At 40.9% G+C, this 487,587-nt stretch overlaps 2 protein-coding genes, 2 long non-coding RNA genes and 2 pseudogenes across 11 annotated transcripts; 3 read left to right on the top strand and 3 right to left on the bottom strand.

The window, feature by feature from the left end:
• Positions 1-596: 596 nt before the first annotated feature.
• Positions 597-20,394, bottom strand: LOC133096843 (uncharacterized). 7 transcript variants are annotated; one of them, XR_009701854.1, is made up of 9 exons: positions 20,287-20,394; positions 17,013-17,114; positions 16,369-16,467; positions 14,932-15,827; positions 14,672-14,778; positions 14,462-14,571; positions 2,181-2,295; positions 1,379-1,547; positions 597-718 (listed from the first exon to the last, which is right to left on the bottom strand). It is a non-coding gene; the product is annotated as an uncharacterized LOC133096843 (long non-coding RNA). The 7 variants fall into 7 exon arrangements; XR_009701857.1 differs by having other exon boundaries at positions 14,944-15,827; XR_009701860.1 differs by having other exon boundaries at positions 14,944-15,013.
• A 575-nt stretch (positions 20,395-20,969) lies between these two features.
• LOC133096838 (uncharacterized) lies at positions 20,970-39,767 on the bottom strand. The gene is made up of 3 exons (XR_009701848.1): positions 39,403-39,767; positions 23,938-24,070; positions 20,970-21,158 (listed from the first exon to the last, which is right to left on the bottom strand). It is a non-coding gene; the product is annotated as an uncharacterized LOC133096838 (long non-coding RNA).
• On the top strand, positions 36,873-122,486 carry TRIL (TLR4 interactor with leucine rich repeats). The gene is made up of 3 exons (XM_061198627.1): positions 36,873-39,867; positions 53,068-53,173; positions 122,411-122,486. Exon 1 carries the CDS (start codon positions 37,429-37,431, stop codon positions 39,865-39,867), a length of 2,439 nt encoding a protein of 812 aa, XP_061054610.1. The 5' UTR covers positions 36,873-37,428; the 3' UTR covers positions 53,068-53,173; positions 122,411-122,486.
• A 23,537-nt stretch (positions 122,487-146,023) lies between these two features.
• Positions 146,024-467,714, bottom strand: CREB5 (cAMP responsive element binding protein 5). Of its 2 annotated transcripts, XM_061198625.1 has the most exons (9): positions 467,621-467,714; positions 455,408-455,529; positions 389,206-389,378; positions 248,526-248,652; positions 242,790-242,900; positions 160,341-160,664; positions 155,740-155,967; positions 147,080-147,188; positions 146,024-146,187 (listed from the first exon to the last, which is right to left on the bottom strand). In XM_061198625.1, the coding sequence occupies exons 1-9, from the start codon at positions 467,688-467,690 to the stop codon at positions 146,024-146,026; spliced, it is 1,428 nt and encodes a 475-aa protein (XP_061054608.1). In that variant the 5' UTR covers positions 467,691-467,714. The 2 variants fall into 2 exon arrangements, with proteins under 2 accessions (XP_061054608.1, XP_061054607.1); XM_061198624.1 differs by lacking the exons at positions 389,206-389,378; positions 455,408-455,529; positions 467,621-467,714 and adding an exon at positions 276,889-276,933.
• On the top strand, positions 180,130-180,792 carry LOC133096836 (large ribosomal subunit protein uL16-like; annotated as a pseudogene).
• Positions 287,833-372,905, top strand: LOC133097027 (small ribosomal subunit protein uS5-like; annotated as a pseudogene).
• Positions 467,715-487,587: the final 19,873 nt, after the last annotated feature.

Genomic DNA, 487,587 nt, shown 5'->3' with positions numbered 1-487,587 from the left:
AAGGCCAGAGGGAGAGTGTTTGGGTTCCCTGGGCAGCCTGACAGTGGAGAGGAGATGCTGCTAAAAATTCAAGAAAAGGCGGGGTTTGAGGAGGTAAGAGAGGGAGACTGTGGCCACATGTCTGCTGAGATCAGAGAAATGTAGAGTTCTGCAGAGTCTGGAATGAGGAGCAGCGTTAGCCCTGCCCTCCCCACCCCCACTATGCACAAAGTAGGGCAGGGGGAGCTTGCTGAATGCTGTCGTTGCATTGTGCTGGGGGGCGTGGTGGTGAGTGACTTGATTTGACCTTTCGGTTGCAATTGTAAAGAGGCAGAAAAGCATTTCCGTTGCAGTGGAAGTCTATTGGGAGGCCCATGAGTAGGTCTGGAAGGCCCAGCCTCCACCTCTAAGAGGTTGTTACCACGAGGCGAAATAGGCCTTCCCTGGGGATTCATTTCGGCTGTAGACACCTAATTCTGTGAATCAGAAGTAATAATAACAGCTATTCTTTTTAAGCCCCTAAAATGCGCCAGATGTTCACCAAGACATCACCAGGTAGACGGTTTTCCCATTTCACAGAGGAGGTCATGGAACTTCATTGATACGGAGAGACTTGCCTGAGGTTCCTACAGCCAATGGCAGAGCCAGTCCAGATTCAAACTCATGTGTCTCTCCTTAAACTCCATCCTCTTTCCACGGAGAAGGCACCCTGCCTCCTGATCCTGAAGCTCTTTCTCACCTGATGACATCAATGGGTAAGTGTCAGGTGACCCCATTTGGGGTTAGAGTGTATACCAGCATTAAAAATGGGCTTTATTTTTAAATATTACATACACCAGATTATTGGAAACTAGATGTTGTATCTGCTCCACCCAAGAGGAACTAGTTTAAATTGGAATCCCGATTCTCTGGAAAGTACTAAGAGCTTTCATTTAATTACTTATGTATGTGAAGTTCTTTAGCCATCTTTTCTCATACTACCAGAAACGTAGATAAGGCCAGAAACCAAAGACAGATCCTGGAATAAACTGCTTGACTTGAGCCCTGATTTGTCTGGGAAAGTCTGGCATTCCCTTTTTTTCTTCCTGTGAATGACAAGACCCCTCCTCTTACTGCTGATGATATGTGGGCATGGCCGTATCGATATTTATGCCATGTAAGCCCCTGGTTCTAAGCTCAGAAACCATTTCATTCTTCATGCTGAGCCCCTTCGGGATTGCTCTCTGGTCCATGGGACTAACTGCAAAGATGACTGAGTGGGGCCCATTCAACTCCACCATCACGAAGTTTGTACCCTGGGATGAAATACAACTACCTGCTCAGATTACCTTTTCTTGCATACTGTAATGGTTATTGCTATTATAATTTGGAAGATTTAAAAAACATTCAGAAAACAAACCTGAGAGTGATTGATTTTGCTGCCCCTAAGACACCGAGTTAGGAATTGAAAGCAGACCGTTGTGATTTATATCCGCTCGACCCCAAGGAAGGACATCTGTTGGATCATTTTAAAGGGATTTTTGGCAACTTCAGGAGTGTGACGTGGGCTGTCTGCATTCCCCCGGGCTCTGCAATTGAGTAGAAGAGGCCAGGCCTGTGGTTGCTGTTCAAACGGATTTAACAGGAAAATTCGTTGCATCTAGCCAGATCTTTTGGGTCAATATTACTCTTTTTCTTAAATCTTTAATGTGCAAATTGTTCATTGCAAAAGTTAAGTAAAAACATCCCCTCCCCAACCCCACACCATACCAGTGATGACCACTGATAACTCATCCCAGGCTAAGGGAGGGTGGGCTACCTTGAACTCAGTACCACTAAGACTGCACCCAATGGGGGAAGACAATTACCGCCCCACCAAAAAAAAAAATCAAAACAAGGTGTTGTTACTAGAAGAAAGGAAGCCCAGATGCCAGGCAGCCCAGAGCCAAAAAATGTCCACCATATGCAGAAGTCAAAGCTCAGTAGAAAGAGTAAAGCCAACCTCTACATTTTGACATACAGTGGGAATACACATTGGTAATCTTCCTAATTTCCCAATGAATATTTATAATCAAAACTCACATGTACATCTAGTAATCTTTGCTGATACTTAAAATTTTCTTACATGAATCCAAGGGGAGAAAAGAAGTGAGTGCCTGACAGAATTGAGGAGGGGGAAGGGGGAGTATTGTTGGAAGAGAACAGGAAACCCAGATACTCACATCAACATTATGAATAGAAATTCTCCTGGATCCCTGGCCCCATCATGGCTGCCATCATGGTTGCACTAGGATGTGCCATATTAAACCTCATAGGTGACAGGACCTGTTCTGGGTGCTAAAGATACAGAGACAATTTTTGCTAACACTCCCCTGTCTCCGAGACCCTCTAACTGGGGAGAGGGGAGCATGGGAGAGGGAAGGTGGGTAACCACTGCACAAATATAAACCATAGTCCCAGAGTGCTAAGTGCTTTCGTAGAGGAAGGTACAAAGCACTCTGAGAGCAGAGAATAGGGAGTGATGAATTATTCCTGGGGAGGAGAAGTTTTCCAAACTGAGGGGTGGAGAAAGGCTGGAGGTCCAGAGGTCAAAAGTAGCACTGACCTTGCCTAAAGCATGAGCGTAAGTGTGCTGGGGAAATGGTGAGGCTCTGAGCACCCCTGCCTTCTCTCCTCCTGTTTTTATCCTCCCACCCCTGATAGTTCAATTATTTTGTTACAAAATCTGGATTTTCAAAGAACTACTCTAAACTTCTGTGATGGAAAAACTAGAAGGACTGATTCCCATATTCAACTGATTTGAGTAAACCCCTAACGACCATGCTTTCGTTTTTCCATCTTGTCTCTATAGAGTTGGGGAAAGATTTAGAAGGCTATCTGCCTGTAAGTCCATCCATCAAGTGGCTTTGGTGGCATGCGAAATGGCATTTATTTATGAAAATCCCCACACACTATACAGTAACATATTGGGACAGGCTGTCTTATACCAATTTCCCATCTCCCTGGGGAAGAGAAACATCCTGTAAGGAGGACATTTTGAGATGGTCCCAGAGTGTGACTCACTGGAGGGAAATGCCAAAAGCTTTGGGGCAAAAATAAACAAAAGTGAAAAAAATACATCAATTCTATCCAAAAAAAAAAAAGACTGGGAGTGGTATTGCACTGGAAAATTGAAGCTGATCTTGAGGAGGACGGAGGGAATAGTGGAGAGGGATTTTGTTTAGTAAATTCGGTAGTTTGTTCAGGGTGAAATTTCACCAGCATATACTTTCCTGGGTAGGGCTGTGAGGGACAGAGGGAAAGGGATCTCTAATAAGACACAGCTCCCTCAAATGAGCTCCTTCTACCCCTGAAAAATCTTAACGTTTGTTAGCCTAGAACCTAAGAGGTTCTAAGAATATTTAAGAGTTCTAGTTTCTTATGCACTGAGAGATGTAATTCTCTTTTGGCCTCTTAAGTAAACCAAACTCCATGTAGCTTTGCTTCTAGATCATATTCTTCCCTTGCTGGGTGGTCAGAGAGTAAAAAAGATGCACCAGCCCAGGGAGCATGTGATTTTGAACCCCAATTCCAAATTTTCTGGGATTTTCAACTCTTTAGTGGAATTTTTTCTCCCTGGGCTTAAGTAGAGTAAAAGGAGTTGTTAGTCACATATTCAGTTTGGAAACATTACAAAGACAAGAAAAAGAATTCAATAAAACTTGAGTTATTAGAATACACCCAGTTATGAGGAATCGGGTGGTTTAAAAACACTACTGCCAATCATTAGAGAAATGTAAGTTAAAACCACAATGAGGTACCACCTCACACCGGTCAGAATGGCCATCATCAAAAAATCTAGAAACAATAAATGCTGGAGAGGGTGTGGAGAAAAGGGAACCCTCCTGCACTGTTGGTGGGAATGTAAATTGATACAGCCACTATGGAGAACAGTATGGAGTTTCCGTAAAAAACTAAAAATAGGACTACCATATGACCCAGCAATCCCACTACTGGGCATATACCCTGAGAAAACCATAATTCAAAAAGAGACATGTACCACAGTGTTCATTGCAGCACTACTTACAATAGCCAGGACATGGAAGCAACCTAAATGTCCATCAACAGATGAATGGATAAAGAAGATGTGGCACATACACACAATGGAATATTACTCAGCCATAAAAAGGAATGAAATTATTTGTAATGAGGTGGATGGACCTAGAGTCTGTCATACAGAGTGAAGTAAGTCAGAAAGAGAAAAACAAATACCATATGCTAATGCATATATATGGAATCTAAAAAAATGGTACTGGCAGGGCAGGAATAAAGACGCAGATGTAGAGAACGGACTTGAGGACACAGCGGGGGAAGGGGAAGCTGGGACGAACAAAGTGAGAGAGTAGCATTGACATATATACACTACCAAATGTAAAATGGATGGCTAGTGGGAAGCTGCTGCATAGCACAGGGAGATCAGCTCTATGCTTTGTGAGGACCTAGAGGATGGGATAGGGAGGGTGGGAGGGAGGTTCAAGAGGGAGGGGATATGGGGATATATGTATACATATAGCTGATTCACTTTGTTGTACAGCAGAAACTAACACAACATTGTAAAGCATTTATACTCCAATAAAGATATTAAAGAAATAAAAAAAAATAAAAACACTAGTGCCAACAATTCCTAAGGAATTATCTTTTGGTGAATACTGGTAAGGCTAAGAATGCAGAGAGATTCCTCTTATTATTTCCTGCTTCTCACTCCACACAAATCCCTGAATTCCCAACAGAGTTACCATCAAATAAAGACAAGAGATCAGATCTAAAGAGATAGGGGAGGCATGCTTGGAAAAGACCAAAAGGAGGTAAATAGGGATGGGTCATGAACCACCAGGGCAGCATATGGTGCCCTCCCCAGAGAGTGAGATGGATTTTAGAATCCCCCTTTCTCCCCTGCTCCCCTTGTAGATGCAACAGCGGCCTGGAAGGCCCAAGTACCACTGGTCTTCACGATGAGCTCTTTCTCCCCTCTGCCCAAAGCCACCGAGTAAAGAAAACACCTTGGCATTAGGAGTGGAGGGCAGGTGATGATGGGCTTCCCTGGGGACAGATGTTCAACACTGGGAAAGATAGCAGAGGAGCTGGGAATGTTGGCAATGAATAGTTGCTACTTTTCCATGTTTATGATGTTGAAGGATTCTGGCATCTTAATAAATTCCCAAAAAACAAATTCCTAATGAAAGGCATAGCAATATGTAAAGAAGAGAGAACTGTCTAACAGAAAGCAGAGACAGTGATAAAACTAATATATGCCTCAAAATGGATATACAATGTCAAGGCTATTCCTTCTCACATCTTCCTGAATAGTTTTCATAAAACCACTATAAAAGGATTCTATATTTATTGGAGACAAAACTGCATGGGTCTGCCCTGCTGTTCCTCAGGAGTTGACTGTATGTTCACCAGAGCAGTTGTTTCAAACTGTGCCTGGGCTCAAGTTCCAAATGACACACTGACTGCTCTCCTTACTCTCAGCAAGTGGCCTTGCCTCCTACTCTACTGAGACGATCAAAAGGATCCGACACTGGATCCCTGTTTTCCTCCTTCACCCCAACATGCTGCTGCAACATCATTGCCCGTATTCCCTTTCTACCATGGCAAAGTCATGACCTCTCTTCAGAGCCTCTCACCCACAGCTCCAACTTTCCGGATGGAAACTCAGATTTAACATGTCCAGACTGGTCCTCTTTCCCCCCAAACCAGACGCTCCTCTTAGTTTTTCTTTGTCTGCTGAGAACACGCCCATTCTTGCAATCACCATCCGTCTCTTGCCTTTCTCTCTGATTCAACCAGTGGTCAAATCCTGTTTACTCTACTTCAGCAATGTCTTTTGCATCTCTGTTCTCCTTTTCCTTCCTGTTTCTAGACTATTGCACAGCCTACTGAAAGTTCTCTCTGCTTCTAGCCTTACCATCACCAGCCCCAACCATTAATCCATCCTAGACAGTGTTGCTATTTCATTTCCAAACGTACAACTCTAATCTATCTACTCGCTCTCTGACCCAATGGCTGCCAAGTACTTTCAAGTTAATATCAAAACACCCTGACTTGGGGACTTCCCTGGTGGCACAGTGGTTAAGAATCCGCCTGCCAATGCAGGGGACACGGGGTCGAGCCCTGGTCCGGGGGAAGATCCCACATGCCGCGGAGCAATGAAGCCCGTGCGCCACAACTACTGAGCCTGCGCTCTAGAGCCCATGAGCCACAACTACTGAGCCCGCGTGCCACAACTACTGAAGCCTGCGCGCCTAGAGCCCGTGCTCCACAACGAGAAGCCACTGCAATAAGAAGCCCACACACAGCAACGAAGCCCCAACCCAGCCAAAAATAAAATTTTAAAAAATGAAAAAATTAAAAAACCCTGACTTTGAAGGCCTGTCACAAACTGACCCCACCTACTTTGGGAGGGTGGCTTCTTTTCCCACTGCTCAAATACAACCATTCAGATGAGGTTATTTGCCCTCAACCTATATGCCTATTTTCTCTTTGCTCATGCCTCTCTTTCTATCCATCACATTCTCTGAAATGAAATACTCCCATCCCTTCAAGACTCACTCAAAAGTGCAAGATGCCTTAAGCATTCCTCCCGCCTTGGTTTCTCTCTTCCCACCCATCCCCAAAGAATCACTTTCTTCTCTGCATTATCTGTTGCACTCCTGGAACACATTTCTGTCTTGTGTCAGAGTTGTCTGAAGTTTTTCTTTCTCGTTCCCCATTTGAGCAGGTAGCAGACTCCACGACCCTTGCTTCAGGGAGGTAAGGGGCAGGATGAGAAGCAGACGATTCTGGCTTTTGCTTTCTAAAAGCCAGAGGCCCAAGGGGAGGATAGAGTTTGAGGAAAGGTTAGTGGCTTGGAAAAATGGGAGAAACACCAGACTAAAAGGACCTTCTCCCGATTGGGGGTAGAAGCAAGCGCTGCAGGTTCTGCTTCCTGGCAGGGGCCACGTTGGGGCAAGACCCCGAGAGGAAGAGCTTCTGGGTGAAGCATCTGGGGAGTGGGGCCGTGGGCCATGACGTTCTCAGTCTTGCTCAGAAGCAGCAGACGGCCACCAGGTGTGAAGGGACCATGGGGACAGACACAGTGTGATGGGCTGATTAGCAGAGGACCTTCTCCAAAGCCCTTGTCACTGCATAAGACTCTTGACACCTTAACACAACTCCACCCACAAACTCTGGGTGGGGGATGGGAGCAGAGCAATAACTAAGATGAAACTTCCCACCGGCCCAGCAGGGTAGGGGTGCAGAATTTGAAAATTATTGTAAAAAACAGAGATGCCATCTTTCTTATCACCTGAATTTGTGAATTGATATTCATTCCTGATATGTTTAAATACACCTATCGCAACTTTTCCCTTGAGGAAGAGAACTTCAATTCAACAATATTTACTGAGTGCCCACTATGTGACAGGCATTGTTCTAGATGGACAGAGATATAGCAATGAACAAGCCTGAAGACCCCCTCCTCCAAGGCATTACATTCTGGTGGCAGGTCAGTGTTCAAGTGCACACATACCTACAGAGACACATATTGACAAACGCCATAAAGAAAATCAAAGCACGACGGGGAAACCGGCGTGGTGGGAGGTGAGAGCATGATTACATCGGGTGGTCCGGAAAGACCTCCTGATGTGCTGACATCCGAGCTGGGTCTGAGGGAAGGGACGGAGGGAGCCTCGCCCATACCTGAGAGAGTATACTACCAACACTGCAGGACCAGCCGGGAGTCCTGGGCCTGTGAAGGAAATAAAAGCTCAGGATCTCATCCTGGAGGAGGGGCTGGTGCTGTCAGAGTCATGGAGGCAGTAGTTCAAGGTAAAGCCCTGGAACGTGCTCAGCTTTGCTCCCTGCGCCGGGTGCCACGCACAGTGTATGCTCAGGAAGTACTGAACTGAAGGGGGGGGGTGGTGTCCAAGCATCAAGCACTGCTATTTATGCCACGTTGAGAAGTAATAGATAACACATAAAAATACGAATAAATATAGGACGTAAAAACGATCCATAAGCTCGTAGCCCAGATATAACGAACTTTAAACTTTTAATACTAGTCCTTCTGGTCATTTATTATTTGTAGATCCCATTTCTGTTTGCATTTGAGACAACAGTATGTCCTGTTGTCTTCACTTAATCCTACTGCGATTTTTAATATCATCTACTAACTCACTGAAGATACTTAAGTGATACTTAAGTGTATCTCTAACTGGTTTCAGCAGCTTGGACAAAGTGGTTACAAAGCGACTGATTCTTTCTTAAGGGCCACAGGAGGTGCTCAGAAGCCAGTGAATTTTATGAGGAGGGGGATCTACGGGCCACCAAACCTGTAGACTGAGACAGAGAGACAGCATGGATCTCCTGGCTGCAGGATGCCCCTGCTCTCTAATACAGGGAATGCCCCGGCTTCCCTGCGCACGGGGTGTGGTCATCATTAGCAAGATGGTGCCTGTGAATTCTCCCCCTGTCCCCCTGGTCTTGAGGCATTGGAACATTTCCTAGAGAGTCATTTTGTTCTTCTTGGGTCTCTGTTTTAACTCTAGTAACTGCTCCCACCTGTTCCTAATGCTCTCTCAGGATAAATGATTCAGCTCAATTCAGTGTCTACAACTTGTGGCTTCCTAAAAGAGCCAGACCATTTTGTAACACAAGGAAACATAGCTCAAACCAAGTCAAAACATCTAAGAGAAAATGTATTTATCTTCAATGTCCAGGATTATAAACTCTTCAGCTATTTAAATAAACATGTGTGTGGGTTTAAAAAAAAATCAGAAAGGACTTAACAGAAATCAAGCCTAAGCTCTTCTCTGATGCAGCCTCCTATCCTTCCATCTGCTTTCGGGACAGCTCTTTCTGGAAGAACTGTAGGACCTGTGCTGAGGTGTCCTCTTAGCCCCCGGAGAAATAGAATGGGTGTGTTCATGGCCCAAAAGGAAGACACCATTAAGTGTGTGTAGAGTAAATGCAGATTTTTACAGGTGAATCAACATTATTATAGCTTGAGGATGTTTTGGGCTGGTTGCTGAAGCCACTTATTTGCCCATGAGCAACAAATTAATTTATTCAAGACTTGCATTACTAAAAGGAAAACAAAACTAAGGCAGGACAAAATTAATGGTAAATTTAAGAAAAGAAAATCACAACCACCAACAAACAACCCTTAGTTTGGCTGAGATGATTAGAGCCAGATGGAGCGGGGAGCCCAGGTGACCAGATGGTTGGGACGTGTCTAAGGACAGAAGCGGCTATGCATCAGCCAGCACAGTCCCAAACCTTCAAATCACTTGCAGTAGCAGAGAAGTATTTCCTTTCTTCCTCTTTCTCTTCCTCTTTCCTTTTTCAGCAATGGGGACGTTCAAGGTTGGAGCTCTTTCAAATGAGAAGGCACAGTGGGATGGAGCTGGGTACCAAAACTGAGGAGCAGGGTGGGTGGAATAGAGCAAAGCATCTAGGACTTTAGTCATGATCGCTCTCCCAAAATTCTGGATTTCAAAATAAGACTCCCTTCTCAGAGATAATAAAAGGTACATTTGGCTGCTCTAAGGCTGTCCTACAATCAATTCCTGGTGGGTTGTTAGACATTTTGAGCTTAACCAGACCTGCACAGATCCTCCGTCTAATTCTATCATGTGGCTTCTAATGCCTTCGTATGTAGCCTCTGGCAACAAAGCCATTTTCCAATTGCTAATATCCTCTCCCTTCAGCACTCATCCTGCCAGAATCATTTACAGCTCCATGTCTGAATCTCCCCAGAAAAGAGACTTTTTCTCTTTGGCGAGATGGTTTCCGGAAAACAACCCTTTGCACAGGACAAATGAATATAAGAGTTCTGTTCATTGCAATTAGCACAACAGTGAAGAAATTCAGGGACCTCGGTGCTACATAAAGGAGAAGAATGTCGCAGAAGTTCTTTATGTAGTATTTTAAAATTTATGATTCTTATTACATTTGCGACTTCACCCATTTAGTGAAGAACACTAGTTTGTTCATCGTATCAACGCTTTGTTAATGTTTCAATTCACTCCAGAAGCCCTTACGAGAAGCTTGCATGAGCTCTATAAAGACAGGGACTTTGGTCTCTTGTGTTCAACCCCGTACTCATACAGCTTCTAATAGAGTAGCTGGCACTTCACAAGTGTTCATTAATATTTACTGTTGAATGAACCGAGGTATTTTCTAATGGGAAACTGAAAGTCTGGCCATCGTTTGATTTGTGGTGTTTTGTGTGAAACAGAAGGGTTTATCTATCTTGGGGTTAAGAAGGGAAATTCTAGTTTCACTCTTAGGAAGCAACAAGGCTCTTAAAATTGATTTTTATCTAGCTTACTTTAAAATTGCGATCTACCACTAGGTGTTTAGAAAGTCAACCCTTTCTTCCATTACAAATAAAAATTCCATCTTCTGTCATAGCAGTACTCCTTTGTCAGCTACAAGCTAAGCCCTGTCTGTAATAACAACATGTTGCTCACCCTATGTTATGCCTAACAAGAGGATTCTAGGCTCAGGTAGAAGGGACAGACTTCAAATTACATATGCTAAGATGACATTTTCTCAATTCTCTTCATCTTCGGGGAAACAAAATAAAAGTAGAATGTACAGTCCCAAAATACTCCATGTTGTTTTATTTTTAATCTTTCTTAGCTATTTGATGCAGCGGTTGGGGACTTGAGAAAATACAAACTTTCCACCTATTCTTTTCACTGTTAGAAGAAAGCTGATTTAATAGAATTCTAACAACTGTTGGCCAAATCCCAGATGAAGCTGTGCAGTGATTCTGAAGTGACTCTTTAAAAGTCTCTCTTATTTATAACAAAATTATAAACTAAAATCTAGACTGCTGTAGAATCTTTTCCCAGAAAGAAAAATCTGTTCCAAATGTGCTGACAGCTAAAGAGAAAACCAGTGGTGCTCCTGACAGGAAAACTGGGCTGGGATGAAAGAGGCAGAACTGAATCCTTTGACTGAAATTCAGATGGAGATCTAAGAGTTTTCTGGGTATTCTTTGAACCTGAGCATAGGGAACACATACCAGCAAGAGGTAAAACCAATTCGTGTTGATGTCAGACCTGGTACTTCTAATAGCAACTTCCTCTGCTTCACAATCTTGCATGTGGAATTCCCATGGAAAGAAAAGCACGTGCATTAAGAGATCTCCAATGGGCCGTTGAGGATTTGCGGATGGAATTTCCATGTTCCTCCTGTTTTGATAGTTTTAATACCAATTACCATGAAATGTGGATGTGATCCAGTTGTGGACTTAGCCTGTGGATGTGGCTATCGAGAAAATGAGCATATCAATGGACCATTTATCTTGGATAACTGCTGTTTAATCTATTAAATGTTCAGTATAAACTATTTTGTTAACTGTAGTAGAAGTGATCATAAATCATTGTTATGTGTGATTATTACCGAAATATAAAAAATTAAAAATTTTCCTTTTCATGCATGCCTTCTCATTTTTTTGGACTATTTGGAAATATAATTAATGCATATCTTCTCAGATTCAGCCTCCTAAACAGGAAATGTGATTTAACAGCATTTAAGCTTCTGAGAGTTAAATGGACTTGGCTATTTATTTCTCACTGCATTAGCTGGGTTATTAGAAATATATTTTGTTAATTTGACTGACAATGAGGTTGACAGTATAACAGCATTACCACCAAAAGCAGCTTTGATTTTTGCCTTTAATTAGAATTTTCATACCATAGCAGCTTGGATTTGCCAGGGATTCTTGCTTTAAAGGGATTATGTTGAAGATTATAAAAGTAGAACCCTCGTGGAAAAAGCCTGGATATTCATCTTAGGAACTGCAGCCCCACATCCCTATTGGCCAAGTTGCTTGCGAATGTTTGAAGATTCCTGTCACACTATAAGTTGCTGTGAAAGTGTAGAGCAGCTAAAGAAAAATCCTCCCAAGGAAAAGGCTGATTGGGAGTTGGCATGGCAACTGTAAACAGGACCCAACCTTTCCCATTTTAGAAAACTCAAATAAATCTAAGAGCTGGAAGTAGAATGCCAGAATGAGCTGAATACCTAAAAGATGAGAAGATAGCAAAAGTGCTGTTTAATTAAAGAAGATACAATCAGAAGACAGAGTAGAAGGATGGTGTTAGCAAAGAGCTAAAGAGGCCTTCATTCTTTAGTCTAGCGGAAGCAGAATATCAGATGGCTGAGATGGGGACTGAGGCAGCCTCGCGGGGACGAGGGCATTGTGCTGGGCTGGGCAGCCTTCCAGCCCCGAGGTGGACCAAGGGGACAGGCCACACAGGCGGAATTAGAGCACTGCCCACAAATCAATTAAAATATTTTATAATTAAGGGAAAATCGTTTCTAAGGAGCACTGCCTCCATGAAAGGGATTTGGAGTAAGACCAATAATAAAATTAACTGGACCTCGATTTGAGCCACTACGCTATGTGGCAGTGTTAGCTGCATCATCAGCTTCTTTCTCAAGAGAAAACCTGAGCCCCATTCACATGAAGGCATGTAGGGCTCTTCCCAGACTGCCAATCAGATGACACATTCAGATGACATTAATCATAAGGGAAGAGGCACTACTAAAACTTCTCCCCACACCCCATTAACATATTCAAAAGGTGATATAAGATCCAGCCTCAAGGTGCTTGAAATTCATTTGGAAGAGATAAGACTAGGATATATGTGGACAATACTTTAGAATATTTATTAAGCAATAAATAACTAGCTGCAGATGGACACGCTCTAGATTCTAGAGTCCAGTTGAATCTCATTACAGCCATTTAGATCCCTGCATAAGAACTTTAGCAGGTATTGTTCCAGATTGAGGAAGAGACAAACATTGCCAAATACATGCCTTGACGATACTTTCCTAAAATGGAAATGTCTTTATTGCCCTTACTGATTAAGAAAGAAGATTGAGAGCAACTTAAATATCCATTATCTGGGTCTTCTTATGTAAATATGACGCATTTCTTTTTTCTTTTTTTAAACTAGAGAATGAGGAAGCTGACTTTGTTCTGATACAGAAAGATCTCTGCAGCACTCGGTGTCCAAACAGGAGAGTAGAAACCACTGTATATATTTCAAGCAGAGAAGGTTGAAGTGTAGGGAACTGGTTAAAAACTGCTGGAAGGGCTAGGAGCAGAGAAAGAAGGCAGCTGTAACCTAAAGAATGGGAAGCTGCCACTGTCCCTCGGCTGGATCCGAGGAGTGGATACTTACTGCCAATGTTGCTGAAACCACCCCCAGGCTTGTGGAGCTTGTAGCACAAGCAGTCAAGCCCAGCTGCACATCCTTGCTGCTGCCAGTAGCCGGGGAAATGATTAATCTCTTTCTCGCACACTGGGACCTACTACCTATGCCTCCCATTGGAAGAACCTAACATGAAATTGGCCAGATGAGTGAGTCTGGAAAAGGGGATGGAGAGTATCTAGAAGGATGAATTCGGACCTAACAGCCAAGAGACACAATCTGGTATATCCATTCTTTTGCTACTCAGATCCACACATTCCATTGTATCCATCCAACGTCATACTTCCACGTCATATAAATGAATGTAGGCTCACTCTGTCCCCAAAAGGGGGGTAACACAGAGTGGCGCCACTATAAGGAGGCAGCCTCAGCCACTGTGTTGAGCTCTGGGTGATGTCAGTTCTTCTCTTTTAGTCACCATAGCACCTTGGATATTCCTTAACCTAAAGACTAAATTGTAAATTTAACCACCAACGACACTCAGTGTTATGCTTAACAAGCAAAGAAGAAAATGCAGAGTTGCAATAGTTCTTGTTTTGGTAACTGGTAACAAAACTAGTTGATTGATAATGATAATAGTTGAATAATAATTGTTAATGAGCTTCTCCCAGTGTCTATCCCATGTTCCATTTGCCTTTAACCAACACTTCAGTTGTTTGGGATTCCTTCCTGGCAAGATGATTTAAACCTTCCTTTCTAAGGAGTGTGACTATTCCAATAACGTTTTCTTCCATAATGGAAAGAGTTCAATGTAATAAACTTGCTACTAGGTGGCTGGCTGGTCCCCCTGGGGAATGATGCCGCATCAGGGCTCAGCATTAGTCTCTGCTGTCAGCAGCTTAGGCATCCAGCAGTGACAATAGCCAGAGCAGCCTTGCTGAGGGGAAGTCCATATTGTTGAGCCCACATGTGACTTGGATTCCTGCCACAATGGCCACATCCTACGTGAGCCTACTGAGCAAGCCTCAGGGTGGCTGGGAAAGGGGCTTCCTGACATCCACAAAATGGGCATCCCGTCCAACTGGTTACTGAAAGCCTCATCCCAGATGCCCTACGGTGAGCATTCACATATGAGGGTGCCCATATTTAGAGGTTCATCTGCAAACGTCTTCCTCAGACTCCTGTGCCACCAGTATACCAAACCACTAGTCACCCACGAATTGGCATATACCCCTACTCTGGCCATCTCTCCATCCAGACAAAGTGGACAACTGCTCAGGGTTCAGCCTTGAGAGAACTTCTCTTACCCCATTCCTGCTTTGGGCTGTAATGCTTCTACAGTCCACATCTATCTGATGCCTTCAAATTGTAAGGAACCATCTGTGAACCTGGTCCAAACAGTTTCTTCCTCCACCATCTGTCAATCCCAAAAGGACAAAGGTGTGGGTTGAGGGAGACTTACAGTGCAGCAAGAGGAGGGGCTATGGGAGTAGGAGCTGCCTGCTCACGGAGCTCACCTGCACATTCAGGACCTGCTCAACTCCAGTCTGGTGTACGCTACCTACACTGGACGACAATTGCTGCTGTGTATGCCAACCGTATGGCTTGGTGGATCAGTGTATTGCTGCAAAACAAATTATCCCCCAACTTAGCAACAAGCATTCATTATCTCTCATGGTTTCTGAGAGTCAGGAATCGAGGAATAGCTTAGTTAGAAAGATCTGGCTCGGGGTCTCTCACGAGGTTGCAGTTAAGTGTCAGCCAGTGCTTTACTCACCTCGAGGCTTACCTAGACATGCTGTAGGCCAGGGATTCTCAAGTGAGGGCAGTTTTGCTCCCCCAAGGATATCTGGCGATGTCTGTAGAGATTTCTGGATGTCACAACCAGGGGTAGAGGCCAGGGATGCTGCTAAACAACATCCTACAATTCGCAAATAGCCTCCCACATCGAAGAATTATTTGTCCCCCAAATGTCAACACTGCTGATGTTGAGAAACGCTGCTAGGGAGGCTTTTTTTGCTCTGGTCCCCACACAAAACTTGGCAGCTTTGTGGATTACTCAAATGTTGCTTTGAACAATACACCCAGAAAGAGCCTATGTTATCTCAAAAATCAAGAGATAGAGAACACTGTAGCTCTTTCTCAGTGGTAGGTGGTACAAAGTATAGCAATTTGCCCTTCAATTTGGAGAGGAAATGCCAACATTTCTCAGACCACTGGACCCCTTAGAAACTTCACTGAGGTAGTAGGCCTTTGACTTTTCTTGGAGTTTCTCTCCCACCCTCTGGCATACATATGTCTTATTAAGGCATCTAGAGTATGTGCTGCTTCCTGCTCACCATGTCAATAATGTAATATATTAGCATGGTGTTCTGGGGAATATCAAGATGATCAAGGCCCCTGCAGACTAGATCTTGTCAGACAGCGGAAGAGTCACAGAGGTCTGAAGTAAGACAGGGAGGGTGTTTCGCTGATCCTGCTAATTGGGAGCAAACTCCATCTGGTGATCTTTGCTAATTTGGTATTGAGAGAAAAAAAGCATCTGCCAGATCAATAGTTGCCTTCAAAGTACCAGAAGCACTGTTGTGTTATCCAGTAAAGAGACTACATCTGGTCTGGTACCTGAATGATTCTATAACAATCCATAGTCATTCTCCAATAACCATCTTCCTTCTGTCATGCCAAACAGATAAGTTAAATGAGGATGTGGTGGAACAACCCCTGTATTTTTCAAATATTAGATGGAAATACTAATCTCTGCAATTCTCCCAGGGATGTGGTATTGCTTTCAGTTTACCCTTAGGTAAGAAGAGGAAATTCCAGGTAGCTTCCGCATGGTCCTGCCTACCATAATAAGGCTCATCACCCAGGTCAGGGAATCAATACAGGGGTTCTTTTAGTTGCTGAGGACACCTATTACAGCTCTATTCAGGGATGGGAAAATAACCATAGTGGGGGTGAGTAGACCCACGGTGAGGCAGCCACACCCCAAAGTTTCATTTATCATTTGATCACCACACGAGACCCCTACCCCCAACCCCTCTCCGTGGTCCAGAGGCATGTTGGAGCTTTACAGATTAGCATCGACTCAGAACTAACGTCTAGAAATGTCCCAAAGGCCTGGATATTCCCCCTTCCTCACTGCAGTTACCCTAGTTAATGGCTGCAGATCTTCTGGAGAAGACTTAAAGGAAGACTTACACTAGGTACTTACAGCCATGTTACAGGGTCCCTTCTCAAGGCTTCCCAGCCTCTCCTTCTCTTAAGGTCAGAGTTCTCAGACCTTAGCATGCACAGGACACAGCTGAAGTTCCTGCTAAAACAAAGACTGCTGGACCCTCCTCCAGAGTGTTTGCGTCCATAGGGCTGGGGGAGGGTCTGGAAATTTGCATTTCGAACAAATTCCCCGGTGCTGTTGCTGCTGCTACTCCTTGGATCCAGCTGCAAAATCAGTGATCCGGGCATTTCTATGTCTTTGAACTGATTCAGATCTGAGACTTGGGTGATGAGCTATGACTCTACATTGAACAACTCAGGTTTCTAGTCACTGGATCTAGAGATTTCCCAGTTACGTAAATCAAGTGATTCCTAGTAGAATTCCAATCTGTTTTGGTCCTAGGGCCACCATGAACAATGAACAAACATCAAAGATTCTTGTGTGCTGAAATACTCTGCTTGCTGCTGCAGACACTCTGCCCATTATAGTAACTGCACCCACCTTGCTGCTGGCTGTTAAGGGCTGCCACTTGGCTCTGCCCCTCCAGAAGCCTGTCACTGATGGAAATCCAGAAGTCATTTTAATGAAGGTGTCTTCTTTCATCGGTGGGTTTCTGAAGAATCCCCACATAAGAGAGTTACCTTAAAATATCTGCCGAGTCTGGAGAAGACTGACCACAATAATATCAATCAGGAAAGATCTTTTCCATTCTTCTTACCACTCTGTCTCCCCAGATCTCCATCCTGGAGAAGCCAGAAACTGTGGTTAGCATAATAGGGTAACAAGAGTAGAAGCCCTGCTTGGGCAAAAAGAGTAAAAGCTGATCACAACCCCACCCCTACTGCAGGCTTAGAGGATGAGAAGATTTATCTGCAAAGCAAGGTTTTAATTATTACATGGAATTTAATTACTAAAATGAGTGGGTTTTTGCGATTTAAAGTGACTGGAGATCCATTTGTATTATTGAAGAGTCACCAGAGAACTCAGGGGTCTGCCTGAATTTTCATCTAGGTGATGGTAAAGAAATATCTCATGGAGTGGATTATAGAAGATACTTGGAAATACAAATAATGTTGCTTTGCAATTGAACCTTCTAAGACCTGCTTGTTCAATGTACCAGTTATGATGGTAAATGATGTGGAAACACATAGAGATAGTTATATCTCCATAGAGAAGGTAAGAGATAAGACGGCGTGCTCCCAGACACAGCCACAGCTTCCCAGGTCCCCAAAGGAGATAGGCAGCTATGGATGGTACTGTCTTGAGCACTGAGGGTTCCACTGTAGCCTAGAAGTACACTCATGGGCTTTTATTCCCTCCTGGCCCTGCCTCACATCTGTTCGTTCCCGAGACTCTGCTAACGTGCCTACATACTCATGGGGTGCAAAACAATCCCTGTGTTTCTGAGTGTTAACTAGGAGATTGGGTGAAATGAAATGCAATTTCACAGAGTATCACCCAGGAGGCTCAGACTTTAGATCTGCCTGCATTTCATTCCTGAATGTCCCAAAACCATTTCTTGGAAAGTATATCATTTCCCCCCTTTTCAGTAAATGCTAAAACAAGCATTTTAAATAAAGCATTTAAATATACAGATAAGTCCATTTCTGGATTCTGTTCTTTTCTTCCCTTAGATCCCTTAGCTTATGCCTGCATTGGCACCAGAAGAATAGCAAAAAGGCCAATGGGACTAGAGCAGAGAGAGAGGAGCAAATAGGAGATGAGATCAGAGAGGAATGTACTCAGGGGGTGGGGGGAGAATCACATTCTGCCTTGAAACTCTGTGAGCCATGGAACTGTTTCGAGCAGGGGGCGATGTGATTTGATAGGTAATAACAAGATCACTCTGGCTGCTGTGTTGTTCTATGGAGAACAGATGGTGGGGGGCGAGAATGGAAGCGGGAAGTTATTGAAATAATCCAGGTGAGAGATGACAGCTGCCTGAACCGGGGTGTTGCAGGTGGAAGTGCCAAGACGTGGACAGAATCTGGATATATTCTGAAGGTAGAGCCAACAAGGTTTCCTAGTGGGTTGGATGTGAAGTGTGAACAAAAGCGTGAGGTCAAGAATGATTCTGAACACACCACTGTAAAGCAATTATACTCCAATAAAGATGTTAAAAAAATTTTAATTAATAAAATCAAATAAAATAAATTAAAAAAAAAAAAAGAATGCTTCTGAGTTTTTTTGTCTGAGTTACTGGAAGGATGGAATGACTATAACCTGAAATGGGATAGAGTGTGGAAGAAAGAAGTTTTAGGGAAATACCACACTTTAGACATGTCTAATTTGAGATCCCTCTGATATGCAAGTAGAGATATCAAGTAGGTAGTTCAACACACAAGTTTGTATTTAGGAGAGAGATCCAGGCCAGGGATCGACCAGACAATTTGGGGTCTTTGAGACAGACAAGGTATTTAATGCCATGTGGGTAGACTGGATTGCCAAAGGAGAGGCACAGGCAGGGATGAGGTCCAAAGACTGGGACCTGGGGCACTCCAACATCACGACGTCATGGAGGGACTTCCCTGGTGGCCCAGTGGTTAAGAATCCGCCTGCCAGTGCAGGGGACACGGGTTCAATCCCTGGTCCGGGAAGATCCCACATGCCGCGGAGCAACTAAGCCCATGCACCACAACTACTGAGCCCATGCGCCTAGAGCCCGTGCTCTGCAACAAGAGAAGCCACCACAATGAGAAGTCTGCACACTGCAACGAAGAGTAGCCCCCGCTCGCCACAACTAGAGCAAGCCCGCGTGCAGCAACGAAGACCCAATGCAGCCATAAATAAATAAATAAACTTATAAAAAAAAAAGAAAAGACGTCATGGAGATGGGAAGAAACCAACAAAGGAAAGTGAGAAGGGGCAGCTTGTATGGTTGGAGGAGAGTGTGGCATCACTGAAGCCAAGAGAAATGGTCCAAGAAAAATGGATGGATCAACCCTCTCAAAGGCTGCTCACAAGCAGAGCAAGATGAAGACTAAGAATTCACCACTACTGAAGCACTGGTCATTGGCAACTTGCCGGAAGCAGTTTTGGTAAAGTGGTGAGGCTGAAAGTCCTAACTGGAGAAGATTCAAGAAGACAGGGAAGAGAAGGATTAGAGACAGTAAGTGTAGACATCATTTTTCTAGTAGTTTTGCCACAAAAGGGAAGCAGAGGGCTTTCCTGGTGGCGCAGTGGTTGAGAATCTGCCTGCCAATGCAGGAGACACAGGTTCGCGCCCTGGTCTGGGAAGATCCCACATGCCGCGGAGCGACTGGGCCCGTGAGCCACAATTACTGAGCCTGCGCGTCTGGAGCCTGTGCTCCGCAACAAGAGAGGCCGCGATAGTGAGAGGCCCGCGCACCGCGATGAAGAGTGGCCCCCACTTGCCGCAACTGGAGAAAGCCCTCGCACAGAAACGAAGACCCAACACAGCCATAAATAAATAAATAAATAAATAAATAAAATATTAAAAAAAAAAAGGGAAGCAGACAAATGGGGCAGTAATGGACTGGGCAAGCGGGGTCAATAAATTTTTTTTTCTTTTAAGATGCAAGAAACAACAGCATGTTCGTATTCCGACTGGAATGATCCAGTAGAGCGGGAGACACTGATGATATAAGAGAGTGAGGAATGAATTGCTAAAATGATGTATGGGCACCCATACAGGCAAACAGGCACCCTCAAACCCTTCTGGAGATACTGCATACTGGGTCAAGCGTTTTGAAGGGAAATATGGCATTATGTATCAAAATCATAGATGCACATATTCTTGGACACAGCAGTTTTATTTTCAAGATTCTATTCTGCAGATATTAGCATCTAGGTGCAAGGACACATTTTCACATTATTTATTAAACACTGTATATAATATCAAAAGCCTAGAAAAAAACTTAAATGTATATGGATAGTGGATGGTTAAATCCATACCTGGAATACCATGCAGCATTGAAAATGAGCTTGATCTACACGTACTGTTCTGGAAAAACCTCCAAAATTACTTAAGTGAAAAATATCAAGGTACAGAAGAGTACATGGTACCTGTGAAAAAAAGTAGAGAATAAGATGATACGCAAAGATAGAGTTATAAATTGATATAAAACATATGTTTGTATATGCATGGAACACTTCTGAGAGATGTGGACCTACTTCCCACTGGATATCCTTTTCTAATGTTTCAATTGTTTTTAAGAAGTGTATTTATTATTTTTCATTAAAATTTAATAAAAATAGAAAAAATCTTTGCTAAAAGGAGAAAAGTAAATTTAAAAATTCTGTCTGTATATTACTTTATTAATGTAAAGGAGATTTTCTTATATAATGTTTAAGGGAGAAATGCCATTATCTTCTAGGTTGTTTTGGAAGGAATGGGGAAAAAATCCTTTTAAATTGATTTTTACTGAACCAGCAAGGTCTTTACTCAATATTTGCAATACTGGGATATAAATTCTCATTATGTTTACCCAATATAAAAGATTTTTAGTTTCAAATATAATATTTTAAGTCAACTATAATTCAATTAAGAAAAAAGGATTTTTAGTTTCAAAGTGTATTTCTGTTGGGCACACAATAGGCATCCCATAAAAACGTTTTGGGTTGAATCAGATCACTAATTAGATGAATGTCAACCGTAAGCACTGGGAAATGGAATTTAAATACAAAACATTATTGAGGCTCCCTTCTTTGAAAGGTGAGTTTGTGGGACTTCCCTGGCAGTCCAGTGGTTAAGACTCCGCACTTCCACTGCAGGGGGCACAGGTTCAATCCCTAGCCAGGGAGCTAAGGTTCTGCAAGCCGTGGCACTGCCAAAAAAAATAATAAAAAATATGTAAGGTTTTAAATAAATAAATAAATAAAGGTGAATTTGTAGGTGTGTATACATGTATGTGTACTTAACATAGATTAGCATTTTTTCTTTTTCTTTTTAGTTTATTGGATAGAACATAAGGGTGCTATGAACTAAACCAGAAAGTTATTTTGATATAATTTAGCAAACCATTTAATTATATCATTAATAATGAGGAAGTTATCAATTAGGAACAGAAAGGAAAATGAGAAGGAGACCAATCGGCAATAGCAGAAATTATCCTTGAGGTTGGAGTTTAAAAACACACTTGTACTGAATTCAGAGGATATTCTAAACACAAAGGTTCTCATATTAATAGTTCTTAAAAATAAAGAACTATCCATTAGATACTTCTGAAAAGGGAAAGTGGAAATTCATCATTTTTAGTGTGTCAGCCTGGAATCTCTTATTCAGGACTTTCATGAGCCACATTCATATTGAAGACCACATTGATGATCTTGATGGATGACAAGACCTTGAAGTGCCTTCTGAAACATCAGGTAAGACTGCATTCCTTTCTATATTTTTAGTATTAAGCATAATTATTGTAATCAAATCTTTTGAAACCTAGCACTCTATGCCACATAATAGCATCATATATAATAATCTTCTCATTTCCCAACCTTAAGGATATTTTAAGCATTAGGAATTCTCTGCTGTTTGTTTAAGCTTGCATGTTTTTTCTTTCCCTAGTTTACTGAATTATTTAATAGTTACACAGTATTCAGACTCTGTGCTAAATGCCACTTCTCTTTCAGTTAGAGTACAAGTACCTTATTCTGTTTCATTGTCAATTTTAAAGCTCACCTGAAGCTAAGGAAGTAATCATTCATTGTGATCGAATTGCTGAGATGGTAGTATAAATATTTTCAAAAACATTGGGATTTTGTTTTTAACATTAGGTCTATTTGCTGCTTTTTTGTTAATAGACAGTGATATACAGGCAATATATAAACGCTTCACACTAAGGTGCAATTATTTGTAGGCAAGATCTGCACCCTGTCAGGCTTCCAAGAAGAAAAAAAGCTGAAATTTGGTTTGCTGACAAAATGTTCATCTATTTGGATTTAAACAGGAAATGACTGATGAAGCATTCTTATACTTAAATGAGAGTCTATGCAAGATGCCGTAAACCAGCATTTTTCAAATTTTATGGTGTGAAGGAATCAGCCGGGGATTTTGTTACCATACAAATTTGGGTTCACCAGCCTGGGATGGGACCAGAGATTCTGCATTTCTAACAAGCTGATGTTGTTGGTCCACAGACCTCACCTTGAACAGGAAGGTACAGAGTAGTCCTCAACCCTAGCTGCATGTTATGGGGGAATCTAAAAGAAATATAGATGTCCAAGTCCCACTTCAGATCAAGAGAATCAGGATCTCTGGGCATGAGATTCAAGCACTGCTAATTTTTTTTTAAATGTTCCCAAGTGCTATGCACTGAATGTGGCCCCCTCAAATTCATATGTTGAAGCTGTAACCCCCAATGTGATAGTATTTGGAGATTGGGCCTTTGGGAGGTAATTGGGTTTGGATGAAGTGATGAGGTGGGGCCTTCATGGTGGCATTAGTGTCCTTATAAGAGGAGACACCAGAGAGCTTGCTCTCCCTCTCTGCCATGTGAGACACAGTGAGAAGGCAGTCATCTGAAAGCCAGGAAGAGAGGCCACACCAGAACCTGACTATGCTGGCATTCTGATCTTGAACTTCCAGCCTCCAGAACTGTGAGAAAATAAATCTCTGTTGTTTATGCCACACAGCCCCTGGTATTTTGTTATGGCAGGCTGAGCTAAGACACCAGGTGATTCTAATAATATGCAGCCTAGGTTAACAACCATTGTTGTAAAGGGTATTGAGGTGGCATGATCCTAACTCTGTTTTAGGATACTTACAACCTACCCGGGGAGTTAAGACTTGGGCCTATAAAAGTAAAAGCTAGTCAAATGTAAGACTGGGTCAGAGAGGTAAAGAGTATTAGGAGATCCAGAACAAGAGAGGAGACAGGGTTGGGGTGATGAGGGAAGAAGGCTATGTCACTTCTTAAAGAGTCTTGCTGAGGACCAAATTTTTAAAAATTGAAGGCATAATTTACATGATACAATGAAACGACTACAAAGATATTAAGCATTCAGTTATGACTGTTGATCATTGCATACACTCACATAATCAAGCTTAATCAAAATATAGAACACTGCCATCACCCCAGAAAGTTCCCTAGTATCTTGATCCTATCTAGCCAATTCCCAGCACTCACAGAGGCCACCACCATTCTGATTTCAATCACCATAAATTAGCATTATCTGTTTTAGAACTTCATATAAATGGAACCCACGGTACTTTTTTGGTCTGGCTTCTTTTACTCAGTGTAATTATTTTGGGATTTATCCACATTACTAATGTATCAATACATGTCATTCCTTTTTATGGTTGAGTGACATTCTACAGATATACCACAATTTGTTTATCCATTTACTGTTGATGGACATTTGAGTTGTTTCCAGTTTAGGGTTATTAGAAATAAGGCTACTCAGAATATTCTTCTTAAATTCTTTTTCAGAAACATGTTTTCATTTCTCTTGGGTAAATACCTAGAGGTGATATTTCTTGGCTATGGGATAGATGCATGTTTAACTTAATAAAGAATTTGCCAAACAGTCCCCTAGAATGATTGTATCATTTTATGCTCCCCCCAGCATTGTACAAGAGTTCTATAGATAGTTGCTACATGGTCTCACCTTAGTGTTGCTAATATTTTTTTATTTTAAGGCTCCATTTTTTTTTTAATGCACTCGTCTGTGTGATGACACCAAGACCTTCAAGAAGCAATTTAGCATAGTAGTTAAAAGTATTGAGTCCTTGCAGGATAATCTAGAAACACAAAGAGAATTACTGATATAATAACCCTTTGACCCAGCAATGCAAAGTCTAGGAATCTATTTACCTTTATATCTGCTCAAGTACAAGATAATAAATGTACACGTTTATTCACTGAAGCATTTTTTTGCAATAATATAAGGTTAGAAAGAATGCAAGCGTTCAATAACAGGCAACTGGTTGAATAAACTGCAGGACATCACACAATGGAGTTCTAAGAAGTTCTAAAGAGAATGAGAAAGGCTTCTGTGTACTGATATAGAGAGATTTCCAAAATATACCATTAAGTGGAAGAAAAAAAGCAAGGGGTATATATACGAATTGGAGAGGGGTTAAAGTAAGGCTATATATATCTACACCACACACACACACACACACACACACTTATATATGCAAAAAAACCCCACTACACTGGACATATAAATAAGAAACTAATAAAATATTGTTATGTAGGAGGGAAGGGAGCAGGGGTAGAAATAAGAATTCTTTGTGAATATTTTTCCATATAATTTTGATATTGAATTATATAAATGCATTGCCTGTTAAAAAATTACAACTAAAAAAAATCCTAGAATTGAAAAACCTAAGCGTATATCAAATTGGTAACATGATCACACAGAATTATAGAAATAAATACCCTGATTTTGTGAAAATCTGTGAGTTCATAATGATACTCGAAAAGAGATAGGCAGAAAAAAATTAGTTGTCATCATCGAGGTTGTTGTTAAATTCCTCCCTTTGAGAACTGATGACTAAAGGAAGAAGCAGTCCAAAATGCTTCCCCAGTCCAAAATGTTTGTCAGGGTAACCAAACAGATCTAGTTGATTAGGGAAAGAGTCTCTTCACTAAGAAATGGCAGCTAATTAATATAGAAAAAAATGATAGCATTAGAAAAATCACCATTTTGTGATTTCTAATGAACAGGAATTCAGGCAAGGGCTGTCAGATGGAGCTGGCCAGTAGGTGCATAGCTGAGGGGAAACTGCACATCTGTATGGTATTAAAGTAAATCCACACAGAATACTTTCTGGTTACAGGGGAATAATATCCCTCTAGAGCAGCAAGCTCAGGCTGCCATCCCATAACCAGAGGACAGTCTGAGTTTCAGGATCTAATGGTGGAAACCAGATGGCATGTACCTCCTGATGGAGTGCCATATGAAACACACAACAGCACCCAAAATGTATTCTAGACAAAATTTTATTAACGTGAATTGACCAAGCTCTTTGATGTAACTTCCAATTTATAGGAAATACAGGGGACAGAGGAGCAAGCTAAGTGACCACATGAGGAAGCAATCAGACAAACATTGAGAAGGAAAATTAGTAGATGAAAAAACTGACTGTTTTAGATTAAAAATACCTAAGGGACATAAAACCATTAAAAATGCATAGCCCAGACCGAAATCCTGATTTGGACAAACCAGCTTTGGGGGAATAGCTGGGGAACAATTAGGGTAATTTCAATATGATTGCAGTATTAGATGCTATGAAAATTTATTGACAGGGAAAGAGAAAGATTATTATTAAAGGAAAACAAACTCATCATGATCTTGTTTTAGTTAAAAAAATACATATGTGTGTATAAAAAGATCTAGAAATATATATAATAAAATATTAACACTTAACAGTTTCTGGTTGGTGGGTGTATTAGTTTTCTATTGTTGCACACAAATTACCAAAAATTTGGTGGATTACACTTCTTCTGTAAGTTAGAAGTCCAACATGGTCTCACTGAGCTAAATCAAGGTGTTGGCAGGGCTGCATTCCTTTCTGGAGGCTCTAGGGGAGAATCCATTTCCTTGCTTTTTCCAGATTCTAGAGGCTGCCCACATTCCCTGGCTCATGGTCCTTCCTTCATCTTCAAAGCCAGCAACAGCAGGTCAAGTCCTTCTCGTATTGAATCGCCCTGAACTTCTCTTCTGCATCCCTCTTCCACTTTTTAGGACCTTTGTGATAATCGGGTTCCATGAAGATAATCCAGGATACTCTCCCATCTCAAGGTCAGCTGATTAGCAACCTTAATTCCACCTGCAACCTTACTTCCCCTTTGCCATGTAACTTAACATGTTCACAAGTTCTGGGGATCAGGACATAGAGATCTTTGAAGGGCCATTATCCAGCCTACCACAGTAGGAACATGATATTTATCTTCTTATTGTTGCTCTCTGTATTTTCTGGTTTTCTACAATGCATATATACTGCTTCTGTAATAACAAAAGGCTATTCTTCATTGAAAAATCAGTATAGTGATGGGGGAGGAAACAATATCATTAAGTGGTAGTATTTTGGAGAGCATGGCTATATACCTATAGTAGGAATAAAGAAAACATGTGACCTAATTGTATGTGAATAAGTATTGGTGGCTTGGAAAATTTCCACTGACAGAATCATATTAAAAAATCCTATAGTTCAAACAACGTGTATGAAATGGCAGATGACATTCTGGAAAATGCTATGTATCTGAAAAATGACTCTAGTGATGACAAGGACACTGTGATCAAAGATTCATGTGAAAAGTGTGAATGACAATTTTCATAAAATGTGAGTTCAAGTCTCAGCTCTGTCACTTACTAGCTGTGCGACCTTGCGCCAGTTATTTAACCTCTTCTTGCTTCCATTACATTATCTATAAAATGAAGCTAATAACTGTACTTTCCTCATGGTGTTACTGAAGGATTAAATGATTTAAAACCTGTGGAGGGCTTAGAACCGTGCCTGGCACATGACAAGCACTCTGTAAATGCTAGTCATTTTTGTTTATTTTTCTGGCAGGTGTTTGTAGCCACCTGTCTCAGATGGAAAATCACTCTGGATTAGTTAAGCTGGTACTTATAATCTATCACCTCTAAAAATCATGAGAGTCATGCACTGACTATCAATAGGGTTCTTACACCCACAGGAGACTAGAGTAATTACCCTGAGGGTTTCACTATTGGGAGTTTTCCCCAAATGGCTGGGTTCCCAGGAAACACCCCACCAGTGCCAGTACAGTGGCTAAATAATAATTTTGAAGCATCAACAATTACTTAGCCCAGAATCATCAATACGATGGATGGCACTTACCACTATGGGATTCTAACACCTGTAACCTGTTAGAAAGAGAAGTCTAATAATTTGCTAGTTTGACAACTTGGGGGCAAAGAAAACAAGTTTTCCGGGAGGATGAGAGACTGGAGACAACTTCAGTATATATCATCCTGCTCATTGTGAACTGATATTAAACCAATCGGATACTGTGAGTTGTTGAGATCAGTCAAGCACAAATAAAACACCACATTAGAAGAACTTTATCATTAACAAACTCTAGTGATATTGAATAATGTTCCACAGAAGAAATGCAATAGATTCTTTAATGTTTGAAGCTGGAAGGGATCTTAGTGATCATTTTAATTCAGTGTGTCTCAGACTAGATTCATGGTCCTACCTGCCACCTCCCATTTCTTTTTTCTTTTGTTTTCTGCAGGATTTTTTTTCCAAGCCTTGAACATGCTCTTGTACACTGTGACTCTCCAAGACAAAGACCTGGTATATGACCCATCCTGACCACAGAAGCTCCTCCTTTTTGCCCTTATAATTTTTTAACTTCACAAGGGCCGTTACTGGTGATAAGAACCCTCCGGGCAAACAACGATGTATTATAGCCATTTCATAGAGCACAATGCCCAGAGCGGCCAAATGATTCACTTGGTGAACTAAATGATCACAGAGCTGGCTCAGAATCTAGGCCTGTTTGTAGAGCTCTCTGGAGAGAACCTGTGTGCTGAAGACTTTGTGCCCTGGGCCTGAGCAGCCTGGAGTAGAGCAAAGGAACAATGAAAAGATGGAAACAGAACCTACAAGGAAAGGGAGAAGAACCAGTCACTTGAGAATGTGCCTTCCTCCTCTTTGCCTTTCTGCTCAGCCTAACATTTATTAAAGACCTACAATTTAAGAAAGATATTGTTACGTGTTACAGAGGATGACAAAAAGCTGTGCATAAGACTTGGTCTTGCCCTGGAGGACCTCAGATTCTCAGTGAGAAGGCACACAGGAAGTTGAAAGGTTAGCAACAATCCTATTTTCCTAACACTTATAGTTTGTAAGAGCTTTCACGTATATTTCCCAAAACTCATATATTGGGCAAGTATTATTTGTCCCTTTTTATACATGAGAAAATGAACCACTGATCAGAGAGACTGTGACACGGTTCAAGGTCAGTGACCCAGCAAGTGGACTCCATCTTCTGATCACCCCATACATATCACATGGGCAGTTTATGACAAATGTTTGGCTTTTTGATGACAACTGCAAATGCTTTTGGGGTTTTTACACTGCATACAGTAAATTGTATCCAAGATGATTTACATTATTAAGACTGATTTTTTTAAAAGGCTTATAAGAACAACAATTTGTAACAAGGGAAGGAAGACATGGCAGGGCAATGGAGAAAGCAAGAGTGAATATGGTATCATGTATGTTTTTACCAAAGATTTTTAACTGCAAAAATAAATGTTCAGGGACTTCCCTGGTGGCACAGTGGTTAAGAATCCACCTGCCAATGCAGGGAACATGGGTTCGAGCCCTGGTCCAGGAAGATCCCATGTACCACGCAGCAGCTAAGCCCGTGCACCACAACTACTGAGCCTTTGCTGTAGAGTCCGAGAGCCACAACTACTGAAGACCGTGCACCTACAGCCCGTGCTCCGCAACAAGAGAAGCCACCACAATGAGAAGCCCGTGCACCGCAACGAAGAGTAGCCCCCACTCGCTGCAACTAGAGAAAGCCCATGCGCAGCAATGAAGAACCAACGCAGCCAAAAAATAAATGAATAAATTTATTTTTAAAAAATGTTCATCGCAGAAAATTTTGATTGCGGAGAAAAGTAGAATGAAAAAAAAATCTGTTCTCTCATCAACCAAAGCAAAGCAGTGTTCAGCCATCCCTCACTCCCCCCAATCTTTAAGGTCATACACACTATAAAACTTGACAATTTACATTAAGCTTTTGAAAATTCTTTAGTTCTAAATATCTTTAAATGGTAACAACCACTTTTTTTTCAACCTACAATGTATCATAGCAGACAATAAAAAAGCATTCAAGTTTGAGGTATACCAATTACATTTTGGAAATTAAATAGGGATGCATAGAAGCTGGAGGAGTGTCCTTACAGATACATTAGCGTTCTACCAACAGAAATGTTTGATCCTGCCTACAGCAAGGCTCCAGTGCTGTGGCTGGAACCTTTGATCTTGAGTCCCACTCCAGCATATGGTGCTACTAAGCATAATCAAAGTGCAAATCTTTATAGAAATTACAGAGACTGAAAAAGGGACGGATGCTTCCTTCCTCTAATTTCCTTTCCTGCCATGTTCCTGGTCTTAAGTAAAAAACATTTGGTCTTTTGATGAAATCTGCAAATAGTTTGAGGGTATTTTACACTGTATATAGTCAATTATTTCACTGTCCAAGATTATTTCCATTACTAAGATTGACAGTGTTTCTTGCCAGAACAGAGTCATGGTTTTCGTGCCCAATTACCACATGGGTATGAAACTGCCTCCACTATTTTGGCCCCATACAGTGATATTAGAATAAGGAGACATCTACAGTTCTGGGGGAGGTTTTTTGGGTGGGGAGTACTTGCCACTTGTACATTCCAGATTTTGATAAGAAATCACTGAATATTTACAGGATGAGTTGCTAATCCTTGAAATTGATACTCTTCAAAAGAGGTGTCTTCCCTACGAATATTTTTAAGCCATTAATTATAACAATTCAGATCAAGTTGTGAGAAAAATAGTATTTTTTAATGAAATTCCCTTCAAATATATCTGTCAGTCCACCAAAGACAGTGGGAGACAATTTCTGAATTAAAATATTGAAAACAAAACTCCTATTTTGTCAAAGTGGATCATCTGTGCCCTCTCACCAGCATCCTGCAGTTAAGTTTGAGTGACTGCAACGCACCAGGCCTCAGGCAAGTTTGCAGTTTGGAAGAAACGTGGACCCAGGAAAACTCTGTGTGTTGTTTCTCATGGTTACTGATTATTGTGCCCAAACCTTACATAAATTGTTTTTAATAATGCAGTTATTAAGAGAAAAAAGAGATGCCTAAAGCACCATTCAAAAAGTTTAGTCAAGTGCAGGCGAGTGCACTCTCAGCTAGTGGGCACTGGCCCGGCCTCTGTCTCTCCTGACCAGGCAGCGCCAAACCTGGTTGGCAAACCTGGTTGGCTGGTGCCTTTATTGGACCAGTTGCTAAATATTTTGACTATCACCCCGAACTGGCCTCATTAGTTGTACACATAGGCTTGTATCAACAGGGAGCCCAGCAAGGTCTAACTATAAAATCCTGGGGTCAGAAGTCAACAGTTTAGATTGTGGTCTGAACTCTATCATTACAGTGGTGGATCATTCCAGAAGTTAGCTAATTCTTAGCATCCTTGCCTCCAAATTGGGGATATGAATATTCCTCACCTAATTGCCTTATGAGACATGTTGAGGTAAAATCAGATATTAAATATGAAAGCACTTGTTTTAAAATTTTTTATTAATTTCAAAGAAATCCATAGTAATTTTTAGCATTTAGAAAATGCCAAAGCATAGGGTGTAAACAATTATTCATCTTCTCACCATGTAAAGATAACAACTGTTAACGTTTCAAAAATTTTCTTCTAGCTTTTTATGAAAACCCTTTGACAGTTCAACAATAGTTGCTGAGTACTACAAAAATGAAATAAAACAAGGCTGATGTCCTTCCAGCTGGGTAGGGATATAAAATGGTTAAATAAATGTTATTACTGTAGTATGAAGAAATCCAAATGAAAAAGTACTGAAAAGCTGTACCATCATACTCAACTACAGGTCTGGTCCCTGGAGATGACAGATATTTCAGTATTTAGGAATAAGGGACACTTTTATACCTAAAGCATTTCCTTAGGCGACTGACTCCATTCTATTCTAAGGGAGAACATCATTATATTACTGCTATAAAATTTCAGGTGCACAAAAACACTGTACACTGTAACCGTAAACAGTATGTGGATTTGCCTTATTTCCTATGTTACGCTCAGCCACCAACCGTCTCTCCCTTTTTAGCTTTTGCCAGGCTGCCCACAGTTCACTGTAGTTCCTGTAGATACACAATCTATTCGTACACATCGGTTTCAAATAATCAGGCATCTCTGAACTGATGGATAAGGATGTTCCTTGGACATAAAATCCTTGGACTCTTTTTTCCCCGGACGTAATTTCCTTGAACTGTTGGAAGCAGTCACCTTGTAAATGGCCTTAGACACATACAGTATTATGTGGACTGATGCTTTCTACAAAGGTTTTAGTTCTTTATTATTTTCTTCCCAAAAGATAATTGCTATGAGCATAGCAAATGGTGCTCATCCTGTTTCTGATGGCACCATGCTCCTGGATTCTTATATGCATTTAACTCCCCGGCCATGCTTAGCTCCCAGAAGGCACGGACCTTGTCTACTCTGTCAATCCCTAGGCTCCTAGAAAAGGAGACATTGAAATGTTTGAATAAGCCCGTAAGAATTCTCGTTCAGTCACAATACCTAAGACGATACCACGATACCTGGGAATGTGCTAAATAAAGATCGCTAGGCCCTGTTCTGGAGGTTCTGAATCAGATTCTCTGCGGCTAGGCCTAGGATCCTGTATTTTTAATAAGCCCTTCGGTTTCTTCTTCTGTAAAATGGGGATAACAGTAGTTCCTACCTCCCTAGGTAGGTGTGGAAATGAATGAGTTACTTTACGTAGAGTGTTTAGACTACTGCCTGGCACTCAGCAGTACATCAGTGCCAGCATTACTACTGTTGTTACTAGAATATGATCAGCCAATCATGAACAGGTGTTCTGGAAATACTGTCTATTAATTTTCTCAAACTTAAGTGTACATAAAAATCATCTGGTGGCTTATAAATGCAGGTGCTGGGGCCTTGCCCCCTGAGATTCTGATTTAATAAGGCTAATACCTATCCAGGAATCTGCATTCCTATATTTCCTTAAGGGCAAAAATGGAGAATCAGCAGATATACTGTAAACCAGTGATTCCCTCATTCACATTGCTAATCCCCAAGGCAAAGAAACTTGCCTCTCAGACTGGGGCTAAGATGAGGCTCAATTCAGATAAAGAGAGTTTTGGGGGTCATTTGATAGCATGCCAAGGAACCACTGGGACTCTTGGTTTCCTACTTCATCTGTGTCAGGGGCCACACTGCCTCTCTGGGGTTGGCTCACTAGGGATGAGGAAACAGCTGCCATCTCTGCAGGCTGCCCTGAGTAAGCTAAGGCTGCCGCTCCAGCAGGGAGTGGCAGGCCTACCTCTCCCTGCAGCGGGGAGCTAGGCCTGAGCTCTTCTCGCCTAACCTGTCCTGCACCAGGGCAGCCTGGGCCAACTCATTCCAGCTCCAGGGGCTGCTGAAGACATGGCCTGGAATCCTTCCTGCCTCTGTAGCTGAAGATCAAGGGAACCACAGGCTGCTTGGGAAGAAAGTGTGTACATCCCTGCCAAGCCCAAGATTCCATGCCTGGGCAAGAATAGCTGAAAACCCTCATGCCACATATATGTGTCATGGAACCAGCCCAAAGTTGCTTGTGTTTCTGACCTCTGAAACTACCCCCAGAGTGCTTGAGATTTAAAGGGCAAACTTTCCAAAAGTGAAATGACAAAGCTCTTGTTTCTCTTACGAACAGCTTTCCTTCCTGGATTTCTCTACTTGTGATTATGCAAATTATACATTTAAGCATAATCAATACTTGACTCTCCTGGAACCTGATCAAGCTGGGATCCATCCATAAACAAAGACATTACATAGTTAAGAGATAGGCATTTAAATGGAGACAACTCTGTCCTTACTCTTACTAAAAATTATTGCTTTTTATAGAAAATTAGGTATAGGCTATGTGATAATAAAGTAGAATTTATGTTTTAAAAAATGCTTTCCTTCAAACTCCTGTAATTTTTCTCCTTGTTCTTTAATCCAAGTACATGTACTTTCTTCTCCTAAAATGCTACATATGGACAGACGTCTCCAATGTTTGAGAAGCCTGGGTTTAGAGCACTGGTCCATGGTTCCTCCTCTTAGCTCTGGGTCCTGCGTTACCAGGAGTCTCCTGGAGGTCTCCCAGGCATTAGAGTTGAAATCCCAACCCACACCTCCAGATTCTTTTGACAGCTACCCTTTAGCCTTCTCTTGGCCCTAGGGGTATACACTTGTGACATGATTGGTCTCCAGGAGGACAGATGGGAAAAAGGCCTGCACAGACTTAGGCAATTAAGTAAGGAATTCCAGGGTCCCAGGAATCCTGAGCAGGAGTGGGGATGTGGGCAGCGGATGGTTACATATCTTTGGAAGCCTGAAATCAAAATCCTGCTCTTATGGTGAGGGCCAACCAAAGGAGGACTGGAACACGGCCCTCTAAAGTGCAGGGTCCAGGGTAGGGACCTAGGTTGCCCTGGTCCAAGAGTGTACTGTATATATAGTATCTATATAATGCTTGCATGTAGGTTACATAAGTGAATACCTTGGTCTGGATGTTCTGTCAACACATGTCCCACACAAATCTCTGTCAGAGATTTCAAGGTTCGAGACGGCAAGAACTAGAGAGATAACATTTTCTTTGTGTGGCACCTACTTTATTTAGGCAGAGATACCTCTTGATGTTGCAGTGCAGATGTGATTATGTCAACTCCCTGCTGAAAGACTTAAAGGGGAATAAGGGACTATTTATTTGGAAGTCATTGTATGAACAGGTTGTGTGATACTATTAAAAAACACAGATGTCAAAAGAAACTCACCAACAAAGATTCAGACAGAAGATTTGGAGGTTTCTAAGTCACTCTCTTGCACCTGTCCCCAGGCTTCCCCTCTTCCTGCCCTGCTCGCCATCACATAGGTAGTACTCAGCACTTCCCTCCTCTGGAAGCCTTCCTCAAGCTCTCAGTCCAGCCAGGTGCACCTCCTCAGGGCTCCCACGGCACTGCAATTGCTCCCCGCCCATCAGTCTCCCCGCTAAGTTGTTGCACCCTGAGGTCGGGCCCTGTGTCTTATCAGCACTGCCTTCCCACAGCTCAACCTGGGATGCGGCACATGCTAAATTCTCACTAAATGCTTCTTGCCTGATCACCAGCAGCAATACGGAGTTACTTTTATAACTCTTCACTACCAGGGGCTCTAAGACTACCAAATTCAAGCAAAATTTTAACTCCTGAAGAGAGACATGGTCTGAGAATAAATCAAACACCTGAACACATAGCACCACAGACATGGAGACCATTGGGGGCACATATGGATATCACATATGTGTACTCTGAAGTTTTTTAATGTCATTCATTTGTAAAGTTGACCTCAGGTTATATGCCTTTAAAAAGGGAAGCATTTCTTTAAAAGATGGCAATCACGCTTTTTCAGAAAGAACGTATACGCACACATACACACACGTACTTTACCTGCAGATCTCAAAATTTTACCCTTACTGAAACTAGATTGAGGGTGCTAGCGACACCTATCAGAAACTGTTTCTACTTATTTGAAATTTGGCATACTATTATCTATTTTAAGCAAGGTTAACTACATGGGGCAGATGTGTTACTTCAAGAAAACGGAACATTATGGAAAACCAATTGTCTTTTGACATGAAACCACGGAAGATGTTATTTTTACCTGCAATCCAGGACTACTGGTAGAAATATTAGGCACTGGACAATAATACCCAAGACATTAAAAAAATACTGAACAACCGCAGGGGTCTGATTACTTTGTTAATCTTACTTAGAGGCATCTACAAAGGAACACCACCCTCAGTGGAGTAAGTGATTAGTCCAAACTGTAGTGACCTCTGAGGGAATGCCCCTCCTGGCCTCCTTTACTGGACGAGTTTTCTTGGAAGAGTCAGGAAAAGAGGAAGCTTATGCAAAGGAGGAGGGTCTGATTCCTGCTTCTTCCTCTTCCACATCACACCTCTCAGTTTCCGACCTCCTTCCCGCTCAGAAGGCCGTTGTGTGTCCCAAGGCTAGGGCCTCAAAAGCAGATGCTGCTACAGCTGCATCCCAGGTAGATCTAGTGGCTCAATTTGAAAGCCAGCAGCTTCTTAGTATTCTTTCCTCTGAACAATCGAATGACCTCTGTTGCCACCAAGGACTGAGGTCCTCCTCGCAGCTTCTGGGGCCCAGATCAGAAATTGTGCTACACGGTACAAGCTTGGGCCTCACCCTCTAGGGCAGCCAGACCTTCATAAGGAGGACTGGAGTCAAGAACTAAAGGATTTCAGAGGTTTCTCACAAGGAGAACTAAAACCCAAACTACCAAACTGCCTGGGCAACTTCATCTTTCATCTTGTTCAGAAAGATACTTGGTTCCCCAAGTTCATCCTTTATTAGAAATCTCAAAACAAATCACAAGCAAACTTGCTCTGCTCACTGTGCCCTGAATGGACATTTCACTGCCTACCTACCTTCCATTCCCCAGCCCCATCTCCCTGGACCCAAGGTCCCTGCTCATCCATAAGTGTTCACTGACTATGCTGCCAATGGTCTCACTTTTCTTGAAATTCACTTGCCTATATGAATCGCTAAAGGAGCCAATTAATCACCATTGAACATTGGAATTATTCAAAATCATTTGCATCTCAGCAGCTTTCTCATACTACAGCCTTACCTTGTTATTTGACCTTTCCTGTCTTGCCCTCCCCACTAGACTGTCAGCCTCTTGAGGTGAGGATATGTCTCTCTCCTTTAATTTTCCACACAGTAGGTCCTTAAAATTACGTTTTCTGAACCTCCTGGGATGAGGGTAGGGAATGGCTTGCAGGAACAAACAGTAATGAACAGCTCTTTCTTGCCCATTCTCCTTCTCAGCTGGGGCTGCCCTGAATGGCGCCGTTAATAAATGCTCCACTCCCTATTGATAGTAAGTGTTAAGACTTCCCCAACTAAACCAGGTCTGAAAAATTGTGGGCCAAATTTCTGAAGATCACCGCAAGCCCAGGCATAAAGGGGGAGGGCCCAGCAGGTAGCAGTTACCAGAGGGTCTGTGAAGGTTATTATATATATATATGCACACGTGCAGAGCCTGCCCCAAGGGCTCTAAGACTGGAGGAGGATTAATGGGACTAAATCACCTAAATCTGACACTTTCACGGTGGCAGAACCAGTTCTGAGCTTTCTCCATGCTCTTGCCTACAGCAGGGCCAAGCAACTACTCAGTTTAGATCCCTAAGAAGGGGCGGTGCCTCTCCTCGGCTACTGGCCACCAGTACAGCGATGTCAAAAACCCAAGCACGCAACAGCCAGAATGGCTTGACCTAGCCTCTTCTGACAGTAGCCCACCGACAGCTCTTGGCAGCCAGCCTTGTGCTGCCCGAAACTTCCCGTAGAACGACGGCAGGTTCCGTGCTGCCCCAACTTCTTGCAGGGGGCCACCTGGAAGAGCAACTGTCTTAAAAACGAATAAAACGAGTCGCGCTCCCACTGCTTCGAAGCGACTGGTGTGCTCGTCTAAAATAAAAAGGTTTCTGTCTGCAAATCCCGTCTGCTCGCCCGGTAATCCACCCCCGCCCCCAGCCCGGCGTGTCCGACTCGTACAGCTGTTTTTAATCCCTACTTTTCTCACTTGGCGTCCCGGGCTCCGGTTGACCAGACGCGGAGCCACTTAGCGTTTCCTCCTCCCCCTACCGGGGTCTGTCCTCCCTCCGCCATCTCCTTCCCCCCGCCCCCCTGCCTGTATCCCCGGGGGGCAGAGTGTGGGAAGAACGAATTTCCGCCCGGTTTGCTCGCCACTCGCAGACTTGGGTCCCTTCCGGACGCAGCCTTGCACACCCCCGGCTCCTCCCGGGGCTGTTCCACCCAGGCCGCGCTACCGGTCCCGGACTGGGAGCGAGGAGGCGCGGGCTGCGGGGGCCGAGCCGCCCCGGCGCAGCAGCCAAGCCGCGCCCGGAGGAGCTCGTGGAAGGGCTCCCGCCTGCAGCTGGGGAATCCGCTGGCGGGGAGAATCCGTGCCAGGGAATCCAGCTCTCCGGACTCAAGCTGCAAACAAAAAGCTCAGGTCTTGCTCCCTCCCTCCACGCCCCCCCCCCCGCCCCCGACGCGCACCCGGAGAAAGTTCTGCAAAAATGCAACAAGTAGCACCCGGAGCTCGCGGAGCGCCCTGCGCCTCCTGACTTGGCCAGGCAAAGCCCGCCTGCAGAGACCCGGGCCAGCCACCGGACAAAGGGCGGAGGAGGGGCTGGACGGCGCTGCGAAGTCCGAAAGAGGCCATTTAGCGACTCTGGCCAGGCCAAGGGGAATGCAGAGGAGACACAGAGCCGGCGGGCCAAGAGGACGATCCGGCCGCAGAACGCAGGGCGGGCGGCGATGGAGGCTGCCCGCGCCTTGCGCTTCCTGCTCGTGGTGTGCGGCTGCCTTGCGCTCCCGCCGCGGGCCCAGCCGGTGTGTCCGGAGCGCTGCGACTGCCAGCACCCCCAGCACCTCCTGTGCACCAACAGGGGGCTCCGCGCCGTGCCCAAGACCAGCTCGCTGCCGAGCCCGCAGGACGTGCTCACCTACAGCCTCGGCGGCAACTTCATAACCAACATCACGGCCTTCGACTTCCACCGCCTGGGGCAGCTCAGACGGCTGGACCTGCAGTACAACCAGATCCGTTCTCTGCACCCCAAGACCTTCGAGAAGCTCTCGCGGCTGGAGGAGCTCTACCTGGGCAACAACCTCCTGCAGGCGCTCGCCCCGGGCACGCTGGCGCCGCTGCGCAAGCTGCGCATCCTCTACGCCAACGGGAACGAGATCAGCCGCCTCAGCCGCGGCTCCTTCGAGGGACTGGAAAGTCTGGTCAAGCTGCGGCTGGACGGGAACGCCCTGGGGGTGCTGCCGGACGCCGTCTTTGCCCCCTTGGGTAACTTGCTCTACCTACATCTGGAGTCCAACCGGATCCGTTTTCTGGGCAAGAACGCCTTCGCCCATCTGGGGAAGCTGCGCTTCCTCAACCTCTCTGCCAACGAGCTGCAGCCCTCCCTACGCCACGCGGCCACCTTCGCACCGCTGCGCTCCCTCTCCACCCTCATCCTCTCGGCCAACAGCCTGCAGCACCTCGGGCCGCGCGTCTTCCAGCACCTGCCGCGCCTTGGCCTACTCTCGCTCAGGGGCAACCAGCTCACGCACCTCGCGCCCGAGGCTTTTTGGGGGTTGGAGGCCTTGCGCGAGCTGCGCCTGGAGGGCAATCGGCTGAGCCAGCTGCCCGTGGCGCTGCTGGAGCCTCTGCACAGCCTGGAGGCGCTGGACCTGAGCGGCAATGAGCTGTCCGCTCTGCACCCCACTATCTTTGGCCACCTGGGCCGGCTGCGCGAGCTCAGCTTGCGCGACAATGCGCTCAGTGCCCTCTCCGGGGACATCTTCGCCTCCAGCCCAGCCCTCTATCGGTTGGATCTAGACGGCAACGGCTGGACCTGCGACTGCCGGCTGAGGGACCTGAAGCGCTGGATGGGTGACTGGCACTCGCAGGGCCGGCTCCTCACCGTCTTCGTGCAGTGTCGCCACCCTCCGGCCCTGCGGGGCAAATACCTGGATTACCTGGATGACCAGCAACTGCAGAACGGGTCTTGCACAGATCCCTCACCCTCGGTTTCCCCGACTGGCGAGAGTAAGCGGCATGCCCTACCCACAGCCCCGGGGAAGGAGGTGGCGCCCCCTGCAGGTGCCCTCGCGGAGAAGCCGCCGCCGCAGCCACAGCCACAGCCACAGCAACGGGGTCGATTTCTGCCAGGGGTGGCCTGGGATGGGGCCGCCAGGGAGCTTTTGAGTAACCGCAGCGCCCTAAGGCTGAGCCGGCGGGGCCCGGGCCTCCAGCAGCCGAGCTCCAACGCCGCTGCTGCCGCGGGCCCGGCGCCACACCCCCTGGACCTCCTCGAGAAGCCTGAGCGGGAACGTCCGACTCCGTCGGATCCTACCCACACGGAGCCCACCCCGACGGCCACGCTGGGCTCTGCGCCAGCAGGCGACCCCTGGCAGCGCGCGGCGAAGCAGCACCTGGCTGCGCAGCAGCAGGAGAGCACCGCCCAGTCCGACGGCGGGGTCGGCCTGCCGCCGCTGGTATCCGACCCGTGTGACTTCAACAAGTTCATCCTGTGCAACCTGACCGTGGAAGCAGTGGGCGCCAACAGCGCCGCGGTGCGCTGGGCGGTGCGCGAGCACCGCAGTCCCCGGCCGCTGGGCGGCGCGCGCTTCCGCCTACTCTTCGACCGCTTTGGCCAGCAGCCTAAATTCCACCGTTTCGTCTACCTGCCTGAGCGCAGCGACTCGGCCACGCTTCGCGAGCTGCGGGGAGACACCCCCTACCTGGTGTGCGTGGAGGGCGTGCTAGGCGGCCGGGTTTGCCCGGTGGCTCCCCGGGACCACTGCGCGGGGCTGGTCACCCTGCCGGAGCCTGGGAGCCGGAGCAGCGTCGACTACCAACTGCTGACCTTGGCCCTGCTGGCCGTCAACGCACTGCTGGTACTCCTGGCCTTGGCGGCCTGGGCGTCGCGCTGGCTGCGTAGGAAGCTGCGGGCCAGGCGGAAGGGCGGGGCCCCCGTCCACGTTCGCCACATGTACTCTACCCGACGGCCCCTGCGCTCCATGGGCACCGGCGTGTCTGCCGACTTCTCTGGCTTCCAGTCGCACCGGCCGCGCACCACCGTGTGCGCGCTCAGCGAGGCTGACCTCATCGAGTTCCCGTGCGACCGCTTCATGGACAGCGGGGGCGGCGGCGCGGGCGGCAGCCTGAGGCGGGAGGACCATCTCCTGCAGCGATTTGCCGACTAGGTAGATCCGGGCCTCCAGGGGTGTGGAGACATCTCACTGGCCTTGAGGAGCCACCTCTCCGCGGGCTCCCGCAGCCCACCTCAGGGGAAGATCTCATTTTATCCGACCTTCTCTTTTCCCCCTTTTGTGCGCTTGCCAGAGAGGCCAAAGGGGACAGATGGCTAATTCTGCACCACCTCCCAATCCCAATGCTCGCTCGTGAAGTAAATGGATGGTATTGGTGGTCAAGACCAAGAGTAGGGGACAAATGGATGGTGAGGTCCAGAGGTGGGAGGCCTTCTTAACGTGCAGACATTGGTGCAGCTATGAGAATGGAGTTTTGTGGGGTTTTTTTGGCATTGTAATGCAGTAGGCTGGTCCCCTTTGGGATAGAAAAGGGTGCACCTTGCTCCCTACGTCACCAGAAAGAGATTTGGATGCATGCTTTTTTTGTTTGTTCAGTGTCAAACAGAGGAGTTCTGTTTCTGTTTAAGGAAAAAAGAACTTATTACCATTACAAAGGAGGCTTGGCAACTGACTCCACTGGCCTGGTGGTCTCTGCCAAGAAGGGTGTTGTTGTAAACAGGTGGTAAAGTTTAACACACTCGCGGAGGAACTCTTTGTTGGTTGATAGAACATTCAGGAAAACTTAGTGTTTAAATAATTAGAGACACTATTTTTTTTTCAACAATGTGAAGAGCTCTAACATTTAACAAACTGACCAATAAACTCAAGGACTATTTTAGTTGAGCCGGGCAGTTCAACTATTTTCCTTTTAACATTAACACCACAAAAACTTTTGCTGACCTTGGGGTTAACTAAGATTACATAATTTCTCAAGAGAAGGCTGCATGCAAGACTTCTCTGTCAGGGTTGCTCCTGTGGCTTTTTAATTTTATTTTTTTAAACCTGTATGTGGAAAAGGAAATGTCAGTGCCAGACTCGATAGAAGAATGTAACGTGTACATAACCGATGACCCCATAGGGAATGCCGGTGTTCTAGTTCACTAACCACATCTCTGACAACCTGTCCAGATTGGAATAAATGTGATGTGGTACTTCTCACGTTTTTATCAGTGACACGCAGTCGACTGTGCCCTACTTCTCTTGAGTTGCACAGTTAAGTGATCAAGGTAAATTCCTAATAGGAAGTGAGCAAACGGTGACTTGCAATTGATAGTATCATGTTTGATCATGTTATTGTCTTTATATGAAAGAGTAGAGGGGGAAAATGTGAAAAAATGTACATCGGTGGTTGTGTGTTTCTACTAAAACCAGAAGCTTATGAGTACTTAAACCTCACTGTGAAATAATTATATATTTTGCAAATGAATCCCTCCATTACCCAGTGTTTTTTTCCATGTTATTAAATCTTTTCTTTTAGTTAATACTTGCAGTATTTCTTTTAAAGGTTTTTGTTTTAAACTTAGGGTTAGGCTCCTTTATTTGTTCAGTTGTTTTCAGCTATTTGGGATACTTTCATTCCCTGATATTTATGAAGTAGATGTTTATCACTAAATGTAGTGCTTTGGTTTACATTAATAATTTTGTGTGTGGTCTAAAAACGCAGTCACTTGGAAGATGTACAGGATGGTTGTATTCACCGTGGTTATAGATTCATTGGCAGTGGGGTGCTGGGGAGGCCACTGCAAAGGTGCTAAGGCTAACAGTGAATCTTCTGTTTAGGGCCTTAAGCCCCCGAGGGTCCTGAAGACTCAGGGAATCTATCATAGTCCAGGGATCCTTCAACCCCATTCCACTCCTTTTATGTTTGGCCTCCATTGAGCCAGGCCTGCCGTTGTCCCAACAGCTGAGTAGGGACACAGGGATTTAAATGAGCTAACCTTTGTTTATGTTCAGATGAGTAAATGTCCAGACCACTTAAAGTACAGCTGTTTTTCTGGCAGTCTTATCTGTGGGGTCCAAACTTAATAAACCACAGGAAATAGACTGTTATTCTTAGTTTGCTGCCAGGGCTTGCTTCAGATTCCAAGCGTATTGGTACTTGGGAGAAGTGTAGTTGTTTGCTCTTATTTGCAACCTTTTGGTTATCTTGCACCTTTTGTGCTCCTAGCTTTTTCATTCGGAGAGCAATTGCATTTCTTAGCTCTTGCTTTTACACAGTAGTGTAATAAAGTGAGTCCCATTGAAAGTCTGAAAAAGACCTCTGGTTCTTCCCACCACCTACCCTTTCAACTGCAAAAATCACTGAAAATGCTTAATGCCTAAATCCATGTAAAAACACTTTCACTGGAAAGTCTTTCAGTGGGAAATGAATAAATGTTATACATTGTTATGTTCAGTTATGTCAATAAACCCACTTACTAATGGAGATGTTTTCTTGTTGGAGTTTCCAAATATTTTATACCCTTTCATAATGGTACACTGCATTTTTCTACAGCAGTTTTCATCAATGGAAATGAAACATAAGCTGCAAGTCTTTCCTCTTTCATTGTCTTTTAATTTCCATTTCCACAGTAGAGTGTGGACTTAATTTTTAAGAAATGCTGTGTGACTTTCTAGCCAAAGAAACAATGAGATGACTCTAAAAGCAGGTGGTCAGCCGTGGTGTGAAAATGCTGTTAAAACACCAGTGACAGCAAAATGATGGGTCTCAGCAGGATTCAGCTGTTTAAAGGACACTGAATTAGAAGTCAAGCCCTTTGACTCTCATGGTCAATGAGAAGGAATTGCCTTGAACTGGAGGCCATCTTTGCCATTACGAAGTGCATGAAAAACAAAATTCCTAAAGAAAAAAAGAATAAACTTTGTAAGAGGTAGGAGTGTTCAATTAAAGAGCCATTGACACAGTCTGGAATGTGTTGGGGTCCTCGGCTCAGCCAGTAAGATTATTGCTTTCATGAGGGCAGATCATTTTGTGATGCTGCCAGGTAATAATTAGCATGTGATCAGACCACCTTCACTGATTTGCCAAACACCTGGTTTTCACCAGAAGTACAGTAACATGGGCAGCTACTGTATATTAAGAAACTATTACAATAGACACTGGATTACCTGGTATTTGTACTTAAGCACTCCCCCCTTTGCCTCTGAGAGTTGGGGATAAGTGATAATGAAGCATTCTCATGCCAGAAATGTATTCAAAATTCCAGACCATGACCCGGGATGAAGACAGATTCCTACCCAGCCTCATATCTTCATCAGCTCAGAGAATTATAACATCACTAAAGTTCAGAATGATTTTAAAGAAGTGGTGAAAGAATTTTAAGTCGTCTGAGATTGCATTCTTTCCATTTACTTAATCTCTTTGTGCCTTAGTTTCTGCAGCAGTTAAAATGGGAATCCTGGGTCCTGACTCCATAGTGCAATTTTAAGGAATAAATGGGTAAAAAGCGTTAGCACCGGTTACAGGGCAAGTGTTCAATAAATATTAGATGTATTATTGGTAGCAGTATTCTGTGTGCAGGATGACAGTTGTATGATACATTTTAGAAGTTTCACAGACAAGGCATTCTGCCCTAACCAATTAGAAGATTCATATAATGAGATTACAGTGACTCTCCCTTCCCCTTGTTTTGTTTAATTGAGGCTCTTCTATAATTTAGTGTGGAAGGATAGCTCTTGAAATACTTTCTCATTACTTAAAAAAAAGAAGTGAATATGCTAGTACTTGAACAAACTTTCCTATGTTTAGTAAACTGTTGGCATAAGTTAATTCATCCTTTAGATCGGAACTAAAGCTGCGTAAATGGTCTTGCTTACATAGGGCCCCTCTTCCCGTTAACTTAGTGATAGCATTTCCAAGTGTCCTTTTACCCTTAGTTTACTCAGAAGGATACTTGGCACACACAAGTGCTTTTTTCCTAGGGATTTCAGGTCACTTCATCCTTCTCAATCATGTGGCAAATAGTGTTCTTTTCATTTTGCACGGGAGACTGAAGTTTTTGGAGATTATGCTTACTTTTATTGACTACTGAAATAATTAGGAAAAAATGTAGCTTCCTGAAACCTGGTTGCTTTATCTTGAGGCAGACTACCAAAATATCCCATTACATATGTTTGAGAGATTTTAAGCTCCAGGCAATGTGATTCCGTAGGGACACAGAAACGTGGCTTTGTAATTTGGCTGTGAACTGGCATCGGATACTAGACAAATAAATTGTCATGTGCCAACATTGCAAGCAACAGCATCTCCTGGCTGTGTAACTTCATAACATTTCTTTCAAACTCACCAAAGTTTTAGAAATGCTAGCTCTGTGCCATAGTTAATGCTGAGACAGGCAGCACTGTTGTATGTTAAGACCAGCTGTAGCCAAGTAGCAATTATTCACCTTTCCAAGTTACAGTTTTTGATGAAGTAATGCTTACCCTGCAGCTGACTGTATACTTAACTCTTAGTATATGTACACTGTAGCATGTGCAGACATACTTTTAATGGTGACCACCCTCTTATTCCTTTCTTTCTCAATTGTGGTGTCTTTCTAAGGATTTTTATTTTAGGAAATTAAACTGAGTGCAAATAATAACAAACACCCATATTAGCACCACTCAATGACAGTTAACATTTTGCAATTTTTTTTTCAGCCTTAATAAATGTCTTTATTGACAAAACCCCTGATTTCCTTCCCCACACTCTGTCTTCTAAAGTAACTACCACTGTGAGTTGGATATGTGTCCTTCTAACAGTCAGTTCTCCTTATTCACAGAAGTTATGTTGTATAAGGTCACAGCAAACATTGAATTAGCAAATACTGAACCATTGCTCCCAGGAGAAATTCAGGGTTAGGTTCCTATGAGCCTCTGGTCACAACATTTTCATCAACCTATCAATATATACCCTTATTTTATGTGTGTTTCTGTTTAAAGACACCTTATTTAATATATATATCATTAACTTATTAACATTGAACTCATGCCCAACAGCACCATAACTCATGCCTGAAGGAAGTGTATCTAACTTGCGTGTTTTCCCCCTAAGACACGTCACAGCCTTTCTGCACTTAGGGACACTAGCCAAGACTTTTGCACTGTGCTTGGGAGCCCTTTTAAACAGCAAAATCTCCAACAAAAAGCAGGAAAATGCAAAAAATGTGGCACTAAGAAGATTCCCTTCTTTTTATGTCTAAGTAATATTCCATTGTATATATATATATATATATATATATATATATATATATATACCACATCTTCTTTATCCATTAATCTGTCGATGGAGACTTAGGTTGTTTCCATATCTTGGCTACTGTAAATAATGCTGCCATGAATATTGGGGGTGCAGGTATCTTTTCAAGTTACTGTTTTTGTTTTCTTTGAATAAATACTCAGAAGTGGGTAGCTGGATCATATAGTAGTTTTATTTTTAGCAATCTTTTGTCTTTTAAATGGTAACCACATCATGTGGTTGTATTGTTGATGATGGTGGCTTTGGGTGTGTGTGTTGAGGCTGGAAGTGGGAAGGGTTTCTTTTAAAACAATTTTAGTTTGATATTTTCTAGTTATTCTCTCTGAAGTGTTTTGCTCCCTTGCTACATGTGCAGAATCTCTATATTTCTTCTTTGGGACTGCTTATCATACATTTAAACTGTACCTACTTGTGTGTCTTTTCTTACCTTTGCACACTTACTACTTCCCCAATTCTCAGGAAGGGCTCCACAAAGAAAGAAGGACTAAGTACATCCCTGGGCTAAGTATATCCCTGACCCCACCTGCTCTGGAACCACTTTTCAGAAGGTGTTGACCTCTGCTTCCCGTCTCTTTTGAAAGACTTTCTGACACTCTTTGTGCCAAGGAAAAGGGTGACTCGCTCTGAGAAGAATATAGTTTGCTTCTTGGAAGATCTCATTTATGTGCTCTTAGTGCCTTCACACACCTTGTTTGGTTGTATGCTTTTTCTATTTCTATTGTGATTGCTGGACACACACACACACACACACACACACCAATTTCTGTTTGTTTTTGCCTTGTGCTTAATTCTGCTTAGGCTGTTCTTTCTTATACCTTGTTGGTGTCACTCATTATAACCATAGTACAATTATCAAGATCAGAAAATTTAACGCTAATAAAATGCTATTGTCAAATCTACATTCCATATTCAAAATTTGTCAATTGTCATAATAATGCCCTTCTTAGCTATTATCCCCTTGGATCAATGTAGAATCATGCATTGCATTTAGTTGTCATGTTATTCTCTCTTTTTTTCTTTCTTTCCCTCTCTTTCCATTTTTCAATTTTGTTTTCTTTTTTTTAAAGTAAGGTTTATTGAGGTATAATTTACGTAGAGTTCAATTTACCCTTTTTGAGTGTACAGTTCCATTAGTTTTCACAAATGCATACAGTCATGTAGCTACCACCCCAATCAAGATATAAAGCATTTCCATCACCACAAAAAGTTCCTTTGTAGTCAATCCCCTTCCCCCTGACTCCAGCCATGGGCAATTACAGATTTGATTTCTGTCCCTATAGTTTTGCCTGTTCTAGAATTGCATATATATGCAATCATACAGTATGTTGCATTTTGTGTCTGCCTTTTCCCCTCATCAAAATGCTTTAAGATTCATCCATTTTATTGTGTGAATCAGAAGTTCATTCCTTTCCGCTGCTGAGTAGTATTCCATTGTGTGGATGTACAACACTTTGTTTATCTATTCGCCAGTTAATGGATATTTGAGTTGTTTTCATTTGGTGCTGTTATGAACAAAGCAGCTAAAACGTTTGCATACAAGTCTTTGTATGGAAATGTGTTTCATTTCTCTTTAGTAGATTCCTAGGAGTGGGATTGCTAGGATGTTTGGTTAGGATGTTTGGTAAGTGTGTCTTTAACTTTATAAGAAACTGCCAAACTGTTTTCCAAAGTTGCCCTACCGTTTTGCATTCCCACCAGCAATATATGAAATTTCACATTGTTTTACACACTTGCCAGCACTTGGTTTTTCCCTGTTTCAATAAAGACATTCTATTAGGTGTGTAGTATTATTTTATTTGGTTTAATTTGTATTTCCCTAATGACTGATGATATTGAGAATCTTTTCATGTAAGTATTTGCCACTTGTGTATCTTTGGTGAAGTGTTTGTTCAAATATTTTGGTTTTTATTGGGTTCTTTGTATTCTTATGAGGTTATAAGAATATTTTATGTGTTTTGGATACAAGTCCCTTGTCAAATATATGTTATGCAAATATTTTCTCCCAGTCTGTGGTTTACCTTTTCATTTTCCTAGCGGTATTTTTCTTTACATTTAGGACTATAATCCATTTCATATTGATTTTTTATATGGCGTGAGGTATGAATCCAGCAAAGTTAACTTTTTTTTTTTGCATAGGTATATCTACTGGTCCAGCAACTTTTGTTGAAGAAACAATACTTTCTCCATTGAAAAATCTCTGCAACTTTGTTGAAAACAATCTATTGACCCTATGTGTGGGTCTGTTTCTTGAAACTCTATTCTGATCCATTGATCTATATGTCTGTCTTTGTGCCAATACCAAATTTTCTCGAAATCAAGTTGTGTGAATCATCCAAATTTTCTCCTTTATCAAAGTTGATTTTGGCTGTTTAGCTTTTTAAATTTTCCATAAAAATTTTAGAATCAGCTTGTTATTGCAACCAAAAAAAGTTTAAAAGCCTGGTGGGATTTTGATTTGGATTGCCTTAAATTTATAGATCAGCTGGTGATAATTGACATCTTAATACTGACTCTTGGTCTGTGAATACAGTATATCTCTCAATTCATTTAGTTCTTTTAAATTTCTCTAACAAATGTTTTATAATTTCAGCCTGCAAACCTTGCACCTATATTGTCAGCTCCATCTCTAAGTATTTCACATTTTTGATACTTTTGTAAATGGTACTTTTTAAAAACTTCAGTTCCCAAGTGTCCATTTCTAGCATATAGAAATAAAATTGGTTTTTAAACATTGACCACGTGTCTTGTGAACTTGCTAAACTTACTTAGTTCTAATAGCTTTTTAGTAGGTTCTTTTGGATATTTTATGTATGTCGTCATATTATCTGTGATAAAGGATAGTTTTACTTTTGCCTTTTATAACTTTCTCTTGCCTTATGGTGCGGGTTAGAAGCAGCAACCAAATGTTGAATAGAGGTGGTGAGATAAGGTTTTCTTGACTCATTGCTAATCTTAGGGAGAAAACAGTCAATCATTGACATTAAGTATGATGTCAGCTCAAGATTTTGTATATTAACAGATTCCCTTTATCAGAATGAGGAAGTTAGTTTGCTGAGAGTTTTTATCATGAAAGTATGTTGAGTTTTGTCAGTTGCTTTTTCTGCATTATTGAAATGATCATATTATTTTCCTTTTTAGTTTGTGGATATGGTGAATTAACATTGATTGATATTTTGAGTGTTGAACCAATCACAAATTTCTAGGATGAATCCCACTTAGTCATGATATGTTATCATTTTTATGTATTGCTAGTTTCAACTTCTCCATATTTTGTGAAGAAGAATTTTTTCATTTATGTTCATAATGCATATTTGTCTCTAGTTTTCTTTTCTTGTAATGTCTATGTCTGGTTTTGGTGCCAGAGCAATGCTAGCTCCATAAAGTGAGCACTGTTTCTTCCATTTCTATTTTCCGGAAGAGCTTGTATAGAATATGCATTATTTCTTCCTTAAATGTTGGTGGTTCACTTCTTTGCCTGAAGTTTTCTTTGTGGGAAGGTTTTTAACTATGAATTAAATTTCTTAAATAGATATAGGACTCTTCAGATTATCTAATATTATTGAATAAGCTTTGGTAATTTATGTCTTTCAAGGAATTTGCCCATCTCATCAAAATTATCAAATTTATTGGCATAAAGCTGTTTAGACTATTCTCTTATTATTCGTTTAATATCAGTAGAATCTATAGTGATGTCCCCTATTTCATTTTGGATATTGGAAATTTGTGTCTTCTCTCTTCTTTTCGGTTTGGCTAAAGGTTTGTCAATTTTATTGATCTTTACAAGAGTCAGCTTTGGATGTCATTAACTTTATTGATGTCATTGACTGTTGTTTTTCAGTTTTATTGATTTATGCTCTTATCTTCATCATCATTCTCAACTTTCTCCTTGCTTTGAATCTCTTCTTTTTCTAGTTTCTTAATGTAAAAACTTTAGATCATTGTGACCTTTTTTTTTTTCTACTAATACAGTCATTTAGTACTATAAAGGCTATCAATTTCCCCACAAATTTTGTTATGTTGTATTTCAATTTTGATTCAACTGAAAATATTTTCTGATTTTCATTATGGTTTCCCCTGAGAAGTGTGTTGTTTAATTTCCAAATATTTGGAGATTTTCCAGATATCATTCTGTTGTTGATTTCTAGTTTGATTCCTTTGTGGTCAGAGATTTCAATTCTTTTACACTTGTCAAAATTTGTTTTATGGCCCAGAATATTTTCTATATTGATAAACGTTCCATGTGCACATGAAAAGAATATATATTCTGCTATTTTATGTAAAGTGTCTAATAAATGTAAATACGGCTGGTTGATAGTATTGTTCAGCTCTTCTATTTCATTGTTGATTCTTTTGTCTATCTGCTCTATTACTGAGAAAGAAATGTTGAAGTCTCCAATATAATGTGGATTTGTCTGTTTCACCTTTCAGTTATCTCAGTTGTTTTTGTGTATTTTGAAGCTCTATTTTGGATTGTTTTATCTTATTATCTAACAAACCCTTTGTATTATGTAATGTCTCTCTTTATCCTTGCTAAAAATATAACCAGTTCAGTTTTCTTTGGGGGAAATTATATATATGTTTATATAAAATAATATATGTACTTATATATAACATATATGTTATAATACATACATATATTCTCATTTAAAAAAATCATTTCTGGTGCTCTATAATTATGAGAGTAAGTCCCAGTTTCTTCTGCCTGAAGAACTTCCTTTAACATTTCTTGTAGTTCTGTTGGCAGTGAATTATTTTGTCTTTTGTTTTCAGAAAATGTCTTTATTTTCTGAGATATTTCTTTGGGGGTGTAGAGATTTCTTCATTGACTTTTTTTTCTTTCAGTACTTTAGAAATGTTTCTCTATTGTCTTCTAGCTTGCTTAGCTTTTGGCAAGGGGTCTGCTCTAATTACATTGGTTTCTCTATATAATGTCTGTCTTTGTTCTAGCTGCATTCAAGATTTTTCTCTTTAAGTTGTCTTTCAGCAGTTTGCTTGTGATGTGTCCATGTGTTTTAAACATTGTTCAAACTGCTTAGGTCTCTTTGAGCTTCTTGCATCTGTGGTTGTCTTTCAGTAGTTTTAGGAAATTCTTAGCCATTTGAAACAGTTTTTCAAATATTTCTTCTGCTCTGGTTTCCTTCTCTCTTTTACCTGGACATCTAATTACGTGTATGTTAGACCACTTGTTATTGTCCTATGTACCTCTTGGATATTCTGTACTCCTTTTTCTTTTACACATTTAAAATCTTTGTAATTCAGTTTAGATAATCTCTATTGGCCTATCCTTAAGTTTACTAATCTTTTTCCAACTCGTTCTAGTCTGCTAATTAGCCCTTCAAGGCATTACTCATCCCTGATACCTTTTTTTTCCCTAGCTTTTTTTTGGTTTCTTTTTTTGTTTTTTTAATAAATGCTTTTTTAAATTAATTAATTAATTAATGTATGTATGTATGTATGTATTTTTGTCTGCACTGGGTCTTCATTGCTGCACACGGGCTTTCTCTAGTTGCGGCGAGCGGGGCTACTCTTCATTGTGGTGTGCAGGCTTCTCATTGAGGTGGCTTCTCTTGTTGCAGGGCACGGGCTCTAGGGCATACGGGCTTCAGTAGTTGTGGCACATGGGCTTAGTTGCTCCATGGCACGTGGGATCTTCCCGGACCAGGGCTCGAACCCGTGTCTCCTACATTCTTAACCACTGCTCCACCAGGGAAGCCCTGGTTTCTTTTTAAAAATGTTCCTCTCTGTTGAAATTCCATATCTGTTCATGCATGTTGTGTAACTTTCCACTAGATCTTTTAATATGTTAATTCTTAGTTGTAGTAAAGTCTCTGTCTAATTGTTTCAACATCTAGGCACTGAGTCTAGTTTTATTGATTGCTTTATATTTAAACAATAGGCTGTTTTATCACGCTTTTTTCTTCTGAGCTTTATAAGTCTTATAAATGAATGCTAGACATCATGTCAGAAGAATATGCAAGACCGAGACAAATAGTATTTATGCCCAGAAGTGGATACAACTCTTCTTCTGTTAGGCTATACCAGTGAGGAACTGAATCAACTAAGTCAGTACTTGAGCTGAGTTTGGATTTTCTTGTTGCTATTAGTGTACCACAGACTTCAAATTTATTCAGTCATATGCAGATTTATTTGTCAAACGGCATGTTTAACCTTGATTTTTTAAAGTGTTTATTTTCAGAAGCATTTATTATGTGTAGTAAATAAGAAATTTCCTTGATTTGACAGACTGTGTTTTTGGAGATTTTATACACCTGGATGTTCTTAAGTTTGTGTAATAATTTATGTTAATATAATACAAATTAGCACCCAGGAATATGTTTTATTTTTACTTAACTCTTAACCCCCCAACATTATATAAAACATGGAGACTCCTTTCCAAATAAAATTAATGTGAAATTCCTTTTGTAATGAACAGCTCTATGAATTGGATTACATGCAGGTAGTATCTGAAAGAGTTCAAGTGAAGGAGAGTGAAGAGTTGTGTACTTTTTAAAGCCCTATGTTTGGGGCTTTCAGTGTCAACTTGAGAACGTCATCAATCATGGTATCATGAATTCTCAATTAGACATTTTACTATATACTTCATTTGCTTAGGAAGAAGCCCTGTCTTGTAAAAGCCAATGCCTTTCTATTGTTCACATTGAACTCTAAACAAATACTTAACCTGAAACCAAACTGGTGGAGGAGGAACACAAAGAATTAGATACAGTAGGATTCTTGTTTAGTGGAATAATCCACAGATGCCCCACTCCTGGCAAGAACTGTGCAAACCTGATACTGTGTAATAATCACCAGATCTCAAAATTTTAGATAGACAAAAAATAGCTCATTGTCACAGAGAAAATAAAAATACTTAGTTTTATTATTGCCTATTATTAACTGGCAACATGGAATATCTTACAGAAGGGAGATGCTCTATTTGAGATTTTTATCTTTGTTTTTTTTTACATTGCCAAAGCTTTATTTATTTAGTAAATTTACACAATATTTTTCTTCCAAAGTGCTACACAGTAACAGCAACTAGGCAAGATCCAAAAGGCACTTAGTATTCCCTCTTCGGTTATTTTCACTGAGCTCTTTTCTAAGAGCTAACTCCAGTATCCAGCAGCTGTCTGGTTTAAGATGCAATGCACTCTCCTTTTTTTGCCTTCCAGGCTCTCCTGTCTAAATCTTTTTTTTTTTTAACATCTTTATTGAAGTATAATCGCCTTACAATGGTGTGTTAGTTTCTGCTTTATAACAAAGTGAATCAGCTATACATATACATATATCCCCATATCCCCTCCCTCTTGCATCTCCCTCCCACCCTCCCTATCCCACCCCTCTAGGTGGTCACAAAGCACCAAGCTGATCTCCCTGTGCTATATGGTTTTATATCTGTATTATTTACTGTATGTAAAGATTTAAAGTAAGTGTTGCATAAAGTGAGTATGTAAGACTCAAGTATTGACTATTTGGGGACAGAGGGCATTTAGTTTTGTTTCAGGCACTGTTTTAAGAGCTTTCCCTACACTGATTCATTCAGTCCTCACAGTAACTCTCTGAGGTAGGTACCATTACTACCCTCTCATTAGAGATAAAGAGATGGAGGCACAGAGAAGTTATATATTCAGACCAAGATCCCTGAGTGGGGAGGTGTTTGAGTCTTGATTGGAAGCCAGGCTGGCTCAAGTCCTAGCTGTCAATCCTGACACTCTGGGGCCTTGCATGCACACAGGACAACTGATAAGACATCAGGGGATTGTTCTTAAGGTTCACTGTAAACATGTCTTTTTTTCCCTAATACAACACTTTAAAAATCATCTGTAAGTAGTTTGGCCTTTATTTGTGCCCATTTTTCTTAATCTGTACTATACTTCAAGGACAATACCCAGAGTTACATTATTCATCTGTAAATATTTAATGAGAGACATGTAGTCCATCTCACAGCCACAAACGCTTCCTTCTGTCTTGACATGGATGGGTCACTGTCTTATGCTGTGAGGTTAGTTCTCTCCACTGGTTTGTGAGCTCCCTTAGGACAAAAATCCCATCTTGCATTTCTCTTTGTGTCTCCACAGAGCCTGGCGAGCTTAACGTAGAGTTCCTGGCTACCTGCTTATTAATGAGTGCTGCCAGGCAGCTATTCAACCTTTCCCACTGAGACACACATGCCAGACTGTTCACGTAAGTCATGTACACTCGTGTATCAGGGCAAGTCATTTAATAGCTGTAATTCCATCCAAATGTCCATTTATATAGCAATGGTTGAAAACTGATGGGTGCTGTAAGATGGTATATTTGACTCGGGGTACCATATGATTCTACTTTTTCTACCTTTAATATAGGAACATAGTTCTTAAAAAATGAACATTTGGGAAATTTAACATACATTTCTTTCCTTTGTGTACTATGTACAGATTTCATGTTGCTTAGAATAAATCTGGAATTGTGTCTTATTTATGTTGGTATTCCTATCATCTAACATGGTGCATTTCACATAGTAGCTTCTCAATAAAAGCCAGTGGATTTTTTTTTTTTTTTTTTTTAAATTTTAAGCATTAGTCCTATTAGAAGAGAGTTAGGCTAGGAGGAATTTTCCATAGAAGATCTTTCGGATCTACTGAAGCCTGAGTTTTTGCTTTCTAGGATGTGGAACAGAATATTTTTGTCAACACACTGATGTTATTTTCCACCTAGGCCCGTTTTTTAGTAACTTCTTCCCCCACAAAATCATGACTAAGACTTTAAAAAAAATCCAAGGCAAAACAATCATGTATGAATTTCTTTGTGCACCAGAAAGACACAATAAGACAAGTGTTTTTGTGAGATAAGGGACATTTCAGCGATATGGTGAAGCATGAATTGACGTATAGGCAACCAGTCTCACCAGGTAAATGATTATCTGCAGTTGCCAGAGTGAGCAGCTTCCATGGCTGATGAAGCTGCTGACCTTGGCATATTTATCATCATTACCCCAGGGGACAGAAACTAGTATCTGTATTCTTGTGAATACACATCCATAAAAGGAGACACAAGCTAGTGGAAAAGAATTTGTGTGTATAGGTGGTGTGTGTGTGTGTGTGTGTGTGTGTGTTGATAAGAGAGAGGGGGGTGGGGAGCTAGAGATGGTTTCTTACATTTTCTTTCCTCTTTTAACTCTTTTCTATTTTTACTGAAAAGAGAGGATGACATCAGTCTCTCATCTGCAAGCTCGGATTTATAATAGCTACTCCAGTTTGCAAGAGTTCTAGGGGCATAGTTTTTCCTTATAAGGGAGCTGAATACGGCTGCAAAACATGGATAATCTGTGTTATCATCTCTCAGGCTATGATTGCCATCCGATGAGGGGAGGCCAGGGGTGAGGGATATGACCTTGGATGATGCTGGTGCTGTCTCCCCCCAACCCCCTACCCCAGCATGGTACTAACTGCTTCCTGGCCTGGAGTTTAGAGGCAAGCTTTGGAACCTGAGTTCACAGACACCACCAAGCCTGTTCCCTGAAGCTGTTGTGGAGAAGGGGGTGTGGGTAGCAGGGCGCTAGGTGCTCAGGTCACAGTGGTCCTGGAACAAGGTTAAGGAGATAAAAGAGGCTTTATTTCCGGAACAAAGTGGTTGCCATGTGTTTTGGTTTGCTAGGGCTGCTGTAACAAAGTACCATGGACTGCCTGGCTTAAACAACAGAGATGTATTTTCTCAGAGTTCTGGAGACTATAAGTCCAAGATCAGGGTGTCAGCAGGGTTGATTCCTTCTGAGGGCTGTGGGGAAAATCAGCTCCACACCTATCTCCTAGCTGCTCGTGGTTTTCGGGCAATCTTGGGTTTTCCTTAGCTTGTAGATGCATCAGCCTGATCTCTGCCTTAATCTTCGTGTGACATTCTGCCTGTGTCTAAATTTCCCCCTTTTATGAGGACACCAGTCATATTGAAGTAAAAGCCTACCCTACTTCCATATGACCTCATCTTAATAGTAATTACAACTGCGATGACCCAATTTCTAGATAACGTCTTGTTCTAAGGTACTGGGGGTTAGGAGTGCAACGTCTGAATTTTGGGGTCAAGGGGGAGACACAACTCAACCCCTAACAGAATTCAACGTGTTGATGGTTGATTTAGTTGGGAGTATTTTCTTGATTATTACTTAAAGGATATAGGGAAGGGACATGGAAACAGGGGAGGAAATGGTGGAGCAGTTGCTTTTTTTCTTCTGACAAAGAATCAGGACCTGGGAGACTGAAGCCTGTGGGGAGAAGTAGTAGGATTCCCTCATTGTGCATCAGGATAGTCATGTTTTTGAGGACACAGACAGTATCTGAGTTGAAATATGATCTGTGGGTCAGAGCACCTAAGTCCGCATAGCTTTTGCAAACTCCCAGTGGTGTGTATTTCAGCCACCCAGACAAAATTACCCAAAGTCTTTGCCTGATGCCTTCATAAATTTGGTGGTGCTCACCTGAGGGGCCTTTCTCCTTTCCTGGGCTCTCAAATATAGTGGGAACTATTTGAGAAGGAGAAGGTCCATCAGAACAGTCCTATCCTTTCAGCCACTTATTTTCCTAGTAGTACAGTGTTTTCAAGATAAGTGATCTATTTCCTTAACAAATGCCAAGGTAGAATGATGTTTCGCTAAGACTGGGCGCCGGATGCTTTGTGAGATATCTTGTATGCATTATGTCAGTCCTCAGAGAAGCCAATAATATGATTATTCCCATTTTCCAGATGAAGCAATCAAGCCTTAGAGTTCAGCGACTTGCCCAGGGGCTTATAGGCATCAAGTGGCAGTTGATTACTGTCTGTATTCGTTGCACTCCGCCTCCCTGCTGCCCTAAGTTTTTGAAGATAAGTCTTTGAAAGACGTGGATTTTTTTAAAACAAATCTTAAATATCACATTGAGATAAGAATTCTTTATTTTTATTTTTTTTTATTTTGAGCATCCTGTGTAAAATGAGGAGACTGGATTTATTTAGATGATCACCATGTGTCCATGTAGCCCTAAAATGCATCTGAAGTTTTGATTTTTATTTTCCTGTTTTGGATGTAAAAAGGAGAGGATGTAGGCTGTCGATCTGCTTTTTTTTTTTTTTAAGATGGAATTTCACCATCTCCTTGTGGAATTTCCTGGTTCTCAACCAAGTATGTAGATCCCGCCTGTCAGAAGCTCATCTATTTTAGACTGCAGTGGGATAATAATCTGGTTATTTGGGGGGTCTGGTCTTTGGAGCCTCCTGTTTTTCTTTTCTTCTGCTCTTACTGCTCCCGCAGATGTTCAGAGCTGACCACATGCAGCCTCCCTGGCACCCAGCAGTAACCAGTCTCCCTGGCCAGGGAAACATGCCCGCCTTTCTATGCTGAGATCAGCTCCCACTCTGGGCACATCTCCTGTGGGCCAGCCAACAGGCTTTGACTGATTTAGTTCAGGAAGACTCGCTTGTTTGTGGACATGGTAATGACGCCAGTAAAATTCAATTACTGGATCCCAGAGGACTGCAGCAAGCGATAATAAATTAGGAAACATGAGCTTTGGAGTATCTGAACTGAAATTATAATGGGGCTATTGAAAAACAAACAAACAAAAATCCTAAGCATTCATTTAATAATAGATGCTGCTGCTTTCCCCACCAAAAATTAGTTCATCAACTAACCCTTTGTTCTTGTCACAAGGAATATGCCTGAGACACAGCCAAGAACATTTTGTCTTAATTACTTGGTATTGTTGTTGCCCCCAGAGCACACCTGGCTTGGGGGGTAATTGGTACACAGGGAGGAAGCAGCCGCCTGGAGGGGCCTCCCAAGGCCACGGCACTAATCCGTGCCGGGCTCACAGATGCTCGCTGCCCATGGCCTTGGGTTTCAGGTTGCCATCCTAGGCTGAGGTTTGAATGGAGGTTGTAACCTCAGAAGGTCCGGCTAGCACTTAACCACTGACATCCATCAAGAATGTCAAGGCTCGCATTGTCTCATTAATTTGAACCAGCTTTCCTGCCCTCAGATCCTTTTTCATTCCTATCCTTTCCACTCTGTCTTTCTTGCTTTGTGAGCAGTTTATAGCCTCCCCTGTTTGTGCCTTCCGCCTGTGAGTTGTGGCCTGGAGGGCCACTCTTGGGGAAAAGGCACCTTTCCCCTCCTCCGTGCCATAAGTGGAACTTGCAGAATTGACTGATGTTTCTGCTGCAATATGGATTTCAAGCACGTGAAGTGAGAAAAAACATTGCAGGCAGTCTGGATATCTCTGTTTTGCAGATAATCTTAAAGTTAAAATGGTTTGTCATTGCTATCTTCCTTCACTTTATTTCCTTTCTCATCCAGATCCCAACATCCTAGCGTGTAACACAGAACTGATGAGCAGAGGAGATATGAAAAAGATGGCAAAGGTGCTAGAAAAAATTTCTGACTTAGCAGCACAACATTTTCACCTGCAGTAAATGTCTTTTGAGGTATCTACTGAGACCAAGCCCCTTTCTTGGAGAATTGGTCCTGACCTCCCATACCACATGAAGAATAGTGAGTGTGGATCATGCTTAATTTACGAGACCCCACAAGGCTGGTCAACTGATGACCCAAGCTGGGCACAGTAGACTCTTGCTCCAGGAACTGGAAAGTGGGCTGGTTGTTTGGTTGGGCTGGAGCTTGGAGAAGGCAGAGCTCTGGAGTTTGGGGCCACCATTTTCAGCCATGTGTCCAGAGAGGTGGAAAGCGAGGGGGTGGGGGAATTTTGCCGTGAATCAGAGACGGTGAGGGAAGCAGATACCAGAGACTGCCCATCCCTGGAGAGCCAGGCGAGTCACTTCCTTGATTCGGAGTGACTCTCCACTTCCTATTTTCAGACGCTTGTGAAGCCTGATTGCCCTTCATTGGGAACCCTTAGGGTCTCCCAGTAAAGTCTCCCTTTTTGCTTTGGCTGCTCTCAATAGGTTAGTCTGTGTGTGTGTGTGTGTGTGTGTGTGTGTGTGTGTGTGTGTGTAAACTACATTACCATCTAACATTTCCTTGGGCTTGGATGGCATCTGAGAACAATGTCATGAATGGCTATCTATCATGAGACTTGGAATATGGTAGGTAGGCCCCATTACATATGTGTCGAAAGGATGGTTAGAATAGCCCCGGCATCGCGGGCGGTCTTACTGTAGAAGGGGAAACCTTCTATAAAGGATGACCCTCCATTTCCCTTTTGGTCTCCCCCCAGATCTTGCATGTGTCCTCTCTATAAGACCTTGTGCCAGGTGCTGCCTCTTTTTTAAAAAACATTTTTTATTTAAAAAACTTTTTTATTGAAGTCTAGTTGATTTACAATGTTGTGTTAATTTCTGCTATACAGCAAAGTGATTGAGATATATATATATATATTTAATATTCTTTTACATTGTGGTTTATCTCAGGATGTTGAATATAGTCCCTGTGCTATATAGTAGGACCTTGTTGTTTATGGATGTTACCTCTTTTTTTTTTTAATTTATTTATTTATTTATTTATTTATTTATTTTTCGGCTGTGTTGGGTCTTCGTTTCTGTGCGAGGGCTTCCTCTAGTTGTGGCAAGTGGGGGCCACTCTTCATCGCGGTGCGCGGGCCTCTCACTATCACGGCCTCTCTTGTTGCAGAGCACAGGCTCCAGATGCGCAGGCTCAGTAGTTGTGGCTCACGGGCCTAGTTGCTCCACGGCATGTGGGATCTTCCTAGACCAGGGCTCGAACCCGTGTCCCCTGCATTAGCAGGCAGATTCTCAACCACTGCGCCACCAGGGAAGCCCCCTGGATGTTACCTCTTAAGCTTCAAATCTTCATTACCTCTTCATCTCATTTGCTTCTTGGCCAATGCCTGCGACACGTCCCTCTTCTCAGCACCATGAAAGATTTTTTTCTAAGATGTGCAGACATGATAAAAATTTAATGTATTATTTTATCAGGGGTGAGAGAATTTGTGGCACATTATCTTAGGGCTTGTCTCAATTAGGGGGCGATTCTTTCCATCACAAAGAGACCAGAAGTTTCAGGACATCCGGGGACAAAAAGCAGCCAAAGGATTTTACTGTCTTTTTATTTCCCATGAAATATAGCGCTAAGCAGTGTTCATATTTTACCCACACTGCTTCTTGGCCTCTGTCAAAGGAGGGATTTCCTGCAGTGCCCCAGCTGTTCTGGGGCCTGCACTAGGGTGGCCGGTGGGGAAGGAGGACACACAGAGGGTTCTGCTCCTGCCACAGCTGTGCTTGCGCAAGCGACCTTCCCTCAGGGCAAAAGCCTGTGGAAATGTCCAGTCTGACTCTCTTGTCATCTGGCACGATGAAGGGCAACTGTCTCTCTATTGTCTACCAGAAAATGAACGAGCAAGCACAATCTCTAAATAAAGGGACACTTGAAGAGATTATACCCCCTATTTTCTTGGTGTTAGTTATCTTCTGGAAAAAAAGCATGGGTCTTTGTGTAACTTATTTAAAGAACTATGGTCACAGTTCATTAACCTCACGTTCTCCTTAGAAGGAGAAATCAGAATACAAGGTGTTTGTGCCAATTATAACTCATGGCGTGTCAAGCCCTGTGCTAGGTATTTTTGTAGGTACGTCATTTAAATGTTACTACAGTAAGGCCCTATTACTACTGATTTTCTAAGAAGTTAAGTCAGTGCTTAAAAGGTCACGTAGCTGGTAAGTAAAAAAATCTGGTAAGAAAAGGCCACACAGCTGGAGTGTGGCCCCAAGTTTGCCTGACTCTTAAAACTACGCTAGTTCCACTGCACTCTCATGCGATATTTCCCGAATTTGTCTGCTAAGACTTCTCAGCGTGAGTGCTTGTTGAAAATCCCATCCTGATATACGTCTATGTATAACTGATTCACCTTGCTGTACAGCAGAAAGTAACAACATTGTAAATCAACTATACTCCAATAAAAATTAAAAAAAAAAATCCAATCCTGGGACCCACTACAGATCGAATAAATCAGAATTGTCTAGAAATGGGTATAGGAATTCATCCCAGGTGAAGCTTATCAGGCAAGTTAGATAAATGCTGCTGTCATGCCTTAAATGCTTTCTTTTTTTCCTTTTTAACCCAGTAATTCTTGACAAGGTGTGTGCTACAAAAGTCTTTTCTCTTTTTAATAAGCTTTTTATCTTGGAATAATTTTAGATTTACATATAAGTTGCAAAGGTAATACAGAGAGGTCCCATATACGTTCTCCAACCTATTTCCCTCTGATGTTATGATCTTACACAACCATGATACATCTGTCAAAACTAAGAAACTAACACTGATCAGTTATTATGAATTGTATGAGGCCACCACTTACCCTGGACACAATAACAGAGAAGGAAAGGGAAAGACAGGACAGCCTGTAGTTCCTTTTTCTTTCCTTAATTCTCAGTAAGCAAAAGGCAGAGAGCGTTGGTAGAAGGCCTGTGATCAAGAAGCGATTTGAGTTCATTTTGTGCAACATTTCCACCATTCTGGTAAGAATGAAATACATATGCATGCATGAGCTATGAAACGGAAGCTGTGTAATTTTGATGGTTTCATGTATTAGTTAAATGCACTTCTATTTGCCTTTAAAACTAGCATTGCATTGTGTAAAGATGAACAGTGAAATTCACATGAACACTTTAAAGTTGTTTTTTTTAAAAAATTATTAGCACCTTTAATTATTTATTTATTTATTTATTGGCTGTGTTGGATCTTTGTTTCTGTGCGAGGGCTTCCTCTAGTTGCGGCAAGCGGGGGCCACTCTTCATCGTGGTGCGCGGGCCTCTCACTATTGCGGCCACTCTTGTTGTGGAGCATGGGCTCCAGACGCGCAGTCTCAGCAGTTGTGGCTCACGGGCCTAGTTGCTCCGCGGCATGTGGGATCCTCCCAGACCAGGGCTCGAACCCGTGTCCCCTGCATTAGCAGGCAGATTCTCAACCACTGCGCCACCAGGGAAGGCCCACATGAACACTTTAAATTTTAAAGTTTTCTTTACTTAGCATGACATTAAATAGCAAGTTAAAAATACCATAACAAGTTGAGGTAGAGGCTAGAGAAGAAGGAAAAAAAGTTATATTTTTGTTCAACTGCACTTTTTCCCTACTTTTTGGACAAAGGGCCCCATATTTTCACTTTGCCCTGGGTCCAACAAAATATGTAGCCAGTCCTGTTGACCCCTAGTCAAGAGCCATTGCCTTAACTTAATGAAGTCACCAGTGGTGGTGATGGTGGTAACCAGGCAGATGTCTGGAAAGATGTCGGGGACAGAGAACTTTCTGCCATCCTAGGCGATTACAGCCATGGAGGGGCCTTATATTAACCAGCCCTGCCTGCCCAGATGGCTGCAGGCCTCTCAGGGTGATTCCTATGCTTTGAACACTCCTGCATATGGCCCAGGGGCAGGAGGATTCCTGCTGCATCTTCTCAGTGGCCAAGTGCTTTTTGATGCAGAAAGTGTAACAGCAAATGCCACATCAGGAAGCAGTTAGACCTTTGACCTGCCCCAGGCATGTGGCTTTTGCGTGGACCACTCGCTATTATACTGCATAATTATTTCTGTGCTCCAGTGGGCAGTTTTTCTTGTTTAGCTTGAATATTAAATCAAAGAAATATCTTCTGCATCTACCAAACCTACTAACTCATTCACCACGGAAGGGGGTGTTTGTGTGAAGAGGCAGCACAGTGGGTTCGGGACATCAGCTTTAATTTATATCTGAAAACAAGTTAGGCTAATGGAGCAGAACGGATACAAATGGCTGTACAGCAACCTGCCCCAGCAAACAAAACGTGGCTCTGGTAATTCACAGACACAGTGGCATTCTCCTCTACTTGGAAATTTTCATTGCCATGTGCCTTTTAGGATAGGGTGTTCCTTTCAAAATAAGCAAGATGTCCAGCTGGTGGTGTGGGTGCATCCTTCCCCAGGGAGTGAGGCCATGCTGTGTGACGTGGAGAGATGCTGACCACGAGTAGGAAGAGTAACCCTCCGTGTGCTAGGGTGGCTGCTGGCAACCCTGGGTGTGGACTGGCCCTTCTTGTCCTGGTGAGAGTTGTGTCCCTGGTGGTAAGACATGTGACCAAGGATCGGGCAAGGTTAGTAGGTGGCCAACTCAAACCTGCCCCATAGCCCTCCCCTCTGTGAGAATCAGAACAGGGGTCATCGGAACCTCCATCCCCCCTCCCTCCTCCTCCCCAGCCAGTGTCACGGGGATCCTACCAACTTGGAGATCTTCTCTGTATGTTCTTGCACTGCACCCCCGTTCCCCAACTCCTTCTAATTTATACCCTTAGAGTGTCTTTTCTGGAATTTTCTGGAATTGTTTCCCAATTGGTCTCCCAGCCTCCTCTACCTACCTGCTGTATAGAACTATGAAAATGGTCCTTTACAGACTGAAATTTGATGGTTTGGATCCTTGGATTAAAATCCATTGTTTCCATAGCTGTGAGGACAAAGTTTTCCCTCTTAGTATGCGAGGTCCTAAAAGCTCTTTCCAGAATGTTTTTCCCCCAGCTACCAGCAAAGCTCATTCCTCTCTTCCTTCAGAACATGTTTCAAATATTCAAACTGAAACCAAACACCCTTGACACTCCTTATCTTTCTCCCCACCCCTCATTGCCCCCCCCTCCCCCCACTGGTGTGTTTCGATACCACAATGCACTTGTCAGCTTGTTGGTTGATAGACTCTTATCTTCATTTTCCTCCTTTATGGTCTTTTTCTTCACCTGCACCAAGGTAATTTCTGCCAAGTTGGGTATTTTTCTCTAACTTACTCGCTGCTGTATCCCATCCCTGGCACACTGCCTGGTCCATAGTAAGAACTCAATAGTTATGTGTTGAGTGAATTGTCATATGGATCTGAGCCTCACCTACTTCTCTAGCTGTGTCCCCTGGCACCTCCCTAAAACACCCTGCGCTCCAGCCGTGTTAGATCCGTGAAGATCTGTATCACGCTTCCATAAATTTGTTCATGCAGTTCCTTCCCCCTGCAATACCCTGTCTCCCCTTTTTACACATGCCACTCTCTTCTTCATCCTTCTGCATTCCCCTGGGGCCTCAGCAACCCCATCGTGCCTTCCATAGTGCACACTCAGCACTGGACCACGCTAAATGGGGCTTGGTTAGTCAGCATCCTCTCCCAGAGATGCTGAGCAGCCCAGGACTAGATGGTGCCATTTGGGTCTTTCTCCCCACCTTGGTGTTTCAGATGTTTGATGAATAAATACACAAATGAGATGCCCAAAGACAGACAACAAGTTAGTGGCAAGGACCAGAGTAGTGCCCAGATATGCTGGTCTTCCATCCATGGTACTTTATTTCCATCAGAGAACTCCTCTGAGAAGACATTCTGCCAACTTCCTGAAACCCACAATGTAGTTTCTGCACTTTACATCCGCCTTTACCAGCTTCCTGGTACCCAGCCTCTATTTTTTCTTTCAAAGACACATTTTTCTTCATTTGTCATTCTCCTAATTCCCTACATTAATAACAGTATCACCTGATTAATCAATTTTCACAAAGTGACTGTTAAAGCACAGAGATTTTAGGCATGAAGGTTTTGTTGAAATTTGTTTCAGATGTTTTGACGTTACTCAAACCAAAGGAATATATCCTGGGCACACTGGCAAGTTTTTTTGGTGTCTGTTCCATGAATACGTTTTATTTTTCATGATGAATTTCAAACACACATAAAAGTAGTAGGGATAGTACAATAGTAGGAATAGTACAAGCCTCAAAGATTCATTACTCAGATAAACAATTATCAATGATTTGCAACATTTCCTTTTTCTTTTTTATTCTTTGTTGAATTATTTTAAAGCTTATCCCAGACATCACATCATCTTATCCTACTTCAAAATGCCTCTTTTTAAAAAGAAAAACATAAACACAGTATGTTTATCACCCTTTACAAAATTAAAAATAATTCCTTGGAAATATAATACAATTTTCATGGAGGTATTTGAGGTGCAGCTTCTCTGTATCTCTCTAATTGTATAACAGAACAGAAATAACCCACACTAAGGAGGGATAGGGGTATCCATTTTACCTCCTCACACATTTAAGTTGGAAGTTTGAAACGGCCCATACTTTTTCCCTGGATGGATGGGCCTTCCTTGGGGCTTTCTTACTAATCTGGAATTTTCTCCTGTCAAGGGTCTCAGTAGACTTTGGCTTTGGAGAGTTGCGTTCTCTCTCTGGCCCATCCTCAGGCCATGCTTCCACAGTCTAGTCCCTTTGAGGGCTGGCACCTCTGCTTACCATCTACAGGCCACCTATATGCCGAGGTTAAGTTGAACTTAGATGACCAGGGATTTCCATTTTCTGCCTTCCTTGTTGGCCCTGGCACCTCATAAGCAGAAAGTGTTCAGATTAGTTAAGTGAATAGCATTCAAGTTAAAATGTTCAAAATCCCGATATCACCTATACCATCCATAAGGCCAGGGAGAGAGCACCAAAGAGACATAGGGTCTGGATGTCAAAACAGATGGCTCTGCTAGCCTTATCATCCTCCAAGGCTAGCAGAGCCTTTCTTGCTTTACAGGAAAGCCCTTGGCCGTGGGCGTGTCCTCCCCACAAGATCCTCTCCTGGCTTGCAAGCACCGAAGCCCACAGTGCCCATCCCGCTCACAACCTCCCGGATTCGGCAGGATCCAACCCCTCCCCCGCCTGCCCTCTTTCCTCCACCCACCCCTGAGGCTCATTTCCCTCCCTTCTGGAGCGCCCCTTGTTTTCCCCGTTGCTAAGTAACGTGGTGCGCTCTGGCAGTGCCGGCCGTCGCCTGCCTGTCCAACCCTGCCCGATTCAGATTATTCAGATTAACCCTGTGAAGCCAGACTTGGTTTAAAAATCTGGGGCTGTGTGACAGTCCAAAGAACCACATCGAGGAGTCAATAACAACCCACACCTTGCCTTCCCTAGCAGCCTGTCCTTTCCGGGAGGAAGGAAGCATGGTGGCTGCGGGCTCCGTGCCCACATGCACTTGACTTTGAGTTCTGCACCCCCCGCCCCCCCACTTAGTGACCGAGTGACTTAGTAACTTCTAAGAAGTTACTCACCCTCTCCAGCGAAGTCTTGGTTTTCTCATCAGTGTTAAGGGGATAATAACATAACGGTTTCTGCATTTGTCTGCTCTGAGGATTAAATGAGTTCACGTGTGCAGGGTGTGCAGGATAGTGTCTGCTATGTCCTCAGATGTTTCCACCCGCATCTCACAGGTAAACATCAGTCACATGGTCCCTCCTGACTGCAGAGGGAAGGGGAGCAGAGTTTTGTGGGATATTTGCCAAGCACAACTGCTTCTGCCACAAGGATGGAAAATGGAAAACTGATGTTGTCACTTGCTGTGAATAAGAGACGGTCATAAACAGATGCAATGAGGACAGTGTATTAAATTCTTGGTAGATATTTTTGCCTGCTAAACATTCTGATTCTTAGGTTTATTTAGTTTGTCTGAGATGTTGGGGTGGGGGGAGAGAAAGAAGAGTTGAAGACATCCTAAAACATATTAGCACAAATGGAAAATTTCTCCCTGAAGGAATCAGAAAGATAGAAGGATGATTGAAAGAGGAATAACTTTCTCATTATATAATTCAGTGTTGTTTAATACCTTGTCCATGTCCTATCTAAAATCATCTCTCTTTCTACTTAAAGTCTGAGGGAGAGCAGTGGTCCACATGCCACACTCTGGGAAATGCTGTCCTCGTGGGCCTGGGTCCACATCATCCTCCAAGGCAGCAGCAAATATTTGTAAGATTTGCTGTGTGCCTGACACTGTGCTCTGGCTGCTATGGACACAGAGTTCATGGTGACAGTCCCTGCCCTTAGATTTCATAGACTGGAGAGAGAAATAAGCCAGCAGTATACGGAACACATTTGGGAAGTACAGGTTGTTATTGGAGTGACCCTTGAAGGACAGCAGATTTTTAAAGAACAATTCCATAATGTCCTTCTTGTGGTGTGTTTACTGATTTTATTTCCTTTTAATTTCTCTTTCAGTGGTATTAATGGTATTCTATTTGAGGTGAAACCCACTGGTAGAAGAAAAAAAGATCAGCTATTATTTTCTAGATACTTTGAATTTTGTGCCCCTGAGACATCAAACGTCCTCAGAGGGCCACATGGTAAGAAACATAACGCCGCTTCAGGCTCTGGGGAAGCTGGGTTGCAAGTCACGGAGAAGGTTCATAACAGTGTCAGATCAATACTGCAGTTATGGAACTCACTAAATGGAGGGAGAAGGGCAGCCAGCTGCGGGTCCAGCCCAGGTCCTGGTCTTCCTCCCTCTGAACAAGGCAGCACTGACTACGTCGTGCTCAATTTGCCTTCTTGGTAAAATTAGACGATTGGACCAAATGTGCATTTTCTGCACACAAATGTTCGTAGATGGAAAGGAAGCTTTCCCCTCAAGCCCCCGCCCCCCCACAGAGAATGGATGACCTTGGAGTTCTTGCCCTCTAAGTTTAGCCTCAGCCATTCCATCATTTGTTATTCTGGCACATTTGGGTTCTATTTTTAGGCACTGGAGAAATAGTATTAACCTCATCACTGTTGTTTTCACTTACATATATCTTATTTAGTACTTACTGTGTGCCAGGCACTGCCCCAGGTACTTTAACAATATTAATTTAATCTTATAACAATGGGTACTGTTATCACACCCATTTTAGAGATGGGAAAACTGAGGCATAGGGAGGTTAAGTAACTTGTTCAAGATCAGAAATCTAGAGACAGGCAGAGAGAGATTCAGTCTCAGACAATCTGGGGCTAGAGTTTGCAATCACTGCTCTGCACTGTCTCTGGGCAAAATAGGTGAAAGCGCTAATAATAAGGTGAAACATATAGTAATGACATATAAAATAAGTATTTTTTAAACAATTAAATGATGAGACAATGACAGAAGTTGCACATGCACTTGGGCGAAGCCCTGTGAGAGAAAAAACAAAAAGTGGAACGTGCACTATGGGGGAGAGAAGGGAAATGCCTGTCATGTTTACAGACCTACCGGGATTTCCATATATTAGCTCATCTGCTCCTCACAGCACCCTTATGGGGCTGGTGCTGTTATCATCCCCATTTTACAGGTGAGGCTAAGTGACTTGTTTAAGATCACACAGCTGACAAATGGTGGAAACCCAGACCAGAGTGCCTTGGGGTAGAATTGATCTCCTGCCCACTGGCTTGGCCACCTCCGGGGTCAGGGCCAGGGGATCCACTGGCAGTGGATCCAGCTGTCAGTCCAGGACCCCGGAGTCCGGGTGTGGTGAGGGGGCAGCTGGTGACAGCTTTTCTGGGGACACGGAGGGTTCCCCAAGCGCTTCATCACTCCTGAGATGAAGGAGTGAAGTGCAGTGGAGGGGTCTCGAGGGTCTGGGAGGGATCTGAAAAACCAGCTTATCTGCTCAATACATGTCAGTCAGATTGACAGGTCTACTTAGGGAAAAGATGCACAGTGCATAGGAGATGCATATAGACAACAAGAAGAGGGTGCCTGGTTTAAAATGCTGCAGGACTAGATTACATCCCTGGGTAGAAATGCATCTAAAAGCTGTGCTGTCGCCTTGGACCAGGATTCCTCAACCTCTGCACTATCGACATTTTGAGGAGCAAAACCCCCCTGGTTGAGTTCCACTTCTTTGATCGTGTAATTTGGGTTTATGAGCAGAGAACGCTTCCAGAAATTAGACTGTTTTGAGGTTGAGGAGTTGAGATTTTCTCTAAAATTCCTTCTAATTCTCAGAGCCTAAGAGAAAAAATGATGGATTAGCATCCACAGTACTTTATCACTCACTTAATTTTTGATATTTTGGGGAGTGTATGGAGAAGAAGGATTGGAAAGCATACTCAGCACACTTCTTTGCAATGCCTGTCTGTTTTATTTTGTTTATCTATATGGCTATTATTTCACCTCGCGGCGAGACCAAGCTCCTGTCTTGCACTATATTGCCCTCTAGCGGCCACTTCGTTTTGTAGCGCACAAAAGAAAGGCGCTCCTGAAATTGCTTTTAAGAATGAAGCCAAGGAGGGGACTGGGGAAGTGGGCGGGTGCAAAGAACACTGTAACTTCTGCCTCAGCCTCGTTGTGATACGTGGACGCCTTCGTCCAGCCGCGCCCGTTCCTCCCCGAGCCCCACCCGGCCTTCCTGCGACCCCACTCCTGCGCATCCCAGCAGCCCATGACCCCTTGCTCCTTCCCGCCGGCGTTCTGGGCCTCTTCTTTGCGGAGAGAATTCAAAGCTGCTTCCATTTTAAATAAAAAGAGCATCCTGTAGCTAGAAATATCCGACGAGAAGCGTTTTATGAATGCCCTGAAGAGAGTTGCTACGTGAAAAGAAATGATTCAGCTGAAAAAATATAGATAATTTGTTGTTTGTTTTTTTTAAGCTGGACCTCAGAAACTTCCCCAGGATGTCTTTCCTCCCCGGGGGAGAGCGCTGCTTTGCGAGGGCCCCTGTATCCTCCTCACCCACCTCCAGATCATTTAGTTAACCCCGTGGGTCAGGAGCAGCCCAACAAATGCATGTATTTGTCATCTTAAGAGCTTTGGCAAGCCGACTTGAATTTCAGGTAACTAGAGACCATTCTAATGGCTTTCTTCTGTCAGTAGGTGACATTGGGTAATTAGTAATCCTATAAAGCTTTTGAGGGTAGCTTTATTTTATTTAAAAAAAAAAAGATGAAAACCAAGAGAATGGAGACAAAGAAAGCTACTCTACAGAGTTAAACCTCATCTTCAAGGAGGATATTTTTAAAAGTAACTTTACATCTACATGTGGGCTTCAATTATATATTTACCTGTCTCAAAATATAATGTTCAAACATCAACCCACCACCCAAGCTTGGATGGTGAATTCATGATAGATATTTACTTTTTTTGCAAAGGGTGTTTTCTATTTCCATAAAATAAAATTTTATTCAAGACTATGGGAGCTAGACTTTCTCTTAACAATTAGGTAAAACAAATGACCCAGAAGTTTAATTGTAGACTAGAGCTATTAATGTAGTTCTGAGTTTAGGCCATACAAACAAAGAACAACAAATAACAAAGAGCCTGGTAGGTCAGACATTATGAACAGGAAATTTGCAGAAGCCTTGGAGATGGGCAGCAGCTGGGTTTCCTTAAGATTTATAGGCTTAATAGAATAAACATGCACTTGTTTATTTCTACTTTATATGAACATACACCAGATGAAGACACTCCACTACTTCCTTTAAATGCCCCACATTTGAAAAAAATCTCCCCTTCTCTTTTCTTGTCTCTTAGTGTGAATGACTTGATTAAGCAGCAGCTTGTGTTTTAAGACCATGAAACAAGCATAGATGTTTTACTTAAAAAATGGAAAGAATAAGCATTTCCTATGTGTTTGTTTATATTTCTGAAGCTTGTTTAACCTTTTCTCCCTTGTCATTTTACTTAGTATGACTCTGACACCCCAAGTTGACATGAGCCTGAGCCCCAATACTCTGGAGATAGATACTACCTAAAAGAAAAGATGACATCTATGGAGGTATAAAAGAAGGGTTATCATCAATGAACTTGTCAGTATGATCCTCATAGATGGTGAACCCAGGTAGCTTGGGCCAATGAAGTTGGTATAGCAGTTACATTACCCATCCTCAGATCCAAGGATCTAAATGACAGTTAAAGCTCTGTAAACACAGCACCCAAGATGACTGGGGGCAGCTACTGTGTGACAAAGGAGACAAGGCTGCTGCAAACTTCTAGAACAAGTGGCTGAGTTGTTTAAGGAATTTCAAGACCCTCCAACTGGATGAGGGCCAAGTAATACATGATTGATCATCAGTGGTTAATATAATCGTGTAATTCTTGTTAACAAAATGTCAAAAAAAATCACAGGAATAAAGTCTAGATCTTGTCTCTAGCCATACGGAGGCCCTGATAAAGTGAGCCTTTTGGCTTATTATTGGATAGTCTATTGAAGCTGTCCTAAGTGTGCTAGAATTATCAGAAGAGCAGAGATCCAGTTTATTTAGAAGGTTGCTTTTTTTTAAAAAAAAAATGCTCTTAACAGTGCTGACTCTCCCTCCATGGATCAAACCGATTTCCAACTACATATAATCCTGTCCATTTCCTTCTTCTCTTCATTCCTTTTTTCTTTCCTTCCCTCTCCTTTTCCAGGACAGCTGTGTTTCAGGCACTCTGTTGAGCCATGACAGCCTGAAGATTTGTGAGAAATTGTTTCAGCCTCTTAGGAGATGAGAGGCAAAATATTTAACAAAGGCACAGGCAGGGGCAGATCCTGACTTTGTGAAGCCTGAAGCTTATACAATTTGGGGAACTCTCTCTCTTTTTTTTTTTTTTAATTAATTAATTTATTTATTTATTTATGGCTGTGTTGGGTCTTCGTTTCTGTGCGAGGGCTTTCTCTAGTTGTGGCAAGTGGGGGCCACTCTTCATCGTGGTGCGTGGGCCTCTCACTATCGCAGCCTCTCTTGTTGCAGAGCACAGGCTCCAGACGCGCAGGCTCAGTCGTTGTGGCTCACGGGCCTAGTTGCTCCGCGGCATGTGGGATCTTCCCAGACCAGGGCTCGAACCCGTGTCCCCTGCATTGGCAGGCAGATTCTCAACCACTGCGCGCCACCAGGGAAGCCCGGGAACTCTCTCTTTAAAAAAAACAAAAAAAAAGCTATACAATGACAAGTACAAAATTAGGCATGATAGAGAATATTTACTGAGAATGAAAAAATAAATCACAACAAATTACTAGAAACTTGGAGGCTTCGGTCCTTTCTCTTGAAGACCTCTTTAGGCAGTGTACCAAAGATGCTTAATTAGAAATGCTTTCTGATTGCAGCCTGGCTTCCTCTGCTGCCCTAGAGTCCTCAGTGACTCCTAGAACTCACAGTGGCCTGAGCTAAAGAAGGCAGGAGGCTTCAGCTTCTTTCACTTCTTCAAATTTCACATCTAGTCTCAGGAGCCAATCACTCAGAGTGGTCAGCAGCTGAAAGCAGCCTGTGGCCACGCAGGAAGGTCCTGAACAGCATCAGAGGGTGCGTCCCGGAAACATGCTGAGAGGCAGCGTAGTTCATGGTCAAGAATATTGGTCTGGGTGTGCTCGGCAAGATGGGTTCCAAGTCCCGTTTGTGCACTTCACTTCTTGGAACCTCTTTTTTCGTGTCTATAAAACAAGGGTGATTAAAAGAGATGAAGTATATAAAGCACACAACCAAGTGCCTGGCATGGAGCAAATAGCCTTTGCCTGATGGAGGGATTTATTTGAAAGTTTGATATGGAAAGTTATTTGTGTGTCTCTCTGCATTTGTCTCACTCCCCTCTTTGCATTTGTCTCCCTTCCCTGTTGACTACAGGAGACATTGAATATCAGTGAAAAATCCATTCCCTAGTTAACCTTCTCCGGCGTGCCTTTTATACTGTCTGTCGGATCCAATCCATCATGTATGTAATCAGATTATACATTGCCTTCTCTATGAATAAGAAATGCGGGGATGGTATTTTGTTTTCTGCAGTCGCCTATCGTGAGACTAGAGACAGGATGCAGATTTCTGTTCCATGGCTAAAGGGAGGGTGCAGATGATAAATCATTTCACATTTCTGGGATGGAAGACAGGCTCCTTGGGGATTCTGTGATTGTGGAAGCTGTGGTCTTCTTCATGATAGGCACTGTGGATGTAGCCTGTGCTGGCCGATGGGGAATGGATGGAAACTTTAGGATACAACCAGTTCCGCCTGGGTGGGGTGTGGGGAGCACTTGAGAGCCAGAGTGCCCAAGTGGCTTAGGTGAAGCACCAGTGGAATTTCTACTCCCTCCCAGACATCAGTAAGGTGTTAGGACCCCAAATGCTCCTCAGCGCTGCAGAAGGTTTTGCAATTTTTGAATGCCAGGAGCTATCACTTAACTTCTTAATGTTTCAGTTTCCTTAGCTGTAAAATGGGGACAAAAGCTCCCTGGCCTGCTTCACTGGAAGAACAAAATATAACAATGCAAGTGGAAATTCCTTGTACATCTAGAGAGAGCTATAAAATATTGCTATTAAAAGCAATAGTATAAGTTAGCATCGTGGAGCCGTTATGCGTAATTTCTTAACTCACTTTACAACAATGAGATTTCCTCATACTCCTTACATTTGCACTTTGGTGCTGCTTTATTGTTTAGATAGGTTATAGAAATTAATTGAAAACATTAAACTCTACTGGATTCTTTCCTCCTAATTGGGGTAATACTATGAAGGCAATTCATTCGCATATAGTCATGGTCTTCCTGTTTTCACCAAGGTTGTTGCTAGCATTTCTCAAGTCAGTGAAATAGCGCCACCGTGTGGTCTCATGGCTTACTGTCTTCACTACTCATTTAAACCTTTGAATTTTTAATTATAAATATTGGCAGATAAGTATCAAAAGTCTATTTTCTGTTTAAATTAAAACACATTTGCCTATATTTACATGTAAAATATATGGACGTAATGGAAATTTTTCAAAATTCAGTGGAACCCCCCTTCAGCTGCATTTGTGAACCACTTGTTAGTAAAAGGAAGTTTCCATTTGTCCTTGGCATGACAGTGATTGAATAATGTTTGTGAGTGATAACAAGCTTAATCTCGGCCACAATTCTGCCTTTGTGATGATGGTAACTAAGAAAATGCACTTTTAAAAGGATATCTCCCCCAATATGCTGAAGAAAAAGTACATATGATGTGTATATTCCACAAAATATATTTTATTGGGGGGGCGTACATAAGGTAATACATCTTTAACAAGAAATAAGAATCAAAACAAAGTTTTAAAGTTTACTTAGCTAGACTCACTCATCTATACGTGAATTAATCAAACAGTTCAAGGCAGAAGCACTTTTGGAAATGACGCAATAACCTTGCATTTGACCGATATTAAATGGAAGAGCATGACAAGGATATATTTGTTAGGGAGACTATCACAGCAAGGGATGATTCTCTGTTTTTTACCATGGGATAAGAGAGAAAATAATAACTAAATGTTTATTTAGCAATGCACTTTGTAAAGCACTTTACCTGCATTGTTGCATTCAGTAATTGGGGAGGGGGAGGTCAATCATGTCCCTTTAAAATATTATAAGGGAATTAAAAAAAAACAAAACAAAAAACTAGCCAATGTGAGCAGAAGCACACATTCAAGCTCGGGGCTAAGCATCGGCCTGGCAGTGCTAGGGGCTCAATAGCTTTGAATGCTCTGGGTGGTTGTTGCCCTCTGGTGGCCATTTTGAGAATTTACTAATTTAACACAAATTTAAGGCAGCAATGAACTCTAGCACCCAGGAAGCCTGTTGGTGAGTGCCAAGTCCTGTCCAGGGAACCTGAAGCCACTGACATGTGACCAGTGAAGTACGACCATGTTTGTTGTCATTAAATTCCTGCTGTAGATGAAAGAGATCATCAGCAAGTGAATTCAGCTCCACCGACGTGTTAGGATTCAATGGGGAATGCCTACAATGACCATGGGCTGACATGGCCACTGTCTGTTTTCCCATTTTAGCTGTTAAATCAAATGAGAGCAAACATTGAAAACGTTAAATAGATCGCCCAAAGGATAAACAAACTGTGTTATATTAATTTGATCCAGTTACAATGGAAAGCTTCTTTTTGTAATGTATCAATAACATCACAAATCTGTGCGTTTGTGTGTGTGGACACATAGGAAATTCAAGAATGACAGACATGAAATGGTCAATAATCCTAACCTCTGGAGATGAAAATGAGGGCAAGAGAATGAAGACTTTTACTTGATCATTCATTCATGTATTAACACAAATTTGTGTATCTTTCATAATAAAACAATCCTAAATAAAATATACAGATAAAAAAATGAAGAACCAAACATACGCCCATCTGAAACATAACACGCCCTGAAAATATGATAAACAGGTTAGGGAAATATTGTATTTTATTTTATTATTTAAAACTTTAAAATATATATTAGTTTTGGTAGAATTTGTATTAATTCCCTGGTATTTTCCTTGCTTCTTAAGGTGAAATGGAGGAGCTTATTTGACCACAGATCTAAAATAGTTTCATTACCTGCTGAAGAGTGTGACCCAGCAAGGCAAGAAATGTGGATTCCTTCTCCCAAGTTCCAGTTTCGCCATTTCCGTATTTGTTGATCTTGTTTAAAAATGTCCTTTTTAAGGCAAATAATATTTTATAGAGCACAATTACGAAAAGTCACCCTGGTGCCATTTATTTTTACCAGAACTTCGTGTCAAAATATTTAAGATGGTTTTTGAAATCTAGATAGAATACAAAATAACATAAAATAAAAATAGGCACAAGGCATAAGGAAAAAGGAGAAAAGGAAAGGGACATAAAACAGAGCCAGACTGGACAGCCCACAAAGCTCACTAAGGAAAATGAAGTTCTGTGAAACTTTTGGCGAATCATAGGTTTAGTTTGGAGTTTGCTAGCAATTGAAACAAAGAAGAAACATGGTAAGTTCCAGGAGTCCCAGGTCCTTAAGACACGAACTAATCAGTAGTGAAGGAGAAACAACAGCTTCTGGGCTATTAAGACAAGAAAAAATTGTCCCTGCTTGACTGTCTTCTAGATCAACTTAAGATGTTATTCATCCCTTGCAGAGGAAGACAGGGTACAAGTGCTGAAACACTCCTTTATCCTGGGCTTGAGGCACGGCAGCTACTGTTAGTTAATCCTCCAGAAGTTTTCATCATCTGTTTTTAGTTGTCTTCATTTTCTGTCTGCCCAGATCTGGACCCCAACCTCCCCCTCTGCTTCCAGGGCTCTGACATCCACTCCATTTCTTTTGGGTCAGACTGTGCTCAATGGAATGGCTCTATAAGACTCTTGCATGTTCCTACTCTAGTGATCAGTAATACAATGGTGCCCCCTCCCCACTTAGGGCATGTGCATTTATATTTTGTTCTGTTAAAGTGGCAGCTGGGCAGATGGGTGTCAATATTCATTTTTTATAACAATTGTTTCGTTTCACTCGGTTAGCATCTCCTCTGACTTTTCACAGTATTTACAAATTCTCCTTTGGCCACGCAGATCACAAGTGAACCCCGGGTGATTAAATGTGTCAACTTTATTTAATGCATGCTAGTGCTATCTTCCACATATTTTATTCTAGACTTGTTTATTTTCTTACAGCCGTCGCCCACTGATATTCAGGGTAGGGTCTACTACGACCCCATCATCTTTTAAATCAATCTTGAAACAAGTCCATTCATTCCCACCAGCTGTCATCCCCCTACTGCCTCCCCCACTTTAAGGGTTCATATAGCATCCAAGTTCACACATAAAAACACATGGTGCAATGACAGACTCTGATGTCCTAACCCAGGGCAATAAATGGACTATTCATCTCACCAACGTCTTGGCCTCCGAAGGAGTCTTGAAAGGAAAATAAACAAAGTTGTGAGTTGATGTAGGTGGAACCCTCCACATTTCCTTTCCCAGACAGCACTAGAAAATTAGGCCAAACGCCCAAAGTGTAAGCACTGACATTTTTTTTTGCTTCTAGAGTTTTCCTGTACATAAGACAGGAAAGTGGTACTGGGTCCATCAAGTTTCACACACCAGGTAATGGATGGGCCAGTTCAAAGACCAGAGATTCTCTTGAAGATCAGCATTCCCTCTAGTTATTTTTGGTCATGAGTGCACAATCAAGGTCTAAAAGCAACAAACTTTACAAAGTGTGCACACATGGACCAAGATCAGTGATGGCCTTGGGGAGGAATCAATGCTACCAGTTTCCCTAAAACTTTCTTGTCCCACTCTGGCCCACCTGACACAGCCTCATCTCTGCTGTGTCACCTCCTGTCCCAGATGTACAGTGCATAGTGAGAACAAATTGCCACCCCTCCTCTAGAGAAGGTCCATATACATTGGACCTGACATCAAGTAGCTGGTTGGTCCTCACGAGGAACGGAAAGTATTAGGTTACAGGTTTTCTGACAAGGGGGTGACAATCGTGCAATTAGCCTTAGTGAGAGGAAGTTCAAGTTGTAGACCCTGCCTCTGCCATCATTAATTATTATGTACATGTTTATAAATGGAAATCTATGTGGTATACCTAACAATATTGTTTTGGTATATTTCTTTTTCAAAGATTTTACTTAATATGATTTGATTCTAGTTCATCTGATGCATAGAGGTTTGCAACTGATTACCTTGATGGTGGATTGATCTGGTAGATAGAAAATGACATTCTTTGATTCATGTAATACTGCATGCCTTGAAATGGCCTTTTCTGATATTATGATTGCGACTTCTGCTTACTTTTAGTTTGTATTTGCTTGAAAAACCTGCCTATAATTTGTGTTTAACACTTAAAAAATTTATGTTGAAGTATAACGTATATACAGAAATGAGGATGTGTAACTTGATGAATTTGCCACGGTGAACTGCCTGGTGTAACCAGTTCCCAGATCAAGAAATGGAATATCACCAGCGTCCCAAAAGTTTCCGTCAAGCTCCCTCCCTGTCACAACCCCACGCCAAAGATAAACATTAATCTGACTCCTAACAGCAAAAATTAGGTCCACCTGTTTTTGTACCTTTTATAAATGAAATCATACAGTTGTACTGTTTTGTGTTTGACTTCTCTCATTCATCATTATGCTTCTGATATCCATTCACTTGTTGGCATGGAGAAAGAGCACAATCATTGTCATTGCTGAGTAGAATCCATTCTATGACTATACCACCATTTACCTACTTAACAGTAATGTACATCTGGGTTGTTTCCAGTTTTGGGCAATTGCATCGTTCTGCTCTGAACATTCTTGTACCCGTCTTTGGTGTGCACGCACATGCGTTTCACTTTGCTATAAAACAGGATGGGCCTGCTGGGTGATTGGATATGCTGGTGTTCTGACTGAGTGGACAGTGCCAAATCATTTTCTAAAGTAGCTGTGCCAACTTCACTCCCAGTAGTAGTGGATCAGGGCTTTGGTTGCTCTGCATCACTTGGTATTGTCAGGCTTTTTACTTTCAGTCATTCTAGTGGGTATGCCGTGGTATCTCATTATGGTTTCCACTTGAATCTCCCTGATGTCTGATGATATTAAACACCTCTTTCTATGCTTATTTGCCAGTTGAATATTCTCTATGTGAAGTGCCTGTTTGAGACTTTTGCTCATTTTTCTATTGGGTCGTCTTTTTAATTTGTATAAATTCTTTATATATTCTCCATATGTCTTTTGTAAATATACAGATTGCAAATATCTTCTCCCACTCTGTGATTTGCCTTTTCACTCTAATAATCGTGTCTTCTAATGAGCAGACATTCTTAATTTTAATGATATACACTTATTTGTCCCTTTGTGGTTAGTACTTTTTTGTAACATGTTTAAGAAACCTTTACCTACCCCCAGGTCATGAAGATATTTTCCAAAGTTTTTTTTTTTTTTTCATAGTACTTAATTTTTTTTTATCTTTCACACATTTATCAGTTATCTGAAATTATTTTGGTATATGGTGCGAGGTAATGAATGAGGTTTTTCCCCCATATGGTTATCCAGTTAACCCAGCACCATTGATTTAAAAGTCTGTGCTTCCCCCACTGCACTGTAGTGTCATATTGTCATGAATGAAGCAACTATATAAGTGTGTTTCTGGATTCTCTCTTCTGTTCCCTGGTCTATTTGTTTATCCTTCTGCTAGTAGCACACTCTCTTAATTGCCTATAATTTAACTTTTTAGTGTCTTTTTGGTTTAGGCATATCCCCTATTAGCAGCATATAACTGGATTTAGGTTTTCTAAACCCATCTTTTAAAAAGAGGTTTTACTAAGCCATTTATAGTTATTGTTATAGTTGATATGTTTGGCCTAGTTTCATGTCTCTGTTTTTATTTATTTCATGTTTACCTTCTTTTCATTGTTTTATCCTATTTCTAAAACACCCCAAAGCTAAATAATTATAACTATTAAAATCAGTAAGTTCATAAGTATTAACTTCTTTTCAGTCATATCTTTGGTATCAAGTCTGTTGCAGCTTTCCTTGAGCTTTTCTGCACTTTGTAGGTTGGAATCCCTGTGCTTTATAGGTTGAGTCTTGCTTGTGCCTCCATAACTATCACTTCCCTTCATCAGTTTGTTCTTTCTCCTGATCCTTCAAGGGATTTTTTCATCTCAGTGATTTGTTGTCCTAAAGCAACATTTCTACTCTTGACCATTTTACTGTTAACTTTATTTTTGCTATCATAATTATAGTTTTTGACTGTTTTGGTTAGTCTCTCAGTCTGAGCCAGGAGTCAGACCACGAGGGAGGAAATAAAGCTTATTCCTACCTTTTTTTCATCTGGCAGGTTGGTTCCGTGTTGCTAGCAAACTCTCTGGGCTTAAAGGGCTGGTGTTTTCAGTCCAGCTTCATGCTCTTCATAAGTTAATGGAAAACCTTCCCTGGTTATGGCTGTGAGATTTCATATTATCTGTTAAGTAGGATAGATGCTAATAAAGCATTGAGAGAGATTTCCTCACCAGAACCTCTCCCTCCAATACTGTACATACTACATCTTTCTAAGGTGCTTCCTCACAAATATATTTTTAAATAGTAACAAAAACTGTAAATTTAGAGGTTTCATGTTTTGGCCATCTTTCAACTTTGGATTCTCATTAATTCCTTATAAATTATTCAGTGTCATTCACTCACTCTTGTAATAGCCTCCTTTATGAGCCAGAGTCTTGAATCTTCCACTAGATGTATGTTCTTGTTTAAGTCACTCACTCACCTACTGATGGGTCTTGGATTCCTCAATTCAGACAATGAGGTGATTGAATTAAACTGATCTCTAAGATGCCTTACAACTAGAAATCTCATGCTTATGTGAAATGTCATACAGTCATTATTTTTTAAACTACACTGAAATGTCACAAAACAAAACCAGCTTGCAGAAATCACAGTTCTTGGAATTAATGACCTTTCCTTCCTAACAACTTCTTTTAGCTGACTTTTGCCCAGAGACACCTGGCATTGTGGCAGTGAGGTGCTTGTTCATACCCAAAATATACCTGCTCTGCATCTTTTCATTGGTTAGGATGATAGAGTTAATGCATCGGCTCTAGATACACTTATTTATAAGATTTTTGAAATTGCCACCTCACAAGGCCTCTGTGGAAACTGTGTGGTTAACATATTAAGCCATACTTTGGGGACAAGTAAGATCCTGCAGTGGGGGTTAAGAGGAATCGTTTAAATTCTCTGAAAATATAAAGGATATTAAGGAGACATCAGTGATTCTAGAAAACATGAAGTTATAACCTATAACCTTTTTCATATACACAAATTTCATATTGTTTTTCCTACTATTCTACCCGAGAAAGGAGACATTTCTATGTAGTGTTTTTGTTTACTTATTTAAACCAAAAGCATTCCCTTTTGTAGAATACCATCATAAGCATAATCAATGAGTCATCACACGAAGCCAGAATATCCATATACAAATAAAATAAGCCCCAAGCCTGAGTATTTTATCTCCATACTGCTGAGCCCAGGCACTTTGCGGCAGAGGCATAATTGGTTTTCCTCTTTCTATTTGGCTGTCTGGAGCTGCATGTGTGGAACTTGTGTATGGGTACACGTGCAAGATGGCACTGGGATGGTAGCATTTTTCTTTCACTGTTTAAATAACTCCCTAAAAAATAAGTAATTTTTTTAAATGTTCAAATAAGTTTTGGTAAAGATTTTAAAGTGTCGCCTCCAGAAAGATTTTTGGAGTTCACCATGGGAATGATTTTAACATCAAAGACATTGTTTCCAGCCTGTAAAACACCATTTTTACCCACAATGAAGCAAAGTTTAATCCTCAGGAAAGCAGGGTTAGCACAGACCTGTGGCATTTTAGTACCAGAGATTCTTGGAAATGACCTGGAAAATTTATAAAAAGGTTCTACCATGAATTCAGAGAAAGGTGAAATGAAATGTGTCCAACACTCTGGCCAGGCTGCAGTCGCCTTGCATCCTAAATGAGAGGCAGGTGTTGCTCTGGAGCCAGGTGAGACAGTGATCATAAAACACACCTGTATCTGCTCAAAAGTTGCAGGGTGCATGACCATTTACATCAAAGGTTTGCAGTGATCCTCAACTATGCAGATGTGCACAGGTCAGAATATTTTTAAAACAAAAAAAGTTGGTGAGGCAACCTTTCAAACAAGAAGCCTCTGTTTTGAGGTTCTTTTTAAAAGCAAATCAAAATTTAAGGCAATATAAAAATACCGAAAAATGTAGCATCAAAGGAAAAGTAGTACAACACATATTTTAAAATCTGTCAGCAAGAGCTGTCCCTTTCTAAACAATATGTTGTCAAGTGTTTGCATTAGGGGGAGTTTTAGAGATTAACTAGTCCACCTCTGTGTCGCATTCATTTAGGCTACAAATATTTATATATTCGGCCTTACTCTGCACCAAGCAGAAGAGAAAACTGAGGCCTGGAGGTGTTAAGTGGTTTTTACCAACATCACACAGAATCTAATCGTTATCAGTGTAGGTTACAAATTACCCCCCAATTTAGCAGCCTAAAACAGCTTATTATCTTGCAGTTTCTGTGCATCCAGAATCTGGCACTGTTTAGCTGGGCCCTTTGCTTCAGGGACTCCTCACAAGGCTGCAATCAAGGTATCAGCCAGAGCTGGGGTCTCATGTGAAAACTTGCATGGGGAAGAGCCCCGTTACCAAGCTCATTTATGTAGTTTTGGCAGAATCCAGATCCTTGAGGCTGTTGGGCTGAGGACTTCAGTTTCTGTTTGTTGGCTGGAAGCTTCCCCTAATCTTTTGCCGCAGGAGCCTCTTAAAGGTGCAGTTTTCTTCATCAAAACGAGCAAAACAGTATGTGTGCTAAAAAAAGACAAGTCTTATCTTTTGACCCTCCCTCCACCACAACCTTTCTCATATTCGATTGATTAGAAGTAAATCACTTGGTCCAGCCAAGGAGAGGGGATTTTATGAGAACGCTCAAGCGATGGGGATTATATAGGGCATAATTCCAGGACGTGGGGATCATTACGGACTATCTTAGATGTTTACCTACTCCACAGAGTAAATGGTAAGACAAAGTATACTACGATGTGTTTCCACCCTACAGACAACATACTTTAGGCAAATAACAGAGAAGAATCGTTTTCTCTTTTCTGAGCCCTGTAGAGTGGTATCTGCAGAGAAATTCAGTTGATTTCCAAGAATTTTTTTTTTTAATATCCTATCAATTACTTAGCTTTTGAGGAGGTGGTCAAAAAATGTTTTCAGCATAGCAGTCATAATCCAAGGGGCCCTGTTCCTCATTCCCCACTTTAATCCATTTATATTAGGGTGACTATATAATTTATCATCTGAACTAGGACAGTTTTGATAGTGAAAGGGGAGGGTATGACATTAGAAACTACAGGAATGAACCAGGACCATCCCTGGTAAACCTGGCCATAGAGCCACCCTACTTATATCCACAATGGAAGAATAACCTTCCTCCAATTTGGAAGCTCAGAGGAAGGAAAGAAAAACATGGAATCAACCTTGACCATCCGTGGGGTTGAGAATCTGCAGCCAGACAACACTTCCATCCTGTATCTGAGTTGGCTTCTTTGGGAATATTTTCATGAAATCAGGGCCCTCTAGAAGAGATTCTTGATGCTCTTCTGTTACCTCCCCTCATTGTCACTTCTCATTCCTTTCTCTGTTCAATGAACAAACATGAGATGCACCTTGCCTTTTTCATGGTTTTGTGATAGCTCTGTTGTTCTTCAGCCCTTTTATTTCATTTTTAGTATTCCCAAATGAAGTTGATGTAGGATAGATGGCAAAGTTCGCTGATGACTGGTGTTTGGATGAACAGGTCATTTCTTCATATAACACTGACAATAGATTTTCAATGGAAAATGATAGTCCAGTGTTTCATCAAATGCTTTCTTAAAAATGAAAATCTGTAACACCACTGTCTATTAGTTGTCAATTCCTCTTCCTTTTTTAACACTTACACCATATACTTCCACATTAAATTCATGGAACTTAAGTTGATTAATTAAAGACAACAAGCATTTGCAAATATTTGTTGACACTCATGGAAATTCTGCCTGAAAAGCAAACATTTCTTTGGTAAAAATCTCTGTCAAAAGGAGTACTTTCATTGAGAAACAAAAGCTGGTAAAACATTTACTTTGTTTGAATTGATGTACTTACCACTTTAAACAGAGTTCTAAACATGGAAATCATTTCTTTATGCTCAGGGCATCAATTAAAAGTGAGGTCAGACAGAGAAAGACAAATATATGATCTCACTTATATATGGAATCTAAAAAAAAAAAAAACCCGTGCTCATAGATACAGAGAACAGATTGGTTTTGCCAGAGGCAGGGGTAGGGGGTTGGTAAAGGTGGTCAAATGGGCAAACTTCCAGTTATAAGATAAATAAGTCCTGGGGATGTAATGTACAGCATGGTTGGTGACTGTAGTTTTTAAAAAGAAAGGAGGTCTAGGACAATTTCTCCTAAGAAAGAATCCAGGAGTATAATATATGCATGATTGAACTTGTCCTCTGGTGGCTTCATAGAGGACAACACTCTCTCCATGTCTAAGTTGTCCATCAGGGGTACCGTATTGTTTTCCAGCCACTTAAACAAGAGAACCAGGGCAATGTGCAAGAGGACCAGAGCAATTCCACCTCATCCCAATTTGAGCATCTCTGCACTTTTTCTTGATTATATATATATATATGTATGTATATATATATATATAATGATATGATAAAATGTTTCCAACTCTACAAAAACATACAATCAAACACACATTACAATCCCATTCCCTGGGGCAACCATTATTAGTGATTTCTTATGTATCCTTCCAGATTTTTTCTATGTATATGCAAGTATATAAACATTTGCATATATGTTTCTTTTTTCTTTCTTTTTTTTTACACAAACGGGAGAGTATTATCACAATTACAGAAAAAACACACAAAGTTCACACTATACTTTGAAGTTCTTTCCAAGTCAGTATTTATTTGTTGATCTGCCTCATTACATCTAGCAATGCCCCAAGTATTTCACGAATGGATGCACCGTATTTAATGTAGCCAGTCCTAAACATTTAGATTGTTTTCTATTACTAAAAACTTGCTGTATATCTATTTGTAAACGCTTAGAAGTAGAGTTGCTGGAGCAAAAGATATATACATTTTTTGTTCTGCTAAATATTGCCAAACTGATTAAGTCTATTTCCGTTCAAACTATCTCCAAATATACAGCCAACTCATAGAGAATAAACATGCCATTTCCCTACATCTTTAACTTGTGTGTCACCAAACCAGTTCATCATTGCTTATCTCATGGTGAAAAACATACTTTTTTTTCTAATTTGATTTCCTTTCATTATAATTATGGTCAAGTATCATTTCAAATATTTGTATTCTACTTATTTTCTGTGAACAGCATGCTTTCAGATTACTTGCCCATTTTTTTTTATCAGATTGTTGGTTTTCCCCACTCTGAAATTTGAAAAGTCCCACTAGCTTTGGGTGGAGTTTTCATATAGATATATTCCAAATTTATATAATATATACCAAATCCTGGATCAAGGGTTCTTGGGAACAATCTAACCACCATAATGTTCTTATATGCGATTTTTATTACCCTTTAGTTGCTATGGCTTTGGGCTTTAAAAAATACACAAGGCCTGTCTTTTACAGAATGGATGTCAATTTTTAATGTCAGCTCTTAAGAAGGCCTCACTCCTATCTTTCCCTTAATGATGTGCTGGCACTCAGCATCAGCAAAGGGCATTTTTTTTCCATGAAAGCATTTAACTCTCTCTGGTCCTGGTTTTCATTGGCCTTCTCTGGATTGCTGTCAAATACTGTGGTAACAATAAAAGTAATTCAGTGCGTCACTTTGAAGTGTTAAAGTTGAGGGTCACTAGGAGAGGCTGATTTTATTTGGTCAACGTGGAAAGGGTTTTTGAAATCGGGGCACGAAGGTTTGTCTTGATCTAGCTAATGCAACTCTTCAGAGCGGCTATGCAAATAGAATATATTTATCAATTCTTTTGATTTATGTATTTTCTTAAAGCTTATGATTTACTTTCTGGTTCCCTAGCTCTCCTAATGTTGCTTTCAGAGAAATGCAAAACCTGTGGGGGAAAGAACTATATTCCAGGATCTGGCTTTTGAGAGATTTTCAAATGTAACTCCCATTAGTTATCACTGGAGGCGGGGCTTTCCCCCGCTCCCTTACCCCAGCCAAATGCCTGGAGGGCAATGGATTATCTTCCTTTCTGCAGACTCTATGGAAGATATTCTCAATGGTTTATGCATTCTGGCCGGAAAATACTCCCTGCAGACATGCGGGGAGATTTCTTCCTGTGTTCTCCAGCAGAGGTCCGCTGGGATTGAATCTGGCTCACAAAGTGTAAACCCCATGTACTGTAAAAAGAAGATCAAGGGCAGTGTTGGCACTAAGTAGTTGTTCAAAATTTCCAACTGTTCTAACTTTTCAAAAACAGAGAGTGAGTTCTTGTTGCTTTAGCCTTAGGGAATACTTGAAGAAGGTGTCTTTAAACACCCACTCAAATATGCCCAGATTTTAGGAGGAGAAAAGAAAACTATAATGGGAACAAAGCTATTGGTTTCACATTTGGATAAGAAAACAGAAAGGCAGGAAAAAAATGCAAAATCTTCCAGAGCAGACTTTTATGTTTGTCTGTTGCAAAAGGCATTTTCAAATTGAAAGCCAAACAATGGGTCACCAAAAAATTATGTGGTATCTCCAAAATATTTCCTTGACGTGTAATTGTATTGAGTTAGAGTTTAAGTATCTATAACATCTTTTGTGATGAAGCAAGGGGTAAGCTTACTAAATGAATAATGCGCTTTTGGAAATCAGCAAGAAAATCTTTGAGTGTAATCCAAAGAAACAAAAGAGCTTTCTAAAAAAAATCTTCGGGGTGGAGTTGTTTCTGTATTTCAAATCCTGGATCGGGAATATTCGAAGATTGATGCCATTACCCAGTGCACATTCAACCAGCGCGACTTCATCACGCAATGTTTTTCTGGTTGTTCCACGGAGCTTAAAGGACAAAAGGTTAGCAAACACTTAAATTACCAGTCACATTAAGCTTTTGTTTTGTGATTCTTAGGCTCCAGGGAGGCCTACAATTTTGGACTTGAGTTGGTAAAAAGCAGATTCAGGGAATTATTTATTTTGCTCTTTTTTCCATCTGAGCTTCCACATTAATTGAATGGATTCATTTGGTGCCATTTTCATTCCCTTTAGAATTTTGGTCATGAAAATTAAGAATCATAACTCTAGTATCTCACACAGTCTGTGAGTAATGGCAGGATGCTTTATTGCTCTGACCTTTCCAGTTTTCTAAGTTTTGACTTGCTGAGTTCTTTCCTCCTCTTTTTTTGCAGTTTACTTATTATGATTATTAATGAGGAAGCAGAAAAATGACCATTCAGTCAAACTTTAGGGAATGGGCGTAATAAATAGTCTCTGTCTAAGATCTAACATTTGCCCCTAAATATGGTAATTATTAGGTTGCCTGATGATGTGCTGAATTTTACAAGGCTCTTATTAGGGAAAGAAAAAGAACATAATAAATCCACTAATGTGGGTAATGACTGGTATGGAAATTGAAAATGGTTCAAAATTAACCCACTCCTTTTTTTCCATCTTTTAAATGCCCCCTGGGTCCTAATATTATTCATCATATAAGTACACTTGCTTTTCTCTCATTTCAGTTAGCTCTGCATTGCCAAGAAGCTCCAGAATTATTTGCAATTAAGTGCTATCTGGCCTTACCCAAGTATTGCCAACAAATTAAACAGAATCTAAGGAAAAATATAACAAACCTGCATTAGCAGTTTGATTCCAAAACTGGACTGTAAGCCCTTTGTGTCTTACTCATTGTTAGTTCCCTGGCACTCTGAAAAACACTGGAACTGAGAGGCACCCAATGAGTGGGAACTCTTAGCATTATCACTGGGTACTCAGTAACAACTGCTAAAGGGTTGAACAGCATAGTTTTCTCTTTGGGCTTTCCTACTTCAATGTGTAAAGATAATCTTATATTAGCTGTAAGACTTTCTATTTGTCTTTTAGAGAAGCCAAAAGACAAAGGTGAATGGAGGGCATGGTGAAGATTTAGGCAGGGAGAGTATAAAGGAATGTTTTCTATTTCATGGTTTAAAGAATATTTGAGGTCTGATCTTCACTCTTTGCAGTGCTATTGTCTAGCTTTCAGGTTGTATGAAACACTGCATTTATAAAATACATTTTTGGAATAAATCCCATGTCATTCACAAACATAATTATTTGTTGAGGATAAAACTGAAAAAAATAGTGAGATTGAAAACAGATCTTAATGTCATTCCAAATCTCTTCCATGTACCTCTTACTGGTGGTTGAAATATTTTAAATGTTTAATTGAAATCAGGGTGGGGTAGGGGGGAAAAGTCAAACTCAGCTACAATCAAATAGCAGCTCTACAAAAATAAATAAATAAATAAATAAATAAGAAACAACAAAAGAAACAACAACCAACCAGCCAAACAAAACCCTACCAAACCTTTAGTAAGCTATAAGAGAAGGAAGTTACTCAACCTAATAAAGATTATCTACTAGAGAACAAGAGCAAACATCACACTGAACATTGAAACCTGGGACGTATTCCTATTAAAATTAGAAAAAAGAAAAAGATGTCCATTATTACCATAGAATTCAACACTATATTAGAGAGTTAGATAATGTAGTAAGACAAGAAAAAGGAATTAGAAGTATGACTAGAACAAGAGGAAGAAATGAAATTGTCACTATTTGCAGATATAATTGTTATTATGGACTGAATTTTTGTCATTCCCCTCCACCCCACTAAATTTGTATGTTGAAGTCCTAATCCTCAGAATGTAATTATATTTGGAGATAAGGTCTTTAGAGAGCTGAGTAAATTAAAATGAGTTTTTTAGGGTGAGCCCTAATCTAATATGACTGGTGTCCTTATAAGAACAGGAAATTTGGACACATAGAGACACCAAAACATGTGCAGATGAAGGTGTGACCATATGAGAACACAGTGAGAAGGCAGCCATCTGCAAGTCAAGGAGAAAGACCTCAAAAAAACCAAACCGTTCAAGCATCTTGATCTCAGACTTCTAGCCTCCAGAACTGTGAGAAAATTAATCTCTGTTAAGCTACCCATTCTGTGGTAGTTGTTATTATGGCAGTCTTAACAAACTAATACAAATATCTACTTTAAAATGCAAGTGAGGACTTCCCTCGTGGCGCAGTGGTTAAGAATCTGCCTGCCAATGCAGGGGACACGGGTTCAAGCCCTGGTCCGGGAAGATCCCACATGACGCGGAGCAACTAAGCCTGTGCGCCACAACTACTGAGCCCACGTTCCACAATTACTGAAGCCCGCGTGCCTAGAGCCTGTGCTCCGCAACAAGAGAAGCCACCGCAATGAGAAGCCCGCGCACTGCAACTAAGAGTAGCCCCCTGCTGCCACAACTAGAGAAAGCCCGCCGCAGCAACAAAGACCCAATGCTGCCAAAAATAAATAAATTTATAAAAAATAAATTAATAAACTCTCTGGTCGTGGAGAGGAAGCATTATTTAAAAAAAAAATGCAAGTGAATCAAATAAGGTCAATAAGTGGCCAGATAGTGATCAACATATAAAAATCAACTGTGCTTTTATACACTATTTTATTGGGGAAAAATATATCCAATTCAAAATACCAACTTGAAACATAAAATAAATACCTAAGTACAAATGAAACCAAAAATATGCAAGACTTTAAAAAAGAAAATGATAAAATTTGACTGAAAGACATTAAAAAGACTTAAATAAACAAAAATGTACCATGTTCCTGAATAGGAAAAAATCAGTTGTAAAAATGACAATCTTATCCCCAAATTAATCTAAAAATTCAGTTTAATTCCAATGAAATTTCCATCAAGATGTTTTTATAAGGCTTAGCAGGATGAACTTTATGTGTTGCTCTGTATATATTTTTCTATTTACTTGAATAATTTATAATGGGAATGAATTTTAAAATTACTTAACTTAATAAATTACTAAATTACTTAATAACTTAATAGAATGACACATGCACATACACAAAAGGAAATTTTGAGTTCTGGGTTGAACAAAACAGAATTTATAACTATTTAACACTGTAGGATGTTTTCAAAATTCCACCCTCTAACAGAGTCCAAAGCAGCCATAACAATTTCTTTCCTCTCTGCTGTTTGCTTTCACAGGGAATGTGAATTGATGCTCTGATCAACTGGCAGAGTGATGTAAAATTAAGAGGAGGAGCTAGAGAAACACCTCCCAGCTTTTTCTAAAGAGACCATCGTTAGTGGGGGTTAGGGTTAGGGTTAGCTGGGGAGTAGGGCTGCTGATACTTTAGTCTTTTGTGTGACTTAGGCTGATTTTCTAATATTTCTGCCCCTTTTTCTCCATCTGAAAGTATCACATATAATACTGGCCACCCACCTTAAAAGCATTGTGAGAATTAATGAATTCAATCTGTAATGCATTGTGAAATATCAATACCTTTATTTACACATTTTAAGTATTTTTTATATTTTGGGGAAACACTTTCTCCCAGTTTGTCAGTTGTCTTTTGGCTTTTTAAAAATTGTATTTTGTTGTTTTTGTCATGCAAAACCTTTTAATTATTATTAGTCAAGTTTATTTTCTGTCTCTTCTTGTAATACCTCTAGATTTTGAGTCATAGTTAGGAAGCCTTTCCTACATTAATGCTAAAGAAGAATTGACCCATATAAACTTCTAGTACTTTATAGTTTCATTTCTTTTTCTTTATATCCCCAGACCATTTGGAGTTTATTCTTATGTATAATGTGAGATATGGATTTAATTTTATCTTTTTTCCAAATGGCCACTCAGTTGTCCATCATCATTTATTTAAAAGTCCATCTTTACTCCAGTGGTTTCAAATGCCACCCTTATCATATATGAAATTTTTGTATGTTTTTGAGTTTATTTCTTGATTTTCTATTCTATTCTACTGGTCTTGTGCCAGTACCACACTGTTTTAATTATAGAGACTTTATAGTATGTTTTAGTGTCTGCTAGTTCTCCCTCATAAATATTTATTTTCAATGTTTCCTGGCTATTCCTGCATGTTTGTTTTTCCATATAAACTTTGGTATCAACTTAACTCCATAAAATAGCTTGTTGGTATTTTTATTGGGATTGCACTGCATATGTAAATTAACTTAGGGAAAACTCACATCTTTATAATGTTGAGCTATCCTATCTGAGAAAAGAAGATGTCTTTCCATTTGTTCAGATCTACTTTTTAGTCTTTCAGGAGTTTACTAAATGTTCCTTGTATATATAAGTTTTACACATTTATTATTAAATTTATTCTTAAGTATTTTAGATTTTTGATGCTAAATGAAGTTTCCTCTACCATTATAGCTCTTAACTTTAGATTGCTTGTATATATGAAAGCTATTGATTTTTAATGTCGGTTTTATATCCTGCTACATTACTGAATTGTTTTATTGTTTAAGTTAGTTTCATCATTGATTCCTTGTGGCTTTACTAGTATACTTTTATATCATCTCCAGATAGAGATCATTTTACTTCATTTTACTCCTTATACCTTTGAGTTCTGTTGTCTGATTGCACTGGCTAATAATTCTAGTACAATGTTGAATAGAAGAGACAGTGGTCATCCTTGCCTTGTTCCTTATCTTAGTGAAAATGCCTGTTATATCTTTTATGAAAGATCATGGACACTGAATATGAAAAATTGTAGAGAATCTGGATTGTGTTATCTTCCTGAACCCGGACATTAATTTTCTTCTGGCAAGCATATAGCATATTAAAAAATCACCTTGATCCAGTTGAGGACTGTAGAGTTCTCATTTGCTCTTACTTTTAAGGTGTATCGCTTTCAGGGCTCTCAACTAAAAATCATTGGAGACTCCTTGTTATAGGCTCAGAGCTCTAATTTTGTCTTCCTTGTGCTGTGAAACTGTCAAAATCTCTACCTAATAAGTACTTTGGGTTTAGTTTCACAAATTTCACCTCGCATATATACATCTCAGGAGTCAGCAAATACCTTGAGGGGCAACCAGTACAGAGTATTGGGCTCTCCTCAATGCACTTTTCCTCTCCCTAGGATCTGAGCATCTCAAGTCCTCTTTTCTTTGGATACTCTCTGATAGCTTCAAACAGTTGAATTTTTTCTTTGTATCTTTTCCAACTTGACAGTTGTTCCCAGCAGGAGGGGTAGTCTGATACCAGGTATGTCATTAAACTGGAAGCAGAAGTCATCTTCATATCATGTTTCTTAAAGTGAATGTTATTCTCTGGTGACATTTGAAGACCCTGTCAGGCTAAATTTTGAATACAATTGGGTACTCACATTGGGGATTTATGCATTTTTTTCCTACTCAAACTTATTACAGCACCATCATGCAAGAAATATCATTGCCTCAGGTCATTTATATTGGAAATCTTAATAGCTATGTTCAAGTAGATTTTAGTTTCAGCAGATCTATTTGAAGTTATCGTACATTCCCTGAGTTATAATACTCAGAAATCTTACGTGTTTTAAACTCTCTTCTCTCCTTTACATCTCTTATTTGGTCAGTCTTAAAGACCTATTGATTCTACCTCTTCAGTGACTCTTTTCTATCCTTTACTTTCCATTATCAATGATAATGCCCAGATTCAGACCCTATCGTTCTTTTCCTGGACTACTGCAGTGGTCACCCATCTGAACTCCCAGCCTCTCATTTCATCCATTTTTCTCCCCTCTAATCTACCTGTTTTCTGATATCAGAGGTGGGCAACCTCATACATAGCTCAGAGTATGAAAATCTCTTCCTCAGAAACCTCTCCACTGCTTCATGAGTGAAGTCTAAATTCATAAGTGTGGCATTCACTATCTGATCTCACACTGTATTATCTTCCACAACTTCTCCCATTCTTATTTCATGCATCTGTGATCTAGACATTCTGTCCTTGAACACGCCACACTGTAGCTCACCTACATGCTTTGCTCATGTAGTTTTTTCTGATGAAATCATCCCTTTAAAATCTCAAATTTTTGAAATCTTACTCATCCTTAATAACCCAGCTAAAGTGCTATCACCTCTTTGAAACCTTCCCTGTTCTCCAAGTCAGAATTGTTTCTTCCTTTGTATTCCCATAGCACTGCCTGTAACAATATTTAGCATTTACCTTATATAATATTAAGAGTTAACATATAGTCAGCGCTTACTATATGCCAGAGAGGGAGTTATGCTCTTGAAAAACATATCTTGTTTATCCCTCTAAATTCAATGAGAAAAGGACTATTGCTATATCCATGTCATTTGAGGTGCAGAACTAGCTCATAAATTAATAGCTACGATCCCAGTGCCCTCTATAAAGTAGACTCTTGTTAAATCAATTTTGCTGAAACAAGAAAGCTCTTTATTGGATGACCTCTCATTGGCCTGGAAGTCTTATTATTAACAAGAGGTCAATTCCTCCCTTCAGGGAACTAAGTCAAGGAAACATTTATTGACCACTTATCATGTGAGCACTTGTGTATTTCATATAATCTTTTTTTAAAATTAATTAATTTATTTATGGCTGCATTGGGTCTTCATTGCTTCACGGGCTTTCTCTAGTTGCAGCAAGCGGGGGCAACTCTTTGTTGTGGTGTGCAGTCTTCTCACTGCAGTGGCTTCTCCTGTTGCGGAGCACGGGCTCTAGGCGAGTGGGCTTCAGTAGTTGCGGTGCGTGGGCTCAGTAGTTGTGGCGTGCAGGCTCAGTAATTGTGGCACACAGGCTTAGCTGCTCCACAGCATGTGGGATCTTCCTGGACCAGGTCTCGAACCCGTGTCCCCTGCATTGACAGCCGGATTCTTAACCACTGCGCCACAAGGGAAGTCCCTCATATAATCTTTAACACTGGTTCTATTATGTTTCCCATTTTACAGTTGAGGAAACTGAGGTTTTAAGGAAGTTAAGTAACCTGCTTATGGCCACACAACTAGTAAATGGTAGAGCCCAAACTAGAACTCATGGCTTTCTGCCTCCAGAGCTAGAGCATTTGGCCATCATTCTATAGTGCCTTGAAGAACTGATGATAATTGGAATTGGTTCCAAAATTGATACCTCAGAGTACCTATTACAGACTACTATTTAACTCTTTAAATTCCTCCTCCTTTTTTCCTGGGAATATGGCTTCCCAGCTGGAAACTAGATTTCCCAGACTCCTTTGTAGTTAGGAATAGCTCTGTGGCTGTTTTTCACCAATGAAATCTAAGCTTCAATGATGTGAGCATTTTCCACCTCATTTATCTGAAAGGAAATTGTTTGCCTTCTATTTCCTTTCTTTCCCTTTCCCAAGGGTTTAAAATCAAACAAAACAATAACCCAGTTTCAATCATTTAGACAAAGATAACATTTTAAGGATAGCGGGCACAACAGCAAGATGAAATGAAAATGAGCCCCTCAATGAATCTGAGCAGAACTGCCCCACTGCCTATTTATGTGAGAAAAAATAAAATCCAATCTTATTTAAGCCATTGTATTTGAGCGGCGTCTCTTTGCTACAGAAGCCTAACCCTAACTAATAACCCTAACTAATACACCATCTATTTCAAATTGATGCTATCCATGCTTTTCTGAAGACAATTTGAAGTTTCTCATCATGAGATTCTCAGTGTAGGGGATGGCTATGGTTCAAGCAGGTACTTATGAATGCATAAGTAACAAACCAAGAATCAATGAATAAATTACAATACTAACGACACCATTAAAACGTTTTTCATCATGCTTTCTGACCCCCAATTAGAATCTCTTCCCATTGTAAACTTCATTTCTGCAACCAATATACCATAATTTATACTAGCTTTCAATTTAGCCATGAAAAATATTTTCCTTCAGGTAATATGGAGCAAGCCCTGCGAACTTAATGAAATAACCAGCTGGGTGACACTGAGTATATTCTTCTCAGTTCTCTGAATGCACAAAGGGGAGAAGAAAACCACCCCAGCAGGAATAAAAGTGGGAAGACACCTGGCCAGAAGATAATGAGAACCACATCAGCCTGGAGAAGGGAGAATAGACTCCAGAGGACTGTTAAAATACTGAAGTTTCAGAATATGAAAACTGTCCAAGGGAAAAATCATGTTTATCCTATAGGTGCCATGAGCCAAGGTGGGGACTGGTTTGAAAAGCTAAAGAGATTTAAGTCAGGGAAAAAAAAAAAAAAACAGGTTGAGAATGAAAGGATGAGAACAAGAAAAAAGATAGGAAGGAAGAAAAGAAGGAAGGAAGGGAGGGAAAAAGGAAGGAAAGGGAATATATGGAGAAAAGTAAAAAATAAGCTTCATAAACTGTATAGATAGGTTAGTTCATGTTCCTCCCTTAGAGGTTGTAAAACTTTCCTGTGGGGCCTCCCTCTGCAGATGTGTGACACGCCCAAAGGAAGTCCAGTGTGGGAGTTCAATGACGCAAGAATCACACCTCATCTCAAAGCCCTTCCAGCTTCTGGCAAGGCTTTTTGTGAACTTTACACTTAGGCAGAGCTTCGTTTCTTAGGCAGGCACCTCCCTTGTACAAGTAGGAAAAAGAGCCAGAGGCAACAGAGAAGCATCTTTGCTCCAAGGTCTAACTTCTTTGGGAATTTTATATTTTCCAGTGGTACACCAGCCATGTCACCATTTATACTCGTGGTGGTTAAACCTTGGGAGAGCTAAGGAAGGTTGCTTCTTAGTCCATCAAGGAAAGCAGGAGGTGGACCAGGATATGCACAGACCTTTCTAATGGAAGAACAGGCCTGGGGTCCACAGTGGAGTGGAACATGAGAGGAGAACTGAAAGAGACAAAGCGCTCAATGAGCATGTGTAAGAAAGATAATGCTGCTACTTGCGTGTGGGCGAAGGGAAGACAAGGGTATCAGGGCTTGGAAGGGAGTAAGAGAGATGATGGGAAATGAAAGGGAACCCTGAAGGCTGGCTTTCTTCTTTCTAAGCTATTGATTCCTGCTCTTCAACCATGAGTATGTTCTCTAGTAGATGATACTTAAATATATATTGCTAATTCTTTGCAACTTTAATATTTCTTTGTAAGCCAATTTTCAAAGTTCTTTAAAATATACATTTATATAGATACACATTTACCAACCCCAGGGCTACTTTTTATGTGCTCTACCATGTATTGGACTGAATAGTGAGTACTGTGTATACTATATATTGTCTCTCTTTCTGCACCTTCATATATAACCCCATTTATAAACATGACTTACAGTGCATCCTGGGCATCACATTTAAAAGATTCAATTTGTATGACTATATCTTCAATGAGGAAGTCCAAATAAACAGCCTAAAAAGTCAATGTCACCACTAAAAGGAATTTATTCAACATTCACTGGATGGAAAATGCTCAAAAGATTTGGGCTGTTTATACAGAATGAGTTATAAAATGTGTGATCCATAGAGAGCAGAGAGTCTATAGCAGAGTCTCTAAGACTCCCCCGCCCCGAGGAAACTTCAAGTTCATCCAGTTATCTTAGCTCTATAAACATGAAGCCCTGTATAAATAACCTTGAAGAAATGCAAAGACATGTCACAGCATTAGAGATACTTGAGAATAAGCACAAAAGTAACATTTTAATGTGGCCTTATTTTCTAAGGGTCATAAAGGGCTGATCATTTTTGCAACATATCTCAGCTGATGACTTGAAGCAAAAAGAGAAGAGTAAAGTCAAATTTCACCACCTTCATCTGAATCACCGGGGAGTCTGAATTTTGTATATCAGCTAGAATCACTAACATGCATTTCTAATGACAGCAATCTTAGTCTAGCCTTAAGGAACAGGAGAGAATAACAGATATTATTTTTAAGCAAACAGTGGGCTAAACTCTTTAACATCTTTTCTCCTATCCTCTTCATTAGAATGTTTGAGCCTCATTCTTTGCCTCAAAGTCAAACTGTAACCTAGTTACCAGGAGGTCCTACCAGATATCAAGATTTATTGTAAAGCCAGAGTAATTGAGATGGTATGGTTTGGGTACAGGAGAAGACATACTGATCAATGCAACATCCCCTGTACATGAGGCAGCCTTGCTACCTGGAAGAGGTGTCCTTGCAGATGACTAAGGAGGTGGATGGGTGGGAGAGTCACTATCATTAAATATTTTGAGATAATGGGTTATCCACATGGAAAAAAATTCATTCAGATCCCTACCTCACACCATAGCTTCACCCCACCCCCCAAAATCCCAAATAGATTAAAAGCTTAAATGTTCGAAACAAAACTTTAAGACTTTTAGGAGACAAATGAAGAGTATATCTTTATGAACTTGGGGCAGGGATATATCTCTAAGAAAACACAATGAAAAGTTTGAGGTACTTTGACTACCTCAAAGCTGAAAATTTCTGTTTGTCAAAAGACACCATAGGGGCTTCCCTGGTGGTGCAGTGGTTGAGAGTCTGCCTGCCAGTGCAGGGGACACGGGTTCGACCCCTGGTCTGGGAGGATCCCACATGCCGCGGAGCGACTGGGCCCGTGAGCCACAACTACTGAGCCTGCGCGTCTGGAGCCTGTGCTCCGCAACAAGAGAGGCCGCGATAGTGGGAGTTCCGCGCACCGTGATGAGGAGCGACCCCGGCTTGCCGCAACTGGAGAAAGCCCTCGCACAGAAACGAAGACCCAACACAGCCAAAAATAAATAAATCAATTAAAAAAAAAAAAAGACACCATAAAACAAATGAAAAGACAAGCCACACAATGGGAAAAGATGTTTGCACTATATGTAATTGGCAAGAGATTAGTATCTAGTATTTATAATGAACTACAATAAATCAATAAGAAAAAACCTAGTAGAAATAGGAAAATAAGCAAAAGAAAGAAATGAGAATTTCACTGAAGAAGAAACATACATGGTGAATTAACTCATGAAAAGATGCTCAACTTCATCAGTAATCAAAAAATACAAATTTGAACTACACGGAATTTGTTTTCTACCTGCTTGATTGGCAAAAATTTAGAAGTCTGACAATACACAGTGTTGCTGAGAATGTGATTCTACAAGAACTCTCATACCCTGCTAGTGACTTACAAACCGAAAGAATCACTTTGGAATAAAATTGCAAACAACAGTGTAAAAGCTTTTAAAGCAGAAATTCCACTCTGAATTACATATCCCAGAGAAACTCTTGGGTACGTGTATCTGGAGACACATCCAAATTATGAAATTGTTCATAATAGCAAAAATGAAACAGCTTAAAATGTTTACGAACAGGAGAATGAATAAACTGGTATATTTCTAATAAAGTATATTGTGGAGCAGTGAAAATGAATAAAACATAGTGACTCCAAACCATGAAGAATTTCAGGGACATAATAATGACAAGGTGCAGGAGATTACATGTAATGTGATGTCATATTTATAAAACTCAAATACCAGGAAAACTAAGCATTGTCTCCTGCATGTTCAAGAATGTGCATACAGGATATGACAATTTTTTTTAAAGAAAGAGAATTATCAACACAACATTCTAAGAGTGGTTTCCCTCAGGAAAGAGGTGGAGCGTACAGGTGGATGCTGTAAGATACTGGTTTCTAAGGTGAGAAGTGAGGTGACAGGTATCATTTTATATTCTAAGTTAGTATATATTACATATCTTCTCTTTCATGTATCAGATATTTCATCATCACTGTCATCAAAGAATCTTACAGCTTTCAGAGATACAGTCTCCAACTTCGCTCCTTCTTGAGAACTAGGCCACAAGACTCTCACAGAAACCTCACCCTCCTTCCATACTTTTTCTCAGCAGCTCCACCTTCAGATCTCCTTCCTTTTAGCAAGTTTTCTGCTGTTCACCCTTCTCTCTGACCACCCCCTTGGACTCCTGGCCCAGGCAATCCTCGCAGGCTCAGGGACACTCAAAAACACTCAAGCTGTCCCTACTCAGTTCCCCTAAAACCTCAGCCTCAGTTTGAGCCTCTAGTCTCACCGGCTGGGGAGAGGCGGTTGGATAGCAGGCCCCAAGCGTGGCAGGACCCAGAGAAGCATCAGCAGACAGGCCACGTGAACAGTTCTAATACCCTGGGCAAAGGAACACAAAGGGACTTGTAGACCATTTGTTAATATATTTAGTAAACCCTTAGAGCTGTTTCAAGAGTGTATACTTTATTTAGCCCAGGCTTGGGCAGGTTCTAAATAAGCAGGGATAAGAGTAAAAAAAAATTATTGTTACATACTGCATTGACTGAACTTGAATTCATGGTGCCAGGGTTCTGTGAATTATTTAAATAGACAGATTAAAATTTTTATTGTATGGTCCCAAGCTGAATTTTACACATGGGTCATGGGAGATTGAATAATTGGTTCCATTTCTTCATTCTTCCTGGTATCTACCCCTTTTGCCATTTGACTTTGCAGTTCTCCCTAGAGATGGAGGGGAAATCCCTGCCCCTTGACTAGGGTGCGGGCATGTGACTTTGTGATGCGAAAGGAGGCTTTCTGCCTCCACCGTGAGGTGACTGTGCCAGTGGCAGCCTGCTCATCTGAGACAGATGAGAGCTCCATATGGCAGACCTGATCTGAACCCACAGGCTGGAGCCAAACCCAGATGAGATCAGCAAAACTGCCCAGCCAACCTGCAGATGCATGCAATAGAATAAATGCTTACTATTGTATGTCACTGAGTTTCGAGTGGTTAATATCACATTCCTTTGTCACCAGGTGACTGATACACTGGTCTAAGGATTACTACAGCTTTCCAAGGGATAGCAAGTACCACAGGAACCACTTGGCAGTAATCACACTTCTCACCACCACCACCATCTTCATCCCTTTATCATCATTATTAGGAAAGAGTAATTGCTGTGAGCACTGAAGCAGTTTCTGAGTTTGATTCCTAGTTCTGCTTCTTAATAGCTCTGTAATCCTGGGCAAGTTACTGCTTTAAACCCCAGTTTTCTTATCTACTTACTTTGTCTACCTCTTGGGGATTCCAGTGCTTCTTAACACAATAAAGGCTCTAAGAAGTTCTTTAGTAAAGAAAGCTTTAACTTTCTTTCATCTGGTTTTATCCAAAGTTGTTTAACCATGAAATCCTTTTATTTGCAGAAAACCATTTAATATCTCCTGGGACCCACATCAGTTGGGACATGAGAACTGGTTTTCAAGTGTTGCTTAGTGGCCAGTAACGTGGTCAGATGCCCTCCATGCAGGGGAGCATTTGCCTGGTTCTAAAATATTTCCTTTCTAGCAACAATAGAACTTTACTGTCTTTTTCTCATTTTCTGCTTTATATAATAATGATCAGAAAGCCTTGCTTTAACTATCCAATTTAAGCACTAAGTCTTTTGGGTAACTTTTCAAATATGAGACAGAACTCAATCCATTTAAAAGTGGAAGATTAAAGTCAAAATTATACTGCCTACAGAATCACCAATTTTCCTTCATTTTTTTTTCATGTCAATGCACACTGTTCCAAAAGCCAAAACCTCACCTCTGAACCCTTGCCAGAGTACCAGGTTCACGTCTTCATCCTTCTGCTGAACATTCTTACCAGCGCTTGAAACTCAGGATGTCCAGAATGAAACCAACAATTAAGTGAAACTGTTCTTCCGATTTCTTCAGTGTAGTTAATGACAATGCTATCTTGCTGGGACCTGGGCTAGAAACCTCAAGGTTATTGGTCCTTTCTCTTGCTCTCTCTATTTCCCTAAGCCCGAGCATTTGCTGGTCTTATAGATTTGACCTCTGTTCTGTCTTTTACATCAGTCACCTCCTTTTTCTTTCTGATGCTCAGGGTCAGGGGTAGCAAACTTTTAATGTAAAGGGCCAGATAGTAGATGTTTTAGGTTTTGCAGGGTCATATAGCAACCCTTCATCTCTGCCACTGTAGCCTGAAAGCAGCCACAGAAAATATCTAAATGCATGGGCATGGCTGTGTTCCAGACAGGCTGACTGAATATGGTGGGTTGTTTGCTAGCTCCTGCTCTAGGCTAGCTTTCTTCATCTTCACAGCTAAAACCTGCATTTGTTTAGGGATTTATAGATTGGTTTGTGCATGTGTGTGTGTGCGCGTGTGTGTGTGTAATGTTTTGCAAGCTCACAGCTATTCCACACTGCAAGTTATTCCACACTGCAAGTATTGTCTTAGTTGGCAGAAGAAGAAATTGAGTTTGGAGGGATAAAGGGACTTCCAAAAGTCCCACAGATAGTAAGTGGCAGAGCCAGGATTCAAACCTAAGTCTTCTGCCAAATTATCTAATATTCTGCCGATGGGAGTTATCTGGGCCACCAGCTCCTCTGTGAACTCCCAATCTTCTGTCTCCATCTTCAACATTTGTCCTCATAAATGACCACACCATTTTCTAAGTTATAGCCTGCTTCACGTCACATCTCTGCTCAAAGGCTTCGAAGGTGCTCTATTTCTTAGCTGGGTACAAATTCCTTATCTAGTTTTCAAGACCTTGTATAGCACAGTCACAATTGCCTTTCCAACAATAACTACATGGTTGTCCTGTTGGAATCATACTTGTCATCCAAGACCTATTTCATGTGCTGTTTCCTGTGAAGAATTTTCAAATCTATCCAACTGTCGTGTGTTGGTTTCTTTGGGAAGTAATCTCTGAGTTAGAGCTTAGCATGTATGATGTTTATTAAGGAGTGTCCTTGGGGTCAACCCCTATGGAAGGGAGGGGATGAAAGCAGGAGCTCTCGTGAAGGATCAACAACAGATGCAGCCAACACATGGGGAGCTCTGGAGCTAGAATGATCCTTAAGAGGTATACTGAGTCGAGCCAAGATGTCCAAGCTTTGGCTTCCACATCAAACAATCAATAGATGTGGCTTCTTGGGAAAAGGTATGACTTTAGACAAGGTAGCTCTACGTAGATGGGACAGTCCCTGAAGGGGCTGACAGCTGAATGGTTGTATGTCACCAGCACTCCCAGCAGCTGAGACAATGAGTCTGTCATTGAAAGGTAATCACGGAAATGTCCACCACATCAACCTTATGTTGAGTTTCTTTGTAACTCTTTTTCTTTTTTTTTTAGAAATGTATTTATTTTTGGCTGCATTGGGTCTTCGCTGCTGCGCGGGGGCTTTCTCTAGTTGCGGCGAGTGGGGGCTACTCTTCCTTACGGTGCTCATGCTTCTCATTGCGGTGGCTTCTCTTGTTGCGGAGCAGAGGCTCTAGGCACGTGGGCTTCAGTAGTTGTGGCTCGCGGGCTCTAGAGCGCAGGCTCAGTAGTTGTGGCGCACGAGCTTAGTTGCTCCACGGCATGTGGGATCCTCCCGGACCAGGGATCGAACCCGTGTCCCCTGCATTGGCTGGCAGATTCTTAACCACTACACCACCAGGGAGGTCCCTCTTTGTAACTCTTTGATTTGACATTTCTTACACAATTTACTGTAATCTGCTTTGTTTTACAGTTTTGTGTATACTTGCATTTCCAAACCTGTATTATCCCCTTCTTTGCAAGTTAAAGGACACAGTATGGAAAGAGCATGGATTTCCAATACACCTGGCTTGAATCTCAGCTCTGCCTCTTACTAGCTGTGACCTTAGGGCAGTCCTTTAACCTGTCTGGGCTCCTGCTTCCCAATGTGGAAAATCATAGCGCCAAAGTATCACAGAGTCTTCATGAGAGTAGCATGAAATGACAAATACAAAGGGCTTGGCTCATATGAGTTCTTGATAAATATTAGCTTCTTCCATTTTGAAGGATGAAACTCATTTTGGTGTCCACCAAAGCAACTGTCATAGTGCCATAAACATATAAGGCACTTGATAACGTCTTTGTTGAACCTTTGAAAGCTTCTTAAATTCATTCCTACTGCTGATATGAATTCCTTATATGTATATGGCCTATCCATGTTGGATCTAACTTACTTAGAGACTTTGGAAAAAGAACTGAGTGAAAGAGAGTGAGAGGAGGGGGGTTGGGAGAAGGAAGATAAAAGATCTTATAATGTTTCTTTGTATGGGTTTGAGTGTCTGTATATGCATGAGGCCATTGGGACCACTAGGTAAACACTTCCTGAGTGTCTCTTGTTGAAAATCCATCATTTAAAAACCATCTGTCTTAAGAACCATAGGACAGCAACAGAATCACAAAAAATTAACCAAGGCCTTTGTTCTCATAGTTGGCAGTGCTTAATGACAGTTCTGGCCCTCTCCTTGCAGCTACAATCTCTTTTGCAGCAAGCAGCAGTAAATGTCAACTCTGAAAGCCACCCAGTTTGACAACAAATGATTTAAGCACCAAGGGTGACAAGAAGACCATATTTTATTGAGCCATTGAGCTGGCTTTGAGGACTTACTTGCTGGCATTTTATATCAGATGGGCAAAAATGCCTACATTAGCAGATGCAAAGTGTTGGCCTGGGAGTTCATATTTAAAAAAAAAAAAACTCAATTTGCAACAAAACAGAGAAACTGGAGCTGACTTTCCACATTGGTTTAAAAAAGAATTTTGGAAAATTCTCATGATCCATGTTCATCTAAGTATAAATTCCAGAGAGTTATACTATCCTCATCCTAACTAGTAGGTAATTGTGCACCTTGGATACTACCACTTATAACATTACAAGAAACCCCTGAGATTGGCCGCAATTTCTTGATTTATCTGAAAATTCCTCATTTCAGTGGAATATTATCAATGGCATTTTGCAAAAAATGAAGCTTACTAACACATAATGCCTCATTTATTATCACTGTTGTCGCCTTGAATGCAAAGCACACATGCACTTGTGCAGGCTAGACCCTTTACAAAGCTGCCCATCCGGGTAGGTGAGTGGGGGCTGAAACCAGGTGTAGAAATCAAGCTCTGGCCACATCCATCACAAGGGGACACCTTTCTTAAAAAGCTCAAATGCTTTCATTGAAGGCAACTAATTTTCATAATTTGATTTCTCTTTATTATGCATAAAAGCTCAAAAAAGCTCAAAGAAAAATAGATACCATATAGGGAAGGGAGAGGAAGGAAGGTGGGTGTGATTATTACAGAGTAACACAAGGGATCCTGGTAGTGTAGAAACTACTCAGTAACTTGACTGTGGTGGTAGATACACAAATATATGCACATGTGATAAAATTGCATGGAACTTACATGCACACACAAATGAGTACAAGTGAAACAGGGGAAATCTGAATCATATCAATGTCAATAATTTTGTTGAGATATTGTTCTGTAGTTTTTGCAAGATGTTATTTTTAGGGGCAACTGGGTATAGGGCGTATGGGAGCTCTATTATTTCTTACAACTGCATGTGAATCTACAGTTATCTCAACATAAAAAAGTTTAATTAAAAAAATAGATACTCCAGACTTCACAATAGGCTATGCCTTTTGTAGGGTGGTCCTCTTCCTCTTTATGGCAAAGCTTCAACTTTCTCAGCTAGTGGGAAAAGATGAATGACTTACGCTGTTTTATTAATAATAACATGACTTGGCCAGGACTGGAGGGAAATGATTCTTGATCACTGTCTGTGTGCATTACAATGACCTTATCACAAACATTTTTTTCCACTGACATTTAAGAGAGAATATAAATATGGGTGTGAATGTTTTAAGCAAGCCCCAAGAGACAGGAGCTTGAGATTACAAATCTTCAGAAGTGTTTTAATAGTCTGTCAAACTCAGTTGACAATGTTTTATCAATTATGGAAGCTATTTCCATAATGATAAAATTAATGGTCGAGAAGGAGTTGGAGAATTTCTTTGACATCTAAGCACAAAATTCATCCCAGGGGTTTTACAGATAAGTCAAACCCAGTGCTCCCTTTGTTAATGAAGAGAACCCATATCAAGAGGATACTTCAGTTCCAGAAACATCATTAGTAGGGAAGGAAATAATAGAGAAGGTACAAGGAAATGTTCCAGGATGTCAGATAAAAGGCAGCCTAGATTAAGAAAATATTAAATAGTAACTAAAATGAAATCAAACATCACACAAAACACACATCACTGTGGGGATGGTTGGACTACGGTTTCCATGCTCTTTATATCTTTAGTTTGCACAAGAGACTTCAGGTGACGGAGAGAGACTCCCCGTTGAAAGAAGAGTGTATATTATCTTGTCTCCCTACCCATGCTTCTACAACTCCACACTCAGCCCATTTCTTTTTTTTTTTTCTGGAGACATAATATCATAAGCACATAAACCATAAGCACATCTGAGAGCATATTAAGAAACCAGTTTTTAAATGTTGTAAGTGTACCACGCACGGTATGTCCCTCTTTTCACACCTTAATTCTGCCTCCTTTTATTCCACACCTATTATGTCTTTCAGATTTATTTGGTAATGTTCCACCAATGCTGGAGGAAACTTAAAGATGAGCCCCTTTATCCCTTAAATAGCTTTAAAGTCAAGTAAATAAATATACATTAAATAAGTCTGACACAAAATAACATTTTTTATTTTCCCAAACTACTTCAGAGAGGGATAATATCCCTCACATAGAAGGCACTAAGTGCCCTTGTGCTTCTATAGTAAAATCGATAGTTTCCTTTATTATAGTTAATGCTAGCAATGAACTTGGCCAGGGGGTTTGTCCAGATCAAACAAACCCAGAGCCTTTCATTACAAAATCTCATCAGGCACAGCTGATCCTATAAAAGGCCAATGGCAGGTAAGTTTCTTCCCCATCTGCCATCTCAGAATCATAGAAAACTTACATTTTAATCTTTGAAGGAAATGTTCTCTTATTATTTGAGAATAGTAGAGTTCAGTGGATTGGTTTGGGACTATCCAGGGATCATCGGAAATATAGTTCAACAAGGCTACTTTGTGATAAACTATTTTTCGGAGCCTTTGGCCAGGAATCATTTGTTTGTACCATGTAAGTTTTCCTTTACTTAGCCAATGGGGCTTTCTGGCTTTAAAGGCTTTTAAGGACAGGGATCATTTATCTTTGTATTTTTTATAAGAATGAACCCCAGTGTCTAGAGTGGACCCAACTGAATTTCCACCCAGTGTGATCGTGTTTCTCTCCCACACAGTGTTCACTGGCCCCACATATTTACTCAAACCTGTCAGTGCATTGATTCCTGTGGTTCTTCAGACCTCAGGATAATGGCCAAAGTCCTCTGGGTCACTTTCCCGGCCCTGCATGATCTGCTCCTACCAACTTCTGTAGCCACAATGGCCTCTCGCCTTTCTTGCCCAAGTTCCTCAGCCCCATGGTAGAGCCTCACCGTGTCCTCACTGGAATCTTCCCTGAGCTCCTTGACCAGCTCATTCCCCACAAACGGCACTTAGCACACGCACCGATCCTGGACACCCCCATCAAGGGGTGATTTTCCATTTATTTGTGAGCTTTTAAAAATTAATTCCTGGCTTCTCCAGTAGACCATAACTTTCCTGGTGGCAGAGTTTCTTTCTTCCTCCTTTGCCATGAAATCCCCAGCACCTAGCACTGTGCCTAGCACATGGTGAGCATCCAATAATGCTGGTTGAATGGATTCATGAATGCAGGATGCAAAAATATTTTACGGGTGGCCAGGTTTAGAAGTGGGTGGGTAGGAGAGAGAAGAAATAGAAGGGAGCATGGGAAAAGCAGAGAGAAAGAGAGACAGGGACTACAAGGTATAACCTAAGTATTTTACAAAAGCAAGGAAGGATCATATAATTACATCCCCAATACAAGAGGATTAATTATATGATGTAAACCAAACCCATGTAAAGATGCAAGAATAATTCCTCAGTTCGTTCATTCAAAAAAATATTTCTTAAGCACCTACCAAGAACAGTGCTCAGTGTTAGGGGCACAGCAATGGACCAAACACTCTAAGTTCCTGCTCTCGGGGAGCTTGAGTTCTATTTTTGAAAATATTTAATGTAGAAGCGGGTGCTAGAATATGTAGAAAAATAAAGGAGGATGAGAGGGAGAGAGTACAGAAGGTGCTATTTTAGATAGGGTGGTCAGGAAAGGCCTCTTTGATGGGGCAGTGATCTGAATGAGGCCAGGGAGGAGACTTGTGAATCCTGGAGCAACAGCCTTCCAGGCTGAAGGAAGAGCAAGTTCAAAGGCCCAGAGGCAGCAGCGTGCTTGGTAGAGGAACAGTTAGAGAGGAATGCAAATACCTTCCCCAGATGTGGGGTTTTCATCTTAGTGCTCACCCATTGGTGCTCTCCTGCCTTCTCTGGGTAAGTTCTCCTGGGCCTGGTCGGGGAAGGTTCTGCTCCTTTAAGCCATGAGGGATCTCAGTTTCCTATATAAAGGGATCCAGCAACCAGGAGCTTTGGGGAGCCTCTTCTGCCTTAACTCTGCTTTTGTCTTAACTCTGACTTATTGGCCATCCACCTTTCTCTCTGGGCTGTTCTCATCTTGCCCTTTATGCCTGACTGCCTGCAGTGCCCTTGCCATCTCTTGACTGTGACACTCAACCGACAGCTGCCAGGTTGACCTGACCTGGAATCTGGTTCTCCACGGCACAGACCCCCTCTCAGGGGTGCTCCCTCAGACTTTATTAGGTTCCTGGAGCAGAACCAGCATGGGTTAGCCATCAGCAATCCTTGCCAAGGTGTTACCTGATAGACTGTTAGTGTTTGTCCTCCAGAGAAAACATCACTGTCAAAAATATCTGAGTAATTTCCAAACACAAAGGCATGCTTCTTAAAAGGGTGCAGAAGATATTGCAATGCGAGGGAGGGGGTTGTCTCTGCTTAGCATGCTTAAGTCACATCCCTGATACAGTCTCTACATTATTAGAACAGTGAACTTGTCTAGCAATGTCATTGACAGTCCTCTCTCTCTCAGGGGACGGAATTCAAGGCCACCAATGGCTCCCTAGGTCTGTTCTGGATGATCCGTCTATAGAAGAGGGTGTGGAAACAAACAGTGCCACCCCTCCCTTAGAAATATACGTTAATGCTCAGTGACAATCTGGAATCTCACTGGCTGCTTTCTGCCTTTCCTCTGGAATTCAACAGTTGTTTGCATTTCTCTTAAGAAGATGCTGTTAATCTCAAGACATAAAAAAACATGCAGTTCCATGGTAGTTTGGCTTTTAACGAATACAACTAATCATTTCTAAGGGCTGGTGGAAAGGATTGTAACAAGGGTGTAGATGGAGAAAGTAATGAAGCCACTGTTCTTTATTATTGCCCTAACATGCTGTGAAAATAAACTCAAATATTGTAACAAAGAGGTATAATATTGCCTTCTTCTAGGCTTGGATAGGACAGAAAGAATTCTTTTAAACTCTTAAAGGTTATTACAGAACCCAGTTTATAAGCATCAGCTATTACATTACAGGTGAGAACTTGGATTCTAGATGCACGTAAGGTACAAGAGTGCATTTGAAAAGATAGCAGAATCCTCTTGTCATCTTTCTCCTAGCCGTAGTGTATATTCCATGGTTAGTGATCATTAATTATCAAGTTATTGATAGAAAGTGTTTCTTTTAATACTTATTTGTTCAACCTAATAGTTGGTTATTTAAACAACAGTTTCTATTATAGGACTTACTAACTCATCAAACCAATATTTATTAAGCCTTGGCAAATGATACGTTATACTGATATCTATTCCTTTGTTCATATATCTAATTTGTCTTATTGAAAATATAGTGTTTAGAGATTAAGGGCCCTTAATAGGATCTTTCTTTGCTGTTTAACTCAAGACAATGATGAGTATCAATGACTACATATACTTTCTCTGATGAACACAGAGAGAGAGAGAGAGAGGGTTGGTGGGGGGGAGTATAACAGTAACTTAAGTAATAAAAGTTCCACATTTATGCATTCAGGTTATGATTAATTTATAAAACAAATGAATATGCATAAAAACCCAAAATAAAAATGGGTTGAACTCTGTGGTGGGCATTCTCTCATTCTGGCTGCCCTTTCCTATTGTCACTCCAGTTTCCTTTGGGGGAATGATGAAATCTCAGGGCAAGTCTCCCAGGAGATCTGTGGTGTAAGAATCCCTTTGGCTTAAATTTGCCAGAAGTTTTAGCCAAGAATCCCAACCGATGTATACTTAATGAAGAACAAGGAAAGGAAGGAAATAAATAGTGCTCAGAATTTCAGACCACATCTTATTGTCAATGATTAAGATACCGTATCTTAATGTCAACGAACATGGTGGAAATAAATGAGTTAATATTCATGCTTCATCTTAAATGTCTTTGGATGGAAAGTGCTTCATTAGGACAGCAGATTACTATTACTGACTGCTCACTGGGGTATGAAGAGGAGAAAAAAATCAATAGTCACTACCTTCCTTGGTCAATAGTGTTTTCTAAATCCCTATGTAGTCTAAGCTGAGTTATTTCACTTTTTAAAACTGTGAGTCATGAACAAAAAAATTAGCATAAAGTAAGATGCTTGTAACATTAAGAAAAGTACTTCCTATTTATTCTCCTCTATTGTCTATTCATCAAAACCCTATGTGTACCGCCTCTCTCTGTCAAGGGGGGTGTGTTTCAAGATCCTTCCTGCACCATCAACAGGGCTGAATGACCTGGCACTGGGGCAGATCAGGGGTGGGATGGGGGAACTGCTGCTCCCCTTCCACCCCTGCGGACTTAAATTTTGCCACAGAAGCATCTTCTCCATGGGTTACTGAGATAATGAGCGATTTCCTCATAGTATTCTTTGTTCACGATCCATGGCATGTTAGATGGAAAGGGTACTTCAGACATCATTTGGTTTAACCCTGTCACATTTTGGAGGAGAAAACAGAAGCTAGTCTAAAATAACACAGTTAATTTGGGTGTGAGAGGGCAGACTGGATTTTCGTTCCTAGACATGACTTTAATCCTTTCATTGACGCCATTGACTTTCTCCCACAGAAATCATGGTGAGGCACGGTGCTGTGGTCAAGTGCCCTACTTAGTAAAACTGTACATTCGTTTACGACTGTAGGCAACACTGTCCAATAGAACTTTCTGCCATGATGGAAATTGTCCATGTCGATGTGACCAATGGACACTCAAAATGTGGTTGGTGTGGCTGAGAAACTGAGTTTTCTTTAACTTTTTATTGTGTGAGCACAGAGAGTTCCCTATATCTTTCTCCCAGCTTCTCCTGACATCAACAACTTACATAACCCATTACACTTGTCAACATGAAGAAATCAACCTTGATACAATACTACTAACTCACCTACAGGCTTTATTCAGATATCACCAGTTTCTTCTACTAGTGTCTGTTTTTCTGTCCTAGGATCCAATCCAGGATCCCACATTGCAGTTACTCATCGTGTCTTCTTAGTCGTGAAGGACTGAGTATTTAAGTTGATTTGATTTAAAGTTAAATAGCCACACGTGGCTAGAGGCTACTGTAAGAGACAGGGCAGCTGAGAACGTACAAAATACGTTCACTTCCGTTACTTTCGTTAATTCTGGCGACAACCCAAACCTATGACTTATCTCATCACATCACTAGTAAGCGGCAAAGTGGCTGAAAGCTTCCAGGGTTTTCTGACCCTCGGCTGCATGCACTTCCCACTATACCACAGCTGCTTCCCCACAGTGACACGTGTGACTTAAAACTCACAGGAGACTCTGATGTAACATTTATTACTAAGATATGTGGAAAAATCTATATGTCTTAGAACATCTTTTAAAAAGCAAACCGCCCTTTGGAGTGGAAAAGGTCTCAGTATTCTGGAAGAACGACTCCTCCTCTCTCTGACCTCGAGATAGATGTTGGATCCTAGACCCCAGTCTTGGGACCTCTTGTGTATTTACACACTCTCTCTAAGTGATCTCATTCAGTTCCTTGGCTTTAAATAACATTTATAAATTGATTGGCCCCAAATTTATATCTCCAGGCCAAACCTTGCCCTGAAACTCCACCTGCTTCCCTCCCATAGTCATGGGAATGTCTCACGGCATCTCAAAGTGAGAATTTTGCATGCTCTCCGATGCCCAGTCCAGGCTTTGCCAAGTCTTCACAGCTCTGTATATGGCACCACTACTATTCATTATTCAAGCTGAAAACCTACAAGTCATCCTTGATTCCTTTCTCTCTTGTTCTCATTTGCAACATCCAAACCATCTGCAAGGGCTGTTTTTCTCCAACATGTATCCACGATCATCCACCTCCTTTGAAGCCTCATCTTCTCTTACCTGGGTTGCTGCCACTGCTGCTAATCAGTCTCCAATCAGACCTTGTAACTTCCCTCTTTTGAATCATCTAACAGCTTCCCACTGTCCTTAAAATAAAACCCAACCACCTCAAGATGTCTTTAAAGGTCCTAGATGATCCCCTATCTACTTCTCTGATTTCATTCTCTGTATTCTTGATTCACACCTTTCCAGCCAAATCAGACTTCTGTCAAACCGAAAACTCAAACCCACCAAATAAGAACTCATCCACTTCAGGGCTTTGGCAGCTACTGTTCCCTCTGTCTGGAAGTTGCACCTCCAGATCTTTGCATGGCTGGTTCCTGGTATTAGGGTCTCAGCTTAGCTGTCACCATCTCACCGAGACCTTCCCTGACCGCCCACTCACCTTCTACCACATGGCCCCTATTATTCTCTCCGTAGCAGTTATCCACTCTCTGAAATGATCTTGTTTGTTCTTTTTGTTCCCTTGGTTATCTCCAACAGGGAAGTCAGCTACCTGAGACCAGAGACCTTCCCTCTTTTGGGCACCGTATCTCCAGTGCCTATAAATGTTTGGTACCTGGTAGAACCTCAATAAACACCATTGAGTGAATGAATCAAAGAGGGCTCACACACCAACATTTATGTGTTGGGCTTTCAGTAAATCCATTCCTATTGCCTGATTAATGATTTTCTGAGTAGCATTCAGGGTCAGCCCATTATTGTGTCTCTCTCTCTGGGCCTCACAGTCATGTGGGTAACAGAATGACTCACCAGAAGTCATAGCCATTGTGTTAGACAAGCTAGGTGAGGTGAGGCTGCAGTAACAAATACCCTGAAAACCTCAGTGGCTGAATACAACAAAAGATTTTTACTCACACAAACTCCATTGCAGGCTGGGCCACTCTCTAGGGCACCTCTTCTCCATGAGGCATTTCCACTATCTAGACTTTTTTGATATTATCATGCTGCCATCATAATACATGGCTCCCTGGTCTCCTAGCAGGCAAAGAGAGAGCTGGCAGTTCACACACCGGCTTCTAAATGCTTTGGCCCAGAAGCAAGAAACTCTTTTTCTTTCTTTCTTTTTTTTTTTTTTTAAAGAAAGGACAATAAATGGATATTTACTGAACATTTAAAATATATGATACATTATGTTGCATGTTTTTGGAACATCATGGTCATTTAACACACAGCACCCACCAACTTATACTTGACTATGACAGAAGGGATGTTACCTGGTTAGATCTTAACATCACTTTTAGGTTATTTACAGATAAGCTAAAATGCATATTAAAAACCGGTAATTTTTCTGGATATAAAATTATAAACCTAATTCTAATTTATTAGCTATTTACCATTCTATTCTTATAACTGGACATGGGAGAAGGGTGAACATCTTTGCCAGGTTAAAAGGGATTATAAAATGAACAAACACTCTTTCTCATCACAGCCCATTAGCCAGAGCCGCCCACAAGACTCTGCCTAATTGCAAAGGGGCTTGCAGTATGGAGGAGTGAATGACTATTTGGTGAGGAAAATGTCTCTACAACAGTCTATCCTTGAACACACATAAACCAACTCACACCTGTCCAAGGGAGATTATCTGAAGTCCCACCTAGTCACTGCATCCAGCTCTAAGTCCTGGATCTGCAGGGGATGTGCTATATGTAGCATCTCTACTGGGTCAGGATAAAGCTCATGATGGTCCAGACCTGTGAACTAAAATGACAAATTATCTGCCCCCTCCCCCCACGCCCAATATACAATGGTGGTACAGGGATGGGGCAACCACAAAGCATGCTCCCTTTTGGAAAAAAGAAGATTGTAAGACATAACGCAGTATCTGGTCAATAACAGGGTTCAACCTCCTGCACTGTCGGTGGGAATGTAAATTGATACAGCCACTATGGAGAACAGTATGGAGGTTCCTTAAAAAACTAAAAATAGAACTACCATATGACCCAGCAATCCCACTACTGGGCATATACCCTGAGAAAACCGTAATTCAAAAAGAGACACGTACAACAATGTTCACTGCAGCACTATTTACAATAGCCAGGACATGGAACCAACCTAAATGTCCATTGACAGATGAATGGATAAAGAAGATGTGGCACATATATACAATGGAATATTACTCAGCCATAAAAAGAAACAAAATTGAGTTATTTGTAGTGAGGTGGATGGACCTAGAGTCTGTCATACAGAGTGAAGCAAGTCAGAAAGAGAAAAACAAATACCGTATGCTAACGCATATATATGGAACCTAAAAAAAATAAAAAAGGTACTGATGAACCTAGTTGCAGGGAAGGAATAAAGAGGTAAGCATAGAGAATGGACTTGAGGACATGGTGTGGGAGGGCGAAGCTGGGGCGAAGTGAGAGTAGCATCGACATATACACACTACTGAATGTAAAATAGTTGGCTGGTGGGAAGCAGCAGCATAGCACAGGGAGATCGGCTGGGTGCTTTGCGATGACCTAGAGGGTGGGATAGGGAGGATGGGAGGGAGGCTCAAGAGGGAGGGGATATGGGGACATGTGTATGCATATGGCTGATTTACTTTGTTGTGCAACAGAAACTAACACAGTATTGTGAAACAATTATACTCCAATAAAGACCTATTAAAAAAAAATAACAGGGTTCAAGATTCTTCATAGCGTTTGGCTCCACCTGTTGAAGTCTCTTCCTTTTTCATTATTTTCCTTGGTCAAATATGAAGTGGATGTTAAGGAACACGTCCTGTTAGAGAGATGAATGGCTTTCTCAGCCCATTTCCTGCTTGCAAAATATTAAATCTCAAATAGATTCTTTCAAACCAATAGCAGTTTTCTCATCTATCTGCTTCCAGTCAATTCTATGAGCCAGCAACCATGCCCATCGTTCTTTTAGAGGAATGATCCAATCTTTATTTCCTTGCTTTCTTACCTCCGTGGCCCTCCATGTTGCAAATTCATGGTGCTTTTCTGCTTTGGTGGGAAAGCTACTCCTTTCACAGGCTTTTACCCCGAGTCTTTCTATCCAACGGAAAGGTTTCATTGAGCACCATGCCATTAGTCTGATTTTTTTCCCTCAGTTGCTTTGAATCTTTGTTGCTTGAATGTTTCCTCAGTACTATTAGGAATCAGGAAGTGGTCCCTTGACCAACTTTATCAGGCCTCAAATTTTGGGAATGTATTTCCTTTCTTTTCTGCTTGTAAAACAGTCAGTTCTTTCTTGAGCTCATCTCTTTCTTCTTACACTTTGCCACACAGAGTCAACAGCAGCCTCTTCCCCGGGAGTGGTAGGCTTACTACCCTGTGATCGCCTATATTTTGGTCTCCTACGTTCTTGCAGCCAATAGACTGCATAACAAGGAGGAGCATTTCCCCCAAATCTGACATTTGTTTCCTCACTGTCCACCGCTTAACCATTGAGGCAGTGCCACAGATTTCCATTTTGAGTTCTTTTGTTATGGCCGCACTCAGACTAGGTGATCTCCCAGATCCCTTCACACCGTAACATTCCAAGATTCCAAGACGATGCACCTTGGTCTCTCCTACAGTAAAATCCTGTTGCTGGAACATTATTGAAAAACACTACTGAACACTATTGAAAGCACATGCATTACGCCTATAAAGAAATCAGTATACAGAGTAAATACTGATGTGTATTTTCCTCCTACGCTTGCCTTAAAAAGACAGAGCAGGAGAATAAAGAGGCAGTAGTGTGATCTCGAGTTGTAAGTCTTGTGTATTTTTGGTGTAATGGTATCGTGTCAATACAGTAAAGGAAGAACAAGAGACAGAGAGCAATGGAAAAAGCAGTCCAGCATGACAAGGGAGGGAGGAACAGAGCGTTAAAGAGTGTAATTGAGAGGAATCTTCCTGTAGTCAAAGAGGGTGTGGTGGGCAGAGGCTGAAGGGACTCCACCTTTTTGAGTCTCTGGCAGCTGCTCAGGCAAGGAGTTTATGGCCAGCTTCAGGAAATGACTCAAGAAAGAAGCAGGGTTAGCAATGAAAGCTCAGGGTTTTAGAGAGCACTGGTGATGCCAGGCTTCAACGACTTTCTTTAGGGGTATTTGAGATTCTGTTAATCCTGGGCTTTGTAAGAGCCATAGACAAGTTAAGGGATGGGACTCCGGTCATGGTGGAAGCTGGTGATCCAGTGAGGACAGCAGGGCCCAGGGGCTGTTTGACTCTGGGCAAGTTACTTAACCCTTCTGAGTGTTGCTTTCTTTCTTCCTTCGTAAAATGAGGATAATAAAAATACTTAGGTTGTGGTGAGAAATAAACAAGATAATGTACATAAATAGCATAAAGTTAGTACTCACCAATTGCCAGTGCTGGTGCTAATGATGACGCTAATGATAATGATGCCTCGTAGGAGGTAATGGAGGTTCTCAGCCTTGTCTGTATATCATAAGCACTCGGGAGCTTTTAACAACCCACTGCCTAGGATGCATCTCATCCATTAAATAGGAATTGCTGGGGGCAGAATCCAGATATTAGCCCTCTAATACCTCCCCAGTGGATTCCAACGTGCAGTCAACATAGAGAGCTACTAGTTAAGGGTAACACCTCTGGAAAGCAGCGATAACTTATTAGGATCAAATGCCTCTAAAAGTATTGTACATTAATTAGGCAAAATTTTAAGAGATAGCATTTCAATGTGATGAGGATTGATCCACAGGAGTCATGGGTGTGGACCTACCCATTCATACAATCGTTTAACGAATGTTTACTCATCCCCTTTATTTATTTCCATCTGGCAAGTCCCGGGGATTCATAGATGAACAAGAGAGGGAAACCATTATTGGGAGTTAATAATCAAGTGTAAGAGCTAAGCAAACAAATCAACCCCAAACTTGAACAGTGGTGACTTCAGTGATAGACGAGTCACAAAGGGATCTCAACTATTTTTATCATGGCTAATTTCTTTTAAAAAGAAGTACTGAAATCAGTACATCAAAGTTTTGTTCAATTTGGGTGGTGAGTATGTTGGTAGTTGTTATGTTATTTTTTTTGCACTTTTCTCTGTTTGAAATATTTAAGGAAGAAAATGCTACATTGTGCTAAGTGCTATGATAGGGGTGAGATTGGGATGCAGTGGGAACAAAGAGGAGGGCCACCCATCAGCTAGCTCAGAGTGGGCACGGGGAGGGAAGGCAGAAGGTCATGGAAGGCTTTCAGGAAACCACTGACACTTCTGACATCGGAAGGTGTCACAAGAGGATTTGCATTTTAGAAAGATGAATGGGGGAGAGAGCAGAGACATGCAAGCAGGGATATCATTAGAAGACCATTTGCTCCTGATGTGAACTTCGTAAGGCCTAGACTAAGGCACTTCCAGTGGGTCTGGGAAGGAGGATCAGAGACCAGAGACATTCTGCAACGGTAGCTGATAAAACTCAGCTACCAATTGAACGCACAAGGTAAGGAAGAGGAAAGCAGGAATGCCTCATGAGTTCCTGGAGTGGGCTTTTGGGTAGACACAGTTCTCAACACCATTAACTCAGCTATGGCTTTTAGAATGAGCAACAGATTAGAAAAGAAGGAGAGAAGATGCTGAGTTCTTTTGGGGGAACTGGTGCTCGTGCTGCACCCAAGTGTCCACAGCAATAGAATACATGGCTCAGGAGAGAGGTCCATCCAGAGTATAGATATGGGGCCTTCAGTGTACAGTTCATCTCTTGAGGTGAGGGAGTAGATTCAGACAACAGAGTGACCAATACAGAGCCCTTGAACACACCTGCTTTATAATCATGAGGACTGGGGTGAGAAGAAAATCCTTCCAGACGGGGCTGAGAGGAAGCAAAACAGACTAACAGAAGGTAAAATCAGGAAAGAGTTCTGACCCAGCCCAAGTGAAGGTGTCAATATCGAGGAGAAAATAAAAGGTTAAAGAACAACAACATGGAGAGGTCAATAGGATACCCATGAAATTATCACAATATAGCAATGCATTTGCAGGCCAATGGTGATTACAAAAGCTATTTCAGAACATGAGATTGTAGAAGGTAAACTTGTAGCATGGAAGGTACTCATTAAACATTTGTTGGACTGAAATGCACTGGGTTCCTGCCATCATGGGACAGGCCCTGAGCCTTGAGGCAGGGGTAGGAGATGCTGGAGAAGGAATGAGGTCTTTTATTGGGCTTCTCAGTTTGGCTTAGGACCAGGGGTTCTGCTGATGAATCTAGAGAGGAGCCGCCCTTTTGCCAGCCTGAGTTGAGTTTGCTTTTGCCAACATTCTACAGCTCTGATCCATTATCAGTAAGTGTCACCCCTTTGCCATATATAGAAACAGTAAGGGCAAAGAAAACGTACCTTGGGGGCCAATGACTCAGGATGTTTGGCAATGGGATAAATGAGCATTTCACCTTTCCTGCTGATAGATGGAGAGCCCTCAAGGCAAAGACTGCTCTCTGGTTCTCCTCATTGGCATCCTCCTCCTACTAGACTTTTGTATAGCTCCAAGCATGCCACTGGTACCCACAACAAACCATTAATTAAAGCTAGCTTCTGGGCCAGGTTTGAAAAGACCAAAGTTGCCATATGGAGCTGGGTGTGTGTGTATGAGAGAGCTTCCCAAGGGAAGAAACACTGTCAGCTCTCGGTTGCATCTCCAGAGTACAGTGCCTTGTTCCTGCCACCAATAGACATTCAGAAACTATCTATTAGCTGACAGTTGGGAGGAACTGGGGTGGAATCTTCTGGCACTGTGAATTTCCTTAGTACTTTCTTCTGATTTGGGCCATATGAATTGTATCATCTAGGTTCAACCAGACACAGAATCAATACATTTATATATTGAGATTTATTACAAGGAACCGGCTTATACTATTGTGGGAGCTGGCGGAGCACGTCGAAAATTTGTAGGGCAGGCAATCAGGAAGAGAAGATCACAGCAGAGTGGGGCTGTGTAGGCATGGCTGAAGCTGTTGTCCACAGGCGGAATTCTTCTCCAGCTCTCTGTCTCTGTCTCTGTCTCTGTCTCTCTCTCTCTCTCTCTCTGGGGAGTCTTGGCCCTGCTTTTAAGGGCTTCCAACTGATTAAGTCAGGCCCACCCAGATTGTCCCTTACTTAAAGCCAACCGATTAGTGACTTTAATGACATCTGCAAACCCCCTTCACAGTACATCTAGATTAGCGTCTGATGGAATAACTGGATACTTTAGCCGACATCAAAAAAGCCATCACATGGGTTTAAGAATGTGTTGGAGATGCTGTAGGTGGTTGGGGTGTGTGTGTGTGTGTGTGTATGTGTGTGTGTGTGTGTGTAGATGGAGCTGGGGGGCGGGCGGGGGGCGGGGAGGTGGGTACCAGAAATGGTGGGACTTCCTTGCTCTCCTTTCTAAATCTGGGGTCTTAGGAAAGTCTGTTTGGGGTGCATTGGTGACTAACATATAGCCCAGGGAAGCCATGACCTCAGCTTCCATCACCTTGACACACTGGGGAAGAGCCCAGTCCAGTGTATTAGATAGGCGGCGGGCCACCAGATCCACGCCCACCTTGCTTTCTTCCTGGCCAAAGGCACGCGGCTGCTCTGTGTTTTCCCCCCACGGCTCCCCGCGCCGAGTGAGTCTCTCCATAGCGCAGCCAGAGGGCGCGCGAGCAGAGGAAAACGCCGCGGGGCTCCAGGAGGAGCCAAGTAGCCGGTGCTGCGACGCCGGCGAATCTGGGGCGGTGACCCGGAGCCCCTGGCACTCATACCTCTCCTTCCCCAGGACCCCTATCAAGGCTGCCACCCTTTCTGTGCATGTTTCAGGGAGGGGCAGACGGGACTCCTGGGAGCGAAGAGCTAATAGATTCGCTTTCCTTTGTAAGGGATGGGAAGGGGCGCTTGCTGGGGAGGGAGGCGGCGGCCCCAGGACAACTGAGGAGAGACCGGAGGTGTCTCCTGCCTCATTTGTCAAACTGTCGGCCCCTACCTCCTACTCCTGAAACCCGAGGGCAGAGTGTCTCAGTGTTCGGGGCGTCGGAAGGCCCCCTGTCCCGAGAGGAAGGCACCTGGCTTCCGCTCCCCTCCCATGGGTGCGCAAGGACGCCTGGGCGCAGGCCAGGTGGCCACGCGCAGCGCGCAGCCCGGCTGCTGCAAAGTTGCAGCCTGGTCTGCATCTCTCTCCTACGTAACTGCCCCTCTCACCAGCAGTGCCACCCCCTTAAAAGTCAGGGGCCCAAGGCGAGGAGGCAGTTCTTTTCTGTAGTTTTGGGGGTTTTGTCTTTAGTCTTAGGATTAAAAAGGATGTGTGCCGCAGCTGACTAATGTCACCCATCTCTCCTTTCTCTTTCCTCCTTAAAAACGCAGTCTTAATGAAATGCTTTTAAAAACAATATAGATTTTGAGGGAAAGAAAAATCACTAGAGGACTTCAACCAAGGTTTTAATGCAACGGCATTATTAAAAATAATAACGGGCCTGGGATTTTGCAATTCTCAAGGGTGGATGGTGAGCAAGGACAAATAGAGTAGATCAGACAGTTGGAAATTATAAAGAGTGGCTGCTCTGCTCATAATTTGCACTCAAAGCACTCATAATTCGCACAATAGGGACATTTAAACACCCAGCGAGCCTGAGCAATGAACACATTTCTCACTCAATCATAACCGAGGTCAGGGAGGGAAGCCGCGGTCTTCTTTTCTTGTCTGATGTAGGAACCTCGTGGCCTCAGCTTATGTGTGGTTTTGGAAAACTCTGACAGGAATGAGTGTCTGGGAGACTTCTCAGTTGTCAAGAAGCTTCTTATGTTTCCTAAAGAAACTCAACCTAGATTCATTAAGCCATGTCACAGAGCAAAGAGAATTAAATATTTTTTTAAGACTGCAGCTAATCCTGAAACTTAAATATAGGGGTAAGAATCCTACATATGAAAGGTCTGTGAAATTTTTACAGGAAATGTGCAAAGATGTTGTGTTTAAATATCCTCAGATGAGAAAAAAAAAATTGGGATTCCACCCCCCCCAAAACCCAAATGATTTTCAGCCATCTATTCCCAGACCTCTCCTCACAGACTTCACTTAAATAAAATAACATCTTTTTGAGTCATTTAGGAAAATATTTATATATCAGTGAAATCAAGGAGATTCTTTGAAAGATGTTGCTAATATATATTCGAGTAAGGCCAAACCTTGTATTTATGCTTTTTTTTTTCATTGAAATTGTAGGCTCACATTAAGGATTTTCCCTCCCTTTAAAAACATCAGCACAGTGCCATAACTTCCTTTATTTGCAATCAGTATATCCCATGGTTAACAAAGAACTTTTTAAAGAAAAAAAAATGTGCCCTAATGAAATTCAGTACTTCTTTATAAAAAGAAAAAAGGATCTTTTATATGCACTTTTATATGCACTAAATATATAAGCATAGTGTGTACCTGGTAAAGTTGATTTCTGCTGACAGGGTAACTCAGGTAAATCAACATAGAGTCCACAGCACATCATAGGGTACACTTTATTGGGTTTTACCTTCAGGTAAAGACTTCTATTAAGAATGTACAAGTGCCTGCATACCTAGCCTGCCTTGTTTTCCACAGTGCTGTATACATAATCTCTTAAAAAAATTTTTTTTAATCAAAGCTTGCTCTATTGAATACATTTAATTGGAATCCAGTGGTTAAAAAATATAAAAATTTACTGCTGTAGAAAAGTTTTGATTAGTACTTTCCATTAGCAAATGTTGTTGAGTAAACCCTCTAACAGTCTATTTGCATTCAGACACGAATTGACTTAGCAAAACAGGTGATGCTTTCAACTGTACAAATATATTATTTCCCATAAATATTCCTAATGAAAGAGGTGGTCTGTTTCAGAGGAAGTAACTGCAAGGAAGACTTTTAAATAATAATAAAAAAAATCGTTCCCAACCCTGATAAGTACGGGCATGAAGTCTTGAAGGGTGAGTTATTAGGTGTGGAAAGGCAGAGTCTAGAAACCTCTCCCACGTACATTTTAAAGTAAGCTGCTCTAAAGCGTGGCAGAAAGCATCTGGGAAGCACTGCCATTCTCTTATGTCAGAATCTCGCCCTTTCTTCCCCCATCCCCCCCCCCAAAAAAAAAAAAATATGAACTCAAATACAAAGAAAGGGTGTTTTATAATGAAACGTTTGGGGAAGATGAGAGTTTATGCTGGAATTCCTTGCCTTGATGATGCTAAAATTTTTTAAATAAATAAAAGAAAATATTCATACTTTTAAACAAAATTAAAATGTAAAATAGGTTCAATTATCAGAATTTTTGGATTAATCTTCCTTTGATATTTAAATAGCAATTTGGACTTCATTTGTTAACAACAAAAATAGAAATAAGACTCAGGTTTGAAGGGGCATTTTTGGTGCCCCTGTCCCATTTATGATTCTCCAATTCAAGAAGGACTGCATTTCTCTTCAGTTCTTTGTCTAAATCTGGAATCAAGATGGGAGTAGTTATGCCACTGGCTATTTTCTAAGTAGCAAGTCAGTGTTAGTGTTTCATAGATGACAGACCTCTGACTTCACACAATGAAACCTGCAAAAACCCCACGTGCCATGGCCAGAGGTCTGAATCTAGACTTTTCTGGTACATCATTTCAGACTATTCTTAGAGTTGAGTGCATAAATATTTTCAATTTTTTTTTTTTTTTTTTTTAGTATTGCTATGTTTTGGTAAATTCCTAGCTACTTAATGCTGTGTGTGTGTGTGTGTGTGTGTGTGCATGTGAGATGGGAAGGGGGGCAAAGAAGACAGGCCAACAGGGGGGAAAGGAAGAAAAAGAACTGGGGAGGCAGAAAGCCTCTGCTTTGGGATAAGAATATTACATGTTCTTTTCTACTATCTTATTCACAGTGAATTTAAAGGAGGATATTATTTAACGAAGTGAATCCCTCCTTTCTTTTTCAAAATTGGTCACAGTTATAGAAGACTATTCTGTTTCATTATTGTTTAGATGTAATGTTTCTGTTCTATGGCTTATACTGTGTGCATGATACACACACACACAACTTTTCTTTCTCTTTGAATATCATCACTGTTGGCTGACAATGAAATTGTGAATAACATCTTATTCTTTGTTGCATCCCAATGTTCTTTATTTGCAAATTTGATACCTCTATATAATTAATGTAATTCAATGAGCAGCAAACAATACCAATTACAATGCTGTGCATGAAAAGAATGTTACACCATAAGAATACCTCGCAGGAAAGTGACATTTCTTATTAGAATTATTTGATTTGATTAGGATGAAAAGAAAATGTTAGTATAATCTAATCAAATAGTAAGCAGTCAAGAGAAGCAAAATATGTAAAAGAATCTCAATTTTCAGATGAAATGTATTTGATTACTATTCGTTTGACGTTCTACTACCAGTTTAAATTTTGTTAATTAAATCTGAAGTTATATAACCTGTTAATCTTGTAGGTTAATCAGCAGAAGAAATTTAGTTTAAAGCCTGACTAGAATGCAGTTGTATTATCAATACTTTTCAGTATAAAAGGAACCTTTTTCACAGTGTTACTTCCAAGTGAATTCGACAGAATGACTATTGATAACTTCCATTTGTAAGAAATAGCCTTATTTGCATGTAAGGAATGAACTGTAAGTGCATTATAGTAAAGTAATATGAAATGTAATAATAATAACAACAACCCTTTTGTCGAGCACCTATGATGTCTTGCACTGCACAGAGCGGGCTTACATAAGAATTAAGAAGGATGCGGTTTGTCCCCTAGAAGACGCAATCCAAGTGGCTCTTTTACGAAAGTGAAAGAATTACTTGTTGTTTAATAGGTCTTTCTTAATAAATAACTTTCCAAAGATAACTTCCATTCAGCTCCTAAAGACTTTTTACAAATTCTGAATTTATGGGATTTGAATTAATAAAGTGTTTCTATAACATTTCCAAAAACTGTTTAGGTTGACAATTTAAAAACACCCTGGATATGTGGTCTATTCATTCTTTATTGCCAGCCTTATATCTCGAATATCTCTTTATCACCTCTAGATTTTTTTGCACTGTCTTCCCCTGTAAAAGTGTCTTTGAGGGCAGACACTTTCCTAGCCATCCCAGAATCTTCAGTGTTGAATGACAGAATGAGATAACACAGTTTAGAAATGTGCTAAGAATCCACATTTTAAGGAAAAATATTTTAATTGAAAATCTCATTATTTTTAGTACAAAGTAATAGATATTCTGAATTAAAATAAAGTCACACCATAAATAAAAGTATAAAGAAGAAAATAAATATCCCTCATAATTGCACCCAAAACTCAGGCATAAGCACTGTTCCATTTTGACACATACACTATTTTGACATATGTTTGTCCAGATATTTTTCTGTGGATCTACATGCACCTTTAAAAGAACCAAAATATGCATTATACTATACAGTCTAATCTACTTTTTCACTTAATGTATCATGAGCGTCTTTTGCTATGGATAAATACAGAAGTCAAGGCCATTTTAAAAAGCTTTCGAGCATTACACCATATAAATATATCAAAATTAATTCAACTGACTTTCCAAAGTTAGCCATTTATGTTGCTTTCAGGGTTTTTTTTTTTTGGTATGAAATGCAATTTTAAAACAGTGACTTTGTGCCTCATCTCTCCCCAGAAAGGACCAGTTTAAAAAACTCCATGCAAACAATCAAGAGGCCATTTGTGGCCACATCATTATTCTGTTTTCCTAGATTGTTCCAAGGATATTCTTCCGAAGGTGTATAGTTCTAAAGTAAATTCAATTTCTTTAATGTTTGGAGTGTCGAGAAAAGAAATCATGGAACACATGGGTTCTGCTTGCATTCCTCATGAGTCTTGGATTAAGACAATCTGCCTGTACAGAAAACATAGCACTAAGCAAACTTACACCAAATGATCAGAAAATGCTGACAGGGGCTTCCCTGGTGGCGCAGTGGTTGAGAATCTGCCTGCTAATGCAGGGGACACGGGTTCGAGCCCTGGTCTGGGAAGATCCCACATGCCGCGGCGCGACTGGGCCCATGAGCCACAACTACTGAGCCTGCGCATCTGGAGCCTGTGCTCCGCAACAAGAGAGGCTGCGATAGTGAGAGGCCCGCGCACCGCGATGAAGAGTGGCCCCCACTTGCCGCAACTAGAGAAAGCCCTCGCACAGAAACGAAGACCCAACACAGCCATAAATAAATAAATAAATAAAATTTAAAAAAAAAAGAAAGAAAGAAAATGCTGACAATTTGAGATTTCAGCGAAACCTCAGATTACTATATGAAAAAATCTATTTCTAAAATCAATTACCTTTTATGCAGGCAGCACTGACGAAGTTTAAGAGAAGTGAAGAAAAACCTATTCTTTACTTAGAAATGATACATGATGGATATAAGGGACTTTTCAAAAGAATTAATGTTTTGAGGATGTCCAAATCACACAATGATTGCTTAAAAAATCAAGAGAGCAAAAAGAAAAATGAATGGCTAGAACATTTCACTAACTGCCTTTATTCTTTATCTCATCCTACAGGGCCTTGGAAGAATAACAGAACTGCTCTACCCTTTCTGCTCATTTCCTGTCACAGGAGATGTGATTTTTCAGTGGTGGTCTCCCTTGTCATTCACCTATGGCTGCTAGATCAGAAGATTGACATTATCTAGAAATCTATGAAGTAAAAGGCATCCAAGACCCAGTCCCTGGGGATGGTGTGCCAATAAGGGTACAAAAAATAAGGGAAGTGAGAATCTCTCATCAGAACTCTGTTCATTGTGTACAGAAGGTTCTAAAAAGAATAGGAGTGTTTCTGAGTGTCCCTGAGTGAACATAAATTCTAATGCTTCTGTGGAATTTTCTTATTTCTTTGACATCCAGCAATAGGCTGGATTAAAACCCTTGGCCCTAAATGAGAATCCAGCCTTCTATGGGGTGGGGAAGGAGGCTGAGTTCTCTCTGCCTCGCTGCTTTCTCTCTCCATCATCTCCACTGACATACTGCGTGGTATGTCAGGCCACATTTGGCTTGCCATCATGAGCATGATGACTGTAGCCCAGGGTTGTCTGAATAACATCTTTCTCTGTCATATTTTGATAGTTCCCTACTGTTTTTCTAACACAGATGAGGAAGGGTGAGCCTCTGAGGGGAAATTACTCTTTCTTTCCTGAGATGCTCAAGGAGGACGAATATGGGCCAGGGTAGGGTGAGGACCTGGCTGAAATCTTGGCGAGAGCCTGCGAGGGGATCCCACCTAGAAGCTGACAGAACACAAGGTCCTGGTCTAAGCTGTTCTGCAGGTGTAAGCCGTTGTCTCCCAGTTCCAGCTGATCTGGCTTTAGTGGATGAAATGGCGTCTTTCCCTTAGGAACCTCCATTCCTGAAATTTCACTCAAGAGATATGCTGCTTGTGATAACAGGGTGTCAGAGAAGACAGCTTTTTACACGAGTCCTTGGGTGACCTCCGACACGGGAGACATACCAAGAGCAGGCTCCTGGGAGGACAGGATCCCCTCCTTGTTTGTGGCGACCACTCGTGCCCCGCGGAGAGCATGGAGACTAGTGTGGGGAGCCCGGGCCCCTGGCCTGGGAGCGTATGGGGAAGAGCTGATGTGGGCGGCAGGGCTGCCGACGCGGTTATTTATTATTTCACTGAATTACTGCTGAGTGACAAGGGCTCCTCGCGTCCTAGCGGGCTGGCATCCGTGGAACATATTTTTAACATGAATCGCAAAAGAAATAACAGAAATATGAAATGGCTAATTAGAGAGCCATTTCACAAAGGTCCTGCCTGATGACAAGTTTTTTGGTCAGTGTTGCCATTTGCTAATTTCCAAGTGGAGTGAAATCAGAGTCCGTGAATCCAGGACTGAAAGCTGCGGCTGGGGCTGGATGAGGGCAGGAAAAGAAGACAGAAAGCTGAGCTATTCAGTCTGTTTTCCCGCCTTCCTAATGTATTGGGTGAGTTCATTTCATTTTGGAAAGCTCTATGGGGCACCTCAGTGTTTGGTGGGAGATGTGGACTTATAGTCACGTAGCAAGTGATTCTAACCTACTCTGCTATTTCTAAGACTAAACTAGTCCCCGCTTAATGTAAAACTCAATGCCCTTAGCTGATTTTTCTCCCTCTTTCATATTAACCATGCGTAAAAACTTGAGTGACTCTTTCCCTACAGTGCAGTGAAGTATTACAGTATTCGCTGGGAGATTTTAAAAGCCTTCAAAGCAGGTAATCATGCCTCTGGGGTCACATGAATGATGAATACCCAAGTCTTTATTAATCTGTGTGCGCATATACCTTTAGAATTTATAGCAAAGATGAAAAATGGTTGGAAAGTGTTTTCTCCATTATTTGACAGGCTAACACTTAAACAGCTCCTTTACTTGGAGGCTGGGCACAGGGAAGACAACACCCAGGTAGCTTCCACAAAAGATCTTTTACGCATTAGGAATATTATGAATTGCTGTACTGTTTGCCTTTGACCTACATAAAGGGAGAAGATCAGTCCCAGAAGTGGAATGGAAGTACACACGAAACAGCAGAGAACACAAAGGGACTTGGGTTTCTCTTTCATCTCGATATTTATGGGATAACAAGATGACAACCTACGTCATGTTAGGATTCTGCTTCCCTAAGCATCACGTACCTACCTTAGAAGCTCTGTATTTCAGTAAGTGCTTCACTGCACACGCAAAAAAACTATCCCCAAACCTAGTGGCTTAAACCAACCATTTTATTTTGCTCACAGTTTTGTGGGTCGGGCATTCCGGAAAGCATTGGTTGGGCAGTTCATCTCTGATCTGCATGAAGTCAGGGACTGCTGGGGCTGGACGATCTTTTCCAAGACGGCATCTTCATTCACGTGTCTGGAACCCTGGGCTTCTCTCCTCCTCCTCCTCCTCCTTCTTCTTCTCTCTCTCTCTCTCTCTCTCTCTCTCAATCTCTCTCTTCTCTTCCTATGGCATCTCATCCTCCAGGGCCTCTCTATGTGGATGTGCCTTGGCCTTTTCACAGCACGGTGGGCTCCTGGGGAGGCACACTTCTTACATGGGGGCTGGCTTTCAAGAGGTAAGAAGTGAAAGAAGCCAAGCCAGCGAAGGCCTATGCCTGGGGCAACCTCAGTGTTACTTCAATGCAATTCTACTGGTGAAAGCAGTCCCAGGGCTTATTCACGTTCAAGGAGTGTGGACACAGATTCCCCCTTTTAACGGGAGATGGCCAAGATCATGTTGCAGAGGGGTATGTGGGATGGGAGATACTGTTGTCACTTTTAGAAACTATAATCTGTCACAGTGAACAATAAAAGTCTAAAAGGCTATGCTTGAGAAAGTTTTGTTGTTGTTAAGACATAACCTATAAAGTCTTCATTTTCCATTCCGATATCCAGGGTTGAATTTCTGTCGTAAGTCCTACTGCTTTGGAATCTGTGCCCATTGGGAATCTCCATGCAGGTCACCCCTTCTCAAGCATCCCCTCCTCTGTGAAGCACACCAGGCAGATCGTCATGCCTCTTCCAGGGCTCCAGCGCTGGGCTCACCTCTGTTACATCACCTGTCAGCCTGTTCTCCTGCTACCTGCCCATCCTCATTGATGGTCTGTGAATTGAGGCAAGAGCTGTATTTTATTTATTTCTATGATTTTTAACTGAGTGTTTATTTTTTTAATTTTAGCTCGGTTGAATTATATTGATTGACTTAATAAATGAATAAATGTCACCCTGATTCCAGGAACTTGGCCTTGTAGGTTCACTAAAGAACCAGTAAAAGAAAAACCTGAGGACAAGGCCAGGAAGACTTCTTCCTCCTTGGAATCTGGGGTTAACCAAGTCCACACCTTCCTCAACTGTTAACACCACTGATGAGAGAAGTTGAAGAGCTGCAAATAGCACTAAGTAGCCTATTTATTTCTAGAATATAGGATTTAATTAGACACATTCTCTTCAACAGCTCTTACCAATCAAAGGATTAGAGCTGCTCTGGGTGCCAAGCACAAGCTCTACAGAGGAAATGATCTGGAAGAAAAATAATTTTCTCCACCTCGAAAATAGTAGGAAAAATATGAAAACAAATATTTTTGGTCTTAGATTTAATAATTTTTAAATTCCATACTCAGGTCTCCAGTGTCTATTTCTTTCTTTAGATTGAATGTCATGTTTACTCAGAGGATTTTAATGTAATTTTGGGGATGTTTTAATCCATTTCTGCAGTTTATCACCTTTGAGGTTTGCCCAGTGTCTAGAATGAAGAGTGTATTTGCTAAATTGAGGAAAATGTAGACAAATGTTTGTGCTTGCTAGTTGGTAAACAGATTGGGATGCCCAGATCACAAGGGCAAGTTGTCAGTCTGCTCTAAGCAGTACCCTGCAGCCACGTCTGTGGGATCACAAGAGGGTCTAACCCAAGTGGAGACTTAGGAAGTTCCTCCCAACTTCAACAACAATTCACGTGCTTATCTGGCAAAGATTGTTAGACTGAGGCAACTATTGGGTCAGAATCAGAAAATGGCTGATTTGGGAGAAAGTGACTCACTGAATCAAAGGGATGAAAGCACTATTAGTGTAGAATGCAAACCAGGGAGCCCAATTTGACGGTCTGAAGGAGCACATCTGTGTGGAGTGGGAGTAGAGAGCTCTGCTGGACTCCTGGAATGGCTCTCCCAACGCAGAGTTAATGCCCATCACCAGAGAAATGGCCGGGAGCTGTGCTGTGTGTTTCCATCTACATGTGCTTTTAAGGGGGCTTGCAAGTTACATGTTCTTCATATGACTGATGATCTCACTAATTGCCTGAGGAGGTCACATGAGAAAAATGAAGGCCTTAGGCTGGACATCACTGGACAAAATATCCAAAATATGTGGATATCAGAGTCCTTAGGTAAAATTTTTATTTTGGGTTGGGGCTAATTGTGTGTGTGTGTGTGTGTGTGTGTGTGTGTGTGTGAAAGAGAGAGAGAGAGAGGGAGCAGGAGACAGAGAATGTGTATATCTCTGACACTATTATAGAAGTCGTGGCATATATTCAAGCTCTTCTGAGCTCTTTCTCAGTGCTAAGTAAACTGAGTGCCAAGCCATATGGGATTATAGAAATGAGTAAAATACAACACTGATCCAGTAGATACCATCATCTAGTGGGAGAGACAACACATATAAATATTGATATGAAGCACAGTGTGCTATGATAAAAATAAGATTAAAGCACTGTGAGAGGAGGGTAGAGGGATAGATGCATTTTAGTTGGCAATATCTTGGAAAAGCTTTGTGGAAGAACGGGTAGCGGCAGGGGCTCAGAGGATGAGTGAGCTGGGCAGGCTCACTCGGGGTGGAGGGGTCAGTGGAAGGATTCCTGAGGAACAGTCATCCAGGAGAAGGTTCAGGCCTTGTGTGGGGAAAGGCATCACTGGGGTGGTGGGGGCAGAGTGTGGGGTGGGGAGGAGGATATAGAGGATGTGGGAAGATAGAAGGAGAGGGTAGTCTGAAGTGATACTGTGGAATCCTATCGATGCATCAAGTTACTAAATCTGGACTTGGCTTGTTTCACAGTGAAGAGCCACTGAAGATGTATGAGTTGGGGCAGGAGTGTGTGTGTGAGTGAGTGTGTGTGTGTGTGTGTGTGTGTGCATGCGTGTATCTGCATGCAGGAGGGAGGGGGAGCGGGAGAGAAGGAGGAGGGAGGGAGAGGCAATCTGTGCCTTAAAAAGGAAGTGGGTTGGCAGTTGGGGCAATGCAAGGACATGAATGGAAGCAGAGAGGCTGGTTAGCAGGGGATTGCAGTGACCCAGCTCAGAAACAATGCGGTCTACAGGAAAGACGTGGGCATGGTGAAGAGGAGGTAGATTCGAGTTTTATTATGAAGGCAAAGTAGCCAGGGTTTGCCAAATAATTAGAACTGAGGGTTACAGATGACGGTGAAGGTGTACAAAATAGGTACAGGGGTTCTATGGCACCAGGCTGGCTTGGGATGGGGAAGGAGAAAAAGGAACCACTTTGCATATCCATGTATCCATTTATTAATGCACAAGGCAAATTGTTATTGAGCGCCTGCAGGCACTGAGTGGGGACTGGGACACAATGGACTAAGACAGCTATGGAGCCCCAATGGCACTGGGAACTGGGGTCGAGAAATCATGACAGTAATTAGGTTTCTATGTTATAGACTTGGGAGTTGTCCTTCTAAAAGCGATCTGTGAATCCAGGGTGCTGAATCAAGGAGAAAGTTCACCAGTGGGAAAAAGGTCTCATAAAATTATCTGGTCCTCCAATCCTCAAATTTCATTTGGTGTGACTTGTAGTTTTTTTTGCTGAGAAAAAACCACATATATATATATATATATATCTCATCTTTGCCCATCATTCAAGATCACCCGTTCTTTGTTTTTTCCTATGATTTCAATGCTATAGGCACAAATATTTAATCTTTCTTAAGTAAAGTTACTGAGGTTCGGCACTGCTTGAACCTAACTAACTAAAGTAACAAGAGACAATTAAAGTAGAGAATCGCTTTTCAAGAAGGGGCTGGGGTGTTTGGTCTCTGAGCTTGTAGGCATCTACACCTTGGAATCTCTCTGTGCAGGTCAGCTCTGCAGCCATCGCTGGATTGTTTTCTCAGTCCTTGGAGACTGGCCTGATCAGGTTCACTAATGGTTGGACTTTTCTTGGTATTTGCTTACATAACACTATCAGGACACATGTCTTAAATATTTTATCAGGTTTAAAGGGCAGTTTTCATAACATGGCATTGTGTGGCCTGCAGAACAGACAAGGAGGGAGGAAGAAGGCTCTTAGCCTTACTAAGTGACCTAATTTTAATACACATTCTGATATTAAAATTTGATTAACTTGATAAAAAGACTGCAGGTATTAAGATGTTGGTTTTCCCTGTACCGTAAAGACAGCTACTAAAGCATAGTGCACTTTACTTAAGTGCCTCTCCCTTAGCTAGTGTAATCAACTCCTGAACATAAAAATCATGTAGTCCTGACCTGTGTCTTAGCTGCCCCTGATTTGGGAGAACTGAGCATGGACTAATTGCAGGATCGGGCTGTTTGCATACCAAAATGGAGTTGAAATGCTTCTTATGATAAGTGAACACTCGAAAGGGGGGGTGGAAATTTATCCATTAGCCGAAAGGCCTGAATGCACTATAGGATACAGAAGATCCATTCCGATTATTAAGTGTTTTGTAATCTGAAAGCGTAAGTTAACAAGAGTAAAATGATGTGACCCAGGAGCAGACTTTTTATAAACCTTAAAAGCAGAGAAGCAACACCACCAGCGAAATTGCCAGGATCCCTTTCGATCTTTTCTAGGCTGCTGGCTGATTATGAAACAGTGTCTTCTTTGAAAAACACCCTCAATATAAATGAATATTTGAATGTTTGCCACCAATTAAAATCACCCTAGGAAACAGGTATTTCTACTTGACTCTTTAAACAATGGAATCCCTCATGTTTTGCCTTTGACTAAGCTGGCTCTGAGGATGAGAGTCATGATCCTAGTTGGAAATACTTGCTGTGAGTATGTTTTAGTTTTTTTCTATGAAAGCTCCTTGGTTCCTTTGGCCTGATCTGTCTTTCTGACGGATTTATCTGTTCTTAAATTATACCGGTAATTTAAAAATTTGAGTGGACGTCAGAATCACCTGGAGGGCGTTTGAAGACACAGATTACTGGACCTCACTCCCAGAGTTTCTGGTTTAAAAAGTCTAAGGTGGGGTCTGAGACTTTGTGTTTCTTACAGGTTCCCAGGTGATGTTTCTGGGCTGGTGCCAGGACCACACTTTGAGAACAACTGGATTTGGTGTTTTCTAAGATCTCTTAGTAGCTCTGAACGATGCGATGAACTCAATGGAGGCTTTTCTGTCATGATAACTGATTAATTCAAAATAATGAAATCTGTCCCGATTTCCTATTAATCAGAAAACTATCTGATCTCTACTAGAAAGTAGATTTTTTTACAAGTGCATTTGTGTAGAGTAAGTGGTAGAGTAGTTGTGGCAACATGGATAGACCTTGAGGGCATCATGCTCAGTGAGATAAATCAAGCAGAGAAAGGCAAATTCCATATGATGTCACTTATAGGTGAAATCTAAATAAATCAGACTCGTAAAGACAGAGAGTAAAATGATGATTACCATGGACTGGGGGGGTGGAGAAAAGGAGAGACGTGGTTTAAGGGTACAAACTTACAATTAGTAGATAAAAAAAATCCCGCAGATCTAATGCACAGTGTAGTGATTAGAGACAACAATACTAGCATATTCATCAATAGCATAATCATCAAACTTGCTAAGAGACTAGATCTTAATTATTCCCACCACAAAAAAGAAATGTGATGTGACAGCAGAGCTAACAACCACTACAATGGCAATCATATTATCATATATAATCGTTCCAAATCAACATGGTGTATACCTTAAATTTATACAGTGTTATAAGTCAAACATATTTCAATTATGTTTATTATTTATTTGTTTATTTTATTTATTTATTTCGTCTGCATTGGGTCTTAGTTGCCGCACGCAGGATCTTCGTTGAGGCATGCAGGATCTTTTGTTGTGGCACGCGGGCTTCTCTCTAGTTGTGGCGCGTGGATTTTCTCTCTCTAGTTGTGGCGCACAGTCTCCAGGGCGCATGGGCTCAGTAGCTGCGGCGCGCACGCTCTCCAGTGGAGGCACGCCAGCTCAGTAGTTGTGGCGCGCGGGCTTAGTTGCCCCACAGCATGTGGGATCTTAGTTCCCTGGCCAGGGATCGAACCTGTGTCCCCTGCATTGTAAGGCAGATTCTTTACCACTGGGCCACCAGGGAAGTCCCTTCAATGATAAATAAATAAATAAATATTTTAGAAGTAAAAAGGAAAGTGGTAGAGTGCTATAACCTTAAATGTTGGATTCTATTCCCAAGAACAGGGCTAATCAACTGTTGAACTTCTTGTGAGCTTTGTTTATCAGCAGAATGAGTTTCTGCTTTACAAAAAATTTAAAGTCAGCAATCAATATTGATAATATTTCCCCTTGATGTAGATTGGAGGCCTAAGTTAGAACTAAATGGTGTTATTGTATGAAAGGAAAGTCTGAGGCAAGTGTTGGAGTGCAGAGCAGAAAAGGAACAGAAGAAAGCTGAATTGGAAATAAGCAGTGGAGGCTGTGTGTTTACCAGTGAACGAAACCTGTATCAGCGCCAGTGAGTATATGTGGTCTTCTGAGACCCTTTGGTTCCTTTCCTGTTACTTTCTTTCATGACCAAGGTCTCCAAATCAAGGCCACCAGATGGAATAGGTCTACCTAAAGGAATGCTTTTCAAACTCTAACTGCTCGTCAAAGACCTGAGGTTCTTATCAAAATGAAGATTCTGGTTCATTAGGTCTGGGGTGAGGGCTGACATTCTGCATTTCTAACCAGCTCCCAGGTGATTCCAGTGTGGCTGGTCCCTGATCACGGGATGCATCAGTGCAGTCATGCAGTGCATCCCTTCATTTCAGGTGAAGCCTTAAAGCTTCACATTACTTTCTTCTGATTTATCCTCTTATCTTACAGCCCTGCCATCAAATGTTTAGTTGGCTTGCATAACTGCTGCCACATACTAAGCCAGCAGAGTTATCTTTCTCTCCCTTTGTTTAAGTGACCCTGATACTGCCTACTTTGTATCTTGAGATGGCTTAGCAAATGCTCCCCTTCGCTATTTTTCAACTCTCTCTCTCTAAGACCTGCACCATTTTATTGTGCTAAATTGTTAGTCGGACTTCATTTTTCAAATGAATCTTATTATTCTGGGTTTTGAAGTCAACTCTAGTTTTCTGAAACTTCCCCTTGAATCTGGACCACAGAGGTGAAACAGGACAAAGCAGGTGGTGAGCCCCATGGCTGTCTTGGAATCACCAGTAGCCCCCAGCCTAAAAAATGGATGATATCTGATAATTCTTTTCACATGACACGCCAGCTTTCTTCATTTGCACAGTTTCAATCCTTTTCAATGCCTGGTGTGTATCCAGACATCAGGACGGTTTAGTACATTTTTATTGAGCACCTTATTTGTTTGAAGTACTGATGGGATACCAGTCTACGTTCTCAGTTTGGTTATAACCCAGGAGAAAAACTTGAATGGAAGGGGAATTACGTTAGGTGAAGACTGAAAGAGTGTGTTCTACTGAGCAGCGAACCAGCAAGTAAGGACCCATTGCTGGTATAATGACAATGGCCTTGTAAGAATCAGGATTCTTCCTCTTGATCTTTTCAGAATCCTCCCAACTCTCCGGTTTTCAGTATCCATATTAGGCAAAATAGATCTGGCTACTTCCATGGGATTTGCAACTTTCATAAACTTTTTCTACAGTCAACATATTCAGTGATTGTTTTGTAGCTAGCCCAGGGGGAGTTCAAGTTTCTTAGTCTGAAGGCTTCCATTTCCTAATTGCTATGCTGGTCTTCATGCAATGTCTCATGGACACCTCATGAGATATATATTGTTGTCCTGATTTTACAGATGCAGTAACTGAGGCCTTGAGAGGTTAATTTGCCAGGTAAAACAGCCAATGACAGAGCCAGCATTCAGGCCTGGAAATGCTGACTTCAAGTCCATTGTACTGACTCATGGGTTTTGTGTACTGAATAAGATTCATTTGAAAAGTAGAAAAAGGTAGAAAAGTGAGGGTAGGGGAGAGCCGTGGATACAAGATTTAAGGTGATCAAGGCAGACTCAGCACCCCCCCATGAGATGCAGACAAAATGGCTTTGCACAAGACATTGTTCTCTTGAAACTCTTTGTTCTCAGAGGCTGGAAGATGGCAAAGGAATAAGAAACAGTGTAGCCATCCCAGTTCAGTCAGAAAGCTTGGCTTATGGCTGGAAAAATAGTCTATTCAAAATGGAGTTATTTTGTAATGTTGCTATTAAGGTAATTGGACCATACTCCAAGACATACCTGGAGGAAAGAGCTATGCACAGATGGGCTTCATTTAATTGCTTTGTACAAGGGGCCAAGTCTTAGCTTACCTTTAAATGAGAGCTAAGGAAATAAGCATACACAGCTACTCAATGCTCTGAGTTCAATACAATGGAAACTTATAACCCATCGTGGCAGATGCTGTCAGGCTGCCCAGCTGCCATTCTTTCACCCAGTCTTCTTTGCAAAAAGGACCTCAGTGTGTTTGGGATGGTGGCGTGCCCACCTCTGGGGGTGGATGGTAGATGATCTCACCCAGTGCTTCCAAACATTTTTTCATGACTCGCCACATAGAAAATGATTAAATTTTCACAATATGCTGTGCTAACCTGGAGGGAATTTGTAGGCATCAATATGGGGCTTGGAGAAAAACAAATCTATTATATTCTTTTCATATTATATAATTATGGTAAGAAAAATGAAATACAAATATTTAGAAAGAGACAAATTGTTAAATTTGGATGATATTTCCAAATAAGATATTTCCTAAATTTTTAAAATAAGAAACTCAATCGTGTTTCCACAAACCCAAAATTTAAAAATCAGATTTTAGGCTTGAAATGGTTAATTAAACATTCTGTCATTTCTCTTCCAGAATTTTCTCTTCAAGTCCTTGATCATCATCACAATTTTTGCTCACACAAAATTGGTGACTAAAAAAAAAATCAGAACCCTGTTTACAACCATTCAAAATTGTAATAGTTGAAAAGGTTTTTTTTCAAGTCTAATGTTTCTTTGACAAGTATTAAAATTTTATGTGATAATGTGAATGTATTTCAAATCCAGTAAAACTTTTCATATCAAGTATCTAAAGATCATGATGAAGTTCTAATCTTCAGAATGTGTAGTCGGCCTGCTGGTAGGTTGGATGTTACTAAAATGGTACATCAATTGCCCAGGGACAGAAGTTCCTGATAGAGGTAAAGGCTGAGACTGGGGATGGCCAACCAGAGTGGGGCCTACCAGAAGCCCCTATTTGACCTCCCTGATCAATCCCCAGCCCCTAATGACCACACCTTGGGCTATGCAAACTCCTCCTTAGATGCCTGATACAGGTGTCTCTTAGAAACCCCTTGTCCCTTAGAAACTCCTCCAGCAGCCCACAGGCCTCTCGTCCCTGTGCACCATTGCAGACTCTGCAGCTGGCTTCTCCAGTCCATGCCCGGGGGGGCAGCACCTTTGCAGCCGTGCTCACCTGTTGTCAGCAAGTACCAGATACTGCTCCCTGCACTCACCACCTGAAGGTACAACAGAGCGTGTCGTTGGACACCACCCTTCTCAGCCCACCCTGCAAGGAGTTCTGGAAGACCATGCTAATAGCCAAAGACAACCAGCCAGCAGGCTTCTGCTATACCAAGAAATGAGGGTATCAGTTTCATGTGGCTTAACTGTAACCCATAGGCCTTATTCGACACAGTGCACTAGTTGGGAAGCTTGGGTCCAAGCAAGCATGATGACCTGGTTCCCCACTGTTGCAGCCTCTTTGAAAGCTAAGAGAGGCTAAATGACCTAGTTCTGGTCAATGATACACAACTGGGTTGACCAGGGATAGGAGTAGTTCAGGGACAGGTTTTGTTTTCCAAGTAAAAGAGAACAAAAACGAATGTGTCTGGTACTGATCCTCCCCCAATCCTTTCTCCCTGGAGTGGGGATGTGCTCTAGAGCTTCAGCAGCCATCTTGTGACTAAGAAGTGAGAGAGGTATCAGAGAGAGGCCAGGAGTACTGCAGAGCTGCTGGTGCTGACCTCATTCAGTTTCCAGATTAATGCCAAGAGCCCTATCTTCAGATTTCCTATTATGTCAGAAAAATAAATCCCTATTTGTTTAAGCCACTGGAAGTTGAGTTGTCTGTTACTTGTAGTGAAAAGTATTACTTACATGTTTATTTTACTGTGCATATAAGGACCCATAGAGAATGAAGGACATTAGCGTTCTTTATCCATTCAACAAAATATTGAAAACAATTCCATCCTCGGCAAGTATAATGCTAGTTTTGCAAACATTCCTTAAGAAGAAGAACTTAAACTTGACATGTCATCTGTGAAATAGATGGTGTGGGTATCCGTCGGTACCTGCGGCTTGTAGGTGTAGGGAGCCACTTAAAACACATGTTCAAGTGTGGCAACGCCCTGGTGTGTGGAGTGAGAATAAGCTGCGTCTGCTTGCAACGGCTGGGAACGTTGCATTTCCTTTCCTGTGTTGGTGCGGCAGAGTCTTAAAGGGCTGGAGAAGCCCTTCAAGTGGTTTCCCATGGCAGCGCTGGGGAGAGAGCATTTACTAGACCTCTCTTGCCTCCAAGAAACTCACCTAGCTTAAGTGAAAGGAGAGCTTTATCCAAAGGACCTTGGGCTATTTTATGGTAAAACCATGCGATGGGGAGGGACAGGGTTACAGTGAGCCCTTAAGGACTACGTCAACAGGAAGTGACCGTCACCAGAGTTCTCTTTCTGCCTCTTGCTTCTGCTGTTTTGGCTTTATAGCTCTCTGTTGCTACAGACTAGTTCCCTTACCGGGCAGGAACTTAGCTCCTGGTAGCTCCCAAGTTTACATCTTTTAGATTCAGCTGCCAGAGAGAGAGAGGCTGACTCTCTAGGTCCCCTGTCCCTATATCCAGTTACTGGGGCTCATTGTTCATTGGGAGCCAGGGGCAGAGTATTAGACTGAGAAGCTATGGCCAGAGGGCTGGGCCATCCATCTCCTGCCAGAGGCAGGTGGACGGAGTAAGGGGAAGAGAAATTTCCAGAGAAGGGTATGGTAGCAGTATTGAGCAGAGTTCCTTATGTAGCCACCACGGAAATAATTCCCACTTCACTCTGTGTATTTATACTGACAAAGGATAGAAGTAAGGAGAAGACAGCTGTGTTGGTTTAAGGTCACGTAGGAAATCAATAGACAATTTAGAATGAAAATGAAGAACTATTCATTCTTACTCTATCTAGGCTGTTATGTTCACTTATTCTAGCCTTCTTTTTTTTTTTTTAACAACATCTTTATTGGAGTATAATTGCTTTACAATGGTGCGTTAGTCTCTGCTTTATAACAAAGTGACTCAGTTATACATATACATATGTATAGCCTTCTAGCCTTCTTGGTAGCAGTTCTCATTGCTTTCTTGGAGGCTTGTTGCTAAGAGCTGCCCTATTTCCTTGTCACAAAGCCTTCTTTAGAAAGTTACTATAGTACCTGGAGGGAGTTTTGGGACAAGAGTGTTTCCTAACCTCATCCTGGAGACATTATGCCAACATCTTTACAAACACAAACACACTGGAATCACTTATGGAGAATATGAGAAGAATATAGCAATGATCTTTCTTGGAAACTGTAAGTGTAATCAGTCAGTTTAAAGCAAGAGAGTAGGAAGTTATTAAACATGACAAGCAAAATCTTTCTCACTCTTGTTGATGGTTAATTTTTATATTTTGGATATTATGGCCTTACAAGCTGAGCCATAATATCCAGAAAATTTCTTTGCTTTGTAAAATTAGTTTTTAATGTTTAATGAATATTCAATTTGTTTCAGTTCCAAGCTTCCAGTAACATAAGAATTTATTAGCCATTCATTCATTCACAAACGTTTGTTAACATCTGCTCTATGCCCAGCTTTATGCTGTTTCCTCACTGCACTTTTTTCTCTTGGTATGTTTTAAGTGTTTCTATGAAGTGGTTTTAGAAATAACAACGATTTCTCTTAGCAGTCATTTTCTCCTCACTCCCTTTTTGGAAATCCTGCTCTGCCCCCAGAAGTAGGAGCTATAATTCCATGTAACCCTGCTTCCCTAGACACAGTTGATTGTACCAGGGATAAAAACCTGACCCCAGATGGTCAATCGGATTCTTTCTCCGGAGAAATTGTAACAGAAAGACAGAAACTGAGTTGGTGTTGGGTGTTAGAACTAAAAGACCATAGATATGCTGGAGGCTGAGGCTGTTATTTTGGAGCAGAAATGATGGGCCCACAGAGAAGCAATTGAGTATACAAACCAGTCTGCAGAGAGAGAAAGAGAGAGAGAGAAGCAGACATGGAGCAGGATGAGAAAACATCTGGCATCAGAGGCCAAGACAAACCAGAGAGATTAGCTATTTAATGACTTTCCAGAGTCATTGTCATAGTTGCCACCATACCTAGTTGGGCTCCATGACCTACCTCATACATCCTAAGAAATTCACCTTCACTCAAGCATGCTTGACAGGGTTTTTCTTTCTTTAAGCAAATCCCCTCTGACTAAGGGATGAGTTGATGAAGGCCAAAGTCAGTGAGCTAATTTAAATAGCGCTCCATTTAAGGTAACTTGAATATAATATTAGTAGATCAAGGACTTATCCTGTGTAAATGCAATACAAGCAATCATGTTTACTCAGAACAATTTTCTTGCTGTAAGAGTATTGAGGAATTAGAATGTATTGTGAATGTAGGATCTTCCTTTTTTTATTCATTTAAGGGAACATGTAGGCAGATCTCTTTCTGAGAAAGTGCAAGTGACTTATGGGAGAACTTTTTATAGCCCATTGCATCTATGTTGTAGTAATACTGGTTTCAAGAAATTTATGGAAGATTACTGATAATTGCTGCAGTTCAGCCTCCAGTTGGTATTAGGAAATATGATGTGAGCAGAGACACAGTATCTGACAACATATAAGATGAAACTTAGTGGTTACTAAAAGTTTTATGACTTAATTTTCAGGTTTAAATATAACCATTTTCTTTTCTAAAAATTTTTATTGGGGTATAGTTGATTTACAATATTGTGTTAGTCTCAGGTGTAAATATAACCATTTTCAATAACAACAATAACAATGATAACAGTAATAGTTTTGCTAGGTTTACCAGCTAAAAGACTATTTTTCAGATATTATCATTTATCCATCCTTTCAGCCATTTTGAAAAATCATCTACAGTTGCTAAAAGGAAGTAGCTTCTGAAGTGGGCAAATCTAAACCCAGATCTAACTGTCTTTATATTTTTAAAATCAGTATTTTTTCTCTTTTGCAGCTGAAATTTTCATGCTTGTTCTGCTAAAGTTGATGTTACTGCCATGGGAACAGGTCTCACAAAATGTCTTGCTTTCAATTACTTTAAAAAAGGGGCCCATTGTGCTCCAGAATTTTATGATCTCATAATGAAGATACTTAGGTCTCAAACCACAAGGCAGGTTGTCTTGCTAAAAAACTGTTTTTCTTGGATAAGAAAATATGGAATGCAAAATTAAAATGTGATCCAGTAACCAACCAATAATCAACCACAATAGCAAGTGTGAGATAAAAGGACATTATGAAGCCCCAGGGACACACAGGGATGAAAGGAAGGGTAGAGATTAGAGTCGTCTATCCTCAAAGTATAAATGTGGGATCATAACAATTTTTTTAACCAATAGTAATGGCTTTAAAATTGCAAATGAGTGTGGAATGGGTATTACAAAGCCTCTCTTGGGAACCATGAGTGTACTGAGTGGTCCTAATGCAAATGTAACAGATGGGATTGCCATTAGAACAGCAATCATCGCCCCATACCCCAAACTGTTGTTTCTGTCCCAATTTCAAATATCCTGTCCCAAGGTCAGGCTAGGTGTCAGATGACATGCCCTGGTACTTGGTTTTAAAATCGGACTGCTGTGGCCACAGAACCAGGTGGATGGGTTGGAGCATTCTGATAATAAAGGAGAAGGCAGAAAGGAAATAACAGATCCCCATCTTGCAGATGTTTACTGTGTGCCCATTGTGTATCCACTGTTCTAGATCTTGGGTTGCAAGGGTGAAGAAAATTGAAAATGCCCTTTCTCTTGTGGAGCTTACATTCTACTTGGGGGAGACTGACAATAAAAAAAAATAACTAAATATAAATGTTAGATGGAGGTAAATTCTATAGAAAGTATAGTCTGGGCAAGGCAGATGAGAAGGAAGAGTGAGAGTGATATAATTTTTTGTAGGATAGAAAGGCTTTACTGAGAGGGAGACAGATGAGAAAGGGAGCTAGGCTGACATCTGGGGGAAGAATATTTTGGATAGAGGGAATGAACAGTGTGTGAAAAGGCTCTCTGGTGGATAGTGAGAGGATGTTTGAGGAACCTCGAAGATATTAATGGAGCTGGAGAGGTGTGAGCAGGGAAGGAAAATGGTAAGAGATGAACTCAGAATGAACAGGGTGAGGTCAGGTGGGATCTTTATAGAACTTGACAGTAAGGTATTTGGCTTTTGCTCTGAATGAGTGGAGAAGTCCTTGCAGGGTTTTAAGTAGTAGAGGAGTACAGTCTGACTTCCATTTTCAAACGCTCCCTGTGGCTGCCAGTTAGAAGAGCACTGCACTAATCCAGATAAGAGATGCTGGTAGCTTGGACAGAACTGCAACAGTAAAATTGGTGATAAAGGATGGTTGGATTCTGGCCATGCTGATGGATCAGATTGAGTGTAAGAAAAAGAGGAGCATGACTAGAAAAATAATAAAAGAATAAGGAAGAGGAAGGAAGGCAGGAAGAAGAGGAAGGCGGGGGTTAATGTTTATAAGAGTGCATGCACACTGGGCTAAGCCTGTCCTTAGGACTTCTCTGGAGGTCAAACAAAGAACACCAGGATTTGACTGTCAGACTAGCCAGCATGTGATTCTTGGTTCACAGACACAACTTAAACATGAATTTACACTGGCTGTATTTCTTGACTGTTAAAATCTGCTGATCCCAAAGTCATGTGGCCAACCCATTGTGAATGCGTTAGACTCGTGGCCTCAGTTGGGAAGTTGGATGGAAGAGGCAGTGGGAGAGTAGTGATGGTCTGGGAAGGAGAAAATCTCACCTGCTTTTGTCCCTAGATGATGGTGACCCTGAAAGCCTAAGCCTTGGTTTATGAGGCATGAATAAGATCTTGTGCAGAATAGATGTCATTACCCCCAACCCAAATTTCATCATACAGAGGGTACGTATATTATTTGCATTTGAGTGCTTTATTATATTGGAATTGCAGTGATATTATTAACATTTGTACAAATGCACAAAATCTTGTCTCTTCTTGCTAGAAAGAGATGTAAAAATCTGACCTAGTTGAACAGTCTTAATGAACTCATTGTCCGTTGGTAACAATAAATGTGTTCACGATGCAACAAAAAGCTTAACATAAAATTAAACATATTAAATGCTGTTGCAAGTATTTACATGTATGTACCCCCAGTTTTTTTCTCCTTCCAATAAGGAAGGTGGTTGCTTTACAAACAGACAAACAAACACAAATGCTTTGCTGTTTACAATTACAAACAACCCCCCCGCCCCACGGAGTCCAGGACTTAAAGTGACAGCACCTTTTATGAGGACTTCCTTAGTTAACACTTACTTTGCACAATGTTAACCTTTTTTCTCTTAGTTCTATTTTTTGGACAATATTTATATTCCAATTGTCCTAGAACACTGTATTTGAACTGAACCATTTTTTCTGGGCCTTTTAGGAAGATCCCAAATCCCATGTCCTCTCCAGGGAGAATATTTCAAGCTTATCTTTTCTCCAAGACAAACCTCAAAGGCAGAACTCCTCTCTCTATGAGGCAGGTGTGATTTAGCAGAACATAGAAGGAAAGAGGGCGAGCAGTTCTTCTGTTCTACTGGCTGGCTGGTGGGGAAGGGTCCTTTCTCTGAAACCCCCTCCACTTCAGCGTGGCTGATACCTTTCATCATGTCCTGTAGCGTCTATAGCCTTGGTATTCTAAAGGAGCAAACTAGACTCTAATGAGCTTATTGTGCATAAGATTTTAATGATGTATTTAAAGCTAATTTATTCAGGTTCCACATTCTCAGTCCTGAGGCTAAAATGATTCTGTTAAAAAAAAAAATCCTATAAAGTTCTATAAAATGAAACACAATGCAAGAAAATCTTCAATGGCTTAAGAAGAGCTTTCTAAATCCTGGCTTCTAATGAGCTAGATATTGTAAGTTGGTCTAAATATAACAGCTGACAATTATTGATCTCCCTCTGATGATAAGCTTGGAAAGGTATCAGAGTGCCACTTAAGAATATTAATCTTTTAAGAAATGCTGGCAATTTGGCCTTACCCCCCCTCTTCAACTTGTGGTTAAATAGCTTTTTTTAAAAATAGACAATTTATAAGGAAAAAAATATATAAACACTCTTCAAGCAATTTGGCTATAAGCATTACATCACTGAAAAACTCCACAACAAATAGTAAAATATTTTGAACGGACATACACTTTTTCATTTTCACAACATGATGAGCTGGGTTGTTTTTTTTTTTTTCTTTGTTTTGGTATTGGATTTTACTTGTAAGTTTATTGCTTCAGTGTCTTCTTGTCCTTTTTAGATTATAATTGTAAAATAGAGGTGCTGTCCCTAATTATGGTACAAGGCAACATTGTATTTTTGAGACCTAGGAATGAAATAGGTAGGGTCACCGTTTTTTTTCAGCAGCCCAGAGAGACGATGGCGAGGACGACAGTCTGATGTGCATGGTGATGCACAAAAGAATAAGTCTCCTGGCTCATTCAGCACACTTTGGTTGGAGGATAAGATAGAAAATTGTTAAGTGTAGCATAGCTGCTCCCTCACATCTGTTGCATAACATTTGTTAAAAACATGCTATGAATAAAGGGAGAAAGAGTATAAACTGGCTCTTCTCCTTGGCATTCTCATAGCAGGCTTCATCTAGGTTGATGTGAGCAACGCGGCTTGGCTATGCTACTGGTGAACGCACGCAAATGTACCTGGTGCAAATATTCCGTAAAGTATTTTAAATGATGCAGCTCAGAGCCTTAGAGGAAGCGTAGGGGAGCTGGGAAGGGGAGGGTGAAGGCAAGTTTAAGGACAGGGAGGAGGTCTGAAAGAGAACGAGAGAAACTGACGGGGATTACAAATGCTAAAGTGCAATTTTAAAATATAAATTATTTTAAAAGCAGAAGAGAGATTCTAAATTGCTACTGTTCGCATAGGCACGATTTTATTCCAACTTAAAAACGGGTTGTTTCCTTTCCCTTCTCAGATATACTGCATAATGGAACTTGAATGGCTTAAAGCTACTGCGCACGGTTTGGGAAGGGGCGAGAAGAGCACTAAGGAAGCTGAATAGTGCAAGGCATTCTGGGAAGCTGGGGTGCGGTGGGGAGCAGCGGAGATGAAGCTGTTTTTACACTTTTACAAGAGAGCTGTTCCAGTTATAGTTACCGATTCCCTTTAGCTGAACTCTGCTCCCGAAAGGAAAGAGCTTACTTTCAAAATGAAAAAAGAAATAGATGATTTAAAACTGTTCCGAACATAGGTTAACAAATAACTCACAGAGCAATACAAATCCTTGGAATTTCTATGCACAGAGGTCTAAACAAACATTTCCACCAAGTGATGGAGAATAGCCATTTGAAACCCTGTAAAATGAAGATACACACAACTAGAGTAGTTTATTATGAACTAATCCTTTAAAAACAAGTAGATCCTACAGAAGAATATTGTTCAAATGGAATGTTTAAAAATAACATTTATTAATAAATATCTTATAAAATTCTAAATTAATAGATTCCTGTTCAAATTTTGCTTTGGTCCTTGAATTCCACTGTATACACACATACATACATATATATTTTCTTAGATGGTTTTTTGTTAACCAGAAAGAAGCACATTCTATCCTAACTGGATGGCTAGGTTTATAGCAGTTACAGATGCTTAAAACGCCCCAGCCAAAGGCTGGTCTTTTATGGCAGCTGGTTGATTTTAATGACAAGCTCAACTAACACACGACAATTTTCTGAACTAACAGACCACAGCCACCTGCACATTCACCACGGATGCCCCTCTATTCGGAACATGCACTGCATTTGATTTCGTGGGCCTGACAGGCTCCAAAGAGCAACTGCTCCAAGTAAGTCACCCTAATGATAAGAAAGCATGCAGTGACAGTACACAAATTGCTCGTCCCCATGGGCCGTGTTAAGACTGTGACCGGCAAACACTGATGTGGAGATAGGAGAGGGCTGAGGGGAAGGGTAAAGCGAAAACATCCGACCTCACGCCAGGCGTTAAAACGAGTCCATTCATGTACAGGGAGGATTTTCACTCTACCTGTCCTGGCATATGTTGAGAAATGTCTTAAGGAGAAACAATTAAGATGGGAATGCCTCAGTGTAGGTAAAAGGACTGACCTGGTAGAAACGCTATCAGGTGTCCCTATCTTGGCTGCTAATTCCTGTCACAGGAGGCAGGGGAGGCGCTGTGGAAGTTTCCAGGCAGGTTGGCAGTGACTTCAGAAGCAGATCCTGCTGATAAAAACCCACCTGTGAATGAGGAGAGGCAGTGCTGCGCTGCGGGCCCTCCCTCCTCAGGATGGGTGCTCTGAAGGTCATTGCAACTGATCTGTGACCGTATGGATGGATGACCCAGTAGCTGGGTGGGAGAGGAGAATGGGGCAGAATGTTTCCCCAGATTGGCAACAAGTGTGGGACAAGAAGGAGAGATTTTTCAGGCAGACCGATTCTTCTACGGTCTGGTGAAATCTAGGCCTTCAAGTGAAATACTTAATATTGATAAGTCGAGTGTTGGATTTGACCAATGAGCCTTTCTGTTCAGGATTTCAAGAAGTTCTGACAACTTGCTGGCATCCTCCATTTACTGTATTTCCACACTGCTAATGAACATACCTAAAGGCCCTGAGTATAATAAGAAGTTTATTCTGATTATACGTTGAGGCCTGTTTGCTCACCTGTGTGTGGTGGTTTGCCTTCTTAGCATAAAAAAACAGACATAATTGAGCTATACATAATGCACATCAGTCAAACCGTCAAGCTGCTGAATTAAGAAAACTCAGGCAAGTTCTTAACTGCAGAGGCTTTCGGTTTAACAACTAAATATTTCAATTAAGAGGTGGAACAGAAGTAAAGTAAACCATAATGTTAGTGACAGCCCACTCCTTGGACATTCTGATATCACCAGTGGATTTTTTAAAAATCCATTTCATTAAGTGCTATGCATGCAGTAAAGAAAGAAAATATTTTTCACTTAAAGCAAAACAAAAATTTTAAAAAAAATTTAAAAATTAAAAAACCCAAACAAATATTTCAATGAGCTCTTTCTCCTTTTTAGGGGGACACATAAATGGTCCTAGGAAGGAGTATAGAAAAAATTATTTTTGATTTCAAAATAGAGACAAGAATGTTAACTGCTTTTTTAGCTAAATCTTAAACTTCTTAGGAAGCCAGTTAGGTTAAACCATTCAGCTATTACAGCTGGGATTCAAAACAAAACAAAACAACTGAATTCAGTATTTAAAATACTTAAAAATGATATGTTTGTTTGTCTAAAATATAATAGAAAATCCTTTTCTTGTTTGCATTTTTTTCTTTTTTCTCTTTTTGTTTTTTTTTTTTTTGCTTTTGCTTTTGTTTTGGTTTTTTAGATCATATATCCAAGTTATGAGTTTCCCTGGAAACTCAAAACTTTCTTTTTGAAAGCACTGCATACATGAAAAGATTGTTGATAAATATTGATTTTAAAAGTAAGTTATTAGATAAAACTGAAACTAGTTATAAAAACCATGCTTCATGACCCTTATATTTTCTTTTTTTCTCCAAAATAGATTCTTACACTATACTGAGAGAAAAAAACCCACATCCTTCCCTTTTCCGAACTCTTATAAAAGCTACACCTTTTGTAAAATACTATTTTTTTATATCCCATTATCTCTCTCTCTCTCTCACACACACACACACACACTCATGTTTGGAGGTCAAGCTTTCAAATGGAGATGAAACACCAGCACCTGCCTAGACCACTAGAGAAGAACATTAGCCCCAGTTATTTGTGAGATGTGATATTAAAACGTTAGCACAGTAGAATGGCTTGTTTCAAGGAGGCACAACTGTGGTTCGGATTATCTGCTTTCTGTAATGGGCAAGTCCAGGAAAGTTGCTGAAAGTATAAATCAGAATTATTCAGAAGAGTGGAGTAGCCATATCCAGGGGATACTTTGAGCAGCCAGAGTGCTTTAAATGCTGTGGGAGGGCTGAAAGCACCTCCGTGGAAACATTAGGTTTTCTTTCTCTCTCTATTGCTCCAGTAGTTCGTCTACTTTCACCCACCAGAACAGCAAAGACGGTTCCATAGGCTTAAGAAAAAAATAATAATATATCTTAGGCTATTAGCAGCTAATGATTGAACAATGTAATCTGTGTAGTGAATAGAGCCCTTATGAATTATTATATAGTACATGGATTTTCAACATTATAGACAGGCCATATTAAAACCAGTTGTAATTCGAGGGTATGATATTCTAGCCCTGCATCATAATTTGGACTTTCACAATTGAGGCTTATAAAGCTCCCTTCCCTAGTGTCTCCACAGCTGGCATTCAACAGTGCTTCACCTACAGCTAAGCCATCTTTTATTTACTCTGATTATTAAAAACATTAAACCAGGCACATTAAACATCTCCCAGTTACTATTTTGTAAAAAGCAAGAGTTGAATGGGTCAGGGGCAAGGGAAGCCATGGCTAGGTCCACATTAGTTTTTTTTTTTTTCCTTTAAACATTATTTTATTCTTTACATGCTACGCTAAAGGGGAAAAAATAAAACAGAAGAAAGTAAAAATAAAGAGTCAATAGGGAGCCCAGGTAAAAGTGGAAATGGAAAGGAAAATTGGGCATTCAAGGAAGTGGACCAAGAGTAGAAGGAGAGGTGGTGAGATGCTTGCTGATTTTATTTGGACATCAATGGAGCTTATACTTTTTTTATAGTAAGAGAAACAGGGTTGTGGAAAAGGCTCTCCATTTATGTGGGATTCTGGTGACATCATAGCGCCAACTCAACATAAGCTACGACATCATCAGACTTCTCCCCCAGTTGCCTTGCAGTCTGTATACTGGACATCTAGGTATGCCTCATTTTGGCTAAAAGCTGTGGTTTAACAAGATTCAACGTTTCAGGCAAAGGGTTGGACTGATAAGAATGAAACCATGACTATATACAGAAAGAGTTCAGTTTATAAACAAGTAACTGGTACCAGAAAATTGGAGAAAAGCACCAAAGCATTTCCCAAGCTGATAGATTATTAATTGCATAACTCCCTTTTTTGCTTATATAACTAAGTATAAAAGACAACATTTCCATAATAACTATAAAAATGAAAGCCAGTCTTTGAAGGGCTGAGGAGTCTTCCAGGTCTGAGTTAATTCTAAAAATGCCCTTAAAAGAAAGGACGCAGGATATGCGACAGCTCTCCTTGGAGGCAAGGTCTGACCCTCGGATTTTAGAGAATCGGATTCAGGTCTGTTCTGTGAGTGGTGAGCTGACTGAGGGTGGAGCTTCCTACCACCTCGCTGACCGCCGAGGAAGTGGTGATGGTGTTATGCTGGATGACCTGCTGCTGAGAGCACGTGGGGACGGGGCTTGCAGGAGGGCTACTCTCTGGACCTAGGAAAAAGCACACACACACACACACACCAATATAGCTCTTTCCTGGGTGGACTTGGAGACTACTCAAAAAATATTGCTAGATGCTTGCTAGAAATAGGAGCGTTTCACACATTTTCTCCTGGAGGTTAATTTCAAAACTTTATTTTAAAGTCACAAAGCTATGCCTTCCCAGTTTATAGCTACAAGCAAAGCCATGCTTTCTAGATCAGCAACATGAGTTGATGTGTTTGAGTCGTGGCATGTGAAGTCCCCATCTTGTCTTTTCAAAGAGCCATCCATATATCAAATGTGGAAAAATACTCACATGTGGTGGGAGAATCTGTGTTGCTCAATCTAAAAAATTATTTGAAAAGAAATTGACCTTCAGCCATGAATCCCCGCTTCTTCCGCCATCCCCTACTCAATTAGCATTGAACCTATTGACATTCCAGGTGCAGATATTGGGATCTAGAAAAACAGATCCACTTTACATATTGGTAAACTGAGACAAGGTCACTAGCTTTTCAGCCCGGTGAATAACATGTAGCATATCCTGAGGCATTGGATATAATTCACCCAAAGCCTGTTTCCCAGCCCATAAAAGACTGCTAGCCCACCAGTAATTGGGCTCCTACTGGCTGCAGAATTGTAATTTGGTGGGATTTTACAACGTGAAATGCCAGGGAACGTCTAGCCAGAAATTATTAGGAGGTGGCGGGCATGGTGATAAATGGGGTCAGAAAAGAAGGGTTCCCTCTGGTGCAGTAGTCTGGCAGCCACTCAAGAATTCTAGCATGATATCCACCTGGGTGTGCAGTCTATGCTTTACTTTTGTTCTTTCAATAAATCCAATGAGAAATTGGTGGCAAAAAACTGGACACTAAAAAAAGCAAAAAAGTCAATGACTTACTTAGATATCCTTGTGATTCTTTCTGCATGGCTGTTATGGGGCAGTCTTTATGCGTTAACAACAGCTGTTTCAGCTGTGCCACCTCGTTTTTCAACATGGACACTTCATTCTGGAAAGAGATGGATCCAAGTCATGTTAAGAAGACCAGAGAATACAAACGCAAGGCCCCGTGCACTTTCAACAGTGTAACTGGCACACTTCTGTTATGTCTGAATGACATTAATAATATCATTTAACAGGATTCACCTGAAAATTTGTAGCTTGCCTTTGATTTGGCCCTCAGGTTTACCAGCGGCTTTCTGAAGAGACTAGGTTTTAACTCAAGAGCTTAATCCTATTAAAAGTTACTTAGGTGGGACCCTCCATTCTACACTGACTGGGTGACTCTAGGCAGGTAACGTAACCCAGCTAAGCTCCAGCAACCTTGGATGGGAATGAAAATAGTACAAAGTTCTTTGAGTTGTTGTGAGGATTAAATGAGGTAATAGACGCAAAGCATGCAGAACAATGCCTAGCACAAACTAAGCACTCAATAAATTTAGCTCTCATAATAATTCTCTTCACGCTGTCTTTTTTTTTTTTTTAAAGATTTCTTTTTTTTTTGACATGGACCATGTTTTTTTAAAGTCTTTATTGAAATTTGTTACAATACTGCTTCTGTTTTATATTTTGGTTTTTTGGCTGCAAGGCATGTGGGATCTTAGCTCCCCGACCAGGGATCGAACCCACACCCCCTGCACTGGAAGGCAAAGTCTTAACCACTGGACCGCCAGGGAAGTCCCCATGCTATCTTACAGGCTCAGGTTTGACATTAATCACGAATAGAAGGTGAACGTGAGGCACTGGGAGGAACTGTGTGGCAGGATGAGTGGCTTCAAACTGAAATGCCCTCAGGATAAGCCGATTTCCCAAAAGAAGTTCTTCATGGGCTACAGTTCAACAGAGCACGTCCTTCTGCCTGATGCCACTTAGGAGGAAGCATGGAAGCATACGGAGCAAATGTTGGTCCTCTACTGGTGGGATCAGGTCAGCCCAGGGAGGCCAAGGGCAATAGAGTTTAGGGCCATGATTGAGTTAATTTGATTGGTTCATTAACTAATTTGGCTAATTTCAGTCTATAAACTTTTTCCCTCCTCAATATCAGGGTGTTGTGGATTTACTTAGATAAGTGTCACAAATCTCCACTTTATGTAGTAATTCACAAAGATAGGTTCATAGTTTGTGGAATAATGTACTTGGCACCATCGTCTACAGATACAGTTGACCCTTGAACAACACGGGTCTGAACTGTGCGGGTCCACTTCTATGCAGATTTTTTCAATAGATAACAATACTACATGATTAGCAGTTGACTGAATCTGAGGATGCGGAACCACGGATACAGAGGGCTGACGATGGGATTTGAGCACAAGCGGATTACGGGATCTGAGGCCAGTCTTGGAACCAATCCCCACTGATATTGAGGGACAACTGTATAAATGTAGAACAGATGGTTCCAAGGTGCTGCCCCTTGATAAAAGTAAACTGTAAACGTAGCACTACCTCAAATAAGCCATTTTACAGTTGTGATAAATAATACCCTCTCTCTGGCCAATGTTCATTTGTGGCTGCCACGCAATTATACTCCACATGGAGGAGACTTTTCAAAAGCATGCACACAGAAAAAGGTGTTTTAACATTTCTGTCATTAAGTTGTATCTACACTTTCAGTATGAACTTGGCTTTTCAGGCGTGTATTTATCACCTAGAAAAGTAAGTTTGGGATTCTGAAGTTAATTAAAAAATTTATTTTGGAAAATTGTTTCAAAGAATACCTCCTAATTCCAAATTCATTGGCAAAATACATTATAAGCAATCAAATGTTGAGTAGCATGAATAAAAAAATAATAAAAATCTCATCTACAAGGCTTTTATGCCTATCTGACGAAAGGGGGGAAGGATAAGTTAGGAGATTGGGATTAACATATACGCACTACTATATATGAAATAGATAACTAATAAGGACCTACTGTATAGCACAGGGAACTCTACTCAATACTCTGAAATAGCCTATATGGGAAAAGAATCTAATAAAGAATGGGTATGTGTATATGTATTACTGATTCACTTTGATGTACACCTGAAACTAACACAACATTGTAAATCAACTCTACTCCAATAAAAAAATTTTTTAAATGCCTGAGAAATTAGCACTAATGATGAATAAATCACTTAATTTCACAGGAAAATTGCTTTTAAATTTGAGAACATTCAGGAAGGTGAATTGCACCTCCCACCTCCAAATGAGTGTGGTTGATAAGGGGCCCTATCAAAGCTGAAAGTGACCCTTGTCAATTTGGGGGTCAGTGGGACAAGTTTATTTATAGGACAATTTACTTTAGCCTTAAACACTATTTTTTTCCTCTAATTTTATGCCCATTTAAATTCAGATAGCCATCCTTCCTTCTCCCAGCTCCCCCTCTGCTTAAAATAGCCTGTGTAAAAGAAAGTTACTTTTAGACCATTAAATAGAAGGCAGCCCCTGGTTAAAAACAAAACAAACAGACAAAAACAGAACAGAAAAAGGAGAAAAAGAAAACTAAGATGTTTGAATGTATACATATTTGGCCTCAAAATGAAATGTGATATGATTTGTATTTGGACTATAGAGATAACACGTTTCTGAAATCACAACTGCTAGACACCTGGACCCTAAGGGGAAACTGTCAGTTGCAGATAATGCAGACAAAGGTTCTAAGAAAGTGGAGTCAAGCTCCAGTCCTTAGTGAATCCAGCTATACTTTTCTTCCATGATCTAGGAAACAAATGAGGGAAGTATTTAAAATAAAACAGAACAGGATTCTGTTGCTTTCTTGTACTTCTGGAAGAAAAGAAAACTCTCACTTGGCGGCTGCCTTGGAGGGGATGATTTTAGTCTCCATTTCTTCCTCCTCTGTGTCCTCGGCAGTCACACCTTTTCTAGGCAGTCTTCCATCCCCCAGACTCGAAGTGTACATTGCCCCGTCCTTAAAAAAAAACACTTTGAATTCCGTTCTTCGGGTTCCTACAACTGCAGGGAGCTAACTGCCCACAATATTTGGCATATCCCAAACCATTTCAGGATAAACCTTTTGCTTTCATGAGAGGCCACAATAAAACAGCACCAATCACCACAACAAACAGTGTATGTGGTGTCCTGGCCTATAACCAAAGCCCCATAGAAAATAGATGATTTTAGTGGCATTTTTGGTCTATGGACAGCAAAGCAATTTATTAATAACCCAATACATTGTAAGTATAGAAACTGAGGACCTGGGAGTTGTGAGGGTCTGTAAAAATGTAGGAACCTGGAGAGCACTGTAACAAATGACCATCATTTAAAGATATATGTGAATATGGACATATTTCTTAAGGTAATATATTAGTAATTATGTTATTTAGCTATGTTAGGGTTGGAAAATGAATGCCAATTAATATTCTCCATAGACAAGAACAATTCGCCTCCCTCTTGCTTAGATCATGCACACATAAGTACGATACTGATAAGGACTAAATAAAAGTCTAATGGCCACAGAAGCAACAGAAATTCATGGGGCAGCTTCCAGCAGAAAAAGGAACTCTCAAATGAGAGTTGAGAATAATCGGGTTTGGCTCCCCAAATTGCCACACCAACCTAGTGTAAAACAAGGTGGTTGGACTAGTTTTCTAGTTACTTCCTGCAAGATCGTTTTTTATTCTATGAATTGCCTTCTATTGAGAATGCTAATTACCTAATAATCTAATGAAGGTCTCCATCTTGATTTTTTAGTCACTAGTTAATTGCTTTTGGTATTCTCAAATGGGCTTATATATCAAGTCTTATATTTCCTAAGGGAGCCAGTCCTAGCACCTCCTGTACTTCCAAATCTTATCAGGGCAGATTCCAAAGCAACATTTACAGTTTCACTTTTGTGCAAAATTTCAAGTCCATGTACATGTCCATATTGTGAGAGTTTACAGAGCCTTCATCAGATTCCATAAGGGAGCATTTGGGTTAAAAACAGTCGAGAATCTCTGCCCTAGAGGAAGCGGAGTGAATCATGTGTGCTGTGCACATGCATAAACATTCCATATTGATAGATACTGATAGATATCATTCCATATTGATAGATACTGATAGATATCATTCCATATTGATAGACCGACTGATGTAGGAAATGCACAAATACTAGACTATATTTTAAATAAAAATCCTTTTCAAGATAACATTAATAGAAATCACCTTGAATACATTCTGGAAGAGAAGAACCAGACAGCAAATGTTTCAAAATGCATGAAAGAAATCAAAAGTGGCCTGCAGTTCTAGTAGGGAAATAAAAACCAGGACTTCTGGAGACATTTTCTTATTCTGAATTACCTTGCATTATGAATTGATGCAAATCACCGGTTTTTTTTTACTCCCTTGTGTAGGTTGTAATAATAACTATAGGTCTTCATATAGAAGCACTTTGCAAAAGCAAACTATTAATAATAAGTATTGATTCTCTTGCTGAAATCAGCTCTTCATTCTTTTCTTTTTTCTAAACTAGTTTGGGTTTGCTACTCCTAAAAGTTTAGCCATTTAAATAGGGACTGTAAGAGTATAGATGTAGTTATTAGATTAATCTGTTCTTAAACCCATAAAGTTGACTTGGGATGAAGTAGCACCCCTATATAGACACTCAACACTGCAATAACATACTTCAAACAAGCACTCCAAGAAGTCCCTAATAGCTACATTTTCAGTTTTTAGCTTTGGGGGATGTCATTTTGTTAATATGACAAACTCCAAATGCTTTTTGATGCAAGCAGTAGTCCATGCCAAAAAAATAATTATCAAAATGAGCCCTGCCACATAGCCCCTCCCTTATTATTATTTTTTTTTCTTGTAGATTAACTGAGGCCAGGTTTGGTTCATTCTAAAACAAAGGACTTTCAATTTGTACAGCAACAGTTCCCATCTGGCCTATTCTCTTGCCAAGTCCTAAACCTGAGCTCGTGTGTCTAAAATTTCAGCAGCAACTTAGGCCATGTGTCTTTGCACTGAAAAAGAAAAGCAATTATTTCCGTGGGCGACCAGACGATTTCCATATCATCTATTGAACACAATCCACTGAGCACCACATTAGCAGTTGATGAATTTAGAGCTGATCTCAGCCACTCTGTCAGTGAAAAGAATGTGCATTCCTTCATAGTTGAAGAACTTTCTAGAATGAAAGATCACAGAGCAGTGGGTTAGGTCAAGAGAAGACTCGCTTGGGTCTTCATCCTACTACTTGCTGGTTGTGTGACTTTCAGGAAGACTCCTCATGTCCCCCGAGACTCAGTTTCTCCCAAATAAAATGTCAGATTGGGTGGTCTCTAATATTTCCCCCAATTCCTATACCTGTGTTGACCTCTTGGGTAGAGGTTTGTTGTGAGATGAGGAAATGAAGTCTGGGAGTTTGATTTTGTTTTCTCAGGTCTGATTTTTCCAATCTGAAGCTCTGCAGCCTAACTAGAAGATTTATGCTGGAAAACAACTCAAAAGTGGCAGCTGGCCATCCAGACCTTGGATATTCCTTTTGGCGGGAGTTTGTTTGTGTAGCACCTTCCATTTCTGTTTACTTAAAATTTGGCTCACTGGACCAGCCTCAAGAGAGACAACTTTTTCTTTTGACAAAGGTCCAGTGAGAGGGAAAGGGTCATTCAAAGGTAGCAGAATCTGCATATCCTCTCCAGCATCACGTGGCATGATGCAGAGCACTCGGCATCACAGAAAACATGGAGCCCTTGTGGTTTCCGTCCCTGTGAAGCAAAGCAGTGGTTGGAAAACACCAACAACGTAGTCTTTTCAGAGACCGTCCCTTCCTCAGGCACTGCTTTAACAACCAAAAATACTGGTGCCTGTTGAACGGCCCCAATAGGACTTTTGTTCTGGTTTTCAGGGGCTAGAATTCTAGTATCTCTTATCCTTAGCCATTTGGGTTCTAAAAATGTGAAAATTAATAGATTAGGTTTGGGACTTCCCTGGTAGTCCAGTGGTTAAGAATCCGCCTTCCAATGCAGTGGATGCGGGTTTGAGCCCTGTTGGGGATCTAAGATCCCACATGCTGCAGGACAACTAAGCCCAGGCCGCAACTACTGAGCCTGAGCGCCACAACTAGAGAGAAGCCCGTGAGCTGCAACAAAAGATCCCATGTGCCACAACTAAGACCCGATGCAGCCAAAAATAAATAAATAAATTAATTAATTAAATAAAATAAGTCTCTCTTCTGGCAATCAGCATGTTTTAAAATATACTCTTTTAAAAAAGTAGATTAGGTTCTCATAAAGGATATACCTTATATGTTAAGTACCTTATATGTTAAGTGAAAGCTATAACATATATGCATATGTCAAGTCATGAACACATCTGACGTCAAAGTAAGCCAGTATCCTCACTTTTCCTGGCTCTCTGCTATGACCCCCTCCATGTCTTCAGGCTCTAGAAAGATGGTCAATACCCTGGGGTCATTCTGCAAGGACTCATTTTAGTTAAAACTGATTTAAAAACTTGTCCGCATCTGATTACATGTCAGCTGACTACTCAAGGCTCCTTCATCTAGGTCAGTGGGTCTCACTCAGGGGTAATTTTGCCCCCCACGGGGGACATTTGGTATTGTCTGAACATTTTTCAGTTGTCACAACTTGGGGGTGGGGGAGAGGGTGCTACTGATACCTAGAGGGTAGAGGTCAAGGATACTGCTAAGTATCTACACTGCACAGGAGACAACAAAGAATTACTGAGCCCCAAGGTAATAGTGCTGAGATTGAGAAAACCTGCACCTGTTCATGGCCCTCTTGCAGATCTCAGAACTGGTAGCAAATTCCAGGGGTTCTCACATTTCAGTCATTACAAAACCACTGCTGTGATATTTGCTAGGTCACATACACCAGAACTTTTATTTACTTAACACGTTTGTACAAATTAACTCATTTTTTAATGATTTAGCCTGCTCCTTACCAAAAATATCTGTGAAACTGAAGGTTTGATGTTCTGATTACATTTTTCAGTACACATAAAAATTAAAATATGATTATTATTAATATTAAAAATGCGTACCCATGTCCACCTAAAAGCTTCTCACATACTACTATGCCTGCCAGATTCTAGAATTATAGGCTTTCAAGTTAGAGTGGTTTCGGCGGTGTTTGAGTCCAGCCAAACTCTGCGGCTTGATTCCCTTAAATCACATCTTTGCCAAGTGGTCAGGCAGCTAGTTCTTGGACACTCCAGAGACGGGGAGCTCATTCGTTTATTCAACAGATATTGAGTACAGACACTCAGGAACTCTCCATGCTAGACCCGACATTAGAAAAGGGGGTAAGTGGTCGGGGGAGAGGGTAACCAAACAGAGTCTCCAACTTCACACAAGCTTCGTACAAGCTAGTGGGAGGATTTATTATCTTACTTCCCCCATATCTGCTATATACGTTTCCCAGTTTCTTTCTCATGTCTATCATTAAAAGAATGATACACTTAGGTGGGGGAGAGTGAACATCCATAAATGATGACAGTCAGTCCCTGTATAACCTAAACAGTGGGTCCATGTATAACCCAAACTTTCTTTGTATAATTTCAATTTGTACACTGGATGCCCCAAGACCATTTCCACTTAATGGAATTAAATATGCAAAGGGGGGTTTGGCACCCTAATTGCTCCTTTCTGAGGATGCACAGAGGATGGGGGGTGAAGGTGACCTATAAACTACTGAGGAGCAGATTCTCCCTATTTTAGGCATTCTTTCCCCTCTTCCCTCCACTCTTTAGCCATTATCTCTGCTCCTGGAAGCACTGTATAATCCAGCGCTATAATTCACCATTTTTACTGCTACCCCTGGACTGCTTGTCACTTATATAATACTTGCTTTTGCTTCTGCTGGTGAACAGTGCACTCCTTTCTGTGTTAGAACAAATGCCCTGAACTGCGTCATGTGTATGGCATGAAGTCCGCTGGAGAAGCTCCAGGTGCTGGAGGTTCTCAAAAACTCCTAGAAGTGGCCTTGTTATAAAATGTCCCCCCACTGAGCCAACCATGGAAAGCAAAAATCATGCAAGATTCAAATCTTGTCAAGTTTAAAAATGAGACGGAAACACGCCTTTTCTTATGGAGTAAAATAATAAACACAAACCTCCCTTTTTTCCATTAAACAAAAATATAGATAATCTAGTGTAAACTGAAGCAACCCCCTCACCCAGAGGACAGAAAGAGCGGCCTTTCGGTAGAAGATGTATCATGTACAAACGGCTCTGTAGACATTGGTTCATTTATTCCTCCCAACAACTTTATGAGGTTATTATTCCCATTTTATAGATGAGGAAACTGAGAGCCAGAGAGGTTAAACCCAGCAAGTAGGTACGGAACAAGAGTTTGAACTTCTGTCTGACTGAGCTTCTGCTCCCAGCCCTATAACTTAATTGGGCAGGGCTTCCCTCCTCAGAGCAGACTGATGTAAAAATGAATGGTTGTTTTGTTTTGTAGAGTGTCTCGGAACTAATAAACCTTGAGGAATAAGCCTGCAGTTGCTCTGTGGGGTAAGGGGTGGTGTTACTGCTTAGGTCAACAAGTGCCTGCGGGGGCAGGAAATGCCAATGTTACACAGGGCCTTTGAGTCCTGGGGAGAGAGACAGTGGCCTGCACCTGAAGTTGCATGTTTGTCTGGGTGAGTTCTTCTGCTTTCTTTTCCAGTGACATCACCCAGACCTTCCTCTTCTGTCTGCAGCGGGTGGCGGCTGCCCGGTTCCGTTCCAGAAATTTCCGCCGCCTCTCGTCCGGATCCTCATCCACCACCCTTCGCCGGCGCCCCCCTGTGGGCTGAGGCGGCTGTATTGTCTGGGTGGGCTGCATCTGTTGTGTCGCTGGTGAAACCTGCTGGGAAAGAGAGGGAGGGGGTGATGGGGAGAGGGAAGGAACGGCTGCGTAAGGTGTTGAAATGCAAAACACAGGGAGCCGCTTGTTTTAGTTAGCACATTACACTTGTTTTCTAAGAATGAAGTCAACAATGAAATCGCGCTCGTGAAGAGGAAAAGCATCACCCCACTATCTTCTATGATATTTTGGCAAGATACAGGGATGATCTGCAAAAAGAGAGTCAAGTAGATTTTTTTTCCCCTGACTGGCATTTGGCTGAATCATGATAGAAGAAACATTTTTTTTCTCCTCAGATGTTAAAAATGTTTTATTTAAGGTGCCTTGTAAAATCTGAAAGCGCCAATGTATGGCAACGGGTGAAAACAGAGGTCAGGGTGACTGTCACCCTACTGATGAGTCTTCTGTCATCTGCAGGAAACTCCTTCTGGGCAGGTTGTGAATGCCTTTCATACTAATGGTGTCAAAACCATGTTCCTAGAACACACCTCTGGGACAGCACTGCCACTGTGACTCCTATCAAAAGAACCCCGTGAAGCCTGGAAAGCAGCTGAAATCCTTTTGTCATAATTTCACAGTTCTTACTGCAAATGCCTAGCTGGACCTGCAAACTCCAAATGGGCCTGTCTCCTCCTCAGAGCTTGACCAAGGCTGAGGGAGTTACAGGAGATGGTGAGTGGGTGAATTTCTAGGTGATTGGGAAGCGGGGCCTTTGAAAGTCCATCCTGACGCAGCACTGAGCCCTGTTAATACACCGTGTCTGTTGACAGGGAGGGGTGGTTATATATACTGACATTATAAGGAAATCCTAGGAGTGGCAAAGCACTTTATTAAAAAGTTTTACTATGCTTATAGATTCCTTGTAAGGTCTGCATGGGGCTCAACAACATCTAAGGTTTTAGGGACTCCCACACATATAGCTTTATTTCCCTTCATACAGCAGACACTCAGCACCTAGTGAAATTTCTATGACTGACTGTTTATGAGTCTGGACACCTAATGCTTCCCTAATGCACTTCACTCCTTCCCTTTTCTTTATTCTCAATAAAGGGTGTTGTTGTTTTTTTTTCCTCCCTCTCATTGCTCAGTCACTCAGGCTATGGCTGTAATACCTATAAAGTTGTTTTACAAGAGGCATTTAACCTGCAGAAATAACAGGCAAAAAGTTTTAAAAATGAAACCCAGCCACCTTTTCTACCACATTCCAACCCTATGATTGAAATCAGTCAGAACGACTGTAATTGCACTAATAATGGCTCCTGGTTGACATCAGCTGACTGATGATGATATATTTTAATCCTAAACTCTATCAAACCCTACATGACTAACTGTAAAAGAACCAGGCTCAGGACTGAGGTTAGATTGCATCTCAGTAATTTTGTTTAAAGCAAAGACATTTTCTAAAACTGTTTATTGGCGATTCCTTTCCTCTGAATCACAGAGGAATAACAAAATAAATTGTCTAAGATCTTACTCACCAGAGCGGCTGATGAAGATGTATTCCTTGTTACTGGCAAACGTTTAGCACTAGTCATTTCAGATGCAGTAACTTCTGAGCTAACCACCGCAAAGCAAAGCACTAGGGAAGAAGGTGCTAACCTGGCTATTTTTGCATTCTGTCGGGGTGGGGTGGGAGGGATACATTGGGAGTATGGGATTAACAGGCAAAAAATGAATGAAATAAATTCATTCATTTCTTTGTATGAATTAGTGATCTCTCATTGCCAGCCCTAGACAAGACTCTCAAGTAGGCAAAACTGGGTTTTAATCTTCACTGCAGGGACCTCTCTTTCAATACTGTATTCTCCCACGCTAACTTTAACAAAGCTTTATCCCCTGACGCTTCTCCTCTGCCTTTACCCAAAGGGGTAAGTTACATGGTGGTTTCAGGCGCAGCCCAGGTTCAGGGTCAAGGTGTGGTTTGGTTAAGAGAAATTCCTGGTGGCCAAGGAGTGATACCAGGACTCTGAAGTCACATCCTTATATGCAAAAGAATCGCAAGAAGCCAGGAGAAATTGAAAATGCAACCCTAAGACCAGAATTTGTGTCTCTGATAATTATTGTTACCCATCATTATCTTTTTAAAATAGCATTCTGTCGGGGTGGGGTGGGAGGGATAAACTGGGAGTATGGGATTAACAGAGGCACACTACCATACATAAAACAGATAAACAAGAAGGATTTACTGTATAGCGCAGGGAACTATATTCATAGTTCTTGTAATAAACTATAATGGAAAAGAATAAAAAAGAATATAGATATATACATATATATGCATAACCAAATCACTTTGCTGTATACCTGAAACTAACACAATATTATAAACCAACTATACTTCAGTAAAATAAATAGAATGGCATTATGTTGACACAGATGCTCTGAAAATTTTGATCAAAAATAATTAATTGTAATTTCAAAATGACAGAATTTATTCCAAGTCATCTTAGAATCTCAGAGTTGGATGACCTTAATAAACTTCTATTGTTCTGACAATCATACAATTAGGCCACATGACAAGAATCTCAATATCAACCAAGTTAATACAGTTAACAGTGGCATTTTGAATATGGTCTAAGTGATCTTGTTCAAATTTCAACAAGACCAACCTGGACTTTTTCTTTTTAGTCGCATAGGATAAAAAAGCAACTTTGTGCAGCCAATTATAAAGGCAATTAACCGATTGCATATACAATTGGCCACTTACTGACTCGAGATGGAGGGCAATTGGCTAATTTGTAATTAGCTAATGAGTGGCTTTTATATTTAATGAACTGTTAAGCTTGTCTGTGAAGTAACTCTCTCACAAATGCAACCAAAACCTGATGCTATCCGTTTTTAAAAAAGATAAGTATACATGTGAATCTATCTGCCTATCTTTGACCTTGTATTATAGTTTTCTTTTTCCCTTCTAAATATATGTCCTACTATGGCACATGACTAAAAAGGTGCTTTGGATAGCATTTTATTGCTAAACTACTTGCTAAGCTTCTATCACATTATTCGGTTTGGAATTAATCATGGCTATCATGTATTGAAAATGTTGTGCCAAGGGCAAAACATTCTCTTATTTAATACTCCTAAGGGTCTATGAGCTTGGTCTATTATTACCCCATTTTACAGATGGGAAAACTGAGGCTTAGAGAAGTTCATCTACTGACCACAGTCATACAACAAGTAAGGTGGGAAAAGAATGAAAGTTTTCTCACTCCAAAGCCTGCACTCTTATTTGCTATATAGAATACCTCTAACAACTTTGCAAAAGGAAGCTTAGCTAATAAATAAGCTTATCTACTGAATGGAGAGTTGCTTATGGATAACACATTTTGTGGATGGCTGTCCAGGTTTGGTGTGTGTTGGAGGGGGTGGTGCAAGATCTCTAAAAGCTGCCTGCTGAGAGGTACAGAGGCAGACAATGGAGGAGACAGTGAATAAGTGTGATCCCAAGCTTCTGACACCATTCTGACCCAGCTGGTTGGAACCTGGCAGTTTGAATGGGTGGAGGGAACTGACAAAGGTCATCCCACTTGAAGGTCCAAAATGTCTAGGGCTAGCCATGCTCCTAGACATGCCCTTCATCCACTTACTAAAACTCACTCGGGTACATGGACCCGCCTCTCTTCTTGGGCTGGGTGACGTAACGTCTGCCAGATCCCCCGACCCTCTTCCAGTTGTGTCTAAATGCTGGCTTTCTTTCTAGCCACTCCTGGTTACTTTCCACCACTGGGATTTGGCCTTCCTCTTGAACTGATCATCTACAGAGCTTGGCTCTCTGCCTGCTCCCTCCAACACATTTCTCATTGGGTGGGATGAGTCACCTTTCTTTACCATTTACACAGCACCTTACACCCTAACATCCATTACCGGGCCTCTTTGTCTGCCTGAAATTGTTACTCTTTATATTTTTAACATTTACTGTTATTCAGAAGATTGCCCATTGTATTTACCTTCCATTTTACAGGTGAAAAATTGAGTCTCTATGATGTTATAAAGTACTGCAGCTAGAACCATGGTTAGAATTAACTTATTTTTCTCATCCTTTATACACATCTTTCTTTAAAGCTTAAATTCTTAATCCTCCATTGGTGTTACTTTTTTAGGGTTAACTTTATAACACACTACAAAAATAGATCTTGGAGAACTTGAAGCTTACGTTTGCCCCTAGAAACTAAACCTGATATTTACCTTATTAGTTATAGAAACTATGATCTGGTAGGGTCTTATGGGTAACCATTACCTCTTAGGAAATGAACAGAGCGCCCCAGAGTGTCAGATAGAACACCTGGGCTTGTCAAACAAGGTTGCTGCCAATGAGCCCCACATTTGAGCTTGTACTGTTAACGAGAAGGGAGAAAGAGATGATGAAAAAGGTCTACCTGTGCTTGGTTGCCGGAGTGCAGGGGTGGGTGTGGCGAGGTCTGGTGATGTGCCGGGTGTGCATGAAGGTGGGAGTGGGAGTGATGATGTGGGTGGTTCTGCTGGTGATGGGGCTGAGGATGAGGATGGTGTGCTGGGTGCTGGTGCTGGTGCGGGTAGGGGTGATGGGCTGGCAGTGTCTGGTGCTGATGTGGGTGTGAGTGCATGTGATGGTGTGGCGTCTGGTCCTGACGGGACCCCATCATTTCCATCATGTGTCCCATGGTGTTCATATTCCCATTTGACATGGCAGCAGGGTGGTGAGTCAACGCAGCCTTCAACCTCTGAAACAGAACAAAACAAGAGGGGACAACTGAGGTCAGTCGTGTACACAATAGGGATTTTGAATCAAAATGACTCATATTTTCAATTTTATAATATTTTATGGTACTATTGTTAACATTTTTTTACTGGTAGCAGTATGACTTTTATATTAATTTCAAATTTTCATATAGATTATGGTAGGTAGAAGTATCAATGTCAGCCATGAATGTTAATTAATTCAACTGTCATGGGAAATGAGCAGGATACTCTAGATATTCTGCTAAAAGGTATTTCCTACTATCCAGTTGTTAATCATATCCTACTGACAGCCAAATGCAAGTATAAACCCAATGGAACCATTCAATATGATAATGCCACTGAACAAAGGGCCCATCTGATATGGCACTGTGTTTTATGATGAGTCATAAGAATAAAAGATTTTTGCCTCTCAAAAGATTTCTCAGACCCAAAGAGGAAATAACTTCAAATTTTGGAATATAGGAACAGAACTAATGTTAAGTCTTCAAATTAGATTAGAAATCCATAACTTTTTGAATCAATATGTAGATCTTTCCATTTGTTACTATGATACTTCTCACAGTCCCTTTAATAATCTAATTTTCTCACATAATAACATTCTTCTGACTTTGGGAAGGAAATGAGGAAAGTAGAAGAATATGGACCACTGCACTCCTACAGCTTCTTTGATGACCACACCACAGGCCAGGTACGTCCAACACAAAAGCATCATCCATCAATAAGCAAACAGACATGCACACAAATAACTTCTCCCTGAATCTGATCTCTAAGCAGGGCTCAGCAAGCTTTTCTATAAAACGTCAGATAGTAAATATTTTCCTCATTGCATGCCTTAAGGTCTCTCACAACTACTCAACTCAGCCCTTTTAGCACAAAAACAGCTGTATACAGTATGTAAACAAATGACATGACTATCCTGTGTTCCAATACAACTTTACTTAGGGACAGGATATCTGAATTTCATATAACTTTCACATGACATGAAATGCTATTCTACTTTTGATATTTTTCCATCATTTTAAAATGTAAAAACCATTTTTAGCTCCTGTGCTGTGCAAAATTAGGCAGTGGGCCAGATTTAAAGAGTCTGGGCCAGATTTAAAGAATCAGTTGGCGGGGAGGATCTTCAAGATGGCGGAGGAGTAAGACGTGGAGATCACCGTCCTCCCCACAAATACATCAAAAATACATCTACATGTGGAACAGCTCCTACCGAACACCTACTGAATGCTGGCGGAAGACCTCAGACTTCCCAAAAGAACAGACGCCAGAGGGCGACTTACATGCAGAGGCGGGGCCAAATCCAAAGCAGAACCCCAGGAGCTGTGTGAACAAAGAAGAGAAAGGGAAATCTCTCCCAGCAGCCTCGGGAGAGCGGATTAAATCTCCACAGTCAACTTGATGTACTCTGCATCTGTGGAATACCTGAATAGACAACTAATCATCCCAAAACGGAGGCGGTGGACTTTGGGAGCAGCTGTAGACTTGGGGTTTGCTTTCTGCGTCTAATTTGTTTCTAGCTTTATGTTTATCTTAGTTTAGTATTTAGAACTTATTATCATTGGTAGATTTGTTTATTGATTTGGTTGCTCTCTTCCTTTTTATATATATATATATTTTTTTTTTTTTCCTTTTTCTCTTTTTGTGAGTGTGTATCTGTATGCTTCTTTGTGTGATTTTGTCTGTATAGCTTTGCTTTTACCATTTGTCCTAGGGTTCTGTCTGTCCATTTTTTTTTTTTAGTATAGTTTTTAGCACTTGTTATCATTGGTGGATTTGTTTATTGCTTTGGTTGCTCTCTTCTTTTTTTTAAAATACTTTTTAATTTTTTAATTTTAATAATTTATTTTTTATTTTTTATTTTAATAACTTTATTTACTTTATTTTGTTTTTCTTTCTTTCTTTTTTGTTTTCTTTCCTCCCTTTTCTTCTGAGCCGTGTGGCTGACAGGGTCTTGGTGCTCTGGCCAGATGTCAGGCCTGAGCCTCTGAGGTGGGAGAGCCGAGTACAGGACATTGGTCCACCAGAGACCTCCCAGCCCCTCGTAATATCAATCGACGAGAGCTCTCCCAGAGATCTCTGTCTCAACGCTAAGCCCAGCTCCACTCAATGACCAACAAGCTCCAGTGCTGGACACCACATGCCAAACAACTAGCAAGACAGGAACACAACCCCATCCATTAGCAGAGAGGCTGCCTAAAATCATAATAAGTTCACAGACATCCCAAAACACACCACTGGACATGGTCCAGCCCACCAGAAAGACAAGATCCCGCCTCATCCACCAGAACACCGGCACCAGTCCCCTCCACCAGGAGGCCTAAACAACACACTGAACCAACCTTACTCACTGGGGGCAGACACCAAAAACAATGGGAACTACGAACCTGTAGCCTGTGAAAAGGAGACCCCAAACACAGTAAGTTAAGCAAAATGAGAAGATAGAGAAATACACAGAAGATGAAGGAGCAAGGTAAAAACCCACCAGACCAAACAAGTGAAGAGGAAATAGGCAGTCTACCTGAAAAAGATTCAGAGTAATGATAGTAAAGATGATCCAAAATCTTGGAATTAGAATGGAGAAAATACAAGAAATGTTTAACAAGGACCTAGAAGAACTAAAGAGCAAACAAACAATGATGAACAACACAATAAATGAAATTTTAAAATTTCTAGAAGGAATCAATAGCAGAATAACGGACGCAGAAGAATGGATAAGTGACCTGGAAGATAAAATAGTGGCAATAACTGCCACAGAGCAGAATAAAAAAAAAAGAATGAAAAGAATTGAGGAGAGCCTCAGAGACCTCTGGGACAACATTAAATGCACCAACATTCGAATTATAGGGGTCCCAGAAGAGGAGAAAAAGAAAGGGACTGAGAAAATATTTGAAGAGATTATAGTTGAAAACTTCTCTAAAATGGGAAAGGAAATAGTCAATCAAGTCCAGGAAGCACAGAGAGTCCCATACAGGATAAATCCAAGGAGAAACATGCCAAGACACATATTAATCAAACTATCAAAAATTAAATACAAAGAAAAAATATTAAAAGCAGCAAGGGAAAAGAAACAAATAACATACAAGGGAATCCCCATAAGGTTAACAGCTTATTAACTGTTATTTTCCAGCAGAAACTCTGCAAGCCAGAAGGGAGTGGCAGGACATATTTACAGGGATGAAAGGGAAAAACCTACAACCAAGATTACTCTACCCAGCAAGGATCTCATTCAGATTCGATGGAGAAATTAAAACCTTTACAGACAAGCAAAAGCTAAGAGAATTCAGCACCACCAAACCAGCTCTACAACAAATGTTAAAGGAACTTCTCTAGGCAGAAAACAAAAGAGAAGGAAAAGACCTACAATAACAAACCCAAAACAATTAAGAAAATGGTAATAGCAACATACATATCAATAATTACCTTAAATGTAAATGGATTAAATGCTCCAACCAAAAGACATAGACTGGCTGAATGGATACAAAAACAAGACCCATATATATACTGTCTACCAGAGACCCACTTCAGACCTAGGGATACATACAGACTGAAAGTGAGAGGATGGAAGAAGATATTCCATGCAAATGGAAATCAAAAGAAAGCTGGAGTAGCAATTCTCATATCAGACAAACTAGACTTTAAAATAAAGACTATTACAAGAGACAAAGAAGGACACTATGTAATGATCAAGGGATCAATCCAAGAAGAAGATATAACAATTGTAAATATTTATGCACCCAACATAGGAGCACCTCAATACAGAAGGCAAATGCTAACAGCCATAAAAGGGGAAATCGACAGTAACACAATAATTGTGGGGGAATTTAACACCCCACTTTCACCAATGGACAGATCATCCAAAATGAAAATAAATAAGGAAACACAAGCTTTAAATGATACATTAAATAAGATGGACTTAATTGATATTTATAGGACATTCCATCCAAAAACAACAGAATACACTTTCTTCTCAAGTGCTCATGGAACATTCTCCAGGATAGATCATATCTTGGGTAACAAATCAAGTCTTGGTAAATTTAAGAAAATTGAAATAGTATCAAGTATCTTTTCCAACCACAACGCTATAAGACTAGATATCAATTACAGGAAAAAAACTGTAAAAAATTCAAACACATGGAGGCTAAACACTACACTACTAAATAACCAAGAGATCACTGAAGAAATCAAAGAGGAAATAAAAAAATACCTAGAAACAAATGATAATGAAAATACAACAACCCAAAACCTATGGGATGCAGCAAAAGCAGTTCTAAGAGGGAAGTTTATACCAGTACAATCCTACCTCAAGAAACAAGAAACATCTCAAACAAACAACCTAAACTTACAGCTAAAGCAATTAGAGAAAGAAGAACAAAAAAACCCCAAAGTTAGCAGAAGGAAAGAAATCATAAAGATCAGATCAGAAATAAATGAAAAAGAAATGAGGGAAACGATAGCAAAGATCCATGAAACTAAAAGCTGGTTCTTTGAAAAGATAAACAAAATTGATAAACCATTAGCCAGACTCATCAAGAAAAAAAGGGGAAAGACTCAAATCTATAGAATTAGAAATGAAAAAGGAGAAGAAACAACTGACCCTACAGAAATACAAAGCATCATGAGAGATTACTACAAGCAACTATATGCCAATAAAATGGACAACCTGGAAGAAATGGACAAATTCTTAGAAAAGCACAACCTTCCGAGACTGAACCAGGAAGAAATAGAAAATATAAACAGACCAATCACAAGCACTGAAATTGAAACTGTGATTAAAAATCTTCCAACAAACAAAAGCCCAGGATCAGATGGCTTCAAAGGTGAATTCTATCAGACATTTAGAGAAGAACTAACACCTATCCTTCTCAAACTCTTCCAAAATATAGCAGAGGGAGGAACACTCCAATACTCATTCTACAAGGCCACCATCACTCTGATACCAAAACCAGACAAAGATGTCACAAAGAAAGAAAACTACAGGCCAATATCACTGATGAACATAGATGCAAAAATCCTCAACAAAATACTAGCAAACAGAATGCAACAGCACATTAAAAGGATCATACACCATGATCAAGTGGGGTTTATCCCAGGAATGCAAGGATTCTTCAATATACACAAATCAATCAATGTGATATACCATATTAACAAATTGAAGGAGAAAAAGCATATGATCATCTCAATAGATGCAGAAAAAACTTTTGACAAAATTCAACACCCATTTATGATAGAAACTCTCCAGAAAGTAGGCATAGAGGGAACTTACCTCAACATAATAAAGGTCATATATGACAAACCCACAGCCAACATCGTTCTCAGTGGTGAAAAACTGAAATCATTTCCACTAAGATCAGGAACAGGACAAGATTGCTCACTCTCACCACTATTATTCAACATAGTTTTGGAAGTTTTAGCCACAGCAATCAGAGAACAAAAAGAAATAAAAGGAATCCAAATAGGAAAAGAAGTAAAACTGTCACTGTTTGCAGATGACATGATACTATACCTAGAGAATCCTAAAGATGCCACCAGAAAACTACTAGAGCTAATCAATGAATTTGGTAAAGTAGCAGGATACAAAATTAATGCACAGAAATCTCTTGCATTCTTATACACTAATGATGAAAAGTCTGAAAGAGAAATTAAGGAAACACTCCCATTTACCACTGCAACAAAAAGAATAAAATACCTAGGAATAAGCCTACCTAAGGAGACAAAAGACCTGTATGCAGAAAACTATAAGACATTGATAAAAGAAATTAAAGAGATGCAAACAGATGGAGAGATATACCATGTTCTTGGATTGGAAGAATCAACATTGTGAAAATGACTGTACTACCCAAAGCAATCAACAGATTCAATGCAATCCCTATCAAACTACCAAAGGCATTTTTCACAGAACTAGAACAAAAAATTTCACAATTTGTATGGAAACACAAAAGACCCCAAATAGCCAAAACAATCTTGAGAAAGAAAAACGGAATTGGAGGAATCAGGCTCCCTGACTTCAGACTATACTACAAAGCTACAGTAATCAAGACAGTATGGTACTGGCACAAAAACAGAAATATAGCTCAGTGGAACAGGATAGAAAGCCCAGAGATAAACCCATGCACATATGGTCACCTTATCTTTGATAAAGGAGGCAAGAATATACAATGACAAAAGATAGCTTCTTCAATAAGTGGTGTTGGGAAAACCGGACAGCTACATGTAAAACGATGAAAGTAGAACACTCCCTAACACCATACACAAAAATAAACTCAAAATGGATTAAAGACCTAAGTGTAAGGCCAGACACTATAAAATTCTTAGAGGAAAAGATAGGCAGAACACTCTATGACATAAATCACAGAAAGATCCTTCTTGATCCACCTCCTAGAGAAATGGGATTAAAAACAAAAATAAACAAATGGGACCTAATGAAACTTAAAAGCTTTTGCACAGCAAAGGAAACCATAAACCATAAAATGAAAAGACAACCCTCAGAATGGGAGAAAATATTTGCAAATGAAGCAACTGACAAAGGATTAATCTCCAAAATATACAAGCAGCTCATGCAGCTCAATATAAAAAAAACAAACAACCCAATCCAAAAATGGGCAGAAGACCTAAATAGGCATTTCTCCAAAGAAGATATACAGATTGCCAACAAACACATGAAAGGATGCTCAACATCACTAATCATTAGAGAAATGCAAATCAAAACTACAATGAGGTATCACCTCACACCAGTCAGAATGGCCATCATCAAAAAGTCTACAAACAATAAATGCTGGAGAGGGTGTGGAGAAAAGGGAACCCTCTTGCACTGCTGGTGGGAATGTAAATTGATACAGCCACTATGGAGAACAGTATGGAGGTTCCTTAAAAAAGTAAAAACAGAACTACCATACGACCCAGCAATCCCACTACTGGGCATACACCCTGAGAAAACCATCATTCAAAAAGAGTCATGTACCACAATGTTCATTGCAGCTCTATTTACAATAGGCAGGACATGGAAGCGACCTAAGTGTCCATCGACAGATGAATGGATAAAGAAGATGTGGCACATATATACAACGGAATATTACTCAGCCATAATAAGAAATGAAATTGAGTTATTTGTAGTGAGGTGGATGGACTTAGAGTCTGTCATACAGAGTGAAGTTAAGTCAGAAAGAGAAAAATACCGTACGCTAACACATATATAGGGAATCTAAAAAAAAAAAAAAAAAGGTTGTGAAAAACCTAGGGGCAACACAGGAATAAATATGCAGATGTAGAGAATGGACTTGAGGACATGGGGAGGGGGAAGGGTAAGCCGGGACGAAGTGAGAGAGTGGCATGGACATATATACACTACCAAATGTAAAATAGATAGCTAGTGGGAAGCAGCCGCATAGCACAGGGAGATCAGCTCGGTGCTTTGTGACCACCTAGAGGGGTGCGATAGGGAGGGTGGGAGGGAAGGAGATGCAAGAGGGAAGAGATATGGGGATATATGTATAAGTATAGCTGATTCACTTTGTTATAGAGCAGAAACTAATACACCATTGTAAAGCAATTATACTCCAATAAAGATGTTAAAAAAAAAATCAGTTGGCAATCAACTTGGTCGCAGTTTCTTCAAAATTGTTTTTTATTGTACACAGACAATTATCATCATATCCTGAGGGGCACAATGTACTAAGTACTGTATAATGCAGTTACCTCTTGGAAATGTATCTTCTGCAGAGATGATACTCTAGTTGGCAAGCTTACATTGGCTACATAAAATATTTACTAGGGGACTCAAAGTTCTCTCCTGATTTGCATTCTTATCTGATTGATGATGGTGGTGTGTAATCACTGCGAAATGGAAGAGTTGTATTTAAATGATGATCGAAGCAACCATGTGCCAGCCCTGTACGATATTAATGATTCTCAGCTGGTCAGAGTAAACTATTGATAAGTACCAATTCAATTCGTCAAAATCTTTAGTCAAATATAAACAGCCTTCACTTGTTAAAAAAAGGGGGGGCAGTTTGACAGGCTATATGTTAATATCTGATAATCATTGAATACATTTCCTGTGTCCTGATGCAGTAACCACTGAGCCCACTTGCCACCTCTTTCATGAGCAACATGTACCACACAGAAGCTACTGATCTGCATCTGGATCATCCTGAAAAAGTTAAGCTTCCTGAATCCCTGGGAATGATTAGATGCTGTATATTGTGTTTATTACTAAACAGAAAAGTGAACAGATACTCCTCATCTACAATTTTTAGAAATGATTTCACTGTTTTTATAAAAATGCTCATTATAAAAAATTTAAGCAACCCTTAAAAGTACAATGAAGTCAGCAACCAATGAACCAAATGCATTGTTTGTTTGGTGGGTGAACAGTATTCCAGACAGCTCTCTCTGTGCATATGTAGAGATGGAAGAACAAGTAGAATAATTTTATAACAATGGGATCATAATAGCACGTGGTTTAAAAAAACTCTTATTTGAATAGAACATAAACAAAAGAAGTGCACATTGGATGAATTGCTGGACTTCAGATACACGTTTCTTTACTCCAAGAAAAGTTTCTAAGTGACATCTCCAAACTTAAAAGTGAAGAAAATTATGAAAAAATATATTGAGATCATTATTTTTTAATTGACATAGCAAATACTGTTGATGGATTTTTGAGACTATTCTTTATAATTTCATTATTATAAAAATAAACAGCTGCATAGTAAAAAAACAAAAAACAAGAAACTACTACAAGAATATGTGGTGAGAAAGTAAAAACCACCTGCTTACCTTCTTCCTTCTAAGCCCCATTCCTCAGATATAACCACCAAGTATCCACAGACATATCCTTAACGTTTATCAGAATACGTTTGTGCAAGCCCTTTTTATGATATATCGTTTTGTATCTTGCTTTTTTTCACTTCAACAATACATATCTTTGACACCTTGCCATATCAGTAAAAATAGCTAATAATAACTGCTGGCATCAACTGAGCACTCACTACGTGCCACTCCTCATTCTGTGTTTGACAAGTATTAACTCACCTAATCTTCAGAACAACCCTGCAAGGCACAAAGAGAGACTAAGCCACGTGCCCAAGCTCTCGCCGCTGGAGAGGGGTGGAGGTGAGTTACCTCCACAGCCTGTTCTCTACGCCAGCAGAGAAGGAGCTGAAAGGCTTGTCATGCACACTTTGCCAAAACAGGAATAAACTGTGTTATACCACCTCCCCATCATCAAAAGGAAAGGCAGAAAGAAGAGCAGGGCCCAGAAAAAAATGACAAGATGCTATTGCTGCACAGTCCAGCACACAAGTGGAGACCCAGATACACTCGTTCCAAAGCTTGGCAGAGGGAAGGGTGGGTGGTGAGAATTTCCAGGCAGCTCAACTGCAGCAAAGGACCATCCAGAGCTTAGCATAATCACCTCTCGTTACATTTATGAAGAATGGGTACTTATATATCCCCCCCAAACACAGATCTGATAAGGTCCAGGTATCTGTTCTCCCTAGCCCTACTTCCTACCTTTCAGATATATTACCGTTCTAGGTCTTTCCAATGTTCAGAGGATGAAGGTCAAGCCCTTAATATAGTATATGCATAGGCACTGAGGAGTGTGGCCCGGCCTTCCCATCAACTCTTTGCATTTGATCATCTTCTTGCCTGGCATGATCTTTCCTTTTCCTCAGACATTCTAGAGCTCTCAGCCGCAGGATCCTCCTTAGTAAAATTCTCCCTGGTCTCCTGGTCTAAATCAATTCCTGTTGTTACATGGACCCAGTAGAACCACATTCCTCTTTTTAAAATTCAGTTTGTAGTTACGATTTTTAGTATGATCATTCAATTAATACCCACCAACCATCCCAGATTATAAGCTTCATGACAGCAGGAACCATGTTGGATTTTGCTCAGTATTAAATTCAAAGCTTTAGCACAGAGCCTGGTACATATTGGGCACTGAATTCGTATTTCTGGAATGAATGAATGAATGAAACTTTCTGAGGTTTAGGATGCGAATGTAGCATTTTCATCTTGGATCACTGCAGGTGGTATTCATATGAAAGGACAATTTTATCAGACAACCAACATTAGCAGAATGACTTCAGAAGTCATACAGGCAGGTGGACTACAAAAATACTGTCAAAAGAGATCCCCGCTCCACACCCTGCCTGCCCTCTAAAAATGATAACAGAAGGGACTTCCCTGGTGGTCCAGTGGTAAAGAATCTGCCTTACAATGCAGGGGATGCAGGTTTGATCCCTAGTCGGGGAACTAGGATCCCACGTGTGGCGGGGCAACTAAGCCCGTATGCCACAACTACGGTGCTTGCACGCCTCAACGAAGATCCCGCGTGCTGCAACTAAGACGCCACACAGCCAAAAATAAATAAATAAATAAATAAATAAATAAATAAATAAATAAATCTAAAAAAATGATAACAGAAAAAAAGGAAACACAAATAAACAAAAGGAATGCACATTAACTTCATCTTGATACATTTTCCCTGAAAGAGTAGCATGGAAAATTGAAAAGCTGTTTAGCAGTGGGTCACTATGTTATCCCTTCAATGCTACAAACAACTTCTCCATCTTTAATTAGGAGCAAATTGAGCCTGTCAAATAAATACTATGCACCAGATCTTCATCTCTCAAATAATTAGCTTGTACTGTTAAGGGAAATTACTTGATTGCCTCAAGTCTATTCTTGCAGGTTTCATGCCAAGAAAATAATACTAATAAGCCTTATAACATTCCATTTAACTGTTCGTTCAACAAATATTTATTGGGCACTAATGTTAGGCACATTATTATTTGCCCACTACCCAAAGGAAATGGGAGATACATAAAACCAAAGCGTTTTTGAAGTACTGGAAAGAAAACACACACACCCGAGTGTGGAAATGAAGACTTTTAAGCACCCCTTAGAGAATCTCAGGCCTGTGGGTTGAGTCCACCCCCAAAGCACCAGCCTACCTCATCTTTGAAAGGAAGGCGGTGAAGATAAATGATTATCGAGCTGCTTTGCATATGCCACGTTTAATATTCTCCATGTCATTTCTAAACAGTTTGGGGCACTTCTAAAAGTCCTAAAGAGACTGCTGCTTCCCTGTATCCTGGTGCCAACAAGAGTCATCGCCCTATAAATCATTAAAGCATACCAAATAAAGATATTTGTACCCCACTCTCTTAGGGATGATAAATGACCAGCAAATGAGTCCAAGCTGTATTTTGCAGAATGATTTTTCTTTTTGAAGCCAAACTGTGTCTTATTTTAAATAACATTCTACACAATGCCAAGAAAAGGCAAGTGAGAGAGAGGGAAATTAATGAGCAAATAAACATATATTTTTCAGCTATAAAAACCAGGGCTGTTACTGAGGTGCGACTGCAAGAAAGAAAAAATGATTCTGTTTACTTTCTCTCATCCTCTACCACATCCATTTATTTGAGAGAGCAAATCAGGAGAGACAGCGAGAAGCCTGACACAGCTGGTTTCAGTCAATAGGGGTCATTTTCATTCGGTCTGTGTATTTTATCAGCTCCTTGTTCACTGTTCCCAATGGGAGGATGGGCCTGCTGCCCAGGATCTGAGTTCTGGTAAGAAACCAGCTATCTACCTCATCCCATACCATGCACGACCGCTGCCATGGTGGCCCCGTCCCAGCCCCTCTTTACTCTCCAGCTTAGCACAGTTTTGCATCACAGCATGTCCTGTGAGGCCCAGGTACACGCAAACGTCATTACCTCCACGTGGGTGCATGCATGTGGCCTGCGTGAGCACACACGCATGACACACACACCCACACCCACCCCAGGCAATTTATCTCCCATTAACAACTCACTCTTGCCAGTTAGAAACATTTGTGGAACTGTAAAAACATTTCTTCTCCATTTTCAGCTCGGCCGATTGCTTATGCTTTACAGACTCTGAAAGCCAAACCGAATTAAACAAATATTTGAAATTCAGTTGGATGGGGGGTGGGGATGGTTGAAGTATTCTTTCTAGAAAGGTTTTAATTAAAAACAGCTCTTGGGTTTTGTTCCAGAAAAGAATGTGATAACATCAAAATGTAGTGTTGCTGAGTTGACCACAAGTAATAGACTATATGAAAATAAGATAAAATCCATCTTCATATTTCCTTTCGAATACAAAACAATCGCCGTCAGTGGCCACCCCAAGGTATTTCTGTATTTCTGTAAATGTAATTTCTTCTTTCTTTCTCCTTCCCAACACAGTTGATCAGCTGAGGTGGTAACACAGGCTCCTGAATGGTCCAAATGGTCAATGGTGTGACACCTCCAGAAGCCTTCACTGGAGGAGTGCTTGCAATATCGATGATTACTGACTTGCTCTAGGTATCAAGGATTTCTGAAATTAAGTCTCTGAATTCACGAAAAATAATTGTTATTTATCCACTGAATTTTATGACACTATGTCACCAGTTGGATCGCAAAATGCTTCCCAAAGTTGGAGAGAGGTAGGGATGAGACGGTGCCATGGAATAGTTGCACAAACTTTGAACTTCACTTAGCCAAGGCAGGAATAGTTTTAATGCCCAGAGTCACATCCTGGCTTCACGATGTCTGTTGAGAATGATTGTATAACTCTGATAGCAGAGTGGATCTTAAAATCCACATTTATTTCAGAATCATTGTTAAGAAAATTAATTAAAATCACACCCGGCTTAATCACTTGGAATAAAATATGCTCCTTTCAAAACTTGTATAATGTAAGTCAGCTCTGATGGTTTCACAGTTTAAGTATTCTTCTGCTTTAGATTTTGGTTTGGTAGTAAGATTTCAAATAAGGCTACCAGGTTGGCAGAAGAGATTACCAGGGAAAGGGGAGGATCCTATAGGGTCTGGAAGGAAAACTATTCATACTCTTTGTCATGTTGTCATTAAAAAGTATTAACTCTGAAGATATTAGAAATGATGTAATTATTAAAAAACACAAAGGAATTGTATTATACATCAATACTCTAGTCCACTGGAAAATGATGCAAGGAAATCTCACAAATAAGGATGGTACCTCAGAAAAGTGGAACTTCGGCAATTCTAAAGTAATCAAGGAGAAGAATTCAGTGTTTGATTTCACTCTCTCATTGTCCACTTGCTGGTATAACTTCTAAAGTGAGGTAAAGCAGACCTAAGCGCTAGGTGACATGTTAAACTTCGGTGGTTAAAAAGCCAAACAAACCCCAGAGACAAATCTTAAGCAATTTCCCTGCCACCCTTTTTATATTAATGTCTAAATCATATAGTAATTACAGTTCTGCAAGAGTGAGCCTTCAATTTATTCTTAAGTGAAGAAATTAATGAACGCACATTTATAGAATTGTTCTATTTCAGATACTGCTTCCCTGCATCTCTTTGACTCAGGGGCTGTCATTTATAACTCAGCAGGCTGGTGAGCATTTTAAGAGGCTGTGCATTTTAGTGAATTTCAGAACCAACTGCTGTTCTGAGGGCAGGAGTTAGTCTTTATTCCACTGTAAGACAGCTTTAAATAAGTCCTTAGATAAGTAAACCACTTGGCTCTACATGTCCTAATCTACCTAACTAACGAGGGCAGGATCCTGAGCTCCCTATTCCATTAGAGAGAGGGTCTGAGATGATGGCTGCTAAGGGGTAGGAATCTGTTGGAGAAGTGAGTTGTATGAATGTTTAAAATAAAGAAAGAAATGTCATTGTTTCAGAGAACTTCAGAAGGAGAACAGAAGACTTGGAGTGAGAAACCTAGGTTTAAAAGCCTGGCTCCGCCACCTTGGCTGGTCACCTTGAGCTTCAAATTCCTCCTCTATGACATGGGGATACATAAAGGAATAAGAAACTGTATAAGCCATAAGGATACACAGAATAATTAGTCGGACAGAGTGGAATTGTTTTGTGGGCAGAGTTTTAATACCAGCTTTTGATGAAAAATAAGAAAAGGAGATAATAACCTCTTTTTCTTAGTATTAAAATATATTTGTTTTACTTTAGATTTTTAAAATTCAAAATAAAGCACAATGGAATATTACTCATCCATAAAAGGGAATGAAGTTCTGATACCTGCTGAAACATAGATGAATCTCAAAAACATTATCAAATGGAAAAAGCCAGACAGAAAGGGTCACATAGTGTATGAATCCATTTACACAAAATATCTAGAACAGGTAAATGCACAGAGACAGAAAACAGACTAGTGGTTGCCAGGGGCTGGGGGAGGGGAGAATGGGGAGGAACTGCTTAATGGGTACAGGGTTTCCTTTGGGGGTGATGCAAATATTTTGGAACTAGATAAAGGTGATGGTTGCACAACGTTTTGAATGTACTAAATGCCACTGAAAGGTACAATTTATAATGGCTAATTTTATGTTATATGAATTTTGTCAATTAAAAAATATTTTTAAAATAAAGCACATAAAGCAAAATAAGAATCTCTTATCTTTTAACAGGGTGCTAATAGAAACTCTTGACTTCATCTGAGAATGACTAATATTCATTATGATGTCACCTGAAGTGAAACACTGTATCGTGAACAATAAAAGCCAAAAAGATACTTTGCCCTAGAACGGATAAGGTCTAAGCCAGGTTTTCGGTATGTCTCAGGGAATTTGACTCCTCTGCAAGACATTGGCACCCTCTTTTTTCTACAATTCTATCATCTCCTAGCTGGCTTAGAACTAAAGAGAAAATGCAGAAGCCACATCCATCAACTGTGTATGATACAAAGCTAGTAGAGAGTGTTAAATACACTGGATGATGAACCAGTATCCAAAAAGATCTTGGCAGACTAGCATCAAGGAATCCAATATGAGAAATTTAATAGGGATCGGTGTAACATCTTATGCTTGGTTAACAAAAACAAAAACAAAACCCAAAAAACACCAGTACTGTCCAATGGAAGCTCAGGGGAGACGTAGCTTGGCGGTTACATATGTAACAGAGGATGCAGGGATTTCGTATGACTTTGTAAAGCACCACTATGTGATGCACATGTCAAAACAACTAATGTGACTTTTCAGCTGCATCAAAAAAACTAGATTAGAGAACTTAATGCAAGAGGGTGAGAGTCCTGTTCACCTCTGCACAGGCCAGGATGTGTGCCATACAAGCCCGTGTCCCCATATCCCTGGCCCCCACAAAATCTCACGTCATGCCTAATAGATGTTGGATTTTCTCTAGGGGAGTATCCCAATTCTCAGTTGATGTTCCATACATGCTGTTACCATTTTTCCCTCTCTAATGACACTGTGATGAATATCCTTGTATTTGCACATCTTAGCATATTTGCCCTGTTATTTTTAAAATGTGTTCATTATTAAAAAAAAAAAACAACTGATGACTTGATCCATCCAGTTGGGTTCAGTTTCTGGGCAGAGGTGATGATGATGGTGAATGGTAGTAGTACTGCGTGTGTGTGTGTGTGTGTGTTGTGTGTGTGTTGTGTGTGTTGTGTGTAGGGAATGGGAGCTGGGTGTCTGTTAAGGGAGATGTAAAAGGAAAAGATGGGGGTGGTGCAACTGTTAAGTATCAGCTTTAGTTAATGAGCCTTTTCTTGGATTTTATTTTCCTATTCTGTCAATATCCCCATACCCAGGTGAGATACTGCCATCTTACAGTTTTAGGGTTCCCTGCTCCTTTCAGATTACTGAGCTCCTTAAGCACTACGGAATGACCTTGGGTACTAACTTGGCCCTAGCAGGTATTATACACTCCTGGATGGTTTCCCTGGCAATTTTAAAGGTGCTGAATACACAGTGGCCTTAGAATAAATATTTGTTGATTGCCTGCCTGCCTGCTGCCTGCAAGTCTCCAGGAGTGGTGCCTAGCCATGGAATGTCTTTAAAGCGTTGGCCTACAATTTTCTCCACAGAAAGAATGCCTTCTGGTGGTGGTTGCAGGGAGAATAATGCCCTTTGTCTTGCTAGTGAACACTACACACCCCCCAAAACCCAGCACCTGCAAGCCTGGGTAATTTTAGGTAAGGGCTTATTTCTAGCTTTTATAGAAGAAAGTTCTATTGGAAAAAAAGTAATCCTTTGTTATTTTATTTTGGACGAGCTTTTAATCAGAAACACAGGCAGTAATATATGTTAGAAAAAGACATATGAAACATAGAACTTTGCATTTATAACTCACTACGGAAAATCCATGTTAATGCAACACTAAGTTTGGGGTTTTAATTGCACAGAAGTCATGAAATTCAGATTCAAGTTCCCACGGCAAACTTGACACCATATGTGCATCCCAGGGCCCTTCCTGAGTGGGGTGACCTCATTATTGGGCAAAAAAGTGATGCAATGGATAGTGATGGATAGGATTTCTCCTCACTGCTACACTTCCCATCATCCCAAGAAAGATGGACAGCGGGCGACATTAACTATGCCAATTGCTCCCTTTTTAATGTACAGCAGTCCTTGGGTGTGTGCTTGATGACCATCATGAAGAGCCACCGCACTGCAGCGTCGGAGGCGGGAGGTCCACGACTTGGCAGTGCGCTGCTTGGGTGGGGAAGACAGGCACCCCATCACCAGTCCTCCATCAGACGCTTACCCACAGCCTTCCTAGAGCAGCTGTACTCAGTGGGCACTGCCCTCCCACCCCCACTCCATCCCCAGAGGACACGTCTCAGTAACTCAGATGCTCAAACTTCTGCATCTGAATGTCTGACTAAAAGGACCTTCCCGGACACACCTCTGCCTGGTGTTGGCAAGGCTTCTCCAGGACGGCTGTTCCATATTGTCGTCTTCTAGCTTTATTCCACTTGTTGGGAAATGGCAAGATGTGTGCCATTCCTTGTGGAGACATTGGTTGTCTGGCCAAGGGGGCCTCAAGCTTATGATAGGTGAAAAGTCTCCATGTGTTTCTCTTAAACTATGGGTAGTAGATTGTACGGAAGTATAAGTTGTCCTGCCCCTTGGTATCGATATCCACACCTAACGAACATGTGGCGTATGTCCAGTTCTGTTTTTCTTCTTGGTAAAATGGTATGGTACATTCTGTTCTCCACACTCTCCTTTGCCTCTGATCTGATCCCTGCTTGAGTCCCCCCAAGCACGTCAACAAAGATATGGGAGAAGACTGGGGATGGGGGTGGGGAAGAGAAAGAGTGTGTAATAAACTCTGATCATTAAGGGCTGCTTAAGTTTCTTGGGGGGTGCTTTGTAAGTGTTCGTGGTCCAAAGCCACTGGACCAATAGCCAAATCAACCTGCTGTGATGGCTCTACCATCCTCCTAAAAAAGAGCTCCCGGTCTGCCTGTGAGTGGTCTGGATTGCGTGGTGCTCAACTCAGCAGCTCTCAGACAACACAACGAGCACATCCACCAATAGCCCCTGGGCTCTGAGCACATCGAGAACCAGTAATGTCATTTGTCAATGGCCTGTTCTCACTGAGCAGGAAGGACCAGGAGAAACCTGGGAGAGACTCGGGATGAAGGAGCACCATCATTAATAAAAGCTTCTATCACAGCACAATCTTTGGTTTTTTAGGCAAAACACAGCAGGGAGAATAAAGCTGTGCATGGGGAAACTAAAACAAAACACAATAGATGGTTTTTTTTTGGTTGATGTTTACATTTAAGGCAAAAAAAATTATTTTTTATAATGCATATCTACATTTAAGGCATTTCCAAGAGAAGCCACTTATAATTTATGAAGAGTCTGGTTGTTTGTGTGTTTATAAAAAGTTATGCTTAAGGAGAACTTTTGAATTAGGCCCAAGAAGATGATAGTGCAGAGCATTTCCAGCCAAGAAATGAGGAACAACTTTTTTTTCTGAGCTGATGTGTATCCAAATCATGTTGATTCTCACACGCATTTTAAAAATTCCATTAATATCTAGCTGTTGAAGAATAAGTTTTCTGTACTCTTTTCTAATTGGAGAGTTTTTCTTGTTTCAGGAGGTATGACTAGCAGAATACATTAACTATTTGACACATTTTTAAGAGTGAAATTAGTCTCTTGCTATCTTTTTACCTCTTCATTTCTATTGTCTTCATGGTGTACAGTTCAATAAACCAGAGATCTAACTCTACTGTTTCACTGCCTACAACCCAAGTAATGGGGGTGGTGGAGTGGGGAATGTGGAACCACCTCTTTAAATCATACTGTCACAACTGAGTACCGTTCTAAAAACGCCAAATAGAAAGCTTTCTGGTTGATTTATTCATTGAAAATGTCCTAAGAATTTATCTTCTAACAAGCTTAAGATATCATTTTCATGAACTGTCTTCTCTTCCAGCTTAAGCAATTTCTTTTCTGACTCCAAATTTCTCCTAAGCAACTACTCACCAGGGACTGACAATAATGTAGTAGCTTGTCCTAAATCAGTGCCTTCCTTCTAGAGTGAGCAAAGTTCTTTGCAGATATTAAACCTTCGAAGTAGGTGATGAAGATCATCCCCCATGTTCTGAAGATGCAGGAAATTCCTCTGAAGAAATAAATGTTAAGTCACCTGCTCGAGAGCCAGTGTAGACAAGGGATTTGGACCTGACGTTGTTCTTTGTGGTGCAGCCTGACAGTTTGCCTAGTTAGAAGAAGATGGTAGATAATATAAAAAGCATGTGGAAAAGGCAAAAAGGAAGAAAGAGGCAAAAGGCCAGAGGGAAGGGAAAGAGATATAGAGGAGGAAAGGAAGTCAGCTCAACTGGAGGTGGAAAACATGCTCTACCCAAGGGCTCTGATATTTGTATTTATTCATATACAATGATAAGGCAGAATCATTGTAAAAGAGAAATGGATACAAGATTGAGTCAAAGGACTCCAAACTCAAACAAGCTCAATTCCCTTTTTTAGAGAATTTTCCACTCCACCCTAGTTTCCAGATAAATTAATCACCAAAGGGTGTTTATCAAGTGATTTCTTCCTTTCACCAAATGCCAGTTATAGAGAGTCTGGATTTGGTGTGGCAGCTAAGGAAAGAACTGTATCTTGTGGGGTTGTTTTTTATATGAATAACATTACATATAGACATCTTCCCACTTCTGTAAGGTTTTCAAAGCATGCGTGGTTAACCGGAGGCTAACAAAATGGTTAACCAAACGTGTCACTGCTAAGCCCAGTGGAAATAGTGATGGCAGCTCTAGCAATGGGGAGTTGTTCTTCCGTTTCTGTGACACATTCCACCCAGCATCCAGCCTGACTTTCAGAATGGCATCATGCTTTGAAGAGCATATTGGAGGCTGCAGACTTCACGTGGGGGAAGCCCAGCTGACCAGGGGAAGGGCCATCTGCATTTACAGACTACTGCTCCTGCAAGAGTGGACTTAATTCTGCACACTCTTCATGTGTACAGAGAGATAAGCCCTCCAAAAGGACTCTCTCCAGTCCACTGCCCTTTGCTTAGTTTCGATCTCAGGTAAAATTCTAGCTGAGGGCGTCTACCCGCCCTCGCCCGGACTCCATGGTTCCTACGCGTGAAGACAGACTGCCTATATAAGGCATGTGCAGGCGTGGGAGCGCCTCTTTCCCTTCGGCGCGCCATTGAAGATCCTGGTGTCACCATGGGCCACCGCCCCGCTCGCTGTTACCGGTATTGTAAGAACAAGCCGTACCCAAAGTCTCGCTTCTGCCGAGGTGTCCCTGATGCTGAGATCCGCATCTTTGACCTGGGGCGGAAGAAGGCAAAGGTGGATGAGTTCCCACTCTGTGGCCACGTGGTGTGTCGGATGAGTATGAGCAGCTCTCCTCGGAAGCCCTGGAGGCTCCCTGTATTTGTGCCAACACGTACATGGTGAAAAGCTGTGGCAAAGATGGTTTTCACATCCGAGTGCAGCTCCACCTCTTCCACGTCATCCGCATCAGCAAGATGTTGTCCTGTGCTGGAGCTGATAGGCCGCGGTGCCTTTGGAAAGCTCCAGAGCACAGTGGCCAGGGTCCACATTGGCCAAGTCATAATGTCCATCCGCACCAAGCTGCAGAACAAGGAGCACGTGATTGAGGCCCTCCGCAGGGCCAAGTTCAAGTTCCCTGGCCGCCAGAAGATCCGCATATCCAAGAAGTGGGGATTTACTAAGTTTAACTCCGACGAATTTGAAAACATGGTGGCAGAAAAGCGGCGTATCCCGGATGGCTGTGGGGTCAAATACATCCCTAATCGTGGCCCTCTGGACAAACGGCGGGCCCTGCACTAATGAAAGCCTTGTTGCTGTCCCCTCCTTACTCATGCCCACCAATACATCCTACTTTCTTGTCAAAAAAAAAAAAAAAGAATCCTTGCTGGAAGTAGGAGGGATATGTACTAAAAACTCAATTTGTAAACAAACAAAGAAGTAAATATTATACTCTTTTGCAACCAACCCCAACTATTTTCCCAGGGGTGAGGGTGGGGAATCTTTAAATCAGATTCCAACAAGAAAAAATACATCTAAGTTACTCAGTCTGGCTACACAGTACTGCCTCCCTTGGTGTTCTTGGAAGACTGGGGAGATATAGACAGGGAAAATGAATGGAAAGAAGCATGTACTCATTCTTCTAAGTCTTTCTTTTATCATCCCAGGTTTAAAATTTTTAAACTAGTCTCCATTTTTCACTTAAAGATAGAGTGTGTATCACAGGATAAAAATCAGGGACTCTAGGAGTGTGTACTCAAGATTCATGCTGAGCACACTGGTACTTAGTACTATATTAATCTACCTTCTGAAATAACAGTTACACTTCTTTCTGAATCCTAATTTTGCACACTCTTCGTGTGCAGAGATGGTAAGCCCTCCGAAAGCACTCTCTCCTGCTCTTTGCTTAGTTTTGATCTCAGATAAAATTCATATCTCGGTAACATCAGTTGTCAATTAAGTATATTATCAAAAGGACACGACAGAAGAGAATTGCTCACCCAGGGCTAATTAGGTAATGTTTCCCCAAAGCACTTGCCATTCAAATTTTAAAACAGACATCCAAAGTGAAGTGTGGAGATGGGGCTGGAAGATCACCAGCCTGGTTGATTTCCTTCTAAATGACAATAATTATCCAGGTAAGAGGCAAAGCTTCTCATATTAAGTCAATTTTGATCATTTCAGAACTTAATGGTTACAAAATAATATCAGCCAAAATCTACAAATCTCATGAATCAGACCTGATGATTCATGAATTTAGATTTAATATTGTTCTGAATTTGAAGGTTGGTTCAAAGAATACCTATAAAACATCAAACATGAAAACAAACTCAATACAGTACTCGTGTCTCTGGTGAGAGATACAGGTGGATTCTGTTTATTCTCAAAAAAGAAAGTTGTCAGGACAACTGAGTGAGACATTTCAAATGCAATTTAAGGTCATACTCTTGAAGTGCATTAGGAAAAACAGTGAGGCCACCATTTTAGGGAGAGTAACATGTCAGATGCACATATGAGATTTCCACATCCCACGCCACTAAAATATATGCCAATTTAGGAATACAGAAGACTTAAAGTAACTGAATCTTTCACTCTTACATGCTCTTGGGGAGCATGGGTGACGTACATATAGCTTGGGCTCTGATGCACTGTGGCTGGTCATGAAATGTTCCATGACATTTTTTTTTTAAATCAAAAGAGAGTTTTAACCTGGCTCCATTTCAGCTAGGGTAATGGCAGCCTCCCTCCCAAAGATTCTTTCTTCCCGTCCAACTGGCCAACACTTGCTTCATTTTCTCCTGTAGAATAAAGATCACCCAAAATGACTGGCTGCGCATGGCAGCTCTTCCTTCTGTGCTCCCCTGGTGTTTTGGGGGAAGTTGTTCGTTCTTTCAACATACATTTAATGAGCATTTCTTCTGTGCACAGTAAGATATATTATACAAAGACAAAGACAATTCTGCCCATTTCCAAAAAGATTGAATTCTAGTAGATTCCATTATTCTGAGGTCCTGGGACATTGTAGATTAAATGGGTTATTTCTAGTGCTATTTCCGATCAAGGTTAGATTGTTCTAACCTGAACCTAATAGATACTGCGGGTGTTCTGGGGCTAACTAGCATTTTCAGATTGCAGCATATCAAATATATGTAGTTAAACCTGACCTAAACTGGGGACTTTTAGTCACGACTCAATCCAGTGGTTCTCAACCGAGGGTGATTTTGCCCCCTGGGGGACACTTGGCAATATCTGGAGACATTTTTGATTGTCACAACTTGGAGGGGAGGTGCTACTGGCATCTAGTGGGTACAGCCTAGAGATACTGCTGAACATTTAATAATGCATGGGACAGTCCCTCACAACAAAGAATTCTCCAGCCCAAAATGTCAATAATGCCGAGATCGAGAAACCCTGCCTTAATCTGACTGCCAGGTTAACTAAACCAGGAGTCAATGCCATTTACCAATCAGTTATTTATTTTATTACTTTGAAGGAGACTCCACAAGACCATTGTGATGTGGGTCTTAAAATGGGCTGATATCAAAATCCAACTTAATAACAAAGTATCTTCCGTGTGACATTTCCTCTCTGTCCTTAATGGAATTCATCAACTCACTCTGTCTCACAAATGGCAGTGATCATAAACGACACCGAGAATTATTTTCTATAACCATAGGCTCTAATAACTGGAGGAGTTTGGGGGCCCACCTGGAGCAAAACACAGATTACATTTTATTTATATTTCAAGATATCTTGTACAGATTAAAAAAACGGAGGCTCAGCAAGATTAAAAGGCTATCGTGGTCTCATGACAAGTTCAAGGTTGAAGGTGAATTACATCCCATGCCTCCTGACTGCCAGTCCAAGCTTCCTCTGCTATTCTGGAGACTAATCTGGAACTCAGCTGCATCTTGAAGTTAAATAAGAAACAGAGATGACATCTGAAAATGCTAACAGCCCATGTGCTGTGTATTTTCCGTGGCACTGAGGCAATGTGTTCTGAGGCTGGGCTACTTCTTGTCAGGAGCCACAGCGACAGTGTCAGCCACTGTGCTTGGGGGGAAGCTAGGAGTAGAGTCTGTTAAACTGGCAGGCATCTGCATCTCCTTAGCTGGAGGCGGGTGCTCCTGGTAGGATCTGCCAAACTAGGAGGCAAGGGCAGATCCCAAGACCTATCGGGGAGTGTCAGTAAGGGCCTAACCGTACTCTCCTTTCCCAGTGGCAGCTGGGGCACTTCTCCCAGTTTTCTCCCTCTGGCTCCTAAAATGGTTATTGCATTGTATTCTGTTATCTTTCAAATAATTCCAACCCCGTAAAGGTCTTTAAAGGGAAGTACGTAAAGTTTCAGCCCTGACATTCTCTTCTCAGTAACTTCTTAGGTTTGCACATGGAATTGGGCCTGTGTAGTGGGAGAAGAGGTATATACCCTATTTGTCTGCAGAAAACTAATCATAGTGGGCTCTGAATTCAACAGTGAATTTAATACTTCTACTTTCAAATAATTAACCAAAATCCAGAGATTCCAATAAACATTCTCATAAACCTTTTTAGTAGATAGAGTCTACCTTTATTTAGTCAATAAGGGTGGGGAGGAGGACTTCCTTCCCACCCACACCCTACCTTCCATCTATAAAGAATTTTAAGAGGGGAGCCTGGAAATATGGAAATCTGCATAACTTCCCCGTACTTCTTTTCTCCTCTCAGATCTTCCGTAAAATAAAAACAGAGTATGTCATAGCAAAATGGAAGCTTGAACTTTCTGTCTCATGTTTTCTTTGAAAGCGTTGGGGACAAGGCATGTAAAATCCTTCACGAAGCATGTCACGAAGCTTCATGCAAGTTGGCTGTCTCCTCCTTCAGCCTTTTGACAGGATCACTAATATCCTTCTTGGAACTATCACCATCTCTCTCTCAACACCATCGGAATCTGCCTCATGACCAAGGAAATGGAACAAAACATGGGGTGTGTGTGTGTCTGTGTGCACGTGTGTATAGGATGAAGAAGGGGGAAAGGGGAGGGGGAAGGTACAATGGCACATGACCAGGTCCCAGAAATAATGCATAAGTCTGCCCAGATATTTTCCTATGGCCCTTTAAATAGGATCCTTGTTGGAATTTTTGGATTCTGTCCCATGGAGTTCAAGTGCATTCTTCAGGGCAGCCAGTTGCTGTTCCACAGAGGTGTGAATGTCCTGGAGTTTCCCAAGCACAATACTTCACATTGTCGGTTCAGAATTACTTTAATTCTCCTTTCCACCACCCCACCCCCATCCCCAATAAGAAGCTGTTGGATCTGCAGGGAAGCCTAGCACAGCCAGGGATGAAAATACCAATGAAAGCAGGAAAAAGACCTGTAGTAAACATTCTAGTATAAGAATATAATCAAGTTTTTGCGCATTTTTTGCCTGATAATAATCAAGGTCTGACTTTATCAATTACATGAAGTTTACCCAAAAAGCTTTGTTTTCCTGAAGGATGAAAAAAAAAGCCATCACTTTATCCTGGCTTCACGCAGCCCCATTTAAGGGTAGTGGATTAAGGTTTTGCTCTATATAGACAATAAAGCACATATCCTCTGGGAAAAGTTCCTTGGAAGTGTAAGTGTTTGGAAGCCCATGAATCAAACAGATCAAGAACCCCTGCATTCACCCAGTCTACATCTGTTGCCAGTTCCAGATCGTTCCCTGCGGATGACTTGTATATTATTACACAAGGCAACATCCTAAAATGAAAGCACCTCTAAGAGAATTACGGTGTTAAAGTGAATATACAATCCAGATGCTTCCCAACTCGGGTGAACCCCAGGAGGTCTCCACCCCCGACAAAATGAGACGACACAGAAAAGCCTAATGATGGCTCCACATGGATTTAGCCTGAAGGGGACTGTTTATATTTTTGACTTTGAGAAACTGCACTGGGGATCAGCCAAAAAATGAATACAGAAAAGTCCCCTTAAATTGTACAGAATCTTTAATGCTGAAGACCAGCTTCTAAACATCAATACCTTTAACAGGAGTGACTTGAAATCAGGTCTTAGGATACAAAGAAAAGAGAGTGGAAGGAGATACCGAAGAAAACTGCTAAGGTGCAAAAATGGGTGAAAAGTGGTCGCCACTTATATTCCCGAAGACTCTGGCGAGCCCTTCGCACTCATTCCAGAAAGTCCCCAAAGCTGTTTGGCATTAGAGGTGGGCAAGAAAAAGCAGACATCACAATACTTTGCTTGTGAACCACATCACACTCCCCTCCCTTAACGAGAATCTTGTGGGCTCAAACCACAGGCTCATAACCGAACCTTCCCTGCCAGGGCAGCAGACAAATCTCGCTTTCCCACAGGCTGGCTCGGCATTTTTGCCTCCCCCCACAATGCCTGGGCTTAAGGATCCATCATCAAGGGCAGCCAAATACGTTTCTCCACCCATAGCGACTCGGTCCTGGACCTCAGCCAAAGTGAGAACACCAGGGCGGGGGGGAAAATCCTATAGCTGAGCGAACAGAGCAGGAAGACTGGGAGCAGCGAGAAAGGGTTGAAGTGGCTTAATTTTTCCACTCCCCTCCCGCTGTGGTTAAAGCAGTGACAGATAATTTATCACACATTTTGATTGCACGCCAGCTGGCTGTTTAAAAAAAAAAAAAAAAAAGAAAGAGTTGTTTATTAATTCAATTAGCTGGCTTATTTATCAGGGCTGGGTTAGCAGGGGCGGTGAGAAGGCCAAAGGATACCCGTGTCAAGCTGTCTTTTGCAGGCCCTGCAGGCCCTGCAGGCAAGTGGAGACACGCATTCTTACCCCTGCAAGACTTGGAGTGTCGCACTAGCTGTGTTTACCCTGAATGCTTCACGTGCACAAGAAAACCCATCAATTGTAATGAAATATGAGGGTGGGAAGATGCTCAGAACAGGACAAAGTCATCTGAGTGATGACAGTCATTAGTGTTTATCACCCATTCAGGGGCCATGTTCAGAGATAATATGGCGTCCTTCCCGTACTCATTTGGGTGGTTGCTTTTGTTGTTTTCTCATTCCTTGGTGGATATTTATACCTAAGGCTGCCAGTGTATCAGCAGTTTGTCCAGACCAGCATTGCCCAGGATCAGAGGAATCATTCATTCAGGAAGTGGCTTATTAAAGAAAACCCAAGCAAGGTTTATTAACTGCTGCTTTGTGCCAAGCTCTGTTTGTGGCGCTTACACTAGAGTTACTGGTTATATTGGATCCTCGTGTGGTGGATAAGATTTGTGCCCATTTAACCATGAGCCAGCTAAGGCAGAGATTTTAATTGATTCACCCAAGGTTTCCCTCAAGGCTCTGAAACCAGGTGTCCCTAAATGCCCCCCTCATTTCATCGCAGCTGTCCACACTCTTGACCCTGTTCTTGGCCAGTCTAAGCCAAATGTCTACTTGGTGACCCAGAGGGTACATTTTCTGCTGATCCTGTTGGTGGCAAGTAGAAAAGAAGGAGGAAAAAGGAAGAGATGTCTACAATTTTCTTGTTTTATTTCAAAATAACCTAATCATAACAAATGGTTATATGGTATACATTTGATTTTGTTTTTATTCAGAATATAATGATTTCCCTCATTAGCCTTACAAATAAAGTGTTTTATAAACTTGGAGGAAGATGACTTTGGGACCAATATATAAGTCTACTAATTTTCACATGTAATTTGGAACAAGTGATATTTTGGATAAAAAATAGGGGAGAGGAACCATAATATAAGAATGTGATAAATAATTCTGGTTCATCAGCCAGTTAATCAAGCAGTAAATGTGACATGAAGATGGTGCCAATGATAAGACCAAGTCAGTCTTTAGGGGGGACATTGCATGTTAAGGGGAAATGTGATCTGTGAGCTTACATTTCAGGGCTGGGCTTAAGCATGAGATGAGGGAGACACCTAAGGATTCCCCTGAGGGTTAGTATTCTGGAGATCTATTATGCTAGCTTCTCTGTCTCATGCTAAGACTTAGAACCTCTTCATTGGTCATATCAATCACTAATTTCATGGGGGCAAGGGTTTTCCCCTAACTTCTGGAAATGTCAAATCATCCTTATCTTTTCTTTTTTTTTCTCCCTCCCTTTCTTCCTTCCTTCCTTCTCTCATGCAAGAAGTGCCAAGTAAAACAAAACCTCAGGTGCCCAGGTGGATGTGTGTGCAAGACCTCACAGCAGTGTCACTGTCACTCTGGTGTCTCCTCTGCTCCATACAGCCTGTGCAAGAGCCTATGGTGTCCCCCTCCCCTCACCACTGGCTAACTCAGTCTCTGGCTCATTGAACCTCATTTCTCCCTCGACAACTTGCTCACTTCTAAAATGCCCATCATTAAAAAGTCTACAAATAACAAACGCTGGAGAGAGTGTGGAGAAAAGGGAACCCTCCTACACTGTTTGTGGGAATGTAAGTTGGTGCAGCCACTGTGGAAAACAGTATGGAGGTTCCTCAGAAAACTAAAAATAGAGAGTTACCATATGAACCAGCAATCCCAGTCCTGGGCATATATCCAGACAAAACTATAATTCAAAAAAACACATGCACCCCTACGTTCATAGCAGCACTATTCATGATAGCCAAGACATGGAAACAACCTGAATGTCCATCAACAGATGAATGGATAAAGAAGATGTGGTACATATACACAATGGAATACTACTCAGCCATAAAAAAGAATGAAATAATGCCATTTGCAGCAACATGGATGCAACTAGAGATTATCATACTAAGGGAAGTAAGTCAGAAAGAGAAAGACAAATGCTATATGATATCATTTGTATGTGGAATTTAAAATATGACACAAATGAACCTATCTATGAAACAGAAACAAAAATCAGGGACATAGAGAATAGACTGGTGGTTGCCAAGGGGGAGAGGGGTGGAAGAGGGTAGGAGTGGGAATTTGGGATTAGCAGATGCAAACTGGTATGTATAGAATGGATAAACAACAAGGTCCTACTGTATAGCACAGGGAACTATATTCAGTATCCTGTGATAAACCGTAAGGGAAAACAATATGAAAAAAAAATGTATATATATGTATAACTGAGTCACTTTGCTGTCCAGCAGAAATTAACATAACATTGTAATTCACCTATACTTCAGTAAAAAGTAAATTAAATAAACAAATAAATATTCCAAGGTTTTTGACTAAAACATACAGTTTTTAAATCAATAAAAACAAACCTAAACAAAAAAATAAAATAAAATAAAATGCCCCAAGAAATGCCAAATCCTTAATGTGAACTCTTCTTGATATTTTCAACACTTACCTTCCAATATTCCCTTCCCCAAAATGTCTACTGAGTTGGATAAAGTCAAGTGGAATTAAATCCCATCTTCCTATTAACATCTTTTGCCTCCTCAGTTGTTACTGGTTGAGAGTTTCTGCTTTCAAAAATGGGAAGTTTATGTGACGAGGTACCAGGGTTTCTTTCATTTCTTCTTTTCATTTTCAGTTTAACTTAAAAAAATTAATTTTAAAACTGATATATTTTTAAGCATCAAGGTCCTACTGTGTAGCACAGAGAACTATATTCAATATCCTATGATAAACCATAATGGAAAAGAATAGTAAAAAAAAGAATGTATATGTATGTATAACTGAATCACTGTGCTGTACAGCAGAAATTAACACAACATTGTAAATCAACTATACTTCAATAAAAAAAACTGATATATTTTACCTACTTTGGATATTCTCTTATTTTTCATACATGTTCAAGTTTTCCAGTTAAGCATGCTGTTCTCAGTTTCTGCTGCTGATGGTGTATCAACATGAGCCTCTACAAATTTTGTGTGACACTTATATCTGGAGATGGCAAGGCCACCGTAACAAGCATCCTAGCATTACCTTAACTTTTTATATCTGAAAAGATGCTATGCAAACCTTTCTAAAAATTTCTTCAGCAGTCTTGGGTCAAAAACATTCCTACTGTATTTTCACCAAAACAACAGACAGACATACGAGTATGCATACTCATCTATTTTTGGTTGAGAAGTTTGTTCATGTATGGGAAAAATTGCTCAATTTAAAATTTCACGCTGTTGAAGTCTAACGTATTTTTGGGTTCAGCAACATCTCTAGTAAAAGTTCAGTTCCTAAAGTTCATTTTCAATTTTTAAAATTGTAGAAAAGCCCAAACCCTCTGCCTCGGCACAGTCTAAGCACTAGATACACTATTTGTAGAAAAAAAAATTATTGTATAAAACAATAAACTACTTGATTGACAGGAAATTTCATGGAAGAATTCATAGCTACTCTTTGTAACTATCTTGTCCGACCTCTCAATTTATTTCAAATGATTAAGTTACACTTTTATATAGGTGAGAGAAATACCCTAAAATTGAGGGAAATATCTTTATATTGTGTGGAAGCCACCTTAGTGCTAAAGGTCTGGCTTCTCAGGTTGGGTAGGAAAGGCTTTCACAAAGGTATTTCTCAGATTGACTTCTGGAGTTTGCTTGCAGAAGGTTCTTATGACTGAAGACAAATTTTACATTTCAAGCCCAATTCCTTTGGAAATGGAAACACTGTCAGATAGTTCCACTCGTGTAGATTCGTTAAGACCACATACCAACATTTTAGAAATTCTTTTTCCCATCACAGCCTATTTAACGGCTTTGTGCAAATAAGGCATAATTTCAATATGAATCAGGCAGATTAGGGATTTTTCAGGATTTCTCTTCATACTTTCCCTAGAGGATGGGTATCCCATCTGCTTTGCTGAATGCAGGATAATCAAAGGGCACTGATCTCTCCAAATGGCTTCATTCATTACTGTCCCCGCTAGGGCACCTGCCCCTAGGAAGGTCAACTTAGCTACACCGTGGCCTTCCCTACACTATAACACAGCAAATCCACCCCTCCTTTAGGATGTAAAATGTTTGGCGATGCATTGGCAGGAATGAATATTTCTCCCTTCAGAGTTCAATGTTACAGAAATAACATAAATCGATTCCTCAAGTTCCAATTTAATATGTATTCAGAATCTAGCCCTATTTTGGCTAAGACAGTTTGGATATATATTCCCACTCTGCCATCACAAATGTAGACTACAGGGCAAAGGGGAAAAAGTAGGCTGTAGCTACTGACTGCTGAAAGAAAAAAACATTGTCTTGTATGTTGGGGATCTGCTTCAATATATTTCAAAGAACAACAGTGGAAAGAACCACTAAGAACCAAAGTACAGGTTCTCTACACAGGTTTGATTTTGAATAATTTTAATACAGTATTAATCATGCCTTGAATTGTGGAATGCCTTTTCTATTACTCAGTTAAAGGCTATTTCCTCCATTTAGAATGGGAAAGTTGTGTTTTGTGTGGTGTAGAGCACAGCCACTTCATGGGGGGATTGTCTGGATAGTTCAGTTGACATTCAGCTTCTCCATCTCCCAAGTATAAAGGCAGAAGCGTTACACTGCAGACTGCAGTTTCCTTGCCTGAGACACAGAAACCAATCCAACAGGCTGGACAGTGTGGGAAAGACAGCGGGAAATGGAGAGAAGCAGAAGACCTGGCTCCTACCCTCAAGAAACTTACTGTCTAGTTGGAAGAATAAAAAGTATACATACCAAATCCTGACAGTCTTAAGTGCCAGATTAGTGGAAGGGACAGAAAATGAGCGTCAGAGAACTGGACAGCATCTGGGGTGACAGGAGGGTGAGTCACAGCCAGGCGGTTTTCAGCTGGGTCTTACAGGACAGTCTGAGGAGCACAAATTCCAAGTTTCTAACAAGGCTTAGAGACCTTATCTAGATAACCAACCATATGACCTTCTTGGAAGAAGCGCCCTTTTCTTCCTCTATTCATTGCCAACACCCGTTATTTACTTCAAGGGACCCCAGATGTTGACTACCTATGTAGGTTTACCCTTCTCTTTCACTAACCAAAAGCAGGTTATGCCTTTGGTCAATTTCATCTATAAACAGAAAAACCTAGTCACAGCCACCAACTGATGACAGTCATGGTAAGCAGGCCTGGATGAGGGAGTCAGCATAATTTAGAAAAATGCATTATTTGTGCTATAAGAATACTCATCCTTCTCCTTTCTCCTTCACCTAAGAAGGGTTAGGCAGAAACTAATTTCAGGTAATAAATATCCCAGGATAACAAATCTGGTGAGCCCGTTTCTTTGATTTTTAAACGGTGGAGTTTTTTTGTGTCTACCCACCCCCCTTTCTTTTCCCCTGAAGCAGAGCTGGATATGGCAGGCTGCGTTCCAAAATGGTACGCTTTACTCTTCTTCCAGGAAAGAACTTTTCAAATAAGGTCCTAAAGGCTCATACAGTATTAGTGAGCACACATACACCTACACATGGTTGACACTTGCCAACTCCTGACATGGGAATTCTCAGAAGCACACCAAAGTCTCTGTTTGATTTAAATTTATTTTTAATCACATAAAATCCAATTTGGAAAATTGATGCATGGGATTTTCTGAGTCACCAGAAGCTCTTTATAAGATTGCAAATGCATAGAGAAGGAAGAAATCTGTCTTGGCATGGCTGGTATTTCACAACAACGGTAAAAATGATTGGCTTCCTCAGTTTGGAATGAATGAGAGGAGTTTTAAAATCTGTAAAAATATGCTATTAAATCCTAACATAAAGTCAAGATATATTTGATATATCTGACTCATGGGGAAGAAATGAAGGGAAAAAGTAGTCAGCATTTTGAAATAAGTTTATTTTGTTAACCTTCTTTTTCAGTCTTGTTTAATTACCCAAGTGATATTTATTACTCTGGTTCATATGAATTAATTATAAAAATGATCTTTATTCTCTACTCCCAGTCATTTTTTTGTCGTTTTTGGCAGCATACTAGGACATTTTCCATTTCCTTAAGGAGTTTCCAAAAATGATAATGATAAATGTAATTTGAATTCATTTCATACTCATACTCCTTATTACTTATATGCCCATGGAAATAGTCCCTGTATCTGTAAATGGATTTCATGAAGGAAAGCATGAAGACTTTTATTAAATTTAACTAATGTTATATCTCCAACGTGATCGAGAATCACAGATTTATAACAATAATCAGTTCCAATGATAACTGATAGCCAAATCTTAAAAGGAAGGGGAGGGATAATTTCCTATCTCTACATCTTTAATGTACCAAAAGTCCTTAAAGTGTTATTTGGCCTCTTTCTATGTACAGTTACCATAATCCTCTGCTTTTAAGTTAAAACCTATTGCCTTGTCACTATTAGACCTAAGTATTAGGCAACTTTTTAAATTAATTGCACATTAAATTATAAAGTACAACTGGAAAACTGTTTACATGAAGATGTTTTTCTAGTACCTACAAGTTCTCAGTATTTTCTTATGAAATTTTCTTGTTTCCTATTTTTTCCACGGGAAGAGTAGGTAAGTTCTGTATGCCTGGGTCATCTTTCCCACCATAATGTGAAAATGAATTAAAGGTATTCACAATTCAGCATGGAAACATCAACAAACAATACAGAAAAGATCAATAAACGGTTCTTCATCAGGGGGATGGTCCCATAAATCATGGTACATTCATATGAAGACATGTCGTTCAACCAGAGAAACAATGTTTTCAAAGAATATTTATGCATAGACAAAAGACTGAAAGAAAATACTCTGTTGAGAGTAGTCATTTCTGAGTAATTGAGTTATAGGTTACTTACTTTTACTTATTTTTCTTTTTTCCTACATTTCCTAAAAATTGTTTCTGGCATTAACACATATCTTTCAATCAGAAAAAAATAAATTCAATTTAAAAAATTCACCAAGCGTCAAAAAATTTAAAAGAAACAGTGTGAAGGCTTATATTTGTGCAATTAAAAAAAGTCTCCAAAACAGAGATGAGTCACAGGTCCCAGAACTTTTGATGGGCAAACATCTGGACAGCAGATTAATTTGTTCTTGTTCTGATTGTTTTGCGGTGATGATTGCAGGACTTCACACTTTCCACTGTCTTATTTTCTTCTTTTCATTCAAATATGAATCACCTACATTGCTACTGTAATGCAGTTACATGAAAAGATCAATATTTTAAAACCAGGGTGGGTATTTTTCTGCTACACTTTTTATACCAGAGCCATTTGTTTGCTAGATAAAACAAACTTGGAAGGGAAAGCGCTACAAGGACTTTTCACTACAGTGAAACTAGGCCAAATTGAGGTTAATATATAAATGCAACCTGAAATGAGATTGTTTCATTCACAACTATAAGGGTAAGAATGAGAAAATTAAGTTAGAGAAATACAAGTGTAGTGACATCGGGGAATAATACAGTGAGTTCAGACATTGTTTTAAAATTCAGAACATTCAATGATAAGAATTAAGCTAGGAATGTCTTTGGAGTGTTGAGTTCCTTATAAGGATCTATTGTACTATGCAAAATGGTACAGCTGCTTTGGAAAACAGTTTGGCAGTTCTTCAAAAAATTAAACATAGAGTTACCGTATGACCCAGCAATTCTACTCATAGGTATATACCCAAGAGAACTGAAAACATACGTCTACACAAAAACTTGTACATGAAGGTTCAAAGCAGTATTATTCATAATAGCCAAAAAATAGAAACAAGTCAAATATCCATAATGAATGGATGAATAAAATGTGGTATAGCCATATAATGGAATATCATTTGACAATAAAAAGGAATGAAGTGCTGATACATGATGCAACCTTGAAAAGGTTCATGGATGAACCTTAAAAACACCTTATATTATACTAGGTGAAAGAAGCCAGTCACAAAAGGCCACACACTGTATGATTCCATTGATATGAGACATCCAAAACAGGCAAATCTTTAGAGACTAGAAGTAGATTAGTGGTTTCCAGGGGCTGGAGATGGGAGAAGAAGGATAAGGAATTTCTTTTCGGGGTGATGAAAATGTTCTAAAATTAGATAGTATTGATGCACAACTCTGTATATCTACTAAAAACCACGGAATTGTACATTTTTAACAGGTAAATTTTATGGTATATGAATTTTATCTCCGTTAAAAAATTGTTTTTAATTCAATCACATTTTATTATGAGATGCAGTTCCTCCATATGAAAAGCAGAGCTAATGTGACTTTTAAATTTGTTCAAAGAAGTTTCAAGTTCTGGACTAAAAACTTCAGAGTCTTATGAATATATTTTGATAGAAATATAGAGATTAAAAGCAATTCTGATCTTCTCTAGTAAATGAAAATGGTTTTTAAGACAGCACTGCTTAACTTCCTAGCCAAGGGAACCAGGGGATCTAACTTCTAAGCTCACAGGACAGTTACATGATGTCAGTTTCCTCATTTGTAAAAAAGTGATGCCTCCTGCCTCTCTTGCAGGGATTTGATTCAAAACAACAAACACACATGGATCACCGATTGGGTTCATGGGACGGTAGTAGGCATTGCAGCAAATATAAAGATGAACAAAAAGTGGTCTCTGCCCTCAAGAAACCTTTAATCTCATAGAGGGTAAAAAAATATATAGGTAAATAATCTTAAGATACAATAGTAGTGTCATAATAGTGATTCAAAAAAATTTATGGGCTCAGGTGAAAACACCTTAAATGCGCACCAACAAGAGTGATAACTTTTGATGATGAAATACCTTATAGGAACAGAAATGACTGAACTATGAGAATCAACATGATAAATCTGATAAACCTAAATGTGAGCCCCCCTTCCTAATAAGCAAGTTTTAGAAGAATGCACACAGCATAAAAACATTTATATAAAGCTTAAAATGTACTAAAATATTATTATTTATACTATATATATCCATTAATATCAAATATCTGTTAATATTTTATGTAGAACATATAATTATATATCATATATAAATGTATTATATATTATATAAAATATGTAAAATATGTAATTATATGAGGATATCCATGGGAATGATAAATATCAAAATCAGATAGTGGTTCTTCTAGTACTCAGGGGGCTTCTACCCTATGGGTGGTGGGAAAATTGGTGATTATTGTGTTATTTGTTGTATAATCTTGTATATCTTAAAACAGTGCATGAAATTTTTAAAAAACTGGATCAGAGAAAATTCATAGGTCAATTTCAAGTGGATGAAGCTAGGGGATAAGGGAAGACTTCTAGGAGGAGTAGCCTGAGCTGGACCAAAAAGGATGTGTGAGAGGAGAGAGGAAGGGAAGGCACTGAGGATGAAGGGAATAGTGCAAGCAAAGAAAAAAATCACAAGGTTTTGGTGTTAGGGACCACAAGGTTTCTTTAAGCCACACAAAGCATTTTAGATCTCCAGTTTCTTATAGATTTTTGAACCGCAGAACACAAAAGGACAAGGTGATTTTTATGAATACGTTAAAAACAAAACCTAACCAGAATCTCAAACTGTGTTTGGAGAATTACAAACTTGTTCTTTCTTTTTATTAGTGAGAACAAATTGGGATCCCTGGAATATACCACTTGGGAGATGGTGGGAGAATAATTTTATCCACAAGTATTAAGTTGTTGCCTGAGGACAGCTGAGTAAACAGTTTGTTGAAGTCTGTTTGAGGACTGCCAGCTAGTTACACCCGTAATTTCATCTCTATTAACAAAAACAGCTCATGCTGTCGCAGTGCCCTGCTTTGGCTACCCCATGGTTTGCAGGATTTGAATTATGGAGTGTCACTTGAGTAACATTCTATAGCAGTGGGGCTGCGTTTTGATGTCCTTTCGCTACCCACCCCCACTCTGCTGATTTACGGCAAACCACGCAGAGACCTAAATCAAAACTCGAAAATACGTGTGAAATAACGCAAAACAGAGTCTCAGGGTTGGCAATTCAGTAATTATACCTAAAGGGAAAAGAATTATGTAATACCTTATGGCAACAGTAAGTCTCAGAATAACAAATGTCCATACTGTAAATGTAGAATTCTGGGAAGAACACGCCAGGTCTTTGAAAAGAAGCCGAGGAAGAGGTTGCCTTTTAAAAGGACCCAGAGACAACTTCGTGAATGATATCTGGCCTCTGAAAATACTTTCATAGTCCAGGAAACGAAAGCCTGAGTGAGTGAGGTGACATGGCCCTGACAAAATGAATGCCAAAAAAAAAGGGGGGGGGACAAAACTGAGTTATTGATTATCTCAGCTCAGTCTCAACTACTACCTGCAGAAGCCTTTGGTTTTATCTATCAGCTAAAATTCTGAAAGTATGAAAGCACCTTATTGATAGAAAACAGAAAACTCTCCAAGTCTTGACAGCAACTATGAAATGGAAATGAAAACAAAACAAAACCAAAAAACCCCTCATACTGGAGACCTTTCAATTAAAAAAAGAAAGATGAAAGAATTCCTCAGTGGTCAAGAGCATAAAACTCTCCCCTCTAAGTCTATCAGTTAATGAACAACCTATAAAGTAGAGGGAAATATGAGAGAAATGACCTGGGCAATATTCCAGCTTAAATCTTCATGTTGGAAAACAACTCTCCATCCACCCCTATATTGTAAAGCCCTGGCATGGGAAATGAAATGAAAGATGCTAGGAAAAGATTAAGTGATTCAGGCTCTTACAGGCTGACTTTGCTCATTAAAAATTAGCTCTGAATTTAAGTGTTCCCTAAGTCCCTCAAGCCACTCACTGGGATGGAGCCATACTAGGTGAAATTGTGTGAGCTCAGGGGATAGGGGTGTCAATGAAAACCACTCTCAACAGGGAAATCCAGGGAAAGATATGGGTTTCTTAAAGATAGGGGTTGGCAAACTACTGCCCTTGGGCCAAATCTGCTAGCTGTCTGATTTTGTAAATAAAGTTTTATTGGAACATAGCTATGCCCATTCATTCATTTATTGTGTATGGCTGCTTTTGAGATATAATGGTAGACCTGGGAAGTTACAGACACCATACGGCCCACGAAGCCGAAGTACTGATTATCTGGCCCTTTTCAGAAACAGTTTGCCCACCTCTGCTTCAACTTACCAGTTATCTGGAACAGCTTCAGTTGTTAAAAACCTTTTAGAAGAATAATTTGTAAGAATAGCTATCTAGCTGGGCACCACCGTTAGGTATTTTTGCTTAAGCTTTAGAGCAAAAAACTACTTCCCTGGGCTCTTTTTGGTTATTGTATTTTCCTAATTAAGGGTAAGTGTAAATTATATATTAAATTAAATTAGGCTGTAACACTTGAAATTAGGTCTTAACTTTTTTTTTTTGCTCTGCATGAAAGCATGACAGTAGAGGTAGGTAGAATCTAACACAACCAATCTTAAGATGATTCCTTTTTGGAAACCAAGCTATTTAAGAAAGTATTAATAAAGCACTGAAAAAGAAATGCTAGATGGGGGCTTAAAGGGGAAATTTACATGCTTGAAAATAACAGTAACAATTTCTAAAGCTCTCTAAAGCATTGCCTTGTAATAACTCATTTAATCCTTACAACTGCTTATACATTTGATAGTTATGTGGTCCATTTTGAGATCAATGAGGTTAAGAAAGCTGCCTGTGATCAGGGACTAGCAAAATGGTGGACGAGATCCAGATCACAAGGCTCACTTTCAAATCCAAATGCTTTCCATACTTCCAGGCAGTGACTCTTAGAAGGAGGACTTGCTTAGGAAAGCTGAGCTCTCTTGTCTTAAACCTGAGTGAGCTTGGACAAGTCTTTCAGTCTCTCTGGCTCTCAGTTAATATATCAAAAAAATGAGTGATCATGTTCCACAAAAGGCATTACTGCTTTTCTCTATGAAAACTATAATTGAGAATTTTACTATATGTAGTTTGGAAAGGTCTCTAAAAGAGAATTTACCTTCCTGTGTTTCCTCTGTTCATAACAATTCTTACTCCTTTCTCAAGTACTTGGCTGGATGAATCAGTAGTTTCATGTAGGGGGTGAGTTTGTGGTGGACACACTGGCCCCCACCTCTCTTTACTTTCTGTTGCTCCTGGGAAGTCAGGGTTCAGGGGATCCTGTCTCACAGCCTCTGTTGGTGGGTTTGGCTTCACATTCCCCAGGGCCCTCATGGACACCCTGCTTCCAATTCAGTTTTGCTCTAAGCAATTGCCCCCTTCAGCCTGCCCAGGTCACACTGCTGCCCTCGTTGCTCTTTTGCACCAGCTTCCAACACTTTTTGGCCATTAACCTGAGCATTTTCTACAACACTTTTTGGCCATTAACCTGAGCATTTTCTAATCCTGAGCCCACAGGTCCTAGTTCCTGGCAGCCTGAAGTGGGGTCTCTGTAAAGAGAGATTCTGCCAAATTCAGGAAACCCCACCAGCGTCTGCTGTCTGAGGAAGTGGAACTACTTTTATATGTGAAACCACTCCATGCCCCTTAAAGCCTAGGCTGGGCAGCCAAGGTAGGTGGCTGCCCAAGAAAGTGGGCGAGTTTCATAAATGAGAACTGCCCTTTGCTGTCTAGTTTCTACCAGCCACGAAGAAAGAGGTGACCTGCCCCTCCTGAGAAATGTACTGCCTGGGGAAAACAGAGGCTCACACACCAGCCATGCAGAGGCCTGGAATACTCTGACTCCACGGAGCACAGTCACTCAACCCTTCTTGAAATGACCAAAGAAAAAAATTATAAGCATGAAAAATGTCTTCTCCTGAGAGATTGGCCCCCAAGCTCCCACTCACCCACCCACCCACCCACCCACCCACGGGGAACTATAAATCAGATGTTACCGACATGGCAAATTGGCAGCCGATGCTTTAAACATTATGAAGTGGCAGGTCTGGGCCTCAATATAGATCCTTTTTTGTTTTAAGCACTTGCCACTTAAAAATACACTTGGAAGTTTCTGGAAGGGGTAGAGCTATAGATGAAATGCCCACACAGAAAGAGCATGATGTGAGAAGGATGTCCTGCTTCTAACATGTGCCAGGAGCCTGATAAGAATCATTTCATGCATTCACACAACTCTCCGTGGCGGAGTTCGATATCTTCCTATCGAAGATGAAGGGGGGCCCTAACAGGAGAAGGAACTTGCCCAGGCTCACTTGAGTAGAATCCCCCTATTCTAAGATGGCAACCATGACAAGGCAACATTAACTGACTAAACATTCCCTTGAAAAATCCTTGGAATTGTGACCATGGAATTTCAAGCCTTGGATTCCTCCCCTAAAGGAAGAGCATTTTTTCTTTCTGCTTACAGAACCACAGGGGCCTTAGAGTTCAGTTCATCCAAACTCTCTCACAGAACAAAGAAAGAAATTGAGGCATAGAGATGTAGGGTGATTTAGTCAAAGACTGAAACTAATTGGTGACAAAGCTCTTCTTTTTGGCTCTGCTACTATTGCATAATTTTTTTTTAACATATGAGAGAACTCCCCCATTAGTAGAAGAAGGAAAAAAGCACCAGCGACGTTGCGACTCAAAATTGAAGGCTCACCCACATTTTGTTCACTGGCAAAAACCGTCAGTAGATTATCAACTCATTGTATCATCATTGATGTGACTGTCTTTACTGTAAGTGGGTTTCCTCTCCTTTTTCTTAGTTATTTTTTTCTGGTTATGAAAACCAAATAGTAAGTGGACTAATGAATGAAAGAAAATGAATCATGATGAAAACTCTAAAATGTATCCCTGCGTAGCCAATAAAAATTCTTTTCTTCTTCCCATACTTTATTCAGGAAGGTTGGCTACTGAAGATGTTCTTGGGCAAGACTGCAGGGAATGTATAAAAGCTCTGTGTTTTGTTGTGTTTCTCCTTCCCTACTCCCAACTTTGGTGGGGGGACTAAGCTTAGTAGCAATTAGAAGCAGGTGCTCCAGTACACTAGACTTGTGCAGAGACCTAAGAAAGCTGGCAACAAGCTTCTGCCTCAAAGTGGCCACAGCTCTGCTCTCGCAGGCAGGACAATAGATGGAGATTTGCCTGAAACCTCTTCTCTCCCCTTCCCTCCACTGCCTCCCCTTCCTCATGGCTCATTTTTCACAACTCTTACCTCCTATACAAAATTTTCCATCACAGGCAAGAATGGGGCTGTTGGGAGAAGTTGTTGTGGGGCCTGCTCCAGTCTGAACTTGGGTTCCATGTCTGTCACTGGCCAGCAGTAGCTCACTCAGGACGTAGTTGTATAGAGCTACAAGGCCTACTGCTAATAAGTGGCCTAAATTCTCCAGTGGCAATAGCCCTTCTCTTTTGTTGTAATGATTTTAAAGTTGGAAGGATGTTCCAATGATCCTATACACCTTTTAAATCTGATCCCACCTTCCTGGATTCCACCTTCCTGAATTCCAAATGATGGTTTACCTCATTTTGACCATGGTCCTACTCTGATTGTCCCCATGGGGGTCCAAGAAATTACATTTCAGTCAGGTGTCAAAGGAGCCTCCTCTGAGTCCTCCTTAATAAGGTGTTAACTTTGAAGCCTAATTGCACCCACTTGAATGTACAGTTAACTATGCCATAGCTGCAGTGGGACATATGCTTAGAGGCTCCAGGACATGTCATTTACATAAATGGGAGGTTCATAAACAAGGCACCCACTGAATGAGATTACAGCTGCAGGCCTGGTCAAAAGAGGACTAGTTTATCTAAGTAAAAGAAAAAGGAAAAAAAAAAAAAGATATTCTGTACTCAGGGATTGGAAGAATTAATATTGTTAGAATGTCCATAATACCCAAAACCATATACAGATTCAATGCAATTGCTATCAAAATTCCAATGTCATTTTTCACAGAAATAGAACAACCATAAACTTTGTATGGAACCATAAAAGATCCCAAATAGCCAAAGCAATCTTGAGAAAGAATGACAAAGCTGGAGTCATCACACTCCCTGGTTTCAAACTATATTACAAAGCTATAGTAATTAAAACAGTGTGATATTGGCATAAAAACAAATACATAGATCAGTGAAACAGAATAAAGGGCCCAGAAATAAACCCACACATATCTGGTCAATTAACTTATGACAAAGAATCTAAGATATATAGTGGGTAAAGGACAGTCTCTTCAACATATGGTGTTGGGAAAACTGGATAGCCACATGCAATAGAATGAAACTGGACTACTATCTTACACCATGCACAAAAATCAACTCGGATTAAAGACTTGAATAAGACCTGAAACCATAAAACTCCTAGAAGAAAACACAGGCAGTAAGCTCCTTCACATAGGTCCTGAAGATGATTTTTTGAATTTGACACCAAAAGCAAAAGAAGCAAAAGCAAAAATAAATGTGGGAATACATCAAACTATAAAGATTCTGCACAACAAAGGAAACATCAACAAAATGAAAAGGCAACTTAATGGAAGAAAATATTTGCAAATCATATATCTGATAAGGGGCTAATACCCAAAATGTATTTTTTGAAAAACTCACACAACTCAATAGTAAAAAACCAAACAATTGGATTAAAAAAGTGGCAGAAGGTCTGAATAGACATTTTTCCAAAGAAGACATACAGATGGCCAACTGGTACATGAAAAGCTGCTCAACATCACTAATCAGCAGGGAAATGCAAATCAAAACCACAATGAGATACTACCTCACACCTGTCAGAATGGCTATTATCAAAAAGACGAGAAATAACAAGTGTTGGCGAGGGTGTAGAGAAAAGGGAACCCTTGTGCACTGTTGGGACTGTAAATTGGTGCAGCTACTGTGGAGAACAGTATGGAGGTTTCTCAAAAAATTAAAAATAGAACTACCATATGACTCAGCTACTCCACTTCTGAGTATTTATTCAAAGAAAATGACACTAACTCAGAAAGATATACACACCCCCACGTTCATTACAGCATTATTTACAATAACCAAGATATGGAGACAACCTAAGTGTCCATCAATAGATGAATGGATAAAGAAATTGTGGTGTATATATACACAATGAAATATTATTTAGCCATAAAAAAGAATGAAATCTTGCCATTTGTAACAACAGGAATGGACCTTGAGAGAATTATGTTAAGTGAAATAAGTCAGACAGAGAAAGACAAATACTGTATGATCTCTCTTATATGTGGAATCTAAAAAAACAAAACCAACAAAACAAAACAAAATAAATCAAGCTCAGAGATACAGATAAAGGATTGGTGGTTTGCCAGAGGTGGAGGGGGGAGGGAGAAATGGATGAATTGTTTTGTTTTAAATAAATTGAGTAATTTAAGGAATGAAGATAAATGCCCCTTTTTTAAACCTCCCCAACTCTCTGCATATTAATGTTTCATCATTCAGTCCTCTTTAGAGTATCAAAGGACTGAATTTACACCCAAGCATTCATGGCTAGAGGTCTTCTGACAGGGTCTTCTGAATAGTCTTGAAGAGTGAGAAAGTTCTTGCCTTGCCCAGGAGGCTGCCTGAGAAGAAGAAGGGTGAGACTGACTGAAGGTTATCCTCAATGAAAGCTGCTCAACTCAGATCTTATCAACTGGTTGACACTCTCTCCTTCTGGGAAGATGGCCAACATGATTAACTCATTTGGGTGGGAGGAATTTCTCTATGTGGTGTCATAAATGGCGGGACTAGATTGGAGCTCCTGACCAAATTTCTGTGTTTGTAGGACTCTCTTGATCTGTCCAGAAGTGAGTACTTAAAACTTTAACTTATTCATAAAGAACTAGGACTAGAAGAGACTCCATGCAGGCATCCCTTTCCCCCAAACACATACACAGTATCCTCAGAGGGCTGCCATTTTATCCTCTAACCCAGAAAGGAAAAGCTCACTGACTATGAAGCAACTTATTCCACCCTGAGGTAATATCTGTCTTTCTGAAACTCTAACTCCTCTCCCACACTGCAGATTTTCAAATATATGAAGATAATTATCACACCTCAGATTAGGGATTGGGAGCCTTCCACCCCTTCTTTATGCAGCATGGTTTTCAGATTCCCTACCCATGTGGGTGAGGTGAAACTTCCCCACCAAGAACTTGACCTCACTTCTACATTCATAAGACTAGTGCATGGGATATAAGAGCCTCCAATTGCCATTGGTCACCTCTTTCAAACTTCTCCATCTCCATACCCTCTCACCTCCCACAAGAGTCTTTTTCTTCACTATCTTTTCCAAGGAAAGGGAAGAAGTGTCCCTGCCTCCACCATGGGTATTTCATGCCCCCCTCCACACTCTGGAACCTGCCCTCTCAGACTCCCCCTCCCTGCCTTCACTCCCCTCTCTCATGATACATCCAACTCAGATTGAATTCTGCATTTTTAACCAAATGAGTCTAATACATGCAAAATCCAAAGATTTCATAAATGATAGTACTGTTTTCTATCCTGATGGGAATCTTTTTCAATTGACCAACTTTCAAATACTTTAAGGACATTTGGATAGTTTTTCTAAAGTACCTTTCTTCACATTTTAATTTTTTCTTTTTGCAACGAAATTAAACTTTAATGTATCTGCGGCCCACCTGAATAAATGCAAAATCCCTTACACAGGAATTGAATTTTAGATGGCTCAGGAATGGATGGATCTATAGGAAATGGCTTTAGGTTGAAGAGGCTTTAGGCAAAATGGGCTGTTTCTGTCCCTAGTTGGGAACTTTGAAGCAGGGGCTGGATAGATACAGATGCTTTGCAACTTAATAATCTTGAAAGAAATTGCCACATGGAAAAAGCCACAGAAATAAAATTGAGGGTGGTAGAAAGGGTGTTTGTCGATTCACAGTGTGCCTCTTCTCTTCCGACCCCCAGGTTAAAGGTTAAAAATGTTCATCAGTTTATGCCATGTCTATCCTGATTCATCTTGGAAACTCTGAGTCTTTAGGGCCACGTTGGGCTGAATGGTTATTTTGCAACATCTCTAATCAGAACTCCTGCCAACTTCAAAATGAACCCAGGTTTGTTAAGATATTTACTAATAGGAAGATTCCTGAAAGGACAGAGCAAAGCTCAACCAAAGAAAACAATGTTGTGAATAGAGCAACGCAAGAGAGCCTGGCTAACCCATCTCAGAATGTCTACTCTGTCTCTCTTTCTCTCTCTCTCTTAGATATGCTTTCTGACTTGTCAGTGACATACTGCCTATAGCTGAGTCTGGTACACACAGTCACAATGAAAAGAAATAAAAAATTCATACACAGAGGGGGGCAGAAAGAATTTAAAACTTGGCTAAGTTACTTGGGTACATAAATCTTGAAGGAAGTCATTTTGATTTTTAAAAAATTACATCATGATGTGAAGACAAAACATAGGGTCCAGAGCGATTCCCCTTCCAGAATTTTTCTCCTGGCATGCAGTTTAAAACCAAGCGTGTATTACTCTTTGTTAAAAGAAACACACAAAAGAAGCACAACTAGTCATCAGCATATAAATAATGTTTGGGCTCGGTGTTTAAATTGGTGTACAAATGACTTGTACATGGTTCATATTTATAGAGGTTCAAAGCATGATATCTGCCTGACCCCAAGAGTTATCTTGTAAATGAAACCTTGCTAAGGAGGCATGGTTGTCCCTACACTTTCCAGTGGAGACTAGTAGGTGAGGGGACCAAAAAGTCTAGAAGGTTTACCAAGTCTGGCTGACCTGGAGCCTGAGGGAGGGTCCTCCTAATTGTTATTTAAGGCTTAGTTACTCATGAAACTCATTCCCAGGTCTCCATCTCAACAAACAGCCACAGATGATGGACTGTCTTCAATCTTACAGCTGAAAACTTGACACTCCTAGATTCTCAAGTGTTTGCTATACTCTAACCAATTCACCTTCTCCTGCGCTTTCCAGAGGAAGCTAGGCAGCAATTTCGAAGGGTTCAAGAAGTCTGTTTCAATCCCTTACCAAGAACCAAGTGGAGAATTTAACAAAAATCCTGGGACATGAAGTGCCACTTTTCCTTCTTTTCACTAGAAAGGGTTTTATTTCTCATTTATTTAACCAAATGATTTTTAAGTAACTTTAAAGAGATGCTGTATAACATAAAGAAAATAAACATAGTGGCTAAACCAGTAAACAATATTTAATGAGTTCTTCTTATGCACTAGGCAGATGCTAAGGAATATACAAATATTATCTCATTTATTTTTTTATTTGATGTATATTAGGTCTGCTAGTTTACTCTCTGGAAAACTGTAGCTCCAAGTCTAAGTCAGTTGTCCAAGCTGTTAAACTCATGTTCGTCTGATTTTAAAGGTCTTGCTTTTTCCTGTTGTACCACCCAAAGTAAACTTCTGACATTAGAGTCAATGATGACTTGGGGTTAATTCCCAAACTGACCTGCTCGTAGGCATTAGCTGCAGCAATCAGCCACCAACTGAGTAGAGAGAGGGGGCCTGAAGCAGGGTGGTGACCACATTTGGAAACACGCTCTACCTGTTACCCCATTTACTCTCTAATGACACGTTAGTAAGTGCCCATCATAAATATTGCTGGGTTTGAGATCCGGTGCAATGAATGAGAAACAGATTTTCTGCTGTAAATACCAACAGGCAAAGAAGAGATTCCTCCTCTTCAGCCATTCATGTCTTGACCAATATTTTTCTCTCTTTTTATCGCTCGTGCTGACTCTCTTTTTTCAGTTGTTTTTGTGGGGTTTTTTTCTTTCTTTTTTTCTCCTTTCTTGTCCACTTAAGTCATGGCTCCACAAGAAAGATTAAAAATAGATGTATATGCAAAGATATGGGTAAGGCAAATGTGATTTTGTGGCATTTTCTCTACTAAGAGAATGCCAAAGGAAGGAACAATTAAATATTTAATTGCAATCTAAAATGCAATCATGGTTCTTTGAATGAAAAGTTTATAAAGAATCTTGAATGAATATTTTTACATTTTAAAGTACTAGATTTGTACAAGGGTAAAACATCTAGGAAATACAGACTCTTGTGTTACTGCCCTTTACCAAAACTCAGATTGCATTGGAGAAAATCAGACCAGACTATGGGCAATGTAAATATGTCTACCATTGCCCCCACTTTTTACGGTTTCTACCATGACACAAGTGACAAAAATAGGTGAAATATTCAAAGGTTAATTTGTAATAAAGTCTGCTATCAAATATTTCATAATTCAAAATAATAAAAATATCACTCACATAAATAACAGTGAGATAATCAGCTCATCTTTGTCACCATTTTGATGACCAATGTTTAGATATTTCATGGCTATATAAGCAGAGAATTTGACTATAAACTTCATTATGTATACATCTATGAAAGACCATGTGAAGGCAAAATTGTTCGGTCCAATAAGACATGGAAGTGACTAAAGATGATTTATGTGACATCAACAGAGTGCAAGTGACCCTTCTAAATCTTGTCATCCTCAGAAATAAATTCTTCACAACAAGAGAAACAGACATTACCACCAACATTTATATCTAGACACTAAGGAAGAGAATAAAAGAAATCCTTTTATTTTTACAACATGTAAAACTGACCTGAGTTTTAAAATGTAATAGTCAATCCATGGTGAGGGATTTTATTTCTCACAGGAAGATAACAGCTTTAGAAATCAGTAATATTTGCGAAGAGTTTTTTAAAGTGGAAAAACATACTATGAAAATAGAAAACAAATAAATTATGTCTCAGACTTTCTTTTAACCCACCGGAATCAAATGTTCTAAGACGATCCAAATATGCACTGAGCAAATATTTGTACATATAAACGCTCTCGTTTTAGTTTTGATCTTTCTCTTAAACATCATGAATTTTACAGCTTGGCAAAGAGTTATATTTGCCATCCAAAGCCCAGATGGCTAGTGGTAGACTAAAAGTGTCAACTTCTAGGTCACTCTTCTTAAAAGAAAATCGCGACTGTCCCTGAATTTCAGCTCTGGCTTGTTTATAACACTGTGTAATTTGTTATAATGTTAACATTACATCATTTATAGTTTGGTTGAAATTTTTTAAAATAATGAGTGACATAAGAAAATGATAGAGAACTTAGGGATGAATTCAGGTCAATAGAAAAAAAAAATGGTTTTTATATCCATTGAATAGTTACTGAAGGACACATCTCCAGCACCATGAATGTATTTCTATACTGCCCTAACCAAATAAAATAATCTCTGCATTTCTGATTATATCACGCTTTCATACCTTATGAATAAGGGGAAAAATATTTCTAATAGAAATATATCTGTTATCAATCACCAAACCCCCCAGAATAAGAGCAGGATAATTCATAGGAATATTGAGAATCCACTGAAAATATATTCAAGGGCCCTTCTTATTGTCAGGCCTATTTCTAAAGTAGCTAAGCACAGGAGAAAGGAAAGTTGTGCCTTGCATCAGGACCAATTTTAAAGGCTAAAGTGTGGCAGGATAATGGGGGTTAGGAATGGAGGGTGTTTAATTAGCTATAAGGGGAACGTCACAGATTTCTTGACAATATTAAAGCAACAAGCCCAAGATTTTCATATTCCCAAAGACTAAAATTTTCTCCCCATCCCAAGCGCCTGAGAAATTTTGGCCTGTCTTGAAAAACAAATTATAGAAAGAAAAGGGGACTCCCTTTGAAACAGCGCTTATTGCGCTCCTAAAAAAAAAAGATATATTTATATAATGGATACACACTGCAGAATGTTACTTTACCTGTTAGTAAAGTACTAAGGATGCAGAGGAGCATGGAAAAGATTTTCTTGGTTGTGAGAGCAAGCATGTTTTCATATTAAAGAGGAGAACAGATCATCAGGAAAAGCTCACAGGAAAAACAAGCGAACTTCAGATCTGATCACACTCAAGAAGCTCTGGGGCTGGGCTTCGCTGGTGGCGCAGTGGTTAAGAATCCGCCTACCAACGCAGGGCACACGGGTTCAAGCCCTGGTCCAGAAGATCCCACATGCCGCGGAACAACTAAGCCCGTGCGTCACAACTACTGAGCCTGCGCTCCAGAGCCCACGAGCCACAACTACTGAGCCCGTGTGCCACAACTACTGAAGTCTGCGTGCCCAGAGCCCATGCCTCGCAACAAGAGAAGCCACCGCAATGAGAAGCCTGCTCGCTGCAACTAGAAAAAGCCCGCTCACAGAAATGAAGACCCAACACTGCCATAAATAAAAAAATAAAAAATAAAAAAAAAAAAAAAAAAAAAGGAGCTCTGGGGCTGATGAAGGTGATCGAGTCATGCTGTAAGCGTGGTTAGGCCTCCACTACGATTCCCACTTTTTTTGCAGCTCCTGACACTCTGTATCTTCCCTGGGTAAACCCTGCGAAGGTAAGAAACAAGCCCCGCATTTCAGCTGAACGCTTTTATGAAAAAGATCCTCTGGGACTCTGTATTTATACGAATTAATGATTAAAGCCAAGAATTTCTAACTGATTTATTATGTCTCTCAGTTCTAAATGAAGCATGAAAGTAGTATGAGGAAATAAATGAATGAAAAGAACTGTGCTCTCAGTTTTATACTGTCTAGAGGTCATCTGAGAGTCTAAAAAAATGGTCAAGAATTTAAATTTAGGATAGATAACTATTTTGCTGAAGGAAAGAAAAATCTACTTAGGTTTATCAAGTTTTTGTTTTATTTTCTTTTGTGTTGAGTAGGGTGGAGGGTTCAAGACACAGAAGGTTCTCAATTCTGAGTGCACAGTGAGAGACAGTTTTTAAATGGTCACTAAAATTATGTCACAGCATTATTCTGCTTTAAGTTCCATAGCATTAGTCATGTTTCAGCAGAATATTTACATTCAATGCTATATATACAATTTTAAGTCCCTGTCAACATTGATAATAACAACAAAAGATAGTTCTTTAATAAGTGCTGTCAGGAAAATTCAAACCACCAAGAAATTTCAAATTCCTTTAAAATTAAAAGTAATTTAATCTATATGACCTGAAAATTTGATCATGTCATTTTGACATTAAATCTGTAGAATTCTATTCATACTAAATTTTTTTTGGTACAATAATTATTTTTTCCTTAGGATTTTATTTGAAATGTGAGGTGTTTAAGTTAACTGACCCAAATTGACAATCAAAACAATAGTTTATGCCAAATATGGTAACCAACTTTAAAGAACAAATAAATTTGGGTTGCATCATTGCAATGCTGCATGGATTATTTGGAGAAATCTCTAAAGCTTTCATTTGAATGTCTGGGCTGGCAAGTTGACCTTTCTCCTCACTACAAACTTTCTTCCTCAAGAAGTCTGAGAATGAGGTCAGTTTTATCCTCAACCAATTATGTTATAGTTTAGATTCAGATGTTTCTCACTATTTTATATTTATGTCACAAATTCATTTCTAAAAACTATTCTGCTTCCAAAAACAACCAGGATCACACAATTTTTAAAAATGACAAATACTTAAGGAATCACTGAAACCTTCTCAACTCTTGGCATATACAATTGGCTTATTTTCCTGAAATTATCATTTTTATTACACAGGCAAATATTTCCATAGGACAAATGATAAATACACTTACATCTTACAGTTTAAAGTGACCACATATAGGAGAAAATATGGACCTCTCCCCATCACATAAAATGTTAGCGACGTGACTTTCTCCAACTGAAAAAGACCCAACCCTCTTTGCATCTGTGATATTGGGACAGCACCATGAGAGAGAAATCTTTAATTGAGGCTTGAGTTTAAATTTAATTAGATAAATGTACTGCTTGGTGATTTATACCACATCCCAGATCAGCAGCTAAAGAGGTAGCCACTCAGAAAATATTCTGCCAAGACCCTTCTGAAGAATGCCTGTTGACTCACCATTTACCTTGAGCAGAAACCCATGAATCTGAGGGAAAAAGGGACCTTAGAAATCTTGTCTGACATCCACAATTTTATAGGCAAGGAAACTTCTAGAGCAGTTAATAACTTGCCCACTGGTGGTTAACTGCAAACGTGGAACCCCATCTACGGTTTCCTCCAAGCTCTTCCCTGCTCTCAGGAACACATTTCACACCTAAGCAAACAACTACTTTTAAAAATACATTTTTTTCCATCTGAATTTTTTCTCTTCTTGAACTTGAGATCATCAGGCATACACTGACTTATCTGGAATTTCTGGATATCAAAATCTGCTTCCTTTGTCTCTATTTCTAACCCTGTCAGTCTGTTCTGTGCCATGTCATAATTCCCCATTTGACAATATTCTCTTAGGTTTAATGTGTGGGAAGCAGGAGGACGTGTGCACAGACAGAGACTCCCAGCATCTTCCTGGAGGGGAGCACCCTATGTGTGCTATTCTCAGCAGAAGTGGAGGAATGGACAACTGTGCCACTTAGAAACATCATGGAAGATTAATTAGTTAGCATTGGTAAAGTGCTTTGAAAATGAAAAGTGCTATTATTACACCTAATTAAATTTCTCTCTTCTATATTCAGCAACAACTTCATTTGTATGTGTTTCTGTGCCAAGAAAATAGCTGTGTAGGCTTATACAGGCATTAATGTGAAAACCAGTCATAGGTAGGTTTTGCTTCTTTCTAATTCTTTTTAAAAATTTCTATTCTTTTATCACTTCTCCTTTCTAGACACAGATCTGCCCTGAATGGACATATATTCATAAGTCATTGCTATATTTTGGAGAGAAATGCCTTTTGATAAATAGTTTTGTTGTGTGTGGTGAAACAGGCTACCAACAAGGTAAATGCTGATTCACAAAGAGACGGCCACAAATGATAATATATGCCCCACATAAGTTATGGCAAGGCTGCCCATCAGATGAACACAAACGTGAAGAGGCAGAATTGGCTGAAGCTAAAACTTTGGCGGGTCTGAATCATTCCCTCGGACCTTCAAGGTGGTATCATCAGTAGGACCTTGTAAACATCTTTCCCCACTGGTTAGGCTACTGTCTTAACCTGTCAGGATGCATCAGAAGTGCAGAATAATTTGGTTGGTCTGGTTTTGCTGCCACATGTAGATACCCAACGGAGTCTCCGGGGAGAGGAGAGACAGGTGTGTGTCTGTGTGTGTGTGTGTGTGTGTGTGTGGTGTGTGGAAACTCAATCTGATTTAGAAATCAACTCTCCTGTAGGTAATGTTGGTTCTAATAAAGACCTGGAATACAGACTCAGAGGGTGTAATTAACAGAGTTGGGAAATCAACAAGCCAGAAAACTGTTGATAGAGAAGTATGTCTATCGTTCAAAAGATGTTTTGTGCTTTAGGAAAACAAAACCAAATTCTTTCTCTTGGCATCTACCTCAAAGAGCACGTCAGCTAATGAAGGGGACACCGGGTTGACATTGTAGCATAACCAGCAGCCTGAGATCTATTTGTATGTGGTTAGAAGCCAAATTCTAGTTTACTGCTGATGTCATTAGTCAGACTTGCGTTAGTGATGTGGATTGGCAAGCTTTCCGTTTCTTCCACATAATAAACAACCACGACACACCACAGAAAAACATAAACTGACCATGTCATGCATTCTGAAAAATTGCGTGGTACGTACATTCCCAACAGTTCCCACTGCCAGGGCTGCCAGACCAGAGACAAGATCGAGTGATGACACATGACCCTCCTATTTTGCATCCTCTACACAAAGGCAAGTGACCCTCCATCCTGGCCTAAGCACAGATGAATGGAAATGGTTTTGCAGCAAACTTACTTAGCTAGAAATGCTGGCAGCCAATGCTCCACTTGGTAAACTCAGCAGGAAATAAAGAAAAGTAAGTCCTCACTTAAGGAACACGGTTTGATCTGCATGAATGTGTACACTGTAAAAATCTAATCATGCATCTTTAATTTCTGGTAGTCTGCCCACACATACCTACTGTAAAAACCTCAAAAGTACACTGCACGTCTGCTCTGGCTATTGAAATTCTGAGACAGCATTCTTCAAATACATTATTCTAAGAAATCCCATGTAAGTATAAATAACCAAAGTCAGATTTCCCATATCTGGCAAGAGCACATGTCAGAATTGGGGAAATTTATATTTTATTGCTCCTTTTCTTTATTTTGGAGCTATTTCCTTTCTACTTGGCAAGATATGCAGTACCTTAGCCCAAAAGCAGTTGAGTTTCCAACACAATCTCTGTGACATAAATGTTAACAGAAGTATACTGGGTAGGTATTCCAAAAGCTCAACTAATCTTTATTTACTTCTTTTAAGAACAAAATAATATGTTTGTGTGTGTGTGTGTGTGTGTGTGTGCCTGTACACTCACATACAAACACATACAACCATAGCCTGAATATTCTCCAGAGGTTTCTACTGAAGTGTGTTCTAACAAGGGAAACAGTTGAGTTAATCACCCCCAGTACAAATTAGGGGTGCTCAGGACGGAACCCTTTGCTCTCCCATTGGCCTCCTGACAGTGTGTGCTTTCCATTAATGCCCCTCTCTCAGTGGAATTACTGACATCTCACTTTAAATACACTTTTCTGTAAGTCAACTAACAAAACTAATTAGGAACTGTGAAAGGCTATATTGATAGAGTAAAAATATATAAAACAGCTCTGACAATTCTCCTGGAGGACTCCATACATCATGGGACTTTGTGCTCAACTCTGGGCTCTTTTGGGCTAGAATGTAAATAAATGAAAGTAAAATCTCAGGTTTTAAAATGACTTTAAAGAACCACACGTTTCCTGAAAGAACCATTTTCAAATTACATATAAACATGTTTAATCAGTCTTTACTGCTCTAAGTGGTGGTGGGGACTTCACAGGGGCTTGAGTCAGTGACCTACAGACCGGTGGCTCAGACCCCAGCGGTGTCTACATGAGGCTACTGGGTTGATGTGTCTCACTGAATCAACAAGTTAATTCAGTCACAACTAATTTGGCTGGCTTTTCCCAAGGGACTCCCTTCCCTTCACATACCAGCCCTCACATTCACCAGCAACACCCCAGCAAACTGGCAGCTCGAATATGACAAGAGATTCAACCAAGGATAACAACCGCAACAAACCATTCAAGCACCACAGAGGTTAGGGCAGCACCACCAAATCAATGGCTGTTGTGTACTTGACATAAGCGTATCTGAGCAGTGATTTCTACAGGCTACAGAAACAGCTATTTCTCATGCGTTCATCCTAGGAGGTAGCAAAGGACTCAGATACATGTGGGCACAAACCCTGTTCTGCAACTTGCTAGTTATTAGGCCTTTCTAAGCCTCCATATTGTCATCTCTGAAAGGAGAACACAGTGACGAGGATGGAAGAGACCATGATGGCTGTAACCATTACACTGCTACTTCCACAATACCACCACTACTACTACCACTACCACTACCACCACCACCACTACTACTACTACAGCAGTACTACTACAGTACTTTGGCCACCATCACTACTGCTACTATTACAACCAGCTGCTACTGCTACACCACTACTACAATACTACTGGTACCATAATACTACAATACAATTACTACAATGCTACTACTACTACTATTAATGCTGCTGCTGCTTCACCTTACTACTATACCACTACTACTACTACAATACTATACTGCTATTACTACAATACTGCTACCACTGCTACAAAACGACTCCAACTAGCACTATTAATACTATTACTCTCTGTATTTTCTTTACTTATATTGCTGCCTATTGTTATGCCAGCATAGTGGTTAAAGGTGTAAACTCTAGCAGTGGGACTCCTGGGTTTAAATGTCAATTCTGCTATTTACTGTGACACTGCATGACTGCATGACTTTGAATAAGCTACGTAATCTTTCCGTGCTTCAGTTTCCGCCTCTATAAAATAAGAATGATATTAGTAAATACCTCCTAAGATTGTTATAAGGATGCAGGGTGCTAATATTTGTAAAGTATTTAGAACAGTGCCTGGCTCAGAGAAAACACCATTTAACAGTATGCTCAAAAACAATTAGCATGGGTAATTGATAACTGGCAATAATGTAATGTGATAGGCATTAACTGCGTTTAACGTGGGACCTGTAAACAACATATTGCAGACTGTCAAAATTCATTTATTAACAGTTGATCATACAATCTTAGAAAGGTGAGTGCCTGAACCAATTATCTGTAAAACCATTGACTTGTAACCAGCAATTTAAACATGATGCAAGGATAGCCAACTGACCTCTCTCTCTCTCTCTCTGAATACTGCTCTCAGCTTCTAACAAATGTCTCTGAACATCAGTTATACACATTAAAGTATACAGCTGTGGCTGAAAATAATAACCAGGGAGGAGGGGCCGCTTTGCAGAACACCAGTGGTAGGCATGTTGGTGCGGGAAGTCTGGGTTCTCAATTAAAATTTCTGGAAAAGATTCCTAAGTGCAAAATAAACAGGTCTGGATCCCACTGAAATGCAAGGGCTACTTAGACACAATTTGCTTTTGACCGAGAAAGGGAGCTGGGAGGCCTTCTGCTGGCTGTGACTTGCCCTCCATTTCCCTTCTCTCTCTTAGATGCAGGGCCACAGAAGAACTGACCCTCTGCAAGGCCAGTGAGTGCTTACCAACAGGTGGGTAAATCATTCAAGGGAACAGGGTTTACATACACTGGGACTACATCTGCTGTAAATTCTGGGCTTCTGCACCTTCCGATGTTCTGTACTAAAAATCTATAATAATTAGATATAAGTTCTTTGAGAAGATAGAATGTGTTTTGTTTTTCTTTTTTTGTTTGTTTTGTTTTGTTTTTCTTTAGACCCCCAGGGCCTATCACGGTGCCCAGCACACAGCAGGTTTGAACAAATGTTTGCTAAATGAATGAATGAAAGAATGGACTTGAAGATCTCTGAAACACTTCGGAAATACACTTTTGCCCCTGAGAGGTATACATTTCAGAGGTTACCTGAGTGGTAGCTGGGTGTCTGGCTGGCAGTGTCCATTTCATTCTTCTCATAGAGAGCAGCTGCCCGGATCAATGTTCTGCAGCCACCACCAGACATGAGCAGAGTTCATCGTTTAATCATGGTCTAACACTGTCCAACGTGGAACCTGTAATATTCCGCAGTGCGGTGTTTTCCTTATTATGATTAGCTGATATGTGCTTCTTGCATGTCACTGCCAGATTCATCTCCCAGAAAAGCTGATTTCATCGTGTTCCTCCCTACTCCTAATCCTCAGTGACTCATTCTTGCTTAAAAGATAATGACCATTTCCTGAGGCTGGCATTCCAGAGCCTCCAGGGTCTGGCTAGCACCCAGCGTGCCCTGTTAATAGGACTCCCCATCTCTCTCACACAGAGCAACCTCTCAGCTCAACAGGTCTACTTACTGCCCATCCCGGTACACAGAGTTGGTCAGCTGTCAGTTGATTCATCTATTCGAGAATTTGTATCTTTTTTTTTAATTTAATTTTTATTTTATATTGGGGTATAGTTGATTTACAATGTTGTGCTAGTTTCAGGTGTACAGCAAAGTGGTTCAGTTATACATATACATATATCTATTCTATCTTGAGCAGCTGTTACAAATAAGACATCACCACCCCTCTCTTCATACTGGTTTTCTCAACTGGAAAAGCCAAAGCCTGTTCCCCCTTCAGTGCCCTGTTCATTGCCTGACCAGGTCTTCTCTCCAAGTCCACCAAGTCCAGAAGCACATTTTCCTTCCCTGAATTTCTATAGCACTTCCTCCTGATCGCATGCCTATGGCACGTTGGTCACAAACTGCATTGCATTGTTTAACTTCCTGCTCCCCTACTTCGGTGGGGCTATAATCTTCTCAGAGGCATGGATCATGTAACCCTCAGATTGCCTAACCTGGTTAACCTTAAGCTTTCATTTATCCTCAATACTGAATCCTGGATGCAATCTATGGGACGTGGTAATTTTAAAGAATCAACCTTACCCATTCTTACAGTTTAGGTTCAGAGTGGTCTACCTTTTTATTTGATGGGGGTTGGGCCTAAGGTGAGAGAGTTTTCCTGGAGAGCTTTTAAAAGCTGTTATTCTTCATATCATGGCACCTACCAAGGCAGATACAAGCAAAGGCTTGGTATCCATATCTTTATAATATCTTATTTTTTAAATTGGATGCTGCTTGATGCCAAGTGAAGAGTAAAGGATTCCTCTCCATAATAAAGCAAGAGGTAAAAATCTTGGAGAGCTTGTTGTGGGGGGAAAAAAAGGAGTGTTTTTTTTTTTCAAGTTCTCACAGCTCTAATAAGATGGTGTTGGCAAAGGGCTGTTTGCCAGCATGCTCTTGGCAACTGACTTATTCCTCTAAGTTAGTAGGAACTGTAGGTAAAATATGTACAGACACTCATCTTTAACCAACCTTTTGGTGACTTAGCTCTGAGATGTCAGCCTGCCACTGCTGGGGAGGGCAACACACCACTGTGGAATCGCATAACTGCAGCAGAGATCCCTCCTGGGTCTTGTGAGTGGGCAGTAGGAAACGGATGGGACCATCTTTTCCCTTGAGAGCAGGTGGCCAAAATGGATGTTCAAAGGACAGAAGCTATACACGACTGCGGTTCTGGCCACAGGCTTCTCCTTGCACCTCTGGTTCTCTCTTGGAACACTTGAATTATTCATGACACACGGTGCATCCCTGCACACAGACAAGCCCTGCTGCAGCCCAGTGCAAACAAACGGAGGGCCTTTGGTGTGAGAATGGCAGTTCTATGGCTTTAAGAGGAGCTGGTGCGCCCTGCAGCAGAAAAGCCTGTAGACTCAGCTGTGTTCTTACCTCACTTTCCCTTCTGCAGTGACCTCACCCTGCCACAATGCTACTATTCATGCAGATGGAGTGAAACACTGCATACAAAAGTTTCATTTAGTCACATAAACATGAATATTTAGCCTGTTTGATTAAAAATGAAAGCAAGATATTTGGCTTTCTGCAATTTGATGGGGTTGAAATAGGGTTTTTTTTTTTTTTAATAAGTTTAATTTTAAAGACTAAGCTTGAAAAAAAATAACAGAAAAAATATCCAGCACCCCCCTCCACCTTTAATTTTGCGGGGGGGGAACTATATTCCCTCGTAGGGTTACCCTTCTCTCAGCCTTTTTTGTATCACAGTCCTTAGATCCCACAGATTTTCTGTTTATTGTTAGAAAGTCAACCATAGAAAATATAGACATTGAAACTTTTTCTTAAAATACAGATCTAATTTTTAAACTTTTATTCATTTTATTTAACCAAGAAGTTCATTATGACTATCTGAATGTGTGTGTGTGCATATGCATACAAACAAAGATTTAGAATAAACTCAGAAACTGCATTCAGTTGCTTTCAAAGTTGTAATCTACATAGGGTTGAAAAGAGGACTTGGAAAGAGGTTTCAAAGAATCCAGTTCCCCAAAAGGCACCTGTGGAATTACTGTTAATTTTAATTTCTCAAAAATATTTTTTTCTTGTTAATAAAAGAAACCTAGAGTAGAGGAGTTGAAGAACAAGCATAAAGAAGAAAATAAATATCACTCATGATTCTAACATCTGAAGATAACTTTCTGATATATTCCTACCAGGTAGGTGTGTGTGTGTGTATGTGTGTGTGTGTGTGTATGTGTGTGTGTGTGTGTATGTGTGTGTGTGTGTGAGAGAGAGAGAGAGAGAGAGAGAGGGAGATTAGGGACATATTGTATAGACAGTATTATCTTTATTTTTCCACATAGTATATTATTGTGATCACCAGAGCATTTTCTCCTGACATTGTTTTTTGAAAATATGATTTTAATTGTTCTATAGCATTATATTGTTTCCTCATTGTTTACCCAACCACTTCTACAGCACTGCAGTGAAGATCCTCTGCCTAGTTCTGCAATTATTTTGTTGAATTGATTCTTTTAGGTGGAACTGAAGTATACAGACATCTTCAAGGCTAACTGAAACCTCAAAGGGCTTGGTACAGCTTGTCAATTTGTTTTCCAGAGAATAGAATCATTATGTGTGGCATATAATTGATATCCTCTTAGCCGATCTACTTTAGTATTAGGTTTGTTATAGAACAGCATCTCTTAAAATATTTTCCACTGGAAAACATGTATTTTTCTTAACCTCCTTACTATTTCTGACAATAAAAAAAAAAAGATTCCTTTTAGCGACGAACAAAGAGTGGAAGATAAACTCTAGTTTCTTCTTTCAACGACCTGCCAGGTATGAGAAATTCTACTTATTTTTCTAATCATATAAGAGGATGAGAATATATTCGTGCATTATAGGAGAAGACATATGTTATCGTAAAAGAAGACACTGTAGTAGACATTGCCTCAAAGAGCTGTATAATTCACCGCTTATTAGATGAGCCATATTTTAAATGTACTAGAACTGAGCTTGTTATTTAAAATGAAATCTTGGGGTGAATCCTTTGGGAAAATGTAGAATCCTTTGTTAATGCAGGAAATTACAACAGTATTTATTTCACAAGTTCAGATTTCTATGTGAAGATTTTCCTCAAAACAAGGAGTACCTTAGTCTCAAAATATTCTCCTGAGATACTTATTAATTGCAAAGGGAAAGACAGTAACTTTATGGTGGAGAAACCTGACAGGGACCACCTTAACCAAATGATCAAAGTTAATACCACCAGTAATAAGATTTATCATCATGATGTACCCCTGACATGATATACTGAAAAGGACACAGCATCACCTCTGGGGTGTTCTTCTAAAACATACTTAACCCCAATAATCAGGAGAAAACCTCAGACAAACACACACTGGGGGACATTCTATAAAGTAACTGACTCTTAAAAATATCAAGTTCATGAAAGACTGAGGATCCACTGAGAAACTCACAGATTAGAGAGACCAAGGAGACGTGACAACTAAATGCAGTGTGAGATCCTCAGTTGGGGGACGGAACAGAAACAAGACATTGGGGGGGTAAGGTAAAATATGAATAAAGTCTGTAGTTTAGCTAACAGCATTGCACCAATGTTAATTTCCTGGTTTTGATCATTATTCTATGGCTATAGAAGATATTAACATTAGGGAAAGTTTGATGAAGGGTATATGGGAACTCTCTGTATATTTTTGCAAATTTTCTGTAAGTTTAAAATTATTTCAAAATGAAAAGTAAAAAAAGAATTTTTTAAATTACAACATTAATAATGAAAAGAAAAAACAAAATGCACCTATAACACACAAATTTCACAAGTCCTATCTGGAAGGCACTGGATCCTCCCAGATATTTGCAAACCAAAAGTAACTCCATGACTGAGTAGAAAAATCACCCTCCGTTCTGAAATGGCTAATTTAACCCGTTTTTACGGAAACCTGAGTACATGCTATATTTATTCTTTATTCATTGCTGAAAGGAATCTCATTTTTTTGTCAGAAATAGTAAGGAGGTTAAGAAAAATACATGTTTTCCAGTGGAAAATATTTTAAGAGATGCTGTTCTATAACATACCTAATACCAAGGGATGTGGCCATCCCTTCAGAGTCGTGCCTTTCTTAGAATGCTGAGAACGGCATCTTAGTAAACAAATACACATAAGAGAAGAGGGAGCATCTCTTCCCAACACTCCATCCTCACTGCCCCATGCTCAGTCTGCTGTGCTACCTGATACTTCCCAGGCTTGTGGGCAGCCAAATTGTTTCCTTTGTTGGCTAATGCGGAAGGAAAAAAATTGCCTTGATATTTAGGAAAAGTCTAGAGAATCTAAACCAAAACATTTCAGGAAGATTTTCCTCAAAACAAGGAGTACCTTAGTCTCAAAATATTCTCCTGAGATACTGAGATATTGAGGAAAATCTTCACATAGAAATCTGAACTTGTGAAATAAATACTGTTGTAATTTCCTGCATTAACAAAGGATTCTACATTTCAGGAATGTGCCATTTAATTCTTGATGAGATTATCAACTATTCTATTTCTGCCCTTAAAATTTTTCAGAATCTGTATTCAACCAGATGGATAATTGAAAGATTCCATAGGGATAATTAGGCCTATGTTTAGCACAATCCTGAAAGCTGATGGAAGCCTGAAATTTCATTACCTGATAAATTCATTCCAAAAAATTAGATTTCAACTCATGACATTTCAATTACATATTTAAAATGAGTATTTAATTTGATAATTATTACATGCTAATTAGGTGTAAGTATATCATGGAAACTATATCTTCTCTGGGTTTAATTACCACATTGCAGAAACATCAAAATAAGGCTTAATTCATATGTTTTAATCATCTTTTACTAATTAAAATATAATAAGTATGGAAACTGCAAGCGTCTCTAACTCTAATAGGGAAGAATTACATAGCTCACATTAAGGCTTAAAATGTATTTCTTATATTTCTTGTATATCAGATGCCTATGATATGAGTTTAAAATGTTTAATATACAGCCAACCAATTCTTTAAAATGAAATTCATGAGTTTTCTTATCAGAAATTTGTCATGTTAAATGAAAAAGCAAGTCCAGATAACTCCATAGAAGAACCATTCCATATAAAGCTTAAAGATAAGCAAAATTAAATAATATTATTGCTAAGAAACTCACATATGCATGATAAAACTACATTTTAGATGCTAAGGAATGATTAGCACAAATCTCAGGATAGTGGTGACCTAGGGTGAGGTAGGAGAATGGGCTGTGGAAGAGCACACAGGTAGTTAGAAACGACTGGTGATGTAGTTCTGGGGCTGGGCGGTACATTCACAGGTATTTGTTATATCATCTGTGCTTTGTAACATACATGTGTACTACATACACTCTCATTTTAAGAATACTAAGGGAAAAAAGAAAAAAGTTTAGTCCATTTGAAATGCTATTACGATGACCAAGAATTAGGAAAAATACTTGATCATTTGCATATATAGATTTTTTATTAAAGGTTACATTTTGGGTCTAGTATTATATCTAGAAAAGATATAGTGTACTTTTTTATATTATACACATTAAAAAAAAGGTGAGTTGCCAAGAATGATGTCAAATTTCAGTTCTTAGCCAACTTCTTGGCCAATTGGATTCTACTTCTGAGACATGTAAAACTATTTATCTTGCACAAAAATCTGGCAACTGCATTAAACACTTCTTCTGCTCATACTGATGTATTAGGTACCCCTAGCAACCTAATAAACATGAAATAACCTTAAAGATTGCTTTGAAAAATCAGCTGATTCCATCATTACGGGCATTGTTGTAATGAGACCTATAAAATGCAGATGACATTTGATAGAACTCAAAACAATAAAGTCTGAGTTAATACCAGCATCTATGGTCTTTTGTTTTCACAAAAGCAACATACAATGAACATATGGAAACTGACTGGATTTGGCCAGTGTACAAACTGCCATCACAATTTGTAGTGTCCTATGATTTCTTGTTCAAGGATAATTTCCTCCCAATTACTTGTATTCAATCCACTTCTTTTCACTGTCCCTTTAAGCAGGTAGACTCTCCAATAGCTGGGTGCCACCCAATGGGGCTTGAAGCAGAGGAGGCAAGAGTGACTCAGATCAGAGGAGCACCTTGTAAATCAGCCACATGCAGCACTGAGACATCCATCAGGGCGGTGTGCCCTTTCTCCACTGCTGCAGTCATGAAGTCATGGGCCTGCCAAGGGGCTAACTTATTATTAAAATAAATCACTGGCCTGGAGACTTGAGCTTAAATGCCAATTAACTCATAAGTAAATGGGAAGGAGCTGACTTGACTCACCCAGAACAGTGTTCAGAGAAGTTGCTGAAATTACCACTCCGTGTTGAGGCCTTGGCTCTCACAGACGCTGAAATACCTAGAGAATAGGGGGCTAGAGCATGTGCCTTATAAGGCCAGGCTTGAATTCTGCTCACAAATTCCCCCTTGCTATTATTTTCTTCCTCAAAGATAGGTGCAACTGGCTCAAGGTAGCTTTAGTAGAAGCATGAACTTTCAAAAGCACTACATCCTCTTTGATTGTTAAATAAAAAAAATTTTTTTAACTCATAGCCTCCTGCTCTCTTGTTGCTTTCTTTGTCTCTGCACAAAAGCAGCTGTGTCACTGGAAGAAAAACTGCATTGAGCTTTTCTTCCCCTCTTTCATTTTGTTCCTTTCCAGGCAGCATCTCACAAGCCCACTGTCTGGAGAACCAAGACCTACAAGCCATTCTAAAATCCTAACTGCATGCCGGTGCACAGGCAGGCTTCTTTTCCTCCCTGCGTAGTAAGTCAAGTATAGAGGCTTCCTTGCTCAGCAATATCCTGCAATGCCAAGTTCTAGCTTCATTTGTTCCATAGATAATGAAGTCTCACTTCTCAAGAACAAAGTAGCCTCCACAAAGCCTGCTCAGGGCATTTGAAGAGTCTTCTCAGAACTCTGGGATTCTTCTTGTTTCACAACATTGAGCCCTAGTAACTCATCCTCCTTGGCTAGGACACATGTTCTCTCGTTGCAATAGGGTCATGCTCAGAATGCAGTCTCTGCCCTTAAAATCACCAACTCTGGCTTCAGGTAAAGAGATTTCCCTTACCTGCACATTGTTCTTTCACATGATGACAACCAGAGTTATAACTTGGATTTCAAAGGGGTCCTACACATCTATTTGCTTGCCTCATTCATAAAAACCCAAGATACCCACAGCTCTAGGGATTTACCACTAAATGTGGCTTATATAGACTTGGACTTGCTTGGACTACCATGAAGGCAGTCCAGGCTGTAGGAAAACAAAACACTCCGCTTCAGCTCTTCACTGCCCCTGTTCCAAGTGACCTATAGACATGTTATTAAAACATGGCCTATTAAGTCATTATTTTTTATCCTGCTTATCCAACGCCATCAGGTAACAAACCATCAACCAAAGCCAGCCACATGGCCACAGGCCCAATTGGAATACATCCACTGACCCTGTCATATTGTGCTGGCTTTTCTCCTGGAGGAACAGACATCACCACACCACCCTGAACAGTGATTATAGAAGGGCCTTCCCCACACCTTTCAGGATCTTCTCCATTTCCTGGATCCAGGTAAGAAAGCTTGTTCCCTCAGGAAGGGGGGCTATTAACAAATGAAAGGGCAAAACTGGTAAACAAAGGCTGTTTTTCATCATCCAGTACAGGCTGGGAGGCTTTGATCTTTGTGTCAAGCAAAGTAGGGCCAAGCTTTGCCTCTCCATCATTTACAGGGCAGGCCACAGGTGTCATGTCAGCAGGCTAGCCCAGAACATGCCTGAACCTTCCTCAGAGGATGAAACTGGAAAAAATGCGCTGGGACTGGTCCTCCTTGCCTGGGTATCTGGCTTCAAGTTAGGGTTTAAGAGTGCGTGTGTCTTCTCTCTGCTCTGCCATGGAAACAGGAAGGTGAGTCCCTTCACCATGACAGGTTCTACACAGCTGCCAGCAAACCTGTATGACATTGCTGCCTCCCTCACTTAAAGGGAATTGGCTGTACCTCCCTTTGGATAGAATTCTGCCACGCTGCAGATAACTGTCTTGTTGTTCAGCCACTTTGCAGTTCTAAATGCTTCTTTCTCATCATGGGATTCATTTTGGCTTTAGCCTTAATGAGTAATGATTGATGCATTCACCGTCTATTACAGAAATGATGCTGCTGAGAATATTTAAAATACAATGAAAGACCATCAAATCACCGACCAGGTGCTTATGTGCATGCGCTTGTGTATGTGTATGTGTGTGTGTGCGCGTGTGTGTGTCCCTTTTTCTCTTCCTCTCCATCTATCCTTCTTGTTCATATAAGACGATACACATTGGCAGCCCTCATATTATTTACTTACAGCAGAAGTAAGGATTTCCAGAACTGCCTCAGGAAAGAAAATCTTATTTCTAATACGGAAAATGATTGAGAAGATAGGAGCTTAGAAAATAAAGTATAAAAAAGTTTATAAAATAAGGTATGAAAAAGAAGGTATAAAATTTTTTCTTGAGAAAAAAAAAAAAAAATCAGACCTGTTTTGAACTGAAACTATTTTCTACACTGGAGCCTAAAATTTCTAGCTCCATCAGTCTCCCCTCTGTAGAATCCTAAGAAATGTCTGTAAACCAGTAACATTTTCTCAGGGGATTTCATTACTGAAAGGACTCATTAGGAAAGACATTAAAATACGAATTACCTCATAAACTATTTAGTTGTGTACCCAGTGGGGGCATGTACTTACTAGGGCCTGAGCTTTTCACAAATAGAGCTAATCAATTAAGCTTCATTAGAAACTGAAGGGGCCTTATGAAGATTGGATAAGCCAGGGACCAACTACAAAAGGACTTGACAGGAAAAAAACATCTTCTGTAACAGAACTGCTAAAGTTAATTAGCAGCTTTTGGGTAAAGTGGATACTTCAAAATATTCCTGTCTTGGGCCAGAATCTCCTCAGGTTCAATAGTTCCTAGATCAGTTCTCCTCACCTTCATATGCCTCTGACCCACCTGACCACCTTTTTAAAATGCAGGTTTGCATTTAGTAAGTCCAAGGTGGGGTCCTAGATCCTGCATCTCCAACCAGCGCCCAGATGATGCTAATGCTGTGGGTTCAGAAACCCCACTTTGAGCAGCAAGGTCTCAGATAAGATAATTTAGCCCCAAGACACAATTCAAGTAGCCTTCACGGTGTTAAAATGGTCTGCTACAGATGGATGCCATGTTGAACCTACTTTTTCTTGCTGCTCCACATGGCAGGACAGAATGAGAAAGTTACAGGCAGACTGCCCTTGTACTGAAATTTCTTTCCCTTCATGTCGCTAGAGAATTTATTATCACTAATATTATTGGTGAAACTTTTATGTGACACTAAAATAGAGGGGGCCTATTGGAAAATTAGCTTTGCATCTCCTTAGAGACCAACTTGTAAAGGAAATTCTACAGTGCATTTTTAATAGTTAGATGGAAGGGTAGAGACAGTCTTTATTTTCCTCTCAGAACAAGGAAATATTTAGTCAGGCTCTACAAATTCACATCAAGGCACTGAGCTAGCATGAAGCTGGGTTTTCTATAGGAGTACTCCCGCAGGCCCTAAAAGGAAGTACAGGTTCTTAGGCAAAAGCGGGGAGCCAGAGGGTCCTGGGTAGCATGAAAATGTTAATCCTGAAAGCCTTGGACTGAGCTGTCCTTGCTGGTCTCTTAGAAAACAGCAGCATTCACTGCCTCGCTAATCATGCCTCTTCTCGAAGGAGAATATCTGCATTGCTTCAGTGGTCAGATCAGTCACTGAAGGGGGCAAGAAGGAAACTTCTCCCCTGTCTAGACAGCTCCAAGCCAACGTGGCCACATCTGCTCTGGGCCACGGGGCTCTGCTCTGCCATGGCAGATAGGTTTCTTAAGTTCATGGCAGAGGCAACAGCCATGGGCAGAGGTAAGGGTGCCTCTGTTCCTTCTCAGCTCTCAGAACACAGCCGGGCACTTCAGATGGGGCCAGGGCACTGATACAACACCCAAAATCTCAGCACGTTCTAAGCTGGGCATAGACTCACGCAAAGGGGCAATGACCCACTTCCCAAATTCCGTGCTGTTCTCTAGGCCACTGAGTACATGGCTACCCAGGGCACAACTCTTACGGGGATACTCACTCTCGTGGTTGTGCAAATGCATCAGTGCAAAGTCATCATTTGCACAACCCTAAGAGTAAGTGCTTTCTTAAATTTGTACCCTGGGCACCTCTCTTGCTCCGTCACCCTAATCCAGCCCTGAAGCTAAGCTTCAGAAGTGGACCAATCTGCAAGCTTCTATGTTTACTGAGGGAGAGCTCTTAATTGGAGAGACCAACTTGACACTGCGGGGCTTTATAGGTTCCCACCGAAGTTCTGTCAGAATTTGAGATTTGATTTTGCAAAGGCCGATCACAGGGTCCTGGTCAGGGTTTTGTTTTAAGAGTCTAAGATTTAAATAATCTTCAGTTTACTTTTGGAAACTGATATGGGCTGAATTCTGCTCCCCCTGACAATACATACATTGAAGTCCAAACCCCCAGTACCTCTGAATGTGACTATATTTGGAGATGGGGCCTTTAAAGAGGTAATTAAGGCAAAATGCAGTCCTGTGGGTGGGCTCTAATCTAATATGACTGATGTCCTTCCTTATAAAGAGAGGAGATTAGGACAAAGACACACAGAGGAAAGCCATGTGAAGACACAGGGAGAAGGTGGCCACCTATAAGCCAAGGAGAAAGGCCTGGAACGGAGCCTTCTTTCACATCCCTCCAAAGGAAGCAACCCTCCTGATGCCTTGATCCTGGACTTCTACCCTTCAGAACTGAGAGACAACATATTTTTGTTGTTTAAGTTATCCAGTCTATGGTACTTTGTTATGGCAGCTCAACAAACCAATAGAGAAACTGTTTCCTAAGTGTTCTACTGTCCAGTTCTGTTTTTTTTCTTCTTTCAAAAATAGCCTTGATCACTAAGGACAACTAGCCATAGCCTTTTAGGGTCTAAACTTTCATCCAAGTCTCAACTCTCAGATAGTGAAAGCAAAGCAAGAAAAAGCAATAGTCTGTGATACTGGTTGAAAATTTTCCAAGTGTATCATTATAGGTGAATGACGGTTGGCAGGGTAGTAATTTATGTTTTAAGAACTCATAGATATAATTTCTAGGTGGACAAAAATCTTAGAAAATGGTAGTGTTATTAACGACGAGGAGGAGATGAAGGGCTTGTTGTCTAAGATGAAGTAAGTATATAGAATCGCTTCAATTAACTCAGCCCTGGCAGGGGAAGATTTAATCTTTCTCTAGGTCATCTCCATCACTCCTGTCTTTGGTTTTGGTGATAAAAAAAATCAATCAATCAATTGTTCCGACATCAAAAAGTCACAATATATCAATCGAATGTGAGAACGGTGCACTGTGGCTATTTTTAAGAGCTATGAAAATGTCGATATCTTAAGCCAGTAGGAGATGCCTGTCTTTGCTAATGACGAATCCTAGGGACATCGATTTCTACGGTGTATGATCATCATTCCTCTGGTTTCTAAATCCAGTAATGGTGTGAAATAGCCATAATGGAGCTCACAGTAATCAAAGAAGAGAAAGTTCAATACACACTTCATTCTGGAGGTATTGAGTTGTCTTTTTAAAAAAGTAATACATCTTGACTTTGTAGAGGTTCACTCTACAAGAGCCCGTACCCGGGACGACTCCAGGGATATGCTCCCCTCAGAGAGAAACGTGTTTCCTTTCCTTCTCAGTAAAGCCCAGGTGGCTGCCCCTACAGCAACTAAAAAGCACTGTCTCCAGGGGTGGTGGGAGGGGAGTCCTATTTATACTACTCCATTCTTCTCTCAACACGTGTAGACAGACTCTTTTAGATACATTACGGAATAAAAGGCTTTTGTGGGCAGCCCTGGGAAAGTAACCATCTCTGACATTTCTTGTGAAAAAAATTGTTTTGAGTTCTGAATGACTGACTTTTAAACACACTTGGGGAACACCAGTCCTGTGTGAGAGTCAGGCCTGCCTTAAAGGCAGAAGAATTGCTTGCAGAAGATCCACCTTGGAGCTCCAAAGGCAACACTACAAACCTTTTGAAATGTGCCCCACCCCACAGAACTTTTGGTAACTCAACAACCTTCAGTCAAGTAGAAATCTTGTTAATTTAAGAAGTGTGTAGAAAATCCACTGGGTGGCCAGGTAGTGTGTTCATAGTGTGTTCTTGGTCTTGAGAAGCTCAAAGCCTAAAATCCAGGTAGAATATTGTCCTTTTAAGTTTCATTTGCTTGAATAAATATCAAACTACATTTAAGTAAATTTTAGAAATTACTTGCCAAGTGATAATGGAAAAAAAAATTCTCCTTTTCTCCCAAACCATTCATGCCATCTTTCCAATTACCTTTTCGTTTTCTTAAGAGTTAGATGTATGAAATGGTTTTCTACTGAAAAAGGATAAAAAAGCAAGGAGATTTTAAATAGGGATCTGCAACAAAACTGTTTTTCCCTTTATCTTGTTCACCATTTTACACAATTTCTAAAGACCTGATCTCCACGTGAGTCTCAGCACACTTTAGAACAGTTTTTGTTAAGGAGACCTTTCTCTGTTGATCCCTCGAATCCACCTCTTCCTTCAAACAGATTTCTGTGACCAGTGTTTCCCAAACAACAAAGTACATTACAGTCCTAGAAATGGAAGGCCAAGTGGCTTTTTCAATAAGCAAGAACTCAATTGCACTTTGTAGACACTCCCAGCAGAGGAAAAGTACCAAACAGAAAAGGGAAGTGCTCACTGTCTCTAACTTTAGGGAATAAGTGGCCAGGGGTGAGTTTTATGAGATCCGATTGTACAATTCAGAGAATAAAATTTATATATGTACACGGTTGTTTACTGTTATTTTCATTGGATCTGCCTAAGTCATCTGCCCATAACATGCCTAGAACTGCTTCCAAGGTCCCTCAACTAGTGGCATATAAAAGCTGCTTTTACAGAAGTCTCCAGTTGCCAGCCTACATATCAGCCAGCGATTTGCATAATCCTTAATACCTCCCTCCCCAAGTCCTTTTTTCAGCCACCTACTGCAAACAAGGTCTGGCTCAAGCTTCCCTAAACTAATCCATGCTAACACCATTTAGAAGGGGGACTATTCCGTGTAAGTTGGCACAGCCGAATAAGCTCCCCATTGTACAAACGGCAGTCTTAGGAGAAAGACATTAATGAATATGCCGGTGGGGAGAGTCCTCAGCTTCTCAGCTGCTTGCTGGAACCCTAACGCTGGAAGAAACTCGAATGTTTTTTTAACCAAGGTAAGGAATTTAACTCTACCTCCCTGTCTGAATCCTAACAGCTCTTCAAGACCCAGATCAAAAGCAGTAACTTCATGAAGACTGAACTGGCCTGACCCTTCAAGTCTCCTTCCTGACCCCCAATAATCAGTCTCTCTTTTGAACTCAAATACAGTTTTTGGTAATTTTTTATGACCCCTCCCCCAACCTTGCTCAATATATACAGGTTATTTAGAGGCTGGCATTGTGTCTTTGCAAAATCCGTAACTGTAGCATAAACAATACATGCTTCTTGAATGAATACATACATACATACATACATATATACATACATGCGTGTTTTAAATATTTTTTTTTTTAGCTAACTTCCTATGCTATCTCTTCTCTAGTATCTCCAGGCTTCTGGTCACTCTATTTATTCCCCCTGGAAAACCCTTCCTTCTCACCCTTCCGATCTGCTTAGACCAGTGCTGTTGGATCGAGATTTCTGTGATGACGGAAATGTTCCTTATCTGTGCTGTCCAATATGGTAGTCACTGGCCACGTGTGGCCACTGAACATTAAAATGCATCTAGTGGAACTCAGAACTGGAGTTTTAAATTTTATTTTATTTTAACGAATTTAAAATTTAAGTAGTCACATGTGGCTAGTGGCCACTGTGCTGAAAGAGTACAGGAGCTTGACTCATCCAAGAGGTCTTCCTGGAGAGCCACTCTGGAGGTCTCAGCGCCATCACCGTGAAGGTGGATTTGACACACACTCTGCACTTGACTTTATCATAACCTTTATCACAATATACTTGGTTGTCTATATATTTACCTGATTCCTCCATTGGACTGTAAGTTCCTTTAGGCTTGAATTATGTCTTATTCACAGTTTTATTCCCAAAGGCCAAGTATAATATTGGCATTTTGGAGGGGCTCGATATTTTTTTCAATGAAAGGATGAAAAAAGGAACTGATGGCTCAGTGGACTGGTAGAGACATTTCTACATATATAATAAATCTACAAAGCAGATATCTTGGAACCAAGTGAGCTGGGAACTAAGAGATTAATGGTGGTGATGTGACAAATTATCTTTGTCTAAGGAACATGCATAGCTCTTTAGCTTATCTTTCCTTACAAATGCAGGCCCTGTCTTCTGCATAACTGGAACTGAGGAACAACTAGCTTGTAGAGCTCCTGGTCATTAAGCCACGACTGTCCAGACTTGCTCTTTAAGAAAATTCCCAGGAGATAAAATTCACTGCAATGATGGAGTGAGATAAACATGCTTTTGCTGTGATCCCATGTTCTCACATACCCCATACCAGTCTACAGAACAGCTGGACTCATTCATCAGATTTGAAAATAATCAGGTCTTCACACTCTGTTATCACGGGTATGGTTGTTCCAAAGGGTATGTAGGCAATGAGCCTTCTTAACTATGTCCTAGAGACTCAACCACCTCCATCCAAGGGACTGGGAAGCTCTCCTTCACTAGCATTTCTTCCAAACCCACTTGCAGAGCATAAGGGAAGTTCTCATTCAAACCAATAATGATCCTAGGTGTTTTGGAAAAAAAATAAATGCCAAAAGTTGGCAGGGCACCGCTCATGTCATTTTAGGGTACATAGTTGAGTCTCATGGCTAGACATATTCCAAATATTTGTATAATTTCAAGTAATTTGTACAGACATAGTGAAAGCCTATTTTAGGCAGTGGAATTTAATATATATTTCTTGGTGAGCCTTTCATCTTTTGTGTAATTTTAGCCCTAATATTTTAACATCAAAATATTCAATGTTATAAAATGTTTTCATATTCATATGTTTGTGAACTAACAAACCATAAAACAAGAACATGTGTTTGAGATTCAAAAATATGCTGCACTGAGCTCTGCTTTCTAAAATAAGCTTTTAACTATTTTAAACTTTTTTAAAAGTCATTTTTATTCTTACATATTTCAATTAATTGGTGAATTCAAAGCAACAGCTGTGTAACTCCCAGGGGTTTTCATATCTAAGTCCCTATAAGGAGCAGAGTAATTTAGTGCATTAATCAAAACTGGGAGTTGAATTCTAGAACTGAGTTTACCACAGCTTTGCTGAATGATCAAAGGTAAGGTACTTAATCTCTCTTAGTCTCAGTTTTCTCTTCTATGAGAACTTTGTACAAGTATGTTTTAAAAATCATGAATTAAACCAATAAAAGAAAGAGAAGTAACCTTTGAAGTAGGGGGGAAAGGAAAGAAAATAATATATAAAGAGAAAGAGAAATTACTGTGTCCCAGGTATCAGATGATTTCCCTGCATCACCTCATGTAATCCCGAAAATAACTCTATAAGTGAGGCTCCACCATTATCCCCATTTTACAGACGAGAAAACGAGGAACAGAGAGGTTAAGCAATCAGGTGCTGCAGCTAGGATTTGAAGCCAGGCAGTCTGATTGTAGGGTCTTTGTTCTCAACCAATGGTTCATTCTACTTCTCAAGGAAAAACAAAAAGCAAACTCATCTTATTCTTAATTCTAGTTGAGAGCTGTGGCTCCCATAAAAGGTTAGCTTGAGCATCTGTGTGAAAGGTGGGAAAATGTTCTACATATCTTAAAATATGAGCTATCAGTCATTATTAACATTATCGTTAAAGGCACAGAGACTTGGTATTTTCCAATTTAACATTCAAGGTTTCAAACACTAAAAAATAACCCTCAAATGCCAGGACCTATAGTAATTTGAACTTTTGCTGGGGTGCAGATTTAAACTACATTTGCTACACAGTTCTGGGCAGGAATACTGTCAGTCTGGCCCTCCATCCAGGGTCAGGACTGCAATGTGGTTTTCTCTGCCTATTGTCCTGGGTACAGGGATGTGATGTGCTACCTGCATGGGTTTGGGGATTCACAGCAATGCCAGGCAAAACTCTCAGGAATGTCAGGGGTCTACTGCTTAAAAAAAGAAGAAGAAGAAAAAAAAAGGAAGCCTAGTGCATAGTTGACACTAATAATAAATATTTGCCAATTAATTGCCACTGCTTCTACCCCTACTAGAATCCAGTCACCGTGTTGTTTTTAGGTTGCCAAAGCAGAGACCCAGCATGGAAAGGTCAGATTTCAGAGTAGGGTTCAAATCTTCAGTTTGCTACTTGCTGGCTGAGTGATCCTGGGCACTGTCCTCTGAACATCAGCTAATCTGCCTATAAATACAGGGAGATCTATCTATCTATCTATCTATCTATCTATCTATCTATCTATCTATCTAATCTGAATCATTGTGCTATACACCTGAAACTAACATGACACTGTAAATCAACTATACTTCAATAAAACAAACAAACAACAACAAAAAACCAGGGATACCTACCTCATAAGGTAGTTGTGAGGATGGAATAAGAGAATACATGTAAATGCCTAGTCTCAGTGCTTTATGTGCAGTTCCTCACTGAATCTTCACAACATGAAAATCACATGGTCACATGGCCCATGATCAGCGCTCAATGCATGTTTGATATTATTATATAGTTACTAACATTCATTGATTTGACGAAGAGACATTCTGTGCCAACTGTGTGCTAGGTAGTCAGATCCCTCCCCTGAGGGGGCCTAGGCACTAGTAAGGAGGTTACAGTCTGGTTAACATTAAGACTCACTCAACCTTAAAATAATACTCCATTAATATCACCCCATGGGAATTAAGCTATTTTATATTTTCAGTTTAACTTTCTTGCTTGAGAATGGATTCAGCGACATTTAACCATCGAGTAATAATAATAAAGTTCAATCAATATAAATCCATATACTTCCATCATGGCTGGTGAAATAAAAATGGTCAGAGATTGATTTCTCATAAATGGGATAAAGCAGGATTCATATAATCTACCTCAGATAAGTGTGAGAGACACAAACATATCTTCAGTTTATTTAAGATACTTGGATTTATATTTAAATAAACAAAGGCCTGGTTAGATAAACACAGAAAATGTGGAAGAGCCACATTCATATTCCTAGGGAAGCCAACATTTTTGCAATAAGTCAGTCGAATAACTATAAAAAATCAGAAAGCTTAAGGAGACCTTTTAAACCCTCAAAACACTGTGCATCCAAGCAGAAGAGTCATGTAAACAAAACAAAACACCAAAAAACTACTAAATATATTTTCAGACGTGCATTGAGTTTTAGAAACAAAAATGTAATTAGTAAAGTAAGGTAGTAAAGCCAGCTAATTATTAAGAATTTGAAAAATGCGGTAGGGGGAGGATAACCTGCTCTATCATTTGTTCCCTGTATTCCAATACTCACCCCAATGAGGAAAAATTGCCTGAAAGTACAGAAATGTATCAAAAAAAGAAAATCAAGTGGCCAACAAATATAGAAAAAGATGTGTAACATTACCATAATGTACAAAATGCAAACAAAAACTGGCCAAGATTTTGTTTTAAAATGAGAATGTTTAATACTTCCGAAAATGCTATAAGATAGATGTCCTCCTATGTTACAGGAGGGAATGAAAATAAGTGTAAATTTTAAGAAATTTGGCAGTATATATACCAAGTCTTTAAGATGTTTATTCCCTTTGACCTGGTAATCCTGATTCTAGGAATCTATCCTAAGGAAATAATCAAAGATATAATTAAATAATTTCAGATCAGTTTTTTGTTTTGATTTAATTTTCTAATCAAAAGGTTATTTCTAGTAGAGAAAATCTAATACCCAGAAATAGAAATAAAGTGAAAATTTTTATGCGATAGCCATAGGATACATTATACAATTATGAACATGTTTTCAAAAGATATTTAGTGATATGGGAAAATGCTCAGAGCATCATGTGAAATTTTTCAAAAGCAGGATATAAACCAGAAGTCGCATGCAGGGCTTCTCTGCAGAGCTGCACTTGGCCGTGGCTGGCAGAGCCCCCAGATACCGATGCAGGGATTTGGGAAATTGTGGGAAGGATTCTCACCTGCTCAAATATCTCTCTCCCACCCACTTGTCATGGGTCCTGAAATTCTACCACTGGTGAATCAATCATCTGAGTTAAGTCCTACCTTATCCCTGGAACTTTAAAAAAAAAAAAAAAAAAAGCCCAAAGCGTGGAGCAGCCTATTAAGTCACAGTAGCATCTCCATCTAAATTGGTTTATGACTTTCCTTCTTTCATTCTATCAACAAACATTTACTGGGCACCTAGAACGTGCAGGAAAGATGCCAGCCCCGGGACATGGCATCAAATTGGCCTCTGTTCTCAAGGAGTTCACAGGCTGGCAGTGAGGCAGGTACACAGACGATGACACGTAATAATTTAGCCTGTACAAGGAATAGATAAACAAGGTGCAAATGGAGTCTCTACCCAGCAGAAGGCGTGGCTCCTGTCTACCTGAGGAAGTTGAGAAGACTTTGCAGGAAATGCGATGTGCATTTGAGCTAAGTCTTGTAAAAAAGGAGAAGTGCAGTTTGCAAAGCGAAGGAAATAGGATAGGAGAGGCAAGGCAGCCAGAAGCCCTCAGAAAAATGCCAGCCTCCTGGGAGGGGCTTTCAGAGAGTGATCATGGTGCGCGGAGCTGAGTGAAGCAGGAGAGGCTGGGAGGGACACAGGACTGGTACCCTGGCAACATGGGCACATTCCCATGTGGAGGTGCCAAAAGGGGGAAGCACATTCCAGGAAAGGGTGCAAGTGAAACACTTGCCAATTCTGAAATTCTACCCAAGTGCGCTCTTGTTCCCTCTTATTCTTCAGATGCTGGCTCTCTATTGAAATCAGGTTACTGCCTTGCCTCTCTGGTTGCACTTTTAATCTCTAGAATCCAAGGCCACAGTTGGATGAAAATCTCATCCTCCTTAAACACATCTTCTGTCTGGTGATTGCAAATACCGTTTCAAAGTAAAAATACTCGATGTATTTATTTTTATTGTTGAGACTCACCGATTCTGAGAACCTAATGATTCATCTTATACTAAGGCAAATAAAATATATAAAATATACAATACTATATAGTACAGCTAGATTTTCAAACAAACAGGGGATAGAAAGACCATTTTAAAGGATACCAACAGGAAAAATATATTCTTGGTTAGTTTTGGATTTGAAGATTGGATTCTCCCTTTCATTTTTTTAACAAAAGAAAAATCCCACACTTTTAGGAAAACTTTGCCTCCTCTATCTTCCCCAATGTCCCCCCCTTCCATCCCCCTCAAGGCACAAGTTTTCTGACAGATCTGCTGTACCTGCCACATAAAAAACCAACTCAAGGCAGACCATCATCCCAAAGTGCAAAGCAAACTTTCCTTGTTAGTGGTGCTGGCAAAAATCTTGGAAAGTGTAAGCGACATAAATTCCAAGAAAAAGACCAAAATATATCGCTGCAAAGCAGAACTTCCTTGTAACAAGATGTGTAAAATTCCTTTTTTTCCCGCTTGGCTATTCTAACATAAGCTGAACTTATTTGTACAACGTTCCAAAGCAGACAAGGAAACACGCGTGCGCACACGTATACAAACACACAAAGAAGACGTGCCTGAAGACTGTGTGAGAGGGGGTGTTCCAAACCAGACCGACCGTGCGTGGCGTCCTTGCCCAGATGCATCTGACTTCAGGCTTGGGAACGTTAAACAAACACAAAAACAAGAGCCGGCGATGCGCGTGCTGGGCTGGGTGACAGAGGCAGCAAGCAAATATTGGGATTGTATTTCACCTGTTGCCACGGTTACCAAAACAGGGTGGATACTTGCAGAAAGAGAAAGAGAGAGAACTGGGAAGACAGTGAGTCCTAGGAGACTATCTGAATGTGTGTGTGTGGAGCCGCTGGTGAGGTTGGAGATGGGGAGAGCCCAGAGAGGGCCGATGGAAAGGGACATTTCAATACCGCTTTGTGATGGGTGCTCAGAGAGCTCGGTCACCACTTCACACCCGCAGGAAACAGATCTCCGAAAGCCCAAGGAAGATCCATGCAGTCCCAAAAAACACAGCAATGAGAAGTGGGAAGTTTACTTTTGCTTGGTGGCAGGCAAAATCAAGTCAGTTTGTACTGGGTGCCAAGAGAGGCAATACTTATCATGAATCCACGCTTTGGATAACCAAGCAGAATAGCTTAGTGGTCTCATGTCAAGACCCCCAAGTCTCAGGAAGAATTATAGAAACTGGACCCAGTCCTTCAGGCATTCTGATGATGAACTTCAATTCCCATTGGATATAAAAGGGAAAAGCTGACTGATCCTCTTCTCCCCGGGTACTGACAACGCTTCAGGAAACACTCCCTTAGAAAATTCACTATCACAGCAGCCAGCAGATGGCTTTCTCTGTCAAGTCCTGACTAGCACATGCAGAGTGAAGTATTATAAATTGAAAACCTGGAATCTGGGTTCTAATTCCCCTTCTTTTGCTAATTAGCTACGTGACCTTAGACCAGCTGTTAACTTGAACTTCAGATCTTTGTTTCTCAAAGGAAAGAATTTTGCCAATATAATCCTTTCCTGCTTTGGAATTTGGTGATTCATAAGCAATTGCTAATCTCTCAAATTCTCATTTTCAAAACAAATATAATCAAATGTATAATCCCATGTGTTTGGGATCTTGATCAGCACACGGAATGTAAATGCTGCAGGAATTTATTCTGTTCTGTAGAAATATAAATACATGGTTGCTAGCTCTTATCAATGATCTCATAATCTAATCACTCACACTGTACCAAAAAACTCGACACAATATATTCCTAAATTAAACATTCTACAGTTTAAAGGGGCAAAGTGGTAATGGCATGTGAAAGTTTATACTTTCAGCCAAGAGAAAGGAGTCAGGGCTTCTACTAGCTCTTAGAGTTGTGTTGTTGCTTTTCGTTCTTTAATTCAGCAGTTGTCTTGGCCAGACAGAAATATGAATCAGCCTTCTCTCTGGTGTTTAGATGATGAGGACTAGAGAAGCTAATAGTTAGGTGGCTGGGCCTAGCTATTAATTTGAGCTTCATCTTATTGATACTTTAATCCCACTGAATTTCGCTTTTATAAGAACTTGCTTTGATTCGGAATAAGTTATCATGGGGACTCCAGGGTCAGCATGATATAGTAGAAACAGGACAAAAATCAAAGAAGACTTGGGCTCAGGGCCTGGTTATGCCACTGCATCATGCTGGAAAAGTCACTTAGAACCTCTCTGTGTCTATAAAATGAGGATAGTAATAATTCCCTGTTGACCTTAGAGAATTGCTATGAGGCTCCGAGGAGACAATGTACATGGAAGCACTTTGCAATTTGGAAAGTGCTCTACTAATATGAACTCATAGGACGATCATCCCCACTGCTGGCAAAACATTACGGTTTACGGTCAGGACCAAGGGCCCAATGCCGGGTTCACATCCCAGCACCATATTTTACCAGCTTGTATGTTCTTCACAAGTTACTCAACCTCTCAGTTCATTTATAAAATGAGATTAAGAACAGTACCTCCCTAAGCATATTGTTTGGAGAATTAAATGAGATAATATATTGCAAGATGCTTAACATAATTTCTGCCACATACACAAGTGATTAATTACTGTTAACAATTACTATTTTCTACCATGGTGTTTTAAGAAGGCAAATTGCCCTTAAAATAAGATCCATCATACATATTAGTGAGAGCTTAGATTTTCGTGGTTGTTGTCATAGAATCTTACCTAATTCCTATCCACCTGCATATTGGACAGTGGTTTTTCACAGCACTGAGGGAGAAGGATTCTGAAGAGTGGTCATCTTGGTTCAGCCCATCATCGCGTTTTGATCACTGGCTACAGGGACACATGGCTGCTGGCATGATTCGAAAGTTAATGAGAAGAGAGTGTCTGTCAAGTCAACAGCATTTCCTGCCTCGCCACAAAGCTTCTGAGAAGCAGACAGCCTATTTATTCACTGCTTTTTTATTCCTGGACACTTAGGAAGTGAAGCTGGGGATGATTAAAGCAAATAGGCAAATCGCAGAACTGCATTTCTCAAGAGTGCCAGAGAGATGTTACCTGGAGACTGTCTTTTCATGTGTATAAACTTTCCAGGCAACTCCATATGGAGCCAGGCTTCTCTGTGATTTATCTGTTGGACAGTGGGTGGCCAAGGGGCACTGTAGGCAAACAGTTATCCAGCTCGATAATTAGGGAGGGGAAAGGCAAACACAAACACACCCAGGATGACATTCAAAACAAAGTAGAGATTTAACCATGGATTGCTCACTCTACCACCCCAGTTTTCTTGTCTGCCAATCTGCCAGGAGGAAACCATGAGCCAAAAAAAGAAGCACGGTTAGTAATTTATCAGTACAGCTGATGGAAAAAGCACAATTCTGGATAGAAGCGTGAAGGCCTTTGCTGGAGCCCAGCTTTGTGTTTAAATGATGGCTTGATCTCCCTAAGTCTTTACCAGGTTTGGTGTCCTCACTTGTGAAATGAGGAATTGGGCAAGTTCTTCACTAAGTGCCCTCCATCTCTAAAAGGTCTTGACTCTCAATCCTTTTGGTTTCTTTCATTCATTCATTAATGTATATGTTTATGTATTCATTGAATAAACTGCAAACCTAACTGTGGATGAGGTATTGACAGTAGGTGACCAAAATACAGCACAATCAAGCCACCACAGTGGAAGAAACAGCATTTAGTATTGATTGCTCTCAATTCCTAGGAGGGCAATGATATTCCAAGTTCTGTTTTCTAAGGAACAGACATATTGCTTTCCTCTCAAGGAAAAAATATGACGGATATTGTTTCTAGATGTCTTTCAAACACATCAAATGTCGTCAGCTACTCTTTACAAGCTGAATACTTAGCTTAACATTTAACACACTTTACCCTCTCCTTCTTAGCCCCACCTGTACCCCCTACTCACTCCATCTCACCCTCATTTCCAGGGCTAGGGTTTGGTTCCTTCTCATAATTTTAATTCAACTCAGCTCAATTAAATTCAGTTCTCATTCATGGGGCCTTTCTCAGTACACGGAGCTTACACAATGCAAGGATTATTTTCAAGGAGCTTCCAATCAATCAATGGGGGAGACACACATGTAAAACAAGAAATGTCATGATTAAAATGTGTTTGAATAAGAGGCAGGGAGGCCAGACCAGTCAGTGAAGCCACAGAGCTCTGGTTAAACCAAGAGGTAAAGCTCCATACTAAACAACCACTCCACATTTTTTCCAGGTTTTCTGGAGATCTAAACTATCCTTGCCATCCTTGTCTCCCGTTAGTATGTATATATAAATTCACCTAAAAAGAATTTGATTTAATCCTCTGGTTACTGATACCTGGAAGCTGTGTATTTTTATCAAAGGATCAATGTTGTGATGGAAAAGCTTTGTCATTAGAGTCTGAGACTTTAGCTTTTGCTAAGTGATGTGTCATTGGGCCAGTTTTTTAACCTCTTGGAGCCTCAGTTGCCTCAGCTGTAAAATGGGGACAATATTCCTGTTATGGGGCTGTCCTGAGAATAAATTCAGGTCACAGCTATAGATACCTTCTCACTGGTAACAATACTTCCTAGGCTTCCTACCCCTATCCAAATTGAAGGTGGAATCTGGGTAGAGTGGCCAGAGCCCTCCATGAATTGTTGTTTATACGCCATCCTCATTTTCATCAGTTTCAATATGATAGTTGTCATCTCATCATTAATGAGACTCAAGACAGGTGTATGGACAAGTTCTCTCCACTCCTTATTTAGTTTCCAACCCTATTATTGACTTCTTTAAAAAGAAGAAAAGGAGAACCTTTTTCAAAGTTAGATAGAATTGGTCTAATTTTCACAGACAGAAATGAACACAAATCTACATAACTCTGAGGGCACCACATCCACGTCATTGCAGAATCACTCGCACCCAGCAAAGGCTAGAAAAAAGGGTCCCAGTCTGGTTTGCAGTTCCTACCTGTTCTGTCTCCTGCTTCCTCCCCTTTTCCACTTCTCTCTGCTCATCCTCCTTTCTCTCCCTTTCCCCTTTGAGTGTTAAAACTGTCCATCAGGTATCCAGTGAATTTCCTTCTAGCCGACCCCATTTTCAGGGAAGACACCCACCGATCCCAGGAATCTGGAAGGAAGAGCCTACCTCTCTGGGTGGTTAGAAGGATGGAAGGCTCTCACAGCTCTGAGTCTGCTCTGACCCCCAAATGAAACCCAATATGCACATATTCACTTGCATAATTGTGAAGTTATATGTTTCTTGGCTTAATTCTTCAGAAAAAGATCCATAAAACTAAATTATTATCTGCCAGACTTATGATCAAATCAGCTTGGACAGATGTGACTACAGTACTTTGAAGTGCACTGCTTGATACTAATACACATTAAATCGAAAGAAGAACATGTATGATTTTGACATAAGATGTTGCAGGTTAATGCAAGATGGAGCTTACTGGGGACACCTATTTTGCTCTCTTCCACAATAGAAGTGACCGATTTGGGGCAAAGAAAATGGATGTCTTCTATTGAGCCATCACTTGTCAGACAGCTTCTAATAAAACTGTACCTGTAAAGCAATCCTGTCTACAGCTTTTGGCCACCTCGAGGACCTCTGAGTTTCCCCAGAGATTCAGGATGATGGCTTTTGTCAGTGGCCAAGAGGGAGTGTAAAGCGGACACTCTGACAGCACCATTCCCAGGAGACGAGGTCTGCAGCGCTGTGAGGTGGGCAACACCTCCCAGGCGGCTCTCTGCTTTCTCTTGTGCTCTGAGAACACACCCCACACAGTGCCTTCATCACAATAGCCCATGTGTGACCTTTGGAAACGTCCTTGAAAACAGCGAAACCAGAGTCTTAGTTGAAATCTGGAATCCATTCTAGTCTTACACAGGAAGAAAATTCGGCATAGAACAACAAAGCCCATAGCTCTGAGAAACCTGGGGAGGCTCTGGCTGACATTAACATTGCGGAAGAGTTTTTTTCTTCTCTACTTTGTATTTTATAAAAGCTTTTCATCTGAGTAAACCAAAGCTGCTAGAAAATATTGTACGGTTAGTAGATGGCAATAACGGGTTTCTCCAGTGAATAAAGCAAGCAGAAATCAGAATAGGGACGCTCAGTAATGTATTAAAAGTCATTCACTTAACGCTTTTCCAAGCTACTAGGTAAATGCTCTTCTTCCAAAATATAAGTGGCCGATATTACAATTTTTCCCTTTGGATTAACAGTAATCCATATTTGTATTGGCAATACCCGGGTTAGGGGTGGGAGTTTGGAGCAGGGGGAAAAGCTGTATCTACTTCATGATACAGTTGGTTTGCCCAGACAGCATGGATCTGGAAATATTCATTCACTTAGAACATGAATCAGCAGAGTAGTATGCCTGCTCAACATTTAACTCAACAAACATTTACAGGGTAACACTATTTTTATAAGTACAGCCCAATTCTCCCTTTTGTCTCCTGCTGATATCATTCACTATTAAGCTGCCATATCATACGTTTTTATTTCATACATACAAATAACTATAAACCTGTACTCCCTTTGGAAGCATTTTCCTTCTTTGCCAGCAAGAAGAGGGGTAGGACACTTCAGAGTCAAGTGGTGGCATAAAATCCAATGAAACTCAACTGCAGGGAAATTTGGTTTGGAATTGTGTTTTAGAATCTACCTCAAGTTTGTCTGGGAGGTCCCTCAAAAGGGATACAGACCCTGAACTAAACTAGGTGATTCAGAAATAATCCAGCTGGAGGAGTAGCATCTGATGCTTAGACCCAGAACACTTATTCATACACATGAACAACTTAATTTTATATTTTTCTTAAGTACTGTCACAATTCATTTTTTATTTTCCTTTAAAAAAATGTAAATGGCATTACTCTGGTCTCCAAAACAGATGCCAGTTTGGACTTTACTCTGCCAGCAAGTATTTGGTTTGGCTCAGCAGGGCTTGAGTTGAAAAAATATTTGCCGATTCCAAAAAGATTTAACGAGCTTTGCTGGTGCCGGTGCCATTTGGCATGTCACAGGGACTGTGGCACAGCAAAGAGAACTCTCCCAACCACAGATTTTATTTGCCCAAGGTAGCCAACACTGGGAGTTCAGTTGCTTCCTTGGGCTGAGAAGCTGCAAGTGAAATGAGTGAAGTTTCCAAGAGAACGTGACCAAAGCAGGCGCCAAAAAAACTTGCTGCCATTGAAAACGAAGTCACTGGGTATTGATGGCTAATTTTCAGAGATGTCAATGACATCCTCACCCCAGCCATTAGACAGGGTCCCTAACGCTGTCAGTCAGCAAACCAAATAAATCTCCAACTTCTAGCAAAAGCTATCTATCCAATATGAGATACTAAAAACTTCGCTGCAGTGTATTTTGTTGACACCTGATACCTTACTAACTGTGGTGTCAGAATTTATACGAAAACTGAATGACCTACTTCAAGTAACTCCACTAAATATAACCAGCAAATTTACTTTATATGGCCAAGATCGACATGCATTGCTTTTATTAATATTTGGTAGAATAGAAATGCATGAATCTATCACTTTGATTGGAAAGACTGACCTTACTGCACATCAGTCTCATACGTTAAAAGTCACTGAAGTTGTCACCTGAAATCACACATTTCAGTATGAGCTGCAGTTACCCCGTGAGAAAACAAGGCAATGGTCCTTTCAGCTCAATGTCACATCTGATGACTATAACAAAAACTGAAAAATATTTTCATAGTACTATGTGCTTAAAAATCACATGTCTGTCTTGGTGGCTGTGGGGACAGGAAGAGTGGCGTTGAAACTGCGACTACCTCGAAGGAGAGAAACTCTGGATTGTTTTTGCTAATTTCACTTTCTGAGCAAATATACACATACTTGGGTACATCCCTCCTCAACTCTTATGGATTTCCCCAAACTTCCAAAAGTCCCTTTCACTAAGGCCACATGCTGGTCCAATGTTTGTTATGTGAGCATCCGATGCCAAGGTTCAGTAACAAATAGCCTCAAAGAGAGAGCCAAGCTCTGCACAGCTTTTCCACAGAAAGACCTATTCACTGAAACAAAGACAGAGCCATCTACCTGACTTGACTGAAGTTTGGAAGTCAGAGCAGAAATCAAAAGAAAGACAAAGTCATGAAATAACAAAAGGATGATTATAACTGTTATTTACCATTTTGGCTTCTGAATGCATTGGCTGGACTTGGGGAGAAGCACAGGGGTTGCTGAGATTTGGACCTTGCATTCCCAGGAGGTTGGAGTTCACTGACATTTGTCGCTCCATCTAAGAGAAAGGAAAGTAACAGAATCAGAAGTCTGCGAAAGGCAGTCTAGGTCATAGACAAAGCTGCATTTCTCTTTCAAATGGATCATTTAGAATTTCTGTGAATAACTCCCGGCAAAGCCTGTGGTTTGCTGAAGGGTAAAACAATATACTCCTGAGCCTTGAACTCAAGCACATCAAAGAATCATCCAAAGCTGCGCCTTCTAGAGAATACGCCTGATGCCAAAGAGAACTACGTGTTGTCATGGTAGATCATTTCCAAACAAAAGTATGCAATACTTCCACTTTTGCGAACACTCCAAATACTACTCATCATGCTTATTTTTATAGCTACACAGAATAACATATGCATAGATAAATGCTGGCAGGATACAGAATATACCAAATGGTTATCTCAGGTTATCTGTGGCTTTTTTGTTCTCCCTAAATTTAATACAGAAACGTGAATCATTTTAGCAATAAGAAAAAATTCATTTAAAAAGCCACCCTCTTAAAGATGACGTGTCTTCCTGTCTCTCTAACTCATGACCACAGTCAAAATGATCCAGCAGAGGTATTTGAGCTGCTGCCCCTGGCACATCTTCTCTTCCCTGTTAACCGTGTCTGACTACACAGGAGCGGTTTTAGGCCTCACAGCAGGGCTAGGGCTCTGGAAAGGTGAAGAAAGCAGTCAGGGTGCTGAAGACTCGTGATCAATGCCCCCCACTGTCTTGCTGGCCTGCCCTAGTGTCTAGAATTAACATTCAAATATCTGAATTGAGTTCTGGCATTTTTTTGTCTCCGGGGTGCGTCCCTGTTAAAAAGTAAATACAGCAAAATCTCTATTTCAGTCAAGGAAGGGTGCGTCTGATTCATATTTTCTGTTTAGTAGAAAATTAGCACTTTTTGAAGAACTAGAATAATGCTTAATAAATACTTAATACTGAAATCCCACAGAAAATAATTCGACTTTCCTCAGGGGGGAAATAGTTTCTTCAATGCAAGAGTTTTTCCATTTGCCAAAGGATGGAAATGAAAACAATGGTTGGAAATTTTAGGGAACCAGGTTTCTGCTCAGTTAGCCTAAGTAGTCTTAGAAAATACAGAGTTCCTTATCACTGGAGTTTGTCAAAGTGTGGAGGATGGAAACCTCACAGACAAGAGTTGAGAGTAATAGTTGAACTAAATGACCCTTTAAGGTCCCTTCCATTGTTGGGACTCTATCACTGCAATTCCTGCTGTGTCCTCCCCAAGGGCAGGGGTGGGGGGGGTATAATTATGACACCAATGTGTGGATTAGCAGAGGTGCCTGCCTAAAGCCTCTCATGAATGACTGGCGCACATTTCCTGTCACAGCAAAGCACCATCAGCCTTACCTTGGCCAGAATTAGCTTATCAGTTATCTAGCAATGTATGAATATGTGAAATTGTTTCAAAAGGAGCTACTTAATGAAGGAGAACTTTCTAGACCACTCTAGCAAAACCTTTTGCAGCACCAATTCAACAAAATAAAATAGAGTTGTCCCTCAGTATCCGCTAGGGATTGGTTCCAGGACCCACCTCTGATACCAAAATCCAAGGATGCTCAAGTCCCTTATATAAAATGGCATAGTAATTGCATAAAACTTACACACATCCTCCCTTATACTTTAAATCATCTCCAGATTACCTATAATACCTAATACAATGTAAATACTATGTAAATAGTTGCCAGCACTTGGCAAATTCAAGTGATGTTTTCTGGAACTTTCTGGTATTAAAAAAGTATATTTTCAATCCATGGTTGGTTGAATCTACAGATGTGGAACCCACAGGTACGGAGGGACAACTGTATTCACTCTCATATTCCTCTAAATCTCCAGGCAGCCTGGGTAGTCTAATTTTTTAAATTATTTTTTAAAATCATGGTAAAATATACATAATATAAAATTTACCATTTTAACTCTTTTGAAGTGTACAGTTCAGTGTCATAAAGTACATTTGTATACTCTCATTGTTAAGTCATGGAGATTTCTCTAAAAAATGCTTATTACTTTATAACTCCCACTTCCAGAGGCCAGGGGATAGGAGAGTTGGAATAGGATTCAACACACTATTCCAATTAGTGACCTTCTCCTAGAGGGAAATCAAGTCCAAAGGAGCTTTTGCTTTCAGTTTCCTAAAGGAGGATGGTTCAGAAGGACACATGATTGTCCAGGGTTTTCCATCATGCTTTGTAGCCATCATGCTCTACAAAGAAGTGAGAGTAGCTTGCTTGCTGCCTCTTGATCCAGAGTCAGCCACGCTTCCCACTTCTCAGAAAAATTACAGTCTAGGACTGTTTCTACCTTATGACTGACAAATTACACAGAATACTGAAAACAGGCTGATTTTCCTATCTTAAAAAATTGCATTTTTCCATCTAAGTAATTATAGGGGGTTAGCAAGAGCCTCTTTAAAACAACCATTTGGTGCTTTGTGCTAATAACGCTTTGCCTGTGAATGTGGCTTTAATGAGTGGACTAGAATTAAGAGGTCAGAAGATGGGAGTGGCTTTGCTAAATACTAAGCGACATTGAGCACTGTAGGTAAAACATCCAGGTAAAGGATATCACCTTTTTTTGAGCTTCTTCTTTTCCCTTGAAACAAACTGGAAAACAGGAGCTAAAATGTCTGCAGTTCACTGGGCTTTTGTAATTATAAATGGGTGCTCGTATTCCCAAATTATTTCAGCATTTGACTTTCAAGATCAGAAATCACAACCCAGTGAAGTGCTGGAAGGCAACGCCTGCCTTTTTCTTCACCACATGCTAGCATCTAGCACACAGCTTGCTCCATAGCAGGTGCTCAACAAAATTTTACGAAATAAATGAATGAATGAACAAATTCATCATTTGTTTCTGACCTAGAGCTTTGTGAAATATGTAGCCTGACAGCGTGCACTACAGATCAGTTAAGAATCTCACCTTCACCTACAGACATAAACTAATCTTTTATGCCACAGGAAGCATGATTTCTCAGGGCAAGAACTCTACGGAAAGACCACGCTTGACAAGCCAAAGTTACAGTGCAAGGGCTGGCGACTTGATAATAAGGAAGAAATGGCCCACATTTCTAAGGCCTAGAACTCTTAGCATATGCTTTTAGATACCTTGTGTTAATTTTCTTTAGCTACATTAGTGTCACACCGAATCACGATTTCCCAACCTTGGCACTACTGACATTTGGGGCCAAATAATTCTTTGTCGTCGTAACTATCCTGTGCATTGTAGAATGTTTAACAGCATCCCTGGCCTCTACCCACTAGATGCCAGTAGCACTTTCCCAAAGTTGTGACAGCCAACAGTGTCTTCAGATATTGCCAAATAACCCCTCGGGTACAAAACTGTCCACAGTTGAGAATCACTGCTCTAGATTGACACTATTTTCATGATAGCTGTACACATCGCTGACATGGGTTTGGGAACTCCTGACTCTCTTTATCTACACTGGCTCTTTACCATGCACCTGATCCTTTGCTTCTATTCTGAAGCATCAACATTTTTAAAAAATTTCAAGCATATTGACTTCTCTGTTAAAATTTTAAAGACTCTTTTTCTTTTTTTTGACGTGGACCATTTTTTTTTAAAGTCTTTATTGAATTTGTTACAATACTGCTCCTGTTTTATGTTTTGGTTTTTTGGCCACGAGGCATGTGGGATCTTAGCTCCCCGACCAGGGATCGAACTCGCACCCCCTGCATTGGAAGGTGAAATCTTAACCACTGGACCACCAGGTAAGTCCCAAAGACTCTTTTTCTATTCAACTCCTCTATTATTTCAAGTTGTACAGTGAAGTGATGTGGTAGAAACCAGTGGCAGGCACGCTTTTCTCTGGGTCTTTTCAGCCTAAATGTCCCACCTTTGCCCCTGGGAATGGAACACAGTTTAGTCAAACGGGGAAAAAAGGTCACTGTAGTGATATTTTTCTGGACAATGCATAGAATTCCTGAAAGGAAACTATTTTGGACAAGAAGGATTTAAAGCCTGGATGAAGATGGCTTGTGGTAGAAGTCTCCATGCCATTAGTGGGGTTGAATGAAACCCAGGATCACAGCATTGGTGGTGCTGTTTTCCTTTACCTAAAGATGTTTAAGGTGAGTGGTGCAGGTAAAGTCAGTCAGCTCACTTGTCCTTCTGACCCAATTTTGCAAAGAATCTTTCTAGCCTGAACTACCTGATACTTACAGTGGGCAAGTCCATGTCTCTACAATTGGGCCACCAAGGCTTTCTCCACCCCCCCTGCTTCCACTTGGATAAATGAGCAAATTGCTCATCCTGGGATGATCTGGGCTGTTCAGCATGAGGTGAGTGTGCGTCCTAGTCACGACTCTTCCCTTACAAGCTGTGTGACATTAGACAAACCCCTTCAGTGTCTGACTCTTCAGCTTTTCACTGGTAAAATAAGTATATCAATAATGACTGCGATCATATTCCCACAGGATTGCTGTGAGAACAAAATGAAACAGCAAATGTAGACAGTTCCTTAGAATGCTAAAAATGCTCTGCAAAACATTCCTGATATTATTGTGGGAGGGTTTTAATTGAATTGCCATATCACCTCTAAGGCTTTTCAGAACGCTTATGGCCCTGTAAATTGTAACACCAGCCATGTGCACCGAAGCACAATGCCAGGGAGGATGACGATGTACAGGGTGGGGATCCCGTGGCAGGAGAGCAAGGGTTGCTCTGAAACAGTCTGTATCTGCGTTCTACATGAATCTGTTGTTTTCAGAAGGGGCAGTATAATATCACGTACGCGTGTAGACTCGGGAAGGGGCACTATAATATCATGTACGCGCGTAGACTCAGGAGCCAGACCACCTGGATTTAAATCCTGATTCTGTCACTCACTAGCTCTTCTTGACTTAGTCACTTAACCAAGTTCCTTAGCCTCTTGTGCCTCAGTTTCCTCATCTGCAAAATGAGGGTAATAACAGTGCATACCTCAGAGGTTTGTTGTGAGAGGGAAAGGAGAGAATGTACGGATCATGTAGTGGTTGAGAGAGAATTCCTGGGTTCAAAACTCAGCTACTCTGCTTCTCAGCCAAGCAAGCTACTTACCTTACTTTCTCCATTCAAAAAAATGGGATAGTATTAGTACCTACCTGAGAGGGTTGTTTCACATGTTGATGAAGTGCTTAGAGAGTGACTGGCACATGGTAAGCACTCAATAAACGCTGCTAACGTGATTAACAGAACATGATACGCACGGATACGTGTTAGCAGTTATTACGTACCATCGTTATTATTGTTATTATTCTAATTATCACTCTGAGTCCTGGCTAGACCACTCATTGGCAATTTAATAACACTCTGTATGTAGCCCAAGCTATAGGCTTTGGAGTAGTCATAAAATCCCGTGTCCCTGGACAAATTCCATTCCCTGGGTATGACAAGCTCACTTGTCACCAGCAGGAAGATGGAACCATGCCTCATTAGGGAAGCACAGTAGGATGGAGAAGCCAGCAAGATGCCTAGGGATGCACAGCGAGGCACTCAAAGCAAACTGGCACCCAGCTCAACTCTCCATCCAGAAGAAGCCACTTTCTTCCCTGTCAGCTTAGACCTCAGCTCTTCCTGTACTCTTTCAAATGGGGCAACCTCGGCAGAAGTCAGAAGCACTTACTGGCATCAAGACGGCGGAAGAGCCCGGCATTGTAGGGTTGGGCAGGGTCCCTGGCATGGAGGCTGGCATGGGCTGTCTCTGTCTGTTGTGAAGATGGAGCAGAGAAGATAGAGAGCCTGGGACAGGCCTGGGAACAACAAAAAAGAAAAAATAGCAAACATTATTCTCAATGCCCTGATCAGGGGATTCACTGCCTGTTTCCCATGTCCAGAGCCAGCGGGGACAACACCATGACATGAGCAGCAGATCAGATCCCCTGATGGGAGCCACATAATTAAGGATATTAGGGAAATAATAACAAATGAAATACAAACCTGGCTTCCTTTGCTACTTCCTAGTTAATACATCAAATTCCAGCTCATTTCCTGACCTCCGTTATCTAACTGATATTCAATAGACAACAAGCTGGTAAATCTCCTACAACCCTTGCATCTCAGGAAAGGGACCTGGTGGTGAAATCCTGTGTGTTTACTCTGAAGCCTCTGCCCTCTGGAGGACCTTAGAGCCTGAGATCTGTGTACATTTGTTTTATCCACACTCTCTCACACCTCCGCCTAGAAGCCTGCCTGGCTTTGCTCTGGATATACTTTCACTATCTGGATTTGCAGAGCCAACTTAATTCATAATTTCCCAATAGAAATCCATTTTGACTTTTTCACAGTTCCCTACTTTGAGTGGAAAAAAAAACCAACAAAGCCAGGTCACAAACCAAAGTAGCTAGATTATGGTTCACAGCAATGCAACGAGCCTTTCTCAAGGCGAGTCTGGAGCCCAGCCCCCAATTACCAATCCCTCATTTCATAATAGCTCGAGGTGTTAGGCTGTTTGACAGAAACTGATTTCGGCCTGACCTGCAGGACTTGGGTAAGCATTCCTTGGGTGAGTACACAGTTCTTTTGCTTCAATTTGCCAGAAAAAAATTTAAGGGTCTTAAATTGATTTAATGAGCCAGGGAATATGGGACTGAGGGAAAAAGGGAATTATTTGTGTTTATTAAAAATGGCAAACAAGTGACCTCCTTGGCTAGATTCTCAATCTCCTGATGCTCTTGCTCTGGGGAGCTGTCTAAATATCAAACCATCGAAGTAAAGACTTAACAACAAACAAATAAAACAAAACAAACAAATAAACAAACACCCTTCAGGACCTCTGAGTCTTCCATGTTAAACCATCTTATCCTGAATGCCGTGATAGAAACTTGTGCTTCCCAAATTAATGTATTTTCTAAAAAAAAAATCCCTCATGCTAAGCGCTGGGTAAGCATTGCAGAGAGATGTTTTCTGCAGGCCAACGCCTTCCTGTGTTTCAGGGAAGGGTAGCATGAAGAGCCTCTTCTTTGGAGCTCATTTGCCTCCCATGGGTGACTCATGGAGCCTAAACTGGGGGAAAGAATGCCAAGATATTCTTTCTTTGCATTGCTGTTACAATTCCAAAGAAGATTAAGTTTTCTGTTCTTTTCGCCTGAAAGGTCCCTTGGAAACATAGCTTGCTATCAGAGTCACACACATCGTAGAAGGATTAGTCCTAGATTAGTCCTAGATTTATATGTTTACGAAGTTGTATATATGAAAATATAAAAAAAAATAAAACCTTTACACAGAGTTTACGGAGATGTACACAAATTACAACCAGTTCTACTAATAGAATGTGTGTGAGTGGTTACATAGATAGGCTAATGTAAGAAGCTTGTAACAATGAAATGAGTGTTTTCAGAAAAGCAAATGAAGTACTATGGGTATTTCTTGGCATGTACCCTTGGGACCTCTGGAGTATGGATGAACAGTAAGGATTAGTAAGGCCTTTGAAGGCCCTTCAGCTTTTACAATTCTAGGAAATTGCTGGTTTCAACTGCTCCAAAATTCTGTAGTTGTAATGTCACTGGGTCTTAAAGTCTATGTCATTCAGAGGTGAAGAACTCAGTCAGAGAGGTATAAAATGCTACTCAGTCATCAGACATTTGTTTTGTATTCTCCAGTCTTAATGTTTTCTTTGGGACCTTTGCTGAAAAGAAAATAGCTATATATCAAAGTACAGAATATTTAATAATGGTCAGTTCCTCTAAGTACAAGATTAATAATCTGAACTCCCCACTTTCATAATGAGACCCTACAGATAGTTAATTATCCATCCATCCATTCATCTAAAGATATCCAGATAGATAGAGACAGACATCTATACATACATGCATGCATATAGATACATAAATCTATACATACATAGTCTTCTACCATATGTCTGTTCCCCTAGTCACCAGAGGTAATGCTTTGAGTGTAGACAGTTAGAGACACGCAAAAACTGTTATAGGAAAGACAACTAAAAATATTTGATTATGTTGATGTGCAGTATCATCCTCATAAACAAGGGCAACACATTATCATCATTTACATTTTGTTCCCAACATATTAATGATAACCTTGATTATCAGTTTTTATTGATGGGCTATTTTTTAAAAAAGAAATCAATTAAACAACTTAATGGTGATGTAAATGAAGACGCAAAAGTAATTAAATTTAAAACAAGTTTTCGTTCTTCCCCAAACTGTGGAAAACTCCCAGTTGTATAGAATAATTGGGGAATAGTATGTTTCATTTAATTCAATGTTCTTATTAGGTCAGTTATTTCCACACCATGCGTAGGTCTCCTAGATTTTAAAATATCAAGTATTCCCTCATTAATTAAGAAAATCTTTCAGGGTACTGGGTTCCCTTGGGATTATAATAATAATTATTAATGATACCAATCAGGTCAATTAGCAACGTATACTTGGAGGGAAAAATGGTTATTACAGAATGCTGTATGTTTGAATTCTGAATAATTTTGAATTATTGTTTTACCCAGATTCTGTAAATAATTTCCCCACCTCCACCTGTAAAATGAATGGAGTTTTCTAGGCTTCTTGCTTAGGTTTTTAAAACTACAAAAACTGCAAAAAAAAAAAAATCTATGGCTACCCATCACTAGATATACAAAGGACTAGAATGGGGTTATTATGTAGCTTGGCCTGAGAAATAATCATTTGTCCAGAATATTCAGACCACTGAAGCAAGAATGGTATTGGAATACTTGCATTAATTGTCTAATTCCCTTTGTGCATGTAGAAATAATAATTATTTAATACATTGCATTAAATTTTTTATATTGCACTTATACACTGTTTCATATTTTTCTAAATATGTTCACCTTCATGTGACTTGAAACAATGCAATGTGGTAGGTAGGTCCTATTACTCCAATTTTACTTAGGAGGAAGCTGAATTCAGAGACATTTAAATTTGCCCAAGGTCATATGGGTCATGAAAAGAAGTAGGACTTATTCTCAACTTGCAATATAGGGCTGCCCCCATCCCACCTTGATGGCTCCCATAACTAAGTTATTATTGATTTTTTTATACTAAAATAAATCCACGGTCCATTTCCTTTGATATTCACACTGCTCCCTGGACTTTCCAATGAACTAGTAAAATTCTGCAATACTGCTAACATGAGAAGTCACTGATCCATGTGAAATTATGTTTTCTTCCTTTAAAAAAAACACAAACTTCCCAAACAACACATCAGCTAGGCTCTGAAAATAAGATGGCAAATTGCAGTAAAGTTGTGAAAACAAAGACCCAACAGTCTCTCTCCAGTGCAGGCTTGTTGCCATGAGTTAATTCCAGGCTTTGAGCGAGCCGAGCCTCCTTTTTAATAACCATATGCCTCTAGGTAAAGTATTTCTACTAAAAATTATTGAGGCATGGAACAAGGTAAGATGTGTGAGCTCATGTTGGATTGTTCAATTATGAAACTGAGTCCCACAGCATTGAGTTTTCCAACTTGACAGATTATTCCTCTTTATACACTTGTATAAACATACTGCTTACGGCTGAAATCTATGTAAGCTTTTCTTTCAATTACGATGTCAGGGATGACAGACTGTGTTTTCACCGTCCTTAACAGAATGACAGGTACCACAGCGAGCGATTTCATGTCCTCGTTTTTCCCTCCAAAGGATGTTATCCATTCTAGGGATGTCAGTAAAGATGCCTGCTGGTCTTCCTTGCCCTTGGGCAAGCCCAACTATCTTTAACGAGCCAAGGGCCAGTGCTTTTGTTTGCAAGATCTCAGGAGGATCATGGCAGACTGCTCTTCTCTCCCAGGTCTTCACCAGATCCATGACCTCCTGGGATTGCTTATTAAACTCTAAAGACAGGCAGATAGGCCAGGTATGTGGACAGGCAAAGGGAAGAGGCAAATGATGAAAAAAAAATTAGGTTGGAAAATTGGAAGATCAATATTAGCATCAAAATCAGACCACAGCCATCTAAGAAATCTTGAGCAGATAAAAAAATAACAACAAAAGAACTTGGTGTTGGGGGGCGGGGGACAGACTGAAAAAAAGCTTGAAAAGCAAGAAAATGGCAGAAGAGTGGGCAAGGAGCAGTGGATCCAGATGCCATTGCTATTAGAGTTTCTGACTCTGGAGAAGAAACTTCCTTAGCTTTTAGGCTCTCCACCTCATCATCTGTTTAGTGAATGGATCAGACTACAGGCCCTTGAAACTCTCAAATTCAGATTCTAGGGCTCGAACTGAAAATGAGATGTTCTTAACCTAGTGAGACTATATGTTTCATTATGATAAGGGTATTCTTTACTGCTCACTGGTGCGTCCACAGCCCTTAACCTGGCACCTGGCACATAGGAGGGGGTCAGTGTGTCTCTATTAAGTGAAATTGACCTGGTACAGCACCTAATTCTTAAATTACAAATAGAAGGTGTCCCTAAAAAGTGAGAGAAATTGCTTAAAAACGGACCCAATCCATTCTATGGGGCCCACACTTAACTCTCATTTAAATGTAACATGATCTCACACACAGACTAGAGAAACCTTGTTGACTGCTATCTTTGTATTTGCTTATGAGAAGAAAGATGTGCTGCCTTTGGACCTTCTTAAATGAAGTGTTGTGGCCTAATTTAGCAAACTAGTCTCTGTCTGGGATGGGGAGACTGAAGAGTTGAAGAGGTGAATACAAAACTCTTAAGTCTTAAGAGGAGGCAGTTTGTAATGAGAAATGCTTATTCACTCATTCTTCTCCTAAGTGGAATTTTAAAATTCCTATTTTTGTAAAGAAGGCAAATTGCCAGGATAATCAAGCAGAATGTGAAATGGAAAGACAGCATAGCTAATTTCTTCCTTGTAGTAGTAACTACATTGTAAAGTGGGGTAGTGAAGAACATGGGCTCGGGAGCTGGTCTGCCAAATTGGAATCTCAGCTCTGCCACTTATTAGCTGTGAAACCTCGGGCAGAGTTACTTGGTCTCTCTGTGCCTCCATTTCCTCCAGAGTAAAATGGGGTGATAGAGAGATTTACCTCAGGGCATTAAATGAGTTATCACATATTAAATATATTGAATATGCTTAATAAAATTAGTTGTGGTTGTTTTTGTTGTTGTTATTATTATTCTGAAGCACTGACCAAACAACAGATTAATTACTATACTTCAATCAAGAAACTGTGGCTTAAGGCTGGGATCTTTTTTTTTTTTTTTTTCTTTTTGTGGGATCTTAGTTCCCCGACGACCAGGGATCGAAGCCAGGCCCATGGCAGTGAAACACTTAGTAAGGCTGGGATCTTAAAGAACATCAACCCTTAGCTTTAATTGAAGAACTACAATCTAACAAATATAAAAGAGTCCAAAACTCCTAGCATATATATTTCTTTTAAAACCCATCAACTTTAGAATCCCAAACCTTTCTATGGAGGCAAATGGATTCCTCCCACCAACAATTTTACAGAATTGCAAAATGACTTCACAGTATTTCTCAGAAAGGATCCTTGAAAATATTTCCTCAAAATGGAACCAAACTAGTTCCCCAGAGATCAGTCCTCAGTCTCTTGTTTTTCCTGAAAACAATGACAAAAATCCAACTGAAGCAATAACTGGGAAAACAAGAAAGCTATCTGGCCCACATTCTAAAAGACATCATATTACTTGTATCTTTTAGAATTAGCTCATGCTCTGTACCAGGTCTCATGGCCAAGCTCCTGAAGTTGGATGGCAAATACTGTATTTCCTCTTTTAACAAATGAGGAATTTGAAAGTAGAAATTCTACTATGAAGTAGAAATAGTTAGCTTGAGAAAAGGCACAAAAATATCAGCAGAATTCAATTAAAATATGTATTTTTCCTTTTCAAAGCTTCCTCAGGCTCAAGGGAGGACCTCTGATAAAGATCGGGAATCTCCTGGAAAGAACTGTCCACCTCCTCACCCCACTTTTCCTTTGGTGACATAGACCTCTGGGTGTCCAGGAAGAGAATTTTGCCTTAGTATCTGCATCCTATTCTCTACCCAGCCCCTAGCCCCTATCTTGTCCCGAAAAGCTAGTAAAATAGCCAATGCAAAATGGCAAATGCTTTAGCTCATCAGCAATACCAGTAAGCCCATATCCTTGTGATAGAACTCAACATGGCGCCACGGCCCTGAACAATCTGGCCCCTCACTGCCTTCCCAGCTCACGGCCCTGGGCTACACACACCTGCCATAATGACTTTCTTCCAGCTTTATGAAAGCGCCATCTTCCTTCCTGCCACAGACCCTTGACATAAGTAATCCTACAACCTTCTCTGGGCAATCACACCAGGATGGGGCCTTTTTTGGCATGCTCTCAGGCACCCCGTACTTTTCCCTAGTAGTATTTATCACCATTTATTCAATCAATCATCAAAAAAACCAATGAAGCACCTAATACGTGTTGGGCTCTATACAGTTTTATTTCAGAGGGGAAAACCTATTTGGCAAATTAGGTCACTTGCATAATAATTCATTTACAAATGTTCAACTGGTGACAATAGGATGATAAACAAAATAGATATGTTTCATGGCCTCTTGGAGTTTACCATCTCTGCTTCCCAATTATAATTCATTAATGATTTTGAGTGATTTTTAAAAGTGCCTTGCTCCCAACTGGACAATACACTTCATAAGTCAGAGATTGTGTCTGCTTTGTTCACCAAGGCAGATACTTCTGAAACTTAAGAAAGCACATGATACCTAATAGGTAGTTTTTTTTTTTAAATAAATTTATTTATTTTATTATTTTTATTTTATTTATTTAATTTTTTGTCTGCATTAAGTCTTCGTTTCTGCATACGGACTTTTCTCTGGTTGCGGTGAGCGGGGGCTACTCTTCGTTGCGGTGTGCGGGCTTCTCGTTGCGGTGGCTTCTCTTGTTGCGGAGCAGGGTCTCTAGGCGCGCGGGCTTCAGTAGCTGTGGTACATGAGCTTAGCAGTTGTGGCTCATGGGCTCTAGAGCGCAGGCTCAGTAGTTGTGGCGCACGGGCTTGGTTGCTCCACAGTATGTGGGATCTTCCTGGACCAGGGCTCGAACCTGTGTCCCCTGCATCGGCAGGCAAATTCTTAACCACTGAGCCACCAGAGAAGCCCCTAATAGGTGTTTAATAATTACTTCTTGAATTAAGAAAACATAGTTTTCAAGGATCTCTTCGACTAGCAATGAACATGGCAAGAACAGTGTTCAATAAATTATCTCTGCTAACTAACGAGAACTTGATTTACAAGTCGTAAGTGAAACTAATTTACATTAACAGCCTAACATAACCCAATTCTGTTCTTGAAAAGCATAACTGGTTACCTCCAAGGTAATCTGTACTTTTTATCAGTGCCCCTTAGATTAAACTCAAGCTTTCAGATGAGTTCTAGACCCATTTATTTTTGCATGAATTAAATTAATTTCCATTTGAAATTATATTTTGGGCATTTCATAAGAAAAGGCTATGAATAATTCAGGAACACTCATCTCTCTCTAATCTATATAATGTTTTAAAAATTGGATGCCTGCCCTGCAAGAAGGCTGCACTTTAAAATGTTCAGAGCTCTGAACTCAGAGGTACCAGTGACACCCACACCACGGTCAACTAAACATCTCTGCTTTGCACTGATTTATCGATATTGACAAGAACACTTTTGTAATCATTATCACCAGGGGTGTTAGAAATTAAATTTACTGTGCAAAATAAATTTGGGCCTCTTTTTAAAAAATCAGTTTTGTATTACTGCTGCTTTTATCTTATAGATGTAATATCTGATATCTTGGAAATGTAACTTCTTTTTCTTTCAATGAAAGCCTGACAGCAAGAGGGCCAATGGTAGTAATAAAATGTCATACAGCTAACAGAGCTGCATCCTGCTGGAGCCTTTGCTGGGTTTTATAGCATATATGCTGCATCTACTCAGGCAGAGGAGATGTTTACTAGTGCTTTCAAATGTTTTAAACAGAGAGAGTAGTAATAGAAGGGGAGATGCGAATTTATGGCCATTCTGTTGAGACTAGTAAATCAATCTTTTTTTTCTTCTTTAATGACTGATTTCTGCACCATTAATCTGAATTAGTCATGCATTCAGCTTGATTCACTTAAGTTAACCAAAAACACTTTTGGATTGGTTTCTGATGTACTATTGTTGAAAAAAATTCATTTTCAAAATCTGATTTTTTTTTTCCTTGTAAAGAGCTAAAGCCTCTTTATAAAGACCCTTTATAAAAGACCCTAAATGCCTGAACAGTTTGGCTTTAGCCATGGGTCAGACTTAAAGACGTGAAGAGGTGGCTTTTCAGTTAGCCAATAACTTCTCAGTTGTATCAATTATTTATAAAGTTACACTTGGAAAAGACAAGTAAATGCAGTTCAAAAGACATAAAGTAAAAGATGATTTTGAATGCAAGCTCAAATAAATGATATATATCTATTTGGCTGGCTAGGGGCAAATTTCTTCTCCATAGAAACATATCTCTAAGTAAAATGTCTTCCTGTTTGTGAGTTGTTAATAAGCTTCTTCCTTGCTTCCTAAGGACAAATAACACTTCCTAAGGACAAATAACACAAGTAGCACTCTGATTATGAGCCTTGTCATTTACATGTGACTGCTGCTTGCATTCATTCACCATAAATGAATAATTCATGAAAACCTTCACTAACACATTCGCCTGGATGTTCTGCAGAGGCAGAGAGCTCCCTGCGCTTACAGACATCCCCTTCCCCCAGCTCTAAGTCAGCAATTCGGTTTTGATTTCTTCTGGACTCTCAGCTTGTCGGTTACCATATTTGAATGGTAATTTGTGGTGGAATCCACACCCAGCACAATCCCCCAATACCTATGTTCCAAATGGACTGCTTTTTTTTTGCCGCTGAATGATGGAGGCTCCCAGCTGCAAAAGACTTCAGCCAGCAAAAAGAGAAGAGCTCTTGAAAGGATCATCTGGGCAACCTTTACTCATCCTTGCATTTTGCAAGGCTCCCCACTAGGTCACCCTCACTCATGTCTTTATCTAACCTCTTCTTGGATTGAAAGGCACAGTCTCTTAGGCAGTTTTCAAATACCTCTCCCGGGAGACCAAATTTATGACAGGTCCCACACAGCCACTTCTCAGGATGATTTCAGCTCTTTAGGAGGAGGTGATAGGAATGATTAGCTCCACAGGTATACTGGCAGGAGAGGGGATGTGTCAACGATGTAGGAGCAGCTTCGGGCAGCTGAGATGACATGCATAGACTCTGCAACCTTAGCCTGCTAAAAGCCTGATTTCTCAAGTTCTGTTCTTAATGATAAGGTAACTGAAATGCTCAAGGGTAACTTGTTCTCCAGGGGAACACAGACAAGGAAAGAGACACTCCTAAGGCTTAGTAATCTCCTCACTAGGTTACATCCTAACAGACAGCTGCAAATTCTAAACCAAGGCTGTAACCAAATAACCAAAATACATAGGATGGGGTGTGAGCGGTTGGTGGGGGGAGGCAGAAGGGGAAGGTATGGAGGACTTGGAGAAGGTTCCAAAGAAGCACTCAAAAATACTAAAAGGCCAGAAGGGAAGACCTAAATGGAAAAGTAAAAGGAACAAGAAGACTGGGAGATGACGATACGATCTTCAAATTTCCAAATGACTATATTCAGAGAATGGTGACCAGTTACTTTCAAACTCAACTGAAGCAGAATAATAACAATAACAAAACAGCAGCACATGGGATTTAACTTAGAAGACGGAATATTTGCCGAGAATGAATAGTGTAAAACAATTAAATGGCTTACTGAGGTTTTGGAATTTCCTCTTATTAGGCTCTTAAAAAATAGATTCGTCCCCGTCTGGCAGGGTTTGTAGGGAGGAGGTGGAAGAACTGGCAGACCTCTCATAGTCCTAAAGTAGGTCTATTATTTTCACTTATTCCAGTCAGAGTGGCTGACAGAAATGATAGAGATGATGCTGGCTGCCATTATTAACCAGTATATCGAATAAAGCAGCCTTGTACGGCTGACAAGGCACAGGCTTTGAGTCGCCTGCTGGCCCCGCCACGGACCACAAGTGTGTGCTCTGCACAAATCATTTAACTTCTCTGTTTTCTCATAGGCAAAAAGAGGGCTATCGTCACCACTTCATAGGTGTGGCAGGAGGATGATCTGATAATCATATATGAGATAATATTCTGTGTGTGCTTGGCCCTTGGAGGACGATAAATGTGTATTCTATTCAAGAAATGATTCATCTATTTCAGAAAATAAAATCATTGCTAGTGTCATTTTAAAATACAGACTAAAGCTATATTCTCCTAAATTTCAGGGTGAAGTGGTTTGGGGAAAAGACTCAGAACATCCAGCCTCTCTGAGGGATCTGAATGTCTTTTCCGTTACTGGGAGTCCTGGTGTATCCTGGCATATTATCTTTTTGGAGAAACCTGCTGATTTCTTCAGTCCAGGCTAGTCTCTGCTATGTGCTCTCATAGCAGGTCCCAGCCTCTCCCTTAGACTGGAGGGAGAGTATCACAGGGCACTGAGCTCAGCACACAGTAGGAGCCTTATAAAGGTTTGTTGAATGACTTAATGAGGTTATCTCACTGTACATGGTGTTTCACTTCCTGGCAGCAGTACCCCCATGACACATCCATGACAGGCCTCTTTTTTAAAGATCATGATGACTTGAAACTCTATCCTGAAGGGACAGTCAACTTACCATTGACTTGAGCAAGGGGGATTGGGGCAGGGGTGGAGTTTCTAGGAAACTCGTGTGTCCTTCTTGTGCAACCTTTCCCGGGCTTCCTTTCAACTTCTCCCACTTTGTAGCACTTATGAAGCTAAATTGTTATTAGTCTGAAACACTTAATAAAATAGTAGCAATAAAGTTCATAATAATGATACTTGGCATTTACTTTGCACTTTGCATCCAAGGATCTCAAAGGGCTTTGCAACGAGGCTTTTGCTATTTTCAAAGCTACACATGGGCTGGACACACAAGCAAAGAAGCCATTGAGTTATAGCTTCCCTTTGGACAGAGTTGGTTCTATCATTAGGCTCAGAGATTGAGATTGTGACCATACTACGTGCATAAACACACCCACTACACACAAACACCCACAGACATCAGACATCTACATGTTAAAAGGCAAAAGTGATATAAAGACTTTCCGTCCCAAGCATGCTTTTGTCTGCATTAGCTGGGTCAAACCCTGGAACGCAGGTTTGCGTTTTGGTAGACTTGTTTTATTGTGCTATTTCTTTCAACCCCCTTCTCAGTGTATTTATAAAAACAATTGGAACATCTGTGTCTGTTCTTTAAAGGCATGGAAGTTTTAAACGGCTTATTTTTCCTTTAAGCTCATTCTGAAGGAAATTTTATTTAGGCTTAAATGATTAGTTAAAAGCCACAAAGGGGTTTATGTATAAAGCATCTCTTCTAAGGCACTTTTCCCTTCCCTGGTGGCCTTGCATTTTGCCAAAGAGAGTGACTTGCTCAGTTTCCCATATTATTCCCCAGACAGTCCTATTCCTACTCCCAAACAAATGTGGTATTTGGGGTTTCAAGTTTAAATGTAATTTGGTATCATTTCAGATGTCTTCCTACAGCTTAATAAACATCTTCCCCAGAGGGACATGGGTCTGATTTTAATTTGTGGTAGAGTTATGGTCACAGTAAATGTCAATTTTAGCTATCGACAGTAAGCCCCTACTAGAAATAGAAATAGAAAGTGACTGTCAGTGCATTTAAAGGACACGTGCCACATTATGCTTGCTCATAGGAGTTCACTGTTCCCCAAGAAATCCCTTCACTGATCTGTGACGACAGCTTGGTTTCTCCTCAGGCCCTGGGAAATCAGTGGCTCACCAGAACAGAATGTGTCAATCTGAAGATCATAAAAAGATACAGCGAAGTAACTGAGCCCTTGGCTTTGAATCTGAATATCCCAGAAAGCGTGTCACTTTCTCAGCTACTGGTTTGCCTGGTGATCATGGGCTGTGTCCTCAAGACCTCTGAGTTTCTGTTTCTTCATGTATAAAATAAAGTGGCTGAGCCAACAATCTTTAAGGACATTCTGACTCTAAAATTATATAATTAGATACGATCAAGAGTGGTAACCTGGCTTATGGAGAGGCCCAGAACTATTTACTTCAGGGAAGCAGCACGTCAGTTGTGAGTGGGTTTTCCTCAAAGCTGTGGACAAATGGGTAATTCATCACTAGACTTTTTTGGACATTCCCTTTCCTTGAACAAGAAGCAGGCTCCAAAGATGCCTGGGTGCAGGGACCATTTAGCCGAGCAGGGCAGGAACCAGAAGTCCTGAGGGGTAGGTGAGGGGGTAGTTTCTTCTCGCATACGAAAAATGATCCTTTTAATTAGCATGAAATAAAGGTTTCACTCTTCTGTATACTAGAATTAGTCAGTTATTATTAAACAGAATAATATTCTTTGAGAGAGGCAGGGCAGGTTCCCAAATAAGCCATTACTGTCTTTTCATTGTGGTCCCATTGGGCCCTTTGGGACTGGGACTAAACTGGACAATTCTGAGAATGACAAAAATTCTCCAAGTCTGTGACTTGCCAGGAAACATTTTCACTACTGAGGAGTAAATGCTATCTGACCCTACCTGTTAAAGAGCTAAGATAACATTCCCTAATTGCCTACGTTGAGCCCTATGGATGATCCTGTGGTGGTGCCTGGGATGGTTAATTTTAGGTGTCAACTTGACTGGGCCGTGGGATGTGCAAATATCTGGTTAAACATTATTTCTTGGTGTGTCTGTGAAGGTGTTTCTGGAAGAGATTAGCATTTGAATTGGTGAATGAGTAAAGCAGATTGCCCTCCCCAAGGTAAGTAGGCATCATTCAACCTGTTGAGGACCTAAGAAGAATAAAAAGGAGAAAGGTTGAATAGTCACCCCCCCCCCACCCCTCTGACTGGTTGAGCTGGGACATCAGCCTTCTCCAGCCCCTGGACTGGGACTTAGGCCATCAGTGTTCCTGATTCTCAGGGTTTTGGATTTGGACTGAAATTTGTACCACCAGCTTTCCTAGGACTTCAGCTAGCAGGGATAAGATCATGGGACTTCTCAGCCTCCATAATTGGTGTGAGCCAATTTTTTATAAGTCATATATATCTTCATAGCCTATTGCCTATTGGTTCTTTTTCTCTGGAGACCCCTAACTAGTACAGTGTCTCCTCTTTAGAACCCTTTCCCTAGAAAGTGTCCTATATTTCCTTAAATATATTTGATAGCAGTGAATTCGTGGAATCCAGGCATTAACTTTCACAACCCTCATCCTCTACTTCTAATCATTCACCAAATTCTATTCTCTCCACCCTCAAAATAGACCTGGAATCCATCCACTTGGCTCCATCTCCACTACCAAGATCCTAGTCCAAAACATCATCTTTTCTCACTTGGTCCTTCCCACAGTTTCCACCTCCAGTTTTGCTCCTCTCCAATCCAACCTCTGCATCGCAGCCAGAATGATCTAATCATGACATTTCCCTCCTCAACATTCTTCCATGGCTTTGCTCAGCATATTAGAATTTAATAAAATCATCCTTTAAGCCTTCTACCTCTTTGATATCTGTAGTACTACTTTCCAATCTGACTTGATATGTTTCACCCATCCTGGCTTTCATTCGTTTCCTAGAATGTGCCAAGCTCTTTCCTACCCCAGGACCTTAATACATCCTATTGCCTTTGCCTGGAATGCTTAGCCATCTGCTCTTTTGTTGACCAGCTCTTATTTACCTTTTAGGTCTCAGTTTAAATATTATTTTCTTAAAATTATCTCTGACCCCCAAATTCCAGGTGCCTCTAATTTAGAGGGTTGCATAGCTCCATATGCTTTTCCTTCATGCTATTTCTAACGATATTTTTATAGGTATGATTATTTATTTAGTGTCAATCTTTCCCATTAGACGCATAGCTTCCTGATGGCAGGGGCTATGTATCTTTTGACGGCCAGAGATAAAGTCAGTCTGATTTCTTTTAACCATTGAGAAAATCTGTGCTTGCTTTCTGGAATATTCCACTCCATTTGGATGGAGAAGAACAGAGAATACCATAATACAGCTGGAAAGATTTCTAGAAGTTAAGACGATTGATCCAAAGTAAGTGAGTACCAGGGTATTCACCTACATGCTCTTAGTAATAGATCTTTCTGCCCTTCTGAAGCCTGAGGCTATTTCTTTTGAAAAGCACAAAAGCAAAAATGCCAAGTGGAAATGTTCATTCCAGGGCTTCTGATTTTTGCTTTAGGTTAATGTTGAAGCATTCAACGGTTCTTATGATAGTTAAGTGTTTTCCTTTTTTGCCAATGGTTTCAATTGTTGAAGCTCTCCAGAAGAGTCAAAAACCATAATTTTTATGTAAGGTTCCCAAGCATCAAATATATATGCCAAGCAAGCTTCCTTAGTTAAAATAGGGCATAAAGAACTATAGTTATAAGTGCCATGGATTGCTTTCCTTATAAGGCAGAAAATTGAAAAAAGGATCTTCTGGTTTTTTACTCAAAAACAAAGTAAACAAAATCAGTGATTTCAAAGTCCAGTGTGGCTGAGAGAATTCATTTTCTTAATATGGAGTGGGCAGAAAATTGAAAAAAGGATCTTCTGGGTTTTTACTCAAAAACAAAGTAAACAAAATCAGTGATTTCAAAGTCCAGTGTGGCTGAGAAAATTCATTTTCTTAATATGGAGTGGGCTCCAGAGTGATGGAGAGAGTGGACATTCAGGAATGACTGTCTACTGCAGACTTCTGGCAAACTCTTTGGCCTATTGGTCCACAGCCAGTGTTTTTCTTCACAAATGAATTCCACATCTTTATTAAGTTAAGTATTTCTTTTTTTTTATTATTTGAAACATACTTTAAATATTTTGTTTTATGACGTCCTGGAAATTGATACAATTCCTTCCAGATCAAGGAAGATGGAGAAATCAATTACGTTTTTTTTTTACATTGAGAGTGATTACACAAAAATTATGCCCCAGTTTAGTTTATCCATTACAATGGATATCATTTGATGTCATGTGTGAACAACTCAGGACAGCCAGAATTAAAGGTGTCCTTCTGATTAGATGAATCGGTTATTTTCACAGAAAAGCCCTAAATGATTATTAAATAGAAATATACCCCTGGTGTGAGTTGATTTGTAAAAGACTACGTAGTTAGAATTATAGATTTTAAATTACAATTAACCTTTTATAAGAAAAACCCCTGTAAGAACAAAGCGAAATACACCAGAAGCCTGATGTGAGCTTTGTAATCCACAGAATGAATCTTATTAAAATGAACTTTATCTGACATGCATGAAATTTCAAAGTTGCCCCATTTAGAGATGAGTTAATTGGCTTTATCCAAAAACGGAGGAATTTTTAGGATCATTTAAATCATGAGAATTGTTGGTTCAGAATGCAGGGAAGGGCTAGGAAAAGAAACAAAGCCCAGCCCTTAGCAGAAACTAGAGTTACCTTCCCCACTCTTAAAAATCAAGCTCTCAAAACCTCCTAATGGTTTTCATTGTTTTCTTTCCACTGCTTATCATAATCAGGGAACCACAAATTTGCATCCCTAATGGACCCTTTTCAAAAGTGTGTTGACATTTCAGTAGGCTTTGAGTAGCTTGTAATGCTTCTCTCAGTTTGGGCAGGTGCCCACAAATCTCCTTATATGGGTCTCAACATATAGACTGGCTGCTTTACTCACTTTTTTTTTTTAAATCCCTGGGAACCTATCTTAATTTTACTCTTAAAAAAGTGAAAACTCAGAAGTGAGATGACTCAGAAAATGAGCATCTAGCTGGACATCCACATGCAGGGCAGCATCTTAACTATATCTGTGAACTCAGGCTTGAGTCAAAAGTATCATCCCTTGTGTGGTAAATTCACTTTTCTGAGCTTCTATTTTTATCAAAAGGAAATAGATATAAATAAGACCATGCGGATAAACATAGGTTAGGGGAGGGAGAAAGTTGAAATCAAGCAGGGAGCTCATCATCTGAGCAAAAACTTCACTGTATTTTACTGCTCGAATTTTCTACAAGGACCAAGAACCCAAGAGGGCCTGAGAAGGGACAATTTCAGTCCCACCTACTTTTTGTGGCTTCAGTAAAAATACAATCCAACAGAAACACAACTAAAATTATTTTTTAAGTTTATTTTTTTAAACATTTACTCAGCTCTTGCTATGTTTCAAGAACTGTGCTGGGAGCCCAGAGTGAATAAAAGATCATCCCTGCCCTTAAGAAATCCATCATGTAGTAAGGGAAACAGACAAGGCATGGAAGTCAGAGTAGGTGTAAAGGGAGAATCCCCCATCTGATATCTGATACCCTGGGGGTTTCAGGGGAGGGAACTCAGGAGAGGAGACACATGAATTGTTCCAGGAAAGATGAGAAGTTAGCACACGTGTGTGTGCGTTCATGTACATACGTGTGTGTGAGAGTGAGGGAGAGGGGATGTTGGTAAGTAGGGGCTCAAAGCTGAGTTAACCATCTGTGCAAAGCAGGTTCATCAGGTTCATCAAAGCAGGTTGATGTAAAGTACATCAACACAGGCCAACAAGATATTAAATAATTACTGTTGTTCATAGCTTAACATGAGATGAGAACAATCTCTTTGAGTGATAACAAGCCCTATCTAGAAATACATGCTATCTGATGTGCGTCCATTCAGCCTGATCCCCCTGTAGTTGACAAACTGGGTATGTAGATGACTACATACATTGAGAATTTTTAAAATTAATTTTCTAGTATTTCACGTAGGTGTCTGAGTTACAAACTAAAAGAACCGTTTGATAGACTGTAGTGCACAAATTTGATTTTTTGAATTAGAGGGCAGTACACTAAAAGGGAGAGAGAGATTTAGGGTAAGTGGCAGGGAGGCACTGAGCTATGGGCAGGGGCTCAGCATTTTCCGGAAACAAAGAAGCCCTCTTGGCCCTATTATCCTATATTAAGCTGCTTTGGAAAAGGTAAAAATGGAGCCAGAATTTCGCCCTACTCTTTCTTATTCTGAAGCTGGTATCACTGAGTTTTCTCTCCAGTATTCCTAGTTTTCATTTATTTCTCACTTTGAGCTCAATAAATATAAATAGACATGAGATGGGGAGGGGTTGTATATTTTAACAATCACTGCCATGTAGTATTCTCATTGGAGGTACTGAAAACTGTTTTCTGTGTTTCTTGTGACTTTTACTCTCCCTTTTGGGTGCTCCTTTTGCAACAAATTAATTTTAGTTCCTGGAGAGGAACACCAAAACATGGTGTCAGATGTTGTACTAAAAAGATAATAGATTTCCCATTACTTCCAGCATAGAGTTAAAACATATAGATTTAAAGATAGCATAGCTTTTTGTGTGTGTGTGGTCTACATTGACTTGAAACATTTTGAAAAGTACATTGTTGTCCCCTAGTTTCTAAATCGATATTGGCAGTCACTGAATACACCCTTTATTTCAAAGGAAAAGAAAGGAAGGAAGGAAGCAGGCAAGCAAACCTTGGTCATCCTGGCTTAAACAGGAAAATGAAACAAGGGCTTAAGACAAGGTAGCTTCACAGAGCAAATGGCCTGGCCCAAGCCTTCTCACCCAGGCTCCTTCCCTCACTCGCTGTGTGCAGCTTACCCAAAACCCACTCTGTCTGTGCTTTCGCATGTGAAAAATGAGATTGTCAGCTGGCTTCTGTCAGGAATACCTAGTAAAAAAGAATGGGATGGGAGGGCACTGAATACATAAGATGCACAGCTCTCATAACATAATCAGTCCATGGGTCCTTCCTATGTTACTCCTGATTTTCCTCACGCCAGTAAAAATTCTAAAGTGTGGAGAAGTTCTCATATAGCTTATTAAATAAAGAAGCTATAACAGAATTCAAGTTCCTAGGACCATTCCCAGCAACTTGAAAACCTCAGCCCATGCCCTGCCTCTATAATATATAGCATTTCCACACTGCGGCTGTTTTAATAAACCAATGGATATTTCCCTCCAATCTGTTTGCTTTTAATGGACTTTTTTTTCCATCTCCAAAGAAGCTGGCACTATAATGTCAGACAAATGACTAGAATAACTGTGCATTGCTCTAGACACCAGTGAATAAAATATATCAAATACTGCATATCCCTAGAGTGTATTATTCCACTTAGAAAATGGTATAATTGACTTTGGGTAGTATGTGAGAAAAAAATCCAAAAATTTAAGAGTGGTGGGGTTATTTTCTGGTAATTGCCTGACTTGAAACTTTAGTTTGTCAATCAGACAGTTCTCCTTGCCCTATAAATGTGGGGCTTTTTGGTGGGTGGGGTGGGAGGGCGGTATTAAAAGAGAACTGAGAAAATGGCTAAGCCCCACAGGCCTTTTTTCTTGTCATAAAGTTGTTGTCAAAAAGATTCGCTATTATGTCTGGGATGGGTGAACTCCGTGGCATTTTGCGTTCAGTAAAAATGTCTCAAATCATTTTTCAAACATTTTGAGGTTTGGCAAAAACCTGAAATCCATCTTGCCAAGCACTTTCCCCCCTTAATTCTTAAACCCATGTGTCTTTCAAGGGAAATTTAATCTGTATGTTTCTGATTCATTTACACTTAACTCATCAAAATGGTGTTTTATAAGAGCTATTTGATGTTCAAGAAGTCTTACGAGCCTCTCTTTTGATAAGTCTGAAAAACCTTTCTTTCGGAGAACCAGAAAATTGTATTTTACCAGCTGTAAGCCAAATGATTTGAGCTGTGTTAACAGTCAAGAACCTGCTGAATTTAGGAGGCAAGAAAACAGACACAATGACATAAATAAACATCTTCACGTCTGCCTGCTCACACGTCCACCAAAGGCCTTTCAAACTCATTCTTTCCCTGAAGAAGCCTAGCCCATGAGGCCTAAGAACAAGCAATAAAGCTGAAGCAGGAAAGAACTATGGTCCTACAGCAAAAATTCCCGTTGATTCTGGAGATGACCAATTGAAAATTCCTAGCTCAGAATCAATAGAAGTAAAACCTGGTGTGTTTCGTTAGATAACTCTATTACCTAGGAAATAAAATAATCAATGAATGCCAGAACAAGAAGAGACTTAGGAAATTTCTAGCCCAGTAATATTCAGATTGTGTTCCAAGGACTTCTGGGTGGAGGTGGGGACATGAGTTGAGGTAGGAGCTGTGGGCCAATCAGAGGCTCTATTTTCCATACTGGGCTTCCCCATAAAAAGTTTTTTTTTTTTTTTTTTTAAAGTACTCTAAGAGTAAATTCAGTTTGAAAACAAATACCTTAATTTTATATGAGGACACTGAAGTCTGGGGATGGAATCTTGGAGTTGGGACAGAGCTGGCAATGTAACCCAGGTCTCCTGACCCTGGTCCAGTACTCCACTGACCTTTCCACTGTGCAGTGCTTTTGAACTCTGGCTGTAGTTCATTAGTGGATAAATTAGTGAGAAATTGGTGAAATCAGGTTAATCTGACATGGCTAGTATTTTATAGGATGTGATATCCAAGAAGTTAGACACAGTTAAGATTAAGAATTGTTTCATCAAACTATACATACACACACATAGGTAAACATATACATGTGAGTACACTGGGCTGTGGTATAAAATATATTTCTAACTGTTGTTCATATCAAAAAAGTTTCGAGGGCTTCCCTGGTGGCACAGTGGTTAAGAATCTGCCTGCCAATGCAGGGGACACGGGTTCGAACCCTGATCCGGGAAGATCCCACGTGCCGTGGAGCAACTAAGCCCGTGAACCACAACTACTGAGCCTGTGCGCCTAGAGCCCGTGCTCTGCAACAAGCAAAGCCACCACAATGAGAAGCCCGCGCACGGCAACGAAGAGTAGCCTCCGATCGCCACAACTAGAGAAAGCCCGCGAGCAGCAACGAAAACACAACGCAGCCAAAAATTAAAAAAAGTTTCGAAACCCCTTTACCATACAGAAAACCATGTTTCTTTTCCTGGCAGTTCAGCCAATAGCAGTTTTCATTTCGCCTCGTTAAAGACCACATGGCTGGAAGACCCAGCATGATGATGAGCCTTCTCACTTCCCGGAAGAAATCCTAAGAATCACCAGACTACCTCACCAAAGTCTGCTTAATACAGATTGGGAGAAACGAACAAAGAACAAATGTGTGGTAGGGGAGGGATGCGGGGACAGATATCTAGTTGAGAAAAGAAGGGGTCATACTCATCTTCGTATGATTTACAAACGGGAAGAATGATTTCCGACTCGCATACCATGCAGTTGCACAGTGCAAGATCCAGACATCTTAGCACCAGCATATTTCCAAAGTGCATTTTCCAAGCACTTAACAATCATTAATTAGTTAGAAACATCCTTTCAAGGTCGGGAGGCACAATAGTTCATCTCCACACCACGGAGCTTTGGAGACTGCAGGGAAGCTGAATAGTACAGCACCTGGATAATTACTGTGGGAAGATTAATTGGGTTAACTGGCTGTGAAGAATCTTGTGATAAAGCATTATGAAAAATGCTGCCCGCTTCACACTCTTAGATGTCAGTGCTGGCGTCCTTTGTGCCTAACAGCTGAAAGCTGCCTCCCTGGGAAAGGATGCAAAGTCATTAAAACAACTATGAATTACCCTTTGCTCTCTTGCTTTTTTTTTTTTTTTTTCAGAATCGTAATGAAGTGACAAGTTTTCTGTGGTCACAAAGTGCCACAGTCTCTTTGGGATTAAAGTGCAAAGTGGGGCTGGGTTGGGAATTGTGGTCTAAAACCGTTCCCTAGGTGGGGAGCGAGAGGGAGGAAGCAGCGAGTTTCAGAGCCCAGAGGTCACATCCTGCAGGTGGGTGGGTGCTGGTTCTGGGGCGGTTTCCAAGCTCTGTCCTCATCGCCAGGCACTCAGTGTATCGAGGGCTGGTGTGGGGAGAGGGAGGAAGCGAGAGAGCGGTGGGAAGCAGAGAGAGCTGACTCCTGGACGTTTACCCCGTCTCACTTATGAACGAGGGACGGTTCGCCCCACCCACTAACTAGACACCAGGGAGCTTTTGGCTGGAGGCAGAAAGCAAAATATCTTGTCCGCCTCCCCACCCCTCCCTCCAGACCAGAGGGTGGAGTGTTTGCACAGCCAGGTGCCTGAATGACTCCCAGCTTCTCCAAGCCTGCCAGCGGCTCCTCTGTGCCGCTGCACCTCTGAGTCTTTCTTTGCACTCTTCCTACCACACCATCCCCAGGAGCCAGAACTCAAAAGGGTATTGAGAAGCATCAGCTTGAGCAAGAAGATGCTGTTCCTGGCTCCAGGAAACCCAAGAGCCTGGCAGGGTGAAAATGTTCTCTTCACTGCATTAGAGCCAGGTCTTGGGCACCTGCCACCAAATAGCTTTATGATAGCAGATAATTTGTCACATTTTGGGGGGCCTCAATTCCTGATCGGTAAGATGAATGAGTTGGGTTGAAGGATCTCTAAAGTTCCCGCCTCATCAATGCATTTAGAATGATAGGATTATTATTCTATTGCTAAGGAAGTTCTGGATGCTGAGAGTAAAGGCAAAGCAAATGCCATCCCTTGTGACCTGTACACTGGAGCTTCCTCTTCACCCTCGGTGGAAGGAAATGGCAAAAAGCAGCCTCGTCCTGAGCTAGGGCAAGGTCTGAATTAAGTAAAATAATCTGGCTAGAGAGAGCCCACTTCGTAAACCATATTAGGGTGGATGCTGGTGAAAGCAAAACTAAAGGTGAAAATGCAATGTGAGAGTAATTTACATGTACATTTATACTAAATGGGTTTATCATAATTGCTGTTATTATGATTAATTCCAGAGGAATTAAAGGAGATCGGCCATTTATTGCAGAGTGTTGCTGAGCTGACTGAAGTATTATGATAAATAAGAAGGTCAAGAAGAGGCAAATGCAAAAGAAAAATTGCTTTATGCCATCTAAAAAAGAAATCTACTACTAAAAGGCGTAGGAAGAAAAAAAAGACCCAGCTCTTCTTGGCTCTGATAAACTGCTTTCAAGTGAGATCTTAAGCCTCATTTTCTGGCCAGTGAAGAGATGGTCACAGAGAATAGAGCCAATGATACGATCCTCTCCTCACCTCTTCTCCTGTCCACAGTCTCCTTGGCATTCTGTGACTCAGTTTACCTTTCTGGGAAGGAACTGGTAAATGACAGTGTTTCTCTCTAAACTATTGATGCCCCAAATAGACTATTATTCAGACTTCCAAAAAAAGTCAGCTGGTCCCATTATTAAACAACTAACACTTATTGAACATTTCCCATGCTAAGTGCATTTAGTCATTATCTCACGGATTCCATTTCATAGATGAAGTAATGGAGGCTCAGAAACTTTCAACAGATTGTCAGCAATCACACAGCTACAAGTGACAAAGCCAGAGCCTGAACACAGATCTGACTCCAAAGAGATTCATGGGGCACAGTCACATGGGCCGTATTGATTTTGAATGAACATTCTCCGCCTCTGCAAAGGAGCTTGCTTTGCAGCTCTTCCTTAGCAGTGATATGGGCCCCACTGAGGGCAGAGGGGCAGAGCCAAGTGGGCAGCCAGGCCCACAAGGCTACAAGGGGCCTAGATGGCCTCTCTGCCATGTCAGCACATGTATCCAGCTCCACGTGACTTCAGCCTTTAAAGATCTTTGATTTTAAAAGTTCATAGGCTCCTAAAACACAGTAATTCATAGTAGGCATTCCGGCTCACAGAACACAGCCTGTTGGCCCCATTTTCCATCTCCCATTAAGACGAGTGATTGAGTCTATGTATTAATAGACACCTTGGCATTCCTTTGAAACCTTATTATTGTTTTTTTCCAGGCTTTGCTGTTTTGGACACATCCAGTTCTATTTTAGTCATTAAAGACAGCAAGGAAAAAAATTATAAGGTAGAATTCAATTTTTGGTATCATGTGGTGGAAAGGAAGACTTTGCTGATAGCTAGATGGGTCTTGGCTATTGTATAACTACTGTTGCACTCTCCATAATGATTGCAAACTATTGATTAATTCTTCTTGGGTGCAGCGTTGCTTCATCAATCATTAAATAAGCTCTCCTGCCAGGGTAGGCACAGGAAGAAAAGATGTATGGACTTGTTATAAAGTGTTTGTGTACTACGTTGTGGACTTTGGAGTGCTAAGTCAAGTCGATTTCAGTTTTCAAGGATGTAAGTAGTCAAGGAACTGCTGTGGTTTGCAACCAAAATTCATGAAATGCACATCTCTGAAAGCACCAAGCCTTACTGTACAATTTAATCAGACTAGCAAAGTCTGTTTAAAAATTATAAACTTCAGATTTGAACCACAGAATTTTTATTGGCCCCCATGTTCCTTCCTCCTCTCGGCTATTCCCCACATCCCTGCGCTATGACCATGGCCGCTGGCTCAGATGCTCGCACACACATCTTTCCAAAATCCAATGCAAAAAAGTCCCCTTCGAAGATCAGAGGCCCAAGAAGACCAAACAAAAAGAGAGCAGAAAGGAGAAGGCCGTGTTCAATCCACTGATTCTACTTTTTTTATGGGCAGTTTCAGGTGTGCCCACCCTACTTTCCGTCAGGCCCACGACAGTGCTCAATTTCAAGTCCATGCTAATTTCTGCCTTTGAATGTTGACCTGGCCTTCCTGACCAATGCTTATTTAGTAAAATCTGAGACGTTTTTATCATGAAGCTTGAGATAGCCTGAGGTCTCGTTTCCAGCAGAGACTTGGGAACCTTAGGATGGAACCCTTGATATAAGTCTTGGGCCCCATCACTGTTATATAATCCCACCAACTTCACCATCATAACCCTTGCCACCTTGGAAACCCCCTTCTCTTCATTCTCCAAACATCATTTTTACCACCAGAAAAGATATGCGAGAGGAGGTAACAAGCTTAAAAGGGAGCCTCACCCGACTAAAGATAGGCATTACACACATAAACTATTGCAAATAGAAATTCTCTTAATCAAGCCAGGAGTGGAATCCAGTTCTCACGACTGAATTCACTCATCTCCATTTCACTCCATTTTCCCATTCACAAAGCCATAGCTGAGCATGAATGGGGACACAAGGGTCTTTCTTCCAACCTGCATTGTTCTCATCTCTCCCTCCACTCAGGTCACTGGGAATTTGGCAGGTTTCATCAGCACTAGTTCTCACCTCACTTTAATCAGAATGGTACTTTTAGTTCTGTTTCAAGTACCTGACTTGATCTCAGACCTGCATGATTTTCTGAATAAAAACAAGGCATAAGGGAAGAGAGGCTGGAAAAGGAAGAAGACTGAGTGACGCTGGGAACAGGATGTCCAGTTAGAATCTGCAATCAGTCGCCTGCATAGAGACTTCCCAGGAGGACCCTTTCCTGCATCCTCATGATGGGAGCAGCTGAAACTCGATTCCTGTGATCTCACTGTGTGCCAGGGCCCTTAAAGAATGTCTCTACCCCTCACAACCCCACATGGTAGGTATGGTTATCCTCATTTTACAAAGAAGATAGAAACTATGGCACAGCGAGGTTAAGTCGCATGCCAAAGTCACACAACCAGGAAGTGGAAGAGTGACTTGAACCCAGGCCTTTTGACCCACAAACACATGCTCTTTTCAGAAGACCCCGCACTACTTCTCTGACCAATAGCTGCCTGACTTCCTGGTGTCATCCCCTTTCTTCATGTCATAGATGTGTCTACCAGGGGAGAAATGGCAGGAGACGAGGAAGAAGGCTGAGTTCAGCACTGACTTATGGTTAAGCTTAGGCATGTACAGTGGGCATCCCTATGCTCTGTGCCTGGCATACAGATGGACTAGATCTGTGCTTCTTCTTTTATGCCATCAAAGCCCTACCTCCCCCTTCACCTGCTAATGCTAATATGTGAGGCATGGCTCCAGGGACCTTCCACAGAGGGCAAAGCTACCACTAAGGCCATGCCCCAAGGAATGTAAAACACGGACAATCACCAAGATAGCCCATTGACAAGCACAGCCATGAGGTCCCTGATGGTCCTGACGGTGGAGGAAAATTTGTCAGTGATGGCAAGCTAGACCTTGTGTGGATTGGACTCAAGGGGTTAGAGCTTGTGTGAACTGTGGCAAGTCTGACCCTTAGTTTTCACATTGATAAAAGCAAAACACACACACACACATACACACACACACACACACAAGTAGAGGTAAGTCTAAGGAACACTGAATAACAGCAGTGAACTGTAGCACTGTCGATATCCTGGTTGTGATATTTACTAGAGTTTTGTCAGGTGTCATCAATGGGGGAAACTGGGTAACGGGTACGTGGGAATCTCTGTATTACTTCTTACAAATTCATGTAAGTCTACAAGTACCTCAATAAAAATTTCAATTAAAAAACAACAATAATCAAAACAAAAATTCCAAACAAAACAAAACAATCACCGAACAGCAGAGCTAATGATTCTTATCCTTCTGGGTTATCATGGGGAGGAAGTGAGGTACTACTATAAGTCTGACCGAGCTGGGCTCATGCCCCTTGCCCTGCCTCTCTGTCAGTCGTTTCAGGACCATTCTGATTATAGGTGAACACCTTGGAGCCAAGTCAACATAAATTGTAATGCTCTAAAAAAAGAAATCATGCCCTCTTTATTCCTGAAGAGTCTCAAGCACACACTTGGCAGTCATCAAACTCTGCACAATGACTAATAACCTTCACTAGTGGTTTCGTTTCAGCTCTGGGTAATCCCAGCCCCACACTACCCGCCTCCTCCCCGCCAAACAGGCACAGTTGTGATCTTTCCCTGTGCACAATTAAGCTGGATCCATAAATACATACTTTACAATCAGGCTACTACCCTGGAATTTGGCTGAAAAATAGGGATATTGTCTGGTAAAATTATCTTTCTAACAAGCACATATAGTTTTGCCTTTCAAGTTTCTCGAAGGTTTTAAATAGCCTTCAATCTCATCTAAAAACTTAAGTTTATGTTAAAATTACAGAAACATATCAAGAAGTTGTGCAGTCTTTGGGGGAGGAATAAATTCATTAAAAATTCTGTTCTGAATATGAATACGAGTGGACGAAACAGAAATGTCTCCTGCATTTTTAGGACCATTTTATGCATCTTTATATCTCACTGAGGACTCCTTACAGGTTGCATGTGGAAACTAAGAATTTCACAAGAGGAACGTTCATGCCAAAAAGCAAAAAACAAAAAAACAACTTTTAAAGTGAGAAAAGACATGTTCCCCTTCACCCTCCTCCATTCATTTCTTTCAAGGCACTAATTCGTCTCGAATTCAAATGTACTTTTCTCTGAAAACTTATGTCAAATACCGTTTAGCAAAACTTTTACAGAACACGGACACAGACACAGAGTTTTAGAGCTGGAAGGGACTTCAGAGATCACCTAAGATTGGTTCCACGTGGGGAGGAGGGGCTTGTCACCCACCTTGTCTGCTCCCTCATTTTGAAATGAAGCCCAGATGCTTTAAGGGACTTGCTCAAGGTTCACCAGGATTAGCACTCAGGCCTCCTGACCTCCACCACATCACGCTGTTACTTCCAAAAATTATCTCCCCCTTCCATCTCTGCCCAAAAAAGGCGAGAGGGGAGAAGATCCATAAAAAGTCATGATTAATTATATCCAAAACATGCATGAAATAAATAAACAAACACCTTTCTGGTACGTGCCCCATGCCTCAATACGCACCAGCTGTATGATGGTCAAGACTAACTGAGCCAGAGAAGTTTTGGAGCAGCCAAGAGTCGGGGATTACTCTCTCATTGGGCTGGCTCTCTAGTTGCGGAGGGCTTTGGCTGAGAACTAACTAATAATGCTGGATGGTTTCAGAAAGCATTCAGCCCAGGCAGAGCATCATAGCACTAAATATATTTTATGAAACGCACAGAAGTGTGGTCATAATTTTCAAAACGTGTAAGTCTCTCTCTCTCTGGGTACCCTGGATCCTTAGAACATTAAGAACGCCATCGACTGTCCCTCTCTCCATTTATTTCATGTTAATTCCTTACTCACAAATATTAACTACCTGTTTCTCAACAAATCAATCCAGAAGTTTTCATCATCTCTCCCACGACTAGAGAATCTCATCTTGAAAATAATTCAAGAACATACAGGTTTGAAAGTTAGCACGGGATTAAGTTAATTGTCACGTGAAAGAGCAGGAAGTTAAAATTAACCGCTGTTAACATTAACTGAAATAATAGGTGAAAGACTGTAGCTGCTTTTGGGGATCATCATCTATTACTTTAAAAACCGACAGTATATTCTTAATAATAAATGCAATAGTACAACTCTTCCTACTCAGCATGACACACCAAAGGGTTTTCCAGGCATTTACAATTCACCAGTTACACCCAAAAAGTCACCCCCACTCCCACTGTCACTTCACTTCGACCTTTTATGAAAAGACAGCCGTTTTGAGCCACTTAAGAAGAGAAAGAGAGAGAATCCTCGTGGAAAATAATACACAGCTGTGATAATATCATGTTTTTTTAAAATACCATAATATAGTTTTACTTTTAATAATAAAAGATAAAAAAGGGGCGTCTGTGAATAATTAGAGATTGCAGTCTGAAGCCAGTTACAGTCACTGCAATTGATAATAAACTGAAAACCCCTTGAGAGCAGGTAAATGCTTTGCAACCCTGACCCCCTTGCTCTCACATTACTTAACTACCCTGCGGTTCTTGCATTACATCACCATTCAAGCGATTGGTTCCTGCATTTTAACTCTCTCCCTGTCTCCTCCGATTAGGATCGACACCGCAGCAAAGAAACTTCGCCCGAGTTTGCTTTCTCTCTTCGCTTTTTTATTTGTGGCCCCTTATGCTCCAATCCCTCGGGCTCGCGCTGCTTTTTTGTGTGTGTGCGCCCAACCCAGCCTCGGTTCAACTCATTCAGGTCGCTGTACTAGAACAAAAACTCTGATCCAAGTGAAAAGAAATGCCTCTTCGGGACCAGAAGAGGAGCGGAGGGGCTGGGGAAAGAGGAGAAGGAAGAAGAGGAGAAACAAAGACGGGCAGAAAGGGGAGAAGGGGGAGAGAGAGAGGAGGAGGAGGACGACGAAGACTCAAGAAAAGAAGGCGGTAGGGGCCAAAAAAAAAAAAAATCTATAACATCGGAAAAAAGAAAATAAAATTAAAAACAAACCTCATGGACATCACTGAGGCTGAATTCCCTCCTGAGGTGCAGAACATGAGAGCTCTGGAATGAGTGTGTGTAGAATTTGAGCCAAGGCTTAACTAGCCTGAGTGAGTCACATCCTTCCCACTTGATTCCAGGCCAAGCGATGATGTAATGTGCTGGCCCTTCTCTTGCGCCCAGCTCTGGCTCTCTCCCTCCGGCTTGCTCGCTCTCTTTCTCCTGGGCTCGCCCTCCTCCCCCTTCTCCTTTTTAGCTCAGTGCTGGTGAAGTCACCATTTAAATCTGGCAGAACTGAAGCAAAAACTTCAATGTAACCAAAACAGCCCCAGGCCGAGTTCCAGACTCAGGGAGCCTTAGTGGTGCAATTGCCCTTAGAAACGAGTAAACAGAGCCGGGAAACAGTACCGCCTGGGGATGGCCCAGCAGCTGCCTGGGACTCAGAGGGGGACCCCGAGTTCTACGGGCAGGGGTCCACTGGTTCCAATTTTCTTTTTTTTTTTTAAATGCTGGTTAAAAAAAAAAGAAAAAAGTCCCTGAATTTGGTGAAAGGGAAATAACAGTGGAGACATAGGCAGAGGTGGAGATGAAGAGGTGGAAGAGCAGGTTGGAAGGATAAGCAGGAAAAACCAAGACAGGTCACCAGCGCAGGCTTTCTTCAGAACCAGGTGACACGTTTCCATGACCCACAGCCCTTTTTTTCCTGGAGCTGGATGGGATTTTCTGTTGCTCAGTGCCAACCACCAGCCCTCCAGAGATCTGTCGCATCTGACCTCCCTGTCAGCAAGGGCAAACCCACTCTGGGCCAAACACTCGCCCACGTGTGGAGCCATCCAGAAGGGGGATTCACAGTTCCTGCTCCCTTGGCCCACGCTGCTGGTCGCTTTTATGTGCAGAAGGGAAAAGGACCCTCATTGCAAAACACAGACCTTGTCTTCCTGAGATTAGCACTCCACTCTCAGGTGAGTCATTCGAAGAAGAGGGAGTTTGAATATGTTCACCCTCAAAATGAAGACAAGCTATGGGTCCCCCCACTGGCTGGGGGGGAATTGGTATGGGTGGGGCCGTCTGGGAGTTTTAAAGGATACGGGGAGAACAGTGTGTGTGTCTCTTTTTTAATTACAGAGGGAGCAAAAACAGCCTGGGGTGGTTGTGCGGGGGAGTCAAACATTATCCTTCACCAATGACAGTGAAGCCCTTTTAATTGCGCAATTCTACCCCTCACTTCACACCTCTCCTGCTCAGGACTTTACCTAGAACCGTCCAGACACTTGGCCGCTTTGTTAGCACAGCTTTTTAACTCTTTCTTCTCTCCGTTTTCTCGTCCCCTCACCCTTAATGTCTCCTTCAGAAAGAAAAGAAAAAGTAATTTTAAAAAATGGGAAGTTCGCTAGAATTTTTTTTTAATGCCACAAAAGCAGAAGAAAGGCATGGGGTTGCAATTTATTTTTTTTTCAAAAATAATCATAGCTTTGGCCCGAGTCTATCTATTGCCTCTCGTCGCTTTTTGTGATCAGTGAGTTGACCAGGTGATACAAATGTTGGTCTCTTCTCATGTGGCCAAGCAGAAAAGATCCCAACTTCTAAGCTCTGCTTTCAGAGAAATCTCTTAGCTTCTTAAAGATATCTGCTGCCAGGGGACAGGGCTGTTCATCTGAGTCCCTTGGAATTTCAATCAGAGCTTTAGGGACTATCACCAAACTCAGAGTGAAGAGTTAAAAAGCAAGGTTTGCCCGACAGTCTCCCGACCCTGGAGGCTGGGGTGGGGAAGAGCTTTCTCCAGCAGTCTGCCCTGGAGCATGAAATCCCCAATTGACGCTGATGCCACAGTTGCTCCAGTGACACCTTTATCAAGGCAGGCAGCTCTGAATTAGAGGTGATCAGCCGTAATTACAGCTGGCGCCACTGAAGCCTGTGGCCTGACAGCGGCAAATGTGGTTGTTATAAAGTTTGGTCCACCATGTCAGTGGCCTGTATAACTCACTTACGTCTGACTCGCCAAGCAGCTATTGATTTTTCTTCTGATGCAGGGAATAAATAAAACAAAATCTCCAATTGCTTCTGCCAGCCTTTCCACTTCAAGGCAGGATGATAAGATTTTATATAAATGACTTTCTCCTTTTTATAAGAGCCATCGACCGTGTTGGTTAATATAAAGCTGAGGATTTTCACTTTTCCTTCTCCACTCCCTACAACTTCCCTTACTTTTCATATTTAAATGTTATTATTTTAGACATATCAAAATGGATATGTGGTGCCGGTTTCCAAATTGACATCTTCCTATAACCACAAGGAGAAAATGCTCTCTACTGGATTTTTCTTAGACCCTGTCCCAGGGACTGGGTTAAGCTGCTAGATGGTGCTTTTTGTTTTTTCTTTTTTTTTCACTGAAGTAAGTAAAAGGGACCCTATGCTGTGGGTAAAGATTATATAAAGGTACCTTTCTTCTGCCTTCCTTGGAAAGTAACAAATGAGATGGCAGTTTTGGCCGAAGCCAGGCACAGACCTCTCATGAGACACACCAGCATCTTTGCTCCTGCCGGGAGGAGGAAGATGCCAAAGGTTCCAAGGCAGTGAGGGTGCCTCTGATCAGGGGGTGATGTGACCAATGGGTTCAGTGCTTCTAGCCAAACTCCGAGGGCCCCGTACCCGATGATGATGAGATGATGATGCCACTGGGCCAACAATGTGCAGGACACACTGACACTCCAATAAAACTTCTTTGGAGCGCTGGCCGGAGTCAGAATCAATTTCAGAGTTCAAAGGGGTCTGAGTATTTACATTTGCACTCGCCTTCCGAACATAAGTACCCTCCCCTTCCCCCGCCATTCCAAATCAGGCATTCTCACTGGCTGATGGGCTTCTCCCCACCTGAAAAGAAAGCCTGCTTTCCTATTTCCCTTCCTGTGAGCAGCTAATGATAGAGAATATCCTGTTCCCAAAAGGAAATTCCCCTCCAACTCAAGAGCTTCCTTTTTCACCCATTTGGCCCTCCCATCGCCTCTCCCCGCTAGCCCCCTCCATGTCCTAGTTGCTCTTCTGAAGAAGGGGGGCTTTGAGAATCAGGGTTTTAAGATGCTGTAATTCCAGCGGGAGCCTTCTTAGAAGTAGCCCCTGGCCAACAGGCTAGGCCTCCAGATTAGCTGGCTTGCTCAGGAATGCTTACGACACCCTCCTTTCAGAACGTGTCCTCCTTGGGGAGAGGGTGGTGGGTACCGCGCAGCTGTTCGGTGTAACTCACATACTCGCAGCTCCTGATGAAATGTTCGGCTCCGAAGAAGTGAAAACCTCTGAGATCTGAGCTCAGAGTTCAGAACGGATTTGGACTATCTCCAAAACAACCCACTAGAAAAGCACAACTTGGACTGCAGGACTGAAGGGCACAATAGCCAACTAAAGTAAATTTTGTGTGCCTGGGTGAATTTCTTAGCTCTAACACATTACGGAAACACACAGCAAATATAAGAAATGATAACGATCCTTCCTAGACAGAGCTGATTTTTTTTTTCTTTTAAGTCTGAATTTATTTTCCTCAAGGAAAAGCATATCGTCTTCTTTCAGACATTGTTTTTAAAATTTAACCCACGATTCCTACAGTCCCAGCGGAATTTGAGGGGGCCAGATAATTTCAGAGTTAAATAAGCTCTAATGACTATCACATGTACCCAGCCATAAACCTAGTATTAAAAATTATTCAGAAAAAAAGTGGCATCTCTTCCTTTTTTAATTTATAATAACCATCCAGGTGGTTTTCTAAGGCCTCCTTTGCAAATTGCTTCCAGTGAACCTTCCGGTCACAGACCACTGCATACCCACATGGTGTCATTCAGCGTTCCCTTCAACTTGGGTGTCCCGTGTTTTCACAGTGGACAGAGGCTGAGGGGCTGCCTAGGTCAACCTGTGCAGCATGCTTCCTAAACTGTGTGCAAGCAGCATTCGCTGGTTTGGATGGTTGGGTCTGCTAGCGTCAGCTCCTGGCACTCCCAGGGAGAAAGCAAGAGAGTGGTCAGCCACTGGTTACTTCTGTCTTGTACCTACTGTAATTCCTACATCCCAGCTCTGGCTCCAAGTACCCTCAGGCAACTTGCTGGCCTTCCTTGTGTCCAAACCTATTTTTGATATTCTGAAGTGGCAATGTTGAATGTGATAGACAAAGGAATGAATTTCTAATGATGGAGGCATCGGGAAGCCTTAGGGGGTAGGTATTGGGAGGTTATGAGAGACCTTCGATCAGCCCTAAAATATTATCATCAATTCTGCCTACTCACAGTGTATTTTTGCCCCTAACTTCTCCATCTGTAAAATGTGAATGTCGTTGTGTCACTCGAACACATCACAGTATCTGAAAAGCAGTTGACGCTCAATGAATATTTGTTGGATAAATGAATGAGTGAATGAATGAATAAACTCCTCGGTTCAGGAATTACCTTTTCCATGAACACCTTGCTGGACTACCAGGCTGGGGTAGGAGTATCCCTTTCTCTGGGCTCCTGGGGCATCCTGGATCAGATTCTACCGCAGCAATAAGCCACTTATGGAAAGTACCCATTCCATGCCTGTCTTCCTTGGGAGTCGTTAGCTTCTTCAGGGCAGAGAATGGGCTGATCCATCTCAGTTCCCCTAGCACTTAGCAAGCACCTGACTCACATACAGTAGGTCTTCAAGAAATGTGACTGAACTGAGTGATGGCAGCACAGGCTGCTCAGTCTTCCCTGAATATGTTCCCTCCTAAAAGTCCTTTTACCCTTTTCCATTCTTACACCTCTTCTGTGGCTTCCTTAATATCTGGAGCTTCTAGGATACCTGGAATAATAATAATAATAATAACAAATCCTAGAAAATGTATTGGTTGGCCTTGTCCATCCCTGCACTATGTCATTTCTCCTCTGGGGGCCTTAGATTCCTCTTGCTTCCCTTTCCCAAAATCCACATGGCAGCGATGCCAGTATGAGCACCCTGAGGTTTTTATTATCAGAGCAGCTGACATTAGACTATTTCCACCAATTTCTTATATAAAGCATCCAGGGGAATTGAAACTCTAGGTGAGAGGAACTGGCATTCTCCTATTGGTTGGGGTGCTTCTCATATGGTTGCCGGGGCACTCTAAGGAAAGGGAAATTGCCACTGAGACTTACTCATCCTTAAAGAATGGTGGCGTCAGTTCTTTTTTTTTTTTTCTTTTTTCTTTTTTTCCTGTTTTATTGTTTTACTGAGAAGTAATTGACATACATCACTGTATAAGTTTAAGACAGCGTGAGGGTCTAATTTACATATATTGTAAAGTGCTTGTGTGGTGTCTGTTCTAACCAGCAGTTCCTACAACTCAAGGTTAGGACTACAGGAAGAACACCATGAAAATGGCGGAGGACAGGAGGTGCAAACATCTGTGGGTAGAATTATATACAGGATCAGAGGCTAATGGTGTTGCCAGACTGCACTGAATTCATGTTCTGGTCTTGAGCGGAGCCAGGACACGGCTGAACAGGACCGTCTGGGGAACAACCCTGCTCTGCTCAGGAGAGGTGGGCGCCTGATGGCGTGGGAGAAAGAGGCCTCTACCGCAGGCTCAGTAGATAACCTTGGTTAGGAGAGGTTATCTACCAAAGTCCCATTGTCCCTGTAGACAAAGCGTGGTGACTGGCCTCCTCTAGGGTGAAGCAAATGGGATGCCTAGGGTGCAAAATTTCAGGAGGCATGCACCCCTGGGGGCGTTCAAGGGCAGGGCAGCAATTGCACAACCTTGAGAGTGGGTGCCCCACTTGCCTCCTTGGTCCAGGCCGTGGGTGGTGAAGACTTACTGCTCTCTGTGTACTCCATGAGCACCAGCAGGACTAGGAGAATGATATCAGGAGAGGCTCTGGGTCTACCCGGCCAGCTGGGAAGAAGTGGGTGATGCCTGCAACGGACTGGACTTTTCCTCGGAAGCATCACTTCCATCAGTCTTTCCTTCTTCTCAATTCCATGTCTTTTAGCTTGCCATTCTATTTTCCCCACTATAATTGTTGCTTGTGTGAAACATCAAAATTATGGCCTTGTCTATCCTCTCTGTTAAAATTTGCAGAAATGGATATTTTTCCTTGTTTTGTAGCTATCGTATGTCTCATTGCCACATATATATACACACACACATATGTAAACATACATATATATGAACATACATATATACACATATATTTACATATACATACAATAGCTGACTATATATATATGTATGTGTCTATATATGTGTGTATGTGGACATATATATGTCACCATTAGCCAACAATTATTCAGCACATATTTTGTGCTGTGCATCGTGTTAGGTGTCCCACAGACGTTAATTCTTTTAATCTTTTCTGTAACACCATGAAGTAGGCACTTTCATTATCCCCATTTTATGGATGAAGAAGCTGACTCAGGGGAGTTAGTAACTTGCCTGAAGGCCACAGTGGAGCTGAGACTTGACCTAAAGTAGTCTGATGCCAAAATCAGGGATGTGACCATGACACCTCAGTATTTCGTATCAGAGCACTCACACCTTCCATAACCCAGATGTTCCGGGTGACCTGGGCTAACCTGTGTGTCCTGAAGCAAGCAGTGGTCTGGGTCCCAGCCATCAGAATGGGAAATGTGTGTCTTACGAGCTTCATGATTTTGATCAGAGAGATTTTCCAAAGGAGGAGAATTTCCAAAGTTGAGGCAGAGAAAAAAGAAAAACTTTTTATGACATAACATCAAAAAGTAAGAAATGGAGTTCCCCTCTCTCAGGTGACGGGATGGTGCTGCCTGCCTCATACCCCTCACCTGGTCTTCACCACCTCCTCTTCACACCCTGAAATCTCATCAGGGCCCACATCCTGAGCCAACACTGCAAAGTTCATACCTACAGCTCTCCTAGAGCCCTCACGCTGCTGGTTTCCGAGGCTCCTTCTTTCTTGCTGGGTCTCCTCATTTCACGGGGAGGAAAACATGTGCCTATGGGAACCTGACCATCATTTGCTGAGAATTCCTATCTGGAATGCTACCCCTTTGCATAATTTTAATTAAAACACTGGGTGTCTTCTTTGTAAATAGTGACCCCCCAAATACTTTGCAGTTGCACAAAAAGGCTTTCTGAAAAAGATGACTTAACTTGTTTGGATAATAGCCCTGAAAGTATACTCTATTAGCTGTTTTCATTGTTAAACATTTTAAAATGAAAAAAAAAATTGCAAAAGTAAGAATGAATTTGAAGAGGTTTTGAGGGTCCTAGAAATAAAAAGGAAGGCTTAAACTTGGAAATTGTATTTGTGGTTGTTTTTCTTTTCACAGAGATTCCAGCTATAGGTTCTGTGTGTATTTAATAACTGACCTCCCCTTACTCTGAGGAGAGAAGTTCACCAGCACTGATTTATTCAGAGGGTTCTGAGAGAAGAATGAGCCCTCCAACACTTTTCCCTGGAGGGGATGAGAGGAATTTTTTTTAACCTCGAACATGAAGCTCTTGGGTCTTCCAAATGAAATTATCTATGTTTTTATTAACAGAGCCCCTGAGTTAAAAAGTTGGTTTTGATAAGAGAGAATAAATGAAAGAGAAAACTGCTGACATAATATTTTGGTTTCCAAACCCACTTCCACATTCTACTTTCCCTCTCAGGCTTGTACATGACTCTGGTGTCTGTATTTACACCAGAAATCCCAGATAGAAAGGTGCAGTTAATCCTGCCTTATGCTGAAATTCAGATCTAGACCTTTAAGACAACAATCACAGTGACACTTTCATATGCATGGCTATGTGTTCCTGTCTTTCTAGACATGTAGCACTGTACGATGCATAAATAACTTAGTCTTGTCCTCTCCATTCCTCTGAGAGAGAAAGTAGATGTTATGATGTCCAAGGGGTCTTTAGGTTTGGAGGTAAAAGATCCTAAATTTCTCATTCTCCATAAGCTTTAGAATTCCTCTACCATTAATAGAAATAGGGAAGAATGAGAGATTCAAGCACCATCTGGGCCAATCTCAGTTCCCAATGTTCCCACCCAAACTGGAAAGGATGCTTTTAAGTTGGTGTTGGAACATGCTTTTCTGAAGCAACGATCGTCCTTGAGAATCTCATAAAAACTGGGAACCCTCCTTTTAACCATGGACCCCAGGTTAAAAATCCCCAAGAAAAAAGCATGCTCTCTTTGTATTAAACTTCAAGCTATGCCCCTTTACAGGGAAAGAAAAGCAGGCATGCACAGATGAATCTCAATGCTTTGAAGGCTAACCCCCAGCCAGGCACTATAACCAACCAGCAGACCGGGGTGTTTTTCTAGTTCAGTGGTTTTCAGATTTGGTGTATCTGAGACCAGATTAAAATGCAGATTCCCAGGTGCTGCCTCAAAGATTCCAACAGCCAAGGTGGGGGCTAAGTATATGTATTTTTAAGCAAAACTCCCCAGATTTTGATGCTACTGATCCATAGACCACACTTGAAGAAGACTGAATTCTATGTGGTCATCCTTGGTCCCTGAAATAGTCCAAGCAAATAAACTAAATAAATAAAAGAAAACAAATAGAAATACCTGTGTATTTTCCCTGCTGTTCAGGCTCTAAAGGAGCTGTGATTTTCTTTCACCTTTTTTTTTTTAAGGTAAAAAGCAGAATAATCTGCCCTAAAATGATCAAGTCTTTAAAAACCAGCTTTCCCAAAACAGGATGCCTAAAAAGGATGGAAACAAAACATATGTGTTCACAGTAACATAACGCCATCTAAACAGTCTATGGAATTATGGTCTCCAGGACCCCCGATAAGATTAGGGTTTCCTGACCTGTGGCTGGTGTAGCAAGGCATTTCTCTCCTATGTTTACTATCAATGCGTCCAGATGTTTACTTTGCAATATTCCCAGTCTCCTAATGACAATCACAGGGAGGGTACCTTAGGGAGGGGAAGGAAATATTAGTGGTAACTGAGGAGTGTATTGCATGGTGCCAGCCCATCACAACTTTGGCATAACTTGGTTATCTTCTAGAACTTTAATTGAACATCCAACAGTGGTCCTGGTTCAGTATACAACAGAATGCTACAGATTTCTGCACAGGGTCCCCTTCTCTGGGGTTCTTTTCTTTCTCCAAAGGATCTTATCAAAGTTTTTCAGAAGTCTTTTATTTTTAACCTCATAAAGTGCCAGTCCATCCACAGACCCAAAAACAAGAGTGACCGATAAAGGGGAATGAGGATTATGACCTGTGAGTCATCAAGGGCTGCATCTACTGCTAAGTGGGAATTAAGTGTCTGAATTACAATGATGGTCCTTGTAATTTCTTTTGGACCAACTCTCTGTCATATTAATATGGTCACAGCACCATTGAAACAGCTATTGAAATAGACACCACATACCCGAGCAGGGGACAGACAAAAGGAAAGACCTTGGGAGGTGCCAAATGTCTGGGAAATAATGCTGCAACAGAGGTAGCAATGCTCTAAGAGATAAAGGGCAGTGAATATCAAAAATAATGATGGCTATGCCAAAAGTAAAGAGGTCTCTCTAGCATTTCTTTGGTCACTTACTACCCTTCTAGTCAGGGGCCATCCTGCCCCTTTCATTCTGACACTTGTTGAACCTTTTTACATCCATTTACTCAGAGGAGCTTCCTGTTGACAAAAGAGGAAGGCTTCCAAGATTTGGGGAATGAAGAGATATTGATCGTTATTAATGACTCTAATCTTTGAATGAAATAGTTTGGGAGTAGCCATCTTCTTTAAAGTTCTGGATACTTTCAGAAATGAATACTCTATAATTGCCAGCAAACTGCGCTTTCCATTTGGTGAAAAAAAATCCTTCTTGTTGATTTCTCATAGTCCAACCCAGAGTCTTCCTTGTCTCAAATCTGAGATGCCTTTGTGTGTGAGAGCGCATGTGCACCTTATTTCAAACTGAAACAGTATCCTCGATGCAAGGTTGCATAGGGTAGCACAATTTTGCAAGGTTAGATGGTTTTGAGCCTGGAAGGCCCCATAACTCAGTCTGGGGCAGCTTCATTTTAATTTGTCAAAAGTTTCTGTTATTTTAACAAAGGCTATTTGGTGTTACCTGATATCTCTTGGCCTAGCCAAACCTCAGCAAAATTGAGATCCTTTTGTTTCTCTCTCGTCTCCTCTTTCAATATCTCTGTCTACATTTCTTGATGCCCTTTTGTTCTTAACTGGTTTCAAGTCATCTCACAAAAGATTTTAGCTGATAAAGGCAAATCTGTGGCATAGTATATACTGAGAACTCAAGGAAATGCAAAGCCATAAGGTCTTACGATGGTATTGGAGGCACCAGTACAGAAAATGGGAGGGAAGCGTATCGGTAGAAGGATGCTGCTGAGTCTTAGGTTCTAGGTTTCAGAGAAACAGCAGAAAGCAAAACCAACAAGGTCTCAGACTTCAGGGAGACAGCATTCTAATGGATGGAAAGAGACGATAAACTAGTAAACAAACAAATAAATAATTACAGATAGTGAGAACTCCTACAAAGTAAATAAAACCTGGTGATGAGATGGGATACTGGGTGTGGTGAAGTCTTTCAGATAAAGTGTTCAGGGAAGTCTGCTCCAAAGAGATGACATTTTACCTGAGAATCAAATAAGGACACACAGAGGTGTAGGTATAGATATGGGAGAGAAAGTGTGCAGACAGAACAAACTGGATTGATGTGCTAAGACGGGAAAGGACTGTATGTGTTCCCTGCAGGGAAAGAAAGAAGGCCACCAGGGAAAGAGAAGGAGAGGGGAAAGAGAGAACCTGGGAGAGGTAGGTAGGGGTCTTGCAGACCACAGCAAAAAGTTTCTATTTTATTTTAAGGCAGAGAGAAGCCAGTGGTAAGTCTACAGAAGGGACTGCCGTAATCTAATTTGTATTTTTAAGAAGTTGCATTAATTGCTGTATGGAAAATGGACCGTCAGAGGGTAAGAATTCACGTTTGGGGAACGGTTGAGAGATTTCGCAATAGTCTGGAGGAGTGGCGATGGGGACTTGCACTAGGCTGGTAGCAGAAAATGTGGGTGAGAAGACCGCAGAGCCAGGAGAGACCGAGGTGAAGCCAGCAGCACCTGAGTGGCCACAGGAGCAAGGAAGAGGAGGCAAGGAGGACGCCACATTTTTGACCCGATCAAGTGGGTAAATGCTGTTGCTATTGACCTTGACCTTGATGAAGAAGACTGGTATTGCAGATGACTTGGGGAGGGGGGAGACTTTTGCTCTGGACAAGTTAAATCTGAGATGTCTAGTGACATACAGATGGAAAAATCAGGAAGGCAGAGGAGTAGGAACATCTGAGCTCAGCAGGGCAGTTAGGGCTGAAGACATCCATTGGGCATCAATTCCAATGGATTATCTTGAAAACCACAGACTGGGTAAGTCTCAGAACTGAGTCATGCAGGCTGCTCTTACAGAAAGAGGAAGGCAGAGGAGGATCAGTTAGTGAGGTAGGAGAAAAATCCAGGAAGGAGGCAGGGGAGAGTCCTGAAGTCAGTATAAGTACAATAGTCACTTCAGATGACCAAGGAGTACAAATTTACTGAGAATCATCTATCCAGTCCCTCCTGTAGCTGTGCTCTGCCTAGGAAAAGATGAAAAGGCAACAGAGTCAGCTGACTGAGGGAATCAGCTTCCTTTGCCCTATCACCTTCCTGCAAGCACTCTACCCCTTCTCCCCAGGCTTGTAAACATCAAGAAAGAAATTACTGTAATGCAGAGAATTTGAAGATTTTATTTGCCAGCAACAAAAGATAAGGAGCTTTAAAAAAATTCTACATGGGGCCAAAGCTTTTAGATACCCTCTGCCTGGGTACTTTCCCCTTTACAATTCACTGTTCTTGAATGAGTTAAAACATGGCTCTAACACTCAGATAAATATGTGTAGTTTTTATTAGCAAGAGATAAACTTCCTGTCAACAGAGGCTTCTGCTTTACCCATTACCATTTTTGAGATTTAGCAGAAATGATAAAATTGAAATTATCCATGAGCTTTAGATGGGGAACTTCTTTGGTCTCAAAAGCTAGGGAATAAGATTAAAAAGAAAATCCTAAAACATGTTTTTAAACAACAAACTTTACTGTATGTGATTTTAAAACCTCTAAGACATTTCTCACTTGGAGATGGTCCCAGGGTGGTTTGGGAATGTGGGCTGCCCAACAGGTTGTAAGAGGCTGCTTTCCAGCAGATGTTTTCTAAAGAAAACAAATATCCTGGGACACGTTTTAAAATGGGGAGGCCCTTTGGAATGTGTGATACTATTCATTCTATTAGACCTGGAGGCCCTGGATTTTTTAAAAAATGGAGAGACTTGAGAAATTTACCACCCCAAATTTCAAAAACCAAATAATACATCTTAAAATTGGGAAGTTAAATTGTGGATGTTTTTATGAAAATCCTTGTGTTGTTCCAGGTAAATCCAAATTTTCCTAAACAGTAGTGGCATTGGGTTTAAATAAATCTGTCCCTCCTCTGCAGATGGCCTATATTGACTTAGAAAGGGCAATGGAGGGGAAGGATGGGGGTGGGTGGGTATTGCGGTGCAGGAAGCCAAGGTAACTGTGAGTCTAAGTGCTGCAATGTTTAAATGTGGGAGAAAAGCAGGAAAATATCCTAAAATTTTCAAAGTATTGTTAACACAACCTCATAAGGTGTTAGACCATGAAGATTCTAAAGACCAACTTTCCTCATTTTGCAGGTGAGAAAAGGGTCATTAGCTCAAAATCACCCCAGGCCCCTGTGCCTATTTCAGAGCTCTTTCTACTACACCCTGGGCGAGAGGCCTGGTATCTCTGTGCTGTGGAGAGACAGTCTCATTGGGTGATCTTCCTTAATTCGTTCTTGGCTTTGGGCTCTTGCGAGGGGAGGCTGTGCTCTGAACAAGATGTCAGCCGAGGGGCACTGGAAATGGCCCACTGATTCAACAGCTGGGGCCCAGGGCATTTCCCCTTAACTGAGTCAAGACGGACAGTCTCTGTCAATCAGAATTTGTCAGGGCCTATTTCATAGCGCATTATTAAATGCCCTGATGTTTTTGTAACCAAATAAATGCATTATGAACAGGACACTTTTCCTGCAGTTCTGTACAACATCCTGGCTCTGTTCTTAGAAGTGGATGAAAAGCAATAGGGACTCTGGCCACAATCATGCCAATTTATATGTTACAAAGCAATTGTTACCTCATTTAATCATCCTAGAGCTTTTCCCAAGGAGAAAGCTGAGGTCGGAAAGGTGTAAGGACTAGACCAAGAGCACAGTTACTAACTAGATCCCAGGTCTTCCGCCCTCTAAGTGCGGTGTTTTTTCCATAATATAATTTTTCTGGAAAACTATTAATTTTTCGTAATATAATTCCATAATATAACTTGTCTGGCCTCCTGGATGTGTGTTTTTTAATTTTGAAAAGTGATTTTTGTATTTGGTTAGCTGGGGTGGTCGGAACTCTTGTTTTTTCCCATTCCTTATGTTTTTTTAATTTTAATTGTGGTAAAACAGACATAACATAAAATTTACCATTTTAACCTTTTTTAAATGTACACTTCAGTGGCATGAGGTACATGGTTGAACTTCGGAGGTAGAAAAGAATAGGGAAGTGTAATAATAATGATCATAAACATAAAAACTTATCAGTAAATCCTTACTACATGCCAAGCAATGTGCTAAAAGCTAATCTGCAATTTCTCACTAAATAAACGCAAACCTTGCTTCAATTCTCATCCCTCTTTTACAGATGAAGAAACAAAAGTTCAGAGAGGTTAAGTAACTTGCCCAAGATCACACAGCTGGCACGTGGCAGAGTCAAGTCCCAAACCCAGGCACTTGATTGATGTAGTCCCACTCTAATCCACCACACCTTGTTGCTTTTCCTTTGGGGCCACTGTTAAACAAAACAAAGAAGAACTGAAAGGCTCAATTCTTCTTTCTTGGCTTCATTATCTGGTTTGAACCCTCACATGTAGACTGGCAACTGAGTAACCCAAGTGTTACCAGAATTTAAGAAGAAGTATTGGAGACAGGGAAGAAGACCAAAAGTCTCTTGCTTGTCTCCTGACAATCTGCAAAATTAGGATTGCTCTCTTCTAGTTGAAGCTAGCGACATCTAAGGTACCCAAACTATGCTTATGCTAAAGCTAATTGTAAGACAGCCTCAGTTTTTTGAGAAGAGATCATGGAAAGCAGGAAACATATTTCTAAATAGGAAGTGTCTGTATTCATTTTGCAATAAATGTCAGTAAATAACTCAAGCAATCTAGTACACACTTTGGGATAAGAGATTGTTGTAGGAAATGTAATTACAACTTCATCAACAAAGCAGGCTGCTATAGACTGATGGAAAACATACATGCACACCATATAAATATGCACACACCTGTATGTTTCTATATTAGCAAACTTCTGTTGTCTTGACTTGTATTGATCTGTCCTCTCATGCTTTTGAGATGGCACATGGGAAATAGGCAGAATTAAAAACAAACTTTGGACAATTACCTCATATAAGCTACTCTGGATACAAGTATTCGTGGATGAAATATGTTTATATTATGTTTGGATAAACGGTCAGCTTCTCTTAATCTGCATTAATGACTATAAAAATATTTCCAATGACAGAAACACGGTAGCCCCTAGAATCCCAAACTCAGGTACATGGTCTTAATGGAGAGGTACACTTAAAATCACCTATTAAAAGGCAGTGAACTCAAATAAGCCTTTTTCAAATTCTGTGCTAACTGGTCTTAAAAACGTTTTACTTTCTATCACATGCAGCAAGAATATTCAGAGTGACATCAAGGGAAGGGGATGGCAGGACAACTGGTACAGAAAGCAAGAAAAGAAGCCCCCGGGACCTGGGAGTCCATGGTGATCTGATGCCTGAGTCCCCAGAGCCGCCCTTGGCTTCCAGCTGAGAGGTACATCCTTATGGCAGGCACAGGAAGAAGCAGACCCCAGGAGCAGGTGAAATTACAGAAACAAAGATTCTTGACACAGGAAACAGACTTCCAGAGCTTACAGCAAAATAACAAATGCTTTACTTCTGTTCTAGGAGCCACAACAAAACCGTCCCCTGATGGCCCAGATGTGAGGGTCCTGTGTTGGAGATAAAGTCCCATAGTGTTTTATTGTTGTTTCTTTTTATTTTGAAATAATTTCCAATTTTCAGAAGCGTCACAAAGATAATACAGAGCCTTTCCGTACATTCTTCATGGAGCTTTCCCTAATAGTCACATCTTATTTAACCCTGACACATTTATCAAAACTAAGAAACTAACACTGGTTTGATACTATTAACTACAGACTTCATCACTTTTTTCACTAATTTTTCTTCTTTTCCAGGATGCCATCATAATGGGGCTTTCATAATTTTATTTCCTTGCTCAAAAACAAGCTTTCAATTGTTAATTGAAGTAAACTGTTCTTCAGTTATTTGGTTGCATCCTATATTTTTAGAATCATCTGCCACTATTCACCAGCATATATTCTATAAGGTTTGGTTAGAGCCAAACTGGACATGTTTGCTTTCTCTCAACACAGTCTCTCCTGATCTTTCCTACATCCACAACTTTGCTCACACTGTTCCTTCTACTTGAAACATCTTCCAGGACTCATGGTTCTATCCCTTCTTTAAGGCTCAAATCACGTGCTTTCTACTTCAAGAAAGCATTCCTGGTGCCTCAAGTCAGACGTGTTCTTTCTGGCCTAAGGATCTCTGGTGGGTGGAATTGGTGCATTTCTTGTGCTACACACTGGGAAGAGTCCCACCAAATGGGACATCAGAGCAGAGCAGGGTGGAAGGGCAAGGCCTGGGCAGCTGAGGTCAGTAAGAAAGGAGACCCTGACCCCTGGAAGAGGGAGGTAACAGGAGTCCGTGGATGTAAGTATTGCTGTGAATTTGGGAAAAAAACTTCACACGCTCACCCACTGGTAAAACCCAATGCCTTCGAATGCTTGAGGCATACCAATAGAATGTGGTTCCAATATAGACTGAAATCATATCATAAAAATAATATAAAAAGAGCAAGTTATTTCCTACATTCCATTACTCTAACTGGAATAAAGCCTGTTTTCACCCAAACTCTGTTTAGAGGAAAACCTAACTCTTTGTAAACGTTTTTGTTCCAATTTTTGCATTTAGTCCTTTCCTTATGATATTAAAGATTGTAATAAGTAATTTTTTTCTTTTGTAGCCATGCTTTAGGGGAAAACATATAAGTATCACTGACTATAGCAGTTGTTTCATACCTCTATAATTCTACATTCAGATTTGCATAATTACAATAGAATTTTGTATAGTAACAATATATAATAAACATGATTACTAAAAAATAAATAAAGTTTGACATATCCAGAGATGTTTTCAAAACCCAGAAAATGGAAAGGAATGTATGACGTGACCCCTCATATTGGAATGCAGAATGTTGATTTTTTTTCTGCAAATGAGAAGATGTGATATGCTTTTTATTAGTTTTCTTATATATCTTTTAGCATTAAGTTAGCAAAGAAATTTAATAAAAACTGAACAGTATAAAGTGAGATCACACATTAGACCTAGGAAGGGAAACATCATGAATTTTCTTTACATACCCTCACAATGAATTCTGAAACAAATAGAGTTTAATAAAGATTAAAATATGGTATAACCTGACTGTAGAGCATTTTATGAAAAAGTTTGACTTTTTTATATGACTATGCAATATTCAAGGCTGGGGAAATTATGCAAGAAGACATATAATTAACTTAAATGTGACTAAAAGGCAGACGTGCAGTTTTTGAACCTTTAATTATCTTATTCACTGTAACTTCTTCTTTTTAAAGGCAAAGTAAAAGCTTAGAAAAATCTATTAATAATAATTGAATATTTACCACTTGTAGCTTTTTAAAAGTCTAACACATCCTTCAAATAAAAGTATAAACATGGACTAATTTCAACTCCATTGAACAGATATTTGTTTTTGTTTCCTGGGCTTTGTCATCTTAGGGAGACAGGCTGGATGTGACTTCAAAAACAACTGTATAGAAAATTGTTTATTTTATTTGCAAACTTAGAAATATTTTGCAAGTTTACAAATAAACAGAACAAATTCTTCTCTTATGTAGCACTGAGAAGGTTTTTTTTTAACTTTCATCTTTTTTCTTTTCTTTCTTTATTATTTTTTATATCATCCAATGGGATTTACTTAGAAAATGATTCCTATCCCAAAGAAAATATTTAGGCAGATTTATTCATATCCTTGGTTTAATGTGGATAGAAGCAGCCTAAGCATATTTCATTGAAGAAAGGAAATATTGCCACAGTTCCTCTTACATATTAACAAGTGCTTTATACTCCAAAAAGGTCAAAACATTCTATATCTTTAAGAATTTAAACATCCTCAAAACAGCAGCTTCTAGACAGGAACACAGTAGTATTTTAACTGCCAATAACGAAGCTTGATGGTAGTTTCAAGCAACTAGAAGGGCAGGGAAAGTGCTTACAAGCACACACACTAAGGACTAGTATCCTTGATGGCTCTGGCTGGCATTGCAGTGGTCACCCTGGGACTGATCAGGTCCACCCAGTGACAGCATACATCTGAGAACTTTTAGTTGGGGCTGTGCAAATCATCTGGGTTTGTCTAGAATGGATCTTTTAGGGGCAAGTCAGAACTTTCTACAAGATCCCAAGAGCATCAATTCTTGTTTCACTCTCCACATCAAAGGAGATCGCCAAATCTTGCTGCTGGTGACCCACTCGATCTAAGCAAAATTGATGGCAACCAGGCCCCAGTATACAGTCAAATAATTAGGGGCATCCTTGTGAGTTTCTTGAAATGGGATCTGGCCTGCGATGGATCACTTCTCTCAACCTTCTGCCGCTCCCTTCCTTTTCCTCCTCCCTTTCTCTGGGCCACTCCCACACTGCCTTTCACTTTAAATTACAAAAAAAATGTTTTAAAGCAAAAAAAGAGGCTTTGGACCGATTCTCGAAAAAGCTGCACCTGCATATGTAAAGGACCTGTTAATGCCAGGAAAGGAAAGTGATTTGGGACTGACTCAAGGCAGGGAACTACCCACTGAATCATCGCTGACAGGGTTTCTTTGGAGGTCTCCAGGGTTTCTTTGGAGGTCTCCCATAAGAACACCGACCTAGCCTAGCCCTGTTCAGTTTACGAGAGCTTAGCTGAAGGTGGTATGGCTGCCAGCCACATTACTCATTGGGGATATTGAGTCATATACGTTTAGAAAGGGTGGGCACAGAACACTAAATATCCCTAAGGTGTTTTGCAGCTGGAATGATGCTGCTGAGCCACAGAATGATGGAGCTCAACTTCTAATTCTGGGTCTAAAGTGCACGCCTAATCTTCATCACACTCGTTTCTTGTTTATGACCTAAACTTTTGGCGAACTGCCCCTTGTAACAGTGTTCACACATTTCCAAATAAGAATGTTTACTATTTTTTGAGAGGTGGAAATGGAAAAAGAGAGCACAAAGTACATTTCCTTAGACAGTTCAGACCATTTGATCCATCCTGGGTGGAATGTCCTTTACTTGGGATTTTGTATATGTTTAAGCTGTAAGAAACATTCTTTGTTCTTCCTTGTGCTTTAGACTTGCCTCTTAATTCTACTTGGGTAAGTTAACCTCAGAAGTTAGATCATGTCCACAGTAACGTGCATGAAATTCTATCACATACCTCTGTCTTGCTCTCCATTCAGGTTGAATGCAATCTTTGAATACTGGCTTCGCAAGGAGAGGAATAAATCTATCTTTTCTTTCAACCACTGTTTGCTGAGACTTTATCGGTTCAAGCCATCCCCCCACCATATCCTTCCCAAATTCCTCTTTCTTATCCAAAGAAAAAAAATTGATAGCGCTTGCTTGTCTGCTTTTTCCCTCTACCTTCTTTATAAAGTTCCTAAATACATTCTTTCAAGTTTCATTTAAACTGGGGCATTTGGTAAGTTGATAGTTACAGCATGCTCACAGCTGTGGGAAAACTAACATTAAAAACTAACCAAAAAATAAAAATAACCAGCTCAGAAAAATGGCCCATGCACAACATCTTTGAGTTTTTATGTTTTATTAGCAATTTGGACTCATTACTGTTTGGGGGAGGAAGGAAGGAAGGAAGGTAGATGTTTCTGCAAGCTGTTTCTTCAATGTATTAAGCAGAGTTTTCCAATCAGGTTTAACGCAACCCTGCCCGGTCCTTTCAGATGGGCTACAGGAGATCCCGGAAATGTTGAGCATTGGCTCCCGTTCTCTTCCACCCCCCAACCCCCAACCCATACCTTTCACTCCTCCCCTATTTCGCATCACTGAAATTAATTATCCCAGAGCAGAGGTCAAACGGGGTATTTCATGAAGCTTCCATAGAAAAATGAGGTAACCTCCTTATCTCAACCCAATATGCTCTCTGATCTTTCCTAGCTTTTGTCTTCTTCATAGTCTTTTGGGCAACAGCAAGATTACCACTTACAGCTACCGCAGTGTCACTGTGGTTTTGAATTATGACAGCCAGAAAGAGCTGGGTAATATTTAATAGCTTGAGATCACAGACTTTCCTGACACCATACTTAGCCAGGTCTGTCTTTCTTTCAGAACTCTCATTATTTGTACATGTTCTGTGACTTCTGGGGAGAATATACTATTTCTAAAACTCTCTTCTTTCCTTCTTGCTCTTCCACTATTAATCACCTCCACCTCCCTACCCGAAAAAAGCTGCCCATTTTGCTATGGAAAAACATTAATGTAGACGAAAAGAGTTCTGTTTCTAATCTTTTATGCCTTTTGGTGAATCTTTGGGATATAAAAACAAACTGCATGCTGAAATAGCCTCTGTGGCAAGCCTCAGGAAAATCACCAATTATCACATTTGAGAAAATGTTAAATATACAGGCTTCGTGTTTTCCAACTCAGTTGCCACTCTTTGCCTAGGAACACAGGAAGGAGAACGATGGAAAAATGGCAGGCACAAGAGGAATCAGAAGAATGAAATAGGAAAAATCATTTATTTAAACCCTTACTTCAGAGGAAGGAAGGAAGGAAGGAAGGAAGGAAGGAAGGAAGGAAGGGAGGGAGGGAGGGAGGGAGGAAAAGAGGAGGTGGGGAGGAAAGAAAAAAGCGACTTATAATATTTTTCTCTTTCCATAGACAAAACTATTTTTAAAGTTCTATAAGGAATTGAAACTGGAAAAGATTTGGAATCTGAAATATCAAATTGTACTTGAAGGGCTGAATTAGCTCAATGCTCCTTGATTTGACACATAGCTGGAAGACAAGAATGTTAATTCCACCTCCATCAACAAGATGACTGGTTCAGCTTGTTTTTCATGACAAGGCTGATAGCTCTCCAGTGGAAAGATATTAGAAACTTAAGTAAGCAGAAAAGTCCTGTAGGATGGGTTTCTAGGGCCGCACAGCTCTTAATTGAGGTCCTGGGACCAGCAGCAGCAGCATCACCCGGGAACTTGTTAGAAATGCAAATTCTGGGCCCCAGTCCAGACCCACACATCAGAATCTCTGAGGGTGAGGCCTAGGAATCTGAGTAATTGCCTTCCAGGTAATTTTTCTGCGGACTGTGAGAGGCACTGTAAACATCCTTCCCCCCAAAGGTTTTAGCCTGCACTTGGGAAGGAAGAGTAATGATCAATCCCTCATTTGATAAAATAGTAGGAGTACTAAAGCACATGAAAGAATACATGACAAGGTGTAGAAGAACACATTTCTCCAAGGGGGAGGAGGGGAGGGAGAGGGATGGCCTGGGAGTTTGTGGTTAGTAGACGCAAACTATTACATTAGAATGGATAAAAACAAGGTCCTAATGTATAGCACAGGGAACTATATCCAATCTCCTGGGGTAAACTACAGTGGAAAAGAATATAAAAAAAGAATGTATATATGTGTATAACTGAGTCACTTTGCTGTACAGCAGAAATTAGCACAACACTGTAAATCAACTATACTTCAATTTAAAAAAGGGGAAAAAAAGAACACATTTCTTATGAGCAAAGGAGAGAGGAGGGTAGAAAAAATGAGCACACACACATACATAAATAGGGAAGATGAGAATCATTAAATTCCTAGAAGAAAAATAAACACCAGAAATATATGGGGAGAGAAATCAAATCACCATATGAGAACAGGCTTTCAGTCTCTGATACCTTGGTCTAGAAACCAGAGATTGTTCCAACCGGAAAATATAACTATGGAATCTTAAACCAGAGATTTATGGTTCCATCTTGCCTTAGGGACTCCTTGAGGCTTCACACAGCAGGGGGGAGATATTCCTCCAGGTGATATCCTATCCACATATTGACACACATAAGAAGTGGATTTTACTAACAGAGGAAACTGTGATCTTTCAACTATACTGATGCCCTCACATATATCTTCCTCCATAGCAATGAGTATTAACTAGTAAACCTGATACTGAAACCAAATGGGCAGACAATTGTTAACTCATAAACCAAAGACTCTCTCATCCCTTCATTATCCTCCTTGAGAGAAACAGAGACAGAGCTTGTCCAGGGCTGAAGGCTCTGGAGAAGCTTCCTCACACATCTCACAGCATATTCATGGGTCAGCTCATCAGGGCTGGGGCGTGTGTGTGTGTGTGTGTGTGTGTGTGTGTGTTGCATGTATATATGTGTGTGGAGGGGGCAAGTGCTTATATCAAACTTCAGAGAGAGATGACAAGTCAGCTTTATGGTTTGGCCCCCAAAGACTTGCTGTGGGGAGCAAAAATCAACAACCCTGCGCTGTGCAGGTTTTAGCGGGCCAAGTTTAACCACCATTTCCTGCCGAGGCCAGCACAAGAGTGCGCTTACCCACATCGTGTTTGGAACGCCTCTCGGTGGTGGTGTAAAATCCTGAGCTGCGATGAAGCCACAATGGTGAAGTCACCCACCACTGGAGCTTTGTAGGTACTCAGGGGGTCTCTGTTTCATAAAAGTCCAAGCCCCTGGAATATCATCTTGGGTTTTCTTCTCACCTTTTTAATCAAGGTTAGTGGCCGATCAGAGCCATAAGGCAGCCTTTTTAACTCCCTAGACCATCAGAGGAACGACCAGACTTTTCTTCTGCTTGCTTCCTTTAGTTTCCTCATCATGATGTGACTATGTTCTCTAGGTGATCAGGAGGACTGTGCAGCCAGCTGAAAGAGCAGCTTATTTTCCTGCTGTTCACTAAGGGGTTCACTAACTCATCACCATGTTGTCCCGGGGGTTGGCATGCACAGACCTAATGTGAAATGCACTCATAGGAAATGGATCCAAACAAAGAACTGTGTTTCCCTGTGACATGATGTTTCTGCCCAAGTACAGCAGGTCAGTTTCCTTCACAGCTGGCATGTTTGCCTGTTATGACAGGAAAAGCAGTGGTCATTTATAAATTTTACATTTCTCTGCAACTTTCGTATTAAATCCTCATTATCCTCCCCTTAAAAATAATGTAATTGGTTCTCAAACTTTCTGCAAATGCAAGAGAAGGGTAGTGACCCAAGCAGGATCCCCCCCTGCCCCCGATAAGGACAGGTGAATGAGTGTGCCTTAAAGCCAGAAGAATCAGAATGAACTTGAAAAAAATCAATCAACTGTGGCTTACTTAAGAGAGAAGTAAAATTCAGAAAGTACCAGAGCTTTAATGAATTCTGTGACTGTTTCAATAAAGACAGGGAGTTTTATTTATGAAGTTTAGTCTCTCTAAACCTAGCAAGTAATTTATGCTGACAGATATGCAAACAGCCAGATAAGGAGTTGAGAAAACTTTTCTTTCATGCAGATAGGGGGAGAAGCAGTTTCTAATGACATGGAGACTGGGTTCCATGGAAGTTAGGGGGAGAGTGGTGGGGAAAAGAGAGAATATTTAGAGGAAAATCTTTATTCCCATTCAGTATATTAATTTAAGAAACATTAAGCATCTAGCAAAAGTGATATATTTAAGTCATAAACAAGTATGATGCAATAAATGCTATGGGAGCACAGTACGATGTGTCAGGAGAAAGACCACTGGGAATGGGGGTTGAGGAAATGAAGCATTTAAAGAAGGCTCTACTGAGGAGGCAACAACATCTGAACTGGGGTTTGGAAGCCAGGGAGAACAATACCAGAAGCAGGAGTCGATAAGATCCTTGAAGAAAGGGTCATGTTTTCATCTTCCACACCTCAACTCCACCCCTCCAACTAAGTTCAGCCTATAGCAAAAGCTCAGTTGATACTAGGTGAATGGGTGTTGAAAGGCATTCAGACAGAGAATATAGCACTGAAGAGGACAATGTGACATTTTTCCCTCTGTTCTGATCATATCTTCTAGAAAATCCTCAAATTTTCTGATCCAATAATGGTACCCTCTGTCTTTTTGCAGTATTATTATAGTATATATATATATATATATATATATATATATATATATATATATATATATATAAAACTATATGTATATTTCTTTTTTTTCTTATTTCAAGGAGAGGTAGGTATATGCACTTGGTTTGCCATCTTGAACCACTGTATTTGTATTCCATTTTTGTTTTTTAAACTCTTCACTTATTAGAGATACCAAATCATACTGAAATTTAGCGTGATTTAATCCAATCCGTACTGAAATAGATTTTCTTGCGTGTGTAAATTAGGAAGCAGCTTAACAGCTAAAAATAATTGTAAAATGTGTTGTCACAAAATGATGTGTATAACTTCGTTTCCAGTTCCTTCTGCCAAAGGATACCATGAGGATTAATAATAAAATGTTGGTCAAAGGCTTTGGGCTCTTTGTACGCAAGGCATATCTGGCTACAGGATAGTGTCACGGCCTACTGAAAGAATAAAAAACTGCTGAAATGGGTTTAGGAAGAGTGTGCAGCTGATACCTTAAACTTCCTCTCTAGTGAAAAAAAAGTGCCTTGTTGCCTCTTTTGGAGCCTGGGTTGCCCTCCTTTGCTTAAAATATCTGACATCCTATCAGGCATTTAACTCTGAACACCATTTCCATCTTCTAAAGTGCCACAGGAACCGATTCCAGCTGCTGAGGGACTTTCCAGATATTAAATAATCGCCTGCAAAGGCTTTCCTCACGGGTGCCTAATAAACAGGAAAAATCCCATCCGCCTGGCACACTTACTGAGTAGGTTGTTTAAAACAGACTCTCTTGCACATTTGTGAACGGAATGAGCCAAGAAGGCAGCGTCCTGAGGCAGAGAACCAAATAAAACGCTCAGTCTCATTTTGGAGATCTCTCCACCTGAAGACTTATTATAAATTATGACGTATATATCATACTTAGTGTCTATTTATGCGTATTTAGTACATAGTGAGACTTAAAGGTGAGAGAGACCTGGCCAATCGAGGGACTATTGAGGAAGCACTCATTCATGGCAAATAGCCTAGAGCATATCTTTCTGCTGTTTTTCTCTTATGACAGGAGGCTGCTATCTCTACCCATGTTTGTCTCCAGTTGTGCAGCAGCTGTCAGCCCTTTTCTTAGCCCCCTCCCCAAACTAGAAACTCAGCATGGCCTTCCTATCACCCCTTGCTTTAATCAGCTCGGAGTCTGAGAAAGCCAGGCTGTGTCCTCCAGGGAACGCCAGGAACTGCTGGTGGGCCACTTGGCCAGACCTCAGCGAGCTGTCTATACGATAGCGTCTCTCACGTTTCTCTATGCGTGAGTGCAGATGTGCTTTATTCAAGGATGCCTGAGCTCCGAGTGCAGCTGCAAGGACTGACTTCTCTTGCAGTGAAGATAATTGCTGTTTGCACAGAACAGAGACTCTTGCCTCCACCACCAATGTGAAGCATCTCTAGCTTGTGTGACACCCCAAATGAGAGTCAATCTAACAAAAGAAGCATTTAAAACAAAACAAACACTCCAATCCGTTCATGGGCAGAGGTATAGAGGAGGGATGGTTTTGACCCAAATTCTGTTTCTTTCTGGGTTCAGGCAACCATAGAGTTGGTCATGAAATGAATTTTCACTCCTTGACTTTGGACATTCTACCCTATTCATTGGAAAATAAAAGTCTGGGGCATGCACAGGAGAAATGGCTCCAAAAAGCAATTAAAAACTCATCCTATCATTTGTCTGTAGCCATAATTATCCCTGGTGTGCAAGCCATGCTCCACCCTTATCAGTGCTTTTATTCATATTGCATGCTCTGTATTAAGGAGGACAAAGGTGTGGAGTTAACGATGCTCATGGTCACTAACATTGTTTACGCAAGAGTAACCTAAGATAGACCATAATGTGCCTGCTCAGTGAGCAGATGAGAAATGGAACCAGCAGTTCATCATTTGTACAATCAGTGTTCTCTGTGTGTAAACAAAGAGATTTACACACACAATAAAGCAATAAAAACATCCTTCAGAATATTTCTATGAATGAGTTTATGACTGCACTCTAATGAGCCATGTCAGCATATATCTAAGCAGCTGGCTTAGGATAGCTGATTGGTTCCACTACTTCACAAAGGAGACACAACGACTGCAATAGAGAGCTTTGGAGCAATTTTTTAAAGTGTAGCCAAGGGGTGGGGCTGGGGGTGGGGGCGGTGATGAGGAGTAGAATTGCAGAGACCAAGGGGACTGAGGATCAACTTAGCTCTCATGCCACAAGAGAGAGCTGTCAAAGCAGACTCGGGCTTAGTCCTGAATTCCTCCTGATCTGAAAGGTTATATTTGGAAACCAATTGTCCAGAGACCTCTCCTTGGAACTTTGAATTGGTCACCTACTTCTCCAGTACATGGAATGAAATTTCTTTTATACAGCCACATCCACCATACCCTTAAGACCCTTTGTCAGGATGGCAGATGCGGGTGATAAGGTTGGTGCCTTACAGATGGGACAGGCGTGTTTTCAGAAGGGATTATGTGTGTTTGGGATCATTATGCCTGGAAACATATCCCATGCATCCCATGATTTGAAATTCTCTAGAAAAGTGCCTTTTCCTCTACTTTTCTTTCCTCTACATAGTCTCATGGGTTGTCCCATGAGTTGGCTATCTTGCAATATTTTTCAAAAAAGGATACTAAAAGAGGAGTTAAAATCTTCTTATATGCAAATGTACAATGTACAAAAACTGGTTTGGTATAATCAAGGAGGAATGCATTACAAATAAAGTGTCCTGGAATAAAATGGTAATAACCTCCCTCTTTAAACCCCAGGACAAGTGAAAGTGCTGACAGAGCAGAGATGTACTTTCTTAGGTCTCTCCTGTCTGTTCACTCCCTGGGCCCCTCGTCCAGGAGAGAAGACGAGGAGCTTGTACTGACAGCCTTTTTGTGGTGCAAATCCCAATGAGCCTGGTTGGCACACTGGTATTCCCCATTTTAGACTTTGAATCCAGAGTTCAGATCATTTATACATCATGCTGCTGTCAAAATCAACTGATTTTAACTCAGAATATTGCTTTTCTTACAGCAAAGGAAGAAATTATTAGGTGCAAATAAATGAGAGTGACTTCTTTTTAGTTCATAAGAATGTTGCACTTAGTGATTTCATCCAAGAACCTAAACCACATTACCATATTGATTCTGGGAATGAGGAAGGCTATGCCAATGTGGGTACATTTAATTTTTTAAAAAATAAAAAAAATAAAGAGTATCTCAATAAAACTCTCTCCCTATCCCCATCTTCATAAAATATTTTCTTTATTGTTTTCATTTTCAGCTGAGCTAACTTAACTTATGTCCAATTAGAGTCCAGTTTTTATCAAAAGTGCCTTACTGGTTATTGTTATGAGTAATTGTAATGATATTGTTATGTGACCAGTGCACAGAGGGTCATAGCTGGGCTGCATTTTAGACAAGTTCCCAAACAGATCTCTATTTCTTTTCTCTCCTTAATCAATAGAAATGTTATTCAATAGGCTCAATTTCCTACATTTCAAAAATGTTTTAATGAACATTTTAATGAAATATGTTAATGAACTGTTGGCTTTGATGGGGATTAATTAAACCCTGGCTGTTATTCCTTTTATGGTCTTTGCACAATGCTCAGTTGACTGAGGACATTTAGAGCTCGCCCAACTGAATGGCTGTGTAAGACAAAGACACAAGCAAAAACTCTTATTCGTTCATTGGTAAATATGACACCATTATAAAAGCTAAGCTCACCCATACCATGACTAACAGAAACCTTTAAGTTTTTATTTTATTTAAGGACTCTTTGGTATAAATTTTCAGACAGCAAAAGTTTAAAAAGTATACAACAAAAACCTCAGTACCCACCACTGAAAATGAGAAATAAAATGTTACAAATAGGATTGGATTTTTACCCATAACCCCCTCCCAGACCCTAGTCACTCCCCTCCCCCAACTATAGTGGTCATAGGGTCGTGAATTTGGCAATTAGCATCCTATGTCTACCTTTATACTTTTACTACAAATGTGCGTATTTTGAACCTCTCACTTTTCAGCCAGGATATCTAGTTGGTATCCACTGTGATGCTTGGTTCTATGGGAGATATTAAAATATAGTAATTTTTTAATTTGCAAGAATATTGCCCATATGCCACCCCATGCCTCCAAACCATTTGTAATCTCAACACTGGTGACCCTATTTTCCAAACATACAAAACGAAGTACAGCAAAGGTAAATGAATTACCCAGGGTCACACGACATCTCAGTAGCAGAGTGAAGAAGAAAACAGCATGGAGGCCTCCCACCCATGCCTCCCACTAGCCTATGATGCTGTTGTGCTCTAGTGCTTCATAATATATTTATAAGCGCTCCACGATATGTGATAAATCATTATGTATTGATTTAAACAGTGTCATTTGCAAGCCTCAAAGCGCTTTACTGTATTACATACATGAAGGAATCAAATCACTTTGCCAGCCACCGACAGGCAGGCTGTACCTGGCTAGCAGAAGGGTGTCAGCAAAACTCCAAGGCAAGCTGAGAACCAGGAGAGGAGTGAGTTGCACTGCCTCCTGTAAGCAGCAAATCTTGGCTAATTGCTGAGGAAATATGCACTAGTGTATCTTAAATTTTCAATTGCTTGGTTAGAGAGAGAATCTTATTTGCAAAAATCAGTGTTTTCATTAGAGGTCTGTTGTGTCAGAAACTTCAGAAGTGTAATGTATATTGGCTACTGGAAAAGGAAGACTGCTTTAACCCATGCAGGAAAGGCAAGTACATGAGGAAAATCCATGTGTTCTTATATGCAGCCTCAAGTAACAGGCACCTGCCAGTTTCTTTAAAATGCCTTTGGAGCCAAAAGAATTTCAATGGTCAGGGCTTGAGATTTTAAAGCTCACTCTAAAGGCTGTAATGTGCTAAAGCCAGTTGCACCAGCTTTGGGGGAGCCAATTGTTAAATAGTCAGGAATCCTGTAAGCGCTTCTTAAACTGTTATGTTGAAATGGTCATACCACTAGGAGCACAAAAATCGGTAAACCCTACAAATCAGGACTATCCCCTGCAGGAAGCTGGTTTACCAGCATACCACTGCTTCTACACATCTTTTGGGAGGTGGAATTTGCACTTGAACCTAATTTTTACTGGATTCTGAAATGAGTCTTTTGAACAGTCTATGGCTTCATTCACAGATAGTTGTTATGGGAAAACCTCTTTGTACCTGACTGGTAAATAATGTGAGGGATGTCTCTCATGTTCTCCTGGATGAGTGGAAAACTATATTTTCCCAAAGTTTAAATCAGGAAATGGCGATCATGGAAATAGCTACTTCTAAAGAAATAAAATAAATGTATAATGAATGTTTTCACCCATGTTCAGTCGGGCTCAATAAAACCCTACTTGCCTTCATGCTGGAAATTGGAAAGGGCATGCCCTGTCAACACACTGACAGGTTACAGAATTACTTCTGTTCCCAAGAAAATCACTGGCACCTCAATATCCTATCAACCCAAAGTGCCTCAAAGGGATAAGGTTCATAGATGTTTAGTAAAAATGCCCAGTTCTACTTTTCAAATGGTAACTCTAATTTAATTATTTATGGATGGCTCTTCCAGGATAAAAGTCACTGTCAAAGTGGTACCTTCACATCTTTTGACAAAAGAAATATTTTCTATTAGATATTAACATTTTGCGTGGAAATTGTCCAAGGTAATTACTCCAACTCTGCCAAATCAAACATACTGGGTTACTTATTTTCTTACTTTCAGTTTTTTCCTAATTTTTGTTTCATTCATGTCTGGGGGTAAAGGGCTCAAAGTCATACCAAGTCTCATTGAAAAAGATAAAACTGTCATAGATAGAAGAAACAAGATTGAATTTGGAATATCTGTCACCACATTTTTCACTTTTGGGGCATGTGTGCAAAGGCAGCTGGACACCAATCATCTTTTACTGACTCAGATTTTCCCTGAACTTACATGACAGCCTGCAATGAAACTACATGTTTGAGTAGTGTCATAGGAATCCATCATGATCATCCCATTAGCAAGGGGCACCTAAGAGAGCTGAATCCCAGGTGGATGTGTGTGGGGATAGTTATGTAATAATAGTTTATCGAGCATCTATCTGTGTACAAAGTAACTTGCATGCATTCTCTCTAACCTTTACAATATTGCTCCAAGATATTATTATTCCCATTTTATAGATGTGGAAACTATGGCTCTAAGAAAGTAGAGAGACCACACAGAAAGTATAGGAGACAGAATTCAGACCTGCTCTAGCTAGCCTTTTTCCTTTATACCACCTTTCTCAATATAATGCTATCTTAACTAGATCACAGAATAGTCCTCTCCCTTCTATACCTGCTTTTTATAAATAGCCATGTTCTGACATTAATAAAATTAGAACCATTAAGAGTTTAGGTTACTAGAATAAACTTCTTTGAAACCATAATGTGAAAACACTTCCATTACAGCTGTAAAGCAGTTTTTAAATGGGAGCTTTCGCCTTAGGTGTGCAGTTGTGAATTATGAAATGTCATCTGATTATTCTAACTGTAATAATACTATTAAGAGTAGAAAAGTCATTATTTAAAATATAAGATATGAGAAATTAATATAAAATTTGAAGTAGGGCTTGCTATAAATTTACCTTTAAAATAAAGTTGTTTATCAATTGTTTTGGGAGCACGAGATTACTCCATAGCCAAAGTACACTATTTGGTTATGTTTACAAATTTGCACAATAACAACGTCAATATCTTTCACTTTTTTTTATTACCTATTTTTATTTTATTTATTTTATTTTTGGCTGCGTTGGGTCTTCGTTGCTGCACGCGGGCTTTTCTCTGGTTGCGGCGAGCAGAGGCTACTCTTTGCTGTGGTGCGCGAGCTTCTCATTGCGGTGGCTTCTCTTGTTGTGGAACACGGGATCTAGGCGCGTGGGCTTCAGTAGCTGCGGCGCACAGGCTCAGTAGCTGTGGCTCGCAGCTCTAGAGCGCAGGCTCAGTAGTTGTGGTGCACGGGCTTAGTTGCTCCGTGGCATGTAGGACCTTCCCGGACCAGGGCTCGAACCCGTGTCTCCTGCATTGGCAGGCAGATTCTTAACCACTGTGCCACCAGGGAAGCCCAATGTCTTTCACTTTTAACCACAAAAAACAAGTAGGTCAAATGTCATTTATCTTGTTTTACAAATGAGGAATTAAGGCTCAGAGGTATAAAGTAGCAGAGCAGGCTGAAATTCGGCTCTTAAGATTCCCATCCAGTGTTTACTCCACCATAGCACACAGAATAGTGAACTTATAAAAGTTTCAAAGAGTGAAAGCTCAAGAGACAGGTGCAGTACTGCCTATGAAAGAAAAACAATTCCAGCTCAAAATGCAAACTGTGCTGTTCATAATGCAAATAGCACATTGAACAGGTAAGTTGTGATGGGAGGAAAGAAAGTTAAGCAAAATGTTAGGTCTGGCACAGGTTGGTACCCAGTGCTTGGTGGATGAAAATGGACCAGAAAAAGTTGAAACAGAAATAGAAAGGCCCCAAAGTCGTTCTAAACCTGTGATTCAAGTTCATTTAGGGCTTGTTCTATATGTTGCTACACGTACACTGCTACAACATTAATAAGGCATCTGGTGAGGCCACTTTTTGAATGTATTCACTGAGAAACACGTTTTCTCCCCAAGAATGCAGTTACAGTCTTTTGTGTTATTTTTAGCATAGTCTCCACGACAGTCTAAAAAGACGGCAACAGTAAATATACCTTTAGTCACTACTGTGATTTTCAGTAGAATTTACCTGGCCCACGCTAAAGTCTATTTGTTAAAGCATATATTTGTTTTACAAGTTATTTTGCCAGGAGGTGCAAACCTGCTTTTCCTACTGATTGAAAAAAAAAAAACCGATGGAAGCAAAATCACGCCCTCGAGCAATGAGCTGTCTTTATATTCCCATTCCTTCTTTTACCACCAGTGCCAGCGCTGGATTGCTGCCACCACTGCAGGTAGCCTGTAAAGGGGGTTTTGTTCCCATTCAGCACGGTACTTTGCTTTCCCAGGTCACCGACCCTGGCTATCTTTATGTGAACCAAGTAAACACATCAGAAAACTTCAATGCAATATGCCAACATCCAATAATCAAAGATGATTAAAATCACCATTTGTTTCCTCTTTTTTAAAAAAAAGATCATTGAATTTGAGATCTAAAGAGCCATCTGCTACCAAAGGTATTTACCAGTCTTGGTGAATGCATACTTAGTTTGGAAAACAATTGGTGATATTCTTTTTCTTTGTTATTAAGAAATATGTATTCCAGAAATTTCTGATCTATTTGGTACTATTGAACAACATAAAATTCTGATGATTTGTTTCCTATTAATCTTAACATTCATTTCCTACGGAATTAAAAATGCTAGGCTGACTCTTCAGAGCCTGGTGTTTTGATGTTTTAGTGTTCCACGTGAAAGGTTTGAGCCTACCTGGATCTACATGATTGAAACAGCATAAGTGTGGCCTGGCAGAAGCAATCAATTCAGGCAGCTAAATGATGTGTAAATGGAAATGGCCACACAATTGACTTGGCCAGGGCAATCAATACTGCTTATGAAGAGAGCAAAAAATGAGCACATCTGCTGGGCTATGGTCCCATTCAATGGCTATAAGTAGATACAATTTACAAAGAATGTGGACAGAAAACCTTGCTCCAGAGAATCTGGATTTCCAGGTGTATATGAAATGCCCAACTCAGCACCTGGCTCAGAGAAGGTATTTAAATATTACTTTTCCCCACTTTAATCTGGTCACAGAATGTTTCAAGTATTTAATTGATTACGCATTTTCAGTATCAAGTACAACCGCCAAAAACAGATATTGTGGATTATTGGTATGTACACAACTTAAATGATGGAAACAGGTGTAAATGGGGCCCAAAGAGTTACCTACTGATTCTGCACATTTTGTGGAACATGGCCATCAGTCAGCACATTTTCAAAGTGAACCGTTAGATGACTTTCAATTTAGAGAGCTTCTCCTGTTACACTTTACTGTTCTTGATATTATCCTAAGTGTTTTCTAGTAATTAGATGGCTTATTAGAGCATTACTTCAGGACTATAATAATTCTGATATTTCATATGTGGCAATAATAAAAAGTTAAGTAATTTGTTCCAAAACACTATGTATGTATGTTTGTATGTATGTATGTATCTATCATCTATTTATCTCTATTTATTCATTCCTTCATTCATTTAATCATTCATTCGTCATATAACAATTGATTACCTTCTATTTGTAAGGCACTACAAAGGACATAAGATATAATAAGACATGGTCTATTCCTAAAAAACATTATTATTAGTTTAGTGGGAGGATTGTGGAAAAAAAGTCTCAAATGAAAAGGCAAAACTATCTTTTCTGATCCTGAGTCAAATACCTTCCAAGTGGGTCGAATACTGTCTGGTGGTCTGGAGGATGACCTACACTTTATGCCATCTCCAAGGTCAGGGCTTGGCAAAATTTTTCTGTAAAGTGCCATCTTTGCCAGCCACATGGCCATACGTTCTCTATTGCAACCCTTCTATCCTGCAGCAGTAGACAGTATGCCGATGAATGGGCCTGGATGTGTTCCAATAAAACTTTATTTGTAGACCTGAAGTTTGACTTTCATATAAGTTTTACATATCAGGAAATATCATTCTTTTGATTTTTCTAATCATTTAAAAATGTAAAAACAATTCTAAGTCCATGAGCCATACAAAAGCAGGTGGCAGGCTGAATTTGGCCCAGGAGCCCTAGTTTATCAATCACTGTCCTAGATTGAAGGAAGGCATTTTGGTGTCTCAAGCTCAAAGTTGTGATGTTAATGATGGCAAAACCTGACACGTTGACTCTTCCTATGTGCTAGGCACTTTCCAGACTCATTACATGTATTATCTCATTTAGTCTCACAATACACGTTGAAGCAGATACTTATATTATCTTCCATTATAGATAAACAGACACAGAGAGGACTTAACCTTCCTAAGGTCATTACAGTTCCACTCAATTTAGAGAGGATGTGTGTCTGAGATTCTGTGTGTATGTTGGGGAGGGAGTGGCCAAAGGTCTCCATGGGAACAGGGTGTGCACCACAAGTGAATGGAGAATGAAAAGTTCCGCTCTAGCCAGTGTGGAATGGAATAGGGAGGGAGACGCAAGAGGGAGGGGATATGGGGATATATGTATACGTATAGCTGATTCACTTTGTTATGCAGCAGAAACTAACACAACAATGTAAAGCAATTATACTCCAATAATGATGTTAAAAAAAAAAAAAGAAGAGTCAAATACACAAAGCCACCTAGAAATTCGACCCATACACTCCAGCCCCTTCAGTGACCTTGGATGAATATGCCCTAAAATTAGCTAGAAGATTCCCTTTGGGAATTTGCAAGTGTTTTTAGAAATTCCCAGGACAGCTGGTTCCAGGGGCAGATCTAGGACTCTGCTGGATTCTTAGATAAACTCACATTATTACATCAATTGACTGAGAGGAGAAGTTCATGAAATCTACAAGTATAACGCAGTTGCTGTTGAATACCTTCAGAATCTGACAATTGAGAATTTAATCTTGAGAAAAGCTTCCTCATAAGGTGTCTGGAACTTTGGAAGCCAGCCAGACCTGGGTGTGTGTGTGTGTGTGTGTGTGTGTGTGTGTAAGAAGGAGGAAGTCAACCCCTCAACAGTAGTGCCCCAACATGAAAAACAGGGTTAAAATCTACTCCACAGAGTTAAAATCTATTCCCCTTCCGGTCTCTTTCTGCAAATTTTGAACAAGGTGTATATATAAACTCTGGGCTGAGGTTTAGGCATGCATGCCTTCATCCACCTTAACAAAAACACTACTTATTATATACGCACATTTCCATCTGCTCCAATGTCTATTCTGATTGCATACAAAAACTTAACAGAGGACAGTTTAGTCAGCTAGAACTGCAAGTCTCTTTCTAAACAGAACTGGAATGAGGCTAATATATGAGCCATCAAGTAGACCATTTTCAGCAGGAGTGAAGTGCACATCTGAAGAGTACATAGTGGCCCTAAGAAGTATGACCCCACGGCTGGCCAACATGTCTACTCCTTGACAACTATTAATAGGCTGATTGGCAAATCATATGAAAGCACTTACATGGAGAAAAGGCCTTTGTATGTGAAATAGCAAAATAAAGTTCAGCTTGAACTCTTTTTAAAAAAAGAAGTTGGCAAATGCATGATTCTGTTGCACTAAATAGTTATGTTAGTATTAGTAACAGCTTCTCACTTTCTGGAGTTTTAATTATGTCTCTTGGGACTGGGAGAAGGGTGAAGGCGGGGGATGCAGATTTTAACAGCTTATTTGGTTGCTGTCCCTACCTTTACCGCTGTTGAACTAAAAAAAAAAAACAAAAAAACCTCCACAGGCTAAAATTCTTTACATTGCAAATAAAATAGTTTTCCCCTGGTTTTTATCAGCATGGGTCCCACAAGGAACGGACAGCCGGTTTATGTCAATGAACAAGACTTATTGTTTTCAGATTTATTTTTTTATAGCAAAAAAAAAAAAAGATTGGTGTTGAGCTTGAAACAAAGGCAACAAAGAACAATGCAGACTCTAATTTGGGGTTCCAGCACAATTGCTGGGTTGAATACAGGCCATCTTGCACCCAGCTATTTGTGGAGGACTCATTAATTTTGATGCTCCTCTTGAACTTTCTACACATCATGGCCTGCACACACATGAACACAGACTTACTCATGTGCACACATGCTTTTCTTTTTACCCAATGGACAGATGTGTTTGCTGTGTGTGTATTTCTGGTCTCCATGATCCATCCCTAAAAACGAATGGGAGAGGGACTGGAGGCCAGAGAAGCAGAAGGTAAAGAACAAAAGAGAAATCCTGAAGGACTTGGGATACTTTGTCTGGGACAAGAACAAGAAGGTGACAACACTCCTCACTCAGCTGGATTTATAAAATCTTTTCTTATTTTAGTCTAACTCATCATTTCCTTTCCCCTAGAGAAAATTATGTTGCTAGGAATGCAGGAGACCCAAAGCACAAATTTTTCCAGAAATAAATGTCTGTACTCCTCTACCCTTGCCACGCCTGAGGATAAGCCCCTTCTGGCAGAGTGGAAAGAGTACGGATTGGAAGTCAAGAGATCCACGTGCTGGTTCTGGCCCAGCACAAAGTTGCTACGTTGATTCTGGCAAATCACCAAACTCTTTGAGTCTCAGTTTCTTTACCTGAACAATGACCTTTCCAAGGGCCTTGTCTGGGTCCAACAGTTCCTGATTCCATGCTTTCCTCTTTGAAAATTTAGCCCCATCTTCCATAAGTCAAAAATGGTCCCTCCAGCCATCACCTGATGGGGGCTCATTTGTCATGGCCCTTCAAATCCAGCTTCTGGATTGTTCCCTCAGAACTTATTAACCGTCAGGTCCTGAGTTGCATGGGAGTAGCCTGGGACAAATAATCTCCTCCAGGGTATTAACTAGCACTGACCCGAGGTTCTTAGCTCCCAGGAACATTGTGTTTCCATTAGGGATTCTTAAGAGGCCAGAATGAGCCTCCTCTAATAATGAAATTCTGGTCCCTGACTTGAGGTGAAGGTGAGGAGTAGTTTTGGGTGATATCTTTCAGTACGACACTCATCAACCATCTGGAGAAAACCAACATTCCGAAAGGAAACCCAGCTGTGCCAAAGACTTAGAATTGGAACAAGCAGCAAAACGTGTTTGAGAATGGATTTTAAAGCACTGTCAATGAAGCTCTGAGGAAAAACGGAACCAGATATTAAAACTCCTTCTGAGGACCAAGCTGCTACAATGACCAGTGAAGTGAAGGGGAGGAAAAAATTTTCTCTCAGTACACTGGGGAAGGGGGGTCTTGCTCTGGGGAGCTAGGTAGGAATTATCAGCTTGAAGAAGGGAAGACATGAGTTTCATGCCTTTACAGGAGGTACGTAATTTTAAAATGCTGTCCTGTCACATTCTCAATGTCAAGGCTTATTTTCTTTCAGCATGTGGCCAGCTCATATTTTGTAATCCCTTTTAATTATGGAGCTCACTGTATGAAAGTCACTTCCGTAGTTCTTCTTAAGATCACTGTAAATTTTTTTTAAAAATGCTCTCAATCTAATTTCCTTAATCCAATTTTGTCACAAGAAATCATTTGATAGGAATAATATAAAAGAAGCATTTTTCTCCAAAGGGTGATATGAACTGCCAAGTATCTATAGTTTGGGGTAGTAGTTGTTGAAATTGTTATTTTTGCATGGTTGTTGTTGCTTTGAAAGATGTTTGATCAACTTTTTACCAACATCACAGTGTTTTGGCATTCTTTAGTCCATATGTGATCACAGTCAACATACCCCAGAGGTGTTGTCATTGAGTTTATGTGGTAAAAATGGAAAACGTCTAAGTAGTATCAGCGAGGTGAAGGTTGCTCATCACATTTTTTTTTTTTTTTTTTTTTTTTTGGTGTGAGCAGCCTGGTGGAGAACTAGACTCTGTGGCTCAGGCTCTTGATTCACTACCTAGAACTTCACAGTTCAGCACTGAGCTGACAGAACAGGGCATCCTGCTCATTTGCCTCCGATGCTCTAGTGCAGGTAATCACTGAGGTTAGCATTTTCAACCAAATTCTCCCCAGATCTGAGATTGTGAGGCCAGGTTTCATCCTGTATGCAGTGGATACAGAGGGATTATATTCCTCTTTTATGTCCATCTGCTTCTGTGTGTGTGTGTGTGTGTGTGTGTGTGTGTGTGTGTGAGAGAGACAGACAGAGAGCTCTCAAGTTTTTGCAGCTGTGGGTGCATAGAAGACCACAAACACGACCAGTTGTGAGTTCCTGTGGTCTCCTGAAGGATTGAGAGACATCTGTTTTGACTCCACAGCACCACTGCTGGCCTCAGGGTTGAAATTCTTTTTTTTTTTTTTTTTAATTAATTTATTTTATTTTATTTATTTTTGGCTGCACTGGGTCTCCGTTGCTGCACGCCGGCTTTCTCTAGTTGCGGCGAGCGGGGGCTACTTTTCTTTGCTGTGCGCGGGTCTCTCATTGTGGTGGCTTCTCTTGTTGCAGAGCACGGGTTCTAGGCGCGCAGGCTTCAGTAGTTGTGGTCTGCGAGCTCTAAAGCGCAGGCTCAGTAGTTGTGGCGCACGGGCTTAGTTGCTCTGCGGCATGTGAGATCTTCTGGGACCAGGGCTCAAACCCGTGTTCCCTGCATTGGCAGGCGGATTCTTAACCACTGTGCCACCAGGGAAGCCCTGAAATTCTTTTAAGTGTCAAATAAACCTCCTTTATAACTAGCTCTCGCCTGTCGTAGTTTAAACTTGGTGGAGAACTGGGTTCTCTTACATAGTAGATAAGACAGGACATCAGGATTCCTTGCCATCTGCTCTTGGTGAGCTTCAGATAAGGCTTTGTGTAGTCTTTGAGTCCATGTTTAATGCCCAGCTGCATTATTCAAGTTCCAATGAGAAGCCAACAGCAAGGAATGATGGATACTTTGTTTTGAATTTTCTCACATACTAAAAAATTGAAATATAGATTCCTTTTATTAAATATAGATGTATGTTCATTGCTCACTTTTCAGAAATAAAAAGTATACAGTTCAGGAAGAATGTAATAAATACCACAGAAGTCCATATTTCTGTTTCTTAGTTCATATCTCTTGGGACATAAAAATTAAACCTACTGAAATGCTTACTCCCTTTTCTAGAGTAAATGTCTGCTAACATTTTAGCGCAGCACGTTTGTTTTAAGGAATTTTGTTTTGTTGTATTCTGACTTAATGAGAGACCTATGCTTGCATCAGAATGTTGGACTTATTCTAGAAAATGCTCAAGGCCAAACAAAAATAAGACTAGGCCAAGAAACTTATCAGACCCTAGTTGAGTATCAGGAGAAATTGAAATCATTATGCTGAGTCATTACTATTTAGTCGGTCCAGAGAAACAAATGCTATGAAGCATTCATGAAGTACAGCAGGGAGGCTACTTGGCTAGGTATGGGCATTACACATTCTCAGTCCAATATATTCCATTAAATTTTTTTCAAAAAGTGAAGCCAGAATGTATTTCAAATAAGTAGAGGTGCTAATTTTCCTTTCATGCAATACATAATCAGGATAAAAAAGATGAATGTAAACATTTTATTTCTCTGAAATTTGGGAAGAAGTGCACAAAGTATTCCCTACTTACGATCTAACCTCCTGTTCAAAGAAGACAAAATGTCCAGATTTGGTTCTCTAATTTGCTGTGTGAGTTGAAAAAAATCATTGGTAGATGATCAGTCTCAGTTATTCATCTACAAAGTGGACTAATTTCTAAAGGCTATGTGGAGTATATTTTTATTGATATAAGTTATAATAGTAGCAATTGCATTGACATATTCTCTTTAAGATTTAGAGAGAAAGAACATGTATATCCTCCTGGCAACCAGTTCTGCATTTATGTGTTATATATATGTTGTATATGATACATATATGTCTGATCTCTTTCTTTAAGATAGTAAGTTGAATGAAGACTGGGCCAAGATTTTCTTTACCAACACTATAGGGATTGTTACATATTATAGGTGTTTAGTCCGTATCTTTGCTGATATACCTCACAAGAACCCTTGCACCAGCACACATAAGCCCAGAAATTTGATAAATATTGGAAAAATATAGCAAAAACCATTGATTAAATATCTTAAGTCAATGTTTATACCAAGGGAAGGAAGTCCTGTGGCTAATGACTATAATAACAAAGATTCCAAAAGACGCATACTAATTTTCCAAAGAAGATGTGTCAAGCTATAAATTGTTAAGACCATGCAGTCTGAAGCACTGAGCTATCTGAATTCTTAATTTCCAGACCTAGGATCTACTAATCTTCCTTGGTCAAACTATTTACCAAGTGTTTTTGGAAAAACACAGTGACACAGTAAAAAATAAAATTAAAAATTGTGAATCACCAAATACTTTACATTTAAACATAAGTTCTTAATTGACTTGTAGAACTAGAAGGATTCAGCAACATCCTCAATTCACAGACTGAAGAATGCAACTTCTTCCCCACCAAAGGGCCTTCATCCCTTGTTCCTTCTGTGAAAATCCTTTTCCCTCTGCATCTTCACGTGGACAGCTCTTTCTGATCCTTGGGGTCTCATGTGAAACATCACTTTTCAGATAAGCGTTTCCTACATAACCCATCTAAATCTCTCTCTCCCTTGTCCTTTGTCCTCTTCCATTAGTCTCCTTTTTACCACCCTAGTTGTTTCCTTTGTACTGAGTGTCATCACAAATGGTAATTAGATATTTAACTATTTTATACTTGTTTATCATCAGTCTACAAGCTCCTTGGGAGCAAACTATTATATTAAACTCTACATAGGAAGCCTCTCATACAGTGCCTACCAAATGATAGCCTCTCAAAAACCGTTTCTGGGGTGAGTGAATGAATGAATGAATGAATGAAAATTATAGGGCCCCACTGAAGCTGGAGATTTTCTAAGCTCAAAAGCGTCATGTGATCAAGTTTGTGTTTGAGAAAAGTAACTCCAGCTGAAGAGTGTGGAGGCTGGATAAGAGAGACCACTTAGGAGACTAGAGAAAGGGTGATGAGGGGCGGAACTAAGGCAGTTATGGTAGCAATGAAGACAAAAGAACAAACGTGAGACTTTCAAAATCAGTAAATACTACATAGAACAAAAACTACCAGGTTGTAGGTTATGTAGGAGAGTTTTAGATGACTGCGGTGATTTATTCATTCCACAAATAATTGGCGATTTAACAGGCAGGCATGATACCTGTTATCATGGAGTTTATAGTCTAGGAGAGGAGGCTTAAAACAAATCATTATATATAAACAAATTATTTTATCATATCTGAAAAGCTACACAGAAAGAAGGTGACCAGGTGTATGGTGTGGCCCTCGCTGAGTCAGGAAATGCAGAAGGAAGAGCAAATCCAGAGGAGGAAGAAGATGATAAATTCATCAGTAATGTGGTATTAATAATCCTTGCCAGTCCTTTCAAATGTGATGATCACATGTGCAAAAGCTCTAAACACATTCCACAGATGAAGGCTGTTACTATTACTCCTCTGTGTCCTTCATCTCCCCAGCAGAGAACCCCAGACATGGTCCCTCTAAGGAGTATAGGGCATAAACCAGAAGCACAAATATGGCTTCTGGCCACTCACTATCTGTGTGATCTTGCGCTTCATTTTCCTCTTTTGTTAAATGAGGGGTATTGTGTGAATTTATTTGCTTATTTAAAAAAGAAGATTAAAATATGAAAAGAAAAAACCAGCACATTAAACTTTTTTTTAGAAAGGAGGAAATTGGAACAGATGATCTCTCAGGTTTCATCCAAGTCTGCAATCCTATGTTTTTGTTGCTCAATAACTATTTGTTGATTTTATTTGATTCCTTTGGCATGCTCAGTTGACTGGTGGCTGGACATGCTTTTGTTCATCTCTTCAGCAATCTTGGCGCACAGATCTGAGCTACATGCAACAATGGCACGACTTGGGAGCAACTGAGAATTTTCAGGTGGGCTGCCAAGAGTTTGGGATGCACCACGTTAACTGCACGTGCCTTTCTGAAATGTGACTGGACCCAGAAAACAATATGAATGAGTGAATAAAAGAATCAACAGAGACACTGTAAAGCAGAAAACTGAAATAGGTTGGTCCAAAAATTAGCAACCCTAAACCAAAATAAATATACATAGACAATAGAGACTTTCAGAGTCACTAAATAATATATAGAACACAAACTACCAAGTTGTAGGTTACGTAGAAGAGTTTCGGGTGATCATGGTGATTTATTCATTCCACAAATAATTAGGGATATAACAGGCAGGCATAATACCAGTCATCATGGAGTTTACAGTCTAGGAGAGGGGACAAATAGATAGAGCACAGGAGAAGTATAAAGTTAGAATACTGTTGACTAAATTGGGCAGTTTATGGTTTTAAAACGGCTAATATCTCTTGCATCGGCAGCTTGTCAGCTGAGTCAAACATTCTAATAACCCTTTCATGATGATAAAAAAGACTGAAAGATCTGTCAAGATTGGTCTACTGATTTAAGTACATTAGGTGTTTCTTTTTTGTTGTTATTTAATTTTAAAAAGTTTTAATTGAAGTATAGCTGATTTAAATATTTTATTAGTTTCAGGTATACAACACAGTGATTCAATATTTTAATAGATTATACTCCATTTAAAATTATTATAAAATATTGGCTATATTCCCCATGCTGTGCAATATATCCTTATAGCTTATTTATTTTATACATAGTAGTTTGTGCCTCTTAATCCACTACCCCTATTTTGCCCCTCCCCCTTCCCTCTCACCACCGGTAACCACTAATTTGTTCTCTATATCTGTGAGTCTGTTTCTGTTTTGTCATATTCATTTGTTTTATTTTTTAGTTCTACATATAAATAACAACATACAGTATTTGCCTTTCTTTGTCTGACTTATTTCACTAAGCATAATACTCTCTAGGTCCATCCATGTTGTTACAGAATTTCATTCTTTTTATGGCTGAGTAGTATTCAACTGTATACATATATACCACATCTTCTCTGTCCATTCACCTGTTGATGGACACTTAGGTTGCTCCCATATTTCAGCCACTGTAATTAATGCTGCTATGAACATCGGGGTGCATGTATGTTTTTGAATTAGTGTTTTTGTTTTCATTGGATATATGCCCAGGAGTAGAATTACTGGATCATATGGTAGTTCTGTTTTTAGTTTGTTGGGACGTCTCCATACTGTTTTCCGTACTGGCCACAACAATTTACATCCCTACCAACAGTGTGCAGGGTTCCCTTTTCTCCATGTCCTTGCCAACGTTTGTTATTTGCAGACTTTTCGATGATAGCCATGCTGACAGGTGTGAGGTAATATCTCATTGTGGTTTTGCGTGGCATTTCTCTGATGATTAGCGATGTTGAGCATCTTTTCATGTGCCTGTTGGCCGTCTGTGTATCTTCTTTGGAGAAATGTCTATTCAGGTCTTCTGCCCATTTTTAATTGAGTTGTTTTTTTGATATTGAGCTGTATGACCTGTTTGTATATTTTGGATATTAACCCCTTATCTGTCATATCATTTGCAAATATTTTCTCCCATTCAGTAGGTTGTCTTTTTGTTTTGTCAATGGTTTCCTTCACTATGCAAAAGTTTTACGTTTAATTAAGTCCAATTTGTTTATTTTTGCTCTTATTTCCTTTGCCTTAGAAGACAGATCCCAAAAAATATCGCTATGATTTATGACAAAGAGTGTTCTGCCTAGGACTTCCCTGGTGGCACAGTGGTTAAGAATCTGCCTGCCAATGCAGGGGACATGGGTTCAATCCCTGGTCCAGGAAGATCCTACATGCCTTGGAGCAACTAAGCCCACGCACCACAACTACTGAGCCTGCACTCTAGAGACCGTGTGCCACAACTACTGAGCCCGTGTGCCACAACTACTGAAGCCTGCGCCCCTAGAGCCCGTGCTCCGCAACAAGAGAAGCCACTGCAATAAGAAGCTCACGCACCGCAATGAAGAGTAGCCCCTGCTCACAGCAACTAGAGAAAGCCCACACACAGCAATGAAGACCTAACACAGCTATAAATAAATAAATAAATAAATAAGAGTGTCTGCCTATGTTTTCTTCTAGGAGTTTTATGGGTTTTGGTCTACATCTAGGTCTTTAATCCATGTTGAGTTTATTTTTGTATATGGTATGAGAGAATGTTCTAATTTCATTCTTTTACATGTAGCTGTCCAGTTTCCCCAGCACCACTTATTAAAGAGACTGTCTTTTCTCCCTGTACTTTCTTGCCTCCTTTGTCATAGATTAATTGATCTTGGGGCCTGGGTTTATTTCTGGGCTTTCTATTCTGTTCTGTTGAACTATGTGTCTGTTTTTGTGCCAGTATCATGCTGTGTTGATTACTGTAGCTTTGTAGTATAGTCAGAAATCAGGGAGCATGATACTTCCAGCTTTGTTCTTTTTTCTCAAGATCGCTTTGGCTATTTGGGGGTTAAGTGTTTCTTGTTCCATGAGAACAATAAGCGTCTCTTTGTATTTTTTTTTTCTTACTTGCAGGTAAATGCGTTCCTAACTGATATAGTGCACTACCCTTAAGCTGCTTATATCTCCTTGAAAAGGCAATTGTAATAGTAGAAAACATTTTTTAAGATGAAAATATAAAATTAAAGGAGGATACTAGAGATACAGATTAAATTCCTCTAAGAGTTCAGAAAGTAAGATGGACCAGAGCTAGAAAGTCAGGGAAGAAGGCAGAAATTGAAGGATAGGTAGTAGGATTTTGGTTTATAGAAAAAAAGAGACAAGAGCTACATAATTGAAGCTCTATGCATGAGTCACTGAGGAGAACCAGTCTGACAACTGAGGAAATAAGCTAAGATACACACAGGAGGGCTTGCAAGGTCCTTAGACATCAGGCCATCTACATTTTTAAAGCAGTGAATGGTACAATGAAAAAGTTCTGTGATGAATAGCTCATAATAATTTTAAAATTATAATCATCAAAATGATGTAGAATATTAAATATTTTCCCTTAAGGAGAGAGTGAAGCATATAAAGAGGAGATTTGGATTTTTTTTGCCCGTCCTATTATAAAATACCAGTTTTAATTCATGAGTATGCATTTATTTGTTCAACTGGTCTGAAAGGGAAATGGCATGATTAAAGCTTTGGGTGAAAATAGTTTTTTTAAAAGCAAACTCCTTCAGAGCCAAAAGATTCCAGTGGCTGTTCAGAGACAGGCTGGATGCATAGATTAAAGTTCAAATGAAACTCATGTGGAAATTTGTACACCATTTTATAAGGCTATAATGGGAAAAACCAAGATCACACTTACAAAACACTGCCAACCTTTGAGAAAAAGATGAGGCTCAAAATTGTTATCAATTACCTTCATTTTACATTTTATTCTGGGAATCTTAACTGATCAGATAGCCAAGAAGACAGGCTAAGGTTTCAGACTCATCGATTTTCTTTTCACTCTTTTGTTTAAGAGCCAGACTCCTGGCTTCAGATAACAGTGATTTAGAGATTTGGTCTCATTTTATAGGCAGCATGGAATTTGTGCTGTCCAATAACTGGAGACAGGCTAGATTATTATCTTTTAGATTTGAAGATGCAAGACCAAGGAGACTCAAAGAGAGATGCAGTGCCACTGCCTCTGTATTTATTTCTTTGGACAAGCTTATGATGCCCATACATTCATAATCCTCCTTCCCGACCCCCTCTACCCTGAGTCCCCACCATCGCCGCCATTGCTGTTAGATCCATGCACCAAGTGGCCAGCAAATCAAAAGGATGTCAGGGAAGGTTCCTGACTCACCATCCTCAGCCTGGCCTGACTACTGTGTGAGCACCCTGCACAGGGTAGAAATGGTAATTGTTATAGAAGGGACACTTTCTTTACTTTCTCTTCAGGTGTTCTCAAAAGTATTTTTCTAGGTGTGAGATGTAGGCAGAAGCAAAAGTAATTCCTGATAATCCAAGAGTTCAGGCTAAAAGAACATTCACAGTACCAAATTTTCTACCTCTCTTTTCTTTACACACACACACAAACACACAAACACTTAGTTAAACTGATTGAATCTTCCTTTAGTTAAACTTCCTTTAGTTAAACTGATTAAGTGTCTCATTTGAGGAAAATAATTTTGTGGTCAAAGAGTCTTGTTTGTTTTGTTTTGGTATCATGGATATTTCTTTTGGAACAACAACATGTTCTATGGAATATCAGTGTAGTGGATGAAAGTGTAGATTCTAGAGCCAGACAGTCTGAGTCTGAATCCTAGTTCTGGCACATATTGTGTGAGCTTGGGCAAAATACTCCATTTCTCTGTGCCTTAGTTTACTCATCTACAAATAGGAACAATACTAATGCCTACCTCATGTGTTTATCCAAAGGATTAAGTGAATTAGATGTTTAAAGCATTAGGAGGAGTGCCTAGAACTTGATGAGACCTATGGAAGATCACTGTCATTACTATAGCTTTATCTATGGGTACATTCATCATTCAGCCACTGAGTAACCATTAAACTATAGACACTTTAAAAAACTGGGTACACAGGGTGAACAGGATGGTGAGTGCCTTGAACTTAGGGTGCTAATGTTGTAGTGGGGGAGGTGGATAATAAAAAAATAAATGTATGATATTTCAGAGAATGATAAATGCTGTGAGGAAAGGGACAATGGGTGATGTCATAGAGGATGAATAGAGTCAGGGGCTGGCTAACCTTCAAGAAGGTGGGCTGAAAAATCTTCTCTTGGTGACACTGTTGCTGATACTTCAGTTACATCTTCTGTGTAAGGAACACTAAATAGAAGTAAGCGGCAGCATTCTACGCTCTCCAGGGATCCCCTTACAATAAGTCCTTCCTGCCTTAGCATTACCAGTGTTCCTTACGTACTATAGACATATTTAAGGATGGTGAACAAAACATTTAAACACCAAAACATTTGAAGAGAAAAGTAGGAGCTCAGCCCTACTGACAGTCACCCCCAAATCCAGGCGTCAGCAGAGAATCAGACAGGGACCCTCCTTGCTTCTTTTTCAACATCTCGTCCTAGCTCTAGTCAGGCAGTTCAGACTCCAGACACCCATGTCCTGTCATCAGTCAACTGCAGGAAATTTTTAGAAATTGTTGCCCAATCTGCAAGGACAGGAGGTAGAGGAAATGGAAAAGTGAGAGAGGGAGGAAGTTCTGCTCCTTGGTAGATGATGGAAATCAAGGAAAACATTACTACTTGTGTTTGTTCAGTCCACGCACCTAAAATGTTGGTGTGAGGGATAAAGGCTGTTATCTTGTGGAAATGGAACACACTTCCCTGGGTTAGAATGTTAGTCTTGACTCTTATGGGAAGAACATGGTCTGAGGTGGATTTTGCACGTGGCCCATGCTATTTTTTTGTTTGCAATTGAAGTTTTTTACATGGGTTTACCCTATTTTGGTTTACAAAGGGCCCTCATACACATATATGATAAATGTTCTTTAATCATATTTCCCAGCTCGGAGCCTGTAAAGATGCCATTCCTAGGCCTGAAATTCTCCCTGCTCCTCACTTGGCAGGTATCTCCTCATCTTTTGGACACATTTTCCCAGGGAGACCATCCCTGGCCGCCTTACCTAAGCAGGTGTTCCCACCCACTCAATTTCCTAATGCTGAGCTCTTTCATTTCCTTCGGAACCTTCATTTCCATTTGCAATTATCCATGTGTTTGCTTACTTCTTGCCTACGTTCCCCACGTGACTGCAGGCTCTATAAAAAGGCAGCACCCACGTCTATTTTATCTACCAGTGCATACCCAAAACTTCACCAAGTGCTTGGCACGTCCGAGGTGGTCAACATTTGTTAGAAAGCAAAGAATCCTTACCACGAACCTGGGAGACGGGTATTTTTACAAAGGAAGAAACTGAATCTCAAGGGATGGAGTGCCTTGCCCAGGGTCACACAGCTCTTATCTGATGGAGCTGGCACTCTAACTCAGGAATTCCAATGTTCAGTCTTAGGGTTCTTTCTACTACACACCACACAGAAAGCAACTCCAAAATGACTGTCAGGTCACCAAAGGGAGACGTGGGGGTTAGGGTACCCCACTGGGAGGCTGTGATACTGTGACTTACAAAAGAATTATTTATTTAATCTGCATCCCCGATTCTGGCACAGAGCTTTTAAAACCCTTGGGATTTCCTAAAGTGTCTTTTGTTATGTTAATGGGGTGACTTTTGGACACACCCCCCACCTAGGGATAGGGATGGTTGCCAGGACAACCAACCACGTGATTAGAGGGTTGGAACCTTCAGTCCCAACCCCAGACCTCCAAGAGGAGAGAGGAGCTGAAGGTTGAATCAATCGCCAACGGCCAATGACTTAATCAACCATGCCTACGTAACGAAGCTTCCAGAAAAACCCAAAAGGACAGGTTTCAGAGAGCTTTTGGGTTGGAGATTTGGAAAGACTGGCACCGGGAGAGAGCATGGAGGCTCCGTGCCCCTTCCCACATGCCTTGCCCTATGCATCTCTTCCATCTGGCTGTTCCAGAGTTATATCCTTTTATAATAAACCAGTAATCTAGTAAGTAAAATGTTGTTCTGAGTTCTGTAAGCTGCTCCAGCTAATTAACTGAACCCAAGGAGGGGATCATGGAGATCTCTGATCTATAGCTGGTCCTGGTCAGAAGCACAGGTGACAACCTAGACTGGCAACAGGTGTCTGAAGTGGGGTGGAGGGCAGTTTTGTGGGACTGAACCATTAACATGTGCGACCTGATGCTACCTCTGGATAGATGGCGTCAGAATTGAGTTGAATTGTAGGACACCCAGCTAGTGTTAGAGAATTGCTTTGAATGACTTGAGGGGAAACCCCACACACTGGAATTGGGGTGAAGAATTCTTAGAGACAGATTAAAGCCGATGATGCTTTGGAGTCAGCATCCTGAAATCCTTCCCACAGTGAAAAAGGACAAATTGTCCTGCTCAAGGTACACTCAGCAGCGCAGGGTTGAAACGTTTCCACATGTCTGTGTGTCCCACTGTTGGTGCTGGGTGGCAGTTGAGACCATGCATTCTGTGGCCAGATCTCTAGTTCTAACCTCAGTGCAACCACTTACTAGTTGCATAACTTTGGGTAAGTTACTGATGTTTGTACCTAGTTTTCTCTTCTGTAACGTGGGGAAGATAGTCACGCATACCTCCTAGTGTTGATTCTCTGCCTGGAATACAAGGAAGGTACTTAATAAATAAATGTTGAATTAATACTGAAGGAACCTATCGACATATGTCTTCTGTGTACAAAAAGTCACTCTCTTAGCTAGCAGGGTGAAAAATGGTTAAAAATGTATTTGGAAACTTTTGAGATTTTTAACCATGCTATTGTCCTCTTATATGGTAATCTATGCAATCGGAATGATTCCAACCCCCAAGCCATACACCAAACTGCTTTATGCATTGACCGTTTTGCTTCACCATGTGTCCCCGTATCACTCTAGTTTTGAGCAGTTACATTTTTTCAAACTTTTTCAGCTGCTGCACACCCAGAATGATGCCTTAAGATGCAATATGTCAGGTGAAAATGAAAAACACATGTTTTTTCAGCGCTTGGTTTCAAGTATTCTTGGGTTTCCAAAAAACACAGATATGCGAATAAGAATTTCAAACAGACTATACTGAAATGTAGATCTCTAATTGCTCCCGAAGTTGCTATTAGGAATAGGTAATTAATCAGCTGGTATTAGAAGTGAGCAACATTTTGGAGAAGGGATACATGGATTTAGTGTTAAGTCAAATGAGTAGTGCTAAGTCTTACGGGTAGAAATCCAGAAAAACATAATTGACTCCATAGAAGTGGTACTTTCTAACAATTTTAAACTGTCCAAGTAGGCATCACAGGAGCAGGGTGCTGTAGGAGCTAGTGAGCACAGGGCATCACAGAATGGTTTGGGCAGAAGCTGGGCAGCCACCTCTTAGGGCTGTTTGGAAGTTATCCATCGGATGGACAGCTTGAACTGGGAGACTTCTGAGGATCCTGTCAACCTTGGAAGTCCATGTTTTCTGAATGCGATGTAGAAGTCCATCCTCCCAAATCTATGCTCCTTGGTCCATCATTGGTCAAAAGTTCGATGTTTATAGAAACGTAATCAATACCGATGCTTCTCTGATGGTGGAAACTCCACTTGGCAAAGAGCCTTTATATATTAACGATGTCTCTGATAAACAAAGAATAACTTTTGAAATTTATTAGATCCCATCCCTTATACAAAGCTGAGACAGCTGTTCAGAATATCTGAATCAGGGAGGGTCAGAGCTTTGGGAAGACTTGAGACTCCTAAGAAGTAAAGGCTACCTCAGGAGGAGAATGCTGTCGCCCTATGTGTCAAGGGTCCTGACTAACTCTGGAAGGCCAATGAGTTTCCTGAAAGCAGCATAGACCATTCAGCCCCTGACTGTCCTGCTTATCTTTTGGAGCAAAGAAACTCCCCACTTGCCAGCTGCCTGCTCGACTGCAAATACAGAGTTGTTTGTTGGCTGCCCAGAGCCTCTCAGCTCTGTCAATTGAGGCCAGAAAGAAGAGTTCAGGAACCAGCAGCAGCCGAACAGTTTGGCTGGCCTGTACACCGGGTGCGTGATTCCAGAACAACTCTCTGAGGGAAGGGTGAAAGGAGAATGGGACAATAAATTAGTCATTTGGATTTCCCTACAGGGCCTGCCTCTGTGTGTCCCTCCTCAGGCTCTCTGTCTTAACATAGTCCGGTGGATTAATACTAATAACCTCACCTTTGTTGAGTGATTACTACGTGCGTAACACTTTTCTAAGGATTTTGCATGTATTATCTCATTTAATCTCCGTAACAAGCTGTAAGCATTTTTATGATGTCAGTTTTCAGAGACGTAAAGTGAGGTATCATTTAGCCCGAAATCACACAGGTAGCGGTGAATCCACCATTTAAACAGATAACCTCACTTAGAAGTCTGGGCTCTTAACCACCATCCACTAGTTAAGTGGGAAAAAGGGAACATGAGGGAGGAAAGGCATTGGAAGTTTGGCTTACGTTTTTTGTTTGTTTTTAATTTGACTGTTTTTAACCTAGTTAAATCTATCAGTGTTCAATGCCTGTTTCATATCCTCCCCCACCACGCACACACCAGACTGTACTCCCTGAGTCAGGGCTGTCCTTTCTGCTTAGCCAATGCTAGGCACTTCATCACGGTTTGCTGAGCGAATGAACACAGCAGAGGACATGTCTAAGAAGGATTTTCCTAGAAAAGTCAGAGAACTATTACACAAAAAGCACTAACAGGCAGCAGAGCCTCTCTAATGTCTCAGGGGCTACTGTTTGACTTCATAAGTCTATTCCTTGACCACCACGTCCGTCCTCCTACAGGACGTGATATTCTCTGAGTTCACACTGTTCTCTCTCCAGTTCTGCCCCCTCTGGATGCTCACAAAGAAGTTGCTGGTTTTCTCTAGTCATCTCCTTCTTCTCTCACCCCTTGAAATGCAGATTTCCTGGCCAAGTCCCCTGGGTTCTGGAGGAGCCCGTTGACTTCCCTTGGGTGCTGAAACCTCTTCAAGAAGGATTTGAGGGCAAAGTAGATTGACAGATGGTAAGCCCGCTGGAAGGACTCAGAACCAGGGGAGGTGACCAGACAGGACATGGACAATAGGCAGGCGTGGGGGGGATGCTGTGGCAGCCCTGGCAGTAACAGGTTTCAGTAAATCAACAGAGGGAAGTCCAGGAAACCTACGTGGTCTTATTGTATGTGCTGTGAGCACAAACCACAAAAGCCCCTGGTCGCTGTCTGTCTTTAGGGTCTTACAGATGGGAGATATGACAAGACTTGTTGACCTCCTTGAAAGATAAAATTGAGGATGTCAGCCAATATCATAGTAATGACAGTTAGTATGAGAGAAATTCCCTCCTCTGAACTGGGAAGTTTCCAGATCTTTGGGGAGGAGTGACTGCTGCGTGGTAGCAGGTAGATCAGGAGCTTTTGCATAAATTACGAAATTCAATTTGTAAACAATCCTGTAAGGCAAGCACTATTAAATCTATTGTACAGATGAGGAACCAGACTCATCTCCAAAATCACACAGTAACAGTAGCCCCTGCATTTTGTACTAAGCCACATACAAATTTTGATTTCTTGAGCACGCAGTATGCACCAGGCACTGATGTGAAAATGATTTCTGGTGATTGTCCTGATTTGCCTCAGGGCTGAAGATAAGCTGAAACATCTCAGCTACAGAACACTTTGGCCTCTTGCAAAGGATGTGGCCAGAGATGCCTGGGGGCTGGGGGGTGGGGCGGCCACTTCAAAAGTGCCACGAACTTCATCCTTTCCCTTTAATTTGGGGATGACCATGCTGTATAGCAAAAATCCCTTTTCACATTTTAACAAACAGGTTAAAACAGACAGGAACTACAACTGTCCATTTAAATGAATTTAATATATTTCTGAGCCAAGGCCTTTCAGGGTCTTGGTATTCAAACTTAAGCCAAAAGATTAATTTAGTCCAGTGTTTCTCAACCATGACCTCATATTAAAAAAAAAAAAAAAAAAAGAATAAAAACGCTGATGCCTGGGCTCCACCCCAGAAGAAATGATTCAAACTTTCTGGGGGTGGAGCCCAAGCTCTGGTATTTTTTAACACTCCCTAAGTGAGAGCCACAGGTAGCCAGGGCTGAGCCACTCTTTAAATTAAGGGTCCCAGTGCCGTTTTATCTAATACAAACAATTGAAGCTCAAGTTGACTTGAAAATTCAAGGTGATCTTACATTTTTCTCCATGGAATATTGGCTATCAGAAACTCCAAGCAAACAATAACAAGGAAAACTGTGATGGAGATTTGGGGGGAAAAATGCCCAGCAGCCAGGGCTGAAGACAGGGAAAGATTATCAGAACCACCATGCTAATTATGGAAAACCAGACGCCCTGGCGGAAGGCCAGGGGCGTGGCAGAACGGATAGGGGTGGAGGACACGAGAAATTTTAGGAAATTAGAAATTTTAATAACTTTGGCCGTCAAGGGTTGCAATGAGATGCTGAACTTATTGCAAGCCTTGAGAGGAAAAACAGATGAGAAAAGGAACTCTTGTATCACATTCTAGCTGCTTTTTGTTTCTCAAGCTCAGGAACAGAAAGGAAATGAAGCCTTCCCAGGGCTCCTTTCCCTACATCTGATTAAGGGCCCCCATAGGCACCCTTTCTGAACACCAGGGGGAGTAAGACATAATAGGCCTCCTTCACCAGGCCTTTCGATAGAGCATGAGAAAAAATAAATTATGGCTTATTGTTTAGATCCCTTCTTAAATAGGCTCTTCCTTCTCTCTATGGCTAAAGATAACAATCTATTTGTATTCATTTAAAAGAGTATGTAAATGTCCTTTAAAAGCAATAAAATGGATTCTATCACCCCGAGGTGGAAGTTGCACTAAAGGGGAGGGGTTAAGAAAGCAGATGCTGGGCCCAACCCCCTTGGGTTTGAGTCCCAGAAACAGCACTTAGTAGCTGTGTCACCAAGGTCAGGTTACTTAACCTCTCATGCCTCGATTTTCCTGTTTGTAAAATGGGCACCTTGTAGGATGGTTATGAGAATTGAGGGGTTGATACAGATAAAGCTTGGAACAAAGCCTGGGGTATAGTAGGCAGTCAATGAATATTAGCTAGTGCTTGTATCAAAAAGATCACCAGGAAATTTTAATTTTCGATTTGAATTCTTCCACAACAATTCCAAGTACTTTATATTAAAAATCATCCAATTCAGATACGGTAAAGCCAGTGGAGCCTTTGACAAAAAGTGATATTTAAAGGTAGAACTGAGTGTCATTCTTCATACAGAACAAAGGTCACTTATTCTAGCAATCTATGATAAGAATATACAGAAAATAATGAATCTGTACTATCATAAAATGGCTAATACATCTTTTAGATATACAAAAATGTACCCGCAAAGAATGAACTAATAAAACAAGTGTACCTAATGAGGAAAGACAATGATCTGTTAGAATATCACTATCGTAAACTTTCCCCAGAGGATGTAAGAAATTAGGTGAAGAAAAGGAGCATGTGGTACTTAAGGACAACTTATACATGTTTTCAGTCTGACAGCAGCCAAAAAGACTCTAGCAGTAGTTATTTCACTAAAATGCATATACTTTTATAATTCCACAAAATTGTTTTGATTGCAATAGATTATCCTCTACGATGTTATGTCGTTTTAACAAAATGAGCAGCCAATAAGGAAGCTCTGGGTCAGTTTTCCCCACATGAGAAATGATGGCACATTTACCATGGATGGAGGCCACGGAATAAACATGGCTGTATCAAACATTCCTGATGACAAGGGAGAACTCTGCTTGCATGTTTTTTCGTACTAGCGCACATAACTTTTTTCCCCTGTGGATCTTCAGCGAGGCAAGGCAGTTGCCTTGGCTGTATGGAATTCAGCAAACAGAAATGCATGACCAGTGACCACACACTTGCATCTGGATGAGGTTTTGGCTGACTGTGCTTTGGGATTTTAACATTAGCCACTAACAAGGATCCCCTTCTTTTTGACTATATAAGTCAACTCTGAGAGCCACAGGGTAGAGTCAATTTTTTTGGTAGCTTCTTCCATGTCTACCAAGCACTGACAGTGTAGGTGGCAGAGCCTGACTCTCTTGTCATCTGTACCTCTTGCAGTTGGAGGAACCAGAGTCTGGCAAGAAATCTGAATGATGGGGGAGAGGGAGGACTTCAAGAGTGAAGTGAAACATTCTTTTTAGCATCCTAGTAACATGTGTGGGGAAAATGGATACAGATATCAGACAGAATGACACAGAGGTCAAAAGCATGGCCTCTGCCTGGGCTTGAATCCAGCTCCACACCTACCAGCCCTGTAACTTGGATTCATTTGCTTAACCTCCTTAAGCTTCATTTCTTCATTCTGCAAGTTGGGGAGATAGTAGTCTCTTCCTTACAAGGTAGTAATGGGAATGAAACAAGATGGTACTTATAAAATGCTTTATCTTGTAGTGTATTTTTTTTTTTTTTTAGAATTTCATTTATTTATTTATTTATTTATTTATTTATTTATTTATGTCTGTGTTGGGTCTTCGTTTCTGTGCGAGGGCTTTCTCTAGTTGCGGCAAGTGGGGGCCACTCTTCATCGCGGTGCGCGGGCCGCTCACTGTCGCGGCCTCTCCTGTTGCGGAGCACAGGCTCCAGACGCGCAGGCTCAGTAGTTGTGGCTCACAGGCTTAGTTGCTCTGCGGCATGTGGGATCTTCCCAGACCAGGGCTCGAACCCATGTCCCCTGCATTGGCAGGCAGATTCTCAACCACTGCGCCACCAGGGAAGCCCTCTTGTAGTGTATTTTAAAATCCTCCCAAAACTCCTATGAGGTAGATACTATTGTACTCATTTTGCTGATGGGAAACTGAGGCTCAGAGGCATTCTATAACTTGCCCACTGTCACCCAGCAGGTAAGTGGAGGGAGCTGGACACAAGCCCAGGATTTCTCTAAAGCTGGTGCTCATCACTACTGCTTTATGCTCTCATTGGCCCATATGGCAAAATCCCAGCAAGTTAGGACTAGTGGGTTCTCAGCCCCACTGACCAGCCCTTCCTTTTAGAGTGAAGGAATAACATTAAGAACAGTTCAGTGATCAAGCTGAACTAACGTAAACTAAACTCAAGGGTAGAAGGCGGGTACAAGAAATCAATTCTAAAGACTCTTTCCCCAGCAGTGTTTCCTCTGTTGGTTCATATCCCCAGCAAGGAAGAGCACAGAGTAAATTGAGAAAAATGTTCAACCCAGATAGTAAAATAACAATGATTGACTGGGGTAAGGCAGAAGTAGAAGGGTAAAGAAGGAGCCAGGTGGACCCTCTTCTTTTTTTCAAAGCCTGTTAGTTTAGTTTCTAAAAATGTTGGTTGAATGTGATATAAAATCCAACCTTTTTGAAAAGCAAACAAATTCGAGATTTCCAGACCCGTTGTTATTTATTAATTGTTCATTAAATACCTGTTATCCATAAACAACAGGCCTTAGGCAAACCAAAGAACAATTAGCTTTTTCTAGTGTCAACAGAAAACAAGTCCACAAACTCCCAGTTGGTCTTCCCAGCTTCTGACATTGGCCTCAAATATACATACTCAAAAATTCAGAAGAGAAATTTAAAATAAATGTTACTAAATGCTCCTTCTTTGGCTTCAGAATTCACACAAATGAGACCTGTAGAGTATAAAGGTTTTACTTCTTTAACTGGCTTCAATATTCAATTTGCATTTATACACTGGTCTGTGTGTTTGAGAATGCTTCATCTATTTGTATGAATTTGATACTATCCGGTTTGGATTGAATACCTGTAGAGGGCAGCATGCCATATTTATTTAACGGACGGATACAGAATCTCTCCTAATGGTGGTGGTGGTTATCATCGTCATCACCATCACCATCATCATCACCATCAGCGCTCTCATCATCGTCACCATCATCATCACCATTATCATTATCATCACTGTTCTTGTCATATTCCTGGGTTTTGATCTTAAAGAAAATTTCCATTACAAAGTTGCAAGGTAGGAGACGGGTATATAATCTTTCTCTTCTTTATGAAGATTAATTGTGCTGATTATTTCCTGACATTATTTTACTTAAAATGCAAAAGGCTCTCCCACTTGCACACCACAAAACTCCTCTATTATGTAAGATGTTGGCATAAAATTCTGCCACTCTGCTATTTAAATAATTCAAAACATTTAACACAACATGCAAAGGCCTATCACTAACAGAGAGTTGTGGGCAGAGGAATCAAACAGAAAGTTCCTCACCAAGGTATGTTTTCCCTCACATTAGCCTGTGGTCTGACAAACACTCCCTGTTGAATCTGTTTCTTTAAGATTCTAAAAATAAATTGATCTGTAAGTGACTTTGCTGTAATACATACAGTGAGTCAGATCAAGGAGTAAGAGCCATTTATAGAATGTGAACCAAACACTGGCCTGAGACAACCATTTAACCCTCGCCAAACAGAGAAGTGGCATTTCGGATTGTACAGAGCTTGATCTGCAAGGCTATTTTGAAACAGAAAGATTCTTTTATTATAACTTTGGCTAAAAATATTAGAATATGACCAGAGGCTATCACAAGGTCAAAACATCTGTTAACAGGACGAAATGTTACCAGTATAAGAGTGTGCAAGTGTCCATCTATGAAATCTTGGACACACTCAGCCCCAAACATATTATTAGTCATCCATATTCATACATATGTAAGTAGAGACTGTATTTGGTGCAGAACAACAAGTTGTCATTCTATACATTCTCATACAAAGAAGCAGACGGGAGTATTTTGGCTTGCATTGTACAGTGGTTTAGAGTGGATTTGTGTGACCATAAATAAGTCATTTAACATCTCTGAGCCTCAATTTCTTCATCTATAAAATGGAAATAAGTACAGTCCCTACCTCAAGACGTTGATGTGAAGATTAACTAAGAAAATGTATATAAAACACTCAGTACACATAATACAAGTTTAAGAAATGCCAGCTGTATTTCTGCTCTCTTCAGCCCCAGCTGTTATAGGATGGTGCAGTCTCCCTCCTCTTTGGGTGCCCCTTCATTGCTAGAGTACATCTTCATAGTCTTGTAATAGCTGCCTTAGGGGAAAGTGTGATGACTACAAGTTGGTAAGGGTTTTCTTTCCCTTCCTGCATGGCTGATGTAATGAAGATCTTTAAGAGGATATATGATCGGAGGGAGGAAGGGTGTTGTGTGCATGTGTGTGTGTGTGAAAGAGAGAGAGAGAGAGAGAGAGAGAGAACGAATGTGTGTATGTGTATAAGAATTCACCTGGCGACAAGAGAAACTTGCCACTCTCCTCACCTGAGTTTCACCCACAGGAAACATTCGACATTGCCTGCACACAGATCTCCAACATCGCACACTGCAAAGAGCTGCATTGCAAGGAACGTGACTTCATATCACAATGTTCATCACTGACCTCCACCCTGGTAATAAGATCCTTTTTGGCCCTTGTGCAGTTAGCATCCACCTGAGACTTCCTAACCATCTCCTCGATAGCAAATTGGCAGCAAGTATTAGGAAATTCCATGCTGGTATTTGGATGAGTCTTCTCCATTGATATCGTTTATTTAGATTACAGGCGCTTCCTCAATTATAACAATACATCAACCATTTCAGGTTTTTCTTTCACCTCCGGATACATGTTGCCCTTAATAAATGAAGCTGAAGTCAGAACACGTGCTGGTATGACGACACCATCCTGTCTTTCAGGTGTGGTTTCAGGGTCACACTGAACACTTGCGTCTGGAAGGCTGACTTCACAGCACAGCATGGCCACATTCTGCCACTCAGGGGGGTGAGATCATGGTGCTGGCATGAATTTATCGCTCTTTTAAACGAATGGGGTTGAATTCAATCTACTGACCTTGATTGGGAGGCTAGTGATATAAGCTGTGTAAAATAAAACAAGACAAAATAAACAAGGGAAAACCACAGCACATGCAGCCACTTGGTTCAGAAGTGACACTACTGAATTTGGTCTGTGAAGGTCTTGTCACATGAAAGCCTAGAAATAGCTATGACCTAAACATGGGGGTAGGAGACGACCCATTTAGAAATGAATGGACACATTCCATTGTGCTTGTATAGTGTTTAAAATCTATTTTGGGGCAAGGGGATATTGTAAATACTTTCCTTTGTTCATAACTATCATAACCCAAACTTTCTGGCTCTCGGCATTTTTCAGTAACCCTGCGTGCCAATAGTTTTTTACACACTGCCTGACAAGGCAAACATTATTCTACCAGAGACGCAGGATTCCCTGTGACCCCTCTGAATCTCCAGGGCCAGCCAAGACTAGATTGGACTTTCTGACTAATCCTAGTCTGGACATCTCTAGGGGCTGCCCTAGTCTCACTACACAATTCCAAGGCCACTCAGTTCTGAGGGCCCTCAGGAGATGTTGCCATATTAGGCATGTGGAAATGTCCACACCATTCTGAAATTCTTTTGGAAATAGAGATTTAATATAACTTTTTCGATTAGCCTTCAATTCCAAATTTGGGACTAGACTTTAGGTGAAATTAATTCAGGGACTCCTCATTGGTTTTGTAAAATGTTAATGCCAGCAAGCATTCCTTCATCTTCAATAGTAGGTGGATCACAGATTTTCATTTAATTCTTTTTCATTTGATTGTCTCTTTGGTTAATGGCATTTCTATAGCAGAGGACACAGCAATCTTTACAGACATCTCTTGATTCTAAAGTGGCTGGCTGGATAAGCATATTATTTTATTTATTTATTTATTTATTTATTTATGGCTGTGTTGGGTCTTCGTTTCTGTGCGAGGGCTTTCTCTAGTTGCGGCGAGCGGGGGCCACTCTTCATCGCTGTGCGCGGGCCTCTCACTGTCGCGGCCTCTCTTGTTGCGGAGCACAGGCTCCAGACGCGCAGGCTCAGTAGTTGTGGCTCACGGGCCTAGTTGCTCCGTGGCATGTGGGATCTTCCCAGACCAGGGCTCGAACGCGTGTCCCCTGCACTGGCAGGCAGATTCTCAACCACTGTGCCATCAGGGAAGCCCCTAAGCATATTATTAAATGCAGGTTAATCTGTGGCCTCTTTCCTCTTCACCATGATGGCTCTGGATGACAGTAAGGGGGAGCCTGGGGCCAGGTATGGAAAAGTGAATGGTATAGGTATTTCCTGGATATATGGTTCCTAGTATCTCCATAAGGCCAAATATAAATTGTAGTTAGAAACTGTTACCCTATGAACACCTTCATCACTTAAAGAAGATTCCTTCTGGAGACAATAATGATCTTTATTAGGTACCAGGCCTGTGTGAAGATCTGGCGATACCAAGACATGACCTTGGTGGGTGTGACTTCATAGGAAAAGTAGGCTCTAGAATATTCCCTTTAATAGTAGAATTCTTTAGTAGCACTGTTCACTAAGACACTTGGTATAAATGGAACCACCTCTTCCAAGTGGATTTAGTTATTGAAGAAATTAAAGGAATTCCCTATAAGGTAGCTTTTCTCATCAGATGGCTCCAAAACAAAGACCTCAACAATATTAGCATAAAGGGTTCAGGAATAGTGATTTTTGGCATTTCCAAAGAGTAGGTTCCTTCTATTTCTGCTACCTCAATAACAGAGAATAAATCAGAGACTTGGCATTGACTGCTCCACTGATCTATTAATTTTAAGTCTTTCACTGATTTGGTTCCAACTATATGTTTGATGGAGACAACTTTTATTTATTGTTTAAATCGTACAGTAATCTAAGCAAACTCATCAGTTCAAGGATATTAAATCAAAATCTATTTACTATTGAGTAGGATTTAATTTAAGATGGAAGCTTCCTGGAGATCCAAATCTGGGGTTTAGTGAGACCATCCTACTCTAGAAATGATGTCAGAAGACTGTTTGGGTGCTTACCTAGTAAGGCACCAGGGTCCTGTTATTAATAGATCTGTGCAAAATAATTTACCATGTTAATACCTTTTCTTCCTCCTATCCAATTATTCCTTATTGATGAATCTCTTATTTAAGCATTATCAAAAGGTCACTAGCCAATGCTATATCTAATTCAAAAATGTATTATTAGGCTTATATCATATCAATCTTAAGAACTGACCAGTTCTGTGAGGATGATCTGAATAGCCATATTCATATTTTTTCCTATATTTAGAATCAGGGTCAGACCTTCTCAATTTTCAGGGCCATTTTTACTTTAAAATTAAAAAAATTTTACTTTATTGTTGTAAGAACACTTAACATAAGATATAACCGCTTAACAAATTTTTAAGTATATTATTACATTTTATTACACATTATTACGTATTATTATTATTACACTTTATTATACATTGTTGTTGACTATTAGTACAATGTTGTACAGCAGGTCTCTAGAGCTTACTCATCTTGCTTGACTGACACTTTATGCTGGTTGATTAGGAACTCCCTACTTCCCCTTTCTCTGAGCCCCTGGCAACCACCATTCCACTCTCTGATTCTATTAATTCAACTATCTTTGATACCTCATATAAACAGAATCATGCTGTATTTGTCTTTCTGTGACTGGCTCATTTCACTTAACATAATAATTTCTTGGCCAACATGTATGTGAAAAAATGCTCAATGTCACTAATCATCAGGGAAATGCGAATCAGAACCACAATGAGATTAACACCTCACACCTGTCATGGCAGCTATTATCAAAAAAACCAAAGACAAGTGCTGGCAGGGCTGTGGAGAAGTTGGAAACCCTGCACATTGTTGGTGAGAATATAGAATGGTGCAGCTTGATAGAAAACAGTACAGAAGTTCCACTTACCTCAACATAATAAAGGCCATATATGACAAACCTACAGCCAACATCGTTCTCAGTGGTGAAAAACTGAAACCATTTCCTCTAAGATCAGGAACAAGACAAGGTTGTCCACTCTCACCACTATTACTCAACATAGTTTTGGAAGTTTTAGCCACAGCAATCAGAGAAGAAAAAGAAATAAAAGGAATCCAAATCGGAAAAGAAGAAGTAAAGCTGTCACTGTTTGCAGATGACATGATACTATTCATAGAGAATCCTAAAGATGCTACCAGAAAACTACTAGAGCTAATCAATGAATTGGTAAAGTAGCAGGATACAAAATTAATGCACAGAAATCTCTTGCATTCCTATACACTAATGATGAAAAATCTGTAAGAGGAATTAAGGAAACAGTCCCATTTACCATTGTAACAAAAAGTTAATAAATAAAATACCTAGGAATAAACCTACCAAAGAGACAAAAGACCTGTATGCAGAAAACTCTAAGACACTGATGAAAGAAATTAAAGATGATACAAACAGATGGAGAGATATAACATGTTCTTGGATTGGAAGAATCAATATTGTGAAAATGACTATACTACCCAAAGCAATCTACAGATTCAATGCAATCCCTATCAAACTACCAACAGCATTTTTCACAGAACTAGAACAAAAAAATTCACAATTTGTATGGAAACACAAAAGACCCCGAATAGCCAAAGCAATCTCGAGAAAGAAAAACGGAGCTGGAGGAATCAGGCTCCCTGACTTCAGACTATACTACAAAGCTACAGTAATCAAGACAGTATGGTACTGGCACAAAAACAGAAATATAGATCAATGGAAAAGGTTAGAAATCCCAGAGATAAACCCATGCACATATGGTCACCTTATTTTTGATAAAGGAGGCAAGAATATACAATGGAGAAAAGACAGCCTCTTCAATAAGTGGTGCTGGGAAAACTGGACAGCTACATGTAAAAGAATGAAATTCGAACACTCCCTAACACCATACACAAAAATAAACTCAAAATGGATTAAAGACCTAAACGTAAGGCCAGACACTATAAAACTCTTACAGGAAAACATAGGCAGAACACTCTATGACATAAATCACAGCAAGATCCTTTTTGACCCACCTCCTAGAGAAATGGAATTAAAAACAAAAATAAACAAATGGGACCTAATGAAACTTAAAAGCTTTTGCACAGCAAAGGAAACCATAAACAAGATGAAAAGACAGCCCTCAGAATGGGAGAAAATATTTGCAAACAAAGCAACTGACAAAGGATTAATCTTCAAAATTTACAAGCAGCTCATGCAGCTCAATATCAAAAAAACAAACAACCCAATCCAAAAATGGGCAGAAGACCTAAATAGACATTTCTCCAAAGAAGATATACAGATTGCCAACAAACACATGAAAGGATGCTCAACATCACTAATCATTAGAGAAATGCAAATCAAAACTACAATGAAGTATCACCTCACACCAGTCAGAATGGCCATCATCAAAAAATCTACAAACAATAAATGCTGGAGAGGGTGTGGAGAAAGGGGAACCCTCTTGCACTGTTGGTGGGAATGTAAATTGATACAGCCACTATGGAGAACAGCATGGAGGTTCCTTAAAAAACTAAAAATGGAACTACTATACGACCCAGCAATCCCACTACTGGGCACATACCCTGAGAAAACCATAATTCAGAAAGAGTCATGTACCACAATATTCCTTGCAGCTCTATTTACAATAGCCAGGACATGGACGCAACCTAAATGTCCATCAACAGATGAATGGATAAAGAAGATGTGGCACATATATACAATGGAATATTACTCAGCCATAAAAAGAAATGAAATTGAGTTATTTGTAGTGAGGTGGATGGACCTAGAGTCTGTTATACAGAGTGAAGTAAGTCAGAAAGAGAAAAACAAATATCGTATGCTAACACATATATATGGAATCTAAAAAAAAGGAATTGGTTCTGAAGAACCTAGGGGCAGGACAGGAATAAAGATGTCGACGTAGAGAATGGACTTGGGGACACGGGGAGGGGGAAGGGTAAGCTGGGACGAAGTGAGAGAATGGCATGGACATATATACACTACCAAATGTAAAATAGATAGCTAGTGGGAAGTAGCCGCATAGCACAGGGAGATGAGCTCGGTGCTTTGTGACCTCCTAGAGGGGTGGGATAGGGAGGATGGGAGGGAGATGCAAGAGGGAGGAGATATGGGGATTATGCATATGTATAGCTGATTCACTTCGTTATAAAGCAGAAACTAACACATCATTGTAAAGCAATTATACTCCAATAAAGATGTTAAAAAGAAAACAGTACAGAAGTTCAAAAAAAAAAAGAACTACCATATGATCCAGTAATCCCACTGCTGAGTATTTACTCAAAAGAATGGAAATCAAAATCTCAAAGAGATTTTAGCACTCCCATGTTCACTGCAGCATTGTTAGCAATAGCCATGATGTGGAAACAACCTAAATGTCCATCGACAGATAAATGGATAAAGAAAATATGGTGTATTCAGGCTTAAAGAAGGGAATTCTATAATATGCAATTTTTTTCAGAAAAAGCTAACAATTTTTGAGCATTTACTATGCTAAATGCTCACTTGCATTATTTCATTTAATCCTCATAAACACCTATACAGTTAATTATAATTATGTACCCATTTTTCAGGTGAGGAAATGAGGCCAAGAGCAACTCAGTAATCTGCCTAAGGTCTCAGGACAGTAAGTGGTGGAACCAGCACTCAAGCCCAACTCTTCTGATTATAGATAAGTTCTGCTTTTCTCTGAAGCCCGCACACTCTTCACTACCTCACGATATTGTTTCCATTTGTCAAGATTTAATTTCCTCAAAAGCAAATCTTTTCAAATCTTAAAAGTTTGACTTATTCTGAATCTTCTAGAAGAGTCTATGAGAAGATTGCAAAAGTTGTTTCTCTTATCTATATAGATTAAATATATCCCTGGTTCAAACCATACGGGATGAATTACTGTACCATCTTAAAAGTTATTGTTTTGAAAATCTTCACTAAATCAAGTCCATTTTATTATAATAATGCCTAAATTATGCAGAAGCTTACAAACTGTTTTCAAATCTCATTTTTTACAAAGTCTTGCATTGAAGTACAAGGATATGCTTTGAGGAGAAAACTACTGGCTAGAAACTGTAAAGGACAATAGTAACACACTACATTTGTTTGGTATGCTACAGTTTCACAGTAATTCTGTAATCTTCTTTTTTTAACATGAGACAGGCAGAAAGAGTCACTGTTTGATACAGCTGAGGCTCAGAGAGGTACAACCACTAGCCCAAGGTCACACCTTTAGCCCATGACCACAATCCAGGTTTTCTAGTGCTGTGTCCAGTGCTGTTTCCCTATGAGCCTCTGTTCCCCACAAAACATGGAAACACCTTCTCGTTCCCAAGGTTTTCTACACTGTCATCCTGGAGAAACAGGGGCAGGTTTAGATGTGTGGTTTCCTTACTGAAAAGGATGGTGTCTATCTCAATGTCCAATGACAGGGAAAAATAAGCAGGCACCAAACAATTTTCTCCTTAATAGCTCTCTCAAAATCTACCCGAGTTAGAGTAGGCCAAAGAGAGAGAAGGCATTTGTCCAGCAGAAACATTTGTCGTTGGGGAGCATACCCTGGGATAGCCAGGAATCCTCTGGACTAGATGAGTGTAGATTTGGATAACCATTCTCTTCCAGAACCAGGCTATGGGCCACCTAGTGCAACCTTGGAGCCATGCTGGCTGAGATCAAATCCCATCTCTCCCACTTACTAGCTGTGGTCCTTCGAGCAAGTTATATAACCCCTCTGTGCCTGTTTCCTTTGGCAGCAAAATGAGGACAAAAAACCATCTACCTTGCAGGACAATTTAGGGGCTTCCATGAGTTAAATGTAAAGTACTTAGGACAAGACTTGGCAATGTGCCTGATGAGAGCCATTATTTTTATTATCTTAATGAATGAGCCTCTCGATTTCTTTATATAGCAAGTGGGAATAATGACAAACCTGTAACAAGAATCAAATTAGATTAAGTCTGTGAAAGTTCCTTATAAATCATAAAATGCTCTGTGCATCTAGAGAATAACTGCGGCTGTGCTGAAGAGAAAGTTGTAATGTCTGAATTATACCTGCCTTCCTATTGTAAGGAATTTACCCTTTCTCCTCAAACTGAGAAAAAAAGTGATTTATATTACGATCCCTAGCCTAACCCCATTAGTAGCTTGTTAGGCAGGAATCAAATGGTTGAAGTTAGTGTCTAGCAAGGGGGGGTGTTTACCCGAGGCCTGGTGAGTCTCCACGTCTCAGGGGAGGCTCACGGAGATTGTGCTCACTGGGATGGGAGGCCTGGCCCAGCTGCGTGTGGCTGTATCTGTGTATAGATCTAGAATCCGAGAGTCCTACCGGTCTTGCAGGATTACCTGGGCAAAGCCACAGGCCGCCTGGAGCCCTGAAAAGTGGGACAACCGCTAACTGTGGGTGGCTACTCAGGGGAGCCTAGAGTCCTTTCACCAGTCCTGAAATCAGAGTTGCATCTGACAGAGAAGCAGATGTGTTGATGCAGGGTAAAAAACAGAATGAAATGAATTTTTTCAGAGTTTGAGATGACATGTGATTTCTGATAAGATCGGTAGGAGTGCAGTTGATACAAATGAAGGAGACATAAAAAAATATCTCCTCCTTTTCCTACAGCATCATGCTCTCACCCAGCGGCATACACATGGACTCCAAGCTCTAATGTCTTTAGGAAGACATGGATGCCAAGTGGGGACAGCTGTTCCCCACGCCCTTTCCTGGTTCACTGTGGATACTCCATCCTGAATGCCTGCTGGCTTCTCCCAGTGGAGTTCTACCCAGTTTTCCAAGTACAGTTTCAATGCCATCTCCTTTACTAGGCTACCTCTCAATCTCCACCTAGAACTAATTTCTTCCTACCATGTCCTCATAAAACTTTCATTTGGACCCCCTTCATGCAGAGCTATCAAAGTTTGCCTAGTTTCATAATGAGTTGTGCAAACTGTCTCTGCCTTTTGCTTATAAGGGACTGCCTCTTGTCATCTCTGTGTCAGGGTGACACCTACACCGCATGCTGCTCAAAAGAGCCACTCAATAAATATTCATCAAGTGAATAAATAAATATTTGTTGGCAATAATTAACTTGAACTGAGAACTTCATGGCCTCCAAGAAAGGCTCCGAATTTGTGAAATGAAGCACTGCTCTTTTTTTCCCCTCTTATGCTTAAGGTTGTTTCATAACATCTCCTGCCAGGAACTGCTCCCATTATTAAATTAAGTGCCAGGGGAGCAGAGCACCTTCTGTGACTAAGTACTGAGTGAAACTGTGATGCAGGGAAGCCCCCATTTGCTCCTAGTTTCAGAGGTGAGAACTGTCAACTTTACTTTTGTGCTCCTTCTGTCACAAGCCAGCGTGATTCCAATGGTGGATTTTGGAATTGTGTTTTCTGCTTTCTTCCTTCTACTCACCCCCTCGACCTGAGCCACTCTGAATACACGTACCCAGAGAGGAATTTCAGGCGCACTAATGAGAAAGCAGAGTCCACATTTGCTATTTGGAACCTGGGACTGTGCTAAAACTAGATTTTGCGCTTCTAACCTGTACTCACTCATTAGTTGTATGGATGAGAGTTCTCTGCACAGAGAACTGAGGGACAGCTGGACAAGGAGTTTCGAAGTAGGATCGTTTATTGTATTTTTCCTCTACAATTTGAGATTAACTCCATCATGTAAACAATTAACGAGAGTTCTTCAGATGTTCTTCTGAATTGCTTTTCCCTCTCAGGGATATTGTTAAGCATCCCCTACACTGGCTCCCCTGTGGAGGCTTTCCATGGGTAAAATTCCAAATACAGTTCTCAAGTACATGGAATCATTCTTATGGATGATGTCAATAAAGACTTCCAAGAATTCCAGCATCCTTTCCTCAACTCTCTGAACTTCAGGCTGAGGCTTCAAGAATGGTACCCCCAGGAGATCCCCTAAAGGTTATTGCCCACAATGCCCACTCTCAAGCTTTAGACTTTATAGTGACTTAGATAGCATAAACCTTTGCTTAAAGAATAAAAACATAAATGAACTCCTGAACTGATGGATGAATAAATGAAATACCACATTCTCAGAAATAACGCTTAGCTCTTCATGGTCACTGGATCCTAAATATCCTGATGGGGACTTATATATTTTTTATCCTAAATGAAAATCATAAAATGTCTTAGCTGAAAGAGACCTTAGTGATAGACGATATACGATTTTTAAAAGCCATGGCCTCACAAATGAACTTATCTATGAAACAGAAACAGACTCATAGACATAGAGAACAAACTTGTGGTTGCCAAAGGGGAGGGGGGTTAGAGGAGGCATGGACTGGGAATTTGGGGTTAGTAGATGCAAACCATTATATGTAGAATGGATAAACAACAATGTCCTACTGTATAGCACAGGGAACTACATTTAATATCCTGTGATAAACCATAATGGAAAAGAATATGAAAAATAATATATATATATATCTGAATCACTTTGCTGTACAGTAGAAATTAACATGACATTGTAAATCAACTATATTTCAATAAAATAATTTTTTTTTAAAAAGTCATGGCTTGATTTGTTCAAATGAAATTAAGAAAAAACTGCTTCTCTGGTTGAAGTGTAGGTAGGGGCCTGGAACCTGCCAGCTCTAAGAAATTACATAGCTTGCCCAACATCATACAGATCTCAGAGGTAGAGCCACGACTCCTGAGGTCCTGGCTTGGTTTTTCCTGCTGCATGCTACAGCCTTTTACAGGTGAAGGGTTGTTTCTGGGTACTTACTGGGTAAAAGGACATCTCTCTGACATTAAAATAAATGAGCCACAGACTGTAGGAAGTTTTGAACTGGACTTCCAGGTAGTCACATAGTTGAAGGTAGGTCCTCCTTACAGAAGTATTCCAGCTAATAAGTGAAGAAGGAATGACAGAAATATACTTCACCATTTTGCAATCCCCAAAGAACTAATGGATCTAGGCGAGGATTGTCAATGACTGCCAGCATCCCAAAGAGAGACGAGCAGATTTTGGTGCCTCCTGACAGAAGTATCCCACATTGCCTATGAAGTACTCTTGTCAAAAAATTGAACTTGATGCTAAATGAAGTCTAGAAAGCCCGAATTACCAAATTATGAGAAATACAAGAAACGAACTTGTTAAACTGACACCATGAAAATGGAATCAACAATATTCACTTTGTACAAAACTCTACAAACTCTTCAACAAATAAATTTCAAGGCAAAACAAAAAAAAGGGGGGGGGAACAGATCTGTGATTTAAAAGCGTCTAAGAAGACATGTCAACCAATTTTAACGTACAGACCTTATTCCAGGCCCAATTAAAATAAAGGGCACTTATCTGGGAAAGCACCAAATGGCAGAGGTATACCCGTACTCCTGGGGTACTCCTGGCTGCAGCAGCAGCCCAGCCCGCATCACAGAGTTCAAGGAAGCAAGGCCGAGCTGGGCCACCTGATCAAGGACAGGGAGACCAAATCCCTGGAGGAGATTTCTCTCTTCTCCTTTCCCATCAAGGAATCTGAAATCACTGACTTTCTCCTGGGGATGTGCCTCAAGGATGAGGTTTTGAAGATTATGTCCATGCAAAAGCAGACCTACGCTAGCCAGTGGACCAGGTTCTGTTGCCATCTGGGACTACAATGGCCATGTCGGTCTGAGTATTAAGTGCTCCAAGGAGGTTGCCAGGGCCATCCTAGGGGCCATCATCCTGGTCAAGCTCTCCATTGTCCCCCTGCGGCAATGCTACTGGGAGAAGAAGACAGGCAGGTCCCACACTGTCCCTGCGAGGCACCAGCCTCCATGCTGAGTGCCTCTTCCCACCCCCAGAGGCACTGGCATCATCTTGGCCTCTGCACTCAAGAAGTTGCTGCTGATGGCCAGTATGGATGACTGTCACACCTCGGCCAGGGGCTGCACTGCCAACCTGGGCAACTATGATGCCATCTCCAAGACTTACAGCTCTCTTACCCTGACCTCTAAAAAGAGACCGTGTTCACCAAGTCCCTATCAGGAATCCAGGGACATCTCCTACAGACTCACACCAGAGTCTCCCTCTAGAGAGCCCAGGCTCCATCTATGGCCACCACTGTACCATTTTTATATAAGAAATATAAAGTGAATTAATTAATTAAAAAAATAAAGGGCAAAAATCCTATGAAACAAACAAGGAAATTTGAAGGATATTTTAAAATATTAGGAAACTATGGGGCTTCCCTGGTGGCGCAGTGGTTGAGAATCTGCCTGCCAATGCAGGGGACATGGGTTCGAGCCCTGGTCTGGGAAGATCCCACATGCCGCGGAGCAACTGGGCCCGTGAGCCACAACTACTGAGCCTGCGCGTCTGGCGCCTGTGCTCCGCAACAAGAGAGGCCGCGATAGTGAGAGGCCCGCGCACCGCGATGAAGAGTGTCCCCCGCTCGCTGCAACTAGAGAAAGCCCTCGCACAGAAACGAGGACTCAACACAGCCAAAAATAAATAAATAAATTTATTTAAAAAAAAAAAAAAGAAACTATGGGTAACTTCTTAGGTGAAAATATGGTATCATGGTTACTTTTCTTTAAAGAATACTTATCTTTCATACTTACATGCTGAAATACTTATGGATAAAATGTTATGATATCTGGGATATGCTTCAAATAACCTTGGGAGAGGCTGTAAGTGGGTAGAGACACCGATGAAACATGACCAGTTGTGAGCTGATAATTGTTTACGTTGGGTGGTAGGTTCATGCTGGGTCATTATCCTGATCTTTGTACTTACATAATATTTGAAATTTCTATAATTAAAATATTTAAGAAGTTTTGTTCACAATTATAACATAAGATAGTTTTGCTTAACTGTTTTTAAAAAAAGCTAAAATCCAGGAAGGGATTTCACATGAAGGTCAGAAGCTTTTGGAAATGCAGGTGTCCCTCATTATGACTGGAGCATGAGGAATCTCTTGGAAGTGATAACAAGAGTATCCAACCCTTTTCGATTGAAGCAAGACTACACCAGGACAGGAAACCTGCTGGTGGTGAGGGTGGTATCTCATGAAAAAGGCATGGTCTCACTGACTTGGTCTTGGTCTCACCAAGTATATTATGAGTGACAGCAGCAGCCTAGCCTCTGTATGTTGTAACTAATCATAACAGGACATTATGAAATTATATATTTTGCAATGTAATTAAAAGATCTTTCCATAACTGCAAGATTAAATCCCAAATGGCTAGCACAAATGACTGCCATCTGAACAAGCTTTGAAATGCCAGGGTACTCACCCTCAAGACAGCATTCCTGAAGCAGATCAGAATGCTCCAGGCTGGCAAGAAGCCTCCCTGGATTCTAAGTTGCCCCCAAAGGATGCAGTGGCTTGCACACTGGAAAGTTTATCTATGACTCTAAGCCACTCCAAGACCATTTGTAAATTACTGCTGGGGTAATTTACAAATATTGAGATTTGCTGACCTGAAGAAATAAAGATTTCCACAAATGCCTAATGCACTCAGGCAGTCACTCACTGGCAAGATCTTGTCTGAATGTCATGAAGTCAAATATGTCATCAAATATGACAGTTTCCAAAAGGGACCCAAGGTAGGTAACGATCAGTAATCAAGGGGTCAAATCAAAGTACATAGAGGGATCCCAAAGCTTACCTCTAACTTTGTCCTTCAGAAACCCAAATCCAATGGAGCAATCACCCTTCATTCCGTTCACATAAAGTTGAAGTGATCTTTTATTCTAGGAGTAATGACTTGATGATTTGACACCTATGAGTCATAAGCAGCCCTTTGTAAAAAGCCCCGTGACAATGTGTTAGCTCACATTTAAGCCTCAGCTGTGTCTCCCACTCTGTTCCCAGTAGTCCCCATCTTCTTTGAATCTAGGGTGGGGTTCTGGGCCCTGGCTCAATGAGTGGACTCAGTTTCAGACCAAATACATTGCAGCGAACCTTAAAAATTCACACATTTACAATGAGACTTTCTTCAAGGGGAAAATATATTTTTAGTTATTTGGCCAAAACAAGCAAAATGCTCAAAATGTTGAAATGGTGAGGACCCCACTATTTCATTACTGCTTTGCTGAGGCAAAGAAGTGAAGATATTTTTCTTTGTGGTTCCAGCAAGCAGGCATACATTTATCAATCAGGACACTCTACAATGGATGTCTAATCAGATACACTAGTCCTCTGGGTAATTCCAAATTCCTGCATAGAAACTTTGGCTTCTTTTCCTTAATGTCTGCATTTGGAGAATGAACTAAAATGGTCAAAATTTTCAATACATCATGGAGAAGGGTTAAGCACAAAAGCCTGTTAAACAATAATGGGATTTGTGTGTGAAACATGACACTCTTTGAACACTTTTGAGAAAGTTACTCTCCTCTTTCCCTTCCAACTAATAACAATTCAACATTATTTAACATAATCCTACTGACAGGTAATTTCTGACACGAAATTTATTACTGACTTGCCCTTTGAGGGCATGTTTCACTATTAATGTTTCCTTTTAAAAGCTATAGTATACATTAGATTCTCCTACAGCGTTTCCCCATGTTTTCCTTGGAAACCCCTACTTTTTGTGGTATTTTACATTACCCGAACCTGTTTTAACTCTGTATCCTTACACACACACACACAAACACACACACACAACCTCCTTTCCAGAAATACGTCCAGAAATATACTTAACATTGAAACATTTTATTCTACAATTATTAGGTTTACCTAGAACTGAATAAACAACATTAGTAGAGCATAAATTTAAATAAGTTTCTTCTGTACCTAACTGGGTATGTGATTGACTGAGCTAGAGGGCTTGAATTCAACAGGACCATGCCAGGAAATGGGAGAGCTGCAGACTGCGGCTGTTATCCATATAGGGCCAGTGAGACCTGCAAGCGTCTGCCCTCATTGGTGCTTTGAGTCTTTCACGATGCAGCACACATGAGACTGTACAGAACACATTTGTGATTCTGACTCATTCAGAGAGATGATTCTTTACCTGGTGAGTCAGCATGAAGCTAAGTATTTCCCTACCTGTGCTAACCATACAAGGGCATTGCCACCTGGAGGATTAGGTCATCTGCCCCAGAAGGAAACGCACACCATCTTTGGTTTTTCTGGAACAGCTTTACTGGCATCATGAGCTCATAGGCTGGAGCTGACCACGTGGTGTCCTTCCTTTGAAAAGGAGGCATCGTCTAAAGGGCTGGTTGGCTGGCAAAGCAGCAAGGAGACAAGTGAAAGAAATATTCATTCATTCATTATTTATTTATTCATTTGTAATTTTAGGGAGGTCAGGTTTGTTGAGTTACAATTTACAGATGGTAAAATTCACCCTTTTTAATATTGCAGTTCTATGAAATTTGACAAATGCATAGAGTCATGTAACTACTACCACAACCAAGATATAGAAGAGTTCCATTGCCTCAAAAAATTCCCTCACCCCCTTTGTAATTAACCCCTTTCCCCACCCACCATATTTATTTAAAAATAATATTCAAATGATTTACAACAGAGACATGAATTCACCTGCGTGTTGTGACTTGTCCTTAATATAGTGGCAGGATTTACTGGTAGTGAGCTTCAGAGACCCTCCATACCACCAGAAGTCTGAGAACGTGCTGGGCGAGATCTATTGCCTCACATTTGCCCTAATGGATAACCTATTTCTGCAGAGAAACACATGCAGGAGTGATTCTACTAGGTAAATTCTTAGCTTCCTAACTCTTCCTCTAAGCTTAAGAAGAAGACTTACATCTCCCACTGTTTCAGAAGACTAAGTTCCCTTCAGTCTCCCACCTCAACCAAATTCTAACTGGAAAAAGCTGGAGATATACACACTCTCCCCTACCTTGGCCCTTGCCTCTCTCCCCATAGACTGACACACACAGGAAGCTCTCTCTCTCTTTTACACATACACACACACACACACGCACGCACACGCACACGCACACGAAACAGAGGCAACACAAAAACTGCCAAGATGGTCTGCCCTCCAAGGTGGTCGTAAAATCTTGAAGGCCACAATGGGACCTTCTAGGCCCAGACCTGTGCAGAAGCCTGGGGTGAAAATCCTCTATCCCGAGAAGCTGGAACAGATCCGAGGTCCTTGCACATTAGGGAAGAGTTACATTCCTAGGTTACTGGGCCATTAGCAGCTCTACCATCCATTTTTCATTTGAAGGAACCTTTTTAAAGGTTGAATTCTTATCTTTGGGAGGCCTGTAAATGCAGTTCTTGTGTTTTCATTGGGTTTATTTAGCCTGGGGGATTTTAGGTCCCCCTGTTTAGGTAGTAAATTTTCCCCTTTGTGTGAATGTATGTGGTTAATATACTTAAAAATCCATCAGGCAAGGATAACAAAAATGCAGCCGCCTTTACACAGCAGTTTTTGGCAAGAATATAGTCGCTCAGGATGGCTGTGTGGTGCTTATAATTGAATTGTGGTCACTAAGCCGAATGCTATCAAACTCTGGAAAAACCAAAGCCAGATCCCTCTGAGCACGCCTTTCACCACCTTCCCTCTGGCCCCTTCCCTTGCTGCCAGCTGCCCCTGTTCACCCAGCTGGCAGAGTGGGACACAGAAAGAAGCCCAAGATGAATAAACGGTAGACACTGCTACAGCCTTTAAACATGTACCAGAAAAGATGGACTCCAGGGCCTGGAAGGACAGAACTGAAGACCTGACGGCGTGAGTTGCAATGCTTGGGAGGCCGGTGAGGGAGAAGCTGTTCAAGAAAAGGAAAACGACAAAGGCCCTCGAAGACGCCCTTGGAGAGCTTCCAACTCTTGGTTGAGAACAATATTAAGCTTTGGCCCCTTGAATCAACATTATCTGACACTAGGGCACAGATTCCGGGCTCCCCAAGGTCCCCCTCACAACGGTAACCTCGGGTGATCGATGGTCCATTAGCCGATTTTTCCTCCTGCCCCCTCTGACCCCACACGCTCATCTCTCTGCCACCTCCCTCCCCGGCACTGGTGGCAGAGCCCAGTCACCAGGCTGGGTTCAAAAGCTGTGGGTTCTGACCACAACGAGCATGAAGCCTTCCCACTCAGCCACCGCTACTGCTGACTGCAGGAGACCCAATGACCACCACACACCCTAGTGCATCCAACTCAACCAGGTGGCCTTGGTCCCTGACAGATCTGAAACAAAAGGAGAAAACCAGCTCATTGCACAGAGTCATGGCAGGAGGAAAGAAAAAATCCTGCCATACAACTCTCTCTAGCCTAAAGACAAAATCAAATCAAAATCAAAATACACATAAGAGGATTATTCTACTTAAAAACTACCTTTTAAAACAAATAAATAAAAATAAAAACTACCTTTTTCATTAGGCTAAGGGATAGCTCAATATTTCCTATCCTTCCCAGACACTGCACCCATTCAACAAATATTCTAAATGGGCACTCAAATGTAACAATAGTACCCAGGCTCTTTGGGTGCATAAGCCCATCCCATATGCCATGTAAAGGATAGAAAAAGCACTTTGGACTCAACCACCATCCTAGAGCAAATTCTGCAAAAAATGTGCTCCCAGAGCTAAGGAGCCTAGGAGCAGGTGAGCTCAGGGCCTAGAAATTCATCAAGATGGAAACTATAGGCAGTCCAGCACAAATGGCTGCAAAGCAAAGGACAAACTGTCCAATAGACCTAGGACCTAAAAGAAAGCTATGTCTAAAATGCACGAGTCAGAAAAGCACACATTTCTCAAAAGGTAAACAAACAACCTACTACTCAAGAACTACTGTACTAATTCAAGTTATCACTGCTTCCTGCTGACCATGGTTGCGTAACTACCTCAGGTCTAACTTTCTAGAATGATGTATCTGCACGGCTATTTAAAGTTACACCTCTGTGGGAGGGAGACGCAAGAGGGAGGAGATATGGGGATATATGTATGTGTATAGCTGATTCACTTTGTTATACAGCAGAAACTAACATACCATTGTAAAGCAATTATACTCCAATAAAGACATTAACAAAATAAATAACTAAAAATAAAGTTACGCCTCTGACATCTTGCTTTAAATGGTAAGCTCCAGGAGGAGTTATTTGACTTTCTTATTATAACCACAGAGATAGCATGATATACAAGTAGGTCATAGATTATGAATGAACACAGATGAATAATTACAATTGATCAATTTTTATGCCAATAATTTAAAAATCTTCTCTTTTAAATTAAGGTAATTTAAGAAGAAATGTAGAGACCCTATTCTTCTCATATTTGAGCCAGGCAATACTTAAACTTACATATAATCAACCAGTCCCTATCATTAACCTTTATTGACCTAAAGATTACTCATGTATCAACACATGTCAACCATCAAGTTGCCCCATGCCCTCAGGAATTTCAGAGACCTCTTTTAAGAAAAGCAGTAATGACTTCTGAAGGAGTGAACAATGGAATCTGATTTTCTGAAACAGTTTTAGGGTCAATGATACAAGTCCTTACATCCTGGATTTTAACCTGCTCATGTACTGTGGGGAAGGAGGAAAGACAGGGGCCAGGGAGGCAGGGAGACTGGGATTGATATCAAATGACATCTTAGAGCAGCGCCCTTGCCAACCAAATTCTGCCTGGCTCTGACCATAGACTAGTTAGCAGCTTCAATTACACAGTATTTCCCCTTTAACATTTCCCTCCCCCATTCATGTTTTAAACCATAATAAAACATAATTTCTTATGGTACTGCCAAAAGGGTCTTTCTGGCATTTTACTGCTCAAGTCCTATCCTTCCACTTACACTCCTCGACCTCCCTCACCCCTCCGCTACTACAAAAATCACAACTGAAAGAAAAGAGAAAAGAAAATGGAAAAGTATGAAACCTGTGAACACACATAAGGGGGGAAACACTCCTTGCCCTGCTTTCTCCTAAAGAGTGAGGAAAGACAACCAAAATGAAGGGCAAAAGGAGCCTGTGTGTGTATGTGTGTGTGTGTGTGTGTGTGCGTGTGTGTGTGTAATCTGTATGGTACAAGAGGAAGCCATATAAGATCTCTCAGTGCCCTAATGTCATGCTTAATAAACAAAGCTCACAGTCAATGACATTACCCAGGAAATACCATGTCCCGTACTGTTCAGTGTTTGTTTCAAAGCGCTAAGTCTGGAGAAAAACAAAGGAAGCCAGAGGGAGGAAGAGAAATTCAGTTTAACTGTACTGCTGTGAGCTCTAAAAGCAAGCCAAATCCCAAGTCTGCCTCTTTTATTTTGTTAGGAGAAAATCTTTTCAAGTATGCACATGATAAAAAAAATAATCTATGGGCACTGGTCTTCCTTTGGGTAAGTCAGTGGTCTTTATCATTTCGTTTTGACAAAGAAGAAAGCATAAAACCACTTCCCTTCCAATGCATCATACTTCTAGAGTTTGGTCCCATAACTAACGCAGAGTTGTGTACTTCATTAAAACTCAGAGATCCACCTGGTTTAAGGTTTTACAGATCCATTAGGCAGCAGTTGAAATACGGTACAATTTTCTCATATGGCAGGCAGTCTGTTATTATGGATTGGGTCCTCCTGGCAATGAGTGTGCTAGACGAATTTGCACTTTGCAGTCCCTGGAAGGCCTCACATGCCCCCAGCACGTGTATGTACACACTGTTTCGCTCCCACTCAGAGGACATACTATGTATGTCTTTCTTTCTTCTTCTCTTCTCTCCTCTTTCCTCTTTCTTCTTTCTTCTCTTTTCTTCTCTTTCTTCTCCCTATTTCCCCTTACATTTAGTCATGTGGTCCCACTTTTTACACATTTCTGGAGTAGTTTTATCCTCCAGCTCCAATACATATACATTTTGGGTATTTTTTGACCACCTTCACTCATGTGCTCCCCTCCCCTCCCCAACCCCTACCCTCACCTCTGGCCACCACCAGTCCGTTCTCTGTATCTATGGGTTAGTGTTTTAAGTCTATCCATGTTGTTACAAAAGGCAGGATTTCCTTCTTTGTTATGGCTGAATAATACTCCATGGTACAGTCGACTCTGAAACAACGTGGGAATTGGGGGCATTGACCCTCTATGCAGTCAGAAATCTGCTATAACTTTTAGTTGGCCCTCCGTATCCATGGTTCCTTCATACCCAAGGTTCTGCATCCGTGGATTCAACCAACTGTGGATCATGTAGTACAGTAGTATTTACTATCGAAAAAAAATCTGTGTATGAGTGGACCCATGCAGTTCAAACCCATGTTGTTCAGAACTCAACTGTGTATGTGTGTATATATATATATATATATATATATATATATATATATATATATATATATATACATGCCACATCTTCTTTACCCATTCATCTGTTGATGGACAATTAGGTTGTTTCCATGTCTTGGCTATTGTAAATAATGCTGCAATGAATATGGGGGTACGTATATCTTTTCAAAGTTCACATTTTAAATACTAGTTAAAGGGTTGCCATTCACCTAGAATCTCTCTGAAATGAGTCCTGCAAAATAATTGGAAAATCACAACTTTTACATTTGCCTCTAAAGCCTAACTATAGCAACCACAATCTAGTTTTTCAAAGGGATCATTATATTTGTCAGCAGATAAATCTCTTATTTATTTCTGACGACCTTATATGTGTAACGTAAGATGGTATTCCTGAGACAATTAAAAAGAAAAAAGAAAAAAGCATGTACAGACAAGGAAAAGCCATGCTGCATCTAACAAAATTTGCAAAGGCTTAACAGGAGCCAGTTCTGATTAGGGACATTTTGTAATCAAGAAGCAGAGGGCAAATGAATATGAGCCATTTCTGCTTGCTGAGGATTCTTTCCCGGGGTTAGTGGCTGTTCTCATACCAAAGCTGGGCAGGGACACCAAAGGTATCTGCCAGGAAAGCCACACAAAGGTGTGCGATTCGAATCAAGAGGACATGGGAGTAACTCGTTGGGTGATTATTCACATTCTTAGCAGGGCAACAATGAAATTAATATGTGACTATTTTTAAGTCAAACGAATATGTCTACCCGCAGGCATAGGATAATTTGAAGAACAGAATGTCAATATCTCAGATTAAGCAGAACAATCCTGCTTCATGAGATAAATTATCTTTCAGTGGTATCACATGGACATTTTAATCTTATAAAACATAAACAGTGGTGCTTGCTATCAAAATATTGTCCCCAAATATTGTCATTTCCTCTGTCCTGAAGACAAGATTAAAGAACAAGCAGGGAGATGGCAGTAATGATTTTCAAATTGTATTCTAATCACAATTTTTTAAAAATCAACTTTATTGAGATATAAATTACATATGATAAAATTTACCCATTTCATGTGGAAAGTCATTGACTATTGGCAAGTGTCTACACCTGTGTCACCACCAACATAATCAAGACATAGACAGTTTTGTCACCCAAAAATTTCTCTCATGTCCTTTTGCTGCCGGTCCCCTCCCGGACCACCACTGACATGCTCTCTGTTCCTACAGGGCATTTTGCCTATTCTAGCATTTTGTGGAAGTAGAATCATAACGAATGCATTCTTTTGTGTCTGGCATCTCTAATCTTGATTTGCCAAACCTACCATTTTGCTCAAAGTCCTGTGCCCCTCACTCCTGCATCTCATGGTCAGGAAATCAGCTTCAACTCTGATAACCAGACCAGGGATGGACAAGTGCCATTTTTGAGAATGTCACTAGAATAGCAGGAAACAAGGAGTGGGAAGTTGCAAAGGTCAACTCCAGTTCATTTCCTTTTGGGGTATTAATTTTAGCACATTGTTTGGGTTTCCCCAAGAAGATATTTTTGGAATAAGGGGATTCCAAGCATGAAGGCTAAAAATAGAAAAGAAGACCTTTTCCATACTCTTTCTCACACACGCCTTAACGTGTTAGGTCTTTGACCAAACAGATGCAAGATAAATGCTTGATGATGACATCAGAGAGAGAAGAAAGAGATGGGTTTTCTCGCAATATCTAGAAGAATTTGGGAAAATACTAAAGTACAAAGCAATTATGGATTACTTATTTCTGAACCTACTGATATTCTTCTCACCTAGAGTAGAATTTTCCTGGGTTTATAAATTAGAAGTTTTCACTTACCACCACTTAACACCAAACACAAATACTTTCTTCTTCTTGTTAGGACCAAGCAAGGATATTTTTGGTTGTGTGAGACATCCAGTTGTCTATGGACCTGATACGCTCTATATAAGCCATCCCAGTGTCAGAAGAATCCTAATTATCAAAATTATTAGGTTATTCTGTTTCCTGATGTCCTCTAAGACCTTCCTGTGTGACTCAACTTTTTTTTCAAATAAGAAAAGGCATAAATTGTTCTGTGTCCTAAGTCTTTATGTGAACATCAGCTCCTGGGTTCTATTTGTCCTCAAGCTGCTGTCACATAATGATTGGAAGAGAAAATATTAATTCTTCCAGGGCTCTGGGGTATAATGCAAGCAATAAATCAACTTACATAATTTTTTTTGAAATAAAGCAAAGGGATAAATTAGTTAAAATGATTTATTTAAGAGTAGTGTTTGTCATTAAGAACCTTTCTACTTCAACTGAAACAATTTTGATCCCAATGATAAGATGATTTTAATCTATGGTATTGTAATAGATGAAAAAAACTAAGGCAAAAACAGGAGACAACTAAGATGATGTATACTGAGAAGAATTACAGAGAGGGCTGTGCTCATGACTATTTTATTATTTTATTACTTATTTAATATTTATTATTTTATCATTTAGTGAGAAATTATGTTGGATTCTTGCCCTAGACAGAGCAATACTTCCTTCATCAGACAGATTATCTGACCAATGAGAAGGTTAATCAAACCACTAAAGAGAAGGTTAATCAAACCACTAAAATAGAATGAATATTCAAAAGAAAAAAGTTTTAATTCTTCTGAATAGTAAGTCAACATCAGGCACTACTTAGTAGGCAGTCTTGTCTTACATTATCTAGTTCTATAGGGAAAAAAAGGGTTTATAAACTCTGTTAACCATATATTCAAAAGATCAATGGCCATTAAAATGATCCTTTCACTGACATTTCTCAAGGCCAATCTCTCACCCATGTGAGCCTCTGAGGGCAGAAAATAAACCCAGATCTCACCATAAACATAGATTCTTTCCAATATCTAAAGCCAATGTAAAGGAGAAATAGAATTTGTCATATTTCTTTGGTATCAAAGGTGTGTGTAGAGGCAGTGGGTTCCAGGGAAAAGAGCACCAAAATAAAAATTTTATAACTTGTCTTTGATTCCCCGCTTCCTGTAGTAGGGACCTTGAATAAGTCATGGCCCTTCTAGTTTCCATTGGTCCTTTATTTGTTTAAAAAAAAAAATGTAGTTGGAAATTGTCCTACATTCCTGCTCTACCTGGAGTGAGATAACAAAAAGATACATGTGATCTGGTTTGAAAACTTTTTAAGTGTCACACAAATGCAGAGGATTACCACTCTTTTACGCATACCATCTCTCTAAATACTGTATGCTCCACGTATTCCTATGTAAGCACTACCTTAAAATTTATGAAACAATCCAGCTCTGGCCACAAATCTCCTGAGAACACATTCCTTCTTACATCAACAATGCACATTTACAAATTACCTAAAGACCCCTTAAATCTACAGCAAAATCTTCCACACTCTGTTTTCTAAACTAAAAGCACAACTGGCTGTAACTTACCAGCTAACTCACTGACTAACCAACTAACTAAAACATAGGGGCAGAAAGCAGCATGTTCAGTAAGCTTACCAGGTTTAAACTGGAATGGAAAAAAAAAATACAAATTCAAACTATGGACAGAAAAGGGCCCAGACAAATCAGTTATTATTCCTCAAAAACATCACACTCCTTGGAAGATCTACAAGCTAAATACAAACTCCCACAGCAGGATGTCACACACATTCGGACTGTAGTCACTGTTCAGTGGTGGCCATAGGCAACAAAGACCTTCTTTGAGACAACTTCCACCTGGTCGGGGCGCCCCAGTTCTGAACAGTCTACTGCAGCCAAATGCCTCTCCTCCCTGTTTTGCCATCTGGTTGAGATAGAAAGGTTACAGGGATAGTGATAAGGGAGCTGGTACTACATGGAACAAGGATTCAGATCAGTGACTGCCCAATTCCTCTTCCAATGTGATCAGAAGACCTCAACAGATAGGCTGTGATCAAAACAAAACATTTGGGGTCGTACTGGCTAAGTTCTTAAAGGCTGTGGACAAGTTATTCTTCATGTTTTTTAGAGTTCACCTAATTGCACATAAAGGTTTCTGTCATTGAATCTTCATCTGGTAGCCATGGAATCCAGTGAATTTATGAATTTCGGGGTAGTATGCAGTTGTTGACCCTAAGATGCTCACATTCAAAAAGCAGTCGGTCGGTCGGTCTTTTCAGTGATTATCATGGGTGCCTGAAAGGGGAGAACCTTATCTTGTCAGGGTAGGATTGTGGAAAATCAACTAACTTAAAATCTAATTAGAAATTAAACATATCTTTGATTTTTCAATCTGGGGGGGAGGAATAATTATAGATTCACGAAAGGTTGCATAAAATTGCACAGGGAGGTCCTTCGTACTCTTCACTCAGTTTCCTCCAAAGGTAACATCTTTCATAGTTATAATGCAACATCAAATCAAGAAACTGACACTGGTACAATCCACAGAGTTTATTTCACCAGTTTTATAGGCACTCATTGTGTGTATGTGTTTAGTTCCCTAAAATTTAACATATATGTAGATTTGTGTGGTCACCACCACAATCAAAATGCAGACTATTCCATCACCAGGATTACTCACAATACCTCTTTATAGCCACTTCCAGCCCCTCCACCAACCCTAACTCTTGGCAACCACTAATAGGCTCTCCATCTCTATAATTTTGTCATATCAAGAATGTTACATTAATGGAAACATATAGTATGTAATCTTTTGAGGTTAGCTTTTTCCATTAACTGTAATTCCCCTGAGATCCACCCAAGTTATTGCATGTGTCAATAGTTTGTTACTTTTTATTGCCGAGTAATATTCCATGGTATGGATGTACCAGTGTTTGGTTAACTGTTCCCCCATTGAAGGACATTTGGAAACAGGTTCTTATTTTAAAATAGTCCAAATTTGTGAATTCTGACACAGATCAGATTAGTTGTATAAAGAGAAAAGATCTGTCCTGACTGGATGAAAATATGCTATAGAATAATCTATTCACAAATTGATTACACATGAATATTATACATTCACTTTATGGCTTTTAGCTTTTGGTGACCATAAGAAGTTCTCAATAATGTGTCCCAATTTTATGGTGCTTAAAAAAGCCTCTAGCAAAAACTTTCTGCCCAAACATACCTTTTTTGTCCTAGATCTTTACAGTAATGCTTCAATGGCCTCTACAGCAAACAGAATTTTAAGAGATATCTATTTTTTCCAGACCGAAGAATTGAATTAACAATCTCCAAGATTTCTGAGTGGGTTTGATCTGTCTTGCTTAACTTTTCAGCCATTTCATGTACTGAAATATTCCCAATGCAACTAGAAGTTCCAAGTGTAGAGCTCTCTTTCCTATTCTGTCACTTAAAGCTCTTAAGACCCCATCCATAATTTAAGCAAACACATGATGAGCACTTTCCATGGGCCCAGTGCTCGTGGGCTGGCTCCTCTATACATTATAAAATACCCTTTCAAATGGTCCCTATTATTATTTCCATTTCACAGATGAGAAAACTGAGGCTCAGAGGGGTTGAGGTACATTTCTCCCGGTCACACATTTAGCAAATGGAGTTCTCAGGTTTCAAACCCAGGGATCTAGTTCTAGCACCTGTGTCTTTAATGCTGTGCCCCCCACTACTTTCCCACCTTCAAAGACTGCATCCCTGCTTGTCCAGTTTGCCTAATACCCTTTTCATTTCCCCACTCCTCCTATATTTGTTTCACATAGTTCCTACTTTTGTGTTTTTTTCTTGTTGTTATCTTCTATGTCTCTAGAACAATTCCTATTTTACCCCACCCTCCATACACTAAAATAGACAGTGTCTACTAAAGTTTATTATGTAGACCAGGCATCACCTCCCCTCCCCCCAACAATAGGGATAAAAGAAGGTCTAAGGATCCCCCAAGATGAAGACCAACATGGCGATTATTTGAAGGGAGATAACCCATTCTTGGGAATGTTACATGTTCCTTTCCTTTGCTCGTTTGATTCTCTCATTTTGGTTGTATATACCCAACCAGAAGGTAGACGCAGAAAAAGGAAAGAACATGAAACTCGTGTTGGTTGAAATGACCCTTTACGGAAGCTCTAGCAGGGTGGGGTGGGATAGGGGAGGCAAAGAGGCTGTTATAACTCTTAGCTGAAATGTGTTAACTTGGGTTGAGCTGTTTATTTATCTGTGTGGTTTCTGAGTCCCACAACTCCTCTAGAGGAGAACACATACTTAAAAACCCTAGAATATGTATTGAAAGTATTTTTTGGATAACTCCCATTCCTGTCCCTCACACCTTTGGCTTTTATACAACAGGGACAGTGCCAGTGGTACAATTCTTTCACATTTTACCCATCATTTGTAGTAGAATAGGAATAATCTGAAAAATTTGCCTTTGCCTCACACCAAATCTTAAAGCAAACAAAATCTTCGGAGGACTGTCTAGCCTGCAAAATGTTTCTCTCACATAAATTGTGTACTAGCTAACTCCTTCTCTTCTCCATCTCCTTCCTACCATCCTTGCTTCTCATGTCATTAAATTAAACAACCACAGGCATTTGCCTGCTACAGTGAGTTTTATCACAAAAGGGATTCTCGGGAAAACCACGCTAAAAAACTTTGTGTATATGAAATTACTCATAAGGCCCGCTGTCTGATCTTCATGCAGCTGCTCTGATTAATGCTCGGCTGGGCACACCGAGGAAATGGACAGAGAGTGTCTGCACTGCTCCTCTACTTCCTGTTCAGCAACTCCTGGATTCAAATAGCATTTTCTTTCCAAACCACCAAGGCACATTAGGGAACTCAGGGAGAGGTGGGTGTTAAGGAAGGAAGGATACAAGGCAGGTCTAGGGATCCAGGGATACAAAGGCCGGGGTATGGAACTGGAGGTGGGGAGAGAGGATTGGGAAGAGGCAGGAATCACTACAATGTGCTACGTCCCTACAGCCTTCCCTAAGCCGCCACTCCCACACACCAACTCCTACCAGACGCACCTCGCTCCCCACCCTCTCAACATGGCATGGCTCCTTTTAATAACTCCATTCATCCCCCTTGAACTTCACGAGAAGCAGAAATCAAATCACAGACGGCATTTCTATCAAGGCAGGCACATCACAAAAGGATGGACAATGGGTATCTCAAAGATCATCACGGAACAATTCTCACATCCAGGCATTGACTAAATATTGCTGACCTGTTAGACGGCTTACAAGGACAATACGATGATCAAAGAATGAAGTCTTAGCTAACACAATCAACAAAAACTGGGCCTGCCCTGGAACTTTAAGAACCAAAGTTCCTTATTTGTAAGATAGAAATCGATTTTAGAATTTTACTAATTGGCAATAGTACAGAGCTGGGACATCTGTCATTATACACTTAGGGACTCATCACTGACAGAGGCTGTGCTGTGAAATGGGGTATCAATCTTGGCTGGATGAAGTACCTGTGAAAGACCTTCTAACACATCCCCCCCAAGTACAGTCTCATGTTAATAACAGACCAAAATGGTTTCAAATATCATCTTCTAAAATTATTTTTATATTTCCAGACATTCTCACGGATTCAGTTTTAATTAGTAGGAAAGAAAAAACCCCAAGAAAACATAGTTATGGGCTTATTTTCACATCTTTTATAATTAGTATTATTTGAGGAAGAAAATTCCAAATACAATCTGAGCTAATATACCATATTTGTTACAATCTTTCCCTCTCTCTCTCATCTTTCCTGTATATACTTCAAATGAACTTAAAATGAAACTTTCAGACAGAAACTTAAGCTATAGTAATTAGTTCAAAGCTGAAGCTTCGATCACCTCCTACAGATCAAATTGCCAACACAATTTGAAGAAAAGGGAATGTTTCTAATCTCTTGTAATTTAATGTACAAAAAACAACCATCTTTATCTTACAGAAAATGCTCTTCGAAATCTGTCAACAAAACAGGAGAAAGGTTGGGGCTGTGTATGAGAACACACTGTCAAAAGCTATGAGTCTTATTTTGCCTTTTCTAAGTCACTTCAGATTCTCAAAAAAAGTGAGTTTCCCCTCACTTATCAAAAAAAAAATGAAACTTCTTTCCACTAAAATATACCATAGAGCATAAAAATAATCCCACCCTACTTTAAATCAAGACCCTCTTTAAACTCTGTAGGGAAAACTCCCTGGTTGTACCTACGTTGAGCTTTTTCACACTATCAGGTCACTGCACAGAATGTAAATTGAGCAAGGCCAATTTAACAGAGGGAGCAGGATTCAGATAAAGTAATGATGGATAGAGTGAGGTAAAGAAGGCCCTCAAGATGCTCAATCACTAGTTCTGGGTGAGGGGTGAGTGATATTACACTGGCTTAATGGACTTGCCAGTGCTAATTAACCTGGGACACAAAGAATGGCCAAATGCATCATGAGAAGTTGTTACAATTCTTAAGTCTAATGATCAGAGGAATAATTCACAGACCAAGTGTCTGATGATGCTTCAGCGTAGCTTTAAAACATTCCACCACACACAAAAGATCCTTCTAGCCCTCCGAATGGTTACCCATTTTCACACACCTTCTCTTACATGAGATAACTCATTGAAGTGCCAAGTTCATAAATAAATAAATCTTAGTTTTAGCTCCCTTTCCTGCCTTTTCCTTCAGAGGAAAATCAACATCAGTTTGCCAAAGAAGTATAATTCTAGGTCCATTTTCCCACTTTCTTAGAACTCAAATGTAGTGAACAAGTATTGTCTCTTTTCCCTCTGATGGAAGGCAGTCCAATGAGGCATCCTGTTCTTTACTCCCTGTTTTGCTCTCCCAGGCCTTGGAGACCATCCTTCCTCCCACATAGGCTGGGAATCCTTGCCAAGTAGGCTCATCAGGGTCCCAAAGTCAGGAGAACGAGGAGGGTCTAGAGTTGAGGTAGGGGTTGATGTGGTCCTAGGATGGGAATGAGGACAGGTTATTTACTCCCTTTAATCTGGTCCAACACCAAATTAAAAGAAACATCCAAACCTAAGTTGGATCCAGCCAAGAATTATTTGCATGAAATATGACTTGCATCTAGGCCAGACTCTCGAGGTCCACTGTTTAACTTTCCTGATCTGGAATCACGTCTCTCTAAACATTCCCAAGGGTACTGTTATCACATTTTATTGGTGGAGAGTACACTGGAAAGGACGTATTATTCAGCATCCCCAGTGGACATCTGAAAACCCTTGTGGTACAGTAAGCAGGACCAAGAGATGAGCTTTCCACTTACAAAGAGGTAATGCTCTTCTGTATTGCTCCTGAAAGAACATCTGCTCCTGGTGGCCAAATGTCTACACTTCATCAGAAAGCAATAACAGAGGATCAAATGGAAGGCCTCATGCAACCCATACTTATCCAACCCTTGGGTTCCAGATTGTCCTGTCAACAGGCATTTTGTAGCTGGGAAAGGAAAAGAGCTGCATTGCTTATCCTGCCAAGGAGATAATGGATCCAGTAATTTCTGAGTTTGCCTCAGGAAAGTTTAACTATCCATTAACCACATTCTTGAGTTCAGGCTAGAACATCACACATTTTGGGTTTCATACTAAATTACGGGCTTGGTCCCAGTGCAAATTTAAGCACCGGGTGTGTTGGGAACAGCATCATATGGCACTATCCTAGCTCCAAGGCTCACAAGTCATTAAACAAACTGGGATCCTTTTCACTATTGAAAATCACTATCACATGCTAATAACAATAGCAACAATAATAATAGCGAATACTTTTGTGTCCTTAAAATGAACACAATGCTAAATACTCTATGTATGCATTATCTGATGCATACATTTATTTCTGATGACAGCTATGTGAGTTGATTGCTAACATCCACACTTTAGGGATGATGTAACCAAGGCGGGGAGAAGGTAAGCATGTCCAAGGTCACAGAGCTGTTAACTGGTCGGCCCAGGACTTGGACCCAGGTCTATCTAGCTACAAGTTTATGCTCTTAACCCATTCAAAAGGCTTCACATATGGCAAAAAAAAAAAACGTGTTTTATTTGGATAGAAAAATAGGAAAAGAAAATTCTAGTGCATCCTCCTTTCAATAGTTTAATATGCACTGTTCAAAGTGAGCAACTGAGATGCTTCTAAGCATCTGTGGCTCACTTCTTTTGGATCCCAGAGTGCTGCTATGGAAATAAGTTGCAGTGCAGATCATACTTTTCTTCTAATATATGCAATGCAAGAAATTCAGTTCTGAGATATTCAGCGTAGTTGGCTCCTTTTTGCCCCTTGGGAAGAGTAAAATTTCAGTTTGTTTTATTTAAAGCATCTCTAACCTTGAAGTGACCACCTTTATCTTGGTCCCCCACTGGCCTGGCTGCCCAGATATTTAGTAAAAGCAATTCTGGGGAGTTCTCACTCATCATGTTTGATTTGGGGGAATATTCACTCATCATAGCTATGGAGCTGCCACATACCCCAAAGTCTCATAAAAATTGCACCGTATCGTCTCTGAGAAGAATCTTCCAGTCAGAAAGGTGGTCCCTTTGGGAGAGGCCAGGGAAATCCCCAACATTTAGGTCCACTGGGTGGAGGGGGTTGAATGACGTGATTTAGGAGGTCTTGGCCTGAAGCGCTGTGGTAGGCATGATGAAAGTGAGGCCAAGGATCAGATTTCCCAAGGAACCCAGAACACCATACCAGAGGTAGGTGTATGATATCCATCTGCTGAACTTGTGACGCCAGAGAACTTCAACTGGAGTAACATGAAAACTGGCCTGGCCCCTCCAATTTCAAAAGCATCAGTCCTATCCCCTTTGCTTTGATGGTGTGCAAAATGGGTCTGAAATGTGATCTCTCAATTATTCCCAAGGTTGCTGCTGCCAAAAGAAAGAGCCATAAGCCAGACCCTTTTGCACGTTCAATCTTCATCACCAGCTTTGAAATTAAGACCATGTTGGTGGGAAGGGTTGAGAAGTAGAAAGAGGAGGCCTCTTTTTGTCCAGCCTTTGGCTAAAGTTAAAAGTGATTTATCCTTTTTTGCACAGCTGGGTGCTTGCTGTATAAAATGGAAGACCTACATAGAACCCACCAAAGAAAGTGGGCATACCATGGGACTTGAGGTAGAAGCAGAAAGAAATGTTGAACTATTAAAACTATTTCAAATTAGATAGTTGATTGGCTGTATAAATATATATATATATATATATATATATATACACACACACACACACACACACACACACACACATATATATATACACACACACATATATATGTGTGTATATATACAACATATATATATGTGTATATATATATATCGCCATCACTATTCTTAAAGTTTGAGACTTTAAGAACTGAAAGTCTTTCAACTTTCAAAATTTCTCAGAAAAACCTTCCCTGACCTTCCTAACAAAGTCAAGCTCTTCTACTAGATGTTTTCATAGTGACGTGCATTTTTACTTTAAAGGGTTACAATTTATAGGTATATGTATAAAGCTTTAATTAATGTCCATCACCCTCAATAGACCATGTGTTCCATGATCATGTCTGTTTATTTTTCTCTCCATTATTTTCACAGAGCCCAGCACAGTACCTGGTACATAATATGATACAAATATAAAAATATATATTAAAATATATAAAGTACATATTATTTATTTTATTATTTATTTATACAATTGACCCTTGGACAACACAGGTTTGAACTGCGCAGGTCCACTTATATGCAGATATTTTTCAATAAGTATGCTGGAAAATTTTCTTGAGATTTGCCACCATTCAAAAAAACTTGCAGACAAACCACCTAGCCTAGAAATATGGAAAAAATTAATAAAAAGTTAGGTATGTCATGAACGGATAAAATATAGGTAGAGAGACATAGAGCATACAAAATACGTGTCAATTGACTTTTATGTTATCAACAAGGCTTCTGGTCAACAGTAGGCTATTAGTAGTTAGGCTTTTGTCATGTCAAAAGTTATACACAGATTTTTGACTGTGCGGGGGGAAGGGGGGTTGGCATCCCTACCCCCTGCACTGTTCAAGGGTCATCTGTATATATAAAATATATATATGCATAATACGTAAACTATATTTTTTCAGACATTGGATAGTGGGGGTTGGAAGGTGGGGATGCTCAAGAGGTATTTACTGAAAGAGTAGAGTTAGAATAACTTAAGGATGTTCAAGGACCCAAGTGGGATGTAAGAAGATCTTTTGACAACTCGTGTTCCTGAACCATATGAAGTTTCAGAAAACGTTGTGTCCTCATATAGCTAGAGTGGCTTGCAGGGGCTGCTGAACAGAAATTTTAAATTCTAGCAGAGAAGACTGAATGAGGAGGAAGAATTAATTTAAAACTGTTTGGAAGTCAAGGGATTTGGTTATCTGGGTCACATAGGTATGAAGGAGCCTGTCACAGGTTGGGTTCTCTGGAAGCAGGTGCTGAGATAGAGTTTGATATGAAAAATCTTCCTTAGAGAGAAAACAGATTTTTATCCCTAATGTTAATCAAGATCCTATTCTGCCTACTCCAATCACCATGTACTCTTCACTGATTATTTAATCATCATCTACAGAGCTCCAGGCACATGACATGCCCAGTCCAGCTAGGTATGTGACATGCTAAAAGTCACACAGGTGCGCCACAGGAAGACGGCAGGGTCGGCCTGGGGGAATCGGGAGGACTTGAAAACTTCTCCAGAAAGCTAATTGTAACTAGACCAATAACCTGAGGAATGTTTAGGAGATAGGCAGCCTATGTTTATCCAGGCCTTAAAGAGAGTTAAGTGGGCTGTAATCCTTGAAACCAGAGTTGTAGAAGGAGGTAAACTAGATTTCCTTTACCTTCAAGTCAAACAGACATCATATTCATCAAGTATCTGAATCCACTCCTCCCCACTAATAACAGAGCAGGGGCGGTGAAAACAGTTACCTAGTCTAAGATACTATAATTAACCATTTGACTTTACGAGGTTAAGAAAAAGAAACCAGTGGTAAGCTTTACCTTTTTATTTATACTTCATAATTCTGTTTTGTACAGGGGGTCTAGCCGGCCACGTAGACACCAGTTTTCATTTTATAAGGAGAAAGGAGGTAGATTTCTCATCCTCTGGGGAGGAGTGCTTGTGAAAGTCAGGCAGATGAACTTAGCATTGCCTGCATAAGAGATTGATGGCTGGCTTCCCACTGCTCCGGAAGGAACTCAAATTCAGGGGTTCAGTGGAGCCCCTTTGCCCACCAGTGATTCCTTGGCTCCCTGCTGCTGGTGATAACCTCTCAGGAGTTTGCAAATAAAATTTCTTCCTGTAGTTTCACTCTTTCCCACTTGGCAGGCTTTCTGTCGCTAATGGATCTGAAATTAATGGGTCCTTTCTCCCTTACTCCCTTGGATTTCTGACAAAGTCAGCACACTCTGGGGAATGGGGCAGGCGGTTAAGTTAGTTATCACCTACGGCACAGGTCGCAGGGCTGGGCCCAAGCTGCCATCCTCACACCCCATGGCTCTCCCATCAAGTGCCTGGAATTACATGGAAATAAATTCAGTGGACACTCACCATCTCTTTTAGATTTTATTCATAGAAATTTCTCCATTCATGGATGGAGCACGCCAACCATTTTTTGGGAGGCGTCCTCCAGGTGCGTATAAAATTCAGTTCAACCAACATAAACGGAGCAATTACTGTGAAGCACGCACAACACACTGTGATGTCTGGGTGTGGTTATCAGTGCAGTCAATCCTCTTTGGGCGAGAGGCTAATAACTTAGGTTGAGGCTTATGTCATTTGCTCCCATTATTCGCAACTGGATTTGTCTTCGAGTTCCTTAACTTGCTAGAGTGGTATATTGTGGTGGTGCTGAAGCTAGGCATGGCAGACCACCAGTGTTTGAATCCTGCTCCTGCCATTTATTATCTATGCAACCTTAGGAAAGTAATTAAACTTCTCTGTGCCTCTCTCCTCATCTGTAAAATAAGAATAATAATTGTATCTCCATTTTACAGATAAGAAAACTGAGGCACAGGTGAATTCAGTAGCCAGGTTAGGTAGGTGGTCTTGAATGCACCTAGAATAGTGCCTGGTACATGGAACACACTGACTGATCACTATCGTTATCTCAGCTTCTCTTTCCTGGGCGACCCTTTGTAGACACTTGGAAGTACCGGCTACGGCATTCAAACAAGTTTTGCTTCCCCACCTCCTCCAGTATGAGGCTAAGTGACCCATGCAGGATTGAACTCTTGACCTCTGTAGGCTTAGCACCATACCCTTGCCCACTGCCCGTCTTAGCAGGGGGAATGCAGGGCTACTAACTACCAAGCTATCAGTTCTAAAGGATGTCAATCCCCTTTGCTCCCTCATCGCAAATCCCTTCAAGATTTAAATATACCTTCTAAGTTGATCTGTTTCAAACATTTGCTTAAGAAATAAAAGAAGTCAAAGTGCCTGCTGCTTTACTCAAAGTTGAAAATGGAGATACCAGTCTCTTCCCCCACTGGTCCTGCATTCTATTCCCCCCAGGTTCTTTGCAAGGGAAAAAAAATTATGTTGGCCACAGTTGCAATCAGCTTTAATTCATTCTTTATTGCTGCTCTGGTTTTGTGTTATTTGAGCTGGTTTAACTGTTAAAAGCGTTTCAAATGTTCACATGGTCTGCATTAGGTTACCGAATTAAAACAGGAACAGTCCACCAAATGTAGCTTTCTGAAATGCAAACCACATGAGTTTGATTTCTTTGTGGTATAACTTTAATTGGGTTCAGAGGTCTCCGAGACTTACCTGTCTATCTGCTCTGTGATGGCCTGATCCGATAAGACTAACTTAAAGGGGCTGAAGGATCCGAATTGCCTCAACTCTAGTTTCAGAACCCACACTGACCACACTACAGCTCCATCCCATTTATGACTCCCTAAACTCAGCAAGGTTGGAAATCCCTGCATACTCCCTCAGGGCATCTTCACTTGTTGTGCTAGCAAGTGTCTGGCACACCCAGAGCACACAGGTTCCACACACGAAGAGTTGGGAAATTGCTAATGTGGTATCAGCCACATGTCAGAATTGCCACTTTCCTCCACTCCCCACGGTCAGTGATGCCCAACATCTGTCCTTTTCTGACTCAATAAGAAGGCTTTAGGCTCAGATTGTCCCATTGTGGGTCTTTTGATGCCACTTTGAGGCCAGTCTTCCTTGGATGGTGTCCACCTTCTGGAACAGCTTTCACAGCTTCTAACTTTTCCTAAACTGGTCTCCCCTTATCACCTGTGAAGGCAGGTAGAAGCAGCAAGTAACTGTGGTTTAGTCCCTAGGAAGAGCTGAACTTTCCCCATGTAGGTTTCTGAGAAATAGCCACGTGACCTAAGCGAATCAACAGATATTTTCTGAGTGTTACCATACAAGCCACCACAACACATGAGGCTTGGGAGGGAAGCAGGGAGCAAATTCAAATGAATGTGCAGCTGATCTAAGATGGGGGGCAGTGGAGCGGAGAAGCTAAGGGGGCTACTGGGTTTTAAGCCTGGCTGCTTGAAGGAATGGTATTGTGGTTGAGCACAAAAGAAACCACCTTGTGACTTGTGACCACAGGCTGCAAAGAAAGCCCTGGGAACTGTGTGGAGGAAACATGATATCCTGTGGCTCTTGCTCTTCCCTTCCTAGGTAAGCCATGACCCCGGGGACACAAGATGGAGAAACTGTGAGGAAAAGCCAATGGTTATCCTGTCTGACACAAAAGTAGACATCTCAGTTGACACTAAATAGTGCTCATTTCCGTTAAAACAGTGAGGAAAATACATTTTCAGTATTTCCCCCAAAATTCCTTGATCACACAAAAGATTCACTTTGGTAATCTGAAAACTGAAGATTACCAAATTAAAGTCTTTCTGAATTAACTACACACCTATGCACTTACCTCTAACCACACAGTGAGCTGGTACTTAGGTGGTAATAATGATACGAATTAATATCATTGAGCATGTACTATGTGCCAGATAACTTTCATCCATTATCTTATTGAATTATCACAACCTCAGATGGTAATATTATCCTCATTTTAACAGAAGAGGGAACAGATGCACTGAGCAATGATTAAATATAACTTGTCCAAGGTCAGTGTGACTTGAGTTTGAATTTAGGCTCTATGATGCCAGAACTTGTGTCCCTTACCACCACATATACAACCTCTCCTATTGTGGCAGCAACAAGGGACCGAAGAAAAAGTTAGTGAATACAGAGATGGTAGGAGGAGCTGTTAGTCTGTCTACAAAGCGAGCCCTTTAACATGTAAGCCTCACACACTCCTTTTCTCTTCCTGCTCCTTTCAGACTAGAACAGATATTGCCAGGTAAGAAAAACTTATGGGAATACTCACCACCTAAATATGCTAACCTTGGATATTACAGAATCTTTTTTTTATCTTCATGATTAGTTACTGATAATGAGAAAAACTAGAAAAGAAAATGATATCCTACATTAAATGTGGCCGTTCATATACTTAGGATCTGTGCATTTTACTCTTTATAAACTTCAACGACAGAAAAAGAACCATAACTAAATAAGGAATTCTATTTAGTGATACAGATGCTGAAGTGGTTAGGGGTGAAACGACTGAGTCTGCAACTTACTTTGAAATGCATCAAAAAAATAAGAAGGATTTATGGATGGATAGAGAGACAGATAAATCTACAAATATATGATAAAGCAAGTATAGTGAAATGGTTATTGTAGATTCTAGGTGGTAAATAAACAATTCTTGAAGCTTCTTATGTTTGAAAATTCTCATAATAGAATGTCAGGGGGAAAGTGACCATAAAGTGAGGCTCACATTTCTAGGCTGCTAGTTTCCTGACACCACACTTGAGTTATTTAGAAAGCTGGGTGGGCAGGTGAGAAGAGAGAGACTACATCCCCAGGAAGAAAGCCAGCAGCAGCTAAGAATTAGGTTGTCCCTTCCAGGGGAAACAGTGGCTTGGAGAATAACTCGACCATTTGTAGCCCAGATCCACAGTCTTGAGAAAGACTCATGCCAAGAGAAAACAAAAGTCAAAAGAATAGGTAAGAAAATACAGTGGAGGCAAAGAGAAGATGCCAGATTTCAACATCACTGCATCCTGTATCACAGGTACAGCTGGAAATGAAACTAGAACTGTAAACAGTATTTTTTGGTTTTACAACCTAGACTTAGAAGGCTTGTGTACCTTCAGGAAAAAAAAACAGGTCCCTGATAAAAGTTAGCTGAATGAATGAATGATGAATATTTTGTTGAATGGTAAGGTAATGAAGAAGATAAAAACACTCGGGCAACTTATTATCTCTCCTATTGATCTCTTACTGTTTAAATTAAGAAACTTGGCATATGCATGATGTCTCTTTTCGACCATTTTATACCCACACGTATAAGCACACTTTCAGTGGTATATAGTCTTCTATATTATGTAGCATGCTGGGTGTTGCAGGAGATACACCACAATCTTTGTTTTAAGGACTTAAAGCCTAGAGGGAGAGACAAACACCAGGTAACTATAAGACAAGGTCTGATATAGTAAGTGCCACAAACAACAGAGAGGTCCTATCTAGTTTAATTAAGGTCTGACTTACAATATAGGTCCTGCATACTGTATTCAAGTCACCGAAACACTACTGCTATATATAGGAAATGGCCCCATCCTAGAGTAGATGTGATCCAGGACATCAGAGGCCAAAATTAGAACTTGGTACTGCAAATCACAGCCCTCTGGAGGGCCTGAGGTGTTTTCTCTATTTTTAATTGGAAAGGGTGGAATTATCCCTTTGTGTCAAGAACTTGAGATTTCACAAAGGGGTCAGGCCTGCCCAGAATAGCCTTGGAGTCCTGATCTGGAGTGAAGAGGCCTTGTAGCATCCTTAGGTGCACTAACCAATGTCACTGGACAGGTGCTGGTGAAACCAGGTGATGGAAAAGTAGTCAGGAACTGGATAGGAAAAAGACTAAGTCAGTGCCCATGAAGAAATTTTAGGTATTGAAAAGGAGGTAATGTTTTCCACCTAAGGGCATCCAGTTGGAGACTGGTCTGAGCTGGTTCTCGTTTTATAACCTCTCGACACATGTGTGTAGTCAAGGCTGAATTTAAAACCTATACCGTGAACCTTAGGAAAATAAACCACATTAAACAAGCACAAATTGAAAATATTACACAAGAGATTTCACAGGAAATTGGCCCAAATTTAGCCTCGCTCTTTATGTATTTAAGCCTCTTATTCGCTGCTTAGAACTTTATATCAGGATTTTAATGAGTCTGCCCTCCCTCCCACCCCCTCAGTCCACCTCCTCAATGGCCTGCTTAGTTTTACAAAACTTATTTTTTTTTAATTCCCAAAGAATCCTGCTACCTTTGGCCTATTCTTTCAGTGCTCATAAACACATGTTCCAAAACAGTATGCTGATGATATACAGTACCAATGATTAGATGAAGGTGAACGTATACCTAAAAAAATCCACTGCAGAGCCAAAAACAAGCTTCATTTCTCTCCTAAAAGTTGATGACTCCTATAGAAGTGCTCTCCTACAGAAGTGCTCTGTGCTGGCAGACTCAGACACTGACTTTACTTAAAAGATGACAGCAATCATGACAAGAGTCATTAGCAGCAAACTATTTCAGTGTCTTTCCATCTCATTTAGAATTTTCTCACACTGCTTTCCTTTCTTCCACAGATTTTGTGTTTGTTTGTTTTTAATACTGTTGTACTGTGCTTTCTGTAAGTCTCCATAAGTCCTTTTTTGGAATAAAGTCAAGTGTAGATAAATAACTGAACTATTTAGAATCTTATGGATTTAATAATCCACCTTTTACAATAACATTTGAGCTGATCTTATGTATGATTGGTCACATAGCAAGAGGCTCACTGCCAGAAGCCAGGGCTGGACCACTCTCTCCACTTTGGGTCTGGTTTTCTGCCATCAGAAATGCCCTGTGGGGTGCTGCCAGGACACTCCAGACTGCAGCCCTTCCGAGCCAGGCAGTTGCCAGGTGAGAAAAGTGATGCCAGACCAGAAGGTAGTTTTGTGGGATGGACAAAACATGCCCTGAGGCCATGCTGGGCTGTCCCATTCTTTCCCACTTGTTGCCACCAGCCAGAATGTGATTATTACTGGTTTGCTTACAAATCACTTTTTAGAAGACTTAGTAAATGAAAACTTATTTTGTATTTAGGTTGGACTTTTTTAATCATTTCAAAGTCTGAGATTCATGAGGCCTTCCTGCTTCTCTTTATCATGCCAGAGAAAAATGCTTGCTGGTGAAAGTGATCAAATTATCCTGACCCTGTTCTTCACCCTAATCATTCTCTACTTCTGATGGAAGTTATAAAGCACAAAAGGATAGAATAAGCCACACGAAGAGTTCCATTGTTATGTCTCAGCTGGGGAGAGGCAGGAGTTGTCAGAGGGCTGACAGGAACAATTATCCCATTGCTTTTACTGGTCTGAACTGCGGGAAGTTTCTTCACAGTTATTATTTGACAAAAATTATCAGAACATCTTGGATCCCTCCCAGAGTTCTGAGCAGCTCCGGGGAACTCTCTGCTTCCTCCCCTCTCCTCCTGCCGTAAAGGCCACCACGCTCATCTATGGGGCTTTCATCAGGACCCGGAGAGGAACCCACGTTTGGAAAGCACCCAACCAGAGTTCTGACCAATAAGGATGAAGATCACAGAGAGCACGAGCTTGAGGAGGTGTCACAACACATCAGCTCAGTGGTTTGGCCACGGGAATTGCTTCAGTTTTCAGGTTTATTAAAAATATTAAGGAATCGAGGTGACATAATGATTTGATGAGCCCATTAAGAGAAAGAAAACCCAGAATCACTCTAGATCTAAAAAAACGCAAAGTTCCTAAGGTGTGAAAATTCAAACAAAGCTGCTAAGTAAGGGTGGGGGGGGGGCGGGATGCGAAGGGCAAGAAGAGCCCTTGTTTCTTTATACTGAGGAGTGAATAAACTTCCCCGACTGCAAATAAGAAATTTGCTAATGCTGAGTCAGTGTCAGTCTAGTCCCACCTTCACAGGGATCTATAGCTGGCAAACCCTGCTCGGTGGTGGACTCACACAGATATCTGTCTACTTGGTTTTAACGCCCTCCCATCTGGGCTCTCGCTCTGGGTGGTCATCTCATACCCCCTCGCCCCCCGACACAATTCTGGCGGTGGGCTTTATTGGATTTCTCAGAGCATTAGGTTTCTTGGAGCACATAAACTCCAGGATTTTTCCTTTAAATCACTCAGAGCCAGAGATGGAGGCAGAAGGATGCTTCAAAAAGAATTAAGAAAAGTTAACAGATCAAAAGAACAGTGCTGCCACATAAGCTACTTCTTTTTTCAAAAACATGTATTAGGAGAACAGCAGCTAAAACCCTGATCAGTCATGAAAATGAGCACCAGCCCGCGGGCTGAAAGGAATTAGGTACCACCTAAAAGAAATCTCTTGGTGATTAAGCTCACTGTCTAAAGAAACACACACACACTACACACAGGAAAACAAAACCACAAAACCCATCACCCTGGACTGTCCTTCCTCAGACCAGTCATGGGTGACCTTGCCTTCAATGTTCAGGGAATGTCATTAGCTGCTAAAAACTTCTGGAACACTGAGTGTAAAAGCCCCTATAGCTACGTGCATTGTTGATCTTCCCTCCATTAGAGTAGACAGCTTAATCAACAAAAAGTGTATACTTCAGAATCTGGCAGATACCACTGAGCAGAGAATGCATGGCTAAAGAAAACTCTCCCCTGTTCCCCTCAAAGTGGATTTTACGGCAGTGCAGGTTTGAAGCCCAGGTAAAATGCATATCAAATAATATCTTTCTATAATAATATCTATTCTAATAATATCTTTCATTAGAATATATTAACGGGGGATCTGTTTGATGGAGAGCAGGCCTCTTCATTCCCTTTCTGTACAAATGGAGATTTGGGGGTCTCCCACCAAACAGGTCCCGACTCCAAGACTCCAAGTCTCCCTACTCCAGAAAGTAATTTTATTTTTATTCCTAGTTAGCTTTTTTCTCTTAATGTTTTTATCCGTACATCTGTTACAGTTGAATAAAGGGAGAATGGAGTAAGAGATTTTTTTTTTTTTTTACCACAGTTCTGTTGGCAAAACAAACAGGTCCATAATTACACGAAGACACATGTATTAGTTTCCTAGGGCTGTCATAACAAATTACCACAGACTGGGTGGCTTAAAAACAACAGAAATTGATTCTCTCACAGTTCTGGAGGTTAGACGTCGGAAGTCAAGGTGTCACAGGGTTGGTTCCTTCTGGAGGCTCTGAGGGAGGATCTGTTCCCCGCCTCTCTCCCGGCTGCTGCAGTTGCTGACAAATCTTATCTTCCCTTGGCTTGCGGCTGCATCACTGCAGTCTCTCTGCCTGTGCCATCCCATGGCATCCTTCTGGTGTCTCCACGTGGCCTTCTCATAAGGACACCAATCATCAGGTTTAGGGCCCCCCAGAAGCCAGTATGACCTCATCTTAACTTGATTACATCTGTAAAAATCCTATTTGCAAATAAGGTCACATTCTGATGTAGCCGGGGTTAGGACTTCAACAGATCTTTTGAGGGGATGCAATTCGACTCACAACAACACATGTACCATAGTTAAAGGTGGAAATAACTGAGGCTTGCCTATGAGACAGGCCATGCTGGGCCTGCGAAGGAGGAAGAAGTAAGGGATTATCCTAGGGGCTGAGCACTGGGGTGGAGGCTTCCAAGGAAGTTGCCTTTATACTACTCTAGGTATGCTGAGGGGCAGAGTTCAGGCTGGACTGTGGGAGGCGTGAAATTGTGAAGAGAGAAAAAATACTAGTAAAGTCCTAGAGAGCTAAACTGAATTAGGCAAAGAGAGGAGATCTGCAGACTGAAGGTGGACGGGTGACGCAAGGGAGTCTGGGGTCCTCGGTCCATTGGTGCTGCCTCTCTGGCCCTCCTGGGTCTCAGCGCCTCAGACCTTGTGATCCCAAGTGTTATTGCATCTGCCTAAAAGAGTGAACTGAAACAGTACAATTTCCTCTGTGGTCGTTCTACCTTTTGCTGAGAGATTCAAATGGATAGTTTTCCATGAAGTCTTTATGTTTTCCTTTTGACAATTTTCTTCCCTCCCATCCAGTTGCTAAAAGTTCTTTCATGGCTTATTCTCCTCACCACCCCCTCACTTCAGAAACCACAGCTTGTTTCTCCAATCTTGTTTACCTCCCCAATGGCGAAGGTATCACTACTTCTCTGGGGAAGTGGTCGTCAAGATGGTGCCCGCATCAGCACATCCAAGAGTTCACTTTTTCTCTCCTAGTACATATACAGAAAAGAATCTCCTAAGCCTGTAGTTTTCAAACTGTTTTCTTGCTATAGAACTCTTTATCAAGAGAAATGTTTATGTAGAAACTCAACTAAATGAATAAATGTGGAACTGCTCTGGGTGAGGGGGTACCTGGGAGATGGGGTGCCCTGCCCACCTGGCCAATCGCCACAACCCTCGCCTTTGGCAGCCCCTGAATGGTTGAGTGGATTCTAGTATTCTAATAATTCATCTTTATAACATGGCACATAGACGTCACATGATAATGTGCTGGGATCTACCCGCTCGTCTTTTATACCAGGCAGTCATTTAAAAAAAAAAAAAAAAAAAGGAAGAAATCTCTGCACAGCTGAGAAAACAACTATTTCCCTGGTGTTGTCATATGGCAGACTGTGATGTCACCTCTTCTCCCTTGGGGTCTGCCATCTAATGTGACTTTTGTCTCTGACAGTACACAGTTCTGTTCGGAAGCTCCCCAAAACTCACCACACACCTCATTCGGAACAATTAACAAAATCTGCAAGCTCTTTTCATTGCTTGACTGTAGAAAAGGACTCAAAATTAAGTCAATTAATGGAGAGACAACATTTAACAGAAGAAACATCAGACCCATCAGTATAGAAACCAATGTAACAACAATTAGATTTTGTAAAACTCCAGAGAAATTCATTATGAAAACATGAAGGATCAAATGCTTTCTATAGAAAGAAATACCCTGAAAACAAGCACTTTCTATCGTAAGACTAAAAAGGACTTGGTACAACAGGATCTTTGAATAAAAAAGTAACAATGAGGTGTATTAAGGACTGATATAAGTAATATACTCCACAGGGCTTTGTAAAAAAGTGGTTCCTTGTGAAGGTTACCATTGAAAATGAACAAGTTAAGGTTCCATCTTTATTAAACTCCATGCAGGTGGAGGCCAATTTCCCTGGCCTTTCTCTACCCCTAAATTCCTAGAACAAATGAAAAAGCGGCAATTCTACACTCGCAGGAAATCTTACCTGAAGACAAGCTTTACTACTACTGAGAAAGTGCTGGATTTCTTTTTCTCTACAGCACGATTTTGCCATCGTCTATGAAAACTCATACAGGAATGCTCCTTTGTAATATTTTCCCCACTAAACAGTTTTCATACATATATTATCCAGGACCACAAATCCCTGGAAATCACTACAGTGAAACTTTCACTTGTTTCTCATTTGTACAGAGGTATTCACCCAAGGAACCCATTTAATGCAGTGTAATAACAAAAGAAATCTCTTTTCAATGCCTAGGACAGGGGAGCGGTTCTTGTCACTCACCCCATACAGGCACCACATCTGGGAGAAGGTGGGTACCCAGTTGCCTCCATTCCCGACCGATTGAGGAATATTTATTTTGAAGACATGGTGCCTGGCCTAGTGCCCAGCAAAGCTGCCCTGGTCTTCCCTGACCGTGTCTAGGAATCGTAGTTGGTTTTGGGATGGAGGACAGACCGTTTGGGTGTCTGGAGACAAAGTCAACATTCACTCAATTGTGTTGGGTCTGACACATCGAATGGAAGCTGTTGGGTTTTTTTCCTTCTTCTGATTCAGCAGTTTTGAGGAGGCTCTTGAGGGGTCTGATTCAGCAGCTATTGCTACAAACTTCCACTCTGGAAGGAATAGGTTAAGGGGAGGGGACAGACCCCCACGCGGGAGGGTGTGGGCTCTTCGCTTTAAGTGCTCGCCGGCCTGTGACTGGTATAGACTTTGGCAAGAAACCCACAAAGTCTTATAGGAAAAACAACGTCTGGAAGAACATCTTGTCATGCTCTTTTTTCTTTAATGACTCAGTGAAACTTTCCACCGAGAACAGCTTCTGTTGTGAGTGCTCCACCGTTCAAAATACCTGATCACATTCTATCTGAGGTCCCTAAGGAGGGCGGAGGGGATACCCGTGGCACAGCTATTTCAAAATGATAAGGCAAAAGGACGAGGAAACAGTACAGAATCTGGAATCTGGAGAGTCCGTGGGCAAGGAGGCAAAACAAATCAGGAAAAAATCAAGTTAAGGTTGTAACTATTCTGCCTCCTAAATGAGCTTGCTGCTTTGCCATTGGGTGTTCCTGCCGTTCTTCTGCTTTTCCCTCTTGTACCATTTCAAGCCCAGCCTCTAACTGAAGACCCATCTTATTACTTATTTTTCTATTTTTAATTAAAGGAAGAGAGTGGCATGAAAAGTATGCTCATCTCCATACTTGAGAAAAGCCAAGAATTCTGGCATCCAATCAAAAAAGCTGTCTGAGTGCAGGCGCTCATTCACGCTGGTTTTGTATCTGATAAACTTTTCATTCAATTTGAAGCTCGATGTGTCTGAAATACAATGAAGTGAACCAAGCAAAGGATGTCGTCCAAACATGTTGAAGCACTTGTGGATGAATACTCAGCCTTTGTGTGCTTCGGCTCCTGTGAGAAGCCCTCGGTCTCAGGCAGGCTCCAAAATGCCAACTCAATGAGGCAAATGATAATTATTCCTAATGGCAATAATAATTATGGAACGCAGTGGACCCAATAAAAGGTTGGCTGTCTGTGGCTTCGGTGGGGCAGCCAAAGTTTCACACACTCTTTTTATAAAAATCAACCTCTCCCCCCCTCTCCGCCCTCTCTCTCTCACACACACACACACACACACACACACACACATACGCATTTGCCAAAAGAGATCTGGACAAAGTCACTCCTCTGGTTTCCTGCTAAGTGCTTGACTACAGAGCTAAATTAAATAAATAGCAGCTATCCACACAATGAGGGGGGATTGGGACATTTCGAGTAATTGACACCACATACACACACACACACACACAATCTCTTATTTTCCTTTTAGTTAAAAGTTTTAAGCTTTCTCCAATTCCAGACTTTTAGCCAGAGCCATGGCCAAATGGCAGACATGAATAATTTGAGGTATTCCTCCTTTCTTTCTAGGGGAGATGGGAAGAAAAGAGGGAGGAAAGAGGGAGAGAGGAAGAAGAGAAAGTCAGGGCTCTAGATGAGTGCCCTGCCACCCCCATTTCACTTCAGTTATGAATCAGAATCTCCCAGTAGATCAAATCCTTCTTTGGTGAAGCCCCAAGCCCATGGTTAGTGCCACAGCCAGTTTTCTATGAGATATTCACCCTGTTCCTCACAGGGAGGGAGCCACCCCCTGAGGTGGCATTCTCTCTCCCCGACTCTAGGATCTGGCTGTCACCACCCTCCAGGGACCTCCGCATTAGCACTTAAGTATCTCACCCCACACGCCAGTGATGTCAAGCTGTCAGAGTAATAAAAAGTGGCTACTCCTGAAAACATAATTCATCAATCAAATGGTCATTTTCTAGATAATGAGGAATTGTTTCAGTTTTCTGAAAACTAGGTTAAGGGCCTAACGCGAATCTACATGAGTTTTTTTCTTTTTTAATCTTATTATGCTTGTTAGTCTCTGTGACTATTCTTTAAAAGTGGCTCCAAGGTGCTGGCGTAGTTTATTGTCATGTAAGAGGGGGGTTATAAAGGACATTCAGGGCATTATGAAAAACCATGCTTTGTGGAATACCCCCGGAAAATTTCTTCAAGAGTTTTGAATAAGGTTATATACATGTCAAATGGCCTAAATGATGTTCCAGTAAAGAAAAATATTATGAAACGTGTGTACACATACACACCAGGCACACACACACAGTTTTCATTTGGATGCAACTGGACATTAAAATTCCCCAGTCTCCTTTAATAATATACAATTTAGTTCAGATTATTTTTAAATTCATTCTTTCTATGTTTTAGAGAGGCTGTGATTTGAAATATGTAACTATAAAGTTGCATTTTTGTCTAATTTTGTCATTAAAAATACACCCTGACTCAATATAGGGTTATAGAAAGCTTCATGGGTAGACTTTGGTTTCACTGATCAAATGGCGTCACTCATACTACCCAAATAATACTGAAGTGGAAGCAGCCTCCAGTTCTCTTCAATCTAGCACTTTACTGCTTATCTCTTCAAGTATTCAATTTGAGCAAAACTCTGGGAAAAGTGAGAAGAAATGTCACACTAAGCAGTGATCCCTAAGAATCTGCCAAACGCTTGGCCTCCAGCCCCTACAGATGCTGAGAATGCCATTGTGCATTTGACAAGTGTTCAGTGGCTTGGTGACTTGGGGATGGGTGTTTGTTGTGGCAGTCGTCATTATGATTGTTTGTGTAGAAATGTTTATTGGTTTTATAGACTGAAAATAATAGATCGGAGGTCAGCTGTAAAGTGCTGTGTATTTGGCTTATGAATTACCATATCGGAACCAATATATGACGAGTATACTCAGGAAGTCATTTCTAGCATTTCAAAGATGTCTGGGGCCATCTGTTCTCTGCAAAGACCTGCAACTCTGTAAAAAGCAACCCAAGCACATTCCAGCATGTCTGTACCCCACACTCACCAGGGTCCTATCATTTTACAGACTTTACCGGTCTATTCACCAGCCAAAATGCACTTTACCAAAGCAGGGGAAACTATAAAACTCCAAGTTCTTTTAAATGTGTCTGGTACCATTAAGAATGTTTATTACTCTATAGAAATTTTACAGTTGATATTTACCAAAAGCACAACATATTCAGTAAATAGATTACTAGATTTTCTGCTAAATGTGGCGCATCTGTTTTATGAAATTTTTTCTTCCATAATCCCTACCAGCCAAACAGTGCTGTGGTAGAGTGTTAGTCATGATAAGGAAACAAACATGTTCCTAAGAGCTAGAAAAGGGCACTTGTTAGACAATCTAGTTTCATTCTTTCATTTTGTAAGATGGAAAATTAGGGCCCAGAGAGGTCAAGGGGTGTGTTCAAAGTCCCAGAACTTGTGAGTGGTGGAGTCAGAACCACCAGCCAGGCTCTCAATCTCTAGCAATGGCATTGCACTGCCTCACTGAAATAGGATTCCATTTGTATGTAACTGAAACTTAACATAAGGATTCCCTTTATATCCAAAATCCAAAACCAAATTGGATAATTTATGTGATATTCTCACCCAACCAAAGGTAAAAGGTCCACAGAGTTTGTATCATCTTTAACTAAATCCTCCATAGAAAGGATATAAAAAATAATGGTAAAGAAAATCCATTTGGACTAATATTACTGAAAAATACATATGAGAGAACCTATTGAATCCTTTATCTTTTAAATCCTAAATGTCCAATTATGTGAATACATAGTATTGCAATGGGCACCACAGGTTATCTGCAGTCCTTCTCTTTTAACTCAGAAACTACTTGTCAATCAGTTCAGACAAGAGTTATTTATACTTTATGAGACATATAGTCTGTAAGAATATGAAAGTTACAAATAATCAGAAATGCTCCCTGGGACACTGCCATGTTACAAGCACATGCTCAGTCTTCAAAAAAGCAAAGTGTACTCCCAGTTGCAAAGGACCAGCTCTGCTTTATCAGGTTCATTTCTCCTAACATGCTCACCTTGAAGAGCGTTGCACACACCAGTCATTTTCCCATGTTACTAAACCTTTTGGTGTTCTTCAAGGAATAATTACACTTAGCTCTGGGACTCTTTCTAAACACAACACTGGGACTCACGTAAACCTACGGTGGTGAGCCAGCTAGGCTTTCGTGCTTCTGGCCCTGAAAACAGAAAACACTGAGCCAATCCCCATGTAGGAACTATGACAAGTACAGAAAGGTGCAGTTAATCATTGCATTTTATATTATGGGAAATATATATCCTCAATTCCCAGTGTTTAGTTATTTGGCATCTTATCCAAGGCTTACCCCTAGGAAAACACTAAATATTGATATAAGCTAAAGCCTTATGTTTCAGGCCATCTATAAAGTAACCCCAAAAACAGTTAAGTCCAAAAAAGAAGACAGTGGACTGCATTTTCCCATAGAGCTGTGTCTGGCAAGATAATTGTCCCAATTTCTTGCATTACACTTGTTTTATGTCTTTCACTAAAAGACTGTTCTGTTGTTTAGGTGTTTTTCTAGTCAGATCTTCAGCAATAAGCCACTTTTAGCAAAATGAGAATAAAAGAACAGTTTGTTGATAAGATTAGTGCAAGGGAGGAAAGTACATAGTCTTGCGTATAGCACTGAGCCCCCAGACAACTTACCTTCCAAGTAGTTTTCAAAATTAAATTTGTTATGAAAATCATCAGCTTTTTAGTGCTGGATGAGACTTTGAGAATTTTCTAGTGATGCTTCCTCATTTTACATGTTAGGAAGCCAAAACTTGGAGAAGTCAAGTTCATCTGGACCCTTGGGACAGTGAGGTGTAGGTGGCCTGGCTTCCAGTTCTGCCTCTTGCCATCATCAGTATGACCTGGGGCAAGTCATGTAATCTCTGAACCTCACTTTACTCAGCTGTAAAATGGGTGTGTTCATTCCCATGTGATAGAATTATAAATTTGTTGTGATTCACCTAGGATTTGAGCCTGGAAGTCAGGTCTCTCTGGCTTCATATGTTAGGACCCTTCTCTTGACTGTACTGGTCTCCTCTTCCCAAGCATTCTCAAGTCCTATCCTGTTCTTACCCATGTGGGCACATGAACTCATCCTGGAACTCAGATAATCTAGAGCCCCTACCAAACTCAGCTCCTGGAGGAAAACAAACCGAAAGAGAAAATAAATTTGAGACAGAAAAGAAGCACTGAATGAGGATTGTGTTGCTGAGAGTGACTTGTAATCAGCTGGTTAAACTTTTCATGTATAGATGAAGGAACTGAGGCCGAGGGCTGTTGTGCACTTGGCCAAGGTTATAAACCTTTTTGAGTGGCAGAGCCTAAACCCATGACCTCTGAACCCAAGGCCAATGCTTTTCCAAGACTCCCCTCTGACCTGACATGGTTTGGCTCTGAGCAAGCTCGTCTTTTCCAGGCATATCTTTTCAACATGCTGCACAAAAGAACAAGTGTCCAAATTTACAACAGTCACAGACTGAATGATCCTAGGCTATTTGCTCTAGAAGCAGACACTAACCTGTGCCTATCTAGTCTAGAAATGGTGGATGGGGGGGAAAGAGGAGGTCAAAACACACAGAGACACTTATATGGAAGGTTCTGGAACTTTGTGAGCAGGGCTTCTGTTTGTAAGATTCAGAAATGAAATCCTCCCCCAAGAGGATGTTACAGGCAAAGTCACCTATCCACACAGGAATCAGAATAGGCCGGAAGTCACACTTCATCTGGGCGGGGGATAGCGTCTTCCTGCAAACCACAAAGCCAACTGTACAGCAACCAAATGGCTGGAGAAAGGGCAGCACTGTCAGTGCTGACTTTGGTTTTCCTACAAATGAGGGGATTTGGCCAGATCTCCCGGGTACAGGCCCTCTCTGTATCCATGTGCTCAAACAGCCCCCAATCCCCCTTCCTTGAGGGCCAGGGAACTCCTGTATATTTCTCCTGAAGGACTGAAGCAGCTGCTGGCAACTCAGTGTGTCCACCTCTGCCCTTGACCGCCCTGCAGGTGTGTGAAAGCACAGAAGCTCTTTACACTGTAACCAGAGACTAAGCATTAGCCAACTCTTGTGGGTAGATGACTCTCCCAAATGGTCAGACATGCTCATGTCTCTTCCACAGCACTGGGATTGCTATGGGCAGGAGCACAGGGCAAACATGTGCTTTGAAGTCCAATAGAGCCACGTTCAAAAATCTGCTCATCTTACTGGCTGAATGACTTTGGACAAGTTACTTCTCTTCCTAGAGCAAAAAACCAGAAAACAAAAAACCCAGAGCAACTAATGTCTACCCCTCTGGGCTCTTGGAAAGTGATAGAAAACAACATGCAAAGCTAGATCAGTGCCTGGCACATAGTAGATGTTGGATAAACGTTAGCTTCCTTTCTTCTCCTTAGTATCAGCCTGCTAATCCCAGGCTTTTCTAACAAATAGCTTAAGCCATTGAAGAGTGACTTTCAATTTTCTTTCCCAAGAAGACTAGCTGTTATGGACTGAATGTGTCTTCCTCCAAATTCATATGTTGAAGACTTAACCCCCATGTGATGGTAGTAGGAGGTGGGGCCTTTGCGGGTAATTAGGTTTAAATGGGTCATGAGCCCCCATAATGGGATTAGTGTCCTAAGAAGAGGAAGAGACACCATCTCTCTGTCTCTTTCTCCTCTCTCTCTGTCTCTCTGTCAATCTGCCTGTCTGTCTCTCTCTCTCTGCATGCACAAAGAAGAGGTCAGGTGAGCACACAGTGAGATGATGGCCATCTGCGAGGCAGGAAGAGAGCCCTCACCAAGAACCAAATCTGCCAGCACCTTGACCTTGAACTTTCCAGCCTCTAGAACTGTGAGAAATAAATGCCTGTTGTTTAAGCCACCGGGTCTATGGTATTTTTCTATAGCAGTCCGAGCTAAGACACCAGACTTGCTGTGTTCTGGGTGAGAAGCTGAGACACCAAGACATACAAGACTGGCCTGAGGGATCACAGGCAAGAACCAGATTCGGAGAGGAGAGCAGGGGTGTTTTTCTGCTTCTTGGAATATGCAGCCATGTGCTCTGGTGTTCTGGCTCTGCCCCCTTCATCTGGCCACAATACCATGTGGTATTACAACTTTTGAATGTTAAGAAACCTTATATTTCCTCAAGTATCAGTACTTAATGTTTCATTCCACACATAAAACTCTGTGAGTGGAAGGCTGCTGGCCCCCTTGTCAGAGGTAATTTCTCAAGGCTCTGTATGGGATTTAACGGGAGCCATATGGTTAAGTCTGTCAACCCTCCCAGAAAGCATCCCCCTGAAGGGCCCTCGTAAATGTTCTCGGTGCTGTGAAAGATCCAGCAACTTTCTAACAATAAAGCAATGTTCATAGCCGTGATATTCAGCAAAACACAAAGCAGGAAATAATGGCTTCTGTTCTGAATTACTCAAAGGAGGCTTCAGGCTGTCCTGGAGAAGGGTAGGGGGCAGGGGCAGGCAGTGATAAGCCGGGCCTGCCGGCTGCTGCCTCTAGCAAGAAGAGGCTGGCCTGGACGCTGCTAGCACTGCCCGGTTGTGGGCAGTGACAGTCTTAATCATGCTCCGTTGGTTTGTGGAGTTTAAGAAAACTCTTAATAATGGATTTATACACCTATGCACTTACAGAGCAAGCACATTCTTAAACTGTAACCTGCTTTGTTACCTAAGGCTTCTTTAATTGGTGCCTTTCTGTGATGGCATCATTTATTGACCACTCTCCTTTTTTTTTGTTTCAGAGCAACAATAACACAAAAACCTTTGAATCAATTAACATTCCCATCTCGATGGACACCTCAAGCAGCAACGACAACTCATACAACAAAGCCACATGACTCTCCCCAACAGGCAAGGTGGCGTTGCTTTTTATGCCAACAAGTTCTGAGATGTGATAAGCTCTTCTTTTTATTAGTATTATTATTAAAGAATCACATAAAAGGTATGAGAAATACAATTTATGATGAGTATCAGTTCCTTTTTATTTTTACATAAAACAAGATTTGCTTCTACAAAATTTTATGCAAATTTCTGGCTAAGTTTTAGGTCTACATTGCCTAAGTACAGCTTCATGCAAATAGAGCTTATGACCAAACAGCTAATAGAGCTGCACATCACACAAACATATATTTGCCAGGACTAAAACTGGCATATAATCAGGGAGAGGTTTCATATACACACGCTGTTGAACATATTTTCTAGTTTCCTGATATCTTAACTAGAATATTCCACAATGGACCAGATACCTTCTGTGCAAATATCAGCCTTGGTAGGAACACTTGTATATTCTGATGTTAGATGTATCACACCTCCAATGTAAACAATTACTGTCAAATAATTTTCACCAGTAATCTAAAGAGCTTATGTATTTGCCCAATTCCATACAGAGAACTAAATCTATGGAACATTTTGAAAACAGGAAGAAATTTTGTGGAATATTTTGGCAGCGCCTCCCATAACCTGTCAGAACTCTGTACTGACACCCATTTTTGTAGACCTCCACACTCTATATTATCTTCACAGTTCTCCTGAAGAATTACTAAGCATGAATTATCTAATAACATTGACTCCATAAAGAGAAATCGGCTTCTTTAGGAAAGCTGGGATGTATTAAGATTATAGCCACCTACTCAACTGATTACTGACTCCTACAAAAATGTCTCATATGAGGAGAGAGACAGAGATAAAGAGAGAAAAAGACAGAAGAAGAGACAGAGACAGAGAGAATTTGCATTACTGTTACCTGCTCATCCACCATTTTCCCGGGTTTTGCAGACTTGGTCCTGAATTAATGAGCCTGTTACATGATATCTAATAAAAATGACTGGAGTAGAGATACTGCTTGGAATCTGCCACATATTTGGTCCAAGCCTGAATCGATTTCATCTATATTTAACACATGCTTGTTTTCTGTCTCTCCCACAGCCCATGGCCCACTCTTTTTTTTTTTTTTCCATCTGGAAAACTTATCTCCTAAAATGCTACCATCAATCAGCCAAAGACACTCTTTCCGACAGAGCGTCTGCCCGTTTGACTAAGCACAAGTAGTCACTAGTTTAGGGATGCCTCCTACACTCTCTAGCGCTGTGTGTTTTTCTAGGCTGCCTAACCACACGAGTGCAATTTGGGATATTTATACTTACCTCCAGTTTCTATTGGGATGAAAGTGCTACTTGGACAGAACTGGGCATCGGCATGGTGGGGGGGGGGTGGTGACATGGGATGCACTGAAAGTTGCCCATGTGGTTTGTCTACCTACTTTTATAACCTTATTTCTTCAGATTTTTGCATACACACTCATTTTGTTCTACTTTGGCTCAATGCCTGCTCCAAAAGCATGAAAATCAAATGCGCACACAAGGATGCATAAACTTTGTCCCCCAAATCTTCCCTGAGAACAGGCACTGCTCTCATTTCCCCGTCCTTCATGTCAATATCACTCCCAATCCATTCAAACCGCTAAGTTTAAATACAACATGAAGCGGGGTAGTGGCAGAAAGGAGAACAAAAGTGGGATTGGCAACAGAAGCTGAGCACTAGTCAAAGGGAAGAAAAGGGGGGAATAGGAGACAGGCAGCCCCCTCCCTCTCCCGCAAAGTTCTAGTCGTGAACACACCCACTGGCCGCAGCAAAAGAGCCCTGTGCGTGGGCACAGGTGGGTCCCAGCCTCTCTGGCTGGATGCAGCTTAAGTGCTGAGCCTGAATGAAGACTTTCATTGCTGTTTGCTGTTTTTGTTGGCCAGTAGCCATGGCAAACATTTGCAGGTGGCTTGGCCAGATTTTGACACTTAAATATTTGAGGTTGTGATAAAAATCAGAATATTACTACAATATGGTTCTGTGCAGCCTCAGAGAAAAAAAAAGAAAACTATCTGCAATTTCAAATGCTCATTTAAAGACACAGTCTCCAGAGGGAACTCATGTTTTAAAATAAGTACTCATTTCCTCTTTGCTGAGAGAACTAAAAGAGTCAACCATCCCCAAATGTTACCACCTAGAGTTTCATTCTGAATCCACTGGTGAGATGGGTTGGGTTGTTACTTGCTGAGCCCCCATGATCATCCGGGCAAAGTTTTAGATGGGTCACGTGGAGAAAATGGAAATGACAGGAAGTAGGGGTTGGAATCAACATGGTAAGCACAACAGGGAAGGATGTGAAGCAAAGAAACAGCTTCCTTCAAGCTCGGCAACAAGATAGAGTCCTAAAAGTGACAATTATCTCCTAGAACACACCAGGAGAGACACATAACACCCCAGGATTGGGAATAAACGAGAAGACAGAGTGGGTCGGGAGGTCACATGTAACAGAGAAACACCCGCACCTGTCAGGGCAGTGACACAGCCTAGGAATGTCATCCAACTGTACAGCCCTGGGCCAGCTGGGTACATTACTGACAGAGTCAATACCCATCTTAGAATTTAGTGCTAACCCTTAAATGATTGTTTCACAAAAACCAGCATTGTACTAACAATGGCCAAATACTAAGGTCCTGCAAGAGGGTAGTCATGGGGCAGGAAGCAGAACTCCAGGGGAGAAGGAATGCTGTAAAACTGCTAGTAAACTCTAGCACATTTTATGTTTTTCTCCCTTTGAAAGAAAAATAAAATAATTACAATTAGCTTGCCTAACTGTGAATTGTTTGCCCAAAGCCAAGCCCCTGGAGTGAAGGAGTCCCTTGAGATTGAGATGCTGTCTTTAACGACCTCACCCTCTTAGTATATTATAGGTTCTTGCTTTAGGTGATGCAACATTTGCTCCCATAGTCATTTGAGAAGAAAAGAAATCTTTAACAGAGACACTTGCGAATTTAGCATTGGCTTCTTCCAACAAAGCCAAGCATTCAAATGGCCAGATTAATTTTCTGTTTCTTGAATGGGAAACCAAATGTACCCATGGCAAACTCACAGAATAGTCATCACCCACAACTTTCATTTGTTAAGATTCATCTTCATATGTCACAACCCATCCTGATGAGTTGAGAAATGTGAGAGACAAGGTACCCTTTCTAGAGCATTCTAAGGAGGGATAAGCCATTGTCCCTAGTGCTCCCTGTTGGTGTGGAATTCTTACAAGCATTTAAAACAAGGAAGGGAAAAGACAGACTGACAAATAGTGGGACATCTTCTAATATTTTTCTTAAAATCACTGTATCTATTATTCAATGGAATATTCAAACTAAATTCTGATGCATATACCAAACACAGCAAGCTCCCTTTCCTATTTTAAACAGACAATTCTGGGAACAGAGAGCAAGCAGTTCTCAGCATCCAGCAACATAAATTTATCATAGCTCTTTGGCTTAAGTTACTACCTTTTCTTTCTAAGATCCCAAGCACTCTTAAATCTTTTATTTCCTTTTCACTTTACTCTTGTGAGGGTGCAAAGAAGAGATACCATCCTCATTCTGGAGAGAAGGAAGCTGGGCTAGAGATTCTGCATTTCTAAGAAGCGCCTGGGTAATACCCACCCTGCCGGTCCTCAGACCACACTCTGAATAACAAGGGCCGAGAGCTATCACCTGATACTCAGAAGTGAGCTCTCTTTCCATCCCATAATACACAGTGTCTGGGAGCATTCTACCTATTTTTCTCAATGCCTCAGTGTTGTCTTTTTTTACTTAAATGAGAGGGATAGGGCCTGCTTTCTTTGTTTTGTCTACTCCAGGAATGAATATGGACCAATGCAGAGAGAGGAGAGCTAATGAGAAGGTATTAAAAAGGAAGAGAAGCACAGAAGAAATGATCAGAGGGAAGGAGGACCATGGAAATACACCAAAGACACAGGTGATGGGCTTAGATCTTAGGAATGGAGGGACATACTCTGTTAGGGAGGAGGCTGGGCAGGTGACACTTCCCTCCACCATCCTCAAGCATTTGTCCTGAGAACTATGCTCTGCTCTCAACATCCATGGGGTTTCCCCATGGTCATCTTGAAGTTCAAGAATCTTGTTTGAAGAAACAATGACACAGAATGACTTGCTTTTCTCCCCAAAGTCAGGGTCAAAGAGCTTCCACCAAACAGAGAATCCCTCTTCCCTTCTCCCATCAAAAACATCACTCTGAGCTCTACGCAATATCACACCAGCCAGGAAAACCAACTTCTGTCTTATCCAATCTGAGGACTAGAAACTAGGAGAAAGTCTAGAACATTTCCTGAGCTCCAGCCAGGACCCAGAGACAGCCGAGGAGGTCTCCTTACCCGATCTGGCGGTTGGTGGAAGGTGCCTGTGTGATGACAGAGCTGGACTGGGGTGACGGCATGGCTTGCTGAATCACAACGCTGGTGTCATGGTTGGGCATCCGGGTGCTGCCAAGCTGGTGAGCTCCAGGCCCCACCATGGCCCCACCAACGGTGTTATGCATCGAGATATTCTGCCCAGAGAAGACAGAAGACAGAGGGAAAAGGGTCAGAAGAGGTGAATGCTTCAGTCTACTCTCAAGCTCTCAAAGGCCAAAATGGGGAATCTGGTCATGTCAACTAAATACAGAGTTTTGGCTTCTGGCAAGCCATGGGTCCATTTATCTTTGTTACAAATTACAGCTACGATGAGATGAAAAATAACTATTCACCTTAAGAGGAAAGCACATAAGAAAATACCTGGAAGTTCGCTAATCACCCTGCCGCCATCCCAATGGGAGGTTTACATCAGGGATGTTTAGTGCATATCTGCTCTGACTTGGTGTGATATATATTGCATTTGAAAATGATTTCTGTGATAAGTGCATAATACTATGATTTAGCGAAGAGCCATTCAGCACCCTGCTTTGAATGACAAGCACACTAGTTATTTTTTCTTTTTCAGTCCTATAAGACTAACCACCTCTTTTTTTTTTCCCAGGAAACTACTTTTCCAAATCATAATCTGGGTACTCATGACCCAAGCTCAACAACCTGGGGACTGAGGATGAACGACTGGAAAAGACAACAGGATGTCTGGGATCCAATGACAAGAGTGAGAGTTACAACTCTGCTGTATTTCCATAAAATCAATCTCTAACAATTTGGTGGAATAATGGAATACTGACAACGATTTCTTGTCTGTTTACTTGTTCATTGTCTTTTCCTCAAGAATATAGAATGTTTGTGTTCATTATTCTATCCATGGTGCTTAGAGCATAGTAGGCAGTTAGTAAACAAACACTGCATGAAAGTAGTGAAGAAAATAATGACACAACTGAGTCACTTGAGAGACCTATTATCATGTATTTATTTCTGATGACTTGAATGAAGGCTTCTTTGTTTAAAATTCAAAAATAAGGTAAAATATGCACGATAAAGCTGGCTTAAAAGACAGCTCTTCCTAGAAAAGAATGTCAATGGGACAACAAGAGAGGATTCACACTGAGGCAGAAGAGGGCTGATCAACATGGTGGGGCTGAAATGTGAGAAAGTCAGAACCTAGAAGAGAAAAAGAAAGTTCAGGGCAAAGCAACATAAGTCAGTGGGCCTCTGGAAACAGCCAGGTACAGCCCTTCAGCCTTGAAGGGTAGGGAAATCTGAGAGGTCAGTTGGACAATGGGTTGAGGATGACAGGAAAGAAATGGAGTGTCACTAGCAATTTACTAGAGGAAAAATATCTGTCTGTGCTTTGGCAAAGAAAAAAAAAAAAATGTTACCCAGGACTACTAGTAGTGGTTCTTTGAAGTTCTTCTGTAAAGAACAGGATTTCCTGCACTGTGGGTAAAATGACGGTGATAACATATATGGTATTGGGGGTGCTTGTGCCCATCACACTGTACCTTTCCCAGGTTTCTGATTTCTATACCCTGACCACACAGCTTGTCAGGAGCCCAGATGGCAACTGGGCACCTGGCTTAGACTGTAAGCCGACTGTTGTCTTGAGATCCCAAAGGCATGAACAGGCTTAGACACACACACATGATCCAAAGGCTCCCCTTATACACTGGAAGGTTTTTCTGACGTGGGAAAATATTGTGGCTGGTTAAACTGAGATGAAAGGAAATGGTGATTTGTATTGGGGTGGCAGCACAGGGATACGCTTGAGTTCTTTTTATAGGATCTAGGGGCGTAGAGAATCAAACTAAAAGTAATAGCGAAAGTAAAGATAATCGTTATTTCTTTCAAAAGTGAACCTTCACAAACTTATTTCTCTAGGTCTTAGTGAGGTTGTGATGAAGTAAACATTGTAAGTATTATTTTTCCAGTGTTTAGATCCTTAAAGATATTTGAAATTTTTCATCCTGTTCACAGTCACCTACTTTGTCAATAATAGATCTGAGGCACAGAAGGATTTCTGACTCTCTTTTTATTATTCCTGTTGTGCTGTGCTAGTGAAAGTTATCAATAGAGCTATACAATTTTAAAAATAATATTCTCTTTAAGTTCACAAACAATAATATAAAATGTCTGAACCCTCCTTTGGCACCTCTTTTCTATCACCCCCACATGTAGTCCCCAAGTACCATAAATTCAATGTAAGCATCCTTCTCTTTCCGTCTCTTTTTCCACCAACTTCCACCCAACCACCATCTTCTTTCCTGGATTAAACAAGTGCTCTCCTAACTGGTCCCTTGTCATTCACTTGATTTCCCTTCCTCCTCTTTCCCATAATACAGCCACAGTCATCCTTTCAAAAGGCAAAACTGATCTCATCGCACACAAATCCAGCTACATGTCCCACCCTCTCCATGCTTCTTAGGTGGCTTCTCATGGTTCAGAAGATCCCGACAGCACTCTCAGTGTGACCTCCAAGGCCTGTATGACACCATTCCTACCTCCCCTGCTCATCTCACACCACCTTCACTCTGGCTCTCTGCGATTCACTCCACCTGCACGAATTTTCCTGCTCTCATACTGAAGATGCTCCATTTCAGCACAGAGCTGAATATGCTGTTTTCTGCTACCTGTACTCTTCCCCAGACTCCACCTTCAAACCACAAACTAAGCATCATGTGAGAAAGCCTTCCCTGACCTCTCCAATGAGGGGCACCATCTCCCCCTCCTTCATAGCACTTTTCACAAGTTTACAATTGTCTTCGGTTATTTGATCAATATCTGTTTCTCCCTCTAGAATATAAGCACATGAGAGAAGGGACTAAGTCCGACTTTACTCCCCATTGAGTCTCCGTGGCCCAGATCAGTGTCTGGCACAGTAGGCATGCAGAAAATAGTGAGAGAATGAGTAAATTATAAAATGACATTCCTAGGATATTCAGTATAATGAAATCTTATCTTTTATTCCCTGGGCGATTTTTGAGAATGCTAACTCTTTTGTCTATTTACCTTGAAATCTCAAAGCATGATCACAATAAAAGACATTAAGATATGTTAGATGTTAACATACTTGTTTGATTATGGGGTAGAGAAATAGAGAGGATCAGAATTAAGAAGAAAGCCACAAACGTGGAACGTAGATTAGAAAGTAAAGCCTTTGAGAAAACATTAAACGAGCCCTTCAAGGAAGATACCAAGAAACGAGCTTCAAGTCTTTGAGCACTTTGGCTCAAATGGTATGTCCATAACCATTCTTTATCTCCACCATGGAAACCAAGAAAAACTTGGTTCAAAAATTTTGAAACCTGGTGCAAAGACACTGGTTTGATTTCTTCAGCATAAAGCATGTTAAATGAGAGAAAGAAATAACTCCCCCCTCAAAAAGTTTAAGACTCTTCTCTGAGAACCATTAAAAAGAATAAAAAAGACTATCTAGGATATACTTCACACCCTCCCCCACCAACATTTTTAAGAGATCTCTTTGTCTCTGTGATCTCCACCAGAGATGGAAAAAGCTCTTGAAAGTTATATCCTAATATTTCAAAAATCTCCTTTCTCCCCAACGCATGAAATCTGCAAATTCTCCAGCCTCCTTCCCCCAGACCCAGAGAATAATTTCGAAACATTTTGGAAAAATAAACAAATTTAAGCGAGCATTATCATTTCACATTAAGAGAAGTTGGTTTTTTTTTTTCTTTCAGCATTACATAGTAACTCAAACATGAAATTACTTCTGAGTTCACATTTTCCCAATTATGGGTTCAAAACCTGTCTTCCTTGATAAAAGAATGGCATTTTATCTTTAAATAAAGTAAATATCCAATTTCAAAAACACAAAGAATGACTATATCTTGCTGAGTTATTTTTGTTAGCATAGGTGAGTAGACTTGGAGCTGGTGAAACAATGTCACCAACCAGCGGTTGGATGTCAATATGCAGGGAAGGATCTGAGGTGTTCCTGGAGGCTCAGCCTTTGGCCTTTTCTTGTTCAACATTTTTATCAACCGCTTGGATGAAGATGTAAAAATCATGCTTGTCAAATCTGTGGTTGACACAATGTTGGGAGACGTCGCTAACATTCTGGATAGTAGAACAAGGTTTTATTTGAGCCAACTGTGTGATCTGGCCTCCAAAAATGCTAACATAAATCTAGGTTGCTGTAGGAGAAGTGCGATGTCCAGATCAAGGGATGTAATTATTCCACTGTCAAGCACATCAGACTGACCACATTTGGCCACCACAGTTTAAGGGGGAAATTGACAAATAGGAGGGAATGAAAGCAATGGAGGCATCCAAAATGCATCACAGGAAGAATGGTAGAAGAATCAGGGAATATTTAGTCTGAAGAAAAGAAGGCTTAGAGGTCATGCTAACTGCCTTCAAATATTTGCGGGATTAGACATAGTCTATGTTGCTCCAGAGGGCATAATTTCAAAAAATGGGATCATGATGACAAAAGCCAACAATAACTAAAATTTGAGTACCTATTGAAGCAGCTATTATGGTAGATGCTTTATAAACTGCACCTCTGATCCTCACACTGACCCTACAAGATAGGCATTATTATCCTTATTTTAAGATAAAAAGAGTAAAACTCTACACCATCACTAATACCATTCCATTCCCCTTTGGCCACACTCACTCCTTCTGGACTGATGCTTTAAAAATAGAAGTTCGACCTTTTGTTGGGGTAAATTTACCAATATGTAGGGATAGCCAAAGATAAAACAAGTTGCCTTATAAAGTACTAAGCTTCCTAGCATCAGTAGGGAGTAGTGCCATCTGTTAATGTCACCAAGAGGATTCTTGCATCAGGAGGGAGATGGCACTAGATGACCTCCAAGGTCTCTTCTTGCTAAGATTCTCTCATAATACACGGTTCATACTTTGGTTCAAATGCTTCCAAATGATTAGTAACATGTGATAATGCTGAAAATATACTGGTTTAGGAGTCAGGAGGTCTCTTCTACTTCAGTCTCTCTAACCCTCCTTGTAGCCATGTAATCTGCGTAAATCATTCAGCTTCCCTTGGCTTCACAGCCTCATCACTAAAAGGAGGGGGGTGGATCATGGTCTCCATGATCTTTTACAGCTCTGATACTCCACAAGTCTTTCTATGTTACATTTTATGAGACACTAAATATCCAAACAGACTTCTTAGACTCTGATTCATGGGCCTACAAACATTGATTTTTCTCCATAACCATAAGCTTTTGCAGAAATAAGCCTTCCAAAAATTATAGTTTTCCATCAGACCCAAGGATCATGATTCAAGAAACAGATCTAACAAAAAGTAAAATTTCTCAAACATCAAAGATGATAAAGCTCCTCAGACAAACCATCTTCACCTAAATTTTCCCCTCCTTAGTTCAGATTTATCCCCATGTCCTTGGCCTTCTTATTCCCTTCATGCCCTGCAATATACCTTGCTCTCTATTCACTGTTGTTCTGAGACATAAAGAGCGTGAATGGGATGAGAACCAGGGTAATAATGAGTCTTGATTGCATAGTCAGTGAGCTGGAGGTAGAGTGGTAATTGTCCTGCGTGCATGGGCTTGGAATACAATATGCAGAAAACAACCTGATGTATATGAATGTAAGTCTATGCTCTTATAAACAACTATAATTTTAGGGTGTGGTAATGAAGGATGAAGGGAGGTGGACCACAAATGAAAGTGAAGGTTGGAGCATAGAGGCCAAATGATGTTGATTCCCATGAAGTACCAAAATGTTATCTTCAAATCTATATTCTTTCCAACTGCCAAGGTGTAGAAACTTTATAAGTTTCTCTATAAGGAGCCAGGGTCATCCCGACATGTGTTTACAAGCTGAGTTGTGCAATCTTAGAATTGTCTGCATCTTAATGATGCCCGGGCAGTTATGAAGACTTTCAGAACTTCCCAGATGTAAACATCGAGGAACTGCATCCAAAAGATGTCTGAGACTTTCACAGAATAACAAAGGTTCTAACCTTCTGGAAGGCACTAGGCTCTCTGGAGGTGTAGGAGGGATTCTAGAGGGTGTTGACTCCTTTCTGGTGCTCTCGGGAGCTGGAACAGTAGGAGTGTTTTGAATCTTACTGAGAGGGTGGGCTGCTCCATGACAGAGGAACCAGTGAGGTATCAGAGGAGGCAAGGCAGGGGGCTGGGGGAGACCAGGGGACACGCAGGCTGCCTCTCTCTCCTGAGCATAGTCACACAGTGCAAGATGGACCACATAAGATAAGACACCATCTCAGGCAACCTCTGCAGGAGAGGAAGGGAGAAGACAGCACAGGGTACTGTGAAAATGCCAGCTTTGACATGCACTTTTAATTCTGCTTTTTCAGAGTTTGCTACTTATCCCTGGAGAATTCTAAAAGGAACAAAAGTACAGAAGGAAAACATGAGAACTGTAATTGGGCTCAAGTTCACTTCAGCTCTATATCATCTGTTATGATATAGAGCATGTTATTTAAGTTCTCTGAGCCATACCTTCCTCATCTTTAAAATGGAGATAATCATCTAATGGACCAGATTGTAGAGTTTCACATGAGATAACAAATGTTCCACCATAGTGCCTGACAGCAAATGTGTACTTCTTTCCTTTTAGTAAAGTTCAGAATGTGAAGCTCAGAGAGTAATGGTTTATTCTGGGTGGCTACTCCCTATGACTGATATTAATGGAAATATTATAAATAATGGCTAACACTTACACAGCATGACCATATGTCAGAAAACTCATTTAATCCTTATCATCAGCCTAGGAGTTTGGTATGATTATTATCCCCATTTTACAGATGAGGAAACTGAGGCACAGAGAGGTTAAGAGTCCTCAAAGTCACACAACCAATAAGTGGAGAAGCTCGGAACTAGGCAGTTTGGCTTCAGAATCCAGGCTGTTACCTACTAAGCCACACTGCCTCTATAGTCTCTCTGTAAAAATATTTCCTAGCGGAAAGTGACACGGCAAAAAATGAAGTATACCTGATATCCTTTCTATGGACATTAAAAGAAGTTATTAACTGATGTTGGTATGTGATCCTGAGAACTACAGTCTATCTATCATACCATTAATTTGGATCAATGTCATCACCACTGTCTTCACACCTAGCAAAGCCTGGGAATACACCATTAATTCATTTCAAAGTGACTGATTAGCAACCCTTGTCTCAAGGTCATGTTGGCTGCATAGGCATTTCTAAACTGATTTACAATGAATAGTGCAGATTAGAATTAGGGAGGGAAGGCTGTAGTTCAAAAAGTGTTGATCAATGCTTTTATCAAATTACCAAAACAAACAAGCAACCATCACTAGCTCACTCTTTGATGTTAGTTCACCTTCCTTAAGAGTTCCAAGAGCTCAGGGAAAGCCTGAGAAAGAGATCATTTCTCTGACGTCTGGATCAAGTTCAACTTCTAAGGCAACTTCCCATGCAATGGGTAGAAAGGCAGCTCGCACACTGACGTAACCCTCAGTGGCCTTAGCCCACTCACACATTTCCAGGAAGCAGGCAGTCCCCCTGACTGGGGCTCTAGACGTCAGTCTGCAGGATACAGAGCAGCAAGATCCGTCTGACCGGTCCATGCTCTCCTCCAATCCCAGACCTCTGTTATCCTTTCTAATACTGGGTTTGAGGCAGCAGAGCCCTGAAGCATCCCTGTAAGCATTTTATAGCTATTCACTTAGTACTGTAGTAAAATGCTCAAGACAATACATGTCTTCTCAGGTGCCACCCTTGACTGTGAGAAACAGTTTTGGGGTGTCTCTCCAAGATCCTGCTCCTTCCTGTTCAGATTCTCAGTGCCCTGGACTGTCCGTGTCTCTGCTCTTATCTCCCACATTACTGTCTTGGTTGCTTCTGCTAAATATCATCTTATGGGATAGAACGAATGAAACGGCACTAGGACTTCATTCAGGTTACTAGAATTACATGGAGCAAATTTCTGGGGCTGCTGTATATACAGATATCCTGGAAGTTAGAAATTCATCTAACTCCACTGAAAATGATACTGTACATTGTACTGCTAACTGGTAAGGTTCCTCATTTCTCAAGAATCTTCTTCCAGAAAGCTGTGCATTCCATCATGGCACCAGCCTACTTAAACACTTCTGCTGGCCATCCATGACCTCCTACATGTACCTTCCCATTGACTTCAGCCTTTTACAAACTGGTCCCCATCAATCTTTCCCACATCACCTCCTGGCAACCCATCCTCCCAATCCCCTCCCCTACCACTCACACACACAGACCTCAATGCTTCTTGACTATCCCACACCATTTCATGTCTCTTTTTCACCTTTGCACATAGCACTTCCTCTCTGCAGTCAATTCATTCATCAAGATCCAGCTCTGACGCTCCCTCCTCTATGAAGCCTTCCCCCACTCCTTCTGGCCCCATGAGTTCCCTGCTCTGCTCTCCCACACCTCCATTAGAAAACCTGACTTATTTTCACAAATGCTTCCTCCAGGAAACTTGGAGGAGGGAATAGTCCATGTTCATCTCAGAACAGCCAGTGTCATGCACTTCGTAGATGTGCAATAAATTCAATTATTCGGTGAAGAAATGAATGATGTGTGATCTTGAGCAAGTTTATAGCTTCTCTTTTCTTTATTTTTCTCATTTGTCACATAGGAACAACCCTACCTTGTAAGATTTTTATAAAGATTAATTTAAGTAATGTAAATACAGAGCTGAGTGCAATGTTGGACACATTAAATGTCCAATAAGTGTTAGTAGCCATTATTATTATCATGATTACTACCAATGCTAACACTACCTCCCTAGCTAGAGATATCCATCCCCCTGTTATTTTCTACCTCAGCACCCCAATCCTTGCCTTTATAGCACATCACAATGTGTAATTGTCATCATTATTTCCACGTCACCATATTATAATTAATTAACCAATCCTCTGTCCTCCATCTTATCCCATACATACTTCTTTCAAAGCTCCTATAACACATGGGTACATTTACTTATATACTTCAGGTCAGTTTTCCCCTTCTAGCTGTGAACACTTTGGTTACAGGGACAGGGTGTGATTTCATATCATTGTCCTCAGGGCCTAATACAATGCCTGTCGCCTGTCACATAGATGTTTGCTGAGAGAATACATAGTACGTGTAACTAATACTGTGGAAAGACAAAAAAGGAAAAGTAGGCACTCTCTTAGAGGACCTACAGTTTAGAGGGAATATGGAAATCCAGGGAAAGAAGGGGATGAAAAACAAATGAGTCAGAAAAATACCTTCTCACACACACACTAGAAAGAGGGAAAGACGCATCATCTAGAGCTGATTAGACCACAGTCTGGAGGGCAAAGGGCTAGTCAACAGGTCTGGGTTTGCATCTGATCCACCATTAAGCACATGATCTTTCTTAACTTCTTTAGTCTGTTGATTCTACCTCCATAACGATTCCCATAGCTGTTTTCTTTGCTTTCCCACAAGTTCCAGAGCTTTATCACCTCTTATCCTGATCACACAGTAACTTCCTATTTCTAGTTCACCATATTATAAATTCCAGGAAGGCAGGAACAGTGCCTGCCTCGTTTTCTCTTCTATCGCTAGTGCCTAAGCTCCGTGCCTGGCACAGAACTAGATGACCAATGATTGAATGGATACATGAATTATGATTTCCGAGATAATGATACGGAAAAAAAGAGCCATCAGTCTACAATTTCCTCTTGTCTAAGTTGGGCACACGGTCATCTTAAGCCAAAGATATAAAGAGGGAACATTTGTGGGTTTGAGTCCTCATACGTCCTATCAACACACAGAGGCCAGAACACAGCTCAGCAGTCTCCTCAAACCGCCAGGTGTCTGGTCAACTCAAGCCCTGGTTGAAGCGAGGCAAGACGGGCCTTCCTTAGCAACTAGAAAACAGACCCAAAAAAGCCAAAGTGAAGTGATTAGAAACAAGCAAAACACTGGGGTCCTGAGGCAGGTACAGGAAAGGTAAGTAGATGGCACCAATGGCATTGCCAGGCTCACGCTTCTGTGTGGCATAAGGAAGAAAAGGGGCTTTAATATCATGAAAGCGGCACTGAGCACACAGGGAAATGCTGAGAAGTCACACTGAGCACCTGGTGCGGCTGTGCAGGAGGCAAGTTGTCCATTCTAGAATCACTAAACAAATTTCTCTCCCTTCCTTACCAGGAAATGTAAAAGTACTAAAAATAAGAGTGCATGTAAAACTACCACAGGGATGCTGAGGTCTATTTCTTCACCATTTCAAAGAAAATCAAGTACTTGCTTAATGACCAGAAGTATAAAGGGAGCGCTCTCTTGAAAGCTGCTAATGATACAGCACAGGTCTGAGGAGAGACTCTCCCTTGCCTTTCCCAGGCCCCCATTCCTCAGCTCTTCTCTCCTGGCCAAAAGAGCTGGAAGGTAGGGCTGGCCCACTAAAATGAATTTGCTTCAAAACTCCCCTGCCTGGAGCACTGGTTGGGCATCTGCATTCCTGAATATTTGGCAACATTACGCTCTCTGAACATAAAATAGAAATGTGATCCTCAGTGGGAAGGAAAATGTGCAACAAGATAGACTTCCTCCTCTGAAACAATAGTGAATGAAGAGGCTTGCACTTCATTGTGCTGCTGGTGGAACCCGTCAGGTGGCTCTCCATGAGTGGCCTTGCTTTGTAAATTGTTTAGTACTTCACAAACCTAAGTTCCTACGAGGTTGTTCTAATGATCGATATTAATTAAGCAGCATATTTCTATCCTGGAAAGTGGCTGTTGGATAAGTACCCTTGAACTGCCATTGCTTCCAAGGAAACTGAATCATAGCTACTGGTGTTTAAGTCTTAGAGCAAAACGCAAATGCATAATGCAACAGAGGCAATTGGTGAGCAATTCAGTCTGTCTTATTTGATGAAATCCTGATATAAAGAGATAACATTTTTCTCTTGACCATAGCAAGCAAAACAGCACGTATGTAGCGCAGGGTAACTGGCCACAACTAGAGATGACAATCCCCAAAGAAGCTTCTGGAAATCCTGTCTGAATATTAAGAGCCCATTTTTAAAAATTTTGGGAACCTGGGTTCTCTGGATCCTTAGGTGTCCATAGAAGTGCAATGGGGGTCATGAGATGGTTTCCATGTTTACAGTGCCTGCAAGGTACGTCCCAAAACCTACGAGATATCACCCATCACTGTGACCTCATTTCCTACCACCCTCTCATCTTATTCACTCTGCTCCAGACTTGCACTGACCTCCCTGAGGTTCTGCTAACACGTGGGTGCCTTGGTGCCACTGTTCCCACAGGCTGGAAGGCTTCTTCGCATTATCCTCATGGCTACCTCCCTCACTTTTTCCAAAAGTTTGCTCAAACGTTACCTCCCAGTGAGGCCTATGTCTGAGGCCTGGCCACTCTGTTTGCTATTACAACTCTGCCTCCGTGAGTCCACATTTCCCTTACTTCATCCATCCGTTCCCATTCATAACATCCATTCCTCGCTCACTCATTTCAATGCAAAAGCACCAGACCATTTCTGATCCTTATTCTTCAAACAAGAATTCAAGAAAAGAAAAATACACAAAAAATCCAATGGCTGGAGGAGCTTCAAGATGGCGGAAGAGTAAGACGTGGAGATCACCTTCCTCCCCACAAATACATCAGAAATACATCTACATGTGGAACAGCTCCTACAGAACACCTACTGAACGCTGGCAGAAGACCTCAGACCTCCCAAAAGGCAAGAAACTCCTCACATACCTGAGTAGGGCAAAAGAAAAAAGAAAAAACAGAGACAGAAGAATAGGGACAGGACCTGCACCAGTGGGAGGGAGCTGTGAAGGAGGAAAGGTTTCCACACACTAGAAGCCCCATCACGGGTGGACACTGCGGATGGCAGAGGGGGGAAGCTTCGGAGCCACGGAGGAGAGCGCAGCAACAGGGGTGTGGAGGGCAAAGTGGAGAGATTCCCGCATAGAGGAGCGGCGCCGAGCAGCACTCACCAGCCCGAGAGGCTTGTCTGCTCACCCGCAGAGGCGGGCAGGGGCTGGGAGCTGAGGCTTGGGCTTCGGTCGGATCGCAGGGAGAGGACTGGGGTTGGCTGCGTGAACACAGCCTGAAGGGGGCTAGTGCGCCACAGCTAGCCAGGAGGGAGTCGGGAAAAATTCTGGAGCTGCCGAAGAGGCAAGAGACCATTGTTTCAGGATGCACGAGGAGAGGGCATTCACAGCACCACCTAAATGAGCTCCAGAGACGGGCATGAGCTGCGGCTATCAGCACGGACCTCAAACACGGGCATGAGACGCTAAGGCTGCTACTGCAACCAGCAAGAAGCCTGTGAGCAAGCACAGGTCACTATCCACACCTCCCCTCCCGGGAGCCTGTGCAGCCCGCCACGGCCAGGGTCCCGTGATCCAGGTACAACTTCCCCGGGAGAACACATGGCACACCTCAGGATGGTGCAACGTCACGCTGGCCTCTGCCGCCGCAGGCTCGCCCCGCACTCCGTACCCCTCCCTCCCCTCGGCCTGAGTGAGCCAGAGCCCCCGAAGCAGCTGCTCCTTTAACCCCGTCCTGCCTGAGCAAAGAACAGACGCCCTAGACGCAGAGGTGGAGCCAAATTCAAAGCTGAACCTCAGGAGCTGTGCAAACAAAGAAGAGAAAGGGAAATTTCTCCCAGCAGCCTCAGGAGCAGCGGATTAAATCTCCAAGGTCAACTTGATGTACCCTGCATCTGTGGAATACCTGAATAGACAACGAATCACCCCAAATTGAGGAGGTGGACTTTGGGGGCAATGATATATATATATTTTTCCCTTTTTCCCTTTTTGTCAGTGTGTATGTGTATGCTTCTGTGTGTGATTTTGTCTGTATAGCTTTGCTTTTACCATTTGTCCTAGGGTTCTGTCTGTCCGTTTGTTTTTGTTTGTTTTTTGTTTTTTTCTTTTTAGTATAGTTTTTAGCGCTTGTTATCATTGGTGGATTTGTTTTTTGGTTTGGTTGCGCTCTTCTTTCTTTCTTTTTTTTTGTTACTTTTTAAATTATTTTTTATTTTTTATTTTAATAACTTTATTTTATTTTATTTTTTTACTTCTTTCTTTCTTTCTTTCTTTCTCCCTTTTATTCTGAGCCATGTGGATGAAAGGCTCTTGGTGCTCCAGTTGGGCGTCAGGCCTGTGCCTCTGAGGTGGGAGAGCCGAGTTCAAGACATTGGTCCACCAGACACCTCCCAGCTCCACGTAATATCAAATGGCAAAAATCTCCCAGAGATCTCCATCTCAATGCCAAGACCCAGCTCCACTCAATGATGAGAAAGCTACAGTGCTGGACACCCTATGCCAAACAACTAGCAAGACAGGAACATAACCCACCCATTAGAAGAGAGGCTGCCTAAAATCATAATAAGGTCACAGACACCCCAAAACACCACCAGACGAGGATCTGCCCACCAGAAAGACAAGATCCAGCCTCATCCACCAGAACACAGGCACTAGTCCCCTCTACCAGGAAGCCTACACAACCCACTGAACCAACCTTAGCCACTGGGGGCAGACACCAAAAACAACGGGAACTACGAACGTGCAGCCTGTGAAAAGAGACCTCAAACTCAGTAAGTTAAGCAAAATGAGAAGACACAGAAACACATAGCAGATGAAGGAGCAAGGTAAAAACCCACCAGACCAAACAAATGAAGAGGAAATAAGCACTCTACCTGAAAAGGAATTCAGAATAATGATACTAAAGATGATCCAAAATCTTGGAAATAGAATGGAGAAAATACAAGAAACATTTAACAAAGACCTAGAAGAACTAAAGAGCAAAAAAAAATGATGAACAACACAATAAATGAAAATACAAATTCTCTAGAAGGAATCAATAGCAGAATAACTGAGGCAGAAGAACGGATAAGTGACCTGGAAGATAAAACAGTGGAAATAACTACTGCAGAGCCGAATAAAGAAAAAAGAATGAAAAGAATTGAGGACCGTCTCAGAGACCTCTGGGACAACATTAAACATACCAACATTCGAATTATAGGGGTCCCAGGAGAAGAAGAGAAAAAGAAAGGGACTGAGAAAATATTTGAAGAGATTAGAGTTGAAAACTTCCCTAATATGGGAAAGGAAATAGTTAATCAAGTCCAGGAAGCACAGAGAGTCCCATACAGGATAAATCCAAGGAGAAACATGCCAAGACACATATTAATCAAACTATCAAAAATTAAATACAAAGAAAAAATATTAAAAGCAGAAAGAGAAAAACAACAAATAACATACAAAGGAATCCCCATAAGGTTAACAGCTGATCTTTCAGCAGAAACTCTGCAATCCAGAAGGGAGTGGCAGGACATATTTAAAGTGATGAAAGGGAAAAACCTACAACCAAGATTACTCTACCCAGCAAGGATCTCATTCAGATTCGACAGAGAAATTAAAACCTTTACAGATAAGCAAAAGCTAAGAGAATTCAGCACCACCAAACCAGCTTTACAACAAATGCTAAAGGAACTTCTCTAGGCAGGAAACACAAGAGAAGGAAAAGACCTACAATAACAAACCCAAAACAATTAAGAAAATGGTAATAGGAACATACATATTGATAATTACCTTAAATGTAAATGGATTAAACGCTCCAACCAAAAGACAAAGACTGGCTGAATGGATACAAAAACAAGACCCATATATATGCTGTCTACAAGAGACCCACTTCAGACCTAGGGACACATACAGACTGAAAGTGAGGGGATGGAAAAAGATATTCCATGCAAATGGAAATCAAAAGAAAGCTGGAGTAGCAATTCTCATATCAGACAAAATAGACTTTAAAATAAAGACTATTACAAGAGACAAAGAAGGACACTACATAATGATCAAGAGATCAATCCAAGAAGAAGATATAACAATGGTAAATATTTATGCACCCAACATAGGAGCACCTCAATACAGAAGGCAAATGCTAACAGCCATAAAAGGGGAAATCGACAGTAACACAATCATAGTAGGGGACTGTAACACCCCACTTTCACCAATGGACAGATCATCCAAAATGAAAATAAATAAGGAAACACAAGCTTTAAATGATACATTAAACAAGATGGACTTAATTGATATTTATAGGACATTCCATGCAAAAACAACAGAATACACTTTCTTCTCAAGTGCTCATAGAACATTCTCCAGGATAGATCATATCTTGGGTCACAAATCAAGCCTTGGTAAATTTAAGAAAATTGAAATAGTATCAAGTATCTTTTCTGACCACAACGCTGTGAGACTAGATATCAATTACAGGAAAAATCTGTAAAAAATATGAACACATGGAGGCTAAACAATACACTAATTAATAACCAAGAGATAACTGAAGAAATCAAAAAGGAAATCAAAAAATACTTAGAAACAAATGACAATGAAAATGCAATGACCCAAATCTATCAGATGCAGCAAAAGCAGTTCTAAGAGGGAAGTTTATAGCAATACAATCCTACCTTAAGAAACAAGAAACATCTCAAATAAACAACCTAACCTTACACCTAAAGTAATTAGAGAAAGAAGAACAAAAAAACCCCAAAGTTAGCAGAAGGAAAGAAATCATAAAGATCAGATCAGAAATAAATGAAAAATAAATGAAGGAAAAAATAGCAAAGATCAATAAAACTAAAACCTGGTTCTTTGAGAAGATAAAAAAATTGATAAACCATTAGCCAGACTCATCAAGAAAAAAAGGGAGAAGACTCAAATCAATAGAATTAGAAATGAAAAAGGAGAAGTAACAACCGACACTGCTGAAATACAAAGGATCATGAGAGATTACTGCAAGCAACTACATGCCAATAAAATGGACAACCTGGAAGAAATGGACCAATGCTTAGAAAAGCACAACCTTCCGAGACTGAAGCAGGAAGAAATAGAAAATATAAACAGACCAATCACAAGCTCTGAAATTGAAACTGTGATTAAATATCTTCCAACAAACAAAAGCCCAGGACCAGATGGCTTCACAGGCAAATTCTATCAAACATTTAGAGAAGAGCCAACATCTATCCTTCTCAAACCCTTCCAAAACAGGGCAGAGGGAGGAACACTCCCAAACTCATTCTACGAGGCCACCATCACCCTGATGCCAAAACTAGACAAAGATGTCACAAAGAAAGAAAACCACAGGCCAATATCACTGATGAACATAGATGTAAAAATCCTCAACAAAATACTAGCAAACAGAATCCAACAGCACGTTAAAAGGATCATACACCATGATCAAGTGGGGTTTATCCCAGGAATGCAAGGATTCTTCAATATATGCAAATCAATCAATGTGATACACCATATTAACAAATTGAAGAATTAAAACCATATGATCATCTCAATAGATGCAGAGAAAGCTTTCGACAAAATTCAACACCCATTTATGATAAAAGTCCTGCAGAAAGTAGGCATAGAGGGAACTTTCCTCAACATAATAAAGGCCATATATGACAAACCCACAGCCAACATCGTCCTCAATGGTGAAAAACTGAAACCATGTCCACTAAGATCAGGAACAAGACAAGGTTGCCCACTCTCACCACTATTATTCAACATTGTTTTGGAAGTTTTAGCCACAGCAATCAGAGAAGAAAAAGAAATAAAAGGAATCCAAGTCGGAAAAGAAGAAGTAAAGCTGTCACTGTTTGCAGATGACATGATACTATACATAGAGGATCCTAAAGATGCTACCAGAAAACTACTAGAGCTAATCAATGAATCTGGTAAAGTAGCAGGATACAAAATTAATGCATGGAAATCTCTTGCATTCCTATACACTAATGATGAAAAATCTGAACGTGAAATTAAGGAAACACTCCCATTTACCACTGCAACAAAAAGAATAAAATACCTAGGAATAAACCTACCTAAGGAGACAAAAGACCTGTATGCAGAAAACTATAAGACACTGATGAAAGAAATTAAAGATGATACAAATAGATGGAGAGATATACCATGTTCTTGGATTGGAAGAATCAACATTGTGAAAATGACTATATTACCCAAAGCAATCTACAGATTCAATGCAATCCATAACAAACTACCAAAGGCATTTTTCACAGAACTAGAACAAAAAATTTCACAATTTGTATGGAAACACAAAAGACCCCGAATAGCCAAAGCAATCTTGAGAAAGAAAAACGGAGCTGGAGGAATCAGGCTCCCGGACTTCAGACAAAGCTACAGTAATCAAGACAGTATGGTACTGGCACAAAAACAGAAATATAGGTCAATGGAACAGGATAGAAAGCCCAGAGATAAACCCACGTACATATGGTCACCTTATTTTTGATAAAGGAGGCAAGAATATATACAATGGAGAAAAGACAGCCTCTTCAATAAGTGGTGCTGGGAAAACTGGACAGCTACATGTGAAAGAATGAAATTAGAACACTCCCTAACACCATACACAAAAATAAACTCAAAATGGATTAAAGACCTAAATGTAAGGCCAAATACTATAAAACTCTTAAAGGAAAACATAGGCAGAACACTCTATGACATAAATCACAGCAAGATCTTTTTTGACCCACCTCCTAGAGAAATGGAAATAAAAACAAAAATAAACAAATGGGACCTAATGAAACTTAAAAGGTTTTGCACAGCAAAGGAAACCAGAAACAAGACGAAAAGACAACCCTCAGAATGGGAGAAAATATTTGCAAATGAAGCAGCTGACAAAGGATTAATCTTCAAAATTTACAAGCAGCTCATGCAGCTCAATATCAAAAAAACAAACAACCCAATCCAAAAATGGGCAGAAGACCTAAATAGACATTTCTCCAAAGAAGATGCACAGATTGCCAACAGACACATGAAAGGATGCTCAACATCACTAATCATTAGAGAAATGCAAATCAAAACTACAATGAGATATCATCTCACACCAGTCAGAATGGCCATCATCAAAAAATCTACAAACAATAAATGCTGGAGAGGGTGTGGAGAAAAGGGAACCCTCTTGCACTGTCGGTGGGAATGTAAATTGATACAGCCACTATGGAGAACAGTATGGAGGTTCCTTAAAAAACTAAACTACCATACGACCCAGCAATCCCACTACTGGGCATATACCCTGAGAAAACCATAATTCAAAAAGAGTCATGTACCAAAATGTTCCTTGCAGCTCTATTTACAACAGCCAGGACATGGAAGCAACCTAAGTGTCCATTGACAGATGAATGGATAAAGAAAATGTGGCACATATATACAATGGAATATTACTCAGCCATAAAAAGAAATGAAATTGAGTTATTTGTAGTGAGGTGGATGGACCTAGCATCTGTCATACAGAGCGAAGTAAGTCAGAAAGAGGAAAACAAATATCGTATGCTAACACATATATATGGAATCTAAAAAAAAAAAAAAAAAGAATCGGTTCTGAAGAACCTAGGGGCAGGACAGGAATAAAGACGTTGATGTAGAGAATGGACTTCAGGACATGGGGAGGGGGAAGGGTAAATGTAAAACTGATAGCTAGTGGGAAGCAGCTGCATAGCAGAGGGAGATCAGCTGGGTGCTTTGTGACCACCTAGAGGGGAGGGATAGGGAGGGTGGGAGGGAGGGAAATGCAAGAGGGAAGAGATATGGGGATATATGTATATGTATAGCTGATTCACTTTGTTATAAAGCAGAAATTAACACTATTGTAAAGCAATTATACTCCAATAAAGATGTTAAACAAAAAAAAAAAAATCCAATGGCTATTTTTTTTTTTTTGACCACCAAGGATCTCTTTTAGGACTTTCCTCCCTTGGATCTCATGTTTTTAAAACACTTCGTTAAGAGTCATTAATTCATTTTTCTATACAATTTGTCTTTTGAAGGTTTCACATTCCTTGATTTCTAAAATCTCATTTCACTCCATCATACCATCAGACCTACTCTTTCATAATGTTGATAAAATTCTAGTCACACAAGAAAACTGATGCTTTAGTTAATCTAGCAGACTTACTACAGATAAATGCACAATTTCAGAGTGTTTGACTACTGTATCACTTGGGGTCCCAGTAGGAAACAGACTGCATGCTCAAAATGGGTAATTTGAGGAGTGATTAGCAGAGGAGCTAGCTGCAAAGTTGTGGGCAGAGTGCAGGGAAGCACAAGCCATAGTGCAGTACCCTGGGCCCAGTTTCAGCAGGGAGCTGTTAGCATCCCTAGGCTTCCAGGAGTGAGAGAAAGGAGAGGTTACCAGGACTCAGGGGAGAGAAGAGGTTAGCGGGACCAGGGGAGGAGAGAGCTGTGTGGAGAGGGCACCTGGTCAGAACTGTGACCCTTAGTCAAAGCAGGTAAGTAACTGAAGGAGCTGTAAGAACAGACCCTCAGGCTCCCCTTCTTCCCTCTCTGGAACCTGTTGTGGTGCCCCTGTGGTCATTGGCCCAGATCCAGTGGGAAAACACAGGTTAAAGGTGTTCATTCATGTGGTGTAAACAGGTCAGCCTTGCAGGGCAGGCAGCGGAGCGGAAAAGGGGGAAATGGGCCTGCATGGACAATCAGAAAATATGCAGTACAACTATGTTCCAATTAAACTTGCATTATCTTACTTTACAAGCTATGTATTTGTAATATACTTGTTCATGGAGAAAATTTATATGAGAAAAAAATAAGTGGGAACAAAATTACCTATCATCCTAACATGCAGAAAAAATTAATCTTTTACTATATCTCTTCAGATAGTTCCTCTGCAAGCACACACACACACACACACACACAGACAGAATAGTGTGTGTATATATACACTCTCTATATATTATTTATAATGTATATTTATATATACATTATGATAAAAGATAAGAAACCCCAGTTTGGGACCCAGTGACATTTTTCACTCCACCCCACCTACTATAAATGAAAAAAAAAAAAATTGTTATCTGTACCTTTATTTCCTTTCCTTTCATTTGAACCATCTAAGGGCAGGACTTCGCTAACTGAACTAGCTCTGTATTTACCCATGTGCCTAACAAACCATGACTGGGTTGATAAAAACAACAGAAGGCAGAGCTAAGACGCACCCATCCCACTTGTGCCAGCTCCACCCCACAAAGATGAGCCAGGACAGGCAGGGCTCCTCTGAACCCAGTTACACACCCTGAAAACAAGGTCTTACTTTTAGGCCACAGCTTCCGATTTGTCTACCTTCCTCCTGGTGAAACAACTGGGCTCGGCATAAGCACAGCTTCATATGTGGGAATCACAGAGGGAAGAATTTGGCACCTGGTGTCTGTGTACCATAACGCCAGTACTGTGCTGAGCTCAGCTCTCCTTTCTGCCAGCTACTGGATGGGAGGAAAGTGCATCCATTTAGAAGCTGCATTTTCTACCCTAGACTGTCAGGACTTGCGGGTTGGCTTGCTAAGTAAGCACTAAGGCCAATGAGATATTTGTATTTAGGTGATCTCCCACGGCAACCTTTCACTCTTGTGGTCAGACACCAAATCTATAGGGTCCTGGTGTTCGGCAACTTGAACATTCTATAATTTGCCATCTTGCGTTCATTTTCATCCCATTGTGACGCTTCTCCACTGACAACTTTAAGGTGGAACAAATTTACTGATTAGTTGATAGGCTAAGAAACAATATTTATAAACCTAAAACAAAGATGAGATCTCAGGGGAGTTAGGGACCCACGTTAAGAAACACACCCAGGTACATGGGTGGTTCAGTGGCAGAATTCTCACCTGCCATGTGGGAAGTCAGATTCGATTCTCAGCCCATGCCATGCAGAAAATAAGAAAGAAAAAGAAAAGAAACACACCCAAATTGTAGAAGCTTTTAGTGAGTCCTTGGACAAAAGGCCTACATCTTTTCCTCTGCATTGATGCTCATGTCCTTAAGCTGATAATACGTGTGTGTGTGTGTGTGTGTGTGTGTGTGTACATACACATATATGTATCTGTTGTCTGGTTACTTTTAAAGAAACCCAATTGTAGGCCTATGTATTAAAAAATACTTTTCATATGTCTTTTCATACCTATATTGTTTACTAGTCACTTTATGAGATAGTTTCAAACCCCTACAGATGAATTTAGAAACTTAAACAGAATCTCAGCATGAAAAGCCATTTTAAAGGTTTATAATCATTAGTAAAAGGCGTATTCATTCAGGGCAAAAGATGAAGGACAAAGTATTTGAACTGCTTGTATTATCTTCACCCTGGTTAAGCAGCTTAGCCTACAAGTAAGTTCTCCATTTATACATAATACTGGGTTTCTCTGGGTAGCTAACTAATTCTCCATCCCCTTTTTAATGGAACGATGACAGTGTTTAGGCATCAAATCTAATCATCTGCTGGCAGAGGAAGAGACCACTCCCCCAAGCCTCGTCCTGGATGTTGCTCCATTCATTCAAACATCTTTTCACATCTCCACATTTGATAGAGGTTTAGGCTCCAATATCTGAAGAAGTGTTGACAAAGTTAAACGGTACCGCTTTCCCTTTTCTCTCTTCCCTTTCATTTACTGGGATTAGAACCGTCAAGAACTCTTCTGAAAGGTCTTTAGTGCTGTTCCAATGGCAGCTGAGGGAAAAGACCTAATTGACACTGAGTTTTTATCTTTGCGGAGAGGGAATTCAGAAAACCTATCTTTCTAGCACGTGCAAGCTTTCGGGAAGCTTTCTATGCACACACACACACCACACACACAGAGTGGTGCTTACTCTTTCTAAGATAACTCTAGTACACTGAGCCTTAGCACAGACTGAACAAAATTCAAGCGGAGGCTGTGGAGTGTGGGTAGGGGGTTGCTTAGCCAGTGTTGGAAGGAGGAGGGTGAAATGCTTATGGTCTTTTATCTTGATTTCTGGGATATGATCCAATTATATCTATCCAATAGTGCCCTCTAATCACTAGCAGAGATGAATAATGAAAGATTCCCCTTGTAGTCAAGCTTCCCCCACCCCAACTTGGCTTCACTCCTTGACTCATCCATGTGAACATTCTAAATTCACATCCAGAGCATACCTAGATCTTGTTACAAGCTCAGTGAAATAAAGAGTCACTTTAAGAAACTGGAAAAGAACTTCAGGGATTCAATAAGAGGCTGTGGCTACAGACTGACTGCAAATGGCAGGGTGGGACGGAAAGGGACGCTGTCCTGCCTCCAGGCACAGGGTCTGTAAGCCAAGAGACACTAACTCTGTTGGCCAGCGGAACTATGCAGGATTTAAGCGTTAGGTTTCAGTGGCAATTTAGGACCATGAAAAGGAACAAAGAAAAAGCAGATTCACGGAAGTTAAAATAATTACTGAAACAGTGGAAACTGGGGCAGTGAAAAGGAGGGATGAAGTTATCTCCACCTCATCGGGAATAGAAACAGGACCACAGATGGAAAAGCCCAACACAGGAGATCCAGCTTAGATGCAGGCTGGGAAGACAGGAAAGGAGAAACTCCGAGTTCCAGGAGAAGATTTCTATGATGCTGATATGTAGCTGCTCTCAGACCTTGCGAGTTGAAAGATACCACAGAGACCCTGTAATCCAACTCCTTGATTTTAGAGAGAAGAAAATGGAGGCCAGAGAAGGAGAAGCAACCACACCAGTGGCCCACATCTAAATAAAGGCAGAAACAGGACTAGAATCTAGATCTCTTGCTTCCTAATTCAGTGCTCTTTCTGCTATAATGGATGATTGTAGAGAGTTTAATTTCTGTGAAGTGGAGAGAGTAACTTTATCTCAGGGTCACCTTTGGACCTGAATATGTTGGACCAATAAGGTAATGATTTCATCTTGGGCAAGGGAAAAGCAGACAGACACTCAAAGAAGGCAGGAGTGAGGGTCAAGTCCAGAGGATGACCATCTCCTCACATCACCGTGAGGGGTCTAGAGTGAGGGGGAAGGGATTCTCTTCGATGATGGGCACACTGGGCTTCAGGTCCTGCCCATCTCCCCCCAGCCCATCGGAATCTCTGACAGCAGAGGGCCTGAGGACACTCTGAATTATGTTGCAGGGACGCTTTCCTCAGAGCACAGCACAGTTATAGGGCTGAGTCCCAGCCAGTTGCTTAAAGTGTTTTCTAAAAAAACAACAAAAACAACAAAAAAAAACCCCCACCTAAGAGCTCTTTTTGTTCTGACAATTCTTCCTCACGCTTAAAGTGCCCAGCACAATTAGGACCACTTATTTCGTGCATACTTGGATAATGCACTGATAAAAAAAAGCTTAAACTGCAGAGCGTGACTGCAGGGACAGGAAAACACTGTTGCCTCTATGGTTTCATATACAGATTGTGTCATACTTAATGCAGAAATCATAAACTATCTATTTTTGCCCCCTCCAAGCTGCCTATTGTGTGCTTATAAACAGGAACCTGGCAGCGTGTCAGGGGTGCAAATTGATTTCCTTTCCCAAATAAAATTTTAAAAAGCAAATAAACAAGGTTATGTTGGCTAATGAAACATTACATGCCAGGCTGGGGAGAATTCTCTTAAAATGTATGTTCTTGAGCAAAGGCAACACAAAGCATCCGTAAAAGATTCTGTCATAGGGGCTTCCCTGGTGGCGCAGTGGTTGAGAATCCGCCTGCCAATGCAGGGGACGTGGGTTCGAGCCCTGGTCCAGGAAGATCCCGCATGCCGTGGAGCAACTAAGCCTGTGCGCCGCAACTACTGAGCCTGCACTCTAGAGCCCGTGAGCCACAACTACTGAGCCTGCACACCACAACTACTGAAGCCTGTGCGCCTAGAGCCCGTGCTCTGCAGCAAGCCACCGCGATGAGAAGCCCGCATACTGCAACAAAGAGTAGCCTCCGCTCACTGCAACTGGAGAAAGCTTGCACGCAGCAACGAAGACCCAATGCAGCCAAAAATAAATAAATTAATTAATTTTAAAAAAGATTCTGTCATAAACAACATGTTTACACAAAAATGCATTACTTGAAAGAAGGGAAAGTAATGGTGCATCTCCCATGATATATTTAGATTGTGTTTTAAGAAATGAATTAGGAATGGGTGAGAAGAGGGGGAATCCTGCAGTGCCACAGAATTTGGAAATTAACTAAAGCATCTCAGAATTCAGATGAAGTTGTTCTTGTTTAGAAAATTTTTTGATCTTAGGATTTTTATAATTTATCATCCAAAGTAGCGCACTTTGAGTGTATCTTCCTGGCATGAAGAAAACCGGGAGAGAAAATTGAATCACCCCCCCGCCCCCATGCTTAGTGATAGATGCATAGTGAGCCTGGCATACTGGTATAAATGGAAACATCTCCTGGAGTGTGGCCTATTTCCCAGCAGAGATGCCTGGACCAGCTGGAAGCAGTTTTAGTCATCTATGTGTAAAAAGTATCAATATCTCCCAGATCTTGCCTACCTTCACAACAGAGAATGAATTTCAACGCAGCCCCAGAACCAATGCCATTCCAAGTGGACTGCTAGGTCCAGGTCAAATAATGCTGTCGTCTCCCTCCTTCAACCATCTTTCTGCTGTGAACCCAGTTAGCCGGAATTCTGATGCACCCTGATGAGCAAAGTCCCAAAGCAACACAACATGCAGCCCAAAGGATGGGGCTGAAAAGGCAGAGGGGCAATCTCAGGACCACCCAGTTGAAAGGTGAGTTGCTATTGCTGGTGGTAAATAAGCAGAGGGCATCTTGCCTGTTCTTCTGAACCCCAATGATGCATCCTTCTTTCACAGTTATTGCTTGTCATCCAGGGATTGGTATCTTATACTAGAGCCTAGAGGAACAAGGTGAAAAGTCCCCATCATCTTAAGATGGTCCTGATGGTAACGAAACAAAGGAAGCTTTTTAATCCTATTCAGGAGCTTTTGTTCAGGCTTAACTGTACCTCAGCTAGCTAGTTAGAAACAAAGAACAAAATATTCAGAAATCACAAAGGTGACCCTGAGATCCTGCAGACCTGAAGGCCCTACCCCAGAGGGTTTTAGGGGTGTTCGTCGGTGAGAAGGTGCAAGGTCTGGGGGATGGAATGGTGCCTGAGATGGCAAGTCCTCTCCCTCTCCCCACGCTGACCCACCAAGCAACCTTGGTCAGGTCCCCAGGCCACTCTGAGCTTTCTTTTTTCCGCCGCTTTTAATATAAGGCAAACACTGTCAGTCTGATGGTTGTGGTGATTAATGAGGTAACATTTGTAAAATGCTAAGAGCTTTCCAGAACTCAAATGCGAATACTTTAGACCAAATACTCTGGATAATAGTTAAAACACAAAAAGGGTTAGTCACCAGTTGGCTGAGGATATGAACCTGGGAAGGAACTGCAGAAGGAGTGTGCTTTGTGCAAGGATCTGACTAGGGTTGGGTGCACATCAGGGGAAGGGAAAAGAAGGGGAGAGAAGCTTTAGGGATTACAAAACCTGAAACACGAATTATTTCACTTCCAAAAGAGGCCATTAACTTTTAAAACTCTGCACCCTTTCAACAACACCAAAGATAATTTAATTACCCCAAATCTTTTTCTATACACATAATTCTATGGGGTATAATCCAAAGTGTGAGAGTAGATTATACTAAAACTTTTGTTCTTATCCCAAGAAAATGATACATTATTCTCTGGGGGCCATATACCAATTGGCTTGGCACTTGTAACCATCAACTTCCCCCATTTTCTGTGGAAATGGAAGAATCAAATTAATCATTGGCAAATATGATAACAGATGTGTTTCTCAGCGAATCCACATCAGGCACTCAGAAAGTAATTACCCCCTGAAGCTTGTTGTGTTCTTGAGTACATTTGGCATCAACTAAAGACTTCAGCCACTTTGTTTTTATCTGACGTGAAGTTAAAGCCTTGGGGTGATACTCCTAGTGCTGCTTTAGATTATAAAGTCTTAACAGCCCCTCGCTTTAGGGCACTGTGTTTATTGACGCTATGTAAGCAATTTACAGTCCCTTAATAGCGCATCTACCACAATGCTACAGTGTTTAACTTGTTAAATTATATTTAGAGCTTCAGGGAAAATTACCTCATTGGCTTTGCCAGTGTGGGTTATTGATATCACACAGGAGTTATGGCAGCCTCCACCTGACCGGGGACAGCGGCGAGAACATTTTACAGGCTGGAGTCAAAGGTGGAATGCAAAATTGGAGCGGAGAAGTTGAGGCGGTAAAGGACAGATGAGAGAGATGGAAGGGGGGGACGATGCTGGGGGAGAGGAGTCAGAAAATGCAGAAGGGACGGAGGAGAGCAGGGTCAGCATCTGAGGGAGTCATTTATTTGGTTGTAAAGTGAAACAAATTGCCAACGATGGCCATTTTCATTCCAACTTTGACTTAAGCCACCTCCACAACTGGGCAGTGTTCCTATTCCCAGTCTCCCTGTCCGTTGGAAAGAGGTTCTGGATCCGGGGACCTGGGAGGCACCATGGACCTCCAGCTGCTGTAGCCACTCATCCAATGGGCTTGGTGTTTAGCCCCTTGGGGCTCAGATATTGCAAGAGAAGTGGTGGACACCTTCATAAGAAAAATGAGGGGAAGGAGGAGGTGGTGGTAGAAAAGGGGGAAGAGGAGGAGGAGGAGAAAAGCAAGAGGAAAAGGATGTGAAGGAGGAGGAGAAACAAAAGCAGCAGCAACAACAGCAGAAGCAGCGGGAGCAGAATCTTTATTAGAATAAGAGACACAAAGTAAGGCTAAAATATCATGGAGCCTGAAGCTTAGTGATGTCATGAGACTTCTTCAGAAAAGCAGCCAAAGGCCACGGCGTTAAAATCCACTGCAGACGCTAGAGCACAGGCTCGTGAAACCAAGCAAGGGGCTGATGCTCTCTGGGGTCTTAGTTCATGTGACATCTGCTGGCTCACAAACGGCTAAGGGTTTGAAGCAAAGCATCAGAAATTACAAGTATCACCGTGTGTAACCTCTATGAGAAAACAGCATTTTCTCTTTCCCCATATGTAGTTTCTGTACTAGGTTTCTCATGCTTAGGATGCTTAATAATAATTACTAACCAAAATAAAACAGAAAGTTGACAGTGCAAAAATAACAGGCATCCAATAAAGTAAACAGCATTGCTCACCAGGCTGTTCTGGCTCATATGATTGTTGACAAGGAATAAGAGTGGGAAATAGCAAGTTGTATGTATTTCAAAAAATAGAGAATGAAAACGAAGAGGGGGAGAAATGCTACCCTGAACAGAAGCATATAGTTTCCTATGAAAATGAAGAACAGCTAGGTGTATAGGTATAAATCTCAGAATATGACTGCTTGAAGAGAAATTTTAGTCTTAAGGACAAGTCAGAAAGTCCCATTCCTCCTAGATTTAACAGATTTAATGTTTGATCTAATAATTCACATTTAATGCCTAGAGTTGCATTTCCCAAACTGTGCACCAAGATGCCCCAGGGTGCCACGCTGAACTCACAGGGTTGCAGCAGGATCTTGTAGAGTTTGAGGGAAACATGGCAATCTGCTGGACACTGTGCAAACTTGAGGCCATCGGTGTTTCAACATTAGATCATGCTACATTCCTTTGATTATATCACATCTTTGCAAAGCTAGATTTTGGTTGATCACCATGATAAAAAGCAAATATCACGCAAAAATAAATGTGGAACAGAAAACAAGGGTGGTGGTGTCCAATCTGACTCTAAGGTTTGAGAACTTGTGGGAAGTCCAACAGGTACAAATACCCCATTAAGTAATTACAGTTATTTAAGAATGAAATAAAAGTTTTCTTTTTTCTTTCAATATCTGTGTATTATTTATTTCAAATAGCTACTGAGATGTTTGTATACCTATGAAGATGTTTGGACCTAACTACTTAATAAGCAGAATGATATGGTATTTCTTTTGGCCAAGGCGTGCCATGAAAAAATTATTGAAACACTAAGAGTGCCTGGACCTGAGAAAGTTTGGATGTCTCTGGCTTAGGGAAAACTGATAAAGAAAATAATGTGTGGTAGTATTTAACAAAGAAGTAATTAGGAAAAAATATGATTTTGGTTAATTAGCCCTCAGGACAGTTGGCCATGTGGGTAAAAGAAGAATCTGCTATGTTTTTCAAAGGGCAATATTCAGATGTTCTGGAAACTTTACTGAGCTAGCTAGCATCATGGGTGGGGATTTCTATGCTCTGAATTTTGGAAACTTCCCAACACATGTAAGACCTAGAGTTGGACGTTTCTGTATGCTTAGCTCTCTTTAACTCCATTCGACCCCACCAATGCCCTGGTGCTCAATTATCTGACTGTAATTATTCTTTGCTTTTAGGGTGGTACCATGAATGTCATCTGTCACTGACAACAGTCATTCTATTGTGTAAGCTTGAGACAGTTTAATACATCATAGGAACATTTTGCCAGTGACTAGGAAAACCACAGAGCTCACTCGGTCCACTGTATTTCACCAAAGTTGGGACCCAACACCCCAAAATATATTGGGGCATCATTCATTTAATTGTCTAGGATATGGAATAGGAAGCTAAAAAGGGCTAGGAAAGATGGGGCTGCAAGAATCAAAAGGAACTTTCAAGACACAGAATGTCCCACCAATAGCCAGGTGTTTCAGGTGTGAAAATGACCAGAAGAGCATCAAATTTATAGGTCAGTTTCAGAGTTGAAACTCAAGTTGATACCAGAGAAGGGAAATGAAATGCTTGCCTGGCCAAAAAACTGATGCTACTAAAATTCAAATCAAAAATTGTCTGGAGAATTTGTTCAAGTCTTTCGGTTTGTAACTGGGGGATAAAGAGAATGGGATGCAAAATACCAAAGATCAATTCTTCACCCCAAAGATTTACACTGATGTTCTTTTTTAAAAGCCACTTCTTTTGTGCATTCACTTTTGGACAATAGTTTATTAAGCATGACATGTGGATTACCCCACTAGGCATTTTGGGGAACCCACTGGAAGTATAAGATATGATGCCTGTCTTCAAGAAGTTGGCAAGACAAACCTTATATACTTATGAAGTTAAATGTCAGAAGAAGACAACGCCAGAGGTCATTAGCCTGCATATGATTACAGGCCAAGTGAGTGGTTCAAGAGTCCAGAGGTGTGATGGTAAACTTTATGTGTCAACTATGCTAGGCTTTGGTCATCAGTTGTTTGGTCAAACACCAGTCTAGATGTTGCTGTGAATGTACTTTTTAAATGTGAGTAACATTAAAATCAATAGACTTCGAGTAAAGCAGATTACCCTCCATAATGCGGGTGGGCCTCATGCAATCAGTTGAGGGCCTTAAGAACAAAGACTGAGGTTTCCCAAAAAAGAAGCAATTCTGCCTCAAGACTGCAGTATAGAAACTCTGCCTGAGTTTCCAGCCTACAGATTTTGGACTCATCGACTCTTACCCAAATTTCCAGGCTGCTGATCTGCTCTATAAGCTTCAGATTTCCTAGTCCTATCTCTTTCTCTCTTTTCTCTCCTCTCTCTCTATAGAGATAGATAGATAGATAAATATCTCCTATTGGAGATAAAGAGACTGCAGCCTACATATAACATACAAGCTCCATGCACATCCTCCCATTCCCCTCAATAAGGTCTTGACCACCTGTCAGGCCAGGGCAGTCTGTCCTTGCAAGAAAGAACCCTAATTGGAATCCTCAAACTGTTAGGATTGTAAAATGGTGCAGCCACTTTGGAAAACAGTCTGGCAGTTCATCAAAAAGTTAAACATAGAGCTACCATAGGACCCAGCAATTCCACTGCTAGGTATATTCCCAAGCCATACAAAAAACTTATGTCCACAAAAAAAATGTGTGCCCAAATGTTCATACCAGCATTATTCATAATAGCTGAAAAGTGGAAACAACACAAATGTCCATCATCTGATGAATGGATAAACAAAACATGGTATATCCATACAATGGACAATTATTTGGCCATAAAAAGTACTGATACATGATACAAAATAGATGAACCTTGAAAACATTATGGTAAATAAAAGAAGTCAGTCACAAAAGCCCACGTATTATATGACTCCATTTATATGAAATGTCCAGAATAGACAAATCCATAGAGACAGAAAGTAGATTATGGTTGCCTAGGACTGGAGGGATGGAGGATGGGAAGTGATGCCTAATAGGTATGAGGTTTCTTTCTGGGGTGATGAAAATGTTCTAAAATTGTTTGTGGTAATAGATAAATAAAATGGGTGGATTCATACCATAAAATGCTATATAGCAGTTAGAAGCAATGAAGAAGTATGCAACAAGAATGAATCTTTAAAAGAGTGTTGCATGAAAAAAGTAACAGCAGAAGATTTATAGCACATTGCCACTCAACACACACAGATACACACAACTGTATTTTTATAAGGATACGTGGAGACTTAAGAATATATAATGAGTACACTGCAGTGGGTGACTATGGAAGGAAAGGGGAATGGGACCTGAAGACAGAGCGGAGAATATAGATACAGCGAGAGTGGGGATTGTCCCAGACAATGATGACAATCAACTTGACCAGAGAAGTTAGTTAACAATGTTGATTAGCTCAACTCAGCTCCCGAAGTTTGAAAGAAAATTTAAGGAAGGTAAAGAAAGCAAACGAAACTTTAAAAAATATACGGCAGCCGCAGTGGATGGTCTTCTCCTAAGTTTCTGAAAATCACGTGAGCAACAAAATGGCGCAGGGAAAACACCTCTGTCCCAGCAGGGGAGTGTCTCTGCATCTTTTTCTGTACAGGCAAGTGTAGCTCTTAGGTCAGAAAAAAAGACATATATCTAAGCTTGCCCACAGAAAGGATTAGGTAGTGCTTGCACAACAAGTAGGAAATGAGTGAAGTCATTTAGACAAATTAATCACCCAGAGACTCACTAGTCAAAAGCTAATGTGCAGTTTTCAAAGTTCCAGAAGGAGCTTCCAAAAGTCAGGGGAGAGAGTTAAGTAGCTGAGTAGAGAAAAAAGAAAACCTTCTTCTATTCTTTTTTACTTATATTGTTTTACTTTGTTTGCTTTGGGTTTGGGGGCCAGGGGAAGGGAAGTGGATTTTTGAGATTTTGTTTTCAAGGAAAGAATTTGTCAAAAATGGAAACTTTACTAACTTGGAGAGGGCTGTCTCCAGGGCTGTAATACTGATCTATGCAGTGGTGAGATGAAAACTCCTTCACAGTGACAGACAAAATGCTGCCCCCTACAATCCTTTATCTGCCTCTCCCGACCTTCCCAACGGCTTGTGCTCACAGACAGGGGCTGACCCCGCCAGCCAATTACATTATGCTAATTTGTCTGTTACTCTAACTTCTGCAGGGGCGTTCACCGCGCAGAGCAGCTCCCAGATTTATATTGTCTCTGGCTGCCTCTGCACACCAACCGGGTTAATGGATCTCTCCGCCCTGCCCCACACTCCCTTCTCTGCTTCCAGCTTGGGATGCGCAGCAATATCTTTAGGAGACAACAGTGTACTTTCCAAATGACAGCTCTGCAGGGTCAGGGCTGTGCAGAGGTGAGCCTAGGCCTTATCCTGTATGTCTCTCCAGAACTCACTGTTTATCTTAGGAGACCTGTCCTCCAGAGAAACTTGTTTTCCTAAGAAAATATATTGCTGCCTTTTTTTTCTTTAACATAATGCAAAGTACTAGGCAAGTGTGTCAGCCTGCTAATTCTGTGTTTTATGGATTACACATCAGCTCGCAGGAAGTCTATCAGAGCAAAAGTTAAATTAAAAAGTCGTGCACACTAGGAAATCCAAATTAGACTGTTGTTCTTCCCTGTTAAAAAGAGAAGGCATTAGAGTTTCGGAAAGTGGGCTGGAACACACATCTGAGAGCGCAGACTTTTCTCCCAAAGTCAGGAATTCATGAAAAGCCTCTATAGCTAGCGTCCCAGTACAACATCCAAAGTTCACAAATCTCTGGATCAACCAGGATTACAAAGCAACCACCATGTGCCAGGCTGTGAGAGAGAAAATAACAAACAATAATGTAACTATAAGGCAATGAGACCAACTCTTGTAAGTCGCACTTCAAAATCAATTTCATTACATTAGAAGTTTGTGATCTATGGGACAATAATAAATGCTAAGTTATGGAAAGACAATAGCTGTGAAAAATTCAGCTTCCTCTAAGGAAAGCTACTTCATCAACTATAAACTGTGAAGCAGCCTTAGAATACTCATTAAGCCATTTATCAAGGCAAAAATAAGCATCTATTTTAATGACCACAGCATTCATATGAGGCAGATATGATTAATCCCATTTTACAGGTGAGAAAACTGAGCTCAGAGGGGTTAAGTAACTTGCCCAACATGGTGAATCAGCGCTGGAGCTGGAATTCAAAATGAGCCCATGCTTCTAACCTTCATTCAGCCTCTGTTAGATCTATTGAATTACCCTCTTTTGCAGATGGAGAAAGTGAGGTCTAGATAAATGTACCCTCCCACACCCCAAAAAAATGAAACAGAGGCCCAGAAAGGCTCAAGGTTATATGGCTGGTCTCCAGGCACCTGGTCCAGAACGCCTCCCTGAACATCTTGCCTACTCCCTGTCTCAACTGCTCCCAGTCACGCAGGAATGTGGCATTGCATGACATTTTCAGGAGGTTCTATTTTTATATTAAACACAGAATATAGGAAATCATTTACAAAATAAAAAAGCTATTTCCTTTTTTCTCTGGTGGATTGGATTGAGATGTGTCCTGACAAGATCTGGCTACTGTAAGCCTATCTCTTCAACCTGAGGTACCCTTGACTCACACATTTTAAAACCTAAAATAATATCTGGAAAACAGACTTTTAAATGACTGACATTGTTATGTGGTGGCTACAAAAATGATGGAAAACTACTTATAATGACATGGAAAGATGCCTAGGATATATAATTAAGTATTTTTAAATGACATGGGGCGGATCATTTCTCATTTGGATAAACAGAAAAGGAGAGATGGACAGATAAGTGAAGAGACAGGCAAAGAAATGTATACTATTTTTTCTGGGATGCTATAAATTATGGTATATGAATAATTTTTTTGGAATGATATAAAAGAAACTATTAACAGGGATCACCTGTGGGGAGAGGCACTATGGGAAGGCAGAAGGAAAGGAAACTTTACTTTTCATCTTATGCCTTCCTGCCCTGTCTGAAAATTTTCAGTGGGCACACATTGCTTTTATTCTTAAAAAATGACCAACGGACATATGTTCCATGTAACACAAATAACTAAATTTCAGATGTTCCAGGGGAGAGAAAAAAGCAAGTATTGAGGTTCTTATGAGGCTAACAGGATCATGAAGGGGAAGAGAAAGCACTCTGTAAACTAAAAAAAGGAAGGTATGATGGATACAAGATATTCACCATGATGATGAGCAGGGTAATTAGGACAATGAAGAAAATAATAATCGAAGATCAAAAATTGTGGGGAGGCTGGGATGCCACTACAAAATAGAGCCAGATGGCATCAGCTGATCTGTTTTTAACAGGATTTAACATTAAGTAATGTACCCCCCAAAATGTACACCCAGTAAATTATGGCTGTAATTCCATCTTGGTGTTATGGTGACATGAAAATCCACTCAAGCTTTTCTGTCAGGGTTTATGAAGTTATCAAAGCCCCTTGATGGAATTACAACACTATTATGTACAGCTGGAGGGACATTACTCCTTATCTTAACAGCAGTTAAAAGCACAGTGGCACAAAAGGGCACTAAAATACCAGTTCCTCATCAGTGAGCCACAGGGAATGAGCACACATGTGCGCCCGTGCATATACACACACACACACACATACATGTACACTCGTGTCTGTGTTTATCTATATTAATGATTATTGGTCTGAGGTGCAAAGTCCGGCATATTCCACACTGTATCTTCCGCAAGATTTAACAGAATTGTCCTCAGCACGGTGTCTGAAACGATTAGTGTTTTATCACCTTCTGGACATAAAGGAATATTGGCAGGCAGTCAATTTTGCTCCCCAGCATCTCTGTCCCCCAAAAGAAGCCATACACATAATAAGCCATAAAAACGACTTAAGATATTTAAAAATAAATAGCACAATGGTTATGAGCACTGGGTCAATCTTTAGAATCTGGCTCTACCATCTACTGTGTTACTTTGGGCAACATACTTTCCCTTTCTCTGTCTCTATTGCCTATAAAATGAAGATAGTAATGACGCCTACTCCTTTGGTTGTTGTGAGGATTGAGTGAGATCATATTGGTTAATTAGACAGAGTCTAGATACAAAGTAAGCCCTTTGAGTTCCACATAAAGAAGAACAACAGACACCTTTTTAACTACAGTAGAAGCCATTGAGACAAAGCAGTTAGTTGATTAACTAAAAAGCTGAATAAAGGGAGGAGCATAAACATCATAGGTATATACTTTAAGCATCTTGTTAACTTAAAATATATAAAAGTAAATGCACTGCAGATCTTCTGATGGAGGCCCAATGTCTTTTCTGAGTGTGGGTCTGCTGACTGAGCTCTCCGTGTTCTTTCTGGCATAAACCACACCCTAAATGTATAGTCAATAGCTTCTAGTTTTAGATCTTTAACAGCAGAGCAAGAACTTAAAGATCACAGAAAAGCCATCTGAGGGCAGAACTTGTCTGTATTTCCACAGATATTAATACCGTCCCAATCTTTGATAATTCTTGCCCATACTTAATTTGATAGCATTTCTAAGAGATTCTCCTAGTAAGTCTTTGCCAGCATTCAAATTAGGTCTTGCCTTTCATGCTCATATTTCATTCATGTACACATTATTTAATTAAGTTATGGAATTACAACAATAGGTATAACCAGCATTGACAGTTTAGAAATAAATACAACTGCCAATTGGTAACCACTAAAGAACTGGCAGTTGTGAGCATTCAAGGTGTCAAGGGCATCGGCAGCTTTGTTTTACCGACAGAAGGAAGAGCATCAGTTAATCTGCCAGGTGGGTGCAGGGCAGGTCCATGAAAAGAAGTTCTGCCACGTGTTCCCGAGTATCATGGCAGAAAGGCAATGGAGCTGAATGAGCCCTAGGTGTCTCCCACAGTGACAGTTCTAACTGACATTCTTAAAATCCCCTCACTTCCTTGTTCTCAACTCTTCTTTGTCATCAACACTAGATACAACCCCAAAAGCTCTCTAAGACCAGGGATGAATACAAATTGTGCACCAAAGAACCAGAAAAAGAGCAATTTTTAATATAAAATAGAACATTTTGACATAACAGTAACAGTGTTACTGCTAAAGGTTTACAACAATTATCTAATTAAATGGCATGTGGATGTGCGTGCGGTTGGAGGCTGTGGGCAGAGGCAGCCTCAGGCAAAACATGAAGCTTCCTTGGCTATCACACGCCCAGCCTCAGAAGACAGGGCTCTTTCACCTAGCACTCCCAAACCCAGATGCCCATTTTACCTATATCCTCCTTGCTCTCCCCTGCCCCTCCTCAATCTGAACCTAAACAAGCTCTTCGGAGCCAATCTAATAAACTCACTCATCCACAGTACGAACAATTAATGAAATTTAATGTTATCTTTCCCAAGGGATTGTATACTAGAACCAATAAACAAAGTAGGAGGTGACATGTTAAAGGAATAAGGGAATAAAATTGTGCAATTACAGGACATCCAGGGAGATTTAGGATACTCAGAAGAATCATACCAGCCCCTTTGAAATCACACTAAGCAAGAGACCAGGTGTTGCATGTTGTAAAATAGGTTGAGAAACTAGTGCCAATATGGTTTTGGAAATGCCATTTATGAAATATGGTAAAGTCTTCAATGTTCTTTGAAAATACAAACTGGTCTCTCAAGACTCTAGGCTTGATGTCAAATTTTCCTGAAAGACCCCCACGTTACACGTGTACCATGCATCCTTGGAAACAGCCATAACAATTTATGCCCAATGAATGGAAAAGAATGTTGATTTCACTCGCTTTACGACTTGGGTGATGGTGGGCTGGTAACCAAAAATGTCTGTGCTTATTTTCAGAACTGATACCATGACGGTCTATCAGCCACTATTTGTTGAGTTCCCACAAGGTGACGACGATGGATTTTGTCTTTGGAGGGTGTTAAGGGCTGGGAACCTGGACATATTTTCAGCTCTCCAGGACTCTGCCTTTTTTCAGACTGAAACTGAGTGGCTGAGGTGAGGCTAACCTACCGATTGGGGAACAGATTGGCCTGAAAGATGTAGATATCCACAGGGAGCACCCAACAAAAATGTCAACCACAAAACCACTTGATTCCAAAATTATTACTTACTTTATTTGTATGGAACAAAATATGAGCTGGGAATATAAATGTGAACTGAGGACAGGCTGTTGCTAATATCTCGAGAAACAGAGTCTTCCATTCAAGTTTCTTACCTAGTTTGTACCTTAATCCCCATGTTGGTAGGACACAGATATTAATAGTGCCTATCTCTTGGGAATGCTGTGAGACTTATGTGATATTTAAGACACATGCCTTACAGTTTAACAGCAAATGAGAGCAGACAGGCAAGGTGGGCTAGCGACAGGCAATGGATGCTTATATTAGATCCAACACAATAACCAGTAACAAAATTAATTAATAATTAATAATAGCTAACATTTACTGATGGTGAAGAGTACTTACTATGTGGCAGGTACTGTTTTTTAATATATTACCAAACTTAATGCTCACAAGACTTCTTTGACGAAGACACTATTATTATCTCCATTTTATAGACAAGGAAATTGAGGCACGGAGAGGTTAAGCAACTTGCCAGTGTTGCACACAATCAAGTCTCAGCAAGTTTCAAAGAATTCAAATCATACTGAATATGTTCTCTGTGCACAATGAAATTAAGCTAGAATCAGCAACAGAAGGATGACTAGAAAATTCCCAAATGTTTGGAATTGAAACAATATGCTTCCAAATAACTCATGGGTTAAAGGTGAAATCACAGTGAAGATTAGAAAATATTTTTCATTGAATGATAATAAAAATTTAATATACCAAAACTTGTGGAATATAGTTAAAGCTGTGTTTAGAAGTAAATGTATAGGGACTTCCCTGGTGGCGCAGTGGTTAAGAATCTGCCTGCCAAAGCAGGGGACATGGGTTCGAGCCCTGGTCTGGGAAGATACCACATGCAGTGGAGCGACTAAGCCCATGAGCCACAACTAGTGAAGCCCGCGTGCCTAGAGCCTGTGCTCTGCAACAGGAGAAGCCACCACAATGAGAAGCCCGCGCACTGCGACGAAGAGTAGTCCCCGCTCACCGCAACTAGAGAAAGCCCGCACGTGCAGCAACGAAGACCCAACGCAGCCAAAAATAAAATAAATAAATAAATCCATTTTTTCAAAAAAGAAGTAAATGTATAGCTTTAACTGTGTATGTTAGAAAGGAAGAATGGCTGAAATCTCAATTGATCTAAGTATCCACCTCAAGAAGTTACAAAAAGAAGGGTACCCAAAGAAAGTAGAAGAAAATTATGAAAAATAAAAGTAGAAATCAAGGAAATAAGAAACACACATACAATCAAGAAGACTGACAAAGTCAAAGCTTGATTCTTTGGAAACACTGATAAAATTGATCGACCCCCACCAAGACTAATCAAGGAAAAAAAAAGAAAGGAGGCATACATTACATCAGGAATGAAAAAGGCCTACTGCTATATATGCCATGGAAAACAAAAAGAGGATATTTTCTAAACTTTATGCCAATAAATTCAGAATTTTACTTATAAGTTTCTAGACAAGCTCAATTTATAAAAATGACACCAAAAGAAATAGAACATCTTGATAGACGTAAACAGAAGATATATTCTTCCCCCAGTGCTTTAAGATGCTGTTCTGCAAAGGAAGGCTGTAAATATATCTTGACCACTGTTAAAATATTATTATAGAATCATATTTGAAGTAGCTGTAAGCATTTTCAGGCAGGTAAGAACACTTCCAATGTTACTGCCTATGGCAAAATCACCTAGCTTTGAATACTAGGATTTTACTTAAAAGGAAATTAAAATCCAAAGCCAAGTTTTCTCCTTAGTTCCAGTAAGTCTAAAATCATTTTAATTTCACTCCTCAGATGTCCGGGAAAGACATGGCATCTAGATCCCTTTAATCTAAAGTTTATAAGGTCTCAAAATTATGATGATGTTGGACTTTACTCTTTACTCTTAATCTCTGTAGATCATAGAAGAGTTTTTAGAGTTTGTTTAAGTAGACAGAAGTGTTACTGTCGCCTATTTTACTGATACTTAACAGTGTAAGTGATTTACCCAGGGTTCCAGTGGCCACTGATGGATGGAGCTAGAACTTGAACACAAGCCTTCAGACTCCAGATTCAGTGCTCTTTCCAATTCTCTGACACATTGCTAGAGGAGCCAAAACTCAGCCAGATTATTCTATGAATTTTCAACCTATTCATAGTAGGCACAAAGTCTCTTAGAGTGTTGGTGCAAGCATAGCCATCTGTCAGCTGGGGCTGTGGGAAGCTGGTCCTCAGGACTGGTTTTTTCTATGGGTTTCTACAAACTAAAATTTTCTTCAGTGAGTGGTGCCCCAGAATGATACAGGGGTCTTATTTCCTTCATAGCGCAGTATAACATAAAGACAGTGTCTAGTCTGGAGTTAGGGTCACCTGGGTTCAAATCCCAGTTCTATCATTAGCCAGTTATATGAATTTGAGCATGCCGCGTAATCTTTCTCTTTCTCAGTTTTCTTATCTGTAAAATGGGAATGACAATAGCACCTGTCTTATAGGTGTTCTCTGCTGTTTGTTTTTGGTCTTTTTTTTTGTTAATGAGAAGAAACACAAAAGCACTTAAAACAATAACTGGCACACGGTTAAGTTCTCAATAAAACAAGATATAACTTTCTTCTTCCAGCCCATCATCACGTCTAACTTTACCTTGGCTTTAAATTTTAAAAACCAAAGTCTATTTTTGCTCACTGTTCTTTAAAGCAAAACATTGGCATTTGAACCAAAATGTCCCTCTGAATACTTACATAGTGCCCAGAATAGAGGATTTACAGCTGAGCAAATCATGTTAGCTCCACTACAAATACTTTCAGGAAATGGCAATGTGGGAGACTTCATTGCAGCACTGGGTCCATGTGCCTAGTTGAAATGAGTTAAGAAACCATGGAGGCAACATACAGATTTTTCCCCCAGTATTTTTGTAAGTGACATTTTAAAATATTTCACTTGAACTTGGTCATATCCATTTACAGAGATTTATTAGTGAAAGGTACTTCAAGGTAGGGAATGACCAATAGGTGCGTGGTTAGAAACCCAAACTGCACCCAAAACTGCTTAATATAAAACCAAGATGGAATGAGAAAAAGAAGGATGTGCATATATCAAGTATGATGCAGAGGGCTTGAAACTGAGATTCAGTTCTCCTTTCTCATGACAGACTACTGACCTTATTTTGGGCCTCCAAAAAATCAGCTGTAAATTTGCAAGATGTGAAAACAAATCTTGAAGTCTTGTTGGGAGTTCACGTTCTTCTTGAGAATCTTCCCCTCTTTTTCACTCACAGGAACATCAAAAGCAGCCCCCCATTTATGCCTCAGTTAGCTCCCCCTGTATCCATCAAAATAGACTGTTTCCACTCTCTCCAGTAATCCCAGCAGTCTGGTCTGCACCTTCTCCAAGTCCATTCCCAGGCATCCACATCAGGTGCGCTGTCTCAGGGGGTAATTTTAAACAACCATGTGCTCAAAATAAATGCAGACGCTCTGCTATGTTGAAAAACAAAAAGTCTTTAAATGCACGTTATAGAAACTTCTTTTGTGTTTTGGTGGTGAAGTTCAGAGCTGTTCTAAACATTTATTGGACTTCAGCAGATATACCAGAGCGGTCATTTTCAACCTCTCTAACCCTCAGTTTCCTTACCTGAAAAATGGAGTCAACCCTCCCATCTTGCAAGATGATTATGAGGACTAAATCAAACTACACACCTTAAACTTCCAGCACAGTTATAGGATGTGTGTAATACTTGGTAGCTAGTTCTGTTGGAGGTATGATTACAGATGAAAACAAACCAGGGTTAGTTAGACTTCAGATACCTCCACGTACTGGTAGAGTGATCTTAAGCAAGTTACTTAACCGCCCTGGGCTTCAGTCTCCTCATCTGTAAAATGGGCATTAAATAGCTACTTTTTAGGGTTGTATGAGGATTAAGTGAAACTAAATAAGATTGTGTGCATAAATACTACTGAATAGGCAACAAGGAACACTCACAAGCAATTAGTATGTACTCAGCATCTGATGAATATTCAGTAACCAGTGGTACATATTATTTGAAATGGTACTGAAGCTATACATAATGTGAATAATTTAAGACTGATGACTGTCTCCGGACTGGAAGGCTGGAACTGAGCTTTATTCAGTAAGTGATTCCACAAACCCTAGTCTGGTCAGGCCAGCCCACTGCTACCTCCTGAAGGTGTCAAATCGTACTGCAAGGGACTCGAGATCCGAGCTGGATCAGAGCCTGGAACCAGCAGAGACAGAGTTCCCGTCACTGGGAGAATCACTGAGTTTCAGGGCTGGAAGGGAATTCACTACCTGGCAGGCAGGCAGCAAAGACAACATTCCAGGGAGATGCACCTTGCGATGGAGAAAAGAAGCAAAAAGGAGAAACGGACCCCAAGAGAGGATGGAGAAAGACAGACGTCATGGCGTACAACCTCTGCAAACTCGAAAGGCGCGTGTTCCCCACTGTTCTCTTGAAATGATTCTGTCTTTGCAATAGGGGAGGCTAGAAAGAGGCCCCCTCGTGTGCCCTCCAGGTCCAGGTGCTTTTCGAGCACTGTCCTGCTGGTGTCTCAGGCAGGCTGCGTGTTACCCCATGGGGAAATCAGACACTCCGTGAGGAGTGACTTTTGACGCTAAACACTTTGGCAGCCCCAAGAAAGTCTCAGGGTCTCTGAGGGACCCCTTTACAGCTCTGGGCTCAGATCTTTGATTTGATCTGATGTGTTTTAATTAAATTGCTACATTTTTTTCCCATTCCTTCTTTTTAGAGAGGAAACCTGAAGAATATAACCAGGCTTCCAAACGTAAAGTCTCAGTGTGACGAAAGTTAGCATGACCCAATCAAGGGGAAAAAGAAGCCTGCTGCAGAAATGGTCAGGTTTAGGAGGCCTGAAAGAATATATTCCCTGAGAAATTCATGGTCACCATGCCAGTGAATATTCTTTTCTGCTATCTTCCCTCCTTTCCATTAGTTCCCTCCCTTTTTTCTTCCTTCTTTCTCTTCTCTCTCTCTCCCTCCCTTCCTTCCTTTTTCCCTTCCTCTCTCTTGTCTCTTCCTCCCTTCTTTCCTTCTATTCTTCCTTCCTTCCATCCTTCTTCCCTTCTTCTCTCCCTCCTTTCCCCCCCTCCCTTCCATCCTTCCTCCCTCCCTCCCTTCCATCCTTCCTCCCTCCCTCCCTCCCTTCCATCCTTCTTTCCTCTCTCCCTCCCTCCCTCTGTCCACTTTTCCTAAAGAAAATAGCTTAACTCTGGAAGACTTTGCTATTTGCAGCCAGCAGGAGACAAAGCCTCCACTTCCATATCTGAGGTTCACATCCGTGGATTCAATCAACTGTAGATAGAAACTGAGGGTGGGGGGGGGGGCGGATACCAAAAAGTTCCAAAAAGCAAAACCTTGGACCTTGGATTTGCCACATACTGCCAACTATTTACATATCATTTACACTGTACTTACAACAATTTATACCACATTTACATCGTATTAAGTGTTATAAGTAATCTCAAGATGATTTAAAGAATATGGAGGATGTGCTTAGGTTATATGCAAATATAATCTATACAAGGGACTTGAGCATCCTTAGATTTGGGTATCCTTGGGGGTTCTGGAACCAGTCCCCTGCAGATACTGAGGAAGGGCTGTATTCCTGCAGAAATTGTGAATCTGCGATCAAATCAGGCTCGACCTAGCATTCTTAGCAGGACTGCCCCTGCGTGACTGGGTTGGGCCTTATTTAAGGAGAAGGTATAGATGGGGGGAATCAGGCTGTTGGCAAGGGCTTCACCTTATTTCACTGAATAATTCACCCAGGACTAGGAGGAAACTGAAATGGGAGCTGCAGCACATAAGCCCACCCGTCAAAAACAAATTTTAGGGAAGAATGAATTTCTAAAGAGAAATAAATTACAAGAGGGAAGTGATGTGGGTCACCAGGGGTTTAAGAACTCAGGTTCTGCAGTCTGACCCATTGGGGTCAACTCTGGGCTTTGTGACCCTGGGAAAGTCACTTCATCTCTCTGTGCCTCAGTTTTCAGATCTCTAAAATGGGGAACACAGTAGTACCTGCCTCATAGGGTCGTCATGAGGTCTAAATGAATTAATATGGAAGCACTACATAAATGTTTGTTGTGATAACATTGAAGGTGGTGTCTGCAAATCTAGGTCTTTTCAGCGAGCGTAAGTGAAGGGAAGCAAGATAAATGAAAGATGAAGTGGACACGAAGAGAAGAAAATATTATCTGAGACTTCTTCCCTTGTTTGAAAATTCTCATATTTTGAGAAAAGTGGGTAAAGAAGGAGGACCCCCACCTCCCACTGGAATTCCCGTCTAGAAGTGTTATCTTGCTGCAGGAATAGCTGTGTGAGGGGCCCCCCAGTCAGGGGAGGGGTTGCCTTAATTGTTACTTAGTTTAAATCGCATTCTCCCTCCAGCCTAAGTAAAGGGGTCCCCATGGTCCTTCCCCCTCCGCTGGGAGAGGGAGGAGCCCAAGAGTGCCCTGGAGGGAGGGGCGGGCCTAAGACACAGTGTCCAGAGGCTCCATCTGCCCTTCCTAGAAGCCAGGGCCTCCCCATTCTGTGTAATAAAGAGTTCCTTGTCTCTTAGCATACAGAGTGATCTCTGAAAGACTGCACTCCAATTTGAGAGTGAGCCAAGAGCCAGTGGGAAATTTTCTAGCAAATTGGACAGGGAGACAACAATACGAAGGGCAACTGGATCAAAGCTGATTCACTTTGTTATACAGCAGAAACTAACACAACATTGTAAAGCAATTATACTCCAATAAAGATGTTAGAAAAAAAAAATGCCTCTTTTTTTTTTTTTTTTTTTTTCTTCTAGAAATTCCTATCCCCGAGGCCCGAGGCACTGCTGGTCTGGGATTCTTTTCACCAGAAGTTGTCAGGATAATACAGATTTGCTTTTCCAGGGTTGAGTGACAGGATCTGGGTCTCCAGAATGTAACTGAAAAACCCTGTGACAAAAGCAAATGTTGGAGTCTCAAATTTGACCTGTCATTGTGATTCATAAATGTTGGCACTTGTTTTTTATTTTAAAAAGAGATATTGACTCAGCCTATGTAGCATCATTTAGGAGAAAGAGTGTGGATAGGGAAACAAGGGGGGAGAAAGAGGAGAGGGAGGGAAGGAAGGGGAGGAGGAGGACAAGGACCAACCTCTCAGGATGGGCACCCCACAATATGCTCATGTTTGGTTATTGTGCCAGGAAGTAAAAATAGGCACAGGAATTTCAAGCTCCTTTAGAACTGAAGAAGAGGCCATCTCTGCCTAATACAGGACTAAGTCCCTTGAAGGCTTCTTAGAAAATGTCATGTAAAATGCAGAGCTCAAAATCCTATTAACATGTCCTTTAGCCTTTTAGACTTTATGTATTTCTTATCAAATAGAGTTGAAAACACTGTGTACTTCAGGAAATCCTGGTGGCACTTTTTTTTTTTTTTTTGGTTACCTTTTTTTTTTTTTAATCATCTTTATTGGAGTATAATTGCTTTACAATGGTGTGTTAGTTTCTGCTTTATAACAAAGTGAATCAGTTATACATATACATATGTTCCCATATCTCTTCCCTCTTGCATCTCCCTCCCTCCCACCCTCCCTATCCACCCCTCTAGGTGGTCACAAAGCACCGAGCTGATCTCCCTGTGCTATGCGGCTGCTTCCCACTAGTTATCTATTTTACATTTGGTAGTGTATATATGTCCATGCCACTCTCTCACTTTGTCACATCTTACCCTTCCCCCTCCCCATATCCTCAAGTCCATTCTCTAGTAGGTCTGTGTCTTTATTCCCGTCTTGCCTTGTGGCACTTTCTGATATGACTTCTTGACAATATGACTTAGGTCACCATCTCCATGTAAAATGCAGGTGTAAATGAAAGGAAAGAGGACAGCAACTCTGCTGGAAGTGATGTGGCAATCATAGTTTCCATGAGTCATATGGCCCTGAACAAGTTATCTGCTCTTAGTGTCCCTTCTGTAACTAGGAACAGTTACCTTTCCTCCTGAAGTTTATTATGTTCATGTATGTCTAAAGGTTCAGGAAGGTAGGTTATGAAAGCGTGGTCTTACCTTTGTCATACAAGTTCTGAGTTCCCATTTCCTGAGAGGCTGCATCTTTCAACATGTGTCGTAATTCAACTATGGGACACTTCATGTTATCTTCCCACCCCTGTATTCTCAAAAGTAGGAACTTAATCTTACTGTGTGCCAAACACAGTCCTAAGTTCTTGCCTTTATTAACTGTTTTGTATAAGGTGGGTACTATTATTATTATTCCATTTTACAGATGAGAAAACTAAGGCTGAGAGGTAAAGCAATTTCCCCAGGATCGCACAGCTGGTAAAAGCTGGTATCTGAGCACAGACAGCTTGGCTCAAAACTCTGTGCTCTTCCCATTATACTATCCTACTGCTCAAGTGAACAAAATTGCCAATTTGGCCAAAATTGCTCGTAGTTGATAAAATATATCTATTTTCAATTGCTTTGGAAGTTCATTTCCTCCATTTCTTTAAAAAACAAAAGCAAACAAATAAAACCAGAAAAATTTCTTACCCCTAAGGCCTGTGTCACTGTTGGTCTGGGACTCTTTCCCCCTTGATGTTGTCAGGATAATACTGTTCACAAAGTATAATAGATACAGATTTGCTTTTCCAAGGTTGAGGTAGCAGGAGTGCCATGTAAGATCTCTATTGCTACATAACAAATTACCCCAAACTCAGTTTCTGAAAACAATAAACATTTAGAATCTCACAGTTTCTCTAGGTCAGGAATTCAGTAGCAGTTTAGCTGAGTGGTTCTGGCTCAGGGTTTCTCATGAGATTACAATCAAGACATTAGCTGGCGCTACATTCATCTAAAGGTTTGACTGGGGCTGGAAGGTCTGTTTCCAAGATGGGTCACTTATACCGCTGTCTTGACAGGAGGCCTTATTTCCTGGCCACATGGACCTCTCCATAGGGTTTTTGGAGTGTCCTCATGACATGGCACTGGCTTCCCTCAAGCCCTACAAAATCCTGCTTCAAGAGCAAACGTTAAAGTCTCAAACGTAATGAATAATTTTCCATTGATAAAATTTCAACCTTGGTTTTTAGTTGGGGTCTCCATACCCCTCTGTATTGGCTGATTTTCAGAATTCCTATGTAAAAGAGAACTTGGATAAGTCTGTCAGATGGTGTTATTGTGTTAAATTGTACCCAAATTCATTTGTTGACGCTCTAAGCCCTAGTATCTCAGTATGTGACTTTATTCAGAAATAGGGTTGTTGCAGATGTTATTAGTTAAGATAGAGTAGGGTGGGCCCCTGATCCAATATGATTAGTGTCCTTATAAAAAGGGGAAATTTGGACAGACACACCCACATGGAGTACACCAGATGAATATGAAGGTGGACATCAGGGTGACGCATCTACAGGCCAAGGAACACACCAAGATTGGAACAAACCACCAGAACCTAGGAGAAGGGCATGGAACCGAGTCTCCTTCACAGCTCTCAGACGGAATCAACCCTGTTGACATCTTGATCTTGGACTTCAGTCTTCAGAACTGTGAAACAATATATTTCTGTTGTTCTAAGCCACCTAGTTTATGGTACTTTGTTACAGAAGCCCTAGGAAACTAATACGGATGGTAAGGAAAAAAAACAAAACAAAACAAAACTTGACACCTCTAGTACCAAAAGATCACTAAAGGACAAGAGGTGAGGTTCACTTGCATCCATGGGTTGACCATGGGGCTTTCCTCAAAAGATTATATTGTGTCTTTTTCCTGCCACCCATTAAAAAAAAAAATCCATTTGCCCTTCCAAAAGCACATTCCCAAGTAAAACTGGCAAACACTCAGAGTAGACAGTCAAGGTTTCCTGATCTCGCCCAAGAAAGCGGATATTTTATTACTCTTTCATGACCACAAGGTATTTCCTAAGCTCATTAAGCACATTTTTCCTGCACAAGATCTTGTCTTAATAAGGCCCCCAACACCCCATTCCTCCAGCCTCCGTCATCAGGCAGGATAAAAGGCTGAAGTGGAGAAGAGAGGGGGCTCTGGAGAGTTCCAACTCTGCTTGTTTATTTTGAGACACACTTGTGCTCCGACGTGGGCCATCACAATTGTGGTCAAAGCATTAGGAATCTGAAGAACATAAACAAAGCTAACTGTGGCAAAGGGCCAGGATAAAGGAAGGGCCAGGATGAGGTTTTCTCCAGCATTGTACAGGGAGGGCAATTTTGCATAGGCTTTTATATGATAATCACAGTCCCTTCGTCTGTATTGAACTTTGCAGCAAGAAGAAAAAATAAATAAATAAGGCTGACTAATGGCTTGTTTCCCCAGAGGCAGCTTTTTATGGGATCATATGTTTTTTCAGCTTTTCAGTCACAGTTTCCTGCTTGGACGTTAGGAGTCCTTGACATTGGCTATGGCTTAGTGCACTCTGGACAGCAGCCCAAGCCACCTCAGAGCAGCTGGAGAGGGGTCCAGCTGGACCACGGCACCTTCCCAGATCACAGCAATGGCGAACGTGGTCCCCCTCGATGAGCTGCACTCAGCGGCAGGCCTTTCAACACCTTCCAGGTCAAGCATGACCCTTCTTATCCGGTTGTAGTGAGAAAAACAAGGGTCGGGTGGATTGGAGCCTGTGACAAACAGTCTGGAGGCATTCAAAAGCAAGAACAGCAGCTCTGAATTGCTTTTGTTCCTGTTCCGTTCATCACTGCTCCTTCCCAGGATCAGACGGGACTTTTGGAATTGGACTGTCTTGGGACTTTTTAAATCCCTGCTCTGCCACTGGGTGACTAAGAACAAGTAATTGAATTTCTGAGCTTCCTTTCTTATCGGTAAAATTGTAAGTGATAAAACCTGCCTTATGGACTTCTTATCGGGGTAAGAGACAATGTTTGTAAGACACCTGGCAGATAGTAGGTGCTAAGCAAGAAGTAGCTAGTGCTATGATCAAGTGTCCCAAACACCCCCTCCTTCAAGGCAGATTACCATATGGAAATGTAATGCAAAGTGCGTGGGAGCCCAAAATATCCTGAAATTGGGCTGAGTTAACAAACAAGCAAAAGCCATAGTCCTCCAGCACCCTCTATATGGCTTTCACTTTATTTCACTACTTTTGAGTGGGAGGAAATTATTCTGGAATGCCTTCTATTTTGCTCCCCCTTTGAGAAGGCCGTAGAGCAAGGGAATCAGGATGGAAGAAGGAAGAGAGACAATTTGTGTTCTTTATTTTTCCCACCTTGGATTGGGTGGTGGAGGGAATGAAGAGGTTGATTAAAATGCACCACCCTCTTGGTCTTGGGTAATTGCAGTTTAATTATACTTGGGGCAGTGGTTTTATCATATTAAATTTGGGGGAAAGTCACAAGATGAGTCATGGAAAATTTTTTGATAAAATTGTGGAAACTTGGGACATTCGTGATTTTTTTTTTCCCCTTGCCTCACTCCTTTCCTACTTTCCTGATCCACCCTCTTCTGCCTGCCAACAGGCCTCCCTGCAGGGAGCCATGCTGAGAAGGCTCCCTTCCCACCCTCAGCATCTACTCCCTGGGCCTCAGGCTTTGCTGAGCCTCACAGTCCGGCAACCTCTTCCCTGTATTCTGGCAATATTGGAGCCCATCTCCTTCCAGGGGGCCAGCTGGTCACACAATTAAGTTATGGAAACCAGTTGCATGCTCCAGACCATAGCTTTCCAGTTGCTCCCATAGAAGAACCAAAAATCTGTTGCCTTTCTTCATAAATCATATTCCCCTGTCTCCAAGTTTGTTGCGTCAGAAGTACTGGGGCGTGTCCTTGGGTTGTGAGGACTTATTGAAAAGTCACTCGATGTTCTACCCTCTCATTGCCTCTCTGAGTTCCAGCCTTGAAGTGACAGGCCCATATATAGCCCATACGGTTGTAGAGGTCCCCCCCAAAGAGATTCTGAGATGGATAATGGTCAGAGGACGGCCAAAGAAGGGGAAGAAGTATCATATTTTTCCTTTCCAGAGAAACACACCAATTCTGCAATGGCAAGCCTTTTTTTTTTTTTAACCTAAAACGTTTGCTAAGGTAATAATAATTATAATCACAATCACTCATTTTTATAGCACATTAAAGCTTATACACTACTTTCACATAATTTAGAATCAAAATGCTATGTACTCTTGATGTCAAAGCATCCTCAAAAACTATCCTGCTGGCTATTTTTCTTCATCATGAAAATATTCTCCTTGACAATTACCGAACAGTTGGTGCTGACTCAATTAGAGCCCATATCAAGAAGATCTACTCACTTGAAGACAGAAACTATGGGTCCAAGTTTCAAGAAATCTTTGGACACGTTCAAAATGTCCTGAAGTGACAGTACATTCAAAGAGAGTAGGGGTGGAACAAATGTCAACATAGCTCTGACATAAACTAGACAAAACATACTTTCCATTTATTAAGTATATTCTACATGCAAGCAAGGCAACTTGCTAGGCCCTTTACATATAATTATGCCTAAACCCCACCATAACTTTACAAGGCAGACAGAAATGAAGGCTCAGAAATGTTAGGTGACTTGGTAAGGCCACAAAACCAAAAAGTCAAGATATCTCAAGCTCTTTCCATTGCAGTCATGCAAAGTTGGTTCCAAAGGATTATGGCTCCATGGAATGTTAAGGGCTATTCCACAGAAAGACAAGGGTTCTGTGGTCAAATAATAAGTTAGAAAAATGGTGGGTTGAGCAAGGTTTCTTTCACGCAGGACCTCTTCAAGCCTTTAAAATGCCAACATACATTGTGAATTCCCAAGAGAAGAGTAAGATTAAACAAACAGTGAACCTCTTGACAAAGGAATCCTTAGAGCAGCATTTCCTTAGAACAGTGATTTTCAAAGTACAGTCTCCAGACCAGCAGCATCAGCATTACTCTGGGACTTGCCACACCCAGACTTACCAAATCGGTCTGGAGTGGGGTCCCAGAATCTGTCTTTTTAGCAAGTTCCCAGGTGATGCTGGTGATGCTGGGATTCTGATGCAGCATATTTCTCAGGAGTAGTTTTCCAGGGAAGGCATTTTGGTAAACCCTGAAATAGAAGTACTTGTGTGGCACTGACCTTTGGCTATTTGGTTCTGGTAGCAAAAGGAAAGACAGGAGGACAGGCTTTTACTGGAGCAGAAAGTTGCTCTTTCAGCTCTTACTTAGGAAGGGATAATAGTGATTGTGGTTGTGATGGTTCCAAACTAGTTCTTGGAAACTGGAAAAGCCCATTTTGGCATTTCTCACTGCAACTGGCCAGGGTATTTGTCATGTCTCAGCTCTAACTCCCTGATGGGTTGCCTTCCTTCGATACAAGGTGAAAGAGTCAACATTCTGCCCCCATCATGGATTTAATATTTCCCAGTTTTCCCATTCTTGGTAGGGGGTGTAATAAGGTATGGATAAATCAGATACCACAGGTAGAGAATTGAGGGCCTCACTGCATCTGTAATATTTGTGACAAAAAAGAAAGCAAGAAGGAGTGAACTGTATGATTCAGAGCCTATGCTCCAAGCTGGTGTGGACCCAGGCACATACCCATATTCTCTCCTCCCCACCCCAGAAGGACCAGGCGTGGCAGGCAAGCAGCACCTCTTTTGTGTACAGCTGGCCTTGAAATGGCCAGCATGGCCAGTCCACGTGGCCATGCAGACTGTTTTCTCCAATCAGGCCAAACTTGCCTAAACCATGAACTCAACCTGCCCCAAAGAGGGTTTATTTTTATTTTTCTTTACCAACAATGTTCTGTAGTAACCAAAACTCTGGTGGTCCTCAACACACAGACACTGGAAGAAGCAGGTCGTTCCAGGAAGCTATTCAAATGCCAAAAAAGACAAAATGAGATGCTATCCGCGGGACCAGCAATTTTGCAGATAAGTAACTGAGGAATAGGTGAGTGTGCTCTAAAGATGTTACGGTTTCATTTCAATCTGTCCCATGGGAACTTCTACTGCATTGCTCGGAAGAAAGCATCCCTGAACATTTTTTCTGACCTGGAAATCAGCCTAGCCAACATCTGCCAAACCTTCCTAAAAATAAATACTGGGTATACTCACTACCTGGGTTGTGAAAGAAAATGTTGGGGAAGCCCTAAGACTTTGGATTTATATAAGAATCACCTGTAACAACAGAAGACTGTCTCCTGCTGTGTATGGATCATAGACACCAAACCCACCTCCGAGTTTTGACTAAAGGCTTTGGAAGGTTTTAGTCTCTTGGCCCATTGCAGTGATGAAAGGGACTTCTGAGTCACAACTACCACCTAAAATCCAGGAAAAATTATGGGCATAGAGTATTTGCTTAGTTTCCCACCGCAGATTTGGCACTAAAGTCTCAGCAGCCTTGGGTATACATACAGTGAGGGGGAAGAAAACAAGAATTATTGAGCACCATCGCATATACATTACTGTGCTTTACATAGGGGGCTTCGTTTGCCATCAGCAACACCTTATGAGATAAATAATTATTATCACCGTTTTACAGATGAGAAGACCAAGGCTCATGATGTTACGTTACTTAACCTACCTAACTTACCACTCTCCCCCCTATCTCACACACACACACACACACACACACACACTACTGCGTTAGGAAATCCTTAGCTTAGCCCTATCTTACTATTATGGCGCGAAATACTTGTCACACTTTATTATAAGTGCTGGCATTTTAAGTGATATCTTATTGTATCCCAATGACTGACACATATAAAACACTGCTGAATGAAAAGATGAATTTCTCATTCCAAGCCTTCTTGCTTTCAATTCAAGATTCTCTACACAGTATACTATTAACCAATAACTGTGTTGTTGGGTATTTTTCATCCTCAGTCATCCTAGCTCCTTCATGAATTAGCAAATTTCTTGAAAAGAAAATGAATACTGAAACGCTTTAAGAGACCTCTCAAAGTGCTGTAGAAGGCATTTCAGTTCTCCTTGCCTCGGATAAACCAGGTAAAGTAATCTTGCTGTATGAGGACATTCATTCATGCATTTATGTTCATTCATTCACCCATTCCAATAATTCTTCATGGAGCTTCTTCCATGTGTGAGGCAATGGTGCTGGGAGTGACAGAAGGGGCTAGGCAGTGCCTCGCAACAACACAGCTTACAGTCGAGAGGAGAGGAGAATGCAGCGAATACGAGAACATGACATAGGCAGGTAGAAGGGCCATAAGAAGTACTTGAAAAGCAATGTGGGAATTCGGGGCGGCCAAGGTTACATCAGGTGAGGGGGAATCAGAGAAGGCTTCATGGGGGTGGCGTCTGACATAGGCTTTCATGAATGGGTTAGATTTGGTCAAAGATGAGGCGAGGGGAACACCTTCCAGGTAGAGATAACTGTGTGGGCAACAGCACAGTGAGGTGGGGAAGACACAAATCGGTTTAGGGAAGGGAGTCTTATTCCATTTTCCTGGAACAGAAAAGACACAAGAGAGAAAATAACACAAAAGAGAAAACTGGCAAATTAAGTCAGGGTCAGGTCATGAGGAATATGCAGCTAAACTGAGTAGCCACAGTCATTGTCATTTCTATTGTACCTGTGACTCCAGAGGAGCTTAGGACCCATCAAGAAAGCCAAACTTCCCCCTGTACCCTCAGACTAGCAGCTCCCCTACAGAACGTAGCCTTGGCACCTGGTCCCCCTAGCATAGCACCTGGGATATCTTAAGCCCTCGATAAAAGTTTGTTGGCTTGAATTGGGAGGACATAATAGAAACATTTCCAGGGGTGGAAGTTGGGGGTGGAGGGAAGGTGCACGGCAAAGCTTTCCTTTAAAATCAAACGTTTAAACATATAACGCTGACCACAGCCTATGTATTAGAAATTACTCTATCCTACTGCCCAAATTCCTATGACACCCAGAAATAATGGTGTAGCAACCACCGCTCCCCGCCCCCCAATTCAAGGCAATGTCCTAAGATACCATAGCAGCATTCTCCTGAGTGTGCTCTCCTCGGGGGCATTCAAGCAGGTATTACTCTATTAGAATCTAATGTAACCTCCAAATACAGCTCCACTCGGCAAATGTCCATTTTACTCCAGGAAAGCAGTGGTCACTAGGAGCAGGCATGGAAGGAAATATCTCATAGCAGGAGGATGTTACAAAACACTAGAGATGGTCCCAGGTCTGGTTTGGACCGGGAATTATGTATTTTGGTGAGTAGGGCGGTGGTGGTGGACTGCATGCCCTCAGTGACATTGAAAAATGCATTATGAAGAGAAGCTGCCTTTTTCCTGAGGTTTCAGGGCCAGCTGTGCTGCTGCAGCCACAGCTACAGAACACGGAAGAAGTTGGGGCTGAGACTGGAGACCTACAGAAGAATTTTTAAAGACCAGGATAGAGTGGGTGCAGTCAAGATTTTTTCATGTATTTGTGGAGATCAAGCAGAGCTTGATGTTTTGCAAAGCTTCCACTGAACATTTTTTTAAAGTAAATTAGCATGTATATTAAAATATACAGGTACCATAAGGAAATAAAGATAGGAAGAGGCAATCTGAAGTAGTGGGAAGCAGGAATTTTCCAGTAGACAGTCCTATGTACAAATACTGGATCTGTAACTTCCGAACTTTGTGGCTTTCAGCAAATTATTTAAATTCTTAAGTTTTAACTTCTTAGTATGTTAAATGAAGGTAAAAACAATTATCTCATAAGATTGTTGCAACAATCAGGGAATAATGTAAACAAAACTTCTAGCACCATGCCTGGCAAATAGTAGGGACCCCTAAGTGAATGGTAGTGAATTTTATGATTACGAGTTCATAATCTCAATTTCTAATAATTTGGTGTCAGGTTTCCCCACTATGTCTAAATTTGTATAAAATGGGCTTTTCACGTATCCTTATCTCTAAACTCAGTTTTCAGAGAATCGTGGAAACTGTGAGTTGGAAAGAAACTTAGGAGTCATATAACCCAACCTGGATATACTCCTAAAGGATAAATTAATATCCTTTCCTAAAACATCTTCCTGGTACGCAAGCTCTCTCTGTGCACCAAAACCAGCCCTTATTTATATGGTCAGAAAGACAGGATTCTGGAGGGAGGGCCATGGAAGCACTCTGAAGAATACCAAGTGAGATTCACCAATACACGGCTTCTCTGTGGAAGGTAAAAGAATTCCAGTCATTTGGTAAAAGCAATTGCTGTTTTAAAAATCTATTAAATACAGTGTTTGATACAGTAGAAGGGGTTATAAATAAACAATAAATCATGCAATTATTACTGTTTGAATTTTGGCAAGATAATAAAAAGAGCAGGGGTATAATCAGGAAATAATAGAAAAGATCTGCAAGGCACCCCTGCAATTAGTGAAAAACAGAACTTGGCTTCGAGTTGGAACACCAATATGGCTCTCATTAAAGAGCCTTGGGACCTGTTCCTGGGGCAGACCTCTGCTAGCTTGGGGAGAAGTGAGGTAACCAAAATGTCAGTGCACACTCCACCCCCCCACCCATATTCAGATAATCTTTTACTATAGTATTATAACCACCTGGGCTGAAATGACTACCTTATGCCGAGTGAAGACCAATCCACGGTTTTCCGAAACTCTAATTGAGATGTTTCCTGTTCTCAGCTTTTTGACTCTTTCCTTTGTAATACCATAAACACACACACACACGTGCACACACACACAAACACACACACACACACACAGAGGCATTGTGCAATGGGCCCTTTCACTCATGTTTCCTTCCCCCTTTCCTTTCACCTTCTTTTATTAATGGTACCTCTTAAAGAGATAAATGCTCCCACACGAGTGATACCACTTAAACAGATAAATAGTCCACACTGGAGAAACACAGAGAGCATGAGAGAAAACCCTGTCTTATTAGACTGGAAACAGACACACTATATTAATGCAAAAAAATCAGCATATGGTTCTAATAGGCTTTCTTAAAATGATTTATCAGCTGTGATTAAGCCCTCAACCAGCATGTCTATCTTCATAAATAAAGCAAAAGTGTACCTTGCTTTCAAATGTATCTGCAGTATCTTATTACCCAGCCCCGTGCAGTGCACTTCACTTACAACACAGCTCTGGGGAGCCAAGAATTTGTGTGCAATCACAAAGTGTGTGCTCTAAAGAGACTGCCAAGATTTAGGACTCTTATCTCCGAGATAGTCTTACTAAAAATCCATTACAATGAAGGTTTGTCCCCTCTCTCTGTGCCATGGAGTTCGGCATGGCTGAAATATGAACAGGTAATTAAAAGGATATGCCTGATTTTACAGTGAGCCCGGTGACACAGAATCACCAAACAGCTGTTGGGAAAGGCATTTGGCACAAGGAGCAGGTTACCTCTGCCAGGGGGGTGTGGAAAATGAGGACCACTTTAAGAATCAGAATTGCTCTCTTTCTTCTTTTCTACAGAACGGAAAGACGAATGCAAATATTAGTCATCTTGGTCAGGACCTCATTCTCCGGCTGGCTAATATGTCAGATGGTCTCAGCGGCACAGATTAAAGGGGCTTCACAAACACCCCGGGCAGGGGATGAGGAAGTCAGGGCTAAGACTTCCAAATGAAGGAGGAGGAACTGGGTGAAAGAGTTATGAGCACAGTAAGCCGTAAACGGATGTTTGAAAACTGTACCGAGTCAAACATTTCATGTGTACAGGGCATGGCTCTGTTGGAGTGGTTATTTACTCTTTGATTAAAAGCCAGTAAGTCCAGGAGGATGAGCTGAATAAATCCCACAAAGCATCCAAGGAAAGTATTTTAGTGGCGAACTTACTTTCAAGCCATTCCTAACATACACACAAAGCCCCATTCACATTCTACCTTCTAACACCCACCCGAACGCTAAGATCAGAGACATATAGGATGTCCCCCGTTCTACAGGAGCTTCTCAAGCTTTTCTCTACACTTTCAGTTTGGCTGAAACAGAAATGTGCGATCTCAGAGTTCTTTCACAGCAACAAACCACTGTTTCACGATTTAGGCAAATTTGCTGAGGTACTGTGAGATTTTGTTAAAAGGCAGTAGACGTTAGGAAGGGCAAATTTTAAAATCTCAGAAGAGAAAATAGTGCTTGGACTACTCCATCAGTATTGTTAACAGATTGTTTTCTGTAAAATACACCAGTCCATTGTATTAGGAGTGTGGCACGGGTAGCTGTAGTCTGTGAGTGTTAGACTCAATTAGAAGAACAGCACTAATGAGGTCAAAGCAGCTCTTCCCTCCTGTGATCACAGACTGCACCCCTGGCCCTGGCCAGCTGTCTGGCAATATGTGCTTCTGGTCACAAGGGGGTCCATGGGAGGGCATGTGTGTTTGGATCTGTGCAAATCCATCACCACTAATGGGAAATCACTCCTAAGTTCACACCCAGCTGATGGGCAAATCAGGCGTGCCATCTTCACAATCAGAGGGCAGCAGGCAGCTGTACTTGGACATCAAATGTTGTTAAAGCTGGTGTTGAATTGCACATGGTAGGCAATACTAGGTAATGGTCAGAAAAGCGAGGAATTATTCACAAAGCCTGATGGCCCACTTTGCCTAAGACATGTACTTGTGTATGGGTGCATTATTATGATACAAATAAAGAAAGACATCTAGCAGAAATCTGGAACTAGGAGCTCTTCCCCTCCTCCTGCTGTGCAGGGGAGAGACGTTCTTTCAGGCAGCGATGTCACCACTGCCTTACTATCTCTGTGAAAGTGGACTTGGAATTCTGTTCCCAGGACCCCTTTTAGGACACTTCTTTCAGTCACCTGAAAGAATGTACGAGGTGAGATGTTGCAGCAATATGTGAATCTAACACCATGTACCTAGGAATCGGCTTTATTTTCTATGCTCCAGATCTCAATATATTTGAACTATGTATGTTTTTAACTCCAAGGTAGTTAAAAGGCCCGGTTTACCGGTGAGAAAATGAAGTCATGCATGACTTTTAGAGAATGAGGGATGGAGTCTGGTTTTCTTGCTCTCGTCCTGAATTCAGACAACACTCCGCCTTACTTCACAATCCACCCCGGAGCTGTTGCGATTAGCGCAGGAGGTGTCGGGAGGCAGTTTTCAGGTGGATGAGCAGCACAGAGGTATCACAGTGTATGTCGCACTTTGGCACACCACACCACAAAAGGGGCTGCCAGAATTCTGGACCATCTTGTTCCCTTCTGGTCACTTGGGGACCAACCAAATGGGGCTGGAAGGGCGACGCTCACATGTGCTCTACATTGCCCTGGAAAGCACAGGAATGCCTGGACCAACTGTGCCAATGAATCCAGCAATAGCCTCACATTTGTAAATCCTCTGGGAAAGTTCCTAAGCTCTGTGCATAACAAACCATACCGGGAGAAGCCAGAAAGGGGACGACTTCTTTGAGAGCGGCTGTGATTCAGAATGCTTGGCACTGCATCATCTGTAGTCAATCAACCCGACAGGCACACAAAACACGACTGCTTTTCTTCTTTGGGGACATGACTGTTTGCAGAGCCCAAACAAGCCCCCACCCAAACATAAAGCCACAGAGAAAGGCGGCGCCCGGCACCGACTCAGGCAGGATCGGTCAGCACTGTGATCAACTTTCAAAGTTTTCATATAACAGATGGTGTGCTCTGTCTGTAACTCAGATCCCAGGGATGCCTGGGCTGCAGCCACGCTGACCCAAAATGCGGGGTTTGCCCCACTTCACGGAGAAGACTGGGGAAGCCCCCAGCATGCAGGACAATGAAGGGAGAGGTTGCAGGTGGGACAATCCGTCCTTCTAGCTCCAAAGCTGTCCAGTAAGACAGCTCACATTCGCCTTCAGGTCAAAAAGTCAAAATATCATCTACATACACAACAGTCTGATTCTGCCAACGCTAGTGAGTTTTATGAGAAAATATGCGCTTAGAGGAGATGCTGAGCGTAAAGCCCTTTTGGCATTCCATTTCACTCTGGAGCCAAAGGAGAAACTGGCCCCATCACACAGAAGAGCCACAGGTTCAAATAGGCTAAAAATAGCCTTTCATATCCCAGAAAGCAAGGAACAAAGGGAAGCCCAGCTATGTTCTGGAGAAGTCTGCAGCCAATATTCCTAGCATATGAGGAGCATCCCAGCCCAAGAGGGAGGAGCCAGCAGGTGATTGTGCCTGGCCACCCGAGGGAACGGCCTGACCTCCTCTCCAATCCAACCAGCCTCTGTGGGTCAGCAGAAGGGCCAGTTCCCCTAAGTGTAGGAATGTGGTACAGGGGGGGAAATGCAGCGTTTTATCAACTTTCCTAGGCTTTTGGGTTTTGGTGGAAGTTGGGTTAAGGACAAGGAAACTGTCCCTCCAGGGTTCTGGTACTAAAATCAGACACTGCACCCCAGGTTTGAGTCGACAGCCAACATGCTGGAAACATGGGCAGGAGGAATGTGTGGAATCCCAGTTCCTGGCCTCATCCTTATCAATATGGAAATAACTTAACAGCACACAAACGCTAAAGCAGGGCTCCCAGAGTAAATCACTCCCATACCTGCTCCTAACCATACTTAATGTTCACCTGGATTTATGAGATGACGGAAGCAGAGACTCTTGCAACTATTATATTCTTTTCCTTTCCTCTTTTCCTGGTGTCAATTTTTTTCTCACGTCTCTGTGAGGGGCCCAGGTAAGTGATTCTTAGCTGCAGATGCTCAGTGCGGCTAACACGTGGTCCAATTTTCTAAATGTGAGTGTTGTTTTTTTGCCCAGAACGGAAGCTTCATCTTCTAGTCATTTTGTTTTAATCCGGCCCAGAAAACAGATCTGTTTTCCTGCTTGCTTTCGGGAGCATGAATGCAGGGCCTCGCGGAGGACAGGACATGCTCCCTGGGCAGATGCAAAAGCCTCCTGGCCCCAGGTACACACCCACTGCCGCCCGAGTCTGGTGGGTTGCAAGTCCTGAATTACTCACAGCTGGAAATGGATTCCTTCGGAGGAGAGCGTCCATTCGCCATTGTGATTCCATTTGGGTTAATACCTTGAAATCCCAGCCTGGCTTGCCTGCCTCAGGACAGGTAAGGAGTGATTTTAACCAGTTGAGATCCCAACCCAACCCCAAACAGAGAAAGCACCCTGATGAGAAAGTCTCCAGCTGGGAAAAGCTGCCCTTTTTTCGGCTCTTAAAGCTGAGTTTCGTAATTATTTTAGTGAGGAGCCTCCCAGCCAAATAATTCAATTGGACTAATTTTCAGCTATAGTAAGGCCGCCTGATGGGAAGGCAGGCCAAACAAGCGAGCTTCACAACCCGAGTCTGGGTTGATGATCGTGCCTGAAGAGCTTCAGGGCTCCATTGTGTTTTGGGCCATTTTTAGTTCCTTTTCTTAGTCTTTAAAAAAATTTTTTTATTGAAATGTAGTTGATTTACAATGCTGTGCCAATCTCTGCTGTACAGCAGAGTGACTCTGTTTTTAAGTGCCCTTCCCCATCCCACCCCCATCCCTGCTTTGGTCCTTTTAGATGCATTCCATGCATAGAATCTCCTAGAATCAAGACTGCGTTTAACAGCTCCCAAAGCACTCCCTTTTATACTGATGACATCCCACACCAACCCCTCTACCTTTTAACAATGACAATACTTGGAGGAACTTTCACCTTAACCACAAGTGAGAGGCAAACACTTTCAAGAACAATTTTTTTTTTTTACATCTAAATATTTCAGTTTGTTTTCACTTATTAAAAACTACATTCAATTTTGCGATAATACTTAATTCCAGGTATTTCTTTAAAGTTGGATTAGAGGTCAAAACATTTTCTTGGAATGTGCAGCGGTAACTCAGTAGGAAGTGATGATGGGCTAGACGTGAGGTGATAGAAATGGAAAATAAAGAGAAGAGATGAGGATTCTGGCCTAGGGAAGCTCAAGGGGGGCAAAGGAGGGAGGGAAGGCAAAGCTGCCTCCTGAGGTGGATGAACTATGTCTCTGACAAACTCAGAGGCAGGTGGGGGGGTTAGACATGGCAATGAGTTTGTGCAGGAAAGCCTTGAGCACAGTTCTGGGCACAGTGCATTACAAACAGCAGCGGCATCTTCAAGTGGGAATGCTGGTAACAGCTGGAGGGTAGAGACGAATATTCACGGTGAGGACTAGATGCACAGATAAAGGAATTGTTGGGTGGAGTTGATTGCTAGGTTATGAGAAGGTACAAGTTTTCTGAAGAGAAGGTGTAAACAGAAACCACCCGAAAGTGGACAAAGCAAAAGACAAGGAGGCAGAGGGAGCGCAGTCAGAGAGGTAGGAGAAAAGCCAGAATACGCGCCCCCTGTCACTGGTCCCCATTAATGGACGCCTATCAACTCTTTTTGTCTCTCTCGATAGTTTATTCTTCTGTATTTAAAATGGGGAACATAGTACTGCCATAACCACCTATAATTATTCCCTGTTAACTAGAGGGGCCAAAATCAAATCATCATTAATAACATGTTCAAAATGTCCCATGTGTCAGATATGCTTCCTGACTATAGAAATACTTTGATTATTACCATACCCAGTCACAACTGAATAGGAAATACTGGTGCAAGAAAATGCTATTTTATTCTGCAGTATTTCCAACACAAATAGAGGTTCCCAAAATCAATGCCAAGCTTCCTCTAGCAATCTTCATGTTGTATCTTAGGATCCAGTCCTCCAAATCTCTTCTACTCCACAGCTTCAAATGGAAACATCAGTATCTCACAGGAGAACACCCATCACTGCATGGGATGAATGCAAAACTTTCTAATTCAAACTTCAGCCTCTGAAAACCTTATAATCGGTTCTCAAAAAGACCTCAGGCAGAGACCTCAGTCTTGTCAGAACAAATGTCATGTGACAGCAAATATAAATAAAACCTACACCAAAAAAAACACTGAACAACAATAAAACCTGCCACTCACAGGCCATTCATCTGCCATTCATCTGCCATTACCAGTCACCACCCCCTTTTAATTTGGCTCCTAACACTGGCTGAGGGCAGGGTCATGAACTGCCAGATGATTTAGCATTAGAAAGTAAACCCTCAGCCTCAAGAGAGATTTTCTCTTTAATGTGAAAGTTAGATTGTGAAGACTCATCCATTAAGGTCCAACTTAGCCAAATATACAAACTGTCCAAGGGAGGATATGAGCAAACACCCAGTACCCATCTGGGTCAGTTTTCCTCAGAGCCGTGGGCCTTCCCTCCCTCATCATCCACGTCAAACATACTTGATTTTATGTGCTCACTCTTTGCAGGGCAACAGACGATGCATTTTGCAACTTTGAGGATACCCTGAGTTTCCACCAAAAAACAAATAAAAGAAACCAACTCTATGAGTTGTTTTTCTTTCCCATTCCATTTTAAAATTGAAGCTGAGCCTGAGATCACATCATGATTCACTGACATATGTGGAAGTGGATACCAACTCTTAATAATCTCTGTTAAGATTGTACTCATTAATCCTAAATCCCAGGGAACTAAAAGTCATGAAATAGCTTCCAGTTTATCCACTGGTTTAGTCATACCACTGAGTGGGATGCAAAGACCAAGCCAGCTTCTCTTCCAGCATCAAATTCCATCGAGGCTGAGAGCACAATTTAAACCTATAAGGAGAGAGCTGAAAGTGCTTTACATTTGTAGTGTGCTGAAATGGAGGGGGAGAACAAGAGAATCCTTATGATATAAGGGTTAGATTTTCCAGTTATTGGGGTGGGGGAAGAAATAGGTTGTCATCTCTCAATAATGTTGCCAATGGGTGTTTCCTTTCAGTCATGCTGATTGAAAAAAAAAGCCAAAAAGATAAAAAAGTCTCATCTACTAGGATTTAGCAAACATGGTGACATTTTCAAAACCTCAATAAAACCAAGTTTATGTTTCAGAATGCTTCTTTTTCTCCAGACTTCTGGGGCGGGGGATCATATTACACAAATATCATAGAAGCAACATGTTAACATAACCGGAAACATCAGCTGTTGCAAGTTTGCTCAACTTGGTATCTTTTATTTTCCACCCAGCAGCCACTCACACAATGCCACTCACATCTTCCCCAGAGAGCAGCCATGCCTGATAGTAGCTGATAGAGCAAGACTGTAACGAAGGCAAAGCACCTCCCTTTCTGCACCCTCTCTCCTCAAGTAACTGGTGGTGTCCAGTGACATGATTTCCAGGTACAGAATTTAATCAGGTTGAGCAGCCGACTTTTCCGAGCTGAGGCTGACCTGGCCATGCCCTGTTCCATGACTCCTGTTGAGCTGGGATCCAAGATCTTAAGATTGTAGCTTGTCCCCTGTTCCCATGTGTTAAACAGTCAACACCCTCTGGGAATAGACTGCACTTTTCATCATTTGGGTAGGAATTCTAGAGCATGGAAATGTCCTAATTTGCTATTGCTGCATCAGCATAATGAGTCAGATTTAGGTCCTAGGGGAGAATAACAACACTTAACACTTATACACCGTGCTTTTCATCTTCAGGGTCCTTCACCACGTTAGGCTGTAATGTTATATTTCTCTCAGCAAGACAAAGGAGTTCATTTCTAGTCCTTCCAACTCCCCTTCCTTTCTTATACATACAGACACACACACTCCCACACAACTGCTATCATATGATGAAGCTATCTCCCACCTCCTAGATATGTACTGTCGGATCTCTTTTTTAAAAAAGAAATCAAATGTGAAAGGTCAATTCACGCTTTTTTTAAAAAAATCTTTTGTTTTTGTTTCTTCCTCTAACGTGGAACACAAAATCGGCATGTCGATTGCCAGTTAGTTACTGGAGTCCATTCAGTATTACTGCTAGGGTTCCCATACTTGACTTGACTTTTCATGCCTCGTGGTCTTCTGTGTCATCTCTGCCCACTGAGGAGACTTGAAGGCTCTGTCTTGGAGGATGGAGGACTCTGTCAACTTCCCTGCTCAGACCTCTTCTCTACCTCATTTCCATTCACTCCTGGCCCAGGTCATTTCATTGAGTCTCATGTATTTAAACACCACCTACATGCCAATGACCCCACAGTTTACATCTTCAGACAGGTCCTGTATTACATACCTATATATTCATTTGCCCATTAGATGTTTCCACTTAACAAGCCTGTAAACAATCTCCTCAATTTTCCCCTCAAACCTGTTCCTCCCACAGACAGCTCCATCCTTTCAGTTGCTGAGGTCAAAAACCTGGGGTCATCCTGAAGTCCACCTCTTACTCCCCAGATATAATCCATCAGCAATTCCTGTTGGCTCTATCTTCAAATTAGATCCAGAATCTAACCACCCCCTCCATCTGCACCTTGGACCAATCTGCCATCATTTTTAATCTAGATTCTTTGAATACCTTCCTACCTGGTCTCACTTTGCCACTCTCCTCCAACAGTTTACTTCCAACTAGGCAGCCAAGTAAACTTTCTACTATCTAAGTCAGATCCTATCACACCTCTGCTTACAACTGTCCTACAGTTCTCCATCTCACTCAGAATAAAAGCCGAAGCCTACACAGCCTTCCTGGATGGGCCCCCTCAGCCCACTCTTTCCATCACTACGTACCTTGCTCTTTGCAGTTCCTCCAGCCCACAGAGCGCCCTCCAGCCTCAGGGCTTTGCACCCGCTGCTCTCCCCGCTCTCCTCCCCAGTACGCACCTGGTTCAGCCTTCTCCTCCTTCAGGTCTTGGCTGCATGTCCGCTTACCAGTGATGCCCACCCAGACCACCCCCAGCACTCCCTGTGCCTCTTCCCTGCTATATATATTTCTCTATAGTACTTATCACCTTTGGACATATTATACATTTTATTGTTTTTACTTGCTTACTGTTTGTCTTGCCCATGAGAAGTAAGCTACCTGAAGGGAGGGATTTTTTTTTTGTTTTTTGTTTCAAAATCAGCTTTAGTCCATGGTATATTCACCAATGCCTCGGACAGTGCCTGGCACATGGTGGGCCCTCAAAAATATTTATTGCGTGAATAAATGATGAACAAAAGTTTCTCATCTGTTTCAGGACTAGCCTGACTTCTAAGCCATAGGCAAGTTGAGATTTGTGATACTGCTAGTGAAGGATGCTTTTCCAAGGGAAAAAAAATATCTCTCACTAGAGAGTTTTGAAGCTATGGATTTACACTAAGGTGGAAGACTGAGGCAATTATGGAATGTGTCATCTGCTATATAATATATGCTATGGATACAGACATTGGGGTTTTTTCTATTGGTCATTACCTGCCTCTAGCCTGTCCTCATTCTATACACACACTGGGATGCTTTTGAAAAAGGGTGTCAGGATTAAAGATAGTCTGTAGAACAGAATTTTCCCCAACAGACAGCCACACGGGCTAAACACGGATCAATTCTCTATTTGCTCTTTGATAGAATTTTCTAGACCAAACTTCAGCTAGAATTTTAAAGGTGGAGGGAAGGACCAGTCCAGTCTTTCTAACATTTCTGTATAAAGTACTTAGAAAGTTCAAGCAAAAACCTTTTTTAACCAAATTCTCCAGATAAACGAATTCATCTCTCACTTTACTAAAACTTGCTGAGGGAACTAATGCAAGTCTTCTGTTAAAAGTCTCAGAGAAAAATAAATTAGAAGAGAGTTGGAGCTTAGAATTAAAAAGGAATAGTTATCTGAATGTGGAGCGAAAGGGAAGAAGAAGACAGAACTTAATGATGACAAGGTATGCATTGAAAAAAGAACTTGTATTCCTACATTTCAAGCAGGGAACAAACAAATGAAGTAGGAGCTGGGGGTAGCAGTGTGCCAGGGATGTTCGGAGCTGGAGTAATGTGGTCAAAGGGATGTGTAAAAGTATGTTGGCAGATTGGAGAGCATCTCCTACTCCTCATTTCCCCATCCTGTGGCTTCCAAGGAAATGCTAGGGCAGAAGCCACCAACGCAGCCTATTTGGCTACTGGATGAGTCATCCTGAATTAGGCCTCAAGAAGGTGTCCTCTTGTGTAGTCATGGCCACCGAGGCTGGATATGGCCCTCTAGTTTGAACGAGGCAATGGAAGAGGATACCTCAACAGTCTGAACGCTGTCCAACTTCTAGTGCGTGCAAGTGAAGTTGGGGTGTGAGACACTGGTCTCCTGAGGGGCCCACCCCAAAACCATGGGGGGAAGCTCACCGCAGGGTCCCCCACCCACATCCCCATCTCAAAGTCATCACATGACTAGTGTTGCTAAGAGCAACATGTGAAAGAGAAAAAGACATATTTCTACAATGACAATAGTCCTCCTCAACTTTGCTTGCCTAATTATTTTAATTTTTAACGTTTAATTATTTGTACTTAACCCACAAAGAATCAAAAGTAACTCACACACACAAAAAATGTATAGCATGAAAATGTTTTTTTAAATTAAAAATCGGGACCAGAGGAAATATAAACTGGAACTGAAAATCTAGTCCGTGGGGGAAGTAAAATGCTCATTACAGTGTTCTAAAAAGTTCTCAAAGTTAAGCAGTCAAACTGGCTTCACGTTAACAAGCAGTCAAAGCAAAAAGAGAAACAGAACCGGTTACAGGATTCTCATGTCCACGAGAAGAAAATATTTCAGTTCCTCAGGGGAAGCAAACTATTTCCTGGAATTCAGATCTGCAAGAATTTCCTCCCATGGGGCTTCATATAGGAGATCATGAGTACTATGCAAAGGAGAAGATCTAAATACGCCCGCCTACCATGGGCTTCCTAAAGCTGTTAAATATTGGAAAATGTCTTTGGGAAAATTAAGGGTATACACTTCGATTAAAACCCTTCTATCAGAAATGAAGACGATACAGACCAAGTACACACCTTTCTTATAGTTTGGAAGAAGCCAACCTTGACTATCTCAAGGAATGAATGAACTTAATCCCTCAGTCATCTACAGATGCCACGTCCATCAGCAAAGCTAAATTTATTACTCAACCAGAGGAAATTTACTAGACTTTTTGGTTCCTCTGTCCCTTGCTATTTTTATGTTTTTTAAAAAATCTATTTCTATTGCAATGAAATATAGAATGCATGCCTTCTTTTTTATTTAGTTAAAAATTTCAAGTGCTCAGAACAGTGTCTGGCAAATAAGTGCTAAATAAGTGTTTGTTTTGAAAAAGAAAAAACGCCCTTCACTGGGCAGCTGTAGGGGCGTGTCAAGTATGAATGACTAATTATAAATCAAATGAGTTGATTGAGATTTTAAACCCCTCTTGTAACCTATTTTCAGGATTTTTCCTAAAGCAGTACAGACTAAATACAAATTTGTGGCTATTTTGATGTGAGAATGTGACATGAAAAATCTGGTGGAGGGGGATTATTATAATTTCACATAGAGGAGGATTCAAAGGTTTTGAAACACTTAGAGAAATATCAGAACCTTTTAAAATTTCTTCTCCGATGGAACAGCTGGAAGTTCAGAATCCATTACGATGTAGCTGGCGCTTCCTTTCAACCAACTTTCACAGTTTAAGTCTCTGTTCATGGGATGTATCTAATTTGTTGTTTAGTACATTGTGGGCATTCAACAATGGTCTATCAAAAAAGTTTAAAAACACCAAAAAGCTTCATTATCATATTTAGTTGTGACTCTATTTCTTTTCCTTAATCTGGTAAAGTGATTTTTAAATCACTTTACACAACATTACAATAAAAATTGACTATATTCTGGAGGGATTCGTAAAGTGACTTTTCTACATTTGTAAGGACAAATAATCCACACTTATAGTGAACCTATTTGTTCCAACAACAACAGACGTTCAATAATATGACCAGGAAAGAATTATGAACATGGTGGAGAGATACCGGGAAGATTATGGAAATCAGACAGTTACAACCTGGGCCAAAATCAGATGAAACCCTCTCTCCTACTGCTACAATCCTTCGCTTGTCATCTTACCCCTTGACCCTTCTTTTGCACTCACCACCCATGTAAAGCTTGCTATTATTTAGCACAGTAAAACAACAACTTTTGAATAGAAAAATTCTGTGAGTTTTTCTGACTCAGGTCAAGAATCAGGTAACTTTATTTTGGCTTCAATTTCATATTTCAGATAATCTGCTTTTCCCATGATTTTTCTAGCCTTGGATTCTACCACAACCAGGGATTCATCCATTTTTTAAAAAAAAAACATCAAACACTTGCAAATGGATAAATGCTGTTTTAGAGCGTCATCAGCACAGTCTTCGGTGCCACCTAGTTCCCATGCAGATGTTTCTAGCAGGTGCTAGAGGAGACACCTATCCAGGTGTCCGTCCAAGCAAACCTACCCGCTTGCTGCTCTCCTCCTCCTGAGCCTTCCTGAACTCATGCTCGAGGGAGCAGTCCAGCTCATTGAAGAGCCCCACCTCCTCGCAGTTCTTCAGGAATCTCGTTGGGGTTGGAGTCTGATCTGAAAATAGAGACCGAGTGATCATAAATGGGACCTTTTCCTCAAAAGTCAGTGGCAAGTATGAGCTAATAAATTCACTAATCCCCTCCCCTCGCCTTAATGACGATGCCGAGTGGCCACCCATAATCTTCCAGCCCTTTAAATAAAATGAGAATATGGAAGAAAATAAAACCATAAAGCCCAGAGGAGCAATACGATGTGTAGAAGGCTATGGCATGGGAGGGCTTCCCAAGTCTCCCTCTGGACAACTTCAGGCGAGGAGATCCCACAGTTGACTTTCTGGAGTTCATATCGTTTGAATACATATTGCAAGGTGTGGAATAACTCTCTTTTAACTGGAAAAAATGATTTAGCTAAAATAAGGCCAAAAAAATCTACAGAGTCCATGTTAAGCCTGATTTTAGGGGGCTGGGAGGACAAAAAAAATTATAAATGTTTATATCAAACAAAAAGAGAGAAACAAGCATTCAATTCCTTTTTCTTAATGGAGAATAAAAATTTAGCAATTCTTTCTCTCGCTTTCGAGTCACAGAAGGATGATGAAAGGTTCCAAGTCAAACACATTCAGCTTCCATCCCTTAAAAATATAATTATTAATTTTATTTTCCTTTTGCTGTAGCCAAAAGAATGTTTTGAGAAGACTCTCTAAAAGGAATAGAATTTCTTTCATATTCTTGATGGTCTGGAGAGCTTACTACTTAAAAACTGGAGGATCTGAAACCACTATTTGTGGCTTAATATTTATGCAGCATTTGCAGTTTATAAAATATTTTTGCACACATTCTCTAGAATCTAGATCTCACAAGATCCTATAAGGTAAGCAGAGTAGAATCACACCTTTGTCATTATTAAGGACAGTCATCTTCCTTGTAAAGGTGCACTGGAGTGGACATGAATAAAACTGTGTAAACTGTCTTTTTCACAGAAACAGAAGACAAAAGAACCAGAGAGGACCACTTCCCAGTGGGCAAGTCTGGCCACACCAATTATTTTACAAGCGAAGAAAATGGAAGGCCTGAGTGATTAAGGGTCTTGTCCAAGGTCTCCCAGGTAGATGTGGCAACACTAGGATTACAACCAAGGGCTTGGTGCTATTTCCATTATATATATGCATTATTCCCACCTGAGCATGTGGCAGACACTGCTAGATTGATTACGGCCCTTGTCCAGCTTGACCTACACTCAGTCTCAAATCTCTTTCTGCAAAGTTCTCTAAGCCATCACCACCAGTCAAATGAAGAATGCCCTCAAGTTGATATGAATTTGCAATTTCTGCACTCTCTTTATAAATTCCTATATGGCAAGAAACTAGAATCCTATTTACTTTTCTAAGTCGTAAAGAGAGTAATTAATCCCAGTAAATTATCTACTGAGATTCAAAGAATATCTTAACACCCATGAAGCTGAAATGGCTCGATATCTCTATTTAATCAGCCCTTCCAAGGCAATGTCTCCCGATACCCTATGGGCACAGAGCTTTACTGCCTGAGAAGTACCCAAATGGCTGATTTGGATTCCAATCAACAAAATACCCATCTGCATTCTTTCCCATTCTTAGCCCAGTCTCCAAGATTCTGAGCTCTCTTTGCAGTACATAGAGAGCCTACAACAGACGATCATAAATTGGACATTATAGATAAAAGATATGCAAAGGATTGGGTTTCACCGAAAATAGTTTTATTAGAAAATTAATTAATTTATTAAGATACACATATATGCCTACGTATCCAATATATACCTATAGCAGTTATGTGTTGTGGCTTATAAAATATAAAATTAGTATTTATGCAGCATTTTGCAGTTTACACTTTCACCCACATCATCTAGAATCTATTAATAGATCCCACAAGATCCTATGTGGTAAGCAGGGTGCATATTATTTTAGGACAAGAGAAATAAGTTAAGTACCTTGCACAGGGTCACACAATTTGTAACCATCTTATCACTATTAAGTCCTCTCCTACTTTCGGACATAATCCCTTCTCAATCTAAATCCCATGCTTTGCCTAGACTCTCCTCCCAGGTCCAAAGTTATTTGGTGCACATGTAAAAGACAACACTGACAACCCAGAAATCCAGATTAGAAAATCATGTGGTTTCGGGGAAATTACCTACATTCTCTGGACTTCAAGTTCATCACCTTTCAAATAAAGTTCTAAAGTTACATGATTCTGTGAATCTTAAAATCACCACCACAACTAGGTTCGCTTCAAAAGTCACTGTTAGTAGATCAAAGAAAATATGACCACGTAAAGGATAGTTGAACAGGAACATCAGTAACAACTGGTTAGACACTGGAAATTAGGCCAGAGGTAAGGGCTAGATATATAGATAAAGGAGATTTATGAACAGAAGGTGTAAATAGACAAAACGTGAGAGTGGAAATATAAGGGTGTGGTGTGTGTGTGTGTGTTAAGGGTGTTAAGGGTGTGTATGTGTGCATGTGTATACGTTTATTGGATGCTTAGTCCATGCCAGGCATAGTGCTAAGTGCTTTGTATGCATCATCGCATTAATTTTCACACCAACCACATTAGGTAAAAATTATTTCCTCCATTTTACTTATGAGTAAACTGAAACTCGCTTTTGGCCCCATTTAGAAATGGAGTTGCTTAATTGTATAAGTAATTGACATTCCTAACAATCCTTGGTTCTTCTGAAATATCTTGGAATCATTTATATCCCTCACACAATAGAACTGCATTACAAGCCTACAGACTCTTCACTATCTGAGAGGAACATTTTTGTGACTAAAAAACCTGACAAAGTATCACATAACAGAACTGAAATATTAGACCACTTGTCATCAATGGGAATTTAGTTTGCCAGGTTTTAATTTTCCTTTTATTCCTCTATGCTTCTTTGTTGGAGATTTACAAGTTGAGGACCATGATTCCAGGTAGAGAGAATAGCAATCCTAGAGGCTCCATAAGACTCCTGAACTCTGAGACATGTTCATGAGATGGTCCATGAAATTGAATTCAGGTTGGCATTTGGGGGCCCAAGCCCCAAGCAAAGTTGAGAGATGTTTTCTGTCTCCTCTAACGCAAAATTATTCCCAGATACCAGCATGCACCTACATACATCAGCAAAGGGAGGCTGAAGGAGCATGGCACAGGACAGTAATGGCACCATCCATCATGCTGAGCCTCTCTGCAGCAATAGGGAAACAAAGCTATGGAACAAGGGGAGCTATGGGCAGTAAAGACAGCTGGTTCCCTCCTATCCCCAGAGACAAAGACTCAGAGGAAGGCCCCAGAGTTGTTACCAAATGTGACTTTCTTTGCTGTATGATAAGAGTGAGCGAAAAGCAAAACTGTAATCTGTATCCACATTTGGAATAGATAAGGCACACTGTTCCTAATATTTAATTCATTTTCTTCTTGTGAATGAGCTATTCTTTCCAGTTACAACAGGAACCAGAAAATGGAGCTTAACTTTTGTTTTAACATTTATTAGAATTAATACAGGGTCTCTAGTCATCTTTCATCCCACATGGTACCAGTTCCAAGTAAGCCAGGAAATGTGCAAATCTTCAAAAGGGGGACAGCTAAATCTATCAGCTGCTTAAATAAAAGAGGCAGAGTTTCTCAGCCACATGAATGCCTTGTCAAATAACTATTCCAGCTGAAATTAGACCAGAAGTAAGTGGGTAATATCCATGGCCATAAGTTAAAATTCTTGTAATCTACACCTTATTTAGAACCAAGAGCATGCACCAGTTAGCTATAGTAGCAGCAATTTCTATGTCCTGAATAACAGTGACCGATGCTCTACTAGGGGATAATATCTAAGGTGTGTTCCGTAGTGACAGGCCACACTCCAAGGTCTTACAGGAACTGGTTCCAGTGGGAACTCAGAGCTGAGATGACTGTTTAAGGACTTCTGCTCCCCTTTCTTTTAGTGCTTCCACTCCAGTGAGGTCCATCTGAATGAGAGAAGATAACCCCAAATCTCAAACTAAACAAAAAGTTAATAGCTTTTGAGTTTGAACCTTACCCGAGCTGAAAGTATTTTGTTGTTACCTTTGTAAATCTGCACTGGCGCTGCAGAAATGCCTGCATGCTACCTTCTCACAGTTTGCAAAGAGCACACCAGGTTCTCAGGAGACCTAGACACCCAGGGCCAGTGCAAGTGAGAAGTCTTACCCTCCTGTACTCCTCTCAAGGGTCGTTGGGGATTTCTTTACCAATCGGACATGAAAGATTTGCACCAAAAGGGATAAAATACCTTTTGAAAAGTTGGTCATATTTCAACATCTGGTTCCCTTCCTGGAATGATGAGTCTTGTTTCTTGAAAACAGGAGCATCTTTTCATAAAATCACTGCCTCTGTAAATAGCTAGGTAGAGGACATTTGCCATGCAGAGGTTCTACCTGCATATCTGCCCGGAAGCGTGCCACAAACTCGGCATTATGAGTTAGGAATTCACCCATCATTTCTATGATAGTAAATCCTGTATCACATTACATCTGGGAAGGACCACAAGTATATGGTTAGGACTGCTAGGAAAAAAAGCATCTCACTAAGTTTTCCAATCAGTCCATAGTCTGTCTACCATCAAGTGCTTCAGTCCCAGCAAGTATGATTATTCCAAAGCCTAAATGACAAGCACAAAGCTAAAGCATGAAACCTGATTCTTCTTTTAAAAAGTGTTTAGTCTGTTCTACATTTAATAATAGGTTGCTACCTTATTCGGTTTCAGAGCTGTGTTTGAGTTATATGTTTGTCTATATTTCATTTTCCTCAATGGAAAAAAAAAAAGGCAAGGTGACAAGCCATCAATTAAAAAAAAAAAAGGAAAAGCAGACTTCCCATCATATACCAGAGGAGAAAAATATGAGTCCCCTAAGCAAAATTTTTTTCCTATTGGTCTGATAGTCTCAGCTACGGTATTACTAAAGGACTCTATAAAGTAATTTTACATCATTTTGTATTAAATTGATACGATAAAAGCCTCACTAATTCAGACCAGTTATAAGAAGGATCAGTTTGAATTAGTGACCATTCTTAACTATAGGGTATTTTTTAAAAGGCAATGCATTTTTATTATTTACATGACTCAATTTCAGCCAACAAAATGTAGCTTAATGGAATTCCTCAAGAATGCTGTTCAAATCAATAGAGAAAAGTATTGGAATTAGCCTATCTATTTTAGTAAGAGTTGGGGTTCTCAAAAAAGGCATTTCTCTTCGAGACTTTTAATATTCTTTTTATAGTCATATTTATCCCATGAATTTTTCAGCAAATGCTTTCTTTAAAATATTCTTATACCTTATCTGAATTTTAATAAAGTCCTAATTCAGTTTACATTAAATGAATTTTAAAATGCATAATCCTTTATAAGAGTAATAATCAGTAACAACGGACAGAATTCCGTGGAATTCTAGACAGGCTTCTTTGCGATAAATGTGCCTTTTATTGAGTGTGAATATACAATTGGAGCACTAGGGTCCTTTCAGTAACACTGACATAACTATTTCCCTACATCTGTCCCAAGAGGCAGTGCTACCATGGGACAAACCAAGGTAACTCTGGTTTTTAAACAATAGCTGTGGGATGCTTAAAAATTGACCCGGACTGGGGTGATCCAGGTCAGTGAGACACACTCTCACACTCTTGAATCACATGCTGGAATCCATTTCTGTCAAGGTGGAGAGCTGGTAGACTAGATACCCTTAGAGAGGCTGTGAGTCAACTAGAAAATGCTCTGATAAAGGCATCTCTTACAACACATGGCTCCAGAAGACATAGATATAGATTTAAATAATTCAAGTATACTTTCCACACCTACATACTCACTATCAGTCATGGCTTACCCCTAAGTGTTACAACAGCAATTAAGCCACAATTTTATTTCACTTTAGAGGAGCTGAGCTGGTAAAAAGGGTTATTAACGCTGTGAAACCACGTCTTTGCTGGCCACGTGAACAAAGGGATCAAAATCTGCCCTGAATAGTGGAAGCTAAAGCTTGATGTTTTCACTTAGTCACTCATTGCCTGAGTTCTACTATACTCTTTGTCAAAAGGGATTGGTTTCCAGATTAAACAGACTGGAAGCCAGTTTTTCATATATAAAGGAAGACTGTAGATCAAGGCCTTTGACGTATTCAGGTGAATTTTCAAAATTCTATTTTGCTTGACCAACTAAAAACATGAATGAGAAGCTGACATGTCCAAATGCCAATGCAGTAAGTCCCTACATACAAAAGAGTTCTGTGCCGAAAGCGCGTTCGTATAAGTCCAACAGAATTAGCCTAGGTACCCAACTAACACAGTCGGATATATAGTACTGTACTGTAATAGGTTTATAATACTTTTCATACAAATAATACATAAAAAACAAACAAACACAGTACAGTAAACTACACAAAAGCACAACCACATGCACTCACATGACAACGTGAACTAACTTATGTGACTGGACACGCTAACGAACGTTTGCATCTTTGAAAGTTCGCAACTTGAAGGTTCGTATGTAGGGGACCTACTGTAGCCACTTATTAGAGTGGGTGAGAAAATCTGATTTAAAAACACAACTCTTCGTTCCTCTAAATGCTAACGTGTTGTTACAATCTCCTTCTAAAAACGTTTGACTAGTCTCTCCATTTGATGACTATTGAAGGAATAAGTCAATAATATAAGAAAAAGCAGTTCATAGATTTATATCCAAACATAAATCTAAGGCCAAAACATACTAAAAATAATATGTGTACCTCACCAAATCTATATGTACAGTGAGAAAATTATAGACAGATAGGGACTTTGGACAAATTGCTTATCCTCTTGATCTTGTTTACTCATGTGAAAAAAAAGTGGCCAGGATTAAATGACAATGTATATAAAGCAGGGTGCATATTACAGGCATAACATAAGGCAATAAATGGTAGCTATTGCTATTATCATGCTGCCCTCTGGTGCAAGCCATCTCCACCACCCTCTGTTCCATAAAGATCTGATTAATTTCCATAGTGAGAAGTCACTATGTAACTTTACCATCAATGGAAGAGAAAGAAGCTAAGTATGGGGGGACGCGCATGTGTGTGTGTGTGTGTGTGTGTGTGTGTGTGAGAGAGAGACAGAGAGAGAGACAGAGACAGAGAGAGAGATTTATTTACTTTTTATATCCCAGTTCATTCCAAAAAGAATCTGGAGTGAGATATGTCACCTTTCCTCTGCCTCCTCCCTTAAAATGCTCTTGGATTATTAAGTAGGGTTTATAGCAAAGAGCCATGAGCAATGGATTCGGGTTCTGAGATTGTCTGGTTGATCACAATCTCTTGGAGACAAAAGTTCTACTTCATTGAAAACATTTTGCTTTCTCCACAGTAAGTATTAGGTTTAGAGTCTGGAACTAGAGATAGGCCCTACTTCTAGACCTAATCCAGGACTCAGTTGGGTTCTGAAGGACTATGTTGTCATTTATATTAGATGCTCTGCATCAGACGGTGATAAGGAAGATGGGATGAGGAAGCCAGTCTCTCTTGCCTCTCTTCCATGTGTCAGCGCAAGATACAGTCAGCTGCACCGCATCTGGTCTTGGGGTTTTACCACTTCCAGCCCCACCATATTCAGAGGTCAGGGAGAAAGAACCCCTGAGCCTGGAGTGCTGAACATCAGGTCTTGGCTGAAATGCCACTCATCTAGAAGAGGCCTTTCCTGACCTCCCTTGGGCAGCCTGCTGGCCACTGATGTCACATCATGTTTTATCTTCATCAGAACACTTCTCCCTAACTGATATTCTCTTGTTTATTTATCTGGGGATTTTTGGTTTTGTTTTGGTTTTGGTTTTTTGTCTATTATCTCTCTTCCTCCCTACCCCCAACAGCATATAATCAGTTCCATAGAAGAGGGACCTCATCTCTCTGGTTCAATGCCACATCCCCAGCACCCAGCACAATAGGATCCTTGCAGGCACTCATTAAATGTTTGTTGACTAAATGAATGGTGATGAAGGGGCAACTTCAGACCCTCTTCCCACACCTCAGCTGGTGCCTGTCCTAACTTCTCTCTAAGCACAGCCCAGTTGCCTGCAGCATTAATCGGGCTGTGATGTCTGGTGAGGGAACTGACTAGGCATTTAAAGGCACGGTCCCCTGTCTCTTTCTCAGGTTTCCCACCTGAGTGTTGATCAGGTTTTATCTTTTGGGAAAGGTTTGCAGTACTCTTGAACTTCATCTTCCTTTTCATGAAGCAAAATCAGTCATCTTCTAGGTCAATATTTCTACCATATTCCCCCAACACACAACATACATACACAGAGTTCTCATTTAGCATATTATTTGCTTATTATTTGTTCAACTACAAAGTTGTACTTTGATTCCTATTCTGGTTTTTTTTTTTTTTTTTTTCCTGTACAGACCCTGGGAACCCTGTAAAGAAGTGGGGGTGGGAATGTTTGATAGGGCAAGATTTGGGAATTTCTGGATACCTAGACATAATACCATTAAGATAGACCCAAACAGCATCCTCTTTGTCTCTAATACTGAAATTTGATCATAATTTGCAAGCCAAACAGATCTGGTGTCATGTGGTAGCTGGTAATTTTGCAACCTGTATGTGGAAGTATACTGTCCTCAATGGATTCTCATTTCAAACCTGGCACCTAAAAACCTTTGCTATCACAACTTCCCTCACCATGAAATTATCTTCTATCAGATGGAGAATAGTTGAAGGGAAAGGTTCATGCCCCTCGTCACATCAGGACACTGGAAATGTACCACATGGCCCAAATAAGGATGGAAGGACCAAGGTGGGAGGGAATGGAAGTCTTTGCCCTCAGAATCCAACACCACCACCCCTACTCGTGTCCTTACTAGTACCGTCCCTTTAGAAGGAGAGGTTTTATGTTTACTGTCTATCAGTAAGAGCAGACTCATGTTAATAAAACACCATGACCGTCACTTTTATTATCCTGCTTTGTGGCATGTCAAAGATTATTTACAGTCATTTTGAGTAATAAATTCTACCTGGCTTAAATAAAATGGACTTTACGGCAAAGCTATAAAATTATTTCAGATCTTACAACTCTTTGGACATTTACCCTTCAAATGTATATGTGTGATATCTTAATAACTACCCTAACTATAATATTTGCAATTAATGAAGGATGAAGTGATTTTCCAAAATTTAGGTTAGCTAGATACCCTGAAATTAGTAATAAACACACCTACCATACTTTATCTCCTTAATATATGTTAAACTCCAATTCATCTGAAATGAAATTTTGGGTAATTGAACATTGCTTAAAAAAAAAATAGCCCAAATATTGTTTGAAAAAAAAAATAGCCTTGAACATTTTTGCCCTGATGAGGATTGCTGATTTAAGATTTGATTTATACTATTTTTATTTTTATTGTTACTATATTTTGAGCTGTACAAAATTATTCATCTTCATGAGAGGCCACAAAATAGGTTTAAGGTACATTAAGAAATAAAATTCTAATGAACATATTTTCAATAAAAGCAGATTCTGAAGGTTTTGATAAATTCAAATCTGAGTAAATTAAGATACAGACAAATAAAACTTCAGTCATATTGACAATCACAATCTAATATGCTAAAACTGAAATGATGTTTGAGATAAATATATTTTAAAGACTTTCCTGGAAAAAAATGCAAAGCACAAATACTCAGTAAATAGCATATTACAATTCAGTGTGGACAACATTGGCATATGACATGTAGTTGACACCTCAGCCCTTGGAGCTGTACTGGATAGCTCTGTATTCTGTTCCAGCAAGAAATTTCTACGAGACTACGAACACGCAGAGTGGGTAGCAAGTTTAAAAATTTAGCACAGGGAACTATATCCAATCTCCTGGGATAAACCATAATGGAAAAGAATATTTTTTAAAAGAGAATGTATATCTGTGTATAACTGGGTCCCTCTGCTGCACAGCAGAAATTAGCACAACACTGTAAATCAACTATCCTTCAATTAAAAAATGGTTTAAAAAAATTTAGCACTTAATTTCATTGGGAGTATGAAATGGCCTCATACCAGCTTCAATATAAAACCTGAGAAAGCAAAAGAAAATATGCCCTTATATTATTCATGCTGTTTTTCCTCATTTATTTCTCCCTTCATTTTCTTATTCTGAGTTTGACGTAACAAATTAATAAGAATCTGGTAAGAACTACTGAAAAGCTTCAAGAGTTTCATCAAAAACCTATAGGAAATCTATAGAAACGTTCCCACATCTTTAGCTACTTTTTTTCAGACCTTTGGATGGGGCCATCCCAGCAGTCTACCTGAGAGATACTACGCTAGTACTTACCTCTGTAGTGATAATATCGCCACATAATCACCACTCCTTCACACTCACCTCCCACTCCCCTACCCCCAGGCAGCTTATTTTAGGCATCCTGTTTGGGAGAAATAAAGGGTGAACTTATTACTTGAAATATTGGGAATTCCAAAGTCTAGAGCCTTGCTACTTTCCTATACATGTTCATTGTTAATCTATAAGGTTACACCACATGTGACTCTATAGAACGTAATAAATGATAAAAACAAAAGAACAGAACACCCTTCCTAACCCTTCTAGGCTTTCATAATTGTTAGAAATTTGAGTTTCTGCATCTGTTTCTAGACTTAAGGAAAGACAAAGTTATTTCTGAAGAGCCAGTTAGTTCAATAAAAACAAACAGGCTGAGAGAGAGGTGGTAGAGGAGGGAAGGGAAGAAGCTGCCTTTGAACACGAGAGTCTTGCAAATCACAGCCCATCTGCACCATTAACAAGTCACAGGCCAGACAGTGAAGACGTGTGGACAGTCCCGTCACCGGGAGTATTTGATCATATATATAAACTGATGAAGCCTGACAAAGCAGTAGCTGGTGCAAGTCAGAGGGTTAGGACTGCAGGATCAAGGGCCCTATTTTTTTGCCCTGTTGGTGAGTTTGGGAAAGCTGCTCCCTCTCCCACGCCCCTCCATCTCTATCCGTAAAATGTGGGTTGTAATAATAACCTGTCTGAAAAAACTCTTAGGGTATTTACTAATAAGAGTGATAATAAAATACTTGTAAAATTTAAGTGCCATAGAAATGCTCAATTATACGAGCCAGTTTTGCCTGTGCAGTCAGTTTCTCTTCTGATATCATTTAAAACATGTTCATGGGCATATTATTTCTTTCACGATGCCAGGGAGACAGTGGCTTGAGTGAAGTATTTCTAGCCTGAGAAGGGCAACAGGAAATGCTTCAATTGCCCTGCTAGGGTTTATGAAACTCTTGCACTTACATGCTTTCATTGGATCACAATAAGCCTGTGAAATAGACTGGGCAGATAAAATCATTCCCATTTAATGGAAAAAGAAACTGAAGCCCAGAAGTGTTTACCAACTCGCTCAAGGTCATCTGGCCAGGCTAGAGTTCAAGTTTCCTCACTCCCTGCACTCTTTCTAATTTACCCCACTACCCCTCAAGATGGGACAGAATGGAAATTAATTGAAGGATTATCATTATTATTTATTTCTGATCACATTTGCTGAGCACTTGTTGTATTTCCACACATTATCTTATTTAATTTCCCAACTATGAAGCAGGTACTGTTTCTTAAGGAAACCTTCACTGACCAGCTCAGTCCAGAAAGACAGCTCCTTCTGCTAAAGCCACACAGCATTTTTCCTTACAATGCTCATTTGATATATATCATGGACAGTCCTCTATTTTAGCTAAGTTTTCACACACACATTGTGATGTCCTCGAAAACAGTAATCATATCAATCTTCGCGCCTCCACGGCACTCAGAACAGTGCAGTGTGCATTACAGATGCTCAATTCATATCTGTTGCTTGAGTAGTTACAGGTATGTGATGTTAAAAAATCCTTATATGGAGCCAAGTTTCATAGTAATACATATTTCACATTCCAGAAAACAAGAAGTCATAGCTCTCCAATTATTTGAGTGAACACTACATTAGCGGATTACATTCCTGCTTACCATTATTTTAAGCCTCAGCTATACTTTAGAAATATAAATTTTCAAGGTGTAGAATTTGCCAGTGGAAATCATCCTATTCTGTAGAACAAGTATCTCACATGAGGCTGATCTGATCACCCAAAGCGTCTTTGCCTGATGGCTCCTTACCTGATAACATATTGTCTGTTTTTATTGAGGGAAACTTCAAAGTCATTTCATGCTTGTGCCTATGAATCATCAGATGGTCCTCTGTTGGGAAGCGCTGTCAGACAAATAGAAAAAAAGGGAGAGGGGAGAGGAGCCATTCAGTTTTGTAATATATATTTTGTCATCATAGAGAAAAAGATTCATTCAGCACTGCAAACGTGACAAGGAAAACAAAAAATTAGTTCTGAAAAAGTGTGAAAGCATGGTAAGTAAAATGACAAATTATTTTACACAAGCACATATGCATTCATGTCAGACTTTGGAAAAGAACTACACGTCACGCTTAATTATTTGCCATATATATCTACAGATGTACCCCATGACATTTGCATAGTATGTTTCTGTTTATGAAGACCTTGCACACTGATCATCTCATTAATTATAATTATACATATGATTTATAGTAACACAGCAAATTACTTTTAGTGTTCTATACTCCGTGCAATGTAGTAAACCAACACTTTATTTTTAATTTTCAGGGAATGATATTATGGTTGTCAAAAATGCTGCACCCAAGTATTTTCAGCTGTCTGGCTTCTGGTCATATGGTGGAATTGGATTTCCTGGTCCTCTTGTGGTTGGGTGGGGCCATGTGAGTAGTTCTACCCATTGAGTCATGAATGGAAGTGACATGTCACCCAGATGTGAGCATCTATTTCTTGGGGCAAGACCCTCTCTCTTTTAGCACAGAGATTCACAATACAAGAAATAGTGGCCCCTCAATCATCCTAAATCTCTGAAGAATTATGAAGAGCATCTCTGAATTCTGAAGGATTATAAAAAATATCCTGCCAATCTATAACTGAAATGTATGCTTGGGCAACTGAAATAAGCCTTTGTTGTGTCAAGTCATTGAAGCTTTGGACTAATTTGTTATTGTAGCAGATCCTAGCCTATCCTGACTCAGACTGGTATGTTTTAATAACTGAACTTCACAGGGTATCTGCTTTATCAAAGTCAAATGAAAATTCAACAAAAGACAACAAAGTCTGCTGAATATTTCCGAATCTTTAACAATCTAGAAAATCTCTCAGAGCATCCCAGATCCTCAGGATAGCCATTATAAATTTCAATTACCATTGTATATTAAGGTAGAAATCTTTTCTGCAAACAGTATAATTTGTATTCACGGGAATGAGGGGATTCACTGGGCTAAATCCTTTGGAATATTCTAAAAGTAGTTCTTCAAATAAATATCACTTATTTCTTTGTCATTTGCATAACATAAATTGGAGAGTACAGAAGTTGCAACACATGGTGATAATGCCAGATTTCTGAATACAAAGAAGTCTTCATGACATGTGGGTTTTTCCTACAGGATCATCTGGTCCTCTATAACACTATAGTAGAATGACTGCATCAAATAAGTGACATTACCATGTGTGGCTTAGACACATAGGTTAAATTTCTTAGTCTTTCTGTCAAAAGCCTTATTATAATTCTTTTCTGTAATATATACCAAAAAACAACATGGGAATAGCCTTCATTTGCAGCCATTTTGTGAGCCATTTTTGGCTCCATAAAATAATAACCTAAAATAGAATATAAACAAGAATACTTATTATATACTACTAATAATCTCCATGATATCTCATATTAATTATAATTACCTTCCAAATAAGACAATACAGGATATCTGTGATTTTTTTTTTTATTTGGTAGGAAAATAGCAAATTGTAAATAACCAAAATGTACAGTCTGCAATAGATACAGAGCTGAGAGAGGCCACTGGGACTTTAAACAAGGTAAATGCAGAGGGCAAAGGAACAGTGAAATTAACATTGGACTTTGTGAGATCAGAAAGAGCAAGAGAAGCTTGTTTCTCCTCACTTCTGGGACAAAGCTAACTTATAAGGAGCCGTAACACACACACACACACACAAAACCTCCCAGGTATTATAGGCCGTTCCTAATAGAGCAAAGGTTCTTTCCAATGAGGGAAAAAGGGGGTGGGAGGGGAATCCATCCATCACCTCCAACACAGCGCAAGCACTCATAATTCATATTTACTCCCCTTTCCAATTCCCAGCCATCCTTTCTTCTCCATGCAGGTCCCAGGCTATGGAACATCGCTAAAGTAAATGCCATGATGGACTGATTCCCTAACACCCCACCAGGAGACACTTGGAATCACTGGCCAACCACCATATTTTCTCAATTCTAATATCCCTTCAATTGAAAGATGCTCATATTTTTATAATAGCTTATCAAGAAAAAGAAACACTTCCACATTAAATAGAGACATCAAGTTTTAGATATATCTTTACATTTAAATTTAGTGGGGGTTGAAGGAAGAGGCTTGGAATTTTACCTTAAAACCAAGAAACTATGTAAATTCTCAAGTCTTATGTTTCTCCAAACCTTTCCTCAGTTCACACAGCCTTCTCAAGGAAATGACCTGCTCCTTCACTGAAGTTCAAGGTCTTTTGAAATGCACCCCTTCAACATTTATTATCACCTCCATCTCAGAACTTACATTAACTTCATAGGTCCTATTTCCATTCCCTCCTGTCTCTGAGGAATTAGCATCCCCCGCCCCTCCACAGGATCCTCTACACCCCTATAGTCTGGGGAAGGGCACTCCAGCTGTGGTCCTTCAAGCCAGCATGCTCACTCCTCCTTGCCCTTGACTAAATCCAGCCTGGCGAGCCTTGACTTGATATATGTATACGTATAGCTGATTCACTTTGTTATAAAGCAGAAACTAACACACCACTGTAAAGCAATTATACTCCAATAAAGATGTTAAAAAAAAAAAAAACAAAACCTTTTCTCAAGCTGCTTCCTTCTCAGGCTACCATTATATCACTCTGCTTCCCGTCACTCCCTAGCACTCTTGAAAGGCTCCTCTATGCTGGCCACCTCCACTTCCTCACCACCCACTCACTCAATCTGGCCCCCACCCCAACTCCTCTCTCATAGGTCGCCGGCAAGCAGCTAACTGCCAAACCCAACAGCCCCTGCTCAGGCCTCTCGCTGTGCCAGCTCTAGCAGCATCTGACACCAGTGACCACACGTCTGTAGCATTTATTTATTTATACCCTGCCTGATTCCAAAAAGGAGAAAAGATGGCTTATAGCAATACCTAAAATAGAATGGGGGAGCATCACTTAGAAGTAGGTGATTCCCAAAAGGGAAGGGATCCAAAAAGAAGCAAGGCTAAAGCCAAAATGCAAGTCACTGGGCAGTCACTCTCAACCGGGGGCAATTTGGCCCCCAAGGGGACATTTAGTAATGCCTGGAAACATTTCTGGTTTTCGCAACTGGGGAGCGCTACTGGGATCTAACAGATAGAGGTCAGGGATGCTGCTAAGCATCCTATAATGCACAGGGAAGCCCCCCACACACACACAACAAAGAATTATTCAGCCCCAAATATTGGTAGTGCCAAGCTTGGGAAATTCTGCCACACAGTCCAATGTCCTCTGTGCACTTCTTTTCTCTCTGACTTATCCAAATGCTGGATGTGGCTAAATACCCGTTTCTTAAAGGCTCTCCTTTACCATCATTCACAATCCTGGACTCTCCTGGAACCCTAACTTGCCATGAACCCTCTATGGCCTTTGCTAAGTCTCTTGAGGATCCCTTTCCCTTAAATGCCCCTTCCACAGAGACACCCCCATTATCCTCCCCAAGTAAAGTAAATCCCCCTATGATAGTCTTCAGGGTGGCCTGTGCTCTTCCTTCATGGAAAATTGCAATTCATTCATTAATTGATGAATTGCTCATGTGGTTCCACATGTGATGCCTAGGCTAGAAGTTCCGTGAAGGCAGGGGTACATGTGTTTTATGCACAAAGCAGGCCCCTCAAAAATGTGCTGAGTGACTCAAATTGAATAAAACTTAATGTCACATTTTTACAGCCAAAGCAAAGCAAACTGCTCAAGTTATCGAATTCTTTCTGGCTATTGAGACTCCTCCTTAAGGAAACTAAGTGGAAATCAGTTTTAACTTAGATAAGGCAATTTTCTGCATTCACAATGGAGAGTCCTGGTCTAGCAGAATTTTTCCCAGTACTTCAACCTATCTGTGTCTTCCCAGTGTTTCCTATTTCAAAAGGACCTCCAAAACCAGCTTGCCAAAATATAGTTGAAATTCAAAATAATTTTCTCTACTGCTTTCCTTATTTATTAGGTAAAAACCAACATTCATATAAAAGCCCCTGCAGAATCTGCCAGAACGCAAGCAAAGGAGGCTGGCTTCTCAGCTGGTGGCTGATGTCAACAGCGGCATCGCAAGGCAATAACATTTCATGTTTCCATGGCATATTCCCTCCAGGAAGCTTCCAGAACCCTCCTCAAACTCTCTGGGGAGATACAATGAAAAGGGTCCTTAATGGACATCACCTCTCACTGACTCCCAGACATTGCTCTACGCTGTGCCGCCAACCCCACAACATAAACAGGCAAGAGAGTGGGGCTTGATTCCACCTGAAACTACTGGGCACTTCAGAGGAAGAGAGCATAACTACCCACATGCCTGTGCTCTGAGTTCTAAGCTTGTCCTTTATCCCATAAAATTAAGATCTTGGCATGAGAGCACCATGTGTGGTCATTTTCCAATGACTGGAACTTGGAGATATCCAAAGGGTCAAGTGTAGAAAAAGTCATCATCCTGTTCCAAAGGGAAAATGTCAAATTCTGATTTTAGATGATGGATGTTTCCAATTTCTTTCAAAGAGATGGGTTCTAGTACAATAGTAGCAGCAGTCACCATAGCAACAGTGGGTGTCAATTGAGCACAATGTGCAGGTCCTTTACTAAACACTCGCACACAGTACCTCATGTAAGCCTCACATCTAATCCACTTGATGGCAGCCATCAGAGGCTAAAAGAGGGTTAACCCAGCAGAGGAGGCCAACTTCCTCTCTCAAAGTTTAGATAAATGGAAAAACTGTGGGTTCTAGAAGAGTCATAGGGGGTTTATTTTACTCAAACGGGAAAACAAAACAAAATCGAATTCAGTCTCTGATGGTGAGCTATTTCACCAGTAATCCAAAGGCCCAGAATTCAAGTGCCTATTGTCAAAGAGAGCACCCTCTTTCCCCCTGTCTGAAATAACAATCCTGAACATCTGGTGGGCAGGATGCGGCTGGCTTACTTCCAGGGGAAAGTTACGGATGGAAATGGCCAACACTGATGTATTTCAGAGGCTGTGAGGGAAGTAGTTCAAACTAGTCAAAGTGGAAAATGATGATGATGACGATGATGATGATGATGATGATGATGATGGTGATGATGGTGATGATGGTGATGAGGATGGTGAGGGGGGGCTTTGAGAATGCCAACAGCAGGCATGACTGCCAAGTGAGAGTTGCCTCACTGTGGGAAGGTACTGCATGCCCTGCAGGCCAGAGTGGAGGACCCCCCTACACTCACCTGGGAGCAGCCTGGGGCACTGCAGACAAACGGCCTCTCCTGCTCCAAATTCATCTTGGACTCCTCATAAATCTGAAGGGTCAGGGGGAGAGAAGAAGGAAAACAGAAATTCATGAATATCTCCTGCTTCTACCTGAGAAAGGCAATGGCTCGGAGCCCCCTCCTATGCCAATTCCCAAATTAGATGAGAAAAACATAAACATGAACAACAGGTCCTGCCTTGCTGAAGTTTATTAGGCTCCCTGCAGTCCGAGTTCTCATTGTGTTTTCTTGAGTGCATATTTACTGCACTTTGAAGAAAAAATGCCAACAAAATGCAACCAAAAACAATGTCTATTGCAGCAGAAATTCTGCCTAGTGGGTGTTATTATCAGGTAAAACCCCACCTATGCAAGGCAAAGAGCAAGAGAAGGGTAGTTACTGGGCAATCATCAGTGTGAGGACCAACCCTGAGCATCAGGTCAAATGATTCTCCCATGATCACCCCACTGAGCTTCAGTATGAACAAGGGACGCAAGGTAGCCCTACAGCCAGCTTAGCAAATGACCCTGGCAGTGAGCCACGGTCTTAAATTCTCTTTCATCTCAGGCATTTGATGATGCCTCAACAAAAACTATCCAAGTTGTGCAGACGTGACGAGAAATCAGCAAATGCAAAAAGCATTACCTTAAATATTTCGTTAATTTGGTTTTACAGGCTGATTTGAAATTAAAATCAGATTAAGGCGACCGCCCCTCTGACCTAGATAAGTTAGCTTTGCAGGGAGAAACCTTATGTTGTGATCTCAGACATATGTTAAACTATAGTGTGGTCTTTTCTTATGCAGGGGTTAGGGTCTAAGGTAAGTTCATTAGGCAAAAATTGAGCGTAATCAAATATCTTTGCAAATCCTCCCCCAAACCGATAAAAGTACAGTATATATGATTGTGTAGTTACTAATCTATACAGTAACATAATTTTTTTTTAAATATCATAAGAAGTACTATACAATTGAAGTTCCACAATTTAAATAGTTTTCTAAATCATACTTTTCTTTTTGCCAGTTTTGGAACTGAGTTTAAATAAGCTCCATGTGCTGCTGGTGGGACACGGCTTCATTATAGAACTAAAACCTACTGTTTTGTCTCTGAAGAAAGGAAGTGCTGTGCTTCCTTAAAACGCTACTTGTAGGTTATTCCAAAGGAGTCTTAAGTCACCTTCACCCTTGAAAGAGGAAACTCTGCTTCACTCATGGAATAGTTACCCTTCATCCAAGAAAACGTTATCATCGTGCAAAAAAAAAAAAAAAACCAATTCTAATTTGTATGTCATTACAGCCTTCCCCCAAACACTAATATATCCACACATATTCTTTGGGAAATAGAGGCACACTTTCACTTTTCTGAAACACAAAATGAAAACACTTGCCTTAGATAACACTCCTAGTCAGATATTAAAAACAAAACAAATTTTAAAATGTAAACTCTCTTCATATCACTATTCCTCAATTTTCACTAAGTAATGCCCTTTTCACTCTCCATTTGGAATGACTAGTCACATATCAAGGCAGTAATGTAGCATAATTTTACAGTTTTCCTGTATCAGGCATATTGGCTAAGCTTTTTTACTCTATTATATTTAGAAGAAGAAGGAAAAAAATACAAATATCTTCAGAAGTTTTCCACTTGCCCTTGTCTGAGGAAAGTCATGAGCAACTAAAATGACTTCTCACATCTCGTTATTCATGTGATTTTGCCATCACTTATCATAGAGCATCCCTCCTCCCCGCTGTGAATGCTGACGACTTACTTCTAAGCCTCCAAATAAAGGGTGACTTTAAAGCTGAGAAAATGATTTTGATCCAAGATAGAACAAACAGCACAGTAACTGGGTTATCCATTAATATTAAATATGCCTTGTTTTTCTAGTAAACTTTTTAAAACACTTTCCTGGAACTTTTCTGTCTCTGTGTCCATGATCTGCCTGACCATTACCAGGTCACTAAACTGCTTCATGCCTCAATTTCCCCTCCTTTAAGTGGGGGTATGAATATCAATCTTCAACTCCTTCATTCCTGTATCACACCGATCAGTTAGGAAGCCATTTCCAAATTATGGAGAAAGGTCTGTGTATTTAAGTGTGTGTGTTTGGAGGTGGGGGGAGGTTTTGTGAACAAGTGTTACTGGAACCTCACTCTAATATTAACTATTCCTCATGTATAATAGAGAAGTTGCTATAAAATGAGTTTCTTGGACATCATTTAACAATTTTGGTTGCTAAAGTAACCAAAGAATGCCAATATTAGTCATATTATTAACCAATATTAAGATTACATGATGGGGCTTCCCTGGTGGCGCAGTGGTTGAGAATCTGCCTGCCAATGCAGGGGACACGGGTTCGAGCCCTGGTCTGGGAAGATCCCACATGCCGCGGAGCAACTGGGCCCGTGAGCCACAATTACTGAGCCTGTGCGTCTGGAGCCTGTGCTCGGCAACAAGAGAGGCCACGATAGTGAGAGGCCCTCGCACCGCGATGAAGAGTGGCCTCCGCTTGCCACAACTAGAGAAAGCCCTCGCACAGAGACGAAGACCCAACACAGCCATAAATAAATAAATAAATTAAAAAAAAAAAAAAAGAAAGATTACATGATGGTAAAATGGGAAAGTTCCAAGAAAGTTCCATATAAATACATGTATGGTCTACATCTGAAAGAAGTAATTTGTGATAATAATTAATATCCAGGAGAGGGAGGGGCAAGATGGCGGAAGAGTAAGACGCGGAGATCACCTTCCTCCCCACAGATACATGAGAAATACATCTACACGTGGAACTGCTCCTACAGAACACCCACTGAACGCTGGCAGAAGACGTCAGACCTCCCAAAAGGCAAGAAAATCCCCACGTACTTGGGTAGGGCAAAAGAAAAAAGAAATAACAGAGACAAAAGAATAGGGACGGGACCTGCACCAGTGGGAGGGAGCTGTGAAGGAGGAAAGGTTTCCACACACTAGGAAGCCCCTTCGTGGGCAGAGACTGCGGGTAGCAGAGGGGGGAAGCTTCAGAGCCACGGAGGAGAGCGCAGCCACAGTGGTGCGGAGGGCAAAGTGGAGAGATTCCCGCACAGAGGAGCGGTGCCGACCAGCACTCACCAGCCCGAGAGTCTTGTCTGCTCAGCCGCCGGGGCGGGCGGGGGCTGGGAACTGGGGCTCGGGCTTCGGTGCTAGCCGGGAGGGAGTCCGGGAAAAAGACTGCAGCTGCCGAAGAGGCAAGAGACTTTTTCTTGCCTCTTTGTTTTGCGGCGCGCAAGGAGAGGGGATTCAGAGTGCCGCCTAAACGAGCTCCAGAGACGGGCGCGAGCCGCGGCTATCAGCGCGGATCCCACAGCAACAGGGACGCAGAGGGAAAAACGGAGAGATTCCCGCACAGAGGCTCGGCGCCGAGCAGCACTCACCAGCCCGAGAGGCTTGTCTGCCCACCCGCCGGGGCGGGCGGGGGCTGGGAGCTGAGGCGCGGGCTTCGGTCGGATCCCAGGGAGAGGACTGGGGTTGGCTGCGTGAACACAGCCTGAAGGGGCTAGCGCACCACAACTAGCCGGGAGGGTGCCCGAGAAAAAGTCTGCAGCTGCCGAAGAGGCAGGAGACTTTTTCTTGCCTTTTTGTTTCGCGGCGTGCAAGGAGAGGGGATTCAGAGCACCACTTAAACGAACTCCAGAGACGGGCGCGAGCCGCAGCTATCAGCGCGGACCCCAGAGACGGGAATGAGACGCTAAGGCTGCTTGCTGCTGCCACCAAAAAGCCTGTGGGCGAGCACAGGTCATTCTCCACACCGCCCCTCCCGGGAGCCTGTGCAGCCCGCCACGGCCAGGCTCCCGTAATCTGGGGACAACTTCCCCGGGAGAGCGCACGGCGCGCCTCAGGCTGCTGCAACGTCACGCCGGCTTCTGCCGCCGCAGGCTCGCCCCGCCTCCTCCGTACCGCTCCCTCCCCCCCCCCCCCCCGGCCTGACTGAGCCAGAGCCCCCGAATCAGCTGCTCCTTTAACCCCGTTCTGTCTGGGCGGGGAACAGACGCCCTCAGGCGACCTACATGCAGAGGCGGGTCCAAATCCAAAGCTGAACCCCGGGAGCTGTACGAACAAAGAAGAGAAAGGGAAATCTCTCCCAGCAGCCTCAGAAGCAGCGGATTAAAGCTCCACAAACAACTTGATGTGCCTGCATCTGTTGAATACCTGAATAGACAACGAATCATCCCAAATTTAGGAGGTGGACTTTGGGAGCAGGATATATTAACTTTTCCCCTTTTCCTTTTTTTGTGAGTGTATATGTGTATGCTTCTGGGTGAGATTTTGTCTGTATAGCTTTGCTCTCACCGTTAGTCCTAGGGTTAGGTCCGTCCGTTTTTTTTTTTACTTAAAAAAATTTTTTTTCCCTAATAAATGTTTTCTTAATAATTTTTTCCTTATTTTCTATTTTTAAAAATTAAAAAAAAAATTTTTAATAAGTTATTTCATATTTTTTATTTTAAAAAATTAAAAAAAATTTTTTTTCTTAATAAATTTTTTCTTAATAATTTTTTTATTTTTAGTATAAAAATTAATAAATCCATTTTTAAAAATTAAAAAAAAATTTTTTTCTTAATAATTTTTTTCTTATTTTTTATTATAATTGCTTTATTTTATTTTATTTTATCCTCTTTCTTTCTTTCTTTCCATTTTTTCTCCCTTTTATTCTGAGCCGTGTGGATGAAAGGCTCTTGGTGCTCCAGCCAGGCATCAGGGCTGTGCCTCTGAGGTGGGAGCGCCAACTTCAGGACACTGGTCCACAGGAGACCTCCCAGCTCCACGTAATACCAAATGGCGAAAATCTCTCAGAGATCTCCATCTCAACATCAAGACCCAGCTTCACTCAACGACCAGCAAGCTACAGTGCTGGACACCCTATGCCAAACAACTAGCAAGACAGGAACACAGCCCCATCCATTAACAGAGAGGCTGCCTAAAATCATAATAAGGCCACAGACACCCCAAAACACACCACCAGACGTGGACGAGCCCACCAGAAAGACAACATCCAGCCTCATCCACCAGAACACAGGCACTAGTTCCCTCCACCAGGAAACCCACACAACCCACTGAACCAATCTTAGCCACTGGGGACAGATACCAAAAACAACGGGAACTACAAACCTGCAGCCTGTGAAAAGGAGACCCCAAACACGGTAAGATAAGCAAAATGAGAAGACAGAAAAACACACAGCAGATGAAGGAGCAGGGTCAAAACACACCAGACCTAACAAATGAAGAGGAAATAGGTAGTCTACCTGAAAAAGAATTCAGAATAATGATAGTAAGGATGACCCAAAATCTTGGAAATAGAATAGACAAAATGCAAGAAACATTAAACAAGGACGTAGAAGAACTAAAGAGGAACCAGGCAACGATGAAAAGCACAATAAATGAAATTAAAAATACTCTAGATGGGATCAATAGCAGAATAACTGAGGCAGAAGAACGGATAAGTGACCTGGAAGATAAAATGGTGGAAATAACTACTGCAGAGCAGAATAAAGAAAAAAGAATGAAAAGAACTGAGGACAGTCTCAGAGACCTCTGGGACAACATTAAATGCACCAACATTCGAATCATAGGGGTCCCAGAAGAAGAAGAGAAAAAGAAAGGGACTGAGAAAATATTTGAAGAGATTAGAGTTGAAAACTTCCCTAATATGGGAAAGGAAATAGTTAATCAAGTCCTGGAAGCACAGAGAGTCCCATACAGGATAAATCCAAGGAGAAACACACCAAGACACATATTAATCAAACTATCAAAAATTAAATATAAAGAAAACATATTAAAAGCAGCAAGGGAAAAACAACAAATAACACACAAGGGCATCCCCATAAGGTTAACAGCTGATCTTTCAGCAGAAACTCTGCAAGCCAGAAGGGAGTGGCAGGATATACTTAAAGTGATGAAGGAGAAAAACCTACAACCAAGATTACTCTACCCAGCAAGGATCTCATTCAGATTTGATGGAGAAATTAAAACCTTTACAGACAAGCAAAAGCTGAGAGAGTTCAGCACCACCAAACCAGCTTTACAACAAATGCTAAAGGAACTTCTTTAGGCAAGAAACACAAGAGAAGGAAAAGACCTACAATAATAAACCCAAAACATTTAAGAAAATGGGAATAGGAACATACATATCGATAATTACCTTAAATGTAAATGGATTAAATGCTCCCACCAAAAGACACAGACTGGCTGAATGGATACAAAAACAAGACCCATATATATGCTGTCTGCAAGAGACCCACTTCAGACCTAGAGACACATACAGACTGAAAGTGAGGGGATGGAAAAAGATATTCCATGCAAATGGAAATCAAAAGAAAGCTGGAGTAGCAATTCTCATATCAGACAAAATAGACTTTAAAATAAAGACTATTACAAGAGACAAAGAAGGACACTATATAATGATCAAGGGATCGATCCAAGAGGAAGGTATAACAATTGTAAATATTTATGCACCCAACATAGGAGCACCTCAATACATAAGGCAAATACTAACAGCCATAAAAGGGGAAATCGACAGCAACACAATCATAGTAGGGGACTTTAACACCCCACTTTCACCAATGGACAGATCATCCAAAATGAAAATAAATAAGGAAACACAAGCTTTAAATGATACATTAAACAAGATGGACTTAATTGATATTTATAGGACATTCCACCCAAAAACAACAGAATACACATTTTTCTCAAGTGCTCATGGAACATTCTCCAGGATAGATCATATCTTGGGTCACAAATCAAGCCTTGGTAAATTTTAAAAAATTGAAATCGTATCAAGTATCTTTTCCGACCACAACGCTATGAGACTAGATATCAATTACAGGAAAAGATCTGTAAAAAATACAAACACATGGAGGCTACACAATACACTACTTAATAACGAAGTGATCACTGAAGAAATCAAAGGGGAAATCAAAAAATACCTAGAAACAAATGACAATGGAGACACGACGATCCAAAACCTATGGGATGCAGCAAAAGCAGTTCTAAGAGGGAAGTTTATAGCAATACAAGCCTACATCAAGAAACAGGAAACATCTCGAATAAACAACCTAACCTTGCACCTAAAGCAATTAGAGAAAGAAGAACAAAAAAACCCCAAAGCTAGCAGAAGGAAAGAAATCATAAAGATCAGATCAGAAATAAATGAAAAAGAAATGAAGGAAACAATAGCAAAAATCAATGAAACTAAAAGCTGGTTCTTTGAGAAGATAAACAAAATTGATAAACCATTAGCCAGACTCATCAAGAGAAAAAGGGAGAAGAGTCAAATTAATAGAATTAGAAATGAAAAAGCAGAAGTAACCACTGACACTGCAGAAATACAAACGATCATGAGAGATTACTACAAGCAACTCTATGCCAATAAAATGGACAACCTGGAAGAAATGGACAGATTCTTAGAAATGCACAACCTGCCAAGACTGAACCAGGAAGAAATAGAAAATATGAACAGACCAATCACAAGCACTGAAATTGAAACTGTAATTAAAAATCTTCCAACACACAAAAGCCCAGGACCAGATGGCTTCACAGGCGAATTCTATCAAACATTTAGAGAAGAGCTAACACCTATCCTTCTCAAACTCTTCCAAAATATTGCAGAGGGAGGAACACTCCCCAACTCATTCTACGAGGCCACCATCACCCTGATACCAAAACCAGACAAAGATGTCACAAAGAAAGAAAACTACAGGCCAATATCACTGATGAACATAGATGCAAAAATCCTCAACAAAATACTAGCAAACAGAATCCAACAGCACATTAAAAGGATTATACACCATGATCAAGTGGGGTTTATTCCAGGAATGCAAGGATTCTTCAATATACGCAAATCAATCAACGTGATACATCATATTAACAAATTGAAGGAGAAAAACCATATGATCATCTCAATAGATGCAGAGAAAGCTTTCGACAAAATTCAACACCCATTTATGATAAAAGTCCTGCAGAAAGTAGGCATAGAGGGAACTTTCCTCAACATAATAAAGGCCGTATATGACAAACCCACAGCCAACATTGTCCTCAATGGTGAAAAACTGAAACCATGTCCACTAAGATCAGGAACAAGACAAGGTTGCCCACTCTCACCACTATTATTCAACATAGTTTTGGAAGTGTTAGCCACAGCAATCAGAGAAGAAAAAGAAATAAAAGGAATCCCAATCGGAAAAGAAGAAGTAAAGCTGTCACTGTTTGCAGATGACATGATACTATACATAGAGAATCCAAAAGATGCTACCAGAAAACTACTAGAGCTAATCAATGAATTTGGTAAAGTAGCAGGATACAAAATTAATGCACAGAAATCTCTTGCATTCCTGTATACTAATGATGAAAAATCTGAAAGTGAAATTAAGAAAACACTCCCGTTTACCATTGCAACAAAAAGAATAAAATATCTAGGAATAAACCTACCTAAGGAGACAAAAGACCTGTATGCAGAAAATTATAGGACACTGATGAAAGAAATTAAAGATGATACAAATAGATGGAGAGATATACCATGTTCTTGGATTGGAAGAATCAACATTGTGAAAATGACTCTGCTACCCAAAGCAATCTACAGATTCAATGCAATCCCTATCAAACTACCACTGGCATTTTCCACAGAACTAGAACAAAAAATTTCACAATTTGTATGGAAACACAAAAGACCCCGAATAGCCAAAGCAATCTTGAGAACGAAAAATGGAGCCGGAGGAATCAGGCTCCCTGACTTCAGACTATATTACAAAGCTACAGTAATCAAGACAGTTTGGTACTGGCACAAAAACAGAAATATAGATCAATGGAACAGGATAGAAAGCCCAGAGATAAGCCCACGCACATATGGTCACCTTATCTTTGATAAAGGAGGCAAGCATATACAGTGGAGAAAAGACAGCCTCTTCAATAAGTGGTGCTGGGAAAATTGGACAGGTACATGTAAAAGTATGAAATTAGAACACTCCCTGACACCATACACAAAAATAAACTCAAAATGGATTAAAGACCTAAGTGTAAGGCCAGACACTATCAAACTCTTAGAGGAAAACATAGGCAGAACACTCTATGACATAAATCACAGCAAGATCCTTTTTGACCCAGCTCCTAGAGAAATGGAAATAAAAACACAAATAAACAAATGGGACCTAATGAAACTTAAAAGCTTTTGCACAGCAAAGGAAACCATAAACAAGACCAAAAGACAACCCTCAGAATGGGAGAAAATATTTGCAAATGAAGCAACTGACAAAGGATTAATCTCCAAGATTTACAAGCAGCTCATGCAGCTCAATAACAAAAAAACAAACAACCCAATCCAAAAATGGGCAGAAGACCTAAATAGACATTTCTCCAAAGAAGATATACAGATTGCCAACAGACACATGAAAGAATGCTCAACATCATTAATCATTAGAGAAATGCAAATCAAAACTACAATGAGGTATCATCTCACACCGGTCAGAATGGCCATCATCAAAAAATCTAGAAACAATAAATGCTGGAGAGGGTGTGGAGAAAAGGGAACACTCTTGCACTGTTGGTGGGAATGTAAATTGATACAGCCACTATGGAGAACAGTATGGAGGTTCCTTAAAAAACTAAAAATAGAACTACCATACGACCCAGCAATCCCACTACTGGGCATATACCCTGAGAAAACCATAATTCAGAAAGAGTCATGTACCAAAATATTCATTGCAGCTCTGTTTACAATAGCCAGGACATGGAAGCAACCTAGGTGTCCATCATCGGATGAATGGATAAAGAAGATGTGGCACATATATACAATGGAATATTACTCAGCCATAAAAAGAAATGAAATGGAGGTGTTTGTAATGAGGTGGATGGAGTTAGAGTCTGTCATACAGAGTGAAGTAAGTCAGAAAGAGAAAAGCAAATACAGTATGCTAACACATATATATGGAATCTAAGGAGAAAAAAAAAAAAAAAGGTCATGAAGAACCTAGTGGCAAGATGGGAATAAAGACACAGACCTACTAGAGAATGGACTTGAGGATATGGGGAGGGGGAGGGGTGAGATGTGACAGGGTGAGAGAGTGTCATGGACATATATACACTACCAAGTGTAAAATAGATAGCTAGTGGGAAGCAGCCGCATAGCACAGGGAGATCAGCTCGGTGCTTTGTGACCACCTAGAGGGGTGGGATAGGGAGGGTGGGAGGGAGGGAGATGCAAGAGGGAAGAGATATGGGAACATATGTATATGTATAACTGATTCACTTTGTTATAAAGCAGAAGCTAACACACACAAAAAAATAATAATAATAATTAATATCCAACCAATAGAAGTGGTCAAGATTGGAAGTGCTATTGCTGCAGGTTAAACGGGATTCATTAATAAGCCAAAGTGAAGAAAGAGACTGACCAAGCCTTGCCACATCAGTATGAGGAGGAAGTATTTTTCTACCATAGTCACAACTCTATCCCAAACCTGAGTCCACCAAAATGCTGACTTTTCCCATAAATTCAGGCCCTTAATGGTAATAGTTTATCAATTCTGCTTAACATCAACATGAGCTACCTTATCTTAATTATTGATTATAATTTGCATATGAACTGCAGCAAATATCATGGAATTATATGATGCTAGTGATAGGAGACTGAACAATGTTCAGTCAGAAAAAAAATTTCAGTCATACAGATTTACACTGTCTTATTGAGCCTTCATAGTCTGGATGCCACATTTAGAGGAACAGGATCAATTAGACAACTACTGAGTCTGCCTTCAAATAGTTTAGAGTTCAGTTCATTCTGTTCAACTGAGTTGCCAGTCATTGTATTATTTTATTATTAAAACATAAATGAATCTGTATCAATTTATTACATGCTATGGATCCCATGGACCAAATGTTTTGGCAACATACTATTGGAATAAGTGTCCTAAGGTAAAATGGCAGTTGCTAAAATAAAATACGTTTTAAGTGATTAATAAGGTCTGAGTGGGTGTATATATATGTGTGAACCTCAACTGCTTTATTTTGATGCTCTGCGTTCCCACATTTAGCCCTCTATAAACAGCACACCCTTGCTCATTCCTCCTGTGTGGGTGTTGGAGATAGTTTCACTAAATAGTACCACTCTACCACACAGGCTTCATTACGTTTATCAACCAGTATGATCTGGTCTGATGTATTAGTCAAGAGCCATGATCTCTTTTTATGGTCTATTATTATGGTTCTTTTCTAGCACATATTGTAATAATTATTCTCTCAAACAGACTTCTACTAAAGCCCTGTGTATATTCTTTTATCATCCATCACATGGGGGGCAAATTACTCAGACATGATTTTAGCCAGGCTGTTCTGCATTTGGTCCTCAGAGGTCAGGCCTCATCTTCTCATTTCCCATTCAGTTGTTTTACTAGCTGGGATGTTTTAATGAACCAGGTTTTGCTTGGCAACCGCCATACCCCAGGCTGCACTGCACAGAGCTGCCATAGTAGGCGTTCAATAAATATTTGTGGGATGGATAATGAATCCTGAATCACCACAATAAACCGTCTCAAACAGCTTGCTTTTTTTCCTACTCCTAAGGCAGTGGTCCTCAAACTTTTTGGCCCACAGCCAAGTTTTCAGCAAGGCAAGAGGTTGTGCAGGCCAATAATTCCACCTGTTCCCAGTTATGACCAGAGAAGAAATCTCACCAGGTTTAATGGAAAAAAGTCAAAGTTGCTTTTGGTGAAAACAACAGTCTAGTTTTCATTAAATTTCACATGTAAATGTATTAATTCATTATGAATTCAGTCTGTTAATATTGTCATAGATGCTGAAACCACTGGAGTCCAGTCTATTAACCATGTGTGGACTGTTTATGGCACCCAGAGAGGGCCCTTTGAGTAACACCCAGTGACCCCATATCTTAATAATTGTGGAGGGAGCTGTCTAATCATTTAAGAGTTTCTTTACAAATAGTATCATCTTTTGTTCCTCCTTTTCCAAAGTTTAGCTTCAATGTTCACTTAGAACAAATGCCTCAAGAGTCTAATTTCCCTTCAGATTTTTGGAAAACAATACAAAACCCTAGTAACAAACCCTAATGGTGTATAAAGCGAGTAGAGGTTTTTCGTAGTCGACAAGGAGATGACAGGTTTGATTTATAATTCAAACTAAACTGCCACTGGATTCAGCTGGCCTCTCAATGAGCAAGAATCTCTTTCATTGTTTAGCGTTTGACCCTACAAATTCCTCCTGGTCTAAAATGGGAAATCTTCCACAATGGCTGATGCAATCCATTCAAATGCTTTGCCAGGCATTTAGGGATATACTTGGAATTACTACTTCATGAAGGGCAAACATTGCAAAAAACAAATGCTACAAAAAACTTGGATAGTCTACACAAAATACTGTAAATATGTATTTTAAACTTAAGAGCAACAACTGAGCCCAAAGGGAAAAAAACCTACATCATCTGCTTTGCTAGAATCAGCCAAGAGTGATGCTTCCCCATCTAAATCATAGTAAGCCATTATCGATTCTTAGTTAACAGCGAACTCCAATCTCAGTGTAATGGCCCAAATTTCCCCCACAACAGCAAACACATTCATACAGTGATATGGGATTTGGAATAGTAAGACACTAAAAATGTTGTTTTAATCTGAAAATCTGGCATGCACTTTTATCAACACCAAAAGTTCTGGGAACTTCAAAGCCACAACTGTATATATAAATGAGCACTAATAATAATATTGATATCCTCATCAGCTCTGGTATTGTTAATCTGGACATGAATGCATTAGAGATCTGAAAGGGGGCTTGCATTTTAATAGCGATGTTAACAACCTCTGTCAGCCTTTACTGCCCTACGATGAGCGTGGAATGAGTCTTCTTGGCAGGACTCCTGTGAAGCAGATCTTCGCTACCCTGTTGAGCTGACTAGACTGCAGAAAGGGTTCTAGAAGAGGAAACAGGTCCTTCCTAAAATGCCAAGGTTAGCCGACAAACATCTTGAGTTCATCACACTGTGTGAGATTCCAGATCAGTCTTACTTTGTTTCTGGAAGCAAAGGTTGTTTATTAACTAAATTAGTTAAGGGTATAGCCAATTTGTACTTCATGTTTCTGAAAAAAAAAAAAAAAAAAGCAAATATTTCTCTCAATGTCTTGGCCAGAAAGGCAAAGAGCCACACTCAATAATAACCCAACACAAATTCACCAAAAGCACACATTAAAGTATTTTATTCTAAGATGCCTGATTCTACTTTAAAAGCCAGGGTGCAGGGTCATTCTCCCAACACGTGGCTAGCTATTGGAAAGGAATTATATATTTAATCTGAAGGATAGGGTACCTTTCACTATTTTATTTGCTCATCTGTGATACAGAACCATTTTAGTAAAACATTGTAAATAGGACCATTTACAGAGGTATTATTTAAAAAATAATTTTTAAATTATTTTAAAATTCTTTAATATTATTTTAATACCGTAACTTCAAACAGAAAAATAAACACCCTTGAATCTCAGTCCAAGAAAATCAATTATTTTGTGAGTGGGTCTTAGTATCCATCTCTGCATCTGTGTCTCTCTGTGTCTTTGTTTTTCCGTGTGTATCTTCTCTCTTGAAAACTCTATGTCTGTCTTTTTATATGTCTGTTTCTCTGTGTCTTTGTCTTGTTATGTATGTCTTTGTCTCTCTTTGTCTGTCTCTCTCTCACACACATGCACACACACATATACACACTCATTTTATCAGATGTGCTCTTACTAGCTTTACTGGTAAAAAGATCTAGTAGGCTTGTTTCCTGTTTCAGTGTTATTCTTGAAGTGGGCTGCAGCTAGAATCTGAATTTCATTGGGCTATTATTATTTGCAGCTGTGTGACCTTTTTAACCCTGCTTTTAAAGTGACATTTCAGCCCTCAAGCTTGAAACGCCTTGAATGCTGCAAAGTTTTCAAACCAGAGATTTATACGGGGAACAAGACCAAGAGTGGGAATCTACCTTCTAAGCGAAAATTTCAACAGAACTTGGCGAGAATGGGGGTGTCTTGCTGGGCAGTTTACAGCCAGAACTCTTCCCCAGGAGTCCTCAGCTTTACCCAGACCACTTGCAGCTAAACATTGCCATCCCATTCAAACCAGAATATCATTATCCTTAAAAGATGTCCACCATTCCCTGGTATCCCCAAAGTTCAGAGTCCCACAGCCTGAATCACAGACCTCTTTAGGGTTGTTTCACAGGCTGCATTACGCTTAAGGGACTGTCCAAATGTCCCTTCGAACCAGGCCCATGGTTCCCAGGAGGAAGGATTTCCAAAGAGCTTTTGTCTCTAGAAACTCACGGGGCCTTACTTCCCGGCCCTCACAGGAGAGAGTGCTGGGGGCTCACGTCCTCTCGTGTACTTTAGCAGAGGTTTGTGGTTTTATTTATGTGGCGTTTATACTGTGTATGAAAAAACATTCCAGTGGGATTGGGTTTTCATACGTTAGATTCCTCTTTCTTCTCTCTTTTTTTTTTTGTTTTTGTGTTAAGTTTTCCATATGTTTC

The sequence above is a fragment of the Eubalaena glacialis genome, chromosome 8, assembly GCF_028564815.1.
Source record: "Eubalaena glacialis isolate mEubGla1 chromosome 8, mEubGla1.1.hap2.+ XY, whole genome shotgun sequence".
Classification (NCBI taxonomy): domain Eukaryota; kingdom Metazoa; phylum Chordata; class Mammalia; order Artiodactyla; family Balaenidae; genus Eubalaena; species Eubalaena glacialis.
The sequence above is the reverse complement of the archived record's forward strand: the minus strand, read 5'-3'. Positions and strand labels throughout refer to the sequence as shown.

Bases quoted from the DNA above. Each gene is read 5' to 3' on its own strand.
- TRIL (XM_061198627.1), top strand. From the start codon at position 37,429: ATGGAGGCTGCCCGCGCCTTGCGCTTCCTGCTCGTGGTGTGCGGCTGC.
- CREB5 (XM_061198625.1), bottom strand. From the start codon at position 467,690: ATGATTCATAGGCACAAGCATGAAATGACTTTGAAGTTTCCCTCAATA. The intron at 155,968-160,340 runs GTAGACCTTTTT...CTTTCCCAGCAG, and splicing joins ACTCCGGCAACCAAGCACAG to GTTTCACCAGCGACACAACA. The intron at 147,189-155,739 runs GTGCAGGCCACT...ATCTCTTTCCAG, and splicing joins AGACAAACATGCAACTTCAG to AATGAAGTGTCCATGTTGAA.